At 37.9% G+C, this 576,716-nt stretch overlaps 5 protein-coding genes, 4 long non-coding RNA genes and 1 other non-coding gene across 47 annotated transcripts; 5 read left to right on the top strand and 5 right to left on the bottom strand.

Moving 5' to 3' along the window:
* Window positions 1-17,752: 17,752 nt before the first annotated feature.
* CHD9 (chromodomain helicase DNA binding protein 9) lies at window positions 17,753-112,080 on the top strand. Of its 14 annotated transcripts, XM_067004598.1 has the most exons (44): window positions 17,762-17,925; window positions 25,625-25,702; window positions 26,378-26,463; window positions 33,634-35,237; window positions 36,208-36,216; window positions 44,116-44,121; window positions 56,660-56,719; window positions 57,929-58,266; window positions 67,421-67,532; window positions 70,993-71,139; window positions 72,532-72,600; window positions 72,687-72,742; window positions 73,296-73,413; window positions 73,928-74,014; window positions 75,402-75,539; window positions 77,712-77,833; window positions 79,214-79,457; window positions 80,576-80,752; window positions 81,558-81,701; window positions 82,275-82,530; window positions 83,329-83,539; window positions 85,577-85,772; window positions 86,426-86,593; window positions 87,156-87,335; window positions 88,828-88,938; window positions 89,646-89,842; window positions 91,133-91,332; window positions 91,831-91,990; window positions 92,923-93,012; window positions 93,945-94,048; window positions 94,160-94,277; window positions 94,932-94,989; window positions 95,303-95,345; window positions 95,497-95,716; window positions 95,845-96,047; window positions 96,320-97,228; window positions 99,147-99,310; window positions 100,188-100,460; window positions 101,281-101,449; window positions 102,288-102,427; window positions 102,917-103,138; window positions 103,909-104,037; window positions 106,290-106,394; window positions 108,621-112,080. In XM_067004598.1, the coding sequence occupies exons 4-44, from the start codon at window positions 33,801-33,803 to the stop codon at window positions 109,482-109,484; spliced, it is 8,754 nt and encodes a 2,917-aa protein (XP_066860699.1). In that variant the 5' UTR covers window positions 17,762-17,925; window positions 25,625-25,702; window positions 26,378-26,463; window positions 33,634-33,800; the 3' UTR covers window positions 109,485-112,080. The 14 variants fall into 14 exon arrangements, with proteins under 14 accessions (XP_066860698.1, XP_066860695.1, XP_066860699.1 ...); XM_067004594.1 differs by lacking the exons at window positions 36,208-36,216; window positions 44,116-44,121; window positions 56,660-56,719 and having other exon boundaries at window positions 17,761-17,925; window positions 99,150-99,310; window positions 100,188-100,412; XM_067004591.1 differs by lacking the exons at window positions 36,208-36,216; window positions 44,116-44,121; window positions 56,660-56,719 and having other exon boundaries at window positions 99,150-99,310.
* Window positions 112,081-115,658: 3,578 nt separating this feature from the next.
* RBL2 (RB transcriptional corepressor like 2) lies at window positions 115,659-137,075 on the top strand. 2 transcript variants are annotated; one of them, XM_067004599.1, is made up of 22 exons: window positions 115,659-115,895; window positions 116,496-116,626; window positions 117,878-118,078; window positions 119,490-119,554; window positions 124,187-124,315; window positions 124,889-125,049; window positions 125,155-125,219; window positions 125,928-126,114; window positions 127,016-127,182; window positions 127,844-127,953; window positions 128,943-129,046; window positions 129,406-129,543; window positions 130,085-130,249; window positions 130,505-130,616; window positions 131,256-131,528; window positions 131,997-132,271; window positions 132,805-132,981; window positions 133,148-133,219; window positions 133,606-133,723; window positions 134,788-134,990; window positions 135,426-135,590; window positions 136,380-137,075. In XM_067004599.1, exons 1-22 carry the CDS (start codon window positions 115,674-115,676, stop codon window positions 136,548-136,550), a joined length of 3,411 nt encoding a protein of 1,136 aa, XP_066860700.1. In that variant the 5' UTR covers window positions 115,659-115,673; the 3' UTR covers window positions 136,551-137,075. The 2 variants fall into 2 exon arrangements, with proteins under 2 accessions (XP_066860700.1, XP_013051104.2); XM_013195650.3 differs by lacking the exon at window positions 115,659-115,895 and adding an exon at window positions 116,241-116,398.
* Window positions 130,023-138,294, bottom strand: LOC125184170 (uncharacterized). The gene is made up of 5 exons (XR_010834616.1): window positions 138,176-138,294; window positions 135,981-136,088; window positions 132,701-133,687; window positions 132,395-132,525; window positions 130,023-131,519 (listed from the first exon to the last, which is right to left on the bottom strand). It is a non-coding gene; the product is annotated as an uncharacterized lncRNA (long non-coding RNA).
* A 4,542-nt stretch (window positions 138,295-142,836) lies between these two features.
* Window positions 142,837-155,771, bottom strand: AKTIP (AKT interacting protein). The gene is given in 10 exon segments (XM_067004601.1): window positions 142,837-143,768; window positions 145,437-145,497; window positions 145,896-145,998; window positions 146,213-146,316; window positions 146,390-146,478; window positions 147,780-147,880; window positions 147,967-148,031; window positions 149,974-150,179; window positions 151,419-151,532; window positions 155,651-155,771. Coding segments are annotated over 9 exon segments (879 nt in total). The 5' UTR covers window positions 151,461-151,532; window positions 155,651-155,771; the 3' UTR covers window positions 142,837-143,660.
* A 26,313-nt stretch (window positions 155,772-182,084) lies between these two features.
* On the bottom strand, window positions 182,085-188,639 carry LOC136791812 (uncharacterized). Its single transcript, XR_010834607.1, has 3 exons — window positions 188,501-188,639; window positions 184,272-184,377; window positions 182,085-182,389 (listed from the first exon to the last, which is right to left on the bottom strand). It is a non-coding gene; the product is annotated as an uncharacterized lncRNA (long non-coding RNA).
* An 8,340-nt stretch (window positions 188,640-196,979) lies between these two features.
* Window positions 196,980-272,156, bottom strand: RPGRIP1L (RPGRIP1 like). 16 transcript variants are annotated; one of them, XM_067004516.1, is made up of 28 exons: window positions 272,021-272,156; window positions 269,006-269,097; window positions 268,067-268,211; window positions 264,236-264,534; window positions 261,910-262,009; window positions 260,348-260,491; window positions 254,319-254,424; window positions 249,797-249,943; window positions 248,581-248,654; window positions 244,921-244,968; window positions 244,384-244,523; window positions 240,495-240,601; window positions 240,199-240,249; window positions 238,876-239,055; window positions 238,095-238,212; window positions 236,713-237,165; window positions 235,918-236,069; window positions 233,273-233,639; window positions 232,451-232,582; window positions 230,287-230,498; window positions 228,959-229,042; window positions 227,314-227,385; window positions 225,590-225,752; window positions 224,372-224,472; window positions 214,895-215,078; window positions 208,743-208,827; window positions 202,967-203,100; window positions 196,980-199,492 (listed from the first exon to the last, which is right to left on the bottom strand). In XM_067004516.1, the coding sequence occupies exons 2-28, from the start codon at window positions 269,088-269,090 to the stop codon at window positions 199,389-199,391; spliced, it is 3,987 nt and encodes a 1,328-aa protein (XP_066860617.1). In that variant the 5' UTR covers window positions 269,091-269,097; window positions 272,021-272,156; the 3' UTR covers window positions 196,980-199,388. The 16 variants fall into 16 exon arrangements, 15 of the variants coding, with proteins under 15 accessions (XP_066860617.1, XP_047931280.2, XP_066860620.1 ...); XM_048075323.2 differs by having other exon boundaries at window positions 271,919-272,030; XM_067004519.1 differs by having other exon boundaries at window positions 224,372-224,469; window positions 271,919-272,030.
* Window positions 272,092-515,691, top strand: FTO (FTO alpha-ketoglutarate dependent dioxygenase). 9 transcript variants are annotated; one of them, XM_067004525.1, is made up of 11 exons: window positions 272,092-272,230; window positions 314,839-314,916; window positions 321,542-322,202; window positions 324,725-324,796; window positions 328,948-329,091; window positions 337,819-337,898; window positions 339,676-339,819; window positions 346,675-346,794; window positions 380,704-380,828; window positions 476,382-476,459; window positions 512,336-512,459. In XM_067004525.1, exons 1-10 carry the CDS (start codon window positions 272,192-272,194, stop codon window positions 476,428-476,430), a joined length of 1,512 nt encoding a protein of 503 aa, XP_066860626.1. In that variant the 5' UTR covers window positions 272,092-272,191; the 3' UTR covers window positions 476,431-476,459; window positions 512,336-512,459. The 9 variants fall into 9 exon arrangements, with proteins under 9 accessions (XP_066860626.1, XP_047931297.1, XP_047931299.1 ...); XM_048075345.2 differs by lacking the exon at window positions 476,382-476,459 and adding an exon at window positions 273,514-278,087 and having other exon boundaries at window positions 272,093-272,230; window positions 512,336-515,691; XM_048075344.2 differs by lacking the exon at window positions 476,382-476,459 and adding an exon at window positions 308,339-308,483 and having other exon boundaries at window positions 272,102-272,230; window positions 512,336-515,691.
* Window positions 278,109-296,912, top strand: LOC125184176 (uncharacterized). Its single transcript, XR_007167716.2, has 3 exons — window positions 278,109-278,686; window positions 279,275-279,363; window positions 279,398-296,912. It is a non-coding gene; the product is annotated as an uncharacterized lncRNA (long non-coding RNA).
* LOC125184175 (uncharacterized) lies at window positions 296,276-309,514 on the bottom strand. Its single transcript, XR_007167715.2, has 3 exons — window positions 309,408-309,514; window positions 309,192-309,268; window positions 296,276-296,411 (listed from the first exon to the last, which is right to left on the bottom strand). It is a non-coding gene; the product is annotated as an uncharacterized lncRNA (long non-coding RNA).
* On the top strand, window positions 413,169-413,362 carry LOC125184181 (U2 spliceosomal RNA). The gene has a single exon (XR_007167735.2). It is a non-coding gene; the product is annotated as a U2 spliceosomal RNA (small nuclear RNA).
* Window positions 515,692-576,716: the final 61,025 nt, after the last annotated feature.

Genomic DNA, 576,716 nt, shown 5'->3' with positions numbered 1-576,716 from the left:
TGAATGAATACACTCAGAACTCAAGCATGCCAAAAACAGCAGGTCTCTACCAGAAGCTAAACCAATAAGCCAACTCACATTCTAACCCAACATTCAAACACAATTTTCTAAGAAGAAAAACTTACATACAATGAGCTCACAGTGACTGGCTGACTCCTATCATCTATCTGCTACAAACTAAAGCCAGTAGTACCGCCATGTGCAGATCAACTTCATTGGTGTGTTTCCCCCTATGAAACAAGTGAGTTATTTAAAAAAAATGCAGATATATGTTTAGCTAAAAAATTATATTGATATTTCACACAACTATATAGTAGGTAAGTGCTCAACAGTACTAGACCTTATAACCACAAATGGAACCACACAAATTGACTTGATCTTTAATAATCAGCTACTCTTAATATAAGTAACTAGCATCGGGACCACAGTTGCAGAGTTGCCAGTACACGACGAAATAGGCCCTTATTCTCTAGACCTAGAAAAAAAACAGCAGTAAACTTCATTACTGGATGTTGATCTGCATATGCTTGCAAACCGTAACAGAGGTACATTAAGGTGAGCTGTCTTAATGTGAAGGATATCCATATGGGGAACAGGGTACAGGTGCCACAAACATGCTCAGTAGAAATAAAGGGAAAGTTGCTCACTGTTCCTTTGAGGCAGAGGCTAAATATAATGCATGATATTTAAGATTCCCCCCAAATTCAGGAGAATCAGATTGGTGCATCTGAAGCAAGTCCAAGCACCACCAGGCAGTTTAACTGCACAACTCAATGCTTCTCAGATGACTACTGCTGCTCAACTACCACCAGGGATGTTGCTCTCTGCTTCGAGGCTTTTGTGGTTTGTTCTCTTTTACTAACTGCTGTTAGGCAAGAGGGTGTTTTGTTTACATCATTTACCACCTCCCATTTTATTCAGCTAACATTAGGAACACCCACTTATCTTTACAAGCATTGATAAGCCAAACTACAGAGCAGGAAAAAGTTACTTAAAAGAATATTACATAAACCTGTATGTTCCTCAGGTATATCTGATTTGCTAGTTGCTAGTTTTCTACTGTTACTCTTGCATTTAATTGCATGTGCAGCATAGACACCAAAGCAACCATAACCTAGTCACTACACTGTAGAATTTGTACTTGACAGATTAATTTAAGCCAGAATGTCTGATGAAATGAGAGGAAAATGGAGCTATTCAGAATCTGAAGACACGAGTGTATTTTATGGGTTTGTAAGGAAAACAGGAATATAACTCTACACTTCTGTATTTCTGCATTTGAGTGCTTAATCCACATTAGTATACTTCCTCCCTTGAACGTGATTATTCCTGTGAAAGCAGAATAGTTATAAGGATGTAAAAGAATCAGGCAAAAACTGATTCCCAGAACTCCTTAAGTCTGCCTATGTAGGAATTAACGATTCTGGAGCATTTACTGCTCCACATTTTCAGAACACTACCTCAAATTCCCCACTAGATGGTAGCTGAATACTATGCTGATTCTGCAGTATTATACAGCCTAGAGTAGCCCTAGGAGTTGCACCTGATTCCAGTTTTTAAAGGATTACTCCCAATATCTTTTAAGAAAAATAGAACCTTCCCAGACGTGACACCGTCTTAAATATTGACTGATTTACATTTCACAGAAGTTTTGAACCAGGAAGTGAAATCCATTAGTGTCATGCCTTTGGCACCAGCGAGTCTCTTTATGTGAGTGCAGGCTTCACCAAAATGGTAGATCTTGCTAAAAATGTGCCTTTTATGTTCTTGTCAGAGATGGCTTCATCATACATGTTTCAGAAAATGAGGGAAGGGGTACCACAGGAAGTAGGATAAAATCAGTTTAGGTGGGAGGGAAAAAACTGTCCAGGTGCTCTCAGGCATGAATACTCATCACAACATGCAAGGAAACTGTAGATGCTCTCGTTTCTCAAATCATTTGTTTCTGAGGTTAGCAGCCAGAAGCCATGGACCCTAAAAGCTTTGTTAGTATGAGAACCTTAATTTTTGTACTTGAGACATGAAGTCCAAGTCTGTTGTACTGAACATGACAAGTCTGGGTCCAGACCTAAGATACCATTCTGGTTACAAGACAGAACAGAGAGCTTGGCACTGCAGCCTTTCTGAATTGAATGCACCCACCTCCCTGTGCCCTGTTAGAACCAGTAGTCCAGGTGCAGCAAGAACCCTTCTTATAGGGGCTGTACACAAAGGGGTAGGACAGACAACCCTTCGGACCAGCCTGCAGGTTATGGCTTCATTGCCTGTAAGGAAGCTACGGTACCTACAGACAACAAGCCAACGCCATTTCAACTTCCTTGAACAGCTGTACGTGCACCTTTCGCTATCTCTTTTAAAAATAGTCTTCGTTCTTTTTTGGCAACATCTAAGTCCTTTTTTTTTTTTTTTTTTTCCCTCTCAACAGAAAGCAGGTTGGGTGGGATAAGAGGCACAAAGATAATTACACTGTCCTGCTACTTAAGACTACTTTGGTCTCATTGCAGGTCACTTGGTTCAGTCTGTTTTGTTTGTGATAGTGAACAAATGCCTGTTTGCCAGCTTTTGCCATCAGAAATCTTTAGAATATCTTGATTTAACATATTTACTTCCTTCCACTGTTAAAAGAGAACGTTTTCTGTAAAGCTCTTCATTACAACCCCCAAAATTAATACTGTAAAATTCTACAACAGGTTTCTTCAGAACAAGCAATCAATCATTCAGCTGAAGTACTCGTGTCCTGCTGGCCTGTCCAGTAGCCTCAAGTTCAGTGCAATTCAGATTGCAAATGTCACATATTAGAACTGGACAATAAATGCAGAAGTAGGTTATCTACAAGTGTTTGAAAAAGGCTTGAGGTGTATTAATTACACTTATAACCCTTTCCTCAAGTTTCTGGCCCCTCTTCAAACTGGCCGCGCATTGTTTTCACATCTGAGCAGCAGTCAACATACTGATGTGCTACAAACTTCAACAACTACACCATTGCAGCAAATTCTTGTTCTCATAGCAACAATAATAGTTTTCCATTGCATATTTCCTTTAAAAAACTTGAAATGCATAATAACCAGGCAAATAGGAAAGTCTACTGCACGGTAAATTCAGAATATTGCTTCACCCCATCTTTATTGGATTAATAAGCTTAAAAAAAAGTCTTTTTCCTTTGTCTATTTAGTACACAAAATATTATTTATGAACTACTTTACAGAAATACCCTAAAAGCAACAAAGCAAGCTGCACATTGCAATATACTGAGCATGCTGTGCTGCCTTAAATGAGTATATTCGTACTCTTTTCTTCCCGCAGCAATAAAGGAGATCACCTCATTAAACTCATAAGTAATCCACCTTCTCCAAGGTGGAAAGGCTGCCTAGGTAAGCCTCATTTACAAGGACATCTCAGTGCTTCTTTTAAGACTTGAGTTTACCAACAGAAGACAGTCTCCATATGCAGGTACATAATCAGGTTATTTTAGTTTTGGGGTTACTGTAAGGTATGACTTCACTGCTGTGCTCTGTGCTTCCCTTGCAAATAAGAAGTGTTAAACTTTCCAGTGGCACAGCACATGCTGTCACCCCTCCATTTCTTTACCAGAGATTTCTGAAATTGAATGGCTCAGCTGGAACGGTGACACTCTAGCCTTATATTAATTATGGCTCCTTAAGAGGTCTGCTGACCTTAGATAAATACCTTTGATACATTTTGCTATGAAATTCCAGTCTTTCAACTTAATCTTTAAGATCCAAATAACTACATAAAAGACTATTTCTTAGTTTGAAATTAGTAGATAACCAGGATTAATTTAGTAAATGCTCTCAAAGGTGTACCTATTTGCTATTAACGTAAGGAGCAGATATTAAGTAGTTGGACAGGAAATGACTCCGTGGATCCCCAGCCCTCCTTGCCTCTCAGTCCTAGCTGCTGTTCTGTTGCTGTCACACACGCCCATGTTGCTGTACACCAAGAAGGAGGAACCACGACAATCTGTTCTCTTGAAAAAACACAAGCTGTGTTTGGCTGGCTAAGAAAAAAAGAGTCTGTCAAGCTAGTAAATATGTTACAGTACTTGATAATTTTACCAAACTAAGTTTAAGAAATGAGCTTTTGGAATTTGAGTGGGCTATGTCACTCTCTGAGCTTTGTATTGTATGCTTCACGAACATCAGAAAGGGAGGTATCGTTATAGTGGCAGATGCCAACTCCCTGCTATCTGCTAGGTGAGGGAGAGAAGCAGCACGTCTGCAATGAGATGTGACAGAGCTAAGGACCGGAGAGTCTAAGCTTTTTCCTCTTTCTCCAGAAGACTTAGCTCTGCATAAAAAAGCACTGCCAATTTCCTACATTAAATGGGTATCTGTCATAAGCCTGTTTCCTGTTGCATTGACAGTCTTGTTTCCTAGTCTGAATTGCCAACTCAAAATTATTTCCATTAACGATTTCACAAGTAACCAGCCAGATCACACAGCTTCCTTACACATTGACTAGTAGAAGAACTCTTCAGGATCCTTAAATATCAGGGACAGCATTACACCTTAAGTGACATGGTTTGTCACAAGAAAAGAAACCAGTCTCCTCTTGGCAGCTAATGAATCCTAGATAATTCAGTTCACATTTTTTTTTGAGCAATCCTGAAGCCTAGGTTCATGTGCCCTAATTCCAAAATCTGCATTAGAGCAGAGAATTAATGGGCTGTTACACAGCTCAGCATTGCAGAAGTGAAAAGCTGGGTATTCAAATACTACCTCAATACCTATAATATTATGTCAAATACAAATCATGTCTAATCAGTGCCTGCAAACAGATGCAAGAACAAACATTTTAGAAGTGAATAACTGTATTTACTAGAGATGTTAACAAGGCACACACTTAGAAATAAAGATCACTTAATTTAGACAGTTCTAATAGTTAATTAAATAGCCTAACTTCCTGTAACAATGAAGCAGAAAGCAAACATTTTAGATTGACAAACTGAAATCATGGTCTTTGTTCCAAATTACCAGGGTAAAAAAATGCAGCATGGAGGCAGGTCTTATATTTGGGACAGAAAGTATAATCAAAAAGAAACGAGAAAAAATACAGAGCTCAGGCTGGGAGAGTCAAACTAAAGCACGGGCTGATAATGATGAGCAAGTGCTGCTTCTCCTGTAGCTCATGAAAGAGCTGGGAAGTTTCTAAGGGGCAGGTGGTTGCTGGGGTGCAAACACATGAACCCAATTATTTCAAGCCTCCAGAAGATCACAGCAGGATCTTAGAACACAGCTTCATAACCCGGGAATTCCCATTCTACACTCCTCTCAATGCATGCAATTCTCAAGTGCCTTCCCAGTTTCCCTTCCCATGTAAGTATTGCTTTAGCTACCTCAGAAATAAAGAGTTATTGCCCAGACATCCACTGCTACAGTAGCAGCATTTGGGAGGTCTAGAGGGTTAGCAATCTGCACAACTAAGTGTAAAAACCCATTAAAACATTAGCACAAGCAAGTGACCAATTCCACAAACCTGCTGTTCAGAACTTCTAAAATTGTTGTAATGTATTTTGCATAGTACCTTATCTAGCTAAGCTTATTTGTGACTCCAGTTGCTCCATTATTTAAAATTATTAGATGTTCACGAGCTGTAGTTATTAATATAAGCAGCCACATCAAACATACTCTTTGTAGTTTGGAGGTAGCATTCCTAAGCAGCCTGATACCCCCACCAGATGAAAGGCCTTAAGTAGGAATAAAAAGTAACCTAAGCCAATTCTATTGCAAATTTGAGTCCAGCTGAGATCTTACATCAACTGCAAAACTGTGAACCAAGGCTTTAAATATGGGAATCACTTAAAGACTCATTAAAAATAAATATCAAGATGACAAATTCACAAATTAATTCCAAGACCAATGAGTACCTTAACATTCAGTTTTGTCAAGTGGAAGATTTTGTTTTGCATTTGTAAGCTAGAGCAGCAGTATTCAACCCAATTTATTCCAAGTCAAGCAGCTTGTGTATTGAAGGGGTCAACCTATACAGCTGTAAATAAGCATGTTCAAACCCAACAATGACACTCGTTAAAAATATTATGATACACATAGGTTAAACAGACATTAGACATTTAAAATGCTGTTGGTTCAGCACGTTCATGAAAGAGCTACAGGTTAACAGCCCATGTCAACACAATCAACAATACCCTTCCAAGTAGTGGGTTATTTTCTTTTATCCCTTTGCAAATAGCTGCTTAGTCTCTCCTTTCTGTTATTTAACTTATCCAATCCTATCTTCTGTCCACTGCTACCTTTTTCCTCACCAAACATTACGCCGTGCTTTGGCCAGTGTACCTAAGTTCATAACCACCAAGCTCTGCTCTTGTTCTTTCATGCCCAGAAGCTCCAGCTGCCCATAAGAATTATGCCCACTGCTTTTGAATCCTTACAACACAATTATATACACCACTATATAGCAATAAGATTCTTTAGGAGTTGAAGGTGCCAAGATCCAGAGTAGGTACAGCAGAATTTTGTAACTAAGCTATTGAAAAACTGAACAGAAGTAAATTTAGAAGAATAAAAAGCAGCACAGAATACTTCTCTGTGCCTTCTTTTATATTTGAGAGTCCATTCAACTCTGTGCAACAATAAGTTTGATATTATCCAACTGGTGTTGTTGGTTGCTATTGACATAGTCAATATGACTGTTGACATAGGCACCGTACTTATTAAATAATTTTCTTGAAGGTTAAGAAACAAAACTGTTCTAAACACAGCAGTTCCAAGCCCTGCAAGTATCCCATTCTCGACTCCGAACAAATGTTCTATGTGTGCTAGCATCTGCCTGGCAGGATACGGCCAACAGCAAAGACAGCCTGGCCCAAGACCACTCGAGTCAGAAAGAGCAAAGGCAACAAGTAGGTCAGAGCACCAAACAGTACCATTTTAAAGCAATCTAGTCATACAGTTTTCTTCTCTAACAGCATCTAAGCATATATCAGAAAGTTTCAAAGAAAAATGCCCCAAGATTACAAAACACATTTGTCTGTATCGCAGGTAAAGAGCCTCCTCCCTCCTTTAAGCAGCTGGTGTTCCCCTCCTCCCCTTTCACACTGAGTTCTGCCCTACAATAACAGAGAGGCATCTTGTTTAATTCAAGTTATTCCTAGTTCCATCTTGAAACAGCCCAGTTTGGGACAGGCCTGAACAGGGGCAGGGCACAACACTACCATGGGGCAAGCAGCTGCAGCAGGGCTTTGGGGTCTAGAGCATAAGCCCCTATTTCCAACTTTGCAAAGTGGGCTTCTGATCTGGAATTCAGGCTCCAGTCCTCATATAACTGACTGTTAAGAGTAGCCACCTAGCAGGCCTTCACGAGGAGCCAGCTACTTGGGCTAGTCAGATCATACTTTGCCAAGTCAGATCATACCAGTTGGACTGCCTACCTTTACAAATTCACCGTAACACACTGACGTAGTTAAGTACTCACCACATGGGATAACATCAAATCTGGTGGGTCACACACACTTACCCTAGACAACGGTTACCAATTTTTTTTTAAAAGGACTCAACATGGCACACAGCAAGAGGTATCTGGTTTTGATGGCACAATTACCTTGACTTGAAGACAATTGCTCGCTCCCTATTTCACAACTGCACTGTAACATCCCTACAGCTCAGTCTGAACTGCCAGAACTCAGTAATTGTCACTAGGATATCAAGTTCTCATTGTTTTAAGAAGTCTCCTTTTTTGATATGTCCATCAGAGCACTGAATAAAAAGCAAATTTATATTCTTCAGTTAAAACCTATTCTGGAGATCATAAATTTATTTTACCTTAGTTGTCAGAAGGCTTTTCTTAATCTGCTGAAAGACTCTACACTGTTTATTCATTTCCTCTGTAACCCTTTTTCTCACTATTTAAATGACTTCATTAGCTTTTATAATTCCCCTCCTCCCATCTTGAGTCATAATCCTGTAGTGTGTATGCTTCTCAAAAAGAAATAAAAAAAATTATATATAAGTACAGCTTTTCCCCAGCAGATTCTTACGACTCCATTAGCTATTCACGTAATTCGGCTCTGAATATGCCTTGCCTATTCAGCAATATATGCTTTTCCATAACACAGCTCACGAGTTTCTGTACTAATCAGTAGGAAACAATTTCAGATCTGAAAGTCACTATGGAAAATTGGAAAAACACCTTGTTAAAACACATTTCTTCAGCAGGCGGTCCCTAAAAAAACAGCCATTTGTTGGGTTGCCTGTCTTCCGTATTTCCACTGAGAAAAATCATTCTAGACCGAAAGTTTAAAGTTTCTTTAAATTCAACAAATGCATGGACTATAGGTAACCAATACAAAAAAAAAAAAAAAAAGTCTCTCCCTTAAAGTTCAAACACTGTTTAAGCAGTTATGTATTGATAACTTCAGTATTAGACCCTATACTTTCATTTTGCTTTAAGGGACAGGATTAAATACACCCCCACAAAAAGCAGTTTGCAGAATTAGGAGCAATTCACCCACATCTAATCATTTTTTCATGAGTCAGGCCTTGAGGCAAAAGAAAGCTATCAAGTGTAACGACAAACATGTTCTTACTGCTGTTTGCCATACTTATTGGACATAATAAACTTGATATGCTGGAGGCTATAATTAATCTCTACTAAGTGAACACTCCTCTTATGATGATTTGTCTACTGAGCTGTCAAATAACACTTAAGGCTTTGATAAGTAAATAAATTAGTTCATTACAGTCCCTCTTCTTCTTTAAATGAGCTCATAGATTATTACGTAGCTCTCCTTACCTCAGTCATCAGCAGCTACGATTCTTGGACCCAAAAGTTAACACAGACACTCCATTTCAAAGTTCTACACTCAACTTTCTCCATTACTTCCACTAACTTCAATTTCAGGTTGTGTTTAAAAAGAGTTTGCAATTTTTAGTGCTAAGAACTTGGTTTTAAAATGAATGAGTCTAGACAGTAACAATATTATTTGCCTTCTGTTGCTAGACCTCAGAGCAATGCTTACATCTCACAAGAACATGCACAAAAGTAAAGTTGCAGTGCCCTCTTGTGAGCAGTCAAATCTCATTTTTGCAGAAGCACTTTCAGCAGTGATATGGTGAGGGGGATGCAGCATTAATGCTACAAACTGAGCCCAAGTAGAAGCATTACGCTTTTTAACTAGTTACCTCCATATATATAGACACACACAAAGTTCTCCTGCGTCTAGCATACCTGAAACCAATGAAGATGTTTGTATAAAAAGTTAAATAATATTTAAAATCCATTGAACTTAAGAAACAGGGGAACAGATTCATTCATTTATTCCTTCATAACTTCGAAATATGAAAAAATCGATACCAATTTCTTGGAGCCGTTATTACTGACCACAATGTTGTCTTATTAAATACCACCATAAAAAAAAAAAAAAAAAAAAAAAAAACATGAGCACGTACACGCACATATGTGAGAAACTTTCCCTACAATTTAAGCATTAGGTAACAAGCGATGAGGTACTGGAGGTTATGGCAACTATTGGTGGAAGTTTAAAATAAAAAGGGGGGGGGGGGAGGGGGGAGTTTGTAGTAAGGAGTGATAAAGCAATAAAGCAGTTGAACAAACAAGCCAGTACAGCCAAAATGCAATCCTAATTCCTAGATGGCTGTGGGGAAACCATTAGAAGATGGCAATTAAAGTCTGTGCAGACAAGGGAAGGCTAGTCAAATAGAACAAAGATCTCATTCACAGCACACTACAGTTAGAAGTTCCTGAAGGTCAGCGCTCTGTCATCCCAAAATCCAATTTTTATTATGCATCTTTATGAAATACAAGTACAAATATCTGGATATTCAGTTTTGTGGCATCAGTCACAAACTAGACCAGTGACAGAAGGATCAGAAACAGTACCTCACAACTGCTATTACCTAGGACCCGCACATTAGAATTAACTTTCTGAAATGCAACAGTCTTTGCCAATATGTATTTTGTTAGAAAATGCAAATTTTGTTTCCTTTGCACAGAGCTGGTTTACTGTACACAGCAATAGTCAACAATTCAATAAAGACAATCACTGCTATGTTTAACCTCCACAATGTTTCCCTACAGTTTCTCGAGGTAATATTTTAAAAGACCTTTAAGCTTAATTTTGCCATATTCTTGCACGTCATGACTAGTAGTTTCACAGAAATTAAGCTTAACATGAGAAACACAAGCCAAAACATTCTAAAGTTCTTAAAAGTTCATCTTACCACATCAACTAATCACTTCTAAGCTGATATTAAATATTTGATTTCAGCCTAGAGAGTCAAGGTCCAAAGGAGCTTTGTTTGTTCAGGCGCAGATCCAAAGAATCATTTTAACTGAATTTAGGTACATGGGTCCAAATTTCTGCAAAACCCCAGTGAAACGAAAGCACTCTTCAGTGACTTCCTAAAACCCCTGGCAGCCACATCTCTGTTCTACCTTCAGCTCCCCCTTGGAGGGTTTCAGCACTGCAAATGGGGAGAACTGCTGCTGCCTGCTTGCATTGCTCTTACAGCACGCTGGGATCACTAGGCATTGCCGAAATCCCCGGGATCAAATGACTGCTGAATCCCACACAGCCTACCCTGAATTTGTCCTCAAGAGAAGAGATGTAAAACTTTCTGTTTGCAAGGTGCACCCTCAGTTACTTGTTCCATACTGAAAATTGCAGGGCAGGCTCAGCAGAGCCGCTGCTGATTTGCACCACACAAACCAACGTGGTCTGTGGTCTAGATAGGATGATTTCTGCAGGGTGTATGTTTCAGGTGCTCAACTGCACAGCTCACAGGACTCAGCAATATTAGCAGTTACTCCATGATACCTCAACAGCCGACAGGACGATGATTTGTCTTGTGACAAGCTAAATGGTACCAATGAAGTTCACACAGTACCAGATTTATTTTACAGATAACTTGAACATCAAATCTTGTGTCGAACATATACCAGGCCAAGTTCACTTCAAAGATACAATGCATACACAAAAAAAAGTACAAACTGCTTGTTAAAAGTTGTCTAAGACCAGGTGAGTTTCACCCCAAGGTTACAAATACAGAGCTACAAAGAACACATTCTCACTTTCAGTTTCACGATTACTTCAGTATTACCTCAGAGCAAGTTTGAGGACTTACCCAAAGTCAACACTGACAAGAGACTGAATCACCACTTCATTTTAAGTTTTACCAAAAAACCTATGGCAAGCCACGTTCCTATTGTCAGGCAGCAGAACAATCGGCTTGGCATGTTACATCATCTGGATTTATAAAACAGATGCCTGAACACGTTGAAGATTGCACAGGAGGTTTCTGAATACGTTCTAGGGATCTGAGGTTAGAAAGCAAGCTTCGAGAAAGAAAGCTCCTGTCAGTCACCCAGTCTGTCCAGGTCTCTCAATGGCAGCCCTGTCTTCGAGCAAATCAGCCTGTCCTTCTCACTTTGGCATCTTCCAACAGAGGTGTTAAACAGAACTAGTTCCACCATGGATCCCTGGAGTATTTTACTCATTACCAGCATTTGTGCTGAGTACTAAGGACTCCACACCTGATCATCCAGACAGTTTTTATTTTCTTAAAGTCCAAAAAAAAAGACAAAAAAACTATTTTTTTGTCCATGCAGAGCATAAAATCCTTAGGCATATGAGTATTGCAGTAGATAGTACAAAAAGCCTTGCTAAAGGTAAGATAAATGACATCCACTAGTAATTTTACCTTAAAAAGAATGCTTTATAGCCTATAAGATTAGAAGCTCTTGCTTACCAGTAAAAAGACATCTTTAACTTCATTAGCAGCTAAAACACAGCTTCAGAAGAAAATGGGCTTCTAACAGCTACACAGCTATCTACACAACCATCACAAGAGGGCAGCAGAAGCTTTCTACACTTAGAAAGTTTAGGCATGTGGCTGCTTTGAGCACCAGCTCATGCAGCCCAGTCAGGCTCTGCTGTTTGAAGTCCCATCAGGCAGATGAAAGCCTCACACAAAACTGAGGTATCATATCCAAATTCTTCCAACACCTGTCTGTGGCGGTAGAGCTTTGCATACACAATTCAGTTCCCAGAGTTTATTTCACTGGCTTAGTATTACAGAAAAAAAAAAAAGAAAAGGAAATGGAGATAAAGAGTAACAGAGTTATTATTAACAGTTCAGTGGTTGTTACAGTACACTTCATATAGAAAGAAGAATAAATAGCATTTTATACCAGAAGATTGCATTAAAACTTAATGTTTTAGGAGTTTACTTCATATGCCACTCACAACTGATGACACTAATATGAATTTCTTTTACAGAGCACATATGGGGCTCAACGTTCAGAGGTGCCTAAGAAAAGCCAGTACACGGATTGCACCAGTACTCCTGAGATAGTGTGTTTCAAGGCAAGTTTGCAGGGGGCCACAATACTAACAATTGGTTTTACAACTAGTTTTAGACCACAACAGCAGTCCCGAAGCTAGAACCCTAGTAAGGTTAGTGGAGCTACACAGGAAAGTGCCACAAGTCTATCAGCAGTAGTGCGTAGTTACCCTAAAGCAGTAACCCTATTTATAGGGTAACTGTTCCAGATGATAGTTTTGTTACTCCTTCAAGAGAGTTGCTTCCCTACAGCAGTCCCTGAATACAGCAGCTGACAAGGTAGTAACTTACTCTCACACCTTGTTTTGTGCACTCAAGCTACCTGAAGAGCTGTCTAAGTCTCCTTTTTAAGTAGTCTGAAGTGTTTCCCTAATCAATACTCAAAATGAGATAAACCTCTACATTGGCACTGACCTGTCTTCCCACTCCTTCCCAATCTTTCATCAGAAGCCTCAAGTCCTTAAGACGTTATCTGATTTTCCTATAGTATGAGCTTACTGTTTTCACGTGAGTAAGAGAATCAAAAACCCTCACCAGGGAGTAGAAGCTACCACTAAACCTCTGCCCACCTCTAAAAAGAAAACCCTGTGGCTATAACCATTGAAGTAGTTTTCCCAGTAGATTTTGATAGATTTTCGTGTCTTATAACACCTGAAAACAACTCTGCTTTTTTTACTATCAAATTAAGATTACTACTACCAGGGCAATAGGCAAAAGAGAACAGAAGCAAAAACAAACAAAATACCTATTTTAGTAGGAGGCCCGCTATCTGTCATCTCATAGATGATCATATCATCTCCAGAAAAGTGTTTTATTAAAAAAAAAAAAACAAAACTGTACCCCATAGCTAGACTTCAAATCCCTTATATACTATTTTTCTTTCTTTTCATTCAGTAAGTTTAAAGCCAGCCCACAGACAACAAACGTGAGTCTTAGAGTAAGACAGTCCTAATAAAGAATCTTCAAGGGCATAAGATTTCAAACAAAATACTACACTTACTTTAAATCCTGCAGTCAAATATCAGGTAATACCATATCCATTCAAATTTTGGTAACATAAAGAAACAGAAAATCAAGCATGAAAACAAGAAAATACAACAATAATAATAAATTTTTGTTACTACATTTGTTCTCAACAACTGGTCTACTAACATGATTTTAAATACGGCTATTTTCAGATCACTGTAGCCACTTCCAAGATACTTCTAGACTTATGCATCTCTAACACGTTTCTACTTTAATAAAATCTCCTTACTTGCTATTTCTAAAGTGATTATCTTTACTTTCTTTCTCTTGAAGACCCCTCCCCATTTGACTCATCTATTGAAAAAAAGCAGTAAGGCTTCAGCGCGGTCTTATGTAGCGCAATGAGAGACAGATGACCCTCAGTCCTGTGCTCCACCTGGTCATCAAAACCTCCAGTTCTGTTCTTGAATGGGCTACCTTCTTCCTAACACAAATGCTTAGCAGTGGTTCTTTACTGCAGTTCTTGTTTAGACATGATCTTTGCAGACTACACTTTAAACCCTGTCTCAAAAATCTCATCTCAGCACCCAGACTCAAAAATTATCCTCAGTCTGTCAAGAGATGAGCGGTTCTCTCAAAAGGGAGCACAGCAAATGGTTAAAAAAAAAAAAAAAGCCCACAAAATTGGTAACTACCAACAATTCCCTAAAAAAAAAAAAAAAACTTTTTTTCAGTTTCTTACTAAAAATGTGACTTAGTCAAAAATACTTTTTCAGTAAGTTCAGATTCTCAAATGTTCTCCTCTTATACTGCCTATTTCATGGCAGACTTCATTTTAGTACTACAATTATGGTTTTATCAGCTAACAGTGTACTCGTGTCTGTCATTGTGGCAAGCGGAGAACCAAACTACAGATGTAGGTGTTTGAGAAACAGCAGTGGAAGCAGCATTCTGATATCCTAACTGCAGGGTTACTTAATTTACATCAGTAGTTTCCAACTGCCCAGCAAACTTCTAGGATATATCACTCAGAATAAAATAGTTTGGGTGCCAAGAGGTTTCCATGTTACAAAATAGGTTGCTTGCAAATATAAACAGCAATCAGATTTTTATTTGTGGTTATTTATGACAATATTCCATCTCTTTTTGATCCAGACCCTTGGATGCAATTGTTCCCCCACACACAGTCAAAAGAATTAAACTGTGCTAACCTAAAAAGATTTATAACCATAGCCTGGTTTACATCTGCCTCTGCAAGGCCATGAGAGAAACCATCTGCCTCTACGCACTCACTTTGCATCTGCAGTGTTTCACATCTGCAGGTGTGGAGCACAGCTCCTCTTTGCAGGAGCTCCCGTGTATATTTCAGATCAAATGTGTTTACAAACTGCCAGCCAACAACACAACAAAACAAAGTGGACCTCCCCAACTTGAACCGTATGGGAACCTATGACTGTAAATATGTTCAGAGGTAAAATAACATGAGCTTACCCTCACCCTGTAGATTTGTTAACGGCTCCAAAAGTAATCTGAAAGTGTTCCCTTCCACATTCGTGCAGCGTGTTGTAAAGGCAGCGCACCAAGCAGCCACGAGACATCAACCAAGGCCCAGTCTGCGTGGCACTGCAAGTCTTCACCTGCATCACAGATTCCTACCAGGCTTCTAGAAAGTGTCGACAGAGACATATGAAGAGTTGCTCTAATAGCTGCAATCTGTGCAGGCAGCTGCTCTTTGCTTTCCCAAGTCCCACAGAGTGGCTACAGAGAAGGATCAAAGCAGTCACTGTGGCAACAATGGAATCTCAGCAGCTGATTCAGTGCCTGCAGACCTCATTCCAGTCCTGACCTCAATACCCCTACAGCAGCTTCCATGGATAATCAAAGGACAGGAAACCAGGCAAGTGCAGCAATCAATTTCCTCTGTTGTTTTTTTCTTGGAAAATTTTATCCCACACCCAGACAGGATAAAAGATGAGTGTTCCGTAAAGTGTGGGACTTCTCCCTCTACAGCCTACGATGTGTTACAAGGCATGCGAGTGGTAGGTCCCAAGGCAGAATGAACTGCTGGAGTTCTGTGGGAATCCAGAACACAAACATGCGTGTGCTCTAACTGCTGTAGGTAGGACATCCATAAATAAAGGAGGGGAGACACACCGTATTCTTCCTCCCTTATCAAAGCCAACATTTTAGAAGTGTCATCTGTATGGACTGTTAGATCAAAGCATTGCAACTAGCTTGTGAAGGAACAGTGGTGGTGAGAAAACAAAGATCTCACAAAATGTATAAAACTGGCTAAAATTATGATTGTTTGAAATACTAGTAGCCTTTTTGGATGGTGATATAAAGTGACAGAAGTTTAGAGAAATTGAAAGAAAACATTTAGCACTGTGCAAAACTTTTGTGACAGTGATCCCCAGAACTGATATGTTTAAGAAAATGAAGCCCCAAACAAAAATCTACATTTAACTCTGCACATTTAAACAGTCTGTTTTTTTTTCCTTTTGTCTAAATTCTAAGAGATTCATGAGATTCAATTTTCTTTTTCAGCAACAGAATGATCAGTCCCATGATCCCGTTTTCAGTCATTCATGTGATTTATCATTCTAACCCTGTGTTTTCAACTTATAACATTACCATTCAAAGTATCTACACCTAAAAGCCCTTCACGCTGTTATAATTGCATTGATAGCTTTATTAAGGATGCACTACGATTGGCTGACTAATTGTACTAAAAGGATAGAGTTTGCCTTTCTTTTGAAGAAATACTTCTTCAGAGAGAACAGAAAAGTAGAGGTATATGTGCTTTCTTTTCAAAACCATGAGGACATAAAAAAAAAATAAACACTAAACAACAGGCATGTTTATTTTTTGAAGTTATCTTCTATTGTTCATCAGAGAAAACATACAGAAGAAAAACCTATAGGGCTGGCTAAAAGAAGAGAGCTTCTAAGAGAACCTCAGCATAACTGTTAAAAGCAGTCTTACTGAACAGTCTGAAAGAAAAAAAATATAAAGCTTTAGCAATGAAGGAAGGAGAGGAAGGGAAATAGCATATTAGAAAGCTGAAACTGTTAAATAAATTGCTTAAGGGTTTGTGTTTTGAAGTAATGGAGAATAAGAGCCTATCTTATGCTTCTATCAATATAAGCTTATTTGAACTGTTTAGAGATCCTAAAATCCATGTATTACAACATGTAGTTATGTATCTGAACTACGTAAGAAATCTGATACTGGCTGTAACGATAAAAACTTTTTAGAAGACATATAAGCAACAGGTTGCAGAGAACTAGAAGTACATCTCTAGTTCTCTTCAGCAAGCTGCAGAAGATGCTGAAGGATATTTCTCCTATCCCTATACGCGTAGTCCAAATAGTCTTCCTAGGCATCATGCTGACGGGAGGGTAACTCTGGGAATCCTCTCGCGCTCCTTTGCATCTTACTTCAGTCCTCAGGTGAACCAATCTTTCTTGCTGAGGCCTCTTCAGGAAGAGTTGCATAACCGCTCACCTGAAGAGCTTTTTCTCTCTCTGCTGCTCCTGATAAAGCAGCAGGTGAGCCCCCTCAGTGATTCCTGCCTGCCCTGCAGGTGAGCGCCCCTTCCAGCTGCCTGCAGGGCAAAAGGGCCCTGGCTGGAAATAAGCCTGTAACGACTCCTGCCCAAGCCTTGTTGAAAGTCACCTCTGTAATATGAATGCTAAGCGTCTTGTGAGCTACTTCTCGATTTTGATCTTCAAATCACTATTTGACATGTAAAGTACTTTGTTTTGTATGACTGACACAAATGTAATGTAAAAGCAGAGGGGAAGGTTGACGAGCCCCACGTGCTGTGGTGGCACGCTCGAGGAACCCCCTGTGGAAAAATGGCTTTTTGCGGTGCGTCCGAGGCCATGGCAGCCCTGCCTGTATTTATTTATCTCTGGAGAGCTGTAGCTCTCCTGGGGCTGCCACGCCACGAGCGGGGCCAACGACCCGCACTACCCTCGCACGGCCCCTCCCTCGCCTGCCCTCACAGCGCAGGCGGGAACCGCCACTCACGGCCCCGACCCCCCCCCCCCTCCTCTGAGGGCGCTGCCCCGCACCGCCCCCTCAGGGCTCAGCCGGGAGCGCCCCGGGACTCCCCATCCCCGGTTCCCCCCCCCTCGGAGCCGCCAGGGCCTGCCCTCAGCCGGCGCCTCCCGAGTAAACGCGCCGGGGATTGGCCGCTGCGCACCGAGGGGGCCATGTTGGCTGGCCCGGCCCCGCCGCCCGCGCTCCATTTTATCCCCTCCTTCCCCCCCCCCCCGCCACCTCCCCTCAGCGAGGGCCGGGGGCAGGAAACCCGCCCCCCCGGGCCCCGCCCCGCGCGCTGGCCCCGCCCCCTTTTCCTCCCACCCGCGGGTCCCCTCAGCCCCGCGCCGCCGCCGCCGCCGCTCCCGCTCCCCCCCTCCCCTCCCGCCGTGTCAGCGCGCGGCGGCCCCCGCGCGCCGCGGCCAATCAGCGCGGGGCTGAGAAATATGCAAATGAGCCCCCCGGCCCGGCCCCGCGGGCTCGCTGGGGCCGGTGGGGTCGCGGCGGCGAGCGGCTGAAACTTCGGCACGGCCCGGCACGGCCCGGCGCGGCCCCGGCAGCCGGCCCGCCCCCGGTAAGCGCCCGCGGGAGCCCGGGGAGGGGGGCGTGGGGCCCACGGGAAGCCGCCGCCGCCGCCGCCGGGGCTGCGCGTGCCCGAGGCCGGCCCGGTGGGGAGCTGTCAGGCGCGGGGCATCCCCTCCCGTGCCGCCCCGCTCCCCCGCAGCCGCCCGTGCGTGCCGCCTGCCGGGCAGCGGGGGAGGCTCCGGGCGCCGCCGCCGCGGCGTAATGGCGAACCCGGCGGTGAGTACGTGCGAGAGGGGCCGGGCTGCGCCCCGCCGAGCAGGCCGCGCTCCGGGCGCACCGGCTGGCCCCGGCCCCGGTGGCGGCCCCTCCTTCCTCCTCCTGCCGCCGCCGGGAGGCTCGGCGCGGCCTGCTCCCCGCCCGGGCTCTGCCCGCCGCCGCGACCTGCTTCCGCCCCTCGCCCGGCACGGCCCGGCCGGGCCCGGGGCCGCTCGGCTCGCAGCCGCCGCCGGGAGGAAGGGGGAGGCCGGGCCCGGCCGAGCGGCCGCTGCCGGGGGGGGGGCCCAGGGATGCGGTCCCCGCAAAGTTTGGAGGGGGGAATGGGGCCTTGCCCCGGGCCCTGGGCGCTGCTAGGTGAGGGGAAGGGGAAGGGGGCGCTGCCCTCCTCGGGGAGGGCGAGGACGGGGCTGGATGCGCCTCGTCCCCCCAGTGAGGGGGAGGAAGGGGAGGGGAGGGTCGCGCCCCACCTTGTCGTGGGGCTGCGGGCAGGGAGGGGATGTGGCACCCTCCCGGGTGGGCAGCGGGGCTGGCCCCGCTCTCTCCCCGCCCAGGTGGGCAGAGGGAGGAAATGAAATGACTTCCCAGGCAGGGGAAGACGAAGGAAAAAAAGGAGGCGACTATGGCAGCCCCCTGGCCTGGATCCACGGCAGCAGGTGGTGTGGGAGTGGGGAAGGGGACGTGGAAGGGAAGGCTGGGTACCTGGGGAGGACGGCGATGGGCTCTGCTGGGCTGGGGATCGCTGCTGTGAGGGCAACCCGAGGCTCGTGGCCACAGGTTCCTGCTGCATGGGTGGGAGCTGAGAAAAGAGCCTGTGAGAGCACAAGGTTGGCATCTATTGGCTGGTGTTTCCCAGGTAGCAAGCTGACTTCCTTGTGGGATGACAAGGTGAGGATTTTGAGGCTAGCTCAGTACTGCGTATCGCATTGGGTGAATTGGTGGCGTGCATCATTTCCCACTAAAGGGGAGACATCACGCTATTTCTTACTGAAGCATAAAGCGGTGAAATGTGAAAACCTCATCGTTCCCTCTTTGCACACATGTTTGTGGGCAGGGATACGAAGCAGGTGAGGATAGCAGGCTTCCCTCACTTGGCTGTGTAGCTTTGACATGAAGGTTGATGCATGCACTTTCAGTTCTCAAGAAATATTTTGCACTCCTCACTGTCTTCGTATAAGTGCCATAAATCTTTAGCAACTACAAACTTCCTTCAGTTCGTGAAAGTTATTCAACTTCAGCAGTGTGAGGAAATAAGAGGTTGGTCTTCCTGCCTTATGCAGAAGAAATCTGAACCCTTTAGCAGCATTATGCATACTCACGGGGGACAAAATAGCAATCTGCATCCATAGGGAAGGTTTTTAGTTCTCCTTGTGTGTCTTTTCTGAGACTGCGAGAAGTAGCCATGAAAAGTAAGTCGCCTCTCAGGAAGATTAGGCCCATCGAGTGTGAGACCTTTCTGCATCTCTTTAAAGCCGTGTCATTTGACACCATCAAGCTCTTATTTGGTAGGTGTGAGGTAAAATCATTCTTTCACTTATATTTGCATACGAATGATTATATGGTTAGCATTCAAGGCAGAATGTTAACATTCAGTCATCTTTGAGAAATACCTGGGTTTTTACCTGCCTCCGAGTTTTGATGTCTTGGTACATAGATCAACTTTTTGCTAGTTTCTTCCATAGGATAAATATTTTTAAATTAATAACTATTCCTTTCATATACTTTGTTAACTATTAAAGAATGAGTGGCAGCGGTTAATATCATTTGGTTTTATCTACTAACAGAGTTTCTACCACCTCCCGTTTATACTTTTTTCTTTCAGGCTTAATAATGACTTTTTCATTGTTCCTGCATCTGGCAGATGGGACTTGCAAAGCACCATGGACTTAAATATGCAGTTTTTGTCATCCGAAGAGCGAAAATTAATATACATGGCTTCAAAAGTTAACCAATGCAGGGAACTGTGTGCCAGGCGAGGGCACACACAGAAATTGATGGGAAATAGAGTGGACTACAAGCCTGAGGTATCGGTAGCTGCCTGATTACAACCCATTGTGAACCCTCTAACCTTACAGTAAATGTGAGGTAGCTTTCTCTTTTTAATGAGAAAGAGGGGGGCAAACTGCCTCAATTTACTGTGCCTTTATAGTATGATAAGGACAGGCACATAGGTAGTTACAATGCCTCTGCTGGTTTACTTTGTGCTTACTGGTTTGTGTTTAACCAGGTAGTCTCGTTTGTAAGAATTTATGCTGCTCTTCATGATGAAGGTGTGTTAACTCCTCTCCCTCAGATTAAAGCTGTTCTTTTTACTGGAGGAAGAACTGGGATTTTAAGCCCCATAATTTTTCAAGGATTTTGAGGGATCTCAGCACCTACTCAGAGCTGCTGGTGCTAAATGCTCCTGAAGATTCCTCCAAGGGTTCAGTCATGGAGAAATGTTGATGAAGGCAGTGTTGTTTTTAAAAACTATTTTTAGTGATGTTATCTAAGTGATGTATGACATGAGCCAGTACTAGGAGACTTCAGAAGCCCTAAAACAGACATTGTTCATTTGTTTCCCTGTATAAAGAGAGAGAAAAGTTAGCGATGCAGGTGGATTAAAACAAAAACATCCACATGACGCTTTAAAATTACCTTGTTTGTGCAACCCATAAAGTAAATAGATGCACTTCTGTTCGTCTTAAAGGGCTAGTTGTAAGATTTTTTTGTGTATCTCACAAACTTATAATACTAAGATTTAAGTGTATTAATCCTTCAGACACTTCAGAAGTGAAGGTAAGCTGGACAATTATACATGCATTTTATGGGTCTGAATTCCTTACAATGCAGTTTCCTTTTCTTTTTTTTTCCTTGATATCAGTCTTGTAGATAATAGCCTGGTGTTCAGACACTGCTTTCTTTCTTGGATACTGTTCATGCAGTTTAGGATGAGGAGAAGTTGGATCTGATGGAGTCAAGTGGCATGAGCCTACACATTTTGGGATTGCAGTATTAGACTTCTTTCTACCGCTGTTGTTAACTAAGGTGTCAGTCAACGTTGGGCCCTAGGTTCTTAAATTGATCAGTTGAAGTGTTTTTCTGGGTTTAACTGATATCTGGTAACTTTCACACTCAGTTTCTTTTCTAACCAAACTAGTTTGGCAGATACGTTGTATTCTGCTCAGCTGTCTTTATTTGTCCTTTCCTATAGCCTCTCCTATCAAACAGTGTGCTTAATGAGCACCTAGAAATCTCCCACTCCCAGGCTTATCTTATGTGCTCTAATTCCGTTTTCTAGTGCTCTTCCTGTAGCTGGTGTCAGGAATGCAATGTTAATGCATACGTGTAAATGGGGGATGGAGAAACCAGTTGTCTCTTAAGCCAAACATTCAAGAATTGATAGTTAGCATTACTGGAAATATTTTAGGATGTTATTGGAAGTAATAATATCCTAAATATCCTCTTTCCCATTCAGCAATATAAACTATTGTGCTAAGGTTTAATTCTTTTGGCCGTACAACAACCACCAGAAATGGTTTGCAGCTCTTTCTTTGGATGAAGGAATAGCAGGATTCTCTGATTCTTTTTTTTTTTTTCCATCTAATCAATCCATAAACACGAGAAAGAGCTGGCCAGATGTCAAAAAGGCTGAACAGAAGACTTTCCTACTTACAAGGGTGTGAGGAGAGGTCTTTTTTAAGCAGTTTTTTGTTTTCTTTTAAGTATTGCATGACAAAGTATGATGTGGTTTGCGATGACCAAGTTTTCGAGGAACTGCAGAGTTCAAAACTTGTGAAAGATCAGCTTTAAATCAAACACTTTTTAAATGGTGTGGTTAGTAAAGCTATAGCTCAACTTCAGAAACTTTTAGCATCTCAGTAACACTTTCAAAATGCATGTGTAGTAGTATTCAGATGGATACACAGATACCTTTAGAGAACCAGCTTTAGTGCTGAAGTGAAAGGCTACTCTTGGGTTGAGTTCTCCTTTAGTGCTGCCTTTGCTTTGTTACTAAGCTGCTAGAAACAAGCTACAAGAAAAGGCAGTTCTTTTAACTCAGAATTCAGCAGAAGTATTGATAGGATGTGACATCTGTCAATGAGCCAATGATCTTCAGCTTTAACTGCAACTTTACTCTTAGGATTTACCAAGGAGAAGTCAAGCATTCATGTCTTTAGACCACTAGTAAATGCATGTTACTTTTTTTTTTAAAGAAAATAACTGTTTTCTTAAGGTAAATATTTTTGTTTTCATCCTAAGTCAGCAGTTAAAGTTTGCAGCCAGATGGAAAAATTTCCTATCATTTTTTTCTGAAGACAAATAATATTCTTTGACTTTGTTCTTTATCTGAGTCGTATTAAGAAAATTTAATAACTCTGGTTACCAAATGGTTCCCTTCTGCAATGTCTTATTGGGCATTTTTTCTTGTGTTGCATGAGCAGTATTAGAAAGCTCAGTCGTGTTCTGGTCACTAAAATTGAGGGAGTTTTCCACAATTTATTCTGCAACTGTCTTTTATAGAGCAAATTCTTTTATGACATTTGGTCCTTAACAACTCAACAAAGAAAATGTTAAGTTTCATAGCGTTTAGGTCTGTGTAGTGGTATGAAATTTGCCTCTGATACTCCATTTTTTAGAGGGAATCTGAGAAGTAAATTTGACGTTTTTGTTTTCCCTTATCTTGTAGTGAAGCCACTGCAGTTGTTGGCTTCCACCACCATTTCCACGTGTTAGGGAAGAGGTCGGGCCTGATTCCATGGGGCACCGTGCTGCTGGTTTCAGCATCCAGGTTTTGGAAGTATATTTTTTGCTGTTTTGCAGAAGGTAGGCTAAAATCTAGGTTCAGAGCCAGAATTTCAGGGAAGTTTTTAAGAATTAACGCTTGGTTACCCTTGAGAGACAGATGTGTATTGTCCCATTTCAGCAGGGGAAGCGTTTTAGAAGTCTGTGTTGTCAGATGCTTGTGGCAAAGTATTGGTGTTACAGCAGGAGCCTGGATTCTCTGGCCATCTATTGTAAGTGAATTCAAGAACATATTCATGAAACAATGAAACAAGATGATAAATGTTATTTTGCTTGAGATAATATAATTTTTCATCGTTTTCTTAAGAATAGTATATTAAACTAGTAACAAATTCAGAAGGTTTTGCTTAGCATGTGTTTGGGAGGGACTTTTTTGAGAAACTTTGATGCCAAATTTGCTTGGAAATAGTTTTAAAGGAGAAAAGTTACATGCAGCTTTGTTTCTGAAAGATATAGATGAGTGTAATAGGTGAAACGCTTGATGCCAGGTCATGTAGCATGAACCTGAACATCTCAACCTATTCTGTTGAGTAGAGCGCTGTCATGGCACTGATGTCCATGGTCCTGTCATGTCCTCATCTGGGGGTGTTGAGACTTGAACTTTTGTTGTTTGGTGTGTTTTGGTTTTTTTTTTTTGCAAATTTTTAGTAATTTCTCTCTGTTAGTGTCAAGGCTTTGCTACTGTTGGTCTGTACTTACAGCTCATTTGTAGAACAGATGCGAGCCTTTGAATTGTTCTAGTTGGTACATCCAGGTCATAAAATTGCAGCAGTTCATAAAGATGCTTATCAGATGAGAACATGGGAATTGTTGGGAGTTAATATGCTAACAGATTGTGAGCTGAAAGAGGGCTGTGCTGTGAAGTCTTTTTGTCTCTGAAGGTTCCTTACGAAATCTGGTTTTAGGCTGTGTGAAAAGGAGAGAGCTTTTTTCTGGTTTTCAGCGCGTTCATTTCTCTACCTCTTAAAAACTGCAGTGAAGTTCCTCAGGAAGATACTGGAATTCAGAAACGTGTCTCAGGTGTAATGCTGGAGTTCATGATAAAAGCAGCTGGCAAATAATTAGAAACCCTATAATGCACACATGAGAAATCTAGAGAGCACCAAGAGGTTTTTCTTTTTAAACTCAGAGGGAAGCCTGTGCAACTGCCTTTCTAGTGACCAGAAGTGTAAGTTACAAGGATGTTACACTGAATATGTTGTTCTAACTCTTCTGAGAACTAAAGAGGATAAAAAGAGCCCGTTCCTATTCAGTGCAGCTATGCTGAGATTTGTGGGCAGGTCTCTTAAAGAGAAGTTATTCTGCAGAGTGGTATTTGCACCTGAAGAAATGAAGACTGGGAAATTCTGTGAGCTGTATTAGCAAAATAAGCAGCACCTCTGAAGTTCTGAAATTTGACTCTTCCCTTTGGAGAGGCAAAATGATGGTAATGTTTAAAGAGCAGAGCAAGTTATTAGAATAGCTTCCTTCAGTAGTCTTGTGGCAGAACCTTTGAACTTTCTAACATTTATGTTCAGTAAAATAAACTGGCTCAAGGATAAGCCTTACACTCTTTACAAGAAGCTTCTTGAAACTTTAGCTATACTCCAAGCTCCCGAACGATTGTACCATGTTACCATCTCCTTACCGCCTTTGTTATTGTTCCTCTGTTGAAATTAATGCCTGCAAAATATAAACGAGAAAATGGAAAGTATGTGTACACCTCAGCCATTTTAATGCAATGTCTAATGCCAAAAGGCTAGGTTAAACCTGAGCTGAGACGCTATGCACCGAAGCAGCTGAGGCACATGTATGTGTTTTGTTCCAAGCAATGTGATTTGAGGGCAGTAACCTTTGGCAGATAGGTTGAAAGAAGGAGTTGAAAAGAATAATTTCTCAATCTGCTGCTGCTAAGTTCTCTAAATGGTATTTGCCAAAGACCTAAGACAAAAACACACAAGGATTTTGTATACAACTTAATACACTCTTTTATTAAATCTAGGATGGTGCTCTAAGAAGTAGAAATTAGGGTTAAAATGACTATTTTAAACTAATTGAAATGCATAGCTTATATCCTGTTACAGTAATGTGTATAAAAGTCTGCATTTTGGGGTCTAAAATGAGAAAGATGACTATTGTTCAAAATCTTGTATGAAGAACAGTAGTTCTCTCGGATTCCTTCAGGAACATAAGAAAATCCTTGTGCCCATAGGGAAGTGCGTGGTTTTTGAGTATTTCATGATGAAGCTATGTTAGTTGGTCAGTGGAAGATTAAAAAAAAAAAAAGTTTCTAAGCCTAATATGTCTGTATCTAGTTCTCGATAAATTTAGTTCTGGTTCTATTTAATATAAGCTTCCTCATGTATCAGCAAATTTTCCCAATTTGAGATTTTAAAGAAGAATTAAGACCATGCTCCAAAGAAGGAAACTTTACAGAACTTTTTCTTAACCATACACATTTAACAGATACGTTTATAGTTGTGTAATTAAAAGCTCACATACAACATAGCTTAGTTGAGAATCTGGGGAGATAGATCTTATTTTGCATCTTAAGAAAGCTTTAAGTTCCTTTTGCATGTATCCGTCTTTAGCACTCAGTGCAATCATCAATGATTCTTTCTCTGTATGAAATATTTCTTATATTTTACTGTTAGAATGTATCGTAGTTCTGTTCTTCTATTTATGTACGTTTTTTCTTCTTTTCAACATAGGATATTTCAAACTTCTAAGTACTCCACAGTTGTCTCCATATTGGAATCTGTTCAAGCAAGTGGACACTGGCCTGAAGAGTAAGTAGTATCTTTTTGTTTTGAAATTTTCTGAACACACTGCTTCAGGGAGGACAACTGTGTTTTCTGATAGCAAAGAATTTAAGATAGTGCTTGTATTATATAGTAGTTACAGATTAATTAGACTTCTGGTTTTTACTGCTTCACTTTTACAGCTAAGAGCAATTACTTGATTGCAATATAATAAATAATAATATTTTTAATGCTTTTATTCAATTAATTTATATATTGTAAGACAATTTTTAGATAAACAAGTTTAGGAATTAAAATATATTTTGAAATGCTGCATATTACTTGACAGTTGAATAATTTTGAACTTGATTCTAACATCTGGATGTGAAGAGGATTTTTGCATAATGGGAGATCTATTTGACATTACATAAAAGGATAAATGTAGTAATAGTACTCACAAAAAAATTTTACTGGGATGTTGCAGTTTTGTGTTTGCTTTTTCTCCCAGAGTTAGTAAAAATAGGCACTTCACTTCCTTATTTAAGAGACATTTATAACATCAAGGCTACTGCTGATTGTACATTAATTCTGGTGTTCTTGTTTTTATGGTATCTATTAAATAATTGAGTTCCAACTGTCGTATTTGCATAATAATATGCTATTATTTCAAGTATAATCTTAAAATTGGTTTTGTGTGGCTAGTTTAATATGTTTCATTTTCAGGTCTCTAATGATGAGGTGCCCATCTGGAGATAAAGAGCATCTCTGAACTTAATTCTTCGTTAAAGAGATGTGTTCTGTATTCATGGGTAAGGATATTTTTCATCTTGACTTGAACACTTTTATGGAGTATCTTATGGTATATTGTTAATTTCTAAGATTTTAGCAACTGGTGTCTTACAGGTTCATCAGATACTTAGTATAGAGCTCCTTAGGTGCATGTATGAGCTCTTAATTTTGACTCAAGCTATTCATGCAACTTAGGAGTTCATATACCTAAATATCAGTGGTCTGACTTTCATATTACACTAACTCTTGGTTAGATAGTGAGACAGAGTTTTTGTATATAGGTAAATAATAATTCTAAATAATTACAAATTGGTCAGTGAGTTTTAATTCCTTTTTGTATATATATAAGAGTTCTACTGGCTTTAATTAGACATTTGCCATCCATCTTTTGAATTTTTGGAGCTCTAGAAAGAAAAGAACTCTGTCCTGGAAAACAACAAACAAAATAGTTGTGAATTTTATGTAATTAAAAAACAAAAACAGTTTTTCAATAGTAAAAGCTGTATCTCATCTGAAGAAACTTTGGGGTATTAGTCCTACTTCAAAAAAGTAGAAACAGAAGACTTGCAAAAATCCAGATAGAGAATGGGAGTTTTTCTAAATGCTACTAATATTTTAATTTTTGTAGGTATCTAAATAAAACAGCTAAGATAACTTCATAGGTTGCAGAATTTGGTGTAATGTGTTCCCTTCGTATATTAGGCACTGCTTGTTGAAATATCATTTTGAGACTATAAAATAAACTTGAGTTATAAATTAATGTTATAAATTAAACTTGAGTTCTAAATTAATGGATCCTTGAAGAAGTACATGAAGTGCCACAAACACTGCTGACATCGTTGCATGATGTCATGCAATTTTATATATAAAAATTTTGTGATACACTTTCTCTTTGGTGTGGTTTTGCTCTGAGCTTAGGCAAAGCTGTTATTAATGAAGGATCTGTCCCGTACATAGTGCCTGCCAATCTCTTTGCTTATGGTAGAAATTTGGCATTAATTGCATTGAAAGATGTTTCATTTCCATGTGAAAAATCCTTTGTCACGTTGGTTCACTCGAACTTTATATAAAACCTTAAAAAGTGTGTAATTGTCATTTGTCATTTATTTATTTTTTCCTGTAAACCTTCAATATTTATTTCCCAGAGGCTGCCTGCTTCAGGGGAAAGGAGGAGAGTTGTTAGATGGCAGTTTGTGCATTTGTGAGGGGTGCAAGGGGGAACAGTGAGTGACATAAAGTGTTTGGTGTAAGCAAAATAAGTGCAGATATGCAACCAGACCACTCTGTATCCGTATGGGAAGTACACCCCAGTCAGTGTGCTCTGGTTGTATGCTCTTACTCAGAGTTGGAGCCGTAGCCATGGACAGGAATCTACTGACAATTTAAAGCAGTTTCAAATCTTTTTCTGACCTTCAAATCAAAATATGAAGGACTTGAGTTATCTTTTGAGTATGTAGTATAATGTCTGTGAACTCTTTAGTAGAAGAGTTCTAAACAAAAGTGTCATATTGAGGGTATGATTTTATTGAAGGTATAGCTTATTAGTCCAAAATAGTTAGAAATACATACATATGAAAGGCAATTTTAAAATTAAAAATGCGTATTTACATATATATACACACACGTGTATATATAGATATAATATGCAACATACCAATATAATATGGATTATATAAAATAAAATTTGGATGTTTATTCTCTCTTCAATGAAACGGACTACCCAAGCAAACTTTTTACTAATTTTAGTGATACCAGGAAGAGAAAACTCACCTCTTTGATCCATATTTGCTATAGGTACTGGCATTCTTATTCAAAGACTTGTTTCTCTCTTTCTGTTAGAGAATAAAACAGTTGATCTCTACTAAATGTCTAAACATTCTTTTTCTGTCTTCTGTGTTTCTTGAATTTGAGCAAATTGTTCTGTCCCGTTGTGCATTTTAAATTTAACATGCACATTGATCTTTAAATCTATAATATACTATCATTTATATTGGAGCATCACTGGGAAATAATTTCTGTATTTAATTTACTGCAGCTTTTTGAACTCAGCCAAAGCTTTGGTTATAACTAAATCGGTTAAATAATGATAGTGTAAATGTAATTTATTTTTAATATTGGGGGAGGGAAGATCTCTATCACTTCTGAATATCATGCAGAAGTGATCAGATTTTTCAGTATTGTTTTCTACCACATTATACCTCTTTATGCCTGTCATGCTGTTGTATACTACATAAAATTTAGCAAACAAAACTATTTTTCAGTCTTTCACAGATCTTGTTTGGAAGCAAGTCTGTTATGCTTTGTTGCCTTGCTTTCAAAAAAAAAAAAAACCAACACTGTCCATGCATATAATGTAAAACTCCTCCCTAGTTATGGCCATCTGTGTTTACCTCTTCTATTTCCTTTTCATGTAATCTGGATTTCTGTTACGTTATGCTTCAATGACTTCAGTTCTGATCTCTTCTACTAACTTGTTGCTAACTTATTTCTGAGGTAGCTTTTATTATGTGTCTTGATAGCCATTATTTCAACTTCTCACATAAAAAGTGTCCATCAAAGTCACCTGCTTCCTATTATCTGTGATGCTGTCATACGTTTGTCATGTGAAGCTGCGATACTCAGTCCCTCAAAGGATAAAAGAGGAGATGTCATTAGTAATGTGCTGAATTTTTACCTGATTGGCATGCTCATAACTAAAGCAGCTAGTTTGCTGTTGTCCCTTCATCATAAGTAATCAACAATGCAATTAATGAAATAATCAGGTTTTATTTTCCATTTTACTGCTACTCTTCATTGACTACTACTTCTCTTCTTGCAAGGAAAATTTGTCTTTTTCTGTTTTCTTACAGGTTCATTCTTTTTTTGACGTATGTGATAAAATACCTTTTTCTGTACTTTTCGTCTGTTTATTGTATCTTCTACCATTGCCTTCATTTCTGCTATCGCTTGTTTCTATAGCTAAAGCTTGTCTTTTTGCAACTCTTATCTTCCATACGCTAATCTACTATAAAAGGAGATCATCTCTTTGAGACTTTCAGACTGTCTTTATTTCTTCTTGGCCTTTCTCTCTGACTAGAGTAAAAGGCTGTTACTAAACTCTGATGGACAGCCACAATGGAGAAAGTTTGCTTTTTTTCCCCTTTGCAAGAAGTTACATTGACCTTTTTAACTTGAAATCTCCGTTTCCTAACCTCTGCTCTGGTATCGATTTTGTCTTGTTGCACACAGACTTTTTAATGAAAGGGATCAAATAGGGCCGAGTGTACCCAGCTTCATTTCTAAGTGGTTTTGAATATAAATAAAACTTGAGAAAGATGTAAAGTTTAAAGAAGTTAGAATTACAGAAAAAATAAATTAGCTAATTTTGCAAATTAAGAGGAACAGGAGTAGTTAATTGATTTATATTGTTTGTAATAGAAAAGATGTTTTTACAAACATAGATTACCAAGTTGTGTACTTTTAAATGAAAAACATGAGCTGTGCAGAAGTGAGTATATTTTCATTTACTTGGACTTGTAAGATATATTTTAATACCATTTTTTCTGTTTTAAAACTTTGGTTTAGATCTCTACTGTAAAGCTTATGTTAGGAACTAGTAAATTAAAATATAGGTGTTCTGTTTAATGAGTAGTGAACTGATAAAAATAGAAGCTGGAAAATGTTTTTGTTTTAATTCAGGTATGTTTGCAGAATAACTTGATACTTCTTGCATGCTGAGCTTTGTGTGAAGTAAAATTGTAGAGTTAGCAGTTTGAGAAATTTAATGTTTAAACGAGAGATGCTTTAGAATATACAAGGATGACAAACCTTGAAATGTGTTTCGGCATGTCTGAAGAACACATTTGATGTTTTTTCTTAGCTGTTATTCAATTTTCTTGCATAAATCATCTTGATACAAAATTGAGGAGTTAAAAAGAGAGAAACTAAATGCTAGTAAGAAATGTTGTTGGATGTCTCTGGGTTCCACTATATTTAAAAAAAAAAAAAAGTGTGCAACACCACGGAAAATTACAAGTTTACCAAATGTCCTATACTTGGTAAATGCTGTTGAAGCAATTCCAGCTCATAGGGGGCAGTAACTACTTAAACTCAAGTAAAGAGACCATGGTTTTCTAATTGCTTTGTCAGGTTGTACCTCTGGTGTGGTGCTCTTTTTATTTTCTAGAATTTCTCCAAAAATCTCTTAGACTTTGCTGTTGTAGAAGGATCTTACCAACTTTAAGCTGGGTTGAGATTAATGTTAAATCAGTATAAAATAATGGTGAATTCAGACATACAAAATATTACAGTTAGTTTAGTTTCTACAGCAAGTGTGATTATTACAAATTCGGGATATAAGGGGCACACAGATGTTGAATTTTATTTATGAAGAGAAATCAAACTGGATTGCTGTAAAATAGAGTTATTAACTGTAACAGTGTTTGCTTGATGGGAAATAAGTAGTTTTAACAAAACAGTGTTGGGATTTTGGGTGGGATTTGTTTGGTTTTTTTTTTTTTTTTTTTTTTACATTCTGCCTCTTGTTACTGTAGTTTGCTTCATTGAATAGGGATTCAGAACTAGTTTCCCCATTCTGATTAGAATGTGACTGCAAGAGGAGCTTATCTTGAGTGAGAAGGATTTTGGAAAAATACTTATATTGTCTGCACTTGCATTGTTAAACTTCTGGTTGTCAAGTACAATAGATGAAAGTCTTAGAAACACTTACTTCCTAAAATGCTCTTTTGCCAGCTGAAGGTAAAAGAATGTCCAAAATTCAACTTGGTACAAGAGATCTGTTGGGGAAAAGAAAAGGCTGGATAAAAGCGTGCTAAAACCTAATTGTAGCTGCTATCATTTTCTATGTAAGAGGGAGCAAAATAGGGGAAGAGAAGCACTTAAAGCATGTGAAAGAGTTCCCATGTGAGAATCTTAATGTTAATGGATGTGAGAAGGTAGGAATTTTTTTTCAAGGTAGGGACAGAAAAATCATGCTTATGTGCCAGTTTTAATCAGAAGTGTGCTGCAGTTTGCCTTCATGTGCCTTCACGATTTGCAAGCTGAGCATTCAATGTTTTCATATTTAAGTACAACAGAGACACAAAAAGCACAGTCACTGAGTAGGTTTTGAAGATGACTGAGTGCAAGGCTAGATACTATTGAAGTTCCCAGGTATGCTTTTCTTTGGGCTGAAGAAACATGATGCATTTTATGGACAGTGAATTAAAAAGCAAAGTGTGAAAGTGCTTCTCTGATCAAAAGACAAGGTGTCTTTGCAACAGAGCTGTGTTCAGGCTATCTACAGTGGCATCCTTTTGAAAATAGTGTTTTTTTATTATTTTTATTTTTTCCCACTTGATCATCTCTTGTCTACATAAAAGCTTTTGTCATGATGTATTTACATGTATCTATTTAGCCTGGAGAAGTGTCTCATTTGTCTAGCCTTCAGATTTCTCATTTGGAAGTCCATCTTGCGTGGGTCCTTGAAGCTGACGTCTTCAGGTTACTTTTTCTTTTCACACCTATGAAGACTTGTTTTATAAAACTTTTGCATCTTAAAAGGGCTGTTTATATTAGAAGAGTTTTGTAGTCTCTTTATTTCTTCCTTTTTTTGATTATTTTGAAAGGAAGTCGGAAGAACAGAGATGGGAAACATTTCTTGTCTTTTGAGCAAAGAAGAAAATTGCCAGGACACAAGGACACAAGCTCAGAGTTACAGAGCCATGACGACAGTGATATCTGCTATTATGCTTTTTTTTTCTTCCTTTTTTTTTTTTTTTAAGTTACTCAGTAATAAAACATGAAGAGGTTGTCTGGTGCATGTTTTTTCAATGGTTGTTTTTACTCCTGTTTGATACTTCTAGGCTATTGTATAGTTAAACTCAGGAGCATGTTTAATAGTTAGTGTGGAGTTGCTGAACTGTACATCACTTACCCTACATAAAAATACTGTACAGCTGGTTGTATCGATATCACTAAAGACAGAAGTAATTTTTTTCTTTTTTTTTCAAGTTTTAGTACAAACTTAATAGCCTTCCTTATGAGTCACAGTGAAACAGTCTATCTGGGCATAACCAAGGAGCTACGTGCAGTCTGATGAGATGGTTATGCTCAGTCTCGATACAGGCTTCAAACCTGAGTTTTTAACAGTTGAGTCCTTGATAACCTGGAACTTGACATTTTACACAACTACCATAATTTCCATCCATCTTTCCACAGATGGGCATCTCTTAAATTAGATTGTTCTGTGGCTACAATATTCTTTCCCTGTACTTAATCTTACTTGGTTTTCTTTTCTTAGCTAAAATAACTTTTTCCCCCAACTTATCTTCTGAGTTGAAATATCCTAAGATGAGAGATGATTCTATTAGAAATGCTACAAAAGCCTGAAAACAATGCAGGTCTTTGGAGGTGTTGGTTTGGAGAAATGTAGATAGGGATCTTTTCTCATCTTTCTCGGTACTTTTCTGAAAAATACATGTGTTTAGTAGGTCTGTTTTATTCTATATCTCTTACTGACTACGGGATGTAGGAGCTCATCTAATTCATCTTGGTGTAGCCTAGTTGAATTACCTAGCTACAATAGTAAAATAATTCAGACGTGGAAGTACCTGAAGATGGATCCTTTAATAAAAGTGCTGAAAAATAATTATAGTTAAAATGCTTACAAGATGACACATTCGAATTCCATCAAATATAAATAGTTGCCTTACTAGATCACTTTCTATTGGGAAACATTACCACCTTGATTAAAACTGTTGTAAAATACATCATCTCTATGGATCCTAGTGTTGGCTTATCTGTCTGAAGGTGTTTGGTATGGGGGAAGTTGTCATTCTGTTGAATTTGTTCATAAGCAAATGAATTTTACTTCTGGACTACTGGAAAACAAGTCTGTTACAATTTGGTAGCTTTAATGAAAATGGCATAGAAGAACCTGAATTTGTGCTTAGATAACAGCAAACTGGAAACAATTTGAAACCCATATACTTAAAGCATCAAATGCATAAGGCTTAAACTATAAGAGCTGTAGAGGACATCTGCTAAAAGCAAAAAATAACTCTTAAGTGATTTGTGCTTTACCTAAATTATTAAAATTATGAATGAAATATCAAAAATCCATAGAAATATTGGGAAGGAAAAGGAGGTATGAGGAATGAAATACAAAGCAATTGTGTTATTATGCTTCTCTTTTTTCCCCTCTCCCATAGGATGCTTTAACACTTTAAGACGAACATTTCATCAGAAGCACTAATGGATGCTGGAATGCCTTGGATAAGGTGGTGACCACTGGATGTAATCTGTTTCTGTTTACTGCAGAGAGCCAAAACTGACTCCTTTTGGAGTTGAGAGAAGTTAGCAGTACAGACCTACCAAGATGACTGATCCTATGATGGATTTTTTTGATGATGCCAATCTTTTTAGTGAGACCTTAGAAGGTTTGTCAGATGATGCCTTTGTTCAACCTGGACCTGTTTCACTTGTTGATGAATTGAATTTAGGTGCAGAATTTGAACCTTTGCACATAGACTCCTTGAACCATGTGCAAGATGCTCAGAATCAACAGAAGATGAGTGAGTTTGAGCCGCTGAATCAGTATGATTCTCTGAAACTTCACCAAGTAAGTACGTCTTTCAATAGCTCAGCAGACAACGTCTTATCGCCACACTCTCAATTCAATTGTTCACCAATTCATCCACAAACACAGTCTAATGGGATGTTTCCAGATGTGGCTGATGGTAGTCCTATGTGGGGTCACCAAACTGCCACGACTGTTTCGAATCAAAATGGGTCCCCCTTTCATCAAGGACATTCTCAGTCTATGCAGCAAAACAAAAGCTTTGTAGCACACCATGACTTTGCCTTATTTCAGGCTAATGAACCGCAGCATCAGTGTGCCTCACTACGATCTCAACAAAGCAGGAACAACACGGGGCAAGATGCTCTGAGTCAGCCAAAAGACTTCCTGGAAGTTAATGTATCTACTTCTCACAGAGTCAATGTTAACCACCCACCTCCAGTTTCTAATCCTTCAACTTCACAGCAGCCTCTGTCTGTTCAACAGTTTTCTCAAACTGCAAGTGCTTCAATACATTTTTGTGGGAATCAAGAAGGAACTTTTGATGGACAGTCCCCAACTATTACTCCGTGTTCTGTCAATAATAGCCAACAATTTTCATCTCCTTATTCGTACTCTAATAACCACATTTCTCCTACCAGCCTTCTTCAGTCTACAACAGCTCTTTCTAGTAGCCAGCAGACACACCCTATCTCTGACTTCACTGGAAGCGATGCCTTTACATCTCAAACAGGGACCAAGCAAGAAACAACCGAGCACATGTTGAATCCTAATACACCTTTGAATTCAAGTAGTTTTCAAATGTTGCATTCTGCGCATCCTCAGGGCAACTTTAGTAGTTCAAAACTTTCTCCTGTGAATATTAATTTTCCAGCTTCTGCTGGTTCTGCTTCTCAGATAAGCCATTTCACAGACCCTATTGAGAGCAATGGTTTTACGTCTTTGGATGAGAACTTACTTCATCAAGTTGAGGCTCCAAACGAACCGTTTACAGGACTTGACCCAGATGACCTCCTTCAGGAAGACCTTCTGCCACAGTTTGATGACTCTGCATTTGTTCAGGATAGCACAAGCCATGTTTTAGAGCATGACCTAGAACACCATATAAGCCCTCATCAAGTAACACAGGCATCTGATATTGGTCGGGCACAGTCGCAAAGTCAGATTCATCCCTGGCATTCTGCAGTTTCCAGTCAGCATCTGCAAGAGAGAAGTCGTATAACCTTACAAGGACAGGTATGTAGGGGTTTAGGGGATGGGGGGGTTGAGCTGCCCGGCCTGATTTGGCTGCTCTGGCATTGGTACTTGTGCCAAAGCAGGGTGACTGGAGGCTCTGACCTTTTGTTGGTAATTGGTCCTCAAGAAGTCTGTGTAACTCTTGGTTTATGGAAAAAACTTTTGATGCAAGCCTGCTTTCTCTTCTGTTTTCTTACCATTGTAGTAAACCAAATTTATATGACCTGAGATATTTGTTCAGAGGAAATGGAGCCAGTCCTCCTACTGCATGTATTTTCTAAGTACAGCAGAGAAGAACTGTTGTTTTATGCTTCAGGTGTAAATATCATGGCTTATTGTCTTTTAAAGTACTCATAGCAGCATATTTTTAAGAGCTTTAATAAGAGGTACTGGTGTGGCTGATTTCCTGCAGGAGTTGCATGGCTTTGGTCATTTGGTAACTTTCTGTGCTCATTGTCATTAACTAAAAATACAAGTTTTTTTTGTTTGTTTTTATATGATTAGCAATAATAGAAAAGGCTATACCTATTTATTTCATTACTTTTGGGTAAAAGAAAAAAATGTGCAGTAGTTCTTGAATAACATCCGCATCTATTACATGTATTAAAGCCCTCGGTATGGAGGACATGAAAGCATAAAAATTATCTTGTACTGTTCTAATGGCATACAAGATAAATTAACTTTGCAGACAATGCTTTTCATATTATCTGAAAAGATAAAAGTTGTATGAACATTGAAGAATTTAGAAAAACAATCCTGCAGTGACATGAATATAAGAAATGCAAGGTTTCATAGACTTTTTTTAAAATGTTTTCTCTAGTGAGCCTAGTGAATTTTCAAGTAGCTTTAATTGATTGAGATATTAACTTCTTCTTTTTTTCTTTTATTTTTTTTCTCCAAACACTGACCCCTATCTTCATCTGTGTCACCTTGTCTTTTGTTGAAGTGTGTGAGCAGTAATAAATTGAAGTATAGACTGGTATTTTGTTCTCTTCTGAGAGTAGCTGAACTTTTCAATAATTAACAACAACAACAAATATCTGTTAAAAAAGCCAGTAAAAGTTCTGTATTCACAACTCTGTAACCAGCAAAATCATTTGTTTTGATTACAGTTATTGGAAACCTCACTGTGTGCAAGATTGCAGGAATTTTCATCTCAAAAAAATTCTATTTCAAAAAAAATTATATCTTGAATAAAGAGAGATGTAGTAACCAAATATACGAAGAACTATTTAAAATCTTTAAGTCATTTAAGCCAGTGCTGCCATTTTTGAGACCGGTTTAGTGGCTTTCCTTTGTTAAGGCTTAGAGTGCCATCACTGCCTTCATTAGCTGTAAGTTAGTTCCTGAGTGCTGTTGCCATTTGGTACTGCTTGATAGCTTCAGGCCCAAATTTGATTTGACAGGAATGACTGAAACTCCTACTCATGGTTTGGCAGAAGGAGCTGCAGCTTCTTTATGATACATCTACATATTCAGCCGCTCTTGCTGGTAATCTGGGGCTTCCAAAAGCATGAGGATGTCTGTTCAAGTCTGTGTGCATCTGAGCAGTAAAAAAGAGAAGTTTTTTGAACTGTTGTTTTAAATTCTACTAGGAATGTAGCTTCTAGTTGGGAAAGGAGAGAGGAAATACCAATGTTTTCTGGTTTTCCATCTGTGCATTTCAAAATAGAGGCAACTAACATCAAATACGTACGTGCATGTGGCCTTAAAAAGCTACAACTGTTGTGTTACTTCTCTGTGTTCTCTTTACTGATGCACTCTGTACCTTACAATATGGATTGGTGTCCTGTTGGAAGGGTTGTTGGGAAGGAAAGGAACTCAATGGCTGAGTCTTGCTTTAGTTAGCTTGCAAGACACGTGTCCTGTGAAGGAGGCATTGTAAGACGTGCCATCGCTTCATGGCATCGGCGGAGAGATGAGGGTCTCACACTTTGCATCTCTGGTTCTGGTTCAGTAGATGACTTTTCCATTACAACTTGGGCTTATGTGCATGGAGCATGTGATTTTCATTTCCTACGAGCGAAACTTTTGGCACTTCAGTTGGTGTAGTGCTGGCCTGTTGCTCCTAGAATATGCATACAGCAGTGTATTTAAGATGAGCTTGATGGATCGAATGATGCGGTAGGTGCGACCAGTTGGTGTTAATGTCCTTTTTTTTTTTCTTTTTTGGGGGGTAGGGAGTGAGGAGAGGAGGGCACAGCTTATGTGGCTCATCGTGTTGGTTCTGTCCGATATGAGCCCCTAGCACAGGGGCACGGAGCTGGGCGACTGGTAGGGCACTGAGGTACTTCTGGGTTCTGCTAAGGCAACAGAGCCCAAATTCTCTGCCATGGGGCTGCAGGGCAGAAGCCAGAGCTGTTAGCTGCACCCTTGGGTCTCCCATCGGTATGCTGGGGTGTAAAGCGTGAGCGGGATGTGGCTTCCTGGAAAAGTGGCGGTGGCAAGAAATGCATGCGTTGGGATAGTTTGTGAGGAGCGTGCGGCATACAAGCCAGGCAGTGAAAAGTAGGTCTCAGGACACTTTCTGGTGCTGTAATTTTTCTGTAGCGTACATCAGAACCTTTTAAAGACTGCATCAGCCTTGCTGACATCACTCAGTGCCTTGTTTTATAAGCTGGAACAGAGGGAAAGTTCTGAGGCCTGTAGAGAGTGTTCAGGTGTTTGGGAGGGTTGCTTTGGTTTTGGTAGCGGTGGGAGAACAGTGCAGCTTCACAGGATTTCAACTCTACTTCATCTCTTTTACTTCTTCCTGGAACTTTGAAATAACACTGGCAGAAAACAGGTAGGCATATAAGCTACTGGGTTGTTTTTTATTATTATTATAGGGTATGCAATAAATTGTATAAATTGGTTTCAGACCTTAAGCTTATGTAATAGAAGAGATGTTTAGTGTTTCCTCCAGAAACTGGTTGTGCAGTGAGAGCTGTCATACAGCTGCAGGGAGTGTATCGATGGGGGAACGACAGGAGCAAACCATGTACAAGTCTCTCTGAGCCTGCAGTGTACGTAATATGAATTAGTAATAGTATGGCAACTGGAGGAAACAATTACTAGTGGATTTAGTTGTTTTCAGCAGTTTTGCTTTGATAATGATTGAGGGGTTTTGAAAAAGAACTATTTTTAAATTTTATGAAGTAGTTGATGAACTGTAGCTATTGGAGTGGACCCAACATTAGACAACCAAATATCCCCAACTGCAGTTATACTAAGATCATTTAAAAATGAGACAAGATTAAATACTTGTGATTCTGTTGTTTGAAAGGAAGCATGCTTATCGCAGTTTAACTTGTAAAGCTATTCTCTCAGTACAAATTAATTTAAAAATTAATAGTTCAGTGTAATAGCGCACAATTAAAAACAATCTAAAATGTCTTATGCTGCTGTTATACTTTCTATGCCTGCTGTAATTAGATTATAATTATAAATATATCGTGCCTCTTAATTTTACATCATGCATTTTTCATCATAGTTTGATTATGGGAATGAAATGAAGTGAAGGAATACCCTGGAGATCCGTGTAGTCTCACCTTTGACTAATATAACGCTTCTGATCTTTTTACCTTCTCTTAAAACTGTTTTGAAAATATTCTTTGCTTTTCATGAGTGTAAAAAAAAGGTGACAAATATAGGCGTCCGTGTTCAGTTCTGTATGCTTAGAAAAAAAGGAAGTTGAAGTGATATTCTGAAGTTCATAGTGGCCTCAGAGAAAGTTGCCACTGTAAGGTCACCCTGGAGCCTTCCCTTCTCCAGGCTGAGCAGCCCCAGCTCCCTCAGCCCCTCCTTGTAGGAGCGGGGCTCCAGTCCTCTGAGCATCCTCACGGCCTCCTCTGGACCTGATTCAAGTCCACGTCCTTCTTAGGCTGGGGGCCCCGGTGCTCCTCTGGCCACATATCTCAAAGCTTAATGGAGATTGAGCTGGAAAATAATACTTTATTAATGATTGCAAATGCTACATGATAAGGTGTTGATCTCAGCTCTTGGTATCAGATGAATCTTTTTTCTATCCCTTTTGTGACTAAATGTTTGGCACCTAACTTGATAATTCAGTGTATTCATGAAGTCCAGTATCTTGCATCTGACACATTAGCATTTGTTTTGTTTTGTTGTTGTTTTGAAACTGACTTGAAACCTGAAAGTGCTTTTCTGCTTGCAAGTGCGTGCTTTCCTACTGCTTGTTTCAGAGCAACAGGTGACGCTGCTTTTGGAGAGAATTTGTCTTGCCCTTGTTGAAAGCTTAGGAAGAAATATTGACCGTATATTAGAATGGTGTAACTTCATACATGAGGGTATCGTTGGAGGTGGAATTTTCACCTGATCAGAGTGCAGGGAAGAGGCTCTGGTGCCGCTGAGATGTACGTCGTCTGTGGTCACAGCCTTTCATCTGTGTTAGCAGCTGCCTCCCTTTTGTATCGGCTCTAAATTTGGTTTCGCAAATATCCCTTGGATTATCCTACTCAAAAACCTCTTTCTCTGGTCTTGATTGCCGTTCTATTCATATATCAGATCTCAAATGAAAGATATGCCTAGTAAGCAGTGATGTGTTGTCTCAGGTAGTTACGGTTGGCCCAACAAGCCAGTTCATTGCAACGTGCACTTAAGGAAGACGTATAGAAATCAAGGCTAGAGTATTTTTCAGAGTGCATTTTTCAGATTCCATGTAGTTTACTTTTAAGAGAGCCCATAATGAGAAATATTTTCAAATACTGAACTGATGGGACCGTATTTAAATTCTTCATAGCAGAGACCGGCTTTTCTGCATAGTAAGCTTATTGCTCTTAAGTGTTCTTACGAGACCATGTTGTAAAATTATGATGCTGTTATTAACGTTGTTTGTGAAGCAGTGTATGACAGTTTTCAGTGGGACTAAGCATAATAAAATCCGTGACTCAAAATTTGCCCTATTTTGCATTATCTGAAAACTGAAATATAGACATCTGTTGTATTGAAAGCACTTGTATTTGGTGGGGCATTAGCTTGTAATCTGCAAGTGTGTTGTTTTTTTAAAAAAAGCCCTTCCTTCCCCCCCCCCAAAGAGAGTCCTAAAAAACTCATTTTCTTCTAAAATGCTGTTAAGCATATCCATTGTATTTATATTGTACTCGTTCCTTTTAATTATGGTTAATTTTATGGGTGATGTCACCACGTTAACAAATGTAAATCTGTCTGAACTTGCCTTTTAAACATTTCTAGGAGTTGCGTGCTCTGGATTTACTTCTCTGTTTGAGGAACAATTTTCACCTTCCTTGTAGTTGTAGCAGCTTAATAAATTGACTGCCACTGTGAGGCAGCAGAATTCAGTTGTCATCTCCCAGCACCTAGCAGGTTTATCATGTCTGTACAAGTAACAAAGTACTCCCTCCACTGACCTTTTTCGCACCGTATTTTCCTGCTTTTTTGCTTTCTATTTTCAGAAGGGCCCACACAAATGGGAGGAAGTGAAAGTGGCAAAGCTGTGTCAAGTGTGTAGAGTTAATGAGATGAGTAGGGCATCATCTCTGAGCTGAGTAGCACAGTTCCTGGAATGAGCAAACTCTTTCAGATTATAACTGTATTTAATGTGTTTCAAAACCAATCTATGGCTTTTTGCCATAGACGTCTTCATCACTCAAGACAGCAATATTTTGCTAGCTTTATAGTTGGACGTATATGAAAAATTTTAGTTTTTATATATTTTATCCAAATTTTAGGTAAGCATTTTATACTCTTGCTTTTTAAAATGAGAAATCCCATAGGATGGGGGAAAGGAAATATGTGTATGAAATGAGCTTGTAACACATTTACTGATAAATATTTGTTGTTATATTTAACTTTTATCCATTTTTTTTTCATTTGCCTTGCTTTTCTTTAGGAAATACAGCTGCATAACAAGGGAAGGAGAGAATTGCTGGAAAAATGTACCAGGCTATCTGCTATATCATTTTAAAAGCTTTATGAGTTTGTCAGTAGCTACCATCTCCATCAGTTAAAATGTTTAATCATTCTTCTCGGTTTTGAATTGTGTTAGCTGTTGCTAATGCTTTTTATTTTTTTTGAAGTTTCTGAACCTTCCTCAGTTGTCAAATAATTAGGCTGTCCAATTCTTTGCATATATTTCTTATTTAAAAAGCAATACCTGCTGTTGTAATGATTGTTACGATTTAAGAATGTAATCTTTCCTGAGATAATTGCACACTCATTAAATGACTGTAATAATTGTCTTCAAAATGCTCCAAAAGAGAAACCTTTTCATAAAAAGTTGTCAATGGGTGGCAGGCACAGGCAGGAAGCTTCTGTCTAGCTCAGCTTACAGGGGTAATCCTCCAGATAGCAGGGTGAGACAGGTTGACAGAAGTAAAATAGATGACATTAAAAAAATGCACAAATAAGTAAGATTGAATATCTAAATACTTATGTGCAAACAGATGTCTTGTTAACACTGAAGAACTGTAAAGCAACGAGTAATGATGCAATGGTGCAAGCTCAGTGTCTGAGCTTGGTGCCTAATTAGAGAGGGGGAAAAAAGGGAAATAGAGGACGATTCAAGACAAGTTTTAAAGACAGCAGTCCATACTGTGGACTGTTGAAGCAGTAGTTCAGTGTCTGTTTAAAATATCATTAGATTAAGGGAAAAAGTTTATGGGGAAAAAGCTCCCTTCTTACATCATGTGTTAATTCAACCATTTGTGCTGTGAACTGAACTGCAAAACTGATTCAGGAGCTGCGAAATGGCTTTTTGTTGCCAGAGCTGTTTCTCGAGAATACAAGTTGCTGACTTGGTTTGCTGCGTAGTTTGACAAAATTGCATACGCTAGAGACAGCGGCAGTGGGAGAGGAAGGCGTGATGAGCTGGGAAGCACCTTGTGCTGCAGTGAGGCAACTAACTGCGTGCTGTTATGCGTCTCAGATGCTCAGAGGACATCAGTGGGCTCACGGGGGGACTCTCCCTTGCTACTGGTGGTGACTAGCTGTCCAGTGCTGTTAACTAAAGCCTGATACGTTGGTTTGTTTTTTTTTTTCCAAAAGGCTTAAGACCTAGCTTTACCTCCAAAACTTCCAGAATACCATTTCACCTTGAGACATTTTGTAGAAAATCACCGTGTTTCTAAAGCATTAGTGAAATCTTACTGCCAAAAGAGAAGCAGAGCTTTTAAAGATGTTAACCAGTGGCCTGCTTTTGAAGCCAAAAAATCTTAAGTACATTTGGAATTCATGTGGCTTTTATACAGGTGTCAGTGTGTTACGTGCGCTCAGGTTTTACAATTTCTTTTAGCTGTAATGTTAAGTCTAAATATATAGAGAAACCAAAACAATTCCCAGCACTTCGTCCACTCAATAGCCTTCCAGAACTGGAGGGGTATTGTTTACTTTGTAGTTTATCTAGATAAAAAATTTGCACAAGCTCCTAGTTGCATGGATTCCCAAGGCAGTGTCTATCCTTATGTGCTGAGAGTGGATTGAATTTGGCAACTCTTAAAGAAAGTAAATACAAGTGAGTGGGTTTCTAGGGTGGTGGGGCTGAGAATTAATATTTTGATTTGAATAAATTTGATAAATGAGTCTAGGAACATAGCTTTAGGCTAGGAACAGTTGACAAGTCCTATATTTTTTGAACATAGTGTAATTTGTAGTATACTTATTCATGTTTCTTTCATAAGTGTGGTAGGCTTTCTTTTGCGTGGGTTATTTAGCTTGTGCTTGCACTTTGTTTTTTTGCTCTCTCGATGTCTTACTGTGAAGGCTAGCATTTTAATGTATATTCTAGGAAAATGTTCCAGTCTTCTCTGTAGTGCCTTTTCAGGAGTTTGTAAGGTAATTTCTGTGTTAGTAGCATACTGTATATGCATAGAAAATGCTATTGAATAGCAAGCCAAAACTAGTTTCATAGATTAGTAGAAATACCTGCTTTAGGAGATATTCATAACTTCACAACTGAGTTTCAGTTTATATGTTGGAAAGAAGAAGTATTGCCCTTAATGTTGAAGAAGATATCTCAGTTCTTGTCGTTTTGAGCATTTTGTTCGCTTCTTTTGCTATACTTGGAAAAATTGTTTCAGAAGGAGAATTTTTGAATTGTAACCCAAGGCTTGAAGCCCTGTGTTTGTTCAGAGGTTCCAGGAGCCTTTCTCTCCAGCTGTAGTATTAACAAGTGGCAGGTCACCAGGCTGCAGTTCAGCATTCATACTTGTAGACAGAACTGTGTCAGGGATTGCTTAAACGCAACGTAGAGCCCTGTGCACACAGGCTCAGAGATGCTCTCCAAAATGTTTTTGGAGTCGGGAAGTGTTACAGTGCTGAATGGTTTAATAATACTCAGATGGAGCTGTGAAATTGAAGTATGCTTTAACATCTGGCCTGTCATGTTTTATTATGGGAGAGGAGTACCCAGCGGGAAGTGCCAGCTTTTCGATGGTCTGTGTATTGTTGTGATTCTTCTGCAAGCTTTACACTTTGGGACCACTGATTTTAAGTCGTGCTGTCTTGGTTTTAGTATGATTAAATTCACCAGTAAAAATCTAAGTTTGAGTTCTGCGTATTCAGACTAGAGCAGTATCTATCCTGTTGAAATTATCACTTAGCCTATGCTTGAGCAAGGGATTGTTGATGTATGGGAGCTCAGTTCCTATTCTACAGGCCAAGTGTTGCTTTATCTCTTCCTTTGGGGATTTTGTTCTGGAATAAAAATCATGTCAGAATTAAGAGGTGATGTCCTAGACGTGACGTGAATATGTGCTCTTCTTTTCTACCCCCCACCTCCCTGTTTTATGTGGCTTTTAATGTGTGTTTTTTTCAAAGTCCTGCCAATTATAGCCATCTTAAATGAGATCTGTCCAGGAAGCTAAGTGGCGTGACTGAAAGCATCATTGTGTGACACGAATATGCATCCCTACATGGATAGGGAAAGGTGCCTTAACATCTTCTCATTGTTGGTAGGATTCCATAGAGAGAAGATTTATGTATACAAGCTTAACAAAGTTTCCTAAAGTTTGTTTTATTTTAAGTAAGCAGAGGCAAAATCAGAAGCGTGTCTTACTGTCTATAAGATTGGTAAGAACAATTTTGAAAAAAGATTAGGCAAATTTATTTTGAAGTTTCTGTGTTGGAGCTCTTTCTTCTGTTATCCCGTGGAGGATTCTTTCACCTGCAGTCACTTCTTACTATGAAATCTGATCAAGCTCCTGATATTGTACAAGAGGCATGTTTTATGGTGCCGGCCTGCTGGGCGCTTGCACTTTATAATACAGTTTAATTGCAAGTGTGAGTGGGCTTTGACTGACTCTGGGAGATTTGGGGACGTGGTGAGTGAACCTTCCTGGTCGGGGACAGAGGCAGGAAGGTGCTGGTGCTCCTGGCTGTGCCGGAGGATGTCCTTGGCAGCACGCGGCCATCTTTAGCCAGCCTGTCACTCTATGTATGTTAACAGCAGTTGCTGTTGACTCCATTAAAGATGATACAAATTTCATTTGTCTTGAGCCCTACACCTAGTCTTGTCTCTTGTGCAAACAGGCAGCTTTGGCTGAGATAGAAGATGACGGCTAGGCTTCCTTCTAGTGAGCTGTCTTAAAACTTTGTTTGGTCCCTACCAAAAGTTCATACTCACTACTGGTTTTTGTGGTTAAAAGTGAAGCTCTTGGGTGCTGTGTTCTCCCTCTCCCTCTCGGAAAACAACAGTTTGTTTTTTCCCTCCTGGGTTTTTTCCTTTGCGTGAAATTGAATCCTCCTGATCCCCTATAGTATCCCTCAGCTTGTGAGCATTGTTTTCAAACCAGCACCTCTTTTTAATAAATGCCTTTTCTGTGGGTGTCTGGTTTTCCCTATTCATTGAGAGGAGTGGGTCTTTTCAGGAATATTTGAGAAACCTGTATGCAACAGGAGTAGTTTCGTTAGGCTTATATATATGCTAAAGTGCTCTTCTTTTACATTGGATATTCTAGCACCTTGGCAGAGAAAGCCATCAAAGTAATTCCTTGAAGCTGACACGGCAGATATGCAAGTTAGTTTGAATTGAAGAGGAAGAAGTATGTCCCCCTTTGATTTAAATGGAAATATGCTGTGCAGTCAGCACTGGTTTTAATGATATGTGACTTCCTAGCTGGTAATGTTAAAAATAAATTGCTTTTCCCAGTTTGCGTCAGTATCTTCTAATGTACATAACATGCTCATTTTTTTGTTTCACTGAAATTGCAAGCATTGAGGACATTTTGGTTACTCTGTTAGGTATCAAGGAATCCTACAAAAATGCCATGCTCACAGATTGAGTGAATTTTTAAACTTAAGTGCTTTTAATGAATAAACTCCCTATTTGTAAATAAAAAGGTCTTGCATGTAGGACTTTCTGAAGATGTAGCTTGTTTCAATTTACAGATAGTTTATGATCAGTATTTTCCTGTTCATGTGGAATCAAATCATATCTTTTTCACATCTGTTATCTCTTTCACAGCACTTGATTTTTTTTTGTCATCAACAAGCAGTGAAAGTACATGCCGTTTTTAAATAATAATAATAAAAAAAAGAGGGCGCTATCACAGAATCATTTCCTGACATTGCCCGAGACAACGATCAGTTGCAGTTCCAGGAGCCTTCATGTTCTGAATAAGCTGGTTTGTTTCGCCTCCCAAGTGAACTGTAAGGCTGCACTCAATGCATTACGAAATTTGAGTTGAATTAGGTAAGCCACGCTGTTAAAACATCTGAAGGAAGAGAACCCGTGTCTGTTTCGTTTAATCCGCAGTTGTTTCTGGGGCCTAGCCCAGCGTGCCTTTCTGTCAGTAATTGCGGTGAGGTGTGGAGACAAGAGGTGGGCAGGTTCGCGCTAGTTCGGTGGAGCTGCTGCCTCCTGCCCTTCGCTCCCATTGCCCCGGCAGGTTGAGTGGCTCCGCTGAAGAAGCAGAGTGCAGAAATGAGAGCGGGGACGGCTCTGTGTCTGCCGCCCTCGCCAGCGGCTGCCTGGCTGCAGTGCTTACAGGCCTCGGGCTCTGGGACAAAAGACAAACCTGAGGGCTTTGGGGGGAAGAGCGAGGAAACGGTGGCATCCTTTTCATAAGGATGAAAGGGGATTGGGTTTTACTTATAAAAAATCTTCTCTTATGAGGCCATTCACATCAGCAAAAGGTGTAGAAAAGGAGCACTTGATGTGAAATGGAGTTGTGACCAGAAGCAGCTACCCTTCAGGCCGCCCAGTTTGTTGCTGCTAGCTGTATGCAGGCCGTGCTGGTTGCTGGCGGTAGGTGTGCTGAAGCTGATCTTGGGGTGGATCATCAAGGTGATCAAAAAGCTCCTCGTGTTCTTTTGGGGGGATTATTTGGATGGCTTGGGGTTGTTTTTGTTTGGTCTCCTTGTCCTCCCTCTGGTTGGTAAAGAAAAACTGGAGAAAATCTCTTGACAGAGCACAGAAGTGGCGGCAACTTAGAACATGAGTGGGCAGGTAGCAACTTGGCGAAGTGGCAAGGGGGAGAGCTCTTCTTTTTTTTTTTTCCCCTTGTTTGTAGTTGTTTTCTCTCTTCGGCAGGCTTTCGCAGCCAAATCTTTGTCGTTTTACATTGAAATCAGCATTTTTAAGGGTTTTGCGGTCTTTTATAGTTTCTAAGCAGAAACAAAATGGCTTCATATAAGACCAAGTAGCCCAAACCTGAATACTTTTCAAGTAATATGGAAGTTGACTGAAGGCTATTAATCTGAGTACCGCCTGTGTTGTTTAAATTGCAGTGAAAAGGTTGGATAAAAGCTGCCTCAGCATATTCAACCTGCCTGAGTTCGCACACCTTCGTAACACCCGCCCTCGTGTCAGTTTTAATGTGGGCTAGTTTTATACACAGAAATGGCAAATGATAGATATGTCTTTAAGTGCATATGGCTGCAATGATCAAACGTAATTGTGTCTTCAGTTTTCACAGTGTTTGCTTCACAGTACACACAGTAGTTCCCATCTGTTTTGCTATCAAGTCATTGACTTAAATTCTATTACTTGGCTGCCTGGACAAAAGCACATAGATGCTGTGGGTCAGGATTGCTGTTCTGCTTTACCTGTGGGTTGGCTATAGTGGTTTCTTCTCTGGAACACCTAGAAGTTGGGCTGTTGAACAACTAGCCTGCATCTGCTTGATAGATTTGCAAGGGATGGTCTTTGAGCTGGTTAGTAACAGAGTTCCAGTGGATTGGTGCCAGCTTATTTGAGCCGTTGTCAAAATAGTGTACAAAAAAAAAAAAAGAATGGAAGCTTTTTGTGAAAAGGAAAACTTGAAGAGTTCAGTGTATTCTGTGTGCAACATGTCTTTTTGTCGTATATTGTGGATGGGGTGTATCTTATTTCAGGTGTTAATTTTTCACCTTTTTTTAGGTAGAGGTTGAATTTATTGTTCATAAGACTCTGATTACAGAACGCTAAAAGGCTTTCTGGGTTTCTGAGCAAAAACAAGCTTGGATTTTATTTTGGCTTTTTGTTTTGCTTTTTGATCATTCTTGCAGTTTTGGAAAAATGCAAATGCTTAGCTAGCTTCCTCTTCTGACTCATAAGGCATCCAAGTAAGCTGCTGCATTATGGCAGATCTTGTTCCTTTCCAGACAGGCACTTTCTGAAAGATTCTTTCCCATTGGAGACTAACTTCCTTTCTGGGAGGAAGAAAAAAAAAAAAAAAAAAAAGGATTAAGTTTTAGACCACTGTATCAGACTTGCCTCTGCATTTAAATCTGAGCATGTGAATTCTTCCTGACTTCAGACAGCCAAACTTGTGAATTTATCTCCCTTTCAGGGTGGGAGAGAGAAAACATCAAAAGAAAAAAGAAAAAAAGTGTATAAAGTAGTAGTTTCTGAAACTGATAGGAAACTAACTACAGCACTCTCATCTTTGTTTTGTTATGTTGTTATTATGCACAGAGAATTGAAGTAAATTTAAGTAATCAGGTACAGAAATTAATTTTTTTTTCATGATATATTATCCTAAATTGTACATTTCCTGTATTAAACCTTTTTTTGAGAGAGGGAGGAGTGATAAACCCTGTGTTTCTGTGAATATATAATTTTCTTGAATCTCCAGAATTGGTATGTTTTAATTTATACATTGAAAAGTTCCTTTTCAATCGTGTTAATTCTAGAGAGCGATACTATGCTTATATCAGTTAGGCCTTCACAACAGGATCAATAGCTTAAATGTTGTAATAAATGGGCCTGTACGCTCTACAGCCTTTGCTTGTTTACAAGAGTTCAGCCATTCCGTAACGTAGACAGTTCAACTGTCCTGTCAGTTGGGCAAGTTGAAGGTGCTCCGATGAGCCGGTGGGAAGGAAGTCTACAGAAAACTCAAGGTGATGTAAACGCTGCTCAGCTTGAATTTACAACAGGAGTAACAAACCGGGTGCAAAAGATGGATATTTTGGCCACTCAGACCAAACAGCTGCTGAAGAAATCTGGGTCCCAACAGGATATCCGTGGTTCTTTCCTTTTGATGCACTGTAATGGCTTCTAGGAAAGGGGGGAGAGGAGGAAGGTAGCAAGGAGACTGCTTAGAGAATTGCCAAGACTGCTCTTTAGCAGAGGGAAGTTGAAGGTTTCTTTTGTTGGAGTAGGGAGAAAGGGGAGAATGAGAAGATGATGTGGTGTCCAAGGGGTGCCTTTTGCAGGTGGTGGTCTCAACACCTAGAGCATCTCAAGTGGATGCTCGGAGGTCTAAGGAGGACTGAGCTCGTTTTCCTTGCCTCAGATTCTGCTTAAATCCTGTGTGCTTCATGCCAAAGCAAGCTATCTCAGAGATGTACCTAATTTGGCTAAATTTGATCAATGGGTTAGAAATTACTGAGAACTTGGAGGCGTAAATGCACAACCTGGTATGACGTGGTCGTGTAGCCTTGCTTTTTTTAAAACAAACTGGAGGAAAACTGAGCAGCTGTGAGCTGGGCAGCAACCTTGCTGAACATTTTAAATTCTTCGTTCAATCTTTCTTTTAAGACACAAGTCAAAGAATGTGTGATTATTGACGCTGCCTTAGGTTTCTGGCTGCCACGGGATGTGTTGGATGAGGAGCAGTGGGACCAGGTCTGGCGGTGCCTGCAGAGTGCTTGCTGTCAGCGAACAGTTGTGATGCTGGCATTTCTGCTCTCCTTGCTCGTGGTACCACCAGGCTGCTTTTTTAGCAATTCAGCACATAGTAGCAGGAATAGAAAATGTTCCACAGTAAGCTTTTACTTGCTACATTGTGTTGCTATGTGCTACATTTTCAAGAGACCTTGTGTTTGCAAACAGGAAAGAGGGAATACTGAATCATTCTCCTGGAGGAGAATTTAATTTCTATTTGTGTATTTATTTTGGTGGTGATTGTTTATGAAATTTTATAATATGTATTTGTACATTTATCTCTTTTTGCAAAGCCTCCAAAAATAACTCCAGGAAAATGTCTGAAAAGATGACTTACCTTGTGGGAAGAAAAAAAAAAAACAAACCACCCTTCAGCTAAGTCATTTAGGGGTTTCCTGTTGCTTGCTTCCATTTTGTGATGTGGTTTTGTTTTTCATTTATCAGTATTATGAAAGTTAGGAAATAAAGTGTAATCTTTTTCTACTTTTTTTGAACAGAGAACACAAGCTTAGTAAGCTTTCTTCATTTTTGAAATCGGAGATGTTATAGTACTTTTGTCTAAAGAAAAGCTTACATTCAGTACAGTAAAAATTATTTCTTACCTTCCCTAACAGCATTTTATATTTACTGTAATATCTGTACAGGGAGTCCCTGTACTTTGGATCTGCAATATAATGTAAAATTCAACTGAATTCAGTCTTGTCAGAGAATAGTTTCATACAGAACAAAGTTAACAGCTTACTCTGCTTTGCTCCCATATTGTTACTTAGCAGGTTCTTGAAGCACTGCTTGTGCTGGATGAGAGATGATTTTAACTAACCCATGTTCAGTGATGAAAGACTAAAAATCACTGCAGTTTGGGTTAATAATATATTTTTATGGAGTACAAAGGACTTTAAAAAAATAAAATAAAAAACAGATAAGTTGGAGAGAGCTGTTCCATTTTGCTGCTTTGCAGCATTCTGTTCCACACTGTTACGGAAGCTGTTGGACTTCCTTGACCTGTTAAATAAAAGTTTTCCTATTGCAAAACCAGGAGTATGTTCCAGTCGAAGCTGCCTCTTACCTGTACTTTTTAAGAATATCTTTGATGTTTTGAGATTTCAGTGGATCAATACATTTGTAGGGCTTTGCTTGGGGGTTTTGTACTCTAATGCCCAGTCTCTTTAAAATCAGAAGGATCTGTGTTATTTTCTTGTCTGTAAGTATTTGGCAAGTTATCTTACACGTCTATTTCCAGATACTTGCACAGGTCTTGTTTGAAACCAGTGAGGTAAAATGTGACATTCCTTTTATAGAGTATTGAGTTAAGTAAACTTTTTTTAAGAAGTTAAATAATTGTAAAAATTGGCAGGTAAGATCAGTCGAGAGTGTAAGAAAGAAACCAACTAGAGGTGCTTTTTTTATTGGAAACATTCATGTATTTGGGAGAATAAAGCTAAGACTTCTGGATCCAGAGGACTGGCATTAGAGGCTTTAGAAAATCTGCAGAGGTATGGCATGCTCTGAACTGCTCTGAACTTTAGTAATTCAAATCTACAGTGCATTCACAAGTCCAGTTGACTTGAATGTGATCGTTACCTTTTTTCGTACGTAGGAGCGCAGCGCTGAGGCTCACGCTGACTGCAGCGGTACTTCGGGCAGGGTGCCCGCCTTGTGGCTGCAGCAAAAACCATGCCATGCATCAGCCTGGGATCAGTGCAAGTACTCAGTGCTACTAGTTCAGCAAGTGACAGACAGCACCTGAGAAATGCCACCGAGGAAGTTGGTTTTGTTGGTGTTGTATGTCATTTTCCAAATAGCTGTGTTCAGTACTACAGACTAGAACAAAAGAAATCGGTACGTGATGGGCACAGCACTCTAGGCCACTGAAAGCTGACACGCATCCAGTGCAGTAGCTTGGCAGGGTGAGCAGGATGAAGTTCTCAATTTCTTTCATTTCCTGGCAGTTTAATACACTCCATTACATAGTACTTCCTTTAAGATATACTGGGAGACAGTTTTTATACCACTACTGAATATTCAGAAAAACAATTCTTCCGTGTTTGGTGCTGAGCCCCCAAAATGTCTCTGTTCAAACAAAATCTTCCACACACAGACATGCACACTACAGATTCGTTCTCTAGTATCAGTGCTGCCTTTGCAGCAACAACCTGCTAGTATGCGTGTGTGACATGAAAAGCACTTGCTTCTTTCTTCCTAGGAAGATGAGTAAGGTTGCTGGCCTTTACATTAACGTTTTCATTTCTACGTAAATTTAAAATTTATCATAAGCCTAGTGTTAAATGTGTGGTAAGGTATGACCTACAGTAGCCAAATTTACATTCAAAAGTGACTATTACACAGACACAGACTGTTGGCTTGTCACTTTGCTGTAGTTGTCAGCCATCCATTTATCAACATTACAGGTAACAAATATGGGAGACAGCAAAGGTACTTCTTTTTCCTGTATCTTTTTTTGTTTGTTTGTTTGTTTTCTTTAAATCTGTCTAACACTTCAGTGTTAGTCTGGGTTAGGTTTCATATATGTATGTCTTAAAATTCTGTAACCCTGAAACACTGAATCATTTATAAGAGCTGATAATAAGATACAAGCAGAGTGCGGAGTATTCTCAGCATAACAAAAGAATCACAATTTAGAATGTTTCATTGACTCTCCTAATAGTTCCATATATACACCAAAAAGGAAGGAAAAATTATAGAACCCCATGGATCTTCGTTCAACAGTGCTCTTAGTTCTGTAGAGCAATCCCAACAAATGGTATGGGGCAACTTTTGAACAGAAAATAACAAGCAAGTCAGAAGGAACTCCGAAGGGGAGGAAAAAAAAGGTTTTCTGGAGAAAAGAAACCCTCTTGCATGTTTAGATGATCTTTCTGTCAGTTGTGTGGAAGCAGCTTGATTTAACTGAAGTTTTTGTCACAGTAAGTCATCAAAAGACAAATCACTGCCTCTTCTGGAATTGCCATTCAGCAAAGGATTCTGCGTGCACGTGGGATGACGCATTTGTCTTGTAAGCGATCTTCTACAAATAGACTGTACAGGGAGTGAGCTGGTATCTTCTTTTTTAATAGATTTCTTTTTGATTATAAAACTGTCATAAAACCACCACTAGAGTTAATTATGCAGGCTTCTGTAGAGAAAAAGATTTTAGAATACTAGAATGGCATTCAGAAGTCATTGAACTGAGTTCATGCATTTTTTGATTTGCATTCCTAAATACAGTTTTGTGATTCAAATGATAAATGTATGTTCCTTTAAGAGTTTTCTCTGGGATAGCTTAAAGCAATTGCAGTTTCTGAATTCTGATGTGATTCTAATATGAAAATATACGACAGTCTAATTTGAACAGAAATACAAACGATACTGATCATGATCATATATACAATTCTTCCTATACTTGTGTCACAGCTGGGATATTGATACTATTTTGGTGGCTTGACATGCACAAAGGGATTCCTTGTTTAGTAATAAACAGGGACAAAGATGATGAAGTGGTAATGCATGAAGATCAGGTTTCCAGGTGGCTAATTTTAGCTGCTTTCAGTGCAGTAGATGTCAAGGTCATCTTGATTTGCCTAATGACCTGGTAGACTAGCAAGAACTTGTTATGCTCTCGCCATACAGTACTTCGTGCTTGCAGATCTTCTGCATCTTCCTGCAGATGTCTGCTGCCAGTAGAAGGAAGAGTCTTTCAAGGCATTGCAAATGTAACCCTTAGCTTTCTATTTTTTAGGATGGTTGGGATCATAATTTTTGTAGTGGTAGTTGCTGTTTGGGTGAGCTGATCCACAAGTGAAAATAATTATTAAAAAAAAAAAAAAAGGAAGGGGGTTATATAATTGTAGTCAGGAATGTGTGACTAATGAAAATACCAGGGAAAGGCATCACTAGGCCTTAGAGTACATCAAGAATGGACACAACTCAAGAGAGAAATTTGGTCTTAAAGACTCTGTGCACACAGAAGGGAGAGCCATACTGCTCCAGCATGATGGCCATACCTACCGCCAAGCAGGGTTTCTTACAGTAGAAGCAACGCCTTGTTTGTGGAGCAGGTAAGGCAGGGCCTGGGAGGGTTTTCTAGGAGATGGAAGCTTCTGCTATGTTAAACTCCTCTTTTTCTTCTTGACACTTCCTTTGTAGTGATACGCAGGGGATGTGGAGAAACTGTGTGTTGTCATGGAGCAGATTTAAAGTGCATTTAGGTCTTGGGGGGGGGGAAGGCAAGCACAGAGGTTTGTTCTTGCTGTGGGAAATGCTGTTAGGCCAGAGAAGTGCTGGGCTGATGAAAGCCACGCTGAAGTGTTGCAGAAATTCCTTCCTGTGAAAAGCCTCCTCAGTAGAGTATTCCCAGGTATTGGGAAGACTGCTGTCACGATTGTTTCTGGGTATCATCTGGTAATATGATTGTTTTTACGTGAGTTTAATTAAGATACCAGTCAGACATGTAGAATACCTTCTGCCCATGTAAGACAGCACGTCAGTGTCTTTTGAATGCCGCTGAAGAGAAGATACTTTGCTGGCAGCTGTGAATCAGGGCATATGTGGGGAAGCCTACAGCTCTCGTTTTATCTGTTCCACCCTTTATATTTCTTAGGGATAGCTCTTCCACGTGACCAGCAGGCAGCCCGTACCTGCTGCTGCTAATGGCTTTAGTGGGCGGCAGCGTGAAGTCGACACGGGATTGACGTGGTTCCCCACATTTCCCTGCTGCTACAGCTCTCAGAGCAGCAGCAGGGAACTGCCAGGAGCTCGGTGGTGTCCGTGCACTGCTCCTCGCGGAGGCTGTCAGCAGCACCACAGACCCTGGAGCTCGCTCCGTGCAGGCTCGAGACAACATCACATCGGTTGACATTCGGTTCTATCGGGATGATTATCTTTGCAGCCATGAAAACTAAAAGCATATTTTTCCAAACGAAATATTCAGTTTTTAAAGACATCTGCCTCAGGGTTTTTCTTTCCACCTTCTCCTACACGTTTGTCAGTTAAGCATTTCTTTCTCGATGCTGATTGATGAAATAGGTTTGTAAGCCGCTGGCAAAAGGACGTGCTCCTTTAGGGTGTTTGATCAGCGTCCCCTCTGAGCGAGGGGGAAGGGGTGTTTTTGGCTTGGCAAAAGGCTTTGTCCTTTTTCTTGTGGATGCTGTGTAGCTTTCAGAATTTATTTCCAGTGTGCATGATTTTATACCTGCTTATGAGTTTATTTCAGGATGAATTGGTAATCAAAATAAAAGACCTCTGCAGCATCAGATCCTTTATGTCGCTGTGGTTGCTAAGTACATGCAGACATTGTCCTTTGTAATGCACGGGTAGTTCTGGTTCTTCTAATCTCAGCTCAGTTGTGTTGCTTTCCAGTTTTGTTTTTTGTGATGATGGTGACTTCCCTGATGCAGGTTTCACTGCGGCTTTATTTAGCTTAGAATGGCTGGCTGGTGCCTTCCGGTATCTTCGTCAGTGTCAGTCCCGTATGGTTAGAAATGGCACAGCAAAACCGAAAGAGTACGTTCTCAGTCCTCTAACCAACAGTTAGCTTACTGTTGGTGGAGTGCAGGAGATGTAACTTAAAAACAGAAGGAATAGTATGGAGCACAAAGCAGTGGGCCAGCCCCAGGAATTAAAACACACAGTAGCCTCGTCCAGCATACTCATGATTTTACAATAAGAAAGTAAAACAAGTTGTTGAGGAATAACTTGCAGGGCAGCTCTGAGGAGATGTAGCCTGAGAAATTTCATCTTAAAGTAACAAAACACTTAGGAAGAGGATTTCAAAAGAATTACCCAAAAGCTACCATGGTTATTCTTGCCCACTTAATTATTAGGCACACTTTTTTGTTTGTTTCCAGCCCTAGAATGGTTCAGGAAGGCATCCGTTCATTCTAAAAGTCCTCTATCTGTACTAACTTCAGTAGTATTTGGCTTAGAGCTGAAATCATACTGTGAGTGCCTTAGGAAACTTCTTTTTGTTTAACTGATCTCAAAAAGCTAAAATAGTACATTATTTAGCCTCGTCCTGAGTTACGAAATGGTAACTCTGAAAGATAAATGACGGCAGTTTCTGTTAGATATTGCATAACAGTAATGTGGAAGCATCTTGGCTAGAGTTCTAAAAGCAAAATTAAAATTTAATAATTGTAGTGAAGCTGCATATGTGCAGAAATATCTTCTGGATTTAGGTGATACTGTTAACTAAAGGATTATTTCATGTACCAGTACCACTAATGTTTTTAGTGGACAATTGAAGTTCGTTTTGAAGTGAATCTTAAATAGAAGTAAAATCCTGGTCAAGTGTAAGGCCTAGTCTTAACAGTCAAAATCCTAACAGAAATCATATCCTGAGCTATTTCTTGATTCTTCTCTAGTGGGCTTCTGAGGAGGAAAAAAATAAAAGGAGGCTTTGCTAGGAAATAGCTGTGATGACAAAGGTGGGTTAACTAACTCTGGAGAGTTACTAAAAAATAACCTTTTTGTGTTCTTTGAGAACACATGTAAAAATGCGTCTGATCTTTTAAAATAGCACTCAAAACAACCTTAAAATAAGGAGGACTTTTCCATAAAGCCATGTCCCATGTAATTGAGGGGGCCCTCACCACAAGGTCTGCATAGACCTAGGCCGGGGGAGAGGCTGAGATCCAGTTCAGGATTTCTTCCTTCTGTAGGAAGCAGCGAAGCCTGTAAGCGAGCCCTTACGTGGTCACTGTTGCTTGCTTATAGTGCTGAACTGCCTTTGGAAGGGGGGAAAAAAAGAGCAAGGTATGTCGGAGGACAAAGTGGGTTTGAGGCCCGAGGCTCTGAGTGCAGTGTGCATCGCCACCCCCCGCGTCGATGTGAGACCTGGAGCGCTTCAGGGAAGCACTGGCCCCACAAACAGTCCGTGGCCCCGTTTCCAGCCCGAACCAAGGCACAGCAGCGGTGTACTGCGAGCGGTGGAAGGGGAAGAGTTAATCCCTGTACCACATGTAGGGAAGAGCAGTCCGTTGGGGGTTAAATTGCAGAGCCTAATGGAATAATAACTGGTAGCACCATCTGCTGGCCTACTTCCGCAGAAGGAGTCAGTATTTTTAACGACATCTCTAATATTCATGCTGATGCATTTTGATGCTTTGTGCATTCATTTCTTTCTGTGCTTTGTTGGAATCTGGCTATCTGCTTACGGCCCTGGTGGAAACCCCGCTGCTGAGGGGCGGCAGGCGGGCTGTGCCCTACCTGAGTTGGACGATCGGTGGACAGACGCCTGCCAAGGGAGAAATATGTTGATAAATCCCAATGTGTGTTTGTGGAGGGTTGTGCATATCTTGGCTGCAGCTTGCTAAATAGGCCATTTAGCAATCTTCTTTCAATGCTTTTCTCTTGAGCACTGCCTGGGGTGCTGAAAAAGCAGAGGGCAAGCCTTTGTCTGACGCCAAAAATGTCTTCAGTGAAGAGGCCAAGAGGAAGGGTAAGTGAAAGCCTGAATGAGTGGGAGGAGGAGGGGTTCTTTGGGCTAAAAGGCTAATGGGATTGAATAACCTTCCTTATTACTGGCTGCTGCTGCGGGAGCCGTGCTGCATCGCCATCTTGAGCTTGTGGCTGTTTTCTCGAGTCTCGGTTATTTGTTATAGCCTGTAGGCCTTAAGGTGGCATTTTAGAGAGTGATCCTAAACCCTGCCTCCTTCCCACTGCCGCAGCACTGCTATTAAGCCTTTGATGAGGCACGTATAGAAAATGTATCCAGTGAAGTGCACTGGATTTGGCCTGAAAATGTGTTTGGAAATTCCTGGTGGCTTTTCTTCATGCTGTAGTCAGAGGCGCATTTACGGGTGAGAATGTAACATAACTGTTATCTGCTGGTTGTTTTTTTTTTTTTGTCTGTTTGAATAGGAAATTCTTTCCATTCCTCAAAGGGGGGCGGGGGCAGGAGGGAAGAAAGCAAAAACATGTCTTCTGCTCTCTTTAAAGAGCGGCTGCTCATTTGGAATTGAATTCTTTGCGTAAACAACCTGCATCAATGAAATAGTGCTTAAAAACCCGAAAGCAAAAACAAGACGTGCATTTTCGAATGAATATACTATGTTGATTTAAATAAAATGATCAGAAAGCAGTATTTTTGGATTAATACAGAGCTGCATGGGCTTAGTTTTTGTTTTGTCTTTTTTAATCTTGATTTTGTTCGGCATCAATTCTGGTTACCACTGAGTTGTCTTGTGGATATTATGTCTACCGTAAGATCTATGTGGTCCTGGTATCATCCCGAAGAAGAAATACTGATGCTGTTACCTTTGGGAGTTCTTGGCTTTCTCAGATTTTATGAGAAGAATATCTACTGGAGATGTCTGAGATTTGTGTCAAACGTATGGGAATGCTTGGAAGGTTAGGGATCGGTGTGTCTAACTACAGAGGAGGAAAGAACGTGGAGAGAATTTTGTGAAGATTTTTTTTCCTGATTTTCAGTATGTAGACTGCTTGTGTAAAACCAACAATTGATGTACTTATTCTGAAACCCACGCCATTCTGTGGTAAAAACAGAATTTCTTCTTTGTTGTGTCTGTATAAGTCTCTGCCAGTTTAATTTTTTTATGTAGGATTCTAGATTAAAAACACTTTTCTTTTAAGAAATATTCAGATTGTTAAAATAAGGGGATTTTGTTTACTTTGTCTCTTTCTACAGCCTCCTTCCTCCAAGAAGACTGATGGTTCAGGATCATATACTAAGTTGCAGAATACCCAGGTGAGGGCAATGTCTGAAAAGAAGCAGAAGAAAAAAGCAGACTCTGAAAGTAAACAAGAGAAGGCAAATCGCATAATATCTGAAGCGATTGCAAAAGCAAAAGAGAGAGGAGAGAGAAACATTCCACGAGTAATGAGTCCTGAAAACTTTCCCAGTGTTTCAGCTGAAGGAAAAGAGGAAAAGAAAGGTAGAAAAGTTAAAACCAAACCCAAGGACAAGGAGACCAAAAAACCAAAAACTGGTTCCTCAACCAAAATTAAAGAGAAAACAAAAATTGGGTAAGTAGATTTAAATGTTGTCTTCTCTTCAGATTGCATATCTGTGATTAAAATAAAAACTGCTTACTGATAATATTCTCCTTTTGCTGCCTACACAAAATTCTTCCTAATTAAGTCCATGTGTGGACTTTATTGTTCAGGAACAAGAATGCTTTGTTTTCTCTTCAGATAAAATCATTTTAGAACTGTCCTTTGAAAGGAATGGCTTTTGTGTTTTAAATCCATTTCCTACATTTCTTTATACTTATTTTGAAGTATAAACAACACCAAAGTATCTTAGTGTCTTTTTGCCTACTGTTGTAATTGGTTCCGACTCTAAATGAAGTTTATCTGATATTATAAATTCTGTCTTTATCAATTCTGGTATATATCTTTAATCTGTGATACTATGAATATTCTTACAGATACCACACGGGGTATTATAAGTAAAGTGCATATTGGAAAATTTGTATTCTAAGTATTTTGTAGTCTTCAGTCATATCGACTTAATCTGCCCTCTTAAAGGTTTTGCAGACTCAGCTGGATCAAGCTGGGTTGATGCCCTAGGGGTAAGAAGCCTTCAAAAGACATGTTAGATGTTAGGGCGCTGCAGAACATTCGATACATGGCACTCCTCCTGACTTCAGAGCTAACCTAGTTCTCCAGTATACTTTTAAAGGAAACAGTGTGATTTCCACTGTTAAGTGTGTCAGTCAGGACTTGAAACGGAAATTTTAGCTACGATTAGATTTTTGTTTGAAATGGTATGCCCTTTTTTCAGTAACAGACGTAGGAACTGGCATGTCTGTCCATATTTAAATGTCTCATATGCATATGTATATTTTCATTTATACGGAGGAGAAATGAATGTTCTTTTAATCAGCCTATTTCTCTGCTTGTGTGCTCCAAACAAACCACTTCCATGAGAAGTTATCCGATAGTATAAAGGTTACTACTCTAAATCTAACTTGATTCTTAACCTGAACTTTCCTGGTCTTAATTTCTTTCCCTTCTACTTAAGGGTTTGCAAATGAATGCTGCTTATACTTGTTAGTACTTCATTGTGTTTCCTTCTTCTCCTGCTCTCCCCCTTCACCCCTCTGGTCTTGTTTAAAGGGGGGTGAGTTGGATATATACTTCCAAAGTTGATTTCCCTTTCACGTTTCTGAATTTACTCATGTTCTGTAATAGGTAGGCGTTTTGCGGGTCTTTCTTACCAGGAAACTTGCACACTGTTGTTTAGCTACTGTCAGTTTCTGGAACCTTTATCTGAATTGCTCTAGGTGCTTTGTAGCCATTTGTCTAGGTAATTAACAAAACATACTGAAAAAAAATCCTTATGATCTGCTACATAATTCCCATAGTATTTTTGCTGCTTTATAGTCAGAATAGTGAAATGAGCTTTTACCTTTGATTAACACTTCTGCATTCGGTTTTCTGTCTTCATGAAATGCTTAGCTGTGCACATCAATTTGCATCAGTTCTCAAGACTGCACAAGGTAGTATCAAATGACAAGTAGGCATTTGTCAAACTGGATTTTTAAGTGATTTTTAAGTGATGTTTGTGGTTGATCCCAAGTACGCTGAAGCTGGCAGACAGCTTTAATTCTGTACAGTCAACTCTGTGTAATTTTTCATTGAGCTGCGAAGGTTTGCCTCCCTGTTATTTACCAGTCTAATCGGGTAATGCCCCAGTAGCATGCTACCTTGCAGCATGGGTAAGTTAAGTTAACAATGTGGGACAGATAAGTGAAGAATTAGGAGTCATATCATATTTGAGAGCTGTGAAAGGAGTCTTCTAGAGCCACAACTTATGGATTCTACCAAATTTCCATATACTTTAGTGGACTGCTGTAAATCTAATGCTTCTGGACGCCCATGTGCTTCATTTTTGTATCTGAATAGCTTGATGTGGTTTTATGTTGGGTTAGCAGTATTTTACAGTTTTATGAATAAATACATATCTTTATATAAATAAAATACTAAGTGTTTAGCATGAGTGTATACCACAGGGTATATACTGAATAGCAGTAATTGCAAGAAGGCTCTGTTTTCTGTTTAAAAATAATCCTACCAGATTCTGTTTTCTTTGTAATTGTACCTATTGATCTTATGGAAGTAGAACACTTACTGTAGTATGGCTATAACTGGCTATTCAAAGGTGTTTAAGAAAAAGTGTGGTTACCAAGGTTTTTAATAAAATTCGATTTACCTAGGGAAGAACAAAGTGAAATCCAATAATTCATAAAGGTTTTAGATGATTAAAACACCTTTTCTAAAGGTTTCTTCGTGTCTGACATTATTAGAAAAATACTTCTTAATGAATCTCAGCACATTCTGCAAATTGTGCTATCAAAATAGTATTAGGATTTTAAATGTGTGGGTTGCTACATCCATTTTCCCCTTTATCTTAAAATAAAACAAACTACTATTGAATCTTGGGAGAAAGTTCTACTGTGTTCAAGTAATACTTGATCAAGATTGTAAGATTGAGTGCTTTATTGGGCAAGGAGATGGGAGGACTTGAATTCCGTGAGAACTTTGTGTTTGGGAGGTGGTGTGGAGCTGTGAGTGCTTGAGAGATGTGAAGTCACGCTCATTTTTCAGGTGACTCCTGTTTGGCTTTAATCTCATCTCTCTCTCATCCCTTCGTGCATCAGACGTAGCCTGTCCAATACGAGCACAAGTGTACCTTCTCTGGTCCAGTACTCGAACAGCAAGCTCGTACGCAGATTGGGATCAAGAATTTAATCAGGATCTTAGGTCCCGACTGTGTAGCATGTCGTGCGCTCCTCTCGAGGAGGATTGAGAGAGGTGCAGTTACCCAGCTGTGAAAATGATAGGCTCTGCCTGGCTGAACTGGCAGAGCTGGAGCTGGCACGCTAGTTGCTGAACAGACCTTGTTAAAATGGCCTGCTAGCCAACAGGCTTTATTAAAAAGGAAAAAAGAAAAAATGTGCATTTAAATACAATGCAATGCAACTTTTACTGGCATTAAGTAGCCCTCATCTAGGATCAAGATAAGTTTTAGCTACTGTGTTTCTGGATATCGGGGACAGCATGATTTTAATCTTTTTCCCCCTAATTAAGCATAATTAATTGGTATGTCTTTGGAGGCTTCATGTTCACTGTTTACCTTTTCTGTCACGATTCCTCTGAGATATACAGGTATATAAAAAAATAAAAACCACAATAATTCTTTCCAGTTGATCACTACTAGTTATAAACTACTAGAAATTACTTTCTAGGCAGGCTATATTTTCTTTCTAAAGGTTCTGATTAAGGTTTTTTATCCTCTGACCTGTTGAAGTCAAAGAAACAAGACTTGTTCATTTCAGTCCTCTGGTTTAGAAATAGAATCAATAATTAGTAAAGCTTCTGTGCTGTAAGCATTGCTGAAGATAAATGACTAAATTCCTTTATTACCAAAAGTGTCATAAGTGTATGACAAATTATTAGCAGTATAAGAATGCATGTATAATGTATTTAGTATTACCAGATATGGAAATGGTTATCTTTATACGTTCATTACTGATAAAGCTAACTGTTTAAAAATTAAGTTACTTCAGTGGTTTCTCAGGACTGCAGAACTGCTTTTCATCTAGTGTTGATTTAGCAAAGCATATTGAGTTTTAGAAATCTAAATACTTAATATTTTTGCATAGAAGTTGTATTTATTTACAAGCATTTGAACTGCTTATGATTCCAGTTCTTCCATTTAAGGTGATACATATTTAAACTCGAAAGTCTACCTTTAGCATTTTATGTAAAGGATAGAAGAGTTAGGAATTTATAAACGTTCTGTTGTTCAAGAAAGTAGATTGGCATTTAGATTTATAGCTCTCAATGTACTCCCACCTACTCAAACACAAAATTAAATATCATGGTCCTGATTAAAAGCAGTAGCTCAGCATTAGTGATATAAAAGGCAGTATCATTAGACTATATTTAAAACTTTTTAATTGCTAGGTAGTTTTGTTTGTTTTTAAATAAATAACTAAATAAATTCCCCCAAACCATAGGAATTAGATTTACAAAAGTTCAGTTGGGGATCGTAGCCCATAAGTTCAAAACTGTTTCCTGTTATCAGAAGTGGGTGTATGGTTTCATGTGCTAAAAGGAGAGTGCTGATTTTTTATTAACCCTTAAATTGCATAATAATGAATCCAGCAAGTCCTACACGATCCTGTTAACTACCCAAATGAGTAAATATTATTGTCTTGAAATGGGTCTCAGATGTACTTTTTACAGTACAGAGCCTTTTTAGGACGCAAGACCCTGGTAGAAAAATCTTTATATTATCACTTGTTGATATGGTACTGTCAAGATGGTTTGAATCCTTTCTAAACTCAGCAGCAGGAGACATGGGGATGGAAAAAAAAAAAAAGGAAGTGATTCACCTAGTAGCTGATCCTGCATCATTTAAGGTTGAATGTAAGAACTTGGAGTGAATTTCCTAGAAAGTAGACATTGTCGATTGTCTTGTGTTTTATATAAGTTGGGAAATGCTGGCTCTATGATCTATGCTCAAGTAGAGGAGATGTCACTGAATGTCTTTGTTCCATCAGATCGTAACCCTCTTTTTTCATGACTAGAAATCTCACACATTTCAGATTCGATCGTCTTCCTGGGATGTGTTTGCATTGAGCCATGACTCATTGGCGTAGTTTTCTCTGCTCCCAAACTCTAGTTTTGATGCACCAGTTGGGTTTAAGTGACAGAAACTGAAGTCTGCTAACCTACTACAAAGTATTTGAGTGCCAAACAATATGGTCTTATTAACAACAACAACAACAAAAAACAACGTACTTGTTTTTTCTCTTGCATTATTATTCTAGTTCTGTCTGAGCTTGAAATGGCTGCCTGTTCCAAGTAAGATTAGATGAGTGTTTTAAAAATCTGTCTCCAATTCAAGTTACTAATTTGAGATATATTTGGAGAAGGAGACAGTGGCTAATATTAGGGCGTTGGTATTATTTATTAAACATGCTAAAAGGATGAGAGTAACTGTTTTCATACCATCAATATACTTCTCATTTTAAGAGGATATGCTATCTTGTCAAGGAAATATCTGCTTTCTATTTTGCTAATAAATAGGATTTTTAGCTAAGTTTTTGGTGATAAACACTAATGATGTAGATAACCAGCATTTTATTACTCATGAGTTAATAAAATGCTTTGACTACAAATTAAGTATTTGGGAGGTGGCTGTTCGGATACTAATGATTAGTTATTTAGTGTTTCTTGATTTTGAGAAAACAGAACTGAAATGCTACTTTCAAAGTCAGCAATATCTTTCTGTTTCTTACACCCCTAATACAAATTTGCTGTTTTCCTTTTTTTTCCTCTTTAATACTTGCTCACGTTCAATATTTTTAAGGCTTTGAAAATTGTTCTCATAATTTTATAGCTGTTAAAAGTGCTGACAACTCTTCCATCACATTCTTCTGCTCTTAAACAGGAGGAATGGACCAGATTCTAACTGGTTGTTAATTTGTAGGAAAGTAGTTACACTGTCCAGAGATTTGTTCCTCAAATAGTGGTTCCTGGTGGTCTTGCTGATGGTTTCTTTTAGTTTTGAGACCTAAATCACTTTAGGAGTTATGTGCTAAGGATCAAGAGTAAAACTGGCTCCTCAGATGGCTTCTTTCTAATCTCTTCCATTTGTATACGTTTCTCAACATTTTTGGTTTACTTTGAAGACAGAGAAGAAGAAAAACATGTTGAAGCAAACTACAGTATTTCTAGATGTTATGTAATAAGATTTTAAGTTTAAGAAGGCAAGAAAAAATTAAATTGGAATGGAGTTGAGTGACATTATTTATTCTGTGTCTACAGTGTGCTGCTTCCTTTTCATAGAAACAGAATAGATAGTTTCTGTTCAGAAGAGTTTGTTTCAGCATGGAAAAAGGGATTTTAGCCAAGGATCTTTATGCTTTCCTGCAGAAATCTATAAACTGGCAAGGCAACTTGCTCTGTCAATGAAAAAATTTCACAGAATTGATCCAGTTTACAAGCTTCTGAAAATCATTGTTTTCACATAGCAGATTTTTTTGAAGTTTATGGCCAAAATATGAGCAGATTGCACTTTTACTAAGAGAAATGCATGACTTCAGCACCATACTGTCATTCAGCAACTTCTGATACCAAATTGCATGGTAGTTCTGGGCACTGGATCAGAAGGAAGTGAAACTGCAATTATTCCTCATTGGCATCGTATCCACATGGAGGATGAAACGTTCTGATCAGTAATGTGTAAAGAAGATGTTAAGAAAATTTCAGGAAGATGCATGTGAAGAAAAGTACCAGGGGTAGGGAATACAAGATTAAGATAAGACAACAGCTGATGGGCAAGTGGAATATTTATAAGATTGCAGGGACAGATCAAGAGGTGAGCACACAGGGAGACCAAAGCTACAGAGAAGGAAGGGAAAAATGTGCAGGAAAAGATGTAGAGAAGTCTGTAATCCCAAAACAGCCCCGTGTTCTAAAGCTGAAGATCTGCTATTCCGTGGATGGCACTACAAGCTGTAGGAAAATGGTCATGGCCTTCCATCACGCTGTGCTGCTTGAACCCAAAAGGAACCTGAACCTAGAATATTAGGCACTAGGGTATGAATCGAGGATGAACCTGGTTGCACAGGTACAAATGTTTAACGTGGCAACATGCATTTATGAAATATTTTAACCCACTGTTATGTAGAAGGAGTCCAGATTTGGATTAGGTTGGCCAGGGACGTATCAGCTGTGGAGATGAGCAGTGCTTGGCAGGGCAAGGCCCTGTCTGCCGCTGGCTTTGAGCAGGAATTGGACCAAATGTCCTCCCAAGATCCTGTCCAGCTTCACTTGTATTCAGCACTTAGTTAATGAAAGAATATTTATTGGAGAAAAATAATAATCTACAAATTATGAGTTCAATAGTCTGAATACATTCTATGTCCGGTATTTCAGTGAAAAGATCAGCAAGGGACAGCTAGAGATCAGCCCAGCGTGTTCCACTTACTGATAACATAAGGACAAAGCTTACAATAGTGCCTGACCAGGTCTCCCTGGAGCTTCATCTAGACTAGTATTCTGTCTCCAGCCATGGTCAGAAGCAGATGCGACAGGCAGAATTTAAGAGCAGGAGAAGCATTCCTGATGCTTCTTCATGTTTTCCCAATCTCCAAATGTGCAGCTCTAGAGCTTGTTGGGATAGGGATGGTTTTGTCAGTTCGCTGGTCTTCCAACAAATTCTATCCCACCAGTTTGTTGCATTTCCCTTTAAATCAGTGTTAAATTGTAGTATCCGCAGCTCAGGATAACTAGGTTCAGAAAGTCAATCAGTGTGCCTTGTCTATACTACTTTCAAAAATACTAGCTAATTGAGCACATTAGCTGGTAAGTGCTGATATAACACCTTTAAATTCTGTGGAAGAAAGTGAGATGAAAGAGGAAGAAAGTGGTTTATCCAAGCCTATCTCCTGAAAGAAGCATATTTAACAAATATCTGAGGATCCAACAGTATTAATACATAAATAAACTCCTCATTAGATATGGAAAAGCAAGGGAAAAATCAAAGAGTCTGTTTTCATATACAGTGGGAAAACCGTTGTATTCATTCTTGAAATTATTTCCAGCAATTATGATAAGTGTTTTCTAAATAACAAGCTGAGGATGCCTAATGAAAAGCAAGGGCTTGAAGACCAGAATTTCCCTCTGAGCAGGCAGCCCTGTGAACAAGCAGCTCTGTGATCATGCTTATTGCAATGTAATTTCATCGTGCATTTTCCAGCACTGTTCAGTTCATAATGAAACAAAAAAAATGGGAGTGGAAAATGTTTTCTTTATTTTTTTGACCTTTCCACACTTAGCGGCTAAATACTGAAAACGTGAAAATGTTCAGTGTTTTAAAAACTGTCTGTAATCTTTTGGCAGCCATGTTGTTTAATCCTACCCATAATATTTTGGTAGATTAAGATTTTCATTTTCTGGAGTGTTGATTTGGTTTTAGTAAATATGTGATAGTTCTTTTTTTTGGACATTCCCCCCCCCCCCCCCCCCCCCCCCCCCCCCCCCAAAAAAAAAAAAGAGATAAGTGTTTCAACCACCACCACATTCTCATCAGTGTTTTTTCAGGTGGCCAATATGTTGGATGCTACTTTGGCATAAAATAACTCGAATTGTCTGTCTAAAAGCTATTGTCAGCCGCTTAATTTGTGCCACAAATAGCAGAGACGTGTGTGCTGGAACAGTTGTCTCTTTCTCTGTTACACAGAGCTGATGATCAGATACTATGTGAAATATGTGTTTTAGGACAGATTTTTATGTCTGTGTTTTTGGGTAGTTTGTAATCATTCTGTGATTATTCCACTGAAAACATATTTGAAGAGTAGTGTTTGGCACATCTCGAATATGAAAAAAGAAATATTTTGACACCTTTTAGATACAAACAAATTAGATGACATTGGTACCATAATTTATAGTATAACCTTTAAAGCTCAACTGAGAAATAATTGGTGGTTTTTCATTAGAATTTAGCCAATTTCTTCAGCACAGTGTTGGCTCTCAGAGTATACTAAGAGTTCTTAGAGATAAAACTACTGGGGTTTGAATACAGCTTTTTAATTTTCTTAAAGGCAAAAATGATTCGTGTAATTCTCTCACTTTTACCATTAAATGACTGGATTAAGCATACAAGCTTTGCATGTCAGACAGCTTTGAATTGTTTTAGATTGTTGTCTGTAGCTAATCTTTTAAATATTGATAAGAAAAGATATGTTTTACAATGAGAAGTTATTTTCAGCAAGTTATTTACTGTCATCACCTGCAGATGATAGGTATGCCAATTTTTGTCTATATAATTTACCATTGTCAGTTAGTTTAAATGTTAGATTTTACGTTTCAGTTATTCATTTATAGATATAAAATATTTGATAGAGGAGTATAAGGTAGTTGGATAACTGCTTACTTGTAGAGAAACCCAGACACATGAGTAGGAAATACCTAGTGTTCAATTGTAGCTTTTTGTTTTGAGAAGTATTTTTCCTTTTTAAGGGCGTGGTGCTTCCTGATTTTTATAGTAACAAGGGTAATGGAATTGCTAGTCTATGTGGCATTGTTTTTAATCTTGAAGTTAAGTAAACTTAGTATATAGCATTCACTTAGAACTGTTTTTTAATTTTCTTCCTAACAGAAAGCTAATCATCACGCTGGGTAAGAAGCAGAAAAGAAAAAATGAATCTTCAGATGAATTGTCTGATGCTAAGCAGACTCCGCAGCGGCCAGTGAAAGATGAAGACTCGCAGGTAAGCAGTCAGAGTTTTTCTCTTAAATTTGTATTTGCTCTTACGTCTATAGGCTTTCTTTTTCCTGTCTCTCCAAAGAATTATACTTCTGTTGATAGAGTGAGTTACTGTTTTTCTCTCAGTAATATGTGTCGCTCATAGATACAATCCTCACATTGTCAGCTGCTTTTCCCTTTTTGAAATAAGAGAATCCTGTAGGTTAGAATCCCTCTGTAGTAATGGGACATCAATGTCCTGCTTGCATCTGCTGCATTTCAGTACAGAAGTCTGTAGATTTGAGACTGTAAGTACTCATCTATTGAATTGGCAGTTAGACCTGATGCTTACTGTGGGTGACTTTGTAATAAGAAGAGGAGAATGTGGTAATTGCCCAATAGAAGGGGCATTTATCGGTGATACCAGCTCTTGGAGAACATTTAAAAGGCCTGTGGCAAACTTTGCTCTTTTTCTGAGCACTGCTTCTGTAGAAACTGAAGAATTACTTTTTTACAGTGTTGGATCTGAAGGAGCTATGCTCAGTATGCTGATAGGCTCTAGTTGCTTCTGAAATGCACCTGAAGGAAGTGCAGGATTGAGAACTGAAGGGGTGGAGTCATTCTCTCCTGGCATCTCTCCCTTGTAACTTTTCTGTCTTCATTTTTTAATAGATTCCCCTGGTATAGTCATTTAATCATTTACAAACTTTATGCACAAAGAAATATGGACTGTGTAAGAGATAGTACCCTATTTATATGCGGATTAGTAACAGAATTGCAACTCTGTTCCTCTGGGCGGGCAGCATTAAAACCCAAGATTTCATTCTGAATATGTACAGGTTTTTATTCTGTAGCAATTTCATTGAAGGGGATGTAATCAATATTCATAATAAGTTGCTGAGTAAAAATTAATTGCGTGATCTGATGACAATGTCAGAAAATAATCATGAATTGCAGAGTTGACCTTTAGTATTTTGCAGATGATAATGCTGGGGAGAAGAGGATCCAAAGCCATTTCCAAGAATGGCTTTTTATTAATTTAAATGATGAAGTGCCTTAGGTAAAGGTTACCTGGAAGAAACTGTGGAATGATTTATTCCTTAGGGTATTTGTCTTGGTGTGGAAGGCCCATTTAGCAGACTTGAGAGGAGGTGAAAGGTTTCATAGTTCTAAAGTACTGTAACTTACCAATAGAGTTCTGTAAACACGTGAATATAATCCTTTGGATCAACAACTTTAATACAAAAGACTGAAGTTCATTCCTTTTTGGTTATTGTTTTGGAAGTTTTTTTAGCTATTTGATTTTTAGTATTATATGAGCCTTGTATGAAGGGAACAGAGGGTGGAGATACTGATGGGTGGAATGGGACAGCAAAAAATCATGCTGCAGAATGTCACGTAACACTGCTCTGCCTACCTACAAGAGTTACGGAGAAGCATAACAGGAAAGACATCTGTTGCTTTACTTCAGTCTCTGCTTTAATTCATTGTCTGTTTAGTATTTGAACATGATTTTCTTTTCCTATTGCCAGTAGCTTTCTATTTTAACCCAGGTGGGGAAGGTTAGTGTATTTTTAGGTAATTTTCCCTAACTCATTTGGTATGTTTAGTTTCTCACTAAGTATATTCCTTTAGTACGTTGATTTATTTGTTGGAAAAATGTGCAATACTACTTTATTTTGTTCCTTGTATCATTTTTATGACCATACTTCTCAGCTCAGGGAAGTATACAGCCTCTTTCAAACAAAAGAGGTTATATAAATACTTTGGAGAATGTAGGTTTGTTGATGTTTTGTTAATCATTTCATAAATTAAGAGAAGACATACTGAAAAGGATTGAAAATGCATTTTAATGACTCAATAGGCTAAATAAAATATCAACAACTACTTAATGAGTAAAACTGGAACCTAGTTCTTAACCCTTTTGTTCTTAATTCGTGCATCATTTTGCATTGCTTCTATTAACTAGCAGTTTGTATAAAAACTTGCCTACTTTCTTCAAAGTATTATTGATTGAAACTATAATGTCACATTCTTAGAGTCTGTTTAAATCTGAAGTTTATTTTTGCCTTAAATTATCCCCCATGCACACTTACTATCGATGAATAGCTAGTCTGGTTGTTTTTCTTGTGGTAAGTTGACTGTTTTATGCACAATTAGCTTCTACAGAAGAATGGTCTGATGCTCATTCTTTGATGTTTACTGTATTGTATATATTTTACAACTTCTCTACCTTACTAAAATATTTCTCAAATAGTTGTTAAAGTATAGAAACATCTTTTACCAGAGACCAGCCAGACCAAGGCTTGAATTTAACAGGAAGAAGGTTCCTGTGCTGCAATCATACCGTTACTTCATTTCTGCTCTGCAGAAGCCAGTATGACCACAGGATGTTGGGGTTTGGTCTATCCGCAAATTTTTCTTTTCCAGCTGGTTACTGCAGTATACTGCAACCAGCAGTGGTTTTTCCTAAACAAAAATATGCTTTCTGTGTAGCTCAGTATAATAAATTTTATTAATATAAGCTATTCTACTTGGATTTTATTTCTGTGATGGTCAGTTCTTTAAAGGGGATTGCAATGTTTTCAAATGTTAGTGGCTGTTTGTTAACTGACTGTTGTGATCCTGCTGTCACTATTTATGCAGTAGGTTTACAAGTCAATCCTATGTTTAAACATGCAGTGTCCTATCAATTTGTACTGTGGCAAGGAAAGGAGGATACCTGAAGGTAATCTAAGTTTTTGAAGCTTAAACAGAGGGATGAGAAGAAATTACTGTCCTAGACAGGATTTCTTTAATACAGTATAACATTATTTCTCCAGTTGGAGCTTGTTGTCCTCAGATACTTGCAGAAACAAGAGTGGAAGATAGAGAAAAAGCTGAGTAGGCAAAATGCTGCGATAAATAAGCTTGATCAAAGTGGAGGAGAAAAACATGAATAAAGAAACAAGCTATTAACAATCAAATCAGAGTTGATCAACAATTTGACTAACAAGATCTAATAATCTTTCCTCTTACTGTTTTTGAATATCTTCTTAATTTTCATATTACTGTTGTTTAATGGAGATAGCATATTTTGCATCTTTCACTGAGATTCTTGAATTGGACAAGAACATACAGCTGTTCTGCTGTTTACTGTTTCAACTGCTGTTGAAATACTGATGCTTTCTTAAGGGAAATCTATTATGTGTCAGTTTAGTTCACCCACCCTCAAATTATTGATCTGTGTTTGCTTCTGAATGCTAAAAATAAAAGCATCAAATGTTCCTGTGAAAAGCATTAGGGAAAAAAAATAGTCTAATTGGTCCAAAATAGGATTTGGCTACTTCTTTACCCTGTGGTTCACATGCTTGATGTATTCCATCAGATGCTGGCCATTGATTTTAGATAGAGCTGAAGTATTGCTTAAAAAAACCCTGAAACTTGCAGTTCATGTTGAAGGAAGTTTTTGGTAAAGCCTCTTAGTTTTATTCTACTCCATGCAGAAGAGAAGATCAAATCGTCAAGTTAAACGGAAAAAGTATGCTGAAGAAGGAGAAGGAAAGCAGTCAGAAGAAGAAGCTAAAGTTTCTGTGAAAATCAAAAAGAATTCAGCTCCTTTACCTGCTGAACAGCCTTTACAGTTATTTGTGGTAAGTAAAATCTACCTTGGTCAGTAGTAGGAACTGCCCAGTTGTCTCAAGGAGTTCAGTGAATAAAGCTCAGAATTATTATTACTAATCTATAGTTTATTCAATGTGACATCTTGACAAGGTCCTAAGAATTGAAATAAATGACTTAGAACCATTTTCTTTTTCTGTTAAAAGCATTTACTGACTTAACTGAAGTTAGGGATAAGTGTAAAGGTAAGACAAAGGATAGGTATGACTGGAGTCACGTGTTATACTTTGTTGGTACAGGATAAAGCTGTGCACTACTGTTGTTATGACTTCCCAAAACATAAAATTAATTGAGCCTATGGGGACCTCCGCTTAGCAAGATTTTAAGAAGGGTGCTCCTTTCCTTCCTCATTCTCCCCTCAGGTTCACACTTTACTGTTTAACTTGTGCCAATTCTGGCACTTGAACTTGGAGTTGAACGATTCCAAGTAAATAAAGTGGCAGGAAATAAATTTAATAAAAGTGTTCTTGAGACAATTGAAAGAATGTCCGAGCTGTAAGGGAGATACTATGGTTGGGAACAAGTCGGACAGGAGGGAGGTTGACCTTAATGGAAGCAACCTTTAAACATGGGCTCACTGTCTCTGGAACCACAGCTTGAGCGTTAGCAGAGCTAAATAATCCACTGTCTTTCTCACACCTAAGCCCTGCTGGAATTCACAGGCATGACCTTGTCTGATTCCACAGCATAGTTCTGTTATCTGTGTTCAGAGTGAATCTATGCTTGATGTATTATGCTACAAGGTTTTCACTTTACTAATTTTTAACCTGTCTGCTAGAGTTCTTGCTTCTCCATCTCTGTGTAATGAAGCTCAGGGTATGTTCACTGTATCAGATTAATTTAACGGGGCATACAGAGTGAGTCTGTTTCTGGAAAGCATCAGAATCACTGTTGCTTGCACAATAAGTGTGTATGGCAGGTGAGCACTGAGTCGTCTGGTCTTTGGAAGATGAACTGAACTTTTACTTACATTTCTCTCTGGATAGATATTGACCTTCCTTTTAAGATAAACATCTGGAAGTTAACCTCCTGCATCCTAAGAAAAATATTTTGGTTTAGTATGGGAACATATTTTATTGGCCTAAATAGTAGTAATAAAATATTAATCTAAGATAAAGACAATCATCTTCATCTGCCTTTGCCTTTCCGTTAAACAAATGTCTATGTTGAAGGAGTAATATTCATTGTACTTTAAATTTGTCTACCAGTATGGTAGAGACTGCTACTGATAAAACTCCTATTTGCCTTCGCTGTTGATCTTTTAACAAGCCACTGGTGCTGATGAAGCCTTTAAGCCTGATCGGTTTGAAGAGGGAGCATTTACTGCTATTTATAATGATGTCATGGGTTTTCTACATTTGTAGGAGAATCCAAGTGAAGAAGATGCAGCAATTGTAGACAAAATCTTATCCTCTAGGATAATAAAGAAAGAAGTAAGTGATTGTCATTGGATGAAATTGCATATTTGAAAATGGGTTTTGCTTCAGCATTTTACAACTCCCTGAAATTTCTGTTCTAGATATCTGCAGGGATGACTGTAGAAACAGAAGAGTTTTTTGTAAAATACAAGAACTAGTAAGTATTAGAGTTGTTTCACTGAAGCTGTTGACTAAAGTAAGGACCATATTCATGTACTAAAGTTTTGCGTTATTTGAAGATTACTTGTGAACGGTTTTCTCTTTTTCACATTTTTCTTTGTGAACTTAAAATTTTAAGATTTTCTTTTATTTTACCTACATGACTAATTTTATTGGATTCTTGCTAACGAATGTAACTTAGGTGTTTCTGGATTCACATGTTTTTGGAGTGTCAGGTACTCTAAGAGACCTTTATTTAACTTTATTTAAGTTCATGTTAAATGTGCGTGATTTTCTTCTCAGATCACTTGAAAGAGATTTAGGAATCCATAGAGTTCTTTGGATATGCCACCTTAACTAGATGCTGTAATATGATTATTTGGAAGAATAAATCTTTAATCTTTACAGTGAATTCTGTCTTAAATGATAAAATAGTCTCTTATTTGAGTGAATTTCTGGTTTATGAACTATATTATTTGAACTGTGTGTTAAAAATAAATAGTAAGCTTTGGCTTACACTAGTATATTAACGTTAATCTGTGTAATTTTAGCTCTTATCTCCACTGTGAGTGGGCCACAGAACAGCAGCTTTTAAAGGATAAGAGAATCCAGCAGAAAATAAAACGGTTCAAACTAAGGCAAGCACAAAGAGCTCACTTTTTTGCAGATGTGAGTATGAAATACGCAATTAAAATAAGCTGCTTTTTTCCTTGTCAAAATTGTGATTAATATTAGTTTTTAAAATACAAGAACTGAATGCTGAAAAGTGAAGTTTAGCCATCAGGACTGGGTGTTGGGTTGCAGCAGGAGGTGGCTTGTTTAACATAATTCTAAGAGCAACTCTCCTGGAGTCACTGAGCTAACCTGACTTGCGTGTTTTAAATAGAGGATTATTTGGGTAACTACTTAAGTGATAAGGAGGGAAGGGATATTTTAGCATGGCGAGGTTCTCTGCTTCCAAGAGAGCACTTCATGCCTAAATGAATCTGTATAATGTCAGATCCTTCTTCAGTGCCAGTTGTCTCTTGAAAAGGGTGACGGCAGGGGAGAGCTGCAAAAGCCTCAGTTCATAACTATCGAATTCATACATACCCAATTGGATTTTGTGTATGATGAGACCAAGTCTCAGCATATGCCAGCTTTTTTTGGCCTCTCACCTAATTTTATTAATCTTGCATTGCAGATGGAAGAAGAACCTTTTAATCCTGACTACGTTGAAGTAGACCGGGTATTAGAAGTCTCTCTCTGTGAAGATAAGGACACTGGTGAGGTAAATATATCCTAAAGCAAATCTAGAAGATGCACCTCTGATAATTGTATTTCTAGCAGGTTTCAGAGTAACGTTTCCATGATTTTAAGCTTTGAAGATAAATTTAATGAGCCATGTCAGTCTTATCATTTCCTATGCTAGTCATGTTTTTGGAATAGAAATCACAAAGTATAATGGCTCCTCTTTTTATTAGTATTAATATATAATAGTAAACAAAGCTTAGGTGGTTATTGATATAAATGCAAGTTTTGGTAAGAACCATGTGAGTTCCGACGAAAGACTGATCCCATGTACAGTCATGTCTCTGATAGTGATGAGGGATCACTGCTGGAAAAATCACAAGAAGGCAGGCCATAAATATGTCCAGTGGTGGTACCTTCTTCCTCTCTAACTCCATCCCTATCCTTTTGACAATCAGTGATTTAGAGGTTTTTTGATAGCCACCAGTGTGGCTATCAGTGAACCTTTTTCTCTGTATTTATCAGAACCCTTGTTACCCAGTGTACCTCTTCTGGAAAGCTATTACAGGCCAAGAATGCAAGTTTTAAAAAATCAAAAAGGAAAAACCCATCAAGCAAATAATGTGCCAAAATTCAGAAAGGGTCTGAGTGACAAGCAGAGACCAAAGACTGGTAAATTTGTCTATTTAAGGGTGTTGGAATAGCTGTGATAACTTAATCTGTTCTTTCAGATAGCAAACTGAGCAGACTTTTAAACAGTGATTTCTGCTGTAATCTTAAAAGAAGGTTGAGAGTTAAAATTACTTCTCATTGTGTGCAGCAGATTTGACATTATTATGCTTTTAGAAAACAATGTTGTTCCCCCACACTTTGCCCCGAAAACTTTTTATTTAGCTTCTAAATCTTCACTTACTGATTCAAACTAAATCATCTGCCTTGGTTCCATTTTTTGAGACTTTTCTTAAATTTTTATCTAGGTCTGCTGGGAATAAAAGCTTTCTATTTTATATAAGAGATCTCTGGTTCAGGTGCACTCTCGAGTGCTTTGTTTTAGGCTTAGGTAGCTCGATATGGAGAGTAGAAGACATATTCCAGGTGGTACCTCTGTGTTAAATTATTTTTTTCTGTTTCCACAAATATCACACTGTAGTAATTTGTCTTCCCACAGACTGAAACTTACTTGTGGGAAAGTGGAATTGAAAAGTACTTCGGGGGTCTACACCAAGTAGAAAAGTATGAGAAGCCAAGGATAAGTAGATTAGTTAAAAAGAGCCTACACAAATCACCGTAAAAAGTATCAGAAATGTGTTTTTGTTTCTGGGGTTGTCACCTAAGTTAGGTCCTCGAATAGTAAGGTATATTAACTAAGGTATATTAGTGTGTATATTAAATTAAAAGCTGATAACATTCAGAATTTTCTTCTGCAGCCTGTTATTTACTATTTAGTAAAATGGTGTTCGTTGCCATATGAAGACAGTACGTGGGAGCTGAAAGAAGATGTAGATCAAGCAAAAATAGAAGAATTTGAACAATTGCAAGCTTCCAGGCCTGACTCAAGGAGATTGGTAAAATTATACCTAATTTTCTCGTCTGTCTTGGCAAATTGGATTTGATTTTCCTGACTGTAAACTTCTGTGTTTAAAATGTAAGGCTTATTGACAATCTGTGTAAAGGATCTGTGTGCCTTGTTAGCTAGGAATAATAATGTTTTCAGGTAGGCATAGATAAATATCTAAATTGTTACTCGGTTTAAAAAAAAATAAGTTTTCTGTTTAGCAGAAAATACAAAGTGTTAGAACTTGCTGAGTTTTTAACTGAGTGATGAACACCACATTGAATCTGGCTATTACAGAATCTAAACACCATTAAGACGAGGAGAGAACAGAATAAAATGAAAACATCCTCTTGCGAAGAACGGTTAAGTCTTGTGCTTCAACACTGAAGGAAATTGGCAAACAGGCCTATCAAACAGATTCCATAATTGCTTCCTGCTTTTATTTTTCCTCTTTTAATCGAGGACTAGCTGAAAGGAAGAAAAATACTTCTAATGAGGAAATTCATGCTGTCTTTAAATTATCAATCTTCTGTCTCAGAGGAGGAGGGGGAAAAAATACTTGTTCTATTTAAAGTCCTGTGTTATTGGTCATAGCTTACTTGTATTTAAGGCATATCCAGTGTGTTGTAGTATGCTTGTTCTAATTTATTTTACGTATCTGAATATGCACAGGATTTTCTTTTACAGGCTTTGGATTTTATTTTTATCTTTTCTTTTATGTTCATATAATGACAGAGGTCATGGTTAACCTCTTCAGATTACATTCATTTCATTTTTCTAACATTTATTTAAAATCCTGCCATTTTGGCATGCGGGAAGAAGGGCTTTATACAACTCTGTTACCGTATTTGGCTTGGGGAGAAAAAAGATGATTAAAGCGCAACCGTCCAACCGATAGGCATCTCAGCATCAGCAGCAAGCGTTTTTTGTCCCAGGCTCCGGCACGTACAAGGAAGTATGTGCTGACTGCAGCCTTGCGAGCGGCAGCACGGCCGCTCCTGGGGCTGGGCAGCGGCCAGATGGCTGCTCGTGCGCGAGGGGAGGAAGCCGCAGCTGCTGGGGAAGGACAGCCGCTGCCGCACGGGGACGTGGGGGCAGATGCTGCTGATGCTGGCAACAGGCGCACAAATTGCACGTCTGCAGTTCAGATTCATCAGATAAGGCCGCATCAGCGTAGAGTAACAGCAAGCTTTTAGAAATCCTGAGCAATGTCAAAAGCACAGCTGATCAGAGAAGCTCTTAGGAAGAGTATTTTGCTTGAATTTGAGAGTTTATTCACACTGAAACTTAGAATCTACCTGAAGAGAGTCTTCTGCTGCAATCCCACCTAGTAGCAGTTTGTCTTTACTCAGTTGCCTTCTGTGAGCTAGTTGCCACCCTGTTGAGCGTCCAAGCTTGGAGCTAGTCTATGCAGCCTCTCAGCTGTCTTCTAGTTTGCTAGGGCGATGAAGATAATGCACCTTGATACGGTTACAGGTCTGTTGTGTCATGTCCACGGTATCGTGATCCTGCCTGTGCTGATGCTGTCTTTCATCCGATCTCGTGGTGAAACTGATTCAGGGAACTAAACCTCCCTGTATTTACACAACCCTTTTGTATTCTTGGCATTGGCTTTCTGAACTGGCTGACTATGCGATCAAACCGTTATGGATGACCAGGGCAAGTTCTGAAAGGAATGGGCAAGATCATAGTTAACTCTGTAGACTGCCCAAGCTATTTCAGAAGGACAGTTTCAGAATCCAAAGTTACTCAGACTCTGGGGATCTTGAGAAATATCACCTCAATATTCAGGTGGCTGTAGTTGTGGGACAGCTCTTCTTAGAGCTTACCAAGTCAAACTTCAAAGATTCTTACGAGGTTCTCTGAAGGCTCATATGAATGAATTAGTGTTTCAAATTAGCAGGGCCGAGCTATTTGTATGTTTAATTTTAGAAATCAATTGCTTGATATTATAATCTCAATTCAAAAAGTATTAATTTAAATAAATAAAGTATGAATTTCAGGTTTCAGCAAACTACTTATTAGCAAGTAATTTCAACAGTGACACTATCCCAATTTTAAGATTGAATAATTACATTGTAAATCTCAGCTGTTAGACTCAAGAAGTAGTGGGTAGAACTGTTTTAGGGAAAATAAAAAAAAAAAAAGTGTGCCAATTTGCATGTGTGTTTTTCCGTTGAAGGACCGACCGCCTCCAAACTCCTGGAAGAAGATAGAACACTCCAGGGAATATAAAAATGGCAATCAGCTCAGGGAATATCAACTGGAAGGACTTAACTGGCTTCTATTCAACTGGTACAACAGGTATATTCATAGATCTTTTCTAATGCAAATTTTAAATATGGGGGTGAATAAGTGTTACAGGGTTGAATACTGTTTTGACTAAATATATCTTAGCTTCTCTGCTCACAGCTAAAAAGGTGTAACTGGAAAAAGGGAAATTTTCTTCCTTTGAAATTGGGTATACAACTATGTTTTTATCAATAATGGCAACAAAAAACAAATCGTAAAAGAGCAAAACTAACCTAACTGAAAATAAATTTTCAATAGCTGTAAGGAATTATTTAAAAAAAAAATTATTTAAAAAAAAAAAAAATAAAAAACACCTTCCACCAAAGTACAAACTTTGAGAATTTTTGGAACTGGAATATAATTTTTTGTTAATCTCTATCAAAATACCCAAATAAAATTACTTCTTAAAGGTTTAAAAAAAATATATAGTCTCACTGCTGCACTTTCGTCTTGCAAAATATTTTTTAGAATTAATATATGTTTCAAATATAGTTACCTCTTTTCAAACATAAGACTAGTAAATAATTATTCCCTTATATTAGAAGCTAATTTAACTTTCGTTCATAAATACGGTACTGTATTAACTGGAGTATAAGTGCTTTCAAGATTTTTTCCAGAAGCATGTCTCTGTATCTAATTCAGATATCTATTCATGCATTGTCCTGCTTGCTTTCTTTTCAAAGCATCTTTTGCATGTCCTTTAGAGGCAATGTCAGTGAGCATACCATTTTATGACATAAGTTCTATGATCTGCAAAAAAAAAAAAAAATAAAATAAAATTGTCTTAAACTCCGCGTAAGGCCCTCCATAGCAGTGTGAGCACCTATGCAAACAGTGAAGGGCTGGAATACATGGCTGGGGGTGAGCAGCTAGTGGTTCTTTGCATAGTAATTTGGTTATATGCATCTGTCCCAGTTTGGGAAACGTGGGGGAAGTTTGGCTGTGATGTTAGGATGTCCTCTGTTAATGTGAGGGTAGCTGGGATACTTGGCATCTGTGACTATTACGGAATCTTCATTGATTTGTAGCAGACTTGTCAAGGTGAACATACATATAGGTAATCCAATTAATTTAAATTCCTTTAACTGGGACAGATACAGTCCCAGAAGAATATTTGGGAGTAATTTTCTAGGAGAATGTCACAGAACATTCCATTCCTAAGGTTTTGCCAGTGCTAAACAGAACTGAAAGCTTGTGGTTTTGTGTGCCAAATTCATTCTTTGGCCTTAAACAGGGAACATTTAGGAGCATCTTTTGCAGTACCTTGATTTCGAGTATTGTTTTAAACTGGTGTAGTTGAGCTTTGCTTTTATATTTTTATCCATTTGAGTAACAGCTTGAATACTGTATCTTCTTTGACCTTAATAACAAATAAATATATCTTACTTTCAGGCGGAATTGCATTTTAGCGGATGAAATGGGTCTTGGCAAAACCATTCAGTCAATTACATTCCTCTATGAAATCCTCCTGTCTGGTATAAGAGGGCCTTTTCTGATCATAGCTCCGCTTTCCACTATAACAAATTGGGAAAGAGAATTCCGCACGTGGACTGACCTTAATGTTGTAGTGTATCATGGAAGTATGATCAGCAGGCAGATGATTCAGCAGTATGAAATGTACTTCAGGGACTCCCAGGTATTGTAATGTTGCTCACGTTAACTATCTTACCCAAAGACTGCCTCTGGTAGTAGGAATGAAAAGTACGTTTTACGTTATCTGTATATAGACTTAAAGAAAGTCATTGTACATCCCATGTTGCGTTTTAAAGCTTTTTGCTTGCCTAAATCTTTAACATATGCTTACTGAATAAGTTTTGTGAAAGTGGTTGCAGCAAGATACATGTTGTTTCAGTATGCTGAGTGATTTTGCAATTGAATAACAGTAATGCTGATACACGTGTGGAGATTAAAGTGTATGCAGATGGTTGCAGTTGGGCCCTGAATGTGAAGAGCAGTATGAACAAAAATACAGCCGATTAAGCTCTGTTGCCTTTATGTAGCTGTTAATTTCCTTTCCCTACTGTAAGCTAGCCTTGCCCATGTACAGTTTGCTTTTGTCTTAATTACTTTACATTAATTGATATGAGAAAGACTTGAAATCTGATTTTTTAACGTTTTTTTCCTTGTCTATGTATTCTGCATAGACAAATGTTTTATTTTTAAAAAAACAAGGCATTTATATAAAATTGATAAGGCTGAAAACATTTTTTTAAGCAGTCCTAGATATTAGATACTAAAATTAAGTCTTGTTTCTCTAGGGAGTTACTGTATGCTAACTGTCTTACTAAAGGCTGTCCATATTCTTTATCAGACCAGTGGAGTAAAGCAAACTAGATAAAGTGTTTGCTTAATTGTCAGCTGATATTTTTATTATGTAACTGTGTGATGGTTAAATGTATTACTGCCATATTTTTACTGACTATTTTTTTTCTGTTAGAGAGTGTCTTTCAGATTTTCACAGATTTAGAAATGTAGTATTGTCAACAAGCACCTTCAAAGACATTTTTATTATATGGGCTATATCAGTAATTTTGAAGTGGTTAGAACTTGATTGTTGGTTAGATAATATTGAATTCCTGGTGGTGGATAATTGTTAATATTAATTGAAGTGTTAGATAAACGTGTATGGGATGACAAAATGTTCTATAATGTAAGAACTAATGTCTGGCTTGGGATAAAATTTCAGCGACAAAATCTTTGAAATGAGTAGATTCAAGATAATATAACAAGTTTTGTGTTGATAAATCTCTATAGGGGCGTATTGTTCGAGGTACCTACCGATTCCAAGCCATTATCACAACTTTCGAAATGATTCTTGGTGGCTGTCCAGAGCTAAATGCAATTGAATGGCGATGCGTTATAATTGATGAAGCACATAGGCTGAAGAATAAAAATTGCAAACTCTTGGAAGGACTAAAATTAATGAACCTTGTGAGTAACTTTATTACTTTTATTTTCTTTTGTTGTTTGATTCTATTTGTTTCCTGTACAAATAGTTATGTATGGTGTGAGTATAAATCACAAGCTTGTTTATCTGTCAAAAAGAGATCTTGAGCAGTCTTTCTATGGAAATATCTGTTCCTGATGCTCTCTTCAAATGTCTGTATTTTTGAAACCTGATACTGGTATGTTTCTGATGGAAAAGAAAACGTGAAAAGCTCTAACCATAAGCAGAGTCTATTCCTGATGATACTGTTCTATTCCCTGTTTTGATTACAATGCTGACTTCATTTAATATGGTCTTTGTAATATTAAAATGTTTTTAATGCAAATATTTGTTGATTAATGTTTAAACTATCTTGTAGCTTCTTAAAAACAAGTTAGTTAACAATAAAAGCAAGCAATGCTAGGAATAAATTCCTGTTATTTGTTAAGGTAGAGTTGTCTAATACTGTAGTTCAGATTTTGCTTGATACAATGGAAGATTTTAATAACGCTACCATGAATCTTGAATGTATGTTTTCTGTAGTATGGAGAGCGGGGATTATATGGGTGAATATTACAGGGAAAAGTTGAAGTATTCAGTCATTTATTACACATAAAGGAAGACAAAATTTAAAGAAAAGCTAGTTGAAAATACCATTCTTCTTCTATGGATTCTTTTATCTGTATTGCCTTTGTACTTAGTGACACACAGAGCTGGTCATGTCAAGTTATGACAGTCAGACTTGACAAAAAAAAACTTCTAGCAAGTGTTTGCACGTAAATTATGAGACTTTTTTGTTTCCTTTTATAGGAGCATAAAGTGTTGTTAACTGGTACACCACTGCAGAACACAGTAGAAGAATTATTTAGTCTCCTTCATTTTCTTGAACCATTGCGTTTTCCTGCTGAATCTACCTTCATGCAAGAATTTGGAGACCTTAAAACAGAGGAACAGGTATTGGAAGTTGAATTAGTTTGTTTTGAGTTTCAGTATTTGAATGGGTGATTTGTAGGAGATACTTTGGTTTTGTGTAGGAACCATTATTGGTTTTCCCCAAGCCCCTTCCTGTGTATCATCTCAGGTGTTTTTTATCATGCATGTAATATTCCTAAATCACACAGGCAGAAGAAAGTAGTTAAGTATAATATTTTGAAGTTATTCTAAGTATTCTTAGAATTTATTCTAAGTTATTCTGAAGTTATTCTAAATTATACTTCTAAGGAGGGGGAGTGAGAGAGCGGTTGTGGTGGAGTTCAGCTGCCTAGCACGGTAAAACCACTACAATCTTGTAAGTATAGCAGGTAAATAGGGAGAATAATAAAAACTGAAGCTTTCTGGCTTTGTAGACAGTTTGCAAACAAATGCTAAAAAGATGCTCTTCTTCTTTGAATTACATCAAACATTTCTTTAGTAATTTAAAGTTTAAAAATAAGACTATATTCTATCTGGAAGATACTTCATATAAGTCTAGAAATGAAAAGTGATACTGAGTTCAAATTTTTTCCCCAATAAACTTGATTCATTCAGGTTCAGAAACTACAAGCTATCCTGAAACCCATGATGCTCAGACGGTTAAAAGAAGATGTAGAAAAAAAGCTGGCTCCTAAGGAGGAAACTATAATTGAAGTAGAACTAACTAATATTCAGAAGAAATATTATCGAGCAATTCTGGAGAAAAATTTTGCTTTCTTATCCAAAGGAGCAGGGCAAGCAAATGTACCAAATCTGGTTAACACTATGATGGAACTCAGAAAATGTTGTAATCATCCTTATCTCATCAAAGGTATATACTTTTCTACTTTTATTGAAATTATATAACAATTTCTGCTGGCAATCTTTGACATTTTTGTCAGACTTCTGAAGTACTGGATTAGGAGGAAACGTTCTTTGACAGATGTAAGGCAAAGTTGTGAGGCAGTTGCATATTTGAGATGTGAAATGGGAGCTTGTTTTTTTTTTTTGTACAATTCCACAGAACATATAGAACTGATTACTTTATGAAAGTGTTACTTCCCTTTGAAAGCAGTATGAAGGAATGCTTCGAAAGCGAACTTTTGAGGTTTTACTACTTGCAATAGATATAGTCTGTTTTGGTGTTTTTTGCTTTTGTTGCTTGTTTTGGATGTCTTTTCCTGCTTGCAAGAAAATACACCTTAAGTTTTTGCTATGTTTTCAAACATAGTGGGACTTCAGAAAAGGTCTTCAAAATACTGTTCTTAAGACTCATGTCCCACTTCAAATATTACAGAGGTAAATGGACTTCTGTTTTGTTTTTTTAAATTACTTTTTTACACAACAATTGAAGGAGTTGTATTTTTGATTTTGCAATTTGGGGTTATTCATCTAATTTTAGATATGTTTTTCTGTGTTCTGCTTAAAAATACAAGACTTCTTTTCAAAGAGCATAGAAATAAATCTTCTTGTTAGACTTCAGATCCATCCAGAACTCTGTTCTGTCTCCTGCAGTGGCTAATCGGGGACCTTTAGAGTACAAGCATTGATTTTGGGAACTTATTCTTCTACGCATATGGAGATATTTGTGTAGGTATGCCAGTAGACACAGACATTTATTCTTTGATAGGTGCTGAAGAGAAAATCCTTGGAGAGTTTAAAGAAACTTACAGCCCAAGTGCCCCTGACTTCCATCTACAAGCAATGATCCAGTCTGCTGGGAAATTAGTTCTTATTGATAAACTTCTTCCAAAAATGAAAGCAGGAGGCCACAAGGTCCTTATCTTCTCTCAAATGGTGCGATGCCTTGATATTTTGGAGGATTACCTTATACATAAAAGGTAAGATACTGCATGCTCTGTCTTTGTAGTATATTGATGTCAGTGGACATATTTTTGGATATTGTGGGGCTAACAATACAGCATACCAAAGATAGGAAGGTTGGTGGGTTTTTTTTTTTTGCGAATCACTAACTTACTATGTGATGTCATATCAGTTGTTCAGCAACAACTGGACAACTTCACAGAGAAACTGAAGAGAGCTGGTTGAGTAAATCTTCAGTTAGTTGCTTTTTCTATTAAACATAATTATAATTTAACATATATCCACACTGTTGGCGTTACCTATCAGAAACCAATCAAATTCAAGCTCAACACTGCTCATCCAACCTCCAGGAAGCATATAGTATGTTCTTTACATCATGTTGACCTTGGACCTGACAGGGGTAACACAGTTCCTTACTACAAACTAGTAAATAACTGGAGGTTTAATTTCTTTATTAATGTCAAAAATGGGCTTCCTGTCTTGCGTAAATTAGTACTTCTTTGAATTTTGCAGCAGAACGGAAAGTCAGTTTGTTTACTGCCAGACATAATGCAGCTCCTTAGATTGCCTTGTGCTGTCACGTGTAATAGCACCCTTTGGTTATGCTGTCGACTCCACAGAAACTAAGCACTTACAGATGTACATGACTAAGTACTACACATAAAGCCTTAGCATGTAAAATCTGCCCTTAAACTCAGTTACAACCAGTAGCTGCTATATCAACCTGAAAAATGAAAAAGGTTCTGGTTATTTGTTAGAAATTAAATACTGTTTTAAAATGTATATTTGTCAGTAAACTGCACAGTAATACAGAGTTAACATGTTACAAAAAAAAAAAGGCATGCCTTCATGCAGTGCAATGCTGGAACGTATACTGGAAATTGTTTGTAGATTACTAGTATCTCTTTTTATCTTAATTGTATATAAATTACATGATTCTTTGCTTTTTCTTTCATCAATCTAGTTACTTGAACTGAGCTTAACGTTTTGTATTTTGTATGTGTGCACTTTAATACACTAATTGTAATTTCATAGTGGTGCTTACAATTCAGTATGAAACTATTCATTTTTTATAATAATCTGGCAAGATTTAGATTGGTGCATCATAGGTTCAGGTACAATCTTCTGATATCCACAGAAGCTGCAGCTCGCTTTATGCTGCTGTTTGATTAGAAATGTTAGAGTGCACACATGATTAGACTTACCAGAATTCATGACTGTAGGAGATGGCTGCCTGCCAAATAGCCTGTGGTCCTGTGGATTATCTGCTGTCCCATTTTATGGCTGATTAGAAGAAAAATGGTTGTGAAGCTCTTTAACTAGATACAGACTCGGCATCTTAACTCCATGTACATTTAGAAGTATTTGCTCCCTTTTTAAGCAAGACAGAGAGGGTCCATTTCATTTCCAAAGTTTTACAGGGGTCTTGGTAATTATCAAAGGTAACGGAAGCAGCAATTACTTTGGGCTTCTGATTTTGCCACTTTCAGTTTAAGTAGTCATAGATTCATTGATGCCTTGATAAAAGATAGTGAGAGGTGCTGTGAAGTCGTTTTTGTTCTATTTCTCTTGGTCTTGCCAGAATCGATGTGCAGTTTGCTGAATGACAGCTAAGTATTCCTTTGTGCTGGTTACTTGGTTACCCTTCCTGTGCTCAGACAAGTTGGTGTGTAATACAGAAGTACACTGCTTGCTTCTGTGGCCACAGGCTGAGATCCAAGAGTAGGATGGGAAAAACTTCTAGGTGCCCCCATTAGCCTTGAGTTTGTGGTGTGTATTAATGCAACTAAATGTCGTGACAATGCATATTTCCAGGTATGTATAGTCAGGTACTTGCTCTAATGGACAAAGAGCATCTCTTAAAATATTTGCCGTTAGGACTTCCTGATGTGTATTAGTACTACCGTGCTCTGTCCTGATTTCTGGTAATCAAAGTTAGTCTGTGACTTTTATTCACTGTAAAGAATAAATATGCAGGCAGATTTGTTCTAATCCCCATTTAAACTGTGAAAAACCTTGTAGTGATCTGTGTGTGTGTGTGTGACAATTTCCAGATATTTATATGAACGAATTGACGGACGAGTACGAGGTAACCTCAGGCAAGCTGCAATTGACCGGTTCAGCAAACCAGATTCGGATCGTTTTGTGTTCCTTCTATGCACCAGAGCTGGTGGTTTGGGCATCAATTTGACTGCAGCAGATACATGTATAATTTTTGATTCTGACTGGAATCCTCAAAATGATCTGCAGGTAAACTTGTTTAATATTGAGAGTGAAGACATCAAACTTGGTTGATAGAAATTTGGTCCCTCAGAATGTTCAATCTCTGTTGTTAATGTGCATCACATTTAAATGTTCAGGTTTGGTTCTTTTTCTTTCAAACTGATTAAATACCCAATACAAGAAAACTAAGTCAGTGAGTTTATAAATCTCTTAAGATTTTGATGACGTTATGAAACCAGAGGCAGCAGTGGGGTTAGATTTTGCATATATTGATTAACACACTTTACAGAAATAGAACTGTTCCATTAAAATATAATTTATAGAAATGAACAAATTTATATAACAAAACAGTGAACTAATCCAATTTAGGAATTGGATGCTGAAATTGAATACGTTCCCAAATCGCAACTTCTTTTAGGATTTTTATCTGGAGATCAGGTAACTTTGGGGTTAGCATGTCTTTTTTGTCTAGTGCTACTGGAAGATAAATACCATTCAGTAGCACATTCATCTGCATTTTATTTATTACTCTGGTTTTGGAAAAACTATAGGCACTTGACTTCTTCTTAAGGTTATATTTTCTTTTTAAGGCTGTGCTACAGCAAAACAAATTTATTGGAAGAATCTTACTTTATTCCTAGATCAATCTAAATTCTTACTGTTCTCCCTTCATTCAAAAGGCTCAAGCCCGTTGTCACAGGATTGGTCAGAACAAAGCAGTGAAGGTCTACAGACTGATAACTCGTAACTCATATGAAAGAGAGATGTTTGACCGAGCAAGTCTGAAACTGGGACTCGATAAGGCTGTCTTACAGAGTATGAGCGGAAGAGAAAACAGTGTTGGTGGTGTATGTAGACTTCCTGAATTTTCCTTTTGATTTTGTAGTCATGTGGGAAGTATTTTAAATTATAGAAGTTAAACTTTTTTTCTATTGTTTGCATCTCTGCTATGTCTTCTGATGTGAGCTAAGAATAGTAGAAATAATTTACAAGGTACTTCAGTAATAACTTATCAGAGTTTGTGCCTCTTAAGGTAAACAATGTCAAAGTTAAACAAAGGGAAAATTTTCTTCTTGTTTTCCTTTTATCTTCCTGTATTAATATAATGTGTTACTTCAATATAAGGTGAGATTTACATCTCGTGTTAAAGGGTAGGTTTTTAAACCTTATATTCATCACAGTATTGAGACTGGCCAAAACCAGAGACAGGTACTTGTATAAGTGGGTACTGTAAACACACAGCAAATTACTTTAGCTGTTAACTAGATGTATCTCTGTCTTTAATAATCTAGATTTTAAATTCAGAAATTACAAGGCACCGTTAGGTCACAGAAGCATTGGAAAGGGAAAGAAAAAAATAACTTTGGGGATCTTTTCTAGGCTTTTTTAACACCCATTTTATTTACTTAGATCCAACAACTCTCAAAAAAAGAAATCGAAGACTTGCTTCGAAGAGGTGCATATGGTGCCATAATGGATGAAGAAGATGAAGGCTCTAAATTCTGTGAGGAAGACATTGATCAAATTTTGCAGCGCCGTACTAAAACTATTACAATTGAATCAGAAGGAAGGGGCTCCACATTTGCCAAGGTAAAGAAGCAGCAAGTTTTTCTTTGATAGTATAGACCTGTAAACTTAATCGAATATTATAAAAATTTATACTTAGATAAAAGTAGACAACTTTTGTGTGTGTTTGTATGTTAGATACGTTTTTGGAGTTCTTATATATACTTACTAGCACATGCATATAGCAAAATCCAGTTTACACATACATCTTGAGTAAATGCCAGACACAAAGAGACAAGTTGTGTGCAGCTTTGGAAAAAGGCTGGGACTTGAGAGACATAATGGGCTGCAGTAACCAAAAATATTAAAAGCCTTTAGTTTATAGATTCATTCATATTCAGAACAAGGGAAAATGCATATAAGACAATTATTTAATAAGATTACAGATAGTTAGCCTTATTCTAGATCTATTTATAGCTAGGTTATAGTTTGAACCTGAGCTTTTTTTGGTTGGAGTTTGAAAAGTTAAATAATACATAAATATTTTAGGAGTAAAGATAAAAGGAGTAAAGGGGGAGGGGAGAATAAGAATATAAGGCCTTAAGAGTAACAGTGTAGAAAAAAAATTGGACAAACTCTGTTTCTGACTTGTGGTGTGTAGGCAAAAACCAATAATTTTGTGGCATCCAAAAACCTGTGCTGGAAAATTGAACAAGCAGAACAAAAAAATAAGCTTGAATCCTTTAATTTCCAAACTTGCAAAAATGAACCTGAACAAATATAAATTAAGGTAAATTAAAAAAAAAATAAATCTCACGCAGTATAATCAAATTTGGAGCATGCGTCCTTCATTAATGCAGTAATGCAATTGTTACATTTAAAGAAGACATGAAACAGAAAACTTTTTATACTGATGTGTATATTATTTTGAAATGTACGTTTATTGAGGATCTCTTACACCTTGTTTATTTCTGAGTTTAGTCAAAAAAAAAACCAAAAGCTTTCTAAAGAAGAATCAATATGAAACCAGTTATGGAACATGATTGTGACTTTCTTTTCATCACAAGAATTAGAAAATTTCATTTTTATTTACTTTTTTTTTTCCAAAAAGCAGTGTATCATTTTTTTTAAAAGGCCTTCTGAAATAAAGCTTATTCCATGCTTTCAAGCTTTGATTGTTGGTAGTTTAAGTACTCCTTTGAAATTTCCCTCAAGCGGGTACTTTTTGCATGAGATGAAATCCCCAAATGCTGATAAGCCTCTTCAAACGATTCTATTTTTTTCCATTCAAGTAATTTAGATTCAGACTTGGAAGCAGAATAATCTTGCTGCTTAATGTTGTTCTCCCCTGATGGTGCATAAAAGTTCATTAGATTTTTCTGATATATTATGGGTCTGAATTTAAAAAATGAAGGGGGAGGAGAATTTTGAGCTACTTTGCACCGTTAGTAACTTCTAAAGGCTTAACAGCTGCTTGGGAGATTTTGATGGAATAAAGTAATGCCACACTGAGGCATTCAACTCTAGAAACTTCTCATGAATGCTGTTGGTAAGATATAATAATATTTTTTTACAGGCTAGCTTTGTTGCATCTGGAAACAGGACTGATATTTCACTAGATGATCCCAACTTTTGGCAGAAATGGGCCAAAAAAGCAGAAATAGATATAGATGCCATCAGTGGCCGAGTAAGTATTTCTCTCATAATGTATCGTTTTTTCCAAGTAAGTGCTTGCTTTTGAAGTCTGAGGCAATATAAATTTTTGGTGCTTCTTTGTTTAATGCATCTATGAACCAGAGTTTGTGTGATGGTTACTTTGTGCACGGATAATCAACCAGCAGATAGGTTTAATATTTCCTAGCTCCCTGTTGTCCCAAAAAGAGTTTGGGCATTTTTGATTTTTTGTTCCAAGTCCTGGAAAAAGTTGAAACTGTGTAATTGTTCTGATTGCCTTGTTTCTTTGGCCGTAACTCCTGTTCTGGAATCTGCAAAACAGCAGACAGAGTTGTAATTACTGGTTTTACAATACTGGAAGTTGTGACTTTACATGCAAAGACATTCCTATGAAGTCAGTTTTAAAAAGGTTTCATTGAGCCTTTTTACTGATAGAGGCTATATGTCATATGTAGTCAGTCGAAGTATTCAGCTCAGATGAAATGTTCAGTATGGCTTTTAAGTAGTGTGCTGGCATCATTGCATGAAACCCTTTTTTTCTTGTTGTTGCCTTAAATACCGCAAAATGTTTTACGTGCTTTACAGGTGTTTTCCATGATGTCTTTGCAAAAGACCTATTAATGACTTTAGACAGAGGTTGTTCCTTTTTGAACTAAAGCCAGATATTTACAGAAAAATTTCCAGCTGTTTTTCTGATATGGTTTGCTTGAATTTTTGCAGAACAGCCTGGTTATTGATACCCCAAGAATTAGAAAACAAACAAGGCCCTTCAGTGCTACAAAAGATGAGCTGGCTGAATTGTCTGAAGTGGAAAGCGAGGGTGAGGATAAACCGAAACTCCGCAGGCCGTGTGACCGTTCCAATGGATATGGAAGAACAGAGTGCTTTCGGGTGGAAAAAAACTTACTGGTCTATGGGTATGGTATACATCCTTCTTTGTTCTAGGAAAAAAATAAAATTAAATTTAAAAAAATAAAAAGAGAAAAGAGGGGAAAAAAAGCAATTGTTTTTCCATGTACTAAATTGTATTTATGGGGAAACTTATATTGGTGAAGTACAGATCCTGGCCAGTTAATAAATAGGTGTTTGTATAGTGCATAGAGACTATATATATATAGCTTCCTTAATGTATCTATTGGATGTGATCCTAAGCATTTTAAGATGAATTACTTTTTGCAGAAATTCTAAGGCATAGTAAAATACACCTAATCACACAACTGTAGTTTTAGGTCTTTGCTTTTGTAGCAAGACCAAGATTTACCTTGGTCTTTTGGGGGCTTTTGGGTATGGCTACATAAATGGCGACATTTATACATATTGCACTATCGAGGTAGAAATAAGCATGTACTGATGGCATTCATAACATTTTTGCCTTTATCCCCCCCCCCCCATTTAAAGGAGCTCGTTTAAATCTTTATTATGCTTTTATTGTTTTAATTCCTACCTTCTTTGTTGTTTAATCTGTTAAAATGAACTACATACAAGTTTTAGATTAAACTTGCAATAACCTGGTGTGTTTATAGAGAGATTTTATTTAAAATTTGAATTTTATTTTATGAATAAATTTGATATAATCATGTGCCCTGTATAAATCTTTCTGACAATTAGCAATTGAAGAAATATTAAAGAAAACAGGTAAAACCCTTTCTTCAGGGAAGGGTAGACACATCTAATATGGGCACTCCAGTAGTCTCTGGAAAAAAAAAAAAAAAAAAAAGAAATATGATAAGGGCTGCAGGCAGGCTTAAAACCTAAATACGTCAATATCTAAAATAAGCTAATGAACGGCTTGGTAACTGTCTTGTTCGTAATTGCAGAACATCTTGCACTTCCGTGAGGTTTGAATAGGAACTGAAAATCTAACCAGTCATTTTAAGCATACTTATATCAGATGTTGTGATTTTATAAATAAAGTCTTAGGTGTTCTTTTCATCCACCTGAAAAGATAAATGACTGTGCATGTTATCATTGAGTTCCAGTGAGTTTTGTGCCTAAAACGATCTTTTTTTTCCTAAACATGTAGTTTTTGTTTAAAACCATTTTAAACAGGTAGTCTTGTTGGAAATGTTACTTTCATGTTTCCACTCAGTAATTTAAATGGAAGGAAAAAGTAGAATTTCTCTAAAATTTTGGTATTCCTTTTTATAAAATAAACCTGCTGGAGTGTTTCACTTTTACGTGCTAACCTGTGATTCTCTTTGGACTAGGTGGGGTCGCTGGAGAGAGATTTTGTCACACGGTCGCTTCAAGAGACAGCTAAATGAACAGGATGTGGAGATAATTTGCCGAGCTCTCTTAGCCTACTGTCTTGTTCACTACAGAGGGGATGAGAAAATAAAAAGTTTTATATGGGATCTCATTACCCCAACAGAAGATGGGCAAACGCGAGAGCTGCAGAATCACCTTGGTAAGGACTGAAGTGGTTTTGCGGTTAAAAAGCTTCGCATACACATGCCAGTGACAATGGGATAAAAGCAGCTAAAAATTCTCTCTGAAAGTGTGCTACTTGAAACAGGTGTCTGGAGTAAGCTCCATTTAATTCAACTGATGGAAAAAGAAGTGTCATTTCTGTTTCACTTTGTTTTTTGATTGCTTAATGAAATGGGTTGGGATACTGTATTTAAGCTTTCTTTTCATTTTGGTTCATAAGAACCTATTTTGTTTCAAAGTAGGTGACAACGTGCTCTTGTCTCTGTCCCCATCTCCTGCTTTGTCCTTAGCTTGTGAAATGTAGTTCAGAGATGCTCTAACAGATCAAACAAAACAAAACTTGTGTTCACAAGCTGGAAGGCTGGTGTATTTTCTAGTAGGTCACAATACTGGTATAGGATTTTGTAGCTATAAATATCACAGGGGTTCTGTACCTGCCTGTTGCTGTTACTGTATTATGTTTTAAATTATATAGGCCTATCAGCCCCTGTGCCTAGAGGAAGAAAAGGAAAAAAAGTGAAGACCCAGGCTAGCACTTTTGACATACACAAAGCAGAATGGCTTCGAAAATACAATCCAGAACATCTGTTGCAAGATGAAGGATACAAAAAGCACATAAAACACCACTGCAACAAGTAAGCAGTAGTTGAAGTGTGAATGTTTTTCACTTCTTATGCAAAGATTCTTTTTCTTCTAATTCCTTGTTGTCTTAGACTTTGAAGTACTTGTGTTGCTATGAAAAAACAAGTTTTCATAGTGTGTGTTTGATTAGGACAAATGGGCTGTATTGTACTGTGAGGTGAAATAAATATTTCATATTAAAAATAACCTTGTTATCCTTTTTAAATAAACCGCATGTTTGTACATTGCGGAGCTGGGGGCCCGAGAGAGAGAGAATCTTGCTAGCATGTTTTCGGAGCCTCGTAGCAGCCAAAGACTAAAGAACTTGGGAGTGCTTAGCAAAGAAATTGAAAGTGCTACAGTTGTTGCTCCTAAATTTTTTTTTTTTGCCTGGTATTGTTTCTCAGCTTCTGAGAATCTGAGCTGGCTTGCTTGTTGAAAGCTTATCCATAATGATGAACGAGGTTATTTTAGATAAAGCACTGCTTTATAACAAAGCTTGTCATACTCTGCTTGAAAACTTCAGGCAACTATAGACAAAAATTGAGATAAAGCATGGACAAGCCATTGAGGTCATGAACTAAATTTGAAGTGAGGAGGAATGAAAAGGGATGTGAAAGATGTTTATCGTCAGCCTGCTGGAATCTTTTTAAGGGAATCTTCCAAGTAGGAAGAGGGAAATTAGAAATTTGCTCTTAGCAGCAATTTATGAAGCAAGTGAGTATTCTGCTGGCTCTGGTCTTTCTCTAGGATTTGAAAGGTATTTTGCAATGAAACAGTAGCAATAAAAAAGTGCAGAGTGACTTGAACTAGAGGTTATCTCCTCTCATAACTGAAGGAAGTATGTTTTAGGAAAACGGCTTGTAAACCTTCTGATGTCACAAAAAAAAATAATGAAAGCTTTTAAACTACTAATATATCTGTTTCTAACCTTTTTTTTCTTTAGGGTCTTGCTTCGAGTAAGAATGCTGTATTACCTAAAACAAGAAGTCATTGGTAATGAATTCCAAAAGGTGTTCGAAGGAATTGATGCCAGGTGAACTATATGGAGGGTTTTCACCTGTTTATTTTAGATGTAAACTTATCAAATGAAAATTCAGAAGTCTTAGACCCAAATAAAAGATGTTGCAAGCAAATATTTCTGTTTTTAGGTTGTGAGGAAAACATGTTTTTATTTGCCATTTTAACAAAACACTTTGTATTTACTTGACACAGGAAGTCGTGATTCCTATTTGGGAGTCTAGCTATATGAAATTATTAAAAACAAATAGAATGAGAAAGTAAGTGAAAGATGAAATATGTTTGACATTCTAATTGGCAGGTTTTCCTTGCCTCTTTATGCACACTTTTAGTTAAGTGCTGCAAGTTCCATTAATTCTTTTATGGAAGTATTTCTGTGTGAGAATTCTTGAGCTCGTGGCTGCAAGAATTTGCAGTAAATAGAAACTTTGATTTGGATTCAGAAAGCTGTTATAAACATTTACGGATTAGTCCATCTCATGCTATTAAACACAAAAGCAGGTAATATTTGGTTTTACTAAGGTTGGTAAACACGAACTGCTAGAAATTGGCAGAATTCAAAGAGAATATTGTACGCTCCTTCTGATTTCATATTCTTTCCCTGTTATTGGTCTCTGCCAAATACAAAATACCAAGCTGTCTGTCTTGTATTGCTGTTTAATACTGTATTGTGTAGCTTATGTACCTCTTAGCAGCATAGTCCTACATTAGTTAACTGTTACTTGCTTTTAAATACCGAAGTGCATTTTAAAAAAAAAAGTTTCTATCCAAAGAATCTTTACAACCTTCAAAATAATCTTTGAATTGTTTTGTTGGACATGGAATGTGGTACGTGGGTCTTTGAAAAGAGAAGTTTGAAAACCTTCCATAACGTACAAATTCCAAATTAAAAATGTACTTCTGCCTCTGAATATTACTGACGTTGATGCTGTTGGTGATTCTCCGTAGTGAAATTGATGTTTGGGTCCCTGAGCCAGATCACTCAGAAGTTCCTGCTGAGTGGTGGGATGCAGATGCAGATAAATCCCTTCTAATTGGAGTTTTTAAACATGGTGAGTAATATGAATGACTGCATATGTACTTCCCCACCCCTCAATATCAACTTCTACCTCTTTTCTTTTATAGTTTACTTTAAAAGATGACTTTGTGCCACTTTTTTATAGGTTATGAAAAATACAACACTATCAGAGCAGACCCAGCACTGTGCTTCTTGGAAAGGGTTGGCAAGCCAGATGATAAAGCGGTTGCTGCTGAGCAGAGAGCAAATGATTATATTGATGGGTAGGAGTGCTTCAAACTGAGCATGAATGTTTTAAGGGCTTAAAGTAAACAAGACTCAATTTGTGTGTGTTGTACTTTGTTCTCCTCTTAACTAGCTTTACGCTAGTTCGATGTCATTGTTGTGAAGAACAATACTTTGAGCAGAGTTAGAAGTGTGACAAAACAATTTAAATATCTGGGATTTCACAGTTAAGGGAGAAATACATCAACTTTATGTTAAAAGGATTGTGCCTTGTGTTGCTACTTCAGAAATATTACATGCTGAAGTGTACAAGCCTTCAGAGGCTGAATACTACAGAACTATTTAACTTGATTTTAGGTTGGTCACCTTGGTGTGTTTTCTTGTGTAGTTAACCAGTGACACCAGTAGATCACTTTGAGTATTACTGGATAACTTCTGAAAGAGAGAACTTCCTTTACTCTTGCTTCATCAGTGATATTAGTAATTTTGCTCAAAAAGAATATGAGTGAGGCAGTAAATGGGAGAGTGGGGCAGGATTCAAGCAAAAGTTGTTATGAAATATTTTCCTTGTTTCAAATATAAAATTAAACACAGTGTATGTAACTAAATTGAAATGGGTTCTGCTTGATTTGAAAGAGTGTAAGGTCTTCCTAAATATTATTAAAACGTGTTTTGTGTTGAAACTTTAACAGGGATGTAGAAGATCCGGAATATAAACCAGCACCAGCAATGTTTAAAGATGACATAGAGGTATAACAGGCATTTATTAATAGCTACTTTTAACACACTTAGAAAGTAACACTTCCATCTTTTTATTGAGCAAATAATTACATTTTTCTATGTTTTTCAAAATTGATAGACCTTACTCCATGTTTCTCTGCAGTTGGGGGTGGGGAACAGGAGCAATTTACTGTGTAATTCTGTTGTGTGCCTTGTTAGCTGCCTGTCCATAATGCACGTTACTCTTGTTCGTCATATTTGTAAATTGTCTACAAGAAGTGCATTTTACCTAAATCCTTGGAGAAGGATACATTTATTTTGTTTCACTGTTGTTTTTCTACAGGATGATATTTCATCTCCGGGTGATTTGGTAATAGCAGATGGAGGTAAATACATAGAACTTGAAATCGGCACCTTATTTTTGGTTGTTTAATTCCCCTGACTTAACTAAAACTTGTTGACATTGCCTTGTGTAGACCCATGGAGGCGAGCAACAATTAATTTATTTATTTTTTCTGTGATTTTCTTTTAATATAGATGGACAAATGATGGAAGGAGACAAAATCTATTGGCCCACCCAGTCTGCCTTAACAACACGTCTTCGACGCCTAATAACAGCTTATCAACGAACGAGTAAAAATAGGCAGGCCCAGCAGATCCAGCCAGCATTCCCAATACAAACTAGTATGATGCAGCCTCCATACGAAGAAGCTGCTCTAAACCCAAAGATGGCTGCTAAGATAGAAAGACAGCAAAGGTATGTGCATTATAGAAATACAAATGTTTATGCATACTTATTTAAAAATATATAGAGAGAGAAATAATTGCTAGCCACATGATATAGTGAAGAAAATTACAGATTTTTTTTTTTGCTTGGTGGTGAAGGTGGACAAGAAGAGAAGAAGCCGATTTCTACAGAGTTGTGTCCACATTTGGAGTGGTATTTGATCCTGAACGGGGACGATTTGATTGGACCAAATTTAGAGCAATGGCTAGGCTACATAAGAAAACTGATGAGAGCTTAGAAAAGTACCTGTATGCTTTTATGTCGATGTGCAGGAGGGTCTGTCGTCTCCCCTCAAAAGAAGGTGGGTGTATATATTTTTATCTTTAGTTTTCTCTTTACTTTTTATTTAAAGTGTTTTTCTTGATTATTGCCTTCCTTGTTCGTGTGTTCTGAAATAAAAATGGGGGTGAAGAAAATTAGTAAAGATCTTAAGTGAAGTGTAAAATTATAACCTTATAATGGGGGAACATAACTGATTGAAGCCATCTACTTCTAGTATTGCTTTGCAGTGGTTGTTTTTGTTTAGTTTTGTTTTTTTTGCCATATTCTCATCTTTGTTTTGTTTTAAAACAGAACTCGTAGACCCAAACATTTTTATCCAGCCAATTACAGAGGAGCGTGCTTCCCGGACTTTGTATCGCATTGAGCTCCTAAGGAAGGTGCGAGAACAGGCCCTTAGACACCCCCAGCTGTTTGAGCGACTAAAGCTATGTCAGCCAAACCCAGACTTACCTGTCTGGTGGGAGTGTGGGACTCACGACAGGGATTTGCTTATTGGAGCTGCTAAACATGGAGTTAGCAGGACAGATTATCATATCCTTCGTGATCCTGAACTGTCATTTATGTCTGCCCAGAGGAACTATAGTCAGAACAAAGTGGCGCTCTCAAGGACTTCTACTCCGCTCTTGCATCAGTACCAGATGGCATTAGCTGCTTCTCCTCTTACACCGCAGTCAAGATTTCCAGACGCTAAAGTGAATGCTCTCGAGGATGCAAAAGTTAAAAATGAAAATCTGAAAGAGGATGCTCAGTCTTCTGGAGAGGAATCTATGTCTACAGAGGAGACCCAGATGATAATGAAATCTGAACCTCTGAGTCCAAAAAACGGCACACCAGTACAAAATACAGACCACAGACCTAGTGTGAAGACTGAAACAGACAGGCGCATGGTGTCAGCAAGGACAGAGCCTCTAACTCCAAACCCAGCTTCCAAAAAACAGAGAGTCAGCAAAAGGGGATCTGACTCTAGCTCTGACTCAGACTCTGACTCAGATAGATCATCCTGTTCTTCCAGGTCATCTTCGTCATCCTCTTCGTCTTCCTCATCTTGTTCACACTCTCGATCAGGCTCTAGCTCTTCTTCATCTTCATCTTGTTCTTCAGCATCTTCATCCTCATCATCTTCATCCTCCTCCTCCTCATCGTCGTCATCATCATCGTCTGAAGAGAGTGATAGTGATGAAGAGGAGGCACAAAAACGTGGTATGTTGGTAGTCTTATTTCTGAACCACAATTTTTAAATTGAACGAATTTATTCCTAATGGAAGAATGTCCAAAAAAGGTTACTGAATCCCAGAAAAGTAAACGTAAACAGTTTTGCTTGATTTGAAGTGAGTCGAAAGAATTTCAAGAAGAGAGCTTTTGCTTTGCTTTTTATCAGTGCTTTGGGTGAGGCAGTTGGTTTTGCTTTTTTTTCTTCTCCAGTCTTGCTTTCCTGTATGTGTAGCTTCCTCACTGTGCTTTCAGGAAATCTACAAGTGTTCTTCTGTACAAGTTTGTGTTGTAAGCTGCTTTTTCTTGAAAGCTAGAGGTGGCCTAGCAGTGTACTTGTGCTGAAAAATTTCAAACACCTAAATACATACTTCAAAACTGCAGTGATTATAGAGTATAGGACCAAAGAACCCATTGAGACGCTTCTGGAAGGTTCAAAGTAAAAAACAAAAGCCTCTGATCAGTGAAGTGATTTAAAATGTGCACTAAGCCAACCAATCATTATTTGAAACATTCCTTACTTTTAGATACTCTGACCTATACTCGACTTTTGCCTTGTTCAGACTCAGAATGTGGAAATATTTCTCTGCTCTGTGATAATAAATGGTAGTAGAAAAGTGAAGAGAGTGAAGTTAAGCAGTGGCATTACAGCATGACTAAATAAGCTGACTTTTTTCCCGATACCTCAAAAGGAAATATTTAATCAGATGGATCCTGTTGTCTGTGAAAATGACAGATAGAAACCTTAGGGTTAATTTACTGGGAAAAGTGGGCAAGTTAAATGCCTCTTAGGCAAAATGATTAAGATGCTGCTCCGTGTAGCAGTGGGAGGACATGTTCAAAGGAAACAGCTGTATGAAAAAAATAGAAAAAGTGAGAGAAAAGGAAAGCTTACATGACTTCGATCTTCAGTTCTAGATGGTGGATACCATAACATGTGCTACAAGTCAAAATATTAGCCTTGCTTTCTGCCAGCTCGGTCTGTTTATGCAAGTAATTGTGCCATCCTCAGATGTGCAAAATCTTATAAATCAGTCAGCCTTCCTTTCTGTGGCTATTTTACTGTAACTTGGTATTGAAGAGATTGGCAAATGCTGGAAAGCTTCTCTGAAATTCATCTGTGCTTTCAGTTTTAGGCCCAGTTTTTGCGTCATATATTGTATGGCGGAACCTTTGGTGTACTTTCCATACTTGAAACATATTTTGAGAGAGTAAAATAATATCAGGTCACTGAATACATAGCTATTGCTAAGGACCGATACGAGTTCAGTAGAATTATCCTGCTCTTTTTGCTGACGTAGTATTTACCTTGTTAGGCAGCACGTTTTTTCCAGTTTGACTGTTTCCCTGTGACATAGTGAAACTTGTATTGTGAGACAGAAGCAAAAGTAAAATAAAGATGAAGAGAGAAATATAAGAAAGTTAGGGGACACACCTAAAAGTTACTTATGCAGAGGTGCATTTTCAATATGAGTAAATTAGAACATCCAATGTTCCATCTAGTAAATGAAATGGCAGTTTTAAAAGTAGTTTCCCAATAGATATGCCACACTCTGGTAGTAGACACCTTTCTTTTCAATCTAATTCTGTATTTTAATATGTTTACCTGTAAACGAAGTACTAATTTTAAAGTAAACAAGGACTTCCTATCAGCTTACCCTGTAGCATGCCCATTTTCAAATATCTCAAGTTCGACATGTTAAGCTCTCAAATAATTAACAGAAATATATGGAATTTACATGCCTAGAAAAGGGTCATCAGTCACACTGAAAAAACTCGCAAATTAATTCTTCAGTATAATTTTGAGTTTGGACTTACTTTGAACATCTTGTGTTGTTTACCTGAGCCTTTTACAGTGAGCCTGTTTTTTTAACTTACAACATCAAGTGATTTTAGTGGTTTTATTTAGCAGAAGGAACCGCTCATATAAAAGCATATGATGAAGAAAGTGTAGCTTCTCTGAGTACAACGCAAGATGAGACGCAAGACAGTTTCCAGATGAACAATGGGACACCAAATTCCAGTTACCTCCTACAAGGTGGCTACATGTTGGCAGCATCCTATTGGCCAAAGGCAAGTTTATCGTACTACTTTGAAAATCAAGGTTATACGGGAAGGTGGGCTGTGACATTAGTATTCAACTAAATATGCTAACACCACATCACAGAAGACCTCGGGGGGGGGAGGGGGGGGGGGACGACAATTGACTTCAGGGTAAATTATAGTAAAACTGCAGTTAAGCAGTTTATGCATCAGTTGTAAAGCTGTATCTGTACGTGAGAGAACATTCATGTGGCAAGCAAAATTTGAAAGAAAGCGTATGTTGGATGTACATGAGATAAATGATCAGGTATTGGAATTTTAAGTCAGCGATTGTACTCTTCAGAGTAGTTCAAAAGTATGTCAAGAGTGAAGTAGAGCAAGAAATCATTTATGCTACATGTTAGAAACTATTTTATTTAGGGATATCAGGCACCTTCCGCTACATTGTAAAATCCTGGTAAAATTCTGAAGTTGTGCTGAAGTATAGACTAGGTGAGGCAGTGATCTAATACAGCTCTCATGTTAGAATTTTTACTGTGTGATTCTGTATGTTGAAATAGTCCAGTATACATTGGAAAGATAATAGTACTAACGGACTGTAAATTCATCTTCTTTGAAATAAGTACTGAATAGTTTTAAGCTTTTCAGTTGCATCCAAATTTCTATGACTGACATAACTAAGTTAAATTCTGTGGTTGATTGTTTGCTTTCCAGTCTTCCACAACATATTTTTTCATTTGAGCATTACGTGCTTTTTTAGCTGTTTTTCAATAGTCAGAGAGAAGATCCATGTGATTTGATTCATAGTTAGGAAGTTCACAGAGTAGTTTGTTACATACTACATAAATGTAATGTATGCAGTGTCACTAAGCATTACACTTATAAAAATACTTTCTCTGTTTTTCAGGATCGAGTTATGATTAACCGGCTCGATAGTATTTGTCAAACAGTGTTGAAAGGTAAATGGCCTTCAGCAAGAAGGAACTATGACAGCAATACGGTGGCATCTTTCTACACAACCAAGCTTCTGGATAGTCCGGGTGCAGCTGCAGATTACAGTGAGCCCAGTGCACCAACACCCCCTCTTGCAGGTGTTAAAGAAGAATATGATCAGTCACCACAGATGTCAAAGGTGAAGAAGCATGTACGAGAAAAGGAGTTTACAGTGAAAATCAATGACGTATGTTTATTTTTATTGCCCTAGGACCTGATTGCGATTGCGGTGTGCGGCATGCTTTACCTGCAAGTGGCTGCCTGCTCTTATTCTCACTTCCTTCACACACTTGTTTGTGGGTATTTGGGTCTGCTTCTTCTGAGGTTTTTGGGTTTTTTTCATTGTTGGTTTTAATTTTCATAAAACTCTGGAGGGGAATCACCATTATTTCCCTCTTTGAATTTAAATTTTGCTGTTATATTGCTTCTTCAGACAGCCTGTTTTATGCATTTCCTTAAAAACTGGGTTAATAATAAATGGTATTTCTGTTTGGCTTTTTTGAACATTTCAGCATATCCTATTCAGCAAATAGTTTTTTTTTCATGGCCTTTTAGAGAGTTACAGGTACGTTTTCAAGTTAAAAAGTAGGCAAGAAGCTTCAAACATTTTTCTTACCTATGTTCTGTGACCCGTTGGTAGCATGTAAAAAATATACGAAACTTTTCTCTTGCAATTGGATTTGTCACTTGTTTAGGACAAGATCAGGTAGGCAGCTGTTTAGTGTCTAGATTTTTCAATTAGGATGTTATATAAGGATGTTATATAATTTATATTCTTAGAGGCAATTCCATGAAATTTCCAGTCAGTTTCCTTTACATGGAGGAGAATCAAGACTAATTTTAAGGTCTAATATAAGTTTTTTGTTCTTCTTCAACTCCTCTGGAGTAGCTGTTTGTATTCTCATACAAACTGAAACTCATACAACAAAAATCCTGATTATGAAGGATTATGAAGTAGTCGTTCTGCTTCAGAAGAGACTCTTCTAACCCTGGGATTTATTTAACAGGAAGGTGGTTTGAAATTGACTTTTCAGAAGCAGGGACTGTCTCAGAAAAGGCCATTTGAAAGCGAGGAAGGTGCATTGGGACAGCAGCAATACCTGGCTCGGCTACGTGAACTCCAGAACGCTTCAGAAACCAGCCTCGTCAACTTCCCCAAATCACTTCCTGAATCGGGTATATACTGTGAATTCCTAAAATGTCGGAGGACATGAGGATTAGTAATAAGTCTTTTCTTCTGTGTTCTTTTGTTACACTCCATGTGTATAGGCAGTGGAGAGAGATGTTGGCAGTGTTATTTGCTCTAAACTGCCATTTAGGGGAATTCTGTGCAGTGTGTTAGGGAATCTGGGTACCTGAGTTAGGATATTGGACCATGAGTACTCTCACAGTGTCAGTTATTGTAGAATTCATTTATTAGAAGGATGCCATCTTGCATTTTAAACACCCCCACAAGAAGATCTTAGTAATTATAAAGCTCATCAGTCTCCACTGTAAATAATGAGTTTAAATTACAGCTTATTAGGGCTAGTTTGGAAGTAAAGATGAAGAGTTCTACACTTACGCCTGTGTTGTCTTTGCACTCTTCGTATTCTTGCCTGTGTCTCATGTAATGAAACAGTGGAAGACAGTAGTCTAAAAAAAGGTTTGTGGCTTACAGCCAGAAACTCATAGCTTATTTTCGTAACAGTAAGTGTACATGGCTAATTTAAAAAGCATTTGAATTTAGCAGTTAAAATTTGGATTAAAATATTTGTAGTATGGAATTGGGTGCTTGCGTTAGGCCAGATTCTGATGAAATGGCTGTAATTGAATGCATGCTTATGCATATTAAAACATCTCCTTCGAAAATACCATTCTTAGCTTTCATTTTCTGCTAGATATATTACATGTAGAAATTATCTGCACTAGCACAACTTCAATTTTATTTCCTTTTTTTTCTTTTAATTCTGAAGTATTTCTTGTTATAAACAATTTAAGCATCGACATTAATTTTGCTGTGTAATTTCATTAGGTACTTCCAGTCACTTAACAGCCAGCGCCAATGGAGTGATAGTTGACAGTCAGCCTGCAGTCAAAAAGAGAAGAGGAAGAAGGAAGAATGTGGAAGGAGTTGATGTCCTCTTTATAAATAGAAATAAGCAGCCTAACCATGTAAGTAAACTCCATTCTGTATCCAAAATAAGGCCTAGATTACTGTTAATTCCTTACCTGAGTGTAACTGGTTGTCAACATTCAGTGAAAAATTAATTACTTGGCTGTTTTTTTCTGAAACTGTTCACTGGATGCATATAACTACACAAATAAGAACTGGTGGAGTTTCACTAAAATATTAGAAACATTACAATATCAGTAATTTTTTAAGAGTCTAGTTTTGATAAGCTGTAACTACCAGTGTATTATTAAAAACTTGATATTTGTCTTAGCAACACCTTCTGATGTTACACATGTTCACGTGTTACGGCACCTGATCTTACAGGGATTTAAAGGGAGCTTATCTTTATGCACCTAATTAGTCTCCCCAAGTCCTTGAGTTTGTGCGTAATGGTCTGCAGGACTGCAGCCTTCATTGTATCATACATGAAATAATCGTGATGGTTTGCTTTCTATGGAGAACTAGTCAAATGTTTTGAATTTCTCCAGGTTAATCCAGGTATTAACTCCTGCCAAGTTGCTGCAGGAATAAACCCAGCACTCACCTACACACAGTCACAAGGCGTGCTTGATGCAGAGAGTCCAGTTCCTGTTATTAACCTAAAAGATGGAACAAGGCTTGCAGGTGATGATGCCCCCAAAAGAAAAGATTTAGAAAGGTGGCTGAAAGAACATCCTGGCTACGTTGAAGATTTAGGAGCTTGTATTCCTGTGAGTATTCCTTTCAGCTCTACCTCAGCGAAACAACAAAACATTTCTCATAAAATACATTTCAATTGGTATTGCATGTTTCATGGAATTACTCTTTCTTTCTTTGTTCTTTTTTGTTGTTTAGGAAAGAGAATGTCTGTTTTTTCTTATACATTTGAGCTCTACAAGCCTTTCATTTATTTCCCTTCCTTCCAAATATAATTGCTAAGAAAAGTAATACTAAACAAAGAGATTTAATCCTTGTATAGTTGTACATAGGATTTAAAAAATTATCTAAGATAAGAAACCTAATGAGCTAATCAATATCATGGTAATATGAGAAATTATGGGAGCAGAAAACATGTAGCAGCATAGTTAGTGATGTGCAAGAGGGGTTAGACTTTACTGTGGGATGTGCCCTCTATCTATGTTACAGGGGTATGGTAGTGATCTTTATGTGGGCATGATTTTTCTCAAGTTACTTCTGAATTCAGATTTGTTAATGTTGCACAGAATGCATGAAGTCTTATTTATGACATCTTGAATAACAGCCTTATTTCTTCAGAAAGATGTTATAATACAAAAAGAAACAGCATCTGTGCTAGTTAAAACACTGAAAACTGAAAAAATATCAAAAAACAATGGGTAGAAGCTGTTTCCTGGTCTTCTCATTACATAGTTGTGATTTGTAAATGAATACTGTTGTTAACATGTTTCTGAAACTAATTTTTACCATTTTTTTAAACAGTTATGTCAGAAACATAATTGGCTTTGTAATTTCTTTATAATAGAGGACACAGCTGCATGATGGGAGGCCCAAACAAAAAAGACATCGTTGTCGAAACCCTAATAAACTGGATGTTAATAGTTTGACTGGTGAAGAACGTGTTCAGCTCATAAATAGAAGAAATGCAAGAAAGGTATTCATATTGCTGTTCTCATTCGTATGTTCCCCAAATGAAAAGTTATCTGAAATGAAGTCTAGTATTTTATCAAGTGTAACTCGATGTACAAATTAAAGGTTTTCTGCTAGGGGTTTGGCGCAGAACAAGAACGTTGATCACAATCTTCTAGTAAGCATTTTATGACCATGAAAACATACAAGATACTGCTAGAAATTTACCTTGTGGTTAATGTTGAGAGTGAATTGAACACTCGATATATTGCAGTATTTGTGCCATTGACTAACACAGAGGCATGGCCACTGAAATCTTTTGTTCTGTTTGTAAAAATGACTCGTTGTACCTCACTATTTCAGTTTAACTGTTGGACTTGTTACAGAAACTTTTTTCAGGGAAAGTTCTTAGTCTCTATGTAATCTTAATTTACTTGAAGACTAGCAGCAAAGACAATGCTTTTAAAAAGGACCTGTTTTTAAATTTGACATCTTTTTTAGTGTAATTCTTTGTATGTTCTAATCAAATAGCAGCATTCTCAGAAATGCTAAATTCTGGGCATGCCATCTCATTTTTACATGATTACTTTTCAAAAGATTAAAAGTAGATTGGTACTGCATCTCTCATAGGATCTTGTCCATTGGTGTTGCTTAAATCCTGTGTACTGGATCATTTTGCATTTTTTCTTTATTTTTGTTGTTATCTCTGCCATTCAGCCTTTATGGGTCACCAGTATATATGCATTGTACATCAAATTGCTAGGTTATGATCAGGGGATCAAAAGTAGTGGTTGTTGGGTTTTTTGGTCTAAAATCTGAACAGTGGAAGATGGGAAGCCAGTTGCTGAATACAAGTTTTCAGATATATGAATATATGGTCAAAGTTCAAAAGATGTAATGCATTTGAATGTGCTTTGGGGAAGGCAAAAAGGCCATACTCAAGAAAAGCATATAGAACATGCCTGTTATTTATGGAATGAATTTAGATACTTGGGATGGTGTCTTTGAGAGTCAATGTAGTACTAAAGCAGCAATCCAGGGAGAGTCTTCGAGGTGTTGATTGCAACACCTTCTGGAGCATTTTCTCTTGTGATGCTGCCAGTTTCTGTTAGAGAGTAGTTGCAAGGAAAGCAGTTTTTTTATTATTATTATTTTTTAATGCTGCCATTAAGGTCAGAAGCTTTGTGCATCTGTAGAGGAAAGTGAGGCGGAGCTTGAGTCTTTAATCTCTTCCATGCATTGGGATAGCTATTCTGAAGAGGAACATCTATGGTTGCTAGTTTAGTGAAAAACACTTCTCTATAGTAAGTCGTGCCCTGAGGAATCTTCAAAGTTGATGACTGACAAATGAGGGATTTGGTCTTTGCTTGCTGTAAGAGCCTATGCTTTCATGATGGCTTTTTTCTTATATTTCCACACCCAAGTTGAGACAGTCTTCCTCTGTTACCTTATTACTCTGTTTCCCCAGTTATAACCTGCCACCAACTTCTTTGCATCACTGAACTCTCCAAACTATTGTCTCATTTTCTTTTCTTAATTACGTATTTAGTACCATGGGGTGGGAGGACCATAAGTAGTAGCCTAGGAAATGTGAATTTAAGCTGAAGTTTATAGACAAAGCTGAATAGATGCTGCAGTTCTTTTCCCTCTTTCAGCCATTTCTTCTTTCTTTCTGGATCATAAAACAGAATCATAAAATAATATGGATCTGAGTAATACTTCTGGTTAATTTGAAAGCTTACTTCCTTGCTTATATGATTTTATTACGGCATGCTGTCTAGCAGTCTTAACTCAAAAGTGACCTTTGCGCGGAAAAAAATACAAGAATGTCACAAGAGAAACAGAGCCTCCCAGTGGAAGTATTTTAGAAGCTGACTGAGATAAGAGTGATTTAGTGAATAGATGAAAAGGTGAACAAATGAGATTATAGCTACAAACTTGGTATCACTTGGTCACTATTTTCTATTCATACTGTTGCTCTTTGATTCGTTACATGTCTAAATTTCTTGATGTTTAACATAGTATGAATGTTAGATACTGAAGTTGTGGCATATGAGTGTAATAGAGGAGTTAGGGCTTAGGTTGAGAACAAGTCAGGAGTATCTCACATATACCAACAGAAATCAATTAAACGCTATGCTATACTTAGTGATAATTGTAAGACTATATGTGTGTTAGTATATGAAAGACAAAAATGAAACAGTGTCAGTTATGGTTGTTGCCTTTTTTTCTTATCAGAAGAGAAATATTCACTAACTTCTCTGTTCTGTTTCTCAGGTGGGGGGTGCATTTGCTCCCCCTCTGAAGGATTTGTGCAGGTTCTTGAAAGAAAATCCAGAGTATGGAGTGGCTCCTGAGTGGGGAGATGTTGTAAAACAGTCTGTGAGTATTTGCAAAATGAGATATCTGTGACATGGGGGGGAAGGCAAGGTTTTCATTTCTGGTACTAAATTGTATTAAATTTGGAATATGAGTCAGTGTTAGCTTTTTTTCAGCCAGCTCGGTTCCCTAAAGTGGTTTGCTGGCACAGCTGTGAGTAGGCGGAAGAGAAGGGACAGTAACTGGCAACCCCAAATTAGAGATTTGGTTGAAGGTGCTATAATGCTGTGACTACTTCATCTCATAAACGTTGCCTTGAAGGCTTTAAAAAAGGTACTAGCCCACAGAACAGTTTCTTACCCTTAGAGTCAGAACGATAAGTATGATTTTAAATATTTACTTTTTAGCCAACTTACTTTTAGTTTTAAGAGGTCAATATCACCAATCAAAATGTAAATCAAGTATTAATAAAAATATTTTGTACTACTTAGGATTTCTGACTTAAAGGTTTTATTTTTAGCTGGAAACTAATGTTGAAATTCCAGTGGAGGGACCAATGTTAGTATGTTATTATATTGTTAGGAATAGGTTTGCACAACAACTTAAGAGTTTGCCTGTGCATTCCTTCTGTATGGATTATCAACCAAGTTAGGGGTAAAAATAGTACCTTCCCTGGTAATCCTCACTAAGTTTCTTGCTAGTAGCAAGATTTAGTGAGTAGCTTTTTCCTAGATGCTTCAAAGGGGTGCATCTAAGTGTGTGTCCTCACATTTGCAGGCATGTGTGTGCTTCCATGCATATTTGTATACATACACTGTGTTGCGTTTAGACCATGGCTAATAAAAAGCTTACAGAACTACATGCATTTGTAGACAGGATTTGTACATGTTTACATCCATCAAATAACTGTGCACCTGACTGATACGTTACATGCCTTGCAACCATAGATATAGAAACAAATCTCTGAGAATGATTCCATGGTTAAACAGCTTTGTTTTCAATCATTAGGGACCAGTATGAAAAAACTGCTAGAGAAGAAATAATACATGTTTATGTAGCAATAATAAAAACTCTGATTTATTAAAAACGAACACACCAGAAATTTCAGAGGTTTTGTTTGAGGTTTGCATTTAGTTAAATTTCAAACAAGAAAGTTTTTCCATAGACTTACTTTGTCTGTTTCCAATGAAACAACAGGTATGAATTCTCATTATGGGAACTATTAAATAGCTGATCTCTCTTCCCTTGTAAGTGCCATGGATTCAAGTATGCCATATGGTTCTGAGTTCACTGCGTGTTTGCCTTGAAGATAAAGACTAGTCTTTCCGTGAAAAAGTCTTAAATACCTGTTTGTCCAGTACCCTTGTGGGGACATGGTGGTAGAAAAAATGTATCTAGAGAGAGGATTAGATTGCAACAAATATAGATATAAGTAACAGCAGAATTACTTTTAGAATTTCATACTGTGCCACAGGACGGAAGAACAGTGTGAGTTCTGAATTCCTCTAGATGTAGTAGACTAGTTTAAATTAGAGAAATTTTCTGGGGGAAAAAAAAAAGCTGTTTTATTATGGAGATGATTAATAATTGATCATATGGTTGCCATTTTAAAGAGAAATTTTCAGAACAATGCATTTCAAAGAGAACATTAGCACACATAGTAGTTCTTCCATCATTAGGTAGGAGGGCTTGCAGAGGTGAAGCAAATAGTATGCAAACCTTAAAAAAAAGTGGTCTGAGTTCCATTTTAGTAGAATTGAATGAGAGTCTTTATTCTTAAGTTTATGGATAAGATGAAATATATAGACATTAAACAGACACTGGCAACAATAAAAAGGACTTGGAGATTGGTCTGTGTGCAGTCACATGTCTATATTTAACCTTAAACTGATTTTTTTAATTAAGCAGTATCAAACTAAGTGATTAGAATGTGATAATATTGCAAAGCAGTGTTATGTTTTAGATCTTGAAATAAGAGTGCTCCTCTAATTAGCTGTATTTGGGTTGATGTGCAAACAAACTTCTGAAGACGAGTTAGCAATGGGTCTGAGAAGACACCTGCTTAGACCTGACTGTAGAAATGGTACTTGAGATGTTTGAGATGTGATAGCACAAAGCCACCATAAATTCCAGTGAGTGGGCAAGAGATCGAGCTGCTGTGCTGACATACTGGAATCATCTTCGACACCGTTACTGTATGCTTGTGGGGTTTTTGTTTTCTGTTTGCTTTGTTTTACTTTTGCATCTTTATGCTATCAAAACACTGATGATACACAATGTCTCTCGCAGGGATTTCTCCCAGAAGTTATGTTTGACCGTATTCTCACTGGGCCTGTTGTGCGGGAAGAAGTCAGTCGGAGGGGAAGGCGCCCGAAAAGTGAGATTGCTAAGGCAACAGCAGCTGCAGCCGCTGCCACTGCTGCAAGCGTGTCGGTTAACCCTCTGCTAGCTAACGGATTGCTTCCAGGAGTGGATCTGCCTAGTCTTCAGGCCTTACAACAAAACCTGCAAAACCTGCAGTCGCTGCAAGTAACGGCGGGACTAATGGGAATGCCAGCTGGCTTAACTACTGGAGGAGATGCCAAGAACATGGCCGCCATGTTCCCCATGCTGCTGTCAGGGATGGCTGGATTACCAAACCTGCTGGGCATGGGAGGACTTCTAACCAAGTCTACGGAATCTATTTCAGAGGATAAAAAGGGAAACGATTCAAAAGAGGCAGATATAAAGAAAGAAAGGACAGAAGACCAAAATACAGATACTGGTGGTGAAAACTCTGTTTCGAGCTCTCCTTCGACATCCTCTGCTGCTGCAGCTGCCAATCCTCTCTCTCTTAACCCATTACTTTTGTCCAACATACTTTATCCAGGGATGCTTCTCACTCCAGGCCTTAATCTTCATATCCCAGCTTTGTCTCAGTCTAATATTTTTGATGTACAAAACAGTGAAAGTAATGACACAGGCTCAGCCAAGCCCACAGAAGAAAAGGAGGAAAATTCTAGGGTTAGAGATCAGGAAGACAAAGGGGGAACAGAGCCAAGCTCTCACAACGAAAACAGCACAGATGAGGGTTCAGAGAAAGCAGATGCTTCATCTGGATCTGATAGTACATCGTCTTCATCTGAGGATTCAGATTCTAGTGATGAAGACTGACCCCAGACTCTGCACTTAAATTATGAACTGATTTTGAATTTATTCTTTAATTATTTCATTGTAAATAACCCAGTGTTGAGTGCATCAATGATTTACTGACCGAACATTTCAGTATTTGTTTAGAAGTGCAAACTGCTTTCAGAGACGTTTTGCATGTAATATTTCTTGAAGTTCATAAGTTTCTGAACTTGTACGTACTATCAAATACACAATGGTGTAAAATTACAACAAAAGGCATTATAATTTTGTTGGGGGGTTAATTTTATGAAAATAATGCTCAAGTAAGAGCTGTATATTTAATATATTTGCAGTGAACACAGAATACTTTATGCATATTATTGATTTAATTTGAATATAGTTTTACAGCCTCCTTGACACTTATAATTTACAGATCAAAACTCAGCAATAATTTGGGCAGCTAATGAATGTCATGAAAGCTGTAGAATCTACATCACCATCCATTGCTTTAATTACATGAAAATGCTCTAGTGTTGTGATGCACTGCTGTTTCCAATTCAGGTACAAGTGTGTTTAAAAAGATAAATTTTTCCCAATCAGCCAATTAAACTGGCTACCTGTTACCTCAGCTGAGTTAGTTTAGGAAGTTTACATTGGTTTCTATTACTTGTTTTCAGGTTTTGTTTTGTTTTCTAAAGACATCCTGTATATCATGTTAAAATCTGAGCTGAGATATGACTGTTGGTGTTTTTTTTCCCCCTGTCATTACAACTGTTCTGTGACAGCAGTAAGGGGGAAATAATAACAAAAACTGTCTTATCTCATGCTACCTGGCACCATATAGATCTATTTAGTTTACACCTTGCAAAGTTTTGGGCTCCCTCTGCAGAATTAAAACTCCCCAAATGAGGAGTAGTTTCCCCAAGACTCAGAAGAGGCAAACTGTCATAAAGTGCCACTGAAAAGACCTTTCAACACTGCATACTTCATGTAAAAATTGTTTGTTTGCTTTGTTTGTGTAGATTTCTATTTGTGTTTTATGTCATAAAACCTCCTGGAGTTACCAGTTAATAATGGTAAATAAAGTATAGATAGTTTTGAACTCCTTTTGAGTTTAAACTTCTCTGCAGATTTAAATCTGACTAAATATTAAATATTACCCCAAACCATTATTGGGATATCACTTCATATGTTATGCTGAGTTACCCACTAAAGAAAAAGCACTTTGAATAGTAAGGAAGATAAATTATTCCTAGAAACAACAGTAACAGGGCATAAAGCATCTGTTGGAAGTCCAAAACCTTAGAACCCTTTACTATATCAAATCTGTCTAATATTTGATGTGTGATCTGATCCTTCCTCCTTCTTAAGCTGCTATTACACTGACACAGTAAAGGCCCAGATTCACATTTACAGAAGATCTGAAGTGACTGAGATTTCAATTGACCTTTGTTACATCATTTGCAGTCCAAGAAAAGGCAAGTGTTAAGAGAAAATAGATACAGGTACTAGTAGAAGTCATTGAAAAAGCTTTACAAAGGGATAAATTTAAAAATAAAAACAAAAACTGTATATTTTGATATAGTTCTGTTGCTTGCTTGTACAGTAAAACAACTGTGTTGTTTTTTTTTTACCGAGAACTTTACCAATGAAATATAAGTTTCTATGTGCAAAATAACCCCATGATTAGAAGCAGTATTACATGTAATTACACAGCTATACAAGTACCATTTGGATTGTGCTGGTTACATATTTTCCCAAATAGTATTCTGATTTTTGGCCCTTCATGCAGTGTCTTAGCAATAGTGAAAATTAAAAACTGCCAAGAGAAGGGGGTAGCAATTCATCATGGAAAAAAAAAAAAGGAAAGAAAAAAGTATTGCATATTTAATATTTTGCCCTTTGTAATATAGCACTTTTATTTAACTAGGATGCATCTATGAAATAGCCAAAGTTCTACAAACAGTTATTAACTTAGTTTGCTGATGGATTATGTCAACGATACCATCACTTCCCACCCTTACCCCACAAAAGAAATCCTAAATCTTGTGGCTAAAACCTAATTTATATCAGATTTATGAAATAAAGTATTTTCCTAATTATGCTCAAGTGTTTGGTTACCATTCTAGTGATTCTTTCTATGTAATAAGGCAATTACAGTTTCAAGTAATGAAAGGCTGGTACAGACTTGAACATAATGTATTGGGTTTATTTTTAATCAGTTTGAACCAGAAGGGGAAAAATGTCCCACTATCAGCTAGACTATATGCAAATACGGTTGTATAAAGTTAAGGGTTATAAGGAAACCTCAGTAGAATTACACTAATACTGAAGTTAAAATTAAAAGGATATCCAAGGTGATGATAAAGTGTGTGTTGGTAGTTACTAAAAGAACCTTAGCTGTTATTGCCTTGTATTTCTATCCCTTGTTTCAGGCTTCATGATCCAAGTCTTAGTCCAGTTTTTCTTTTGGACATTTGCAATATTTGCCAGTTGTGTTCTGTGTAGTCTGAATTTGCTTTCTGTAGTTGAACAAGCGTCTTAAAAAGTCATTTGTAATTTATTGAATTACTTTCTATGATGTTCTATAGAGCAAATGGAAGTTTAATTATTTTTTATTAAACATATTCTTTGACTACCCATGATGTCAGCCTCAATATATGAAAATAATGCTGTGTAACGATTAAACGTGCATCTCAGAGCAGCAAAAGGTAAGTCTCAGCGTTACGGACTAAACTGAAATTACTCTTTAGACCTTAAAAGTAAAATCAAGCATAGGATGTGTTTTTATTTCAACAGACACAAATATTTTACTTTTGTATAATTTTTCTGGGAATTGGTATGAATCAATTTCCTATAATTCTGTTGTCTTACAAACAAAATGAGCTGCTGTTCCAGCCCTTGAGTTGCTGTGGAAGGAATACATAGTCTAGGTTCTGGTTAGAAATGAGGACGCATCTAATGTTCCTGGGTAAGCGTGTTGGGAGTGGACTATCTTTTTGAATCTTGCTTTTCAAAACCCTGCATTACTCTTTTATGTGTTTACTGAATCTTTTAATTTTGTACACAGCACTTAACTATTTTTCATTTTTTTCCTACAGAGTACAGACACTTTGGAACTTCGGAACACAGATTGTCTCCTGGTTGTCAAGTGCCTGCTTGTTTTTAATGTGTCACTGAACTTGAATTGTGGTATCCTTATTTATTCTACTCTGAATTTTGTCTCCAGATCACGTCTGTCCTTCCTAAGCTTCTACTTTTTCAACTGTCTCCACAGGTGATAAAAATGTGTATGTGCTTTGCTCTCATGTTCTCATCCACTTCTTTTCTCCTTTAAAGTTCTGCAGAAAACCCTAATATTTTTTCATTTATTTCTAACAGGCCGATTAGAGAACTGTCACAGACTTGAATAAATAAAAAATAATGTATATTCATAATCCTGTAATTTTGTAATTCAGACATCTTAGTCTGTACAGTAAAATATGAAGAGATCTATCTTCAATGAGATTTCCAAGGAACAGAGGGTGTAGGCACGGTATTTAATTTCTTGCGTTCCTCGCAAGTTTTTTTTTGAAAACCTATCTGGATACATTGATTTGAGCTATAAGGCTGTTAACAGGTTGTCCCAGACAAATTCCTGTCCTTTTTGTTATATTTTGTCTGAGTAAATTCCTCTCGATGTGTTATTTAGTAATGTATTTTTATATACCCATTTAGATACCCATTTATCTGTGTAAACAGTTTCTGACCTAGTTCTACTATATCCATGAGTATCTTAACATAAGTAAATTGTGTCAGTGTAATGTGGGATTTGCACTGCTGCAGCTGATGAACACTTCAAATTTCACATCTGTATGTTTGCAGGATGTTGGGGTCATGCTGGGATCTGCAGAGGAGAATAATTGCACTGGTGTAGCTGGTAGTGTTCTAGGTAAGGTCTCTTGTGCTTACCCCTTCTTCTGTCACTTCTGCGTGTGGTTTGGAAAATAACGTGTTTGATTCTGTCACTTCTGCAGGCTGGTTTGGAAAATACGTGGGAACTGGATGTCAGATTTGGGGTCAGAATCTTTCACCAGTGCTCACCAAAACTTAGAGCGTATGGTAAAGCTTGTTTCAGTTCTCAGAACAGCTTTTGACGTGGTAACTGTTGTCAGCAGCTCTGCTTCATGTTGTTTGATCTGGCCCGCCTCTCAAGTAAATCGGGTGGCTTGGCTACAGCTCAGCTTTTTGCCCCTCTAAGGGAGGGCTTCTAAATCCTGGTTCTAGAAAAAGTGTACATAGAGTGCTTTGTTTTTTCAATGCATCAGCAGTTATAACCTAAATAAGTTGTAATTTCTGCTTTTTAGTTATGAGCGTTTGAGAGTTGTGAGGGGAAGACGTCCTTTTCAAATGGAAGCTGAAATTTTTCATGTAATCGTTGGTCTTCGTTCACTGAGACTTGTTCTAATAAAACATCAAATGCTGTGAGATTTCTGATAACATTCCTCACACTGACAAAAAGACATCACAAGTATCAGGAGAACTGGCTGTGCTGGGACAGTCCCAGGGGGAATAATGGAAGGAAGCCTTCTGTTGATGTTGCTCCCTGCAGTAATACTTCTGAGAGTTTGTCATCTTGGACCTGCCTTGTTAGGACATCAGACCTTGCTTGTTATCTGTCTAGCCTTGTCTGGGGGTCTCCCTAATTTCTCAGGAGGTAAATGTTAGCCAGTCTTCAGAAGTTTGAGTCAGTCTTCTCTATTTGGGGTCAGTACAGCTACAGCCTGTGCATCACTGCAATTGTTGTTTGGCCTCAACATTTGCTACCCATTTCTTGCATTTTGCAAGAAAACTAGTTTCTTAGCCAAGTCACCAGGAGAGGGAAAAAACATGAGGCTGTTTCCCTTATCGTTGTCCAATCCCACTTTGAAAATGTTCACTAGTTGTTCTGTGTTCTGTGATGTGCAGCTGTGTACCTGTGCTCTGGAGTGCCACCTCTCAAGAGCTGAGCTCAGGGCCATGTTCAGCTTGAAAGCAGCAGCTCCCCACTGTGATGGAAGGAGGAGGAACGAAACAAGGAAATACTTAAACGTGGAGGCCTTTCATCGTCTAGGAGTATCATGTAAAATTAATTCAAGTCTGTCTCATAAAAGGTTCATAAGCCAAGTTTCTGAAAATTGATAGTATTTTATTGTCAGAAGGCCTAGCCCTTCTCAGGGACCTAGACTAGAGGGTAGGTGGGGAGGTTCCAGTAGAGCCTTGCATAAGTTGCTAATACTGCTGGCTGTAATTTATTCTTACAGTACTGGGAGATAAAGAACTGAATCCAGTAATGGAAACTATTCAATTGACACGATAAACGAAGATACCTCTTTATTGACTCATTTACAGTGTGTACTCTAGCTACTAGTGATGTTTAGCCTTCTTGCTGCTTTGTGAGGGGTGAAAAAGGAGGGAGGGAGGGCACAGAGGAACATACAAATAAAGCCACGTCCTCTGGAGTGAAAAAGGTATCAGTGGTTTTAATATCTGAACGGTTCTTGTATGAATTGTCAGTAGACCATTACCTGAAAAACGACACGACTTCTGAGTTTCCTAGAGAAGAACGGTCACGTTATGTATTTTAGAGCCTAGTTGCATAAAAAACTAGGGAAGTGTATGCAGCAGGATAACCTTGTTTTTAACCTAGCCCTTGTTTATTGTGTAAGAGTCCTTTCTACCTAAAGGACGCAGGAAGAGTGGAGGGTTTCCAGTAGGAAGTAAAATAATGCAATAAATGACTGGCGAGGCGTCGTTCACCTCCTGTCCGCCGAGCTGGCTCCCCCAGGGGCGGCAGGCAGCGCCCCCTGCCCCCAGGCCGCTGCGGCCTCCCCCGTCAGTGTCGGGGCTGTGGCTCCCCGGGGCCCCTCCCCTGCCACCCGAGCCCTTCGGTGTTCTCCCGGCCGGGGCCGCGCCTGGGTTAGCGCCGGGTGCCCGGCGCCGCCCGCCCCCCCAAGACCGCCCGCCGCCATGACAGCGCCGCCGCCGCGTAATGACGTCACGATGCCCGCACTGCTCGCCGGGAGCCATGCGGGCGGGCGCTCCACCGCTTCCTCCCACCCCCACCGCGCCTGCGCACCGCCCCTCCGAGCCGCCAGCCAATGAGCGGCGGCGCGGCGGCGGCGGGCCGTTGGGAGCGGGCGGCGCTGAGGGGCGGTGGCGCGTGCGCGGTGCGGGGCGGGGCGGCGCTGCCCCCTAGCGCCGGGGCGCGGCATGGCGGGCGGCGGGGGGGAGCCCGAGGGCCGGGCGGCGGCCGGGGGGGGCGGCCCCTGCCCCTGCCCCCCCTGCGGGCCCCGCGGGCCGTCCCCGCCGGCCGAGGAGGGCGACACACGGCAGCGCTACGAGGAGCTCTGCAGCAGCCTCAACATGGACGAGAGAGCCCGCTCCGAGGCCTGGCTCAGCTTCCAGAGCATGAGGCGCAACTACACGCTGGAGGTGGGGCTGTGAGGCGTGTGAGGGGCCCCAGGGGTGCGAGGGGCCTGCGGGAGCCCGGCCGGGCGCGCGGCGCCGCCGCCCGCTGCCAGCCCCCGGCGGGCCGTGACGGGCCCGGCCCCGCCAGCCCCTGCCCCGTGGCGGGGGGGCCGTGCCGGCGCCCCGCGGGTCCCCGCTGCCCCCGTGCGGGTGCCCGCCGGGCCGCTGCCGGGCTGGGCGGCGTGGGGAAGGGGCTTGTGTCCGCTGAGGGGCGGGGGCGTCCCCGGGAAGGAGCCGCTGCTTGCTTTAGTCTGTTGGTAGTTCTTACACGCGTAGTACTGAGTGTCGTTCTAGGAGGGGAGCGACACCAACCGTGCTGCTGGTCTGTGGGTCAGCTCTGAAGTTCATTAACGTAACCGCTAATTGCGTAACTTCTGTTGTGACACCTTCAGCGATACGCGTTCCAAGCACGCTGCGGCGGGGTCAGCTCTGAGACAGGGAACCGAATTCCTCGGTGGTTGGGCACGGTTGGTTCAGGACACGGGTTGTGCTTCCCCTCAGCACGGTGGAAAAAGGTTTTCCTTCTCCTGACAGCTTTTTAGATCGCCGTGTTTTACTTCACAGGGAAACGATCTGCACTGGCTGGCGTGCGCCCTGTACGTGGCTTGCAGAAAAGCGATTCCAACCATGAGCAGAGGGACGGTTGAGGGAAATTTCGTGTCCTTAACCAGAATTTTGCGCTGCTCGGAGCAAAGGTAATTCTTCTTTTGGCCAGTTTCAAAACGCAAAATCTCAAGGGCTACTTGTCAGTTTGGAAGACTTAGAAACTGTGAACAAAGGATGGATGTCATTCTTGATTCCCGCTCTTACAGATAGAATTTACACAGTGGGAATCTGTGCGCTAGAGCTCATTGCCACACAAGTAGGACAGTTCCATTTTGGTCATTAGTATATCATAAAAACACTGCTTTTCAAAATTAGAGATTAACTTCCTATGCTCAGAAGGGGAAGAAACCAACTCATGAAGAACAGTTTTTTGAACGTTGAATGAAGTGTGAGCTTCCCACAAGAGTAACAGTTTTCATTGCTTGTGACACCGTTAATACCTTTTCGCTTTTTCTTTTTGTCAAGACTTTCACTTTTCATTTGTTCTTGCTTTATGATGCAAAAGCAATGTCAGGTTCTGACAAACTTTGCTCGAGTGTTTTTGTCTATAGCGTAACGAAGGAGAACTTCCTGAAACAAATGATGTTATTTATCAGCAATGTGGTTGTTTTGTAGCAATTTAGTAGATCGGCAAAAAAAGAATGCTTACATGACTGTTCATTATGCACTTTCTGTCTCCTTTACTGTTGGACCACTATTATTTGTTTAAACAATACAGAAGAGTTCCTTCAAAAGCATTTTTTTCCAAATCAGCCATTCAAGGAACTGAATACGGACAAGTACTTTCTGTCATTTGAACTATGCAAGACTAATAACATTGAAAAAGCATGCTTAGAAAAAGGAGTGAAAATGAATGGAAGCCAAATTTATGAATTGAAATGTACATGTGTAAAAGTGATACGCTTTATTTTTTCCTACTTTGTAGAGCTTTTTAGTGTTCAGTAGAGGTCAGATTTTATTTTATTTCAGTAGATAAATTATTCAGAAAAATGACAGCAATCTGCTTTTATAGTAAGCTGCCTGCTGGAGCTGATGGTGTCTTTGTGAGGAAAAGCCAAGAACCTTGAATGTGTAATTAACAGGGTCATCAGCAGAGGGTATCGCAACGCGCCGCGAGCTGCCCGAAAGCCTGTCCGTGTGTGTAGGTGAAGGACCGGCTCTGAACACTTTGAACTACAGCTGTCACATTTGCAATGCTGCCATTTTATCAGTAGTTAGGAAAGTAGCAATTGCTCTTTTGTTGTAAATAAATAAAAATGTATGGTATATTTCTGAAAAAAAAAACCAAACACAAAAAAAACACAGCAACCTCTGAGATCTAACCTGTTCCATATTTTCAGCCTGATTGAGTTTTTTAACAAGATGAAAAAATGGGAAGACATGGCGAATCTACCCCCCCAGTTCAGAGAACGAACCGAGAGACTGGAGAGAAACTTTACAGTTTCTGCAGTAATTTTTAAGAAGTATGAGCCCATTTTTCAGGACATCTTCAGATATCCTCAAGAAGATCAACCTCGTCAACAGAGAGGAAGAAAACAGAGGTACCTTTCTGTAATTTCCAGACTGACTTTAGAGCATCACTGTCACAACAATATCCTGAAATTTCTTGGTTGTTGTAAATGTGTTTTAACTGTGTTTTCATAGTAGTTCTTTCTGATATCAGAGGTGGTCTGTTTGTCTTCGCTTCCAGAAGTTTTGGAATCTTTTTTTCCAGCTTGTTTGATCTGACGGGATGCGTGAAGTCCCAAAGCTGTTAAGTTTCTGTGATTTAGGGGTGGGGAAAAAGATGAAAAATGAAAACCAGCCTCTAGGCAAGAGAAGTACTAGTATTTGTAAGGTGGGGAAGGCTGGAAGAATTAGATCATTTTATGGTTCGACAGCCTCACTAGCTCACAGAACAACTCAGTCTGTTTCACTACACATTAATTCCTGTAGTTTTCTCCATAGAGACAGATCTTCTGCATGTTTTAATTTATAGTGGAAGCTTTGTTTCTTTGTCACTGTTGGTATTATAAGAGCTGTCAAATTATGCACTAGCATTCTTTTCTGGTTATTTTGATCTTAACAAGATTTTATCTGTTTATGCTAGCACTTTATCACGGCTTGTGCTAGATAGACTGTAAATATTAGGAAAAAAACCCATTGCTTTCTTCTTTCTTTCCTTGATGTTTTTTGTGAGCATAGCTTAGTGGTATTTGTAACCAAAATTGAGTTACAAATGTATTGAGAAGCATTAAGATGGCACAAAATGTTGAAATTATAATATACTGTGTATATAATACTACAATTAGAGGAGGAGCCCTGCTAGTTGGTTAGCTTGGATGGTAAGGTATGAACTAATTCTGAAAATCAAGTCAGAAGATGATACTTCTGATTTTGCATGAAATACATAATAGTTTTAACATTCCTCATATAACCTGCTGTAACCAAATAAATGATTTAAGGCTGACCAGACAACTAGAAAAATGGATTAAATGGCCTCACCCTGAATGAATTTGCCTTGCATTCTGTATACCCTGTAGAGTTACATACAAAAATGCTTTACCTAAGTACATAGGTGACACTTGCAAACAAACAGGACGTTAACATCAACACGCTGTGTAATGCATTCCTCCAAGAACATGTATACGTGGTTATATTGCTCAGAATACTCCTGAAGAAGGCATTTCAGCTCCAGCTCTCAATTTGTGTTGGACTGCCATGGTGACATTCAAATCATAGCGTGCAGACTGAGACTGGGGTTCCTGTTGCATCTGCAGTAAAGCAGTGTGCAGCCTTTTCGTTACCTCAGTCAGGTTTTTGTGTGTTTTGTTTGGTTTGGGGGGAGAGGTTTTGGCTACTCCATGGTAAAGCCTAATTTTCTTTCAGAATGATTGAATGTTGTGTGGTGTTCTGTCAGTCTGAATTCACTGAGCTTACTTTGCGTCTTCTTGCTTTGTTTTTCCCCAAAAGACGACAGCCGTGCACAGTGACTGAAGTGTTCCACTTTTGTTGGGTGCTCTTTGTTCATGCAAAAGGTAAGAGATTTGAACTGGATTAAACACTGCAGACCTGGTTTTGTTAGTCTTTGTCTCATATCAATCCTTAAACGGTGGGCAGTTACAGGCCTTTTGCAGAAGGGATCATCTTGTCTTAATTTCCCCAGCTGCATGTTTTACTGCTCTTCAGAGGTAAGCTGTATGTTGACGGTAGCTTTTATGTGAAATATTGCTGTGATGTTTCCAATATTTTGGCAATTTAAGCTGTAATTCCAAGGTAAAATTAGCTGAGAGTTTTAGTGAATTCATATTTAGAGACAGTTGTAATTAATATGAGATATAGATATATATTCACTAGGAACAAAGAATAATTTAAATTCCTCATAAGTTTCCAACAATGGTGATAATATTTAATAGATTTTTTTCTGTAACGTAGTAAGAATGTATCGTAAAACCCAAGGTGTGATTACTTTCATGCTGTTATCACGATAGTATTCTAATTCTTTTGATAACCTGCCCCCTCACCCTTTTAAAAAAATGTGCACACAGTAACTATACCAAATAATAATGTGCATTACTAAGTAGGTCTGCATATGTCTTTCTCACAAGGATGACTGTCCCTTGCTTTTTGGACATAACAGTGTATGTGTAACTGTCTGGTTGTCTTGAAGACTCAGATTCCTTTGAAATACACAAGGGGAAATCCTCTGTTAATAGGACACCATAGAAATAGTGCAGTGAAGAGACAGTATATTGCAATGTATGCGTAATTGTTGCAACGTATGTATAATCACTATTGTAAAAGCACCCTTAAAGCTAATGTGAATAGCAAAGAATTGCAAGCATTTTTTTCTTGATAATGACTGATAGGCCACAAGAGGGAACAGGAGTAAATCCTTTTGCACAAAGGATAGTGAAGCTCCCCAAAATTTTAGCCTTAAATTGTTCAGTCATCACATAATCTATAGTCTTTCTTCATCAAATCTGGTTGTTACAGTGTTTCTGCTTACCTGGGACTTCAGGTATGGCTTGGGTGAAAGTTCCCTGGGAATTCCTTACAAGTAAGACACTGTTTTGAGGCAGATGAAGACAAAACTTATGCTGATAATTGAAGGAACTTTTGAAGATTCTTATCCATTAAAAATTTCCAGAGCTTTTATATTTTTCAGGACAACTTCTAGAATACTAGTAGTCTCATTTCTACAAGGAAAGGGAGAAAAGAAGGACTGTGGGGTGTTTGCTTTGAATTTTAAAGTAAATCAGCTATAAGGTTCGTGCAGTGTGCTGTGATTTCCTTAATTGGTTGCTTTTTGAGGATAGGACAGATTAGGTTGTCACAGTATTGAATTATCTGGCACTAATTTTGTCCAGTACAGATTAGCCTTTCCTGCTACACTGTACCACAGAGCAGAGGGTTGTCAGCAAGTTCTTTTTGGAAGAGTTACCTGCAATATCACTGGACCGTCACCATCGTCTCTTTGTGCAAAGATTGGGAAGGCTGTGGCATTGCACGGGTGCTGTACCAAACACCTGTGTCTGATGTAGAAGCTGCCTTTTCCAATAGGGTGTAAAATCTATGTTGCAGGGAAAGAGAGATTTCTCCTAAACAAGCATGTTACTTGCATCCTTGAAACACAGTATTATTTTACATCTTTTGTTTGTTTGTTTTTTTCCCCTGCACTTCAGAGTAGTGCTCTCAAGCAGTATGAAATGTCTTTTTGCACTCCCCTGAGACCAGAGCAGAGACGCTACCATACCTCTTTCCAGTAGTCAGGACTTCACTTCGTTAGCACACTTGGGCAGCTGAGAGAGTAAGTGGGTCAGTCTGAAATGTCTCAAGTTTTTCTTTTGCTTGCTATGGAAACCCCACTTCTGTGGGTAGAGCGGCAAAAGCGCAAAGGGACTGATACGAGTCTTGTTCTTGCTGGATTCTTGGTTGGTATGTTTGAGTAGCTGCATCATCAGTTAACTACGTGTTCACTGGTGAGCAGTTTCAGACATGTGAATTAACTTTGTAGGCTGCAATACTGTGCTGATAACACAGCCTGAAAGCTGAAAAAAAACAAACATATTTACAGTGTTGATGAACTATGAAATTATTAAGTGACTAGTGGTAACTTTATTAAAGTGTGGTAGTACAAAAATGTAAACTAAATGTTTACCATTTGAGGAATTAAATATTCCTGTTAAGTTTTGTTCACTGTGTTTTGAGGGTTGGCAGTAACCCTTATCATGGCAACCGCACATCAGCGGCAAGTTGAGGCTTGTCACCGTGATATTTCTGCACGCCTCAAGATCGGTGGTGCGTTCGGTTCCACCAGTGCAAAGTGCAGGTCTTGCTCGAACCTCTGGTACACGCTGCATGTAAGATACTGACTCTGTTTAGCGATAGTGCTGTTCTCACCTACTATTTTTAGGAATTTATTTTTAAACTCTAGAACTTATTTATTTAAAATGGCAATTCAAAAAAGATCTCTTTTTGCTGCACTGAGATAACTTTTTTATTAGTTCATGCTTGGTTGTTGTTGTGGTTTAACCCGGCCAGCAGCTAAGCACCACACAGCTGTTCACTCACCTCCCCCCCCCCCCTCTGGGACAGGGGAGAGAAGCGGGAAAATGAAGCCTGTGGGTTGAGATAGACACAGTTTATTAAGACAGGAAAATAATAATAATAGTACTACTAATAATAATGTGTACGAAACAAGTGATGCACAATGCAATTGCTCACCACCCGCTGACCGATGCCCAGCCTACCCCCGAGCAGCCGGACCCCCACCCCGGCCAGCCACCCCTATATATTGTTTAGCATGACGTCAGATGGTATGGAATACCCCTTTGGCCAGTTTGGGTCAGCTGTCCTGGGTCTGTCCCCTCCCAGCTCCTGCTGCACCCCCAGCCTGCCTGCTGGCAGGACAGAGCAAGAAGCAGAAAACTCCTTGGCTTAGCGTAAGCACTGCTCTGCAACAATTAAAACATCAGCATGTTATCAGCGCTCTTCTCATCCTAATCCAAAACGTAGCACCCTACCAGCTACTAGGAGGAAAATTAACTCTATCCTGGCTGAAACCAGGATAGTTGTGAAAGAGAGTGGTAAATTATTATCTTAAATGTCACTGGTTTAACAAATCACTTGTATGAACATACTGGTAATGTAAAATTAGATTTATTTTTGACTGCTGGCAGTAGCTATTGCCACGCTAGACTTTATGGTTATGAAATTGATCCTGTCATAAAAGTTACTTTAAGATATTGATTAACATTTTTCTGTTATATTTAGGAGTTTGATTTCTTTGTTGTGAACTTACTAATGATTTGGAAATAACTCTGACGAAAGTGTACAGTTAACACAGATTTCATGTAGACTTCATTATTTTAAATAGTTCCAATTATCTACATTCAAATTATTTTTAACAAACATAGAATCAGAAAACTGGATATAAATTTGAACAAACTGGTACGTTACTGGTAGAAGAGTAACAACGTGTGTAGGAAAATGCTTTAATCATATATACATTTCGATGTGTCCTACATGAGTTTATTACTATATGGTAGATCTCTTCTGGGAGCTGCCCCTGTTTTTCATTGTGCGTTCAGCTAACTGGTTAGGACCTTACCTGAAAAAAAGAGTAAAAGACTTATTAGTATTGAAAAAGTGATAGAAAATCGTGCTGTACATATAAATTGATGGAACTGTGATTTATGATATGAATTAACAGCATAGTTAATTTTACAACTGTTTTTAGCTCTGATCGTTCCTCTAAAGGAATATCATAAACCTAAATGAGTTTAGTAAAGAGTTAGGAATCTGAATATAACCTCTGTGAAAGGTGGTAAAAGAATATAAGTATTCTTTTCTACAGAAAGATGATGAACAAAAATTATATTAGAGGTATATAAAAGTACATTGTAAACCAGATTAAAGATACACACTTGTAAAGACTTTTGTAAAGCGTAAGAGAAATAAAGTTCAATGTATGTTTGTAATGAGCATGCCCCCAACAGAATTGGATTTGTTTTGAAGAATGGGGGGCTGTTGGACGGGTGGGGGGCTTGCTGTTCCCAGGACATCTGAACACTTGACTTTATCCTAGCAGGAGTTAAAGTTTTTTGCAACATTCCATAGCAATGCAAAATTGGGGAAAAGGATAGTCTCAGTCAAAGCCCATTCTTCCCCTTACACGACTTCAGAACAACATTCCGCCTCAGGGAGATGGAGTAAGACTCTGTTGAAGAAGTAACGCTGCCAGGCACTGGGGATTGTGTTCCCAGAGTTAGGGTAACAAATTTTTTTCCTTAGGGCATTTCACATTAGTTCATGCTGCTTCAAGTTACTTACGCACTGATTGATCAGGTTACTGTGAAAGAGGGAGCCTGCAGTATGCTTATCAGCATCTCCGTAAGGTTTGTTTTCAAAACAGCACAATGTATTTGAGTTCCTGTATGATTGCTGCTGTTCCTGAAAGTGTATTTTATCATTATATTTGCTATATGTTAGTGTGTGTCCGTTTTACTCCCTGTGTTTCTATCCAGATATTTCCAATCTTAGTCACCCAGATCTGTGCTTCAAAGATTCCATTATTGATTGCAATACAAATCTCAGTAGTTTTTTGTAAAATAATTTTAAATCTATGCTAATTTTAACTAATCTCATGTGCCTTTCTGAAATTGAAGGTAATTTTCCTATGATCAGTGATGACTTGGTCAATTCCTACCATCTCTTGTTATGTGCTTTGGATCTAGTATACGGAAATGCTCTGCAGTGTCCTAACCGTAAAGAACTCCTGAATCCTAATTTTAAAGGTACGTTGAAAAAAAAAAGTCTTTATCCGAAGTCTGCAGGAATTTCTTAGGCTGCTGAAATGAGTATGAACATACATAGTACAGAATAAATTAAGTAATACTAATTTGAAATATGTGGGAATTATTATTTTCTCTGTCTGGCCACACAGTTATATTCCTACTAATGTCATATGTGATAACAGACTATCGAATTCTGTAAATAGTATATTAAGTCAAGAACTTAATATACTCTGGAAATACCACTGAAGGAATTTCCAATCTAAACACTGCTGTTAATGACGTGTTAACGTCAGTGGAAGGGTTTATAATGACACAGTCCTTGCTGGACACAGTCAGACCAGAGGGCGCCCAGGAGGCAGCTGTTTGGAAAGCTCCACTGCTCAAAAACAAGGCTGGCACCTTGATTGTTTACGTTGAGTGGGCACTGTACAATTAGTTATTCTTTCAAGGGAACTAATTAGTTTACCATTTTAATTTCACACTACCTGAGACCACATAGCACAGAATTTTAGTTTAGTAAGAAGACAGGGTATGAATTTGCAAAATCAAATAATACACTGTTCTTAATTGTAGGTCTACCTGAAGACTTTCACAGTAAGGATTATAAAGTGTCATCTGATCCTCCCTGCATCATTGAAGAACTGTGTTCATTACATTATGGATTAGTTTTAGAAGCAAAAGGCATAAAGGAACATTTTTGGAAGCCATATATTCGGAAACTTTTTGACAAAAAGGTTGGTCAATACATTTCTGATGTAGAAAAAAATCTCCTTAGTCATTATCTTCAGGACTTTTTCAAGAACTGAAATGTCCATCCTTTGCTCTTAACTGTCTTACAGCTTTTAAAAGGAAAAGATGAAAATCTGACTGGATTTCTAGATCCTGGAAACTTCGGCGATAGCTTGTGAGTCAACTTTATTTGTGGTTTGGATTGCGTTTTTATCCCCTTGAATTGTAACACAATCGCACTTGCATTACTCTTGTGTATTAACATTAATGCTAGCTAGTTGATTTGCATATTTATTACTGTTTATGTATTACATTGAATTGTGTTTCAGTTCCTTTTCTTTGAGGTGGTATGGCCTGAGGCATAAGAGGAATGATTCCTTAGTATAGTGTTACTTGATGTCTGCTTTTATTCTTGTTTCTATGTTTCCTTGATTTTTTTGTACATAATTGTAAATGTTAGGAAGAAAAAGCTGTGGTGGCACACTGAGTGGGGCTCAAGCCTGAGGGAAAAATCAGGTTTGGTGTTTATTCCTTTTTAAACCTAGAGATGCTATGAGTAGGACTTACTGTTTTCTTTTAAATGGTATGAAAATGGCAACTGCAGTTTATGGTGCTGTGATGAGTAAGGTTGGAGGAGTTTCCAGCCAAACACCAGCTCCCAGTATTATGTTCCTCCCATGGCCATACCAAACGGCAAGCCAGCAGATATAATGGAAAAATAATGTTCTTGCCGGTGTCACGTTTTAGATATTGTTGGTTTTAAATGGTTAAAATAAGTTCTGAGGTAGACTTCTGACAGGCCAGAAATGTGCTCTTTCACTAAACAGGTAAACGAAGCACTAAATAAAGGCGTTTTGTGTCGGTCTTTTCCTCTCTGTTGTAGCAAAGCCATCAATAAGGCTTATGAGGAGTACGTCTTGTCAGTAGGAAATCTGGATGAGCGAATCTTTCTTGGGGAGGATGCAGATGAAGAAATTGGAACTCTCACAAGGTGCTTAAATACAACTTCAGGAATGGAAACAGCTGAACGAGTACAAGTGAAGCATAATCTGCAGCAACACTTTGATAGGGTGAGTCTGACATGGTCTGTTGCTGCTTTTATGGAGAAGGCATTGAGTTAGTCTGTGTCTGGTTGTAACAGATGCTAAAAAATTACCATCTTTATTGGAGAAGCTGTTCCGGCAGTGTACACAGCATCACTGAGTTACATTTTGCAACTGCTTAGATGTATTGTTTAATTTTGTGGGGGTTTTTGGACAGTATTTCTCCATGCAGAAAGCAGACATATTTATCTGTGATTACAGAACACCAAAATGTTCCTGAAGATGGAAAAATACCTTAAAGGAGAAGGGATATGAGGCAGGCAGCTGAAGGATGTGAGCTTTATCAGTACAGTTAGATCAGAGTGCACAAAAGGGTAACGCAGGCTGGAGCACAGAAATGTGATCTTTTTCCAGCTTGACAGTTGGTTGATGGCTTTCAACATTCTTGAGGACAAAAATAAAAAAAAATACTTTCTGCAACAGAATGGAAGTGCTAATTGTTTCTGCTACATTCAGGAGGACTTTTTTTAATCTAAGAGTCACACTTGCCGACGGGAAACCCTGGCTCAGTACAGTTTTCCTACAAGCTTCAGCTGCCTTTGGTACTCAAAGGATGGGAGGGGACTGCTGACGTTTTTTAGTTAGGCCTCTTTCGTGCTTCACTCCAGTATCTGCATTTCAGTGTGAGGTCATTTCGTCTCTGTTCGTGCATTCATACACCAGCATTTGATACCAGCATCCTGGTGACAGAGATAGTCATTGCTGGCGACTGAGACATAACTCGTTTGAGTTGTTTGATTCCTAGTCTTTTTCCACAGATACATATTATAACAAGTTAAGAAAGAATTCTAGAGACCGACACTTCTAGGTTGTAAGCTCTGAATTTTGTAACACTGGACAGTTGTGTGCTTATTTTCTGTCTTTTTAGTCCAAATCCCTTAGGATTACAACCCCGCTTACCGGCCGCAAGTACATTAAAGAGAGCAACCCGTATGTGACGCCTGTTTCCATAGCGACATACAGCTTGAGCCGCCTTCACACCATGCTGGCCGGGCTGAAAAATGCCCCCAGTGAAAATCTGGAGCAAATATTCAGGTAAGTTTGATGTTTGTATTATATGATGTTTGATAACCAAAAAAAATGTTTAAAAAGTAGGGTTATAATAACAAAAGTTACTGTGAGATAGTGTAATTTAAAATGCAAAATCATGAAAGGTTCTGTAGTAATATAAGAGCCAGAAGGATACTAAACTTTCAAAACACTCTTCTATTTCTGTGCCTTTTGTCCTTGAGAGATTGACAGCTGTAAGAAAACACATTTTAAACCCAACTTTATGAGCTTCTTGAACAGCAAACTGCTAATAGATTTTCTTCAAGGCTTTTCTTCTTACTTAGCAAACCTCACTACCTAGCAAGTCACTTCATACTGGAGGAATTAAAAATATTTTTTTTCTCCATGCAGATAAACTTTTACCTTAGGTACTATGTATTTTAATCCACTTTTTGTATCACGTGGAAAATGCTGTTTAAGTATTGAACCCTTACAATGAAAACATGTATTTACTACAATACGTACAATAATAATACTACACTGTGGGTGTTTTACAGCTACGCACATGTGTGTATTGGCAGTGCTGTCTGAGATATTTACAGCTTCATGCTTTAATCATGTTATCCAAATTGTAGATTTTGGTTTTGTTTTGTTTTTTGGTCTTAGTAGGAATAGGACTTTGAAAATGTTTAATTTGTATTTTCAGGGCATGTTCCAGAGATCCTTCTCAATCTATTGCAAGCAGAGTAAAAGAAATGTGTGAACTCTATTGCCAGAGCACGCAGTCTGAAGGAGAATTCAGTAATTTTTCTAAAGGTAGGAAACATTTCAGTTACATGAATAGAGATTAAAGTGCATTTAAAAATGCTGATCTCTTTTAAGTAAACTTTGTGTTTTTATAGAGGCTCTGCTTTAGCACAAGAATATTTTTTCTATTACTTCTGTCTTTTCCTGGTATTCTTAAGACATGGCAACATTCAACCCTGTATAAACTTTCATAATTAAACTTGGCTTAAATCATTGGAATTTGATGATACTTCCAAGTTCTACAGAAGGGAAAGAAAAAGCCCTCTCAAGGGCAGAATGGCTTGGGTTGGAAGGGACCTTAAAGATCATCTAGTTCCAAGCCCCATTGTGAGAGGGTGCTACCTTTCATCTCAAGTCTAAGAATATTGATAGCATGAGTTTTTGTAATAGTAAGGAAAAACCTGACTCATTGTATTTTTCAAAATTCCTACAGCAAATTTGGCTTAAATACAAGGTTTGGTTAGTACAGATATTAATTAAAATCTTGCTAGTATAAACACAAAGTATTATTTGCAAAGCTGTCAAGATTTCTGAAGTGAGCAAAGATGGATTGGAAATTATGAAGATGCTCTTTGTGTCTGGTCCTGTCAACACAGTTGCTTCAGTGTTTTCTGTTGCACAGTGCAAGTTGGATCCATATAGATCATTTCCAAACAGTGTATTTTCTGAACTTGAAATATGTGCATAAATTGCTATATAAAAATCGCTATAATACACGGTGTATTATACACCGTGAACATGGTGCACTTGGTTCTTGTACGTGGTGTTTTTACCAAATTGTGGGTTCAGTCATACGTTGTTCTGGTCTGCAATCACAAATCTATGCAGGATAGGGGAGAGATACCGCAGTTAGTGTTAAGTTTTTAATGTTAGTCAGATTTAGTCCTGCAAGTATTGTAGTCCCTGCCGCACAGAAATCCAAGTAAATTATCTTAAGCTAAAACAACTAATGATTTTTGAATTGTATTTCATGATATTTCTATTTAAAATTCCTGCAGATGTGGCCAGTAAGCATTTTCGTCGTGCTGAGGTACTGTACTACAAGGTTTTGGAGTCGGTTATTGAGCAAGAGAGGAGGAGACTGGGAGACACTGACTTATCTGTAAGGAAAACTAATCAAATTGTGCCTCATTTTAAAGTTGGATCTGTAATAAGGAAATCAGTTGTAGAGCATGACAAACTGCTTTTTTAAATGAGGGTAAATTTCTGAGAAGTAGCCTGAAAGTGTACCTGAATTAAAGAAAAACTGTACAAGAAATCATTTGTGTTTGCAAACAAAAAGGATAAATAAAATTTTTAAAGAGTAAAAGATGTCTCATTTTGGATTATGTTCTGTCACCTACAAATGCAGATCTTTTTTTAAACGCCTGATACTCTTGCTGCTGAGACAGAACAGAAAGCATTTTACTGTTCTATAGTTACACTGTAAATTAAGCACTAAAACGTGCAATTCTCTTGCAGGCAATACTGGAGCAAGATGTGTTTCACCGGTCTCTGCTGGCGTGTTGCCTTGAGATCATTACCTTTACCTATAAGCCACCTGGAAACTTCCCCTTCATCATCGAAATATTTGACATTCCAGTTTATCATTTTTATAAGGTAAAGTGTTTAACAGTTAAGAAATGCTGATCAAGTCATGCATGCTCTTGCCTTGTATTAAGTAAGCTCCTTACCTAGCTGTTAATTTGTACTTCAGCTCTTCATTCTCAGTTTTTACCCTTTTTGTGTTGAAAGATTTTTTTTTTATAGCTGGCTGTCATTCTGGGGTGTAGCTTGGGCGTTTAAAAATCAAAATACTGTTTCTCAGTTTAACACAGGAGCAGTGTGCCCAAATAATAACTAACAGATTATCATTTCATCTTGAACCAGCTAATGAGCTGTTGTAGCAGCTATTCTGAAACAGTGCATGACATGTTTTATTGTTTGTTTAGAAAAATACCAATACCTATCTTCTGATAAACCAGCAGGACAACAGCTGATTGAACCATAGTGATGCAGCCTGATACTTCTACTAGTCTCTTCCCTGAAAATTAGGAATTAGAGCTTTCTGTAAGAAGAAACACATGAAAACAAGTATATTACACTTATCACTCACTGTTTATTTAGTATTATGTGGAGTTCATAATTCTCTGCTTTACAGGTAATCGAGGTTTTTATTAGAGCAGAAGATGGACTTTGCCGGGAAGTAGTAAAACACCTTAATCATATTGAAGAACAGATCCTGGAAAGCATGGCATGGAAGCAGGAATCCATATTGTGGGACAGAATCAGAGATAATGAAAACAAAGTTCCCAGTTGTGAAGAGGTAAGCACTTCTTTACATTACATAACTTCACATAGTCTTCCTATCCAGACAGAATAAGAGAGAGTGGACATGATATCCTGTACAATCGCTGCCCGGGTTTTAAGTTAGACTTAGCGTAGTTTTTCAGTGCTCTTCATTGTTTCATTTTCTTCCATATACTTTGCCATTCAAATGTTTTAGGTTAGAAGCTTTTAAAAACTTGTTATGCAGTGAATCTGTGATAGAGACACTTTAATAAAAGTATAATTATTTTAGGTAATGCCACCTCAGTATTTTGAGAGATCTGCTGCGAACAGTGTTGTAGGTTCTCCACTGACGCCAAGACGAATAAACGAGGTTCGTGCTGAAAGTGGAGGACTTGGAAAAGGTGAGATTTTTAAAGCATAACACATTTATTGTTCTTAGACTACACCTTTAGTTTACAAACTTAAATGGTGTTACAGAAGGAAGCTACTCTGGCAATGTACAATTAGTTGCAAAACTTGTAAATGGTATTGCTATTGCAACTCATGTAGTTAAGTCCGATGTTTAAGATATATTTGTTATTTCAAATCAAAATAGTGTTTTGTTAGGGTGGTTTCAGGGTTTTATGTGTATGAACAGTCTGTATGTATGTGTGTGTAGACAAATATGTAAATACATATATTCTAATCAGTAGCCCCTAAACAGTTTGTTTTATTGTTATACCAGAATAGAAGCTCTGCTATATATTTACTTCTGTGAAGCCTCATTTTTTTTTCTGGGGAAAAAAAATAAAACATAATATGTTAGTTTAGAAAAATATTGAACACTGCATTATTTGAGATCAAGTCATCTGTAAGAGCAATTTGTAAGCGACAAATGTAGACAACTTTTTAAAAATGCTTCCAGAAGAACTTCGGCTGACAAGTTTTGGTTCTTATTAGATTTCTTTCATATATTTGTATAATAAGGGATTATACAAGAAGTAAATGTGTATATATATATACATATTATATATATTTTGTTATTTTTTTAAAATCCTCAGGCCTCTCATCTTCTCCCACGACCCTGTATGACAGATACAGTTCTCCTACAGCCAATCCCACCAGGAGAAGACTGTTTGTTGATAACGATAATACCTCTGACAACGGAACTCCAGTAAGGGTTTCCCAGCAGCCCGTGGTAAATACGGTGCCTGTGCAGAACATGAATCCCGAAGCGATGTCCGTAACTCCTGTGCCCGGCCAGACACTGGTCACAGTGGCAACTGCCACCGTAACAGCCAATAACGGGCAAACTGTTACAATACCTGTACAAGGTAAGGGAAAAGCAACAGTAGGATTAGGCTGGTTCCCATCAGAGTATTTGTACGCAGAAGAGTACATTAGGGAGAACATCATGCCAGTGGCAAAAAAGCAGGTTTAAGAATTAATAATTGGGGAAAAATCGTATGCATAGGTGAACAGAATTTAGAGACAGAACGCTGACAGCACGAAGATCTTCTGACTACCAACAACTGTTTATTGAACTTAGGTATTTCAATAACCCTTCCTTCCTTAACTGGCAGGGGAAGAAAGTAGCATTATTATTAAAAATTAGTTAAATTCCATTATATTCTTGTCTTCTTACGATAAAAAGTCCAAAGCATTTTGATGAAACAATTTCATATCTATAATATGCTATTTAAGCAACTAATAAAAGAATTACTGAGCTATTAAAACAAACAAAATATCATTCATACCACCAAAACTTGCTCTCACTTCAGACTCTTTTTCTTAAATTACAGGTATTGCCAATGAAAATGGGGGGATAACTTTCTTCCCAGTCCAGGTAAATGTAGGAACCCAGCCTCAAGCCGTCTCTGGCTCCATTCAGCCCCTCAGCGCCCAGACTCTTGCTGGTACCCTGAACGCTCAGATGACTGGGGCAACGTTACAGCTACCAGGCCAGGTAACTGTGCAGCAGATCTCTCCTGGAGAGCAAAGACAAACCCAGCAACTTGCCACTGCCGCATCTGTCAAGCCCCGGAAGATGGGCTCGCTTTCACTCTTCTTTAGAAAGGTACTTTTCAGTCTGATTTGTGCTTTGTTTAGTTTGTATTGCGGTAGGTCCTCTATGATTTAAAAATATTTGCTTATTTTTAATGATGGTAAGAGAATATTCAGTTTAAAAGTTAATGTATACCTTAAGTCTATTCAGATACATATCTTATGGTATGCAGACCATTTCGCACTGGCAAGGGAGCAGATTAACACTGCTCTAGTTGTGGAGTAGCAGCCAGCAGCCGCTTAAAGGTGTCCATTTTCTTTAAGGCTCTTTAAAAGAAAGAAATTCATCTTTGAGATGTTCTTATTTATTCAATACAGTGGTTATGTGGTGCTGTTCCTGCACTGCAAATAATTCCAGAATTTAAGCTTCAAACAAATGCTTTCTTAGCATCAATACCAGTAAACACAAAAGTTAAATTTAGTTATTCTTCTTTTGACTTACCATTTGCACAAGTTCTACAGGCTGTACAAAGTCTGAACTGTGCTTTAGCTTGGATGAGAAAAGCAGTATTGATGTGCTCCTAAGCACAGCCTCAATTTCAACAGGTGTATCATTTAGCTAGTGTTCGTCTACGGGATCTCTGTGTCAAACTCGATATATCTGATGAGCTGCGGAAAAAGATCTGGACTTGTTTTGAGTATTCCTTGGTGCACTGCCCTGAAATCATGATGGACAGACACTTGGATCAGCTGCTCATGTGTGCCATCTATGTAATGTCTAAGGTAAGGTGAATAAAAACACCTGCTTTTTTAAGGCTTAATATGCTATGACTACAAATTCCTCAAACAACCTACCCAAAAAACAACCACCCCTAAACAAATCATGGGAGAAAAAAAAAAAAAAAGAACACAGAAACAATTTTAATCTTGTCTGTTTATCTATGCTTAGGTTACTAAAGATGACAGATCATTTCAGAACATTATGCGCTGCTATCGGACACAACCACAAGCCAAGAGTCATGTAAGTACAGTTAATATTAAATGATGTGGCTTCTGGTTAATTAAATGCCTTTGGGAATGTAGAGATTTTCAAAGTAAGACTTAATGTTAAATATACACAGTCTGTGAGCACTCTCCTTAAAGACAGAGTCAAAATCCTGCACTACCAAAAGCTTTTTATGCTAAATTGTATCTCTAGTTGAAAATATTTTCACTTACAAGCTACAGCACCAGTGCCTAGTGGATAATCATCATCGTAGGAGGCTGTATTTTCCCCTGTAGGAAACAATCTGATACCACAGAGAAGTTTTCTAAAAAGCAGCTCTATCATGCATCCTATTGTTCCCTGACTAGGTAACCACACATTTAATCATACTTCCCGTGTTATGCTCCTCTTTTTCCCCGCAGGTGTATCGGAGCGTCCTGATAAAAGGCAGGAGACGACGACGACAGTCTGGCAGCAGCGATAGTAGCAGCCAGCAGAACTCACCTACGGACAGAAGTAAAGAGAAAAACAAAGAAAAAAGTGAGTGTTTCCAAATTGCATGTGTTTTTAATCCCCCTTCCAAAACATTATGCATGGAGTACAAGTTGGATTTTGTGTCGCCCCACACCAAATAGATCCTTCTTCGGTACACTTGGATACACCTAAGGACATACTCTTAACAAGCAGCTAACTCGAGCTCAATACGACATTTGAAGCAGGCCCGTTTGAATCAGTCACTGCATAGCTTAGCTTCAGTTCACCACAATGGCAGCCTGAACTCTTGAGATAAGCTGGTACGCCAAGGAACACGTCTTTGTGAATCAGGGAAGACCAGTGCTGGCCCCTGTTCAGCTACTCATTTACTTACAACCGTCATGGAGCTGCAGCAGTTTCTTTTAATATTTTAGCTGAGAAGCAGCAGCTGTCTGGCTTCGTAGCTAAGAACAAACCAGCCGCCCACAGCATCTATTTTAGCGAATCTGTTGTCTCCGAAGTGTAGATGAGTCTTTCCTTGACATTTGAACTAACGCATTTTCCTCAAATGACCTTCTGCACAGGAAAGCAAGTAACTAATGCTGTATATTCTTACCACCAGCTACTTAATAGATGACAGTATAAATGTAGATCTTAATGTTTTCTGTCACAGAAACGTGGCAGGGAGGGGGAAAAAAAAGGTACATACTGTTTGCAACTTCCCACATTAAACCAGCAGGAAGTACTACCAAGACATCTATTCCTACCAGTGGCTGACAAAAGACTGACGTTACTTATTTGAAATTGTGCCAGCTGACAACAAGAGCAAGGTACTGTTAAAATTATAGCAAAATTCCTGAGAAATGGAGTTTTAGCTGAGCTTAAAGCCTGTGTCTGTACATACACTCAGCAAGTATATCTTGAACAACATACTGCTTTTTTGTAAGGAAGGATGCTAAGGCAACAAAATCACGATCTCCACTATCGACACCAAATTCAGGGTTACCGTACTGCAATTTAACGATGTGGAATGCAGCTCTTGTGTGCAGCTGACTGTCTGGGATCGGAATGATTGAAATGCCCAAGGCAGCTGTGACTGAATAAAGCAGAGCTTCCTCTTGTCTCTTCAGCTAGCAGAGACTCCAGCCCCGTGATGCGATCCAGCAGCACCCTGCCTGTACCTCACCCCAACAGCGCTCCCCCTACGCCGACCCGGCTGACTGGTGCCAACAGCGACACTGAGGAGGAAGAGCGAGGGGACCTTATACAATTCTATAACAACATCTATATTGAGCAGATTAAAGAGTTTGCCCTGAAGTATACTTCAAATGGGGTAAGTTAACTCTGCTTTTCATTGGTAAATACATCTTGTTTTGTTGTACACGCAGTAAAATACTCTTAGCTAACCTCATTTTAAGGGAAGCAAATTCAAGGGCTTTTTTTTTTTTAGTGACAATAATTTCAGTTCAAGGACATACTCTGGTGCTGAAATATTAAGCACTTCTGTTAATTAATCATGTATGAAGTATACAACACCAAGCCATGTCATCCACCAGCCTCTGATACAGTTAAAATAAGTAAAATATTAGTATGGCCTAGAAGTATGACCAAACTTGCCCATGTTCTAAATAGGTAAGGGTATGACCTAAGTCTGGAAAAAAAATCTAAACCACGCTTAAGGTGACCAATTTACAAAAGCCTTACTGTAGGTAGCTTACTGAGATTAGACAGCTCGTATTGAGTGCTTTTTTCTTTTTCCCTTGAGCAGACCGATTCTCCTCCGCTCTCGCCCTACCCGTTTGTAAGAATCGTCTCCCCTCGCAGAATACAGCTGTCCCAGAATCACCCAGTATACATCTCACCACACAAAAATGAGCCTACTCTCTCTCCTCGAGAGAAAATATTCTATTATTTCAGCAGCAGCCCATCTAAGGTAAGACTAAAGTGTTTTACTTTGATTTTACAAATCCTTAATTCTACCTTTTCTTTCTGGTAGTGCAACTAGAGAAAGTTGAACAATACAAACAGAAAGACGTGTTGTACAAGGTGTACTTTGTCACCTAACGCTCTCCAAATTGACAGTTCACATATCTAAGAAGCTATAAAGCAAGTAGGTGTCCAAGTTACTTGTGTACTTGGAAAAGTTACCCTTTGTAATGGTACACATGGAAGACTCAAGAGGCATGGCCATGATGCCATTTGCTTTCAGGTAACAGGATGGGTGATTTGGCATGAAGACACTTGAAGGAGTAGAACACTAAGTATGGTCATACCCTCTTAACTGCTTAGTAGGGGAAACATGTCTCGATGTGAACAGACTTACCAAGCGAATATGAAACAGGCTGCATAAATCCTGTGATATCTGGTCATCAAGAATGGAGTAGAAATCTTCCTCGGGAAGCATCTTCATTCAGGATCGGAACTGCTGCATCTGTGGTGTGAGATAACAGTGGTGTGAGATAACATGTCCTAACTACAGCAGGAAGGCCTTTCACCTCTATGTGCACAGCACCAGAGCACCAAAAAAGCTCGTACAAAAGGCTTGCTTGAGAGAGAGCAATACAGTGGTCAAAAGGGTTAGTTTGTTACAGCAAGTATTTTCTATAATTGCCAGAAATAAGGCACATGTGACATCACAGTAAAGGGATTAAAAAAACTTCACTTTTTTGGTAGCCGCAATAATGAGATAATTCTGCCTTTTTTTTTTCCTGCTTCTCCCCAGAGGCTAAAGGAAATTAACAGCATGATTAAAACAGGAGAAACTCCAACAAAGAAGAGAGGCATTCTCTTAGAAGATGGTACCGAAGCACCAGCTAAGCGGATCTGTCAGGAAAATCACACTGCTCTGCTAAGACGACTACAGGATGTGGCAAATGACAGGGGGTCTCACTGAGGTCAGTGGTCCAGGACGGGAATTCCCTCTCTCCTGCTGCACGGGGCCAGGTAGCTTCATGCATCGCACAGGTTCACCAAGCCTTGCAAACACCAGGCTGTCGTCTTTTGTTGTCTTTCCACCTCATGACTGCCTCCTGCCAGACTGCGCTGAGCCTTTGGACTTGGCAGGAAGCGGGAGGAGGCGTCTCCTACGATGCCTGGGACACTGAGGATGCATTTCAAACTGCAACTCAAACTTGCCCCATCATTAAGCTAATTATAAGGCAAGTGAGCTGTCTTCAGGCTTTGGCTTGAGAAAGCAGTTAAAAAACTTTTTATTGCTTGGAGGATGCATCCCTAATACAGCTTTCTTACCTTGCAACAGGTATTTAAATCCATTTGCTCTAACCAGTCTACTTACACTGTTTTTGTCAGTGCTTTACCTTTTCAGCTTTGGACAAGGAAGTTATGTATGTATCAGACATGGGAGCACGGTGCCAAGATGCTCATATTCAAGGGGGTCTTTTTTTTTTTTTTTTATATATATATAACATTAATGACCTCCACAAAAATAATGACTTAGGTGATTTTCTAGAAAATCTAGTTGTTCCCTGTGGAAAAGGAAGCTAGCTTAATTCAGGGCTCAAAACAAAAAAAAATTCCTATCTGAATGGATACTTTTATATTCGGGGTGTTCTGTGTGCCCCTGAAAACCATCACATTATTTCGCTTTAACGTTTGGGCACCTTGTATAAAAGTAGCTAATTTTGTTATGCATTGTTTTTAGCTGTGCAATGTTTTAAAGTGAACTCTTGTTCAAAAGGTGGCACTTTTGATAGGGCTGTGAAGCATCATTTTTAAGGCAGATTAGTTTTGCTGTATATTTGCAATGGCACTTTCTAAATGTGAATTTTTTTTTAAAGGCTGACTTCAGATATTTTTCTTTATTGAAGCAATTTGACTTTTGTATTTATTTTCAAATTGACATCCTATAGCTTCCCTCTTCAGCAAATGGCATTAAGAATTAATTTTAACTTAATGTGCATGCAGTAATGAATGCAGGAAGCTAGGGATGTTTACGAGCATATAGAATGCCTTGAAAAAAAGCAATGTTTCTGCATATTGTTCTTTTTGAGAGTCAGGAACTGGCCATCTCACTTATTCAGGAGGAAGGTAGCCTCAACCCCTTAAAAACGTATATTTAGCTTTTTGCTGTTTGGTTTTAAAGGACAGAGGGGTTGTGATTTTTTTTTTTTTTTTAAACGGACAAAAATCAGGCTGCCTGGGAGAGAAATCCCTCCCCTACTAACAGGATCAGCAAGCACTGCATATATCAATTAGACCGACTAATTGTTTTCATTTAAAATAATTCTAAAATACCAACCTTGTTGGTATGCTTAAGTCCTTTCCTAATACCTGGCGTGCTATACTATAGCAATTTACTCATTTTCACTGACAACTGGGGACAGTGTTGCTGTTCAATGTAAAATTTAGCACACACTGATTCTATAAGTTTTTATAATGAAACAATTAAAAGCTTGATGTTTTCACTCATTCCTGCTCCTTTGAATAATGGGAAGGTTTAGGACTTAATTTCACTGTAAATTCAATTAAGGTAAAAATAGAAGCATCTTTCATTCTTACCTGTGTAACAAAGGCTGAAGTCGAGCAGCTGTGTAGATGTTTCTGTAAAAATATTTATGAAGTTGTCAGACAATTCTTGTTACTTTGTACCATTTACATTACTTTGTATGAAAATATTGCAAGTGTATTTTTCAATAAAGAATTTATAAACTCACAATAATGCTCATGTGAAAAAAGCTTCTTATGTGCAAAGCCAAAAATAGCATGCGTCTCTCAAAGGCTAGGTTTGACCAGTTGGCACGTAAAGCAAATATCAGAACAGTGACACAGCTGAGAGCTGTAAGGCACGTGATGTGCTTCAAGAAGAACTTCAGACAAACACTGCAATTAATGGTTTAAAATAATCATAAAAAATTGCGCTTACTGGTCACACAAAGTGAAAAGGCTTTACCCTTGCCCCAGTTTAGTCACCGTGTTTTGAGTTTCCCCACGTTGCTCTGTTGTAACTTGGTGCCTGAAGGAGGGGAGAACCCGGCCCTGCCTTACCTGGGCGTCACTGCGAGCAGTCGTGGGCTGGTGGTGGCCACGTGGGCTGGTGGTGGCCACGTTCCTCTTCCTGGTGGAGGCGGCGGTGGCAGGACAGGGGCTCCGTGCCAGAAAAGGACCCCAGAACGACAGCAAGCTGGTGCTGCCTCCTTTCAGGCGCTTGTAACGTAACAGAACACATTTTAGTCCAAGGAAAGCAGAAATATTTTCATAAACGCTAGCCTCTGCACTCATATTTGAACTCAGTTAGGGAGATTTGTAATCAAGCTGCTAAGAGCTGTTTGGACCAGTAGCAGCCAGGTACTATTTTTACAACTACGTACTGTTTTTTCTCTGCATTTAGTTAGTTTTCTTTTTCCATTTCTCTTTCTGAAACATTCTTTACAGAATGCAGAATTGCAAAGATGATACTTAGAAGTGTTTTTCAAAATGCCACTTCAGCAAAGCATTGCAAGGACAACTTTTTTCAGTTAATTTTTCATTAGATGACATACCAGCACTAGGAGCTGTAACAGCTAACTTGTGGAGAAAAGGCTTTTGTATCAGCAGTACTTACTTGCCTACCTTGCTCCTGGAACAGCTCCTTTTAATACACAAGCTGATTCTAGAAGACCCAGTTATCCTCTCCTGTTTTTCAACCTAAAAAAAAATAAAGATTATTCACATTATTTATTCTAAACTAAAAAAGTTCAGCATTCTTTAAATATAATTGTTTTCACATCAGCAAACTGCTATTAACATGGGTCTTACAGAGAAACCCAGTAACAGCCTACCCACCCAGCCTACAGCTGTCCGTAACAGCTCAAAGATGAAACATGTTCGAACCACCATCATTTTCACTAACGCCTTTCATCGTCATTTGTCATTGCTTTTACTACTCTTTAATTGTTTTCTAAACCCCAGCAACAACTGCACAAATAAAACAATCATAGCCACATCTCCAAATTGCCATTGGGCTATGGATTTGCTCCATATTGATTTACCTCTGCCTCCACCCAACACCATCAGTAGTTCTGGGGATAAAATTACTTTTCTGCTTTATATACCACCATGAATTAAGCTTTGCGTCTATCCTGCTGCAGCTGAAATAAAAGAGCAGCCCAAAATTAGAAGGGATTAAACTTCTAAGCAAGTCCTTCAATTAAGTGGCTTAGGAAATTTGCAAGTCAGTGATTTATTACAGAGCCTTCTGAATAATATAAGTAGATAAAAACCATCACCTGCCAGTTAACGCTGGTTCTGTCTCCCTGCCTAGCTGGCACATTATGCTCAGCCAAAATTCCAGGCCCATTTTCTGTTTCACATCAGAGTCTCTGTTCACTGAACCTTTCACATACTGAATTTCAAGTATTTAAATCTCAATGCCCCAGAAAAGCATAAGACGAACAGCAGCAAGACAATTAATGCTCACAGTATTTTAGCAGCTTCACTGCAGGCCGGCGCATGGGCTCTCAAAATACTTTCCCCACAAGTTTTCCTTGAAACAAAACCATACCACCACTTTCTGTGCAATACAAGCTCAGCTTTCCGATCAGTTACTCCATTTCTGTCTCCTAGTGCAAGTTCCAACAGACCTGTGACAATTCCAACACACTTGCAATTCCTTAGCCCATCAGAGTCTGAAATACACAGGCTAGCAGGAGCACCGATGCCACAAAGAAGTGACACGGTCAGTGACAGAGCCATATTTTTCCTTCGCACTGAGTTACAAGGAAGTCCAACATTCCTCTCACAAGTTTTTGCAAGTTCAACACTGCCTTCAAGTCCCCTTTCAGTATGCTGTACCCATTCTAGAGAATCCCTAGCAGAAAAGCTGCAGCCATGCTTCACTGGATAAACATTTGTTATAAAGGCTAATGACTAGTCACTGCACCAAGCCTGTCTGAATTTAAGAAGCGAATGGACTGTGCACTTAGTCACATCATCTAAACATTTGGGCAGACCTGTGCGGTGCCAGGAGTTGGACTTGATGATCCTCATGGGTCCCTTCCAACTCGGGATATTCTATGATTCTATGAATCTATGATTAATGGCACACACAATGAACAGAGCATGGTGTGAAAACGAACAAATGCCTATTCAGCGTTATCAGGTATTTCTACCCTAGAATGCAAGTAACAACCAGAAAAGCTTATGAAGGATTTTTTGTCCCCCACACAGCAGATCAGCTGCACGGGAATCAAGAGAATAGTACCACAGCAACAACAAAAAACATTCTCCAAGCATTAAGACAGTTGTCAGGCAGCTGTCAGACTGCTGCACACTGTGCCATGCGCAGGCCTGAGAGCAGCCCATTCACAGGCACAGAAGTGCTGGGGAAAGTGCAAGCTGGATGTGAGCTCCTTCCTGCAGCCCACTTCTAACAATATAAATTGCCAAACACGGCGTTAAATAAGAGATACCAGGAAAGACAGAGAAAGGCCTTTCCCCCTGTGCACTGCCTTCAGGTTTGTAAAATTTTAAGTATGAAAAAAAGAAAGAAAGAAAAAAAAAAGGCAAAATGTGCCCAACCACCAAAGCAGTCTCTCTCAGAACAAAAGGGACTTTGGACAGTCGCCTTCTTTGACCCCAGTCCACGTGTACAACCACTCACAGCAGCTCAGCAGCCTTTTTACTAAACATTTCAGAAGTACTTGTGGCAACAAACAACTGTAGTCCCACACTACAGTCCCAGCTACAGCCCTGTCCTGTGCCACCTGCAAGCTCTTCCCTGGCAGGAGAGGCAGCCGAGCAGGAGGCTGACTCCCCCTTACTGCCTCCCGCCCTCTCCCAGGAACAGAGCAGCACGTTGGTCACTCACCCTTTTCCGTGAGGGGCAGACGCGGCCTCCAGCCTCTCCAGCGAAGATCCCAGGGAGACAGGAGCAGGGCTGTGCCTGGCGGGGAAGCCAGGAGCCTCCCGGGGCTGCCAGGGGCCAGCCTGGCCCAGGAGACGCCAGGGGTGCCGTCAGTACACCTGAAGGGGAGCGCTCACAGGATTTTCAGTATGGTTGGAACACCACTTTCAATAGTTTACAATAACAGAAAGCCAAACGCAGAACGCAGTGCATTTAAAGCCAATAAATGTGTGTCAGTTGGCTGTCCTCATTTACATGACCATTTACATAGATCCACACCTCATGCAAAGAGGCACCAACAGCTTTCAGAGAGCTGCATACAAGTTCAGTTGCACGTAGCTTTTTCAGAAGCACCTGGTTGGTAACTCAAGCTTTGAGTTCCTCTTACTTTAACCTCAAATTTGTTTAGCAAAGAGCCACTCTAAATTGTATTTCTCTTCCTACGAGTATCAATGGAAGTACTAAATTTCAGAAAGAACCTAGGCCCTGTAACAGACCCTCTCTACGACGATGGAAATTGAAGGAAGAGCAGCCCCACAGAATGCACCTTTAGATACACTTTGTTGCCTTAAGAGGCCTGCTGTTCTCCACATACCCCCTGCACTCTTCATCTGAACAGGAATTCCAACACTACTGGCATCACTCCAGGCAGCCCCAGGAAACCACTGCATCCTAAACGCAGAAACTTTAAAAGGTATAAAGCACCATCATGCATTAAGGCTTCAGCATTACCTGAAGGAGAATAATTACTTAATTCATACAACACTATAGAAACCATGCAAGTCACCCTTACCAGCACATTAAGTTAATCGTTTGGTATATTATAACATATTACTTGTGAGTTCATCGTACCTTTCCTTAAAGGCTACGGATTTGTTCTCAAAAATTAGAAAGCCTGTTATAGGACAAGTGGATTTAGCTTCTGTCGGACAAAAACAACAAAGAAAAACAAAAGCTCGCATCTTATTTATACATGAAGTCACCGGTACTTGTTTCTTGCACTAATGCCATCAGCACAGGTATGAGGAGTCAAAGGAAAAGCAGGCCAGCTGTAAAAGCCTGGCATCACAAGTTCTGAAGCTAAAAGGAAATCCTGTTAGACAAGAATAAGACATTTTGCTGGGTTATGACGCTAGGAAGACTCTTGTGGAAACAAAAAGACTGTCCTAAGCTCACACTGGCTTTAGAAAGGTTTTCCTAGATGTGGAACCAAACCGCGTTTAACCAGTCTCTTCAGAACGTAACAGGATGCCTACAAATACTCATGCAGCCAGGTGCTTCCATTCCAGTGCCAGTCTTTGCTAAGTGTCTAGAGTACAGATGAACAGAGGGACAAAAACAAGATCATAATTTCTTTTTATTTTCTTAAGGTGTCACTATTAACACACATTAGTCGAGCTATCCTAGTAATCCCTACAGTGTAGCCACCTAGGGAATCTAAAATCATCTGAGGTTTTATTAGCTCAAGAGACCACCGTTAAAAGCTTGGATTTTAGTGTTTACGTAATAAAAGTCTACTAAGCCTGACATTCTGCTTTCACCCCATCAGACTAATGTGTGCTTTAGTGACAACATCCATTTACAAATCAATAATACATCATACACTGAGTATCATCCTCAGCTTTACCTCTGGAAAGTGCTAAATGGAGTCATTGAACCACCTATTTACAATTTCAAATCCTAACATATTTACAATAGAAACCGAAGTATTTAAAACCATTAAATATAGTGTTTAACTCTGCTATATTAGTTTACATGAACACAGCTTACCTCTGGCATCATATTTCCTGCTAATATTTCTGCCAGCAATTTAAGATTTAGAAAAAAAACTGCTATTCCTGGAGGGAAAAAATAAAAGCTTAAAAACCAACCCAAAACCTCCAGGCATTTCAGAGCCCTGAGGAATTACCCACCCTAGACAGTCTTCAGGTAGAAGTACTGCAGTGTTCAGAGATGCTTCCAAACTCCAGGCAAGCCTTTAAAACCTAATGCATATGTAAAACATTGAGTCAGTAATCCATCAAGCAGGTTTACTGGAGTCACTGCTACCGTTCAGTTTTTGCTAATCCATAGTCAAGAAGGAAACTGCTGCTTTGCTGTTTCTCCCTCCATTACATTCCCTCCACCCACAGAAAGTGTTGCGTGCACCACAGTCCAAAAGAGCTAGGTAGGCATTGTCTTCTCTTCTTTGCTGAAAGGCTGAACTGAGCCAGGCTTGACCCATGAGAGGCCAGAAACATGCATGCTTTTGCAGTGCTGATCTTCTGGCTTCTTCTAGGTAGAAGAAAATTAAAGGCAGAATTATTAGGTACCCCAAACTCTCTTATGTCCTCTCCCACCCATTTGAAGTTTGGCAAATACAAGCAGAAAAGAGGTATTGTTTCCTCTCCTCAAAGCGGAACAGAATTAAGTCTATTGCTTTAATTTCTCTGGATGCGCATGGCTTCTGTAGAACTACCCTGACACCACAGGAGAGTTTTAATGCCTTAGTTCACGTATTGCTACCCCATTATACTGTAAAGATTAACAGATACTCTTTGGATAGAGCATAGAGCATTTTGATTGGAGACCATAGCCCAGCACCACTGCACTGCTATTTGCCAATTTTTTTGGTTCTACAGAAAGAAGAGTCAATCCAAATCAAAACATGTCAGCCACCAGCTCAACACTAACAGCTCCAGCGGCACAGGAATTACAAGGGCAATAACCAAATGAGCCAGGGTTGCAGCAGAAGGGAGAGAGAGAACACAGGACTTGGGAACTTCCTTTTACAGGGAAGGAAAAGTAGATTCTCAGCTACACTGATGTTTTGGAACAAGTCTCCTAAGCCATGGAAATCAGGCTATTCTTGCTATCAACGAACTACTCCAACACCTAAAGCGCCATACGTGCAATAACTAAAACATTCAGAGTGCATCTCCCTGCCAGTCCAACAAGGCCACCAGCCACCATTTCACAATCCTCAGGCACTGTGAATGGAATGACTTGTGACGCCACTCAGGGCAGACTCAGAACTGCTGTTTGCCAGCTCTCGTTTAGTGCAAAGAATCATTTGAAAGATAAAAATAATAAGTTGATTGACGGGGACAGTATGTTTTCAGAGAATATTTTTAAAGCCTTAAGTTGTTCAGAATGAAGGCTTATTTCATTTGGATCTATTTCCAAGAAAGACAAGAAAACCTCTTCTACCCTCTGGTCCTGTGTGCGTTTATATGCTCAAAAGCCATTAGATAGTTATCGTCACTACTTCAGCTCCAGCATAGATAAAGGGCCATTGTCTGAGTGTTACTGCCCCTTGACATTACAAATATCAAAGGTATTGCTCAGGTGAAAGCTGTCACAAACCGTAACATTCTTGCTCTATCAGAGTGCTTTGTGATAGAAGCAACTGTAAGCAGCCTTTGATTAGCAGACCTTAGCAGTGCCTTACTAGAAAACAGTAGCATTAGAAACGTTAGCAAGGTACTCTGCTCGTGCTGCTTGAAAGGTTTTCAACCAGAAGAAAGCCTTCAAGTTTTGATTAAGTAATTAAACATCTTTCAACAACAGAGAAGAACAAAGGTGGGGATTATCAGGTTATGCAGCACTACTGACCGTGACAAATGCAGGACAAGCTAAAAAGGCAGTCAGCAAATCTCTCCTTTCTCCCCTCCCCTTCTATCTCCAAACAAAAAATCTGCCAAATTTGCCAACAATTGTACTCAGTCTAACAAAGCTTTCTAGCTGGCTGAACAATTAATTGCTTAACACACTGAAGTTAGAACAGTAACCTAACTGCTCAGTTAGGACTCCAGTTCAGTTTCATCACGTCTGCAGATACAGAAAAGGAGTGGGGTAAGGTCTGCCTGGTACGTGCTCATCTCAAAGAGACGTGGAACCTTTCTTGCCTTTTCAAGCAACAAGCCCTTTTTATAGTCAGAATCAGGACTTGGCGCATACCTTCAGAGTCAACATCTTCTCTCTGGCTTCATCATGTACAGCTGGATTCCAAGGAGAAAAACTATGGAGAAAGTATAATTCTCTCTTACCACACATTTTTGGAAACTAAAGCACAAAGCAGCAGTACAGCAAAACACAGCAGTTTTCCTTGGTCTAGTTTGCTGAATTTCAAGTCAACTATAAATCTGAGTTTTCAGTGTTAAAACATACACTTCTTAAGAACTTAATTCACAGTGTCATGGATCTTTTCAGCATTAAATACAGTGTCTCGTTATTTAAGATTTACTCAATATTACACAGAAGGAAATGAGCACAGGAATAATCAAGGTACTTCCAAACGTAAAAAACAAAAGGACAGCCTACTTTAATCCATCTGCAGGGAAAGGCTTCAAATAAAAAATGATACCAAAACTTGTTCTCAAAACATCAGGATGTGGTGAATTTGCTCGTAGTACTTACACGATTGCATAGGGATCCTCTATTTTGGGCTGATCAAATAAGTGACTGCTGCATAGTTTGACGCTGTCCACCACTTTACTTTTGAACAGCTGAATATCTTTTTTCATACCTACAACAGAGAAATAAGCGATGTCACTTAACTGCAAAGAGGCACAGGTTTGCTCTGGAAGCACAGACAGACTTGGCAAAGCCTCAAATTCAGTTTCTAATGCAACTAGCTCCAGAGGTAGAGATCATGATTTGATTATACAGATCTCGTTTCTACACTTCTACGCAACAAGTCTCTTAAGAGGCTATGTCTATAAACACAGAAGATACTTACAGCACTGCAGCCTCAGGGTTCAGAGGACTAGTTGTGTCAATCTTGTAGAAGACTCTGCGAGCATACATTAGTACTTGCCATATGTGATTATGATTTCGCCTAAAAAGAACAAAACACGGTGAAGAAAGGAAAGAGCCTCTTTCAAGCTACCTATCAAAATGTTACCACTAACCTCCATTTTGCAAACGCTCTTTTCACATCCAGTTCACCAGACATGGGATCTACTAGCGGATGGAAGACAGGCAGATCAAAAACCAAGCGCTGAGTTAGAAAAAAGAAGAATCCTGACGTTAAAACTATTGGGTGAAGGTTTTTTGGTGGTTGTTTGTTTGTTTTGGTCAGTCAGATGTTGCTTCCAAATACTAATCAACTGGTACTGGATAACAGGAAAACACCCTGAAGTGATTTATAGCAACTGTGAAACTGTAACCCAACATACCCAGGCTACATGCAGGGTCTTGTCCTCTTTCACGCTCATTACCAAATCAGGAAACTAATCCTGTGTGCCAACACAGGTAATATCAGATAAGATCAGATTAAAGCCAAAAACAACCCTCAGCTATTTGTGACTGAAAGCTTTTTAAATACTTGAGCTACAAGCAATATTTTTTTTATCCTACATATTTTTAAGTAAACTGTGATGACACCATGGTGTCTTCAGCTCTGCAGTTAGTTTCCTCTGGCATTTGTGTGCTGCTCCAAAAGAAAAATATTTTAACACGCTTTGAAAGCCCCATGCTAGTTAAAGAATTATAGATATACGAGAGGCTTATGAGTTTCTTTAAAATCTTTTCAAGATACTGATTCCTACTAATTTTGTCCTTTTAAAGGTGATAGCTTCACACAAAACTTGACACCAAGCAGACAGCTTCCTGACATAGCAACTCCTTCTCAGCTACAGCAGCTCCATACACCCACCCCCGATCTTCCTGTTAAAGAAATCTGGCCAAGAGGGCCGGATGCTCTGCTCTGGAAAGAGTCAGATTGCCACATGTGTGTTTTTGTTTTGATGGGGATTTTTGTTTGTTTTTTTAAACAGGAATGTAATAACTTGTATTCTTTTCCCTAGAGGGGAAAAAGAAAAAGTGACACCAGACTATCTATTCCCTTTTCCTCTATTTTACCAACTTTCAACTCAAGTTCTTAGTTCTTTGTTTCAATGCATTTTAAAACAGACACAGGCAAGAAATCCTGCAGTGCTGTGGCAAGCACAGCACAAGTGCCTGCATTTTATGTTCCATTATAGTGTCCAAACTCTGAGTAGCCTAAGTGCTTCAGATCAAGTGTTGTGGTAAAGAACTGGTTGATTACTTGAATACTCTAAGTAATCTAACCTCATAGAATTCACTCTACACCAGTCTCAGTAATCAGAGCAACAACTTCCTTCCACAGACATTAGGAAATATGTACAAGAAGGCTCACAAACACACCCAGCCAACTGAACAAAACTAGAACAAAACTAGTTCAATGAAATTAGAAGCTAACTGGTGTATTAGCTTTAACAGGAAGCCATACTTAAAGCACCAGAAAACCCCAAAACACACACAACCATGTCCACTTACCGGGCAGTCTCCATCTGGGTAGTTATCAGGAATATAGACAGTAAATTTAAACACACCATCCTGGTAGAGCCCATGTCTTATGAATATTACTCCAAACCACACTGCAAGTGAGAAAGTTTTCTTGAGAAATTGGAAGAATTTAAAAACAAGTATGTATTAAATTTTTAAAAGTTAAGTTTAAACTTACTTAATGCTGATCTGTAAGATGGCTGCACGTAGACACCTGGCAATTTCTGCTTAACAACCAAGGTACTGCAATTAGAATCAGTATTTAGAATAGCTCCACAACTACATTAAACCTACAGCAAGCTGACAGCAGTAAAGCCAGAACGTACGGCCAGTAGTTTAACAGACTTCTTCCACAAACTTATACTCAATTCCCAAGGGCAGATTGCTCAGAGAAGGAGGAGGCAGATAACTAGCAAAACCATATACTTTCACTCTGCTTTTCCTAGCTCTCCACTTAAGAAGCTATGAAGAGGAAATATTATTTCTCCTGAGAAAACTGTAAGCAGAGAAATAGAAATAACTTCCCCAGAAGATGCATTTAATGCTTGTCAGCACTGTGTGATTTCCACTTTTCTACTGAATTCCCAGTTTCAAAGTAAAGAGTAAAAAAAGGAACGCAATTAAATCTTTTTGAACATAGGCTTGCATTCAATTCCAGTTAATTCTGAAAGTTTACCAAACCTTTAATTTTAAACAATTTTTCGGTTTTAGATAAGACTATACTGCAGGTCAACGAGGAATCCTACTGGCAAGTGACCAAACAAAGTAACAGAGAACAGAAAGGACAGGCTGGGTATATTAGAAATCTAGGTCAAGTGATTACAGCATCTCATTAACAGTAGGGACCAACACATTTTTCTAAATTTGCACTTATTTGGTAATTCATTTCTTGTGAAGATGATCAAATCATCTTCAGTTACTTCAGTCATCGATGACCCTTGAATTAAGAAAATGTTTTCTCCCTCTTTCCTTTATCCTTTAGGAAGCTCCATTTGATAAACGACAGTGCTGCGGAGGAAAAGTGTGCTACTTTTACTGTTTTTCAAATTAATGAGCACAAGAACTTCCTTCTAAGTCCAATCAGCTACAACTGTAAGGTATGCGGATTCTACTGAACACCGTAAATGATAAGCTGAAATACTCACTTCATACATTTTCCAGTTAGTTGCAATATAGGCCCATTAAATTAAACTCAGCATGCTTGTGCTAGTAAACAATAATCTTAAAGAAAAGCATTAACACATCTCTCTGCTAACTATTTCCATACTGTACATGAATTTGTTAAACAAGAGGAATACAAAGTATTCTTGCATGCTGCAGAAGAAAGCCAATTTTCTTGAATTAAAAAGTCAGAATCAGTCGCCTGAACAACACATTTTACGTTTAGAGAGTTCTCACTTTCAACTTAATGGTTAAACGCAAGATCTGAAACTCAGTATTGCATCAGGACTCCAGGGATTTCATTCCAAAAGGCACTGCATACTTGAGAATCCAATACGTCTACTACTGACAAAGTCTCTCCAGCTTTATGGCATAAAACAGTTTAAGTAACTTCATATAACTGGTAAGTTTTGCAGACACACAGATTTGTGTGCTCCCACAGCACTCTGCACATCACTAGACTAGATCAAATGCAACTGATCAAACTGATCCAACAAAAACTCTTTAAATTGCAGTGACTCCTCCCTCTCAAGCACCACTGAATACAGGAAGACACACAGCCCTCCTAATACCCATTTAATAAGCACTTTCAAGTGTCCCACATCCTAAGTCCATTATACAATGCCCTACCTTCATAACCATCTTCCTACTAAACATCTGCTGGCTTCTGTTTTATTGATTGTTTAAAAAATTAGGTATTTCTGACCAAAACGCTATGAGGATAAGTGGTCAGGTAGACCAGTTTTGGTAGACCCAAAATGTTTTTACTTGAAGACTGAGAAATACAAAAATTCAGAAAATCACATCTAAACACAGCCCTTACAATTTCATCCCGTCTCCTCTGCCACCTCAAGAGGCGGAGGTTGCTGCTCCAGAAGAAGAATTTAATGTAGCACAGAGTTTTACTGCATTCTTTAGGGACTACGGCAGAGACACCACACAAGCACTAGATCCCTACAAGTTATTTTTTCACTGGAGCATATACCCAGTAACCTATAAGAGAAAAAAAATAGTGAAAACCCACAATTCTGCTAGGAGGGAATACTCCAAATAAAAAGGCCCATAAGAAGCATGTGTTCCATTTGTCGACTGGGACGATGCGGCAGGGGAGGCAGGCTTGGTTATTGGCACAGCGTTCTTTGGAATAGAAGGTAACTGTTTCTTTGTAGAGGTTCGTGGAGGACTGGTTCTCAGCTCTCCAGTCAAAGTTTTCTCTTCAACTTCAGGTCTCTGTTAGATTAAAACAGAACCACGACATTAGAGGTTGGAATTCAAAGTATTTAACATAGGAACATTTTAACATTTTAACACAGGCTTAAACCTGCCCTTAGTAATTACAAGTTTGGCCAATGAAACTCGTCTTGGGTTTTGACGTTCTGTTTGTTTTTTTGGAGCGACCTTCTTGGGTTTTGTTTTGTTTTTACATAAACTTCTATTCAATCAAACCTAGCCTACAAGTGCAAAAGCAATCAAGGCTAGATTGGAAATCTGCAGATTAGGACACAGAGGTTTGTATTTATTTAGAAACTAAACCCAGGTAATATATACCATCAGCTTAAAGTCAGGCTATTTCCAGCACATAGCGCATCAAGGTAAGGCACTTCCACTAACGCACATCCTCACGTTCTAGACTTCAAAGAGTCTCTGAGAAGTACCGTAGTAAATCTGAGAAGAAATCAAAACTTTCTACAGAAAACTGAGCACAGGTGGGAAGTGAAATATGCGAAGACAAACATCCCACTTGGCACTGATCATGCAGCCTGTTCCCGCTGTGGGAGAATCACTGGTTGACAGTGACATCGAGCCCATGTTAAATAATTTTGCTCTAACAACCTTTTTATGCCTCTGTCGTTTCACATATATACACACACAGACTGTTCTACTTAGTGGGTCACTGCTACGCTGCTAGAGATCACTGTTAGGTACAGACCTCAAAATCATTCCGCAGGCTGCCAGGACAAACCTGCAGGTTACAGACCCGTGACTAGGCTGTGCTGATTACAGGCACGATTTAGGGGACAGCGTTTTGAAATGCTTGAGACTTGGACTAGTGGCAATACCTATGCCTTGAACACCATCAACCAAGTTATAGAATTTTCTCTAGTAATGAAAACCTGAGAAGTAAATGAACTTAGAAGTGCTGTGCTTTTAGACACAGTCTCACGTAGCAAGTAACAGCATTAGAGATGCAGTTTTGTCAGTACCCACTGCACATGCAATACCTGTCTAAAGTCTACTTAAGACAGTAAAAAAATGTCATAAGCAGCAAGACCTTCAACTATTTGCACACATTTGTCTTTCCTACTTGAAAATGCTTCAGATAAGACAAGTCATGCGGCGAGTTCTGGAGAAGACTCCGTTCACAGGCACATTCCAATTACTGCAAGTCACAGCCAGCTGACCCTTTTATTGAAGGCGATCCCAGCCCTCAGGATTTAACACCTTAGAGCACCCACTCATTATATCTACCTTGCGCACAGAACTTGTAGACATGCTCCAGAAAGGGTTCATAACGTGTATTCCAAATAAAGGACTGCAATTTTTCAATGTCTTCGGTTTCGTCAGGCTTCTCTGGTTTATACCCTAAAAATACACAGAATGAGTGTGCATCCTTACAGATAAACAGGACTCAATATATAAATAGCATTCAGATCTAATTTTGCATCCAGCTTTATATTCCTGTAAAAGAAGAGACCTTCTTGTAGTTAAGATCAACAGTAGCTAAAATTGCCAGAGCTCTATTATTTATTAGACTCCAGGACAATACTATAGCTGCCTACAAAATATTTTTGCACTTGAATGCCTCCCTTCTTTCTGCTAAATCAATATTCTGAGAAAGACTCTGCATTATATTCTTTGTCTTGCCAACTGCCAAAAAGACCATCTATTGGCTCAGCACAGTCAATAAAGACCCTCTAAACACACAAATGCTAAAAGTTATCACTTCAGCGTTCACACCCAGCATCGGACAGCTCTACAATAGCGCACTCTCGCACCGTGGCCAAGGGCTGTCCCTTGCATACCCTGCACACTCTGCAGGTTTCGGAGGCACTCCAGCTTGAAAAATCACTGCCATTCCCAGGGCACGAGATGATCCTCCCATTGAGCCTGCATTACGTATGTGTCATTCTGCTTTCATCTGCATTGGTGCCCTGCCAGGAACAGACAAAGCCACAGAACACAGAAGATTTCTGTAGCTATTTAATGGGCTCATTATGAGCGCTAAGCTTAATGCTCATTAGATCAGCAGTTCAATTAGAAGGACTTCAGCAGTATTTGGAGTTTCGGTGTTTTGTCTACTGTTCAAGCCATTCGCACAGCTCCCCTTTGGGTATAAACTCCAGAAGTCTTTTTTTTTTTTCCCTCTTAAAAAAAAGTCTTGTTATTGTTTGTGCAAGAGCGCTCTCGCCTACACCACCTCGTCTGGCACTGCCTGTTTCCTCTACTCCCTTTTTTTTTTTTTTTTTTTTAAAACTCCAGTCTTCCTGGTTTCCAATATTCCACCTCCCACCCCACCCTTTCTCACTACAGTAGGTTTTGAGACAGTACACTTTGCCTGATTTCTTTAATATGGAATCATAAAAACACTGACCAAGACAATTCAGAGGATGGGAGAGACAAAGACAGGACAGCACAAGTTATATTGTGGTCAACACCAAGTGTTTTCTACAGCAAACAAGTCACCACCACCTGTTCACACACTGTTTTGAACAGTTTATAGAGAAAATGATAACATTAAGATCCAAACTCTTCCTAAGACAATCAAAGCTAATCTTGTTAAAAGAAAAAAAGAATTAAGCCAGACTATTTATCAGAAAAAAATATCCTAGCAGTGCAAATGTTTAAAAGAAACTCCGATACCAAATTGCAGTTATCTAACTACAGCCATCTAGATACAGAGCAGCCCAGCATTAAAAAAATGCAAGCACCATTCAGGAAAGTGATAAAAATTAATTCAGTCTCCCAGCTCCAAACCATCTCAGGCAAACATTCCAGGACACAATTCCTCCAGATATTTTTCCTCTTCAGCGGCCAGACAGCCGTATCACTCCGAGCCAGCAAAAATAGAGGGGCAGAGCAGGGGCACGCTCTGGGACAGCAGTGGGACAGCAGATGTCTTCACCTTTCCCCACCCCCTGTCTGGAAGGCAGAGCCCTGCCAGAGGCACATGCCACAGGCCCTTCCCCTTACCCGAAACCCAGCCAGACTACAAGAGCGAGATGCTTGGCTACCAGAAGACAAGACATTTCCTCAGGGACCTTCAGTGTGACCCGAGGCTGGAGGAACTGACGCACAGAGCGCCCGAGCGCTCGGCTTTGACAACAGCAAACTGCTGGGAGCTGAGGTGCAGGTCTGAAAACAATTAGCTGGAACCTGGAGTGATTACTTTATGGGTTTGGGTTTTTTTTTTCTTTATGGGTTTGTTTTTTGGTTTTTTGTTTTTTTTTCCTTTGAGGACTAACATAAACTGCTCTATTCCAGAACAAGAGCTGAGACACAGAACGAGGTATGTACATAAAGAACAGCCCAACCTACTACCAGCAAGACAGGAACTGATCTAGAAGCGTGATAACTGCTGCTAGATGGAGTTCAGTCACCGACTCCACCTTTCAGAAAGCAGCCATACGTGCTCAGTACGCTCCCAGCTTTGCTGAAACGCTTTGCATTATAGAGATGCCTATTTACAAGCTATTAAGAACCAGTTTCATCTCCAAATAAAGCATTACTTTAGCCCTAGTTAGAATACAGAATAACTTCCAGAGATGATCCAGCACAGAGATCCTTTAGCCAGCTGTGCCCCAGTAATAAGCAATACACAGCGTTTCCCTTAACGTGTTAAATTGCCCTCAGCCTCGCCTGTTAAGATCCTATGTATGATGGAGAATTGGTGGCCTTGGAGTGCCAGCCTCCCACACAGTCACTGAAAAAACCTTTCAAGGTGTTTCAAAGTTGGTTTCTTTTGAATCATGCTCACTCTTTCTAGCTATGCTATACAGGAGCTGAGCATGGTATCAGCACAAGAAACCTGGCCTGTAACTGCTTATGCTCTCTAGGTCCTGCACCTAAAAATTTACTACCCTAGATTAATCGCAAATCATTACAAATAAAAATTAAAACAATGAACTATCGGCATGTTTCAGTTGGACTGGTGATCCTACTTCCCACCATGGAGAAGGTTTACAGCTGCCACAGGAGTGAAATCCCAACATCATTCAGAGATGGTTCTAGACAGTTTAGTCATTCAGTGTCACTCTGGCTACAGCGTCTTCCACGAGGGTACCTGCTGCTAAGGCACTCTGTGGGGCTGCCCCTACCGACAGCACCAGCCTCCCAGCAGAGCCCAATGCACTGGTTTTCCTCATTTTATGAGGAAGGAATAAACACCTTCAGAATCATCACCCAGGCTCCTTCCTCTCACGTCATCACCACTCACAGTGCCTCATCCAAAGAGAGGCTCAGCGGCGTGCTGCTCAGCAGTACCTTCTGCTGATTTCTGCTGCTGCAGGAGCCGAGCATGACAGCTACGCTCCTGAGCTGCCCTCCTCACCCGGGCCTTTTATCAACGTGTATCTTTTTCTCTAGTATTTTCCTTCTGGTAAAACAATGTTAAAAAAATAAAGAAGGTGAAGAAATACTATTTCAAATGCTGCTTCTTGGTAAGGCTTTCTGGCTTTTATAGAAAGCACTTGCACTGTGGAAATCCTCCTGTAGCTGGCCCAAGCCACCTGCTGCCACAAGGACAACCCTACGCTGACGTCCCCCAGCACCATACGGGGTCACCGTGCGTGAGGGCAGGCAGAGCGCAGCTTGCGTGGAACTTTGTCAGTGCTATAAAATAGCTCAAGAACAACGAGGGAACAAAAAGCAGTTTTAGGCGCTTGGCTTTTGCACGTTTTCCTTTGCTGCACTGGATAGGTGTTAAGGACTCCTGCCATTGTTTATGCCTGTTGGACCGTGTGTCGTGTTCTCTGCCCAGCACCAGCGGGGTCGTTAGATCACAGAGCCATTAGGGTTGGAGAGGCCCTCTGAGATCACCTGGCCCAACCACCCCCCTCCACCAATGTCACCACCAAACCCTGTCCCTAAACACCAGGCCCAACCTCTCCTTGAACACCCCCAGGGACGGTGCCACCACCACCTCCCTGGACAACCTGTCCCAATGCCTGACTCCTCTTTCTGAGCAGAAATGTCTCCTCATTTCCACCCTGAGCCTCCCCTGGCACAACTTGAGGCCGTTCCCCCTGGTCCTATCACTGCTTATCTGTGAGAAGAGGCCGACCCCCGGCTCCCCGCAGCTTCCTGTCAGGCAGCAGCAGGGAGCAGCGAGGTCTGCCCCGAGCCCCCCGTCCCCTCGGCCCGGTTCCCTCCTGCTCCTCACAGGCCCCGCGCCAGGCGGGCGCCCCGGGGCGTTGCAGCAGCCCCGCGGAGCTCGCCCTGCCCGCCGGGGCTCTCTCGCCGCCCCCCGCGGAGCACAGAGCCCCGAGGGGACTCGCACCACGGCCACACGCGCACCGCGCCGCACTCACACCGTGAGGCAGTCACCGCCCCTCACAGCCCCCCCGCCTCACCGCCACCCCTGCCCACAGCGCTGAGGCCGCGGGGAGCCCCGGCCCCCCTCGCCACCCCCCCCCTCCTGCGGCAAAAACGGGCTGAAAAAGGGGGAAATCGGTTAAAAGCCGCGCGCCCCGCCGGGCCCTCACCGCGCTCCGGCCGCGCCGCTCCCCGCCGCCCAGGCCCCGCCGCCGCCGCCGCCCCCCTTTAAGCCCGCCCCTCGGCCTCGCGAAGCCGGGCCCGGCCCCGCGGTCGGCCAATCGCCGGCCCCCGGCGCTGTGTCCTCACCGCGGGGCGGGGAGAAGCAGGGGAAGGCGGCCAATGGGGACCGCCGGGCGCTGCGTGAGGTAATGAGGGCGACTTCGCTCCCGGCAGCGGAGGGTGCTGCGATATACGCCCTCGCGAAGGGGATTGGTCTGAGCGGCTGTCCGTCTAGGGTGGGCGGGCCAATGGGACGGGGTGACGCACCTGTCAGTCCGCAGGAAGAGAGCGGAGGGGCGGGGTCTGAGAAACGGGAACCTCTCCCATTGGGCGGCGGGGCGGAGCGGGGAGAGATGCGATTGGCGGGCGCGGGGCGGCGGGGGGCGGGCCTGGCTGAGGGGCTGTGCGAGCCCGAAAATGGCGGCTGGCGACGGGCGGGGAGCGGGGCCGGCTGTGAGCGGGCTGAGCAGCGCCGGGTGTACAACCGCGGTGTAATAAAGTTTATTGCCTCCTGTGCTTCGGAAACCCAGAGCTCATCCAACCACCTGTCCTCAGAGGAGCCTGACACCCCCAGAAAACTAAGTGAATATGTAACATATGCACTGCTAAGTCACTAACACCAGAACAGTGTTAAATAACATTGCACATGACATCAAATACTTCAAATAAACTTAGGAAGACTGAATTGGTCTTGAGAGCTGAGCTAAAATACACAAGCCTCAAAAATTACATGGGGGACTGGATTCCCTTTTTAGTCACACCAGATCTGTATGAATTCTACTTCAGAAAATCTTAACTGATTTTCATACTATATCAGTATTTTAACTGATACAAGTGACTAGGCTAAAATGCTATCAGTATATTGCTTACCTTAGAAAAAAGTTTCTTTTTCTAGGGGTTAGTGCCTGTTGAAAATAAGTTTAATAAAAGTCCTATTGCTTTTTTCTTCGTATCCAAAGGTACAAAAAAATCATCTCAGAAAACAATTTTTTTCCATTTTCATATCTCATTATTCAAGGAAACATATACACATTTTTTTAGGTATGATGTGCAAAATCTTGAAGGTTTGTTGGATCAGCTTGAAATAGCATTAGAGGTCCATTATTGTGTAAGCACACCAAAAACGTCTTGGAAAATGACAAATATAAGAGACAGACTGTCATTTGAAATTTATCAGCTTCGATTTTAAATCTCTCAGGAGACCGAAGAGAGAAGCTGTAAAATACAGAGAACCAAATTATTATACATTCATATTAAAATCCATTTTTTTCTAGGCATACTTGCATATCTGTTTCACCCAGAAGGCTAAATGCAGTAAGGAATTTAATTTAAAACAATGTCTTCAGGCTATCATAGGAAGAAGGTGTTGGCCAAGATTTTCCACAAAACACAGAATCATACCCCAAAACCATATATCCTCATAACCCCAAACCTAAATTTGCCAAGCACATACCTGTTTTTCTGCTGATGAAGGGGGGCCATGATGGCTGCATCGTTTAAGGCATATTCAATATTATGTTTAATTGTCCAGCGTGCAAAGACCCTGATAGTTCTGACTGGGCCAGAATTTCACCTTGTGGTGGCAGCAGTTTTTAGAAATAAACTAAATGGAAGAGACACGAAGGAAGTTTAATGTCTTTAATTAGCTGGAGGGAGTGCTTAGCACCACTAGGTGGTGTTCTGCAGCTGTTGTAGTCGCATGTGGTGATCCATAGACAGCTGAAGGATGAAAATACGTTATTGACTGAAACCCTGTATATGCTGTATGACAAGAAGTGATCAGGGCTTGTGCTGCCAGGTGCAGATAAATACGCATGCGTCTCTCCCACTGACATCCCCAGCAGTTCTATGGGGATACTGACAAAAGAACTTTGAAAAAATACCATGTATATTTACACAAAACATCACCTTACTTGATAACTATCAGTATTAACATGACTTTTTTTTTCCCCTCCAAAACAAAAGGTGAAAGAACGTATTTTCTCTTTTTCCAGAGCTAACAAGCAGAATTATAATCACTGTTAAAAACTCAAAGCCTTGAACATCTTTTCAAATGCAATTAATTCCTTTGTGATTTAGATACTACAAGAAACACTATCATCACTTTATAGAACAATATAATTACAAATGAAAACAGTCAAGTAGTTAGGAGAAACTATCAGGCTCCTAAAATATGATGGTAAATATACGAGAATACTTAAAAACAGGTATTTTCATTTTAAAGACATCTACAAAGAAGTCAGTGGGTAAGAGCTTATTTCACAATGCACAGTGGTGGTTTTCTATGGGGACGAATACATCATGCCACAGTTCTCTCATCATTCTGAAGGGCAAACAAGATCTAGGTAAACTGGAACCGATACGTGCAGGTAAGGCTAGAGCTATTGAACGCCTCTGCCCTTCTTCCTAGGTAATGACAGGTATTTCATAGAACCACAGAATGGTTTGGGTTGGAAGGGATCTGTAAGGATCTCCTAGTTTCAACTCCCTTGCCATGGGCGGGGACACCTTCCACTAGACCAGCTTTCAGAAAGTTATTTGATTTGTGAATGCCTTCCCAAAACTTATTACCCAGAATGGTAGTTCCCATACAGGCCTTCATAACTTGACAGAAAATGCTATCCAGATCCATAATTCTCGTAACATGCCCTGGGTTTGGGGGTCTCTTGAGCTGGTTTGGCATACTGCTCCATGCAGATTTCAAAGCGTATAGCATTTCTCTCAGTTCCACTTAGATTTATTTTAGTGCAGAACAAGCCTGGTAACAAAGTATAACAAAGGAAACATCAAATTAGTAAAGATTAATTAGAAGTAAAGGCTCTTAGGGACAAGATTGGAAACAACAAGTCAAATACAACTCGCTCCTAGCTTACACTTCATGTGGTATTTCTCCGGTCAATTCAGCTCTTCTGCCTCTAAGGTGGGTCAGTGCTGGGATCCAGTGTTCAGAGACATCAGAAAGCCCACAGCATCATCTAATGATACAGTGCCCATTCGTCCCTTGCCTCCTCACTAACCTTACTCCTGGCATATGTCATCAAAACCATCCTTCTTATTTTCATATATTTTCATAGGGTTGAGATAAAGACTGTCTAATAGGACAGGAAAGGAAGGGGAAATAACAATGATTATTCTCATCCTAAATCCAAAAGGCAGCACCATACCAGCCACTAGGAAGAAAATCAACTCCATCCCAGCCGAAACTAGAACAACAGTATATTTATTTTGCTTGGGGAAGAATAAGAAGAAACAGCCCAAACTGCATCATCAAAATCTGTTGTTTAGTTCTTAGGGTCTCTGTTCTGTCAGCAATGCTGTAAAACTTCAACTACAAACTCACTTCTATAACAGAGGATCAGAAATATTAAATATATTTATTCCCTATAGGAAGCCTTTCATCTTAGTAGATTCACTTCATATGAAAAGTACATATGTATATAATATTCCGACACTTTTATATTTGCATGGCTGCTGATATATTCAACTACGTGAGAGCTTGGCTGTTCCTGAACAGCAGAAGCTAACAATGACTAACTAAGGATCACACCACAGCCTTCAAATTATGCTTTCTTCAATATGTCTCATCATGGACATTCATACCTAAATTTGTCTACTGATGAATTGAAATTCCTCATTTTAGATTTTCACAACCATTTTTTGATGGTCTTGAATAAGGTGTTAATTAGACTTACAGCTGTAATTACTATTTCCTTACCGATAAGGGTTTCGTTTGTTTGTTTGTTTTAAATACCTTCCTTTCATGGAATATTTTGATTCATAATCATGTAAAACATACTTTCAAGTAAATATGCATGTAAATTCACTCTCAGGAATAACTAAGGATTACAGAGTAATCAGATTAAAGAATCTTTTTGAAAAATCAGTTTTGCAGAGAATAGTCATTAGAGCGCATCTGTATGAGACAACCGTGGCAAATCAGTGAACACAGCCCATGTAAACAACCTTTGATCAGCAGTTTCCACAATATCATTATGAACTCCAGTTTCTGCTTTAACAGTATGATATGATGAGTGAAAAGCAGACCAAAACCAATTCATAACTGTGATTTTCCAGCTGAAAATTAATTTGTTGACTGAAAAATACCTACATAATTTCAGAGATGATAAGACATAATAAAGTAGGACCATTTTTTTCTCCACTCAACACCTGGAGCCAGATTTTTACACAAAAGTCACTTTCCTCCTTTCATCTTCTTATTACTTTCCTAGTAAAGTGACATATTAAGAAGGAATGTAAGTGGTTGGTTATTTAAAAAAGCTGCATATTAAAGAATTTAATGTATAGCTGATCAAAGAAGTGAATATGAAGAGTAAAGGCTGTGAGGTGAATGTGCAAAGGAAGCTATCACATTCAATGAGAAACAGCTATGAACAGCTACCCAAGATTGTGTCTGTGTAGCCCAACTAATCCAAGTCTAAATCGAGATGGTTTGTGGCTCTTTCGTCCAGAGCACATCATTAAAAATAGGCAAGCTCTAATATTTAGCCAAAAAATTGGAACAGACTCCCCAGGGCAGTGGTCATGGTGCTGAGCCTTTCGGAGTTCAAGGAGCGTATGGAGAACGCACTCAGATGTAGGGTTTGATTTTTGGGTGGTCCTGTGTGGAGCCAGGAGTTGGACTCCATGAACCTTGTGGGTCCCTTCCAGCTCAGGATATTCTACGATAATGCTGAACGTCCACTACATGAAGAAAGAGCATCTATCACAATAGACCAATTCAACCTCACAGCTCCAATCTGAGAATTTAAATGTTTACACCATCTTTCCCTTCCGCTAGAAAAACATTTCAGCCATGCAAAACAGTACTGGGCTCCTTGCTTCAAAAGGAATAAAAAAAGGCAGGATACGAACATGTCACCTAGTAAACCTTCATGCAGATAGATGCATGCTTAATTAAATAGAATGCCACTTAGCAGCACTGTCATCGGTAGGGCTCACCCCACCTTTTCGTGAGCGAGTCTTGGTCACTAACAGCCCTGTCATGCAGACCGCTACGGGAGGCTGGTCACCTCAGTATTCCAATAAATAAAAGATTTGTAAGAAAGATTGCTTCTCTTCTCTCCAGATTAAAACTACATCCAGCACTACCTCCTCAGAGCTCGGACACTATGCTTGCATACGTAAAGGACTGAATGAAAACGCAGAAACTCCCCTCTCACTCCTCGTTTGTTTGTTGCTGTTTGTCTTTAACTATCTGTATTCATATTTATGGCTTAAACTAAGCAGAAATACCACAGACAGTATATACAGACAACAATTACTACATTTAACACTTTCTAAAGCTAGACTAGGACTTGGTCTGAACATTTACGTGAAAGGAAATCAAAGACTAACAGCCTCACGACCAAGGTACAGAAACTTCAGTCTGCCTGCCCAGTTCTGACTCATCACAACTAATTGCGACTAGTCACAAATTCATGTTTAAGAACATTACAGACCAATTAAAAGTATTGAAAAACTTCCTGTTAACTTCAATATGACTTCAGTTGAGATGCTTCATCTATGAATAAGAACTTAAGTTGCCCAGGAAATCCTCAATGGAACATCTCCATCCACATCTGTTTCATGGGCTTTATTTTATTTTTTAACTGAGCTTTTGTATTTTTTTCTATGCCATTTGCAACCCTTTTTTTTTTTTTGTAGATTAGTTGAAGTTTCTACCTCCCATTCAGTTCTTTCTATTTCCCAAAGGTACCGTGATTCTCAATTCATTCAGTCCTATCTTTTATCTCTTTGACAGTTACCAGAAGCACACAATGTTGGGAAATTTAATTTTTCTTCTCTTTTAAGTGAACAAGTAGTGCCTCTGCAGTTTTGAAACATAGCTTGGCTGTTTGTAGTTTCTCTTTATTACAAATTTCATTCTAAAAAATGTAAGAGTGTGAATTGAGATTAGATTTAAACTGAGCATGCATATCCAAACATCATGAGAATTCTTCCATCAAATAAAATTTTCATCTTAATTATCCTTAATAATTTCCACTTTGCTAATATAAGGTCCCTTAATACCTTTGGAAAATGAAGATTATGAAAAAGAGACTATATGAAGATAATTATGTCTCATTTTGCAGAATTTTAAACACCTTCTTCCAGATAGTAAATCTAATGTTAATTAATAGTGGGGTATAATATTAGATCTGTCTCTCTTATGAAAATCCCTGATAGAAAGTTCCCTGATGAAGCAGTGTCTGTGTTATTTTATATATTAGTTCCAATTTATAGCAAAGCATACTGCTGAAAAATGTCAAGTAGCCAAGCATTCAATAGCCAAGCAAAGAGCTACCTTCACAATTGAATTAATTTTCATTATTTCATTTCAAACTGTGTAATTACAAATAAACCTTCCCTTTCAGGGCCTTTGAAAGTCCTGCCCACCAAAGTTTTGAACACAGACAGGTGCTCTGGGTATTTGGGCTAGAAGGAAATTCTCCATTTGCTATAAATTTACGAGCACATCTGTCTGTATGTGTTTGCACAAGTGTGTGTCTACAAAAGCAGAGTCTACCAAGCAAAACAGAGCAATACCTTATCTAAGTCATCATGGCAGCTGCACACCAATCTGAACACTGTATTTTGAGATAAACTGATATTATTTTCATTTTCTATATGTCTGAAACTTCTAAAAACGATTTGTCTGAAACTAAGATATCTCTACAAAAATATAGGCAACAATTGCTTTTAAAGGCTGTTGCTACCTCCCATCATGAACCTGAAACGTGAAATTAAAACTGACTATAGCACTGCCTTAGTATTTTAGTCTGATCTATTTGCAAGTTTTTTTTTTTTTTTTTTTTTTTTTTTTTTTGCTTTAAAACAGTTATATCTCAGTCTTTAGACTAAAATGTAAAAAGTTTGGCACTGATTTTCTTTATGAGTATCAGTAAACTGGTATTAAACATATATTAGCATTAAAAATACATTTTTTTTGTTACTGTTTTTATCTTTAACCCAACTTCAAGGGGCCTTGTAAGTCAGAAAAAAAGGATGTTGAACTGGCATCTGATTTAAAATCTGTGCTGAATATTTTGTTAGAAATTATTAGTTAATACGAGATTTTAATGCTAGTCTATTTATTAATGACTTTTCCTATTTGTATATATCCACAAAACATTAATATATAGTATATGTCATATCTGTGTGTTGTTCTGCCTGTAAAATATGCAGGAATTTCAGTTCATCAAGCTGTGTCTTTTCTGGTGCTCATATAATGCACAAACACTTTTACAAGGTTTGTTTTGTCGTCGTCCGCCCCCCCCACTTATCAACCAAGAAACTATATAGGAACATAATAATAATATCTAGACAGTATAAAAAAAAGGAGAAAGTGAGCCAACATTAAAACAATAGTAACACGACAGCTGCACTTCCATGTGAGAAAACCATTAAGCACACAATAGTTAATATTTCTTCCAAGCGCTCATTGTATCTCCTAGAGCCAAATCAGCCACCATGACAAAATAAGCGTATATAGAATTGAAATCATCTTAATATCAGAGATTAGACAGGATCAAAACCACCATAAAGATAGGAAAATGAAACCCTCTGTCCTTCCTCTCTTAGTGGTACTTGTGAATAATCTGAAGTAAAGATTTTTTTCTTCCAAGGAATCTTAGGGGGTTGGCATTCAAATTTTCTGTGATCGTCCTCTTTGGAAATCTGGTTTAAAATTTAGTGTTTACTATATGAAAACGTTTCAATCTGCTCCTGTTGGCTAAAATAGCATAGAATCAGTCAGACCTAAAATTAGCTAAATAGATCCATATCTTGTGAACAACAAACAAACAACAAGCAAGCAAGCAAAACAAAACTCTTTGCCACTGGTAATGCAGATTAAGATTACTGTCATACAGCACTCCTGCGTCCTTGAATCACAGAAAGGATCAGGTGGGAAGGGAGCTCTTGAGATCATCTACTTCACCTCCCTGCTCAGACAAAGATCAGCTGAAGCAGATTGCTCAGGACCACATCCAGCTGGGTTTTGATCATCTCCAAGGATGGAGTCTCCACAGCCTTTCGGGCAACCTGCTCCAGTGCCTGATCACCCTTGTGTAGTGAACAGCTTTTTGGCTTAGAACAAAAGCTGAAAGCAAGGGTAAGTTATGAAAGAGGACAGGAGGGGAAACAGTATTCTACAGAAAAATTGCCATGTAAACGGTAGCAGCCATGCAGAGAGGTGAAAAGATGTTTAGAAGTCTCAAATTTGAGAGAGAGAGAATTAATTTCCTTTTCCAACTCGCTATCTCCATCTAAAACTACCTGAAGGAAATTGATATGCCCTTACCAATCTCCTTTGATGAACATTTTGTTATTCAGGAAGGACAACAAGAGTTGGAACAAATGTACACGATGTCACAGGGCAGGGGAGTAATGAACTTCATTTGCAAGAGAGAAGCAGCAATATGTTACTTAATATAGTGATTTAACAAAGTTTGATTATAAATAAGACAGTGACTTCAGATTTGGTGGCAAGGTACGTGCAGTTATTTACAAGATATAGGGTTAAATATTTACAGGATAGAGGGTTAAATTCAGTCATTTGGGAGATCCTCCCATTGAGCCATGAGGTTGGGAATGTAACCCCTTGCTTTCTAAACTCCTTGAACAACTTGTTGTGTGTTATCCATCTCTCCTGAAACCACACTGAGCCAGCTGCAGCCACCACGACCACACACATCTATCACAACTGCCACTGGTGGTTATCACTTGACCAGGGTTTTGGGTGAAAGGCCAGGTTGTGGGGTGAGGGGAGCACACCATCACACACCACTCTCTGTAATGTAGAATAGGAGAATCCAAGGTTATTCCTGAAGCAGTAACAGCCTGGTCAAATAACACTGTGGCATCTTGCTGGAGCGTGCTTCTGACACCTACGCTCATGTCTGGGTATCTCTTCTACCCTGCCACACATAGTTCAGTTGATGTCTTTTGCACGGGGTCAGATTTAGAATGCTTTATGCCATAACAACAGACTCCAGGGAGGGTTGGTAACAGACCTAATACAGTTTTCCCTAGGAAATTAAAGTTACAAGCCATAGCATACTTGGATAATATAATTTTTGATTCATTCCACAGTAGTAAATAATGACTGAGATACCTAGTCAAAGGGTGATCCCAGCTGCTTCGTAGGTATGGTCATTCAAACAAAATGCAAGCTAAATAGCAAATGCTATACTAAGGAAAAAATGGAAACACAGTCCTATCTTGTATCTCCAAAAACAAAATTAAAAAAAGCTCAGAATCAGCTGCCCATTACAATTGCTATGCCTCCCTGCCCATCAAAGTAAATATTAATGTTATACCAAACACCGCCCAGGTATCTGATGTCATTACTTGTATTTAAAAACAAAGACAGACAAAGAGATATGTACACACAAAAAAGCTGGAGAAATTCCTCATCAGTTTTGCAAAAAAACTTCTTGGAGAAAACTCAATTACAAGGGAAAAGAAAATAGAGAGAAAACGCTGGGAGATAAACATCTTTTTAGTCTAGTGCCGAAAGCCGTAACAAGAACCGATTTCAAAGAGGTATTAAGCAAATATTTTAATAGTGAGAGTGATTAACCACTTAATCTAACTACCAGAAGGAGTTGGTTTTACATCCCTTCTTAGATGTAGATTTATTAGAGTATCTTAGAGTAGATTTATTTTGTTTAGCTACTGGGTTCACTTTAACATCGACTGGATGAAGTGGAACAGCCTACCACAAAGTCTGGAGATGACTTACTGGTCCTGTTTTGGACTTCTCCGAATTCATGGGCTCTTCTGTTTGAATGTGGACTTTCTGAGTTTGAGCAGCGAAAGAAACTATTCCCATGTTAGTATTGCTACAAATCACTATCTCTTTTTGTATCTGAGAACTGATAGATCAAATTTATACAAATAGAAAAGATGTTTTCAGGTTCAAGTGCCTTAAAATGTCAGCACTTCCTCTGACATACCGACAGAGCTCCACGCAGGACTGAATTAAAAGAGGCAAGCTGAACACGGATGTGTTCTCTCATAGGCAGTTTTAGCTTGGTTTTTCACATTCTTTAAAACAAACCATCAGGTACTTGGTGTTTGAAATACATTCAAAGCTACGAGTACTTTAGGCTCCTCATGATTAGACCACTGAGATGGAATCACCCCCAAAATGTGGGCTCATTACTATCATCACATGGCAGTTACTGCTATATTAACTGTGCAGTGAAGGAGCTAAGGTTTACGTTACACACACAGATCCCTCATTTTTACTCCCACCATCCATCACAGCACAATCTACTGGAAAATGGAGTACAAATCATTCAGGAATTTACAACAGTAAGTTGAGCTAGTGCTGTGCTATATCATTTCTAGAAGAGGATGCCTTTGTTTGGCACCCTAAGGGCTGCTCATATGCATAAATAGCCGCCTTTTTTCTGCTTCTGAATCACAGTGTCCAGCCAATACAAAAAAGATTATGAAGTATGAAAACTGCACATATTTCCACCACAGAACAATAACAAGATCTATACTTTGATTTCCTGGGAAATAAAAATTGTAGCTATACTTCCTGTCAGCCCATTCCTTTGAACATGTTCTCTTCATAATTTGGGTTTTGAATCTAGTTTAAATGGCAGTTAAAAATTGTATGTGGCAGTACACAATGAAATTTAGCTTGACAGCTTGGACATCAAAACTAAAAATAAATGACTTCACATCCAAATAATAAGTAATAACAATGTTAGCCTGCATAAGAATAGCAGGACTGGATTCAAATACAATATTAATTTTAGGGATATGAGTGACTAGGGAGAGACAGAGGCAAAGAAACAAATCCTTCATATAGCAATAGTCTCTTCTTATCCCCCAGGCAACTGGCTGCCTTTCACCTCAGCGGCAGAGCAATTATGTGGCATAATGACTGCAGTGCAAATAAGCAGAGAGATTTTATTAAACCAAATGAGCAAATCATCTGCGTATTATTGCGATTTGATTGACAGTGACAAGTGTCGAGCAGACACGGATGTGAATATGATAAAGAAGCTTGCAGGAAAGCTCTTGATAATGTTACTCTTGATAAAGTTGCTCGGCAAACCTCTCTAAGTAAATAAAGGAGAAAGAATATGATGCATATTAATTCACATAGTTTGCAACCTGCCACAGGACTAGAGGAAAAGTTGCAATAGGTTCAGCACATGGCATTTCATATGAATTCTAAAATTGCATTTATGAGTCTCATAGACTTTACAATAATATATTAATATTAAAAGTAAAGGTCATTCCACATAACAGTTAAGCTGCCTGAGCTTCAACCTTTATATCAATAACAGGCTTGGGCTGGCAGCAAGAGGAGGAAGAAAACAAGCGGGAATGATCTGAATAATGTAAAATGTTACCTTGAAAGATTGCTGCCTTTTGCTGGGATGTCCATTTACAAACTTGTACTTTCAGTGGACAATTACATTTCTGACAGGCCTGCTGTCAGAATGATTAAATTGATACCTTTCATGCAGAGGTATTTGGGCATGTGATGAATTGACACGGACCTTCAGGCCTCTACAGAAGCTGCTCTTACATTAATGGCTCCCTGATGACATCATAGGTGCACAGTTTCCAAAGTTTCACGTCGTTGCAGTCAGCACAGAACTCAGGATAATTACTTTTGGCACATGGAGTGGATTAGCCAAGGTGGCTGGGAAGCTTTGACAGCACACCCGTGGAAAAAAAGCAGCAGGAATAAAATCACCTGTTCTCTAATGGTATTAAGATCATGAATAAATGTGTGCTTACAAGTTTAAATTGTTTGACTGGGTAAGACATGATAAATAGTTCTCTTTCCTCCACTCCATTTTTTTTTTAATTATTATTTCAAATTTGAATGTGAACAAGCAACAGCTTTATACCCTACTTTGGTTAACACTCTTTTGCCATCAAGTACCATCAAGTTGAAGATTTTCAGTCTGAAAAAGAACTGTATCTGAAAGGAAATATTCTTGTCACATGAAGTACGCTGCATAATGTAGAAAGCATTTCTGATTCATGTTGTAATACTGATTTGAATATCTATTTGGACATTTTTCAAACAGAGCAATTTTGGAAGGTTCTGTATTACTCTGAGTTGATTCCTACAAATTTTGTGCCTTACTTTAACTATGCGAGTAAACTTCAACAGAGGCATTCAAGAGCTGACATGCTCAGAATAACTGAGACTTGATAAAAAGCACTTAATCCCTCTATTACTGACTTACATGAAAGATATCACAGATACATTTTCCATGATGTGAGCCTTCTGATGAACAGTCTACGGGGTATGAACTAAAAATAATAATAAAAAAATACAGTAAAATATTTTAAACAAAATCCATTTGCTATTATATATGTTGTATAATCTATTTGTTACAATAAGTATTGTATTTACTCAAATATTACAATTTATCTTTTAAAAATAAGTTGACATTAATTCCACCAAAAAAAAAACCCAACAAACTAGAATATTCAGTAAAGCACATTAATGTACTAAGTTAACTCCCATACTAAGTCCCACTGTAGGAAATGAATTACCAATTTATGGATTATATGAAAATCACAATGTGAATACACGTTTTTCATCATTTTGATTGGAGTAAAATGTAGCAAAAGTATAGAAACCACTATCTAGACACCAGGATAAAACCATCAGAATCAGAATTTACTATGCATTAAAATTGTTTATGGTGGGTTTTTGTTGTTGTTATTTTTAAATATAATTTGAATATTATTCATTCTTTCCTTTCTTTCAAGGTAGACAGATTTAAGTAGTAGTACAACCTAGAAAATTTTAGCATTCCTAAAATGCTTCTTTAAAGCACATCCAAGTTGATGCACTCTCTGGTCATTAAATATAAGAGTAAGCTCAGGTTAACAGATTCTGATCATCTTCAAAACCAAATTCCTACTCAGTATTTTTAATCCTAAAGCAGTTAAATATTTACATAAGTCAATAAGAAGTCCAAACAAGCTTATTTTTAAAATTAATTTTTCCTCTAGGAGGATGTCTTAGATTTTACAATGAAATTCATGTTTAAGTTTTAAGATTTAAACATAAAATAGATCATTTTGAAATTTAAGTATTAATCAATTAAAACAATTATATGAGTTTTCTTAAAGTCCGTGTGAGCCTTCTACCATAAACCACACCATTATTTCCAGGTTAAAACCGGTGTATATTATGATCTAAAATGCAAAATTTCTCTTAAGAGATAGTTTACAACCTGTAACCATTAAAAACAAAAATATTAATCACATATTCAAAGTTAACTGATACAACATTTTTTTCTAAGACTACAGAAAATTGGTTTGAGAAAATATTGTTAATCTCTGTTCATTTTACTGAGATGCTGTTAATTGTTCTCTGAAAAAAATATTTAAAGTTATTGTAGGAAATTAATGAAGGATGACAATTTAGTAAAACATCATACTAACGTGTTCGCTTCTTGCCATCGGTGTGTGGATGGAGATTTAGCTGATTACTAGGAAGTTTCAAGATTTTGCCAGCCATTGCAAAAAGGAGAAATAAAAAGATCAAACACTTTGTTATTGTCACTTCTATCACACTTAAATAGAATTGAAAATAAATTCTTCTTCTTCCAAGAAGTGAATTTATTAAGAGTGGTGAAGCACTACTTTCCTCTTTTAGTGTATGAGTAGAACTTCACAAATCTTTCCTCAATCTTCAGGTTCATTGACCAGTGACAATGATATGGTAGGTGAATCCATCCTCAGTTTAAGTTCTATGTAATGCACACCCACAAAATTGTTATTTTTTCATAAATTTAGAAAACAAAACAATACTCCAAAGTTGTTACAAGCGGGGAAACAGAACTGAGATGGAGAATGAATGCTATAGAAGTCTTACTTCTTTGTATAATTATTATACACTTAAAAATATATAAATAAATAATAGATTGTCTACACTTACATTGGAAACCCAAAAATTTTGCAGCGCACAACATGCATCTGTTCTCTGTAAGGAAGAAATTCAATTTTATTTAAAAAAAATCATGTCTGTATATTCTATGCAAAGTATAGATATGCAAGTGTGCAAGTTGAGCAAAACTAGGCATTAGCCTACTGATTACTGGGTAGATTAACAAGTTGACTCACTTTGTAACCCTTCTTTTCCAAGTGTGCAAATTACAAACTTCATTCCTTGCAACTGGGGAATCAGGATTGTAAGCTATAGTACGGTTGGCCTTCATGGAAAGAAAGAAGGAAAAAAAAAAAGTATCAGAAGACAGATTTTGGACCCTAATCTGATGGACCTGAGGTTTTGAAATCAAGTGTGCAGCAAGTAGTATTCACTGACCCAACATTTTTCATATCATCAAAATCCTACCTCTCTTACTATTTTAACACAATATTTATGGTTAACAATAAAATGCTAATAGTCCAGTATTGGAAAAGAAATATTTTCAGAGCTAAAATATAAATAAGAAATACATTTTACATTTATTTTCTGAAATATTACTATTTAATTATTTTCAGGGATGCTTTGAGGGAGATAACCAGATGTTAGGATAGCCAGTGTCATGAAATTTGTCTAAAATAATACTTAAAACCAGAACTGCAACCTAAGGAATGTCTAACCAATCCCACCAAGCCTAATTTTTTTTTATTAAATGTCAGAGAAAAGCATCTTCATATGCTCTGTTTTTTTCTGAAAAATTAAACTGATATGCTTAAGAACCAATAATAATTAAGGACCTACCTTAAGAAAACAGTAAAATTGGTTGCAAAAAGATGGAAATGGAAATATACTTCAATTCCTTTTTGCATCATACTATCCCCAAAGTTAGGATTACATGCTATCAGTTGTAACCTGCAGTACACATGACAATCTTAATTCTTTCAATGATCATGGCAAGATGACAAAGCATACAATATATATAACGACAAGTGTCAAATAATTATTTACCACTTAAATTCATATAGAAACTTTCAATCTGAACAGTTACCCTGCACTTCAGAAAAAAAAAAAAAAATTACATATGGAGAAGGAACTGATATGAATCCCTCTTTGGGGAGGATGACAGCATTTATTAAATTGGGCAATATTTTAGAATTACAAAAAAAAAAAAAAAAAAAGACTGTTCAATTACAGGACACTTTAGGCAAGTATTGTTCATCTACTCTGTGAGCTGTAGCTCCACCTCACCTCCAGGTAGTCCAGTAATACCTCTGATGATGAGAAGTTGTGATTAGTTTCTGTTTTACATGAAAAAGTGAAAACCTGTAAGCAAACTACTAGGTCTGTGGTCCCCTGCTAGCTCAGGGGACAGAGTGACACCTCCTGAGAGGTGTCCAGTTCACCATTCATACAGTCCCACCTGTTAGTGTTTGAACTCCAACAAGATGCCTGCCCAAGACAAGGCAGGACGGCTGACACATGAACAGTAGGGGCATCCCTGGCAGGCTGCACAGTTATAGGGTCCAGAAGAAAGAGCAGCTTACTGAAACAGCTCATGCAGAGGTCTCAGACAATTTGTAAACTTAATCAAATTAGAAGAAACCCTGTACAAAACAGAACAGTTTGTAAAAACTAAAGGCAATCACAAAACAGACAATCAAGTTTTGTATCAACCCTTTAATCTTTTCCACTTAAATACATCTTTGATGTAGGAATCATCATTAAGAACAAGTAAAAGCGAACTAAGCCCAAATACATTAGTTGCTCTACTAGAACCTATCTGTTATTTCGGTACTTTCAGTGATACCGACACTAATAAACTATAACAAAGATAAGAGTTGTTGTTGTTGTTTTAGAAAATACAAGGTTATTGCACAGAACTTCTGAGAGTGTAGGAAAGCTAAGAACCCATACTGCACAACATATAAACCACAGCCACTTATTTACTGAACAAATTAAGTTTATAAACGGTTGGAGAAAACCTAGAGAAATGAGAGGATGAAGATGGGGCTCAAGATGGCATTAAAAAAGTACATAGAGTCACAGAGCAGACATTTGTTATCAATATTCTACCTCAGGAAAAAAAAACGGCAGGGAGGGAATATTCAATATTCTGAGAGAGGAGAAAGCAACATGGGTAAAACGTTTGAGTATAAATGGAGACAAGGTCAATGCTGGGAAAGTGGCGCACAGGTAGGGGCCATGCTATGCCTCTCAGTCCTGCCATGCCTCCGTGTATCCCATGCACGCCCTCCAAGTTACCCAGACTGAGGGATGACTTCCCAGACAAGTTAATCCTATTTATGGACCAGATAATTTCATGTCAGTGTATTAGACTTGTGTTCTACACCAAACACCTGAACCGTTACCCAGAATATCTCAAAAGGACTGAAGTAGGAGGTTGGCAATAACAGTAAAAGTGGATTTTTTTTTTTCTTTCTTTCTTTAATTCAAACACTCAGAGGAAGAAAAACATGCCTCTAAACCAATGAACATGCAATTCTACTAAAACCAGCATATGCTTAGCCAGTGGATGCATTTTTGTTGCTCAGGGTGGCACCAGAAGTTACATGTTATATTTTTCATTTTCTCCAGTGGTAATTTCCTGGTCATTTACCTCCTCAATAATAATGTTTAGCTGAGTAAAATAATGCTTTAGGCTTTAAGTCTTAAAGGTTCTTCCCCCTTTGCCCCCCTCAGTAGGATGACTGATTTCAGCCCTTTAGAAAAATAAGCTTACTTATGAGACATTAGAGGCATTATTGCCTCCTTTAATATTCGTGACAGTCTCCCACAAATGTATCACAAGTTGGCATTTATTAGTGCTAGGCACAAGTAAGGGGCATGTTATTTGATTTGAATAACAGCTTGGAGCTACAGTTTGAGTCCAGAAATATATTAGTCAGAAACAATCTCATTTAATAACACAGAAACTAATAAAAGAAAAGTATTCCAACTGATTCAAAATTGAATTTATGAATATTGCTTAGCAGGATTAATGATCAAAAACTGAACCTGTTTGTCATGTTATAACAGACTTTTCGATTTAAATGCAAAACTAGAAGTCAATGAGTCCAATGGATTGTATATTGCTTTGAAGAAAACCAGTTCATTTTACACACAAGCTTTGAAATTGGCAATAAACTTTAATTACAGGGTCAGATAATCAAATTATAATCAAATAGCCTCACATAAAATCTATGTTTGAAATTAATGAGATACAATTCTACCAGTCTCTAATATTGTACCTCTGAAACTTACTAAAAGACATTTCATTTTCATTTAAAAGTCACCTTAAGGACTTTTCCCTCAATTTCTTCTGCATAGCACAATTTTATTTGGAAATGTCTCATTTCTAGACCACACAGTTCTAAAGATTTTTGCATATGGAAAAATCATTTGTTATTCCGGAGATTTTTTTTATTGATAATAAGAATTTTAATATAGCAATATTAGAAATCTTTCAAGTAGATGCATATTTATGCATTTTTAGAGAAAGCCACAGTTCAAATAATAAAGCTGTATAGTTGTTCAAATGCACATACTTATTAAAATTTTCATTTAAGATGAAATTTTTCATGACTGATCTTAACTTGCAAGCACAAACATATATGCTAATGTACACTACTGCATGATCTGTTTATTTTCTGGGGTATGTAACCATTATAATTTCTCCCTACATGTCTTACCTTATTTGGAAGAAGAAATATCTTACATTTAACACAAAAGATAGGAAGAATAAATGCAAACCTGCTCTGGCTTTCTTAAAGACTTGCTGCGTGGCTTCAGGCAAGTTGCATTATATTTTATAGCTGAGCTTTCTCAAGACTAAAATGGCAGCTTAGTACAACTTCTGTACAACTTCATGGGGTTTATCATGGGATCTTATTAAAGGGACTGTCGTTCTCAAATGAAGATGCAACATTTTAGGATGGATAACATCAGACCTTCTTAAGCATGCAACTTTAAAAGTACAGAAAATGCCAAGTAATTATAAAGCAATCACTCTACTTAGCAGCAGTAAGTGCTAGATAGCACTCAAAGTGACTTTTAAAAACTTATGCCACAATTAGAAAACCTTATACCAAAAGTAGAATTGTAAGATTTTACTACTAAGAAAAATATTTGTAGTTTTTTTTTAAAAAAACAATTTATTTCACGTTAAAAAAAATAACAATTGTAAAAAACAGTTATTTAACCTAATTAATCGTCTACTTAGGTGCACTTCAACAAGAAAAATTAGATCCATTGCAGAAGACAATCAGTCCTCAGTGAACTTGGGTGTGAACTTACAGAACAGTAGCTATGTACCACATCGCAGTCAAGCCCCGGCAGGGCATTGCAGTCTCTCTAATCTCTGAGATAATCCATGGAGAAAGTGGTTCCTCCAGACCTCTTCTGGGGAAAAAGTAACTCCAGAGCAACTAAGACACATGCACAAAATATCCTGAAGTAAGCTAAAGTGTGAATGAGAAGTTCACAGGTGCTCCCTGGTACCTTCCCATATTAACGACCCAAGGAGAGCAATAATTGGAGCTGCAGAGGAAACTGATTGACAGATCTATCAGTGTGGCATAGCTTAAATGTCTTTAAATAAGTAACAAATTACTTCCACAGTAATATCCCTGATTATTACATATAGAGATATATTATGACCATATTGTGAAATATTAAGGACTGAGATGGGGTAGGAGGCTTTGTAATTCATAGTGCAGCCTTCGTGCCTGTTCCAGATTATTTCTGGGAACATGCATCACATTTGGAATAGCTTTAAAAAATCTTCAGCAATGGGGATTCCCTAACCTCACTTGTGAAATTAATCTAGAACATTGCACATCTCACCATTATGAAGTTTATTGTCTTTCCTAAGCGTGATCTACTTTCTGCTAGTCTCATCACTTCAGAGTTGCATAAATAATCATCTTTGATGCTTACACAAATCAAATATTAGCTCCCTTCTACTCTACCACATACAGCTATTGGTCGGGCAGGTTATGCCGGCTAACATATTCAAGTCAACCATGAATCAGCCACAAAACAGACACAATACGTATTGCTAAAAGCAGAATTTTTGTATGTTTGCTGATAAGCAAGATGGAAATTTTTCACATTTTACATCAAAACTCTGCCTGCCACAGATACAAATGTCTCATGATTTCAGTCATAACAAGCCCATGTTTTGTCCTCTTTGCTTTCTGTATGTAAATTTATCCAGAAAAGATACTACAACTGATGACTGATTGAATTCTGTACATCATGACTTTTTTTTTTTTTTTTACTTCCTCTTATAATGTTTGAAAGCTACATATGCTTCCCCCATCTCAATCAGTTTCTCAGTGTTTTATTTCCTTGCAGAGGACAAAAGCCCTAGGGACAAAAACAATTTATCTAGTAAACTTCTAGAAAGCTGCAACCAACTTTAATTGAACTTGACACATTAGCACTTTTTAGGTCACCAAAGAAGAGAAGAAGTCAGTGACTGACCTTGCTCATGAGACTTTTATAAATCCATTTGTACAGCAGCAGTTCATTGGATGCTTTACAGAGTGGAGAGAAAGTCCAGCCTGACACGTTACATGTCAAGACCTTAAGTATCCTCTTCAGACAGGTGCTTTTTACACTGCTGGTGAAAATGTAAATTAATTTGAATCACACTGGTTAAAAGGCAATTAGAATCAGCAAGATATCTCAAGAAATAGTTGCTTCCCTACTTTTTCAACTCCAACCTCTCAATTTTCAGTAATCATTAACTAATTTGATGGCATCATTTAGCATTAAAATCAGTTATCACAAGCAGATTAGGGAATAACAACAGGATAGGGTATGTAGAATTTTTACAGAAATAATGCTGGAGGAGAAGGGAATTGTGAACATCTCACCTGCATCACCGTGATCAGATGAAGGTACAGCTCTGTGCAGTGACTGACACAGTGTAAAAACAGCTTGGAGGTTACAGGCAACCCACTGTTTGCCAGCAGAAACATATTAACGTGTTCATTTTGTACAAAATTTATCTTCTGAAGTTTGGCCTTCCGCCCCCGCCCCCAACACACACCCCTTCTGACTTTTCCAAAAAGCATACATTTTGGAGAAGAATCTGAATTCGTTCTCTATGAATGCAACACCAAGTTGTTACTATTGGATATATCGTTACCCCATTTTTGACCTGAATTTTGAAAACTAACAAACAAAACCCCACCACAACAGCAAAAAGCTTACCAACCTTCAGTTTGTTTTTATTGGGGAAAAAAGAAAAAAAAATATGTTGAAATCAGGTGTCTGTTTCCTTTCATCCTGGGTATTTATAAGGAATGCAAAGAAATACTTGAACAAGCAGATGGAAATTATTTCTTTGCTTCTTGCTTCAAAGTCTTCATTAGCTGTCATATCACACAATCATTATGCTGAGGTAATTTTACTGAAATACTTGTTATCACATCATATACTCAATATGAACAATGCTGAATAAAGTCTTGGGAACCAATGTATTCTATTCCTTACTTCTTATATGTATATTTACTTCTACATATGTATTAGTATTTTGTTGGATCCCTTGAGAGTCCAGCTTTTCTTTCTCCTAGGGTTGTAAAATCATGGATGGAGACATTGTGACATGTACACCTAGGTATCCTAGGTGTCTACCTGCTAGACTGTTTAAGTTTTTGCAGATTTATTTCCACCAGTTTAAAAACCATGATGTTATCTCCTTTTTCTCAAAAAATTATGTACCATCTGATGTTACAGCTCATTTCTACTGGCCAGCATAAATAAAATGAGCCCCCACCTAGAGGGGCCACATTCTGTTCATTTTCTATGTACCCTGTGACCTGACATATCAACCAAATTTATCTTTGCACACCAATGCCCCATCTTTGCCTAAAGCCCCCCTTGCCATCATGAATTATTTTTCATCTCATGTAGAATACTTCAAGAAGCTTTTATTGTGATAGATCCAAAACCCCACAACTTTCTCAGATAACCACTTTATCAACTGCTTGCACAGATTTCAAGATTCTACTCTCAGCAAGTCACGAGACCAGAACAGAAAAGAAAGGCCATTTTTCCAAGTTCACTCATTCCTTTGAGCAACCAATTCCCTACTGTCCTGTTTATGGAAATACTTGCAACTAGCAATCAAAATGTCATATGAATGCAACAGTAGCTTTACCCTGATTACGTTCGTGTCTGTGGCACACTGTGGTAGATCTGTAACTGCCTGGCAAGTTTCCCTCAGGATACCTAAATCTATAGAATCACTGAACGAGATGCATGGTCTGTCCTGATCATAAATTTCCAACTACGAAAATAGTCTCTAACCATAGCCATGAGTTACTTTTGCAATGATTTGTCTTTGAAAAACTCCTACCCCCCCATGCCCTCCCCCTGACCTCCCACCCTGGTAATAAGCTAGCAATATCTCAAACCCTTTGTGTTCCTGTGTCAACACTATCCCCAAACTGTAAGTGTTAGCAGCTGTGCACAATATGAAAGGGTTTTTGAAACACAGGGAGACTAAAACAGGAGCAATCACAAGAGCCTCTTTGACTCTCAAAATGCTAAATCACACACTGCTGATCACTGAAATGGTTTCCTTTCCTTACCCAACTTATGTAGTGGTTTTGCTGTTTTGGCCAACCTACAAATGAACCTTTTGTAATAGGAGGCCTAAAAACTCTGAACATATGTGAGCATCCAAAGAGTTGGCAAGTTTTTGGACAGCCTCAGCTTTCTTTTCATTGTGAAAGTTTCTCCTCACTGATTGTATACTCAAAATAATTTACTTGTTTAAAAAACTATTCACATTTCTTTGGATTAAATTTTAAAATCATGCTATAAGTTACTGTGTTTATAAATGCATTGGTTCCTCCTCATCCAGATTGTGCATACATCAAAATACAATTTAGCTAGGCTGAAAGAGAGTGCAATAACATTCTGTAAGCCTGTAAAACACGGTGACACACAAACACAACACAGAAAGTCATCACTTTAAATGACCACAGACCTTGTCCTCTCTTTAACCAGTCTCTTCCTCGTCTTCCCCATTTTCTTCGGTTTGCCAATATCTTTTTTACAATCTACTCTGTAAGAACAGCAGAAACCTGCTACAGTGTTAAGGGTTATATATGTTATATGTTCTTATATATATTCACATGTCCTTATATATATATAAAAGATATATATATGATATATATATATGTATTCATATGTTCTTATATATATTCATATGTTCCTATATATATATTCATATGTTCTTATATATATTCGTGATATATATAAAAACAAACAAACAAGAGAAACTCTACACCTTCAAAATTATTTTCAGGAATTTCCTATAGTTCACCAACTGTCTAGCACTGCAATCTTTTTCTTTAGTTAAGCTGTATGCCAGGCTGAGGACTTTTTATGCCTCTCAGATTTATCTGCTCTACAAATTGTAAAGAAATTTCCCTTCACCCTACTGGTAACTGGTAAGTGCATTAGCAACATTTTCCCATATTTTCCATCTTTTGTTAGATCAGTCTTGTTGATTTGGAGCACTGTTCCTGACTTTTAACTGCATAGTTTTTTGATAATTTTGCTGTTCTTCATTTAAGTGGGGAGCACTGCAATGAAATTAGTTCAGAGATGTATTTTCTGTGCTCACCTCCAATTCCCTTTTCTTGACATTTTCCTATATCAGCAACTGGAGAATTGTGATTTTTTGTGTGCCATTTATTAAACATTTACAAACTACTGAAGAAAAAAAAATATTTGTTTATCCATTATTTTAATTACTGAGTCTTCCTTTTCCAATGAGAAGGTCCAGTGTTCAGCCTTAATTACTAGACAGTTGTCCCACACTGACAAAATTCTTTTCAGATTCTTATCAGCTTTTAACATTCTTGCTCATGCTTAAAAAAACAGCCAGTATCCTATGCACTTCTTAGCCACCATTTTGCAATCAGTATCTAAACTTTCATTAGTACCAATGAATTGTTCATATACAAGAACTGTGGGAATCATCTTTGCACCTCCAACCTTTATCCTCTCAACTGCAATTGTCTATTTGCTGAAATGCAAGAATTTCAGAAAACCATGCCAATGCTTTCTATCTTCCCATGTTCAGTGCTACTTTTTATTGCCATTTTTCATATTTAACTTTTTTTGCCTTCTTTTTGTATTATTGCCTACTTTTCCCTGTTCTGTAAAATAAGGATTTTTTTGTTGTTGTTGTTAACCTACACACGATTAATTATTTGATAGAGCAGCATACAGACAGTAGTAGAAAAAATAGTTGCAATTACATATTGCTCAGCTTCCATTTTCCTCATGAGTGGCTGTTTTCTCTTCTGGCTGACTATTCCAAAAAATGGAAAGCCTAAGTCAAATTCCAATTCATATTTGGATGGCAAAAAATGCCAAAGGAAATAGCACTATGTCAGTCATTTAGTTACACAAGTACTGTAACAGTTTCTAAACTTCATCTCATCTTAAATTGAGTGTGCAGATCATATCCAATTTGTTTAAAATCAAGGTCAATGGCACCATAAAATCAAGAGGATACAAGAAGCCTATTAAGACATTTAGGTATAAAGTATTAGAATGGTGCTCATCATCTGAGGAATAATGTTCTTAAAGAGCTTCTCAAACAAGAAATAGTGAGGGGAAAAAAAACCTATTTTTTTTGAAAATGGAACTTGATAAGTGTGTGAGGTGATACGATAAGAAATTCCTGTGCCTGTTGGCCTTTTATTAATAAAATGGCTTCAAATTTAAGCCAACCACGCCATAATACTGACATATAAAGAAATGGTAAATACAACCTTATTTTCTGGAAATAATTAGAGATCAAACACTAACTTTGGCTGCAAATCAGTCTGAAGTACACTGACCCAAATTACAGGAGAGTGTTTATGACGTTAGGCATGGTGAATCAGTGAAGCCCCAGAAGCAGATAGCTGCCATCAATGGTAAGATTTTCTTCCTCATTACTGTAGATGGAGCCATAACATAAGTAAATACCCTCTTGGCAATACAAGTTTGGAATTCTGTAGAATATACTTCGAGGCTTTTCAGCATTTTTACATTACTGAGGTTTTAATTTTCAGTACAAACAATGTGAGAAGCCCGCTGTTTTCCTGATTTCTCAATCTGCTGAACTGATTCATTTCTCCGCACAAGTCCGGAAAGAAAGAAAAACAGTTGTTCAACTTCTCTTCTGTCCAGCAATTATCACCTAATCTAACCTTCTCCAACAATTTCTCTGCTTAAGGGCGCCTCTAGGGCTGTCAGTCCAGCTGAATTCATTTAGAAAATTAAATCCAAACCCGACTATTCTTACTCATCCTCTACACCCATTATTCCTTTCATAATTTTATGCTACTGTACTAAAAGGTAAGGCGACAGCACATTTTGTGGGTTTTATTGTAGTACATACAAAACATACTGCTGAAATATAGATTGTAGGAGTCTTACTGAGGAAGGAGGGATCACAGCACCATCTGACTGAAAGATGTGAGATAAAAGAGGAGCTATTTATAGGAATGAGCAAAATATGTCTGCAGTTGTCACTGTGGCTAACAACATGGGGTTCATGACTATAATTAATCTTTTCCTTCCTATACCTTATTTGTTTACTAAAAACAATCAATCAAACAAACAAACAAACAAAAAAGTATTGATTCCTTGCAGCAACATAAGCAAAAACCTCCACAAAGCCAAGTGGAAATATTGAAACACTATATTCTTTCATAATTCAAGATATTTTTTTTTCTGCTGCATCCTTTAGGAAGCAACACATATCACTCAAGTGTCACTTCACAGTGATCACTGAAGGAATCAAAATATATGCAGACTGATAGTAATGGACTCAGAATCACAGTCTGAACATGGAGAGCTCTAACTACCAGACACTTTTAAAATTATTATTTTCCAATGTTAAGGAAAACCCTAACTTTAGATCACATTTGGCAAATCTGCCTGGGTCTAAACACTGCGCACCAAAAAGTGCACATGGCCAAAAGTCACTCTCAAAAGAGCCAGAGATAAAAAGGAAGGAACAACACAGCTTACATGCAAAAAGCACAAATAAGTACCCTGTACCGCACGGTGGGAAGGGTTTGGGTCACTTCACTCCCTTTTCAGGTCTGCAGTTTGAGGAAACTACAAGCCCCTGTGTTGCCTTCCGTAGTCAGAAGACAATTTCTTAATCCACACTCAAATACATACAAACTGCAGGTGATTCAAAAACTATCAATTGATCCCAAATACTTTATATCCCTAAATGTGACGTGAAACAAAAAGGTACATAAATTTATTTTTAGACTGACGTCAGCTTCTGGCAAGCATCTGTGAAACCCCTGGTTTTAAAAGCTCTAATTATCCCCAAATAGTATTCTTTTTTTTACATGCTCATGAAAATGAATTTCTGATTGTACAATAAAGTTGAACCATTGTCAGTTCAAGTTACAGTACTTAATGACGGAGCAGATATCACCCTGCGAAGTAGCCAGTACTTCCAAGTTCAACATACTTACATCGATTATAGACTCAGAAGTCAAACAAACTAGAATTCAAAGTACTGATTAGACAGGTCAATTACACACCCTATACATTTCATATTTAATGTTAGTAATTTCCAAGAAGATGATTTTCTGATTTGTTTAACACGTTATGCCAACAACAAAAGCACTTGGGAGTATCCAGACTTATTGCATGGTAATGGATTTTCAGAAGAAAAATACAATGAATCCTATTTATTGTAAATTGTTTCCTTCAGTTGGTCTTGAACTATTTAGTTTAAGAACATACTGTACTGAGTTGCAGCCTAATTTTGTTAATTTTTCTCATTTTGGAATAAATTATTTTGCAGTCATTTATGAAATGTGAAATTGTCTATAAGGAAATGCTTTGTTTTTAAACAAATGTTTATGTTCTTATCACTCAGAAAAATTTCCTAAATGACTGATAATAACCCTTGTCAGATACTTTAATTTCTTTTTTCAGTCATAAGACAGAGATACCTGGTAATTTTTGCACATTTTTTTTTAATGCAAGGGAAAGCAGTCTGCAGATGAATTATATTAAATTTAGCTTATCCAGATGCTGAGATGTGCTCCAAGTTATATTGTACAAAAATCATAGATGTCTCTGTGCTCTATTTAAATATTAATTATCATATTCTGCCCAAATAATTAAAAGTAAGATTAAAATGCTTTTAAAGGCTGTCCTGTCCAAAAGATGCTCAATAAATTCATGTGAGCTATTTATTATTTTAATCCGTAATCACACACACAATACAACCTAATACATCTAGATACTGCGTAAAGTCAAGAGATCCATTTCTTTCTCTCTGTGTATAAAGATAAATAAAGGAGCGAGCAGTGAGGAAACAAAAAGTCAGTTCTGTACTGAAACTAGCCACAGGAAGAGAGTTGCCAGTTTCCTCCACAGAATGCTTTCAAGTATATATCCTAAATATTTGGCACATAGTCTAACTTGTGTATGTCTTTAAAAACAGCTAGATAAATCAAAACTAGGGTCAACTTAGGTGATTGGGACTTTTGGTATCATTTACAATGGTGACAGATATATTTAAAATAACACAATCAAGTTCAGAGATCTCTCCTTACAGCTCGGGTGTTTGAAAGCACTTATTTCAGCTCCTGCTTCATGACTTGGGTCACATGTGAAAAGTTAAGAAATCCAATTTAACTGGGCAGCATACCTTTGGGTGCCTGGCGGCCCACAGACTGAATCACGTATCTGCAGCTTCTACACCCTGGAGCAAAGATGGTACATAATTAGGTGTAACAAGAGCATCTCTTATTTCAAGAAATTCATTAGTCAAATAAAAGAATCTACTTAACTAAAACAGTTACAGCAATTTATTTTATTAAGGTCAACATTTCACTTTATTTATTTATTACCTGTGCTGAGGCCTTTCTTTAATATATGACATTAGAATTTGTTTTCTGCTGTTCTGGCTTACATTAGATAACCACTTTTGGATTTTATGCAAGACATATGGAAAAATTCATCACTGATTTACTGCACGTTTCCACGCATGGTCAAACTAATATCTGATCACTATTGAAGTAGTACAACCCTGCTTGGCAGTGAATACATAAGCAAATTTCCCAACACATGGATGTATGCAGCCTTGTGCAAGAAAGCCTCTGTAAGGCAAAATATTTAACAATACACTGCAGCATTTACTGGGAAAAAATAACGGGAAAATTCAATTTGGGATTTCTTTTTGCTTCAGAAATTGCTGTAACTGAAACAGGTATTGCAATAAATAAACAAAAAATATTGCAATATCTATCTCCAATACTCCATGTATTTTTTTGTTTGTTTGGCTTTTTTATGCTTTTGAGTTTTATAACTGATATGATAACATTTTGGGAACTTTTGCTTCTTTTCAATAACTGCAGAGGATGGCATTCATAATCTTACTCTTGAAAACGACTCTTTGGTTATCAATTAAATATTTTAAATTCCATTATTGCTTGACAATTTACCTATACCACTGGTTCTAAGAATAAAATGTATGCACTGTGCCTCAGTATTGTTTACAACTTTCTGTCCTAAGCTACTTTTTTGTGGATTTCAGTTAGGCCAACAAGGCTAGTTTTAGTACCTTCACAGCAGGTGGAACGACCTTCACCTCATTTCTATTTTACAATGTGTTTTGTGAAGCTCTTGTCAAGTTACTTCAGAGCTCATAGTGACAATACATTGCAGAAGTTAGTCTCTTCTAAAAATAAGATTTAATTACTTTCACATTTTGTTACAGACAAAGCTAATAATTAGAAGGTGTCATTTCACTTAATCAGAAACCCATCCTCTGCTTAAGGACTCATGCAGTTTTTTTTCCCCTGGGGAGGCAGGGAACAAAAAAACAGAAACAAAACAGTGACTGCTAATGCTGACTTGGGAAGTGTTTAACTAAACACTTCATGTTTAGTTAGCATGGTTCACAGATGTTTTTGCATCCTCAATAGCTTCACGGGCAAGATAGTTAACTTTGATGATATGAAAATGTCAAGAAGAATTATCAGGGAGAAAGAAAAAACTCTAGAAGTTTTCTGAGGTTATATGGCCATAAGGAATCGTCTTTCTTCAAGACGCAGTAGTAAAGATAGCCCATTTTTGATGAGCAGATGGTCCCCTTGAGTAAAAGGACTCCACTGATAGAAAATAGAGTATTTGAAAAGCAAAATCATGCCTCCTCCTAGATATTCTGTCATGTGTACAGAATAGTTAATCCATCTTTTAGCAAGATTAGCTGTCAGATTAACACATTATCCATGTGAGTCACTGTTAGTCTAAAGCAAGGATGTGCTTGAAGAATGATGTGCACCCACATGAAGGAAGGTTTACAGAGGCTGACTTACACCACCACTATGGAATGCGAAGCCAGCTTTTTTATTTTTATTTTTTAAATTTATTTATTTATTTTTTGCTAATGCTGGCCAGAGCTCTGCAAACAGCCACTCTCAATTGCTGTAGCATGCTGAGCTGCTACAAGCCTTGATGTGGATTTGAACATCCATATGCAGGCCTTGCATCTGCCACACACATCCACGTATTAACTCTAGGACATATATGCCTCTATTGTTCTAGAGGTTATACATTAAGACATTAAAGAATTTACTTACTCAAAATGCTCTTCAATACATTATTTTTAGCCATTCAAGAGCATTCAACTTCTTCTGGAAAGTCAAGTTTAAGTTAAATCAATTTCATAATAGAACAGGATGCAATCTGTGAACAGAATGCTTTCTTTTATAAATCAAAGAAATATAGATGAAAGTTATCACAAGCAACTGGTAGATGTCAACATCCCATTTGAAAACCACACCCTGAGCACGCCTTCCTATTGCACATTTCTCAGACACCAGGTAAAGAAACAGAGTAAGAGTAATCTCACCTCAATGCAATGGTGGTCCATTTTGAAAAACTGGCTCCTGGAAACAGCATCATATGAAAGATTGCACTATAGCATGCGACTGCAGCTCAGAGCTAAAGATCTCCTCGCCACACTGTTTTGTTTCGGCTTTATTTTACTCTCCACTCTTACTCAGTGTGGCTTTATTTTTCACTCTTCAGCAGGCCAACAAAGCCCCTTTCTTGCACAGCCTATATCTGTACCTTTTTATAATCTTCCAAAATTAACAATCAAGCTAAATGAAGACAAAGCCTGCTCTGAAACAAGCTTTGTTTGAATACACGAAGATTTGGCAAGAGAAGGAAGCCTTCTTAGGGAAGCTGCTTAGAAGACAAGTCACAGCCAAACATTCCAAGTGGTTTCTGAAGCTGCTGAGGCTTTTGTGCCTAGTCAGTGTTCGCTGTCTATGGCGGCAGCTAAAAGAAAATAAAACTTTCTCATTTTCTTTCCTTTGTCTCTGTTTTTTCGGTCATGAGCCATCTAAAGAGTCCTGGCTTTCTCTGCAAACACATGGGACAGCTGGTCTCTATGGGCAACCCCCCATATGCAACAGAATATGAACATTACATGTTTATCATCTAAGGACACTCAGCTGCCATTTGAGTACAGTCCACAACCACTTGTAGTTAGAAAATCTGTAAAAGTCAGCAAATTCCACTAAACAACAAGAAAACAAACAAACAACACTTTGTATGTACAACTATTAACAAATTGGATTCACTAAGAAATAAACGAGTGTCAGATCTCAGACCAAAGACACGAGACATAGAACAGCTGTTTTAATGTAGCCCTTTCTATCAAAACAAGCTTAAGACAATTTTCCGATTCAAGTCAGAAAAGATTCTAAAATACAGTATCTTAAAGAGCAATCTGATGAACACAAGTATTTAAAAGTGGCACAAGTGGTCTTGTTTTTTAAAGCCAAGGACACAATATAAACCCAACATGTAATATTTGTTGTAATAACAATGCAACTTCTGGTTGCACGAGAGTTTGCATCAAGTCTTAAGTCTCTTCAATGTCCTTAATAAACACTATAGGAAGAAGCAAGCATAATTCCACCCAAGCATTACTCTAATCATCCACATCCAGTATATTATAATAAGAAAACAGGGATAACTGTCAGAAAGCTGTGTACTTACAATCTTACTGAGCATCCAATGTATTCAGCTAATTAATACACGTCCCACCTATTTCACCTTCTGTCCAACTCTTAAGTAACAGCATCCCATAGCCAACACATTCAGAAGCAATAAGAGAGGCAGCAAACAGGGACACAGTTTATGTCTGAAGACTTCCTGAGATCACCAGGAACCTAAAACCATTCTAAATCCATGTTCAAGGTGATATTCAGTATCACCCTGTAACTTAAGATATTCAGCTTACTGGTAGCTCCTGCCTCAAACATGAATCCACAGAGAAAAATAGTAATTACTAATTTATTTTTTTAATGAATTATTGACATAAATATTATCCCAGTACAAAAGATGATGCTATTTCACTTTGATAAATGAAGGTAATTCCTGTCCCCGTATTTTATCTTCAAAGCACCAGTGTAGAGGTGGAAAATAATCTGATTTAATGTAGATGATAATGAAATAGCAGAACAACAGGTGAGCAATGAAAAAAAGACAGTTTTTGTATGTGTTTGAGGCAAGGGATTTCCCCGCCCTCTGGTAGAAACATTGAGTTGTTTCCCCTTATTTCATTTTACATTTCAAAACAGCATTCTTTTCTAAGTAGACAACAGGAACCAAGGCAAGAAACTACATTAAATAAATCTCTAAAATCTTTCTAAACAGGCTTCAGGCAATGCTGCACTTTTCCTTTCAAATATTTCCATGTAAAATCAGATGTTAACTCTCTGAGTGAACCCATGTGTGAATGCTTTATTCATCAGATTAATGGCTGTGGAGCAACAGGCAACTGAACGCATTTCCACTCACATAAGGTATTCATGACTTTCCAGAAAAACTTCACATTATTGCAACTACTTTTCAGTCAAATATGTGTCATCTAGTGAAGAAAGAAAGAAATTGCAACAGTATTTAATGGAAACTACAGTAGATATATTGACACAAGCAGGAGTTTGTTTCTCTAACTAGCACCTTACTATTAATTTGACAGATTGATTTTTGGCTTGCTCTACATTTGAAAACAAACCAAAAAAACAGTCTTTGCCCTGGGATACTTTAGATTGCCCAGTGTAATCTCTCTTTGGTGTTGCTTTTATGCAGATCCAGAACACGATCAATAGAATTCAGTCAGCTGCAGTGCTCTATCAGCTAAGGAATATGTTACGATAACCTACAGGGTGTAATGACAACCTGTAGGGTGAAAATATATAGGAAAATAAAAAAAGTCAACGTTCTATGTCACATTTACAGTCATACTACATATTATACATGCACCTAAATTTATACAATGACTCAAATTTACACAACCATATACACAACTTAATGGTAAGGTTTCACTTCTGGTCACCTTGATCGGTGGGAATATGGTAGATCTAGACAAGACAAAACATACAGGTAGTGATGCTCATGCCACAAGAGCAGCAATGAACTCAATAATATTTGATGTGAAGTTGGCAATATAAAAGTGAAATCAAGAAGTGATTTAACATTCATACATATGAAGAAACCTGAACTACAATTGTAAATGTCAAAAAGCACAACGCTGGAACTTTGGTAAAATCTCCTCCTTGAAGATCCTGTCAACCTTTCTTTAATTTTTTTTTTTTAGGATTTAAATACTTCCTTTTATTTCTTATTCTCTACTCATTTTTTCCCTCTTTCTCTCCTCTGAAATATTGCCTGATACCTGCTTTTGGGGTTGATCATCGTTCATTTTTTCCGAAATACTGAATCAGATCTGTTGCTTGGTCTGACCCTGTTTGTGAATGCTTACAAATATCTTTGTCATGTTGTTCTTTTTGTTTTTAATTTAATGCAGACAAATTTACAATGGATGTTTGGGTTACAGTGAAACCTTGTTAAACTGAACATTTTGGGACCACATCACAGTTCAGATGAAAGGAAGTTCATACTTGTGCAACATAGCGTTTGCTTGTTCAAGTATGTATTTTTGCATATACTAATAACTTCAAAGCATATGCACTAAACCCTACATTCCTGAAATTATAACAGTGGCTGGAACAACAGAGATAGTGGCAAGTCAGCAAACCACAGAGTGATAATTTGATCACTGGGTTACAGAATAGTCAAGTTCCCCTGTGACCCCAAACTTAAAACTGTGTACAGTTCACAGCCTCCGGCACGCAAGGAATTTGAGAAAAAAGAACCTGAGTAATTAGAATACACAGTCTGTGTTGTGCTTCAGCTTTCATAATGCTATTTCCCATACTTTTTTATTTTTTATTTTTCCAGTTTAAAAGCATCTGCTATACTGCTGTCCCAAACAGGATTATACTGGATGTGCTATATTGTTGAAGAGTTCCTTTGGGCGTCAATGTAGAAAGCCTAACAATGAAGAAGCTTAAATATATGGCTTAATTTCATGTTTCAAGATAAATGAGTCACAATTTATACTGAGAAGCCAGGCCAAAGGTCCATCTAACTGATTAACCTGATTGCTGCAATGTCTAAGAGCACCTAAAGAATAATAGGGCAAGAATATATGGCACATTCTCCTAACACTTTCTCACCCTCTACCTATTTTCAGCTCATGACATTTCTGAGCCACAAGTAGCTTCTAAGTATTTAGCAAGTATTTATGCATTTCTATTCCTTAAACTTGTCCTGCTCTCCCCTGCAGACATGCAAAGCTTAGCCCTTATAACAACACTGAAGGAAGAGCTGCCACCTCCTTAACAGTACCAATGAATCCTACAAATTAGAAACAGGTCTTCTACAGAAGTAAAAAAATATAGAGAGGAGCAACAGGTACTAAAACTGAAAGAAAGAGAATATGTATTACCTTTAGTAATACACCATTGTCCCTCCAATTTCAGTTCTTGTACAGTTGTGTTGCACTTTGCCATTGACACATCCTCAACTCTCACCAACTGCAGCCAGGCATATTTTCCTTCTTTTTTTCCTTTTAAAATCGTATTATGTGCTACACAGTTTGTAAAATGCTTTAAGGATTCCTTATGGGAACTGCAAATCAAAGATTGGATTTGAGAATACTGTTACTTCACAAAAATATCTAACAAAAATGGTATTTAAATCTTAATAAAAACAATGTGATAAATCTTAATAACAACAATGTGATATCAGTTGTCATCTGCTAGAATGTTATGTTTGGCGTTTATTACTGAATAATTTAAGATCCTTACATGCAAATTGTTCCAACAGACATAATTTGAAAACAAACATTGGCAAGTGTTTTGTTACCGCTGAAGCTGTTTTCAAGTACAATTTGTGCAGTATAAATAAGAACACATACTCACATTGTGACTAGGACAATGCTTTGTAAAATTCCCAGAGGTTTGGCACTTGTGATTAATTTTTCCTCATGTATTTATGCATGTAACAGTTCTGAACTGTTAACTTACTTGCAGTGCTGAAGAGTTCTCAGTAAGCAACCACATATAATAATTAAGCCGAACTATCTATTACTATTTAAGGAATAAAAAAAAAGGCAGTTTACAGTATTCTGAAAAGGTGTTTTAAAAACATAAACTGTATATATTTACTTCTTAATGTCCACAAGGCTTTGAACAAAAAAAAATTAGTCTAATATATAATCTAATATATCATAGAAGGATATACTATGGTTCTCATATAATCAAAATAAGAGGTCAGAAAGGGCAGTCTAAAGCAATGAACTAGAAACTACATCTGAATATTTAAAACCAAATCTCTGTAAAGGTCTGTAACACCCAGCATGGATACAGATTGCTCCAAAATTTATATACAAACTCCAACTCTTTTCCCTTTTTATCTAACAGCATCAGAATTTGTGTGATAGTTGAATCAAAGAGTCACACTGTATGGAATCCTATGAAATTTATATTGCAATAAACAAGTAGAAAAAAAAATAAGGTCAGTTCAACTCTAATGTCTCCAATTATATCTATCTATCTATCTATCTATCTAATAAGGTCATTTCAACTCTAATGTCTCCAATTATATATATATATATATAAATAAATTAAATGCTAAACCTGCTTCACACTCAGGTACAACCCTTCAGAGAACTAAACAGATCACTTATTTTTAGTATTTAATCAGTTCAGTGCTACCTGTTGACTTTTACTGGTTTTGGAATGGAGAAAGTATTGCAGCACAGCTCACGATTTACACCAGTCCAGATGCTGCAAGGAGGTACACACTGGCACACAGAGGATCTATGAGTTACTCAAATCTCTTGGAGCTTATTTTTTTTCCCCATAACATTTCCTCTTGCATGTATCATACTTCCATACAAAACTGTAAAATTCAGAATTAAAATATGTTCTTTAAATAAACAGTAAACAAGATAATCTCAAATTTTATTATGAATTCCTATTCCGTATGTAAATGTCCCATCAGACAGTAGGGGGCAACTTTCACCCACAAGTCATACTTTACGCATTCTGCTATATAATATAATGACATGAAGGGGGTACTTTCAATACTTACCTAAGTTTGTTGTGTGGTCTGTATCAATTTTATAAAATGTAAGGTTTCATTTTTAAACCCCTGTTTTGTTCTCCAGGCACTATGCTGAAGAAATATCTGGTTTATATACTAAGAAAATGGTGCAAGATGAAGTAAGAAACTACACTCTTAAAGATGTTGAGAAATAAAGGAGAAGGACAATATATTTCTCTAGCTTGCTGTCATAGGATTTGTGAGAAACCAATCTCATAAAGCATATTTTTCCATGCTTGCAATCCGATAAACAATTCTTCCCTGAATAAGCTATTTATAAAAACAATAATTTAGTACCCTAAAAACAGAGCCGGAAGTAATATAAAAGCTAATATAAACAGCAAAGTATTCATTAATGATGTTAACATAAAAAATAAAAAAATGTTTAACAATAAATCTAAGTTAAAGAAGAAACTGATGTTCTATATCATGTGTAATGTTTTGTATCACTCAAAAAAATAAAATTTTGCTATGAATTTTGCCAGACAGCAAATGCTAAATAGGCAGGCATGGCATCAGAGGATATAAGCAGTCAACACAGCATTTTTTCCAATTATGCTCAATTATATTGTATTACTGTGATTTTTACTGAATTAGAAGAGAATATCAGTTATGGAACTTAACATGCAAAGAACTGATTTCCCTTTAAAGTTCCTATTTCACTTATAAAATGCACAAATTGGTGAAAGTGAAGAAGTAGGGCTAGCCTGAAAGTATTTTCACGCTAAACCCAACCGAGCGGCACAATGCAAACACTTCTAATAAACCCACAAAACCTGGGGCTAGTCTTGCTATAAGAATGAAAGCAGTCAGGCTTCGGGTGAGATTTAGTAAATTTGGGCAAAATCATGATTTCAAGTAAAGGATGTCAAACACTGGGAATCAAATCACACAGAACTTCACGCTCCATTTAAGCTTCAAACATGAAAGTAAAGTACGCTGGATGACAAGCTACAATAACTAAGTGAGAAACTGATTGCAAACCTTTCTTCTGAAATGTCCTGAGATCCTTCAGTAACTCCGGGAGGTAACTAAATGCAACAGTCCTTGCTCAGAGGTCAGACTAAGTGATGATGAATGTCTCTTCTGGCTTTAACCCCAGCCCAAACATGCTATGGATCTGCTTTATTCAGTGACATAACTAGCAATTATTTCTCTAAACATAACCCCACCTTAAAATAGAAAACTCCTGTTAGTGCACTTAAGCTGTATTTTTCTTAATAGACAGAGCATAGCATAAACAAGGATTACAAGATGTGAAAAACATCCACCCTCCAGCATTTCCTGAAATGAACTTACATTTTCATGTTAATATTCAAAAAGCATGTGTGTAACTGGTATCAAGCATTCCTGTAGAAACAAAACTAATCATTAAAAACACAGTTAAAGAAAAAAAAAAAAAAGCCAAGTAGACATTTTACCGCAAGAGATTATTACCTCATGATCCTATAATTTATGCTTACAAATTAGTTTGGGGCTTTTTTTTTCTTCATTTTTTTAATACAAGGCTAAGAAATATCTTGCTGTTTTACTGTCTCACAGGACTGAATGCCACATGAAGCCAAACTGTTGATTTCTATTCCCTTTTTCATGGTTTTACTTCAAATGGACACGAGATGTCAAGCCAAGGAAACATCATCCTAGTGGGACAGCCAAACTGGAGTTCAGTTGTGTCCTGTCTCATCCCTCTTAAGTGTGTCCCAAAAGCAAGACAACAGCAGACTTTTTTTTTCTTTTTTTTTCTCTAATACAAAAGCTTCAGGAAAACAGGCTCAATGTTAAATGAATGAACAAAGACACAACTGGACTCACACAAGGAGGAAAAGCTCAGTATGAAAGCTCACCTCTTACAGGACAGATTTCTTTATGATGCTTACTTCTCTCTCCATTTGCTTTTTCATTTCCTCATGATATTTTTTTCTTCTTCCTTGTCTCCCAGCACATCTGCAGAGTGACTTTCTCTACCTCAGACCAACCTTATCTCACCATTTCATCACTGCAATACAGCAAACCCATTAAGGAATACATTTTCCTCAGGTATTTAAAAGCTACCAGACACTTAACTTACTCTAAGTATACAAAGCTTTTAGGTCTTATGGGTCTCCACTTTCTTATTCAACATCTGCCAGAGTAGCAGCCAGGCTACTTGCTGGTGTCTTCTGACCTGGGCTGGTGAGAGCCATGGCGGTGGCCAGCAGTGGGACAGCACAGCAGGCACACTGGCAGCACCCAGCTTGCCTCTGCTCGGGATAGACTGGAGTTACAAGGCTTTTCTTCAACAAGGAGAAAAGTTCCAGCCTGATAGATGGCCAGACCTTTCTGTTTTCTCCCAGATGATGGGCACTGTTGCCTACAACTATCTTAAATACAACAAAACATTCAACAAATAGTTATGTTTCTTCTCTCTACTGGAAAGCCTTATTTTATCACACTTTAAGCATAAAGGTAAAAGGGAAACTTCCAGGAAAATGGCTAATTCATTTAATCCCTCATTTGAATAGAAGCCTCTATTTCAAAAATAGCCCAAATGCTTTTATTTGGTGCCTTTTCAAGGCTGGTTTCTGTTGAGGGGAAAGGGAACTTTTGGGTTGGACAAAATAACCTCCACAAGTCCCTTCCAACCTCAACCTTTCTGTGATTCTGTGATTTTTTACACAGTGCTCTCTGGTTACAAAGATGATATTGAGAGTACACCAAAATAAATTCTAACAAACTATCCACAGTTATGATAGGGAAATATCCAAATCTGTTGCCTCTTAAGCATAAATTAATTCTACAATCTCTACAAGCTTAATCTCTTTGCTCTACATCTTTCTGTGTGTATCTTTTTCTGTCTCCATGAAAATTGCCAAGAGTTCATCAAAATTTACAATCAACCAAGCATGAGAGCTAAGGTTATAGGCCTAGTAGGAAAACAACAACAGAACCAGTAAATATTTTGATTTACAGCAGGAGTCATTTTTTTCCCAACACCTTTCTATAAATTGATTTTAAGAACAAAACTCACCTTTAATAGAAAGTTTTCTTCCAATTACCTGCTGTAGGAAGATTGCTCCCCTGAGAACAATGAAAATGGAGAAACAGCACATCTCACACCCTACACACTTGATAACAGTCAACTTCTGTGCTCTCCCTGAACAGGCCAAATCAAAAAGAGATACTGAGGAGATGCTTTACAAAGCTACAATTAATCACTGCTTTCAAATCATGTGTTGTAGGATCCATTGATAGCTGTACGGAGGCTATGTTCTAGGTCCCTTGCTATGTTGCAAATGTAGTCATTCCCACATTACTCTCACAAAGATATGAAAAGCTCTGTTACTAAAGACTTTATATAGGTAACTATAAAGTGCATTCTAAAATAAATTACTATTTAGTTTTGCTAACTTGACTAAAATATAGATTGGCTACAAAAAAATATATATATATTCTTGCTCAGATTATAATTACTGTATGCTGATATATACGACTGATACTGCTTTATAAATAGTTCTCTTTTTGTATATTTCATCTAGGATGTAAATTATACCAGTGACATTATTGACTTACTGGCAAGTTTCCAAATAGGTTTAGTCTTGGTGTACTACAACAACTGCATGTAACACAGGAAAAAGGGTTAAAAAATGTTTTCAAAACATAAAAAGATTTTCTGCATGTTCTCTTCTGAAGTTTGTTGTGGTTTATTTACTACTCACGTTCTATGTGTTGAAGCAGGATGCTGAGCGGTGTTTCCTTTCATCTCTCTGGCAAAATTGCCCTATATTTGGTAACATATTTCCAGTTATTCATTATCATTGAAGTCAAAGGCCATCAGCTATTGTAGCAACTTATATTTACATGTAGGTAGTCAGAATATTCACTGTTTGCATGACAGCTGTTCAGAACTAGAAAAGAAACTTCACTTTATCGTGGCTTTGGGTGATTGTTTGCTTGTTTGTTTTTGGGGTTGGTAATAGAAGGACATTTTTGCAATAGTTTTTTGCAGCTTTAATGCATACAGAAGTCATTTTGCATTCAACAAGAATGCTGGTTTGTCTTGATAGAAAATATTTTCCAAATCCACAAAAATGTTAAACAAATCATTGGTAGATCATGTGCAATACTTCTCTTGCACTGTTGCAGCTGTTGATATTGGAGTACTGGAGTAATATTTATTTTGATAAAGGGAAGGGTGTGGACAGAGGTTCCACGTGTAGATGATCCCTGTTTCTTACAGCTTAGGGAACATAGTTTATTTGTTAACGAGTGAAGGCCAAGAAGACTGTAATTTCAATGTGAGCCTGGTCTTGTTCAATTTATCTGATTCTTTTTACTCTTAAAATAATTTAAATCTAATATAACAAAAGTAGGAATAAACCACAGTAAACTAGAAAACATGTTACAACTGGAAATCTAAAGAAAAATTATCTAAGCCAATCAAGTTATTTTTTTTTTCACGAAACTGAACGGAAGCTTGATGACATACTGCAAGACAGTAGGCATGGAAATCAACAATAAATGCCTATAGTTATTTATTTTTCTCTGAAAAATGCTAAATGGCTGAAACAAATCAAGTACTAACTGTAGAAACAAGGTCACGTTTATGCTATCCATAGAATTAAAATAAAATTAGGTGATTAAAAGGTATATTATGTGCAAAGGTTGTTTTCACATGCTTAGATCTATACTTGGCTTAAACTGCAAATGAAAATGAAACTGACTGTAAATATTCTATGAAACTTCTTTGGATTGAAATTATGTTTAAAAGTATTTTCTCCTTTTGCTACCATGAGGACAGTCAGGTATTGGAGCAGGTTGCCCAGACAATTTGTGCAGCTTACATTCTTAGTGGTTTACAAGACTAGATTAAATAGAGCCTTGAGCAATGTGGACTAACCTTACAGCAGATCTTGCTTTGAACAGACGTTCCTCCCAAGGTCCCTTCTAAGATAAATAATCCTATCCTACTGTAGTATTGTGGTAGAACTACTACTGTCAAAAGCCTATAAACATTTCTGTTTGACCATTCGTAGTCACTTATCCTCAGTTGGTATCTGATACTTTACAATCAACTTTCTTTTGAAATTAAAATTTGCTAGAACTAAGACCTTGATCCCACGAAGTACTGAGTGCTTGTCAGAAGACTGGTTCAACAATGACCTTAGAAATAAGAAACTTTTAAATACCTCTAAAGCCCTCTAAATATCTAAATTTGCAAGACGTAGGAATTTGGTGCATTAGAAATAGGACCCAGGTCACCACGTTATATATGACTTTCATGATCAAGTCTTTTGAGTGCTAAGATTATACTATAATAAGAAATAAAATATATACCAAATACTTCCCTTGAGTAATTATTCTGATTAAATCATATTCATCAAAGTTTACCTCATCCCATGTTCAAAGATGCAAATAGAATTAAAATTTTGTCAAAAATACCAAAAAGAAACTAACAAAGCACAGAGCAGTACAGCTGTAGCATACTACACTAAAAGCAAGTTTTCATCACATACAGAAGTATCAACGTGAATTTAGATTCTGTAGTTAATTTCATAGAGGCAACATCACACATTCAACTTAGTATTAGTTGCAGGATTTGTACCTACCTAGCCCAGTTACTAAGGTCTGTGTTATAAACAGTAATATTAGGTATTTCTTATAAAGAAGATCTATTATCTTTTGAAATATATCTCCAAAAAACGGATAAATCATTACCATCACCTACATGGAAACCTCCCTATCTGCAACATATTTCTCTAGCACTGAAATGTGCAATATCAAGTTTGTTGCACAATTACCAGTCTGAATTTGAATTATTTCTCAGTTCTGATACAAAACAAGAAAATTAAATTTAACAGCTGGTATTTAGCTGACCTCATGGGTTATGCTAACTTATTACTATGCCTTGAAACAATAAGAAACATTTTTAAACAGTATTATCAACATGAATATTGATCATCAGTTGTAGAAGTTTTATCACAGGCAAGTTATTATCCTGATTTTTTGTTGTCTTCTATCTACTCTTATAAGCATATAACGTGATAAACTGAGACTTACTGTACAGCAAAACTGATTGAGTTCACACAGATGTTACCTTGTTTCATGATGTACTTACTGCTATGATGTCCACTGCTAGGTTATGGGTTGTAACAGGTTAGAACCAACATGAAAAAGAGGGGGGTTGAGCTAAATTTAGGTTTACATATCAATAGACATACCTAGGACATAAGAAGAATAGCACAGTAGAGAATATCGCATAAGAATGTATCTCAGCAAAGCTATGAGCTATAACAAATAATGGGAAAAAAAACACAAAATGACAAAACAGGTGGGAAATATACATCATCAGACCCTGCCCACCGCACTGTATGAAGAAATGTCGTTGCATCTTTACATCACTTTATACTTTAGAAAAAAAAATCCTACTACCACAAACAAATAAATAAATAAATAGCATCAGGACAGTATTAGGCATTAATAAGGTCTCTCTTAAAAAATGCAAAAAAGAATGTGTTTATTAACATATTGTACAAAAAAAGAAAAAAAAAAAGTTTTTTTTTCCCCTTCGGCTAAACAGAACATAGATAGAATTTTTCTCTAAGCTACTTACAGCTAAAATCCGGACAAAACCGCACCAGATTACATTTCCTACTTTCCCTGTACGACATAGAATTTGGTCTTAAGGTACAAGATCGTATTGGAAATGCAGACTGCTTAACACAAGAACAAAACTTACTAGTACGTTTGCATGTTTATGTTGCATAAGATAATACAATCCATCTGTTGGAAAAATGCTCACTGAATATTATATCTGGCTTAGCAATAAACATGAATAGAAATCAAGTTTTCGATTTTTTTTATTTTTTATTTTTTTTTAAATCAAAACCTGGATAATAGTGAGACTTGCAAAGAAATGTGCTCAGGAACCTGAGGCAAATTATGCATGGTAATGTTGGAGTCACTGAGAACAGTTAACACAATGTAACCAAATGTCAACTGGAATATTTTGCAGTAACTTACCAAAGAGGTCTGTGTTTAATGAATATACGAATGCTTGGTTTCTAAGTTTTCAGCTTCAGATGGCGAAGATTAAGTGCTAAGGGTGTTACTGTAAACGTTTAAGTGAGATGAACATCACTGATTTTCTAATTTTACCACATGGCTTATTTCAGAAGAAAACAAGCACCACTTACATAGTTCTCCTGCAAGTCAGTAAACAGTCATACACAAAAAAATCAAGACAATTTGCTTCTTTGTTTATGCGCAGGATATTTAGTTTGGTTTGCAAAGTATTAGGAGAATAATAAGAACCTCCTGGCAGAATACCACAACTAAATTTCTAAAAAGCCACTCGGTTAATCTCAGTGTTGAATCTAGCTGTTTCAAATTATTGTAATGTATAATAACAGTCTTATTGACAATATAGATGCACAGAGCCAAAAAAAGCTAGAAATAGTGGCCAAAACGATGAACTAAGAGCCAGCCCGAATGACAACAAACATCTGGCCATTAACTGAAGAACGGAGGGGTTTAGGAATGCAGCTGTCTGTGGTCTCCTCCAAGTTCCAGAGCCATGAAATACTGCGAGGATTGGCAAAAGCTGGATGCGAAGCACTACTCCTGAAGATAGTAGGTCCTAAAATGGAGTCAACGATCAGTTCATGGTGGAATTTCAAGATTTCTGTGGTCAGAATATATTCATTCCAATGGCCTCATAATGTACATCAACAAATTAATGTTGTATGGATGTCATTTCAAAGCCTACTGAAGACGAAGAGCCATTACTGAAGCCATTAGAGCACAGATGGTTCAAACTATATGCAGATATTCATACTTGCATTTCTGCATTATAGCTACTTTTTTTTTCTCCTGTTGAACTGTAATGAATTGTCTCATAATCTATTCCATCTTCTTGCCATTAGCAGGCTTTGAATGTTCACAAATAGGAGCAAAGAACTCATTTTCCAGAGCTTTAATCACACAAAGAGGGAATGCCTAATTCTCTAAATGAAATGGTCTGTGATCACTGAAGCAGAGATTTAATATATCACGGCAAATTAGGTAGATTTTAATAAATTACTTATCTCTCTGAATACTTTACATATGCTTATAAAGAAACATAGCCTGTTTGCAAACAGTGGAAATCCACAGCCTATAAAACCCTTTGAAGAAAATGACAAATAAAAAAGTAAATTAAAAAATGAAATGTATTATATCCTCGTTCTCAAGACACAATCATTTTGCAGCACTGATTCACAGCTCCATTAAAAATATCAATTAAATCCTTCATTGAGATTGGTTAAAAGCTAGGAAATTAACTTTCTAAGCTAGACACTGGTTATTCAGATACAACAATTCACTGTATGTTTGATATAAGTTCTAAAAGTGACAGAAAACAAATGAAAACGCAGTTGCCTGTCCCCACAGCTCAAACTATGTGAAGCAAAATCTGATACTTTATGGCTTCTTTTTGTGTTTTGACAGATGTTGGCTGAAAGTAAATCTTTTACTGTATAGAAGAATGATTGTGGCTGCCCTCCCCCCTACTTCAAATCATGATAATCATAAACAGCTGATTATAATGTTAGTAGAAGGGCAAAAGTTATTTAAAAAAGGTTGCAGTAATTTAATAAGTCCTGCAACTAGCCTCATTTTTTATATTTAATTGATAGGAACTGCATGCATCAAAGAAAACACATACTGAGATTTAATGTGCATAAAATGGATATTAGCATTTTAAAGAGGCAGATTAACACATTAATCCAAGTAATTTTCATATATTGCTTTTAATAAAATCTTCACAGTATAAAATTCTTAATGAGGCTAATCACAGGCATTCCATTTAGTGGGGTGATTAGGGATAACATAAAAGTATTTTTAATCAGTTTTCTGAGGCTTATGGTTTTTTTATTAAAAATTAAAAATTTGACTTGCATTTTTATTACTGTTTTATGTAGGAAAAAATGTTGAAAATGCAAATAAAGCACATCATTCAATCATGTAGGTATTAATTATTTACAAGACGTTGTCCATTGTGGAGAGATACTTAGCCTTAGGGGGGAAATATAAAAACAAACAGACTGAAAAGTATACAAAACTTTACAACTACAAATCAAGAGTCCTTCCCGTATAAATTATACATTAAATATATCGTACGAATTACAAAGATCTCATCTTTGAAGCACTATCAAGCATGTATTTACACTGGGAGAAGGAACTGCTGTAGGCAAACTTTCCTTTCATGCCTCCTAGTCATCTTTGCATTCCTCATAGACTGAACGCAGTGCATGGAGGGCTTCCACTGTTACTTTGAGCTTTCCAATTACTGCACTATCATCTTCTGCATCAAAAACTAGAAAGAAAACATCAGAAAACAGCATTAGTTAGTTTCATTAAAGGCTTTAGTTTTGTTCTGATAATTTTGCTCAGGATTTGGACAGATTAAAAGGCACCTAGCATACGCTTAAAAAAGGAAAAAAAAAATAGCTTCCAGTTCTGGCACTCAGCCCTATACGATTTTGAGAAAGATCTCAGACAGCTTTCATATTAAATGTAGTGGATGGTGCTCAGCCTACTGGAAACTCAACACTCTAAGTACTAGAAAGTACATCAGTAAAAGTATTTTGAAGTAAAGAGAACTATCTGTATGAAAACTGCCTATACAAATTGTTTATTTTTCATAATACATAAACAGATGTTCAGACTTCAGAACCTAAACTGTTAAATACATGCATGTATGCTTATAAATACTAAGTAAAAAAATATACTAATGAATACATTTTGTACAGTGTATATATGACCAGACCAAATTAGCCTAGAGAGTTATCAGTATTTAAATAGTAAATTGTTATTTCCATTTGGTAAAATGCAACATTATTTTAATCTCAGGCTTCTACGTGCTGTAAAATAGTGAAGTGTAGACAAAGATGGTATTTCCCCTAGCCTAAACTATTTAACTACCTTCATCTTTGTGCATGCATGTTTTAAAGTAGTATTTAAAAATTTTATTTTACAGAAATTAGCTAACATGATTTAAAATCGCTCTCTTCTACAGTATCTATGCAAGCCCTGAGGGCCATGTTCTCTGCTGCTTTGATTAAAAACATGCTGCTAACAGTCAAGAATGAGGTTCCTTCCCAGTCCTGCATAAAAAGTAATGAGGCTGCCTAATGTGACTCTAGGAGGAATTTGAATAAAAACAAATAATCTTGACAGCACGTCTCCTCAAAGCAAATTATACAGAAAAGAAATGGCAAGGTTATGTATTTATGAAATGGACTGGGATAAGTACTCTGGGAACTTGCAATGATAATGCGTGCTTCAATGGCTAGGCTGCTGGGACAGCTCAGAATAAGTTTGGGGAAAGAAAAACCATCATTTACTTTGTTGACAGAGCTATTAGAGGACAGATGAGATGCTATTCTTACAGATCCAAACCATTTGGTATATCCTTAGACAAATCATTCAGTGAACTGTCAACTTAAAAAGCAAACTTCAGAGTGCATACATACATATATATATATGTATTTAACTTACAAGAACAGTAGGGTAACTACAGCTGATGATATCAGAAAATAATATTCATTCAGTTTTCTCCATTTTCTATTGTCATGTTATCTCTGAGACATATATATATCAATCATATGCCTTTGTATAAGCTCCTTTTCATCCAGCTTCTTGCTTTGTTAGCCTCCTAACTGTTTCAAGTTTCATATAGGCCACTTCCACCCAATTAACAATAAAAAGAACAAGATATGAACAAGGTCTATGTTTGCAGTCCTCAAAAAGAATGAAAGAAATTTAGGGTACCTAACTTTTAAGAATAATTAGAATGGCAGCAGACTAAGTCCCCTCTGTCTAGGTATATTCTTTTGCCCTCAAAGCAATATCCACTTCCGAAAATGTGTATAGTATTATTTAAGAATGCCATTTGTTGTGCCACTACACAGAATTGAAATCTGGGTATAAAAGCATCCAGATCTTAAGAACAGGTCTTTTTACAATGATTTCATTCAAGTAAATGGATAGATATAGTCTACCTTTGCCATTATGCGACATATTTTAATGTAAAATTCATTTTAATTCTCTGAATGCTCTAACTAAAAGAAAACATGCTTATGGATGCAATAAAAAAAATCTAAACTGTACAGTGAAAAAAAAACCACAATATATACAAATCACCTGCCAATTATCCTTTGTGTTTAGTACCTCTTTGGCAACATTATACATTATCTTTCTCATATGGATTTTGGGAAACAGAATATCCTAACCTACCATTTATTGATATTGATAGTAACTGTCAAGCATGAGTGTCTGCTTTTTAATTATCAAACAACACTAAGTTTGGTTTATTCCAGGAAGGGGACTTCTAGTGTAGTGAAAAAGAAGCCAATAGTTTTTGTTTGCCGTTTTTTTCTTTTTTTTTTATTTTTTTAAATCCTCTGTATAATTTCTAAGCTTTAGTAGCTTCTTACTGAAAAACAAATCTAGCATTTGCAGTGATGGGAAGAAGTGCGGGTAGGAATAAGAGTACATGTATTTCTATCTACTACTATTATCACTTAGATATCACATACATAAAGTAAAAAAAAAATTGTTTGAATATCTTCTGATTAGGAGAAGAAATGATCCTCACAATCCCAAAGCAGCTGACATTACATAATAATTACCTAGAATAACTAATACTAAACAACTGTACTTTCTGTCTTAATAATCATCTCAGATGACAATTAAGAGTTTTAAGAGTTGTGTGAAAGGTGACTTTCAAGGGTACAAAATTAATTTACATCACTAATCAATCTTATCAAATGGGAATTACGACAAACGGGCCATAAAATCCAGAACAAAAACAATTTTCCATGGCTGTGAAATACCTTTTTGGAAGAGATGTGCTTTTGTATAACTACTTGGAGAAAAATTATTGGTGGAGAAAAGATGAAGTGGTTCAGCCACAGTAAGAACTGCATCGAATCTGTTATTTTTCCAGGGTACAGAAATTTGATTCTTCTTAGAATTTTCCTTATCATGTTCCCAGAACTTCGACGCATACTTTCAGTAATTTAGCTACAGGAAGGATGTAAATAATACTTGATAACCCTGTCCCTGCTACATTGGGGCTGAGGAAAGGCTAAGCCAGGAGGATAGTTTTGTTAGCTGTCTATTAAAAGACCAAATAACCTTCTCTAGCCTTCTTATCTGCTTTATAAAGATGTTATCACAAAACAGAGGAAATGGAAGATTCCACACCTCCTACTCACCTCACCATGCTTTAATAAATCACAGTGAAAGTTCAGTCACAGTTTGTTACAGAATAATGCTTACTAAACTGACAGACCTAACAAAAGCCACCGGTATTTCATTTTGCCTCAAATATGTTTGATATGGAGGATGCAATCTTGAGTTACTCTGGGGATCATAAAATTACTTTAAACAAGATAAAGACATTAGCAATAAAGAATTATTGACAGAAGCTTTAATAACAAAATAATACGTATTTACAGTCTTATTGGATAAAGTATGTTTTACAAAATAAAGAATCATAACAAGTAGACATGTCCTAAAAGTTCTTAAATTTTATGAACTGATTATTATGAGCTGGGAATGCTGTTTTTTCTTCAAAGCATTTTTTAAGGAATAATAAAATTACAGGTTTTGAAGACTTTTTCAGACAAATGTGGTGGCCATTATAGGCCATGGAGGCCATTAAAGAACTTCTTGTTCAAAGTCAAACAACTACTTACACAGCAAAGCTTGCAGAGACAAGCAGAAATTGAACAAATAATTGGTGGTTATGGAAGGTTACAACAAATTAGCCTCTAAAACTTACCATCAATATCTTGCTCAACGATGTCCCTTTCCTTCTGGAATATCTCTCTCAAACTGACATAAGCAAACCCAATATCTTCACATTCAAGATCCTGTTCATCTTCTGGGGGATCGGTAACCACTGTAAATAGTAGACTAAACATAAGAGAAGATATATTTATGTTCACAAAGGGTTGAAAATTATCTCAAAAACACATTAAAAAGGTAAAAAAACAAAAACAAAACAAAAACACTGGTGAACTGTTTTTACCAGTTAAACATAAACCAGATCTCTATTACTGATGTGCAACATTTTCCATGAAAACAATAGTTTGAGAATCTTTTTTTCCCAAAATTTTCCCTCCTTCTTTAGCATTATTTATCAATACTAGAAGAACAGATAGAAGGACAGAGAATAGTCTAAGGATGAAAGATTTTTTTCACATTTCAAACTCCTAGGTTCGTTTAGCTTAGCTATTGAATAAACTGTTCAAGTCACTTAATTTCTTTACATCTTCCCCTGTTCATTAAATCAAGATTGTACCTATGTGCTTTCAGGAAAATTCATTTATAATCATTTCAAAATAGTGATAGCTTTTCTGTGTTTTTTGGTTTTTTTTTTTTTTTTTAGATTGCTGACCTTGCCATGCAAATCATTTGATGTGAACAATTAAATGGCAAAAATATTCATTTTAGATTAAACATTACGTTTTGCTGGTTAAAACCTTTGACAGCAAAATTGGTAAGAAAAGATCAATTACTTTCATTTAGTCATAAAATGAACCTGTATGATTGTTTGGGCTTGGATACAGAGCATACTTATGAAGTAAAACTTTTCATTTGTCCCCGGTTACGGTGCTTCTGTTTGCAAAGCAAGCTTGGAACATGTTGGATTCTTTTTGGACTGGACTAAACTAGACTGAAGATGTGCTCCAGGAGTACCCCTAATGCGCTGCACTGAAAATAGACAGTCAGTCCATGGGATCAATTTGGAGTATTTTGAATTCTGAAAATCGTCCTAAGATCTATGTACTGTGAATATCAGACCATTAGCAACAACTGCTTTGCTCTAGAGATTCTCTCTCCCCCACTGGTCCACACTACTTGATTATGCAGACCCAGTAAATCCTAAGCCATGCATTTTCTTCTCTTTATAATGAGTGGTGTGAGAGACGTAAGTATTTAAGACAAACCATATCTAGCATTTCCCTGATATCAGAAATACTAACCATATTTAATGAAGTATTTCCAAACACCATGTGCAAAGTATTTAGCTGAAAATTACTGAGAGTTTTCACACGTCATTCAGACACTTGTCAAGAACACTGTTCAAGTCCGGAACACATTCTACAAAACCGAACAGGAACCTAAAGGCAGTTCTCTCAAAATAGTACCTTTCTAATGCTGTATTATGCATTCCCTGTTTCAAGTTGTACCTTACACTGCCATTTGTCCTGTAGTCATTCTCTCCAACCAATACACCTCCTATTTTACCTTAATTGTTCCATTCCTGTTTTACACTTTAGACACCAATCAAACAAAACTAGCCATGAGCACAGCCTGGACACAAAGGCCTTCGTCTATTTATCATCCTGTTTAAATGCAAGCCTGTTTGTTGATCCCAAACATCTAAGCCCAACAACTATATAAAATATTTGCATTTCTTCTGCGAACTTAAATTACACTCATTGTACCCAAGTATAGTTTTACTTTTAAACATATAATTACAGTATTGTGCTGGAGCTGACTTGAGTTAGTGGCTTGTGCTGGGGCCAAAAGCACTGAGACTGACAAAATGACAGGAATTCTGATTTAACTACTTTTTTGGTATATCTTGGCAATATCGCTAAAACGGTGAATGCTTGTGAGCTTTACAACCTAAAAATGTTCCAATAAGCACAATTCCAAAGGAGTAACAATCAAACTGCACAAAGTTTTCCAAGTCTATGGGAAAGACTATCTTAGACAAATTATAATCAAATCTTCCTAAAAGCCTTTAAGCATAGTAACAATGACTGCAATCTGCTTTTATAGCATTTTGGTTTTGTTCTGGCTTTTACTAAGAAATATTCATTATTTTGATTGTTATATATTTGTTTATGGCTAAAAGCTGACATCTGTTGAAAGTAAGTGTTGTTTAAAAAAAAAGGTTCTAGAGACAAAAAAAAAAAAGGAAAAATATCACAGCTATTTCCAACAGCAGGTGGCTTGACTGAGTATAATAGATCTAACTCAAGATTTTTGGCACAGAGCTAAGGATGAGCAAAAGTGCCCAAACTCAATCAAAAAGGAAGAATTATTGAAGTGTTCAAGATAACTATTAAATGAAATAAAAACAATTTAAAAATTGTAACAAAGCCTGATAAAACTGTTGTCAATGTTGTATCAAATTAATTGGAGAAAACAGCTAGACAATGATAGATAGGGGAAATAGTGCTGGATTAATTTTCATCTTTTAAGTGTACCAAGTGAAAAATAATCATTGCTTCAAGCTTAAAAATATGCTTTACAATTCAGCAGAAAAACCTGAAACAAACATTGTTATGATAGCACTTAAAGGTGTTATCACCAGCAGGGAATTTAGAGTGCCTGGGAGAAGTTGCGATGTTGGCAGATTTTGGTTCCAATTCTTTACTCCAGAGCTCAGCCATTTTTAAGCAGCAAGGAGAAAACCTTGTATATTAATACAGTATATTAATGTGAAGCTAACACTGTACGTGTATTCTATACTCCTACGATATGGATGCATAGCTTTAGCTACTTTGGTGAACAATGACTTCATACAGTCAGTTTCTTGGTGCAGAAATCATTTCCTACCAAGAAACAATACACCTGTCAGGCTCAGCCTGGAAACCTCTCGCACAAACCTGTTCACTCTTGTTATCACAGCAGGGTGACTGTTAGAAGAATGGATTCTTCCATTCTTCACACACATCTCTTTTGACACTTGTCAGATGAGTATGTACTATACCACCAGGTCTGCAAGTACTGCAAGTATCATCTGGCACGAGGAATCAGATAAGTTTCTCTCTATGACCCAAATTTCCACACTCTTAAAATGCTGAAAGGTAACAGATGAACACAAACTGGACAAAGCATAAATGCAATTGGATTCCAGTTATCTTAAATGGACTGGCTCAAATGCCTCCTTTTACTACCTGATTTAAAGACTTGAACATGGAATTACATTAGGCTAAGATGATAAAATAACAAAAAAATACTAATTTTGTACCATCCCATTCATTTTCACAAGGTTTTACAAGTACTATTTACAAGTACTATAGCTTTCTAACATAAAAAAGGAATATAAACTGAATATAATACAAAACCAGAAACAAAACATAAAGGCTACCCTTGTCACACAGCAGAGCTATAAGAAAAGGCAAGCGTTCTGACAAAACTTCCATAGTAATGATAAAGACATTGCCTGTCTGAAAATGCAGATTAAAACACAGACGCTTGTCAAAAGAGAAGAGGCATCTTTGTGCTATGCAACAATTACCAATCTAAAAAGGATTTCAAGAGTCCTCCAAGTCTCCTACTACCTCATGCTCATGTATTTTAGACTTTATATCATTCTATTTAGCACCATATTTTCTTGATTATTTATATTGCTGAAAACACTTAAGGTGTTACATACTGAATATTCTTGCATTTCCTGCCAATAAAGCCATTTATTCCAATACGGAACCAAAATCAACATTAAAAAACTACAACAACAACAATCACAATTATTCCACATGATGTACAATTGAAAGAAAAAAAACTTCTTTTTAGGAAATCTTATCTTTTAATGAACAGTAAACCACACTCCCAATAAATAAACATACTTTCCCATATAAATGCCACGTCAATATACATTTATTTATTTGTAAGTATAAAGTTAAAGAATATAAAGCTGTGAAATTCATTATTTTCATTGTCTAGCTGGCCCCCAATTCAATTATAGGACTAGGTTATCATCCAGAGCTCTGGCTTAGCAGTAATTTTATTTATTCTACTCAAATCTCTCTCTTAACACCTGAGAATATTTGTTTCAAAGGATATCCCTTAACATAACTCCTTTTGGAATAAAAAGCATAGCACACAAGGTATCTGTGTATGTTCTAATATGGAATCAATCATTATGAGTATCATTTCTAACAACATTTGTGACAAAAAAAAAGTTCACCTGAAAACTTAAAACATACACATAATACACTAACTCTGCTCCTATAATCTGGCACTGTACAAACACCAATAGAGTGTCAGGCTAAACCATGTGCAGGCAATTTTCAGTGATATTTATATCCTTGATAATTTGGTCTCCTGATCTTTAAAGCATTAGTTTAGTTCAGTTCCTGTTTCAGCTGAAAAAGCTCTGATACTAGTTTGTAAGGCCTGTGATAGAAAACATGTGCTGAAGATAGAACTAGGTCAGGTTTAAAAACACGCAGAGCTGAAAACGTTTGGTGTAGAAGAACCTTTTCATAAGTTCTGTTTCTTGGTGGTCCTCGTGCTAGGCTAAGGCAGAGAACTGGACTACTGATGAACTTTCTGCCTTGCTGCTCAGTCAACACCGAATTGAAACTTCACCACAGAACAGTTTATTAGAACGTTATCTACATTAGATCTGGTGAATATTTAGTATAGATACCTAAGTATTTATTGGTGAAATTGCAACCTACAGACTAGCTAGTTTCCTTCACTAAACTATCCCCAAGGGGGAAAAAAAAAGTATTTTATCCTCGGTATCATAAAATTCTTAATATAGCATGTTATCCATTTTCCCATTCTGTATGGTAAAGCAAATCTTTTGCTTGCTTATAGAATGAAGACTTTTTTTTTTATATATATATAATATATTTATCTCCAAACCTCAGAATGCTTTGGTGTGATATTTCCCATTCCCACAAAGATCATTTCACGGTTTTCCCTGCTACATCTTGGTAAAATCTGTTAACAGGCCAAAGCACAGAACTCAACTTTAGAAAGGAAATAGAATGAAGAGGGACCACTCTCTTTCCTACTGCAGAGTGAATCTGTGTCTTGTGAATAAACAAGTATTTTAAAACAAAAACAAATAACACCTATACTTCAAACACAGTCAGAATGTATTCTCCTCTTCTGCAAATAAAATCAACTTTCAAATTAATAATTGTCCCATTTTGATTAAGATTGACCTTTAAGAGTAAACAGAATCAGTATTTGTTATTCATTTGCTCAAAGGAATGTGCATGCTATCTCAATCAAAAAATCTGAATAAACAAGCTTATTATTATGGGCTCAGACTAGACTAACCTATACTCTTTCTCATAAGTATACATACAATAGCTGACTACTAAATCAATTTTTATATAGGTTCAATTTATATATAAGGCTTTTGGAAATTCCAGGGCTAAGGAATACTTTCTGAAGCTTTTATACTATTAGTTCTTCAAATTCAGAAAGCAAAAGATGTATTACTGTGATATATGCGCTTTAAAAGTTCATTATTGATAGAATGCTGATGACAGAATCTCTCTTTTGTGAAACATGACTTAACAAAAAACAAAACACAGCACTAAAACAACATTAAGAGAGATTGCAATATTCCACGTCACACAAACCTATTCAGGGAAGAAATGATTATCAATCACCACATCAAAACATAGGTATAATTCCCAGCTGAAACAAAATTCTCTCTAGTTCATTAGTTACGTATTAACTTCTCTTGGGTATTTCCTCAATACAGTCAAAGAACAAGGCAAGCCAAATGGCAAAAAGTAAAGCATTCTTTATAAAGACCTTTTATGGAGTTTTTCAGCACTAATATGTACCTGTCAGCGTTTAGATCTGGTTTTTGAAGTATAGACTTGAGATACTCTCTTCTTGCACGATTATTTGCCTTATCCACATGTATCACTGCAAAGCAAATTGGAATTAATATAATTAGTTACCGCCTGTTTTTCATCTTCCAGGAGAAAAAGCGTGAAGAAAAGAACAAAGAAAAATAAACATTTCATTCCCTTGTCTGAAAAGCAACAACGCTAGAATCAAATTTGAAAGGTCATGTGATCTAATGGCATGTCACCGGCAGTTTTATGTGCACACTGTCAGAAAAGATACAAGCAGCATCTAAGCATGCCACATAGCTGTCATTTTCTGTTAATGGCAATAGCAGTCATGATTTTAAAAGCCAGTGGTCTTTACCGCTTTGTATTTGAAGGGATTTAGCGCATTTTCTTCCACTGAGGAAGCTAGTGATAATGATAATGTATGGCAGAATGCTTGTCCTTTTTGACAGCCTCAGTAATTTAATCCTCCTTTCCTGCCACAATATTTCAATAAGAGAAACAACTAGACCAATGGACGGAAGAAAATCCACAGACCGGGGAGTGTGAGCACATGCTCTAAAAGCCTCTTATTGTTTTAATTTAAAATAAAAACATGAGGACCAGTGTTTAATTTTTGTACCATTAATATAACCTAGAGTGAAAAATAGTCTAGATTTGGACAAACAATAAAATAATACAAAACAGGGTTTTAGGAAATTTGTTAAGAAGATTTTTGGGAATCTTGTATTAAGCAAGTTGCTTCTTTTCAACACATGGTATCAGCCTACAAGTATTGGAAGAACTTAAACTACTGTGAAGGATTATAAAAAATTCTGGATGTGAAAAACAACATTAAAGGAATTACACTTTTTTTGTTTGTTAATAAGAAGTTAGAAACACAGCTGAAAAAAAGTTACTAGGACAGAAATATAACTCTTTGGGAAATAAGTATAGCTCCTTGGAACATTTTGCATTTGTTTTAGAGAACAGGAGGAGGAGCTAGAAATTTGTCTCTCTTTTAATTCCAGCATCTTTATTTCCAACATGGCTCACTCTCCTCTAGTTACTCTGTCACTGCAGGAAAAAAAAAAAAAGACAAGCTCCACCTTTCTTTCACTCTGCACATCATGTTAAGGTTTCTTTTCCTATGTGCTGACAGAATCTGTTATGAATTTCATACCCTCCTCTACTATCCAAAGTAAACTTATTCATATAAACAGAAGTTATTACCACCAAGGATCAGGGAGTATCGGAATATAGGTATACAATATAGAGATAAGAAGGCTCAAATTAACTCCTTGCAAAGGGATTTACTGGTGGTCATATCCCTATCAAAGTCCTTCTAGGAAGCACATCGTGCAGAGCCACTGTTCTTCCAAGTTGCTCTAAAGCTCCTCAACTCTTACCTGGTCAGCAAAACCACTACTAGAAATCAGTGCTTTCAGACAACAGCCAGGATCTGAATCACTCAATGGAAGGAACCTTTTTTTCTAACACCTTTTTCCCTACTAGCAGAAAGCAAAGCACTGGTGTTCCATCTTGGAATCCTTAATTTCCACCCATAACACTGTTACTTTCTTGGACAGGTTAAAAAAAGCTATTACTGCCATCTGCTCTTCTTTTGGGTATGTGGATGACTTTCCACATGTGCTCCTCTCATGTCCAAGTCCTCCTGGGGCCACCACAGGAAGTGATGGGGAGGCAGCAGGGAGACAGATGGACAGCCGAAGAACTTCAAAGGAGCTGTCACATCCACAGATTCTTCCCTTCCCCATAAGCATTCCAACTGGAACTTCCTAAGTTTACTAATCGTGTATCTAAAACAATTTTAAATGGAAGTCTATTTACAAACCTAAAGAATTTGAATTCACTTCAGTCAGTGGAAAAAATCAGACTAGCAAGTAAAACATTCAGCACAAGAACTCCATTCAAATCAGGAAAAATGATTAACCGCAGTGAAAAGAAACTTACATTTTTAGATAATGATGAGTAACATACTTTCATATCACCCCTTACTACTGCTTATAACACTGAATTATAACATTGCTCCAAGGCGTGGAACATCTCATATTTCTGTCCAATTAATTGCAAAAATCATCCAAAATTAACTTGTGACAGTTTGCATCTAAAATTATATTTTTTAAATTTGTCCTAAAGAAGCACTGAAAGATTAAAATGCCCCTGAACCTCGTTAAAAACCACTGCAATTCTAAACATTAACGTAGCTGGATGTGTTACAACATACTTTTTTCATAATTCACTTTCTAACAGAACTAAATGAGACTGTTTTGAAGCAGAGGTTCATTGCAATGATGGAAAAACGATGTCTTATACTGTGTTGAGCCTTAATGGAGAACAAGAATAAACACCAAGAAGTACAACTATGTTTCTGATACCAGGCCTTTCATTTGAATTATTCTGAAGAAACCATCCATTTTTTAGAGTATGGAACTTCAGAAGTTTATTTTCAATGAAAATAAAACCCATCATCTTCCTCCCCACATTCCCCACTCCCTTTGGTGACCTTACACTTGTACTTTGGGCTGTCCAAATAACCACCTGTTCACTGAGAAAGCTGTCTGATTAAGTAACTCATATAAAATCTTTGGAAGATTTTGTAAATTTTTCTTCTGCTGCTGTCTGTTCTCTAGAATCATTGCGTATGGTAAAAATGACACATCTCAGATTTTCTGTTACCTTCTAGTAGCTTTCCTGCCATCTCAGCATTTTTGTAGTTAAATCTTCATATTTAATACAACATGAATGCTTTTTCTTAACATGTATGAACTGTCCTTACCTTGTTAATTATGGTAATCGTGGCTTTTACAAGAAAAGTATTCCTTTTACTGAAATTGAGTCCAATATCAACAGATGCATTTTTATACAAGTGGTTACACTTGTTTGAGCTTTGTTTTCCTGAAGCAACTTATGTTTCCCAATGTTTTTCAGACGGTGAAACTGCTATTACATTCAATTTAAAGTTATCTATTGTGACATGACTGTAAGTATTTTCCAGCACACAATTTTAAAGTACATGAAAAAAATAAAATATGAATGCATTGCTTATAATGATCTCTAACACTTTCTAACATCATACACAAATTAAATCCTATCAAAGATGTGAATCTTTTATTTATTTATTTATTTTAAAATAAATTACAGGACAGAATCATGGCGTAAGCACAATTTGGGAAGTTCCCTTTTTCTCTGAGTTCATGGGATTAGGGTGTTTGGGAGCATTCTTGGGTATTCTGATAACTCTTAACAGCTCCTCTCCTCAGACAGTATGGCCACCAGTAGTTACAAAACCTAACATTAAGGGAAATCAAGACTTATGCAGTATAATCCTAGAACATATATCTATCTCTTCCATTCAAGTTTCTGTTTCTAGACCTTGGAAGAAAGAAAAATGATCTTCTAATCACTCCTAGTCAAAAAGTCATAGTCAAAATAAGTAATTAACGTCAAATTACATGCTCTAACAACTTGTGAAAAGGGAAATTCATAGGGTCTTCTCTGTCCAGATAAATGTAGATCTACTCTATTGTTTTTCAGCAAGATTCCATTAATCTTCTGGTACATTACATATGAAGCAATGAAAGTGAAGGATATGTAAAAGGTATAGAAACGATACATCTGGTTTTTAAACAAAGAATCTAATGGAGCCTTCTGTATCAGCTAAGACATGTTTAAAACACTCAAGCTGCTCAAGTAATAAATAATAAAAATATTTTATATATAATTAATGATTTCTTAGGTTACTTACGGATTTACCATGTTTTTATTTCTATACAAAATCTAGAAGACTATCAGTTTCCTTCAAATCTCAAAGTAAATTTCTTTCTCCTCATGCAAATCTCATTTTTATTAAATAAAATATTCAATTAACCTCAAATATTAAACATACTCAAATCTAGCTAGACATAATAACACAATATTAGACAAATAAGAGATGCAGTAAAGCCATAGTAAACACACGCAGATTTCATTACTACTACCTTACTAGCTTTCCAACTGATATTATCAAAAAGCAGATGTTTTTTTCCCCTATATGCAAAACTAATCTTAAGTAAAAATTATATAACCAATTATCTAAGCAAATCTCTGCAAATAATAATCATGTTAGTATAACGCTGCAGAATACAAGCCATATAACCACATTCTGATATTTGTTTGTTAGGCAATTTTGAAGTTTAAACATTTCTACAACACTTGAGCAGCAAACAGAAAAACCAATTATCAAGCCAAGTTTTAACTAGCAGAAATAGTATGATACAGCATTACCAGTTCAGAAAGCCTTATGAATTAGGCTCATGAATTAGCCTTATGAATCAGACTTTACAAAGCATAATAGTGTCTTCCAATATCCCAGACTGAAATACATTTAAGTTTCATCATTGTCTTAAGAGACTGAAATTTCATCTTGTACTCATCTCTGTCTCTACTTTCCCACTTTCAATGTATCTGCTCTAAATTGGCTATGTTTTGCTAGTTCTACTTTGTGGAGTTAGTACTTAAAAAATCTAGTTATTATGCTTAGATCATACCAAAAACACACAGGAATCAAAAGATTGTGCAAGAATTTATTTTTATACCTCCTGAATGCTTCTTATATGCAAAGCAATGAGAACTCAAGAATGATGAGAAATTGAAATTGTTAGACAGCTTTCTTTTATTGGCTTATGGTGTTATTTCAATGAGGTTTTACAAATTTGATTTCAGTAATGTCTTCCTATCTAGCACATTTGGAAAAGTGTTTACTGCAACTAGCAAGATGAGCATTGTTAAAATAAAAAGTTATTTACCTGATGTCTTATCTAATGTCTCCTATATGATGTCAGAAATCTCATATTTTTAAATGCAAGCAGGCCTCAGTGAAGGAAATTCAGTCTGCAGTGTTTTCTAAATAAAGCCATACGACTGTCTTTCTCAAAGTTACCAAAATTAACAAAATATTGTGCCCCAGCCTTTATATTCTCTCTCAAATTTGCAGTCACCCTATGGTCAAGAAAATGCTTGCTGTGGCTTGACGCGAATCATCAGAGTGTGCTTGCAGCCCAGAAGACCAACTGCATCCTGGGCTGCATCAACAGAGGCAAGGCTAGCAGGTTGAGGGAGGTGACTGTCCTCCTCTGCTCTGCCCTTGTGAGGCCCCACTTTCTGTGGCCTTCAGTACAAGAAAGACATGGACCTGTTAGAGCAGGTCCAGAGGAGGACCACGAAGATCATCAGAGGGCTGGAACACCTCTTCTGTGGAGAAAGGCCAAGAGAGCTGGGGATATTGAGCCTGAAGAAGAGAAGGCTCCAGGAAAACCTCACTGCAGCCTTATAAAGAAGATGGAGAACAACTTTTTACTCAAGCAAGATAATGATAGACAAGGGGAAATAGTTTTAAAATGAAAGAGGGGAGAAGATTTAGATTAGATGTTAGGAGGAAATTCTTCACGCAGAGGGTGCTGAGGCACTGGCCCAGGCTGCCCAGAGAAGCTGTGGGTGACCCATCCCTGAAGGTGTTCATGGCCAGGTTGGATGGGGCACTGGGCAACCTGATCTAGTGGGTGGCATCCCTGCCCATGGAAGGGGAGTCAGAACTAGATGATCTTTTAGGTCTCTTCCAACCCAAGCCATTCTATGATGCTATGAAAAACCAATGTATTAGTATTAAACATTGCTAAATAATTCCTATTTCAGAAAGTTCTTATTAAAGGAACACTGAATATTCCTTAGTGATGTTCTAGTCCAATTACATATTTTCTCTTTTGAACCGTTTTCGTTGTACATGGTTATGTGGAATGCTTTTCTTCTGCTGTATCATCACGTACCAACAGAAACATCACTTCCTCATGTTCTTTTAGAAAGAATACATAATTTTAACTTTATATACATCTAACCTAAAAAACTACAGGCTAACAGGATGTTTACATATATTGTAATGTTATCACTTCATAGAGCAGCCTACTTCAACAATTGATTTTATACTTGCTAATTGCAACCCTGGCATTTCTAAAAACACTTGTAATGTTTCCTAAAATATCCAGGAGCAAAACAAATACAATTAGTACACAGACAAATCCAACTATAATATAGAGGAGATATTGACGGGCTTTTCCAAAGACAAAATTTAAGAGAGGAAACAAGAAAGATATTATACTTACCATTGCTATAGTTATAGTGAACCCTCTGACCAATTGTTGGCTTTGGAAGTGACACCGGGGTCTCCTCTACAACTAAATTGTATAATCTGCACTCTACAAACAGCTGTTGTATTGTTTCATCTGCTGCAATTCGTGACTCAGTAAGACCAAGCGATATAATTTCAATCCGGATTTTTTCAGTTGCCTATTTAAAAACAAACCACAAACACAATAAAATATTTTTCATTTCTTGAAGTGTTAACTAAAACAAATATACATGTATGTAAATCACTGGGTATTTTGTATGGTTAACATTGCTTGATTGATTTTGACATAGACACAATGAGATTCTAAAGCCGCAGGGTTTGTAGTCATGAGCATCACTGCAACAGATACTGATTTATTTTCGGTGTTGAAATACTTTTACAATAGTCATACTCTACTGGAGAAGATTAAGTTAAGGATATCTGCACGTATAAATGATATCTGAACCACAGACTTCAGTTACTGTTATTTTTAGCTACACAACGAAGTCTTTTGTATCTTGATCCTTTAGTTGCTTGAAACAGTCTCAGCAATACCAGGTATCAATGTTTTCCCAATGAAAGAAAATCATTAGACGTGGTGCCTACTGCAGACTATTCTACAATTATTTCGATAAAATCCATCAAGTTATGAAGTACTTAAGCATGTAAAGTAACACTGTACATACATGGAACTCAGTTTCATATACTCAACTTTTCTAGTAATATCAAATATTACTATTTGATACTTTTTTGTAGATATGTATATGTATATGTACTTTTTTATAGATATGTAATTACTATTACATATCTATAAATATCAAATAGCAAATATCTAGTAATATCAAATATCAAATAGTAAAATCAATATCACATTGAAAAGGTAAAATTAACAACATGATAATAAAAGTAATATCCCAATTGGTCTTCATCAGAACCTTTTATTATATTTTTTAACTATAATGACATTTTTCTATTGCTCATACGACGTTGTTTCATACCACCCAGCAACACCTGTATTATTTGCATACATAGAAATTTTAATAAATTTTATTGTATTTAAATGGAAGTGTCACACTCGACAGGAGTCACAAATATTTCCCTAAGTAACTCTGTAAAAGAAAGAAAAGCCACTATGGTTTCAAAATTGGAGTACATAGGTGAGCATTCAAAGATGAGACTCTTCAAATAATAAAGAGCTCCCTGCAGTTCAGAAATGTCAAAAAAATTGAGTTCTTTTCAAGTTCATAACTTTATTAAAAATATTTCCCCTACTTGGAAATATTCTGACAAATTTTTATGGTAAATATAAAGCATTGTAAGTAAAATTATATTCAAAAGATCAGCTTTCTAGATTCAGTTAGAACTGCAAATCAATATTCTAATTTATTATGGAGATAGCTTGTGCTTTTCCAAGCAAATTATATAATTAATCAAACTGAAAAGCAGGTGTATCCTACTGTAAAAATATCCATCATATAGAACAATTTCCATTGCTGTCAAGCCCTTTCAATATTTGATGAAGTAATTTTACCCCCTCCTTTCAAAAGACATTTCCTTTTATTATGTATCCTAAGACACTTTAACTAAAAACCCAAATCTGAATATTTCAATAAGGTTGTTTTATTATTCAGTAGATTCATGGAAATTTTACTAGGATGACAGAGAAAATTCCACACCATTCTGTCTCCACTAATACAGGTACACGGCTTCAGCTGGCAATATTACTAGGATTAGCATAGAATGATGAAATATTTAAAGGAATTTTTTTTTTTTTAAATCTAATAAATCAAATGACTGCCAAATGTCATTAAAGTGATGGTCTTTGACTTGAATATGCTTTTCATATTCAAATTTGAAAAGAAAGAGATGAAAGCCTAGAAAGGTTACTCAGTTTCAACTAATAACCTCAAGCACTCTACATTCACATGCATAAAAAATGAAATTGGCTCCATTGTCTAATTTTACTTCAGAAACAACTCCTTTTTTCTTGCACTGAACAGATGTATGAGCATCTGTATTTAAAGTGATATGCCAAATGGTTTTGTCCGCCCCAAAGTATTTAGTAGTTATGTCAAACTAGTTTGTACACAGACAAGTAGTTTATGAATCAAGTCCAAATTCAATATCCTCTATCATAAAGTATTTCTTTTACATAACTTAAAACTTGTTTGACATATTTAACCCTTGTAATTGCACACTGTAGGCAAAGAATATTACAGTTTTTCTAGGAGGGCAGAATAAATCAAGTATTGATGGCATTTTGTTAACTTAGAAGAAAACAAATAACTGAGTCATGCTATTACAAAATTGCAAAAAAAATACTTTAGAGCTAAACAGTCAAAAATATTTTAAGGTCTGGTTTTATTAATCTTAAACAAAAATACAGCATAAATAAAAGAGAATACAAGCTCATTAAAAATATTTGCAAATAAAAATACAGAACTGCTTAAGAGCAGCGAAGCTGTATTTCACTACTAATATAAAAATGGTCATATTATGTAGCCACGGTGAAAATACGTAGCATCCAATATATGATAGGAATTAATATTTAACAACCAATTACACTTCTGTGATGCATAGTGAATTCTTTTCTTTTCTTTTCCTAAGGTTGTCCCTCCCCCCCTTCCTCCTCCAACTTGTTCTTATTTATTAGGTACTATGCAAGTGAAAATGGATAGTTTGTCTAGATCAATTACTTTGTGCAAATAATTCTATTTTGAGGTGAATACAATTATTCTTTAAACTTAATATTTAAAACAACAATTTAATATGATTTTTCCTCTAACAGAGAGGCTGGAGGTACATATAAAAATAGAGAATACCAAATGCTTTCAAAGAGTGGCTCTGAGAAACTGGTTCAGGGCTTTTATTTCAGGTCAGGAAAACAAAAAACAAAACATGGGAAATATTCTTAGTCTGTGGAAATATTCTCTCTTCCTGTGCAATTCAATATCGACTATGTGTAACTAACATTAACTAAAGATTTGCAAGAATCACTGAACTCATTCAACAAACTCTGGGATTAAGTCAAGTACTAATGCACTGGACATTACACCAGAATTTAAGTCCCAACATAACTCTTCTAATTTTTCTGATGTCTGAGATTAATAAAGCTTAGTCTATTTCCATAGAAAGTCGACTACCATATTCAAGAAGATGTATATTCCATATTCCAGTTTTCTTTTTGGTCACGATATTTTAAAAAAAGTTTGCGCTAGTCTTCAGAATGTAGTAACTTTTCATATCAGGATCAACATCCTCTACTTATGTGTTTTCCCTGTAAGTGTGTAAATGTGAGGAAAGAAAAAGGAATGTTACTAGGTCCATTCTTCAAACAGACGGAACTTAACCTAAGTGCATGCACTTTAGACTCTCCCAAAAAAACTGGGGCAAAGAGGTCTCTCCTTGTTCAATAGCTCTTCTAGAGTCAGACTTACTGGGAGGAAGGGAAAGGCACGCAGCTTTCCCACAGGATCACTGGCCTTTGCTGTGTGCTAGGAGGAGAATGCAACACTACAAGGTTAGCATAGTAACAAGGTTCAGTGCAATTCCATCAGCTCTTTCTTGAGCTATGAATACACTAAAGAAGAAAACTATTTGTGATAATTTTTGCATTAGCATGTCTCTGCTGCCTTTTTTTTCTAGAGCATAGCGTCCAAAGTGATCATTTTCAGAGCATGAATTTGTCTTTAGTATCTTCAAAGGCATGAATTACTTGCTACAGCTTGAGACAATTCTAAGATTGAATATTGCCTCTTCTACGCAAATCTGTCACATGCCCACCAATTCACTGTATTTTTTTTTTTCCAGAAAAGACCATTTCTAATTCAGTACAAAACTCTAAATATTTTAGAAAATACTATGGTACTGAGGGATCTGAAGCTCTCCAACCACAACCATACACCTGAACTTTTTGCACATTGCTCATAATACTAACTTTCGATCAATTGAACAATATATTGATTGACTTTCTTGCCTTCACAGGGCTTGCTACCCCAATCCTTTCTGAAGAATAAACATAAAACTGTACAATGTTACTCCTGAAGACAATTTATTTTCTTAACGTTTCTTATTGCAATTTGCCTGCAGCACTGCCTCAACTAAGAGTTTGTAAAGACAAACTGTCTCTGGGAAATAATAAATGCAAAAAAAAAAAAGCAAATATATCTGGACCTGTTTGACCGCTAAGATATAAACTTCCTTAACTGATAAAATGAACAACAAACATCAACTGGATCAAATCTCAAAGCCAGTTAGCTTCATATCAATACTAATTTGTCACACAATTACTTAATTCAAATGCTTTGTAAACTTAAAAATACATTTAATTTCGCAAGCAAGCATGATCCTTAGGTAAATAAGCATAAAAGACAGAAGAATTCTCAATTTAAAGAGCTGTTACTTTGTACATTTCAGCTACATTAATACTCATCAACATTTAAGCTACAGAAATAGGATGAAATAAAAAAAAAAAGCAGTATTATGTAAAAATACACAAAAACAAACATGACAGGATTCCTGCTTTTATATGCATGTATTTTTCTTTATGCAGATCATAAACTTGATTTCAAAAATAAAATAAAAAAAAAATCTCTATTTGAAAGTTAATCCATTTAGGAAAAAAATGCCTTAGTATGGGAAGAAGGTATCAGTATAGCATTTTCATTTGCTAAGAGGGTAACTACAGTGACAGAATATATCAAAGTGCATATTTTTAATACAGTTGTTCTTTTTATTTAGAGGCTTAATACATAACATTTTATACTGTTCTCCAACCTCCTATTAGAGTATCGTATGGGGACCATATAGATGTGTATAAATGAATGGAATTCGATTCTCTTTCATATTACCCATAGCATTCAACAACTTCTGCTTGGTGATATGTTGCAGCTAATCAAAACTCAAGTCTAGTTTCAAATCCCATGCTACGCTTTTTAGACCTCCAATTAGAAAAAACAACAACTTATTTCTACTTGTGAAATGGCCGTAACTTACTTCCATGTCAATGAGCTCTGATAAATATAGTCTCCCAAGTGAGAACTGAGGAGCATTCATATTCATAACCACAGTAAACATTACCAGCTAGGTTAAAAATGGCTCCTGTTGATGATTTTCCTATGAGCTTATATACTCAGCCTTAAGTCTTTCTACTTAATTTAGCATTCTGACTGATTAGCTTTAATTGTTACGGAAAAAGTAATGTGTTACCTTTACTTAAGGTAAAGGTAGAGTCTTAAGAGACTTAAGACTCTGTGGTTTTGAATCATTTTAAAAGCTGTGGTTTTTTGTTGTTGTTGTTTGTGTGGTGTTTTTTTTTGGTATTATTTCTCCCTCTTCTCTCAGTTCTCCCATCAAGACCAATGGCTTGTAAACATCCTTCTAATTATTACTTCAAAGTTTATTTGTCAAGCACTAGAATTTGTAAACTCATTATTTCAGTGTAATACCCAATCAAACAGGGTCCACATCAAGCTTTATCAGTAGGAAAAAAAACAACTTAGGCTTTACCCAGATACTTCAAGCTTTCTTTTTTTAACATAAGTTCCTGTCTAATAGTGACCATGCTGTAGCCAACAATCATTTTAAAGGTGGACAACAGCATAAGCTGATTTTTAATCTTAGACCTATCGGTACTCTTTGAAAATAGTGACTATAAAGCTTTTATCAGAGTAAAGTACCATTCACTGACTAACAGCTCTATTTCATGAATTGTATTTCTTTTTTCATTAAATATGCTGGTGCAATATTCTTACTTCCCTAATTTCTTAAAAAAGAAAGCACAAAGCAGCTAAGGTTAGATCTAGACAAGACCAAGAGAATACTAAAGAATTAGTATTTATGACAAAGTAGAATCATAACAACTCAACAACACAGGGTAATATTAACAACCTAAATTTTTAGATCCATAAATTCAGATTGGGTATTCACACAAAAGGCCAGTTTAAGACAAGCATTGAGTACTGAGGAATTTTCCTAAAAGTCCACCAAAGGTATTAAAGTCATGCAGAAAATAAATTTAAAAGAGGAATTGAAGAAACCAAAGTTTAAAACTGTAGCACAATGTCCAAATCACTTTTTTTTTTTTTTTAATGAATGCAGGTATTTCATAGGAAGATGTGTACTATTTAACTGTACAAAAATGACATTTTAAAAGGAAAAGTAATTATTTTTTCCCCATACAGAAATTTTATATTTAAATCTACCCAAATTTTCACAAACATTTCTTTGTCCAGCTGAGCCACAAGGAACTGGCGGTGCTTTTTACTAGTGTTTAAGAGAGACTTTAATGTCAACATTAATTAGACCCAGAGATGTAACCTTGCAGGAACCAATAATGACAGTTTTCAATAAACTGCTATTAGTGCAAGATAATGCACTCACAGCATCAGCAATGAAAAAGAGAGACGTAAACACTCCTAAAGCAAGGAATGGGACTACCACAGAATACATTGTTTTTGCCAGTAATTGCTTTATGGGAACGTTTTAAGAAAACTTGGAAGCTGACAGCAGTAAATTTTATTGTGATAACCGAATGCTTTATCATCTCCTATACAGATAAAGCGCAGACATGGGGTTGAAGGGGAGGAGGAATGAGAGAGAAAAGCCTTTTTTTTTTTTAAATATAAAGACCATGCCACAGAAAATGCAAATTCCCAGTTTTGATGTCTATTTTGAGGATCTGAAACAAGGCTTTTAATCAATGTATTATACATCAAATTGATAATGTTAACTTCTGATTATTCAAATGTATGAAATATTCATAGAGAACTGTCCAAACTTTTACATTTCTCAGACTTCTTTTCTCTATTAATTATCATGCCTGGAAGCTTTTTAGTAAAAGCAGCAGCCATCAGCCTGACTGAACCTGACAAGCTAGCAAGGCCCAATTACACTGGCACTCGGTGGCACTTTGATGTACTGGAAACGAAAAGAGATAGGGGCAAATTGTATAGAACATTATGTTAATGACTTGATTTAATCCAGCCACTAAACTTTATGTAGCCTGTTAAAAAAGATGCTAACACTAATTACGCCACTTTGGAAAGGAAAGAAGGGGACAAGCATTTCATACCGACAAAGTGAAGCTCATAAATGTTGTAAATGAAATGAAACAAAATGAAGTAATCTATGATTAATTATACATCATAGACAAGAAGAAAAGAGAAAGAAGCAAGTGGGATAGCTAAGTACTGGAAAATCTGTTAGATTCCCTTTATGATCAACATATCTAAGAAATAACCATGGTCTGTCTAATTTGCAACATGAAAAAAAGAAACAGTATGATCTTAAATGGCTTAAACAGTTTGGCATACAACTCAGATTCATAGGATAATTAGCATAACAATCACTAAAAATCACAAGTCTTATTTACAGTGTTTGATTACCAGCAGGATATTTATCTCATAAGATAAAAGGCACTGATTTTTAGTCTTTTAAAAAATATGAATTCGATCTCAATTTTCACATGCTGTATTCTGCAAAGATTTCAAATATACCAATGCATAACTTTAACCTGAAATTTGTATCGATTGTGTTGCTTTAATAGCTTATAGGTTTTTCTTGTCTTATCTACCCTTCTTGAACATGCACTGTTACTTGAAGAACAAATCTGAGAAGACAGAAATCAATGAATCTGAAATGAATCTACACGCAAAATCCTCTCCAAAATATTTTAAAATAATTTTCATAAAATACAAGAGTACTAGGGATGTATATATTGACCCTATTATAGTTAGACTTAACAGTGATGAGTAGTAGTCATTTTAGTTCTCACAGGTAGAGAGGAAAAAATTAACAAATAACTATTTTACATATATACCATGCAATTTCATTTTCAAAAACACCTTTTGCATATCTCTTCAGCTTATAAAAGTGGTAGCATTTCTAAATCTCTTCTACAACTCACAAAAAAGGAGCAATATTTCTCATAGGAAGCATTACTTGACATTGATAGTTTGTAAGATTTCACACAGCCTTCACCTGAATACAGAATACAAAAATTGAACTACCTCTAGGTTGTCATATTTCAGAACATTAAAAAAGTTAAGGCTGATATAACGGCATACCCTTACTCCTTTAGAAGAAGGCTAAGACAGACCAGTAGTAGAGAAGTATTAACTACTAGAAGTACTACAATTAAACAATAGATTTCTATTTTTCAAGACTGTTCAGTGAACATTATAAAAGTATACAATATTCTTGTGTTTGTAGAGAACTATACTCTTGAAATACATCTTCAAGGAAATTTTCCATATTTGTATTATGTTGGGATATTTTGTATATATGACTTTATGCTCATTAATTGCAGATTCTAAGGACAAGTCAAAAGAATACTATTATTGTCCATGCCAAAAAAAAAAGAATGTCCACGTCCATTAAAAAGAATGTACACTGAAGTGACTGGATACTGTATGTACAAATTTTTCTGAAAACAGATCTTTAGCTCTAAAATTATTGTGAAGTCAAAGAAATCCATTTGGTTGCACTGAAATATACTCAAGCCAAGCTTATGCAATTTTAACAACATTCCATCAAGTCAACATACTGGGATAAAACACAGTAGATTTACTGCAGGCCTTGACAAATTAAATTATTCTCTCCTTCCTCAGGAAGCACCAAAGGAAGTAGAAAAGCACATTTTCCTAAATGTGGCAATGAAGACAACAGGCAGCACTGAACAATAAGACAAAGATCTTCAGACATTCACATTATAACAGTTATCTTTGCCTATTGTCCAGAACTAAAATTTGCTTTCAGATTTAAAATCATTAGAAATCTCTAGTTCCAAGTCTTTTATGCGGTCATAACAAACACAACATAACAAGATAATGGTCATCATTACTGTCTCCTAATTTTCTACAGTTGGTTTTTCATTGGTTCAACACAGGCAAGTACAGCACATGGGAATCCCAGCCATGCAAAAGAAGGGTTTGCTGGCAACAAAATATCAGGTGACAACAGTGGAAAAGATGACAACAAATAGTCACAGTTAAAGGTCCAAAATCTGCTGAAGCATACAGACTAAATCATGTCATGTCATAGAGTAGAGCAGTTTAGTTGGAAGGAACCTTCGAAGACCAAGTCCAACTGCCTGAACACTTCAGGGCTAACCCAAAGTTAAACAATATCTACCTTAAAGTCCTTGGTACATTCTAAAAATTTCCTAAACTATAATATTAGATACAAATGATATTTTTGCACAAAATTAGGAAAATCATCATCAGGTAGTCAGTTTCCCAGTTAAAAACAAAACAAAAAACCACATGAACAATATGGCTAAGGTAAACTTTTCCTTTTCCTGTGAAAAAGTGTCTATTTCAACCAGAAACAGGAAAACGCAAATTCATTGGAAATGCCTTAGAATCTGACCTTAGAAATAGGAAAGCTACTCTTAGAGGAATTAGGCTTTAAAAGTTTTGTTTGTTTGTTTTTTAGACTTAACAAATAATTGCCATAAAATACTCCAGCTGACCTGTTTAATGTTCTTGGATACCGGACTTGCAACAATACAGTCATCGCTGTCAGTTAGTATTGATTCAATGGCGTCATTTTTGTGTTTATCATCTTGATCTGCTAAAAAAAAAATAAAAATAAGAATCAATGTAGTTAAAAAACAACCCTGTATTTGTGGTCCATCTGAGATTTGCTGAGAAACCTGATAGCGATATATTAGCTATTTCTAATAAATATAGTAGAACAGCATCAAGTAAATCTCTTCCTTGCAGAAGATAAGACTGGCAAATCAATGATCTTTAACGTGGTCTAAATACATTTTTTTTTTCTGATTTGCTAACAAATACTAATATTTCCAAGATGAAAGTTGGTAAGTGCAATGATACAAGTCTTGTCATGAACTGAAGTATGAACTGCAGTTCATAGGTAGGATATGGCCTGAACTTTTGCATTTCCTATTATTAGGTTTAACACCATGCACATCTAAACAGGTACTCTTTTTTTCTTAAATAAAGTAGTTCTATAACGCAGATGGATTATTTTGAAGAGCATTCAGGTCTCTCTTTTCTGGAGTAAATTACTTAAAAACACAACAGGGATTCAACTTCATGTTTCTTCAATTTTACTATGAATTTTTACACAGAAGCTGTGAAGAAGAATGTGAAATTTTAACATCCTGGTTATGTTTCTATTTTAAACACAGTACCAAAGACTTGGTTTATTTTGCTAATAAACAGTTTAAGCTTAGAGTTGGAACGGGGTGAGCCAGCTTTTACAATCTTGAAATACATCTACCTCTTAACAACTTTATGTCACAAATATGGTAAGACATACTACCCTTTCACTGTCTGAAAGGATTTCCAGTATCAGCACTGGCTGTTATCTGCAGACAAAGGAGCATATCCATTAAAATAGTCTTTAGAACAGTATAGTTCCACGGGAGAATATAAAGACATTTAAAATAGAAGCCAGATTTCCTTTAATTTTTTATGAATGTAGTTCAGATACCAGATACCAGATTTTTGCATTCAATTACTCTATAGTTTCCATTTGGGATGAAAATAACACCACAATACCCACCAGCCAGCTTCAGCTATGAAGTACACCAGAATATCATTTCTGTCATGCAGCTTCGCATAATGAGGCAGCTCCCACTGCTAGTAAGAAATGCTTAAAAAATGGAAAGATAGATTTATTAAGAAAATACAGCTACTTATTCATAAGAAATGAATTCTACCTTCTGATTCCAATTCTTCAGTAACTTCTGTCTCATCTCCAGAGGTAACTGGGCTTTGGTCAGTCAACTGCCCTTCTGACAGATGTGAGAGGTCTTCTTTTTCTTGTTGAATTTCTTCAGCAACCTCCTTCACCTTACCATCTGCTAGCCTTTCTTGTTTAACCTTATATACCACATGCAATATAAAAACAGATAAACTCAGTTTTTAAACATTCCTTGAAAGTTACCAAGGTTCAAAACTTGAAGAGTTATGGTCACATTCTTTATATATATTTGCCTTTTAAACAACCGTATTGTTTATGCAATATAAGAAGCAATTAAAAGTTTTCAACTGCAGTAACAGATAATTGATACAGAAGACAGACAATTCTCTAAAAAATGTACAGTTGTGAAAACATAGCTGTTATAATAATTTGGTGACTGTCAACTTATACCATTATATTTCCGGAGATTCATTTATATATCAGCTGTTTCAGTTCTAACAGACTCAGTTTGAAAAAAAAAATAGGAAAAAAACTTCCTTACTTGGCAATTTTATAACTTATTTCATCCAATATTTTCTTTTTCAAAAAAAAAAAAAAAGTAAAAGATAAAAAAAAGACAGAAACGTTTTACTATAAAATATGACAACTGTGTTATCTAAGGTAAAATAACTTTAGTACCAAACTGTCTCTGAAGTAATCGTATTCCCTTCTTTCACTTTAAGCACAATTAGAAATAATACTACCTTATCAGTGACATAACATTAGAGATATAGCAAATTTCAGTGGAAGATTCCATTTATTATTTAATAATTGTCTTCCAGGACTGCGGTTTTCACAGCTAGAGTCATGCCTCATCTACCAAACCTCAGAATACGTGAGGTAACTTTCAGCTGTCCACAGAACACCCAGATTTTCCAAACTTGTTTTATATTTGGACACAAGATAGTTTAACCATTTTAACTTAACTACTTCAGGACATTTGGAGCCACACAAAGCAAAGCAATATTCACAAAACACCAAAACCCTCTATAAGTGAAACCGACTTTGTGTCTCTTGTGTCTCCTTGGCACGCATGATATGTTGTAACTAAAACACTATTTTAGACAATGTTTGGGCATTCCTTATAAAGAATTCCTTCAGTGAGAAAGTTGCATTTTGGTGGATAAAGTTTTTGATTACTTTTTGATTATTCTACTTGACCAATACTACCTGATGTGGTAGAGGAAGATTTTTGCTTTTCATTCAACATCCTGAATGAGCTTTTAAGTAGAAAAGTGAAAGGAAGTTAACAGCCAGTGAATAAACACTAACACCACCAGAACCAAGAGCTTGCCAATCTGCCACAGGAACTTCCTTTCAAAGCCAACCGGGGTACTACAGTATTTAATACTTCTCTCCTCCTACAAATGCTACGTATTTAGCAAGATTCCAAAGATACTGCATTTCTTCTTCTTTCCCACCCCACTTTATAATGATAATTTTTAGAGTGAAGACAAACACTTCATCCAAACATATAGACAAATAAGTAGAGATATTCCTTCTTTTCTAACAACCGAAAAAAAAAAAAAAAGAAGAATGTCATCACAAAGAATCACTTTTCCCCCTCATATTTCAATGAAGTTTAGGACATGTTACTTAATGATAGTTTGGTTTTATATGTATGGCTCTGAAGAGATAAAATACACCTGGAATTCAAATGCAATACATTATATAAACTGCAAAAACTGAATAATCTCATACCTCTAAAGCGCTTGGACCTGTTGAAGCCTTTATCTTCCGTGTATGTTCCACGTCATTTTCAACAACAGAGCCCTAAGTTATGGGTAAAATAAGGGGAAGACTTTATTACATACTACATAATTAAAACACAAACATAGGTATGAATTTACTGGTGGAGAAGCATTTGGACAGGAAATTACACCCTCCTTTGCTTTTCTGGATTAGCATTACTGCATCTACCTACTGCTATACGTTCCACCCATGACACTGGACAATTCACAAACAAACAGTTTGGGTCCTAATGAGAGTCAAACCATTCATCCAATTTTTTAGTGAGCTTCCTTTTCCCAAAACTATTTGCTTTGGCATGTGTCACATGAATATCTGAGAAATAGATTCTTGCTATTTAGAAAATGAAGCAGACCATTCTTGTTCATTTTTAATCTGTTAAGCTTCTAATTCTCTTACATGGGTATACTCTTGCAATGTCACTGCAAGATTTAGACTTCAGAGAAACCCCAAATATTTCATTAGTTAGTACTATCATTACTTGTCTATAACGAGACAGTGAGATTTGGATTTTTAAAGCTGGTAGCGAGTGACTCCTGATAAAGATCAAATAGCTAAATCTCTCCCTTGGAAAATCATACTTTGTGAAAAACTGGCCGATTTTGAGAGGTTGCTATCTGGACAGCTGAAGTTATGTGTGTTTAACCATATGGCTAATGGGTCAGTTAGCTTTAAAAAGATTTGATTTCTCTGATATTTGCCTTTTTCGTATTTCTCATCTGTATAGTACAGCTCAAAACAAAGTTGTAGTCACAGCAATAGCAGAAGGAGCTGTAAAATGAAATTGGTATTACATTTCAAATAATAAATTCAATCAAGGTATTTATAAATAGAGAAAACAGCTTGTATTTTTAAGACTGTATTAGTTAATTGCAACATAATATTAATAATAAACTTTATAATTAGCTATTAAAGAACTCACCTGAGCTTACTGGATTTAATACAATCTATCCTCAGAAGACAGTTTATTTAAGACCAAAAAGAAAATGTATACCATCTAGCAAATGTGTTTGAGTTAATTCCATGAAAAGCCTCCTAGAGTCTAGAAAATAAATGATAGTTTATCCCAAGTTTAGAAGTGTACTCGGCCTCACAGTGTTTGTGATCACAGCTGACAAACTTTGTTGAAAAGGGGTGGCTATAAATGGTGTCAACTTGCATACACCATTGGCACACTTCAGATTGGTTTCAGCCAACCAATTGTGCTTCAGTGTGACTGGTTAATTAAAGACATTTTGATAACCTAGAGAGCTAAGAAACAGTGCAGAGACAGTTAATTGGTTCTGTTTGAATCTGCTCTAAGTCCATGAAAGGGGAAGCTCATAAGCTGTGGAGGACAGCAAGCAATTCTGAGGGAATCATAGATACCCCTGCATTGTTTCCAACACCTATATACACTGCTATGCTATCATTCACTGCCTTAGACATGACAGTTTTCTGTTGCTTAAATAACTGAGTGTTCATAATTATTAGTTCTACAATTTGTCCATACTGTGACATAAGTAGTCTTTCTTTGTCCATACTGTGACATAAGTAGTCTTTCTTGCTTCAGCATGCAAAAAAACTAATTAAACAATTAAAACTAATTAAAACTTACTGCCATCTGTACTGAACTAGCATCCAGAAAAGATACTTTCTTCTCTGTTTGAGCTGCACGGTGCCTTGGTTTGGGTATTGGTACCTATAATACAAAAATATGGTTGAAGTCCATTTATTGGCATATGTTAACTATCTTATTTACAGTACATTCTGAGAACCCCCTTTTTTTTTTTTTTGACTTGTAGACAAATGTAATTGTACTAACTTCAATTCTAAATGGGCAAGATGATCTAGTTCTTGTTTGAATATCCCCCCCCCCCACACGCACACATACACAAAATGGAGATGCCTTTCAGAATTAAGTCACAAATGGGTGTAACACTCTACAGAACATCCATGGAATTCAGAATTAAGTCACAAATGGGTGTAACACTCTACAGAACATCCATGGAATGCAAAGTGAGTTCCAGGTGAGAAATCATTGTAGGACTAAACTCAGCAGCATCATGTATCTGGCAGAATAAATTGTTACTGTTTACTGCGTGCTTGATTTCTTTTTCTATAGGCTTGCCATATCTTTGACACCTTCCTCTAACCCCCCACTCCCCCCAAAATTTTTAAACGCACAAACAGAAAAGAGATTGATAATAGTTGCAAAACTAACAAAATGATCCACAAGTATTTCAGTTGTGATGTTATAATATAAAAGACAAAAAATAACAAATAAAAAGGGGCTCATTACTCTTCGATCTTTACTCTCCTGATGATCCACTTTACTGATTTTTATATAAAAAAAATAATCCTTGTTCCACTTTTTATTTATGAGTGATTTTTAAGAAGTTATTGGATATCTTAGCACCATGCTGTAGAAGCCAGAATAATGAGAGCATTGCAGATACACCTAAGTGTCTGTACATATGGCTTGGATCTGGCTGCTTGGTAATTCTTTAGGCCCAAAGCTATTCTAGCTGACTGAATTCTGGCTGAGTTTCTTAGAGATCACAGAAATAGCAGAAAGCTAACTTCGTAACTGCCACTAATTTCAACCTTAGTCCTGGAGTTAAACTAATGTGGCTACATTTTACATAGGACAGCGGCATTGAAAAGACAATTGATAAGGATGATATTCAATGTTTGTTATTTCTTTTCCCTGCTCTCTCTTTTACTACCCAGTTGCCTACCATTACATTAAGACTTTAAAAAATTTTTGACACAAGAAAGATTTCACTTCCCAAAGGAAGTCCAAGATGGTCGTTATATGAATCATTTGTAGTATGCATTGTTTTACAGTAAGAACAAATCCTGGTCATCAGGGAAGAACTAAATGACCAGCTGTAATAGGTCTTTTGTATCTTTTAGCTTCTGTAAATCGGTTAGATTACTTACTGTCACTGATGAAGTAAGAGGAGACGGGACTGGATTCTGCATTTCTTCCTCTGCTAGTAATTTACTTGCCATTGATTTCTCATTTTGAATGTAATTCCTTAAGTCTGCAGCCATCACAGAGGCACTTGGTGGTAGGTAGGCAAACTTCCATTTTAGCTCAACTCTGATAGCACCAGTAACCTGTCTTTCAGAATCTGTTAGTTCAAAAATACCTGAAAGCAAAAGGCAAATCCCATCTAATTATCTTATTCTATATATATACAATAAAATGCAATGCAACGCTGAATATGATTCAAGAATAAAATAGCGTAATGGTCTTAATTTTAGAAGCCATTTCATTATTGAAATAATGTCAAAATACTGTATTTTGTATTCAAAAATTTGTATTTTGTATTTTGATTCAAATATACCCAATATAACGCTGAGAACGTTCAGAAATACATGATTTAGAAGGGACTGGATTACTGTCTTTGAAGGAGTTTTGTAGGTTTCATTATTGAAATAATGTCAAAATACTGTATTTTGTATTCAAAAATTTGTATTTTGTATTTTGATTCAAATATACCCAATATAACGCTGAGAACGTTCAGAAATACATGATTTAGAAGCGACTGGATTACTGTCTTTGAAGGAGTTTTGTAGGTTTCTCAGATAATCTGATATGACATAACTAATTTTTACTAACATGGTTCATATCTAATTTAAACATATCCCCCCCTCCTTTTTTTTACTAATGTTTATTTTTTGTTAAGGAAAATAAAAGGATTAAAAAAAAAACATTAAATTGATACATTTTTATCAAAGAAGAAACCTTAAATTTACTTGCAAATTTTCCCTTATTATCCACATTTGTGGGGTAGTTATATTTTACAATAATCATACTGTAACATTTTCAACACTTTCATAAATGTCTTATAGTTGACAGTGAAATATTAATTAAGCAGCTTTTATGCTATGAACAACATAGTAAATTTGTAAATGATATCAAGTCGATCAACTGATGCACTGAAGGCAGAGCTGCTTTCATACAGACTGGAAAAATGGCCTGGCAGGAAACTCATGAAGTTCAACAACAGCAAATGCAAAGTCCTGCATACTTGAATAATGTCAAGCAGCAGTAGAGGCTACAAGCAGCCTTCCTTGCAGAAAAAGAGCTGGTCCTGTTTGAAAATTATGAGTCGGCAAAGCTGCATCTTCGCAACAAAGAAGGCCGACTGCACCCCAGGCTTCAACAGCAAGACAGCAGCCAGCAGGCTCAGCGAAGTTTCTTGCTCTGTTTAATATCCATGAGATGGCATCTGGTATACTGTGTCATTTTGGCCTCTCCAGCACAAGACAGTGACATCCTGGAGCAAGTCCAGTGGAGGGCTACCAAGAGCGTCATGGAACACATGACACAGAAGCAGAGAATGAAAATGGATTTGTTTGACCTTCAGAACTGGTAGCTCTCAGGGGATCTTATTGCTGTCTGCAGCCACCTAATGGGAGGGTACAGAGAAGATGGGGCCAGCAGTGCACAGGAGGAGGATGAGAGTCAACAGGCACAAGATGGAACATGAAAAAGAACAAGGTTTTTATTATGAGGGTGGTCAAACACTGGAACAGGTTGGCCAGACAAATAATAGATCTCTGTCCTCTGAGATATTCAAAAACAACTGGGTCGGGCGGTCAGACTAGGTCATATCTGGAGTTCTAGTCAACAATGATTTTAAGAGTCCAAATTTAGATCTTCATGTTTTTTTTCCCTAAGAAAGGTTGATTTTTCATGTCATTTTTATAATCTATTTTTAAGTGCACATTAGCTAAAGCTAGAAAAGTAAACTAATGAGAAAAAATTAAAACATGCAGAGAAAGAACATGTTATAAATTAGTGACAAAATGAAGTAACAGCAACAACAGAAAAAAATGAGGGAGAAAGTGTACATATACCAAGAAATTAATTTTTAAATCACCAGAATTTAAGACAGAGCAAGTAAAAGGAAATATTAAATAGTTCTCGGTTACTTTTTGAACCAGAGAGAAGCACTCAATGTTTATTTTTTTTTTATTTTATTTTTTTCCCCAAGACTTATTGCAAAGCATCTACTATTTTTGTTACACAAATATCTTGTCAGTTATGAAAGCAGCAAATAGTGAAAATCAAGTTTCAAACACCCCTTCCCACCTGATGCTAAGACTAAGAGGGCCTTTCTATTTAATATACTCATACTCATATAGTGGTGTATTTGGTAGTGTAGTTTCGTAGGCTTCTTAAGGCAAAAATCAGTAGTAAAAGAGACAAGGTGCAAACAGATTACTAAAATGCAAACAAAAAAAGAAAATATCAATAATCTATTAGCATTTAGTCAGTGCTAGAGTGCAACGTCATTCCAGTTATAATTATTTATCAAAACCTAACTATTCCATACCAGCACCAGTAAGTAGAACAAAACAGACTTTTAAGACTTTTCATCCCTGTGAGGATCATCATAAATGAATGTTCAGATAGCTGGCTTCTCTGAAATTAATTTTCTCTTTTACTTTTTAGTTTTTAAAGAAAACTCTACTATTGCCACCCTTCTTGTAAGATACAGGATTCATTGCAGTTTATGGATAACCACAACAAACACCCACCAATTTAGTATTTTTGTTAGAAACTGCAACAATCCTGGAACATTCTGTTAGTACTGTCTTAGTAAGCAAAAGAGATATTTGAAGCTTCTTCTCTCCTTTGCTCTTTTCTTTCTCTAATGTTTGCAGTTTAATGGTTATATTAAAAAAATCATTCATCCATTTCCAAGTTCTGTCACAGATTTTTCTTTAGCCATGAGTAACACTGTGATGCAAAATTTATTTCCAAGATTTCATTGGACTTTAAAATTCTGTCAGACAAGAGGAGCAGATGAATGACAAGGGTTTTTCTTTCATTTGGTTCTTAAAGAGATTTAAAAGAGATATGAAACAGGAAGTGAGGATTTTGTTGTGTTTAAAGAGGTCAAATTCTTACCTGAAATAGATCTGTCATGTGCTAAAGAAATAAGAGGCACACTGGCTTTCCCTAAATAATCACCTTCTTCTGTTTCACCATCATCAAATACATAAAATGTTAAGGATTCTGATTTTAGATATCGGTCTAAATCTGCATTCATTGGCACTTGGAAACACATATGGTCATCTATTTGTGGGTTGTTGCTGCTAGGAATGATGGGAGTATCATGGTCTGCAAAATCAAAAAACTTGTAGACAACATATGGATTTGGCTGAAGATGTTTTTTTCGGGACTGTAGACTGTTACAACATTTTATTGTAATGTGGAGTTCATTTAAATTGCCATCTGTTGAAGTGCTGACTTGGGCAGTTCTGAGTATCTGCTGCTTTAAATGAAAAAGAAGTGGAATTAAAAACATTAGAATTCTTATAGTGGCGCACTCTAAGAAATTTATAAATAGAACAAATAACTTATTTGGATGACACTCCAACTACTGTTTAACTTTCTATGACAAAATCTTACTTGTTCTATAAATACAACTATGTCTCTTCTGGTATAAGGAAATAAAAGTTTAAACCTTTCAGGTCTGTGATTATTTGCCTTATTCTTCTAAAACTAAGATCTACTTGTCATGTGATCATCCATAAAGCAGTTAAGTTTTAAGAGTGATTCATAACCAGTGCAGCTTTAAAGTTCCAGATTCTGACCTTGGCAGCTATTCTGTGTCGAGATATAATTTTTATAACTGCAGTCCCTTTTATTTACACTTTTCAATAATTAAAATTGCACTGCAGATTTCTCTTATTTTTTTCCTTCTAAATCTTTATCTACATAAAGAATTCACAAAAAATAGAAATCAGTATGTGAAAAGCAATAATAAATGTTTGAAGTCGAATAAGGAAGTTGGTAAACTGGGAAATTAATTTTAATAAAAATTAAGGAATAACAAGAAAACAAATAATATGATTATGTTAAAGTAGTAATCCCCATCTTTATCTATCTCAAAGGGCTACTTTCTTTTGCTGTAATGTGTCACAGCTATTTTCATCCATTGTACATAATTATCTTGCTTTTGGAAGGCAGAGTTCTGTCTTCTGGTATATGGAGAAACACCTATCAACTGAATTTTGTGTGATAAAACGTTGTATATTTTGATTAAATAATCCACACTGAAATTGGTAGAGACAGCCACCCTGACAATTTAATATTGTCCTGAATATGCAACCTTAAGACTATTACTTCTAGATACACACAGAACTGGAAAAAATAAAAATTAAAAAAAAAGTCTTCATAGCAGTTTGTGTACAGTTCATGTTTCCATGACTTCTGCCACTACACAGGACAGAAAATTTTATATATATGTTTAACTAGTGAAAGCCTAAATTTTGGAACATACAACTGAAGCTACTTGTGCAGCTGCAGACTCAAAGAATCCCTAACATAATGTAACCATCTGGGCTATAGCTACATGACTTTTGTTTCCGCCATGACACATTTTTAATAACTGCAGTGTTTCAAACAGCTCTTTAGAAACAGTTATTCATTTCTGACGGTTCTCCTATTTTCTCCTTTATAATCAGTGTATTTCAGTTGCCATGTTTGAATTTGCAATTGTACAATAATTACAACAAAACACTCTGTTCCACATGCCTTACCTTTCATCTGTGTTTGGACTAGTAACACAGCTAGAAATAACAACATAAAAAATAGAGAACACTACATACAAGATTTTGGCATTTAACAACACCCAGATTTTATGAGTTAGTTAAAAATACCTTTGATTCTTCCAAAATCAGATTTAAAGCAAATGTTACAGTGCTATCAAACTCAATATTTCTCTGAAAATACTTACACTGACTCTTAACAGAATTTGTACACCAAACGTACTTCTCAAATTACATTTTGGAATCAGTTGGGATTCTGGTATAATATAAGTTTACATTATGGTATAATATAAAACAATGAAGTTACTCCGAACTTAAAGTAATTTTAACAGCTATAAATAACAAAAATTACCCATTAGGTCTGGAGTGTTTTAATATATACAATTCAACATAGTTGATAGTAGTTTTTATTTCCTAAACCAATTACTAAAGATAGCTGAAAGTCCATTCTTTTTCCTGCCTGTGACCCTTCTCTAAACATGACTATAAACTGCTTTATATTGTCAGAATTGTCTTGTTTAGCTAAAAAAATAAAAAATAAAAAGGAAAAAGTGAAGTAATGTCATAACACTCAAACATTAAGAACCTTTAGACTTTTCTAGACAACTGTTTCACCCGTAATAGTGATCTAAGGCCTGGCTGGTCTAACATTCCTGAATGTTCTACTAGAATGAAATGTTAACAAAATTTGACACTTGTAGGTTAAGAAAATACAATACAATTTAATTACATCATCATTTCAAATGTTCTAGTGACCAAGTCAGTAAAAATAAATAACTGAAGTTTAAGACTTTGCCAGTTCAGCAAAACTGTAATTCAACTGGTTCTGTATCTCTTTATATGAAAAACACGTCATTCAATTGCTAAAGATATTTTACAGTTCAAGAACATTTAACTTCCTCAACCTTGAGCACATCAAAAGTTGAAATAAACTATTCCAACTGAAAAAATAATTTTAAACATTGCATCCGAAACTATGAAGTACAAAACTAAACATACCTGGGATGATTGTTCATTTTCCCTAAAACTGGATGTTATATACCCCAGAGCCTTAGACCTCTCTTTGTAAAGACTAATAGCTTGATCCATAGGAACTCGTAATCTGATCCAGTATTCTACAGTACCATAATTTTGGATGTTTCCTTTGATTCCTAAGGAATAAATACATATGGGATCACATTAATCTTCAACATTAGAGTACTTAAGTCAAACACAAATGCTAGGACATGCCACAAATTAAGTATCATTCATTTTGTGACTATGCATCACAGCAGTGTTTGTGACACGAGATCTGCAGTTTATTTTAGAGCCATGAACAACGCAACTCTTCTGGCTCTACATGAATGACCTAAAAAATGAAGCATGACAGTTTTTTCTTTCTGCTACCTGCAGTACTTACTGTCCATGCCAACTTCGTTATTCTAATCTCTGAGGAAAATAAAGCTTAGGACAGTTTTATACGTCAATAGTTGGAAATGTTCCACCAAGTGGTAAGCAGTTTAAATTACTGGCAAAAATAGCTCTTTAGAATGGTTTGTTGAAATGTATTTTTGACACACTGACACAAGCAGACAGCTAGTGGCCTCTTTATGGGTAAAATTGCACCTGTACAAGCTTTCCCACAACTGTTGGTAGAATCGCCAGAACGTACTGCACATCCAACAGGAAATATCATGTTGTATAAACCATTTTTTCTTCTTTTGAAATAGCAATATGTGAATTAATTGTTGGCCAAATACACATTATTTGTCACTTAATGAGTATTCTGTTTGGTGATGGTGGTATGTTGATTACCAACTAAAACTGCTGTGCTGTAGATCTTCCCGTTCTTTTCCAGGATTTCATGGAGCTTCAGTTGGCATGTAGCAACTGTTTTATAATCTGTGCCGTACGCATGATGAACCTCAAGTGTGATACTGTTTCTCTGTATGTAGTGCAAGAAGCAGTCATCAACCTGTACAAGATACTGAGAAGTGAAGTCGTATAATGGGTTTTGTCCACGCACTACTGGGGTTGTTTGAAGTTCAAAGTCATAGAATGCGTAAGTACAAAAACTTGCAGGCTCATGGTCACCAAAAGCATGCACAGCTGCAGAAGAGAAGGTCACTCTGCTGATATGAATTTCAAAAAGATTCTCTCCTCTTTCTAAAAGTAAAGTTTCATCAAATTCATCCACCGAATCACCTGGCAGTATTTTTGGTCTGGATTTGTGCTGTTTAGTACCATAAACAACATCTCTTAGTTGAGCTGCAATAAATAAAACAGAAATAATTTATGCCTGAAAAGAGAGGAAAAAGCATAATACTATTACAGGAGTGAGGTTACTTTCTTAAAGGTGTTACCAAAAAAGAAATTACATGCTTAAAATCATACATCTATGGCTTGTTTAGCCCTCTGACATCGAGAATACCTCCACAATGGAGCTACTTCAGAATAACTAAAAATAGACACATTAATAACATTATGTTAAAATTAATAACAATTAAAAAGCAAAAAATGCAGAAGCCTTATGTAATGATCAAAACAAGTATTACTATGCTAAAATGTAGGGGGCACTTAAGATGCATATTTTTGTAGGGTTAAACTAAATAAAGTTATATTGCTTGCCAGGGAAAGAAAGAAGAGTATGTGCTTACAGAATTAAGACATAAATCATCATGCAGTCCTTTAGTACATGGGATGCAACTTGAAGACAAAACATGAATCTTGTTATGACATTAGGCTTTTTAAATTATCCTGTTTCAGGATTTCTATGCACCATGTTACACACTGAAGCCATTAAAATAGTATTTTAAATTCATTAGTTTGAAATATTCTGCATTTACATTATGCCACGACTTTGGGATTTTTAGCAACATACAAAATGACTGTGTAATTATTGGACAGCGAAATAAAAAGTTGACCATAAATATATGATTTATTAAAAGAAAAAGAAATCAAAGCTTGGCTAGTTTTATTCAGCAAGGGTTGCAGCACAAACTGCTCTGTTGAATTTTTCTTGATTAGTAACTAACATTTAAGTCAATGAAACACCACGTAGATAATGTGTCATTAAAGATCTGACCTTTCTACTAGTCTTAAGAATGAAAAGATATTTCTTCCGAAGAACAAAATTACAATAACAATTTGAAGTAGATAAACTACAAAAAATTGAAGAAAATAGATTTCAAAAATACCTTCTAGTTTTCTGATGCGTGCAGCCCTAATATCAAGAAGATGGACATACTTTTCCAGTTTTAACTCGTAGTCTTTCTGTAGACTTTCCATCTTGTGTGTCACAACTTCAACTTCAGTCTGAAAAAAAATTGCATGGAAGAAGGGCCATTGAGGCCTGTCTGCATTGATATTACACATGCTTTTGGCTACAAAGAGAAAATGTAGTTAAATTTGAGAAAGAGCATTTAGAGTATGCAAAAATAGCAATTTTTAATTCAGCAACAGAGATCAATTCATTTCAGCAAAATTAAAAATCCTTATTAAATAAAACTGACTAGCTATTCCTTCAGGACAATGTTTTAATGTGTTTTGTTGTTGTTGTTGTTTTCCCAATGATTGCATTATTTTACAATCAGATTGATTGAAAGACAAGCCAAAATATAATCTGCAATAAGCCAACATGAGAGAAAGCAGAGTGTTGTGCAAAAGGAAGCTTATATGATAACTACACTTACTATTTTGCCTGTGAAGATGTGATAAGAGCTCAGAAATAATCCCAAGAAGGCATGCGTTTGACGTTTCTAATCAGGGTGAGTTAAAAGACTGAAGTTACAGTCATTCAGATTATTGCAACATTAACACATCTTATGTTAGGTTACTTATAAAACTGACTGCCTTTGTTGATGAATTTGCAAGCCTTAATTACGACTTCATTTTTTCCTGAAGGAAAATAAGTTCCAGTGCTACAAATGTTAAAATGTTATTATCAAGATATTTTCCACTGTGTGCGGAGTTTAGTACCTGGTAATCTTTGTTAATTTTATGCTGTACAATTAACATATTCCTCGTCTTTTCAAGTTCTTGCACTGTTTCTGCATGTGTTAATTGCAGCTCCCTCATCGAGCGTTCCAAATCTTTATTGATATCATGATCTACTTTTTCCAAAAACATAAGGTCCCCATTCTTCTGCTGCTTTCGAACCTGGAGCAAATTTGAAAAGTTACTTGAACAAACTTTTGCAAAATATCTGGATGTTTCTGTGCTTGATTAAATACAACATCGGAATACAATTTTGAGACAAGAATAAGAGTAAGCACAACTTCGCAAACTTTGAGCACATGATAACAACAAATAGGAATGACACAGACCCGTAACTGTCCGGATTGTATTTATTAATGTAATCTCATGGTCATTAGGAACCAATTCAAATGTATGAGATATTCAGAAGCAATCACTCTTCTCAATCCATTAAAAATATGAAATCCTTAATATATTTGCCTTTTATATAATTAATAACCCTGTTTCACTGAATGCCCCAAACCTGAATTATTCCCAAGTCTACATTACTTCTGTTACTAATACTTGGGTTTTAATTTCGATTTTTTTCTTTACTTTTTTTTTCATTATCGTTATAGAATTAATATTTGCATTTAAGTAGAATAAAGACTCTACTGATAGTAAACACTGCAAATTACAGTAAACACACATTTATGAAAAATTAAATGCAAATCATCAGAATATTGGAAGCTTAAAGCACACATTTCTTCCTCCCCCGACTTCATTTTCAATTTTTATGTAAACAATAAAACTACAGCTTACATGCAAGAGGAAAAAAAGAAGAAAACTTTTACTGGAAATTTTCTATTTCTGTTTTAGCAAATGCAGAGAGGTTGCTAAGTAGTTAACTAAGAGGTTGCTCTAACATATTCTGAGATTACAGGCTTAGAGTATGCTCTCTTAGAGAATTAAAAAACAAACATGTTTTTCTTATCAACATTACAGGAAGAACTAGATGGTGTGATAACTGACTGAGAAAAAGCAAGTTTTTTTGTTTTTGTTTTTTAAAAAATGATGCTTATGAATCAGGTTTAAATCACTTTTGATGTTATAATGAGTTATCTACATAACTCTAGATTTCATCCTGGCAATTTTCAATTTTTTTTTTTATCTTCCCTTCTGCTTCACTGTAGCTGAAAAATGAGAAATACACATGCTTGAAGCATGAACTACTGCAAAATAATCCAGCTCTTGAAAATTCAAAGCACTGTGTAGAAAACATCTAATAGTAAACCAAGAGTTTATATATATATATATATATATATATAAAAATTCTTTCTAAGTTACCTTTATAAGCAAGAGAGCTTCATGGAGTTCTGTCACATCAACATCACTTTCCTGAAACAGAAATACTCAATGAAAAGGTGATATCAGATGTGAATGAATATTGAAGAATTATATTCAGAGTAACAAGATGCATTCTCACTAGACATGACATTGTGCTTGATATCATGAATAAAACGATGCTGTTATATTTCTGTATTTCTGTATTCTTTTACTTTCAAGAACTACTTGCACTATGCATAAAACATAGGATTCTTAGTCATTTTCTGAAAAAAAAAAAAAAAAGAGAGAGATTTCACCTTGGTCAAACATTTCATGTGATTTTTCAGTTCATCTAGTTGTTGCTTATTTTCCAGATAGCATATCTGCAGGTCTTTGTTCTCTTGCATCAGCTTTTCCTTTTGGTCTTAACATAGAGAAATAACAAAATATTCTGCTTAATTTAACATAATCATAAAAATTATAAGCTTATCTTTTCGTATTATCTTATGTGTAAAAACTTCATTGAAAAATATAGAATCTCATTTATTTTTTACAGGGAAATCATTAGTATTAACCAACAGGAGGGGGGGGATACGAACCTGGTCTTTGATCTGATAGATGTGTATAGACAAAAAAAACCAAAGCATTCCTTCATTAAAACTGAACCTACAGCATCAAAAATCTACACTCTAAGTATGGCTTCTCTGGGTTTCTTCTTTTGGGGCAGGTGTGGGGAAAGAACATAGAAGATACAAAACTTTTGTCAGCCTGAACGACTAAACACCATTAAACTTCTCAGTTGAAGGTTGAAGAGACTTCTCACGAATGCCTAGCTGCATCCACTATGGCATCTCAAGAGCTTCAAGGAGAAATTTGTCTCATGAGAGAAAAAAACCTCAAGGATTAGACCAAAAAATGTAGTTAAAACTTACTTTCTTCCACACGGAAAAGTTTTAAAAGCAAGTTCATCTCAAAAGCACTGAACTTTCTTTGGAACAAATGTACTCTCTCCTATCCACTCTCCTCTCCCAGCCAAACTCCTTATTCTCTTGACAACGTTTTTCTTATTTTTTTCTGTGCTTTTTTCAAAGTCCCAAAGCTGTATTCTTATGCAATGCACTTAAATACGGTGAATTCATATTCTAGGTCAGAATGATACAAATGTTAACTGTCAACCTGAATTGCAAGTATTAGGTTTTCTAATTTCCATCTGCTCTAGTGGGATTTGATGGGTAGAACATTACATACAAAGTTGAGAATATATTCTTCTGCTTTCAACAGAATAGTCCACAGTATCATTTTAATGCTGGAATCTTTTCTGTTGACCCTCGGGGCATAATGCACAGCTTTGCTACTTTTTACAGAATAGCTTTTCAGTTTTGAGGATTGAACTCAGTAAAACACAGGTGGCTGAGATTTTAGTCTCAAGGGTTTGGGCATGTTTCTAAAACTGACATCAGGTTAGTTTTAATTTTGCAGAGTTTATATATAAATGACATCTTCACTGGAAGTGAATCATCTGTAATACCATTGCTCCTACACACAGTAGCCTTACTCATATATCTGTTGAGACTCCGCAAGAGTCACTTTCAATTCAAACACATACTAACCAATAAGGTTTTAATTCTCTGCAGTCATGAGAAAAATGTAATGTATTTGTACAACTGAACTGAAGAAAATATAGTAAGAAACTTTAAGGGCTAAAAATTTAAAAGCAAATAAGAAAACAAAGTAAGCCTTGTGATTTTTTCTTGGTGGTGCTGGGGAGGGAGGGGCAGAGGGGTGAGAGTTGCGAGGGAGAGGACGAAGACTTTGATAAAAGATTGTGAAACACTTGTCAGCTATTGAGACTTGTCGACTCTTCCATTCCAAATAATATACTCAGAAGACCTACATCTTTTTCTTCCCCATGGGGGGGGGATGAGGTGTGTAGAAAAAGGGTCCCTCATGCTGATGTTGCTTTTTATCCCTGCAATATAAACCGAGATCTGAGCTGGCACTTTTACCAGGAATGAGGAGACAAGATAACCCTCTTCTGGTACTCCTATCTCATCGCATGAATTTTCCAACACAAGCAGAAAGCTCAGTCCACTCTTTTTCTCAGATCAACCCCAGTGAAGCTTTTGTAGATATTTCTAATATCTATTCACACTTGCTGCTTAAGAAGTCAACTTCAAAACTGTAATTGCTGTAGAAAGGAAACTAGCTTCATCAGAGCTTCTAGAAAACACCCAGAAAAAAATAATATGAATTTATTTCATGCAGCAGATGACTTTCAAGCTGTTGAATCGTGCTCAGCTAAAAAATGCAGACTTGAAGCTGGACAACACTGGTTTTAGGTTAAACACAACAAAGTAATAGCATATGATGTGCATAAAGGGCACCATATATCACAAATTCAGAGGTAACGTGAAGCTGTATAACAATAAGGAAAAAATGAGGTGGAAAAGTATCCTAGCAAACACTTAAAAGTGACCAAAGTCAATCCTAGCAACATCAACATCATATTCCTCCCAAAGGAGGACTCCATAGACTGATGACTTAAGGTGTTATCCTCTCCAGTAATTCAAATCTACTGTTAGATACAGAGGAGCAATACAGAAGTAAGTATAACTTGGAGAGGGAACAAAAATGTAGGAAGTGGGCACACATGTGTTACAATCCAATTATATTATTATTGAAGCTTTTTTCTGTACAGCAGTACTCTAACTGCATTATTATTCTTCTGCTTTTGTGATAACCAGAGTAGACTAACCATCAAGATTTCTATTACACTAAGAATAAAATACTGGATTGTAGCTGTATGTGTCAGGTGCATTAATAAACGAGATTTTCAGTATAACAATAGGGCTATCTATTCTGATTAATCCAGCTGAAGTATGAAGTCATAAGGACATAAACAGATTCTGTGGGTGAGATCAGGAAGCCAGCAGAGAATGCTCTCTAACAACAAGACAGATGAAGAGCTGCATTCTGTCGAGTTGATCACAGGTAGGATGTCCTTTGGGAAACTGGGAAGAGAAACTTCCTGATGCAGTTTCTACAAACCAAATAAGGCAATTTCAACAGCTCTTTCAACCAAAACAGGCCAAACTCTCAATCCCCTACTTGCCTAGGATTGCCTTCTGGATTAGCCCATGGAATAAAACTGGAACTGTATTTATGCTGAAGGGTGTGGAGTGTTTTTTTGTTTGTTTGTTTTTAGGTTTTATGGACAAACACTACCTAGAGAGTGCAATACATTTTTTACTCTTATTTCACGTCATTTTTTACTGACAGAGAGTAAGTATTTGTCCATTAAGACAACTTAGGGCTAATTTTTGCAAATTGTTGCTGTAATCTAATAAGATATTTAAATATTTTATTTGGTATTTGAAGTTAGTAGAACTACTCAGAATCTTAATGTTAAACACATGCTGAACTTGAATCATAATCATAATAATTATTTACAAGTCGACCCACTTCATTCTATTAGATTGTTCACAGAAGCATGCTACCTTTTAAAAACACACATTTGAAGAAACAACCACAAAAATATTTAGTTTACTTGCTGCCTGTGCTCTTTATGTAATTTTTTTTTGTCGGCACAGTATATCACGGTATTGAGATAAAGGTGGCAAGGTGCTGAAGTTTCACTGAGAAGTTGTTCTACACCAGGGGAAAAACACATATGAAATTATCTGTTGAGAAGATTAGAACAAAACCGTATTATTGTATATGTTTACAGCTGTAAGTAAAAATGTGTGTGCACTGAAAATACAAAAAAAAATCTGAATTCACGAAGCTGAAAGGCAATTAATCATCTTCAGATGCCTATACAGGTTTTACATACCTTTGTGCAGTAAGTGAAATTAGAGTAGTAGCATACAATTTGAAAGGGACTGTCAGATGGTCTTGTTGTCTGTTTAAGAACTTGTAATTTAGAGAAAAGGAAAAATACAGAATAAAGGGTAAATATTCACCCAACAGTTGGAGAATTAATGCAACTGGAGTTATAGGATCTTCATTCAGCACATAACCTGTAGTGGGTCAGTTTTTGTACTTAATAACTAGTCATTACTTACGCGCATTATTCATTGTACTCTTAAAGGACAGCTTTGAAATCACTGCCACCAAATGAACCACACTTTTCTGCGGAATATACCCGAACTCCAACATCGGAGAAACTCACATCATAAGAAAATGATTATTATTTCAGAATTGTACCTCTTTCTACTTTGATCTTGTCAAGGATTTCATTTTTGTCTGCTAAATCAGATTTGATAGCACTTTCTAGTTTAGCAATTTGCAGTTTCAGTTGCTCTTCCTTTAATTTCCATTGCTGTTCGTGGGTCACACTGAAGACACTGCAATAAAACATGTGGCATGTGAAAAACTTTTAGAGATCAACTTCAACAGAAAATAATAAAGAAGAAAGCTTTTAGTGGCACAGAGACCACTGTCATCATGTCTTAGGAATTAAGTAAACATATGCTGGTCTGCTGCTGTTGAAACCAAGGCGCCTTTCTCAGGCTGCGGTTAAAAAAACATGAAAGAGTCTGTGGGATGAGCAAAGGAACTGGCCTTAATTTAGAGCTCCAAAGTCAGAAAAGTTGGCAGCATGCAACATTTGTGGGACTAGAAAAGGAATTCAGATGCATATCCCAGAGTAATCCACAACTCCAAACCTCAGCAACTGACAACTGACAAAACCATTCTTTCCGCATACAAAACCTCTTAATGCAGAGAACTGGGATCACCCACCTGATTTCTTTTAAATCTGTGAAAGATGCAGAGCCTAAAGTCAGCTGCCTGTTCAAAGAAACGTTGACCACAAAGTGACAACAGTTTTCTCATACTGTAAAACAACAATTCTGATACTGATTAAGAAGCACATAAGAAATCTTTCTCCTGCTTTAAGAAATAAAAAACGGATTTGGGTAAAGAAACTAGAGTAACTATTTTTCCTGTAACACATTATTTACTTGTAAACTACCAATCTGAGTGCAGTACGGATGGCATGGACACAGAATCAGAACTGCTGAAACCACAACAAAATGTGCAACTCAGTTTGAAATAGAAGTAAGAACATTAAATAATTTACAGTACAATTCACAGTAGTTAAAAGGACAAAGCGATGCAATGTGTTTTCCTATAATTTATACAGTGAGTACTATGGTGTTCATATTATTATTATTCACTAGTTACATTCTTAATGACTGGAAAGATATCCTTCATCTTAACCAGTCACAAACCAGTTTATTCACTTCTGTATTTCCTGAAAAACCAGAAGTGGTAGTTAACAAACGAGTCAGTCCCTCAACTATGTACTTTGGTGAAGGTCACTGATTAAAAAAGTAACTTTTATTTTTGTACATCTTCTGATACATACCTTTCTATCCATCTATCTATCACACACACACACACACACACAAAAGCCACATAGGAAAGAAGGAAAGAGATAGGGTAGAAGGGATGGCCCAAATAGATGGCACACTGTACATGCTGACTGAAGAGAATTGCCTGTTTTGATGGCTATGATTATATAAAGTGGTTATAAGTATGTACAAGTGAATTTACACCTAATATATTTGAAGAACGACCTGAAGATTAAAGAAAAAATATTCTAGCATGGATTATTGACTCTGACATATTTGGTAAGAGTTTATATTCTTGATTTGCAATCTTCATAAAAACAGTATCAACTCTCTGAATTGTCTTTTTCTCATCCTGTATCTGATCTAATCTATTTATACAGTTCTGTAAGCACATACCATCTTATAGGGTGATAATGTATCTTTTACAGCATGAATTTAACTAATGCTTCTAGGTCCTACAGTAACATATACTTCACTCTGCTGTGCCATAATTTTGAAGATAATGCAGCAAATGTAATGCACTGAACCCACAATCACATCGATAATATTGCATTGCTACAGAAGAGACAGCGTGCTCTACAGTTGCTTAGACTTAACATTCTTCAAAGTTGGATTGGCTCCGATAAAGAAAGAATATATCTTTGCACGACAAGATATAAAATACACTTAGTTTTCACACTTACGAAAAGGTTTCCAAATTGTAATGACCATGATGTCTAGTTGTATGTGCATTCACTATCTTTAGGCACAATTATTTCACATAAATTATTTCACATGCAGCTACACATCATTTCAGTCTTAAAAAAAAACTATAATGGAAGAAAAATCATTAACAGCTGTTATGATAGTAATTCAGAATTTAGATACTGAAATGAAGAGCAATTTAGGCAACAGGTTTTATCCAAACCTATATACTGAAAATGCTTTTAACAGACTGAATTGAGTCCACTCCTGCCTCTTTCCTCCTTCAAATTTTAAGATTACTTTTACTTGAATTCATGTGGAATTTCTTTCACATTCGCTGTATTTCACTGGAGTCAGAGACATCTGGGTAGCTATAAATGGTCAACCACATCTGGCACCATTTCCTTTGGAGGGAGTTTAAGCATTGCTAGATTTGCATTACAAGGTCATATGAAAACAATTCCTCCAAATCTTTTATCCAAACGAATTGTTTTCTTGGATACTGACTACATAATAAGAGTCAACTGACAAATTCATACTTGTTCTTTGTAAACTTTTCAGATCCAATTCTCAGCCTTGGCTTTGGCAAAATTCCCATCAACTCTGAAGGGAATTTCCAATAGAATGACATTCTTAAGGAAAGGGTTTATGCCTTTTCCTTTCCTCAGGAAAAAAAAAAAAGTTATTAATAATCTGTCACCTGCAGACACTGGCCTATCCACTGCTAGCAACAGGTAGGCTGCAGTAAGCTCACGTTGTTCAAATGAGCAACAGAAAAAGCTGGCCATTAAACAGTAGAAATAACGAAATGATCTCTTTCTCTTTCTAATTTCTTGTTATCTATATGCTACCATGGAATGATAAAGCGTAAATCAAAGTTTAAATAGAGTATATGATAAGAAAATTTTAGGGAAAAAAAGCCATATTGAAGATCACTGGGTTATGAGAGAATCACATTTAAATTCCTTATTTAAACATCTTTATAAATTATCTCAATATAATTTAAACAGAACAGAAAAATTAAAGACAGGATTATAATTGATATATTTATTATGAATTATTTCTTTGTGTAATGCTATAGGAGAAAAATCATAAAAATGATTATAACATCAGACTTCAGAGGAATCTGTAAGAAACTGAAGCAAGCGACAACTGACCAACCTCCCCTATGCACAACTAAATACCGTGATTATACAACTGTTGCAGCTCATATTCTTAAAATAATTTAAGCTACATGTACTCATATTTGTTTTGCTAATATAATGCCTAATTTCACAATAGAAAGTACAAAAAGTATCATAAATATAAGAATCCCATAAACAACATTTGATATCGCTCATATTGTGTTTACTGGTTGTTGTTTTTTTTTTTTTGAGAGACATCACACTGACAAACCAAACAAAGATTAAGAGGAGAAATTTTGACATGAAAAAAAGAATTCAAGCCTTTTTACCTACTTTCATAGTTAAATTTCTAGGAAATTTCTAACCCTCTTCAGCGTAAGAGGCCACATGGCTTTACAATATACAAAAAGTTCATTTCAAGGTCATTATTTCCTTGATAGTTGATTACAACAAGAATATTAATTATATCTTTTTTGTACCAGGGAATTTCTGAATCTCATCTTGCAATGCATTTCCATTTTCACTATAAGCAGCAGTTACACCAATACAATTTATTATGTATAGGAATCTTCAAAAAAGCTTACATTAGCCTACGCAAAAACTCTGAGCAGAACCAGCACAAGCAAAATGGTAACCATTACTAAAACAAACAAACTACCTGTCAAAAATAAACATTGAAGAAGCTGTCAAATATCAGACTTTAGATCCACTCAGAAGCACTGGAAGAACTTACACAAACAGACCAACAGACCAAAGAACCCCTCTTCCCTAGATAAAATAAAATAAATTAATCCTGAAGAAGTTTGTCTCTTAGATTTATCCTTCTTTCAACAGGAACCACCCCCCCCCCAAAAAAAAAAAAACAAACAAAAACAAAAACAACCACTATTAAAAATTCACATGGGAACCTCTCAGCTTCATTTTCAAAATAAAGTTATTTCTACTTACATTTTAATTATAATTTTTTTTCAAAGTGATGTACTATCTCAAGAGTATTAGAGCAACAATGGAAGCTGCTCCATTTCAACAGAAGAGATGAAATACAGGCAAAACACCTTAAATGTTTCCATATACACTTACCGATATTAGGAATTATAGTATGAATATATTTGAATGTTTATACACTCAACATGCATATGCACATGCATATACACCCAGCCTACGAAGATCTAAACAGGACACAGAATCCCATTTTACATTTAAAGAAAACATTTAAAGATTTACATTTGAATATTTACCTGTTATACAGCTTATCATAGTTTTCCCTCAAGAGTTCCTTCTCTTTTTCTAGATCATTTATTCTTTCTTGTAACTAAAATGAAGAAAATTTCAAGCACAAAAAATAGTAAACAAATAGCAAATAGAAAATTATAATAAATTTATAAAGATGATTACTTAATACTTTGTAGGCATTCTCAAGAAGACTTCTATTTGTTCTTTTCATGCAACAGTCTCTTAGAAGTTACAAAATAACACTTTTTCATCACATTATATAATTTGGCCAAGACAGGCTTTTTCATGTGGTATATATGAAATTGAGACTAATGTATGTGAACTGAGGAAAAAGAGTATATAATTATATTGCCTTATGTGAAAAAAATAATCTATAGCATTAAAAATGTTTAATTCAGTTTTGCTCATTAATGGCTGCAATATATAAACATTGTTTTTACTGACCACACAGAGGCAACAAGTTCTTGTTTTCAAAATATACAATAAAGAAAGATATGTTTTTAAAGATACAAGATATACCCTATATGCATTACAACACTGCAAAGGTGTAATATCCATTAGCTTGATTCATATAAAATGCATTCAAAACAGGTAAATGTAGTGGTAAAACTAAGGTTGCTACAAAGTATAAGAAAAAACAAGCAAGTTTGTACACACTCTCCTTATATACAGAATAGAATGAGGAATAAAACACTTGGTTTTTGGCCCTGTATCTGGGTGACTGCTGGCAATGGTACTTGCCTCTGGAATCCACTAGAAAAAGAAATAGAAGTGCCTGATTTGAACTGTCACGTAAGATGTAATACTATGCTTTACCATGACTGAATCAGGTTAAAGTAACACTACAGAAATAGCAAAATAGGATCAATAAATCAAGTATTAAGATTGTTTCTGCTTAACACACTACTTGTTTAGTATCAGAATCCAAGTGAAATCCTATGCTCTTCCTCAAGCATTATCCAAACAGGGGTGGAATGATGATGTAGTGTGGGGGCCAGGTACGGTTCATGATTCCATGAAATGCAAGCAGCAACCACAGGATTTTCTCTTTAATGGGAAAACTGTGTGTATCTCCAAGTGAGTCTTCTAAACATGTTTGAAAGGTCTGTTCACATCTCAGCAATGAAAAGATACCCATCCCATCCTTAATTTAGATAACATTTTCCCTTATCTATATGTACTACCTAAACCAGATTCTAGCTCTCTTGGACACAATCTCACCTCCTCTGTCCTTTGCTTGGAAATAGTCACTGCTTGCAGTTCTTTTTCAAGATTCAGGCACTTCAACCGTTCTTCTTTAAGCTGTAGATTCAGCTCATCACCTTTTGCTATTAAAGCATCATGGCTAGCCTTCAGGTTCCTTTGGTTCTATGAAAAGAAAAAGAAGAAAAATTGGGACGGGGGAGTGGAGTGGGCAGGGGAGAAGATCACTCTTAGTAGAACGTTACAACAGTGCATATGCTATCAGTGATCTTTCCTGGCAGCAGTTAATAGATATTCTCAATGTGGTCAACAGGAGACACTCTTGACTAAGCAACTGAAAAGAAAATTTCATTACACATGGCCAGGAGAAGGTGGCATTCTTGTTGCTCTCATGAACGTTAAACCCTCAGTTCAGTCATAATGAAAAGGACCAAGAAATACATCTGTTAAGCAATTAAAAGATTTTGCTGTGGTTACAGTGGTTAGACATGCTGACCAAAAACACTGCAGTAGCAAGCAGAAATGAATGTTGACCACAGTTATGTTAATCACAGAACTTGCCACAGCTCTGTTAACCCTTAACTGTAGATATATAATTGTTTCATAATCCTAACACGCTAGGTTGTATTTTCCTGCTAGCAGTAATTTAATAAGGGAATTATGATTTCTTTTACATTTTAATTTACTTCAATGGATTATGTTAAGGCTTATTTAACCAATTTTAATATTAAATGGAGGATGCTGATAGAACCCCTACTTCCAGAATATTAGTTAATATTATACTGTCTGCATTCTGCATGCTTTAATAATGCCTCATTAAGAAATTCAATGTAAAACACATTCAATGTATGACTTGAAACAAACAACCTAAAAGCCAATCTCCTGTTTAATAAAGTGATTATATGGCAATTTATATGTCCAATAGATGTATGAGTATAGACAACATTTAATGATTATAGACAGAAAAAAAACCATTAGTTTCATGATTTCCTTATAACATTCCTAGGAGGTAATTAAATGGAGAAACTTCATGTGAATCCTGTGCAAATTGTTCAGGTTCATACAAAGTATAAACACTGTAGAAAAAAACCACAAAAACACAGAAAACCCAGTCACCAACTTGATCTTCAGCCCCTCGGATCTCATTTCTCTGTAAGAAAAATCTTATCGAGAATAATATTACCAGTCTTATTTCAGAGAGATAGTGATGTATATTACTCATTAATTTTTATCATCCTTCTTCAGCACTCCCTCTTGCTGTGAACTGTATTTCAGTCACTTCAAAAAATGGCACCTTAAAAGTCAGTCTTACACTTCTTTCATTCCTGTCCAAATTTCTTTCTTCCTCGAAATCACAAGCCTTGCAGTCTCTAACCTTTCCAATTGTCCAAGTGAATTCATCTTCTCTTTGCCATCCCTCAACTTCAAATTTTCCACAAGTTCTTTTCCTTTTTAATGACTTGTATCATTTCTACCCACTACATGAAGAAAAAAAATCCCATGCCTTGGCAAAGCTGCCTTTCACAGATGATTTCACCCTTATCTCTTTCCTTGATTTCCCAAACAGTTGAAAACAAATTCAAGAATCAAGGCCTTGATTTCACCTTCTAACTGATCCTCAGTCTCTCCCAGGCAGTCCTCAAGGTATTTATATTATTGAAACTTCTCATTAACAGTCCTAAAAATGTCCTCCTGTAAAATCTCCTTGCTTCAGCTTCCTTCCAGTCCTTCAGCATCTCTGTGACTCTCCTCATGGTTTTCCGTCAACTTTCTTCATGAACTTTAGGGGAACCATAACTCCCCTTTCCTTCACGCCCCAGTACATTCTTTCCTAAAGGTATTCAATACCTGATTGTTCTTTCAACGCTTTTTTCCATCATGCCAAAATTGCTTTCTATCCATTCTCCCTTAAAATATCCCAAGACTCAGGTCATGGCAACAAATGGGTTGATGATTGTAGTTTAAGGTTTCTAGTCTAAAACTGTGTTTCTTAGGGAAACATGCCTCAACACGAAATAGCTCCTTTACCGAAAATGAAAATATACCTTCTAGAAATACTGTACAAATAAACACTATTACATTTGTGAAATATTTGTACTGGTTATCCATGAGAACTAACTCTTTACAGTATTTACAATTTTAGTGGCATAGATTAGCATACCCCATATTACAAATCATGAAATCCTGGAATGTTCAGCCTGTAATTATATAAATATGACAATGGAATCAAATATTTAATCCAAATAGTTTCAGGGTCCTTTGTTCTTCTACGCAGATTCCAAAATTCCTTCATTCAACTGGCTACATTGAAATTCTTGAACAACAAAACAAGCCTGTAAATGTTTGCTCCTGTAAGATCGTTTTAAATATCATTTAATGGAACAGGATTATAGGCTCTTATCATTCCACGGCTTCACAACTTTTGGGCTGACTCAAGTTCAATGGCAAACGGAGGCATTACAAATGTTTCAACTCGTATAAGCCAAAGTAAACGATAATGAACTCAAAGTCATGAAAATTGTAACATAAAACAAACAAAAACATTGCTCTGTCAATAAGCATTTAAGTGACATCTGAAGTAGAAATTTTAGATTTTACAGTTATTTGTGTTTAGCAGAGGCACATTTCAAACACTCAAACGATTGGAAACGGGAAAACCGTTGTATCCATTATCCTGTAAAAATATGATGAGACAGAACACTCTAATTCTTTCCAAAAATGCAGCTTTCACTGTGAATATTAGAAACAATGTCTTCAAATACCAGTTTGAATCTCAGGCATCTGTTTCTATTCAGCTGCTGCCAAGAGAAGCACAAGAACTTGCTGTTTGCTGTATATTATCAAGAAGTCGCAAATGATTTAGAATGGAAGTTTACATATCATTTTCTGTTTAAGAACACAAAAAGCTATGTGAAACCTGCCTCCCTTGGAGTTTACATTCTACATAGTTCATTCTGTGTAAAAATAGATTGGAACTACTAACAGAAGAACTGCTTTGGCAAAGAAGATATTAGACTGGGGGGAAAGAAGCACAGAGGTAGAAGCAGAAAGACAGGAAAAGAGGAAGGGAGCAAACATCAAATGACAGAAGTCTTGTTTATCACGGACAGGAAGAAGCAGGAACTGGCAATAAGAGTTCTTTGCAGAAAAAAATATATGAACAAAGAAGCCATAACTTACAACCGTAGAACATAGCCATAGAGCACAGAAGGTATGGAGAGGAAGGGTTAAAATAGGAGACAAAGGTACAATTGAGAGAAATGTGGACTGTAGGCAGCCTCCAATCCAGAAGGAGTAAGGAAGGCACACAAATAGTCTTCTTGAGTTCTTCCTGGGCAGGAGTGTGACCAAGGTTAGGATCCATACTTTAATTATTTTAAAATAAATAAAGACCCTTATTTTAAGTGTGATAATCCTGCCTCAAGATCTTAGAATTGCACTAGGCATGAAAGATTTCTTTCTTGGGTTTTTACAACTCTTATGAAATGCTGCTAGGGAGATACAACCACACTGTTTGTTATTTAATCTTATTTATTTATTTAATTCTGTATTATATATCAGTAACTAAGCAGTTTCAATTCAAAATTTACTTAACTTAAACTTTTAAAAAGTCACTTCAATTCCCATAGTTTCCCACTTTGAATCTTAATTTTTCCTTGAATTGAAAGTACAAAGAAATTGTGGATCCATAAACAACAGTTAAAGAAACATTACTAAATTAAAAGAAAAAGAAATAGCAATTTACAGTAAGAAAAATATAATTTGCTTCCAGTGAATTAAGTTATAACAATCTCAGATACAATCATACACCTTGCAAATAACAAGGACGTCTTGTGCTTCCACTTCATAAGGCTGAGTTACTTTATTCAGCTCAGTTGCATGCAGGATTCTTACTCACACGAACTCTTTGGTTGTTATTGTACTGCCTTTATCTGCAAGCATACATCGTTCTCCCAGTACGTATGGGACGAAGCAGAAAAGCGCTGTATCAATAAAACCTATGCATAATCTGCCATACAGTTGCATGTTCTGGTGACCTTTTTTTTTTTTTTTAAATAAATCTGGTGATAAAGAACATCTCTCACTTAAAGTAACCCTCTAAAATAGTTTCCATGAATTTATGAATACAAGTCCTAAGCTCCGAACTCTGAACAGCCAAATCTCCAAATGGGTTACGGTACCCCTTCCTTAAGGAATCGGGAATATGTTTAAATCAAATAATAAATTTCTAATTAAATCAAAGCCCTCTTTGTAAATGATCATGCATCTCTTTAGACAGCCAAACAACTGAGGACATAATCTAACCCAAATCTGCCTGGGATACTTTTGGAGATCTTCAAGATCTGCTACAAAATTCTGAAAGAAATTTTAAGAATAAAAAACCCTACACATCTGAAGTAGTTTGGGTGTAATGGATAGTGCGTTTCATTTTCTTGTATTCAGCACTGACTTTGAATCAAGAACCGTGCATATTTATTTTCAATTTACACATGCGTATGTGATGAGAGTAACGGAATGTTACTGACCAAATCCTAATTACCTCTTGAAGCTGGAGAAGTTTTCCTTCCATTGCTGAAAGTGCATTGCTTTTCTCAACCAGCTGTTTACGGACCTTGATCATTTCCACATTGTCCCGGATGTTTAGCCTTCAAAATTGTATTAAAGAGAAATATACCATGAGCTTAAAGATACAGAATAAGTTCTTTTATTATTTTTGTCTTGGAAAGTTGAATAGACATGTTTGTTGTATCGTATCATACTGCATATTACATATATACAGGAAAACAATCCGATACTTACAGAGATCATTTGTTTTCCAATCACTTCTTTCCCACCCTCCAAAGAATCTGGTACCAGTACATTACCATTTTATGGAGCTTTCTCTTACAGTTTAAACCTAACAAATATTGCTATGACTTAGCAATTTACACTGGTAGCACCTAAAGAATGGTATTCAAACAAGTAGCACATTAACTACATGAAAATCAATTAATATCCACATAGATTTTCTATTTCAGTACAATTCTAAGATTAATTTGAGAATGCACTGTTTACTAGAAAGGCAGTTTAAAATGATTTGAAATTTAAATAAGTATTTGTTTCTGGTGTTTTCCTTCAGTAAGTCAAAGTAGATCCTGTTACTTTTGCAGTTTCTTCAAGTACAGGAAGAGAAACCATTTCTGATTTATATTAATATAAAGTCAGAATAAATCTTTAGCATTTTAAAGGTAATTTCTCTTCCAATATTTATCTGTTTTAGGCATGTTGGAGGAATTGTCACAATGCCATGCTGGACCAAAAAAATGGACTACAAAGCTTACACATCTGTAAACCAGCTGAGAATGTGAAATACTTTCCTCTTATTCTTTAAAATATCAAAGCCTATTGTGTTTTGGCATTGCCCAGTTAATTGTCCTTACACAAAAGATAAACACACAAACCTGCGATGTTCCCCAAGAAACAGCCCTAACACAACGCTAAGACAATCATATGTCTAAAACATGTTATCTACATAAATTAAAGTTGTGGTGAGTATAGACAGCAGCACTGTCTCATGCTAGCTATTTAAAAGCTAATGTAGTGGCACGTTTTTATTAATCTTGTTCCACACATCAAACAAAAGGTTCCAATGTCTTCAAAGGCTTTTGCCTTGACTTTTCTTCCCCCTTCATTTTTAGCAGGGGGCTTTTTTTTTTCTCCTTTTTAAGTAGAAAAAGGAGCAGATGATAGTGAAATTTATGATGTACAGATGTAAACCCCATGGCTCCTGACAATCAACATTAACTATTTTTTCAACAGTGAATGAAACACTACTTGATTTAAACAGGCTTTGGGTACTGATATATCAAGTAAATTATTCAAATTCAGAAGTAAAAAATTGCTTTTTAGAATCACAGAATATCCTAAATTGGAAGGGATCCACAAGGATCATCAGGTCCAACTCCTTTTATTGCGATCAGTCCAATTCTTGCAATTATATCAGTATTTATTCCATGAAAGTACATGACAAGGAACATGCTACTTAAGAACAAAATCACTTCAGATTTTGTGGAAAAGGCAAAGTTAATTGAGGAAGATTACTTTGATTTTCTATAAATAAAGTCACAAAATAGTAGAACAGAAGAGAAATTGATTATCTATACAACTTTCTCTTTCCCAGGTAGCTGATGTATTCTGCTCCCCGAACATCTTTCTAGGTTTTCTAAAGGAGTTTAAAAATAGGGGTTATATACAGTTTTGATTTAAAAGGTAGCACTACCTTTCTCTTATATAGGTAATATTTTGCTTAAAAAAAAACAAAATTCTCTACAAGAATAAAGTTGTACTAAGACAGCTCATTCAGTATTTTCTCCACTGCCCCAAAAGCCTAAAATTCTGCTGCAGAACCTGAAGACATGGAGGTAGACCTGCAGCAGAAGTTCAAAAAAGAAAAAGAACTAGTGCCCCTTTTGAGGCAACACCTTGAATCAATGTGCATACTGATTTAGCTCTAGCATGCCTTCTGCCACAAGTGCAGAAATAAGGAACATAAAAACTCTATCCTTCCACTCTAGACCTCATCTTAAAGCTGGATTAAAAGCCTGAAAGTGAAGTTAAGAGAAAGTGACTCTTTAAAAAGCTACGAATTTTGTTTGGGGTTAATGTCTGAAGTACAGTAAAGAGACGATCTCTTTTCCAGGCCTCTATCCTTTGGATTAAAAGAATAGAGTGGGGTCCCAATAATGGCCTGGGGACCAGCTGTGTGGAAATGGGGGACTGATAGCAACCTTCAGCAGAAGGAAACAATTAAGGAAAGGATCTTGACCTGCACTGTACAAATTTATGCCAGTAATTCCCAGATGGCTAAGCTAATAAAATTGAGGCCTAATTAAACCACATCTCTTGCATCTTGTCTTTACTTCCATATGAACAGCACACGGATACAAAACTAAGACTGCTCTTAGAGAGTCCTGACTGTTCTATCAACTGGGATCAGTGGCTCTCAACTTTCTCCTATTCACATTCAAAACAAGAAAAACAAACAATTACAAAAGTATCACCACTATACTTTTCAGGATCACTTAGCCTCTATTTGGCAAAACAAGCAAAAAGTTTCTAGGCTCATAGTTTTCAATAACAACTATGCCACAGGCCAATTTATGACTCTCAAACACAGAAATAAAGAACACAACATCAATACGCAGTACTCTTATTTTACAATGCTTAGGAAGTAATACAATTATGTTGATTTACATTATGTTCTTTCCCTTACCTTTTATCCCTAAAAGGAAGTCAAACATAAAGGAAGAAAAAAAATTACCTTTTAGTAACACTTTTACATTGTAACTGATAGTATATTTGCAATAAGCAAAACATTAACAGGGCATTGATACCTCTAGCATATATTATGTTCAGATTATTTAAATAATTATATAGAAGTCTACATTTGTTTGCCTGGCTAAAGAGCTAACTACAAATGATAAAAACATGATCTTCAGGAAAATACGTTAAGCATGAGAAATCGCATAATGAAATACAAATTCAGGTTGTTTTTGTTGCTGTTGTTTTTGTTTGTTTCTTTTTTTAATATTAGTAATGACTTAGAAAAGTCATATACATGTTGTACTCTCTCATCACAATATAAATGCACTGAGGCTAACGTTCCACTTTTTTGTCTGAGACTGCAAACACAGAAGTCATGAGTATGTCAGATATGATACTCCTGTCCAGAAATCCAGAAATGTAGCAAGTCTAACTCCAAAGGCATGCTGCAGCAAAAAAAAAAAAAAATGCAAAAGGAATGAAAAACTGATTCACAAATAAGCTTTTTCACACACACAAAAAAAAGTAAAGAAAAAAAGGCAAAAATCTAAAAACCAGAAACATATGCAAATACCAAATACCTGTTTCACAAGTGCATATCTGGGGTGGTTTTAAAAATGACTTTTTGAAAGTACCATGAAGAATGAGTTATTTAAAGCTAGCTGCTTGCAGAATGTGATTATTTAGACAATGTTTTAACTTGCATGCTGTGTATCATAGACATAAAACCATGAGATTATTATGGTTTTGGCCATCTTTAAATTAAAAGCACTCAAGCTAAATGCAGTTGAATTTTGTACGTAAGAAAATGTTTAGTCTAAAATCCACAAGCCAAGTTTCCCCCTCAAGTCAGAATCGTATGTTCCTGAAGCAATCCCCAAACAATCTCTAATGAAATACTGAAATAAAGACTGACTGCAGATGTGTAACAATAATCAACTCGAGTTGTACGCTACAAAACAGCTAAACTCTGTTATGTAATTCTTCTGTAATAATATAGAAATGGTAGTCAATGTTGGATGAGCAAAGATAGCTTTAGAGTATTACTGGATTTCTTGTGCTTATAGGACTCAGAATAACTAGTACCTCCTTCCCTTACCACTGATGGATCAATGAATATTAACTGTGGCTGCTTCACTACTTGGAAACTCCTTCAGTTATTTAAATCACAACAATTCCATAATAATGTAGTGGAATAAAGTATGTTTTCCTAAAGTTCGAAAGTGACATAAATAAGCTTCACCAATCTTCACGTAGTATGTCCTTTTGGCACCTCACAGTTCCTAAATAAGTGCAACAGATTAACTCTCTTTGGGGAGTAACATACATACAAAGGAATACACAAGGAAAAACTGCCAACTGTACTAAAATTCAAAGTCATAGGCTACAAAGACAAAATAACATGACCTTATCAGTCACCCACATTTCCAGTGTTCACACAGCAGTATTCCAATATTGATAATATCTTCTATGCTGATGCAAAGAATATTAGAAATATGAACTACCAAGAGTATATAAATGCATTTGTCTAGTCAATCAACTAATGCAGACTCAACATAAAATTTTCAAAAAAGATAGATAGTGAAAATAGAATCATAAAACGGTTTGGGTTGGAAGGGACCTTAAAGCTCATCTAATTTCAACCCTCCTGCCATTGGCAGGGACGCCTTCCACTAGATAAGGTTGCTCAAAAATCTCCTAAAGATAATCATAAGCATAGGTACTTATGATTACAGTTAAGCTTAAAGAGAAAAGCATCCAAGTTATGGCTGTCGTTCATTCAATATAAAAAATATAACAAAAAGCACAGGAATTAACAGTCTTCCATAAACTATTCTAGAAGTGAACTTGTGGAATGCAGATTATTCCGGATATTCGCTAGTGGACATTTTTCAACTTATTTCCTAGACTCTTCAGCCAGATACTGTAACTCTTGAATAATTAACGTATGTGTTATCAGGTTTCAATCAAGAAATAGAATACAGAGGAAGTACTTCCAGGATTTCAAATGTAATCACAGATAGTTATTTAGGTCAAGTATCATGGATTGCGCACAAGTAATTTGATAAGAAAAATAAGGATCTGCATTACTTTACACAAACTAACTGTATTTGAAGATTTTTTTAGCTCAATTTTGAAGTGTACCTTTACTTTAAAAGACCTTAAAAATTCCCAGCAATATGACAGCAACTTCCAATTTAGAACTTACGTCGTTTCTGGCTACTGTACTTAAAGAACAGTGGTTATCTACAGAAAACAAAACACATTAATTCTTCCAAAATTTTATCAGATTATTTCCAAACAATGAAATTTTAAAAATATATATTTTCCAAATAAATTGTCAACACAGACTGAGAAATTATTTATAACTTCTTTAACCTATTTAAACTATATGATATAAAGGGAAGTCTGAACAGTAAAGACTTATATCTTTATGAATAATTTAATAGCAACATTAAGATGTATTATTTATGTAGCACCACAGATGCACAAAAGAATGCTCACACATAATAAGTCCCTCCCTAGAAAGCCAGAACTAACCACGTATTTCCCATCCAAGTAAAACTTTCATTGACATCTAAAGAGGAAGGAACACGGGACTGGGCCCTATTAGAACCTTAACACAAAAAGTCGATCCTGAAACAGTAAAAAGAGGGGAAATACATGTCAAGTCACATAATTCTGCATAAATTTTTGTGAACGTGAAAGAAGAAAGAACAAGAGATTAAACTAATGGATGCTCTTCTGTGAAACATTTCACAAGAATGTTCACGTGGGTTTGTTTCACTGCACAGCTATAGTATATTCCTTCAAAAATGTGCTAATCTATCTTTACAGGGCTATTATTTTTCTATTGTTACAGACTCCAAATTATCAAGGAATATTAAATTATCCACTATGGCACTATATTTAAAATTTTCTGAGACTTGCATTGAAGAACTGGTAGATGAATTTAATGAGTTTAACTTCAACTATAGCTGAATCAGCTGAAAATTAATTCTCTAAAATGGGAATTACGAACTGATTCATCTATTTGCTTTAAAAAACAGCAACAACAAAACAAACAAACCAACAAAAAATGCATTATCATAATATTCTCCTTCCTTAGAATTAACCACGGTCATTTGGTAAAACATTTTATAACTTTCATCAAAGAAAAAAATACAGCATGTATTCTTAGAGGAATAAACATCACAGTTCTCTATAAACGTTCTGATATAGTTCTTCTAATGCTCCAACCATAGAGATTTTCATTTTTCATAATACCTTTGGCTTGCTGTTTCTTGCTCCTTCAGCTGTAGGAAGGATTCTTCAATCTCCTTTTCTTTCTTTCTTAGCTGACTCCCAAGCATCTCTCTGGCATATTCTAGCTCCTCAATGTGTTCCTTTTGGGAACCAATCACAATTTCCCTGTAAATACAAGTATCTTATGTTCCAAAACCAGATAAGCATTTATAAAAGAAAAAAATTAAATACTTGAGAGAGCAAAAATCTCTTGAGTTAAGTGTATGGCAAAAAGTTGTATTTCTTAAAGACATGCCCCACAACAGAGCTTTAAGAGTTCAACTTACTATCAAAATAGAGGCAATCATATGAAAAGGTGTGAATAGTCCTATAAATAGGTAAATAATTCAAACATTAGCAAACACAACACAAACAATGACTTAGTGCTCTTAAATATATAAAAAATAACAGTATATGTGGGACTAAATAATGTTTTCATCTATTTAGCAGAATCTACTTTAAAACATCATTGATGGTTTATCATACTCTACATTAAATGCATGCTCCTCCTAATCCAAAGGTACCAAGTGTTTTCTGGAAATGAAAGCATCATTACTAGCTATCAAAATCATGTGAGATCTACAATGGATAAAGCAGTAAAAACAAGCTTTATTCTGAGTTAGGTGACACAAAACAATTCAGATGATGTGCCAGTGAATTTATCCACTAAATGCAGTTATAAAAAGAAGGAAAGAAAATTAGAGCCAATGGGGACTGAATATTTTTAAGCAGGCCACAACTTTGCAATTTTGATTTTCTTTATGAGTTAATCTCAACTATCTTCTCTAATAGCATTTTTTGTAATAAGAATAATCAACTAATGTATAATTTTTTCTACTCTGAAGCTTTTTAAGCATAAGCTACAGTTCTTCATTACCTCATGTACCTATCGTAGATGTAAAAGTATCTTGTAGGGTTTTTGGCCATGTATGTGCTCTTGTACTTGGGTACTCCATTCCAATGTTAAAGTAACTGTGGTTATTTTTTCCATGTGTGAACTGAAATCTCCGAAAATATGCTGCTTGAATGTTTTCTGCATTGTAACACGTTTTGATGAGTCTTACCACAATAAGAGAATAATTATTGTGAACACCAAGATTCCTGCAAGTCTTAATTGTTAGCTCTTGTTTTCCTAGTCTTCCAAAGTGATAGGTATAGGAGAAAGAGCCACTTCTGTGCCCATCTCTATAAAGTTACTAAAGATTTTTTCATTAGCAATATACGAGTATAAATTACTTAAAAAGTAAATTTTAGCTGTTCAACAAGGTTTAAATTCAGAGACAATGCTAATACCAGCACAACTTAAACACTAGTAAATTCCATTCTATCAATGAAGTTTTGCTTCCATGGGCTTTAGGGATTAGAATGTCAGGACAGTGAGGGAGAATGACAATCAAGAATCTTCTTTAGTACTTAAGTTAGATCCAACAATTTCATTTTCTTTTTTAAAAGTCTTAACTTCTGAGGTAATATATTTTTTCTTCACGAAAACCACAAGTTCTAACAGTTATATTAACAGAAATTAAGAAACATAAATATCATACAGATTTCGTATTTCAGCCCTTGCATCCTCAAGCAGACTCTGGCCATTTCTCGGGAGAAAAAGGTGAGATGATCTCACTTCTAAATCCTGAAATCTCATTCCTGAAAAGAAAGAAAAGAGAAATAAGTTTTTGTGATGATGAATGAAAAAGCATTTTATAGAAAACAATCCCTATATAATACAAACACCTGAAATGCCTATATAGATGCCATAAAAAGCATTTTACATGAAATTCACACAGAGATCAGAGTATCTACAACCACAGCTGCTGTAAAATTTAAACTACAGGCAATACAGTAAGCACTGTTAAAGTGAGGCGTTAAAATATGTCTTGAAATATTTTTCTTAGGAGATTTTCTTTTGAAAGACAGAAGTGAGGTGGTATCTTCAAAGAACAATTACAACAATATAAAAAAGGAACACGGACTTGTAATCACTTTTTTTCTGACTGCACTTTCTTCACAAAATCATAATAAGAACGTCATTTACCTAGACAAGCAACTACAGAACCGTTTTTAACAACAACGCAAATAATTTCCTTACATTCTTTAAAGACATACTAAGTTGCTTGTGAAAAACAGTTCAAAATTACGCAAGGATGAACTGCTAGTTCAGCAGCAAAATCAATAGTTTCCCCAAATCTCTTCCTCCTCCTCCTTGTTCTTCAGCATGAAGAAATTAATGAAGTGTTGAGGGGGGAACAAACCAGGCATTAAATTTCAAATACAACATCAAAGCTGCCATCCTTCAGACCCCATAATTGAGTCACATAGGTTCAAAGTACAACACCAGCAGCAGGTTATGAATACTACAGAAAATATTCTCTGAGCTTCTGGAAGACAGTACTACCATGCCCAAGTTCTGCGTCCAATATTCATTGGTTACTAGATTTTTAATAATAGTCTTCACCTTAGAAAAGGACATTCAAGAAACAGCATATTCAAATTAGGTGTCAGTGCTCCAGCACATCAGAATCCCTTCTAGACTGGGCAAGGTCCTAGAACTAAGAGAGGCACACTAGAATTTCTATAAAGTTTCTAAAAGTTATCAGCTCAACTCATTGTTCTATGGACATCTTCTCCTCTTCTTTTTTTCCTCCCTTCATGTTCTCCCTAGTTTGAGAACCACCGGCTGAATCACTATGGCCTGAATCCTAGTTTTGCACAGGACATCTTTGATCTGGATCTGTTCTTATGCCAAGACAAATCCTTACAGCATGCCACATCAACATTTGTTCTGCAATCCTCAAAGCAAGTTGCCTGTCTTTCCCTGCTAGCACTGGGCCTGAATAAATTTATTATATTTCTACTTTATCTTTGCATTGTTTAAGGAAAAAAAAAAAACAAAACATTTTGGGGAATAAAAATGCTTAATTTGTCATATGCAGTGTAAAAATACAGGTCTATTTAGAATGTCAAAACTTCTAATTATATTTAAATTTGAGGATCAAAGTGGTAGAACTCATTGCTTTTCATTACCTGTCTAAAAACATTTTTATTGTTTCTGGTTTTGGCTACCTGAATAATCAAAATAACCCAAATAAAGGCCATTAGGAAGGGTAGTTGGAGAAAAACGCAACATAACTGGCCATCAGCCTAATCCATTGCTTGTAGAAGTTAAGGAGACAGTTCTGCTGACTGATTGTTTTGAATCCAGGCCAACATAGCTGCCTTTTTTTTTTTTAAACCCAAGTCCAAATATTTCTACAAATGTTATGAAAATAGAAAGATTTTAAAGTGCAATTTCCAAACGCAGTTATCAGAAATAAAGGACTGAGAACAATGCTGCCTTAAGCAGTAAGTCTTGACAGTAAAAGGCATCATTAATGATGGCTGCATTGTGCTATTTGCTTTCAGAAATCCACACATAATCGATTTTTCAAAAATCTCCTTCAAAAAGTGTTGTGCACACATGTATCAACAGACTAGAACAAACCTTGGAATTAAAAAGGAAAATCACGTGCAAACAAACTACAGATGTAAAACTTTGTTACAACATGATAACACTAAACTTTTCCATATAATACTCTTATAAGCCTTTAAGATTCAGAGAAATCATACTGGGAAAGTCCCACAAAGTTAACTATTTGTAAACTTGTTTGATAACTACTTTATTTTCAAATTTGTATTTGTTTTACCCCTACCATTGTGGATTCTCAAAATAAGGACTTAAAGCACAAGAACACTATCATAACTGCTATAAATACAAGAAAAAGGGGGAACAATGATGCCTACAGATACTGTTGCCCACTGATATTCAGAAAAGCCCATGTAGCAATAATTGGTATTACATGTATAAAATAATATCATTAATACACATGAATATACCTTTTTTTGGGTGCTCCAGCATGCCAGCAGCATCATTCACTTTTTTGAGTCCCGTGTTAATACGAGGTTGAACATAGTTATATGAATTAGGCCTGTGGCCTTGGATCTGGAGTTGCTGTTTGGTTGAAATGAGCTTGCTACGGAGACTCTCGTTTTGTTTCTCAAGCTCACGAACTCTCTCTTGCAAGCGCTCAATCATTTCTTCCAGCTCCACAGCCTGACCCAGCCGCTTGGGGCCGCCACCAACCTGCTCAGACTTTTTTTTATCATTAACAAGCCGTATTAACTTGGTGGTCATTCTGGGGAAAATAATAAAAAAAGATGAAAAAGAATGTGAAAAGTCAGCATAAAAAGCATTCTGTTGAAAGGAACATAATCACTGTGAAGACTTCAGCATAGAACCTGAATAATAAATTTCAGGTTTTGATATAACTATTACTGCCTGTGAAGAACTCTTTGAAGATAATTGAAACCACTGTGCAGCAATCTGTTTTATAGCACTGACAAATAACAGTTTCCTAAGGCTTATCATTTAAGGTTAGTAAAGGGAGGACACATATTTACTCCATATGCTCCTTAAATGTAATTTTTAATGCATGACCTTATATAGGAACTTCTGCAGGCTGTTAAGTAAAGTTACAGATTTTGGATGTGGTGGGCCAAACAATAAAAGCTACAATTCCACAAAACATCCAGTTACTGAAAGAATGCTAATAATACACAACATTCCAATGATATATCAGTTACAGTATTTTAGGATTTAAATATACATTTTAGTTCTAAAACTGTTAAATGTAGAGGTGGAGATATTTAAGAAGGTACTCAGGAAAAGGACTTAATAGTTCATATTACTGCACTCAATTTTATACTTGGTAAGTATTACCAATGTGTTTCAGAGAAGGAACAGTTAGCTGAAGAATAAAATTAGATACAGAGGGTATGGTTTTTATTTATCTTTAAAAGGATACAAATTTTGCTTTTGGCATCTCAAGAATTGTACCTTTGATTTCCTTTAGTTTTGATAAACATTGCTAAGCTAGAACAAAAGGCAGAGAGGGCACATGGAGGTGATGTAATATACAAGAACAGAAAACATACCCAGCAGTGAATGGAAAAAACTTGGCATATAAAGAAAGAAAAGGTGGCTTTGATGAGAAAGACAAGTTCAAGACTTTACAAAATTGGTCGCACATCTTCGACCTGTATCTAGTTTACAGGGAATCTATTTTTGCAGGCCCAGAAAGAAAATTGAAAATAAGGACACACTTCATTTGTTTAAAGGGGCTTGTTTTATTTTTGTATACTTGTGGACAGAAGCTTCTACTTAAAAGAACAAAAGTGAAACAAAAAAATCTGTTATAACTTTAGGATGTCACAGAACATTACTTGCCTGTAAGCAGTTTTCTTGTTTGGTTGTGTTTTTTTTTTCTTTTTTTTTTTTTTTTTTTCAAATGTATTTCTATTGCAAATTCATTCCAAACTTCTACTTACATGTGTTTTTGGCATGAGGGATGCTGGGAAAGAAATGCAGCTTAAGGAGTTAAGATTTTTTCTCTGGCAATCTAAACAAACACTCTATTCAGAATTTTTTTATTTTCTGTGCCTTAAAATATTAATTCATATATTCCAATTTGGATGTTCTGTGTAATTTTACGTAAGTGGGTAACAAGTGCATTTGGTATGTCATTTAACAGAAACACTGGAAATGCCATTTGGAATGAGCAACAATTCATTTTGTCTACCATCTGGTATTTAATAGTAGCCTGACAGAAAAGATGGAAATTATGCTGGTCATTTTGATCATGACTCACTGACTACTGAATCAACAGCAAAGAACCTTTTTAACTTTAGAAAGGTATGAAATAATCCTATCTCCTGAGGCAGTATCTTCAGATACCCTTTTGGGAATTGGTTAGTTTAGATTCAGTGTAGTTTAATCAGTGTAGATACAGCACAATGTGAACACAGAATCAGAGTACTTCTGGATTAATTAGTCCTCCTGGAATACGGTAATACCATGAAGAGTTCTGCTGAACCCAGGCCGGGATTGCCAGCACAACACTGAATTGGAGCTAATAACCGTAAAGTTGCTTGTATATTTTTGGGTACACCGATACTGTGCACCTGATGCTACCTGGGGCTTCTTCAGTAAAGGTATCTATTACCCTGCAGAAAGGAGACCTGACCATGTTTGTTAACTTTGAAGTTAACGAGATGATAAAGGCTATATGTTAGTCAATGTCTAGGAGGACAGAGAAGGATTAAAAGAGTAGAATATTTCTGTATAGGCCATTTTGATTCTAGAATGAAAGTTCTGATGAATAATTAGGCTTCCATAGCCTCTTCTTCAGCTCCCAGAATACCTACCGTTTTTGTACTCAGACAGTATAGTTATGAACCCAAGCTACCAGCTTCAAAGTGGCAAACAGAGATGTACCTCTCCAGATGGAGCTCTAAACACTGCCCATCATCAAAATATCCCATGCAACACAGAGACAATCAGAAATCAAAACAAAAATGAATTGCACTAAGTAATTTTTGCTATAGCTGAAAAAGAAAAAAGTATTATGCTATCTTATAATTTTGGCAAATGTATTGATATTATGATTCAGTCAGCATAAAAAATTCTATACTATGGCATGTAATTGGTAGCTAACTGTGATATATGGATAGCTTTCTGATCATAATGTACAGTTCTCCCTTGTTCACGGGTGCTAAACAGAAACAAAAATTAAGAAATAAAGTCTTTTGTTCCATATTTTCCTATACAATTAATTTCTCCATTTGGAACTGAATGGTGTACATCTCATTTGAGAGTGCATCTCAGTTCTCATCTCTCCCCAAAACAACCCAGAATGTGTGTCTTTTCATTTCTAATGACATGGTGGCAGTTGTCCACATAGCAACTTCCCTGTGAACATTTTGTTCCTGAACAGGATTAAGCAACTTTGCTAAGAAAAAGGTAAATGAAGAGAGAAGATGTTGATGCTTGTAAGTTACTTGCCCAAAGTCTATGCGAAGACATAGACAAAAAAAAAAACTTAACAGTTGTAACAACAACAAAAATTAGTAAAATCAGTTGAAAGTGAAAGAGATGTTTTGGTATTCATGTTTAATGCTCACATTCCTAATGGAATGAAACTAACTATATTAAGAAAATAGTGACAATGATTTCCAGATTTCTTTAATTACACCTTTAATTGAAAATTATATAATCAACATAGCCAAAACTTTAGGCCTAATACTATTGCTGTCTATCGTAACACAGATTAACACTGCTGAAATAATGCAAACAATACATAGCAACATCTACTGTTTTTTGTTTCCAAATTTACCTTGAAATTCTTGAGACCTATTTAATTTTTCTTCTGACAGTAACCTCTCTTATCCTCCAAAATGTTATCATCCTTTACCATTGTTTTATGTCCACCTTGTCTTTTATTCAATAATTGTATAAAATGTAAACTGCTCCAATCACTGCAAGAGCTCTTCTCTTTTGCCTAAACCCTCTTCAAACCTCAGGCATGACTATATGACCTGTTAAGTTGGTACACTGAAGTTGTTTCCAGGTGTTTTATTTGTACCAACAGAATTCTCCATTTCTTAGTAGAAAATAGCTTCATAGAACAATGATGCATTGTAGAATATAATACGAGAAGCTTCAGTTGGGCAGAAGGGAATGTAGGATATACGAAGGCTTTGAGACCACTTTAAAAAGTTATCTGAGAGAAATCAGCATTCTTTTTTAGTTGTTGATAATTAACGTTTTAAGAAGCAAAAGTGTTACTTCAAGCAAAAGTAAAAACAAAATAAAACCATTAAAACCCATACCTTTTAATTTTCTCCTCTTGCTTGTTTGCATGCTGCTTAAGTAAGATGTTCTCATCACGTAAGCGAAAAAATTTGTCTTCCAGCTCTTTTCGACTGATTCGTGATATAGCTTGTCGAGCTTTAACATTCTGTGTAGTTGATGATTCTACCCAAACCAAGAATAAGTTATCTTCAATATATCCAACACCATGTAATCCAGTCTCTCATTTTGAAATACTGAATATTGAAAGTTCTCAAGTAATTTGATGTTTTACAATTGTTTGCTAATTTTTTTCAGATTTATTGGCATATTATTCACTTCCTTCTTCCTACCTCTTGCAGATAAAAAAAAAAAGTAAATCAAATGATACTGCAAACTGATTACCTAGTCAACAACAAACAGAAAATAGTTTAGCAAAGAACAAAGTACTGTCAAACATACTGAAAAAATAAGATGACCCACAGGGATAGTTTCTAATCTGTTTCACAGTAAACATACTCTCTTGAAACTTGAAAAGATTAACTTAGAATTCTGTAAATTCACTCAGATACAAGACCAAGACTAGTAATTCCATTCTAATAGCAACTTACTAGCATGTCAGAATGGCTTCCTACTTTTGGTTCCCATTTTGTTAAGTGGGTCTGGCCTTGTCCTCAATTCAGGAAAAAAAAAGTATTTACTTATTTATTTATTTTTTATTTTTTTCTCCTGGAAGGATGAAGGGTATAGCTGAATGAGATTTGTAGTTTTTAGCATCTTGCAGCATTGCCCCTCTCATAACGAGTAACATGAACTCAGAATGGGTCATAGTATCTTTTACCTTTCAGAATTTAATCCAGATTTGCAATGTTATTTGAACTTAATTTTGTGAGTGTGAATGTCAGAAACATTTTTAGAAAGAACCTAAAGAAGCCACTGATCAAAGTCTGTAACTGTAATAAAGAGCAGCTGGTACAAACCTTGTAATCCTCCAATTCCAACTAGAGTTAGACCCACGTCTCTCACAGGCAGGTCCCCCACCGTTTCATCAGCTGGAACAGACATGGCTTATCTGTGGATAACAAAATTCATATAAAATTCCTCTCCATCTGTAACTTAAACTGTGAGACTAGAATGAACTACAATTACATCGTATAAAAGTAATGACAGATTCACTGAAATGATAGACTCATACATTACTGTAAATGCTCCTTTCTCAATTGCTTGGCTCTGGGGACAATCTAAACTTTCAAGTTTAACATGATGTCAGATTTAATCTGTGCACAAAATATGGCTTCCTTTCTACTGTAATAACTCCTATTTTATTTAACGTTTGTAGAATTAGCTTTTTTTAACTTCCTAGTTCCATTGTTTTCAGCAATCTTTGGACTAAGCCTGTATTTCTAAGCACATATGGGAGAGGAACCTGTGAGTCTTTTTTTTTTCTTTGATTGTTCGTTTGTTTTAAGACAGGTCAGGGCTTAAGGCATCAACCGGTAGATTGTAATGCCACCTTCCACACTTTGAATGGTGCTCTTCGAAACAGAGGTGCTGGGGGTTACGAAGTCATTCCAGCATTGCCTACTATTCTCTTAGTCTTCTTTCAGTCATGGTCATATGAGAAATTACTTTCTAAGACAGAGACTCTCCTATGAGCAATTCTCATAAATCTGAACGCATTTCTTTCTTGAGGCAATAAAAAGCTTAGCTACACGACAAAGAGAGATTAGGAAAGTATTAATGTAAGAAAGCAGCACGTTAGTTTCAGTGTAATATATGAAGATACTTGTTAACAACTACTGTTTCTTCTTTACCAGTGTGGAAAATTGTATGTTGGCCATAAGGTCAATTAAGGCTGGAATAGCATTAAACAAGTCCTTTGGACAATATTTTTTTTCTCCTCCTACTGTTACACTTTCTTTAGCTGAGGTAAAATCCGTAATAAATCCAAAAATGTCTGGATTTGGGGAAATTACCGTGTACAGCAGTGATGCTACTAAATACCCGCATCACAAAAGTGACACAGTCTAATCCACAGACATTCCAGGAAGTATCTGTTAATTCTATCACAACCAAAACTGCTGCTAAAGAAATGCCTTTCTTCTGCCAATAGTCTTCTATCGCCAACAAGTCTCCTTATGACTTTGTCCAAAAAGAAAGAAAAGGATTAGTGAAAGGGTAGTTTTCAACAAAACTTTAAAGCACAAATATTATAACTGTCTTAGTGAAAAGAACTGGTTTTAGATAAACATACTACAAACCTGCATCCTGGTTTTAGGGAGGCAAAACATAATTCCACCTTGACATTTGTTTCATTAGTAACATCAGAACCACCTATGTACCTAACAATTGCTAACAACCATCCTTTATGTTTCTTCTCTGAGGATACTTCAAACAGCAAATAACATGTTACACGTGTTACAGTTCTTTAATATTAACTCAGCCTCAATCACAAACACTTAAAATTATTTTCCTTGCAGCCAATGGCTCCAGCTTTATTTTCAAAAGCATGAGATTTCTCCACAGAGTTCCAAATTACTTCTTGGGAAAGCACTTCCTAAGCGATTAAATCTGAGAAAAACGTACAGCAACGTGGCTACAAAAGTGACGGTACTTAAAAGCCCGGTGTTCCCTAAAATGAAGCATAATAAAGCAAGAAAGATTAAAAAAAATATCTGTAACTGGACAGATCCACGTGCCATGCTGAACCTCAACAACTTAAAACAGTTTATTTGCAAGACAGGTTACCCTGAGGTCACTTCAGCACTTCTTGTTCCCAGCACCAACACGGCGCCAAATAACTTCACACACAAATAGAAGAATTTCCTCCATATCTCTGGATTTAACCTATGAGAATTTAAATTTGGGCCTAAGTTAAAATTTTAGGTGTAGTACCAGAAATTACAGAAACAGTAACTTTCTTATACACTGCATGAGTTACAAGGCTGGTGCCGTTGCCGTTTTTATCTGACAAACTGCTGTAAAAAACTGCATGCAAGTCTGCAGCGTTAAGCACGAGCAGACAGTAATGAGCGTGAATACTTAAAGTAGCAAAGCTGATGCTTTAGGCCCAAATTCTTACAAAACTCCCCAAAGCTCTCCCAATATCGTTCCCACATGGCAAACCTGAGGGGAGATTACTTCAATTTCCACAAGTTCTCAGCTAGCAGGGCTAAGAGGGAGACTTTCTAGTGAAACCACAAACACAAAGACCTTTAATTAATTCTCTCAACGCGAATTTAGAAGTTCATGAAGCTTGGCCGTGGCCACGACGATGCTTTTCTCACAAAATCACACTCCACCTCTCTAGCAGGAAAAAAAAAAAAAAAAAAAAAAAAAGCCCACCCACCGATCTTAGCCTATCACAAAGTATTTCCAGCCTACGTTCCTCCTCTGTTGACTCCTTCGAGATAAACGTTTGCGCTCTGTCAGGCTTGTCACCTAAAATAACCTCACACATGACTTGTCAGGAACATACACGCGCGATTTCAGGGATCACCTGCAGCACTGAAAGCTTTTGAGGGGGAAAGGAAAGGCAGCAAGAATGAAGGCATTACGAGCCCAGGACATCACGTCTGAGAGGAAAAATCTGTGAGATTTTTCTGTGAGTCTGACAGAAGAACATCGAAATAACGGTGCCTCGGCAGCGCTCTCCTCAGGGAGTACAGGCGGCGCGGCGGGAGCCCCTCCCCGCGCCCGCCGCTTTCCTCGGTTTGATTTTTCCCCACACACCCCGGAGGAGGGCTGCGGGGCTGTTTAAGGACAGAAAAACGGAGAGACAGACACGGGAGGCGCCCTGCCTTTCCGAGCAGGAAACGAAACGCCCTCCCGGGGAGCGCAGCCCCTCAGCGCGTCCCCTCAGCGTCCCCTCCCGCCCCGCGCCCCGTACTCACGGCTCCCGCCCGCCCTTCGCCTCCTCGCCTCGTGCCGTTAGCAACTGCGGCTGTTGCTACGCGAACCCCGGCCCTTCCGGCCGCCGCCGCCGCCCCCGTTACCTGCCGGGAGCTGTAGTTCGGCCGGGTGCGCAGGGCCGTGCCTCGCCGTTCGGCCGGGACTACAACGTGGGGGGTGCTTCCCGGCTCCCCGCCGCCGTGCGCGCTGGGAGCTGTAGTCCTCCGTGGGGCAGGGCGGCGGGCGGGAGGAGGCCGGGCGGCTGAGGCGGCGCCATGAAGCGGAGAGCGGGGGAGCGGGAGAAGGAGCTGAAGGTACCTTCCCGTGCTGCCCCCGCCGTGAGGAGGGGAGGCGGGCACGGCCGCTGCAGCCGCCCCCGGTCAGGGCCTTGGGGCTGCGGTGGTGGCGCGGGTCGGAGGGGACCGGGGGGGACCGGGGGACGGGGCTGTGAGACCGGAGGGGCTCCGCCAGCTTCAGCGGGGCTGTGGTGGGGCTGCGCCTGAGGGCCCCGGGCGCTTTCACACATCCTCGTGTGGGCGCTGCTCCTGCGGCCTCCGCCGGCTCTGGTTACAAAACAGTGGCACAGCCAGAAAGGTGCTCGGTGGGGAGCACTGGGTGCGTCTGCTGGGGCTGGCGAGCAGAGGCAGAGCTCCAGTGCAGCTCTAGGAAAAGCCTTCCCCCGTAACAATTCACTCACGTGCTGTACACGCTGTTCTTGGTGCTGCTATTAACTAACTTCTAATATAAAATGTCACTATCACTACAGAGATAGGTAAGCGGTTTGATCTAACAGTTTGCATCTATGTGCTGTAATGGGAAAAAGAAGCATAGGGCCAGTTCGCTGTACCAATGCTCAGTGCAGCGCTTTAAGGACAACCTGACCACGCTTCCTTCACTCTTTCTGCTCTTCCTCTTTGCTGAAGGACAGCAGCTCTGCACTTTCGCTGTGTTCTGTGCTTGCTATACATCTGAAAACACACGTGGGTGTCAGCTGTCCCATCCAAGCCAATGCAATTTGATAAGATAAGAGGCACCCTTTTTTTTTTTTTTTAAAGTCTGTGCATTTACTCTGTCCATGCAAGGCCTGAATTCAACTTTTGTACCACAATATATCTTAAACGTATCTGGGAATCATTAGCATTAGGAGAGAATAATTGCTGCTGGTAAAACGGGATATATATTTTTAAGGCTGTAGGAAGTAAGAGGATGGATTTGAAACTGCCCTGCCCAAGGTTGTGGAGGATGAGTTGTGTGAGCAGGTACCAGGGGATCAATGTGTAAGGTGGGGGGAAACCAAGCAAAAGAGTAGACCTACTTAGATGTTGTAGGTACACACTCGAGAAGGGTGAAAGTTAAGGAGATCCTTCAAGATTTGAAGGTGTGAGTACTTAGAGGTTGGGTACTACTTGACGTAAGTTTGGAGTATACTGATAGTGCAACAGAAGGACCCTGTAGAGTGTCTGAGAATGAGGGATACGGAAGAAGAAGGCAGTGTTAAGAAGACGAGGGGTTACACGAAAACAAGCGTACCCTTCAGGAGATCATCCTCATGCTACACTAATATGAACTGACCTTATTTTATGCAACTTAATTACAGGTGTAATCCTTGGGATGCTGGCACTAAGCTTTGGTCCCCGAGTTTAAGCCTTGCTCGCTGATGTGGCGCACCTAAGAAACACAGACGGTGAAGGAAGTGCGTCCTTATTGTGGTGGCTGTGCCAAGAGATCCATTTAGGTCTGGATCAAAATATTTCATAGCAAACCAAATACTAGTGAGGTTAACCCGACCTCTTCTGGAAAGTAGGATTTATGAGGCCTACTAATGAGAGGGAAGTGGTTGGATAGAGAGGCTGGTTTGGATTATGCATCTCCTGGCAACGTCTCTGCTCTGAAGAATGAAATCCTGAATAAAAGTTTTGCCATACTTGTGTACAGTTAAACGCTGTTGATCCGAAGCCTGGTGATGGGCTTTAGCTTTGTAATTATGCAGTATGTTTCTTGTGTACGGTAAGCTGTTCTCTCTCTCAAACGTTCATGCGTATAACAAGTTTGATTTATGTTGTTGTAGAAGAATAACATTCCTGTTCCAAGGATGTGTGGTAGAATTTCCTCAGTGCGCCGTGCTGTTAGACAGCAATTTCCACATTGCAAATCACTCGATTGGAGTGAGTTAAGATTGAGCGTCCAGCAGAAATGAAACTGTTCATGCTAATATCTGGCGTTCTTAGCCTAAGAGGGCTCCTTCCTGTAGCGGGAGGACACAAATTCATTACTGCAAAGCAGATCTGAAACAAGCTGGGGAATCATAGCCAGAAGTTAATTACACAAATGTCTTAAACACCATGATGGGGATGCTAGTTTCCTGTGGAATATCCCTGTGAGACTTACTTGGATTGCAGAACATAATTAATCTTAAATTTTAAAGACATCTTTAGAGATGGTGCGTGCTGTCTACTTCTCTAGTCTTCCTCATAGCAAATACTACTTCGGTGCATAAAAACAGAGCTGTTGGACCAGGTGTTACTCATTAACAGCAGACATTTTAACTGAACTGTCCACCCCATGAGTGTGTGTTTTGTTTTTGTTTACCTAAATTTCTGTTCTAATTAGTTAAGTCATAATTATTTTTCTTCTTTGGACTGTTGGTTTGAGTTATGGTTAGTTTGCAGTAAACTTTTACTTCTGCTGGGTACCACATAAAATAAAAGCAAACATAAGCCTATTAACTGGTAGACTACTTGGAATATTTTTTTCCTTTTAAACTGGAAGGAAAAGCTGCTTTGTTATTAGGCTCGTGTCTTGATTAGTTCATCTGTAACACACGCCTGTTCTCAAGGCTTAATTTATCAAAAATGTTTGCAGTCAGTCTCGGTGTGACAGATGCCTAGTTGTAGCAAGTACATTTATATTCTTCCTCTTGCCACTATTTGCCTATTAAGACCCTTTGACGTTGCCATGTGAAAGACGGGATGCTCGGCTAGTCTGGAGTATTATTTTCTTTTACTTGAAAAAGATTACATTGACGGGGCTCTGGAATAGACTGCTAAGCCCAGTTCACAATTACCGTTTGTAGCTGTTTATGCTAATTCACATTACTGCGAAGCCAGAACCAGCTACAGAGAATTTATTCCACAGACATTACTGTTAAATTTGTACAGCTCCCAGTGCAGCTGGGACCCCGATCCAATAAAGTTATTGCTATACAAATAATAAATGCATCAATATGCACATATCTGAATATTCACAAGGGCTTTTACAAAGATATTCATGTGCAATTTCACATTTGTGAGACGTTAGACAAAGTGGCAAGGCAATATAAAGCTTTAAATAACTCCAAGCTTTGTGTGTGTTTTATTTACGAGGAGTAAAAGGGAACATAGTGGTTTGGCTGGGATTTTGATGAAAAGTCATGTTTCCTGCATCATCCTTATTTTTGCTGGCTGGAAAATACTGTATGTTTGAGATAAAATAGGTTGCCTCAGCATATTAATGTTGAGGGGGAAAAATAGGCAAGTAATCTCAGAGCACTTACCAGATTTTAGGATTAATGGTGAAACGTTACCCGGGCCACGCAACAAAGTATATCAACTTGGTCGTATCAGAGTTTGTTCAAATATTACATTAATTTCTTGTTTCCTGTTATTGTTCTGCCTCTTAAGATATAAAAACATTAATTTTTCTAATTGACAGCTTAAATAGATTCTTTCTGAAGTTGTTTTTAGGCAAATTAAAGTTAATGAAACAGCTTAGCTGCAGCTAAATAAGCTTGTTGTCATGTCATATTTCTGCGTAGGTAGATGGCGGGCAGCTTTTAGCAGAATCAGCAGCCAATATGCCAGCAGCAATTTTTGTGGTAATCGCATTATTGGCCCGTCTCATTATTAATGAGACAATAATTAAGAAATAGTGTTGATAGTAACATAACACACAATTTGTGTGTTGGAAGTGGTCAGGTAGAAGCCTTGCATATGCAGTACAAAATACAAGAAAGAATGAGTGGCCAATGTTCCCCGCTTTTAAACTCATCGCGTTGCTGCTGCTGCTTAAATTGCCTCAGCTGCTAATGCTGGGACCATTACAGTAATGGACTCAGCAAATGAAGGAGAACCAAGACATACACACTTTATTACTGGAGGGGTAATTTTCTCTTCATCTGTAATAGCAGCAGTGCCTGGTATTGATCAGACCATCAAGATACTAATCCTCTGTAAAATTACTTGTTATAACTGAAAATGTGTTAATCCAAATCAGTCTGTGTCCCGACTTTCTACTTACTATTGAATACACACTATTAGATGGTTTATTTTTTGTGATTTAAGGCCTTTATATTGATAACAGTAGGAGCTTCCTTTGGAAGAGTAGGTGCTTAATCTTAGCTATGGCCCAGGGTTGTCTTTCTGTTTTAACTAGAACATCACCCACTTAATTAAGAAGCACGCGTCCATCTTGGTGTGCTGCATTATAATTGGAGCTTCAGACCCCCCAGATTTATTAAACACCTTGTTTTACATTCAGTCTCTTGTTTTTTGCAGTAAATAAGAACAGATCTATGTTTTGTGTGTTAGAATCTTCTAACGTCTTGGAGCCAAGGATGCAAGGAGCGTGGGTACAGAAAACACGATTTGGTGTTTCATTGCTTAGGGCTGCAAGGCTCCTGCAGATGAGAGTAATGTCAGAGTAGTCCTACGACAACGGACTGAAGGTCTTCAGTTGACCTGGCTCCTCGTCATCTACAACGTGGTGGCGTAGAAGCTGTTCTTAGGTTTGCCGTATTAGAATACACACTCCGGGGCTGGCTTTTTTTTTTTTGTTTGTTTGTTTGTTTTTCCTATATTTGTTTGTAGACTTGTATGTTAAGTAAGGCTCTAGGCATATGTCTGTCACCTGTACGGCCTCTAGCCAAGTGAAACCTGGGTTTTTGGCTTGGTTGTATGGCACAAGTGTAATAGCTGCTACAACAGTACCTCATGGGACGTGGCTGTAGGAAATAGCTCCATTAATCCTGACCTTGCACTAGACTTATTTTAATTTAAAATAGCTCCTACCACATCCCAGCCACTGGTAGCTTGGCAGCTTGTGGGAGGAGTTCGTGGTGGTTCTAGAAGAAGGACAAGATGCAGAACTGCTTGATTTGTTTAAGGAAGCCGGGTCCACGCATTTTACGAATTGGTTGTTGTAGTATCAAGTTGATATTTGCTCTGGCAAAACCAACAGTATGGTGTGTTTTTTTTTGGCTAATTATCCCTCTCCTTTCTATTTTTGTCTTAATTTAATTGATTCAACTTCTCTCGCTTAGGGTGTTTTCACATTTTTGAAAAGAGGCAAGTATTTTTCTGGGTAGTCCTCCTCCACGTGAGATTTAAATTTTTATTTTGCAACTTTACAGACACTAGTGAGCTCCGATTGCCTGCCAGCAAATGAAAAATACCCCAGATATGTCTGTAGTAAATGCTTAAAATCCCATGCAGGGGAAGTTTTGGTATCCTATAGTAAAAAGATAGGCTATCTATTCTGAATATTAATTGTATTTTCTGGATGTGGGGAGAAGCAAATCCACTTCTGTTAGTGGATGAAATTCCCTGCTACTTGCCTGGAAACAGTTGTGGAGTCGGTTGTATTAAATGGAAAATGGTGGCGTTCTTGAGCTTTTCAGAGCCTCTCCTTAGCTCCCAAATGGAAATATCACTCATGGCAATGAAAATAAAAATCTTGGAAAAGCAAACCCCTCCTGTGTTTCTTGTATTCATTGGATATATTTATGGGTAATTACAAGGAAGGGCGGATGTTTTCTAAGATTGTTTTTGATGATTGTGATGGTTTTGATTTCTTGTCTGCCTTGTCTACCAACCCGTTCTCATAAAAAGTAGGAACTGAGCAGATGCTGTTTGCTTAATTTGTTTACTTACTGAACAGCCGCTTCTCTAATCTTGAAGAGCACAGGCGAGAGATGCGTACAGCAAAGCTGCTTGTGTGATGATAGTGGTTTGGAGGCATTCACTTACCCAACCGAAAGCTACGCTGCCAAATATAAGATGAACTTAAAAGTTTTCTGTTGTCGTAGTTCGCAACTAGACTGTGGTTGAACATGTCATGCTGGTATGTTCTTGAACAGCAACACTGAGACAAAGAAAATGATCATCTTTGAAGCTTTTCAAAAGTGTTGTTGTACATGTAAGTACTTCAATAAGCGTTATCACTGGGTTTGTAAAATAGAGTTGAAAAAGATTGGAAGGGCAACTCTTTTTCTAGAGATACAGTGTCCGAAACCTTGATGATTGTTGTTATAATATACTTAATGATTGTTCAAATATTTGTATAACTTGTATAACTTGTATAACTTTGTATTCAGGAAAATTAAATTCTAAAAAAAAAAGGGAGGGGGGACCAAACCCACCAGGGAAAGTGCATTGTGGAAATCTTGTCTGTGTTCTGTAGAGAATAAAACTTTATGTGGATTGAGTTTTCAGTTTCGTATGAACACTTTTTCTGAAGAGGAATTTTCATTTAATTTAGAGAAATAATATTTTGCAAGTTGTTAGCATGTGACTTAATTTCAGAAAGCTAAGTAGTCTCAGGTGCATCAGACCCTGTTGTCTTCTGATTCTGGAGCTGGCTTACAGGTGTAGCAGTTCTAGGAGGAAATCAGCATCTTTGCAATGAAGCTGTAGTGGAATATCCCTGCTGGAGATGCAGTACTGGGCCTACTGTCACTTCTACTTAGAGATTTGGAAAGAAGAAATAAATAATTACACTTTTCTCTTATACAGCATGTAAGATTCTGTTGTGGTTTAACCCGGCTGGCAGCTAAACACCACACAGCCGTTCGCTCACCCTCCCCCCTCCCTCTCTGGGATGGGGGAGAGAAACGGGGAAGTGAAGCCTGTGAGTTGAGATAAAGACAGTTTATTAAGACAGGAAAATAATAATAACAATAATAATAATAATAGTGATAATGGTAATAGTATTAACAATAATAATGTGTAAGAAAACAAGTGATGCACAATGCAATTGCTCACCACCCGCTGACCGATGCCCAGCCTATTCCCGAGCAGCCGGCCCCCCCACCCCGGCCAGCCACCCCTATATATTGTTTAGCATGACGTCAGATGGTATGGAATACCCCTTTGGCCAGTTTGGGTCAGCTGTCCTGGGTCTGTCCCCTCCCAGCTCCTGCTGCACCCCCAGCCTGCCCGCTGGCAGGACAGAGCGAGAAGCTGAAAACTCCTTGGCTTAGCGTAAGCACTGCTCTGCAACAATTAAAACATCAGCATGTTATCAGCGCTCTTCTCATCCTAATCCAAAACATAGCACCCTACCAGCTACTATGAGCTACTTAACTCTGTCCTAACTGGAACCAGGACAGATTCAGTTTCATCTGACAAGTTTAGTGAAAGCAAGAGAGGCCAATTGTAAATGGTAAAGCTTGCTTTGGTTCCTAGGGGAACTGGTGGTCAAATTTGCACAGCCTTCACCTGGAGCAGAATTGGGCTCTCCAATGTTTAATAACTCATCCATTTTTCAGATTATTCAATTAACCTTTAAAGGCTAAGAGCATCCAAAATATCAGGTGATCCCCTTTTTAGTTGAGACTGAAAAGCACTGTAGTGTGTTACTGCATTCTGTTAGATTCAAGAGTGAAGTGCAAAACATGGTTATGAATATGTCTTACTATTTCAGGGATGGTACAGATTGAACCTACCTTTGTCTTCCGTATGTAAAATGATAGAGCTGTAATTTCAAAACTTTTTTGAAGTTACTGGAGGCTTACTATGGGAAGAAACTGTTCTGCCTTATTTAGTATAAACTTTTTTGCCTTTGTAGGCTTATACTACGTTCTTTCTAAAAAGAATAACATCTGTATCTCCTAGAACTTGCTCTGTTTCATTTTGTCCTTTTATCTGCTGCTCATCCCACCACTTTTATTTAAGACTGTAAAGTTACTTTAGTGTAACTGCTATTGTCACCTTTGCCCTCAGCTAATCAAATAGTTTACCTTGAGGGAAGCATTTATCTCCCACTTCCATTATTATTATTTTCGTAGCTGTAAAGATATATATTTTATGTCTGCAGAAGGCTGTAACAGTGAAACGAGGTATTGATCTGCTGTATTTGGCAATTTCTTTCCACCTTGCCATCGATATCATGTCAGCCTCTGTCTGTACTGTGGTTGACCTCACAAATAGCTCTTTATGTTCCCATTGGATTCAAATGATATACTATGCTCAAAACTAAATCAATGAATGATTATAAAGTTTTTAGTATTATTTCATAACCCCCAGGCAACTGGTACCTCATGCAGTGAATACTTGAAAAGGTATCTGGTTAAAATATGCTGCTGCTTCTGTTCCAAGGCTTAAAATTGTGTTGAAATCAAACAACTCCTAATATTAAGCTCAGGGTCTGATTTGCATGTTTCCTTACAGATACTAAAATTACTGAAACTTCTGCCTGTAATTCCCTGGAGAGACATGAGTCTACAAAGGGAAAAGATTACTTCAAGCTAAGCCACCCACTCCTGATGTGTACTGTGTTTTGGGTGCAAAAATTTCATGCACTGGTTCTTGCTGGAGAATAGCACAGTGTGTGTATGTGCTTTGGGGTGAAAAGGTGGAGGTAAAGAGCAGGTAAGGTTTTCATCACCAAAAAGTGAAGGTTAACCAGCTCTGGGACTGAAAGCCATTGCTTTTGTTACTCTGTGGAGTGATACACCCTGTGTATACTTCTAACCGTTTAACAGGTAAAATTCGTGTTCAAATGCACATTAATATGTTTTTCTGTGAATGGAAATCAGATGTTCACAAGCACTTAAAGGGCTGAAAGCCCAATCAGTTGATGATGAAGTTGTGCAAGAACCTTTAACAGATCTGTGTCAAAGCGGTAAGCCCCTTGAAACATTCATCTGTATTTGGGAAGAACTGACTGAAAATTGTGTACGAAGGGACATATTCGTGGAAATTAAAGAATAGCTTTTAAACCTGGAAGAATCTCAATTTGTATATGTTTACTTCTGATGTGAATGATGTTGTTGCAGCAGCCAAGGATGTGCTGGTGCTCAAAGGAGATACTTGACTGATATCTAAATCATGGGATGGGGAACAGCTGTGGATGACAGAATATTGAACAGGTCTCTGTGGTGTGTGTGTACCTAACCGCAGAATAAAAACAGAACAAAACATTCAAATCCAAAGACTCTCTGTAGGAGAAAGTTATTTGGGGCGTTCATCATAAACAGTGAAATGACCATCTTTCTGGATTGAAAAGGAGTTGGAGTTTACTTAGGTATAAGTTTTTTTGTTGTTTTTTTTTTTTTTTTAAATGAGCATTTGTCAAACATAGCACTCGTGCTATACATTTAGGCAGAAAAATTATGGAAAGATCTTGCCAACGAGATGGATTTAGGGTAGAGCATTTCGATTGCATATTCTGAGACTACGTAACTGGCATGTTTTATGGTATGCAATATAAAACCACTGCAAATAGTACCAAAGCTATGATCAGTCTGAAACTGTAAGCCTGGAGTTTTTCTTAAATATCGGAAAAAGTTTTTGATGTATTTCACTTATTATGAAATTCAGAAAAAATCCCCTTCTGTCTTCTCTCCAGGTAGGAGCCAAATGGTAGTTTTTACTCAACTAATTTTAGTTCTCACATGTGGCTGTAATAGAGCTGACCTAAAGGGAGGTAAGGCAGGTCCCTTCCATGCTTTCCAGCTACTCCCTTGTCAATCATTTAGAGTAAGATGGGTAAGTCAACTCTGTGGTTCCTTGCATCTTTGGTAGTAGGGAGGAGACTTTTTTTCCTGTGATGACTAATTCAGCAGGCAGTTACGTTCCATGGATGTTCACTGCTCTGGTTTTTGCCTCTGGCATGTGAAAAGTGTACCACACTGGTGATGCAGCTTTTGTTTCTTTCTGAGCATTGTAAAGATGATGGTAATTAAACTTTCCAGGAGGAAAAGGACCTGGACAAATGTCAAGTTAGCACAGGCTTCTCCCATTCCTTACAGCAGAAGCTATTAAGCTTCCGTGTTGTCAAGTCTGGCAGCCTTTTGGTGTGTACTGTTTTTCATTTCCTGGATTTACACCACTGGTGTTTGAAAAATAGTCCTGTGATACAGTCACATAGATAGTATCAGACTTGAATCAGTGGGAAGGTGTTTATGGAGAGCATTTGCGTGTGGAGGAAACTGAGGTAAAGGTAGTCTATGAGCTCTACTGATGCTTTGATTTCCTAGCATTGTATTTTAGGACTTCAAAATGCTTTTAACTTCTCTTGCGTTAGTAGAAAACCACACTTCTTGGTACCTTCCTCTTTAACAATTTTTTCTTGAATTTGTCATGGGGAATTTCTGTAGATTTGGGGACAGAGCTATTTTGTATTGTGTTTCAGATCTGTGTTACGTCCTGCACACTCCAGAGGTAGCAGTAATGTACCAGTAATTGTCTCCTGCAACCAGAAATGTAGCAGGAGATCTAACTCCCACTTTGGTCCTTTTCTTTTGTTTTCTTTTGTTTTTCCCCGGTCAGTATTGCAATTTCCAGTGCTTTGCTATTCTACATACTTGCCTTCTGGGTTTCTTTGCATTCTTAGAGTTCATATTTTCAAGTCACTTTCCATGAGCTGTTCTCCTCTGTTGTTGCAAATGAGAGTTGAAACTTTCCTAAAAGCTCCTGACTCCAGGACCTGGTACTTTGGAAAACTCCACAGAATCACCTGGCAGTGACAAATTTTGGTGCTACAGTAACAGGGCTCTTAGTTGAGTTTGACCCTAAACTGTTCTGATAGACTGCAGCTATGGGTCAGCCTTCCTGAACCGCTTTAGAAACGTCCATACTGAAATAGTTGGGATAGGCAGTGTGCTTACCTTTCGTTCTTAGTGTATCCTCTCACCTCATATTTAGTTGTCCTTTTGTCTGAAATGATTTTATGCTTGTGGCTTCCTGAAAGCCATTCATTGTGATTAAAAAAGTAGGTTTGTCATTAACTACGATTTCCAGTGCCGACAGTATGGCTCATGCAATAGAACATAGGAGTCTAGTCCCTGCCTTGAAGAGCCGGAGGGCAGTGTGACAGGCACGTGGCTTTATGCTTCACGATCCAAGTGTATTCCTCATAAATAATGACGATTCACTTTCTCTTTAGTTTGTGAAGCGCGGTTTGCGAGTAAGGTCCTTAACATGTTGGACAGAAATCAATACAAAGCAGTTGTGTCACAAACGGGACGATGCCAGTGACCCAGCAAAGAGGAACGAGCAGCTTGCATGGTGATCTGTTCTGTTCAGGGGCAGGGTTTGGCCCTGTAAGTGCAGGAGAGATGGACTGTTCATGAAAAGGGCATAAAGAGCTAACCCACATGATCCTTTGTCAACCTGGGAAGATTTAGTGTCAGGCAGGGTTTCATGTGAAAGATGAGAGGCATCGCTGTTTATCTAATAATAAAACAAAAGTATTTCTATTTTTCCTGGAGTCTTTTATATGTTAATAGAGGCAAGTGTGAATATGATCACATAATTTAAATGTTAAGTAAGAAATATACATCTTTACTGGCAATGGGTTAAAAGTAAGATGTATATGTTTTATGCAAAATACTGCTATTTCATTGTTAATCATGCTGTTCAAGCCATATCTCCCCACAAAACAGTGCTTTTAAACAAATAGGAAATACTGTTATTGGACCATTCATAACAGAAATGCTTAGGATATTTAGAGACTCATGCAAAGTGTTTATTTGCATGCTTTAATATATTCCTGTATTGCAATATTAATGTACACGTGCAAAATTGCAATACCTGGTGATTGTGTTAACCCTAATTATAAAATGTTAGGCTCTGCCTTTTACTGCCGGAAGAAACCCGGGTATTTAATAAAGGGGGTACAAGAGATGTAATTTTGGAAATAAATGCATACCATTGCATGAAAACTGAAGAAATCCCTGTGAAATACTTAAATATTAAAAGCAAGGAGGGAGAGTTTAGATGTCTTTCCCCTCACCCTTATACCCTGCCAAGCCTGGCTCGCTTAAAACAACTGCTGGGAGTTCTGCTTAACGTTATACTTTGCATGCATTTGTGATTTGAAATAAAAAAAAGTCCAAATTGTGACAGACAGCTTGAATGGCATGCTGTCAGTTTGGCTCTTCATGAATTGGCAGCGGTCTCATTTAGGACCTTCAAATATGTGTCTGCCTGGACAGAATGAGAACGCTTTGCATGTTCTTCAGAAGACAACCACTCCTTGCTGCCTCGCAGTACTCAGTGGTGCATGACAGTTGCCCTTCATTGCTGTCTTCTTCGAACTTAACCTTTGACCGTCCACTTAGTCGCTGCGCAACGGCTGGAGCAGGCCGAGATGCTCGTGAATGACGGGCATCGGCCTGCAACGCGCTCGTCATTATTCGACTGTCAAAAGTAGCCTGCCATTGGGCTCCATCAAGGTTTGAAACCCATGTGCAGCAGTCCATATTACTTAACTTCCATGACTGTCAACAGAGTGGTCAAATGTGCATAAAAAATGTGTACCGAACGCATCTTTGATCATAATATAGGGAGATAGTTTTTGTGTGTGCTAAATGTATTCATGCGACTTGCACAGGGCCAAGAGGTTGAATCGGCTGCCAGGGTAAAAAGTCAACTCTTGTCTCCTGTGGTCTAAGTTTCAGATAGCACAATTTAGATTTGAACAGCTCTGCCAGTTAAACTCTCAGCTTGTCTTGCGTATCCTCTCAGCTTTTCAGCCGGCAGCGTAAGCAGCAAGATGCTAGACCAGTGGTGCCTGAGGTTAGCTGTCAAAGAGGAGAGCTATTTTGGATCTTGCTGTAATGTGATATTAGAGAAGGGGGTCAGGCTGTGTGATTTGTAAAGCAGTTGTGAGAACTTAAAATTACTGAAATATTGTTTATTTCAGGTACCTTTCCGTTGCCCCCCACCCCCAAAAGACTCTGAGAGAAGATAGGATTTATCATAATAAAGTAAGAAACCCAAAGCCATGTGAAATAGTCATTTTTCTCTCAAGTACAGGGTACAGTGCATAAAAGAGCATCAAAATTCAGTATAAAGAACTGAATATGTAAGTCTGAAAATCACTAAAAGATAAATGCTTGACATTAAACACATTTCCTGGACAGACATATTTCTATTTTCTAAGAATGAATGCTAAAGACATTCATGCCTGAACCTCACTCTTAATCAAATGAATGGGAATTGTACTAATGGGTTAATTAGGAACACAAGCTTGGTGTGCAAGTGAATCATTTATGGAAGCTATTGTACAGTAAAATACCAAGAATTGCTTCATGTTTGGAAGAGTTGTATCCTGCTTTAACATAATATTCACTAGTCACTTGAACAAAACCATCTGTAACTGCAGTTTATTTCTTAAATGTTAAATGCATCTGTTTTTTCTTCTCAAAACATCCCAGTTCATTCAGATTTGAAATAGTGTATCAACATTACATCAGAGTATAAATATCAACATTAAAAAATGAGATTCACTAGAGGTTGTTCATAACAGACAACTTCTGTCCAAAGCATAAAAATAGCATTATATTGCTAATTGGCTATGAGATACACAATTTTTTTTATTTTGAAACATTCTCATATTAATTAATTATAAAGAATAAAAACCCAAAAAGTGATTAAGTTGATTAATGGCAATAACTGTTCTTTTCAAGCTATTTTTGCCCTGTATGTAATTTCACAACCAGATTTTTATTTATTTATTTTTTTTGCTTACAATGCCATTTGCAAGAGACCTGTGTTCAGATGCACTGATCTAACAAATTAGATTGTGTCATGAAGATTTTTCAGTTTTTGGTTGTCTAGCTCTTTATCTTAAATGCTCTTCCTGTTTAGTAAAAGTCTTACTCCTTGATTTCAGTCTTTGCTGATGCATTAATATGTGCCTTGCCTGAAATGAAGTATAAAATGCATGTGTTCAGATGTATGTTTGCATGCATATACACATGTATGTATGCATATAAAAAACGTACAAAATTCTTTGGTGAGCAAAATGGTTGGCTAGTAGATGTTAAAATTACATTCCCCTAAACAACTTTTATTTTTGGTCACTATTTTTGTTACTAAGTTTTGGTTGATATTTCCCTTTTCATAGGTGGTGGAATACCTTCTGGTGAAGGAGAACTGAATTTTGTAAGGGTATCTATGCAAATATGCAACAGTTTAAGTATAAATATGCATATAAATAGCGCTTAAATGATGAACCGTTGTGTTTGTTGATATGGTCTCTACACATAGAACTGCTCTCTTGGCCTGCATAGCTTAAAAGATGTTACTGAAACAAATAGAAAAATTGACTGGACTAATTTCCAGAATAAAGGAATGTTATTTTCCATTTCAGGAAGAAGTTTGATTCTTCCTCTGTAAAAATCAAGCTTTAATTTTTAGTGGGAGTTAACTATACTGCTTGTAGCTGTGTTCCTGGGGGGAAGAAGAAATTATGCTTAGAATCTTTAAGCACAAATCTCCTATTTCTCTTAAAAGTACAGAACATCTGTTCTTCTTCTAACCAGAATTTCTTTTGCCCTTTTTGAAGTAACATTTTACACTTTTGTGCAGAAGAAACTGACCATCCAGCGAGCAGTTTATTGCAAGTGCATTTCATCTTTATAGTTTTCCAAAAAGAAAAGTCCTTTTGTGAATGTTGTCCAGTCCTTGGTAATAACTGAGCAGTTTGTGTTGATGTTCTTGGTAAGCAGATCCTTTTATCTCCTCATTATTTTAAAACCAGTTTATTAACAGAAAATGCAATAAAAACTAACTCGCCATGTTCAGATGGTTGCATATTTAGCAATTAGAAAGTGGTGTTTTTCACCTACTGTCTTAAACAATATAAGGAGCATTGCCATAAAAGCATCTTTCAAGTTTAAGATGTTTGAATCAAATGTTTGAAAGCACAAGGACAACAAATAAAGACAACTGTAGGTAAGTGTCATTATTTTGTGTTCAGAGTTAAGATATCCTGACTGAAAGCAAAATGGTTTAAGCAAGCAGAGAAACTTCTGAAAGTTGTTTTCAGGAGGGCAGGAGATGTGCGTATGCTTTTAATTCCAACTTCCAAAAATGTTCAGAAACTACGGACATGTGCTGAGAGGTTAGACATGCATGATGCTCTGCGGCGTTACAGGAAAAAAAATTAATCCAGTTATGCAAAATAAAAGAGAGGTAGGTACCTTAAGTGAAGCGCTTTGTTGTCACCTACCTTCTCTGCAGTACAGATACCAGCTTGTCACAGAGGTTGAGACCTTTGTAGTGCATTCTTCCAGAGTACAAATCTGTCTCTCTTCTGCCTTTAATGCAATAGCTGTGAAATATCTGTATTAGGTAAAATAGAGGTTAAGGCACCTTAAGGGCACTGAATTCTTATCTCTTTTTACTAGCGGTGGTGTCAACATGCACTAAAATGCGATGACCTACTCTCCTCTTTGATAAAAGGAAAATGACCTGTCTACTGTGGTTGGTGATAGAGTTGCCTGAGGCAGATTATATTGTCACCTTCTTTAGTATTGGCGTGTAGAAGAAAAAAAAAAAAAAAAAAAAGGCCAGGATATTTCTGTTTACCATAGAAGTATTTAAGTACATTTCTAGCTACTGATAAAATATACTCAGGGGTAGAAAGAAGGAACTGTTTCATGCCACTAAACAAGGCTATGAAGAAATGCGGAGATTTTTTATTGTGTAAGCTGTTGGTATCACAGGACACATGATACGTATCAAGAGATTCCTTCTGACAACTTCAGACACTCAAGGTTCAAGATCGACATTTAACCCTGCTTTCTGCTTGTCTGTGGCCTTTTTGTACGTACACAAAAAAAGCTGACATATTTTGAGTCGTATCTTGAAGTTCTGATGCACCTGTTACTGTGCAACATGCAGGATTTAATCATGCACGGAGGTAATACAAGCACTTCAGTTGTTGTTTTGTGGAAATAAGTGGTCTCTGGTCAAAGACCAAGGACTCCGCAGCATTCCATAACGTTTATAGTTTCGTAACAATTCATTTAGCAGTAGCAGAACAGGCACTCAATGTAACTGTGAGTGATGAGATGTATAATAATTCAGTTGATTTAAACTGCAGACCTGGAACACGTCAAAGCATTCAATGTCCTTTAAGCTATAAGTAATAGATCTGTGGCATTCTGTAAATCAAATGAAGGTGGTCTTCATGCTAATCAGGAACTAGATTTAAGAATGAAGGAAAGACTTCTGTTACGAGTTTTATTGATGTTTAAAATGGAGTGTGTTTCAGCAGCGGTCCATGCTTTACAAGATGGTGATGAAATACTGAAGATCCTTCTCATGTGAGTTTGTTGCGTGATAACTTTCTTTGGTTTGAAAGCTCGGATTTTTTTCTGAAATAATGAAACAGGCCCATATGATTTATTTACAGCATCCTTTTAGATGAGTGCAGTATCTGCTAGCATTGCTTTACGAGGAGCCTTATGGGCCGTATGCCTGCATCAGGCACTTTCTTTTGTTACTTACCAATTGAAGTCTGAACATCCGGGAGTATAAATCAGTATTTTAGTACTTTGTTAAAATAATGAAATTGTGTGAAGTTACTTTTGTTTAACTTTGAAAAACTGAAAAATACATGATTAATGTAAAATCTGGCCTCGTCAATGGCCTAACTTGGTCCTTGCTGACTAGTGTTCAAAAAAAAAATTGTTATAGGAGTGAGACTTCACTGGATAGGAAACTAACTATCGTCAAATCAGTGCTTTTATTACATCATAATTTTTAAATCAAAATTTTTAAAGATAACTCTTTGTTTGCTTGGGCATCTGTTAGCTCTTGGTTTTGAAAGGTAATGAACAGTAGTAATTAACACTTTCAGGGTGGGGGGGAATGGAAGGATTCTTTAAGCATGGGATGTTAACATAGCTATAATTTAAAAAAAATCCAACAAGAAACTTGAGAGAACATGTGGCCTGCTGGTGTGTAAGCACCTTCTGGGAGTTGGTCGTTGAGTCCTTTCAAGAGACACCTGGCTGTGAGTCTGGGCTGCTCTGTCAGAAGAGAGCATGTTCAGGACCTCAGCATTGATTTTTTTGAAAATCTTTGGCATGTGGAATCTACCCTGTGACCCTATCCCTAATTTTCTCTCCTTTCTGATTGACTTTTGGAAATCTTTGAAAATTCCAAACCCTATGTGCATGTGCAAAATTGCAGCCCTTTGCACGCAGAATAAAAGCTCAGTGACTTCTTGACAGTGCCAGCAGCGTGATTATTTCCCATGCATAATACATTCAGTCACACTGTGCGTATGTGGTGACAAAGTAAGCTAAGGGGAATGAACGATCCCCATGGATGATGTCTGGGCGAGAGCTCTTGTCTCGCTGTCAAGTATGTTTGCCTCTCCTGTACTCCCTGTAGGGCTTTCTCCTTGGGCTCTCTGCCAAGTGCAGCATCTTCCCCATCTGGCCTGCACCGTGAAGCAGGACCACACCTCGCCCGCTTTAGTCTCTGGCTGGTAAGTTTGTGCAGCTCTACCAGGAGGCGGAAAATACAAGGTGGATGGCATTGTCCTAGGGCACCTTTATATAACAGTCCCTGGTGCTCGCCACACGTCGTCTTTTCCTGTTGAAGTGGCAGTGTTCATAGAAAATCTCGCATAGCATTCTGACTGCAGAAACTCGTACAGTTGATGAGTGCCTTGGATGCCCAGTCCTAGGGCTTCTGTTGTGATCCCTCTTCAAAACTTGCTGGATTCTTTGTGGCTAATCTTAGCATTACTCAATTGTGTTTCTAGCAGGCCATACACTTTTCTGTGCTTCTACAGATAATTTCTAGGCATTACTGTACTTGCGGCAGTAAAAATGTTAAGGCATTGGAGGTAATAAAAATTTGAACTAAGACCACTGAAGCTTTCAAACCAGAAAATTACCTCGAACTCTGTTCTGACACAAGCAGTCGCTGCTGCAGCCTCTAAAGCAGGATCACATGGTGCCTGTAAATGTTAACAAGAAGCCTTGGAGAACGTGGACTGACAAGGCAGGAGAGCTGTGTGACATGATGCTGGCAAAACTGCCTGTGTCGCATTTGTAGCTACAGACGTGGGAAGGTATAGTACACTTTGCTAGCTGGAGTGTTGAGGCAGGTATAGCGATACGATGTCATGCTGCACGTATTCCTCTATCACAGCAAACAACATTTATCTATTTCTCATTAAATTAATAAATCAAGTAGGTTTTTTGCAGCTGTTCTAGGCACAAACTGACAGGGATAAAATATAATGGGAATTCTGGCTGGTTTCCAGAGTTTATCAGTGATGAAAAATTGCAGATTAGTCTGTTTCTATAATCAGAACATTTCCACAATGGATATATTGTTACAGTTGTCGTTCTAGTTCTGATTATTACTCACAATGTCTATTGCAATTTTCTCATTATTATTGTTATTGAATTCCATGTGTAATAGATGGAATTACTTTGTCCACCATTTATTTTATGAATAGCCTACAGAAACATCAGTGTTAATAATATTATCCACTTAATGTACACAAGAGTTTATAATATGGATAGATGAATAATGCGTTGCACTGTTTAAATTTTGTTGGAATGAGATAAATAGATGCAGAGCATTTTTGTTGGTAAATGCACTGTTAACCTGATGGATTTTAAAAATGCAGACGGTCTATTCTAAGTGATTGTAACTACTCTTACCTAATATGCGAATAAAATGATGTACACTCAAAATTCTCTATTTAAACTAAGAGTAAATTTTCCTTTTTAAAATGAACTGAGAGCATCTGCTGGTTTTGCTTATTAACTGTGTATTCTGCTAATCAAGCGAACTAGATGGGAGAGCTTCGGCAGTTTGGTTTCTTTGCTCAGTAGTATGTGTGGTACGTATTAAACGTGGCTAAACTCAGCGTACCAGCTTGGTAAATATGACATACAGCCCTGCTTAAATAGGGGAGATAGCAGCCTGGAGAGGAAACAAAGTAAGGCCTTGCCCAATGCACCTTCTACATTTAGCAATTTTGAAAATTTCTTCCGTCTCATTTTTCCCTTTACAAATATACAAACTTGGGGAGCCTGAACAGCAGTATTCTTATTTCATAGTCAACTGTTTTTGATTTTTTTTATCCCCTGTTAGTTCATGGTATTAGGATTATGTACTTCAGGGTTAAAGAGGCTGGTCTGCCCCTCTAAAGCAGCAACTGAAGATTTCTATTAAAAAGAAAAAAAAGTACAATTCTGTCTTCTGCTTAGGTTTATCTTGTTGCCAATGTTAGTAGAGGGAAATGGTAAACAAGCAGCTTTGTTTTATACAGTCTGATTTATCATCTCCAGTCAGATTCAACTTTTCTTTTTCTAAGAAGAAAAACTAATTGTGTCATTGAAACCTAAGTTATTTTTGATTCTTGTGAGTCTCTAGCACCAGAAGGTAGGCATTAATCAAATTTTGAATGAGTAGAAATGACTCTAGGCAGTCAGCTTCCTAGCCCTCCTTGTTCTGTTTTTCTGTTTGTTTTTTTTAGCTTAGATTAGCGTAGGAAAGCTTGGTTTTGTAAGCCAAAGAAGAAAATACTTCCTTTTCTAGTGTGTGATCCTTCTGATTGTATGAAGTAGAAGCTCCTTAGCCTGTTTTAGGTAGGGCTTCTCTGTTGTCTCAAAGACACAGTTTTTGATAATGTCATTGCCTTACAGATTGTAAGGATGCGTCTTGGTTTTGTGGAAGTGCACTGGAATATTAACTCACTACATAGTGAAACCACAATTTATAAACACAATTTTTTCTGTTTCACCCCTATAACACAGGGGCGTTTAAACAGAAAATTTCTGATGAGCGTTATGTATAAGTTGCACTGTTTGAGTCAGAAAGTGAAGATCAAGCTTTTGACATTGGTGTTTAAGTATATTTAAGAAAAGCAGTTGTGATAAGCTCTTTGCTAGATTAAGACAAGTTTGATAGAGGTAATCGGTATTAGACCAGCTTGTAAGGCTATAGGAGTTGTACTAGGATGTAGAAGGGCTTAGGTACTCAAGATCTAGTCTGACTTTGCCCAAGGATTCTAGGTGATCTTACAGAAGACAGACCCACAGCTATTACATTGTGCTGCTACGTGGCTGTGATGGTTGGATCCAATGTATTTTGGGTTAGTTTGCTCCCCACACCCCCTGCTACCCCCCCACCAGCATGTAGTTCTTGAGACAAGCTGTGCCATGCAGACCAGTCAGTCTTGGTTGCTCAAGTAGTGCAGTTCTCATATTGCTTAACTGTGTAGGTTGCAAAAGAACTGAGATGTCTGGCATATTCAGTCTTGAATTTTCTGTGTATTTTTAATGATACTTCATAACTGTGCAGTTGCAGCGTTTAACTGAGTGTGTGCAGCAAAATGTACTCATACCTCTTGTGGCAAGTTGTGTATGTCTTTACAGTTGTGTATTCACAAATTTCTTTGAAGTACTAATACTTTGTACATTCTGAGTTAGAGCAGGAATACAGAATGAGTAATTATCTACTAGAATATTTGGGCTGATCAGCAGACTGCAGAGAGCTATCTGGTATTTTGCTTCTAGGCCCTCAAAGATGTTTCAATGAAAGGTAAAATGCGTACCACGTACAACTGGCTGGAAGCAAAGCATATGCATAATATTGTTGCTCTCTTTCTTAAGATAATGGTACCTATTCCTTGTTTGGGACCACCTGTAATTCTGTGCAAAGTAGAGTTCATTTCCTTCCAACTTCAATGTGACCATTTTCCCAAACGTATTGAGAGCCTTCTAGAAGTTATGTAACATTATTTAAAAAAAGCAAAAAACAAAAGCCAACAGCAATAGCACACAACTGATATTTTAGCAGAACAATTTTGGAATCTTCAGTGGTTTTCGGTTACTCTATCAGTTCTTTTCGCAGATTCTTTTTTGCTTACTACAGAAAAATTACATCAAATGCAGGATAACAGAACACTGTCAAATGAAGAAGGTTTTATATGGACAGCATTAGACAGGAGCAGGAAGATCCAGTGCACTAATAGGCACGCTCACATGAGCTACCTAGTCCATTGACAGTTTCTTCCTTTGTTCTCTCTCTCGACCCACTTTCTGCCAGTGATTGGTGACATATTTTGCAAGAGATCAAATAAGCCCTTGACACCTGATTGCAATGTAGTGCTTGTTTACAGTTGCATTTTTGAAGGACCTCTAGACAAGATGGAAGGTTTAACTTAAAGTAATTAAATTTGCATCTGCTCTGTGACAGGGATTTTCTTATGTATGCATCCTGTTGAGCAACTTTTACCGTAATTGGCGATGAAGTACTAAAAGAAAGATGCAGGTAGACAAAATCATTGTTGCCTACTACTAAAATCTGTCATTGTATTTCATAAGGACTGGCTTGTAACTGGGTTTGCACCAGGTTCTTTGAAATACAGGAATTCCTGTGTTTTTTGGGAGGGGGAAGGGAGAGATTTCCAAAGCCTTGGATCCTTGCATGGGCCTCTTGAACTACCTTAGTGACGCTAGATTTCTAAAATGCCTGTAGTGAACATCAACCTCATTTGGCATTACTTCTGCTTTCTTAAACATTTGCTAGTATTTGTTTTGCAGTTACTTGCCTTTTTTTGGCATGCTTACTTTTGTCCTTGGGCAGATTGCTCAGCTGTTCAATAGCTATGTAGCAAGGCACTGAACCGATTTTCTTTGCTTTCATCATCTTGATTTTCTGATCATTAGAAGTAGTTCTGATGTGAGGTGATTTAGCTCTGCTGAAGGAACTGGCACTGTACTCCCTTAGGTTGGCTCTAAATTGAACCAGATGTTAGTGCTCCTCCTTACATGTGCAAAGGTCCCTATTATACAGCAGCCTGTGTTTGCTTATACACTAGTTTAGGGACAGTGGATGTTTGATGGAAATTATTCATGTGAGAGCTTCCTATTATTTTTTTAAAGTTTTGAAAGAATTTTGGGGGAAGATAGAGGATTAGAGAGATGAGCCTCAGGAAAGCTAATTGATTTGATCACGTTCAAACAGGGAATTGGAACTGAATAAGAGATTCTTCTGACTCCAGGTCTATACCTATATACAGTAGGTTATACTTAAAGAACTTAATCATAGTAGCAATGACAAAACAAACAAAATTAGGAAATCTTGTCTATCACTACAAAAATACAGTGTTTTTGATTACATTTTTCCTTTCCTCAGCCATTTGTTACCTTACCAGTAAGATAAATGTGTGGTTGTTTTTTTTGGAGATGCCAGCAGAAGTTCAGGAATGGGCCATGGTAAGTATTGGTTATTACTTGAAATGTGTACTTTGCTTGTTAGTTGATGAGTAGATTAAAAGCGCTAACTGCTGAAGTTTTGGTTAGCATCCCACAGTTCTCATCCTACAGTAGCTGTTTGTGGCGTGCAGTGAAACATGAGTCTCTCTTCGAGGCACTAGGCAAAAGGTCTTTCCCAGATGCGTGTAAAATGCTGATGTGCTCAAGTGTGGAATAGGATTTTTGTTCATGTCACGCAACCCAAAATTTCTGCTTTTCTCCCTTCCTTGTTATCACTTAGATATTTAGTTCAGAAGAATAAGCACTAGGTTGCTGTTAGTGGGCAGAACTCTCAGACAGTATTTAACTTCACTTTTTTTCTAGAGCCATCTGTCCATGGCTTATACACAACAGGATAAACGTTTAAGCAAGCATTTTATTTGGGCAGATATGGATTTTTGCATATGCAGTTCAGTGCAAACTTGTTAGGAGCCTGACAGCTGGCAGCAAGCTCTCCCAAACTTGTAATTCCAAAGTAACTATCTATTCTCCAGCCAGTACTTTCAACTGCCACTGAGTTACCAAGTTTAATTTCTTTCTGCGGCTGCCCTGTAGCAGTGTGATTCGCAGCATTCTCATGTTTGTTGTCAACGTGAGAATCTTTTAATGTATTAAAGGTCCATGCTAATTCTATGTTTCAGGAAGCAACCAAGACATGCTGGCTAGATTAAGCATAAGTGAAGCCTTCCTCTTACATAGTTTTAAATGCAAACCCTGATTTGAAAGATGAATGAAGATGGACTTGAGGAAAAGCATTCTCCATTCACATTTTAAAAACTAAAAAACTGTTTTGTAGTTCCTTTGCATTTGCCACAGTTACTTTTTATGTACTCTTCATGGCATGTCATGGCCAAATGCAGCTGGAACAGGTGATGCAACGTAACATGCAGGGGATACTGCTGAGATTTCTCCTGTCAGTGGGATGTGAAGTAACGTGCCATGATGGTCGCTTAAAACCATTTGAAGTGGTTTTATGAGGACCAAGAATTATTCGTGTCTTGCATGACCTGTCCTTATTGCTGCTTTTGAGTACAACATAGGTTAGAAGAAGTAATTATTTTCAGCCCACTGACTACAAGCGAGATTAATAGCTTCTGAAAGGGCTGTAATGAAAGGCTGACCCAACTGGCTTTTGTATTACTCCTTGTTTATCCTACTCTCATCTCTATCACCTTTGGGCTACAACAAAATGTAATTTATGTTAGCGGTGCTTCATAGCAGGTGAAAGGTCATATTTTTAATGAGGGTAGCCCTGATTGGGATTCAGGTTTAGAAATGTTGTGTGCTAGAGTACAGTCAACCAAGTCCATGTAAACAATGTGATTGCAGAAAGGGGCAAGCAAACCTGTTATTTGACAGTAAATAAGACCTCTTCGTTTACACTAGGCGAGTGAAGTTCAATTAGCAGAAGTTAAGCAACTAGGAAAGGGACTTGGCCGTCACAATGCGGGTAGGAGTCGGGTCTAATAAACCTTTCTAGGCTCAGTGGAACATTGGCTTCTTTGTACTGGAAAAAAAAAACACGTTTTTCAGACAATCACTTTTCTTTCTCACTTTGATGCAGCTTGCTTAAAAAACAAACACACACAACTATATTCGTAAAATATGTAACATATAGTATCTTTGGTTTATGCCGGGCAGAAATGCAATGACAGCCCATGCTTGACTCAGGGACAGAAGCGCTGCACAGTGTGTCTGAGCCCGTCCCTGCTGGGGAAGGTTGACCCTGGTACTCTGTTCGGAGTTCTCCCTTCGGAAGGAGAAGTTGTGTTACGTTCGAGTACACCTGGAGATTGAGCGGTGCTGTTTGTTAGCGGCATGTTCGCTTCAGTAAAACAACCTGGGAGTGTTACTCTTTAGCGATAGAGAATGCTGCTGGATTTATTTGGTGAATTAGGTTAATACTAGGACTCCTTGTTAGTTACAGCCATTTTTGACAGAGCATCCATCCTCATAGAAGCCTAATTTTTTTTTAAGTTGGCTGTAACTGAGGGAATTCTAGTCGAAACAAGTACAACAGGTGCAGGGGGAAGCTTTGGGGGGTAAGAGAAGAAGCGAAAGATTTCAACAAAAGCTGATTTGGAAGAAGTTCTTGGATTTAGGTTTTCAGCATTATAAACCCTGTGTGACTGCAGCATCCTGTGGAAGCTCACTCGCGTCTTTCATTTGTGCATGTCTTCCTGCAAGTGACAAACTGCTTCAGTTATGTTCTGGAAAGGAATGGGAAACATTTCAGTGATTTTGAATTTCCTTATTGTGTGAGGAGACAACTTCTAACCTGGGTTTAGTTCAAAGTATGCATAGAGAGGAATGGCAGCATGCACCCCTTTAGGTATTTACTGCCAAATTACCTTTCACAGAGACAAAATTATGAAAACCTCAGCTTTTGTATGTTCTTTTTATGATTCAGAAAGTTCTGTGTTAGAACAGAAAGTAATTCTTTGCCACATCACAGCACAGTGACAGATGGTAAATGCAGACAATGTAATAGTAACTGCTGTGTGCCAAACCACGAGGGCTACAGGATTCATCTGGCGTGGGATTTCCTTAGAGAAGTTTGAGAGGGCAGCAGTTTAGACTACACAAGCACCGCAAGACTTTGGAGAGTGGTTGTGCTGATGCTTTTTCTCCTGATTTTGCACCATGCACTGTGCATCATGTTGCATCATTAGATAATGGGTCGTGCCCCTATATGACACCAAGTTTTTCCTTCCCAGGTAAATGCGAAGCAATACGCTGAGCCCCTCTTCTACGAGTTTTAATGTGGCGCACCAGCCCCTCTCTCTGCAGCGGTGCTCGGCTGCCAGCAGGCAGGGTCAGCCTTCCTCGGCTGGCCTCCCACCGTGCTGCTGCTGCCCTGCTTCCCTGCACAGCGCTCCCCGTGCCTTCGCGCTCCTGCTGTCTGCGTGCACGCAACAGAATCACACGGTTACCTTAAAGCAACATAATGTTGGGACTCCCCTTCTTTTCTTCAGTGTCACTAGGTCTTGAACTATTAATGCAAGTCTTCAAAATGACTCTTTTAAATTTACACTTGTTTTACATTATTTTATAATTAAGTTGTAGAGTTTAAAGAGAAGAAAGGAATGGAAGTTTTTCAAGTGATTAAATATTAATTTCATTCACATTTAACCCTAATTTACATTAAGGATGTTAACTGAAAGGCAGATCTTTTGAATTCAACATTTTTATTTCCTTCTCGCCTCTCTGATGAATAGCTGGATCTTGTCGTATTTTCATAAAGGGTGGTAGTCCACTGGGAAAGAAGGAATAATTGTGCTGTCTTGCACTCTATGACGGTCTGCTTGTGATGCTTACTGTTTCTTAATTTTGAAAAAAAGCTAGTGATTCCCTTTTGTCTAAACAAAATAAAGATTTGAAACAAAATTGGTTCGGTCCCTTTAAACACTGCCCTGTGTCTCATATAGCTAATTGTTTTTCTTTTATTTCAGAACATTGTCCTTGAAAGATCATGACAGCAACACATTCAAAATACCTTCTTAAAGGTTTTTTAACCTCTCCTTGCTTAGTTGTTCCTGCTTAAGTCTTAAAAGCAAACCAATCAACCTCAGGTACCTTGAACACCTGCATTGCCCTCACTTGATGTTTTGTACATGGGTGAAAGACTGGATTATGGTATAATTCTTGGGTTTCTATATTTTGCATCCAGATTGCACCATTACATACAAAGTAAGAGACTGATTTCAAGAGATCTGTTAATCCTAGGTAAGCCTCTTGGGAAGTCTGGCCATTTGCCTTACTTCCTTAGCAGGGCTTGTGTTTTGGAAGTCTGAATTCTACGGTGTTTTATTGGAAGGTGTATCGAGAGATAATGTTGATAGAAAAGTTATGTATATTAGCTTTTTTAGATCTGTAACATACAGTACTATGAACTTAGTTAAACAGAAAAATGTTGTGATGCATGCAACTGCAAACGGGTAAAACTCACCTCTGGTTTTTAATTTTGTTTTAGAGAATTACATTAATTAAAATGTATCCAGTATACTCTAACTTCTATCAAGTTGTATTTCTTGCTTGGTAGATCTGGTGATATAAAATTTGTTTCTGTAATCTAGATTGGCTCCAGTACCCTCAGTACAAGTCCAGTCTTTGTTATTGCTTAAAGCGTTACAGCCTGTTCCCTGAATTCAGTGTGTACACATGCATGAGTAAAATACTTGTGAACAATATCCAATGTTATTGCTTTAAAAATCACATTTTTATTAGGGATGCTTTGATAATTTTGCACTCTCTACAATCAGGAATTTTTGCAAATGATACAGACCTTTTGTGCAGTGTTTAATGAATTATTGAACTTCGAAGAACCCTTGCGAAGTAGGTCCTGCATTTGACTGAGCAGTGGACATGAAAAAATGCTATCCTCAAGCGTATCTAGCGGACAGTAATAGATGCTTGATCAGACAATATGAGCACAGAATGACTGATGGCAATAGCATTAAATATTTACATATAGCAAAAGCATCTTGGCAGCAGAAAAGAGATGGTCTCTGCAGTAAGGTGAATAAAACCCAGTGCAATATAAGTAGCCTTTCTGTATGAAAACTGTCTTAGAGAAAAATACTGGTGGTCATTAACAGATGCATATTACCAAAGTAATTATTTGGGACTCACAATTGTATTTCAATCTAGTTATTTTATGTGACACTTTAGAAGCCTGTGAATAGGACAATTGTCAAGACTTTATCAGTGTAATTATTATTTTGGATATTGCCCCATACCTGCTGTAATATAAAGATGATTACACAGTTGAAGAATAAGAATTCGTAACTGTAGAGGAATGGTGTTTTACACCAAACAAATATACTTTTTAACAGGTATGTTACTAAAGCTCAGAATCCCTCTGCTTTTCTTGCACTTACCTTAGTTTTACGTTGGTGTTCCTAACATAGCTGTCTTGTGAATCTGCTGTTGGTGTCCAACAGAAAGCTGTACTGTGGCTATGCTCAAAAGAATTCATGAGAACAAGAAGCAATATCCTTCTCCCTCCTTCCCTCTACACTGCTGAGCAGTTTGTTGGGAGTAAATCCATTTTATTGATGTCCAGAGTCCTTGAAGTGCGTCGTACTTGTTTACGTGCCCTTTTTGGGAACCTGCAAACTACAGCTGTACAACAGTTGGTATTGCTTGCACTGTGTGTTCCACAATAAGTCATGCGTGATTTTTTTCACATGATTTTGAAAGAAAATTACTGTATCAGAAACATTGGATAACAACTTATTTCTCATACTGAAGCAAGGGCAGATGAGTTGTGTTGGAGGTTCTTGCGTATTTTAATGCATTCCAAATAGCTATTGGTTATAGGGAAAAAAATAAAACAAAGGTGACAGGAAATTGATTTTTTTTTAAATACTCTGTGATGCTTGTATTATTATGATGAACCTGTTTACAGTTAATGATCTGTTCTATTGTAATGAAAACAAATTAAAATTGAAAATGAAGTGAAAGGGAGTGACATCAAGCCACTTTTTAATATAGTAATTTATTTGTGGTAGCAAATAAACATAGTTTTAAATGATAAGTTTTTTTTTTTTAATGTCTTTGGGTAAACAGAATTCCTTGGAAATGTGTACTGGGAACTGTTTTACTTTTTTACTCGGAACCGTTCCCCAGCTTACAGGTTTCATTGGAGAAATGCAGTTCATTCTTTAGTACATGGCTAGCCATGCTGAAGTCATCCATGCTTGTAAGAAATAAGCATCCCTTGGAATATGGAAGACGATGAACGTGAAACGTCCAAGGCATATGACAAGTTGAGCATTGGTCAGTGAAGCCTTTCTAGAGGTGTAAAGGAAAATACATTTATGGTAGGAAACCTATTCCTGGAGACATGATTTGAGAAGCCATGAGCAGAATTCTCTTAAATGGAAGGAACAAGATTATACATATATTTTATTATTTTATTTGCTATTTCAAGTAGGGGCAATATTGGTTCTTGTGGTAGAAGTTTAGTCCTAAGGCAGAGATCAAACATCTGAAATGTATTAGCACTAGAGACTTCTGAACTTAGTGTGCAGTCCATTGAGTGAAGCTTCTCCAGTTGGCTTTCTGAAGGTCTGTCGGTCCTGCAGTGCCTAGGCTCTTTACATCACAGCTATTTGTCTAACACGGGAAAAGGTTTAATCCACAGGGGTATGTTCTTAATCTGATCATCCAGGTAGGAATTTTAACTCGAAAATCATGTTGCATTGCACATCTTTTCTGTAATTTTTGATGCACATAGATAAATAAAGATGATTCTTTGGTCGTCTTTAGCAGAATAATATAATTTTCAGGATCCTGACCCTGTAATAGTCAGGACATGAGCACACGCACTTCTCCCTGCTGCTTCAGAAATTTGAGAATATTTAAAGCTATCTGTAAGCATCTTTCTTTTAAAATGTTGTGATAAAGGATAAATGTCAGTCAGAACTGCCTCTTAGTGTACTCCTGTGTGTTGTCAACACACTAAGGAGGTACAAGGTTGTTAGATGAGAGGAGTAAATGTGGTAGCTGAGGCTGTGCTATTTGATGCTTACCCAATGACAATGTAGGCGAGGAAAACTAGCAGTAAGTCAAGGAGCTATCATTGATCCCGTTGGGAAGAAAAATGTTTATACATTTACCACAAAACTTTTTTTTTTTGAAGGAGGAGAGTAAACTGGGGAGAGACACCTGTGTGGAAAATGGTGTTTACAGAGGATAATGATGCTGGAGGAAATTTGTGGTTGCTTACAAGTGGGGACACTTGCTCAGAGTTGTGCAGCTTGCTAGGGAAGAAAGCAAGGTGTACCAAAACGGATGGGCATTGGCATTTACACCAAAGGATTATTTTACTAGAAAAAGGAAACAATGAATGCCAGGTAACATTGTGCACAAGTAGTTTAGTTTTGGGTTGTAAATTGTGTAATTTGTTTTCCTTGTAGAAGTCAGTCCCGTGTTATCCAGGAAGTCATACAGGTGGTGCACAGAACAGGGCCACTGTCCGATACCATGATTTTCTCCCTTTGTGGTCTCTTCATATTGTATTTTACGGAATGTGGTACTGAAGAAAGCAAAAAGTTTCAACCGTCTTTTAAAAAAGTATTTCATAATGTGAGTTTTGCAATGGTTTACTAGTATGGCTGTATGTGCAGTGATGCACTTAAGTTTTGAATAATTGGAAAGTAAGAATTACCATTTCAGGTGGCCTCGATAAACTTTGTTAATCCAAGCTTTCGCTTGTTTTTCCTCTAAAATCATGTGAAATAAAAGCTGCCCACAGTGCAGGAATTAGTTTTAGTCAGGGATTGTTCTGTATTATTTAAGCATCTCTTTTGCAGTCTCTTCTTGATCTAAGTTTGTGGATTTGTAGCTTTTGTTGCTGGTAGACCATTGTGCTGGTATTCAATGTACATTAATTTATAGTCTGCATAAAATATTTCAGCCTCTTCCTGGCTCTTCCGAGGCCAGGTTGCCCTGCCAAGTTTAGTTAATTCGCATCAGCCTAAATTCAGCTGTTGTGCTACTCAGCAGAAGCGCAACAGGATAATGGAGATGTGAAATAAATGCAGTGGCAGAAGCATACGAAGTGTCAAAATGCAAACAAGGAATGAATGTGCTAAGTTTGCAGTCTCTTAAATGCTTTCTTAAGCTGTGAAAAAACTCCAAATAATAAGTTCATTCAAACAGGAAAAACAGTCTCTTTGAAAAAGATTAAGTTGATGGAATAAAATCAATTTGATAAAACATCCAGGCTATCGAAACCTTGTGCGTAGTACAGGTTTTGATACATACTGTGTTGTCTGTTTCTGCAAGGCATTTCTTTTTGACTGTAAGAGCAGCTTGTAATCAAAGTGCATATAAGCCGTTATCAGCCTTTTAAGCAAGTATTTTAATAGCGAAGAAGGTGGAGGAGGTTGTTGCACCATGACCTTCCTTTGTCTCCTCTTCACAAGGAGCGCGGCCGCTTGCTGGTCCTGTAGGCACCCGTGCTCGAGCTGAGTTAGCTCTTGAACTTTTCGTGCTCTATAAATCTTAGGAGACAATAAAGGTAAAGTGCACGTCACTAGGTGGCACTGAAACATCATCGTATGCCAAGTACAGTCTTGAGCTCTTCATCTCTGCTGCTGGAACTGCCTGGGTTTGTAAGTGTCAGGGAAATTGTTTTATTGTTAAAGGGCAGAGTGTAATATATTCATCTCCATCCGAGGCAGCCATTTAATGCCCTGAAACATGCCCTCTCACAGCTCTGGCCTGTTGACTATGCTTATTTGGTGTAATAATTAGCAGAATTTCTCACTAACAGTGGTACTTACTAACACCTCACATTTTCCTCAGTGTTTTTGTACGTGATGGATCGTGCATTCTGGGAGTGAAGTTAAGCGGGTCATAACCTAAGCCCTGTACGACACCACTGTTTTCTGCACAGTACTTTGGAATAGGTATATATTAACTACTTTTTAATTCCCGTGATGTATAGTGCAAACAAATTTGAGTCTTTTTTAATAGGCTAATGAAAATTTGTAAGCACAGAATAGTTAACTTGTCAACTTCCAGAACAAAAGAAATTGAATGAGTGGCTGTAGGAATCAGAGTACACTGTCTTTGAATAATGGCATGCTTTAGAAGCCTGTTGTAATGCTTTTCCAAGTTTTGTACAGATTCCTGTGCCTTGTTTCGGAGGAACAAATCTGTTACGCGATTTAAAGGTGATCTCTGTACTGTTGATGATGTTCGAACATTCTGCCTGTTATGAAAATAGGAGTAGCAAGCCCAAGTTAAATACCTTTCTCACACTTCAGTAGCTGGAAATGAGTCACTATGTTGGAAATTGTTCTGGTGCAAAGGAAAAGAAAAGGTCCTTGAATAACTGTTGCAGTAGGGATCCCTCTCATATTTCTTTGCAAATATGGTGGCCAGGACAAATAGAGTTAAAGATTCCCAAAATTACTAGGTAAAGGTATATGGTTTTAGTTCAACTTCTAAGCAAAAATCTAATGAAATCCCTCTATAATGAACTAACTCAAATTACAGTGATTTGGGACGTTTGTCATATGGAAGCACAGCTCTGCACTGAGAACATCAAACCATTTCACATAGGGCCTCAAGTTTCCAGACCGTATTTAAAAAAAAAAAAAAAAAAAAAACCTTTCTTATTTCTAGTTTAGATGGGTTTCCTGGCATATGTAGTGTTAAATATCGACTATCATCTGTTGCTGGTGTTTGATATGTTTGAATTGTAAAATCCCCCCTTCCAATAAATATCTATAATATTTTTCCTGTGTTGTTCATTCTTTTTTTTCACCTCTTTTAGTTTTAGTTACTGCTGAAGCAATTCTGGTGTAGAAGGGGAAGGAATGCAGCATGGTAAGCCAGCAAATAAGAACAGCGGTGGCTCTGGCAGCCTTCTCTTCATGTCAGTTCCTTGCCCTCAGCCTCTGTTATTAATGCATCTACACTGCTGTCACTCAGATAGCATGCATTTGTGTTAAAAGTATGCGTCAAAAAGGTGGCCTAGATTTTTGAATTGCAGTTTGAGAATACCCCCAACCTACAAAACCACTACCAAATTATAAAATAATTGACTTAAGTCCTTGTTAGACATTCTGAGGGAAGTGAAATTTCTTCTTGTCTTGTAAATATGCTCTAAGGAAGCAACAGAGTTGAGAATGTTACGGTGTCCATGGTGTTTTCACTTGGACAGAGACTTGCATGCATGCCTTTAAAAATAATTTTGTAAGAGTTTGGAACAAACCTCTGTGAAGTTTTACCCTCGTATTAGAGTTTTTGTGGATTTGTTATAAAGTGTTTTTCTCTCCTTACCATCCCTGTTCCTTCAATTCTCCTAGTTTACCTGTGGGCTCTTTGATGTTCTTATATACAATTATGTACTTTTTAAAAATCCCCTTTTTGGTGCATTTCATTTATTGGGTCACTTTAGAATTGAATCCATGAATGTTATAACTGAGTTGATGGAAGATGTTTATTTTCCTATCATCCTGATAACTGCTTTAGTATGTGGTGCAGATCAGTATCATGCCTTTTTTCTATACTTGTTTGGAGAATAAAATGAAACCATTCTTGAATGCTTTAGTACTCTTTGTAGGAGTTGTTTGTTAAATTCGGCAGTTGGCATATGCAGTAGTATAAACTGAGTTTGGCTTATTTGGTTTTCACCAGAAGGGAATAAACAGGACAGAGGAGAGCTGAGAGGAAATATGGACTGGTCCTTTCTCTTCTAGCCTGTCTTTCTCACTGTCAGATATACGTATTTAAGAACACAACATGGAGAGAAAGGGAAGAGATGATTTTTAAAAGACTTGTCACTACTGTGCTCTGTCTCATACGTTAAGTATGGGCAGTGATAGCAGCAGGGCTATCTTGACTTGTAGGCCAGTTAGGAATACAAGCGTATGTGGAGGAGGGCAAGTCAAGTCTCCCTGAACAGATGTACGCAGAAGGCTTAAGGAATCAGTTTTGTATATGACCACTTGAGTTGAATAGCACAATTGGACCTGATCACTGCAAGCAATGGAAAAAAATAATATGAAATGCTGTCTGTATATGCAAGTAATAAAAACGAGGACTAGAAAATGTATTAGTCTTTGCAATAGTTAGGATTGCTTTTTTTAAAACAGCAGTATTTGGCAGGGGGAGGTGGGGACAGTTCTCAACTCGGCTTGACAAATGTATTAAGCAAAATGTTGATTTGCTTTATGAAACGTACCTTGGTTTGGCACAAAGCAAATGGCTCAGCAGTTGTACTTCTTTCATAGTAGATCAGTGCTCTCTTGTCTATTTATTTACCTGCTACTGCACCCTAAACTTATTCTTTAAATTATCCGAAGACAGTTTAAGAATAAAATGGGAGTGAAAGAAAACTGCGGAATCCTGCCTTTAACTGTAGTAGATGAACCTTATAATTCTACTGTAAACGAACCAAGTACTGTGAAATACAGATCCCGGCAGCTCTTCTACAAGTTTGCATGAGCTGTGATGGAGAAGAGAGTTTTTAACCCCAGCTTTAGGACTTCAATGAAATGCATTCTTACAGAAGCAGACCAGTGTCTCCTGATTTACTGACCACAGGTAACTGGCAAAATGATGAAACAAAACCAAACTGAGGAATCAGATGGATCAAACTTTCAGTCAGTGTCTCTACTGCCTGCTGTTTATTTGGTTAGGCTGTATGTGCAGAAGCTGGGGAAAAATGGGTGATTCATTGCAGTCTGGTCTGAACAGTTTGGGAACCATTGAACTAAAACGTATCATTTAGACAAGCATCGAAACCCGATATAAAAAGAATTCCCATGAAGGCAAAGTCATCTCATGGAGTGATGATCTGCTCCAGTGGTTAATTATCCTTTCTTTTAAATTGTGCTCCGTGATTCTGGTCTGAACTTGCCTTATGTTCTTTCAGACCCTGAATTTTGCTGATGTTGTCTGCCAACTTAATGTTAAGTGTTAGCTTTCTGTTTCCTATGTGGCTTATTGTGGAGGCTGTGAACAAAACAAAGCCTTCAAACCAAACAAAATTAACTAAGTTTAAAATTTTATTCACTACACCTGAGTTGTACAGTATGAGTTTTCTTTAACTCATTCTTGCTACAAGAAGAAACCCTCTTCTTTCATTAAATCTCATGTAGAGATGTTCTTCTTGAGCTTGGATGCCCAACTCAACAGGGTTTCATTAATAGCTGTCTTATAAAACCAAGGCAACAACTGCAGTTTGCAGGTTTTCTAAGCGAGTGTTATTGTCATCATTTGACCAGTGGTGCAGTTTATGCACAAAATCATCAGTTCTATTATACTAGTGTTTGGTGTTGTCACACAGGTTACTTTTATGACTGTATAAAATGGTACAAGTTGCTCTTTTGCAACTCAATACTCTTGTACAAATATTGATACTTAAGGTAAACTTATCTCCCTAGTACAATTTGTGGTTATTGTCCTTGAAGTGGCTGTAGAAATGATGCAACTGTATTCACGTTGTACTCCTGTGTAGCTTCAAAAATAATCTCATTTGTTGGCTGTGCTGTTTCAGAAATATGTTGGCAATCTGTGTGACACCAGATTTGTTGTAGCCATGATCGCAAATCAGGGATGGCTGCCTTTAAATTGTTTTGAGGACTGGAGGGGGACTCACACAAAACTTCTACTTACAGGCTCCTCTAGTGTGAGAAATGCTTGCAGGAAAATGTGTGTTTATCGTGTCCTTTCCAAGGACAAGTCACAAAGATTGAAGATAAGAGGCAGCAGGGTGCTGCTTGTACAGCTGAATTCCAGGGGATGTTGTGTACCCCTTCTGTCTTCTGCAGTAATTTTCTTAATTGTGGCATATAATCTCAAAAATAAACTCAAGTTCGTCCCATAAAAGGTATTGGCTCTATATTTGGTGAAATGCAACTGACGCACAAGAAGAGTGTTCCTGGAACACATTTCTTTTTATCTTTAAGGCATTCAACAGTCTTCCTGTCTTTTCACTATGGGGTGAAGAATCTTCGTAAGATGTCTAAGATGGCTATAAAGGTCTTTAAATTTTAGTAGATTTGTAAGTGCTTTTACAGTTTTATAGTGCTTATCCTGCTAATAGGACCTGTGAAAAATAACTTTTTATGCTTAAAAAATAAAAAGGCCTACAAAGATGTTCAAGTAGTGTGTAATGGACATGACAGTTACAGTTTGTGAAATTTAATGCTCTAGCTGCTTATTGATCTTCCTTGTAGCTGATTGCATGGCACAAGCATTTGCACTTAGCACCTGCTATTTCTACATTTACACTATCTTCAGAATTGTTATCAAGGGGACTTTGGAAACCAAACTTGATGATAAGCTTAAGTACTTAAGGAAATACCTATATTTTTTCGAGCATCCATTTTATTTTAACTCTACTTTTGACATCTGCTTTTTCTGGGTGATATTTTAACATGTAAAATATAGATGTAGTTATATACCAGGATTGCTGCGAAGCCCAATGTTTCCTGGGAATGATGGAAAGCTGCGCGAAAGTTAGTTGCATCTTTCATCTTGCAGGTGGTTGTGATAGTTCATGTGTAAGCAGTAGTATTTGCCTAGATCATACAAGGAATCTTAAGAATCAGCTTCAGTAATTTGAATGGGAAGTATGCAGTGGGATAAGAGGCTAAAATAGCCGTACCCACAGCAGAAGTTGCAAGTTCAAAAGGTTTTACCTTGATCAACAGGCCTAAATTTCCCTCAGGAATATGGCTATTGCCTTTTCCTGTGGCCAGTTTTTTCCTGAGTTGGTTGGTGAAAGCCATCTCCAAAGAGAAGTTGTCAAAGTTAGGGGTTGGACTGGATGATCTTTAAGGTCCCTGCCAACCCAAACCTTTGTAAGGGTCTATGAAAGTCATAGCTGATTGCGTTCCTTGTAGTGACTTCCATGCAGTTGTTCTTTCATGACACAAAGCCAGATGTCTACTTCTTATGGTGCATGCCTTCATGCACACATCTACTAGCACTGTGTAACTTTAGAACTTTAACTATTACTGTAGAAACTGAAGGTCCCATCTTAAGAGAGGTGCAAAGGGGTTGAGGAGGGGGGAAGCAGAGCTCTTGTGAAGAGTTTGTTCTGAGAGGAAAATGCTTTGTTCTCAATGTCTTTGGGTTCTTTTTTCCTCAGAGGTGTTCCCTGCTTTTAAGGAGTTTCCCTCCTTTTTATTCTGTCAAAGTTAAAGTTGCCATGTTGTTAGGTCAAGATTCAATAAAATGGCAGATTATTTGGAAAACTGCTAGTGTGACCTGCTCATGTACGTGTTTGAAAGGTGTCTGTCTACATCCACAGAAGCTGTAAACATGTTGCAAAGATTCAGAATCTGCATTTCAAGTTCTCAGCCCTTTAATTTACTTCTGGAAGTCCTAGGTTTGTTCTCTGGGTGTTGGTCAGGTTATTTCTTGTTCCTTCAAGAGCTTGTGCCTACTCCATGGTATGCCCCAAGCGAGCTCATGCGGTTTTGCATCCCAGATGTGTAATGCTTCCCAAACCACTGTGGCGAGTCTTAATGGTTCTGAGCATCCCTAAAACATGACAAGTCTTCAGACAGCAGTGCCAAATGAATTCCAATTTCAATATTAGCTCAGGTTATTTGTTTTTATTTTACCTGATTTTAAAGTTTATTGAATCTCTTCTGTATTGAAGGATTGTTCGTTGTTTCACACCTGGTCAACCTCCCTTGTATTTGGTTTCTTGGGACTGGGTGGATAGAGGTACTTTTGCTACACCGTGCAGAACCAATTCGTGATGACAGTCACCAGGAAGGTCTCTGCCTTCTGATTTACTGGAGGTGAGTTGATAAAGAGCTGCTTTGTTATGAAACTTAATTTCTCGGTATCTATAACAAATTTTCAACAAAACCATGTAAAGAATGGCATGCAAAAATGTCCCAGGATCCTCATTTGTCCCTTGTGATTCACAAACAATATACTGATCTAGAAGTATCTACTCTTTTAAACATTTTCTTAGATGCATGTATGCTCTTGTTCCCTGTATGTATATGAAGAAAAAAGAATTGGATATCTGATTGAAACCTGATCATTGTTTTCACCCGGAGTTTGAATGTTCTTGCTCCTCGCCTAATACAGCTGATCCGTTTACCAAATGGTACTGACTGGAAGAGGATGCACAACTGGTAGCAGGAACAAGGACTGGCTGATGGTGGCCAGATGCTTGCAATATTGCTGTAAGTTTGATAGTTATACTGAGGAGGCTTGGGGACATCTAGTCGGCAAAAAGAGGCTGTGTTTGAATGATTTATCACTTCAAATTTCTATTATAATTACTTACGATAAACAACGTGTGACTAATCTACGCTCAACTGGGTAAGAAAATTGCCAGTTCTGTTCCATTAACAGCCACGGGCCTATAGAACAGTGTTCCTGTAGGTTAAAACAACAATTAAGGGGCATGTAACATACCAAGGTGGGGACAGAGGCGATACGATTAGCAAAGACACTTTTCATGCATTGCCAAGCTGCTTCAGTGCATAAATTACCTTTTGGTTCAGTTACATCAGTCAGGTCTGTTGTGCACGTGCATGACCAGTCCGTGTGCGTGTACCAAAACCAGGGCCTGCAGATTTATGAGAGAGGACAGGCGGGAGAGGTTAAAATTTGTAAACAAAGGTAAACAGTACCTTCACAGGGAAGATATCGAGCAGTCTTTTAGACAGCTGCTCACTTAGAAATTGGTCTCTGTGTGCATTACAGACCGTTACGTGGCTCTTCTCCTGACCAGCTCACTTAAAGTGCGGCCTACTGCTTCGGTAACTGGGCTGCTCGGCTCGGCGGGAGCGAGGCGCGTGGCGGCTGCGTTAAGTAACAGCGCTCTGAGGTGGAGGGTTGGTATGGGCTGGTATCTTTAGTCATAAATAATGAAATATTAGTGAGTTCTTGTCATTAATATGGAAACGTTTCTGGCATATAGCACCATGGGGCAGGGCGGAAGAGCTGTAGGGTGCAAAGTGCAGTGTAATATGGTCATATTGCCTGCCAGTGGCTTTGATGGGCTGGATTATAGAAAGAATGTAGCATGGACAAGGCTATTGGTAAGTCTGGAGTATAATGAGGGGTAATCTGGAAATATAACTTTTTCATGTGAATAAATGGTGCTGTAAAATTGGCCGGTCCCTTAAGATGTTTTAATGAGTGGCATTTGCAGAAATAATTTGAAGGAAAAAAGTTCTGAAATCTAATATATGTGATAATGGAGAAATAAAAGCTTTAATAGTGCATTTAAAATGTATTTTTTATTACTCTAGGTTCGTTTCTGACATAACTGGTTTTAGTGAGCCACTTGAATGATCTTGGTTGCTATGAAGTTTTAATAGCTAACACTTGGAAAGCCTCATAGTTTAAAGAAATGTCAACTTCAAAAATCACATTCCTGTCTTGAGTAACTATCCTGAATTTGATCTTTTTCTTTTTTTTTTTTTAATTTAAAGATGTGAAAGTATGTTAGGGGATAAGGTTATGCAAGTTCCTGTAAAGCAGTGGCTTTTTTTCCTAGATGGGGCCTTAGTATTATCACAATTCTGACCATATAAAGTATTTAATCTCCTTCCTTTATAAAGCCATTGAGCTCTCACTTCAGAGCACTAACACTTTTCTTCAAGAACGGCTTGAGGTAAATCCACATAGCTAATGTAAAAACAGCAACAACGACTGCTAAACCAGGCAGACCTTACTGGGTGTTCTCCTGTGAGGAAGAAGGAGGGATTTATGGAAACCTAGAAGTTTGCATCTGAGCCTGTGGTTCAGAGTCCTGTCCTGAGACTGCGTTCTGAGTAAGGCCTGCCTTGCAATCCCTGATAACCTTTTGGATTGCCTGAAGACAACAAGACTCAAGTGTCTGGACTTCACTAATTGTCATCCTGCATCAGTTTTCTCAACAGTGTAAACTCGACATCAGACAGTACAGAAGATGGCTGTTCCCCAGTATGATGTGTGTACGAAAGCATTGCAAATAAGGAATGTCTAAACGAGTCAAAATAAGTAATTGTAAGAATAAAAAGAAAAGAGGAAGATAAATGCAACAGTGAGATATTCAGTTTGAATTACCTTCTTTCATGCATCTTTTCTATAGTGTGGTTCCTCTCTTGCTTTGTTCTGCATGATGCTGATTGTAAGGGGAAAGTAAATACCCTAAGCCTGAATGCAGGGTTGTTTGCATCCGCTCATAGGTTGGGAGTGCTCATGTCGATTTTGAAATCCTCTCTTTTCTGTAAAATCTTTTTTTGGGGAAATAATAAGATGAGCCTCTCTAGAACAATGAGTAACAGGCATGTTTTAGGGGATCTGCTAGTTTGAATAAATTATTTATTTTAACTGTTCATAAGAGTGAGTGCTTGTTGTATAACTAAAAGCTAACATCTCTAAATATTTCATGGACGTTGTGTCTATGTCTTAGACTTGTGACTGACGTCTTACATCTGCATGAGATCCTGCTCCAGGCCCAGGGAGATTACTTGGTGTAGAGAAGCCGATGTTTTCCACTGAATTTGTGAGAAATGCAGGACAGCAGATAGCCCTGGGGGTTATCTTGGAGGCACATCCTCCTTGCCTTGACTTAAGTCTGCCTGTGTGCATAAACCCAACTTCCTCAATAACTTCTTGAGTGCATTTTATGTGAAGTACTGGAAAAACAAACTTTGCTTAATGCTTTCAGTTTTGTTATGCGTTAGGAATTGTTGAGATGCTATGGCCTTAAGCTTGTTTTCTGTACTAATTCAGGTAATATGGCAATACACTTCCAATACAGTTCTTTCTCAACGTGTTGTTCCAGCCAAAACAATGATCTATAAATTGGAAAGTGACTGTTGTCTTCTGACTTGCTTGGTGATGAAACTATGTGGGAATTCTATGTTTGAAGCACAAGCCTTTGTAGCCTAGATATTGAACTCTTTGCCTTACAATTAAGAGAGAAATGAAACCTTTTGAGAACAGTATTGACACCCTGCAGGGAAATACATCAGCTGCGAAAATTTTTACACTGTCACATTCCTTCACCAGAAAATACCATTAGGTCTATCTTTTCCTTAATATCGCTTAATTTGAAAATAATGAGCCATGTGTGTATAACAGTACTGCATTTTGGCCTGACTTTGATATGTATTAGCTGTGTTTCTATTACTTTTCCTGCTCTGTAACATACAGTGCATTACTTCTATTACCATGAAGTTACTTGTGCAGGAAAAAAATGTGCAGATTGGGCTTGAGAGATTCTACCTATTACTCTTCCACTTGCTGAATTTTACAACCAACCATCTCATTAGTATATCCACTTCTAGTAATAAATGGGCACATATTGTTAATATCTGCAAGAAGTTCATTGCATAGTCTAAAATTGGGTATTAGTGCTTCTGGTACTTGCTCCATTCTCTGAAAGCCCAAGTGTGACTCTTCAGAGCTTTCTTGAACAGTGCACACAAAATTGTCTTTTCACATGTTGGCATTGCTAAGCCATGTGTAAAAAATCTTACTGGCATTTAAAGCATGAGAAACAGTATTGATATCTGAATAAACTGTTAGGCTGTTAATAATTTTTCAAATGTAAGAATACAATTTAGAAAAATATTTTAAAGATACAGGATACCTGCAAGTGAAGGCATTTTTGTACTTATGGGTTTACCTGTTAGAAGTGCCTATAAGCAATGCTGATGTAACAGTTAGACTTGGCATCAGGCAGCCAGTATAGCTAGATCTTCAGGGTTTTTTTTGGAGGTATTTGAGAAAAGCTTGATATTTTTGACATCTGTGTGACAGCTTCTTGCATAAGAGATGAGCAGCGTGTTATACCACCCAGCTGCGTATATTAGTCTGTGCATCAAGCTGAGGAGCAGCACTTAGCCAGATCTGACAATCAGATGGGAACTAGTACTACCTATACACAAGGGTGCATTTTAATGTGGTGTGCGTTTTGCCAAGAGCCTGGTATATGACAAATAAATTGTCAGAATCTCTATTCTTCCCATCTCTTTTTTTCCCCCCAGTTGAGTCCATGTTGAAATGTAGGATTTCCTTCTGCAGTTTGTTTTACTTTGCATATAACAAAGGTGGTCTAATGTGTTTGGTGATTTCGTACTATAAAATTGTAGCAATCTTTTTTGGAATATGCAGTGTATTAGCACGTCATTTTCTGCCAGCTTAATCTAAATTTGCATTATGCTTGGTTTCACTGATGACTTCATGTCAATATGTCATGTGTCCCCAGTGGAGACTAGAGACCTAGAGAAATTACATTTCTAGTTTTCAAATTTCAGTGCTGCTATTGTCAGTGTTGGAAGAGTTGGTGAATGGCAGATTGTGAATGTGGAGATGAGTATATGAGAACTACCTGCTCTAATTTTAGTTTGTCTGGACTGGTAGTTGTAAGCCTTAAAATTTCTACACTTCTTGCTGGATTTAAGTCTGTCATTTGACTTGATGCTTAAATTTGAAGGAATTGCGAAATTTCTGCCACAGAATAGACTGTTTATTAATGCGCTTCATAGACTTGCTATAAGGCTATAAGCCAGGAACATGTAATAATACTACTTTCTCCCTTTTTTAAAGATAGAATTGTCAGTATTGAAAAAACCTATTTACACCTGTATAATAGGATGTATTAAACAGGTGTAACCCAAAAAGATTGATTATGATGAGGGAAATTTATGATGAAAAGTACAAAATGTTGCTGTTTAACAATGAATGCTCTTCTCAGTAGAATAACCGATTTGCAGCGACATCCAGGTGATGAAATAAGTAACTGTTCCTGTATAATTTAGTTCTAAAAAAGCATTTGTTATACCCCTGTTTTTAACCTATTGCGTTTTTTTCCTTTGCGTCACCACTTTATTGTTCTTTTAAAAACTGTATTCTATTTCTGTCTGGTCTTCCTCTTACAATTAAGTTTTGAGCGAGCTGCAACATCATTTTTTTCTCCTGGTGATGTTTCTGTAGTTGAAAATATTTCAATAAAAATGAGAATTGGAATCCTTTTGTTGTCTGAAATATTCAAGCACTGTGGCAAACGTAGTTTTATGATCTTGGAGTTGTATTTTTATTAGCAAGTTTTTGGTAATGATGGAAACTTGTAAAGAAACCATCTTTGAAGGCTAAAAAAAGAGGAGGAAATTAGGGGAAAATCATGTAAATTTTCTAGGCCAGTACTTCCACTGTAACAATTTAACACATTTGTTAATGTCTATTTGTACCATGTCAGTGTAGTGTCTGACTGTAGATAGATAAATGTGGATTGACTTGTCATGGGTTGGGATTGCTCCACTCCAAAAATCTGACAGCTCATTTCAAGCTTCTCTTGCACTTTCAAAGTCCTTAGCTGCATGCTTAACTCAATAATGCATACAAAAATTGTAATTTTATTAGTAAAACATGGAAGAACAGTTTTTGGAAAACCAGGCTTTTTCTTAGCAATTTCTTTGCAGTAGTATTAACTAAATATTGGTGGAGACACTCCTTCCAAAACAGAGGTGAAAAGGGAGTTAAGAGAAAAAGGGGCAGAGAGAACCTCATCAGTCAGCTGGTTCTTAGCTCACCTCCAGCATCAAACCAGATCTTTGGTTAATCTCCTGGGACAGCAGTTCTTGAATATGGCATTTAGAATATGTCAGGTTGTAGAGGCAATAGTTTTCAGTAGGTGTTTCGTTTGTCCTTTTTTTTTTTTTTTTCCCATTCATACACCCATTTCAGGAATCACTTCAGAATGTGTACAACATTTAGGCTCATTATTTTTAGTAAAGTATGCTATTAAGCCATTCAGTGGAATATGAGCTTTGTACCTACCGGACCCACAAACTTAAACAGGAAAAAAAAAAAAAGGAAAAGACGAAAGGAGAATCAAGAGTCAAAGTAGGAAAAGTTCTGAAGATGGATTTTCATCTGTGTTGTAAGGACTGATTACCTAAAGAATATAAGAGGAAAAATACTGATATGCTCTGAAACTACTTAACGTGAATTACTGTTAAGTGGAAAAGCTTCACTGATCTCACATCCATTTTTATTTATTTAAATTTCCAGAATTGAAGGGAGTAAGAGCAGTAACTGCATGTTTGTCTTTTTAATACAACTATTTTCATACTTAACTGTGTTTTTTATCTTGCTTTTTAGTCTAACTTTGTGTTTTAATGTTATTCCCCAAAACAGAAGAAAAAGCTTCTTGAAGAACTTGGAGAGGGTAGACTGCCATATATGACACCAGCCGATGCTGACTTCCATCAGTTGGTAACGTATTACTTTTTAACTGTACTTGTTTTAAACTAAATTGTCTGTTTGCACAGAACAACAAATACAGCTTTCTTCTAGGAGACACTGTGAACGCTGATATGAAAAAAGTATCAACTCTTACAGTTCTTGTTTATGGCTGGTAAAGATAACATACTTTCAGATAGTGTGAAATAAGACCTCTAGCATCAGGATATTCAGGAATGAAAACTTTGTGAACCTAATTTATTTTTAGGATATTGGCCTGACCAGCTTTCAAACTCAGTCTTTAGCTTGCTTCCATGCTGGAAGCTATAGCAATATGTATTGCAAGATACTGAAATGAAAATCTGCATTACAGGAATAAATGTCTTATTTTCTTTTTTCCTGAAACGTTGTAACTCATGCAACAGTGAATCACTGTTTCTTATGCTTTGTTAAAATGAAGTACACATCACCATTCTTCTAATGTTTTTGTGACTTGTAAAGAGAATGTATTTATGGTTAGACGATGGCAAAATAAGAAAAATATTTACATAGAAATTGTTATTTTTAACATAGTTCTACTTTTATACAATAAGTAACCCTTGAGGTTTTGCAGAGAAAACGAACTGTGGAACTGGAATGCATGCCTCAAATGAAACCAAAAACAAGTGAAAATAAGCCTGGTAGCCCCATGAGAAGTAAGCCAAATGAGGGCATTGACGAGTACCATGGAATGAGTCAATGAATATTCTTTATCTGTGATGGATCTTTTCAGGTCAGCTAGAAACCACATGGCAAGGACTGCAAGTTCAATCAGATCAAATGGGAGCACAGAAAGATAAAAAGCCTAAGAAAGAAACTGTTAGTTTGAACAGATACAGCAAATGTGTTTACATGACAGACGTGTCACCTGTCTTGTATTGACATATGGCCCAAAGATGTGTATGGTAGCATAAAAATGGGTCTGACTTTTCCCTTGCAAGGATGCATTTCTCTTTTTTGCAGGATGCCAAGGCCAAGAAATGTTTAGCGTATCTCACACTACAGAAGATGGAAGATGTGATTTTTCTTTGGTTGGGCACTGGATTGCAACTAAGAAGCATAAAATCAGACTGCGGTCTTGTCACAGGATTACACCTGTGATATTGAGCTATCTGTATACTTCCCTTACCTTTCCACTTTATTTGGGTTGTGAGGTGGTTAGTGAAAGCATGGTTCTCTATTCCCGCAGTGCTGACCAAAGCGGCAGTAAGCTCTTGATTGGGATCTTTACCAGCTGTCAGAATAATGAGAACACATTACTTGCTGTTAACCAGAAAAGCACTTCTGTGAGAGAGGGCAAGCAAAAGTGTACAAGAGCTTAATGGTATTATACTTTTTTTTCTTTTTAAAGAAAAGTCGTTCTTTTCAATCCTAAAACGATGTTCCCTTTCTGCTTTAAGCACTCAAGCAGATCATTGTTCTCTCCTTCATAGTCCTGTAGTATATTCCCTTCTGTTTATTTTTTATCTGCTTTTGTCAAGAGATGCTATGCCTAGCATCTTTTACTTTATTCCACCTTTTACATCTGTGGTCTTGTGGAGCTGACAGGAAAAGAGAAGACAGAGCTGAGGCTGCTCAAGTGGCATCTCATTTGCTTGGTATCAGGAATATATAAATACAGAATCCAATTGGAAGAAGATAAGCAGAGAAATTGGACATGTTTAAGCCTTAATAGAGTTTAGATTCATTGTGTTTGCATTATGTAGACTTATACTTTTTGTGTAGTGTTTGTGTGTATGCTAGGTACTTTTAAGTATATGTGATAAACATCACAACTTCTGCATTCTTATGGTGATTTTGAAATATTACTTTAATCACAGCCATAGATATTACAAGTTCTGTGATGCTTAAATGTACTACACACGGAGTGAGAAAAAAGTGATCTACATACAGTGATAGGATGAAGTTTAATTTTATAGTCTGTCCTTCCAGGAGAGAACTTACTTTAAGAGCCTGTCCTTTATAAAGCAGTATGCTTTGAGTGTGTTGGAACAGTTAGGTAGGATGTAATTCAAAACTACTGTGTACTAACAGGCATGGAAATGTACAGTCTGGACGAAACTAAATTCTGTCACAAGCAAAACTTCACTGACATCCTCTTTCAGTGGGTGTCTTGGCTGATGAAGGATTTTAGTAATGGCCCCCAAACCACCAGCTGAAACAATGTAATGTTTAAAGCTGAGTACGAGCAAGAAAGCCCGTTTAAAAAAAAGCTATTTGCAAATATGTGAAGTAGAAACTGTCATTTCATGATGTCAGTTTGCTTATCAAGGGTCCTTATTGCTGGTTTCCAGCTCCATCATCACTTGAGTTACCCAGTAGGTTGATTCTCTGCATTGAGTACCACTGTTGCAAGTAGACGCATGGCTCTACTTGAAATAGTGTGTGTAACATTCATAAGGGAAATTCAGCATCAAACGTGCCTTTTTTGCCCTGTAGTTGCTAGTCACATAACCACTTTGTTCAGCGAACAGTGAATTGACCTTTAATACTTGCTGTCAGAGTTACAACATACAGTACATGATTCTTCCCCCTTCCCCATCCCCCAAAAACAACGAGGTGTCCAGTGTGAACCCAGCGCTCACCCCGTGCTCTGATCTCTTAATGCTTTCCTTATGTTAGACGTAGCACAATGACTGGTTGGAGAGTTAAAGAAGTCCAAAGTGTTTTCATGTAATGTGTCGGAAACGTGTTTCCACTCCCTGACTTCTGAGATATCAGCGTGGTGTTTATTTAAGGTAGAATCTTCACTACAACGTGTAAAACTTAATGGTAAAATAGTTCTTAAGCGTGTAATCTTAAAACAGAACCTAAAGGTAACATGCCTCTGACCTGACTGGCTGGCAGTAAAATGTGGAAGGCATTACCTCTGCAGTTCGGGAGGGAAATACAATGTTGTTACCTTTATCAGATCTGCGTGCTTGCTTTCTAGTACGTGTTTTCAGGCACTTAGTTGCTTTACATCATAGTGTTATTTCCCGCCTTCTGTTTGTAATAATTGTTTGGAATTTCACATGTGATTCACATCAGAAACTCGGTGTATTTAATAATGTAAAAATGTGTAGTAATAATGACTTCTTAAATATGCCATAACAACCAGCTACCACATTACATATGCTAATCTGACCTGAGCACATCCTATGTATAGAACTATGTAAAGAGCTACTGAGATACTCCTATAGAACTGCTAGTGCTCTTTTAATACACATTTGCATAATGAAACAACTCGTGAAGTAATAATCTTTATACATCACAGCATAAAATGTTGTTCATTGTGATTGTGAAGTACATATGATCTCTGTCAACCTATACCCCCATATCTGACTGTAGCTTGTAGCTGTAAATACTTCAAACTTGCCGTTACTACTTTCAGTGGTTATTCTGTACGGATATTTTTCACTATGTAGTTCAAATGCTGCAAAAACAAAGCACTGATTGAAACAAATAAGACAGTTCGTGACCTCTGAAGGAATTGTTTCAGGCTTTTGGCAATTCTTTCTCCAGTTTATGTTCAGTTCTTTTAATGAAAGCTGAGATCCAGTATTTTGTGCTCTGGATTGTAGAGGGACCTTCAAAGTAGATACCTGGAATGATTTTCAAGCTTTGGTGTTTAAAGTTAAGCATGTAAATACTGTTGTCAGAAATTATTATCTGTAGATACTTTTATATCAAATTAGTTTTTTTACCCTCTTTAGGAAGCTAGTTTTTGGAAGCCATAAAAATGGGTAAAGAAAGGGAGCTTCACTTTAAGAATTCACAAGCAGTGGTGGCAACATTTATAGGTAAACTAAGATTTATTATGTTTGATCACTATTGCTAAAACAGGCTTCCTTTTATAGTCACCTTCTTAGTAGAACCACAATCCTATAAAACCTTCTTGCGTGTTGTTGGTTAACAACATGTTGTGATGCAAAAGTCTATTTTCATGCAGAAGAAAATGTGCATACTGACTGCTTGATTTGTATTTTTTAAAGGCACCTTTTAAAATTATTTTCCTGAAAGGCAGGTGTAAGTCTGACTTGGAAGTGGGAGTACTAGATAAAGTGGTTTTGAGTTGTACCAGCAGGACCCTGCAGATGTAAGCTAATGTGATGCTTTTGTGGTCATGGGTTTAGTGTTTAAAAGCATTTTGAACTTGAGCTGATCACAAAATGCGAGAGTAAAGAAGTGGCTCTCCATCTTTTTTAAAAGCTCCCTTTAAGTATTGGAAGGCTGCAACTACAGTAGCAAAATTTTGGGATCAGTGTTGTGGATCTGCGTGCTCTTGCCCTGTTGCCCAGTGCTTTCAGGTTTCACCTCACCTTATTTCTGTTCCCACAACACCAGCAGTATCTTCCTTTCCTCAGGGCAGTGACCGACTTTCTGACAAAAGGAAATGAGTGTTGTGAGTGGTTCTGAGCTTCCAACATGCTAATTGACACCTGATAATTGACATATTACAGCCTTTCCCTTACTAAGGGTATTAGTCTGTGTTTCTTTCATCTGTTAATGTTAATGAAATAAGTAGGAATGTAGTCTATTTAAGAACTTACTCTCTAGTCTTCATCTGGTTTGACAAATGATCTCAGCAGTTGTTCAAGATGATTTACAGGCAGCCAATAAAAGTTATGATTATGTAATACTTGCTTCCTTAGAAAGCCATGTTAATAAAATCATCCAAGACTTCTTGGAGTGGGCAGCACTATTTCGCATTCAAAGCAAGATGCTGCTGTTGAGCAGCGCCGTGCTTGGCTGGGAGTTGCTGCATGCCCAACCTGCTGAATTCTGAACTCCAGCTGACAGAGGTGGTGTAGTCAGAAGAGAATGGGAGGGAAGAGGATGTTACAGGTGGGGAGATGGGGGTAAAATAAGTTTGGAAACTTTTATAATTAAAAAAAGGAAGCTAATTGGCATATGTTGAGGAATGTGAAAATAGGAAGGACCAGAATGTCAAGGAATATTTTGAAGATAATGGACTGTAGTGCAGCAGAACGGTGGCTTTTTTGACATGCTACATTCTATCATATTTTATTTACTTTTTATTAATTGCATCAGTTTTATGTTTTAAATCAGTCTTGTTTGTTCTCCCATTAGTTGACAAATAATCTATACTACATCAACAGACCTATAAATACCTACAGCATCTTAGTTACCCTTTAAAAATATTAATGCAGTATTAATCTTTTTACTGTTTTGGAACCTTCTGAGGTTCGTGAATTAAGGGAAATCAGAGCTAACCGTTAATGAAGTACTCTGACCATGCCTTTTAAAACTTTTTAATCCAAACTGTTTAGGGCTGTTGATTAAACATTATAATTTACCAACTACAATAGTAATGGATCTGTAGTATTCTAAGAATTTCTTCCTAAATTACTTTCTTGCCTGCTGGTCACAGATTACTTCTCCTACCTTTCACTTCCTTGGCCGATTTTCTGCAGTTCCTAGCTTTTGGTTTATGTTTAATTCTCTTGGCCTCATTTTTTCCCCTCTTTGTTTTAAAGGTACTTTTATCTTCCCTGTAAAATACCTTGTCACAGGTCTTCCTTCTTGATTTGCGAGATTGAGTAGTTCATAACTATAATAGGCATTTGGTTTGTAAGATTTTAGCCCCTGTGATTGTACATAGTACAATAGTACATAGTATTGTACATAGTACTGCTCTCAGTTTTATTAAATCTGCTTGTTTAGGCTACTGAATACATGCGTACTTTACTGCTTTGGACTTGATTCATATTGGCTGATGTTCAGTTGCTGTGATCCAACAGTAAACACTAGCAACGTAAGGCTTAAGAGTAGAGAGATGGAAAATGCCAGACTTAAGAAGGTTCCAGTAACATAATGGAATTCAGAGCAGTGTAACCCAGCCATTTGAGATTGAGACTCTTCAGCATTGCAGTGATTTAAGAGATGGCAGAATGCAGTGACGATGTTGCCATCTAGCAAGGGGCTATTAAAATATTTATTGAGGAAGAAAGTAATTCATATGGTGTTATCTGATTTTATGTCCGTTTCATATGCTTTTATCCAAGATGGTACGTCAGCGATTTATATAATAGGTACCAGCAAAATGGGTTTAGAGTAGGAGTGAGGCTGACCAAGTATTTCCTAACCACTGAACCTGAATAATGGAAGTATGGGAGCAGACCAGGGTGTCGGTGTTGTGCTGTAAGTTACTTCCCTCCAGGTATGAACAAATTCAACTGCAAGCAAAGAATTTTGGTGGCTTTCATAATCTCTGACATCATTCCAAAATGATGTCAGCAGAAAGGCTATAGAAGTGTCATATTGCTATGAAAAGACACAAAGCTATCTATACTGCCTTATAAAGTTGATCACAAAGCTGTAGGTGTCCTTTGATACATTTTGCAGTTTTAACAGAGTGGAGTTGCTTTTAGATGACACTTTATCAATGTTGTGTTGTGACATTAAATACTTGCCCTGGTGATACTCTGGTTATAGGCCGCTGTGCAATATGTTGGACTATGAATATCAAATAACAAATACTAGCATCTATTTCTTTACTGTGTTTTAGACTCATGCTTGATAGTCTGTGAACTTATCCCTGCCCGTTCTTGAATGTATGAAATACTTTGGCTCATGTGGAAAAATAATTTTTGTTTTTTCTTGTTTTCTCTTTCAGTGGAAGACCAAGTATTCCAAGCTAGTTTTCAGAAAATCTGATACAGTACCTGAAGAACTCCATCAGATGGTACAAGAGAGCTTTTTGACCTTGCGAAAACACGATTGTTTCTTTCAAGATCTTGTAAGGATCAAAGGAAAAGATTTTTTTACCCCAGTGTCTCGTATATTAATTGGAAACCCAGGATGCACTTACAAGTACTTGAACACAAGATTATTTACAGTTCCTTGGCCTACTGAGGGTTATGAAATAAAATATTGCAGTCCTCAAATACATGATGCTTGTAAAGCATTAATCAAACTTAATGACTACTTGCATGTTGAAGCAGTCAAGGCATTACAAGGACAAAATTTGCTTGAGTCCAAAGAAACTGAAGATACTTCTGTAATAGATAGGGAGCAAAACTTTGCTACTTCTCTTAGGGAGAAAGGGTCTGTCTCACAAGATCAAAGCAGTTGTTGTGTACCAGAGGATGACTTCACAAGTCTAAATAGCAGAACATCTTATAACGTGACTTTATTAAATTATATGGATCCTCTACAAATGCTGTACTTGAAACAAGAGCCTTATTTTGGAATGGGGAACATGGCAGTGAGTTGGCACCATGACGAGAATCTGGTTGAAAGGTCAACAGTTGCTGTGTACAGTTACAGCTGTGAAGGTGAGTAATGGGAGGTAGTTTAATATGACTTGACTAGTGAAATAAATATCTTAAATCCCTGAAGTTCTTTTATGCTTCCTTGTGTGTACATACAAAACCACACCTGCTTGCTAGAGTAGGTTTGTCACTTGCATCTGAATACATTGTGGTACTTAAGATCCCTGTTTTTAAGACCTATCTTCATTTCCCCTAACACCTTTGCAAAATATACCTGTGTTTACTGCAGCTGGCTCTAGTGGTAGTTCTCTGAGTAGATTTAAAAACTGCTGTAATTGACTTCCCGATTAAGAGCCAAGAAATCAAAATCTGTCAAATATCTATTTTAGGCTAAAACAGGAACATGTCTTCTGTCCTTTAAAAATGGTTTATTACAGTTGAGATCACTGTTATTAATCATATACAGATGTGTTTCTGCTTTATAATGATTTTACTACTGTCCTTTCCTTGGCAAGATCATCCTGGGTTATTCTTGTGTAAAACTACTACTATATTTACTTGGAAACTATACACATTTTGTATCTACATGCTGTAGTGCCACTTCATGTCTTGTGAAGGAACTGCCAACACTTCTGTAGTTCAGAAGAGTGCAAATTTTCCATTAAGAAGACACGTCTGACAGGGTTTACAGGCTCTTACTTAAAAAACAATTTAAATGCAGTATTAGGGGGGAAAAAATGTGCTTGAAGAGTCATTAAATATTTTTTAAAGTACCTTTCCTATTTTAATCTTTATTTAAAAACAGAAATGAGGATATTTTTTTTCCTAGCAATTCTGAACAAAGCCTTGGATGTTTTTTAATAGCTTCCAGTTTTGCAAACATAAGATTAGAATTTAGACACTTGATATGAATTTGCAAATGATCCCTTATGTATCATAGCTTACAAGTGACTTCTAGTACTTCCAAAAAATCCTTTCTTTTCTTCAAAACATGGGAAAAATTCACACTGTCTTTGGGTAGGCTTTGGCTGAAGACCATTATGTAAAAATAATAGCTTATGCTTTAACGTGCTTTCTGTTGTTAGTTTTGAAATGAAGGGTCGCTTTGTTACTTAACATTCAGTAGAAATCACCATGTGTACATTTTCCTGGACATAAAACATCAGCTTGCTTAGCAAACTGAATGAAAAAGGATTCCCTAACCAGTAGAAGTGTCACATTCTTTTCTAAGTTTTTTTTTCCCAAGCAAAGATGTTGCTATCTTATGTCTAGTAAGTATATTTTTCAGAAGTACTGTAGATACAGGAATTTCTAGAAACATTTAAATTAGAGAACCATAAACATGACAATAATAATAGTATTTGTGAAGATTTATGGTAGCATCCTTAAACTTTTTACTTCAACATAAAACTTGCTTGTGAAGGAGAAAAAAATAGTTGAGAGAGCTATAAATTAACATAGAAGTTGCTATGTTTAGTCATTACTGTGTCACTTGAGTTTGTTTCTTGGAGTTCAGCTGGTTAGACAAGTAATTACACTGTTTTAAACCACTGCAAATTTTATGCAAGACTTGAGTGACAAGGGTAGAAATGTCTTTGACGTATTTACACCAAAAATTATGTAGGCATCTATGTGTAATGAGTGTGCTTTTGCCAAGAAGTACAAGATGTTTTCCAAAATGAAAAAATAAATAAAATAAAAGGTTTTTTACTTGAAGAATTTTAAAATGATGGGAAAACTTACAAAAGAGCTTTCCAACAATTTTCTAACAGTTATTTGTCACTTAAAAATAACAAAGCAAAGCACAAAATTACCCTAATTATTGTGACTAATTTTGCAGTGATTCTGAAAGTTTCGATCATCTTTTATTGTGTTATACGAATTAATAAAATCATAAAAAAATCTTTGGCAGGAGCTGGCAATACTAACAGCTCAGTATAGCTGGAGATGGTGTAAAAGATACCTTTTTTTAGGAGGAAAATAATTTATGAAGTCAGATCTAAATCTGAAGGAAGTTGAGCTTCACTTGGTAGCTCTTGAGCATGGCTCAGATTGGTTCCATGAACTTTGGAGGGAGTTAGTGCCACATCTGACTGAAGATTGTTTTTAAACCTTTGGAGAACTGTATCTTGACTCCTGTTCCCATTTTCCATAAATAAGTTTGCTTTTTATGTCAGTGTCTTTTATTGGTAATTTGTCCACTAACTCAGTATTGAGTTAGCATTGAATTCTCTCTTGAAGTATATACACGATGACAGAATCATTATAGAGTATATAATAAAAAGAGTAGAGATGGTTAGAAATTTTTTGGTGGAGCAGTTCTTCCTCAGAAAATGTTGATTAGATGGATTTTTAATTTTCTGGGATAAAATACGGATTCTGTAGGGAACTCCTACATCAGGCATGTTGATTTTGTTACAGCTGGCTTGATTCTCTTCTTAGCTAAGTTGTGCACGTTTTGTCAGCCTGCTCTTCCCCTGGTTCTCTGTGGTCACTCAAGACCCTGATGGTCTGTGGCATCTCCTTGTCTGGGGAAACTGGGGCTTGCAAAGCTTCATGACTGATGCTCACCTCTCCTGGCACAGAGGCAGAATCCCCAGCTCTTCACATCTGGAACAGCAGGAGCCCTGGGAGTCAAGCATTTGTACTGCACCGAGGTAGCTGTTTGATGGTTTAGAGATGCACAACTCAGTTTATATGCTTTTCTTTTTACTTCAATTTGCAGTTTTGTGTCATTTGTTATGTACTTATTTCATTAGATGGTATTAAAGCAGTTACGACTGTAATTGAAACAACTTCATTTGCTTGTTCATTTGTTCACTGTTTGATGCCATAGTCAAAGTTTAATGTTTGAAACTTTGATCAGTATTAATTGAAGTAGAAACTGTTTCTAATATGCTGGAGAAGAAATTTGAGAGCCAACAAAAAGATACTGGAACAAGCTGATATTCTAATTACTATCACTGTTTATTTTCTTGTTTCAAGTGTCAAGCTGTTTCATAGCAACTTCAATTGAAATGCATTTAGAACAGCAAGATGGGATAGACGTTTTGCTCAGTGCTCATCTGAATAGTAATGATTTTTATTTAGAGTAGAATACATAACAGCACTAGGTTAAAAGAAGATTATCAATTGTTAGAAATAGGCTCTCATGGAAATTAAATATTCCCAATTTTTGTGTATACTGTGTGAAAGTGCCTGAGTGGTAGTCATGGTGCATAAGGCATACCTGAATACAATCTAGAATGTGTTCAATTACGCTGTCACTAGCATTATTTGGTATTAATTTACTTTAATAATATATATCACCTAAAATGAATATTCAAGTAGAATGATCAGGTCTGTAACTTGTAGATTTTGGCCAGTTTGAATTTATTTTTTGAGGGAGTCACATTTTTAATGATCAAATTACTCATATAATAGTAGACGTGACCTTCCCCCCCCATTTGCTAAGAATATATCATTATTTGTGTTACCTGTTGATTTCTTGAAGTTTTTGACTATCACTGATTTTCATCAAATCACCTCTCCTTCAACAAAGATGACAGAATATTCTTAGTTCTTGTTTTAGTGCTTTAAGTCTTGATATATTTGGACATAGTATTCTAGATGGAAATAGGTAAGAGCAATGTCAGCAAATATTCCTTTTTTTTTTTTTGTGAACGTTAATTGCAAGAGAGAGTTAAAATGTTAGTACAGTCTGATCTCTTATGCTATGGCTTTTCAGTAATAAGGCAGATGAAATTACTCTGGATAGAAACTCATTCTTTCCCGCCAGCTACTGAAAAGCAAAGGATGGTCTTCTTTTTTCACTTACCTTGTATTTAACATCTAGAAATTGTCATGGAAGACTGTAAAAATTCCAGTGTATATATTTCATTAAACTTAGAAAATGTTCCCAAATGCTTTTACATTCTGGAGAAATTTAAATCAATCTGTAAAGTGTTGAGGTTAATAACAAAACTGGATGTTTACAGTCCTTGTTTGTAGCAATACACTGGCATTGGTTCCATCCTGTAAGAAATGATGTCTGATTTAAAATTACATTTAGGATATAGCTTGGCAGTACAGTTTGAGTTGAATAGAGAACATTTAGGTTTCAGAGTGCCAAAAACCTCTAGATTTTTGTGCCAAATAGCAAAGTAGCCTTTCGAAGCTACTTCTACTTTCTTTGCTGTGCAACAATAGCCAAACTAGATCCAGGAAAAAAAATTTAATGTTGTTCTGTATCTAACCATGACCTGAACCTGATAAAATCAGGTCTTAGAGCTGCAACATCTCTGGAATTTGAGCTGTCTAGCTAAGGCATGGCATTGTGGCCAATTCTCTACAGCTACGTCCTCCTTCATGGCTCTATCCTTAATTACAGGTATGAGCTATTACATTGTAGCAAGCTTGTTACCTGGTTATACTGTTCCATTTGGGATGCAGGCACAGAAGTTTCTTGCAGGCCAAATTCTATAACTTTACTGAACAGAGTTCAAATTTGCAGATAGTTTTATTGTATTCCCATTAAGTGCTGCTACATTGGACCATTTCTATATAGTCTACTTCAAGATAAATACATGTTCTTAAGGTGCTGTGTATAAAGTCCACATGATTTACTCTCAAGTGCCTAAGGTTTAGATGCATTGAAATGTTTTCACTTAAATGTGAGCTGTTATTATCTTAACATATACAACATTCAGTCATACTTGGTGTGACATACAGAATTTTAGAATAACTTCTTGTTAGGTAAATTTTGTCAGTGCCACCCAAAGATATACCACAAATGCTAAGGTGTTTTTCCCCCTTCTTGCTTCTGGAAGAGCTTGTATTTAAAAGCTAGTGTCAGCTTACTTCCATTTGTTACCAAAATAACATGGTAGGAGCAATCGGTTTCAATTGCTGCTGATAATTATAAGGTGCCATAATTGAGAATATAGAGAAAAGGAGTCTGAGCTACATTTGAACTCTGTACTTGAGCAATAAAAAATTTATCAAACTGCAAAAAATAAGTCATTTTAACGAGCACATTCCAAAGGTGCTGGATTTATGAGGAGACCCCAGGAAACTTTGATTGAAATTGCTGTCTCTGATTGTAGTTCTATATTTTATTGGTGCCATATTGTGAACAGTGCTGCTGCCAAAGTGAATGGGAAAGCAGCATAACAGAGAGAGTTAACCCAGAAAGGTTACCTCTTTTTATAATAACCATGATGTATTGCATTAAAAATGTCTTGAAAGCCATCCTATTTGCAGTTTTCAGAAAGCATTTTTTCTTAAATTAAGTTACGATTTATCTGAGCGGGGCAGAAAATATGAAAGCCCCTCAAAGACTTTAGTATTGATTTTTTGGAGTGTTTGCTCGCTCTTGTTTTCTCATTTGTGTGTTCCTTGACAGAAAGGCCTAGAGCTGCTCCTGAGCCAGAGCTTCAGCGGGATGAGAGCAGCAGCAGCAGGGGGGATACGGGCGATGAATGTACAGTAGGACCTTTAACTAAGGACTGTAGATTAGCTTTTTAAAATAGAGCAGATTGGTTCTCTGCTTCCTGATAGTAGGCGATATTTAATTGACATAGGAAGTTAAGACACTTTATTCGTTATTAAAGGCTGTCCCCAACAAACGTTGCAGTGACCACGTGAGATGAATGACTTGAATTTTTTGGAATTGAGTTCAAGGTCAATTTTATGTGCGTGTATTATTATAGGAAGAATACACATCTTTATTTTGGTATTTTGTTCTAGATTAAGAAAATACAAAAATTATTACACAAAAGCACATTTGGAATGGACAGCAACACGGGGACAGACTATTCCTAATGTATATGCAATTATTGTGCATGCTACTTTGGGACACAGACTATTACTAACATACATGCAATTATTATGCATGCTACTTTGTTGATGATTTCTAACAGTTGACTGCTGTTCTGTGCCAATTGCTTATTAAAACTTCATCCTTTCTCTGTCAAAATGCTCTGTGACATGAGCCATAAAACTGTTATGCCATAGCTCCCAAATACCTTGTTATAAATGCTGACTGTATCTTTCAATTTATACTGCGGTGAAGTAAGCTTATGAAAATAGTTCAGAGGGATTAAGCTCTAAATACTATTTTTATGCAGTGGATTACTTTTTCCCCAAGCTCTACACATTTGTGTTGCTTAATGATAAGGAAAGTGTTGTGACAAATGCATTGAAGCTTCATTGGCTCTTCCACATGTTATCTATCATGTTTGACTAATAATTTTGAGAAAAGAATGATAGATACGATTCCCAGGTTCTCTCCTATACCTGGTTGTCTAGATAGGGTTTTGTGCACATTTTTCACCTTACTTTGCCTCAGTTTGATTCAGTGAAATTGCAACTGTTAACAAATTCAATTGTTTAAGATGCTTTTGCAGTTTGACTTGAAATTATTTTTAGAAATTATCTATTTTTACATCAGTGTTCTGGCTTTTTAATTTTTTTTCCTTGCTTGCACTTCTCGTAATGTTGTAGAAGTGGGCACAAACTACAACTCTCATTATGGGTATTTGAGAATGTCAGAAAAACTTGAGTCTGTTACGAACTTTGATTTGCCTTTTCTTTGTAGTTAACATGAGTTTTCATCTTAGTAATTGAAAGAAATTCTTGATTATATGGCATTTTTATACCTATGGTGTACTTTTGACTTGGGAGTTGTTGATTATACAAGGTGGATATTTGAGAAAAGTTAAGACTGTACCAATGTGGGATATAATTAAGTTTGTATTGTTAGACCAGATAATGTATTTTATGGTACTTGTCTTATTTCTTCATGGTGTTTTCTCCTTTATCTTTAAAGGTTCACCTGTTGAAGAAACTTATGATCAGAAACTGGAGGGAAGAGACCCAGCTGTTTGGCACGTAGGCTTGAAGGTAGCATGGGACATAGAGACACCTGGATTAGCAGTACCACTTCGCCAAGGAGACTTCTACTTGATGCTTGGTAATTTTCAAGGGGCTAGGAAATTGAATGTTCTATTGAAAACACAGAAACTGATACTTGAATGTAAACTTTCACACTTTCAGTTAGGACTTGTTTTAGCAAGACAGAGGATCTGGCTTGAGAATATAGTAAATTCTTCCTACCCTGCCCAATTCTATTGTAATTTGGGGATTTTTTTTCTTACAATGTTTCTTTTGCTTCAGACAGGAAAAAAAAATATCTGTTGAACCAGCAATTCCAACTGTACAGGCCAGACTGCAGAACATAAGTAGAGTTTTCTCAGATCTTGTGAGAAATGGAGCTCTCCCTGATCCTTTTATTTGTAGATGACGATTCCTTTATTAATGCAGTCTTAATAAGTTACTGTGAACATCTGTATCTGTATTGAACAAATTGGAACTATGTTGAAAAAAAAACACTTCCTGTTTTTGAATTGGATTATGAATTGGCTACATAAGATGTAAACTATGACTATAGCAGTCTTTAAATTGTTTGGCTCTATGATTCTCGAGGTAGCCGTTACACTAATCTGTGGATGTTTTATTGGTCACCATTTTTAGACAAGAAGACATGACACTTTTCTCATTCCACTACACTTCTCAATGTGTATATTCAAACATACCATTTCCCAGTAGTGGAATTATACTAAGATTGTAATGAACAAAGCTGTCATACTCCAAGAGTGAGTCTGTCTCATGTGCAGTGGATTTAAAAAAAAAAAAAAAAAAAAACTATTAAACAGCTCGTGTACTTGAAGCTGAGCTCACACACAGGTTTTCAATCCAAAAAGTCGAGGCAAGGACTGTGCTTAAGGCTTGTTGACACAAACTATTTTTTTCTTTTGGCTTGTGTTTTTCTTAGCTATTTGTGTTTTAGCAAATTTAATTACAAATTGCACAACCAAAAAATAAAAACAACCTTTCTGACATTGTTGAGTTTGCCTGTCAAGCCAAATCACTAAACAGACACCTTTGAAGGGTGAGAATACTTTCAGTGTTCACTGTTTGTGCCTTAGAAGGTAGACACTACGACACTTCTTAGGTTGACCTGTCCCACTGCCAACTTATTGGGCTGAACAGTCTTTTTCGCCTGCCTTCTGGCCTCCCAGTAAATATGAACACGTTTTAGTTAATATATGCAATATGTTTGTGGGCAATTAAAAAAGTGTGTGTAGGTAGGTAGGCTGCCTGTGCTCTTATGTGTGTTCAGACACGAACAAAGTGTGTTAGATATGAGATCTTATGCCATGGTTGTGTACATGGGCCTCCCTTTTTTGTATGTGGGATAACATGGGGTAGCAGCCTGGAGGGGAGACAGACATTTCTTAGATAGAAGTGAAGCTGAGGTGGCAGCTAAACATTCCTAGAAAGTCAGTTATTAATCCATTTCTGTGTAATACTGATTGAAGGATCAAGTAAGGCTTTCATCTCATCCTTACTAACTGGAAAGTTTGTGCATAATCAGCTTTGCTGGGCAGCAGATTCAGAAGGCAAGTAATAAAACAAGGGGACTGACCACTATTTTTATTGCAAAATACTGTAAATTATGGTAGTTACCAAATCATAAGGACATTTCTTATTCTCCAGTGAAATTTATATACTGTAACTAAAGTATTGGGAATGCTATATGAAGGGAGGGTCAGAAAGTAAGTTTGTTTAACAGAAAACATCATGATCATGTTTAGATGGAAACAAGGATATATTCAACATTCTTTTGAAGATGATGTGTAAATCACTTTCTTATTAATACTTCATGGAGAGCTATAGTTTGAGCTCTGTAGACCAGGTGTTTGATAATCTCTCTTGCATTTCCATAGCCTTTATTTTTTCTCAATTATTTTAAAAAAAAGTGTTTTTAATTGGCAGCAGTCTGAGACTACTCTAAAACTAGCAACAGTGTACATCGGAACTGTCTTTATCATTTTCTATTACTGGAAGTGAAAGACAGTATAGATGGACATATACGGTTGTAGCGTATTTTTTACTGTTCAGATTTTGTAAACTGACTTTAATGGGAGACATTTTGAGGATGCCCTCTAACAAATGAAATATGAAAACTTTTTATAAGATGTAACTTGACAATAGGGAACATAATTGTAGATTAATTTAGCTTGTCCCTTTAAACGTTCATCTAATCCAGAATCTCATTTCAGTAAGCCTAATCATTTTGCTAGCATTACATTAAAAACAGTGGACACAGTATGCCAAGTATCTAGAAAATACAACATTAGAACGAGAGTATTGCACCACTGAATATTAGCTGGTAGTAGCTGTTGATATAGATGGTATGGTTGGTAGGACTCTTTCTCTGACTATCTTTTGACGCATCCAGTTGGAGCAACTAATATGCAAACACTGCAATTTTCAGTTTTCAAATTTTTCAGTTTCAGAAATGGTATAGTGCTTACTGCTTTATATAAATGTTGTGAAATACTGAAGTGGCAAATTCAATATGCTGTTTGTAATTGAAGTCCACTCCTAATAATTCCTGTAAATAATACATATTGTACCAATCAAATGTATGAAAACATGGTAACTTGTTATTTCTTTGAGAAGTGTGCGAATACATAAACTTGTAAATCCTGATCTGAGTATATCAAAGTACCAAAAAGGGAATTTAAATTTGTTTTTAGTATTTCTGTTAGATATTTAGTACTGCTCATGTTCCTTTCTTCGTTGACTCCGTAAAATGTTTTTTGTTTGTATAGGTGGAATTTTAGTAAAATGCAGTCTTTTAAGATTTACACCTTCATTCTCAGCACTCCTCTTCGGACAAAATAAGCCATAATTTGTTTGCATGTTGGTACTAAACATGATGTGATCAAATCATCCATTTCAAGATGAGTTATTACAAGAACACTGATGGATTTTGTTTCAACTAAATGAAACAAAGTATGTAATTATTCAGTAAGATGGACTTTTTTGAGGCTTGCTTTTCCTAACATGAAGAAAAAAGATTTGTTGGAAGACTGTAGATCTGCTGCCTAAAAACCTCAAATCTGAACTTTATATCACTCATGAAACGGAAACACTTTAGCCCAATTTAGAATAATATATTGGTCTGCAGAGGAAGTGCATACTGAACCCTGCTGTCTCAAGTACACAGTCAAGGGGTGTCTAATATGAAACGTGTTGGGTGCATGCAATAAATCCAAAACGCGTGGAGGTGAGCAAAGGGCCCCATCTGCTCTGCCCTAGAGCATGCTTAACTAGGGTTGTCATGGTCTTACTATTAAATTGGAATCTTTCCCCTAATCTTTGAGTTAGACATGACCAGATTTGCAAGCAGATTTACAATTTTCACTAATTTTCCTACCATGACTTCAAAACATACTTAACAAAAATACACTCTGGACTTTTTCAAAGGAAGATGATTTACTTTTCTGCAGCTGTTTCCCATAGATCAAGCTCTTGCTTGAAGGTTAGGGTTTTAAAACAGCATGAAGATGAACTTGGAATCTTATACCCTTCTCTACCCCCCAGCAAATTATAGTTCAAGAAGCATCAAAAAATTATTTTCATAACCATCCAGAAGTTGGGTGCACACATTGCAGAGGATGGCTTGTGGTTAAAGATAAGTATTTAATGGAAACACTTCCACATGTGTATAGTGGCTCATTAAACTATTTCTAGATATTTAATCTGCTTCTATTTCCACAAACTAACTTTTGAACCCTTTTTGCTCTCTAGCATCTTGAATGCGTTGTAGTTTTTTAACCCCATGTTTTTCTTGACTCTACATTTAATCCAAATGCTATATTCCTTGATTAATAAGACTTCGAACCCCAGAAACTTACTTGTCGTTACCAAACTTTGATCACAAAGTTTGGCAAATTTCAGACATCTTTATTTAGTTGTGTCTTTTAATTCACGTGGTGTTTTGTTTGTGCATACTTTTCTTGTTTAAAAACTAAAAATATTTCTTAATCAGGGCCAGATCATCTCTCTAGCTTTCTGATACGAAAGCTGTACAAGACACACTCCATTGACCTGTAATTTCTAGGGGAAGGAGACATAACCTTCCTCGTGCTTTCTGCTGCCATTCTTACAGTAAAATTAGTTTGACTTGATTTGCCTGTTGTTGAAGCATTACTTGGAGATGTGTGAAAGAAGAGCTGGTTTCTATCACCTCCTGTCAATCTCTGTAACCATCGCATTATGTTGGAGAGTACCACGTGATTTGTGAAGCATGTGCAGACCTGCATGTATTAAATCCGTTTAATTAATTAATGTTCCTTGTAAAATGGTCAGATAAGTTTGATAAAATGCCACACACGTAACCTTCCCCTCCTGGTAGTTACTGCTATTCTTAAGTATTTTAGCATAGACGTGCAAGCCCTCAGCCAACCTTCAGTAGTGATGTAAGTAGGCAGACAAAAATAGAATTGAATAGAATAAGAAATTAAAGAAAAATATTGTAGTGCTTTTGGAAATCAGACTGTAATATAGTTTAAAGTATGTTTATGGTCATTAAAATAAATTGCACAAGTCCTTTTCACTTGTAGGTATTTGGTACATAGAATATCAAAGCTTTTGCCAGTGCTTTAAGCCCCACTGTACATTTTACCTGCTTCATGAAACACAAGATAACTGTCTAAATAAAAAGTTCAGGAAGAACACTTCTAAGAAGATAGAAAAGACAGCATAACCCCATGTTGCTAATCCTGAGAGCATTTTTGGAAATTGTGGTTTGTCTTCCTGGGAAGTGCTTCACCTGGAAGTAACCACAATTGTAGCTTTTAGTCCATGCTTGTTTCAGTAAGGATTAGATAAAGATTGATTTCCTTTCTTTCTACCTTGCATTTGTTATATCTTAATACAGTGACGTGGTATATAGTCATTGTTTCTTGGACTGCGTTGACTCGTCACCACACTGATGCTCTTCCAGTTCAGTAGAATTAGTTGAGTACGCATACATCTGTTATATGTACGTAGATATATGCGAATTTATGTCCATACATAATACATATATCCAGTAAGCTGTTCTTTTGACAGAGGTTCTACAAGCAGAGGGCTCTATGTTCATATTGCCTAGAGATTACTGAACTATGATTCTTATTTGGAAAAGGAACCCATCACATCTATCTCAAGGCAGCAGAAGAAAAATTGAAACACTGTGGTGTTTGATTGGATCACCATGCTATATGATAGTGTACTGTTGTAGTGTGTCCCTGTTATGCAACATGAGATTAATAGCAAATTCTTAACCTGAAAAATCGTAGTGAAAACACGGTCTTACAAACTTGAAACCTAGAAAGCCTAAAAAAAAACCAAAAAAGCCTAGAAAACCTAAAAAATCCTGTCTGAGGGAAACTTAGGCTGAGTAGAAAGCATACCATGAGCTGTGGATAGGGTAGGGGCTGCGAAGAGCATGGTCAGGAGGACTGGCAGTAGCTTCAAGCAGTGGAGGGGACCGTGCTGAGATTCGGGCATAACAAGGGATGTCTTTGTGAAAAGAACAGGAGGGCAGAAGGCAGTACAGGGGAAGGACAAAGATCTATGGCATGCGCTTGCCCCCACAATCTAAAATGGGACCTGCAGCACCCAAATTCCAAAATGTGTCTGCTGTTTCTAAACAGAAAATCACCAGGCATCTTGTCTGATAGGGGGGACCCACTCAAAGAAAAATAGTCTGCATCTGATGAAAGGAGGATGGTCAGGTGTTAAAACATCACTGTTACTTTCAGGAGTCTTCAGCCTGCTTCTCACATGGAATTTCCGTGCAAACTTTAGCAAGACCTTTATCCTCACCTGGCCTTTAGTTTTTTCTGTGCCAGTTACCAACCTCACAGAAGTCTTGCATGGATAAATGTATTCAAACCCCAAGTACCTTAGATAATATTTTTTTCTGCAGGTGTGAAGAATAAGAATTTGTAATAAATAAAAATTCAGTTTTCTCTGTTTTACACAAGGTGTGTTACCTGAAATTTCTGTCGCTGGTGATTCTGTGAAAAGGAATTGTGTGCATTTGCAAGTAATCAGATCATCTGCTGAACAGTCTTACGACTTCTTAGTACTTCATCTGTAAAGGCAAAATCCTTTTGCTTATGACCTCCAAATTATTTAACCAGACTTCAAGTTGATAACTTTGTTTTTCAAGGTAGTTTTGGCCACCTGTGCACAATCATATGTGTGATTAATTTCTTTCAATAAATCTTGCCCAGACTTGGCTCAGCTAGTAGTCCTATAATGGGATCTGGCCCTAGAGTGGCAGATGATTCATTGGGAAGTGGCAGGCAGAAAGTACTAGAAATAAAAGAACAAAATTCATTTAAAAGAAATACAAGTTTTGCCTTCTACACATATGCTGGAAGTCATCTCTTCGTACTCATCCACGTTAGCCTAGTGACTAGTGGCACCATGGCATCCTGTTAGTGCAGGTAATAGCAGTTGCTTTCATTGCCTTTGCTTTGATTCGGAAAATTCTCTTTGGTTATCATAGCACTTGAGCATGTTAGAATGATTGTCTTCTACAATTACTATTTTAAAGTTGGGTAATTTGTGATGTTTTAAAATTTGTAAACATATGAAAAGCCTGTGATACACTTTAGAACAACTGTTTGTGCTAATGACAGTGTTTTCCATAGATGTGGGAAAGTTTTGGCAGGAAAGCAGTCATTTTAGCAGAAAACTGTAGTCCAGATTTAAAAATGTTGTAGTAATAGTCCTAAAAACGGTTGAAGGAGAAGGGATTGTGTTGATAGTTCTTGAAACTCTACCAAATACATTGTAACGTTGGTGTTGATTGTGATTTCAAATTAAAAAGTCACTTCTTATGTGCTACATACAGATCATATAAGTTCTGTTTTTCTAATAGGTATTGAAATGAAATCTCTATTTCACAGTCCACCTGAATTTGTGGAGAGCCCCGTGTTTTAAGGCAGAACAATGCCATGCTGGCTCTTATTTAGGACCACAAATTCAGGAGAACTGTATGACAAATAATTTGCCTGCGTGAAGTTTTTCAGAGCAGGACTGATGCATATATTCGTAAATTTATGTAACTGGAGAGGCTGCATTTTGTTTTTTCTGAACCTCACCAGTCAGCACCTAGTCATGTAAATGTTATCTCTGTGTACTGTATCTTACTTAAAACTGTGAGGGAGTTGTGGTACTTCTGACATGGGTGTCCAAGGAAACAGTTTTGGTTTGGCTCTCAAATCTGAATAAAAGCTTTTGCTGCTGAACAGGCAATGGCCAATATAACAAGAAGTGCTTTTTCTATTCAGTTAATATATTCAAAAAAAAAAAAAAAAGGTAAATCTTTACAGTAATCGGTTAAGATCTAGAACATTTATTTTTTCAAATATCCTTTGAGACACACAGACTATGAAACTTCAACTCTTTTTGTGCAATTAGTCTTAGATGAATTATAAACTTTTAAATTAAAATGGCAGGCTTGTTTTTATAAGTCATAATCGATTAGGGACAACTGGAAGCAATTTCAAGGGGGGGGTGCTCTACAATGAAAGATTTGCCAAGGGTTTGAATGAAGGTGCAAATCAAAATGTAACATTTTTGATGCTATTTGATACATAAAACACACCAAAATGAATGGGCACTGAATGAAGTGGTGGAAGTGTTTAAGTTAATTTTATGTCATAGTTCTTCTTGAAAGTGATTGTGATATTTAAATGTTGCCCTGTCCAGAGATAATACTGTTCTGTGGCCCTTGCAAAATTTGGCTCTATGTAATTTCGGTCTTAAATGCCTACATAAGAAATTGCTCTTTCCTATTTGGCTTTTGGTAGGTTTTTGCTTGTTTTGGAGCCCTTTTCAAGCTTTTCGACTTCACATATCTGCAAACGTCATGTGAAAAGAAAATAAGCCTCCCATCTGAATGTTCTTAGTGGGAATTCAGTCGCTGTTTGTAACGCTTGTGTGCCTATTCTTCATGTAAACGTCTCGTGTTTTTTTTTCCCAGGTGATGTTATCTGCTGTCTTGGGTGTGCACTTTGTTAATAATTGCTTATAACATTCATAGAAAGAAGACGTTGTTCTTACAACTGGGGTGAATTGAGTCATTCTTCTGAATTATTTAGGCTTTTATCATTCTGAATTTTCAGGCTTGTTAGAAGGTAAAGAAAAAGTTTCAGAGCATATCGGTTTTCAGTAATAAAGAGAACATCATTAAGCCTTACACACTGTTCTTTTCAGTCTGGTGGACTGTCATTATGGTCAGAAGAACCTTTTCAAAAATGAGCAGGAATGCAGGGGTCAGGTTTCAGGTATGCAAATATTGATGTTTTAAACAGAAATTGTATTTATATGATGGAAGGATGAAGCTTGTTAACTTCTCATCATGCTGTATTAAAATGGCCAAAGCTAAACTCCCTGAAAGAGTAAATACTGATGAGGGTATAGACTCCAAGTTAACTAGGATCCTGCAGCTTTCTATTCTTGTTCTTTTCTGATGATGTCTGTGTTTGGTTTTGCTTGGTAACTCTTTAGATCATCTAGTTTTCTATACGGTTTTACTTAGTCTCTGCTAACTTATGTAAGAACAACCCAGGAGTTACCTTACAGCACATCTTGACATATTTTCCTGAATGTCTCGTTGAGTTTGAGAGGACAGCATAATTTTAACACTAAAATCGTTTGAATTTAAAGCGCTTTATGAGCAGCATTCAGTGTAACACGGAATGTTGCTACTAGATTTAAACTGAACTTTTCCAGAGGAATGTATAACTTTTTTTGCCTTACTTAAGGTTTCCTAATTTTTCTCTAGATGATCTCAATACGACACATCAGCACTGTGTTCTGGCTGGCTTTTCACCTCGATTCAGCTCCACTCACAGAGTGGCAGATGTAAGTATAAATGTGGGTAACTCTTTAGTCATTTGTAAAGCTAATATTCTGATACCGTAAATGTAGCATCATGTTGTCTTACCCAGAACTGTGTTTGCAGTTATGCTCATGTTTCAGGCTATTTGTTTATTATTGGACTGATGTATGGTTGCTTCTACATCAGTAATTTACCTGAACTCACAGTCACACATGTAAGATATGATTTAGGAATGTGCTCTACCACATCTCATGGATTGCTAAAGTGTAGAGACAGCTGCATTTTTGACTGAAATTAGTTGTTGGTTTTTTTTTTTTTTTTTGATACGTTCATCTCCCAGTCCTAGATGAAAAGGCAGTATTAATGATGAGAGAAAAATACTCAAGGCACATGTCAGCAGTGCCCACTGGCTAAAATGGCCTTTAGGAGGTCAGAAAAACTAAGATGAGTCATGAGTATGCTTTAAATGGGATCTTTCTGTGCATCCAGGGATGGAAGAACTAGAAAACTGATACAGAGCTCCTTCACTGAGTCATTCTGGGATAACCAGACTTCAGCCTGACACACTCAAGTGTTAAGATGCTTTTATTTACTAGACTTCTATTCTTTATTCTTGTCCATGGCGTTATCATTAGTTTTATGTAGTATTTGAATGGGAAAGCATATAGGAACATAAAAATAGACTGTAGGCTAAGATGATATTTTAAAAAAATTATGGCTTTCTTTTGTCAGCAAGGCAAAAAGTACCACTACTGAAGCAAGAGAAATACATGTAAATGTATACTTTTTTTCCTGGCCTCCTAGTTGGTGCAATAATGGAAGTGAAGCGATAGCACCAGACATGGACACAAACATACATTGTAGTGGTAGTAAAAAAAAAAATAAAAAAATCCATTATTTGCCAAACAAAACTATACTCTGCTCACTCGAACTGGACTTTGGCATAAGCAATATTACACTGTGCATTTTAAAAACCAATGGTTCTGTATTTTACCTCTCTTTTACTTTGAGTCCTCTGACCTACTGCTCCTGTCTCTGTGTTACTCTTGCAGGAAAATACACATTTATTTTCACTGTGAAAAACTTCTCTATTAAGCGATTATGCTTTGTTTTGGTAAACTGTTGTGACCTCAACCTGTATAGTATGAAAATATTTGTTTAAAAAGAATATGAGACCGGTGAGGTCCTTATTGAAGATGATTCCCGGGAATCTAACTGAAGGTACAGATAATTAATTGAAAATAATTAGAAGATGTAGTTATCTTCCTTTTTTTTTTAATTTTTTTTTTTTACATATTTCCTTGTAATTTTTGAAAGAAACTCAGTGAAAACAAAACAAAAGCAACAGAAGTGCAGATCTGTTTTGTTCATATTATCTACAACTTCTAAGCAAACAGCACTCTTGAGTGGATGTGGGATTCCATTTAAGTGTTACTGGGAGCCTACAACTACATATACAACTATGCGTATACAACTGATTATTAAATATCCTCAAAAACTGCCAGGAAGCAATGGAAAGTATGGCCGTAATTGTAAAGTAAATTTAAAGGTAATCCTGTTCTTTCTCCTTTCAAATTATGGTTTACTTACTTGTTATGTTTGGTGGATTAGACTTTTGCATAATCTACACAAACAGCTACATAAACAAACTAGAAGACATTAAGATTTTGTGTAAAAGATCATAAAGTTACAGAAATACATCCTTTCTGCTCCTTCTATTATTTCAGAAGCAAGTAGTATATTTGAGAAATATGTATGCTTTGATGCGACTAAGTATCCATTTTTATTATATCTTTATAGTGTTCAAGAGGAACATTGGAATACATATTTGGACAATGTGAACTGGCGCTCCAGAACTTACAAACTGATTCTAATTCAAGGGCTTTATCTTTGAAATCACTGGAAACTGCAGTTGTAAAACAAGTGGAAGAAATACATAATGAGGTGAGATCATCTGCACTGAAAGTACAGCTGGATTCTGACAGGTGCAGTCTTGTGGTGTGTGTTCAGCAGCTCACAAGGCATTGCACTGTGAAGTTTAAGTGTTTTTTATTCCCTATTTACTTGTTTACAGTGATTGGGATAAACTCAGATCTTATCATTGCATTCCCATGAAGTTTTCATTTTTTCTTTCCCAAGATCCTTCCTGGGAGAGGCAGAGTAGTTTCAGTAACATCGGTTTCATTGTGCCAAATCTGCCAAATCACAGGGTGGTGGACAAACCAAACTACTCTAGTCCTCCTGAAACAAGAGGGGGGAAAATGGAAGGAAAGCACACACAAAATTTTTCAGTTGTTTGTCAGGTGTTAAGATAGTTGCCAGTCTTTTTCCAGAATGCCAGGTGTGAGACAATTGCGAATATGTTCTTAAAAGCATATTATGAAGAAAATGTAGTGCAAATAATCATGAAGAACGTACTTCATTCAGCAGATTGTTTTGCGCTATAAAATATGCAGTTGTAACAATGCACTTACATAGAATTTCATTGAAGCTGGCACAGTGCTTTGTGGTTTGAAGTAGAGATCTGGAGTTTTAGGAAACACAGATTTAAAAATGTCTGTTTTGGGCTATTGTGGAAATGGTAATTTTTTTGTGGTATAACAATAGGCAGTATCATGAAGAATGTAACTTTGCTTTTACTGTTAGTGGATAGTCAAGGAAATGATACAGTGGACCGGGTGGACTTACAGTGGTGACATTTCCAAAAATGGTTAGTTAATTGCTTTTTTTTATTATTTTATTTTTTATAAGAGTTAAAGAAAATGCAAGTCAAGGCTGTGTATTAGGAGTGTAAAGTGACATTGTTTAGCTGCTCTGGAAAGTTGCCTTTCTACCTGAAAAAAAAAGCTTTCAGCTGTTCCTAACAAAAGTGATGATGACCATCTCTCTTTAAAAACAACTATAGTAAGCAGCTAATACAAATTTCTGAACCACATTTTGCTTAAATATAAGTCACAGCATTTGTATACTTACACATTTCGAAGGAACTAATCTGTATTGCTACTAAGACAAGTACAATCAACATTATATTGGAACATTTGTAGTACCAAAGTAATTTACACTAAAATTAGAATTTTTCTAAGTGTTTTAAATTGCTATCTGCTGAGGAATATAATATTTTGTGTTGCTAGAAAACTTCACAGAACACATTTTTATTTGTATTGTGCTCAAAGTTGGTAAAAATGAGTATAGTGATGGCAAAAGCTTTGCCCCCTTGACTTCCAGCAAGACAGCTCCTAGAGCAATTTAAAGAAGTCTGATACATGCAGGGCTTTACAAAACATTAATCAGGCTCAGTCCATAAAACTATACACATATGTGGTTTGCACAGCTAGGGCCACATGCACAGCTGGTGTAAATTTGCACGGGTCCTTCAACATCAAAGACCTGTGCCATTTACATCAGGTGAGAGACTAGCCCCTGGTGTTTGCAGTCACCTGAATAATTTTGCTATGTGACATACAGGGATGTTTCCTGTTACGCATATGGGATATACTGTAACAGAAATCATTGTTTAACTTGTACATATTGTGCACTTAGTCTTAGTAGACACATTGAATCTATATTTCATTTGAAAAGAGAATACCCAGTCACCTCTTTTTTTTCTTCACAAGGTCACCTCCTCACTTAAAGCATAAATTCCGTATGTTCAAGTGCTATTTAAATTTCCCTTTTTTAGTGCACAAGTAGACAAAGTTACCATTTGTTTACCACTGTGGTAAATACACATTTCTTTTTCAAACATCATTGAAGTAAAAACACACAGATCTGTGAGGCTGATGCAGTTTTTTTGTTGTTATTGTTTTGCCTGTGAAAGCTTCCTGCTTTCTTTTACTCACTGTATGATAAATCTTCGTATTTTCAGGCACATAATACGGGTTCTAGGTTTCAAATTTTCTCAAGCATATGAAGAACAAGAACATGTTTTCTTTCTTTAAAGAATTAAACTGTTCAACTACTGATGAAAATGTCTTCCATTCAATAACTGTGGTCAGGATTCCATCTCTCTTTTTTTTTTCCTCCTTTGTTATTATTTTAAATAAGAAAAATGAAACTGCACTAAGTAAAGCGAATTATAGAATTAATGAAGGACTGTCACCCAATTTTGCCTGTGTATTTCTGTTTTGGTATACAGTTTATATACCTCCAGACCGGAGATTATGGGCTTGAAAATGAGTGTTTCTGTTCCTCTGTAGAGGAGGTGGTATGGTTGTATTCCACTTCCAAAAGTCATAATTGAAGCTCTTTGCATGTTTTAAGTCAGATAACTAGATGCATCCTCAGTAGCTGCTTCATCTTCCTGAAATGCTGTGGGTTTTCTTCCCCTTTTGCTGACAACTCCAAAGTAGTCATCAGAGATCATTAACTGGAGCAGAACCATCACAGTGCCATCAGCTGATCCACAACTAGGCTAAAATTAAGTACTTGAGTGCAGATTCACAGTCTGTGCTGAAATTAACTGCTCTGCCAAATGAGGTCTGGATGAGTTATCCGTGTCTGCTCGAGGGAAAAAGCCTAAGAGCAGGTCTGAAAGAATGAGGTATGATTCTATGCCTTCACTTTTGTATTCCTGGGCAGGAAAATTGACTTGCTGTGTTGGTTAAGTGGTTTAGAACTGAAGATCTGAAGCATCAGTGGAGACTTTCTCCACTTTTGTCGTGGGCAGAGAAACCCATAAAAGAATTTGGTGAGCATCTGGGGGCTCTCTTTCCCAGAGTTCATTTGTCGGAGACCTCTCTTGGATGTCGTGACAGAGGCCTTCCTGTGGAAGAAGCAAGATTTTAGTTAGGAGGTTTTCAGCATCACTTCGACTTAACCTTGTTGTTGTGGCCTCCCTCATTAAAACAGCCTTCGGAGGAATATCTGAATTCAGGTACATAATTCAGCATGTACCTGAATTATGAGGTACATGCTGTTTGTTAGATGTGCGAGTCATTTCACTCCAGTACGTACTTTGTAGTTACAAGCTTCAGGCTTGAAGTCTGAACACTATTTCAGTGGCAGGGTGTCCTAGGAGCACTGTGGCAGGGTGAACAGAAGTAATGACCTGGACAGCTGTGAAGTACAGCGTCCTAACAACAATGCACACATGGTGTTAGATTAAATGAAATTATCCCTTTAAGCAATCAGATTGCTGTTTGTCCAGGATCATTTGTCCTGAAATAAATGACCTTGTATAGTTCATTGAATGCGAACCTCTGCCCCTACTGAATCACACTTCGCTTTCCAAAATTTGTACAGCTACTGGCTAGGCCTCAAGTAGACCTGCAGGGACCTAGGAAAGCCCACTGGCAAACAAACACTTTTTAAAATAATAGAACACTGCTGACTAAATGATGTAAATGCTCGCATGCGTAAAAATAAAATCTGCAGAGATGACCTATTCTTTGGGTGTCCAAGAACAGTTGTTTACCTTGCTCAGAGGAGTGCAAAATCTGACAGGAGTTCCCCTACGTGAGGAAGCTTCGAGGCCTCCTTACTCGCCACCACCAAATGAACAGTCACAAGTTCTCTGTGAAGTAAAGCTTCAGAGGAACGTCTTTAGGATCTGGGCTTTGTGTTTAAAATGTAGCAGGCTTCAAAGTAAAGTTTGAAAAAGTAGGATTTTGTTCTTATCGGGGTTTTGGCTCAGCCCTAATCAACAAATCCTGATGACCACGATTAAAATTTGAGACTGAATTGGTTGCTCTGTTGCTCGTGAAGTACAGTCACTCTTGCCTACAGCAAATCTATTTTTATAGTAGCAGCAGTTAAAATTATCATGGTTTAACATTTCTACGTCTACAGGGATGTAGAAAAGCCTAGGCTAGCTAAGTTGGAGGTGGTAGATGTTGAAGGTATGCGGTGGTAGATGCTGGGGTCAGGGCTGAGGAAAGGTGGTGGTGTCTGCGGCCCAAGGAAGGCCGACATGTTTTAGCACATCACAGTGAGCTGACAGCATGGTTGGTGGCTGGCTAGTACAGAAGAGCAAAAATATAGATCACCTACATCTGTGGCATTTAATAACTAATACTTTTAAATAATTGACCAAGGAGCACTGCGTCACAAAATGTCAAATGCTGCCGTTGGCCTTTTACTACCCAGTATTGACTATAACCTAAAATTGGCTTTTAATCATTGCTAAAGGACGACTTGAAAATCTGTTGAGGTTAGACATATAGGGCCCAATTCTGAACTTTCTTGCACGTTTAAGTCACAAATGAAAAATGAATTAGGAGACAGTTTTCCTAAAATGTGCAGCATGTATTTTATTTACATGTTAATATGATTAAGGTTTGTCCTGTTCAGTCATGTAAACTGCTAGCTGATCTGAACTCAAGTTAACTCTAATATATGGGAGTCTCCAAACTAAAACTCTTTGACAAAATCCATGTCAAGAACAGTTGACCTGAGACTTTTGTCATGGAAGATGAATGTCGTGTATCTTGAGTTCCAGTAAGGGTAGAATTGAGCTTTTGTCTCTTCCACATGTACTGTTGTGGTGGTTTTTTTTTTTCCTGGTATAGCTCTAATTCGTATAAGGAGGTGGAAGGAGGCAAGCCAATAGGGGATGCCTTCCTCCTGCAGGAGATTAGTGACTATAGTTCAATGAAAGAATTTAAAAATTAATGTTAATTTAGTGTTAGTGTTAATTTTAAAATATCAAACAAACAGCATAATTGGAATCTCTGGAAATTTTTAGCAGAAGTATTTGTGCTTACTAGTGTCTAAAGCAAGGATAGTGACAGAGAAATTGTCACCCATGCATCAAGATGACTTGTTTTCAGAATCAACCCTTGCCTGGTCAGAAGTACCAGCTCAGAGCAGTCCCTTGTCAAGGTGCTTGATGGCCAAGTTTGTGGGTGAAATGCTATTTTTTCCCTTCTTCTATTAAGTCAGTTTAGAGCTAAACTTTTAGGCATTGTCAGATGAATATGGACCTGAGTTTGAGAGCCCTGCCTAGATTTTTTACCTACATTGTTGTCCCTATCATTGAACAGCCACATGTTGCCATTTGGTACCCTGACCTCTGATGCGATCAGTTACAATCCTTCAGAAAATTAACTGTCCTACTGCTAACCCTTATCTCTTGTATATGCTGAAAGGGATCAAGATATGTTTAAAATTTGGTCAGGATGCCAGACTTTACTTAGACTGAAATTACGTAGATTAATGTCACAAATCAGTATGATTAGTTAAAAATCAGATTGACTGAAATAGATTGTTATCTTGATGAATGATATTGTAACTTTCATTTTCATTTTTTTAAAATATTTTTTCTTTAGTTAATGACCTCATGTGATCTATTTCCTGAAACATATTTGTAAGATATTATGTGTTACCATCCATTCATTGGAAGAGACCAGAAAATACGAAGAAGAAAAAAGCAGTGAATACTCCAAGCTCTAGTTGAACTGTTGATGTGTTCAGCTATCCCCAAATGGTGTATAACGATTTTTAGGGAAGCATAACTTGATACTTCATACCTTGTTTATACAGTAGAAGAAGCGAACTCTACTTCAGCTTTCTTTTAGGAAGGTTGTATGTCATTGAACTTGTATGCTAAAAAGCCACTATGCTTACAGTATTTTTTTGAAAATATTTCTAAGATTTATGTCTGCCAATTAATCGTGTTGTTGTATTTTACTAAGAGTTGATCTAATGTTCTTTTTATACATTTCACATTTAAGTATCTTTTATTGCAGTCGTTAATGTGTATTGACCAAACATTTAATGTTAGCTGAAACGCTTTCAGATTTCCATAGCCTTGCAGGAAAAAAAGAGTTAGATGACAGCTTTGGGCAGTTTTCTTTATTCTTTCACCTTGGCAGGTTCTCTTTGTTTGCAACATCAGTGTCAAGTAGGGATAAACAAAATCTTTGAGGTAGCAAGTAATTATTAAAGTAGCTTTGAACTTGGTGTGAAATGTAACTACCGCGACAAAAATAAATACATAATTCTAAAGACCAGAACTGTGGATTGCCATTAAAGAAAAAGGCTCAGCAGGAATTAGGATAAATGAAATTATTTTGCTTAATGAATATTTGATGAGTTATATATATATTTATTATACATTAAAAGCTAATATTTATCATGTGTTTAAACCTGAAGGGCCACCCATATATGATTAGAAAAAAAAAAAAAACACCCCAAAACTAGCAAAGTATTACAGTATTTTCTGCTTCATATTCTAAATAAAAGTATAACCATGTTCCTGATTAAATTTTTATTGCTTCGTTAGGATAATGTTTTCTTTGTTAAACACAGTTGCCACACAAGCCTAGTCCTAGAAGAACAACTGGGACATGTTACTACATATGCCCTGAAAAGCCGAAACCTGCTTTTTAGCCTTACTTTCCCCGCAGAACCCCACGCGCATATCATTGGCAAGTTTTTGCTGTAAGTGCAGTTCCAGTAGAGGGAGCACAAGCCTGGCCACAGCTGAGCACTGAGACTCAGTCAATCCTAAGGTTTTTGGTAGTTTGTTTGGTAACCAGATTATTTGGTTAACTACGAGAAACTATATTTCATTATAAAGCTATGCGCTTGTTCCATAGCAATTGGCTAGGCTGTGTTCTAGCACAGTTTATTTACTGAAAGTTTCTTCTATCCTTCTTATGATTCAATAAAAATAACAACTGGGTGTAAAGGTACGTTTAGAAATAAATACTCCAGTAACCTTCTCCTTTGCTGGGGCTGTTTAGGTATATCTGGATTCATGTACTATCCCATTCCTGCCCAGATAATAATAATAATAATAATAATAAAACAGATAATAAGAACAGATGAGTCATGCAACCGTGTGTTTTTCTCTTGCAGGTTGAATTTGAGTGGCTCAGGCAGTTTTGGTTTCAAGGCAAGCGGTATTTGAAGTGCACTGATTGGTGGCTTAAACCAATGGCTAAATTGGAAGAATATTGGAGAAAAATGGAGACTATGGTAAGTACTGGTTTTATAGTCTGAAGCTTTTAGAGCTTAATTCTGAGAGCACTAACAGTTAGGTTTTTAATTGTACTGTAGCAACAGAATTTTTGCTTTATTCAGAACATCTGAAACGTAGAATCAGTGTAATCCTCCCACTGCCACCTCTTTGCTATTGGGGGAGAGAAATAAAAGAAATATGAGCAAAATGAGAACCAAAAAGCAAGAGGAGATTTCAGTTGTTTCCTGACTTCACTTGTTTTTAAAGTTTGACAGCGTCAGAAGGTGACAGGCAGATATTGCATCACACCAGTTAGTACCTGAAACTGTGCAATGCCACCTTGTCATGAAACACCAAGATAGACGGTGCACCCTTTGCCATCACAACAGTAATGAATGTATCTGGGTGAAGGTGACAGTAAAACCTGATGAACTGAAAGTACAGCTGTCTGCTGGTAGTGCACATGCACAATTATACGATGGCTACAACTAGCTAGAGGTGATTAGTTTCTTGAATCCTTATAGTTGTGGTAATTGCTGTATATTTGAAAGTACATCTGTTTCTTCCTTGGTAAGTGACTCAGTGACCACTGTTAGCCCTCTTGCTGTTGCTGTCTAGAGACTCAGCTAGGGGACTTTGCTAAGTGTATGACACACTTTCCAGCATGCCTGCTTCTAGGTCTGCATGCAGGAGGAACTACATTAGAAATGTGTCGTGCTGGTACCCTTCCATCTCCATCAGAAGCTGCTTCTGTGCCATTGCTGCTCACAGCGTAAGCTTCAACTTGTCCGTACATGTCTTGGAAAAGTTTGTAATGTGGCTGAGGACACTGAATATAATTTGTATTAGAGGTGTTTTTGAATTCCCAGAGGTATGATGACACAAGATTCTGTTACTGAGTTTTGAGGGAAATCTTGTTGCTCTCTAACCTGTTCACAAGAATTTGGAAGCTTTTCTGGCAACAGCTGGATTCAGGCCTGGAAAATGAGTGTGGAAAAGTGGAATTTTTATATGTGAAATCAGTTGCTGCAAGGAATCGGTGAACGTTAGACTTTCCTCCAAAAGAAGGGAAAAAGATTTATGATTTGTTTATTTTTGTTTTTGCCTCATTTTTGTGTTCTCATGTGCTCAAGCTCAACTGATCTTGAATGACCTTTATCATTTAAAAAAAATGATTTGGTTTGTTTTTCTTTCAAATGACAACTTACCCTCTTGTAACAGAGGCTTAGATGAAGTAGAGACAAGAATGTTTGATTGTTATTTTATATCCATTGTGTGTTGAGAACATGGAAAAACAGCAAACTCAGGAATTCTCAAGGGTTAGGTTTTCTGCAATTGGTGTGACATTGCCATGTGTCTCTAATTAGAAACATGGTGGCGTCAGTGTATCTCCTTTCAACAGGCCTCATGATGATATTTATCAGCAAAATGACGGTTGGGCCAAGACAGAAGCTGCTTCTAATTTAAATTTTAAAAATTGCTTTAATGTTTTATGACTTATAATGCATTAATCACAATTAATTTCAACTATTGAGGGAGACAGAAGAGAATGTTAATTGGGAATGTCTGTATTGTTGAGTCTCTTAGGTAAATGAGATGCTGACTGTATTTTGGACTTGGAGGTGGGGTGGGATATTTTGGTTTTAACCTACATTTTGTCCTTAGTGTTTCACAAACGGACAGTAGGGGGCAATGTTGAGCTGCAGTTTTAATGCAACAGCGAGCACTGACTTAATAAAAATACATAGAAATGCAGCATTAACATCAAGAATTATCCCTGTTGCTTCAAGTTAGCTGTAATCTCTAAGATTCCATAACACAGGAAATCAATTGTGGGTTAACAAATTCAACAGCAATTTAACATAAAAAGTGCAGTGTTTTGGTGCATGCTTAGCTTCCACAGCATTAAGTTAAATCAAAAAGGTATTTCTGAAGGTACCCAGTAGTCTACAGTCAGTGTTTTTCCTCCAAATTTATAACTTTAACTACATGATTCTTTAAAAAGTAAAAATAATAAAATAAAAACTTCACCTATATAATGTGGAAAAATGGTTAAATTATAAATACCTTAGCGGTTGTTGATCTTGTCTCGGCAGAGTATTATTGCTTAAAAAGAACTATTTTGTAAAGGAAAATAATGTATTTTTTGCTACACTTGTGTGTGAGTTGAACAACTCTTGACTTAAATTTTATGTGTGTGTTTCGAGTGATACAAAAGTCAGTCTGGGGTTCAATGTGTGCCTTTTTTTATTTTTTCCTTTGTTTGGCAATAGAGTTTTAAAGAAGTAAAAAAAAAAAAAAAAACCTTTTCCAAAATCTCTGATTCTGTTAATTGTACTTGTTCCAATATTGCAGCAAAGTACGATACCTCAGGAAGTTAAGGCCAGGGTCTACAAACCTTTGGGCTCTGTTTAATATTTTTGTACTTTGTGGCAAGCACATAATTTTATAATAATGTTTAGTCCTGGCATTTCTTTCCCTGCGGATAGTTTTACTTAGAGCTTGCTCTTGTGATGTAAATGTTAAACCTTTCATTTGAATGACATTCTGATAAAACATCACATTTCCCACAATATTACCTCATGAATTTATGAAGCACTAAATCTAAAGCAGTTTAACCAATCTTCTTCTCTTTTCCCACCCTCCCTTGGAAATACGAAGGCTATTCAAATTCTTGATTTTTTTTTTAAAAGTCATCCAAGATTAACACGTTATCATGTGCAACATCAGGATAAATGCTTGCTGAATTCAAAGGGAGAGTTACCATTTGAAAAAAAAGACTGTACAAGCTTTGCTTTCTGGGTAAAAAGAAGTCTGAAAAGCTGAAATCTCATGTGATATGAGGAAGTCTTGCTGAAGCTGTTCTGAGATTCAGTGGAGAGACAATTTGTCTCTCAGGGTCTGATATCACACAAACCTTGCAATCTGACATTTATTTTAGCTATGAAAATGTTTTAACGCCATGCCAAATCAGTAAGAACTGTAAAAGTCTTACAGTCTTTTATTTTGTTTTAGGTTGATTCACATTTGAAAAAGTAAAATGTAAATCTCTGGAATGAAAAGTAAACATATATGATTGTACTCAAATACCAAATCTTTGAAGACTTTTTTTTAACATATCCAGTGTTCCTTTTTTTTTTTTTAAAAAAAAAAAAAAAAGATGATCCTGGTAGTGCTATATGGTATAAATTGTATTTCCTGCTTTGACAGACCATTTAGCAATGTAGCAATGTATTTATATGGCAGTTGGCCTTAATAACCTTTATTGACTTTGGTGGGTAAGAGCCAAGACTGGGATTATTAAAATGTATCAGTTTCATTGCAGTATAAAATCACAACATATATAATTATGTTACGTAGGCTAGGCTCCATTTAATCCTACCTATTTATGCAGGAATTTGGCAAGATGATGAAAACTGTAGTTCTAAAACGTAGAGAAAAGTGAGTGATTTAGTGTATTTAGCAGCATAACCGTTTGCCTACTCTAAAGGATTTACTTAAAGGAACGAAACATAGATCTTAAAAACCTGATTTTTAATGGTATAAGTGAAACACGAAAGTGATTGTTAAACCTTTTGTTTCACTTTTTCGAATCCTATATTATAACTAATGATACTGATACGCAGCATACCTTTTAATTTCCAAATGCAATCTATAAACATTAGCGTGTACTTTCTGTGTAGTTACAATGAACAAAGTGGCATTCGAGCAAACTGATGTCTCTGCACAACTGTTTCATCTTGATTTGTAAGTTAAAAAAAGAAAAAAAACATTAACTCATCATATTATTTTTATGGTTATTCTCAATGGTACATTTTTATCAGTTTATACAACTGAATTGAAATCAGAGAGCAAAGATATTTCCACGTAAAATTATTTTTCTTTCCTTTTTGAGGTCTATTTCATTATTTGGTTCTATTGCTGCGTATGAAGTATGCCATAGTTTCTGCTGTAAGCCACTATTGTCAGGGGCTTAGAGCCTGACAGTTAGAATTGAGTCTGGGCTGAAACTTGAGCTATGAAATCTCAGCCCAGGGCCATAATATATTTCTTTTTTCTTTCTTTCCTTTTTTCTTTTTTCTTTTTTTTTTTTTTTCCAAATTAAACAAGCGTTTAAATATGTGTTTAAATCGGGGTATTTTGGTTCCAGAATAACCACCATAAGCTGTAAGACAAAATATGCTTTTAAAAGGAATCTTGCTAGCTTTTTGTAGACTTTGGCACTTCAAACAGCTCACTAATACTGTGCGGGTGGAGGGCATGAAAAGGTTTGGGGTTCATAAACAGGCTGGGTGGTTGGTAGCGTTTTCAGAAAATGCAACTTATCTCATATTTGTATTAGTGTCATCTTGGCAGCCAAAATTCAAGAAATTCTGAGGTATAATTTCAATTTCTTTTTTTAGCTTTCTCCCCGTGCTTTCGGATATTGCAGTGTCACACTCGTTTCTTGGAGGGCCGTGCGGTGATGGGTGATCGTATTTGCCTAATGAGCTGTGAAATGTCGGCACAACATGGCAGCTCAAAGACCTAAATTTTAGCCATATCTCTTGTCTTTTGGGGCTCTTCTTATCTGTTTAGGCCAGACCCTTTAAATAAATGTGGTTTTGGCAGGTTATATTTTATGTACACCAGGAGTCAGATATTCCTGGAAATGTATCTTTTATCTCAACAACAAGAGGAAAACCCTGATCCTGGGGAGTTTTTTTAAAAATATTTTTTGACACTGATTTCATTGACCCCAATATTTTTAGCCATCAGAAATGGGAGAAAGGATACAGCGTTGCGTACAGTAGAATCACTGACAATCTTTCTTTTTTTTAAAAAAAAAAAAAAAAGTTGTATTGCACATCTTTCAGAAAAAAAAATATTTACAGTTCTGAGGGAATTCAGACTTAAGCTTCCAAAACAAAGTGTGTGCTGAAAGCACAAAGGACTGTGTTTATGATTCTCTTTGAAGTGTTTTTGCAACAGGATAAGGAAAATTTTAGAAACTGTCTGATAGTGTTCAGGGTAAATACTTAAACCCCTTTAGAGAATTTCACACACAGATACTGTGCAGCAGAAAAAAGGATACTTATGTTTCCTAAAGCTGCTACAGCCTACAGCTTTGTACTTAAAGACAGAGGTGTTGAATAGAATTCTACTGAGGATACATCCAGTGACAATATCTACAGGAACATCAGAGCAAACCAGTGGATAGCACTTTCTATTTTTAACCCTTCTGTGAGCTGCTTGAGATCTAAGCTGAGTTGATATGAAGCACTATAACATTTCTATTATAAACTGGAATTGCTAAGAGGGCAGCCTTCCAGCTCGCATGGCGTCCTGTGAAAATGACTCTGAAAACATTTCAGGGTGTAACGCCAAGTGGCATAAGCCAGGGAAAGTTTAAGGCAGGCTACCTCGATTTGTGTGCTACGGGGAGGCGAGGTGGGTTTCTGACAGCACAAGCGGGAGGGCCGTGGGTGGCTGGCACAGCTGTGAGGCTGGTTGGAGGGTGCCGTGCTGGCTGGTTGGTGCCGGAGGTGGGCACATCTCCCCGCTGTGTCCCCGTCTAGGTGTGTTCACACCTGGGTTGGGAGTCTGTGTTCTCGTGTACACTGCTGTTCTTTGGTGAGACTGTTTTGAATGACTAAATTCTATTGTCTTGTGCTAAACCCTTCCTGTAATAAAGCTTCTTTCTATCTTCACTATGTTTGTGTACAATCAGATCTATATGATTGTACATCATGTTGTACATGCAAATATGTGTAGATATGATGAGCTCTGTGTTAGCATTTAAAAACATAAGTGCGTGCAACACAATCAGCAGAAATCAAAGCCATGCATATAGGTTATGTCCCAGTTTTGTGTCTGAGCTGTATAAAAGGATCTGTCTGAGCTGAACGCAGTGACAAGCAGGGTTCTGCATCACGTAGGAGTGGTCTCCGACTGGATAGCTCACCAGAGCTGGTCCAAAGAACACGTGTCTGTACATGCTTGTGCACATAAACACATGCACAGGTGTGCGGTTTCTAATCGGTAATGATCTAACTCCTTCATGTAACTTCTGGATCATCTAAATTTTCATTTAGAGCAAAGTGGTTTATAGGGGATAGCACCAGGGGCAATAGCTTGCAGTTCTCAGCAGCAGGAACAGCAGAGAAAGAGTTCAGAGCGTAAGAGTACACTTGGAAGTGCTGCAAGTCACCCGGCATGTGTTGCGGAGAGAAAAGCTAAGATCATAGATCCTGCTGCATCCCTGTGAATACGTGTCAGTGCTGGAAGGATTTTTTTAGAACCTGATGCTGCCCTTTTATTGGTAGTGGGAACTGTGATGATTTAAGCGAAAGTGAACTCAGTATGATGGGGCCAAGTAGATTATATAAAAAACTGTGCTGTTTTCACCATTTTTCCTCAGAACCTTGGATGAACATATACTGGAATAACAAAGGATCTTTTTGTCAACAGTTTGTTTATTTATTTATAAGGCTTATTATGTGCTGTGGAAATGAATTAGCAGTAGTATTGTATTCTGCTATTGTTTTGCTTGTCCAGCTATTCATTGCAAAGCATTTTATGGTTTTTGAAAGTCATTTCCTAGTACAAAACCTCAGTAAAAGACAATGTTTGCACATGGAGAATAATATTTTTTGGAAATTCAGAATATTCTTCTGTATTTTTGAGATGCCTGTGTATCTGTAAGTCATATAAAATTAATTATCAACTATATTTAAAAATGATTTCTAGTTCTCACTGAGGCCATCATAGAAGTGATCAGATGCAGATTTGTACGTTTTGTGTCTATAAGTTCTATATGTTTTTGAACATACCACATAGGTAGAAAAAAAGGTTTGGGTTAGTGTTGAAACTGTAAATTACATTGGTTTGGCAGGAATAATTTTTAATGTGATCCTTATAAACTAGGGAAAATTATGTCTAATGAAAGTGAAAGCAAATGGCAGTATGACCAAAATGTCACCATCTATGTTACTGTTTTTGAGTACAGTGAGCATTTCAAAACATGGTTTTATTGCTGTCATATTTAGTGACTGTGTCCATTTTATAAAATGGAATACAGCTGTTTTACTTTTCAAATGGCTTTTGTGTGCAAAGGAGGTAGTATTTTCCAAGAAGTTGCCATTGCTGCGCTGATAACTTTTCTTTCTTATCTCATCATCAGTGCCTCTAATTCCTAACGAGATCATGGGTAAAAAGTGGTTTTGCAATGTAGTTTTTAAGTTACATCATTTTTGATCAAAATTACAGCTCTTATTTTATATATAAAGAAATAAACTTGGCTTCGATATAGGCCATGGAAAGCATTATTTTCTGTTGGATTAGGTGCTAATTCTTTCACTGACCTGTTTAACTTGTGCAAGTAACTTAAGTATGGTTTTCAAAATCAGCGTGGAGATCAAAATGTTGAGGTCTTACTTTGGTTTTAGGTGGCAGGGATTTTCTGATCTTAAGCTCCTCCTCAGTAAAAGGAGGTTGTGATTTTTTCATTGTAACTGAAAGAGTTGCTGTGTCCCAGGGAGAGAATGTTTTGCAGTTGGAGGAACCGGACAAATTTCTGCCTTCCCGCTGCCATGACTGGAGATTGTCTAACTAGGGCCGCATCTAAGGTATTTTGTTTTTATTTTCAGATGGACAAGTTCTGTCCATGGAAGTATGATCGCTGGAGCTTACTTTGTTCTGGCTTACCCCGATTGCCTCCAGTTCTATCTCTCAGCAGTTTTGGGGTAGATCCTTTTTGCACTTTTCATTTCTTACTACACGTAGAATCATAGAACGGCTTGGGAGGGACCTTAGAGACCATCTGGTTCCAACCCCCTGCCATGGGCAGGGATGCCACCCACTTCACCAGGTTGCCCAGGGCCTTGTCCAACCTGGTCTTGAACACCTTCAGGGACAGCACATCATTCTGCTCAATAATCCTGAAGCTGTACACATAATATAATGTTTATTATTCAGCAGCTGGAAAATAATTACTGGCTTTTGTCAAATGGCCCTAGTCACCATCAGGTTTTGGAAGATCTCCTTGGTCTGCTAGCAAATCTGAACTCTATATAATTCTTACAGCTCTGCTCAAGATGAACCTGTCTGAATGTTTACCATGCTGTATTTTGGAAAGTGCACTAACCATGTCTGGAAACAGTGCATCAGTTCATATTGTCTAGCTGCCTAGGCATTGATGTGTAATAAACTGTTTATATATATGTGTATATATATGTATGTATATGTACTCTACTAATTAAGTTTTAGTTCAGTCTCCAAGCTTTTTGCTACATGTTAATGGATTAAAGCCTCAAAAGGATTTGTTAGCTAGCTAGAAGACCAGTTGTTTGACAAGGATGTGGTAGGAGTTGGTGTGGAACTGGAAGGTGTTTTCCTGTAATTCAGACCTATGGCAGAGTAAACTTACTCATTGTCCTCCTCGACTACTTGTTCTCATATTCCATCCAATTTCCTGCTTCCATTTCATGAAATATGAGTTCCTGTGCTGAAATTATTTGCAACCTCAGAATTCACTACTCTTCTCAAAACTGATGGTTGGTTATATTTCTGGTGGAGGATTTGGATAGAAATTAAGATTAGCCTGTACAAACCAATTTATGCTGATGCTGTCTAGTGCCAAAGTATACAGAGGTCGTACTTCCCATAATTCCTTAATGTGCACCAGAAGCTGAAAATCTTTCAGCAGCTAAGCTTTATATTTCTATTTTCTCTTCTGTTTTGGGAAAGATGAGAGTACTGTGGTACTACATGTAGAATGGGTAATGCATCTATTTCCAGGGAAGAAGGGATGAAGTGACATGAAATTCTGTGTTGCATTTATGTCGATGCTCAACACGAAGGCCAATAGAGGTCTTGGCTCTGTTCGTCTCAAATGTTACGATGGTTTTGGAAGGAATAAAAAAATTAAAAGCCTTCTCATGTAGGTGGTGTCTTTGATAGTGGAACCTTAAGGCTGACTGACTGTCTCTCAGTGACATTATGCAATGACAGTTTTATATTCAAGGTTTTATGGACCATTATTTCATTACTGATCTTCTTAGCTTTCATGGAAGGCATATTTGATATGCATGTTCATAAAACATGCATGTGGTCATGGTCAGTTCCAATAGTGGTCATTTCACTGAGGAATTGTGAGTTTACAGTGCCAGAACTTAGGAAGCTTGGGGGCGGGGATGATGGCCAAGACAACAGACACATCAGTCTTGAAAACTCATAAGATTGACAAAAATATTGAAGAAAACACTACTGTTAAAAAAACACTATACAGGACTGACTTCTCAATTCTTTTCTTTGCTTTTCATCTTCTAGATTTTCTTGTTGAATGTAAAATGCTGTAATTGAATCACAGCATTAGCTGGCTTTTTCCAGCCAAACAGCCGATTTAGGCTCTTTACTGCTAGTTTCAAAAGTAATAGAGAGAGAGAGCATGTGAAGACAAAAATTGAGCACATAGATGTATAATCCCGAAGGAATAAACTGACTTGTACTAGACAAGCTGAAAGCTGATTAAAATATTTCTCATCCTTTGGGTATGCAACAGCTTTTGATGATGGAGAGTGTATTAATATTCAGCTTCGTTGCTTGTCGACACTTCAGACAGGTCCCAGGAAAGTCTCTGAAATGGACCAGGTTTTCTCACCCTGTCAGAAATCTTTCTGAGACACAGAGCAGCACCCTTATACCAGCAATAGCCAAGATAAGCATAATGCTAGTTAGCTATGTCTTTATTTTAGAAATTGCTTTTAGACATTTTGAAAGGGTTGAAAATTTTAAAGAATTCTTTTCATGATATAAACTCATTTAGATACAATAAAGGAGAAAGATTAATCTTAATTGTTTAAAAACAAGGCTGCTATAATCTATTCAATTTTAAATCCATTTGTCAGAGTTCTTTGTAAACATACAAAAATCTCAGTACTAATATAGGAGACTGAGGACTTCGGAGAGTGTTCCTGCTGCCATTATTTTTCAAGAGCCAGATCTGAGGTTTTGGGTAATGTTCTCTTACTTCCTTCATTCCCTTGTAATGCAATACCTACCTTCCAGACAAGAATGGGATGTAAACAGCTGCTTTATCTGCTGATACTTCTCCTATTCTTTTGTTGGCATGCTGACATATGGGGTATTTGTCTTTTTTTTTTTCCCCTTCCACAGTGACTAAATACATACAGTATCTCTAGAAAACATGTCATACGCTCTGTGAGGTGCCTTTGAGGATGGCTCCAGGGCTAAATACTTCCTGTAATGGGTGAAAGAGCATGGCTTAATCAGCTTAGTTAACTTAATTAAGCTGTGCTTTTACTTAAGGAGCAGCCCTTAAGTATATTTCAGTTGGAAACTGTTTCATAGTTGTGAAATGATGCAAGGCTGGAGAAATCTGGTGGGGTTTTATAGTGGGTTTGAAAAAGGTGAAACTTACTAGTTGTTCTGTAATGTCAAGAAGTGAATCTAAGGAGCATGTCTTTTCTACTGAAGATTTAAAGGAGAAATTGTAATGCAGTTTAGTCTGGAAAGGCCTCTCATACTGAAAAAGTTTACTCCCCCATATCCAATTAACATTTGTATACATGAAAAGAGCTGTCCATGTTCATCCCAACTCACTTCGCCTGCTTGCAGATGTGTCACCAGATGCTGTGACCCTGCCTTCTTCACTGATCTTTGGAAGAAGGTGCCTGGTGTGGTGTGATTGTGAGGATATGGATCTTCTCTCCTGTGGTCTTTGGGTCGCAGCAGAAAATGGGATTACAAGTTAGTGATTTGAGCTGAGTTGTTCTTGCTGTTCTTCATGAGGCACTCCATGTTAAAGAAAAGGTCCGATTTTCCTCCTGGGGAAAAGCTGGAGAGGAAGCCACCTGCCTTGGGGGTTAGGGAAGGTGGTGGCAGTCCTATTGACAGGAATATAGCACTAAAGGCAATGTAAGTGAGGACTACTGGGACAGCAATATTGAAGGACTGTAGTAGTTGGAAGACTTGAAGCTGGAGGCATAGGCAGAATGGACTTCTAGGTACAGTGGGAATAGAAAATGGGCTTGTCAGGAAAAGCTTTAGAGATGGCACAAAAGTTTAAAAAAGGGGAGGCAGTGGCTCTCAGGCAAAACAGAGTGGTGTGGTTTGGGAGAAAATGGGGTAGGGGAAGTCTTGTAATAGGGGAAGTGCTTATGGAGCTGAACAGGGAGCCTGAACAATTCCAAATATTGAGGGACTTTGAAAAGATTGGAGAATCCATAAACACATGGAGATGCACACACACAGAAGGAAGGAGGTTTATTTGTTTAAGAACTGTGCTGTTCTCCACAATTCTTGAAGTTGCAGAACCTTACTGAACTGATACAACATGTTAGTTTCTCATCTTAGTACCTCCCACTGCTTGTGTATAATTCTCTGGTAGACTTCAGTGTTTCTTGATTATATGGGGTGTTATAATTTCCTGATGACTGGTTATGTTATTTATAATGCAGAGGGTGTTAATCCTTTGGTGATTAACACTCTATTTGAATTACCAGAGGTCAAAGGTACATTCTTTTATTTGGGCTTTTTGCAAGGTTTCTGCCTTTGATAGTTTTTCTCCTAAAGGTTTTGTGTTTTCTATTTTTATCTGAAAGCTCCTTTGAGATAATTCAAGGTGGCGGGGAACAGTGGAGCATCCTTCTTCCTTTGGGGCCCAAGTCTGTTCAAGCTGAAGTCATTAGAAGGTAAACTTGCTTTGCAATGAATAGGTCCTCCAAGAGTCTCATTCTTCTCCATTTTGGAGAGCTGATTTATTACATAAAAGGCTTTATTTAATACACACACACACATATATGTTGATACACACACAAGTCTGTGTGTGTGTATATGTATGTATATATACATGTGTGGATATACATGTGCTTATACATATACACACATTCCTTATTATGTATAAATATATATGGCTGATGTTTCAGGTGGTTTGGAGATACTGTATAAGTTTTTGTCCAACTGTCAGCTGACCTCCCAGTTACTGTGTTTTCAGAATTGAAAAGCTAATTTAGGGGCCTTGAACTCTTCAAAGCTTGCGGCTGGGCGGAAGTTGCCCTTATCCAAATATTTCTAGCCTTGCTCCAAAAGCTCTGGTCTTTTTTGTGTTTTGCTGAGCTGTGCTGCTTCCAGGGCTGAAGCTGGTAAGTAGGAAGCAGTGAGGGCTTTTTGTTGGTTTTGTTTGCACACAGTCCTGGGCTTGTGTAAACATGAAAGCAGCTCCAAGATAACTCACTTTTTTACAGGGGTTTTGAATTGTTGTTTCCAACTTCAAAGACTTTCCAGTGATGTACAGCAATTATCAGGGTTGACCAAAGTATGCAGTGATGCTGGCTTGACTCATTATTATGAATATGTCCATAGCACATTCCTCCACTGCGGATGCTGTTGTAGATGTTCCACCTGGAGGTTTCTTCGTGCTGAGGGAGTTACATCTAATGCCAATCTGGAAGAGTATGAGGATTTAGGAAGACCTTCAAAAGTTCCTTCATTGGTACTTTTCTACTCTAAAACCCTTCTGGTAGTGCCTGGATCTGCTAGAAGTCAGTCACAGGAACGTTGTGTTGATAACTGCTAACTCTGAAACAATTAGGACTTTAATATAGTATATAAAAGCAGGCAGTCCAAGAGCAAGGAGGGAAACGATGATGTTAGGAAGCCAAGAATGAAAGGAGAGCGGATCACCTGTTGGGGTCCATATTTCAAGCTGCAGACTTCAGTATGTTTGCTGCTCAAATGATGCTAATCTTGAAAATGGTAAGGGGATCTGATAGGCTGCCTCTGCATTTTCCAGTAGAGGTATAACTGATCTTGACTTGGTGTTTTAAGAAAACTCAGCATCAGACTAGGCTGATCAAGTGTTAACAATGTATATTTTGCAGAGCTGGAACCTAGGTTCACTCATGTCTAAAAGTTCTGTTTTAACTCAGTTGCCAGCTATAGCCTTAATGCCCGAACTGCTGGATGAAGTCATTCAGTCTGTCAGAAAGGTGAAACAGATTATAACAGTCTGTTTAATCTATGTACCAAAACTGTAATTGTTCAATATTGCTCTACAACAAAAAGGATGGCTATTAGGCACGTGGAAGCGCAGATGCAAGATGCTCCTGTCCAGCCATTCATTTGATGATTTTGTTTTACTGTTGGTGTTAACTTTCTCTCAGCTTTTCTCTCTGGTGTTTTGCTCAGAGCTTTGTGAGGTGCTAAGATTAGTGCTGTTTTGCTTTTGTCAAAATGTTTCATGTTTGCTGTGACAGATAGGTGAAAATGTAGTATTTGTTCTGCTCCAGAATGCAAAGAATCCGGCTCAGACACTGAGGACAATTAGTCCTATGTTGTGGGATAAAAAGCAGACATGCTGAAATTTTAGGGGGACTTTCTTCCTGTACATGCTCCAGGGGGAACTTTGCGTATAGCACTGTGGCTTCCTACATGACTTTTCTGTTTAAGATTATTTAAGTGCTGTCTGCCATTCAATTGCTGGCCTGTGGTTGGCTTTATTTCTCTTGTACAAATACAAAGCACTACGCTGGCCTCATTCCTTTTTTTCTTTTTTCTTTTTCCCATTTGCTCCTTTAGCGTTTCACTCGCATTTCAGTAGTTTCATTTTAGCTTAGAAATGTTTTTTTCTACTTCTGCAGAGAGAGTAGTCTGGTACTACTAAATGTTTGGAAAGATAAGGACTTGAAGGAGGGTTCAGTGAGAGGCAGAAGTCAAGTCTGAAGTGGTTTTGTGAGCTGAGCAAGAGAGAAAAAGAGGAAATAAGTAGCAGGAAAGAGAGAGGAACAGGGAAGGAAAACAACTGTGTGACGAAAGACAGTATAACAAGGTCAAAGAAGAGTAAAAAGTACAGAGAAATGAGAATAAAGATCATGGAACTGTAAAGAATCGTGGAAGTGCAAGGGATAACACGAAAGAGAAGACTAATAAATTAGAACCTGACAGTACACTTTTTAAACTTTATTTGTAGTCAGCATAATGAAGTTTATGTGAAAGTGTCTCATCTTTCAAAGTTATTCTTCCTTCTCTCTGCTCCTTGAAGTTAGAAGAGCTACAGTAAGTGATAGAACAGGAAGGAGAATACTTACTTTCCTGGATCAAAGGATTCTCAAATTGCAGATCTAATTTTAGTCTGTATTCATGGGAATCTTGAACAAAAGACCATGGTTGGTATTTTGTCTGAATAAGAAGGTATTAATAAGAATATCTGAATTTTTGTCTATTAAACTTTACCTTGTTGACTGTAGCATTTGATAGTCTTGCTCTGGAAAAATGACATGTAAACTAAAATAACAAGCAGCACAGGTAGTGCTGTGTGAATGTATTTTTTTCTCTTTATATGTCAAAAATGGTTTTGTCTGCTGACACACTTATGAATCACCTTTCTTGAAAAAAGTTGTTCTGTTGTGACCTTACTATAGCATAAAGTTCAGCCTGAGAGTCTATGGATAGAACATTTACAATAGTGTGTCTGTGTGAAATTTTAAGTGATGAGCTGCCTGATTAAAGCCAGAAATGTTTTTGTAAAACTTGTTACTAGTTTGATGTAAATCCATTTTTTATTACTCCAAAAGGGGAGAGAAGGAATTAGCAGGTAGCAAGAAAAGACAGGGAACATACAGCTGAAGGTGCAACTTAAACTTGTATAAATATCAGCACTTTAAATGTGAATAATAAGATCCAGCTTGGTAACTATCAGGAAGGATGGAATAAGTTGTTTTCTGACTTGTCTGGTACAACTATAGAAACTTATTTAGCAGCTTTATATTGATGATTATACTATGTGTAAATACATATTATATTGTAATTTTGAAGGTCCTGTTTCAAAGTCTGCTGAAATCTACTTGACTCCTTCTTGCATGTCACAAACAACTATTTCTTTATATGGGTTGAACCATAATTATTTGCAGAAGTGCTGTAATCTCTTTTCAAAACAACTGTTTCAAAAGCTGGCATAGCTTTTGAAAAAAGCTGTGCTTTTGTTTCAAAAGCTTCAGCAAATAACAGGACTCTCCTCACTAGGGCTATGAATCTGTTACTGTGAATCTGTGATGCTCTTCTGCTGACTCCTTCCATAAGCAAAATTCATACAATTAAATTAGTTACTACCCAGTCAAAGCATGCTACTTGAAATAAGTGTAAACATGTACATCAGAAATACCAAGTATCTCTATCCTGTATTAATTTTACCATTTTATATCCTTTGTCTTATACTTGCAATAAGTCAATATGCCTATATGAGCCATGTCAACGTTTGCTATTTCAAGAATTACTTGCATTTTTTCAAATATATTTTAATCAAAAAACATTTTACTGTGTATTTGCACAGTACAACTTCTGAATAGAAGACACCACTTGGGTCAGAAGATAGTAGGTAGGTATGGTGTTTGAACTGGTTCTCCAGTTTCTGGTTTCCTGAGGATATATGTGATTGCTCCAATATAAATGTTTAAGATCACAATGACAGCTGTGGAAATTAAACATAGCCAGCAAAATCTATTTTCTGTCTGGTCAAGTAAAGGAAAGGATGGATGAAAAAAATTCCCTGGGCAAATGAATTCTTATGAACAGTGGTGAATCTTTTCCTTCTGCTATATTAATGTCATTGTATTCTCCAAAAAGTAAGTCCAGCTTGGGTTTCTTTATATGTTATTCATGTGAAAGTTTATCATTTAATGGTGAAAAACTTGAAATATGATTCCTAGGCCATATTGTAGAACACAGTGCAAACTTTAAATACAGAGAAAAAGTGCCCTTTAGGATGGTTTCCAGAGCAGTTGCAATGACCTGAGAATGGAAGAGGCTTCATAATTCTATGAATATCTGGAAGGAGGAGGATTTCTGTTTTCCTCAAAATCTTGTTTCTTGTAACTTATTATGAATAGGGTTCTGTTTCCTGAGGCTGCAGCAATATTAAGCTTTACCTTATCTTATTTTAAAACACCTCAAAATGTTGAGTCTTATACAGAGATTCTGTTTTTAAATACAAATCTTGATACCTGCTTCAGAGGTTATGTTAATGCAGAAAATGCTGAATTTTCTCATACAGACTATATAGGAGTTCTGCACTGACAGAGAATAAGCAGAGAGGCTCCCCTGCTGGAAGGTAAATCTTTGAGACACGTTTATTGCATTATTTCTTTTTTCCCATCCTGAGGTACTTTCCTGGCTTCTGTACTCCCGGGAGGATTCATTTTCCCTTCTAGCTTCTCCTCAGTGTCTACCTGCATCTTCGCCAAGCGTGCTCACTCCTGACAAGTGGTTCAAGCCCACCGTCTGCACACTTGAGAGGAGCCCAGATGCCTCTGCCTCTTCGTGTGGTTCATTCCGTTCAGGCTTGGAGCACTTGAGCATGCTGTTGTCAGTGAGCTTACCCTGCTCCTCTACGGCCCAACTCTTTCTTGTTTCCACGGCAACTTCTTAAGTAACTCCATCTAACAGAGTATTTTCCCTAGCAATTTGCTGTTAGAAGTAATTTGATAGTCTTCTTGTGAACTATAGCAGTCACTGCCTGTTTCTGTTTGAGCCAAAGACTCAAAACGAGCTATGGAGTACTTCGTTGTCGCATTTACTGTGTTTGTGGTGGTTTTTTTTTTGCCAACATAGGGGAATTCATGTAGGTTGTAGCTCAGAAATGAGTCTATGGGTTGTTATTTGTATATTCTAAAAAAGACATTTTATTCTGACTGTTAGGTTATGGAGACTTTTTTTTTTTGTGGAAAAAGCTCTCTTTAAAAGAAAAAAAAAAGTTTATTGCAAAGTAAATGGTTAAAACTGAGCTGCAGTTACTTGAAAGAGACAAATATACATTCATTATTTCCTGACTATGTTGTTTTTATGGGCAAGCAAAGGAAGCAATGGCTGGGTGTCATTAAGGAGTAGCTAGTGGAAAGTGGTGAAATGAGCAATGAGACTTGTAAAGTGTCATGAAAACTGAAACACCAGGGTACAAAGTACCGCTTATCCTCACAGATATGGATACCATATGGCAACATTAAGGGAAATGGGGAGTAGGAGACAAGAATCCTATTATTTCTCACACTTTCATTTGCTTGCTATTTGCTCTGGGCAAATGACTTAAGAAGTTGTGCATGAACCTTCCTCTGTTACGGTATTTATTGACAAGACACCTGTCTTCCCGGTCAGGCTCCTTGAAGTTTCTTTGGTGTCATTCCAGCTTTGGCACTTCTGATTATAATTTTTATTGTACTTGTTCTAGAATCATTATTTTTGTAACTGTTCCGAGGTTGAAATCTATATTCGTTTTCACATGCTATAACCCTGTGTTCTCGTACAGCATTTCACTTTTTTCCTTATTTTCCTCAGAAAAGGCAACCTGCTATGATGGTGTTACTGCTATCCCTAAAATCTCTTTTTGGCCTTCTCTTTTTTTCCTTACTTTGTCTTTCTCTGGACCTCTTTCCATGACTCTCATACATGACTTTGTAATCGGATGGATTGATTGAGGGTACTTTAATGCAATATATTGAAAGCTTCTGGAAGGACAGCTATGTGCTCTGTGCATCTTTGGAAGGATGCGTAGGAGAGAGCAGCCTTTATCAGCTCTGTAGGGACTGCTTCAGCTGTGAAAAGATTTTTGTCACCTTCTCAGCTGTTTCTTTCTTCCCACTTCTAAATTACACACCAATCTACTTGCCGGAATTTTCTTAACTTGTAACTATTTTGTATTAATTTCATATTTCTCTGAAAAAAAAAAAAAAGTCTTCCTTAAAATTTGCTAAGCTTAAGTCTACCAATGTTCAATACATTCATCTTAGTTTTAATAGTTGTTTAAAATATAATTCTAGCATCTCTCTGTTTTGGTCTTCTAAGAGTTCAGCGTTTGCCAAAGTACACTCAAATTTCCTCTTCTGATGACATCCTCCAAAGTTAATGGTTTGTTTTTGTGACCAAAACAGAATGTTGTACAACATGCAAAACTGGAGAGAGCACACCTCGCTGGTCTCTTTAACCATTACGTAACATCAAAACTCTCAGCTGAGGGGCCCGTTTCTGTATTTGGTTTTGCACTTATCTAAGGTGGTGCAAATAAGCAGCTCTTTGATGGAGTCAAGTAAGATAACATGATCATAAGGGAAGGTCCTTTTGTCATTGCAATGGTTGCTATATCAAGAGAGAACAAGAAGCTTCACTGAAAAGGGTGAATGGGGAGGGCAAGAAAATTGCACAGAATTTAGCAGAAGATGTTATAAAGGGAGCTCTTGAAGCGTAAGGTTTATTCTTAGTGTGTTGTTATTCTGAAAATTAACACTTCATATGTTATATCAAGCTATATAGTGGGCATATAGTGGTGATATCACACGTAAGCTCACACATGAAGCTATATAGCCTTCTCTTAATTTTAGCATCACAAAGAAGTGCAATTCATTGGTTCTCTATTGTAGAGTTTAGTGCAAATACTTGACATTTCCAGTGATCTAGGAAAGCTGGCACTTTAAGAGGCATTTCATAGTTGCAAGGATCACTGTTGCACCAGTGTAATGTTTTTGCAGTGCTTTGCTCAGTAGAGCACTAGCCTATTTGTGGGGAAAAATGTCCAAAGGACATCCTAACTTCTGTTTTCGAAAGAAGTGCTCAATACGACATACAAAGCATTAGGGGATAGAATCAACCCAATACATTCTCAATTTCAGATACAGGGAAAAATCTGAAATATGAAGCTATTCCCACCAGAAATGTTGTAAATCTTACAAAATATATAAGCTTTCCTCTTCGACATACATCAAAGGCATAAAGCTTGGGAGATTAAAATATGTTTTTAATCTTGGTTTGATGAGCAAAACTTTCAACATAATATTTATTATGAGAGGCTCTACTTGTTGCCTCTTCCCTTTGTTCTGTTTATATATGACTTCCTTTCTTCCAAAGAAGTAGGAAGTATCGCTTTCACAAAGCCAAAGGATATTGCAATGGTTTGTTCATTTAAACTGAATCATAGGCCCACGTGGCAGACACAAACTTTTCTTTTATTGTCCTGGGTCCCAGAGGAAGAGCAATGCTTTCTGATGGCTTCCCATGAATGCCTTTCATTTGTGGAGGAGTTTCAGTGGCTTATGCTGACTATGCAAAGATCAAACAGGCAGGAAAACTGTGGTTTTGAGAAACTTAGCCAAGATCTTTGTTATTTTCTCAGAAGTTTTTCTTCTCTAACCCTATTTTTTAAGGACAATATTAGGACAATTGGTTGTAGTGACTGGTGGAAAACAGCTTGTTGCATCATTTTCTGTTTAACATTTAAGTATTTTCTTACTTATTAGAAAATTCGTAGGCATATATAATGAAAATACTAACCATAATTGCAGTCTTTCTTTATTGCATTTGGAATCAATGGTATCCAAAATTAAGTTTAAAAAACGTTGTGGCTTCTTGGTCCTGCAATCTGATCTATATCGGGACACTGTGCCTGCAGTTTTTTTTGCTGAAATCACGAAGGTTTTGCCTGGGCACAAAGGTCTGTCAAACAGATTTGATTACAGGATTTGACCTATTGAAATCTCTTTTGTTTCAAGAACAGTTTCTTTTTTTCTTAACAGTTTTTTTTTTTTTAGCTTTCTTCATAAAGATTTCCATTTTGCTTAGCTGTTAGCAAACATAAGTATTGGAAAGAGATGTGCAGACCACAACATCTTTTTAACTGCAATGATGGCGTGTTTTGCTAGCAATACACAATTTTCATTGTGTTGCTCGTACAAAACCTCATGTTTTTCATACAAATTTAGGTTTTGCTGAAGAATTATTTCAATAAAACCAGAATGCCTTAAGTTTCTCAAGTAAAATACGTAGCATCTTTAGAGGTCAGATGTAGCTGAAACTTGAACAGCTGTACAACATGCATCCTAGATTGTTTTTAATTGTCTTCCCTTTCTCTAACAGCAGTAATTCTTGTTTATATTGTCAAGAACCTTTCCACTGAGCACAAGCGCACCATACTTTAAGGTCGCATGCTTAACCCCACTGCAGGGTTACAATGTAAATGGGCCCCCTTTGTTTTCATTAATGTGTGATGGGTGGATGCAAGGCAAGGCTGTTCACAAGGCTTAAATAACTTATTGTAAAAGTGTCTTAAAGAAAGCATATTTCGTCTCCATACCACAGTTGTTTAGCATTACTCGTGTTCATCCAACCAACAGCCAGTTTGGCAATGGATTTTGAGTGTAATTTTGTTCTTTTGACCTGTGATATTTTTATTTTTTTAACTGAGCCAATGAATTCACCTCAAATAACAAAACAAAGGTTTTCCTCTTTCCTAACATCCTAGAAGTAGTAAACAAAGCTTACACTGTTTTTCTTTTACACGACAATTTACCAGTTGCTATTTATGTGTTGCTGTAGAGGTTTTAAGATTGACTATGTAAAAAATGTCAAAATAAGTTAGTATGTCTAGTGTTTTTAATCAGTTGAAAAATGAATTAAGTATATCCAAAATGTTTTGGGGAGATTTCAGTCTGTTTGGTGCTTTTCTATCTGTAGTCACAGGTATGGAGGAAAGATACAGTTGAAATTTTCTGGGTTATTTTGGCTTTGATTATCTAGAATTTGCCATGAATCCCAAGATGTTAGGACATTTCAAAACAAATTCTAATTATAATCTGTGGCTGGCATATGCAGTTGGTTTAGTAGGCCAAAAAAGTTGCAGTCATGCCTTTTTTTTTTTTTTTTTTTTTTTTTTTTTTTAAGATATCTCAGTTCTAGGTTGTTTCCTTTTTATTCGTTTATAATTTTGGACCATGAATTTAATTTGATTCATATCTACTTTTAAGATGTGTAGACTTATACTAGCACATGAAGAATACATACGTATGAGTGTGATCCTCCCAGTGTGAGAAATCTGAAGGTTGTATGCAATGGTTTCTATGTATTGAATATGTAAGCACTGAAGGAACAAGGCAAGGGGGAACTACTCTTTCTAGAAGATGAAGCAATGACAAATCCTTATCAAACAGCACTGTTCTGAATGCTGCAAATTGTAGCTTACTTGGAATAGTACTTTGTGGGCTCTCAGATTGTGTTACCCAGACAGAAAATTATTTTTTGCTTACCATCTTGCTGTTGAGACAAAAGAGATGTTTTTCTGAGATGAAAACTCTTCAGTATGAGATTAAGTTCACAGAATTTGGTTGCTGTATTTTAAAACACATAAGCCATGAAATTTGATTAGATATATATATCAAAAATTGCATGATAACAACTTAAATAAAAATGTAAAAGGGGTGGAGGGTGATGGTAGTAAAATCTGAAGTCTAAATATTGAAGAAAGCCCCATTTTTGATCCAATTAAATCTTTTTGCTTCTAAAAAAGAAAAATACTTCTATGTACCATATGAATAGGTTGGATTATTGTTCACGTAGTCTGTATCTCTTATTTGTGGACTCCAAATACTGTGAAATGTGATTTGCCCTGTGCTGTTGTGCTAAAGCAGAATGTGAAGTGGATAGACAATAATATTAAATGGAGACTTATAGCTGTGGTATAACTAGTCCCGATGCATCTTTAAGGTAGAAGTTGTGGTATGTGAAGAACACAGGTCAAACCTTCTTCCACATACTGTTAACTTCCATTTCTGTAGCAACGCAGGTCAAAGCTTTCTTTTTTAGCTTAATGGAGAACATCTCCATTGTGCCATGTCCTCACTACATGTTTGTTAAAGATGCTTGGCCCATATATGTTGTTACATCCTTGACATTGCTGTAACTTCTACTGGTGGATTAAGCGATCCTTCCCAAAGGGTGCAGAGGTGATTAGTCAGCCACCTTTGACCTCTCTCTTAAGCTGGACTTTGCAGCTGAACTTGAGAACCCCTCTCTTATTTCATGCACTAATAGAAGCAAACACGAGTGAATGGTAACACCAGAACTGCAAATGCAACAGTGCACTGTACTGAATGTGTTGTTGTAGAGTATAGCAGAGTAACTGTGCCTTCTTTTTTCCAAATTGTACTGTCGTAGTTTGTGAGCACATCATGCAAATGTCATATTTGCTGAATTACCAAAGTCTTCAGCAAATGACTTTTTATTCAAAATGTAATTGATATGCATATGTTCGCAGAGATCTGTTGATTGCACTGTTTGTTTTCTTTGTTAGGCATATGAATCTTAGGGTAAAGTTTTTTTTTCCTGATTGAATGATATGTCACTAATGAAAATTATCTGAATAATAATTTTTACTGTGTAGTGAAGTTACCAAATAGTTGGCCATTCAAGCTTTAAAATATTTCTCTAGTATTCATCTATAAATAGTCTAATGTTCATGAAAAATGAACATGACAAAATCACAACATTTAGAACCTGAGTAGACTATAACTTAAAATATTTCCTGAAAAAGATTTTTTGTTGTTTTTTTTTTTTAATGCACTAGTAGGTGACAAAGGAAATCTGAAAATTTTCTGAACTGATTTATTTTTCCCCTGAGCTACTTGTTCTTTCTATGTGTGTACTTTTAATTGTTGGGTTAATTAGTTGATAATCTTCCTTTTTAAGGATGAAAAAATGAACCTTTTATTTTCTTTCTCCTGAGGAGATAAATTAATTACTGAGAGCTTGATTGCTCCCTTCCAAAGAGCGAGAGAGAGCAAAAATCCTTCCCCAAAATCACAATGAAATGAAAACAGACCCATATGAGAGGGAGACCAGGAAATATTAATGGAAGACAAGCAGTATTTTGATAGAGTGGGCTATTAGCTTGTTGGTACTTGTCACATCCATATAACTGTGACATTAGATCGTTCCGATGAAAGGGAAACGTGCAAAATACCCGTATAAAGTCCAGGAAGTACAGCGCATAGCACTCTTTTTTTTTACTGAAACATAAATTTATCAAAATAACATAATCAATAATTGGCTATAGTTTGCATTAACCAGTTTTTAAAATGCAGGTTTTACAGATATATCACACTCAGAGGAACACTAAGTAGTGAGAAAGTTTCTAAATTCCTGGCCTGGTGGTGGTGGATGAGAGCTGTGGCAAGCGGCCTGTCCTCAGGAGGAGCAGAGGCCTGCGAGCACCACATGCGAGTGCTCCAGCTTGGCAGCGCCAGCCGCTGCGGTCGAGTCTGACAAAATGGAGACTGCACGTGTGCCGTCTGTGAGAAGAGTATACCAAGGTACGCATACAGAATCAGGCAGAGCTCACTTTGAATCACAGAGTGGTTGAGGTTGTAAGGGAGCTTCTGGAGATCATCAAGTCCAAAGTCCCTGCTCAAGTGGGGCCTCCTAGAGCACAGTGCCCAGGTTTGTGTCCAGATGGATTTTGAGCATCTCCAGGGAAGGAGACCCCACAGCCTCTCTGGGCAACCTGTTCCAGTGCTCTGTCACCCTCACTGTAAAGAACATTTTCCTCATGTTCAGACAGAACATCCTGTGCAGCAGTTTGTACCTGTTGCCTCTCGGCCTGTCGCCGGGCTCTGCTAAGAGTCTGGCCCCACTGTCTGGACACCCTCCCTTCAGAAACGTACACACATCAATCAGATCCCCCCGAGCCTTCTCTTCTCCAGGCCGAACAGGCCCGGCCTCAGCTTTCTCTTACATGAGAGATGCTCCAGTTCCTTAATCATTTCTGCAGCCCTTCACTGGACTCGCTCCAGGAGCTCCATGTCCCTCTTGTACTCAGGAGCCCAGAACTGGACACAATACTCCAGGTAAGGCCTTAGCGGGCCTGAGTAGAGGGGGAAGATCACTTCCCTCAGCCTGCTGGCAACACTCTTCCTAATCCACCTCAGGACACCATTGGCCTTCTTGGCCATAAGGGCTGGCTTACGGTTGTCCACCAGGACCTGCAGGTCCTTCTTCACAGAGCTGCTTTTCAGTAGATCAGCCCCCCACCTGTACTGGTGCTTGGGGTTATTGCTCCCCAGGTGCAGGGCCCTGCGCTTGCCTTTGCTGAATTTCAAGAGGTTTCTCTCTGCCGAGCTCTCCAGCCTGTCGAGATCCTACTGAATGGCAGCATAGCTCTCCTGGGCATCAGCCACTCCTCCCGTTTTGTATCATCAGCAAATTTGCTGAGGAGGCATTTCTATTCCTTCATCCAAGTCATAAGTTAAACAACACTGGACCCAGTATTGACCTGTGAGGGACACTGCTAGCTACAGGTCTCCAGCTAGACCCTGTGCCAGTGATCACAACCATCTGAAACCTGTTTTTCAGATAGTTCTCAATCCGCCTCACTGTCTGCGCATCCAGCCCATAGTTCCTGAGCTTGCGTGTGAGAAAATCATGAGAGACATGCTGAACTCAGGATGAAGTGTGTAAGACTTTGTTCCTACATGTGCTCTGAGTGCAGGAGAAGTAAGTAATTGCCTGCCCTCCCAGAAGGAATCTGTATTTATTGTAAGTATTGTAAGTATTATATCTGAGGTTGTAACTATACATATTTTGCGTGACTGATGAGAATTAACTCGATAAACTTTTTCTGTTTGTGTTCCTTTGTTGGTTCCTTTTTTTTTTTAGTTTGTTAGTGTGTTGTATGTATGTATGTATGTGTTAGTATGCTTAGACTGCACATCCTCAGCGCTGGGCCATCACCATTTGTAGGGCTATATATTAAGTACCCAGCTATATATTAAATGCGTAGCATATTCTTTTATGTAAAACAATGGAATGAGAGGAGGATGGGGGACTAAAATCAGATTACCTACTTTTCAGTTAAGGAACAAAAATCACAATTTGCGTAGTAGCAGATTACCAAAAGCTATTGTCATGATCAATGTCTAGCAATGAGTGGTGTCATCCTGCTTGCTGCTTGACAATGTCATATTCCCCATGCATTAAATGAATAAGCATAAGATATCAGGTTCTGTTTGTTTTCATCTGTGGTCTTCCCAGGGGCTTGTTCTAAATTCTTTTTCTCTCCCTTTTGCCATGACAGCTTGTATGTACTACTGCCCTTACATGAATATGAATTTTAAATCTACATAAAGGTGTGTCATGGTGCTACTGGGGGTAATGAAACTGTTACTTGAGCCAAATGTGACAAAACTTCATTTCTGAAACAACTTGGTGAGAGTCCCATTATCACAGGGATATTCATAGACCCAGTGCCTTTAGTACTGTGAGGATGATAAAGGCATTGAAACCCATATGTCACTGGAAGATATGATTCAGCTGTATGTGGTTATCTTGCATATGTACTAAATTGCTATTCTGCTATGGCACGTCTTAGACAAAGCATGCCCACAGGCACTTCTGGACATAAGTGGCTTGCTATTTCATTTGATTGTAGCTAGCAGCTTCTTCATTCTGCAGTGTTTAACCCATTCTGTAACTTGAATCTTCGTGTTTTAAATTATTTCAGTAAAACTAATGACACCAAGAGTATGTCCCAAATATCTGCACAATTTTTTACAAGGCATTGTGCTAGAAAGTGTAGTGGCTAGGGTGGTGGTGGCTTGATGGCAACAGGTGGTGGCTTTAGTGATGAGAGAAAAATGTTGGTATTCAAGGCTTTTCCATACTAAAAAGCTACTAAGGTAGGCTGTTCAAGGAAATCAATAGTACGGCAGATTACACTTCTAGTGTAAACACTGAAAGATAGTCACAAACAGAAATGCAATCATGAATTCAGAATCTAGGCTCACTGTGTGCCCATCTGAGGAATGGAGAATATGAGGAATCATAGTTTGGGGAAGTTTAAAAATATTTTCTCATGTGACCAATAGTATTAAGCTTAGCGATTCCAGTTTGTGTTTTGAGTGCTGCAAAGGCTCTAGTTTGGAGATTTTGGTACAAGTCTGTAAATATTTTAAAGGAAGCTTCTACATAGCTTACCATACAAAGTCTTCAGTATAAATTAGATGAGTCAAAGCAAAGCCTTGCTTACATATAGAATTATTTGATTGGAATCAGTAAAATTATATAAGTATTTAATTCAAAATAGTATTCATTTCAATCAATTCAGCCATTTACTGTACAATTCTTCTGTGCTTGTTTAGAACTGTGTGCAATCAATGATGAAGGTTGTGTCAGCTTGCTGAGCAAAGTAGTGCAGGTTGTACTCCCTGTGATTCAGTATTGCCAAAGGTAAGCTGTCCAGAGCGCACATTAGTGAAGTGAGTCTTGTATTGCATTTTAGCTGATTTCAGCGATAGTAAATAATCACTGAAGCATATACTGCTGAGCACTCCTTCAGATCTTAAGTGTTCGGCATAACTACTGTTTGCATGTGACCAAAATGGGAAAAAGGGAGGTGTATACAAAGGAGTGAATTATAACAAAGAGCACTTTCTGCTTCAGTTCTTGTTCAGAAAACATATGTTCAGCCATGCAGGCAACAGTTGGGGTAAAGACACACTGTAGGTTTGGAAACAAAAGGCACGTTCTTTTCTTGAATTCACAATGTTTTCAAACATATTCACTTGTTGGGGACTAGCCTGTCAGCTGTATCTTCTTGCAAGCGTGATTTCTTTTTCCTGACTTCTTTCAAAAGCTTTTTCCCCCACAATGTTTTACACTTCATATAATCCACTATGCATGGTAGGCCTGCTTCTGTCTTTGTGCTATTGATCATTCAGAGGTGGAGGGGCCGTGCTCTGGGAGAATGTGGCTAAAGGGTAACCTTTCACTCACCCATACATCTGAAGGTGCTAAGCCACTCTTATTCCAAACATTGTGAGTGGGTCAGTTGCTGAACTGGTTAGTGCAGCAAAAAGATTTTGAAAGTGTTGGTCTTTATACTTTTTTTCAGATTTTTCATTGTAACCACATTGAATTATCCAGCAAAAAAATTAGTTGGTTTTTTTTTTTTTCCCTCTGCTGGAAATTTGTTCAGTTTTGGCATGCCAGAATAATGTAAAACTACTTGGTCATAGTTCTGTCTCAATTCTGTTTTCCTAAATATATGGTTCAAGACCCCAGTATAGATAGAATTATATAGGCATAAAGGTAATTTCCTTTCTCATGTAGGAATAAGCTCTGCCTATTTTACTTTATGACCTTTAAATTCATACAGCTAGAGAATGTATTGCTTTAGCTCTGCAGAGTTAGTTAAATGGTACAACTTTTTAGTGTAGGCGAGACCTAAAGTTTTTATAGAAATGTTTGTGATCTACTCTCTGTAGGTTTTTCTAGGTCGAACTACTCATCTATCAAGTCAGGTATTCATCCTTTGTTGTCAGCAGTGAATACCTCAAAGAGAGACAGAGCTCCCTACATTTTAATGCATGTAGGCTTGTTGTATTTAGAGCTTAAGCATATGTCTAACTTCAAGCATTCTACTCTATAATTGGGTTATGTACTTGCTTAGTTTAGATGTGCTTAAGTGCTTTAGCTGATTGTGTGCTTCTGAATGTAATGGTAGAGGAGAGTCCATGATCTTTGTGAAAACTTGAGACTTTGTTCCCTTTACCCTACAAAAAAACAAATCTTTCATAACATTCTCCATTTCTTTATATTTTATTTAAATATAGGCGTACTATTTGACTCATTTTAATGTTGGAAGTAGTCTATCAATTTTAGCTCATGTTTTCTCTCTCTTTAGTATCTTACCTCCGTATGAACTTCTCATCTTTTTATATGCCAGTGTTTCATGTAAAAGTAAAAACAGTTACAAAGTGTTATATTGGCTTTTGGATTATTCATGTATTCTGCTGGAGTGTTAGTATTGTTAGCTGAATTCAGCAGCCTGGACAATTACTGCTAATGAATGTCCAATTATTAGGATTTCCCACATAAGGCCTTTCAGAGCATGAAGGTGATTTAGACAACTAGAAAATCCACAGACAAGAAAACTCTATGTAAATATTTTCCAACTGGAAGGTGCCAGCAAATACATCCTTGCCAACATATGTCAAAACTGCCAAAAGATCTGAGGATGGGGATTAACTTTTTAGCACTGTCATCTTAAGAATCCTGACAGGGAAACATTATTAAATGTTTTTCTTGACTGAATATGACTGAAAAGATGTTAACGGTAGATAAAACTAGTATAAAGTAGTTAATGATAGTGACATATATTCCAAGTCTGCATCTTTTTCTTTTCATTGAGCTCTGTCAGACATCCCAGAGAATACCACAGTTTTAAAATAAATTGGCCTTCCTTCTCAAATGAAAGTTGATGTTTTGTCTCCAGTCTGATAAAAGAAAACACACACTAGCGTATTGCGTTCTTTCAGGAATTTTTTTGTTTTGTTTTATAGGCTCTTTAAAAGTAAATTGTTTTAGATGTTGCAGTGACTTCTCTGACTCTCAGGAAGAAAACAGTTAATAATGATTTCTTTCCTTTCAGCTCCCTTGAGCCTACCTTCGTTGTACAGTTTGCATATAACAGCTAGTAAGAGTAGAATGTAGTGAACCTTAAACAAATCTATTAGGATCACCATGGCAAGAAACTGGGAAAATGGCAGGAAAAACGAACAATGATTTTGTAAACCCTCCAAAGGTCAGAAAAAGGCTTTCAGTAAGTATGCAGAGGCTAGAAATCAAATCCCATTTCCTATCATAAGAAACCAGTTGTTTTAGCAGCAGTGGTTAATGTACTGTATGTGAAAGATTTAAGACTAGTTGGAAAGCTTTGCTTCTGTTTTATTAGGCTGCTATTGAAAAGCCAACAGCATAACTTCAACTAGGTGCTTTGAGATTTCTTAATGGGCTGTCAAGGGCAAGACACCAGGTCTGTGCTATACTAGCTCTTTCCTGTACATTAAAACAACAGGGGCCAAATGATCATATACAGAAGTATGAATTACTTGATGCTTTCTCTGTTCCATATGGTCAGCCATGTCTTTGGCAATTAATCATGTACAGAATCAGTTGAGTGCTCTCTGAAGCATTGAAGTCAACATTTAGTTGTACCTGTGCCAGTGGGGGCAGTGGGGGTTGCAAGCGTAAAATAGCAGGATGAAGAGCTGCTGGCGCCGAAGCCAGAGCAGCTGGCTTCTATAAACAACACTTTTTTCCTCTTTACCTTTTTTTTTTTTAACTTTCTTTGACAAACATGAGCCATTTTTCAATATCATCCAAAACATGAGGGTTGCTGAGTGAAACTGTGATATCTGGCATAGTGGATTAATAAACAAAAGGCAGAGAATTGGGTTTAATGTGCCCAAATTGCTGGGTGATAACTTAAACCATACTGGCTACTTCCACATCTCAATGAAAATGGCTGCATTTACTCATATTTTAAGTTAAAAAAATTTAAAGCAAAGAAGAAATGAGCAGTGGTTTGTAAGCAATTACTAGCTTTTTTTATCACATGGAAGTTATGACATGTTAAATTAATATGGCTTAATAGATTGCAGGTTCTTTTTGTCTCTAAAAGGCACAGTGTTCTGGTTTTGTAGACTTTCATCAGGGTACACTAACAGCAAAATAGTCACAAAGATAACAAGGAAGATGCAGAAAGGCTTAAATTGTAGCCCTGTTTACAGATTTTACACTTGCTGTTTTTCCTTCCTCTGCTAGTTATTGACTGTTGAGAGATGACTGCTACATTAAAGTGGAAGTGATTAGTAAAGATTCAGAAGCTTATCCTATTTAAACTGGTGATGAGTAAATTCAGTCTTTAACTCGGAATGAAAAATCTCATTTGTTGACCCAATAACGTGGGACCAAAAGATGAACTGTCCCAAGTGCCACTTCAGCTCAGACTGAAGGCTAGTTTGTTTGACAGAGTATTAGGCTTTGTGTCTCCAGCTATACATGTTTCTAATCCTGAGAGGTCCGTATTGAAGGAATGGTAATCAAACTTTAAAAGACTAAAAAGGTACCAGCGTGGTTTTTTCGAGTGTGTTACTGAGGATGCTTTGTTTGTTTGTTAAGCAGAATAGTCCCTTATTTGTGTTGGAATATAATTTCTTCTGCTGTGTATGCAAGAAAAAAAAAAGTATACCAGTTATCCTGTTACAATAGCTTTAAGACTAATAAAAAACATAATTTTAAGCGTGTATCCTGGATACAGTAATAGTAATAACAGTAATATATAATTCTAACAGTTTCTATTCAGTCATATGTCACTGATATATTTCATCAGTGGCAATGAGATTAATATGATATTGGTCTTTTAAAATACATTTCTTGCACAGTAAATATGTCAGTACAGCAATAGATATTTAGTTCTGCCATTGAACCAGGAGGAGGGTAAAGGATATCATTTGCTAAACAGCCTCGCATAGAAGACCAGATTGGCAGCTGCTTTATATATGCATACATAACTTTGGTTTTTTTGAGAGGTGGGTTGTTTGTTGTTGTTTTTTTCCTTATTTTTAAGACTGTGCCATTTGGGAATTACAAAGGAAATGCCCTAAATATTTAAATATATTTATAAGGAAAAATGGGGAAGATTTGAAGATGTTAACATTGCTATTTATTAAAGAGACATGCTGGCCAATGAGACAAGAAGTTGCTTCCCCCAGGTGATAAGCAATTTACGTAATCTTGTTGCTTGGGTTGTCCAGGATATTTTTTTGCCAGCTCAGGAAGCAAAAGAAAGAAAGTTTCAACAATTTGTAAACATTACCACCCTCAAGAATCTGTGAGCCCAAGGATGAGATAAGACAGGCTGTAGGGCTGGCTGCATTGTTTGTTTATTCGACTGTCCTCTGGTCCCAAGTGTGCTGAACAACACTGAGTCAGTGTTGAGTCCAGTTCAGAAAAGTGAAGGCTTCACTCAGCATTGGGCACAGGGGGCCTCTGTAGACAATTATCTGTCATTAAAGAACATTAAAAGGATTGAGACACGGGGTCAGATTTTCTTTGATGGGATGTGCAACTATAGTGATGTTCAAAAGAAGGTCATTCCTGCCCTTTAGAGTAGGGGTGGTATCGGCTGGGTTTCTGATGGATTTTTATCAGTGTTGATGTGAGGAAATGGCTTTCCCAGCTGATAACATCTTTGACCGAGTTTCTTGAACCCTTGACCTTTATCAGTCAAGGTATATATTGAATCCCCTTGTTAAAAATAAATCCCAAAACAAGTTACTTGCAAAACCCAATTTTTCAAAGGAGGGTGTTTTGTAATATAATTTTACCCAGAATGCTGCTTTATTTATTACAATTTAGGATTTTTATTGAGACAATAAGAATAGCGAGTTATTAAGAAATGCCTCTATAAAAGCTACATATCAAACCCTGCATTCGTATTCCAGGTAACCTTACTGCCCTTAGCACTCTTAGGAAACAAGTAAATCAGTTAAATTGCTATGTATTGTTGTTGTATGTTGCTTAATGTACTATTTCACCCTCAAGGTAGCTGCAACAGTACTCGCAGGGCTCAGTAAAGAAGCGTTTATGATGGCAGTGTCAAACTGCACTTGACTTGAACTGTCTGCATCACCAGAGAAATGAAAGGTGTTAACAGAAGTCTGGGGCAATATAGTTGTTCTCTCAGTAAAAATTAAATTATGCTCAATTTCCAGAATTATGATATAGAAGAAGGGGACTTAAGTTAGTGGAATGCAGTACCAAAGTTGCAATTTGACTGGGCCATCAGCATTCATACACAAGCATTACGTGACTCTGAATATTTGGAGAAGTGGTCACCCAGCTTTGCAGACTGATAAAACTCCAATGACATCCTCTTTTGATCAAATTTTAACTCAAAAGTCCTTTGCAACTATCAGTTCTCTATGGTCTACACTTTGGGAACCACTTATTTAGGGGATCTTGATGCTTTTTGCTTGCAAATAACTGGTCTATCAGATTTGTTGGGCATTGCATCATTTGTGGCTTTTCTGCAGTCTTGGAGGGAAATAGAGTTCTACACCATCACCAGCTTCACCATCTCCTGTGGATTTCCCTGTCCCATTGTGATTAATAAGGGTATCCAAGAATTCTGAAAGGGAAATCCTGGTGTGGTGCGACCAGTCTGATCGTGCTATTATATGGAGATAAGTTTTACCTGTAGTGCTGTGTCAAAAGTCTTGAAATACAAAAGTTAGAGCCTTAAGAGGCATATTTATTCTGAATGGCAAGGACTGTTCATTTTCATCTCTTGCATGATGTACATCTCTTCATCTCATGTGAGTGTGTTCTCACGTGTTGAAGTCCTCTATCAAATCCTGCTTTAACTGTGCAGTTCCTGGGAGTGAGCCTAAGATCAGGCCTGTTGAAGTTGGTGGATAGTAGAGCTTGTGGAAAAGATGTTGTAGGTCAATGCAAGGGAAACCCATGTCAGAGAATCCTTATCTGAAATTACTCCCTGGCTTTTTGTTTGCTTTGTAATGTCAGAGCAGGGTCAAGAATGCGATCTGTATAGACAGAGTTTTGGACGTTTGGTGGCTTTTTTGTTTTTGTTTTGTTGTTTTTTCATTTTTTTTTAAGAAACTGTTCTTTCTGATATGTAAGTTTGATATGATGGGGTAAGGCCTTTTGGTAGGCCAACTGATAGATCAGGGAGGTGGAGCGGAAGACGGATGCTTTGTGGTCTTTGTTATCTGATGTTGGTGTAATAAAAGCATTTTCTATATGCATACGTGTATATTTATACATATATGTATATATGTACACATTTTCTATATGTATTACACTTGTCTTTTGGAACCATCATTTTTGGTAGCAAGGCCACTGCTACTTCGCATAGCGTAACAAGTGTATAATCTGCATATTCTTCTATCTCATTGAAAAAAAATGCCAGACCAAGAACAGATCTTCCTGTTTTCACAACCTGAAGATAATGACCATTTATCTCACAGAAGCTCCAGAGGAATCTGTGCATGTCCATTTGGGCAGGACAGACTGAAGTGTACTGTGATGCTGAGAAGGAGGCTGTATGCCATGCCTGTTCGTCATGTTGCCATAAAAGAGGCCATGCTGGGGGAAGCATTTATAGTTATTGGTGATATTTGAGTTGAGTTTTGAAACTCACTTCCATAAGTGCTCAAGTTAGAAACATATTTTTAACCGCCTTTTCAATGGAATAAACTAGGTTTATGTAAGGATTCTGTCCATTTAGTCGCATTCTTCCCAAAAGCATTTAGATACTTTGGTCTGGTTGCGGAATATGTGACTGAAGTTTAGATATCAAAGATAATTAAGTGAAAATCAGAGGCTGTTTAAGGAGAGAAAGAAAAATAAATTATTCCCACTGAAGGAGAAGACTTCAGCATGGACTCAAGCTCTGTGGTGTGGTTGGACTGCTGCCTGTGCAAGTCAGCACAGCAGCGTACATGTCAGTTGAGTGAGCATCAGCACGTTCTGGTTTTGTCCCAAGTTTGCAGCCATGGGAAGCGTAGGGGAAAGAAGAGGAGGAAACTGTGAATGAGTTTGTAGTAGTAGAATGCAAAGGAGGAGTGATGGACTTGGAGTTGACTGGCTGGGTGACTGAAGGATAGATCTGCAGTTTTGTTGGTTTAACTGTTAATGCGACATTTGGAAAGGCCAACAACTTGAGCTCTGCAGGGACTGAGCGTTAGCCTGCTCCACAGCGAAGTCTGCTGTATGTATTTTTTTTTCCAGCAATTTGCAGTGTATACCATAAAGGAAAAAAGGTAGAGTTTTGCTGCTTGTTTACTTGAAATGTTTCATGACAAATAGAGCATGGGGACGTGATTAGAAGTTCCTTTCAGAAGATAAAATACAAACAGGAATTGTCTTCAGTAGGATAAAAGGGTTGCAGGGGAGTCCCCCAAACAAATGCTGTAGCAAGGGAAACGCTTCTGATATAATGTGATATAAGAAAATGTTTAAAAGAGAAAAGAATTATATCTTTAAAAAAAAAAAACCTTAGAATGCACAATGTCTTGTTATGTTACTTAAGGCAATGAGATTTTAAGGTTTACCTTATGTGCCATGTACATTGATTAAATACTGAATATATGGTGGCCATTTCTAACCATCATTTACTGTATTGATTTGTCAGCAGTGGAAGTGTAATAAAAAAAGGTATCGATTTACTGTCCTTATTTGCTTATGGGCTTTTTATTAATTTTACACATTGTTTCCTATTTCTAGATTATAATTTTTATGTGTTTTTTCCCTTTAAGACAAGCCTGGTCCTCCATGAAGTTAGAAAAAAGGAGCAAACTGAAGAACAAAGGAATGAAACCATCAGCTGCTTTTTGCTAGTTCTTACTGAGCGACAAAGGCTACGTAAAGAGTGGACAGCAAGGTGAGAAATTTGAGAAAGATAGTGAGATATTGAAATTAGAAATAAGTCTATATATCAAATATACTTCTATTAAACCACTTCTAGGGAGTCAAAAAAAAAAAAGATGTTTAAAAAAATTCACAAGTTTTACTGTTCAACTGGTATTTTTCTCTGAATGGAAGAATACTTAATGTTTCTGCTTCTGATTTCAGATATAATTTGTGGGGTAGAATGCTCCTTTACTGTGCTTATGTAGTGCAATGTATTGAGAATACCTTGATAGATAGACAGCATAGATATTTGAGGATTGCTGTTGCCCTAAATGCCCTGAGGTTTTCCTTATACTATGAACAATATGAGCACTATGCCCAGCAGGCTTGCCATACTAAAAGATGTCCATTTTGCCTGCTTTCTTCACAATGCTCACACTTCTTGTGGTTTCCTACTTGTGTTAACCAGATTGTGTTGGGTGAGATTGGCATACATGTACATATTTCTAGAGTTCACATCAGGTTGACTGTTTCATTATACGTGGGTTCTTAAATTGAACATATTGCTCTATTATGAGCAGGTGATGTTACTAACAATTTTAAGAAGTTGTTCGTGTTTGTATTTGAAAAATTTATATTACTGGATTGTAGTCAGATTAATGTATTTTGGAAACAGTTGCATCATACTTCTAGTTCTTCCAGAAATATGTGAGTTCAAAAAAAAAAAAATTGCCATATGCAACTGTCTTTCCAGCATCTGCCTTCTTCTCTTTACCTATGGAGTCCATGTCAACTTTTTTCACATTTCTAAAAGCTGTAGATCTATATTTATTTAATATATATATTTTTTCTTATTTATGGTAAATAATTACATATAATACCTATTAGTCTCTGATTTTTTTTCTAAATGTATAGCTCCTTTTAAGATCAGGAGATGTCATGCACTTACAATGAAATACAGCTTTTAGTCAAACTTTTCTTTATGAGACTTGGTTTATCAAAATTAACACTTAAATGGCATGATTTTTGACCTGCACTATATGTTCCAAATAAGAGAGTTCTCCTGTTTTTTTTGTTGTTTCTTTTTGTTTGTTTGTTTAATGTATAACTTATGAAATGTCCTGAAGTTTCTTAGATTGACTAGAAAGTCAGTTGTAGATATCGGATCTGACACTTGTCTGGGTTTGCTGCTCCCAGTAATTGTATTGATTGCACTTGAAACATTTTAGAAGCTTTAGATAGAAATTAAGCATTGCTACATAGTAGCACCTATTACAACTTAGAAACGGTGTTTTTATAAATTTGCTTTCTTATGCATATGTGATGTTTATTTGTATACTGTGAGTTAAGAACTTAGAGTAGAAAAGAGCTCAGTAAGGTGGGTCTATAATATTGTTCAGATTGTAATGTACATTTTGTTTCTTCCTTTTTAAGAAATTTAAGGGAATTATATTGTTTGTGTGTTTTGGGTTTAGGTTTTTTTTGGTTGTGTTTTTTTGTTTTCCATCATCATACTTCATAAATACTGCAAATAGTTTGGCTACGTTGGAAACAGAGGAAATCACTTAAAGCTTTTCCTTGGGACACATGCATCCTCATTGTGAACCAGAACAGAAAGCTTTCTAGAGATAGAACAAGGCTAAATAGTTGTAATGAGTGGAATATCTTTTTAGTGTTTGTTTAGCTTAATAATAATTTCCTAATATACTAAGTCAACAGGAATCACAGCAATCAAGAGTCATTTAAAAATAATGTGGTTACAGAGTTTCTAGCCTCCGCTTTTACATTTCATGATTTAATCAGAGGCTGGAGCCGACGTTGCAGTTGTAGACATAGCCTTGTCTGACACACAAATGCCAGAGCTCTTGGGTGGGGGTAGGGAAAGGCTTAGAAGCAGACAAAGTGCAGGCCTCCTTAAAACTAAACACCTGAAAGAAAATTTCAAGAGCATTGTGCCTTGAAAGTTCTGAAAGAAAGTGTCCTTTGAGTATTAAATATCCTTAATCCTTTTTCTTTCCATTTGATGTTTCCCATCCCAGTGACCTATCTGAGTCTCATCCATATGATCTGCATAAACAGACTGTTACCATACACCTCACTTCACTTCATCAAAGCTTCAGCTCCATGTCTGGAATGAAGCACTGACTGTGGTAGCCATCAAGCATACAGTGGTGAAAGTTATAAAATGTCCGCCGTGGTACTAGCAGGACTGCCCATGTTTTAGAGATCAGTCTATTGTGTACTTTGGAATTACATGAGAAAAATGTGCTTGGACAGGAAATAATTAGCACTTGTCAAAGGGCAGGCAATAGGTTACAGTATTTTACTTTCAACAGGCTATCAGGGGATCAGCTAGATTAGATAATAGAATTTTTTTCCTCTGGAAGTTAAATACAGATGACTCTAATTACCTTACATTGTGCATTAGAGAGCACATTATGAATAGTACAACTCCAAGAAATTTAGGTCAATGAAGGGAGGGCAGCTGGCGAAAACTTTACTCTGCACTTGGTCTTCATAGAATTATGTAGGCATTATGTTCTTTCACATGTTTTATTTGTCTTTGACACCTTAAGTAAAAAAAAAATAAAATAAATCTGGGAATTGTTAGTATAAACGGATTGAAGCTTTATGAATTTGCCTTTCTCAGAGGAAAAAGAAGTTATCTGTCACGTTTTGGTGTGTGTACATGTCTACTTGGATAATGCATCTCATCACATCCTTTGCTTTGAAATTGTACCAGTGCTTCTGCATATTAACCAGTGGAAAACACTCTAAGCTGTTAGTTCAGCACCGTGGTCCAGACGGTGTGGTAGCACATAGGTGTTCGAGCCCGCCATCTCGTATCCTATCGACTTCAAGATGTCATTGGTCTCATAGTTACTGTGCAGCTCTTCCAAGGATTCAAGTTGTTCCCTGTTGAGTGGCAGTGATCCAAAATACTTCAGGTAGGACTCAGTGAATGTCCTCTAAGTGTTAACAGAAATGGTCCAGAGTTTCTTAAAGCCTCAGATTTGTTTATACTGCTTGATAGCGCCTGATGGACAGGTTGTTATAGCTGTTAAAGAGCTGCTCTAGCCCTTTGAACTGACCCTTTCTTAACCTTTGCTTAGAAAAGGTCACCCTTCGGCTTATGTAGTGAGGGGAACCTTGTACTCTACTGTAACAAACAGAGGGTAAAGGGAACAGCTGTGAATTTTGGGTTAACCATGCAAACCTGTGTAGACTTTTTGGGGTCACTCTATGATAATGAAAATTGTTACCAAATTATATGGAAGTTTAACAGCAATAGTGGGAAAGAGAGGGTGGAGTCTAATGCATTGGGTTTGATAAATGAAGTGTGAAGTTACCCATCTGGCTCTAGACAGCCCTCTTTTTCTTTGCAAAAGGGAAACATTTAAAAATAACCATGGTACATCTAGAATCAATGACCCATACAGAGAGCTGGAATAGATCAAGATTTAACGGTGACTGTAGAAGAAATTATCATTTGAAAAGTGAGACAAAGGATGAAAAAGTACAGTTCAATATCTGCACCTGATTCATTTTCCAAAAAAGTCTTAATATTTTTAGCCCACTAATGATGCTATTGACATTTTTTGATCTTTTAAACTGGAAACAGGAAAGTTGTTAATATCATAAAGAAACAGCTTGGCAAAAAAAAAAAATAGTACTTGAATTTCAAGAGAGAATGTTGTACTTTTGCACATTGGTGAATGTCCAACAGAACTGGGCAGCACAGCTCAATAAAAATTCTCTCATTCCTCCTCTTAATAAAACTTGTACCAAGTTATAATAATATTACCTTTAAGGTGTGGATGTCATATTCTGCTTAATTGCTAGTCGTTTTTGTTCTATTTTTTGTTTAAATACATTACTACCAAACTCATCTGTCATCAAGCAATCAACAATAGATTAATTTAAAGGATAATGTTTAACTACATTGAAAATATTAACTCATAGAAAAAGATGGTTAGTGAAGTAATTATTAAAATTAGTCTTTTTCATGCAAAAAATTTATTAGTCTGAAATGGTTCTGTTATGAGGCAGCCTAGTGCCCACTATGCTATTTCACTCAGTGAAATTTGCACCATTTCTCTTAAGGGAAATTCAGTCAGCTAAGGAGAAGTGTGAAGTTTTGGATAAAAATCTAATGAGCTGAAAAGTTTGATAGGAAAAATAAAATTATTTATGATAGTTGTATTCTCGTAGTTGTGCTAATTGGATTCAGAAGTCTCAATAGAGTTCTCTCTAAACCATCATATAATGACAAATAGACATAGTGAAAACAGAATAAACATTCAATAAATAATTTAAACCAAAGTAAACAAAATTCTTCTGGTTCATGAGATAAACAGCAGAAAAGTGTTAATTGATTATATCTTGTAAGAATCAATAGCTTAAATCTTTGGCTTATTGAAATAATACAGTGAGAAAAATCTGTTTTATGAAGTCATTGATACAACCCATAGCATTTTATAGATCAGATCACTGTGTATTTTTAGAGTTATATTCTTCTGTCTTTACATAACCCTTCAAAAGAGAACCTCTTACTCATGGCAAATAGTATGAGCTTCTGGTTTCACATCAAACTTAACTACAATTCCTTAAAGTTTTTGATACATTTTGTTGTTTTCTGTTTTGAAGAAAAGTTGTTTTTATTCTTGCACATTATCTCTGTCTACATTGGAATTTTAAGTCATGCCTAAGAAGGTAAATGAGGTAGATTTTGCTCTTAGCTCCAGTAGCAGAAAATGTTGTTGATGTGAAGAAACCTTTTCTTCTATAACGTGAGAAAAGTCAACTGGTTAAGAAGTTAACATGGGCTCTGGGTAAATTGGAGTAGTTTTCCTTCTGTCAGACTCAAGAAGTCAGTAACTGCCAGATTTTAAAAGAAACGTGGTAAGGCCAGTTCAAAGACTGGTTGACAAATACTCAAATTTTTTAAAGTCTTACAGAATATAAATATGTGAAATATGAACACTTCAGAAACAGGAACTATACCAGTGCCAAAGCTTTAACAGTTAAATGACAGAAGTATCAAGTAAAGTCTGACAGAAAGTGGAGAAAATATTTGTGTTATTTATAACTTTTGCAGTTGTTTTGTGTAATGTTAGAATGACAGATTTTTTTTTCTTTTGTGGGAATCCATTGTCCATGTTTCTGAAATTAGTAACGATCTCGGTATACACAGCTGTGTGATCTCCAATGGGATTTTTGTAACAGTCATCCTCTCTAGGCAACAAATGTGTCAGCTGGAATGGATATTCAGTAAGTTAGCAACAAGCATAACAATTAGCAACAAACAAGAACAAATTTTGATTCATCATTTAGGAAATCACAGGGGAAAAAACAAACAAACAGAAGATTAGATTTGGATTTGTTTGATTTTCTTGTGTGTGTGTGTTCTTTAAAAGAAGAAAATTAAACTATTCAGCACCCATTTTGTAACCTAAAAAAAATTTCTAGAAAGTAAACGCATGTTGTGAGTTAGATGATGATACTGAATACAGCACGTTAATGGGGAAGATGCTCTGAGGCAGACTGAAAACCAACCTTGCAGCTTTTAAATGAATGTAGAAAACGCTGAGACTTCAATGAAGTTGTCAGGTCTCCTGCTGTAGTTATGCTTAGACATCAGCTGCCTCGATTGACCTTTGACTTCTCTCCGGTTCCTTATTGCCAGACTTCTTTTGCTTCGTGTGACCCTTCCTGTTCTCTGCCTGTCTTTCACCTGTGTTTCTTGTTCTGGGGAGTCTTTGAAGCAGCCAGGCTTGGCATCAATAGGTACAAGTACTTTGCACAATGGAAGTACTGCTTGATTAAATCTTGCTGTTTAACAACCACTCTTATTTTCTTTAAAGCAGTTTTGACCCTTTACCCTTGAAAAAAAAATCATTTACAAGCTTGGATATTTACAGAAAATGGTTCTTCTTACCTTGTGATGTCACTATAGACGCAGCAAACATGGTATAAAAGACATTCTTTGGTATAAAGACTTAAAATGAATGGTGCGCGGCAGTCTAGAAGGAAAGTCACGGAACTTCATCTCTGTGTGGCTTTTGTGTGCATCTTCCATTATGCCACTTTGTGGAGGATTGTTTATTCTGATGATTATGTTACCATTTTAGTTTAGTTTTAATTCTCTATTTCTGAAAACCCCAAAGAGATGCATCATCCCATACCTGAATAACTACAGGGTAGATTTTTCCTCATATCCCTTTTTTGATTTAATGCTTTTCTGCCTGATATGTCAGAAGGATTTTTCAAAAATGACACTTCCAAATCTGACAAATGACACAATTTAGTCTTTATAGTGCAATTAAAGTTTCCAAAACTATGCGATAAATAACTTTCTCACTCTACCAGAGTGCATTTGATTATTTTTATTTTTAATTGTTGGCTAAGTTTTTTTGAAGGTTTGAGTTTATTTTGCCTGGACAGGTTTATCAAGTCAGCAGGGGTGACTTTTCCTTATTTAAGCTTTCATAATTGCAGTACAAGAAAGATAGTGTTGTTTTTCTAGGGGTTTGACAATGATTTGCTCACTACCACTGGGAGTTCTCAGTGCTGGAGATGGAAATTACTGTGTTTCCAGACTGCAGGATACTGGAGAGTGAATAGATCACAGAGGTGACAGAGGTGACAAATTTATAATCTGTGGAGACAAAAGTGTTACCCACATCATCAGACAGTTGAACCACAAAGTAGCATTAGCATCAGCTGTCATCATTCCTGCAAGAGAGAATAGTGTCTGCCAGGGGCAGGGAAAAAGGAGAAAAGCAGGGAGAATCCTGAGCATTGTACAGTACTCCATAACTGCCCACGCTAGCTAAAGACCTGGTGTTACAAACCAGGGATAAAGTGTGATGGTCAGGAGAATGCAGAATTCTCATAGATATATTTTGCTTTATCCACTGAGTTTTTTTCTTCTGCAATATTAATCCATACTTAACCTTTGTCTTCAGCAAAGTGTGTTGCTATCGTGGTATGCAATATACCCAAAAAACTAATTTGCAAACTTTGTATAAATTAAAACTTTGTAAAAAAAAAAAAAAATTAAATGTGTCTAAAGATATCATATCTGTAAAGCATTAGATGCCTTGTCCAAACAGGACTTTGTTGTTAAGGTTATTAGTGCCATTATTATCGCAGTATAATTTGATGATGATTGAAGGATAAAGCTAACTGGATTTGGAAGAACTGTGTTCAATAACTGGTATATGTTACTAGTGCAGAAATAACAGGGGATAACAAAGACTTCACCTAGCCAGGTGGTGTGCTTATGTCATTGCATGAGACATGAGTGAGCAGATGCTTATGTAAGTTCATGACTTAAGTCTTAAATGTTGTCAACCTTGTGTTGTTAAAGTTTTTCCATGTATATAGAATTTGATGGCTCCAGGGATTGGTAATGAAATACAGAGCCTTTTGTTTTCAGGTCAGCAGTTCAAATGTGCTTCAGGTAGATAGTGCCAAAGATTATTCCCATTGGATATCTGTGTTTGATGGCCTATGCAAAATGCATTGGTTCTCGAATCCTGGTAGGCAGGTGTGTATATCACATAAAGCAACTGTTACAGCTGATACTAATTGGTACCCTTGCTGGCGTTCTCAGAGCAGCCAAAAATTAAATGGATGTAGAAACTGCGCAAGATGCTGTCAGTGCTCTAAGCTGTCTAGGTGATGGTTGGGAGGCAGCGATAAGCCAGTATCAAGGCTGACTGAAGGTGAAAAGAGGATGGCAGTTTGTTGCATTGCTCTATACTGCTCTCTATTAATTTTATTTTTTTTTTACACTAAAAGTTATGGTAACATAGATGCCTATACACAGATACGTGGTGAGAAAGTGCCGTGGTAAACTCCTGGACAATGTCAACATGATTGGACAAAGTGCAATCCACTGGGAGGCTGAAGGCTGGGGTGGAGGTGTAACTAATCAGAGAAATGAAGATGAACTGACGAATAGAATTGGATCTGTTACTTATTTTGACTACTAATGAGATTTTTTCTGGCATTTTAAATATTTGTGCTATTTATTTTGTTTGAATTTTCAATTCTAAATGTATAATTACTGTGAAATTACTAAATGACAAATGACGATGATGTTTAAAATAGCTAATAAAGGAAGTTGGCATTTCTTAAGATGCTCTGTAAAATCAGAGACCTTAGGGACCTGTTACATAGCATGCATTTTTTCATATTCTTTGTCTTATGGTTTTTTAAATGACAGCAGCTGCAAATGGGAAGCATATTTAATAGTAGCAAAAAAAAAATGCTACTATGGATTACTGAAAAATTTGAGTAGTTAAGCCAACAAGGATACTTGTAGAGGTATGCAGCACCCCAGTTTATAATCCAAAATGCTTAATTGTATTTCCATATTGGCATGTACAAGAGATTGGGTTGGGTTGGTGATGGAGCAGGTAGGACTCATGGGTAAGAAGCGTGTTAAAGTAACATCTGTGACATAAAATACATAATTCGAAATTGAGATAAATAATTAAAACAAAAAGAGGACATGAGTTGTATCAAGAAGTTTAACTGAGAAGCAGACTCTAAGAATGCGGGCTTTGTGGGGAAAACTGAAAAAGGCTATTAAGTGTTGAAGTGAACGCAGTAATAGAAAGGAAAAGGAAATAGTTCTGGGTATTTTCAGATCTGCTAAGAAGAGCTTGTTCCACTCTTTTTACAAAGGCAAGCTTGAATGGTCCCATCAGATAGGCCTGTGGATATGTTGGAGTTAGCTTCAGCTCCAAATTGTGCTGGGGGGATGGTATTTTAATACAAGTTTATTAGGCCATGATTTAAACTTTTTTGCCAGTTGCTTTTTTTGCAAGTCAACATTTTCTCTTTTTTATTTTCTCTTCAAAACTATCAGTCAAGTAAATTCAGACAAAATTCCTTGGCTTACGAAGTGATTTTTGATGGTTACGGAAATAATATCAATCTGAATTTAGTTTACACAAACCCATAGTGTGAGTTATTTTGATCAGCCAGATATTATCACTGCAATGGGTATGATCCTTGTTTGGATCAGAACATGACTGTTTGGGTATCTAGAGTGAATTTTTGTGATTACAAATTTACAATTTATGATTGGAATTTTCAAATACTAGATTTTCAGATTTGCTGTTTCTGCAAATCTTCCTGCCAGTGCATTAATTTGTTGAGCAAATAAAATGGTTTTAGTCAAATTCTGTAAAATATTAAATGTTTTCCCATAAAGTTGGTGTGAATAATCATTATTTTGCATAATCTGCTCAGTTTGCTTTCCCAGTAATATTATGAAGCTTTATCTAGGCTGAATAAATGAAGTTTTTTTCTTTTTTTTTGAGCTCTGAATTGTATTTAAACGCAATTTTAGCAAGTGCCCTTATCTAGTAATGGTGGAGGTGCTATGGGGGTGTGGAGGTGCTGTTTAGTAAGGTCAACATTTGGTCTTTTTGACTGGGAAAGAATTTTATCAGAATTACTGTTGACAACCTAGTAAAGGTGGATTTGAAAAAAGTGCTCAGGAGATGAGAAGTAATCGATGTGTCCACTTCAGATGACTTACTGGCTGTACAGCATGTTCAGCATGTTTATTGTAAGGCATACTTTACCACATTTATGGTCTAATTATTTTATATTTTATATTAGACCATCCTGAAAGTATTGAGATGCGTCTCCTTCTGTTCATCTTTGGAGATGTGCATAAACCTGAAATCCAGATCTGTGTCTGGGGGCAGGCAGGAGGCTGGAGGAGGAGAGGGAGGGGATTTGAGGTGTGAGGGTGTAACACTGGACAAGGCTTTTAGCTGTTCTGCTTGCCTGTAGGTGACACTGTTGCACCATTTATCTGTATATTTTCACGTATCTTGTCCAGGGACAAAAAAAAAAAAAGTTTCATTAGAATAATTTGAGAGAGAATCAGATAAATAGAGTACACTAATGATTCCATAAGGCTTTGTCAGACAGTGGAGTCTTAGATACAGCTAGATGAATGGCATCTTCTTCTTCACGACGATGGCAGCGGCTCATAATATTATTTCCGATTAACTAGCTCCCTAGTATTGCTCCTCCAGTACAGTATCCCCTTGACAGGCAAGTTGATAAAAGGATTGCTCTGCATGTTTCTAAAGACTAATGTAATAAACCAAGATGATAATACGCTGTTGAAAAAAATCTTAATTTGCTGCTAAGTTATGGCAATATAAAGTTAAAATGTTTTTCTCTGCTCAAGTAATTTAAATTAATAATGTGTGCCATTAAGTGAATTCTCACAGAGGATTTTTTCCTCTTTGCTATTAAGTATGCTGGCTACAGAGAAAATGAAATATTCTATGAGGCTTGAGCAATCATCTATCTCTAAGCTACAGTGTGCCTGCTGCCAGATGTTCAGGTGCCGGTGCTGCTGCTTTGACATGTATATCTCTTCCAGGCAAAAAACAATATATACATCAGTCCAGGTGCAAGGTGGCCTTGCCAGCAAACCTGCCTCCTTCTAGCTGTGACACTCATCCGTTCCCCGTCAGAATGTGTACGTTAGGAGGGGATTGTAATTAACCCCTGGAAAGTCTGGGTTTCACGAAAGTGATGTGCGTGGTAATGATATTGTTAGGTTCCTTAATTTCCAGTTTCACCATCAATTATGCCATGTGTTTCATCCAGTTGGTGCTACCCTCCCAGTGTTAATTACAACCTACAAGACTGTTACAGTTAATTTTATGGCAAGCATATTGTCTCTTCAAGGCTCCACAGCAGCTCATAAATTATCTTGAAGGTAAAATGTAACTTGGGGAACTAGTTATGAAAATTCCATCCATCTCGCTTAGGAGGTGCAGCTGCTACTGTCAGCTGCCTCGCTGCCGCATTGTGAAGGAATTATGGTGGGTCAGGTTTAAGAGGCTAGGCCCGGGCTGTCACCGAGGAGAAAGGCTGTCCTGGCCCTGTCAGACAAGTACCTTCTGCCAATCCCTTGTGGCTTCACTTTGCAGGCAGTAAAAGGCAGGCGGTGCAGGTGGATGGTCCCCAAGCTGTCTCTATTCATTACTTTACAGAAACTTGCTTTAGGTAGGCAGGTACGGAGACCTTTCCACTGTTGTCATAATGTTAGGCATCATCTGCAAAGTGCAAGGTAGATAACTCTATAAATAACTCGCCGATCTGTCGGGCTGCGGTAGTGCAGAAAGATGATTAGCACCGTAGACACACATGAAGTAGCTCGCTGGTTTGCAAAATGACTGTTGGTTTAATTGTAGCAATAGCTGGTTTGGAAGAGCACATCTGTTCGCTTTTATTTCACATGCACAATATGAGGAGGCGCAATTTCTCTGCGAAGTAATTTGTGTTAGAGTTTCACATTACATAAATTAGCCTGGTTTTATTTTGGAATTATTTATGACATCTGTGTGTGTGTCCTGGTTTTTGTTGAAGGAATTGCAAACACTGATGATTTTCTTTTTATATATATATATATAAATATATATATATTTATATATATAAATATATATATTTTATATATATATATATATAACAACAAAATGCAACCCAGTACTCAGAACAAGGAGTGTTCAGTGCTACTTACATTTTTATAGTGAACTTGTATTATTACTGTAATGCCTTACTTTTCTCCTTATATCATAATACAAGACTACCATAAAATATAATGCCTTATTCTGCTGTCTCTTCCTTTAATAGTTTGTATTTCAATAGTTTCAAATGCTGTCAAGCTTTGGGTGTTTTTTTAAAGAATGAAACCTCAGTACAAATCAAATTTCCTGCGAGGTTTTTTTCCTTCCACTATTTTACCTTTCAAAAGGACTTCTGTGTTTACAGTGCTGTTTCCTAACCTCATTTACAGCTGGGAGGGCATATGAGAAGGAACACTGAAAGCTGACACTGAACACATTTCCATAGGCAACCACTGTGCAGATGTGAATGTACAGACCGCTGTGAATGGGTAAATGTTGTGAATTCAATTGAGGAGAAAATGAGCCAACACAATAATGAAAACCAGAAAGGATAATGCATCTAAATATATATTGTTTATTTCTTTTGACAGTCTTCATTCAGTTTTAACTATTTCATTTTAATTATTGTTCATTCTGCAGTGATGAAATTTTTTTGAAAATAAAGCTGACTCTGTAAGTCAGGCCTTTTATATGCTTGCAAAGTCGGGGAAAAGGCTAAATAGAGAGTTCATATTAGTACACTTCTAATACATGTTCATTGTTGCTTTTCCCATGGAATTTTAAGTAAACATGCCTTATAATGTCTTTTAGAGGCCCATTCTTCTTCCTGTGGCAACTGTTTCAGTGTCTTCAGAGAAGTAACTCAGGAATTTCAACTGACCAGAATACTACATTTCTATTTGTTTAGTGTATTCAAAGGAAAGCTGTGCATTAGGCACAGCCTTGGGCAAAGTGAGGTGTAAAAACCAGATCGCCTCAAGAGCAGGCCCAGAGGCATTGGTCTTTGGAAGCCAAGTTCCTTCTAGGGTTCATTCTCTCCTTGTCTCCTATTGAAGAGGTAAGGGGGCGGAAAGGCTAGCATATTCCATTCCTGTGTTGCTAGCATATTCCATTAAATGTAGTGTTGCTTCACCTGGTCATCTACGTCATTATCTCCTACGTTGCAGGATGTCAAATTACCAAGGTTATCCGTCAGTATGCCAAAGCACCCCCTCCGTTGTGGACCATTCTGCATCAGAACTGGGAGGAATCTGCAATGTCTGCTCTTGCTATAGTTGCTGTAATACAGTGTTCACTAAATTTTTGATAAATTTGCCTTGGTAGAAGAGGTTGGGAAAAGGGAAGTTGTCCAAGAATGTAATGACCCATACTGGTTTCTGAAGGGATAATAAGACTGCTGAATATTTGAAACTGTAGTGAATGTTTATGTCAGACAGTATTATGTGAAAATATCCTGGTTATCATCATAATCTCTTCTTGGGTTGATTTTCCAACATCACTAAATTCAAGAGAGTTGCTCTTGATTTAAGTCAATGTAACTGAAGAGAATCAGGACATAGGTCCTAATAAATAGTCTTTCTGAAATGTAATTTGGCACATGTAATCGTCATTACCAAACTAATTCTCTTTTAAATGTAAGATTTAATTTTTGTGCAATTGAATAAGAAAACATTTCTCAGAAGAGTGCCTTTGTTTCTTGGCTCTTGGCCAATGTCTGTAGGAAAGAAAACTTCATTTGGAAAGCAATTGAACTATGTAGTATTGTGAGCTTACTTGTTTTTTAGGAAGATAGATTACAGTAGGAGAGAGGATAAGAGTTGGATCCAGACCACTCAGTTGTTATGACAAACATTTAAAAAATGTTTTTCTTGCTTAACATGACTCAGTATAGTCTTACGTATCTTCGAGCAAAGAAGAAAATGGACTTTCAGAATAGCCTCAGTATTTGATAGTCATTAGACTCCAAAACACAGTTGGAAATTTTTTTATGGCTGCAGATTCTTATTTATGACACACACACTTAATTTAGTCATTTTTAATGCAAAAAGTAATTTTAAAACTCAAACTCAAATAAAATATGTTTACCAATTTAAGTGTGCTATCAGCCAAATGAATTTATAAGAATAAAATTCATTTTGTAGCTCAAATATATGTAAACATCAATAGGATTTGAGTCAGTGATAGCTAGCAGAGATCAGTTCTGAAGCTTGGTGCTTCAAAATTTATAAAGAAATCAAAATTTTAAATAGGGTCATCATAGAAAAAAAAAAAAAAAAAAAGCTTTTCTGCTTGATAATTAAAAGTTCCAGTAATGTAGGAAGACCTCTGTGCATGTTGAATCCTGTGAAATCAATGGAGCTCTGCATGAAGTTGATCCACTTGCTCATTCAGTTTGCCTATGGAAACAACTTTCTTGATCAAAATCAAGATACTGATTATCTCTCCTGTTGTACTCCATTATAGTACATTTTGATGTGAGATAAATGACTTCTTTTATTTCACAATAATCCCATACATTGCGTTTTTCTTACTGAGATGGAAAAGATCAGTGTCCTTCACCCCTGTCTTAGGCCCTCTGATCTATGTGCTGTTCATGTGTCAGGGAGCCATTTTATAATTTGCCTTGGGTGAGAAGTTTAAAACTTTGAGTAGGATTGCTCAGGCTACCACAATACTGTGCAATTTTAATTGCATAATTAAAATCACAAGATCAAGAAACATAATCTTTGTGTATTTGCCTCCTGGCTCCACACAAGTATTAAAATAATTTCAAGAATGTATGTAGTTTTCTTTGAAGGAATATGGATTGCAACAAAGTAAATAGAATTACTTGTGTTTAAATATGAATATGTTCAAAGCAAACTGCTTTAGGTATATGCCTGACTTCTAGTCAATATCTATCTTTATGAAATGCAGATTTTTGTTTCTAATTAAAACTTATAAGCGTATGCGTTAGCACGCTAACAGAGTTCCTGATCTTGAAGAGTGCAGGTGGACCTTTTCTGCGCACTCTAATTGCTAACAGATATGGAAAATACAAATCCGAAAATCCTTCTTCCTTCTACTTTTGCTAATTTTTATTTTTATCTTACAGAAGAAACTGTAAGAAAGCAATATACTACCAAATATCAAAAGAAAAAAAGGTTTCTTTTTTGTTTGAATGTACGATTTTTACGATGTAGTAATTGTTATGGAGGTACAATTAGTTATGAATATGGAAAAAGAATTTTGCCTGCTCACTTTTTTGCTCAAAGCCTGACCTTTATTTAAGTGTATTATTTTTGTCACACACACACACACAACCCTACAAGATTTATTGGCGTTTGTATGAAAAAAAATGAAAGGATTTTCATGTTTTGTAAGAAACTTAATACACTCTCGCAGATGGCCCAGCTCAGGTGTGATTTTAATTATGAGATAAAACAAAGCCCAACACAGTAGGAAGTAGTCTTAATAAACGGCCTGAAGCTTTTGTCTTCATGTGTCAAAAAGCCTTTTTATTGCGTGATGAATTTTTTTTTACTAGCTGTTTCTAAAAATGCTTGAAAAAAATGCAAGGGCTTCCAAAGTTCATTTGAATTATTTTGGACAAGTAAAAAGTAAGAATGTTTTGTGAATTTGTTTCTTCCCAGTAAGTTTAGGCTTTGTCAGGGGAATGATAAGAAAAAAATGCATTAATAATAACAAAACATGGACACAAATGCTCTTTTATTTGTTTACAAATAAACTGTTTTCTAATTACATGTTGTCATTGCTTGTCAGTGTATCACATTGCTTAGTAATAACAAAAACTGAGCATTTGAGCACTGCTTAAACTGTACCATTAGAAAGTAATAATTTAAACCCTGCTATGCTATGGTATTCAGCCTTCATTATTAAAACAAAAATAGTACGATCCTGTTGTTAAATGTTACTAATATATCACAGTAATGTTGTATTGTCTTTCCCTTAGTGGGGAATTATGAGGACCTCATGTTAGGACCTCAGTGTCCTGACATAGTTAATTATCCATAGATAATGGTTTTCAGCAGTAGCTGGTCTGCACATTGCAACCTCACCATTGAAGGCTTAATAAATATTTGCAGACTCAGGTGCAGAGCACCTATGTACTACAAAAACAAACAGCTGTGGTTTCTTTCCTGTGCTATAATTCACGTACAAGGTCTCGTTTGTTGTAGCTAACCTAATGGTGCAAACGTCAAGCTTTGTCCTATGCTATATGGTGGTAATATGTTTACTGCAGATATGCTAACTACTCTTTCATGAGTCCTTTCATCGTCTTTTTTACTGCAAAAATGTCTTGGAACGCTGCAGCTCTTGGGGCTCATTGCTTGAATGCTGCGTATTAATGGAATGATGACAAACTGGGTTTTAGAGCTCGTGGCTTCTGGAACATGACTGGCAGTTTTGCAGGTTTAGGATTGTCAGCTGCAGAAATATGATGCGGAAAAAAAAAAACAGCAATTAATGATTTTCATTCATAATTTTGTAAGCTAGGCATGCTATGTGTTACAGTGCTGTGTTTTCAGTATAGAAACCTCTTCTGTTTTGGAAAAACTTTGTATGCTAATGGTATTGAGAAATGTTGGGATGAGTGCCCTCTTAGCTGCTCTGGCGATTGTCATCATGTTTAAATTTTTGAATACATTTTGTTTTCAATATGGAGCTGAAATGCACCTGAATTTAGTTGTTTATCTATGTTGATTTTGAATGTTAAAATGCCTAAACTTGAAAAAAATCTATCATAATTGGAAAATAAAAATATTACATCATTATTGCCTCACATTATGTAATAATAGCGTGCATTATTTAGAAAGTAGACTCCTTATTTATTACATTTTTAAATAAGTGTAATTGCCAACTACTGCATCATTTGAAATCTCTATAGAAAATACTTTATCACAATAATAACAGTAGTTTTCTGTTACTCAGAAAATTATTTATCTTTCAGTCCAAGAAAAAATATTTCATTTTTTTCTTAAATTGTTTTCCCATAGATTTCAATGCTTTCAACAAAGGCCTAAAGAGGAAATATATTTTTTCCTGAAATTGTCCATTCTCTGCTTCCCCACTGCCCTGCCACCCTTGCATCCTTAGTCTTAATCTTTTTTCAATTTTTGGATTTTAAGGATTACATTGTATTAGTGCATCTCTCTCCTAGTCACGTTCATCATGTATTACGGGAAGGTATAGGAGTGATAATCTAGGATAAATGAATAACATTCTGGTTTTAGCTGTTGATCGTGTGGCAAGTGTGGGAGCATTAGAAGAACAGGGAAGGGTCCCTACCCTGTAGAATTTCTAGTCCACTTTAGGCAAGAAAGTGATTCATGTCTGTTTTGTTCCATGTGCATCATCCCCAGCTTCTCAGCTTGCATATCGTCAAATGTTCAGTCAACATTTCTTTTCTGTGACTCAGGAAATGCTGCTTTGTCTCCTGAACAAGACTCACAGTCAGAGCTGTGCTGACAGGTGGGTGCCTTGACCTGTGTGCATTGCCACCCCACGTGCACCCTCAGCACAGCCTGGCCTGCTCTCCGGGATGCTGAGAACCAACCTCTGGTTGTCAAATGCCCAAGCTGCATTATGCCCGCTGGCTGGCAAGCTGCGTGTTGGCTGTAGGCAGCTTCTGTGTCACTGGTAATATTACTGTGAGCGTTATGTTACAACTGAAGTTATGATTATGGTGTTTCTTATCAAGATAGCTTTGGTACAAACCTCGAGGAAAGTTTTTGTTTGGATGTGCATCCTGTGCATGATAGGTTGTGTTTTTCTACCTGCTAATCCCACTGCACTGATTGGCTCATGAATTGAAACAGAAGCTGGTCGTGTTGGGGAGTGGTGCTGGTGGCTGGCGTGTCTTCTTGGCCAGGCAGCCAGGCCACATAGCTGTCATTAAAACCAGGTAAAAAAGGCGAGCAGACAAAGGGTGCTGTTTTTAAGTGGCAATACGCTGGCAGTCCTTGGTGTTGTGCTTCTCCATCAAACAGAAGATACAATGGCAGTGCTTGCTTCCCCTTAATTTTTAATGTTACAAACCTGCAAGTCACTTGAGTAACACACACATGACTTCTAGCATTAAAATTCAGCATTAGCTTAACTTAACTGCAATTGTATTCATTTTAAATTGAGTGCACTTTAAAATTCTGCTGGTAACCATGCTGTTGGTAACCTACACCCCTTTGACTCATTAACAAAATGTAACCGATCTTGATCTTTTTTTTTTTTTAATTTATCTGCAGTATAATCAAGGCAAGAAGCTTTTGGCTCATGAAAGTAAATGTTTTTGATCCTTTGTTGTCAGATCCCACAATTTCTTTACAGCAGGCTTAGATGAATCAGAAAACTGATATACTGAGCCACTGGAATTGCAGTCTTGTAATTTAGAAATATCCATTTTATCCCTTATAATTTCTTCACTAAGATTCTTCAGTCTGAATCTGATATAGGTGGGAGCCAAGACAAACAGTAAGCATTTATAGTCATTCAGACCAGTTTGGATTCCACTAGAATGTAAAGCCAAAGAGTTCTTGGCTTTGTTTCATGCATCCTTACAAGGATAAAAAAGTGCATTTAAATTGTAATATTCACTGCAGCTACATGCTTCTGTAACATCTGCAAGCTTTTACTTCCAACAACGTTATAAAGATGTGAAAATACTTATGCAGTAAACTCTTAATTTGCCAGCTGAAGAGCTTGGTGGAAGGTCCTTTAACTCTCTAGAAGCAGTGTACTACAATACGCTTTCTCCAATCCAGGCCACAGGAGCTAGAATGCAGTGATGCCAGCGATGCCATACACATGCTTGGGTAAAGGAAAGTGCAGGTGCTTATCTGCTCTGTGTGGGGCATTGCCCTGGTGGTGCTGCCCTGTATTAGGAGCTTTCATCCTTTAAGTAATTCTAAATGCACAGCTAACTTGCTATGGTTTTAAAGAGTAAGTGCTGCAGCAGTAATTTTTGCAGGACAAAACCTTAAAATTACTTTAGTGATTTATGTGTGTATTTGTTGTAGAGATATTTGCCAGATAGCAGGAATAGCTAATAGGGAGTATTTCTGTTGCTTAGAACAAAAACATTGAAAATACCTTTTATGACAGGAGTCCTATTCCTAGAATTATAAAATTTATTGAAATAAGCTCTTTCCCTCATTTTGGTATGTTATTTCCAGACTAGCCTCCTCAATGTGCACATGCATGCACATACATGATTTCCTCGTGTGCTTACTGAATTGATACGTAATGAGTCCTGCTAGCAGACTTTGACAGAACATCATTCAGAATTTGTCTTATCTAGTCCTGCCCTTTTACATTAAATAACTTGAGGCTCAGATTTTAATTGCTCCATACTTCCAAATAGGTCTTTTTGCTATAGCTTAGACAATTTATTCTGTTATATATCACTTTGAAATTCCAGGATGTAATTCCTAGGCAATATGTGCAACAATGAAAGAGAGAGAACCCTCATGCTTGCAAAATACATGTTGAGAAAGCAGTATGGCAAAAACTGTGTAGTACAGAGTTCTTTACAGCTGAGAGCTGGAGCTTTGAAGATCATTGTTACCTGTTGGTCAATACCTTTAAAATAGAAGCGTGCTATGAATAGAAGAATGCCATGATGAACCGTGGGTATAGAATGTCTCCCTCACCTGTATGTGTACATGAGAGTGGGACTCTGGGTATGTGATTAGTTTTGAAGCAAAACAGATGACATAGCAATCAGTAACATCTAGTTTAAATGCATGTCACAAAAATACATGTTTCATATTTTTATCTGTCAGACTGTAGTACGTATTTCTTTGTGCAGTAGATGAGTATCTAGTTTTCTCTTCTGCTTCATAATGTTTGCTATGAACTTGAACTCCCAATAGCTGACTGGAGTTCAAAGACCAGAGTACTACTGACTTCCAATACTTTACAAATCCATAGAAGTCCTTTGTCATCCATAGAAATGGCAAAGTGAAAGGGAGTCTGTGCCTCAATAGAAAGATACTTTGTGTGGAGGAAATCACAGACCAGATATGCCTTGAAATAGCTTAAAAACACATAATTTTTGGAGAAGACCAATAATACCAGTTATTAAAGCAGACAGCATAGAATGTGCATTTCTAGAGTCAGGTTGAAGATAACATTTGGATTTGTTGTCCAGCAAAACCTGAGGTTTTCACAATGTCCCGTGCCTAAAGACTTAACTTTTTAAAATGTTCATTGGCATGCTCGCTGTGCTCCCACATTTAAAGATAGCATCGCCCGTACAGATATTCTGAGGTAGAATTTAGTTCTTTGTTCCCAGTTTAAGGTTACCTCTGAGAAAAACAACTAATCAATAAACAGTTTAATGGACTATAGCGAATAACTCTATTCTGGGTAGCCAAAATAGGGAACTTTCACAAAATTATCTCAAAAAAAAAGGAAAACAAAAGAAATAGTTTTGAAAGAATATAGCTATTTTCTTGTTGGCTTACAGCATTCTAATTCTATATAGAATTAATGAAATTGATTATGAACTAAAGAATTAATCAAGCACCTTTTAATTACTGTACACGTTTCACTCTGGGGCTAGATAACCTTAAGATGACCTTTCCACATCTGGGGTCAAGCGCTAGTAAAAGTTGTCTTATTCTTAGGCTTCATCTGGGCTGGCATTTCTGACAGACGTGTAAACAGATGCAAGCATCGTTGCTAATGACAGGTGATTATAAGTGGCATGGGTGCCAAGGTAATTAAACCATGCCTTGACAGGAACATTTGGTGATAATGGTATTGCAGCATTAGAAAAATTGTTGCAACACATTTTTCCCTGCTAGGCTATAGACCTGAATATCATTCATTTGGATTCTTTGGCCATAGCACTCCAAGTCCAGAGTTTTACTCACTGCTTGAAGTATACAGCATAGGGAAATGGGCAAAAGCAGCTGGTTGAATAGAGCAGGTACGTATGAGTAGGGTTCTGGTGCTTTGAATTGAAGCATATGGTTCTAAGAAGCCTTTTAGCATATAAATATAGTATAAAAATCCAGCACGGAAGGATTGGAGGTGTATTATCTTCGTGACAAGATAACAGTTACTGTGCCAGATTTATTAATGGCTGAATTATTGTGCTATTCTTTGTCATATATTTCTTATTGGACATCTTAACTGCTTTTACGGCTGCAAATCTTAGTTTCTAAATCTAGTTAAGCTTTTGTGTGTGAATGTACTTCACAATGAAATACAGATTATTCACAGAGTAGAAATAAGGGTTGCTTTAGAAATAATTTATTTTAGTTGATATTAGAACTTTTATAGACTTAAGGCAGTGTATTCTCAGATCATCATGGAGCAATTTCGTAGTTGAAGATTACTTAGTATTCCTCGCTCAGGTTTCTTTTGCTGAGAGTGAATAATGCTAAAGATAAAGTTCCTTATTTATCCCACAGCTCTTGCAGATCCTTATTTAAAACGAATTGTATAAGAGCTGTGGAAAAAAATGGTTTGATTCCATAAATCAATCTAAACTGATTTCATAAAATGCGATATGTCTAGTTTAAGGATATTTTTCCATCATTCTGTGTGGAATTCATTATGACCATTGGATGGAAGTAAACTGTCCACACCACTGGCGTTCCTTTGATATTTGTCTCAGCTTTGAAGCTCTGGTGTTTAATATCATTAATCTCAGCTAAAATTCTGGACCTCCATCAATTTTGGGAGCACAACTTAATCCTGCTTATTTATCATTCAGGGTACTCAGGATGGAAATAAATCATTTCACTTCTCTGGTTGGTCTGGACATCACTAAAGCAGTACAAGAAGCTGCTTCAAATAGTAGCTTATAGCTTTTATCATAGTGCTTGGATTGGATACCTAGCAAAGGGTGCTGGGAATCCAGTAACTCCTTTAGTTTAAAGCTGGCACTTAAAAATGAAATTTCAAGGTAGTGAAATTAAATCAATTTTCACATCAATTACGTGAAGAGATTTAATTAAATGATGTGCTAGATACGTTGCTTCCACGTTATTTAGAAAAGGAGGTAAAACGGAGTTAAACACATCATGATCACAGTGAAATCTTCAATGCCTTCTGTTGCTTTTTCCACCATCTTCTGGTCCAAGTCTCCCAGGCTTCCACCCACTGTTTCTTCTGATGAACGTGCTAACAAAGTTAAGGTGCTATTAATGCATCTGCAGAATTTTCAGCCTCTGGATTGAGATTCTGGCAAAAAATTGTGTGGTCCAAGCAAGCCAGCTTTGAGTGTACCTGATGAAGTTGACTACGGTGCTGATAACTTTGGCACCCTTGCGCATAAAATTTTGACCTGCAGGATCATTTCAGAAGTTTTAAAAAGCTGGGGTGTTTTCCCTTGTTGTCAGCATAGGGCATGCAAATTACACTTTGTGTTTTCAGCTAATAAGTAAAAACTTTTTGTAGGAAAAAACAAAGGATTTGGATTACTATAGTTAAGGCAAGTGTAATAGAAATAAAATCAGTATCATATTCAGGTCCGTCACTTAAGTGTATGTGTTTATACATAAGATACTCTATATAATTTTTTGCAAGGGTTTTAATGTTATGTGCAGGTAACCTTGTAGCTGCCAGTTTGTTTTATTTCTGATGTTGCCTGCTAGTCCCTGAAGCAGATAAACTGGATTTTTTTTTGATCTTCCATTTGCTAGACTTTCGTTATATTGTGGTTACAGTCACAATGTCAGCACATAAAATGTTAAACATCACTGGTCTGAAAGAAGCTTCCATTGTCTTCTACTTTTGGTGCCTGGGGATTCCTTCTAGTCTTGCAGTGGTGGTTCTGTCAGTGTAATATGTCATGAAGCATTTCTCAGTAATGACAGACATTGAATATGAGTGACAGGAACTCTGACCGAGTGAAATGGGTTCAATTACCAGAGATGTAGGGTTACCTGAGATAAAACCAAATGGTCCAATTGTGCTTGGGTTTGACCCTTTGACTCCCAGCTACCCGGCAGCAAAGACAAATGGCTGATTAACCATCCCCTAACCCTCCTTTTCTGTGATAAACTTGTTTGGATTTCCTTGTCTGAATAAAAATCTAAGTGTGGCATGTTTCTAAAAGGAAATATGATAGGAAAACAATGGGTACTGGTGCTAGTCATTTTCTTCCCTTACTGACACAAACCAGAAAGCTGTCATTCTATCTTGGAATGTATCTAGGACATAGTGTCCAGAAATCAATACAAGATAAATGATTGCTCTCTTAACCTCACCTTTCTTCTGCTGCCGCGGTTACGTTGCTCCTGTTCACCTGCAGCCAACCTGACGCCAGAATAAATGAGGGAACCTGCCGTGAAAAGTATCTTCTTAAGGGTTTTTGTGTGAAGGGGTTTTGTTGGTTGCATTTTTGGTTGGTTCCTTTTTGGCATAGGTTTTTTTTGGTGGTGGTGGGAGGGTAGACAGAGGGGTTGCTAGTCAGCACTGAGTGCCGCTTTACACTTGTTCTAGTCCAGTGCCTACAGCTCCCAGATAGAGTTATAGCAAGCTCCCTAATTAAACTGTCGCTGTCTGCCCTCACTTGACTGCCTTTACAAAGTCATTTAACTAACAGACATTCCTGACTATTAAAGCTAGGAGCAGCGTGTCTCCAGTGCTGGAGATAAAATGAATGAAATTTGTTAATCTCCACTGACACTTGATCCTAGATGTTGAACTAATGCTGTTGCACCTGAACTTTTTCTTTATTGTAATTACTTCTCATGTTATTATTTCATATAATAAATCGGAGGAAAATTTCAACAGGTATTAAATTATACAAGTTGATTTATGGATGCTGAGTGAATATGACATTCATCTTGTGCATTCTTCAAAAGCACATTTCAGTGGATGTTCAGGGCTGGATTTGAGGATTGTGCTAATAGAATACAGTAGTAGGGTGATGCATTTCCCTCGTCTGAGAAGAATGGCATTTTTAAATCTAAGCCCTTTTAGTAAGGAAGCAAAAAATTGCCTTTGTAATTTTATTCATTGTTAATTTAAATATTTTTGAATGAAGATTTAATGCATTTTAAAATAACACATTCTAAGAATTGTATGCAATTGATAAAATTAGCCAAAATTGCAGAGTGGAATTGAGCTCTGTTTGAAGGAACAAACATTAAAAACATTTTAAACAAACAACAAAAAATATTTTTTTCTATCTCCTGTATTTTGCTAAGTTCTTGTTCTCTGATTCATAGATTCATAGAGTTTAAGGCCAGAAGGGACCGTTATATCATCTAGTTTGACCTCCTGTATATAACATGGCATTACGCTTCACTGCTGTCCCTGTATGGAGTCCAGTGATTTGTCTCTGGCTTTAAATGCATCTTGTGGAATGGTGTCCATTGGTTTGAGGACAATGGGAAATAAATTCTAAAGAACTCATATTCTCCAATGTAATTGTTATATTAGAAAAGTCCTAATTTCTATTTGAACGCTTGGCTTCAGCAGTTTTTCTGTCTTCAGTCCTTACTGTCATTTTCTCAGCTAGACAAAAAAAATGTCCCATATTTTCTGTCTACCGAAGTACATATAAACAGCAGTCATTTCACTTTCCTCTCTTGTTTCTGCACAACTTTGCAGACAGATTTGTAAGGGTGCTTACCTTGCATCATGGTGAGGTTACACATAGAGCTGTTGTTTTGAGTACAAGGAGCTATGTACACTTAATGCAATGGTAACACAAGTTTCTGCACCACCTTCTGTGGCATGTGTTAGGCTTGTACTTCCAGTGCTGTGAGGTTTCTGTGCCATGTTAGTGTTTAATGTCTGAAAGTGAACAGCAAGCTGAAAAAAACCTTTCTCTTCAGAAAAATCTATTCTTTAGGAGCTCTTGGATACTTGTCATATGATTCGTTGAGAAGTTTGTCCTTAACAGGTGATGATTTATACTGCTTTTGGTTCATAGTGAACTGGAAAAGTTCCTCACCATTTTCATTGCTAGGTTTTGGTCCTTGTTTCCAGATCAGTGAGAGGTAAGTTTTGAATATTTCTGACTTTTCTGTTTAGTGCACTAATAAAGCTCATTGCTCCTAGGAACTGTATTTCAGCATCATTTTTCTTGCACAGTAGGAAAGGAAGATGGTTTCCTAGAGTACCTAAATTCTCTCTTCCACCCTAGAGATACTTTGACTTCTTATGCTAAAAGCAAATAACAATCCCCCCAGAGCCTGTCACTGTTACAGTTTTATGAAGTTTGTTATGTAAGGAAGTTATGCAGGTAGTTTGAAGGGACAAATTTACTTGAATCTTTCTTGTTTGTCTTGACTAAAACTCGAGTCCTCTGCAGACATCACTTGTGTGTATTGATGCTTTAGGTGCACTGTAACTCAGACTGCTAGACCTCCTAGGTCTCTAACTTTATTTTGGGGGTGAGGTTGGGGTGAGGGGTGTTTGAGTCTTACTGTGCGTCTTGCAAAGCTGTTTCTAGAGATGCTGAATGTTTGCAACTCTGAAGTCAGTGTTCCTGTAAAGTGGCAGGAGCAGCAGGCAACCCGTAATTATTCTGCACAAGTGGCCAAACATTGACCACATGAGTTGTTACTGAAATGGCAGTGCTTGTACATCACTTTGCTATTTCTAACTGATGAGTATCTCTCTTTTCTGCTATGTCCAATTCTTCTGTGTCTGACAGGCACTTGACCCTTTCATCACAGGTGAAACACTTCTCAGGAATCCGCCTTCTTTCTACGTAAGAAGTAATATACATTGAAAATGCAATGGTCTGATGTATCAGATGCCAGTAGTCTTTGAGGTGTCCAGCAGAGATACAGCTTTGTGAAAATAAATGCTGGTTATACTTCTTAACCGTGGTTTTACACCTTCCTAAGTCTTCCTAAATGTCTTCTTGTATCTGCTGGATGAAACAGTAAAGCAGTTAATCTTTAATCCTGGAAGTAGTGGATAACCATGAATTACCTGATTCACATCTTTTCTGTATGACTAGTGGTGTACCTGTGCAGCTAATGTTACTTTAGGAAAGTGTTCATCGTTCACAAATATTATTCCTACAGCATATAAATAGAGTTTTAGGGAACTTCTGATTGTTAGGTGTTATCTGTCCTGTGTTTTTAGAGTTTGTCCTTTACAGCTAACAACAGCCAACAAAAATCATGTCAGTTTTCTTAAAAGAGGATTTTGGTGATACGGGATTGGATTTCGTGAAATAGGATTGCTCATGATCTTTCCATTCATCCCAGAATGGGCTTGGATATGGTTCTTCTGCCTGCTGTATTTTTACAAGAGAGATTAATACTGAACTTCAGAGGGACTCAGCAAAAAGATACGTGCCTGTCTACGCAGCATTCAGAAGGAGACCTACATCTTTGTGAAGGTTTCAGAATCTTTCACCTTGTAGAAATAGTCTATTAATTCCTCACACCTTCTGATGTCTATGAATTTACATCCCCAGCACAACTTTTGTGTTGTCATTGTCCCCACTGCAGCAGCGGTCTTCCAGTTGAATGAAAACGGGATATGGATCTGCAAAAGCATAGGCCACTAAGTTTGATGGAGAGTATTCAGAAATGTGTACTGCTTATTCGAAGAAGTACTCTCCGTTTGTTTTGCATAGTTCATGTGAAGTCTGCCTTGTGTAGAATTTACTGTTTTAAGCAGACATTGTAGCTGGATCCTTAGGGCTATTTACAGAAATTAAATTACCTACAAATTAGAACTTGCAGCACCAAAATCTTGGACATCAATGGCAACAGACAGAGACAGTCAAAGAGGAAAAAAAAAAAGTATGTATCCATATTGCCAATATGGATAATTGTCAATATAGAAATTAGCAATACTTAGCAACAAGTATATGCAAGAATTAATAAATGTTTCTACTACTTGTACATAAGCCTTGACGACCATTCTGTGACTTGATGGTTCTGCAAAGCACCAGGTGCTAACCTGTGTCTCAGTAGGCAGGTTGCATCCTAGTTTATAGGCTTCAAAGCTGAAGATGAAAATGTAAGAATGAGACTTAGTTTTCTGCTAAAACAGAAGGATTGTTACTTTCAATCAAGTTCAGTTTTCTAAATTTAGCTGAATTTTTCTGTCTGAGGTATTGATTGTCTTCTGTTCTTAAGAATTCTCCTGAATATTATATTAAAAGGTAATAAATGTAATCCTGCACTTAAATGTGATTGACTATAGTGATTTCTATCATTCTTCTTTTGTATAAAGTGCTGGAAAGGGAAAAAATGCAGAACAAAGCTGTGTGCAAATTACTATATTTGAGTTCTGTCCTGTAAACTTTTGTCAATAAGGTTGACTAATCTGGAACTATTTCAGGAGATACTTTTGCTCTCAGTCATGAAGCATTAAGATTTATTGTTTGTGGCATGTCCTTGCTGTTCAAGTGGTATGCAGCCAGTTTTTGCAGGCGTAGTTTTGTTCCCAATGAAGTCGGTTGCAAAAATTCTTTGGCTTTTGTAGATGGTCCATCATGTAAAAGTTTAAACGTGACAGGGAAAGAGTAAGATTGAAGGAGTAGTAAACTGGTGGGGGAGATACCTGTTTTAATACAAGTATCATTTTTATATCAAATGTGTATTTAAGAAGGATACAAATCTAAAAATTACGTGTGACTGGTAGGTAGAACTACCTAACTTTATTGAGAAATAAGATACCTTGGTGACTTAGAGTAACTCAAAATATTGTAACTGTTGGAAGCTGTTCTGGAAATGATGTTAGCTAAAACTTCCTGCATATCAGTGCATACCTACTATTTGTAGGAGGTAGCGATATGTTTGCATATCATAAACTTTTGTGAAAGTATGCAGTCCATCTCGTGGGAGCTAATTGGCATAATGTTGATATTACTGTTCTGTGAATCAATAGCAAATAACCTCTACATTTCCTTAGCGCTTCTAGTGAGAGTGACGTTTCATTTCACAGACTCTAAAGAAGCCCTGCAGTCCTAGGAAAATTCTGTGCTTTATCAGCACTTGGGTAAAGCTGAATTCATTTCATTAAGGGGCTGCTGTAAATGCTGTGAGCGTAGCCCTCAGCCTCGGCTAGGATGGGGGAGTTTTGCCCTCACAGGCACTTTGGTGGTCGTCAGCCTGCAGGCTGGAGCAGCTCTCCTCTGACGGGTCTGTGGGTATCCGTAAAGGCATGCAATTCTGCTAATTCTCGTTTTAAAATAATGCTGTTGCTTTAAATCTGCACTTCTCGCATTTCATCTGTGTAAATAAAGCTACTCCTGCAAGGCAGCCAGGAAAACATATGATACCATTTGCGATTGCAGAATGTGGCATGCTGTTCTTCTGTAATTATAATGGCCTGAGCAGTGTGGGGTTGGTTAGCCTTCCTTAACAATCATTAATCTATCGAGTCTTGGTTCCAGTGGCCCATCTTGGAGAACAGCAGTCCTTGGCGTGAGGCACCTTGGGCTGTGAGGTTGTTTTGAGCGAGGGATAGCCTTGTTTGTTACATGCTGCTGCTCACCAGTCCCCAAGGAGCCCGGGAAGAGGTTTTTTCCTTGTCTTGATAGCTGCTTGCCCTCTCCCTCCCTCTCTAGCTTGTCCCTTTATTTCTCCTTGTTGTGAAAGTTTCTTTCTGTGTGACTGGGAGTCTGTTTAGCAGACCATATTGCAAGTGAAGGTGCATCGTTTGTTGCCTGATTTTGGCAACGCTGGGCAGTCAGCTGGGATGTAATTAAGACTCTGAGAACAGGCTGTCTTCTCCACAGGAAGGGCATGTTAGATGTTGCTGGGATTTGGGGCTGTCAGTTTGGCCAAGGCTGGAAACTGAGAGCTAGGGACAGTGATCTTTTCTTTCATTTATAATCCCTTTATGTACAGTGTATGCACTTGGCAAAGTTTACATATAACCTAGTGGCTGGAGCTTACAAGCCAGTGCGGCTGAATTAGCATATGTTACATGTATATTTTAGTAATATTTTAAAGCAAGTGCAAATTTCCAAAGTGAATTATGCATGTATGACAGAAATAGGGATGTGTTGCATTGGGTGTCAAATCCCACAACTTTTTGTCAAGACCATGGATTTTACATTAAAAAGGCAGAGAGACTAAACGAGGTAAAACAGTTTTAATTTTTAACAGTTTGGTCCAGCCCAAGGAACTGTTCTCTGACAGTTATAACTGACATTTGAATAATTGGATTAATTCAGAGAGGGGCAAATCCTGTATAGATGGCTGTGCTTGCTCTATATGTTTTTTGACTTAGGGATGGAGCCGAATGGTTTAATTATTTAAAGGGTGCATCGCGTAATATAAAATACTGCGGTTTGGAAACTTTGGTCTAAATTGAAGGAGAAAAAATATTTGTGTTATTTCATTCTTTACGTTTAAAGGCTTAAGAAAAAAATCACACATTTTATTGTTTTGTGTTTTTTAAGCCAATGTAAAGAAAACTGAGATGGAAATTTTCATTTGTGGCCCAAAGCATCAGCAATGGAGATGAGCACAGTTTAGTCAACTAGATTCCAGCCTTTTTTTTTTTCTTTACAGACGTGTAAACCCTCAGTAATAATCACATTACTCTGCAATTGCAGAACATTCAATTAATGCTATCGCATGAAGTATCTCTTCGAGTTTTATTAGACCACTATTAAACTCTTCTTTTATTTACACTTTTGGTCTTTCCATGAGAAAATTAATATTTAAAAAAGCAAATGGTTTTACCGTGCTGCAGACCAAGGATAGGAAGGCTCACTGTTGTCAGAGGCAGTTGAGAACACCGGCTTGGTTCTGGCTGTTTACCCAACAGGACATTAATAGTATTAACACTCGAGAAAAAAGTGTTGATTCGCGGTTTATGATATTAACACCCTGTAAGTGAAGTATGAGACATGCCTATGAAATGCCACGTGCATATAGAGATGCGTGTGTGAGTTAAGACAAGTTGAAGTGCTTTGTAGAATTATTTTTAAACGGTTACCTTGGTTTCTATTACTTCACTGAAATATTTTTATTTTGCAAAACAAACCAATTACATCTTTCCTAAGCGTTCTTATCTGCCATACTGGATTTACATGTGACATCATCAAAAATTCTTCTGATATAATTTAGTTTCCAAAAAGAAAGTCTGTTGCATACGATGCTGCCACTGTGGATTGCAAGGAAGCATACTCTTTAAGTTAATTTTGTACATTGCAGTCCTGAAGAGTTCCTGTACATTCCTGAATGCTTTATCATTTGCTTTGCAAACAAGGCAGTCCAGCTTTCTTGTATCCAGACTTGCAGTCCTCGGGGAATTCTCAAAGCCTTTTAAAATTATAGGATTTTTTAGTGGTTTTTTTTTTTTTTCTTTTTTCTGGGGCAGTCTAAGTAAGTCCCAGGAGTGAAGTTGCCATCTGTCCTCTATATTAAAAGAATCTTCTATATTATATACCTGATGGTCTTGTCCCAGAGATAAATGTTGATAATTAAAAGGACAGCATTTGTCTTTTTTTTTTTTTTTTGGAATAAAAATTCATTCTTATGAACAGTTACAAGCCTGTGAGCTATTTTAAGTTCTTTAAACTCATGTTTTCTTGCCTGATACTTTTTTTTTTCCCATATCAAAGTTTTTGTAACTATTGGCAAGTATATTGAATAGTTTCATAACTTAAGCATGTGCATGTGTAATTTAAGGAAGGCTTCAGCGAGGCTGAAAACATTCTGTAGAATAACAGATAAATTATTATAAAGAAGTCTTTCTTGTAGTAGAGAGGAGGGAATGCAGCAGGTCAAGAAGGAGAGATTTTGTTCAGCCAGACACCTGTTTGGGGATTATTTCCTCCATAAAAATTGCAAGTTAGGGACTCTGCCTTCCTTCCCCCTTCAGGAAAGCAGCCTATTTCTTTGTACAAACTTCCTTCCACAGTACATATTTGCCTAGGAACAATTCTGCATCTTTACACCTCGGCTGCAGCTCATTAGTGCCCAGAGTTGCTCCCACTGGTCCTCTGTTCAGCGACTATCAGTGCATGTGCGTCGTGAATACAAAGTACCTGCACTCTGAACAACACGTTCGTGCAAGTCAAGAATAATTTGTAAGTAGCATCCATGCTTGTGGTTTCAATACTGTCTCTGTTCGTTGTTTTAATACAATAATGTGAAGAAGAATGTGTCTGTCAGTAAGGACAATGAAGGGGGAAAAAATGGGTGTTGAAGTGTAGCTATAAAACTCCCTTGTGCTGCTCTCCTTCCCCATGGCGAGCAGCACTATGCCAGCTCAGGACAAAGATCTTCCCAGCTCAGTGCTGGACAGGGATGGACAACAGCAGGTACCAAAAGAAGAAAATGAGCATAAGAGAAGCATATAGTGATTCTCTCTCTGGATATTGATCCAGCTTCAGCGACTAGGGGCTAATTTGTGCTGCAAAGATGATATTTTTGCATTTAATGGTTCTGCACAGGTATTTTTCTCAGTGAAATTGCACAATCATTTTTGACTTGTGTTGGCTTTTAATACTTACAAAAGATTCTGTATTTTAAAAAAAAATCTATTTCCTTTTCCTCATTTGTTTCTTATATTAGGAAATAGTGAAAAGTAATTCCCTTAGTAAGTTTTTTCATTCAGTCATGATTTTATCAAGTTCCATTGTGTCTCCTTACTGTGATAACTTTTTTATGCTAAGCAGTCTTACTGTATTTAATCATTCTTCAGAAGAAGCCCTTTCCTTATCTTTGATCATGCTGTTCGCTCTTCTTTATGCCTTTTTTAATTCCAGTATATCTGCCTTGAGGATGGAAACCAAAACTGTGTAGTTCTTCATGCTTTGGCATCCAACCTTTAGAAAAACATCACTGTGTTCATACAAATCAGTTTATTTTACTTCCTCAGTTGAATGTTTTTTTGTTTCTACTTTGGTTATAACAACCTGTGTATTTTTTGTGAAGTGAAATGTAGGAATTGCCATAAATGTTTTTTTGTAATGAGTATTTTCCAATTAAGTAGGTGTCTAGCATCTCCAGACATAAAATTTTATCTTCATTTAGTTGTGTACACCATTAAATGTAGAAGGTAGAACTGAAGTCAGATCAGCGTTTATTTAGCTGCCATGGGAAGAGAAGGAAGATATTTATGGTCTCTCTGCTAGGCAGAGTTCTGGTGTCACAGGATCAGTGCGTATGCAAAGGAACTCCAAGTATCTTTTCTAAACTGAGGTTGTATTTTGTCTGGACTACCACAGAAAACTTATGGAGAAGTTAATTTTTAGAGCTGTGTCAGCAAGACTTCTCCTTATATATAGGCCACTGAAGAGGTATATAGACCTTTGTGTTAATATTTAGAAAGCTTATTTGCATACAGCAACGTAATTTCATTTTAGTGCCAGACTATCAGAAATCAATAGTTCCATAATGACTGGAAAACTTCTCTCCTGTGAACATATTTCTGTCACCAAGCCAGCCTATTGTTAAGCTAGCAGCTATTATTAAGTATTAGCAACTGAAGATTGCCTTTTGGTACATTTCTTTGCTTTTCTGGGAGGATGAAATATTAAAAATGTTAATGATTTGCAAGTCTTACAAGGAACGGCTGAGGGAGCTGGGATTGTTCAGCCTGGAGAAGAGGAGGCTCAGGGGCGACCTTTTCGCTCTCTACAGGTACCTTAAAGGAGGCTGTAGAGAGGTGGGGGTTGGTCTATTCTCCCACGTGCCTGGTGACAGGACGAGGGGGAATGGGCTAAAGTTGCGCCAGGGGAGGTTTAGGTTGGATATTAGGAAGAACTTCTTTACTGAAAGGGTTGTTAGGCATTGGAACGGGCTGCCCAGGGAGGTGGTTGAGTCACCATCCCTGGAGGTGTTTAAAAGACGTTCAGAATTAGAGCTTAGTGATACGGTTTAGTGAAGGACTTGTTAGTGTTAGGTCAGAGGTTGGACTAGGTGATCTTGGAGGTCTCTTCCAACCTAGACAGTTCTGTGATTCTGTGTGATTTGTAAGGTATGGAAGTGTACTAATGCTCATAGGTGGTTTGTCTAATTGCTTCTTGGCCTTTTGGCTAAGATCAAGTGTAGTATCAGTTCTTATCAGTTTCATATCTGATACGTCATCAATGAGAGGATTTCACATTAAATGGATTCTGTGGTTGCCTTATGTGGTCAGTTACTAAATTTTAAGTTAATCACTTCATGAAAATGATTATATGAAGACAAAATATTTTACATGGTCCTTAATGGCACAGTAAGAGTCAAATGTATGCTGTATATAGATACACTATTCAAAAGGAAAGTGACTGACACACACTGTGTTGAATGATCCCATATCCCTGTGCCACCTGACAAAGAATGCATCATATCACACGTGCCAGCCCACACCTTCCTCGTATAGGTAAGGCAGAAAGAAGAAAAGTGACTTAGTGAAATTACGGAGGAAGTTGCTGCTGGGCAGCCTAACTCAAGTTGAATGTTGGACAGGACACAGGGTCTGTAAAAGAAGTTCCACGGGATTTTTGAAGGCTTTTGGATATGGTGTGGTTTTGTTTTTTTTGTTAGGCCAAATCTTCGGTCATTTGGGGCACCATACATGAAGGCTAAGGCTAGTCTGGTATACGCCATTTAGTAGAAGTGACTTAAAATTTCTCTGCATGATTACTATGACTTTAAGACCCAAATACTACTCCCGGCATGTTTTTATTTCAGAGTTGATTGTTTGCATTATTCCTTCTCTAGGCTAAGGAGAGACAAAGAACTACTTAGATTTCATTCAATCCAGTTAGGTGTTTTCAGTTGTATGTGTGTGTGCCCTCTGGTGGTACAGCAAAGCTATAAATCCTGAGATAATGCTGGCTCAGTGGTACCCTGTCACTTTTTTCAGGTCATCTCAAAGTCTTGATGATACCCTTGATGGAAATTATGATAGAAAAGGCAAGCATCTTCATGTTGCGTTATTTAGGGTTGTTTGTATATCCATCTTAACCACCTTTCCTTCAGTTCAGTAATGTCTACGTTAATGTTTAGAAGCCCTGCTAGACCCCCAGGTTTGAGATTGATTTTGGATATTCTGCAGTGGTTTTTCAGTTTACATGCTGGCTCCCAGGATGGAAAATCCATTAGTAACAGACTTGCATTTCTCTTTGCCTGAATTTGTTTTCTTCTGTACCCATCTTCTTCCTCTACTGCTAAGGACGGGAGTCGAGGCTTGAAAAAGGATCTATTAATAATCGAACTGATTCTCAGAGGTGTTGGAATGAAGAGTACTTCAAGATCAAGTCTTAATTTTGTGTGGATTTACCTGGAACTAAAAATATTGAGGTCACATTCCTCCTGGAGTATGAAAGTGTAGGAGGGAAATAAACCAATTGCACATGGAAAGTAAAAAGAGACCATATGTAAAGTTTAAAAGCCACTGGAAAAAAAAAAAAAGTATGTAGAGTATGTATATGCGTCTGCATTATATATATATAAACAGAAAAATATTATTCAATAGGAAGATGTCTGTGTATTTTAGAAGATACTGATAACAGTTGTATGAAAATATGAATTCAAATACAGGATACACCTACAGAATACAGTGTAACACACCTTATAATTGCTTTGGAGGTTCATTTTCAGATTGCTGACTAGCAATTTTGGCTGTGGTGAGTTTGCCACTGACACGTGTACAAGAGGCATATATTAGATAGTGATAAGTGGTTCGCTTCAAATATTCTTTAGCTTTTTAAGAGCTCCTTGGTCATCTACTGATACCATGTTGTTAGTCTGTATATGGTAATAATCCCTCATGATGAATGATCTTCCAGAGTGCATACGGAATTCGTAGTCTTTCTTTAAATCATCCTTTGCAGGCTTTCCTTTACACAAGATGCATAACAGAATGGGGAGTCATTTGTGATTATAGAAAACTTTATCAAAAACTCCTGTTCCCCAATAGCTACTAATGCACTAGGCTTTGTTACCTGAACATTTTCCATTCATTAATATTGATTACTGAAGAAGGTTTCATCCCTGTTAATAGGGGGCACGTTTTAAATTTTGGATCATTAATGTTTAACTAGGTTTTAATTGTTAAATGTTACAAATTTATGCAGGTAAAGGTTCAATTTCTTCAATTAATTTACATTTACACATTCAAAGATGTTTCACTAAGGCTATTCTCATAAAACTTTAAGGGTCCCAGAAGGATCTCTGGTTTTTTAATTCTTTTTGTTTTATCCCTGCTACTCTCTCCGTATTTTGTCTTTGAAATTGCTAGACTTTTTTCCACATGGTACTTAATAACATTTCTTTTAGCCTTTTAGGCAGAGGTTTGTTTCAACAGATTTATGTAGAAAGAATAAAGTGAAATCTAAAAGTGTGTGAATGAATTCTAAATTTGTTTTGCAAATCTGGGAATTGATAATCTTCTCCATTATGCACATGTGGGGAAAAAAAGTAACTGCCTATTTCATGGAACAAGCAAGTCAAGCAAAGAAACACTTCCTTGGAACACTTTTCCATCTCCGCAGGTTCCAGAAGCCCAAATGAAAACAGGTAAAGTTAAGTTTGATATTTTATCGCATCCTCTGAGGAAAATCCATAAAGATTGTGCTCTTATGTATTCCTTTATCTGAGTTGGGTATTTCTCTGGAAGTGTGTTATCTTGGGTGTAGCCATTTTATATAAATATAACATATGAATGTGTAGGATAAGTTTCTAAAAGTTCAGTAGGAAGTTTCTTAAACTAGTAACTTAATACTGACTTGTATGATGTTAAGGTAAAATACAATATGTGGCAAGGACAAGAGAGACAGAAATGAGGAACATCACTGACTGTTATGAACAAGAGGAAGAGTATGTCTTACAATATTAAATTTCACAGAGAAAGGAGACAAATTTCTTAATTTTCTTGGAAACAATCTGATCAGCTCATAATTGCATATGTTCACTCCCAAATAAATTGCTAGAGTAAACAGTTTGTATGTTCCTGTATGTTCATCATGTATTCTAAAGTAGTCTTCTGAAACTTAAGTCAGTAGTTGTAAACTGGCATTCAGTGGATGTAGGAAGAATAAAAGTTGAAGTGGTGGTTGAAGAAGCTGAGATCTAAAGTTATTTATTTATTTTGATAATAAACATCAGTGTTTTGGGGGAGCTTTGCCAATAAGGATTGAAAACTGAGAGAAAACAGAAGAAAAAAAGGAAAAGAAAAGGTGTGAAGGGCAAGGTTAGTAGTTAGGTGACACAAAGTATGATCAAAAGGACGTGTTACTGGAATATATTGACCATTAAGGAACAAAAGTGTGTACGTTTCTTGGGGGTAACTTGACTTGTGTTATGAAAAGCAGTTTTTGCCAGAAGATAATGTTTTTCTTGGTAAAGGTTCATCCTGTCAGATAGTATTGATCTGAATTGTGTACAAAGTATTACATAAAAAATGGCAGCTCCACTGTGATGCCAGTTACCAGTTGGTGGTTAGCAGACTTTGGGCAGAACTGTTGGCTTCAGGGCTGGCAGCATTCAGAATTGTACTTAGTGGTTTGAGGGAGAGACTCTCATCTGAAAATGTGATGTCTTGCTAATGGGGTAGGGGAGGAGGTCTTCACTGGGTCAATTGCTTGACTTTCTGTTAGTAGTTGTCTATACTAAAAAAAAAAAAACAAAAACAGGCAAACAAAACTACAGAGTTTTGTTTTAATATACATAGGAAATTGAGCTATGCTGGAAAGTGATGTAAATTATCTCAGAGTTTAAAAACTATAAGGATTCAAAACAAATTATATTCCCCCCGTTAAAAAAAAGTTCTTATTCAGCATTTCAGTGAAGCATTTGCATGTTTAAGATTCTGCGTCTGTCCATCACCAAATGCACACATGATTTTATGCCTTTGATTCTGAGCTTAAGACAGAAAACAATCTGATTTCCAAGAAGGAAGGTCTTTCATATTAGAGCATCATGTTAGTCGTGACTTCTGCTAATGTGAAAATAAGAATATTTACTGCATAGGGACTGAGATCTACACATAAAATATCTATGAAGGAAATAAATATTTAAAAATGCAAGCACTAAAGTTACGTTGGCACATCAAAATAGGGTCAGAGGCTGGTTCTTCCTTTAGAAGTGTCAGTGTTCTAATGCATATTACTGCATTCACTGAACCTTTCATGAAAAAGTAGTTACTGTTGCTTTTTTTCCAATGGAGAAAAAAAAAAACAGTTCTTTTTTTATTTCAAAAGATCATAAGATTTCTATAAATAGTAATATATAAGGCTTTCAGTCTTAAGAGAAAATGGAGGTTTTCAGAGAGATGATTTATTCTATCCGGACCTCACAGAAGAGACACGAGAATAACATCTGCCTGGCAAGTTAATTCCTGTTTCTTTTAATGAAGATAATTTCTTTAAAATGAGCAACGAAACAGTAGTGCTTCAGCAAGATATATGTATCTTTTTTCTAGTTGATCCATGTCTAATACCAAAATGTTGAAGAGTATACTTCAATCTTTATGTATTTAGCCTTAGTGCACAAAAGAAAGAGGTGTGCAACGTGATGTATTGGAAGCCAGGAATTTCTGCAACCTCAGAAGCCTACTATCATCAGCTCAGATCCCTGCTTGTTCTAGGTAGCATAAAGGATGCCAGAGGATAACAAACCCTTGTTTCAAAACCTTCATGCACCTAATATTGGTGATCGTATGTGTAGGGCTTTTTTAAGGTAGAGTAATGAAAATGATAGCACTTGCAGGTAATCCTATTCCTTTCTTGTTTACAATGGCAACAAAGAGAACTTGGATCTACTTCCTGACTTTGCGTTTTCCCCATATTGGTTTGTGCCTTAAGAGCAGAATATGTTCTGGTTTCAGCTTTTGTTTAGAAGATCATTGATTTTTATACAGAATCAAAGTGGATACTGTGTGTTAATTTTCTGTACATAGTTATTTCCTGGTAGTGATGTCTAGATGCAAAAAAGCAAGAGGAATGCAGGTCATTAACGAGACATAAAAGAAGGGATACAGATTTTTGAAGAACCTAAATGAGAATTTCACCTGTGTCCAGTACTCAAGCTTGATGTATACTGAGTACCTGTAGTTAAATGTTGAGTAATCTGAATTTCTGGTGACCTGTTTGGGAGCTGGACTTGTTTCAGATGTGTCTCCGATCACTTTACCAACTTCCAGGTTTCTGACGTAAATTACATATGGGTTTGTATAAACGGGAAGGTTAAATAGCTTGTACTCTTCCCTCAATTTGTTCTCCTGCCTTCAGAACTGCTGATAGGTTAAACATGCTTTGAGCTGCGCTATTCCTTAGAATTTGCTCTAATCCAGGATTTAAATTCTAAGACACACAATGAGAAGATGAGAAACGGTTTATCACGGAGTGGCCTCCTCAAGTTAAACTGGAATGTAGTTAGGCTGATGCTGTTTGTGGTGTCAACAAAACAATTTCAGAAAAAGTAATCCGTAGATGCTGTGGAATTAGATATTATTTTTAAGCAAATAGTAACTTCATAGATGTTATGTATATATATATATATATATATACACACACACACAAAGCAAACTGTGTAAGATGCAAAAACTGGTGGGTGAATTTCCCCTTTAAACCTTGTAAGGGGACTTGTTAGTGTCAGCCAGATTAGGGGAAAGCAGAATAATAAATTCATATGTTTTGTAAGTAATTATCTAAGAGACTAATAAAGAAAATTAAGACCTCAGAAGATGTGAAAATGATTAACATTTCAATTATTTTCTTGGTTCTGAAAAGCTGCTACCTCGATCCTGTTTGGGTTCACTTCATAGTGAAATGTGTAAATGTCATTGTCTTTTCATTTTTTAGCAAAGCAACAAGTGCACATCCTTCCTTCCTCAGTGCATTTCTAAAGAGGACAATATTTAATTCAAGTCAAATGGTAATTAGCAGCCTACAGGTACTGAGGGCATCAGTCTATACAATGTTTATATCACCGTTATTCTGAAAAAATATTCAATAATATCCTCAACTGTTTATTTAATATAAAATATTGACATGCTTCTGCATTCTTTTACAAAATTCTGCTCATCAGCTTGTTGAACCTTCATCAGTCACATGCAACCTAACAAGTGAATAGAAATGTAATTGGATACAAAGAATAGTCTAGCAAAGTGTAAATGTACATGCAAAACCTAACATATTAGCTGCTTCATGGCAGTAGATATAAATGTCAGTGCCTTCTGCCCACCTATAAAAGCCTGCACAATTGGCTTGGAAAAAGACAAGTATGCAGAAGGTGAACTGTTATCAAATACCAAGTGAACAGATAAGCTAATTAAAAGCTAGGATTCTTGGCAGATAAAAATGTACGATTGCTTCCTTAAAGTTGTACACTAATAGAGGTTATGTGCATACTATTTGCATGTAATGGAAATAAATTCATACATTGTAACTGGTGTCTTAAGTTACTGAGGGTGATACTGGGAATACAGAATCCTGCATTTGTACGTCTTTTTCCTGACTATCTGCATACACTTAAATACGCTTTATCAATGCAATTCATAGTTTTGTGTTTGTGTCCAGGCTCTGATAGTTTAGCCCTTTCTGTTAAAAATGTTTGAATGAAAATTAAATATATTTTAAGTTCTTGAAGACCCAAGAGAGTTGATTTCTCGTCTTACCACTGTACTCACTATATTTTGATTAGTCCCCCAAACTTAGCTGTAGTGAACGTTTGCATAGGCAGAGATAGAAATAAATACAGTATCTCTTCTTAAGACTGCAGTCTCTACTAAAAATAAAAAGGCAGAGTCTGATTGCACTGTTATGACATGAGTTCTGAGTCCAGACAGTTCAGACAGGTCTGCCTAAAACTATAATCAAGTTGATTTTATTGCATGGGTATTCTAATTTCCAATTTGGGGTTTGGCTACATAATCTCTAGTAGGGTATGTCTAATCTTGAGACCCAAAGTCTTTGTGTAAACTCTGGGTTTTCCCCCATATGTCTCTGCTAAACTGAGAAGTGTCTTCTGGCTGAGTTTGCAGAGACATTACATTACTGAGTAAATCAATACAGCGCTGTTATGTCACTGTATCTTTTTCAAAGACCAGCTCAAATTTTGTATGCTGTAGCTTTGATCCCTTTCATTTAATTCTAAGTACACTTGTTATTATAGTAACTGTTGTTTGTATGTTATTTTAGCTTTTTACTTAAGTAGCTATTTAGCAATTTAAATGAAAATGTAATTAGGTTACATCTGTTTTACATGCATATAATACCACGCAGATGTAAACTTATATTAAAGCCATATTTTCTTTTTGGCAAAAAGACATAAGAATAAAATTGTAGCAATCATGCAATACATCTTTTTATTTAATAGTGTACACAAGATGTATTCCAATGTTTATGTTGTGATGGTAACAGCCCTTTCTATTTTTACGGGAGACAGCACGGGATGCTAACTGATACAGCCTTTTATTTTAGTCGTACAAGGACATGTACACTGTTACACTGGTGTAAATCCAACGGCGCTCTGTTGAAGTTAGTTAAAATTCTTTACCAAACTCATCCATTTATGTAACTCAGTCTTTTTGGAGCCAAATCCCACTGTAAAGGTCTCCACAGAAATAAAGCATCTTTGTGGGTTCACACCGTTACGAATGAAAGTGATATTTGGCTTTCAATAGCTTTATTATGAAGATGAACTTCCTGCTGGACTGATCTTACAAGGTGCTGAGTGCCCTCAGCTATCACTGAGCTTGGTAGGTTTTTATGCTCTGGAAAGAGAGATAAAAGGCATGGATTCAATTCCAGCTCCCTGCATCTTCGTATAGGTGCTTGATGTCTGTGTACAGCTGTAATCGTAACAGAATTTCGGCAGCCTTATTTGTTCTTTTCTGACTGTAGGCTCTTCACGGCTGATTCCTGCTCTTTGCTTATATGGTACCTAGCACAATATCAGGATTGCGAGCAGTGCCTGTTGATACTGGTCATACTTGTTGAGATGAGTCATAAGGGAAATATATAAAGAAGCTAGGGTACCTGGCAACTCCCTAAAGATGACTAGTGTCTTAAGACTTCAGGGTGTTTTTGTAATAGCCAATTTGTTGATCAGTAAGCTAAAAATACTGAGCATTAATATGTTTATTCTGCAGCACAACACACATTTTTGATGGAAAGTAATGCCTTGAAACCTGTGTTGTTGAGATTGTTTCAATACATATTTTAGTTCAATCAGTTTACCTTTTTAGAAAGTAATTGTGAAGGAACTTACATGTTTTTTCTTGTTTCTTTCTTGTGGATGTTCAAGGGCCTGATTCTACAGGCAGATGGGACTATACAGAGACATTGTACAGCTCCAGAGTCAGAGTATAAATTTAAATCTATTCCAGTTTCTCATTATTAGATACTTTAGGACTAAATCTTGCTGCTTTCAAGGGTGAATTAGGTACAAATAAGGACTTCAAGATTGTCTGAGAGTAATATTCAAGCCAGTCATTTTTAATGTAAAGATGATAGGAAGCCACAGAGAATCAGTATTACAGTATTGCTTCTCAGTCACACCTTTTAGCTCTGATACAGGTTACATTTGTTATAAAGCTTGTATTTCAGCACTGTATAACTTCGTTGTTCTGAAGGAGCCTTAATGATCCGCTCAAAACAATTTGGTCAAAATCTGTAATTCTTTTTATTTTCTTTCATTTGTTTAAATTAACTAAGACTCGGACATAATCATTAAAATCCATAATCCCAGTCCTGAACTTTAAAAAAAAAAAATTTAAATATGTTTGCAAATATTGACAAATTACTAATATTTATGTAAGCATACAATTTTAAACATCTTAAAGTCCTTTTTCACAAGTACTGTGCTTTTATTCCAGGGTTGTCATTTCATAGAACTTATCTTTTGCTTTTGTCTTAAATGAGCTGGTCCCGATAACTTTGCTGCATAATGTACTTTCAATTTCCTTCATTACTTTACCAAAGAAACTGATGGGTGCAGATATATTTATTTTCCCACCACCGCCTCCCCAGAATTAATGAAGTGATTGGTTGATGGTTATATGTGAGATATGTGTATAGGATGATAATATTAACAACAGGGAAAGAAGAGAGACAAAGTTTTTTCTCTAAGTATTATTCAGCAAAGGTTGAAAGCTGAGGCTTGGAACATTTATATTTTTCCTCTCCTTTCTCTGTGGAAGTATTCATTTATTTTTTTGCTCCTTTTGGGAGATAAGTGCCATTCTCTTTTGCTGTGGACTGGGCTGTGGAGTACTTGCCCTTGAGTTAGTATTATATATAGAAACATGTATAGACGTATAAGTACGGAGAGAGATGTATATATACATATTTAAACTCTCAAGTACGTATATATGTATAGATACGTATTTAACTCTCGACTTTTAGCAATGGTTGTGGGGCCCAAAGCCCTGCGCTCTGTACTCGAAGTGTCTCAGTTTCTAGGAGCTGGTGCCAAGGATACCTCCCCACCTTTCTGCACCTCATGTACTGCTCACAGGCTGTGAGGGTAGACTTTGCAGAGTGATTCAGTGTTCCCTTCCGTGGCAACTGGCTGCATGATTTATGGTGACTTTAGGTAGGAACATACTAAGTACAGTGGATTCTTTCTATGTGTCTCCTTCTAGACAGCCCTATCTCCATTTATTACAGGCAAAATATAATGGGTTGGCAAAGAAAGCCAGCTCAGAGATGTGTTGGTGAGGCTTATAGTGCTTAAGGACTTTGTCTTGGATCCACAGCTGGTCCAGCCCTGCTCCTCAAGTGTCCCTTCCTCTCTCGGCAAGGCAATGGCACGTGCTGTTCACTGTCCCTTATCTTCCCTTTCATGTCAGGCTGATGGAAGGCTTGTGGTAAATAAACTCTTTGTAGCTGAATTCACCATTAACTTTGATTATTGACGCCTCTGAACAGCTAGGACAGATCTCGGTTTATTACTGGTTTTAATACTGCAAAAATTCTGGTACAAACTAAAGCTGCTGAATATATATTTTCAATTCAAAATACAGTGCGTGTGGAGGGGGAGAAAGTGGCTGCCCTTGATTAATAATTACTAAAGCATTTGAGGTAGCATATAACATCTTTCTGTTTGTGTTATGGCAGCTCTCTTTGCTGAAGAGTGTCTGTTATGACTGCCAGAGTGCGGAAAGCACATTGAAACCTGGACTCAGTATCAGATCATGTTTCACTAACAGAACAAGATTGATTTATTGTGTTACATCAGGGTTAGATGGACCTAGTACTGCTTCACCACATGCTATTTCATTCCCTTGTCTACTAAGTATGCAAGTACAAACAGCTTTAACACAATTCTTTACCTAGAAACAAGCCTGAGGCTTCATCCAAATACTTTTAACATATGAAAATTGAGCTGCTTTGAACTTGTATGTTTTTGATAACTGCTTGGTATGCTTCCTGGAGGATCACCTGTAGGCTTTTCTTTCCAAATCCTAATCCCTTTGATTAAGTGCCAGGACAGATAGCTCTCATTGAATAACTCCAGTCTCATAATTCTTCCTTCATTCAGAGTTGAAAGGGAGCAGCTCAAGCTTCAATAGGTAAATCCTCAGATTTAGTTAAAGTAATTCAGACACTTAGAAACTGAAGTTGTTTTGTTCTGAAACAGGGTTCAGATGGGCTACTGAGCATTTACATACCACTTGCTGCCAGAAGCTGCAGGATGAGAAAACAAAACAAATTTTTTAGCAAGAAGGATTAAGAGTAGCAAAACTTCGAGAACCAGACATTAAAAGACAACCTGGCATGGAAATTTAGGCCCAGAAATAGGAACGTAGTCACTTTGCTTGACTGCTCTTATTTTCTTTTTCTGTGAGATCAGACTGTGGTGCCGGGCTAAACATTCCATTCCTTCCTTAGCCCTCTCGTTAATAACACCAAAACAGTGAGCACGCAGGGGGAAAAAATCTTATTCTTTTTATCTTTACAAGTATGCCTGCTGGGAGCAAACCTGAGCCAGTTCAAGATTCTTCTATTTAAGTGTTTGTGGCAGGAGAGTATGACAGAGAAACAGAAATAAACCTGTTAGCTGCTGATACCTTGCAGTAGTAGGTAGGTGTTGCATATATATCTCTGTACACGTCACTTTGCGTAAGTGCATAATGAAGCCATATTGTCTGTGTAGGAGTTATCCTTCACCTAAGAAATAAGAATACTTCCACATGAGTAACTTGCTATTGTTAATCCTGGTACAACCAGAAATGGAGCGGAACAGTTGAGAGAAACTACGGTCAGTTCACGTGATGCAGATCAGCATAGCTCCTTTAGCCTGACAAAATACCATTGTTAGCAGAATGCAACCTGCTGAAATAGTACATAAATGGAGTAGTATGGAACTAGACCACTCTGTGAACAAGAGATTGTGCTTCCATTGGCTAAATCCACACTTTGTTAGATTTCAGCAAAAACAAGTGGGTGACCGTGCACCTTGGCAGCAGGAGACTTTCAGTGGAGTCCCTGTGCCTCTGCAACCAGGTGGATCCAAAAACTCAAGTAGAGCTGGTCTTGTAGGGAAACTTCTGGTGACTCTTCCTTTGTCCCTTATTTGTTGCTGCCGTGGTAGGCAGTGGTGTTATTTCTGCAGCTCTTTGGCATGCGAATCATGCTAGCTATTTGAATAGATGGCTTTACCACTAAACCAAACCACCTTTGGAATGAATTACGGACCTCAGAAACTGCAAGAGTAGATTAAAAAATATGAAATATAAAGAAAGGCACCCCCCACAAGCCCAGGGTTGTTCTTACTGTTCAAAGGATAAGGATTTTTCAGTCTTTTCTTTCTCAAAGGTCTTGCTGCAAACAGCCTAGCAATGCCTCTTCTTCAATCAGCACTAACTTAGCATTTTGTAGACCTGTGGAGGTCATCCGTCTAATATGGTGAGGTTTTGTAAGTTCTTAGCTCTCACGTATTATTTGATGCCTTAACTAATTTGATAAATGAATCTAGTAGGTCTTACAGTTATTATTAGGACAATGACAACCTGAGGGTTCTGGTTAGTAAGATAATAACAAAAGTAGTTTATTTAACCAAACTTCGAAGCAGAAAGCCTGAAGGCCTCTTGTTAGAGACCTCATTATTAGACCTTGTATTAGACCTCATTAACTGGAAATGCCATTAACTTATTATTATTATCCTGTAATGGTTCTGTCTTAACACTCTTGCTTTCTGATCAGCAAGGATATTCAATGAAATAGCAATGAATTTTAAGAAATTACATGTACAGAAGCAAGACTATAAACTAAAAATGAAAACAGAGGGAAATTTAACATTCGAGCGTACACTTTTCAAAAGGAGAAAGATTCTGTATGTTCTTACGACAAAGCTTTGGAATGAAAGCAAAAGTTTATGACACATTTTATTACACCTGTAAATCTGAAAGCTTAGCTATAGTTTTTAATTTTTATTTTGTCTCTATAACTATTTTTATACCCTTTTTTATAGTTGACTGGTCCAAGGTTTAAAATAAGTTCTACGGGGAGTCTATGCCCCATTAGTCTTCTATAATAAAATGTGAACCTGGCTAAAATAAAACATGATGCCTTAAGAGCAATTAAGAATGGTCTTTTGTAGATAACTGTAACATGAAATACAATCACTGTTTTTATTAATGGATTTGGGAAAAGGAGTTAAATGATTTATAGCAGAAGAGTGGGTTATTTTACATTTTTATTTCTTTTATTTTATGTCTCACTTTTCAGAAAACCTTTTAAGACCCCCTGAAATAATCAAATTCTGTGTTTCAAATGTTTATCATGTTAACATGAGCCTTGGTATCTGTTTTATTTAGGTAGAGCTATGATGTCAGCTAAGGTGTCCTTTTTTTTTTTTTCTTTTTTGCCATTACTCCAATACCCCAAAAGTGTTATTTTTGAAAGAAAATCTTGTTGAATGTTTTATAAGAGTGATAAAATGTAAATGCTGTGCTTTGTACTTTATAATGGCAGGATTTGTAGGACACAAACATAATCTACTGGGCATTGTCTGAACACAAAACATAGCATCTCATTCACTCTTAAGTTTTTTAAAAACTCTAAATACAGTTGACAGATGTTTCTCTAATAGTACAATAATAGTTTCTTTGCAATTATTAGATTAAGCTTCTAACAATTTGAAGTCTTGAAGATATGTGTTTAATATGTCTGGGAATGGAATCTCTGCACTGTTAGACTTGGAGAGGTTATAGTTTGTTCTTATTGTTGAAACACTTAGAAAGACTTCAGGGAAAACTCTCTCCTATTTGGATCTTAATAGTATTTAATATTCTGGTTGCAAACACAAAGTGTAAGTTTGGCCTCAGTACGAATGAGGAGAGAAGGACCACGGAGTGAAAGGAAAGGCTGAAATGGCTGGGATCTTTTCTCATCTCCCTGAGGCTGTAAGCACTGTCAGTAATGTCCCGGAGCCTCCAAGGCTCTGGTTTTACAACAGCGCTGAAACTACCTTTTGGTTTTCTGCTGACACGTCAGTCAGCTGGGGGGTGTTATACATGTACCATTTACATCTCAATATGCGTCTGCCTGGGACTTGAAAGTCTGGAGGCACCGCAATCTGGGCTTTGCAAATTTAGAAGCACGTTTTCTCAACTTTGTACGAGTATACTTTTATCTCAAATAAGAAATTGATCAGTATGTGCTAATAAGTGTGAGAAAAGGCTTGAATAAAGGTAGTTGATTGTGGTTTTCAAAAATGTTTTCCCCAGCAGAGAAATGTGTAGCTTGGGCCATAACAATACTGCATATAAGGTGACTGCTGGCGTTTAGCATTTGCAGGATCAAGGCAGACAGAATATGTGCCTGGAAACTGACAGAGCTTACAGTCCTCCAAGCGAGGCAAGTTAGAAAGCTTAAATCCTAACTGATAAAACTGAGCTAGAATTCATGTCCAATGTCAGCATTTGGAAAAGCAATCAAATTCCCATTAGCTGAGCTTGTCTGAAACTATATATAGTTATATAGTTTGTCTGAAACTATATATGTAAACTATATATACAGTTATATACAGTATATATACGTATGTATAAAATATTATAGAAATTTACTGTATGTGTATATATTTGCTGAGGGGGTAGCATGGAAGAGGCTCTTTGCTTCAGAAGAGCAGTATGAGTATTGTCACTGGCCTCACCTTGCCTTTTGTTTTAGCTGCCACCAAAAGAGCAAGTTTCAAATGAAATTTCTTCTACAGGAAGTACTGCTTCCACTGTGATGTTGATTGAAGTATAAAATAGAAATCAGTGGGTAATGTTTCTGCACTTACAGTCAAATGTGGTTGCAAATGAAACCATTTATTTGATTTGTATGCACGTCATTTGCAAATGTCGTTTTGCCGGCCATCTAGTTTGCACCATGGATTTTGTGGTAGCGATGAATTTGGGGATTAAACCTTCTGGCCCAAAACCAAGGGGTGGTCTTAAACATCTCTGAAGGCTTGGCGGTAAGTATCATTTGGTAGTGACAAATAGTAGCTGATGGCCTGTGTGCCAGTAATACACTCCCTGTGCTGTAACCAGATCCTCCCCTGGCCAGGGCAGCGCCCTATTTTTGGAATACACTGGGTCTCGGTACAGCGCCAGCAGGGAGCGTCGCCTTGAGTTCCACCTGCATGACATCCGTCCCCAGGGTGTCCATGCTGGGGGCTGGCTGCCTAGGCCCCTGAGTGAGCTGAAATTCTGGTCAGTCTTCAAGATAAGATCTGAAATAACTCCTAATAGAAACCTGTGTTGTTCTGTGGGTGTAAGAATTCAGCCTTCGTTTAAAACCAGAAGCATGACAGGGTCTGTCTTTCAGGATATGTCTTGTGGATTATCCAGTGATTCGGAGCCTGGAGAAGAGGCAGCTAGGACATGGATTTCCTTAGCTTAGCCTACTTCTAAAAGGTGATAAAGTTAAAGACAAAATCAAAAAGTTTTGAAGGTGTGTGTAGGAATCTAGTGTACGGATGCTCTTTGCAAATGATAGGATTTGTGCTGTGAACTTACACAGGACAGCTCTGAAGTGCACCATGGAAAAGCTGAGGGGGCTGAAGGGTAAATAGCCTGAGGAAAAAAGACTTTGTGAAAGACACAGCAATCCACCTGTGCAAATCCTCATACCCAAAATCCACCTCTGGAAGATAAATGAAAAGCAGAATGACTGAATGGTGTCCTGCAAACTTCCAGAAATATTGTTCTGCTCTCTGGAGTTCTGTAGGAAAGAACAAGGATTGTCAAATAGTGCTGCACAGTGTTGGGTGGCTGAAGGCAATGAAGAGTTTGCTCAGTTCTGTCTCTAGCAAATCTAAATATAATGGCATTAATCTAGATGATATACACAGAACGATCACTACCAAAAGAATAAAATAATTTTTAAAAAATACTCATTTTGGCATCATACTACAGGGGTGTGCACTTAATATGTTACTGGTTTGTGGATGTTGTGTGTTATTTTTACCATCTCTACATGGCTCTGAAACTAATCATTGAAGTGAGTGATAATTGCCATTTTGCTGTGGCAATTTATCTTATATTAACAATATTTTGTCTGCTTTTACTGCTAGTATCCACATGGCCCATTTCCAAGGGTTTGTTCGTTGTTTATGCTGTGAAAGTGTACTTTAATGTGATGTTCCTGTTACTGACACTGTCAACAGGGTTTGGAGATCTGCATGTTAATTTAATTATCACTTTTTTCACGTTAAGCAATTAAAAGCAGCTTGCAGAACAAGTCAAACTGTTAACTCTGTTCATACAGGCTAAAAAACATTCTCAGAAACAAATAGTTTATATTTCAGAGAAGGGAGTGGCTGTGGTTGAAGGCAGCGTATGATTACTCCTCATCGCAGAAAAGCTTTTGTTTTTTTACTCCTTATTAATACAGTAATTGAATAGTTTTTATAAATGCAATAATTGGCCCATTTTAGCTTTTAGAATTTTAAACACTTCAGACTTCAAAGACAGCATGCAGTGGAAATACTGTGGGTTATATTAAACAAAATGCATGCTTTGGGTTCTTATTAGTAGCATTGACTTGAGAGTGAATAGCACTGAGACTTAAGATGCACAAACCCATTCACTTGAGACTTCGTGTTCTCTACTTCCCCGTGTAGTTTCTTCACTCTCCCTAGCTGCTCCTCAGCCTTTTATCTTCAAGACAGGGAATATGAGTCTGACTGTCGCACTGTATTTTGGTCTTCACTGGAACTTCCCATTTTTATTCATATTTTGCATTATTTAAGTTTCCTAATATGAAGAAATGCAGGGCCACATTGATGTCTGTGAGAACTTTGCTGTTAACTTCAGCAGACCCAGGGTTTCATCCAGGGAACTTCAAAGAGATTTTGCTTGTTTCAGATGCAGAGCTGCAAATGGTGACTGGGACCATAGAGAGCATATGTATCACATTTCAGAGGAAGTGATCTAATAATCATATGGAAAATTACACACAGACAGATTAACTATGTAGAAATGGAGAATGGTACAGCTCTGGTTTAGAACTGGAATTATCCCAGGTTTTTTGTTTGTTTGTTTGTTTTTTTTTTTAATTGAACAAAATAAAATGGAGGATCATAGGAAGGAATAATGTTACTGTTTGGAATCAATAACTGTATTTGTATACTCACTGGTTTTAGTTATTATACTTGCAGTTGTGTTGTTGCAAGGTATTAGGAGGCATCTCTGTACTGAATAGACTTTTTTATATTCCTTCTAAACAGAGGATAAGTAAGCAAAGCTTAGTCTGATTTTGGTTTATAGAGCTCACCATTAAAACTCATCACTCATGCACTGTAACACATGCCTTCAGCTTCCTATGTACAATAGTTGTTCAATTAACACTCACTGTGCTAATTTACACATCTGTATCAGCTTTCCCTTCGCTCAGCTGCAATGCAACTCTTAACTCTCTCTATACAACTGTTGCATGTGGTGGGATGCATGCTGTTTTAAATATCTGCAAGTATAGAGTATTTGGGGTAAAGCTTTGTTAAAGTGGTTCATAAGTGACCTGTACTTTCAACTGAAAATATGTTTTCCTGTCCACTTGTTGTTGAATATAAGTAGCACAGAAATAATTTTAAATCAACTTCTTTCAAGTGTTTTTATTCTCTAGTAAGAAATCCTTTTGCTTCCTCATTCCTAGAAGTTACTTTGGTGCCTGGTGCTTGGACGTGCCTCTGTACGTGACATTCAGGTTGGTTCTCGTTGTACTGAGAAACCTAATGTAGTCAATATCTCACCATAAGTGATATGAAATATGCACAAAGGCTTCCATAGGGAAATACCTCTGTAAAAATTAGTTCACGGTTTGGGGACAAAGCAAATCACAGCGGTCACTGAGATCGCATGTACAGACATTTGGGCTTTCTGTAATTTTTAATCACTTCCTTTTTAATTTAGTTTAGGTTATGGACTAGTTGTTTGATGTATTGAAGGCTGAGTTTTCCTGTGTTTCATACTTTGGTTTGGGAGCTCTGGCTGAAATGTTGTAGTCCTTTCAGGAATTCCCTCAGTAAGGCTGGATGAGTCTCTGCATGAAATGTGAGAAAGCATTAGTTGGCTTGGACAGATGGGAGAACAGAAGTCTCCAGCCTCCACGTGTAAAGTATATTCAAAATTACATCTATTCATAAGCTAAATGATGTGTTTGCACTACACTAGCATATTATGTTTAGAGGATGCTGGGAACAACAATCATCAATAGATTTTTTTTAGTGAAGTACATTAGTGCTTCAGGGCTGGGTTAAAGTATTTTGTTATCAATCTCCTTTCTGCAGAAAATGTTCAACTGCCTTGTGTTCTCTGTATATGGACAAACATCAGGTCATCTTTCAGTAAAACTAAATGGTTGTTTTGCTAAAGCAGATAGTGTTGTGATGGTGTTTCAGTGCTCATTTCCTCCTGTAAATTATAAAATAAATGAAAACATTTCAAAGGCATTAACTGTGTACTCTAGAGGTGTATTTACTCTGCCTACCTTAATCCTCATATTACCCTTGCAAGTCCATAAAACTGTTTTGTGTATCATCTGTAGAGCATGAGGAGAAAAGGTACCAGGTTAGCACAGAAGAGGGCCAAAAAGAGCATTTCAGTTCTGCAATAGATGGAAATGCTTGTTTCCTTTTTGTCAAAAAAAAAACACACCCAACTGCTATTTGTATTTTAGAATATATTAATGGTGTGGCACATTGAATTACTGTTTTCAGAGTTTTTCTGCACAGGGATTAATTTAATCTTTGTGGTTTCGTTGGATACTGTGCCTGCACTGGTTTTGAAAACTGTCTTTTGTGAGAAGAAAGTATAGTTGCTTCAAGTCAAGTATTTTGATTTTCTATCAGAGGAATGGGTTGAAAGATGACAAGTTCCTACTGATTACATGCAAACTTTATCACTCAGCTGTTACCATCTGAAGTCTTACATAAGTGGTTGTACCACAGGGGACTTTCTCTACATCACTACACTTTGCTGGTGTGCTCCCATCGCCTGCGAGTCAGTCTTTGTCAGCTACAGTTAAAACAGACCAAGTCCCTGTGTTAGGTCATGTAGTAGGGAGACATCTCTTCCAAATCAGACTTTTTCTAGGCATCTGCTTTTTATCAGAAAGATTTCTAAGCTGCTAACACTCACAGTTGCCATGAACAGAGAAAGTCATCTGACTGGAGTGTTAAGTAATGTGTAAAACCCAGCTGCGTATGGGTTTTATAGGCTTAATGACTTCTTGTATCCATGCTGCGCGTCCATGGCTTTGTGGAAGGAGGTATTTTGTTGCTGTGCTTGGGCTCATGTTTGTATAATTACTGCAGATGCTTTGAAGAAGTAAATTTTGTTTCTGATATTCCCTGAAATTCTGAAGTTAAGGAGACTTCTTTGCCTCAGCCAGAAAACTCACTGTGAGGTCTACCTGCTGGAAGTGCTGAGCAGAACAGTCACTGTTCTGAGTCCCAAACCTGAGGAGGCTACAAGAAATTGTAGTTTTGCCTGTTTTCCTTAGACCAGGTGGAAAAGCTGTTAGAGGAGAATTTGTATGGTGAAGTCAAGGTTCATGTTGTAAGAAATCTAAAAGCAAGGTTAAATAGGAAGTTAGAGTCGGTTTAAACAAAGTGTTTAAGGAAATGAATAAAAACTCGGGTTTATATTTGAATCGTGTTTTAAAATAAATATGTCAAAATAAACATGAGTCAGTGTTAACATACAGGCTTCTTGAAATATAAGAAAGCCATTTGAAGTAAACCAGTAACCAAGTGGCACACTTGTTTACAGATGAAGTTTTAAAGAAAGGCAAGTGACTGAAAGAGTTAAACACCTGGAGCGAGTCTGCTAAACTGCTAAGCTGGCTTTTGGCAGCAGTAGCAGCATGCAGAGTTTTTCTCCATTACGGTTCAGTTCAATGACTAATTCATTCAAAGCTGAGAAACCAATTGAGGGTTGAAAATGCAGGAAAGCTTATTTTCCTCTTCTAACCTGTAAATAAATTGATGTAGAAGAGGACTTGAGCTACAGGTTTTTAAAAATTGCTGGACATGAAAATATATATATCTTTTTCTGATACTTCCAATGCACTATATTTTTAAATTAAAAGCCAACTATTCAAAAAATTACTATCTTGTGTATTTTTGTTCTTCTCTAAATGTCAACATAAATCACGCTTGTCTTTTTTAGTAAATACTTAAATGATTAGTAATTGATTACAAAGTACTAAAATGTACTAATTGCCCAGATACGTAAGTATAATAGCGTTGAGTAAGGTATGTGTGTGCATGTATATACATACATATCATGATTGTAGTTATCGTAATGAGTTGTAATTCAACTTTTAAAAATAGTTACTAGTCAATTACAAGCAATAATTTTGTAAGAAAACAAGTTGTAATTCATGCATTTCAACTTTTTACAAAGGGTCCCTTCCTTCGATGCTTCCTCTTGTGTTTACTTAGGTGATGTTCCTCTGAGCTACCACTGGTCTGCTGTAACAAAATGCAAGGTTCACATGTCAGATCTTGGGCGTTTACAGATAGGAATAACGGACCAAGAAAAGTATCTCAGGTTTGCCTGTATGAAAATAAATACTTCTTTACAAAAGCTAGAGGTCATTTATGTTTTGACAAAGGATATTCTTTAACCAGGTCTTTTGTATTTTTCCTATGCTTGTAAAAGAAAATTTAGACAAGGAAGAAGTCCTATGTATATTCTCTAAATAAACATAACATAAGCCCACTTCTCAATTTGTTGAATACTATCTGGAAGCTTGGGATGGAGGTTTAGATAAATAGAACAGCAGAGAATTGAATTACAGGAAATTCTAAGTTTGAAGTTTTAATTTTAGTTTTTCCTCACCTCTTGATTTTGAAAGGGAGACATGAGTTAGAATATTTTTAATCCATTATGTATTGTTGGTCATGCTTTTATAGTTACCTAAACAGTCTTAAAGCACTGCTCGCAAGAATGGATGAAATAGTGGTTGAATATTATTTAAGAGGGTGTTTTTCGTAGAGAACTGCAATTTTAGATAAGTAATTTCCTTTCCTAGTTAAAGCTCTATTTCATCCTTCTGTAATTTCAAGTTTGATATCCTTCTCCTTCTCATTTCAAGAGATTTTGCATATGAAAATACCTTGTCAAATCTTAGTGGAACCCTTCATCAGGCTTTTTAAAACCTAAGTTAGAATTCTGTTTCTAAGATAAACAGATTAGGATCAGAAAGATTTTCAACTAGCTAGTATTCATTTTGGCTGAGAGTTGAGGCAATGTTTTTAATCATATTTTTGTTGATTATTTATTAGTTTCTGTGGGAAATCAAAGGATGGACAACTTAAAATATGTCTTCCATAAAATACATCATGAATCAGAAGCTGTAGCAAAGAATTTCTAGGAAGTGTCTTTCATGTACCACTATGAACAGATTGAGGGATAAAATATACATCTTTAGTGTGTGTATAACATACAAATGAAGGTTGACCCAAAAATGGAAAGCTCCACTATCTGGCTGGAGTAGCATTTGTGTTGTTTTCCTGGAGTAAGAAATCTGCTGTGAGAGAGAAGAGTATTTCTGTTCCGTTCCATGACATCTGAAGGAAGATGGTTAGAACTAATCCAAAACATAAAATGAAAGCGGCTCATGCCAGGAGCTTGAATAAAAGGGCATGGTAAGATGGTGGCTACCTTAGGAAACTTTGCAAATACATGCTTCCATTATTGGCAAGTATTTATATAGGGTAACAATGAGATCTCTTATCATCCTAATATGGCTATGAAACTTTAAGCAATCACTGTATATACGATATATGCTTCTTATGCATCGGAACTGTGATAACCAAAGAGTAGTATTAGTACTGTCACTGAGTGGGAGAAAACTGTCTTGCTGTAGGAAGGTAAAACATTCTAGACATCTTACTGCAGAAATCATCAGCAGAAAAACATTAATCATCTTAAAATATAAGTGATAATGTAAAGCTAGTTCTGGAGTTTGAATCTCCTGGTGGAGAAATGCCATTGTAAGACTTCTACAACTATAGGAACCTGCATTGCAGTCAGGAAGCACTGTAGCCCAGGAGAAGCATTGTTATCCATGTTATAGATAAGAGGCATTTAGCTGGTTCCTAGCAAGCAGTTCGTGCTTCAGAGTGGGCTTTTCTAGGTACTTCAGCTTGCAGGGGGTTTCTGTCTGCTTCTCCCTTGGTCCTTCTGCACATGTGTTATCTAGGTTTCCCACTTCTCTAGGAGCAGCATCTCTGTCAGCAGAGATATAATTTTTACTACAATAATTTGTTGGTATGAACTGAGCAGACAGAACATCCATCACCAAATGCTATGGCAAGGTGCTGCTGGCTGCCTAGGGAAGGGTGGAAACTCAAAGAAAATGCCCCCTCCCCAGAATGCAAGAGAAAAAAATAAAGTGGCGAGTAGATTCATGCCAACCCTGTAGTGGAATTTGTTGTTTTTTTCTAAAATGTACCAATGGTTTAATAAAAAACAATAGGAGTATTGAATTTAATCATTAAAAGCAGTTGTATCAGATTTGTTTCTAGTATGAGTGGCAAATAGACCTTTCTTTACGTGTATTGGTGAGGGAGTAGAGATTTGTCTATTTTATTTTCCCTCAGCACAGGGTAGGAGAAACAAAAAGACAAATATGAAATTTCTATAATTAAAAAAAATAATAACATTTCTTCATTTTGGTTTGCAAAGCAATCAAATATCTTGTAAGAATAATATCTCTCTTCTGAAAAATGTATTAAGGTTTTTCAAAAAAAGTACTGTAGGGGAAGAAGTCACAATTTCATGTAATTCTTTAGCATTTCCTTTTGCAGATTCTGAAGGGCAGCATGTACTATAGCAGAAAAACAGAGGTTCAGTCCTGTATTTGGAGCTGGGAGGTAATTGGCAATCTAAATACCACTGCTGCCAAATATAATATGATTCACACACCACTAATAGTTTCTACTTAGCCATATGTGAGATTTTGTGAATGTCTATGGAAATTGTGCAATATTCATTTTTGGATGATCTAAAGATGCAAACACAAACTATGTCCTCATTCAGCATGCTCAGGCAAGATCTCCAAATCAGAGCAAATGGAGGCCACTAACCAAAATATGGCACAGTTTTTATTTTATTTTAAGACCAGCATCGTTGTCAGTGTAGAAATTCTGTCTACCCCTATACTGAACTCCATTACCTGCTGTTCCATTTTGATCCAACAAACCAAATCTTTGAGGAAAGCATCAACTACTTATTATTGTCTCTACTTTACTGGAAATAAATTAGATGCAGACCTCAGAATCTCTAGGTTTGTCCACGTATTCTCAGTCAAGAAGGCCAGAGATGTTACTCCGTTTTTTTCCCTGCCCGTTGTTGTGTTTTCCCTTACCCTTTTCATAAATACTTCTTTTTTCTTTATTGAACTTAAGTGATTTAAGGACACTGGGGAGCAAGGATTTTTTTTTTTTAATAGTCATTATTTAATTTCTAGATGTATGGGTGAGGAAACAAAGATTACCTTGTTCATAAGGGAATTGGTGCCCCAGGTTAATGTCCAGGTGTTCTTTCAACTGAAGTCTGAGACTAATTTCTTCCTGGCCCTCTGGAAACCAGCTGAAGCAGTAGGACCAGCTGGTATATCTTCACTCTTGCATACCAACATCTTTCACTGATTCCCAGATTTCCTTATATCCTCAGTACTTCCTTTAATGCTTACATCTTTAAATAGCAGTTTGAAGATAGCTGCCGTTGCACTTTGCAATGGCAATATGTGAATCAAGCAGTAGATGATTAAATAGATAAAATCTCATACTGATCCTCATAAGCTCCATTTGCCCACTGGTCATATATTTGAGAACCCATCTAAAGTTTGCTTAAAGAAATGCTTGCCACTGAATATTATCAGGTCTGAGTCTTATGATTTGGGTGGCATTTCAGCAGTTAAAGCTAGAAAGGAGAGTGCCCAATATATTGATTCAAAGGTTCAGTTTCTTGTACACACACATGCACACATTCTTACCTGCTGCTGCCTATCAGAGTGCACAATTTCACTGGTTTTTGCCTGCTACGCATAGACCTCAACTCTGTCATTTTAACATGCAGTAGAGGCACATGATGTTTCTGTTCTACATTCTCAACTTTATGATGCATTTATTGTGTATTTTTTTAAACTTTCATGCAAGACCTCTTGTATTCAGCACTTAGTGTATGACCCGCTTGAGTAAGGGAAGTAATAAACATAAGATGGAAGGGATGAGGGGGGCGAGGGGACAGCAAAGGGGCAGCCATCAATTTCAGCTGCATCTTAGTAAAGAATTCACTGACCCTGAGGGTACTTAGAAAGTGGAAGCTGGAGAACTGGAGTTTCTTGTGGGAAAAGATGACAAACAAAGTGATCTTTGCAGTCCTGTTGACCTGCAAGGTAGGAGAAAAGGAGGTTCAATGTGCGTCTGATAGATGTTAGGTGGGAGTGCATAGATTTAAAAAAAAAAAAAAAAAAAAAGAAGAAATTTAATCTCATACAGTAAACAGCAATTTGAGAAAATAAACCCTGAAGGCCATTAGGGGAAAACAGTGAGGTTGTGAAGGTTTCATTGAAACCAGTTTTTAGTCCGAATTAAAATAACTTGAGGCTTTTCGGGTGAACCAGGACAAAACTTCACAGTTCAAAGTGTTTCTCATTAGTACCATGGATGTATATGTGTGATGTTACTTGTTTGTACGTATGGAATTACACTGTGAGAAAGCAGCTTATATGCATTTGGTTGGTTAGATGAAGTAATTGAATTTAGAGCAAATAACACAAGTGTATCAGTTATGAAGGAACAGTAATGAAGAAGAGGAGATAGAAAGAAATTTGTATTCACCAGTCAGTCCATGTAACTCCATCTCTGCTATTGTTGCAGGAGTTCAGACTTCTCTGTCCCTGGCAGCACTACAGAGTTTTAAATCACTATTAGCAACTCTGGAAGACGGAGGGTGGAAGCTACTTGTAATAGTTTTTGTAAAGTTCTGTAGTTTGAACAGCTCTTCTAAGAAAACCTCCGAGGCAATTCCTTTTGTGTAGTCTGTACAAACTCAAGTGGTGGCAGTTGAGCTGTGTTAATTCTTATGCATGTGTACAGTATCTGCTGGGCTTTTTGCAGTTCCACGAGGGCATTTACAATGTAACTGCATGTTCCAATTATATAATTATACATTTACACCACTTATGTCATTATGTATAATTGCACTTGCTACGTGAATGTGCCATGATAGTGCAAAAATTACTTTGAGAAAAGTGATACAACAGAATCTTAATTAAAAGGCCATTATATAAGACATGCTTACCAAAACATAGTAAGTACTGAAGGCTGAAGAATCCCTTGATGTGCAAACGGTCAGGCAATCTCCGTGTTTTCTTATGCATGCACTTGTGAGACCTTTGCCATAATTTCCAATTGGCTGCAATTTTTTGGTATGAATAGAAAACTCATCTAACATCTTTGCTACATAGAAATAATGCAAGTAACTGAGATGTAGTTTTGGATTTAGTCAGATAAACTTTTGTGCATGAATTCTCCCAGGAAGTTTTGCCAAGGCCATGTGAACAAGCTGACTTGATAGCTTGACAAGCATGCCAGATAGAAAAAGCTGGCTCAGAGTTGGTGTGTGGCACAAGTCAGCAGGCGGCACTCTTCTGGTCCTGGTGTGGTTCACATGAACCCTAGGATGCTGGAGGAACAACAATATTTTGGATGAGGCAAAGTTCTGTCTGCAAGGTGCTGTGACAATTCCTAGCACGTAGTCTACAAGCACATTAGTGAAGAGGAGGGCCTTTGTCCAAACGACCATACAGAGAGCCATGTTCTTTTTCAGTTCCCCACCTATTTCATTTGGACTCAGATTTGCCTTTCCTAAACTGTTGATCTGTGGCAAGCAGCTGCTGCCTTTTATTCAGACCTGGCTGGAGTTCAGTGATTTATCTCAAGTAGTGAAGCTAGTCTAAGACAACTCATCAAAGGCTCAACAAAAACAGTTTCTTAATGGGAAGTAATTTTCCAATCAACATATAACAGAACTGTAGTAATACATAGGAGTATGCTTTGATGTAATTTAAGACATATGGTTGCCTAATAAGAATCCCTAATTGTATAGGTTTCATTTGTTTCTAGCTGAGGAATGATTTTGACTGGCTTCTAAGGTGTTATGAGGTACTTTTGAATGAAAGAAATTTAAATTCAAGATGATATCATATAATGAAAATGGAGACATGCTGCATTAGCATAATTATATATCTCTGGTTGTAAATATTTATACAACAATACTGCAAAGACCAAATATAGCTTTGTGCTTTTATTCCAGTTGGTCCAAACGTTCAAGAAAAACTCGTTCTTCAGCAGTTCTAGGAACAGTTTATTCTTCAAGTTGTAAATGAGCTTTTAGAGGTTCTAAACTCAATTTCATAAGGGAGATTTTTTTCATAATTATTTTTCTTCAAATATTTCTCATGTATTTTTATGGGATCCCATGAAATGTCTTGCGCTTCTAAAAAGACAAAAAAAAAAAGTCAGTTCATTTTGTGTGAAAGTTTGTTAGAAAAATATGTTTTTAAAACTCACCTGTACCTTCCTTTGAAATGAAAGGCATAGGGAAGGGACATTGCTAGGTATCTGTCCTAACATATGGGCTGAATTACCAAGCAAAGAATTGAACCACACTGTTTCAGATTGGTTACGGTGGTAAAAACTGCCTTGCGCTGCTCTGCAGAAGAGGGATGGATAAAATGCTCTTTGAACAGTCAAGATTTTTTAAAAATGTCAGTGCAGAGGGCTTGCATTTGTATTTGGCTTTCTAGACCTGCCTCTTGACCTTCTAATTACTTTATTTGAAACAGCACTGAGGGTATAATAAAACTGGAGGTTGTCTCTCGTTTGCTTTATCATAAATTAAAGCTGTTAGTTTGGTGAGGTGAAAGTAGAGGCAGAGTGTTCATTACTGCTCAAGTGACGGCTTGTCAATAGCACTGCCTTTTAGTTTGTTCTAGTCAGCACTTGCTGTGCATTTTGTTGGACCACTGGGAAATAAATACAACAAGATTATACATTTGGAATACCACAAGAGTTCATGGAGGGGAAAAAAAAAAAAAAAAGATAAATTATACACTTGGTAGAAAGTGACATGCTATCTTGTGCTATTAACAACCAGAGATAATTGCAGCGAATTGTAATTGCAGTTTGCAACTTACAGTACAGTGTGTCCAACATCAATCTTAATAGTGAACAAAGCAATTTATATTAAAAGTTAATTCGCTTGGTAAGTTTCGGCTGTATACAAGGGAGCTAACAGATGTAGCTTTTCAGAAAGTTCAAAGGCATTTGGAACATGGAAAGAAATGCTAATGTAGTAAGCCTTAGAGAAATATTGCGTTACTACTTGTAATGAAAACAAATGTATGCCATTATATCCCAGTTTGTGTTTATTTAATAAACTATACAGTTCTGTACATTGAAGAAATTGTGTTTCTGGATGTAACAAAACTAGATTTTTACTCATAGATTACACAGAAATAGCAATTATATATGTACAGAGTAAAAGGGATCTAGAGTTCCGTGTATGTGAGTCTGTATTAAATTTTAACTTAATCCTTTTATGAGGCAGTACTAAAATGAGTGTGTGTGTTTATATATATACATATGTATTATTGGAATTTTTTTAATCAAGGGCTTTGTTCTGGAATTGTTTACTGGTGCCCAGGGTGTTTCACAGGGTTACCTGATTGTAATTACTCTAGATTTTGAGTGTTATCTTTAATCTGATTTAATTACAGTGATGCTTTATTTGGTGAAAGCCTGACATCCCTTCTAATGGAGATGATGATCTTACCTTCAGTGACCATCACGCGGTGCCCCAGTGTCTGGAGGAGATTCTGCATGCCACTGACTTCTTGTTATGTGGGCTGCAGCAATCACTTCACATTTACTTTAACGGGTGTTACCATTTTCTCAGCATTGTGGTCAGTCGTTGGCGTTCATCAAATGACAGGGAATTCCCAGAACTGCCGACTTGTGATCTAAACACTTTCTGTTTTGCTGGTTGACCGTGTATTTGTAGATGACTGTCAACGCAGCTCAAAAATGCCAGGGGAAAGTGCTGCAATTTGGGGTAGTTATTTGTCCAAGCATGAAAATCTCCAACTTAAAATATACTTGGATTTGTCTAATTGAATATTTGCTACCCTTTTTAGAATGGGAAAAAGATGGTGGTGATTTTGTTGTTGGTTTTTGAGGAGGAGGATGCTTTACTTACTGTATCACCATACGTATCTCTAACTCATTCAGATGATTCATCCAACACAGAAAGGAGCCCCATTCTTCATTTTAGTACCGCCATGCTTTTTCATAAACATTTTATCCATATGAGAGCAGAGTTAGTAACTGATAGGTAAATAAATCCCAGGCAGATTCTCACCTGCTGTGAACTAGTATAGCTCTACTGAATTCAGAGGAACAAAAACATGTAACAGTAGGTGATGATCAAGTCTTCCAGGAATTTGGGAGTAGCTGGTAAGTTGGACTGTGGCTACGGTTCCTCTTTATAACATTATTTTCATTGGGTAGGTAAGAGTGTTGCATTTCAGAACCCACAAACTTGCTTAGGTACATGGCATGGGTCTTTACTTGTCTCTGCTGAGGGAGTTGTACAAAACTCCATAGCTCTTCAACAACTTCCTCGTGTGCTTCAGCCAAGGTTTTGGGCTAGACTTCCATAAAGACACAGTAGAAAATATAATATTTTTTATGGTTATTGTTAGTGTTATTGAGTACAGGTAAACGAGCAATATTTGGTAGCAAACACTGGTCTGCAATTTGCAGACTGGGATATAGAGGATTAAAAAAAAAAATCTTTGCTGGTACTGAGTTTTCTCTTGTAAAACAGCTTGCTATACCTGACATAAATTGGCAGGAAAAGTAATTTGAGAAACTTAGTTTAGAAATGCTACGTATATTTTTCCATTTGTTTTAGCAAAAGCTCTCTGTAAATCTAAGGGGTATTTGACAGCCAGTCTTTCTGGATGCACAGTATTCAATTCAAATTACATTTATTTTGTTTACTTTTCCATAGATAGATGCAGAATTATTAAAATATAAAATGACCTTATAGATTATCTGTTTTTATCAGGAGCAAGCCTGTCTGTGTCTGTGAATGTACTGACTAGTGAAATTCACTTTACAGAGAAGGGTGTGTGGTGCTTCCTGTATATATTTATTCTGTGTGTCATAACAGGAGTTGTTCTTTCCTGGTGTCTTTCCTTAGCTCTGTGACTATTAGTATATGTTCTGTGCTTTACTCTGCTCACAGAACACCGACCCCAAACCCTCAAGCCACAACGAATCCTGAAACGTAGGACTGGGCTGTAACTTTACTCGCTGCTGCAGAGCAGGGGGTGTGCAGCATCGCTGCTCCTGGCGGCGCGCCCTCTGCCCTTCAGCGCTGGGTCGGGTGATGTGGGGATGCGCATAGGAGAAGTCCTCCATGCGTGCACACAGGAGGTCCTTAGCTGGTTCCTCAGGCGCCCAACGCTTGCAGGGCTGCGTTGATGGTGGTGTTTTGGCCACTGGAGCTACTGCTGTGGAGCAGCAGGGAGCTGTGAACAAAGACTGGCTCGGGCTTCCTCCTGCAGCAGTGCCACGTTCGTGTGCGGCCTCAGATCACGTCGTGGGGGAAGCATGGGAAAATACAAAGATTCAAATTTCTAAAAAGCTCAGCAACTGACACTTTCCACTTAAGAATCTAATTAAAGGAGACAGGTTCCCACAGGAGTTCAAGTGCCATATACACATTTACTCTGCATGTATACACATACCATACAAAGGTGTGCCTATCTGTTGCTCCAGGCACAATTTGAGCAATGTCAAAAGTGTAATTACACAAATAGACTACTTGGGACCCTCCATTCACCTGGTAATTAACATGAATTGTAATCTGGCAACAAGCCTTATTCCCAGTCTTTATTATCTCTCACCAGAACATAAATGGCCAGGCATCCAAGTTCCTGAGCTGTTAGTAACTTTTCTCCTCAAACGGAATTTTATTTTTTTCTCCGTACGTATAACTATGCAAGACAAATTTCTAAATATTAGTCTCATGAACCAAATGTTGTGTAATGTTACCCTTTTTTTCCATAAATAATGTCACTTAATGACAGTACTGACGGTATGTTTAGCATTAATTAATAGTATGTTTAGAACCTACTGCAGAGAACATGTTGCAAAGAATTAGCAAAGGAAACCTAATGTCAGGAATTTATTAAGAATGAAAATCAGCAATATGAAAAAAAACTAAAGAATTCGAACAGATACTGTGATGCAGTATGCTGTGAAATACCTTTTAATGTAATTGAAATTGAAATAATTGATAGCATTCCTGAAAGAGAAAAATGTAAGTAGCAGAAGTAGCCAGTGTGCTGGCTCCTGCAAAGCTGGAGTATGTTAGGGATAAGGCAAGGAACAAAAAGTGGAAGGAATACAACAAAAGGTGAAACTGAAGACTTATAGGAAAAGGACAAAGGTCATAAAACATACGTACAGGATGATCAACTTGTAGTCAAGAGGACTGGAGAAAGAAAGGCTTTACAAAGGTCTTTGTACAAAAGAAGCGTTCTTGAAACTATAAAGCCACTGCTGAATGAAACTGGAGAAGGGAGTAAGAATCTAAGGAATTTTACATTCATCAACATGTTTTGAAAAATCACTTCATTCTTTACATTTTTTTCTTATTTTTTAACAGAGCCACAGTAAAAAAAAAAAAAAAAAGCTAAATGACTGTGAGACAAGACTTGAATGACTCAAATGTGAAAATAATCAGATATCTGGGTGACGTGCTTTGTAGTCAGGAGAGACTGGACTAGCAACTCCTTCAAAGTTAGGGTACTGGAACCGGCTGAAGTGATTTACAAATGTTTGGAAATGAAAGTAACAAGCTGGGATAGTTGTAAATTCTACCTTCATATTATTACTTGGCAGTATTCCAACGAGTTGCATGCATTCAGGGAAATACCTGTACATCTTAGTACAAATTTAGTGCCCTTTAAAAATACAGCTTCGTATTTTTATTTTCTGTTCACCAATAATAAACATCATTAGGTGAGGCCTTCCATAGTACTTTTTGGCAGTAGATATCTGAATAATTTACAAAAGAGGTAAATTATATCCTTCAGGAAAGCAGTGAACAGAGAAATGCAATAACTAATCCAAAATGACTTAGAAGTACCATGATGTGTTATTTTATTTAACACTTTTAAATTATTAAATCAAATTGTAAATAATTGGTCTCATATTTGGATAACATGCTATGTGACAACATTAAAAAAAAAAAAAAAAAGTAATACCTGAAGCAAGAAGTAGTTAATACAGAAACCATTGTCTGAAGACTATTTGCTGAAAGCATTTAGGCCATTCTTGCAAAATTAGGAAGTGTTCATTTAAAAAAAAAAAAAGTGCCTGTAAAGAATTTCTTGATTAATATTGTTGTCTTTCTCTGCTTTCGTGTTACAGAGCTGATTGCATGTCAGCTTCTGTGGTCAGCCTAGCATTTCTTCTGCAGGATAGGATCATGAGCGTGAGGGGCATGCTCCACCATCTCCTGGCCAAACCTTGTGCCAGAAGCCCTTAGTTCTGGTTTAACTTTCAAACTGAACCTATTTTTTGAGGGGAGAGGAGTGGGAAAACCTGTTTCTGTTGGAAAAGTTGTTCGGTTTTGGTGAAGCAATAGCTGAAGTTGTATTTGCAATTGCTTGGGGAGTGAACAAGTGTAGCTCAGGTCACGTCCATACAATTGAATCTGGGCCAGGAAGGCCGGTTCCCCCCCTGCTGAAGTCTGAAAACAGAATCCAGTCAGAGTATTTGGTGTGGTGTTTATGCTAGGAAGGACAAACAGCTATTCTGGACAAGTACTGAAAATAGGAAATGATTTTTTATATATATATATATATATATGTATATATTTTTTTTGTGTGCGTGTGTGAAATATGTAAAACTGCTGAAGTTGTTGAGAGCTAGATATTTACTGCAGTGTGTTTGTTTTTCAGGCTCTCAAGTAGCTCTCTGATTTCAGGCATTATAGAAGAGATGTCTGGGGTATTTTTTCAAAGCAAGCATACAAGTGGCAGGATTAAACAAAGAAAAGTTTAGGTTATTAAATAAAGTTCTAGCCCTTCTTACTTGCTCAAAATATTTGCAGCAAGTTCTATGAAGTAGAAAATGAAGGGAATGTGCCGTGCAATTTTTCTTTAGCCTTTTTGCAATGCAACAGGGCAATCGATACAAATCTTTGCAGTAATCATATATTGATTTTCCTAGAATATAACTCCATTTAAAGCATTTTTATCCCCAGGAGTGAAAGCATTGGAGGCTATCAAAGGAGGAAGTAGCTTTCCTTGACCCCATCTGCAGTTCACATTGATTAACAGAGGCTAGGTAAAATAAATAAATATGTGTGAGAGAGAAGAAAGAAAAAAAAGAGTCACAGAAAGGTTAATATAGGCTGGAGAGAAACATAATTACAGTGCATTAGGGTTTTTTAAAAATTGTTAGGTCAGGATAAGCTAACAAGTGACTTGGAAATGTGGATTCTTCATTAAGTCAGAGCTGAATATTACAATGCCTATTTTTCTCTGACTCTGCTGCAAATTCAAATGAAGGGGAGCTTTCCACTGATCTACCTACATGCACGTTCAGGTATAGCAACGTTGAATGGAAACCAGTAAGCTGTCATTTGGCCCTGTAAAGGAAGTTGCTGAGTATGGGACAAAGTCACAGTGAGTGTGCAGAAGTGGCATTAGAAGTTTGATAATGTCACAAAATTCCATTTTTGTTAATTGTAAAAATGCAATTCTTGTAGATAGTTTTTAAAAGTTACAGAAACATGATAGATGCCTATTACTGAATTTGATGACAAATTAAAAACAAAGCAATGTATTTGTTTAGTATTTTAATAACACTGAAGCATGTCTCTTCTCCTAGTGTAATGTATTCAAGACAGTTTTCAGTTTTTAACCACTTGTTTCTTTCATTGGAAGAGCAAAGCAGATGAGATTACATCTCATGCAAGTTATGTTCCGCAGCGTGTTGTTCCTACACGATGCAGTAAGGCCCATGTGATGCAATCCGCAGAGACCATGTGCCATAATTTTAGAATCAGACTTTTCCTCAACATCAGGGCTACTTGGATTTGCTGACTTATACCCCAAGGATGGTACAGTCCATCCTATGAAACTTACAGCTCTGTACTCTGGCAATTTTACCTTCTTTCCAGCTATTTACTTCTATGATTTCCTGGCCCTCATCCTCTATTTACCATTCTGCTTGTGTGTGTGTGTGTGTGTGTGTGACTGAAGCTAGGTTCTCATAGATCAGCCTTTATTAAATTAAAAGGTGCATGTAGCCTCATTATCCTTCTCAGTGTGTTGTACTTGATACTGTTTATTTTACCAGCAACTCAGAGCTTTTTTGCTTCAGGCAAAGCAACTACTACACATTGTCAGATAAAGTACCTTATCTGTCAGCAGCACTCTTGTGAATTAATCATAATTCAATAGGTTTACTAATCAAGATTTGAGATGTATGTTTTGATAGAGCAATCAGATTTGTCTAATCTATCATTACTTGACAGTAGCTTTAGGCAGAGTGCTAAGTTGGCATTAGTACCTGTTTTTGATCAGTTTGGCATGGCCCCACCAGCCAGTAGCATCAGCTATTGCAGCAGTGGACTGCTGCATGGATACTCGTTGCAGTTCCTTTTCAGCTTCAGGAGAGGCTGGAGTGAAGCTGGGATAAGGCAGTTCCCACCTATCCTGTAATGGATAATAAAAAAAATTCTGAACCAGAATTCACTTAATTTTCACAAATAACAACCATTCTCAGAGCTTGTTGACAAATCTGAGATATGATTTATGGCAGCACATGTAAACGTTGCTCAGAACTGAAAGGGTCACTGGAATGGAAAGGAGATAAAGTTAATATATTGTTAAGTGTTACTAATTATGAATCCAGTCACGTCTGATGTCGCTAAAATTTGTTCTCTATTTTGCCCAGTTAAACATTCTTGGGGGTAATTTACAACATAGCTTGCAGCAGTTTGCTCAATTTGAAAGCATAAATGAAAGCTTTCATTGTATATTGACATATTTTTCTTGTTAAGCAATGTTTAAAGTATGGATACAAGGTGCTGTAATAGTGGGTTAGACTGCAAGTGCAAGTTTGGTACATTGTAGTCAATAATGCATTAGTGTGGGAAAATGAAGGAGAGAATTGATGTATCTGTTTTTTTAATGTAGGTGGAGCCTTGTTTCCATGTGGGGGGGAGAAACCTTCAAGCATCAATGGCTAAATGTAGACCCTTATTCCCATTTGATTTGTTTTTTAGGGTATGTGTCAGTACTGTGAAAACAGTAAATGTGTGGACCCCAAATTTCATGATCAACTCAACATATATTCCCTCAGTCGTGGTAATTTTATGGTATGTGTGATTTGGAGGTCAGATAGCATTTGCATGTTAATGTGATGAGAGATCCACTGTAGAATGTCATCTGTGCAGGCTGTGGGGTTGTAGGTGATGCTTGCCCTTGTGCAGGAGGCTACCATGAGAATCATGCACCATTTAACTCTGCTGAAGCCCTTAACATAGAGGGAAAAACCACCCCCTACCAGCAGGATGTAAACTCTTCTGCCTATGTACAGTTTATCCCAGAAAACAGAAAAGTGCAGGTGGAACGCTTATATAGCAGAAGTGGGTGCCCAGATTCCCCTGCTGTTCTGCTAGGAAGGAGTTAAGCACTACAGCGTAATGGCAACTTGCACTGCTGAGAGATTGGGGAACAATAAGGTGGGAAGGAAATCAACCCTGTGATTTAGTAATGAGCTCAGAAGACTATGATATAAATATTTGTAGTCACTTGAGGGTAAACAAACAATCATAATGCTAGATCTTTGTGGCCATTCTTTAGTTGCTTTTCTGCATCTATCTGTGAGCCCAAAAGCTCACCAACCTCTGGTGTATCTGCACGGATGCATCCTGAAGTCCTGGCACAAATACTACTTTCTTGAAAACTGCAATGGAATGAGAATGCTGGTAGCACTTGAGTGCATCAATTGGCGAACTGAGAGTCTGATGCTCATCTGCTCTGTACTGAATCTGTTGCAGACTGTGAGGACACCGTCTCCTCCCAGTGATGATCAATGGGGCACTTTCCTGGTTAACTTCATCATAAGTGAAACGCCTTCAGTATCTGCTGCTGGTGGGGGGAGCTTTGTGTGTCACCCTGTCAACAGTAACTAGTTTAAAAAACTGCAACAACAAAAACACAGCATGTTATCCTCAAGTGAAAAGAAAAATATACTTCTAATTTTACCTTTTCGGGCTTTTTTAGCATAGCCTGGCAAATGAAAAAAAAAAATAGTTTTTGTATTTTTGCCAGTCACTACTTTGCTAAAAGCCAAAGTGAATATTATTTGTACTCACTGCTCATAAAATACCATAGTCCTGTTTCTATGGAGTGATGAGAATTACATTGACTTTGCCACCACAGGATTCCTTCTAATATCCTGTCAACAGTCTCATGCCCTGCATTTACTGCTGTGCTCAAATCCCATCTCTCCGTAACATTTAAAAGGAATAGTGAAAGGGCATCCTTTCCAATATCAGACTACTCTGTTGCTTCATTTGTGCACTGAACTGCTGTTGATTACTTCACAAGTTAACTCTACCTAGTAAAGTGGGCAAGATTTTTCTATACAAGTTTAGAAAAGGAAAGTTTTTTGATGATCAATGAAGTACTGGGTATGTAAAGTGGTTGATTAAATTTCCTTGCTTCCTCCATCAAATTCTGCAAGTTAAAAATTCCGTTCTGAAGTTCTCCACTCACTCAAGACCCTGCTGCCTTGACAGCCACCTTTGACTTAATTTTCTTCTTGATAAAATCTAGCATGACATGCAAGAGTCCTTGCTTGATGTGAGATGAATGATGGTCCTGCATGCTCAGTGCAATAACATGAGATTAACATAGATCAAAGATTTACTAGAGATATTAAGAGTAGGCAGCCTCCACATACTGAATTCATCTGGATTTTTCCCCTTTTGCTAGTTAACATATCAAACTAATAAATAGGAATGAGTCATTTTGTTTTCCTTTAGATTGCTAATAAATGTTTTTGAGTTGACAGTTTTATAACGGTGAGGAGATTAAAAAAAAAAAGTTCTTGGTAAAAAAGATGCTCCGTGTGAGTACTTGTACGCATTTCAGTTCACATGGTCATATATATTAACACCTGTGTGATCCCTCAGGCAATTCAGTCACTCATTTTTCCTGCCAATTTGCTTGCTTCATTTTGATCTATGTTTGCTATCATTTGTCAAATGACACGTTTAGCATGTTTTCACATCGGTTGTTTTGAGAATATGAATGCTGATAATTACATCAGTCCTGCCCTATTGCAAGAGGATAGACTAGACAGTCACTTGGGACTGCTTTTAACGGTTATTTAACAATTACTAATTCCTGATTTTGATGTGCTGTGGAATTGCTGATCACTTCTCCATTTTTCTCATTGTGGTTTTGTAGGCAGCAACTGGAGCTCTGTCGCTATGTGCCTGCCTTAAAGGCCTCAGTGCCAGAGTGTGGTGGTTGAGTGTTTTCCCCAGCTGGGCACATCTTGTCTACCTTCATATAGCTGTCAAAGACATAAAGAATTTCCCATGCCTCCTTTTTCCAACTTCCATAGCTCAGACCAGAATTCCCCAGAGTTTGTGCACGTATGTGACCACCATCTCTACGGGTCCAGATTTCCTAGAAAAGCCAGCCTACCTGTGTCGTGTCTCACTGAGATTCTTTAAGGGCTTCATGCAAATACTCTTGATAGCATGAGGCATCCCTAGCACTTCTGCCTCTTTCTCATTACCATGCTAGTTCCATCATCCAAATCCAGCTGCTGGTTGTTCTGCCTTTCTCTGAGGGCAGCCTTCTCTCTAGAGCTTACTTTATATTCTAGAGGAGTGTAGGTGAGATGTAGAGAGTAACAGCAGATCCCACTCCCATACGCCTTTCCAGAAACAAGGGATGCCTGAAGACTCTCCTCCAAAGTTATGCCTCTCATTGTAGTCATCTGCTTTACCTAGTTTTGCCCAAACTTCACACTTGGAGGATGGAAGCATTTGATGCAATGAATGACTTGTCCTTCGTCGTACACGGGACTAAACATTTCACCCAACTGTTGTCTTTTTATTTTGACAAAGGTCTAAAGGCATCATGAAGCCAGCCAGAAACTCCTTGAAACAGAATAATGTCATCTTCTGAGAAGCATGTCATACCTCTAGCCAGTAGTTCAAGTTCCATAACACAAGTCTTAAATAAAACAAGAATTGTTCCAGTAGCATTAAATAGTGCTACTGCTTTAAAAGAGTCTTTACCCCAAAGGGCTTATTACCACAATTTTCCAAGTCTTTAATTTATTATGTGCTCCATGTTTTACTACCTTTCCCAGATTTTAGTTATCTCAGCCCCACTTTTGAGTGCTGAAAGGTTAGAAGGTGCACTGCCAAGGCTGCGAGTGCAAAGGCACATCAAATGCTAAAATGCTGAGACTATTTGAAATCAAGGAATAAAATATAAAGCTGTTTATTTCTGAAGTGCTTATGCATTTCATGTCATATCCTAGAATCCAGTATAAAACCTCTTTAAACATTATAGTGCATAGTAAACATTTACCTTTTTATCTATGTATTTTTCATAAATGTCTAGCTCAGGATTTACTGGGAGTTCAACAGGGGTGTTACAGCAAAAAGTCTGTCAGAGTTTCCACTCTCAGCTTGAAATCTAAATGTGTGGTATGCAGGTTTTTTGTTGGTTTTTCCTTTTATCTAAAATTTCTTTGCTACACAGGGATACAAAGTGATAAGTGACAACAACAAAACAACTTCTTGTGCAGTCTGCAAAAATCTACATGCGCATAATGGAAGGGAGACAAAAATTTATTACGTAAAAATATACATCTTAGATTTATGTAGCACTTTTTATCCCAAAGGATCCTAAAGCACTTTAGAAAACTCCTTACATATGTTGAATCATCTAGCATACTACCAGAGCACTGGCACCTGTGGTATAGAAGACCACACAGTGGTCTTTTGAAGAAAGAAAATTATTTTTTAAAATGTAGATACAGATGACAGTAACCATCCAGTTCAACTGTCACTAAAGTCTTTTAATTGATTTCAATAGGAGGTAGACAAAAAATAAATAAATCAGGAAATGTCATTGCTGTCTTTGGCAGATTAAAAAAGCACTTACAGTTATTTTTTGGGGAAAAAAAATGAAATTTTACAGAATTGCTTCTATACTGATTATTTAAGATCATAAAGCAGTCCCTAGACTTTTTAAGCCATTTCAGTTTAACTCCAGCTGCGGATATCTAAACCTAACAATATTTTCCATTGTAAATGAGTAAGATTTTAGTGAAGAAGCTAGTTTGACTAGGAGTAGGACGGATGCTGTTATTTGGGGGAAAAATAAGATGTTAACGTTAAGACTCAGTCTTGCTTGCATTGGCTGCAAATAGAGATTATGGTGGTGACTTTGATGATGAAGTGATAGGAGCTTTGAATAAAGCAAATTAAAAAATTTACATACATTAAACCACATTAAGTTCCTCTGTAGGAATGTAGTTCCCAGTGATATGCATAAGAAATACTTCCAAGACTTTCAGAGGGAAGGAAAGTGGAAATAGTTTTTCTCTTCCATGTTAATGGAAGCAATTTTCTTAATTCACTTCTGTGCGCTCAGGTTCTTAGGCAGGTCCTAGCTTTATATAAATACATATAAAATATATGTTACATATTTTTTCTCCTTCTGTTGCTATTTTTGGATTGATCTAATTTTCAAAAAGACAGATGCCCAAGGCTATATCCCCAAATGCATGTGAAAACAACTGTAACAGGGTGTAGAAATCGAAAATTCACCTGTACGACTTCACAGCTGCTGGTTTCCAGCTGAAAGCAGAGATGCCTGATGTTGTTAGTGCAGTCAGGGAAAACTGACAGTCAGCTGCGAGTTGTGCCATTTCCCTTGTAAATTGCTTGGAAACCAAAAATGGTTGTTTTAAAAGATTTGCCCCCTGCAAGCTTTTGTTGACGTTGTCCCCAATCCTGGATCGAGGTCAGCACAGCCACCCCAGGCTCCAGGTTAAGGAGCTGCTGTTGGCGCAGGGAGGTGGGGAGTTGCTGCAGGTACTGGTGTGCTCCTGCCATCAGGACAGGAGCTGTGAACGAAACAGCAGTGCTGCACTTATCCAGGTATGGAAAAGTACTTGGCGATGGTGTAAAGCCACCAGCACTGGTTATACTCGGACACCACAGGCTGTGCTTCAGTTCGGGGCTTTCAGACCAACGCGTTGTCTTTCTCACCAGCATTGTATGCCACCATAGCAGCTAGCTTAGACTCACAGGCCCTGCTAAACTGGGCACAGTACCAACACCAGTGAATGTTTTGTTTGTTTTGTATATAAATATTTTGAATATTTATTATTTTTGAATATATGAATATCATAATCAATACTTGAATATGTCATGGTAGATCAAAAAATAATCCTTGGCATTATCACTCAGTGGTAATCTAAACCTTGTTAACTCTTTTCTAGGAAAGAAAATATGTGTATCCTTAATCAAGATGATAGGATTTTGATGGAAAGCTCTGATATGCACAGTATATTATCTTTCTCACTAACACATTCCACTTTAATCATTTGCCATGATAACCATTTGTTGGAAGAGACCTGACTAATGCTACCAGAATAGTTGATAACTTTTAAGTCCCTCTATTAGTTGCCTCCTGGAGTAAAAAATTATCACTTCTGATATTTGAAACTTTCCAGTCTGAAAATGCAATGACTTCAGCATTGCTCCAATTCTATAGGAAAAGTATGGGATAGATTGGTCCTAAATGTTGTATTGCTGGGGTAAGGCATACAAGCAAATGATGAAATTGTGATCCTACTGAGGTAGAAGGTTTTTCCTCAGAGTTCATTATGGCTAGATTTTAAATGAAAACTTCTTTATTGTAATGGGTTATCCCAGTTTAATGCTCCTTCCACTTCTCAGTTGCTAGGCTTTTGACTCCGTCTGCCTTAGCTTAATATCTGCCCTTTTCAGTGTTTTAAACTATCTTGTAATAGAAGGTTCCTGATCTGTAATGAGAGATCTCTGCTACTATGTCTGTGTTTGTGCTCAGCCACATTTTACAACTAGCTGTGCACCTTGTAGATTAACTCTTTCCAAAATTCCACGGTATTCTGGAACGTGACCAAGACCTGATGTGCCTGCTGCATGCCATCTGCGTTCTGTGAGCCAACTCAGCCAGCTCTGCGCTCAGGTCAGCTGCATGACTCTGTAACCCAAATCAATCCAGCCCATTTCTTTCTGAAAGTGCAGTCATTTCCTCATAGCTCTCAAATCCTCCACAATGAGTGTCATGGCATGAAAAGTTCTGTTGGAGAGTGCTGGCAAAGGATTATCAAGAATAAGATAAAACGCCAACAAAGTGTCGGAGGGCCACTGATGAGCCACTGCGATTCTTTTCTCAAATTCCAGTGGATTTATTTTGGCTTTTAGAAACGTGGAGCACAGCAACAGTAGCCAAGCCTTGCACATTTTTAGCTTCTGGCAAACAGCTCAGTGAAAAAGCTTTTTAATTTCTGGTGTAAAGTCTTTGGTTAAGAAACATCACTTTTTTGGCAGCTGCATGAAGAAGTTTATTTTTTATAATTAAAATCCTTTGATCCATTTGTTTAATTTGACCGAAATGACAACAATAATATTGACAAAATTTAGACCTGTTTTAGTCTAGAATACATGGTAAATATTTTTATAAATGAATTCATCTTTTTTAAGTGAAATACAAATGTAGCAAGAAGCAGAGTTGTTTGTGTCTTAACCATGGATGGTCTTGCTTATGCTCACCTTCACTTTCTAGCATGAGTCCCAAAGTGTCTGGGTTCTTTTAAGTCTGGAAAACCCTGATGGCATTCTAATGTGATCTTTTTATATAGAAGTGTTTGGCTTGGGAATGTTTTTTCAGCTTCCAAGCACATCTTTTTCTCAAAATTTTCTCCAAAAATTTGTTGTTTTAAATCATGGTTAGTCTTTCTGCTTTAATGTCTTTCAGTTGCCTTTGCAGCTCCCTGGATGTGTTAGCAGGGTGGGGTGGAAATAGAATATCTAATAGATAATCTTATTATATAAAACGTAAAGAACCAGAGTAAGAAAAGTAGTGATTGTTTTTTCCTACACCCTACTCCTCACAAAAGGGTGGGTGGGAGGGTGAGGGATAAGGCAGCCATTGCTATGGTAAATAATTTGAGAAATATCTATAATTCAGACTTATCCATTTCACTGTTCTCATGCAAACTAATGGCTTTTGTGTATATGTTTTCAGTAAGCCTGGATGGGTCTCATGAGAAATGAATATGCTTTGGAAAGTGTCCAAAACTTAGATAATGCTGTATATTTTTTCAACGCTTGTTAATAAATACTCTATTGGTAAAAATAGGTAGCAGCTGAGCATTGAGTAGGGTATGATAAATCAGAACAAATATTAATAACTTGCTGGTGTTCTGCATGGGCATAATTTCAAGTCGATAATAAAATATTGTTAATCAGTGGATTGATTTTGCCATAAAGCAGTTGTATATTGATGCAACTAAAGCATTAAATTTTAACATTGTCATCTCTGGGTTTGTCAGATCTGAAGGCTACATTGCAAGGTATGAATTCTCCAGTATTGATAGTAATCAGAGGAGGGGACTTTTAAAGGAGATAACTACCTACAGAATAGAAAGAGTAAAAAGTTCTCTAACAAATATGATGCATGATGATCAAAGCAGATCATCAAAGTCTGCAGTAACTACTGTACCAGCCATATTGCTATGAAGGGCTCTTGCTGTCTACCTGTCACTGAACTGTAGAGAGAGGGGGAAATGTAGTTCAGAGGACAAAGTAACATGATGGGGAGATTATTTTCCCAGACACATTCATGATATTTGACACTCCGGCCATTTCTGACACCGTTGGTTGGACTAATGTGGCGTAATTGTAGATGTATGACTTGTGTTGAGCTAGAAGTTGTAGTTTAGGAGAGGTCCTGATTTAATTCTCCAGGAGGTGTTACTTGGCATAATGTTTGGCGCATTGATATTAGCAGTACATTGGTTCAGAGCTAAGAGCTTTGTCGGTCGTTGGGAACAACTGATCTTTTTCTTCTTAGCAGTGAGTTTTCATCAAATGAAAACTGAATGAAAAAATGAAACTGAACTGAGCTTAGTAGAGTAATTTTTAATTTCAAAATAAAAAGACATTTGAGTTTGGGCACAGGGGAATATGTCTTTTTTGCCTCTTCAGCACCTCTTAAATTCATTGGAATATGTTAATCAGTTCTCCAAAGACTGAAAAGGCTTTGAATTGTCAGTGGCGCATGTACTCACACATAGAAGTCTGGGAGAAGCTGGAACTTTTTTTGTTTTGACTGGCACTTGCAAGATATCAACTAAGTAAAACGCAACATATAATGCAATATATAGCTGTGAACAATTTCCTCCTCCTTTTTTGTGTTCATATTTTATTTAATATCTCTTGCTCTCAGTGCTCCAAATAATCTTAAAATAAATCTGATCCTGTTTGATAAGAAGACTAGGAGTTTTTTCCCTTTTTCTCTCTTCCAGTCAAATCAAATACCTTATCAACTTAAATATAATCAAAGCAAGTCTCTTGAGAATTCCCCATGGCCATTTCCTGGCTTTGCCCAGAACGCTTCCTCAGCTGCTGGGGAGAAAGGAATGCCGGGGAAGGAAAAAAGGCCGGTGATCTGGTTCTAAATGGAGAGCTTGCTCACATACCAGTGTTGCTTCTCTTAGGCTTTACTTCTGTGTCCAGTTGCAGCAGTTTCTAATCTGGGCAGATGAAGAAAAGAGAAAGGGCATTTAGGTGATTTCCTCTTTGTTTTAGAAATGTACAGGACAAACTGAATTGTTAAATGTGCTTACAAGACCGTAGAAGTACAATTTTTCATTGTGAAGCTTTGCAATTTTAGAGAAACATCGTTTAGCAAACAAATTTTGCACTGGCTACCATTTCCAAATAGACGTGTTGTAGATATAAAACATTATGGAATCTTCACTGCCGTGTTTTCAATGGGAAATGAAGTAATCCCTCAGCAGAAAACAAAATCAAACAGGAGCAGGTGGTGTGGTGTCCACTGCTTGCTAGGAAATAATTATGAAGCATGCCAGAGCAGCTTCAGTAAACAGAAGGTTCTGTGATACCAGTAATGCCTGTGATACCTAGTAATGCTATATTGCGTGGTTACACGTACCGAATGGGACCGGAACATTTGAAGACTCAAGGACTGTTTTTTAGTTTTTTGAAATCTTTGCACATTACAATAACATACAAAGCTCCAACTCTAACTGGGGTAACGTGTGTGGTGATGCTGAAGAGCCTGAAATTAAGTGAAAGGAATGGTCTCTTCTGTAGTTGCAAATGGTTCAGAAGAGTCACAGAGGCTTTTACTCGAGGCATACGCTGAGCTCCTGGCGATTCCAAGAATGAAGCACTGCCGCCTGAATCCCAGGCCAGGTCGCTGTCAGCTGGAGCTTGCTGCCTACCTTTCATGCAGAGGCGTTGAGGCTCCCGACAGGCCCGGACTTGGATTCATCACCTCTGGACATGTGGATGGTACTGTACATGAACAATGAAAATTCTTGCTTTCTATTTTTTATTTTTTATAAAATATAATTCACTAAAAGGGGTGAATTGGATAAGAGAGCTAGCCATTTTATTCATGAGTGCTTAATTCCGGGTTTCTGCTCAGCAAAAGCGACAGTGAGGGCCAAGTGATGTGACCATCATTAACTGTAGTAATTTGTCTGAAATTTTCTCATTGTCATTCTGAAAACAGGACAGAATAGGAAGAGGGGAAAATTTACACCTGCTTTTAATAATTCACTTTTAATGTTGACACCTAAAAGAAAACCTTAGTGGAGCCCAGAGGCTGAAAGCTGTTCCGTAGCAAAAGGAAGCACCTTGTCTGTAAGCAGTTTTCTTCCTATGGAATGTTTGAAAAAACAGAAACTAAATTAAGATAATGCCTGAAATGTATTGAAGAGGGTTGGGAGATTCAATATGTGAATGAGACAAAAATGAGGCCTGTGGTCTTTGGGTATTTGGAAGCTGCTTTTGACTCCATGTGCTTTTCATCCACTTGTACAAAGAAGGTGTGCAGGGGAGGAGAGAAAGGCAGCCCTTCACCATCAGTATTTGGAGCTCGGGTACGTGCAAACACTGGCCTAGCACAGCCCAAGACCAAAGGTATGGCAAATTAATTGAGCAAAAACATTTGTGTACCATTGGCATGCCTGTTCTTCCATGAATCAGAAGGGAGAGTTGGGCAGAGATCCTATAAGGAAGAAAAGAAAAACGTATGTTATTGTATTGAGAGGATGTTTTTATGAGAAAAGGGGATGCTGCTTCATTAATAACTCTGACTTGTCGCACCATTTCTGGTAGGTCTGAGAGATTAAACATGAACCTCTCATTATTCAAGCAGCCGAAATGTATTGGCTGCTTTACCCACCTGATATTTATTCCTTGCACAGTATAAGTACAAAATTGACATCTTCTTTTAAAATTGTTTGGCTGTAATAAATATAAAACTTTCACCACTGATGTAAAGCATTGCTAGCTGGCATCATTTCCTATCCCTTTTTAATTATTCTTGACACTGTGGAGAAACATCTAATATAAATCTGTAATGTGCTCTGATGACAAACTACACGGTTGGAAGACCATGTAATCTCTCCACAATTAATTAAAGTGCACAGAGCACTTTTTCTTTTTCTTTTTTTTTTCTTTTTTCCACCCCCCAGCAACCAGATGCCACCGAGTGGCTCAAATAACATTGCCGTCAACTGTAAAAAATTAAGATCCAAACCCTAAGAAAGGTACTTAAATAAAGAAACCAGATGCCAGGTTGTTTTTTGATATTATGGCATACGTCTTGGTGGAAGGCACTATTGTTCAACATCTGTAGCTTTACATACTTAATTACTCACATAACTTAGCAAATCTGTCAACAGTTTATTTTCACAAGTATCTGTCACTTCAGCAAATCCTTTATTAAAAATTGAGCGATGCCAATCAGTGCAAATAGTCCACCAGCGCTCCAAGAGCAGTCACATGAAAGAGGGTTTGGCTGCCGTTTGCTCAGAGGGCAGACCCTTTTCATTTTGAAGGGGTGTGAATCTGCTTCAGGAGAGCTTCAGCTCCATGCTAGAAACAGTTAGCAGTGCCATTAGGCTCACGAGCCACATGGAGTTGATCAAATGCAAATTAATAACAATTTTGGGGCAACATAAGAATGTTGTTGTAACGTTTACTGACTGTAGTAATGCTGTGGATGGAAGACAGGTTAATAAAAGGTGTTTATTAAATATGACTGTACCACCAGACAGCTTTTGGTTGTGGAGTCTATAGCCACAGGAAACTGCAGGTGCAGGTTGATTTGCAGGACAGCAGCAAAAGTTCATATACTATTAATTAAAGATAAGAAAAAAATGTATTAGCAAGCTGATTTTTCACTGATGTTATGGTATGAAAAAATCCCTTCAATATTACTGTTTAACATGGATATTTTTATACTAACAGTTGAAATAATATGGTAATATATTTTCTGCTGTTTCTATAAAAGGAGATTAAAACAGATGGTGTGCTGGTGGCAGTGGCTTTCCTACCAGCCTAGCAAGTGTATTTAGATCAATAAAGAGAAATGTTTCGGACTTACATTGAGTTATTTGGAAAATCTCCCCCATGCTTCATTATTTATCAGTTAGATTTTTGTTTTGTTTTGTTTTTAACTTAAAAAAGAGTTTTTCAAACATCATAACATGTATTATTGATGTTAGAGGGGCCTTCTGCAGTGGGATGTACAATGATTCGACAAGCAGAGCATTTCCCATCCCCTAGCCAGCTGCTAGGCACAAGGTGGCCCCGCTCCCTGAGCTGCCACGCACACGGAGCCAACTGCAGGGCAGGCGTCCCGGCAGTCAGTCTCAGGAATAGCAGCTTTGCACGGTGTTTAGGCATGAAAACAACACTAAAGATATGACTCAAATACCTGCCTTCAATTATGTGGTGCTGATGGTTTCAGATGCAGGGGGAGGTTTGTGGTTCTGTTCTGTTGGAAAGTCTTCTTTTTATGAAATAGTCTTTGTAAACTGCTCTCTAAGTCCCTAACCTTCCAGTTTGTGCCACCATTCACTCACTCCTCGCAAACAATGTAAATCAACAGCTTTACAGTGCATTTCCTTGCTGCATGATATATTACTTTAAAAAATCTTCCTGCTCTTGCTGGAGATGGGATTGTTCCTCTCCTGCTACTCGGTGCTTGGCACAACCAGAACTTGAACCGCGCTGTACTTCTTAGCACTCTTGGAGGGAAACCGCCTCTTTTTTAGCAAAAAGTACTGACTCAACAGCTTTGTAGGCACTTGCATGAAGCGTACAGGGTTTCCACTGAAACAGTTTTAAAATAGAACAGTGAAGACTCCAGAGCAGTTCATAAATGAGGAATGTGGATACAATGCGGTTGTTTAAATCCATATAAAGCTGGTATAAACAATGTATAAGCTTTTCTGTGCTGATGGTTTTTTCAGTGTTTTTTTAACATACTTTGTGTTCTATCAAGGGGTTTAGTGTACTCTCAGTGATTACATTTTTGGAATTATTTTATTTAGGGTTATATACAACATAATCATGTTATTTATACTTGCATTATAGTTGAGGGATTTCAAACTGTGTTACAAACTATGGATCACATTTCACTATCAAGTACATCCAAGAAATCCCATTAGTTTCACTCATTTTAATGGGCTGTAACCAAGAGAGCATGCCGAGATCCATGTGAGTGTGTTTCCCCACAAGACACTTGCAAGCATTTGAACTGCAGCCCCCACTATGGTCGAGCATCGCAGGATTGCAGAAGGCTGCTCGGCAGCGCAGGGCAGGCGGCGATGAAGTTCTCTCTAAAGAAAACATGGGAGGAATAAAAGATAGGTGGCATGCAACTTGTGTATTGAAAACATTCCAGTTGGGCGAAATCGGCATCCTAATGGTACAGTAAGCGCCAGGGGATTTTAATGACCACAAATGGTTAGGAACTGGGTTTTGCATCTCATCTGACCAATATTTTATGACGCGCTGTGGTTTTTGCTTTTCTGTAACAACATGTTTCTTGGATCATTTAAAGTATTTGGCTAGCAACACCTCTGAGGCATGGGTTAGCTCACAGTAATGCATACTTTGATGTGTCTTATTGTTAAATTATATAGTGCATACAATATTTCATTTTATTTAATACAAATCATTTTTATTTACTTAAAAGGAGCAAGCTGTCTTATTATATGTGTTTGGCTTAGAAACAAAGGAATTATATTCTTTTAAGAGGTGTTTTATGTTTTATGGTTACTGAGAGAATACATGGCCTTTTAATAGGCATTTATATAAGTGGGATCCATGTCTCCACTCTATTATATATTTTCAAATAATTAAAAGTGCCATACAAATGCCATACGATAGCCTTACAAAAAAGAGGGAAAACCCATGTGGTTTAAGATGTCAGGGGGGAAGAAAAAACTTGTTTCTTCGGGAGGGGAGGAGGCAGAAAGGTTTATTGGGGTAATTTAATTTCTACCGATGCTACAAACATGCATGGGATGAGGATGTGGGAGTTCAAATGCAGACGCTGCTTGTGCTGTTCCCTATAGTGACCTGTTCTTCATTGAGACAGTCAATTGACACAGACGCCAGTGCATTTATTACTGAGTCTACCGTAAATGAGACTTTCAGTCTTGCCAGGGATAGATATTTTTCCTGTGTTCACCGCTATCACACATCATGTTCAAGGGAGGGGAAAAGGAACTTTTTAAAACAATAATATCAAACAACTTAGAAAAAAAAATGTTAAATATTACCATATGAAGAACTGATTAAATTTGTATGGTTTTCTTTCAGTAAAAATTGATATGTGATGAAACACAGTGCAGCTGGATAACTTGTTTTGGCTAACGTTCCAGTGTTCTCTGATCTCTTTACCCAGCTATATATTAAAAAAAAAAAAAAAAAAAAAAAAAAAAAAAAGAAAGAAACTGTACCAGTGTTGTTGTTCCTATTGTACAAGCTCTGACATAAATGCCCCCTTTTCATTTACCCCTTACCATCTGGACTGTAAAAACTTAACATGAGTTTGCCAGTAAGGTAGTTTATCTACATACCTTCTTCCTATTCAGAGCTACTCTCAAATATCATCATTTTTGTAAGTCTTGTCACAGCAGTTCTTGAGCATTTAATGTGAAAAACTACTGTGCTTGGGTATTTCCAGTTCAGCAGTGCCGAAGAACCCATGTGCAGACTGTGCTCAGGTTTCCTTTTCGGTGTAGCCCAGACCCAAGTGTATTCTGATAGCTGGGAACCGAAAACTAGGTCTCATACTTAGCAGTTGTCTTGTTCTCCTTCAGATTCTGTGGACTCTTATACAGAGTCATTAATTAGTGAAAATCCCACAACTTCTAGACGCCTCTTTCTGTTTCATTGCAACATTAATTTTTCTGTTAGTACATATACTGACTTTATGTTGGTAGTATTTTAATGTGTTGAAGAAACTCAGGAGCATTTCTCCATGAGGATAAATAACATTTTCAAACAGTGAATTCACTCTTTAAAAGCATAAAAAACATTGTTGAAGTCATAAACTTAAGCTTGTCAATATTAGAGGTTATTTTAAAATTTGTATTCCTAATGAATATCCTTCCCTACCTGAAATGCAGAAGTGTGAAATTGGGCTGGTTTGTATATTTTAAATTCCTTTCTTCAGCCACATGTCCTTCTACTGCAGGCTTTTTGGCTGGCACAGGAAGATCAGACTTCCTGCTCATTGATGTAGATAGAATTTTTCTTTTATTTTGGGAGTGGCAGGGGGTTGCTACAAAGTTTAATTTTCCATTTTGTTAACTAAGAACATATGCCAAGGGTCTCAGATTCTCTGAAGTACTGACTGACATAAAATATAATGGCAATCCAGCATGGGCTGGGGTTGGAGAATCTTGGAAGTTTTCCCACTAGATACTGGAAGGCTGCAGATTTTTTTAACTGGGATAGATAGCATGGGTAATTTGCTCTTCACTTTGGCACACTCTGTGTAATTGCAACTACAGCAGAGCAAAACCATCTGCTAAAGTGATCAAGGTCGGAGTTTTTGAGTTATGAACGTTAGAGAAAGTTACAGATACAGTTCTTCTTGTCACTCCTTGTGGTGGAACCCCACGGACACATAGCCAAATGCAGGTACGGACTGGTTGTCTCCATTGTTCGCTAAGTGCCAACCATGTGTTCCGTCCCCCTGCCAGTCCTGTAGTACTGCAGCTGCTAGCACACTGCGCTGTTTCTGCTTGCTCTGCTTGTCAGGGTTGTTCCTAACTCTTCCACATTTTTCAAGGGTGATTGATGCAATGCTGTGCTGGAAAATAGAAAACTAAGAAAAGCATCGTGGCCAATGTACTTTATCTGAGGAGGCTCCAGTTAAGGACTGCACAGACTGCAACATACAGAGCTATGGGGTTTTGCATACTTTTTAACACCAAAGCTCTTTTTTATATATTTTTAGCAGTTTTTCTTTTTTTGCTGTTATCAAATGGAGTATTTCTTTCTTGTGAGAAGCGTCTGTGGGCCGTCGGTGAAGGCTGCTGAAGGAATCGATTCCTCTGTTCTTGTTTGCCACTGTGCGTTACCCCGTGATGACCTCCAAACCATTCTTCACTTTCAAACATAAGCTTGCTCTGCAAACATCTTTATAAGCATTTTTCCTGTTTAGAATACTACACTTTTTTGGAAAAGAACACACCTTTTCCTAAAAAAATTATAATTCCCCACTGCCCACAATAGAGAAGAATAGGGATTTATATCCATGCAAGAATTATCTAGATTAAAATGGAAATATCTACAGTTAATTTACTAGTAATACTTACTCTACAGAAGCCTTTCCATTTCTATTAATTTAATTCTCAGTAGTGTCTAATGAACTTTTCTATTAAAATATAGAACTTTTGTGCCTGAAGGGGAGAGGGGTTATTGTTTATTGAACATCAGGACAGAAAGGAGTGCAGTGTGCCTTTTATCCCCAAAATACTAGTGCTATGATTCTAACGTTCCGATGACCTTCTTATTGTGTTTAGCCTTCCCAAACATGGTTGTTGGATAGCAAAGTTATACTTCCTTTTTGTCACTGCTAGCACTGCACAATTATGCATGTATGTTGTGTCTCCACTCGGAGTTGATGTTATATAACTCAGAAATATTACAGAACCTACCTGTCTTGTCCAGACCCTTGAACGTGGAAGTGAAGGCTGATATTCTAAAAGGAGCATTCAGTAACAACTTCGACTCTTTGAACAAAATTCTGATCCAACAGTAGCCATTTTCTGAACGTACAAAGAAAGATCATGGCCTTTAATGCCCTTTAAAACTTGCTTGTTTCATTTCTCTATCTTATCATTGCTAGCATAGCTCTCTTTATGTTCATATCAGTTAATGTCACATTTGTGTTGCCAACTTAACTTTCAAGAATAAAGAGTGTCTTAGTCATAAGAATATAAAAACTACTACGAAAGTTCAGGTGAAAGGTCCGCCTGATTTGGCAATCCAGTCTGCACTGTGCCCAGGTTTGAAAGCTTACAGAAAGAGCAAAGAGAGAGGATCCTGGAAAATAAAAGCTGTTTTTCCAGATCTCAACCTTACCAGACATTTATATGAAGAAGATCTGGTCTAAGTGGGAGTTAGATTTATTGGAATACAATAGAACACTGTAAAAATGACTTAAAAATGCATTTACAATTCTGCACCCATAATTTAATTCACAAGTGCCTGTATTAATTCTTATTTCAGCATGGCCTGATATATGTGCTAAGTTCTGACAGACTAAAATGAGAATTTCAATTCCTACAAATAAAAACAAATGATTTAAGAGGCATACAGAACTGAGCAGGCAATTATATGTGCTCCGTGATACCTTTTTTCACACAAGAGGAATGCGATATCATGTACTCCACAGTGAGGTCCATTGTGTAGATTTATAGGATAAGCAATGAACTTCATAAAGTCAATAATTTTTGCAAGGCTCAATAGCTTCTTTCTGTAAGGGCATTAGCTACCCTGTAAACAATGGGCTATAAAAGAGCAAAAAAGTGTTTAGAATTACCACCACCCCAAAAAATATGCTCTGTTGTGCCACAAGCCAGCCAAGCAAGGTACTGTGTGCATGAATGCATGGGATGGTCTGTTTTCACTGGAAAAATTGTTCAAGTTCGAGACATTAGAATATCTTTTACATTTTGTCTTTTAAGTAACATCAGTCCACGACCATAACTCATTGGAAGGAACATCTTTGAAAATGGTATCTCTGTGATGCCTAACTTCTGAGAAGCAGCTACTGCCGGAGCTTTGTGTCTGCTATCTTTTTAATATTTTTTTAATATTTTTAAAATACTGTTTCTGACATGATACAGAGACAGCAGAAATGACCCAGAGAAGGTATGAATCAGCTAAAAGAAAGGAAAGCAAGTGCAAGGAAATAGTAAAAGAAGTATTCCTCCATCAGTTCAAAGTCCTGTCCATCTGTTCTTAATTTCTCCTCACGCAAAGGTTGTATCTTTCCCTGTTGTTAGGCCACACAATGAATCAAATCATGTTTCCTAATTTCCACTATGCTAAGTTATGGTCCTAGGAAATGGAATTCTGCAGTTTCTTGCCTCTCTTCGTGACAGCTGAAGGAAAGGAATGAGGTGAAGAGAGGAAGAGGCAGCTTAGCCCTCTCCCATGGGATCTACCTAGGTCCCTAAGTTGGCTTGCAGAAGCATTGACATTTGGATTTTTTTGCCAGTCTGTAGGCGAGGACTTTCTGTGGCCTGTCTTTATTTGCATATAAATGTGAGGAATCCGTCTGTATTTTTGCTATATGCTATCCCATATTTTAATGGTATTTCATAGAAAATAAGGTGAAAATGGTTTATGGCTGAATACAAAAGAAAAACCAGATGGCTTGCTTCATGCGTTACTTAGCTGCCCTCTTCCAACCAAGTCAATATTTTATGAAAACCTCAAAGTATCCCTTCTAAAGTTTTATTTGATGATTTCAATATGTCCAATTTCTGTATTTAGATGGTTTAATATTAAAAATCTATGTCATTTTGTAGAAATTTAAAATAGTTTGGGTTCAAAGAGTCTCAAAACCAAGTTCACAGATCTGCTTGAAGACAAACTGCTGCTCATAAGATGTGAGCGGAATTTGGTGCAAAGGGACAGAAGTCTGGGCACTAAGCCTGTTTGAAAGGTAAGGAGCCTGATTCACTGCTCCATTGTGTCCCCCAGGTGCCTGTATATCAGGATATGAGCGGCTGCAAAATTAGCACACTGACACTTTGTGTGCTGACGAGGCAATGTGCAAATACCAACCAGGCAGACTTTGGGTATCTCTGGGAGGGCAGAGCAAGGGAGGTTTGGCAGATGGTATTCAGGTCTGGTTGGAGTGCCTGTACATGGCATGTTGCTGCACAAAATGTATGTGATGCTTGGGTTTGGTTTTAGCCTGTAATTGCTTGCAGAGATCAGTGTCCGATACCTTTAGTTTCAACAACTGTGCTTTAAAATACAGATAGCTCGATGGACCAAGTTCTGGACCATGGAGCACGTGTGACCCAGTCTTATCTGAAGGCAAATAGCGGTTGCACAACTGGGAAGGACTCAGAGCCCAGGTGTTGTGTTTTGTAGTAAAATCGCAGCTATTGTGAAATTACCTTTATTTATTGTATCGGATGGCTGCAGCAGACTTCCGTTCCCAAAAAGGCACGTTGAGAAGGTGCAGTTGTCTCAACTCTCAGAAGAGCTTTCCAAATTAAGTTTTTAAATTTCAGTAATTAATTTACTTATTACATTAAATTTAATGTCAGCTGTTTAATGTAAATGTTTCACTTTCAAGGGGAACCTAAATCATTTGTGTGCTGGGTGTGATCCTTCTCCAGTAGAAGCGGAGCGGTTTACGGGGAGCGTGGCTCTCTCCCGCACTATCAGCGTGCAGCCCTGCTTCTTACCCATCCCGGTGTGGGTTTGTCTGTGAACACTTTTTGCTCTTTAGTTATTTGTTGTAATTATCAAGTTCATTTTTCTCTAATAGATGTGATTAAGTATATTTAGCACTGTGTAATGAGTTTTCTGCCTGGTTGCATTCTGGCTAATAAGGAATTCCTCAGAGTCTCTTCTGACAGCTGCTGTGGATCCCAGGTTTGGGCTGCCACAAGAGACCTCTTCCCTGAATTGCTAACATTAGAGAAATTAACTCGGTTAGACTAACCATAAAATCTGGGCTGAAATTTGATTACTAATGGATCTCGAGGTAGCTTTCAGCAGCACGGATACCGTGGTGTTCCCTTGCACGGAAAGACCTATAAAAATCAAAAGAATTAAGAACTACAACCTAGTGGCTAGGTAAAGTTCTGATTAAAAACACTGAAAATAATACTAGCAATGATTGTAATCATTGTGTCATTGTTACAGTAGCCTTTTTTTTTTTCTAATTCTCATGATCCCCCTGCTGACTTTCCTGCCTGTGGATAACACTTCTGTTACCCGTACGACTTCCTACTATTAGAGCCCAAATTCGTGAGGCTGCAGATGATGGGAGAAACGTGTAATATGGGATGGGATGGGATGGGATGGGATGGGATGGGATGGGATGGGATGGGATGGGATGGGATGGGATGGGATGGGATGGGATGGGATGCGGTGCAGCAGTCTCTTAGCAACAGCAGCTGCAGCCTCTGCGCGTGCTCTCCGGAAGGGGGATACAGAGACAGGAGGATGAAATAAATCCAGTTGTGGCGCGGTGACTTTGTAAGGGAGCAATCAAGGTTGTAACTTATTTTCCTGCTAAGTGCCAGTGACTGTGGGAAAAATCTTCTGTAAACAGATGCTGAAAAAAAAAAAAAAAAAGGAAAAGAAATGCAAACTGCTCATTTGACTTTTTGAATTACAGGAGTGGAATGCAAGTACAACAGTAAATATATATTCTCACTAACTGCGAGCCTGCATTATATTACGAGGTATTTTCTACTGTGGCGCATAATCGTTGCAAAAAATGCATAATCACAGCCATGTGTCTTCTATTTATCACGACAATTGAGTACCAAATTCATGGAGAATAGGGATTGAAAATTAATGCCAAGTACCTCTTAAATTCCCTGATGGTATGTTAATTATATAAAAACTGCTCATAATAGGGTTAGTGGTAATGTAATAATTATAGATGTGTCTACAATTCTAAATTCTTTTGAGATCTGAACAACTCTGTGTTTAGGATCACACAGTATTAATTGCTAGGAACTATATTTCAACCCTGTTTTATTTTATCCAGAGAAATATTTCACAAAGGCTCGTGGGACTGCTGAAGTATCAAAGTGTTATTTTCAGAACCTTATATCCTGCACCCTGAAGCCTTTGGAAATGCTGTGTGCTTGAAGCCTCTCTGTAGAACAAGGTATCGCACTTTGCCACATTATTTAGTACAAAATCTCAGCCTTTAGAAAGCATAAAATGTAAAAGGGAGTAGGAAGGAAGTTGTTGATGCAGATATATCCAACTTTGTTAAGGGGCTCTTATCTCCAGTAACCAGCAACACGCTGGGTTTTCAGAGCGCTGGTTATTACTGCCAGGCAGTGCTGCTCTGCAATTAGCGTTGGAGCACCTAGATAAGGGGGATATATAGGAATTAAAAACTGATAACATTAATGCAAACAAAGAAATTTAAACCTTTTGACCTCCTTTGTACTTGTTTATTTCTGAACTGAATCTTAGCAGAAGAGCAAAAAGATTTTGCATTCCAGTATGATTTCTTTTGGGTGGGGAATTATGTTAATAAATTTAGAAAGAAGCACCTAATTATATAACAGTTTGTACTGCTTCTCTTCTACACTTACAGATTTTGTAAATGATACTGCACTCCTCATAAGCCTGGTCCTAAAAATCACCCAAAAGAAAGACAATGCACATCATAAAAGCAAAGAGGTTTTGATCCAAGTGGGAGTCTGCTGGTTCATTTTTAGAAGGTCAGATTGATAGACAAAATCTCACAGTCTAGATAGTGACTCTATCAAACTAATTCTTAAACACATAGTAGTACAATGAATTATTCCTGTCTTGGAAGTATGGTTTATGACCTTTCTGCCCCAGGTATTATTGCTGATTATTATCTGAGAATGGGTAGCAGCATGCTTTTTGTCTCAGTGTTTTTTGTGTGTGTGTGTGTTTTTTTAAACTCAGGTGTTGGTGGGTTTTTGTTTTTTGTTGATGTTTTTTAAGCAAATCTGAAACATTTAATACAGCAGATTTCTGATAAAATAATTTTCTCTCATAGCATGGGAATAAAGAACTGCTCTTCACCTTGCTTTTCTTTTAGAGATTATTGTTTAAACTAATATCTCGGGTTGTACAGATAAATATTCCTGTGACCTTTTGTTTGCTGCTATTTTCACTCTGATTTGCAGAGAAATGTGAGCGTTTTAGAATATTTTATTTTGCAAAATCTTCACTTGCTAATTGCCAGCTTTTCAGAAACAAAATGGTAGAATTCCTCATATGAAGCTGCATAAAAGATGGACCTATTTTGTATATAGAATATTGCCTGTCCTTTAGATCTATGTGTTTTGCTTATGGAATAAACCAAAGTAGGAGAGATAAACTAATATTTTGTATAAGCTCAGCCAGACAATACACATGATAAAGATGTTTCATCTTCTTATGTATGCAGAAAATATGAAAAATTGTAGTTTACACATATTTTCTCAATTCAAGTGTAAAATTGGGCCCCCAGATTGCCCTGGGCCACGGTGGTTGTGTTAAAGAAGCACTATTTACCTAGCAGCTGAGTGAAAAATGATCAGAATATTAGACTCATCTAGGCCACATTAAGGAGCCATTGCATTTCCCGACAATTTTATGCTATCTCAATATGAAAACAGAGCAATTTCAGCTCATATCAGGTTATGATCGGCAATTACAGTTGCATAATTCACCTAGTCGTCTCTTTTCAGGGCCTTTATTTTCCCTCTTGGTGACATTCCTGAGAAAGTGCCTGATAAAAATGTCATATATCATCCTGGCTTTAAAACTCGTAAGGGGGTAATCTGCTATGCCTTGCTGAGCCTATATTCATCACTAGGTTTTTGACTTGGAGGGGTCATGACACTCATAATTTCCTTTTTGATATTGTCCTCACTAGATATGACAAGGGGCTGTAAAAGCCGGGTTGTATGCTGTGGTTAAGAGCCGTTCCAGTGGGGCTCATCACTAGCAATAACAGTGCATTACTGTGGATTGTGCAGTAGTTGGCCGTTTCAAAGATAATTAGATTTGATGTCAACATTTCTTTATCACCTGCATCCTTTTGTGCATCTGCGTGTCAAGTTGTTATTTCCGGATTTATTAGCACCCTCAGAGCTACTATCTATCTGTCAGCCTGGGCGCTGTTTGTGTTGACAGTTGTAAAGTTAATTACTAGTACTAATGAGCAGCGGGCTTTTGGTGGACATGGCATTTTGGGCATTTAAAGCTGTAATTAGATTTTTTTTTCCTTTGTGTACAGCCACAGGAAAAATGCATAATAGGAAAAAGAAACTCAAACCGAGCACCCTGACCTCAAACCTCTATCTCCAATTTGACACTGTTTACAGTATCTCTAATTCAAAAAACTCCAAAAGGCAGCTGGCTCTGCTTTTTCCGATTTTTTCTTCCCATCATTAACTCTCTGAATATTTGTTTTATCATGTCATCCAAACTAAGCTCATAAAAAAGAAATATTTTCAGATTATTTTAATGAAAAACAGGTCCAGATAGTGTATGTATCAGACTTTCCCCGTTCTATAAAAGTATTTGTATCTTAGTACACGCAGTGAATTTTAACAGTATTGGGTTAAAAAATAAATTTTCAAGGACAGCAAAATTAGTCCATCTCCTGGATCCCTCCCAATTTAATAATATATTAAGTACAGCGAATGCGGAGTCCCTTATTGTTTATTAAAGAGTTATAAATCCAGAGTAATTTCAGTGAAGTGGGATTAACACAGGTGAAACAAAAAGAATTTTGATACTTATTTGCCTCGCGTACATGCTAAATTGCCTATCCTGTAAATTGCATTACCGGCTCTGTTATGTGATGTTCCAAGTAACATATAACTCATAGGATTTAGAATAATGGCACTTATATGTGACATATACTTTATGTAAGTATATTGTTTATTCTACTGCTGCAACTAAGAACCACTCCCTTGCTGCTGTTTCTATTTACTTTCTATTTATCATTATCTGCCATTTTGTTAAACAACTACCCTTCCCAGCCATAAATCATCTATAAAAATACTCCGTCTCAGAGAAAATTTCACCCTGGCACTGAAATGATGAGATAACCATTTTCATCTCTTGTTGAAGCATTGAGATTTATTGGGCTTTGATGGGCTACAGACCAGACATCACTCTCTGCTGAGCAGACTCCCACTTGCATTTATTCTTATTGCATTTAGCAATTCAAAATGGAGCTCCCCGGGTCCCCGCAGAGCCCCTGCCCGCCGAGGTGGGGCGTGGAGCTGTGGTGTTATTGCTTTATATTAGATAAGGAGAGGACACACACAGAAGCGCGTGGTGATTCGGATGATTTTTTATTTCCGTTTAGCAGTGATGACAGAATGTCATAGTGAAATGACTTCAAAAGTCATTTTTCCCTCTGCCCTGGTTCTGCAGCCTTGTCCCTCGAGGGCACTTCCATTGTACAGTTATATTAATTCTGCTAACTTTCAGACTTCATTGCTGACAATAGGCCTTTTGGCTTTCTCAGACTATTACATTAAATTTCCCATCAAACCATGTCAGCCTCTGAGGTCAGAGATTCCAGGAGAAGCTTTAGATATTTTGCCTTTTGACTCCGTGGGCAGGTAGTGCTAAATTGCTTTTAGGTTTGTTTTCCCGGCGTCAGAAGCGCCACCAAGCCGCCCCGGGAGCTCGGAGCAGGAGCAGGGCTGGAGGGGACGCCCGGACACCCAGCGCCACGTCTGGGGGAGCACTTGTACTCATGGCCACGCCGGGGAGCAGCCGCCCTCAGTCTTGCTGCAGCTCAGCCAGCTGAGCTTCGCCCTGCCTTTCACACGCACACCCTCGTCATTCGCTAAAGGCTTGTCCTACACACAAAAGGCTTTTTATTTTTATCTCGGTGTATATTTAATGGGGACTAGCTTTGCTACCGGCGCCCAGCAGTTCATTCAGCATTTTTATGCAAGAAAGGAGTAATAGCCTTTAGCTTACAGGTAGGGAAACTGAGGCACACAGCGGCGAGCTGTTCCAGCAGGATGAGGGAGCACAGGAGCAGCTGCCGCGCCCAGAACAGCTTCCTGGAAGCTCTTGGAACAACTGGAGTGCGGTGGACTTAAAGAAAGCAAAACTTACTTACATGAAACATGGTTCAGGTGAGAACCAGCAAAATCCTAGATTGTACCGAGTGATGAGCACCAAGTAGCGTTCAGGTTACTGAGCAAGCCTTGTGGCTGAAGCATGCTTTTTGAATACATTCATCAAGAATCTCAGCTTTCTCCAAATGTTGCATAAATTGTTTTAACTTGATGCTTTTTTTTTTCCCCTCTTTGGAATGTTTTTGTATTATGGGAAAAAGAATATTTAAACCCGCCTTTGTCTGATAAGATTTTTAATTCATCATGGGTTTACAGCCAGCACCGGACCCGAGGAACTGTTATGTAAAAAAGGTGTTAGTGCATGCAGAATACAATTAGGTAAAAAGTGCAACATAGAATAGGAAGATAAAAATAGGCTTTGTATGTCAGAAACATAGCAAAAAAACTATCAGCTCTGGTACCATAGAGAATTCTACAAAATCAGGATGCACGGCTGTCTCACTACTTTGAATTTGTAGTCATGTTTTCTGTGTTTAGAAAACAGGAATTCTGCAGTGTTTTCTTCCCCAAAAAATAGTATTTAAAAATAAGGCAGAGGAACAGATGTTCCACACAGAAAGATTTCCCCCTGCAAACAAACTCTGCTGATTTTTCGTGGCACTGCCGGAGGAGCAGAACTAGCAGGGCCGCAGTTAGCAGCGAGCATTACGCACCCCTGCTGGAATGCGCGGGTGTTCGGGGTGATGGGCGGGTGGCAGGGCTGGAGAAAGATGAGCTTGGAAAGGCAGTGTCGATGTGTTACTACCTGCTTGCAGCCATAAGGATAGGGAATCATTTGTGACACTCTGGGGACAATTTTGTCACCCTGACAGTAATGCTGTTATGCACCAACTTGACACACAGGAAGAATCCATAAAGACAGATAAGTAACTGTGAAAGTGGCTGGGGATCAGCCGGAGTGCCACCACTCACCTGCAGTGACAAATAGATAGTCATGAAGGATTGAAAATCCTGCCCAACACAGAGATATGTCAGTCCAGAGCCAGCATCCTGCATGGTTACACAAGGGCTGCAATAAAAATACCCGTAAGACGCACACACAGACGAGCCCCCAGGCATACGGACGGGGAGGTTAACTTCAAAGTGTGTTTGTAGCAGTCTGCTTTGGAGGCTTTTTTTTTTTTTTTGGATACTTGATGTCTTTCACAATTGGGCAAGATTCTGATATTAATTACATTTGGTTGGGCTGATTCCTGCAGTTTTAATTTAAATCAGTACAGGTTAACATTGACACGCGATGCAAACGAGAATTTGGCCAATGTGATTTTAGTGGGAGCCGATGAGTCTGTTTCTAGGTGTCTTTTTTTTTTTTTTTTAGTAATTGTTTTATACCAATAGAGGTCCCCATCTGCAAATCAAATGAAACTTGTGACTGTTAACAAATACGTTCTGCTTTTTAAAAATGTTGTACTTCAGTTGTTGATCTTAGCCATGGGTCATAAAAATCAGTACCCAACCCCTTCTCCTTTAATATGTTGGAGAGTGTCTTAATTTCTGCTGCAAATGAATTTCTCTTTGGAAAAAAAATATTGACTTGAAGTTTTAAAAATATTCTTTAGAAAACAAATGATACGTCCAGTGCTATTTGTTGTTTGTTTCTTTAAGAGAAAGAGATGTAATCTAACCTTCAAGGCCGCTTCTGAATTCAGTCACTTTTCGTGACCTTGTTTTCATTATTCCTGTTGGATAAATTAAAGTTTATTTCTCAGGGAAGAAATGAGTTATAAACAAAGACAGAAGTTGTGTTTTAGTTTTGTTTTGTTTAGTTTATAAACTCTACTTTCTCCCTTTCCCCCTCAGCCTAGCCACTGGCTTTCACTTCTAAGAAATGCTCCATTTGAGACAGTCTCTGAAGTCATTTTGATCCTCAGCACATGTGCTCAGGATTATTTTTTCCAATCTTTAATATTTTTTCTTCCAAAATGGACATTCATTGTTGAGCCCAGAGTTCCCGTGCACACTGCCGGTATCTGGATAACTTCTGCAGTGCACAGAACTGGTGCCGGTTCCCTCTGCTCGGGTACCTGTACCCAGCTCGGACAGCCCCAAGCGCCAACCCCGGCTTCCTTGCTGAGCACTTGTGTACATCAGAGGCAAGCCTGAGTTGCTTTAAGTATTTATTCCGTACTCCAGTACTTTCGTTTTCATTCTTTGCTTCTTTGGCATAGTCTTGGGCACAGACTTTCTGGATGGTTTATGCAAGGTGGGACATGGTGTATTTGGCCAATAAAAATTGTCTCCAAAAAATGATCATGCATATATAACCCAAGTTTATAAATACCAGCCTATTGCACAAATGTTCAGGAGATGAGCCCCCCTACCCTCCCAATCATTACTAACAAACCTTTTTAGATTCTAAAGGACCATTTTTCATGTTTTTTCAGCTTTTATTTTGGTGCGGGTAGGGTTTGGACTTCCTTTACAATCTTGAACATTAAAGCCCTTTTAAAGCAGAGGTTAAGAGTTATAAGTTATTCCAAGTCCAAGAACTTCTTATTTGAGAAAGATGCAGCAAACACTCTGAAACTTACATTAATTAACTTGAATTATAAGAATTAGCAAAGCAGTGTCTAACCTTTTCCCATTTTATCATATTTTTGCAGTTACAATTATTTGAGCTAATCACAATATAGGTCACTTTTTTTTTTCACTAGAAGATGCAATCTTAAAAGCTAAAAAATTCCACGGAAAATATCTCAGTTTTAATAAAGCAAAATCTGTTTAATTTTGTATGAGTTTGATCTGAACTATGATAGTTCAGGTTTCTGATTATTCAAAAACATTTCATTCTGCGTGATTTGAAATTGTCTCCTATTTTCTTCTGCTTGTTCAGCTTTTTGGCAACGGCACTATTATCTTTGATGCATTTTGGACTTTGTATGATAAAGCCATGTAATGGCCTGTAGGAGTTAAATGACTGAATAAATTATAGGAGATGTAGTCTCCTACGAGGAATGTTGACCACAGACCTGCCACGATTCCCACCAAGCTGTATGTCACCATAAGGAATTCAGTTCAGTGTTTCAGACTGAAAACCAAGGGTTTCTGCCCACTTCTGAGTGAGCATTGCAATTTGGAATTATTTGGGCATTATTTGATTAAAAAAAAAATGCAATATATAAAAAAGCAATGGAAATTTCAGGATTTCCTCTGGCATAGAAATTCACGTTTTCATTCAGCTCTATGCAATATGCCATTGGCAAAGCAATTCCCTTCTATACTCAATTGCCCTTGTTGGTTGAACTGAATGCTAATGGAGGAGCTTTTATCTCATTCAGAACATATTAGTCAGAACCCAGAGAGCAAGAGGATACTGCCAAAAGGTGTCTTGCATTGACAGCAAAACTTCTAGCTCTAGAGCTCCTCTTTTCCATTTCCATTCTAATCGTGGCTTTGAGTTGGGGAGGGAAAATGCAGTTATTTCTTGTCACCTCTTAGGAATATGAAGAAAATAACATGTTTGTTTCCCTTTATCCTTCTCTGTTCATCATGCCTTTCACTTAGAAGGCACATGATGACTGCAATTCTTGTGCTTTAAATGGTGCTAAAGCAATAGTTGTTCTTTACTGCTTCGTGGATTTGCAAAGAGACTTGGAAGAGATACTCTATAGTTTTATTCTCTCTTCATAAATTCATGAAAAAAAATTGAATGTGATCATTTATTTATTTTATATATTGGCTGCAGAAAGATGTTAGAAGCATTTTATAATATACTTTAGAAAACTGATAATAGGATATTTGTGTTTCTAATGCTCACATTTATTTAGATACTGTTCATGTTGTCTAGGTGTTCTGAATGTTTTCCATTTATGTGTCCATATTTTTCCATTGAAAACAAAAATGAAGCTATGTTGTTCTGCCCCAGCTTGATGTGTAATATATGCCTATATAAAATATGTGCACGATATGCAGTCAATATATTGGTAATAATGACTTATGTTTCTAACTGTATGTCATCTTAAAGCACAATGGTGTAATAGAAAATTTTTGAAGACTTTAGGCATTTTGTTCTTCATTTGATCTTAGTCAACACAGCACTAGGTTTTGCTAGTAAATACATTTGTCATCAAGTCTTATATTTTCAGCCTGAGTGTTTGACAATGAAAAGCTGAAGTCGTAGTCTGACCAAATTTGCTTCTGCAATCTGAGGTGCAGCACTATTTAATGCCTACAAAATTAAATGGGAAAACTGAGGACAGTTCAGGAAATTAACTTATTTTTTAATTGACTTGATCCCAATAAGTGAACACTTACTGTGTTGCACTGACTTGCCATGTCACTATGTGAATTTGTGTCATTTTTTGTCACTTTCGAGGTTACTACAAAATCTAAATGGAAAAAAAATGCAGATTCCCCCTCCAAAAATGCAATGTATTAGTAATTTTGTGGCAGGAGACTTACAAGGCTATAGACGGTTTTCTGGAGCACTAGATATCTGTCTTTATGCTTTATACATAAGGAAATAATAACTTCAGCTGTTATACTTAGTCATCTGACATGAAGCTGGGTATTTAATTTTTTTGCTGGGGATACTGATCCAGAGTTCTTCCAGAGAATCATCCCTGGGAATCAGGAAAACCAGACTTAGGTTTACTTCCAAACTTGTGATCATTTGATAGTTCAAGCTGCTGCAGCAACCATCTTATCAAACATTTTATGATAGACACTTCAAACCATAATCTCTTAGGTAGGTCCCTAATCATGTGAGTACTGAAAGTACTAGTGGGATCACAAGTGGCAAATGTAGTAAATTTTTTGTACTGATTTGATATTCCATTTATTGTAGGACTTAGTGATAAGTAGTTATCTGTGGAAAGTTTCTACTAAGAAAGTTCTCAGAGAGCCAGCACTGGTCATTGTGCTATATCTGGGTATGACACATTAGTAAGCCAAGCATTTCTGTATTGTATGCTAGCAAGTTGAAATATTTACAGTAATTGGACATTTATTCCATAAATCTGTGTGCACAAACGTGCATATAATGCAGAGGATGTCTAAGGATCCATTTAGCAGAGTATCCCTCTCCTGCAGTGACCATGAGCAGATGTGTAGGGAAGATCAAGACAGGACAATTATTTGTGATATTATATTGTTTGATATTTAGTCCCACATTTAAAGTCCCACAAATAATTAAATAATTAAATAAAGTTAAATAGTTAAATTCTTCCATTTCCTTTAAATCTTCAGACTCATGCACCATGAAGTGATTTCTTTCCTAGACTGTTACCCCAGTTGAGGCCACTGCTCTGTTGGAATCATGTAGGGGTAGGTACAGCGTGTGGGGTGGTAAAACCCAACCCTCGTTGTGAGATGGAGAACTGGAAATTCCTTGAGAAGCATTGGGCAACAGTGAGTAATGGAGATAAGGGAACGGAGAACTGGGGAATCGTGGGGAGGCAGCATGTGGGTAGCACTCGGCTTTAACCAGGTCCTGATCAGTGGCAGGTGTACTAACATAGGCAGAGTTACTTGCATTTAGAGGTGTTACCAAGACATTCCCACATCAGCCCCAATCAGTTTTACCTCATTAATCCTATGTAGTGGAACCCAGGTGCAGCTTCCAGTGCCTTGTACCTTCAGCTTTCTTGCTCATCTGTGTGCTCCTGCACATCTCAAGCTCTGCAGCATTCTCCAACAACTCACTTTACAAATTCCTTGCTCTTTGTTTTCCTTTCTTTTTACTACTGTCTTCCACAGCCTTTATAGTTCCTCTCAGTAGAGAAGGCCACCCAGCTGAAAACCCTGGCTAAATCTGGAACAAAGTGATCTTTTATTAAATCAATTCCTGGAAAGAAATGGACTCTTCCTACTCCAGTCACAGAGGCTGGAGTGCTCACTTTAGAAAGGCTGTGACGGGTCCCCTTGTTTATGGTACCAAAAAAAAAAAAAAACCAGGAATGTCTGCTGTGGTCCATCTGTGCTCCTTGCAGCGAAGCCCCGGCAAGGACTGGTCTGCCCTGGTTAAGAGCTTGCTTGCATCTGTTATGTCCTTGGTATTCTTTCTCTTTGCCCTGTGCGGGGCAAAATCCCTCTGTTCTTAGGAGTGCTGATATTGAATGTCTGTGTAACGACTAAACCAGGACTATGTAATTGTGTCCAAGGGAAGGGAAGGGAAGGAAACCTGGCTTTGTGGGTGTTTGGTTAGAGACAACCACAGTGTTTCCAACCAGTGGCTGAAAATTTGGGAAGAGAGCTTTCCACTGAATGTGTGGTGCAGACGCAAGGAATTGTTTCACAGGAATTAGTAACAAGACCTGCAGTAACAAGACACCAGACAGCTTCTTCTGCAGCCCAGCTCGGGGCTACAGACAAAAGGAGCAAAGACAGTGTCGCTCCTGGGGCTTGCAGAGCTCAAACCCTCAGGTACAAACCAAGCAGACTGTAAATAATACACATAGGTTACAGGCATTATTTTTTTCCTATAATTAGCTATGCAAACCCAGTATTCTGTCTCAGGGCAGATCTGTGACCATATAGTGCATTCCTGTCATGTGGAAAATTTCTGTGTTCTACTCCCTCCTCCCAAAAAGGAGCTACTCAGTAGAGTTTCCGAACTTCCAAACTGTTTCTTGCTAATTTATTTCAAGCAAAGTGCATTTTATAGGCTTATCTACTAATTCTTTTGATGAAAACACAAGCGAAACTCAACCAACTTGAACAGGTTGAATGCCACATCTGTGCAGAAGATAGCAGCACACTTATTTATGGCTCGAAGAAACAGAGTCTAAATTAAGGCAGCTATTGCTATAGAGTGGATAAGCGGCCATTATGAATTATCCTTAATTATAGCGATTTCCTAAACTAATAAACCTGCTAAATCTTTATTGCAAAGGTTAGTTTACACAGTGCATATAAAATCCGCATGTGCTACGCATCAACCACCAGCTGTCTGACAGTGTGTTGCTATTGCAGTGAGTGTTCACATAAATTTTATGTTGGTTATATTAACAGTCAGTCCATATCACTACCCACAGATGCCAGTAGACATAAAAATTGCTCTCCAGTGAGCCTAAATATCCCTAGAAGCTAGTTGTGTCTAATGTTCCATGTAGTATTTGTACGTGAAAGCAGCAGATTGAAAAGTTATTTACAGATGAATATTTCAATCCAGTTAGTTCATACTGGCCTACTTAGCCTTCTTTGCTGGTTTATTTGTATGCTAAATAATTCACTAAAGGTTCTTGTTTACTTTCAAAAGTATTTTCTATGAAATGCAAACAATAGAACCAACTTTAGGTGCTCAAAAGGCTAAACAGCCCTATTTTCAAATGCAGGTCAGGGCCGCAGACAGCATCTTGCAGATGGGCTGTCACTCACAGTTTTACCCATTTAGTTGCTGCTTTTTTTAAAGAATTGCTGAGATTTGATGTTTTCATATGATTTTTTGGCAAGAATGGATTATTTCTTCTTAATTTATCCTTTTTCATGGACAAATGGGAAGTCCTTCGGAGTCTCCCCATTAACCAGACAGTGCTGGCAGCACCCAGCATGTTGTGTGCTATTCAATGGATTCGTGACAGTGCATGGGACTAGCAGGTGCAGTAGATACGTGCTTTCTACTGCTGTAGGACATAAATACTTCATTTTTTGTATGAATTTCTGTTGTACATTTGCTTGCCATTCATTGTATACATTGGTTTCTTTTAATCAGATCACTGGACAAACCTGGCCAGTGTCTGTTCTCTCGCAGATACCCAGGGACCAGAAACTTAGGAGTGCTGTGAATGCAGTGCTATCTAGACCCCAGAGTTCATCCATGTGCTAACTTTATTTTATAATATTGATTTTATCATTTTTGCTGTTTGTAATAGGAGTTGCTTTATTGATATTTACTCAACCCCTCTTTGTGCAGGCGCTGTAGAGTACTTTGTTGCAAGTATTGACATACATCTGCTGGTTGCATCACCACCATCAGCTTATTTCACCCAAATGGTATTCAGATGCTGTAATTGTTTCTTGGTATTGATTTTAGATTGCCTTTATAACGGTCTTCCAAAGACCATAGCACACGTGGTGAGTCTGGCTAGTTTCAATTCAACTGTTTCAACAACAATATGAATCACACCTATTAAAATTGCAACAGCTTAATATTTTAAGTCTAGTTTTGCTTCACAAAGATCTCTCAAGTACGACTGAGACCAGTCAGCTCTTTGGAGATCATGAAGGAGTATCTTAACGCTTCCTAAAGATTAGTTGGTGATTTTTGCAGGCATTCTGAGCTATTCATGAATATTCTATCACAATACTAGGGGTGTTATACTGGCAACGGTGACCTATTTTTGAATAAGATGTATAGTTGCTTGGGTTTAGGTTCACAGAAACATTTAAGAACCTGATATTTTGATGCCTGCATGCCTTGCTGTTTGTGAAATGAGGCCTTTGGGGCAGATCTCAAACAATTGCTAGAAATGGGTGAATAGTGCAAAATACCTTCTGCAGCCATTTCTGTAAAGAATGACTGATTTCACTTTGTTTACGCTCGAGTCCCTTTCAGTCTTTTCACAGATTTGCGAATAAGTTAACTGGCCAGAGTGCCATGGAAGCACATCCCTTCCGCTGTATCCCCCCAAGAATGAAAACTTAGATTGTGGAATTAAAATATTTGCACAAGGAAATACCCAGCCGTGAAGCAGAAGCCTATTATATCACCTAGTAAAATTAACCAATAGAACATGTATAACACATGTTAGCATCTACTGACTGTTATCAATTAGATTTTTATTTATTTTTTTACTCAACAGCAGTAGACCATAATCTTTATCCTCATTTTCCATAATAACAGGAAACCTGAAATAACCTTAGGAAAAAATAAAAATAAAATAGTTGGTGTAAAGTATAGGAAAAATTCTTCACTTGTGCCACTAAAATGTGAGCTGCTGAATTATTACCTACTGGACTGCTTCTGCATTTTGGGCAGCAAATGCTCTGTTACCATAATAGTTATAGAATTAGATATCTATGGAAAGCATCTCCTGGATGAAGTGTAGTTCTTAAAATTAATGTGCATGCTTATTTTTGAAAGCTGCCTTGCATTTTGCATAAAAAAGGATGGTAAATAAAATACAACTAAATATAGAATCCCTATGGAGGTTAATGGGACTTTGCTCCAAAAGCACATAGGCAATTTTGAAAATTTCACTTTGCATTAGGAAGGTAAGTAAATAAATAAAAAGAATATTTCATAAACATGCAAGAGTGTATGTTTATGTTGAGGAGCAACTTTGTTCCACAGGGAATTAGTTTTCCCAAAAGGAGCCAAACTGAACATTGTTAGTATTAAAATACAAAACCCAGCGATATTTGCCAAAATATCAGCAATCAGATTCAGTCCTCATGTGACTGCATCAGACAGAAGACTTGGTCCCCCAGTGCTAGCTGGGGGGTAAAGGCAAATCAGCAGTACTTCTGCAACAGACAAGTGAAGGAAAAAGGAAGTCTGTATGAAATATTACTGTACTTGTTGTGAGACGGCATTCTTCTTCAGAAACTGTCCTGGTTGTCAGTGCTGTCCTACAGAATACACAGATTTAAGGAAATTATTCTGTGTAATTTTATAAGGAAAAAATACATAGATTTCTCTCTAATTCATGCACTGAGACAAAGCTTACGAGGAGCTAAATTACCTGCTTTATGCTACGTTGTATTTTGATAAGAGAGGCTAAACACGGAGCAAGTCTACTAGCTATGTGGGAAGCACATATTTTCTGACAGAGGAGCGTGGCATCCTCGTGCTGATTCTCCACTTCCCACCTTGTGAGGCCCCTTCGTGAATTCAGGGGACATTTCCTCTGGTTGAGGAGCTCAGGACTGGGCCCCGGCCTCGCCAGCTAATTGGGCAGAGAGCTGGCAAAGGGAACACGCGAGACACGCGTCGGAAGGGAGGCAGACAGGCATCCTGCAGCAACTAATTCACCCACGTAACACATCTTTGAACTGTCTGAGGCATACCTAACTGTTTACATGCTACCAACAGGAGTAAATAGGCTGAACAGAAGGAAGAGACAGAGTTGCTGTGAAGAAAGAAAAAGATTACAAGACAGCCCATCTGCTAGCGAGTACCTGTCACCTCCAGTTACAAACCCAGGCAGCCCTACCTCAGAGCAACCAGAGACCAGTTTATTATTCAAACGAGAGAGAGAGAGAGCGCAGCTAACTTAGCCCTCCGCTCTCTGTCTGGTACGGTGTCAAAACATCAGTTTGGGGGAATCTCGTGGACAGAATAGCGAGGGTAAGGTGACTCTTAAACTCTAACAAGAAAATCGCTAAAAGAACTTACAGCTTCATCAAAGCTAAGTGGCTGTCCTCGCTAATAGCTGCGAAAGGGACTGAACGTGCTGGCTGTTGGGTGCAGACGAGAATCCTGCCAAGGAAGACACTGCTGGCACTGGGAAGGAGAATTATATTAATAGCTAAGGTAATCTTGTTATCCTTAAGAATCCTGATTATAATCATTTTTAAAAAAACAACCACCTGTTTATTTTGTCATTGTGCTGTACAGCTGACAAAGGCACTTTCAGAGGGCCTTAAATTAAGCCACTTCATTTTCTCTTTGTAATACCTATTGCTTTATATCTACACATATTATATAATAGGTACAGTAATGCCTGTTGTCTTTGGAACCCTGTCGTTTGTGCCTACAGCCAGGTGAAGTTTCTCTCCTGCCATTAACATCGTCAAGGTCAGGTGGAGTGGTCGCAGTCAGTTTTCACTGCTCTTACAATGTTTTTGTTTTATCTAGCGTCCCTTGGAGAACAGACAAATTGGGTGCATGCATGTAGCAGGCCATCTTGACATTGATTTTTGAAGCTTCATTAGATAAATGCTGACATCATAGATTGATGTCTCTTTAAAACAGTGCCTCGCACAGAACCATTGGGGGAATCAAAAATATTGACTTCCCATGTTTGTGCAGAAGGCCCACTGGAGAGCTCCCGCCTTAATGGGTCCATCAATTTGGGTGTTCTTTAATTATTCTAATTGTACACCTTGCAGCTGGAAACTGAATTTATTAGCACTTCTGGCTAGGTAGTTGCACCTTTAGCAGAAAAAAAAAATAGCAGTGGATGATAGTGACTTCTGTCTACTTTGTCATTACATCTTGAATTACTCGCTAATTTGTTATTATTATTATTTGCTTTATTATGGGCTAATATGCCTTTGTAATGTGGTGGTAAAAATGAATAGGGCTGTGGTGATGGGCCCATACAGAGGCCATGGGGCTATATGGTACTTTAGAGAAATACATGCTGGTAAAATAAAGTTGATGGTTTTGTTCATGTTTAACCCCTCACCCTGGTACCATCAATAGATTGAAGACATCATTTGTATCTGCAAGTGTTTGTTTAATTAAGACCTCCTAAAAATCTTTGCTATTGATTCATTCCATTATCTTATTGATTAACTGCACTGGATCATGTACTTGCTCTTTAGTGGAAGGCAACAGTTTCAGCCTGCTGTCATTTATCCACAGATGTGAACAGTAAGCAATGTTCAGCATCCATGTCTGCCAAAGTGTCTTGTGTTTTAATGAAGTACTGGCTGCAATTCCCTGTATTACATGAGAAAAGCCAGTTGTCTCCTGCTGGTGGTGTGACCAAGCATAAAGGTTTTCTTCCAGTTATTCATAAAGCAGCTGCTTACCAGGGAATGTTAGAAAGTTGTGCTTTGCGTTTGTATGTTAAAATCTAGAGGTTTCAAGTCAGGGCAGTAAATTAACACAGATGACCTGCGTATTTAATTTCCATGCATTTGGATTATTTTTTTCTTTCCTGGAACATAATGCAAAGCAGGACGTTTCTGTAATATGATGTCATATTTGTACCTCGCAGCCTCACCTTGGGGAGTTTGCTGCATGACCTAGTATTAATGTATGGGTATATCTGATAAAAGCATCACACCACTACCTCTCCGAAGATTTTTCTCAGGAAAATAATTCAGTCAGTACCATGCTGACTGCTGAAGAATTGGACTCTGGCTACATTTGTGCAGCCGCCTGTGCTCTTGTTTATCAGCTCTTTGCTGTCTTTGTACAGCCAGGTCCCTTCCTTACACCGGTGTGATGGCAACGTGGCACGTGGTGCCTTATTTTACAATTCCAGAAATGAGTTTCCGTGTTGGTCTTAGAAATGCTCACGCCGCCTCTCAGTTTTTTAGGGGATACCATTAGTAGCAAGAAGGTTGTGGTGACTGACAGTAAAATTATGGGTAAGTTTAAAGTGAAGGAAAAATCCTAGCCCTGCATTTTCTCCTTCTGTCTTGACATTTGAGTGACAATCCAGATTGGTCTGGAGTAACTGCCAATATGTCAGTGGAAAATTTTAAAACATTATGCATGCCATATTGAAGTGTTTCATAGGAAATAGGGCACATATTCTTTATTTTCACATGCAGCTCTTTCTTGACATTTCCAGTGTACTGTATGTACTGTGGGTGGTCTCTTGGTGAATGCCAGCGGGTTCTTTGTTGCCATTGTGAAGGGAGGTCTCAGCAACTCCCCCCGTGACAAAATAGCTACTTTTTTCCTCCCTTTTTTATATAAAATGAAAACTCCAGTTGGGCTGTTTTAAAATTCTAGTTCAGTTGAGACTTTTGTGTTTAGTTAAGTTTATATATCTGCTGGCATGCGTTGTTAATTTAAGCCAAACCCTCAGCTTTACCTTGGCAGAGAGACTGATTTTGTTGGGTTCCCTGCACCCTGTTAAATGAGCTAGTACCAAAACAACATCCAAAGGACAAATGACTGTGTTCTGATTACTTTTCAGGGTCTTTGATGGCAGCAGTAAGTCCTGACTCAGCCTTTAAGATACCTTAGTATGGTAATTTTCAATGCCTCAGGTTATTTGTAACTGCAGAAATACTAAAATTAATCACAAAGAAAAAAGTTCTTTAAGTTCTGGTTCTTTAAGCCATCTCTGAGAGCATTCACACGTGTGGAGTTTTTTTGTTTTTCTTTTTAGGATCCATTTATATGTAAATAATCTCTCCTGTTAAGATGTGAAATTGTAATATTTATGATATAAATATGTAATATGTATAATATTTGAGAAGTTGTTAGCCAAATTCTGGAATTGTACAGGACAGGGTAGAAAGGACTGTCTTGTTGCAGGGAAGTCCTTTTTCTCCCTTCTGGTCCAAAATGGTGAATTTCTGCATATTTAACCCTGCTAGCTTCATTGCTCTGGTGCTACTGCTACGGGAGATGTGGCAGTCTCTCTGGTGATATCCTGGAGGGATAGAACAGACCTAGAACTGAGTTGTGTGTTTGGTGGGGAAGTGGAGAAGAAGAGAAATACTTGCTGGCAGGTCCGTGGAAGGCTGAACGGCTAAGTGAGTGCAGTGCTAGGGGTGTCAGCACCAGACCAAGGCGGGGGTGTTGTTCCTTACTTTGATAGGGCTTTCTCAATTAGCAGGCTTGGCATCTATCTGGTATGCTTTCCATTCCATGTCTGGCTTGCATTTTTTGCTTAGCTTTGGTCTGTTCCCTTTCTGGGTTCTAAGCACTTAGCGTGATTAGAGAACAGAGCAACTACTGAGCCAGAATGGGTCTTGTCCAATTCCTTACCAGTAATTGAAATGATGAGAGAAAAGCTCCATGACGCCCATCTTTCTTCATCTGCAGACGGGCTGATTTGACTCAATATACACAAATTACAGTGCAGTAAATTCACTTTACATAGTCATACCCTAGAAGGCTTTAAATTAACTGCAGTTGGGTACTGATGGCCTTCTTGTTGAGGTCCCAGTTTTGCAGGATCAAAAACCTATACTATATGCTACTCTGTTAAGTGTACCCTGGCTGGCTCAGGGATGCTTACGGGAACATCTTTGGATTATGATTTGGACTTTATTAGTTTTTATTTACAGAAGTAAGGAACAAAATGGTTTCAACGTGTTAACTGGAAAACAGACTGTTTAGGTTTCTCAGTGTTCTAAGATCCATTACTTTGTGATCTGAAGTAACTCATATATATCTCTACAGTAAAATCTCTACAGTAAGATGTAGATATAGAGCAATGATATAAAGGGCAGACATGAGTCTCAGGAAAAATATCAACATTTTGAATATTTTCTATATGGACAAAAAGGCAAATTCTTGAAAATTTCCTGCAGCCTTCAACTCCAAGACACCTGAGCACAGACTAGTGTAAGTATTTTGTGTTCCCAAAACCTATTTGAGTTTTGAGGGGTTTTTTGTATTGTATTCAGCTGAAATTTCCAAATGAAAGTTACTTTTTTGAATGTGAGATTTTTATATGAATATGAGATGTTTTGAAAATGAGATTTACTTACTTTTTAATTTGGAAACATCCGTCCATAATATCTTTGAAACGTTCAATAAGATGAAACTGACCTTTTCCACCGACTTTTATGGCTTCAAGAAATTAGGATTTTCTGGGGAAAACATGTTTCATTGAAATGATCCCATCTAAATCTAGTGAAGATTTATTATTTATCATGGACCAAATCTTGCTTTCTGTACCTACATAAATAGTTAATGAAAGTGCTTCCAAGCATAAAGCATGAACTATTTGGACCAATGTTATAAAGTGCTTTGAGCTGGGAGGAATAGAAGCTGGAACATGGAAGTTACATTACAAGCAGAGTTATTTTTGTTCTGTAGAAAAACTTTTAATTGTCAAAGACTTGAAAAAGAAAGTCTCTTTCTTTTCTTTTTGAATCCTACAAGAGTTAACTTGAACACACATTGGTCATATTTTATTGCAGTTGTCAGAAGCTCAGTGACTGTTCTGATTATTGATATTTAGGCAGCGATCAATTGAACAATTAAAATCAACAAATAAAATTTCCCTGATCTTCAACCTGAGCATGAGCTCCCAGTGGAAAGGACTTATTTTTAAAGCTGAAATTTCTGTGCTTAATGCCTTTGCCAGTTTACAGCTTTGCCGACTGGGATATAGAAAAGGATTTCACAAGGCATGGCACCTTGGGCTTTTATGGGCAGTCAACTTACATTATTCATGTAATAGATACCTGAACTCCTGTATTGTTATGTAACATCAGATACAAATAAGTTGTTTTAGAAGAAAATAACACATGTAATTGCTGAAACTGGCACAAATGCCTGCAGTGCTTTGAAATTTGAACTGGAAAAAAAATACATCTTGAAGTAAAGTCTAGATTAAAAAGATGAAATTTTGGGGGGTACATACATTGTTAATCTTGCTGTCATATTTAGATAATTTTCTCTAAAAATTTGCAGTTTACCCTTTTACTAATTCTGAACGTGCTTCTTACGTATTACTGAACATTTTATCAAAGCAAATGGGCATCTTGTCTGAATAAAAACAGCAGAGTAAGACTGTTTATGTTATTATGAGGCATTGCAAGCTGAAAGTTGTCTCATGAAGTATGTTTGGAAAAAATAAACCAAAGCTATGTGTGACTTTCTTTTTTAGTATTACTAGTGGAAACATGTATGAGATAGCTTGCTCGATAGATGGGGACCACCATCAGTAAATGTAAGAACCTGAGTAAGTACTTGGGAAGCATTCCCATGCCAACCCCTTGGCTGCTGCCAGTGCTAGCAATTTCCAGGTTAACTTTCATGTGGAATGCTGTGGAGCGGAACTGTCCTAAAATGCATACTTCGTATCAACCCATTCCTTGACTTCCAATGCAAACTATAACTGCCCTTGTATCTAGCATGTTAGTCAAAAAATTACATAGAAAACACTTCTGCAAATAAGATTGTCAGAATTTTCACTGATAGGAGTAGGCTTTTGTTATTTGTTTGCATCTGCTTATATTGTTGGTTAATTTGGTCTTCCAGCAAAGGATTTGGTAGTTCATTCCACACCAGTGGGGACAAAAAATAAATAAATAAAGTACACAATAGCACAATCTAGAGAAGTAAATAAACAAAAACCTCTGTAGAAATTCTCTGTAAAGCATTTTCTTGTAGAGATTTCTTTTTAATTTGTTTTGTTCGCCTTCCATCTGAGCCCAGATATGTACCCATTAGGATTTCTTGGAGGCTGTAGCAAGCTAAAACAGTCACGACTGTGATTGCTGGTGCACACATGTTTGTTCTGTCCTTTTTTCCTACAGACAGTAGCATACATTTTTCTGACTCTTTGAGGGCTACCCTAGCAGTCTGCCATAAATGGGAGATTGTTACTCTGGAAGAAGGATCCGAAGGCATGGAATGCGTGTTGATTTTCACTCAGTCCAAAAGATGGGACTATCTGTATTCTTCCCCTTGCAATTACTGCATCTCTCTATAGAGACAGATATAAACAGATACATTTTCACCTGAAGATGCAACAATGAGCAAACTTGTATGAATTGCCTTTGTTTCCTGACCACTTATTGCCAGAACACTGAAGTTTACTTTTAATCTTGTCTATACTTTTGCAAAATCCCTGAGGAGAAGAAGCTGATTTATGTACAGCTTAGCCCGAAGCACTTGCGTCACTGTATGATTTTGTATTGCTTGCTTAATAGACCACAAAAGTCAACATCTCTTTGGAAGAACAATTTGTGCTTAAAGTAGTCACAAATTCCAAGAGATCCTGTTAAGGCAGGATGTTGTGAGAAACCCAGAGCTGGAACAAAAACTCTTGTTTCCTAATTATAATGTTAATACTTGGGAAACCTTAAGCCACTCTGTCTTGGTTTATGTCAATAAAGGTTTGGTTTTTCTTCTTTGTTTCATGCCCATCCTGCTTTGGGAAGTTGGAATTAAGCCAACAATTTTAGCAGCAACATAAGAAAGTTCCAGTCATCTATTATCATGGATGCATATCTTTTATGATACGAGCTCAAAAACTTCCGTTCACAGGTTTATGGGAAAAGCGAGGTTGGAAGAGGCTTCAGGAGTTGTCTATGCCAACTTCCTGCTTAAAGCATTGTCATTGGTGAGGTCAGATCAGATTGTGCAGGGTTTTAACCAGGTGGAGGTCAAAAACCTCCGAGTATGGAGACTGCGCAAGTTCTCTGGGCAACTTGCTCTGCTGTTTGGCTGTCCTCGTGGGAAGAAAGTTTCTTCTTGTATCTGGTCAGAATCTCTCGTTTCAGTTTCTGTTCTCTCTTGTCCTCCTTCTTTACATGTCTCTGAAGAACCTGGCTCCATTTTCTGTCCAAAGTTATCTTGGGATGATATGCTTTCCTACAGTGCTTGTTTGTAAGTGCCTGTGGAACCAAGACAAATGTTGCATTTGGTCATATGCACATGTTCGGTGTCTTAATTAGGTTCCGTGGAGGTATAAGCAATTTAATCCTTAGTCTTACAGAAGCACAGAAGTGATGTGTAGCCATATTCGTGCCACGTTTTAAGTAGCAATTTAATGTTTTCATATTTGAAAGATTAAAATAATAGCAATTCTACACACATCTATGTAGGCTGCAGCACTAGCACACTTGCAGTAACGGCTACTAAGAGGCTGCCAGTGCATCGTTTGTGTCCGTCTAGATCTCGTGTTCCACACACCTGCAGTGGGAGCTCTGTAGGGTTCAGTTCTGAGCAGGCCTGTTTAATATGAGGCATTACAGGTGTTTGTTGTTGTGGTGGGTTTTTTTGTTTGTTGTTTCCTAAAATAAACATTAGTTACATGGAAAAGATCTGGTATAACAGTGCTTATCCTGGTTACTTTATTCACGCTAACTTCACTGGTTTTCATAGGATGTGGCTTGTAGTCTGCGCTCTTACAAAAGTGCACTGCATACATTTACACAGGAAATTAAGCACTGAAGCTAATGGAAGATTGATGAGAAAAAGCTCATTGTCAGCATGCCATGGTATTGCATGCTGTATCCAATTCGTGCGTCCAGCGTTAGGAGGTTTAGAGGAAGTGCATGAAATGTATGGTTGCCTGGTTTCTTGAATTATCAAATACAAAGCCACACATGACCAGTTCTGAGAGATGAATATAACCCCCTGATGATGTAAAATTATGGAGTTCTTCTGACAGCCACTGATAAAGCCAGCTGATCTGTAGAATACGTCCATTCCTTCACACATATGTCCATTCCTTCACACAGCTGAAGTTGCTGTTTTCACCTGGTCGTATTAGAATGATTTCATTTTATTTCAGGAAAATCTGTTTCTAATACCTTAGACAGATCCTTAGTGGTTTCTGTTGTGATGAATAAATTTCTTGATCTCAGGCAGCAACCAGAGCTCCTAGCCTCCTCCTGCAGAAGTCACAAATCATGCTTTGTATCTTTGTATTCTCTGTATGCGTTCATTCCAATAATGCACATGAACTTCGTTCCACAGATGGCTAAACATTCCCAGCCTGCTTAAGCAGGCTACATGGACCTCTGTAAGAGAATCAGTAGTTCTGTGGAGAGGTGTCACACAGTGAGTGCATGTTTATTGACTTTGATGAGTCAAAATGAAAGTAATAAATATTTTGTGGGATTAACAGACTTACTGAGGTGCAGAGTTGATAAGTTACTTACATGTGCTGAAGCAAAATGTCTTGGTTTTATTTTAATCTTGACCTTTCCACCAAAAAATCTTTCTGTAGTTTTGTTTTCAGTATTTTTGAAGGGGAGAAGAAATAAGAGCTTTTAAAAGGCAGCATGGCCAAATATCTTGATGTATGGGTATAAATGGTGTAGTCATCTTGTCTGTTCAGCTGTGTGTCGTGGAAAATCTACATGTTTCCATCTTCATAGATGATAGCAATCTGAACTGCAGTTAATCTGCTAGATTTTTGCTGTAATCAGTATTACTGTTGTGTCTTGACATAAGTGTATGGTTAATCTGATCAATATTAGCCCCCTTCTGCACATGCATAATACTTTTTAAATATTCATGATATAAATATGTAGAATTCCAAACAAGCACACAATATATTTGATGAAAATAATTATGTAACCACTTCAACTGGCTTGCTCCTGTTTTTTATTTACTTTTTTTTTTTTTTTCTGTATTAGCATTACCATCATACAGGTTAATTTGAGCATCCTACTAGGAAGACTATCATATGTCAGCTTAACTTCATTAAATTTATACTGTACTTCATTTGCTCATTCTACAGCAGAACATGTGTTTTGATTAAGTTGGTGCTCTGATGTTTTCCTTTCATTCCCAAATAGCAAATTTGTTCACTCATCATTATGAAGCTAGTAACTCTGGAGTGCACAGTGTCACTTACCGTTTCATACCTTCGAGTCTCTGCTGTAAAAGAGTAGATTTGCCAAGACAGTAACCTGCTTCCCAGCCATTTGGTCCCTTGCAAGACAGTGATGCTTCAGTGTGAGGCTTCTCCAGCCATCCCATCAGTTTAGCAAAGGTGTCGTATCAGCATAAGCTCAAAGTATGTCATGTTTCAGTCCTTTCTCCTTGGTGAGAGTAAAGTGCTGAACGAAACAGATTCAAAATAGATTCTTATAATGAGAAGTATCATCAAGGCTATTGTATTACATTTAAAAAAAAATACTATAAGTAAAGTATTTTTATTTCCTATGAGGGTAGGGCTTGGAAAAAGGATACACAAAAGACTTCCACCAGCTTCTGGTGTTAATATTGTTAGGAGAGATAGATAAGCAAAAATAGCAAGGAAGTATCATCCAGATCTGTAAAAAGAAAGCTAGTTTAATCATATAAGGCAACGTATGCACCCAGAGAAGTTTACAAAAAATTTGTAACGATAATCATGCTAAGTGATTTATATACTCAGAAGAATTAATTGCTAATAACACCTTAAGGAGCAGGAAATAAGGCACAATCCAAGCAACAGCGTGCGTTTGCCTCTCACTTTTCTGAGTATTTTTAGTTTCTCTTAGCAAGATAAAACAAGCTGAAGATATACAAAACTAATTAAAAGCAAAACCAAAATACTGATGTTTTACATCTGTTTGAGGCCCCAGAAATTATGGTAAAGGAAATTGAGCAATCCTGAAGAATAAAATATTAAGGCACATATTTTGAGTGGAACAGAGGGTGATTGATGCACTACAACTGTAATAAGGAACTGCCGAAGGTTGGTAAAGAAGGAAGTGTATGGAGATGAAACCAAGCATACTCAGAGGCCAGAAGAGGTAGCCAAAAGGTCAGAGAGACCAGCTAAGTGTCTTTTGGAAGCTCAGTTTTTGGGGCTTGATCCTATGCCAACTAAGAAGAAGAGGGAGCAGTAATAACTGAATGAGCCCTAAGATACTTAGTATGAATTACAGCAATAGGCAAAAGGTGTAGCTGACATAAAATGGGGCAAATTAAGATTGCAGCTGAGGACCTTTGGGGCTCATAGGGCCTAGCAGATTTTTTTATTTCTGGTAATTCCTATAAAAACAAGCAAAAATTTATTACGAGTCTTAAGCAGTAACTTTTTTTTTCCACCAACAATTAATTAAATCCATTATCTACATTATTACAGGGTGCATAAGGGGACTTGAGGGGTTTTTTTCAGAGACTCTATAGCAGATATGACTGACTTGGTCGTTCCAAAAATTTGGGATCAAATCTGCAAGCAGTATCAAGCTCAAATTTCAATTCCAGGTTGCTGTGCTCTAGCCCCTTGCAAGCTGTGTGGTATTTCCTACCTCTTGGTTATACTGTCCTGTTCATGGCAATATGCCTACTACTTAAGGTTACTCTACTCTCATTAATTAATTAGCCATAAGTTAATTTCTTTGCAAGCAGAATCTCTGATCTCATTATGTTGTCTTTAAAGCTGAAGGCCTCAGATTTTCTTTTTTACTTTGATACCACTCTAAGAAGCATATTCTTTAACTTAAAGGACTGTGTCTCCGAGGACTGAGCTGGTTGTCTGAAAAACTGACAGTTTGGGAAATCATAAAGCAATATTCACATATTTGTTCAAAGCTTACAAAATTCAGTGACTGGATGTGGAATATGGGTCATGTCCTTAAAATAACCTGTGCTCCATGGATTGCCTTGCGATGGTGCACTGAAGAATTACTCTCACAGGCTGCCTGGCCTCATGGCTAAACACACAATCAAGTCAGTGGTAACATGACGAAATCATTCTGCCTGCCCTGTGACACGTGAGTCTTCTTCTAGGGATATGTGTGTATTTTAGCTAATAGCTGTGACTCTCCTTGTTGTACTCCTTCCTGGATTGTATAGCAGCCACATGTTTAAAAGTTTGTATACTGATCCATGACTCCTGTGTAGTGCATTTGTGCTTTGGGGTGTTTCTTTTCAGAATAGGTTGATTTTTTTATTTATTTAGGTTTTTAAGATAGATGGCCATTACCAGTACATGGGAACAACAGTCACACTTGATATGTTGCATATACTATGAGTTTAATGTTTTTTCCATTGCACTTCATTTCCCTAATGCTACCCGAGGTATTTCGAGACATATGCATCCCTGTCTTCTGTCTTTCAGAGTTAACTTCAACCTGAGCAATGAAATCTGGGTGCTTTTTAGAGCGTTAAATCTGGCGAGTGGAAATTTGTCATGATGTCTTTCAGGACTACCAGGTGTATGTCAGATAGCGGGAAAGTTGCTCCGCAGGTAACTCGAGGCTCTCTGAGCACGCCTGGTACATGAAGAAGCCATTTGTATCCCACTGAGTCCCGCAACGTTGAGCATGGTGCTGAGATTTACACAAGTCCAATCTATGCAACTGATAAGATGGCTGCAGCAGGGTAGCAGCTGTATGACCCAAAGCATTGCTTCTCATGCCTCAGAGGCTGTGGCACTAGTGGGGTTTTGGGGGTGGGTTTTTACCTTTTTTTTTTCTTTTAAGCTGGGTCAAAGCTACTGTGAAGGGTGCATTTTATTAAAGTAGGCAGCTGGAAAGCAGTTAGGTGGAAGAGCTCAGGAAAGGAAACCAAGTTGCCTCTTGGGCATGCAGTGGAAACACTGGGTCAAAGGTAATGTATTGGCAAAGGTCCTGAATGTCTCTTTCCTTATATTACTTAGGGTTGCCCCAATGCTTTTAGACAGAATTATTGTCAATGGTATTGATTAGATGTTCTGATAATCTAGCAAGCTTCATGATGTGTTAAATTTCCTTCTTTCACGTGGCTTTAAGTGTGGAAGAAGGATATGTAACTGCAGAACTCTCAGTGGACACCACCGAAGTCTGACTGCTTGCCATCAGATTGTGCTGTGCATGCCAATTTCAATTAGTCACTTGCCAGTCGCTCTTAATACTTTCTAGCAATTCATCAAATCTGTGTATCCCTGCTATAGCATACTGTGTGCTTCTGGAGTTTTATCTTACGTATTTATCAGATGAGATTACACATCTTGGTATGAGAATAAAAAGCATCAATTTAAGCATGGATTAAAATTCTGCTGCTCTTCAAACATATTTTTAAGAGTGAATGTTTATACTCAAAAGTGGGGAAAGAAAACATGGACTCCAGGATAGCAAAATTATCCATATAAAGCCATTTGTCAGCACAACAGCAGAAGTGATGTTTGAACCTAGAAGTTAAAACTTAAAATGCGTTTTGTAGAAAACCTAACTTCACATAAGCTTCTGATTTCTTTTGCGTAGTCACACCGATATTAGTTTTATATATAAATTCCTACTACGGAAAATATTTTCAAGTTGTAAATCTACTTCAGCTTGTGTTCTGAAGCAGTGATAATGTGAGAGGAAGGGTGTGATTTTTCAAGACCCCATCCTTTTATCAGTGCATGTTCACGTACGGTAACTTCGAGATATTCCCATTTTCCACCACCACAGGCATGGAAGAGCTGTTACTGCAGATGAGACCGTGACTAGTTTTGTCCACGGGGCTCCCCTGACGTCCCACCAAATAGCAGCTCCTCCCTTGATGCCGTCGTGGGGAACAGTGGTGGGGCAGCATGGGAGCTTTGTTGTAGTCGGTCAAAATGAGCCACACTGCGGCAAGAAATGGGTTAACAATTGTATTCTTACTTCAGCAAACGCACAATAAAGAGCTAGATTAGTAGAGATGAAAAATTTATTGCAAAACTGCCACAGTATTATGAAAAACAAAATGATTTCATTGAGCAGTAGTTCTGTTACTCTAATCCTGACGATAAACTCCGTTACAATAATAATAGGAGAAAAACTAATTGCAGTGAGGACAGAACAAATCTTTTTTAATCCTCGTTGTCATCTCAACTAAATCCAAACCCATTTGTATTAACCTTTGCTGACAGAGTCACATGACGGACATAATTTCTTGTAATTTACCAGCAGTAGATCTAACCTTTCTTCATCAAATATTCATAAAGGCATGATTCTCAATGATTTTCTGTCTCTTTTCATATTTACAGCTTGTTGTCTTCTTCCTTTTTACTATAATTTGAACACAATTGAAGTCAGATGGAATTAAAGTTAAATTGCTTTAGTGGCTACAGTACCTGAAAGCAAAGAATAACTAATTGAAATTTCTTACAAGTAGAGATCATGCTGTACCCTGGTGTGCCTGCATTAAGCAGTCCAAATGTCCTTTTAAGGGAGGAAAAAAGAAAAAAAAGAAAAAGGAAAAAAAGAAATGGCATCCATTCTTGTCACTTTCATAACTGTTTAAAGTATGTGTGTGTCCTGTGTACCTGTATATACATAAAAACACACAGAGAATTGAAAATACAGCCTATGTGGTTTTATTGGATCCTTGCATAATGTATTTGAGTCATGAAAAGAAACACTGTGGGCTTGATTCCTTATTTAGGTGTAAATAAGAATAACCACTGAAGTCAACTCAATTATGCTAGTGTAAAACTGATATAAAAGGTTGAAGCTAAATCAGCTTAAGACAGTGTAGAAGTGGTACGAGACTTGTGCCATGCGTCTTTATTTATCTACAGGCTGTAGAATGCACTTCCAAGTTGATTTTTTAATGAGGAAACAAGACTCATGTAATGCAAATATCTGGTATAATGCCAAATATTAAATGGAAATTCATACATTTAAAATACTATAATGTGAAAAATTCTCAGAAATATTTTATATTTGAATTTTAAGATGAATAGGTGGTTGTTGTAAACGTTCTTTATAGTTCGGTATTACCATGCTCGTTCTCTCAGAATAGATCATGGAAAAGTGAAAACAATATAAATGATTTAAAATATACATAGCTTTAAAATGCAAAGCATACTTTGTCTTCATCAATTTGTTGTCCAGTTTTGGGTGCATGCCAGCCTGTGACTGAGCTGCTGGGACCTTGCTCAACATCTTTCAGGTATGGCTGGCGTTCTTTTCGTGAGCAATCCCTACTGCCTGATGCAATGAGCTGCTGAGAGCCATCAGCTCCCATCGATGTCACCAAGAAGTGACTGTTCAGCACCTTGTAGCATTAAATCTCTAGAGGACAGAGAGATCTAGAGACTCCTAGGTAGTGAGATATTACTAAAGATTAGTGACAAAAATGTCTTAAAGTTACATTTGTCATAACTTATTCTAGTAGAAAAATGGAGAGGGTTCTGTTATTTGTGCCAGGTTCCTGTCTAGGAATGACCAGAAAAAGAGCACTGATTAAAAACACTTGCTTCTTTCCTCAAACCAGTTGTCATCAATGAAGGAGTGGATGAAGAGCCATTAAGTGACAGAGCACTTTCTGAGCTTTGAAGGAAGTGTTTTAAATTCGTTTCATCACAGAATTACATTTCTACACACCTGCAATCTATATTTCCTTGAGCTTTCTGTCCTGTTTTTTTTTTTTACCTATTGCATCCATTGTAGGGTTGGATTCAGATTTAAAGGTGTGTGGTCTGTTATTGCCAAATTAAGAGAGAAGGTAATCTGATGGAAGGGAAGATCTGAAACCAAATAGTTGTGTGTGGAAGAGATGGTTACAACCTGGAGATTTTTTCTTTCCTTTTTCCATATCACCGTGTTTTATTAGATTCCTTTAGAGTGGAAGATAAATGGAACCCCTGGTTGAGGCATGAAGGGTTCTGCAGGATCTTAATGCGGCTGATTACTCAAACATGGTGACGACACGGAAGGAAACCACACAGGGTTCTTTCACATTTAATATTATATATATAATTTGTTTTTTATAGTGAGCTGGTTATGTTTGAATAGGTCGAACCTCTTGCTCTTTTGGGAACACGAAGGAGGACTCTGAACAGGGAAACACACAGATGCATATACTGAAAGCTTGGTTTTAGTCTATTGGTACTCTAAAGAGAGAGCTTTAAAGTGTCTGGCACGTTGTTACAGGTTATTTCCAAGGTAGCTTACTTCCTGGTGATGTGTTCCTATCCCCTGATTTATGGCAGTCAAGAGCTACAAGACAATTCAAAGTTACTATGGAAAAAATATGTTCTTCTTTAGCAGATATGAGTCTTGACGTAAAGTTTGAGTTTAGACAGTCTTTGTATTTAAAGTTGAGATTATCGACATGATTATAATGCTTGTGGTAATTCCAGTGGACAATAATGAACACAGTAATGAAAACTGTACAGAAATTCAAACGCAGTGCTGCAAATGAATCTCAGACACTGTAACTTGCAGATCTGTTCATCCAAAAAGTGTGAACAGCAAATTAGCAGTCTGCTGAAAAACTTGTCTTTCCATCAGTCCCTTAGCAAGGGCAGGAGGTTATTGGGACTAATCGAGTTGTTCTTCTGGTCTTGTGGGTATCCAGTGAGGCCTTACCGTTTCCCAGATGACCTTGGTCCTGTAATGCACTGTAAAGGACTGACTTTCTCCATTAATAGTTTGTTTGCGAGAGCTGGAAAGATGACTTGTAATACAGCTGCTTTTTCCTTCCATAATCACATTTTGAACAAGCAGATGATGTCCTTTGATTCAGTTTGACCTTGTACGTTATGGTCATTCCAGGATGCTTTAAGAGAAACAATGTAAATGAAGTGAAGCATGCAGTGGGATTGTTTTCTTATCTGGAATACATTTGAGAAATTACATGGAAATTTGTAATTATAGTTAAATATATGTGCATATGTACCTTTTGTCCAATTCTCCTTTCAGTTTAAAAAAAAAAAAAGTTATTTTATTAAAAAGTTAGACTTGTCTAAAACAGGTGTAAGAGAACTGAGAACATCGATGCTTTTAAAGGTTTTTATTCCCCACATCAGTTTTTTTTCTCCCTGTAGTGGTATTGGGTTCAAAGGCTAAGCTGATACTTTTGGGACTTTGACAATAGAAGTCTTCTCTGATCTTGCTGGAAATTGGAATGTATAATTTTACAGCAAGGTGTATTGCAAGTCTAACTCAAAGTAAGCTCATTAAAGAATGGATGTGTAAAAATTTGAACACCATTGTATTAAAGATTTTTATGTCAGCTGTTTTGACTTCTATAGCAAGTTCCTAAATTTTAGTTTTTTATCCTTGTGCTAGCTGTGTAACTGCATGGTTTCCAGGTAGGAATCTTTTCTTGATTTGAAGATGTCAGAAATGAAGTCTGTTTCTTTAATAGTTTGTCCCAGTGTGTGATTGACTTTGTTGTAAAAAACAGTCTATTCTGAATTTCTCCGGGCTCTATTTCAAACTCTGGCTTCCTCTGCTACAGTAGAGAGCTCTCTCATACAATGTATTTTCCTTCAATCTATCAGTTTTAAATCTGATAAGTAAAGCAAATGGTGTTAATCACAAATTTTCCACCGATCTCCACAGTCTCTTTTCTATGCTGTCTTCAACGTACTTCTAAAAAGCAGGAAAGAAAGCTATTCCCTTTTACTATCATATTAGTCTACCTAGTGAAATGCAGAAGGAGTAGGTACTATACTAGGAATTCATTTTGAGTTGTCTGGGATATCTATGTTGTTTTCAGGTGCAGTGGTTTTGAGCACTGTCTCATCAGTTTTCCATCATCCTTCTCCCTATATTTGTGTATAGTTCTAAACAACGTTTGGTCTTGATCACTAAATGACTTGGCAGCACTAAATCCTCTCTTCGTATTTTGTACCATTCTATCAGTCTCTGTGCTACCTGCAAAAATTATCTTGTAGCGGATCATTCACATTTACTTTCCAAATACCGATTAGAACGTGACTAATACTGGCCATCGTGTCAGTCTGGAGGAATCCCTTATGAGGGTCGCCACTCAGTAATGATCCCCCATTTATGTTTATCATCATGTTAATTGTTAGCCATTACTTACTTCACGTAGTCTATGTTCTGTTGATGTTCGATGCTGCTTGGAAAAAAAAAAAAAAGCTCATTCACTAGCTGGAGTAAATCAACTCACACTATTTCTCCATAGTTTCTCCTGGTAGATGAGCTTGCCATCTTGAAAGGTTTCGCCAACAAGATTTGTTTTCCAGACAAACATATTTGTTGACATGTTTTTTATCTTCATATTATCTGTCAAACAAACCCTGAACCAGCTTTTCTACTGCCTAGTGATATGCTACAGGGCCTGTAAATACCTGGGTAACTCACATCCTCTGTCATGATAGTAGCATGAGGCTTTATAATTTAAATAATCTATATAATAATAAATAAAAATAATCTATAATCTAACAGGATTTATAATTTCCAGGGTTCTGTTTAAAATCAACATGGGCACACAGGGTTCTTCAGTCTGTTACAAGTTAATTACACGACTTAGTGCCAGACATTAACATGGCTGAGAGGCCTAGCTACATGCAAAGGTGAATGTTCTTTTTTATTTCTGTTCTGAAGCAAGTTGAGGAAAAAAAAAAATGGTCTAAACTCTGCTAAAAGCATCCTGGCGCAAGATAGCTGACTTCCTCCAAGAAGAGGGCTTTTTACATTGTCACAAGATTACTTGATTCCTAGAATAAAATACTTCATTGTTTCTGAATGAAAAATATGAAAAGTAGACTGGAAAACAAGATTTTTTTGACACCCCCCTCCAAATTTCCATAAGGCAAAGTTGCTTTCTTGAAGGTATTCTATCCTTCCAGTCAGATCGCAAATATACCTTGAAGTTTGGTACCTGATTAAAATTATGAGACAAAGGTAAATGAACAGTAATGTTGTGTCTTGTCAGAAGGGGTGCGAATTGGGGAAGAAGGGCCTGGGGCAGGTCTCAAGGACTTCTGAAGAGCCTGCGGTTACAGGATGATTTCACCAGTGTTTCACTCTGGCTAGACAGACAAGCCAGGATAAGTAAACCAAGCCTGGTAAAGTCATTAAGGCTTGGAAAATGGAGATCAAATTGATATCTTCTAAAAGCAAGTAGCTAACCCAGGCCTGTCACTGTTTGGGCAGGATGTGTATGAAAGGATTGCTTTTAGATGTTTTCAAGGAGAAACTAAAAGAAAGCAGCAGTGTTGTGCAAGCTCAATAGCAGTGAAAAGCTAGAAAAGCTAACATGAAAGTGGAAAGGACAAGCTCTGAAAGCAAAGGTCTAAGAAAATGGGCTTTTCCTCTTGCTAACGATTTTTTTTTATCATCCCTAGATGCTCTCACAATAAACAGGAGAGCATGTGAAATTTCCCTGTAGAGCCATTATGTATTTGAGAAATACAAACTACAAATTAACAACAACTCAGGAGGACTTAGGAAAGGAAACAAGAAGAAAGGACGTCTCCTGTTTGCACCAAAAAGACGGGGATGGTGTAGCTATGGCCGTATCCCCCAAAGTTTACATTTGTTCCATGTCATTAAAACAGGATAGAGTAACAGCATTTCAGCAAAGAAGAAGATGAATATATACTTTGCAGTTCAGATCAATACAATCAAAATATTATTTGAAACAACAAACCGAATAGGAGGAATATTAGGTCTGTTGCATGCTCAGGGAGGTAGAAGGGAAGATTTTGTCAGCATTTCATTGGAAGGAAGGGCTAATGTAGCTCAGATGGCAAGCAATAAAGTAGGGAAAATGGAGTCTGAAAAACAACATTCATAGACAAAATAGAATGGGGAAGGCCAAGAGCATCTATTTCTCAGGAAGTTCAAATAACTGTTCTCTAGCAGGCATAGAACAAAGGAAGACAAAACAGTAGGTCTCCTGTGAGAGTAATGACCTGGACACTTCATTATGTGTATCTTTGTTTCCCATGAATCCACGCAAAGCACAGATGGATGGACAGCTTATGGCACCGAACAGAAGACTTCTCTTTCCTGAGGCTCAAAAAATTATGCCATTACCCACATAATTCAAACGTGAGAATGTGGCTACTACGCAGATTACTTGGCAGAAATCTCTGAAAAGTACTGCTAGTACATTATCATAGACCTGCCTTACTTCAAATAACACATGGAAGATGCATGCCCATTGCGTAGTGATTTACAGAGAACAGGGCAGTGCAGTACAGTGACGAGAGATGAAATGCATGGGTAGGGACCAGGGCAGGGATGGGATGGTCCTCAAGTTCCTAAGACATGTTGCAGTTAATCATGTATGTATATGAGGCTGCGCATTGAGCAGTGATGTTGTGATCATCTCTAGGGATCCTGCACAGTGAAGCTTTTAAACTTATGCTGAACTTGAAATTTATTTGTAAGTTCCACTGAGCTAAGTGAAATTTAAATATGTGACTATGCATTTTGCTCAGTCCTGATAGAAGATTGAATCAGGTCCTTAATCATTTAATGCAAGCAGTCTTTGGAGTTCTGCTTTGATATATTAAGAGGAATTACATGACGGAATAACGTGAGAGTAGCATTGCAGGTCAGTTGGCACAGCAGATGTCAGCTTTGCTCATTAACAAATTTTAGGTTTTGTAAATATTTTATAATGAAGGATTAATCAAGAGAAAGAACACAACCATTTAAGGATGAGTTTGAATTGTGCCTTGCAAATATCCACAATATAACACATCCGAACTGCTCTTATGACACTGGCACCATATACTTTATTATCATTAGAGTGTTCCCTATGGCAATAACTTCATCCAGAGAGAATTTCAAGAGTAGTTGCATTATCTATTGAAAAGCAATTTTTTTTAGTTTCTGTTCAGGCAAGGTAGTTGTAAGAATAACTCTGAAGTTTGCTCCAAAGGCCATTTTAATCGTCTGTAGATCTTATGATATTGTGTTACCTTCTTTCGTTTGGAACTCACGGCATAAGAAAGAAATAGAATGACATAAATTGGATGTTAGAAGAGTTCTGAAGGTAGACATCAGAAGAATTCAAGAGTAAGAAGAGAACTCAGCATTATTTGTTATTTTCCATCCTAGAAAGAGAACAAAGCATCAAAAACATCAGCAGTGAAAGAAAGCTCAGTCAGAACTATATTATCATAACGTATAAAACAAGTGAGCTGGCACCACCAAAAGGTGTAAAGTCTGAGTCTGTGTCTTAAAATCATTGATATGGTGATCAGAAAGATTCTTTACACCATAGAAAAATAATATGAAGAGCTGTATGCATTTGTTGTAATAGACATTTTAGGTTTTACCTGCTATTAGCATTTTGATACTAAGTTGTACTCACTTGGGTGAAAAAATCTTCACAATGTTGAGAGAATTGAGATCTACTGATAGGATGTTATAGAACAAGATCCTGCACTTTTTTTTTTTCAAGTACTCATGGAAATAATGCCTAGTTTGAATAGATGTGAGGTGTAGACCAAGAATATATAGACTTGTCACATACCTCATAATATACTCTAAGGAGAAGCATCCTAAATGCTCCCAAGCTCTTTGGCATTCCACTAAGAATGAAGCCATCAGCAAGTTACAGTGGTAATGAGACTCTCAGCTGAGATGGGTATTATTTTTTCTGCATCTTGTCTCTCTCACTTATTATAATATACAACGGTCTCTCTCACTTACTATAATATACAATAAGCAGCTACTGTCATTCCCCTGTATGATCACTGGTTACTGATCATTTGCACTGATTTCAGTGGAAGTTGCCAATTTTGGATGAGATTTCTCTAGCAGACTCCTTTTATTCTTCATTGTCACCATATGATTTTTATTCATGTCTGGATGTACTGTAGCATTTCCTGGGCTATCAAGCCTATTTTCCTGCCAATACTGGAATTTTCTTAGTGGTATGTTTTGTAGTGATTTATCCATAATATATCACTGAATAAAGCAGCAATCATGGAGAAATTCTGCAGTGATTCAAATGTGATTAGTTACTCGAGGCTTTTTTTTTAATTCCAAAACTTGATATTTTTGAGATTCTCTGCCTTTCTTGTATCTGTTCTCTCATTTCCCTGCTATTTCTTCCCTTCTGCTTCTGCCTCGTGTTGACCTGAAGGAAACTGTGCTTTAGTCCATAGGATCACATTGCTCTTATCATATTGGTTCCAACGTATGTTATAAACATCCTTGTTGCAGACTACAACCATGGTGCATTACATGGGAAGGCAGTGTAGTTCTGTTGTACAGTAAGCAATTCTTTTCATTTTGTTCCCTAAGCCATGTAGGAGTTCAAAGCCATGTCTCATGGTAGGAAGAAGATGTGAAAATGTGGTGTAAGCTCTTCTTATATATGTGTGCATGTGTGTATGCATGTATATGTAGAGATGTATGTATGTACACGTGCGTATTTCTATCACAAGTTATAGTTCTTCACTTCTCTCTGGAAATAGGGAGTTACTCTTGTCATGGTTAGGCTTTCCCATATGGTGCTTGCTATCTGTCTATTGTAGTTTCCTTTTGGTTAACGAAACACGGAAATTCCCTGAAATGCACCAAAGCTAGTGAGAGCTGCATGTTAGCAAGGCTGAGAGCAGGTGGGCACCACGGGTCCTGGGGCAGGATGTCCATTTGGTGTCACTCTCCCTAATAACCTCATATCAGCGATGAACTGTTTGGTGTCAAACCATGTGCAGAGTCCTTTTGCCACAGTAGTTACTAGGAATATCTAAGGTCTGCTGTTCCCTTTTGCTCCCAGGTAGTGCCCCTTATCTGTTACCCTTCCCTTGGCCCTAATGGAAGAGATGGGATTTTGAGGATGGGTGCTGGTAGGAGCTTGCAGAGTGTCACAGGAAGCACTTAGAGCTGGAAGGATTACATGGGATTGATGCTGAAAAGATACAGCCCGTTTCTATCCAGCCTTATTTAAGTATCAAGTAATATGGTTACTTTTGCTTGCATTCAGTCCTGCTGCTTTTGATTTTACTTTGCACCTGTAACAAATAGGGATTTGTCATACAGTAGTTTTTTAGTAGGACATTAAATGGCAGCCCATCCTCCTGCAGTGTCCTCTGAAAGCATGCTACGTTTACATTTCTCCTTGGCTGTATGACCTCCACATAAAAGGAGTGCAAAAGATAAAGTGAGACTGTAAACGATGCTGGAAGCATCATTAACTTTTTGCGTGGCATTCATTTGGAAAATATGGTGTCTTTAGAAAAATGTGCCATATGCATGGCTCAGCCCCAAATGTTCCAGCAGTCTAATACTGGCAAGGGAGGGCATCTGTAACCCCCTGGGAAGCAGTCTGTTGAGATTTCCTTTTCTCCTCTTTGTTGATTTTTATTTCCATTTCCTTTTCCTCTCTCTTTCTCAGTCACTTAACGCCATTCTGCACAATGGAGGGGAGCATCTGGCCCTAAGTAAACACCCAATAAAGTAAGTGGGGGAAGTTCACAGCTCCCTCAGTGCTATTGTGTCTGTCTGTCTGGCTGTGGACTCAACATGATAACCATGCATCGATTTACATTGTCCAGACTATCTTCACAACCAGAAGTGTTAGAAACCTTATTTTAATAGAAGCTTAGATTCTGGAGAATAGTGTAAAACCTCTCCAAAGGCTCCAGATCAGCAATTCCATCTGTGTTTCTGCAAATGTAGAGGAACAATGCCCCAGCTGATTATGCAAACAGAATGAAAATAGTTATTTTAAAAGTGCATAAAATCAATACATTGGGGAAAACAAGTCAGCTGTGTTTATACTCAGTGTACAGCAGACATTTTGTTTCTTTGTCTGAAAAAATCATAGGAAAGCGACGATCACAAGTGAAATAAAACAGCCGATCATACAGTGTAACGGAGGGAACATCAGACACCTCAGCAAAGGCTTAGAGCATTTTAGGTTCCTTTTGAGAGAATATAAATTATATTGAGGCTGATATATTTCTATGTTGTTTGAAGTCAAAGCCAAATATTCTCAGCACAGAGGGAATAACCCAAATCCCGTTGCTGATAATGAAAAGTTTATAACTAAATCCATGTCTGTGCTCTTGAAAATTTCCCCCTAAATGCTGTCTCTTTTGGACTGATGGGATTATTTGCAAGTATTGGTATGAAGGTGTGTGTACATAAATATGCACAAACATGCTCCTCGTGCAGTCAGGGTACGTTGCTTCTGTACATATTATTCTAAAAATACGAAACAAAAGCATCTGAGAAACGGGGCTGAAAGAGAACAATTTGAAGACCTATAGGTTAAAATGGATTAAACCTCATCTTTCAGCAAATGCTGTGTTTATTCAGAGTTTCTCTGGGGAATTTCCCAACCCCCTACACTTTATAGAGAGTAGTGATGTTTCTTAATTAAAAAATCAAACAAACACGGAATGGAGACTGCCCCACACAGCTATTCTCTGGTGGGAATAGGAGACACTCTGATTGTCTCATGGACAGTTTCTAGGTCTGTGGGACTGAGGCCACAAAGAAAAGGAAAGGTTCTGTCTGGGGAAGTCAAGTTTTTATTGCTCACCCTAAGCCAGCACTGTACTGGTTGGCTCTGCTGTTCCTGCAGTGCCATATCCTAGGAATTCCCCTTTGGTAGGGTACAGTTGGTGGACATGATGAGGAAGGTGTCTGATAATCTCATCAGAAGTATCTTTTGGGTAGATTTCTCTTTATTGATTTGCCCACAGTGGAGATGCAGTTGGAGTCCACCAGTGCTTTGGTTGCTGATACTTCAACATTCAAAGGGTACTAATAGGTTGTGTTTTTCTCATATTTAGGTGAATTACAATTTGAGTAGAAATAGAAACACTGGCATTTTCAAGTTCACTTCACTGTCACTTAAGCCTCTTTAGCGTCAGGTTCATTCCTCTTTCTCCCACCTCTCTGTGGAACAGGAAAACACTCTCTCCAGGCTGAAAGATGGATTCTGCTGTAGATTCACTTTGCAGAAGTACACACAAGGGTAATGCTGACAGATTTCAGCCTGTCCTACCAGGTCACCAATGATGCCTCAGGATATTTCAGCAGAGTCCTCATTGCAGTGAAATTAGTGACTTTTGCGGCATAAAGCTCTTGTATGCTCTTGACTGTAAAATTTGGTTCTGTACTAAGGACCAAGTGCATTAGTGATGCAAATCACTATCAGCTTTTGAAAGAGGGCAGGATCAACCTTGTAACGTGCCATCATGTTTGTACTTGAGTATTTGTGCAGCTGATCCTAAGTTTTTCCAAGGATTAAAATTTAAGTAATACTGCCTCCATCCCTTCCTAAATCTGGTGTTCTCTTTTCCATATCTGGACACTAACTCATGTTGTCAATTCTGTCCCTTCTGCAAATGCAATTCCTGTTCTCAGCCATTACATCTGGCTGGGCTCACTCTAGTTACAGCACATGAAAGAGCATCAGCAGTGGCTAATGTGAGCGGGACAGACTATTTGGGTATACACTGGGGATTAGATGTTCAAAAGAGAAAGCTCAGTGCTCTTTCCATCTGGCCACTTCATTTCACTGCCTGTTTGGGACCAGTACTTCTGAAATCAGCTTTGCAAAGTCAAATGTTGATGTCATTTTATTTGTTCTTAAAAGACAGTAAACCTTAAAAGGTTTTAGTTGTGCAGAGCCACAGTACGACAAGCATGGAACAACTGAAATGTAAATCTCATGTTTTGGGTCAGATCTCCATAAAAAAGTACTCCTGGGAGAGCACAGCAGTGGTCTCCTCTGATACAGTTGATCCAGGCTGGATCTGTGCAGAAGAAAGGTGCCGGTGCCATAATGGCTGCGTGCATTTTGCCCCTGATGGAAGAGCTGCCATTTCTTCAGCTGTGTTTGTTTTCAGGGTTGTTCTTTGTTTGCTTTTTGTTCATGTGTCTGTTCTCCTGAATGGCCAGGCAAGCTACCTTACCCATCTGTGAAACCCCGACATTTCTGCAGTTGCTCTCAGCCTGGTGCAGCAGAGCTCTGGAATCCAACACTGGGTGCCCCAAAGCTCCAGCTGGGTTTCTTCGTATATGACAGATAGAATCACCCCTGGCGTTTGACCCCCGTATTGTTCCGGGGGGGGTCAGGTAGGAGCAATGCAGGCTTGCAGTGCCCGTCTCCTGCAACTGGTGTCAGAGGTCAGCCCTCTCACTGGTCAGCTGTCCAAATTCCCCGTTCATCACTACTGGCATGTAACGGACGTGCTGACAAATAGAGCTAGGTGTAAAAAGTGTTCTCAACAGGCTACCTGATGGCCTTAAACCTTAATTAGTGGTTAGAAATTTGCACTTGTCGCCAGCTTCTGTGACCAGGGAGGTGCCTGGAGTAGAAAAAAAATACTAAGGCATATTGTAATTTCTGAAATTGCTAATACTGTAATGGGCATCCACGTGGAAAGCAGCTGCTTTTCACATTTCTCCCCCCCATCCCATTCCATTTTATCAGCAGTGACATTTGTCCTTACACCTTTTAATTTTTTATGAAGATAAATGAAAGTTCGGTTCTTCAATAACAGGGGTGACTTTTTCAATCCTTTTTAGAGACTTTATCTCAATATCCTATCCATGTCCAAAGGTGAAGGAGAATATGTATTTACAGCATCAATTTGAGGGTTTACTTCAGAGTTTCTCTGTTCTTTTGAGCAATGCAGTTTGAAAACCAGTTTTGTTTTTGTTTTTGTTTTTTTTCTCCGTGGCAACTTAGAAGTTACAGGACATCACATCTTGTGATAGCATATTTTGTTAGCTGAATTATAATGCCAGTAATTTCATAACTGTTGTGTGTCAAAAAAAAAAAAGTATGCTTTTCTAAATTATACTTTGAGATTATACTTTGAGAAACTGTATTCAGCCTGTTGAATTTTTGCACAGTTTCTTTTAAAAAATAACATTTTTTATTATTAACCTTACTAGCTCATGTCTGTTGTGAGTAGTTTCTAAGAAAGGATTTGGATTGTAGCGTTGGTCTTCCTGAAATGCCTGGAAGTTTCAACTTTGACTTAAGTGCTTACAGGATTTAATTGTGATGCATTCAGCAGCAGAAGTGAATTTGTCATACCTGTGAATGAGATGCACTATTTAGAAAAAAAAAAATCAAGGTTAACACATTTGGGTAGTTGTTCTCATGTATCTAATCTCATATTTTCTCTGTTCTTTGCATAAGAAGTCAGGTAGCTGAGAGTGCAGTTTTCTCTTGCATGTGCTTTAGCAACTAAGAATATGAGCTTGCAATGACATAGGATAATCTTAATATTGAGATTAGAGCAACTACACATAATTTGCATAAAAATTCCTTGGGTAAGGAAAGGAAGAAGAAGTAAAAATCCAAATTTGCAAGCAAAAGTCTATGTACCGTGCACCTTACTATTAGGATTTGTGTTCACACAGAAGAGCTCTGTGTTGGAATGGCAATAACCCATGTTTGAGCAGATCCAAGTTTGCAAAGTCATTGTGAATCTTAAAAATGGAAGATGCAGTCTAAAGAAACTATGCCTTACTCTGAGCAACATCCATGTTAGCAATGTCATATCATTTTAGCCAGTGTCAGTGTGGGATTAATGAATGCATTCGTCTCAGTAGGGTGATCCACGACCTGTTTGTACCTGGGCCATTGCTTTAAAAAATATTCTGAATTTCTGCATAACAGCTCAGTAACACCTTTACTCTAGCAAGATTGGAGGGAGAAATAACTCCCATATAAAACATAACGTCAGGAATGCTGGAATAAGCATGTAGGGGAAAATGGGTACTTTTGTACATAGAGAGCACATATCTCCTCCTCCCTTTCTGACCATACGTAGATGGGGAAGGTGGCCAGGCCTGCATTCCTTGATGTGAAGGACCTTGTGAAGTTCCCCATGCTCTGCCTTGCAGCTAAATCAGTACCATCGAGGAGACGGGACCGTGCAGATCATCTCTTCACTCTTAACGTGCCTTTGCAGTCTGAGCCACAAATTGACCCCTATTGATCTGATTTGACTACACTTCTGTGGAGCTGACAAACAGTGCAGTGGAATCCAGGATCCTAGATAATAATTCTTATTTGTGTTAATCACAGGCATCAGCAGAACCCAAAGGCTCCTTCTGGCTTGTATGCATTCCTGTTCCTGCCATTGGAGCAAAAAAGTATCTGCTCTGAGGAAAGAGTGTTTTAAGTATATTGATACTTGATACTAAATAGTTGCAAAACTTAGCCCTTAGAAAGAAGTCTGTTTTTCAAATCAATGGCTCACGCATTACTGTAAAATCTATTGATTAAAAACAAAGCATAATGTTAGTCATTTAGTCAGTAGAGTGATGCAATAGTGAAATAAATTTATCTTTTGACTTTTGCATTAACCTTTTATTGACTGCTTGCATACTCGTAATTAACACACACTTTAGCTAGCTTGGTTAATTTTAGTATCGTGATCAGTGTCCTCTAATGTAGCTGACACCCTGATCATCAAAGTGTCAGTGCGGCCCGAGGGACCATAACCAGGCAACTGTCTGTGCCAGTGAGCGTACACCTGCCTCGGGGAAAGTAGCCACCTTCCAAGGGAAGGAGTCAGACCTTGTCACACCAACGCCTGTCATGACTTATGTTAATATTCTGCTGTTGGTAAATGTGAACGAGCAAAGTCCATTTGACAAACATGAACAAAAAGGGAATCAAAAGCCTGTGAAGATTACGTGGGAGAGAAACTGCACAGCAACAGTAGCCTGTTGTTCCATCAAAATGGGCTTTTTGCATTGGAACTGGCACAGGTTTTGATTGGTTTAGCAAGAAAGCAGGGGCCAAGGAGTTCTGTGCATTCTGCACACCTCTAGACATACAAATCATGCTTTTCTGATATGTTGGTAAACTTGTATTATCGAGGTGTTAGAGCTAAATTGCTCAGAAATATGTCATGGCAGTTGTTCCCTACTCCTCTTTATTTGGCATCTTTTCTTCCACATCTCAGAGCATGTGGCATTTCCACTCTTAACACATTTTGTACATAAAATATACAGGCATTAAATTTACTTTCTTTTGGAGGCTTGACTTCAGTAACAACTCAAATAACAGTTTTTAATTAACAAATAATATTATAAATCTTGTTACTTTCCCACTACCACCATACTTTGATGACTGCAGTGTTTCTCACATGGACCCTCATCTATTCCTTTGTATCTGGGAAAAGACAGGAATTCTGGCTGTTCTGAGTTATCATTGCTAACCCGAGTTAGCAGTGATTTTAAATAACTGCAATTTTCAAGTGCCTTTGATCGCTCGGCTTCAGCTGAAAATTTTGCTATCCTTTTACAGAATCTCCAGGTCTTCAACTCTGCTACAAATTAAAGAGCACTGTAGGAGCAAGTTCTCCCACAATTGTGCAGAAATTTATTAAGAACAATAGTAAAATATATCCATCTGGAAAGGACTGTTCTTGCATGCTAACTCCGAGTCAGAGGGTCAGCACGTATCTGGGTGAGTGCATTCAAGCTCGTGGGTGTAGTTCAGGAGGACTGCGTGACAGCCAGGCAGGTGAAGCACTGACTGCTTAGACGCCAGCCCTGTACCTCTGAACATGAGCAACCTGAGGTGACTTTAATGTCAGTGGATCCTGCACAGGGACTGCGATTTTGGTCAGAGCAGGTGACTCACAAAATGCAAAAATGTCACATTCACTGCTATTCGTGCTAGTGATGTAAAGCAAAACCTTAGAAATGCTTTAGAGAAAGATAGAGGAGCTGTGGGATTGCAGAATTTGGAGTATTAAGGCACTGTTCCCCTTTTTTGCACTTTCGCAGCATACTGATACGTTTGTCATCAGACTTGCACAGGAAGTCCAAGGACCTGACACACTTCCATCCCTGTAATCCCTCACCTGGAATATATGGCTACCGCTTCCATCCCTGTAATCCCTCACCTGGAATATATGGCTAACGCTTCCCGAGCGTGTGGTCGCTGAGAGTTAGGGCACACACATAGCTGTGGGGTGGCCTTTTGAAGATGGCTCTGTAAGAAAACCAGAGAAGAAAAAGTAGTGGCTTGAAGAGCTGCTCATGGGCTGCCCACTCACAGCATCGTTAGTGACTTCAGACACATTTACAGTGACAAATGCCCAGAACCCAAAGGTGAGGGAAAAGCTGGCCAAGCAGTCTGTGAAAGAGAGTGAGGGGAAAAAAGAGACGTTAAAGGTAAAAAGGAAAAAGGGGGGGAAAAAAAAGAGAGGCCTTAAATGGTGAAGGTGGTGTTTTTCCTCTCAATGAAAATTCTTTTGTTAATAGCAAATGAGTGAGAGAGAGAATGTTAATTATTATAAATTGAGTTTTGCAGACCACATAATATGCCTGCAGTATTTACCAGCTGAGCTTCTTGATTTGTCATCTGCAATAATCTGTACATGGTTAATTTATCCACTCTTAGATTGAAATGCTTAGACTGGAGTATCTTATACTACCCAGCAAATTGAGCGTATTATTTTGTGCCAAGACAGAAAATAAAGCAAGATTTTAAAAGCCTTATAGAGTTATGCTGTAATTAGTTTCAGCTTTCCCTGCATATTAATTTTCTCCTGTTCCTTTATATAATTTGGAAAATGTCTCCAGAACATGATGGCACAATCAGTTAAGTACCTCTCAGAACTCATACACTAAACTGCATTTGCTCTAACAACTATTATAAAGCAGCCTGCAAAACAAATCCTCTGTTATTCTGTACAGTGCAGCTTATCAATGCAAACAGTTTAATATTTATGCTAAGAGGATTGTCAGAAGTAGCTTCTGTTCCTTTAATTCTTGTTTTAAATAAATAATGAGAACATTTAAACACATTACTCTTCCCAGGGCCCTGAGGTCGGCTAATCTTATTATTTATGAAGTGATGTGCTACATAATAGTACTTAGTGCATGTTAACAGATGCTATTATCAGGGGCTGATGTGGAGAGCCGAAGATATATTGGAATGTTATGTGTTAATACTGTCCTTGCAGTGTAATGTACGATGGATTGAGTGCCCAGGATGCTGGTGCGGCAATTAACCACACACCAACATGGGTGTAAAGCTGAAGTATGTTTTCTCAGGGGTATTACACTGCCATTAATAATTCCCAAGAGACATCTTTCACTTGGAAACAGTCTCTTCCAGAAGGCCAGTGATGTAGGCAAGGAAGTTACAGGTGTCAGTACTTTTAAAGTTCATTTTACAGGGATGAAAGCCACATATATATGTTTAAAAGAACTTTTAAATCATCATAACAACTCAATTGTATAGAAACATAAAGTATAGACATTATTGAAAATGTCTTAAAAGAGGTAGAAGCTTATTTCTGGGATTTGCTTCCTGTATCCTTGAAGAACTGCATTGACCTGCAGTATATACTGAAATTATAACGTGTGGCATTTTTCTTTGTCTTGTCCCACTCCAAACATTAACTAATTAATCATCAACATGCAAATTGTTTGAGGGGATGTGAAAAAAGAGGGGGAGAAATCCTCATTGGAGTGTGACAATTTTTTTGTTGCAACACATGATATTAGAGCCTAATCTTAAGGGATGTGATGGTTGCCACTTAGAAAACTTTCCTCTGCAGGCTGCAGTTCAGTTGAATATTATAATTAGACTTCAGTAGTATTGATGAATAATCCATTTAATAAAAAACACTGTAATTTAAACATTTTCTCAGGGGACTAACATACACTAACCTCTTAATTTAATTTTATTGAAGTTTTGCCCACCTATTCATCATTGGAAGTTGTTATTAACCTCCATTTCCATTTATCTTTATAGAATTTTCTCGTTTTATATTGCCTTTTTCAGAGCTAAGCAGGTTGATACACTTGTAAATCTCCAGAATCTACAAAGCTAGTCCGGCTTCTTTAATATTGTTTAATCTATCCCCCCTGACCTTAATGCAGTAAATTCAGTTTAATCTTTCTCAATAATCTAGTAAGATGTTGGAAACCGGCAAACATTTAAATCTGATAATGGTTTAATCACATACTTTAAATAACAGCTGAGATAATGAAAAAATAATTTACCGTATAAAGGTACACTAACTGAGTTTTCTCTGTGATTGGCTTTTGAGAAATCCCTACAGAAAATACAAAGCCTACAACAGAAGTCAACCTCACTATAACTGAACAATGCATTTGGTCAGATGATGTGGTTTTTTATTTTCGTTCCTCTCTGTAAGTTAATGCACAAATGTATCCTTGCTGAGTGTTTGATTTCTTGGTATGGTTTCTTGGTGTAACTTTACTTAAGTAGTTCTTCTGCTTACTTTTCATTCCAGGTGCCAGTCAGAAGCAGCAGAGAGCTTGCCAGAAGACCAGAAACCGGAATGCCACCCCTTCTGGACAAATGATGAATGTAATATGCCTCTGCCATATGATCTTGAGGAAGTAATAGCTCACCTACAAAATCTTGTTCAGTAGGTAGAATATCAGGTGACCTTCCAGCCTAGAATTATTAATGCTCATCATTTGGAGTAAGTTTTTAGTTAGCATAAATCTTTTAATCTTTATGATTCCTAAGTTATGTGTTGGTTTGTGTGTTAGTGCAGATTTTACTGCTCTCCACACAGTCCCTTAGTTACTGTCTCACAACAAAACTGACCAGGCACCAAAACTACAGAAAGAGTTGGCTTTTAATATGTGAAGTCCAGAACACCAGCCTCTGTTCTTTCCTCTTCATTCAAATCCCCATTGATCCTGTAACCCATGGATAGTTGTGTTTCCACAAGTTCCCCAGTCATCTACATTTTAGCTTGCATGAGTGCCTAGAACTGCCTCTGGCTCAGCAGTTTGAACAACAGAAAGCATAACTCACACCTGTGACGAAGCAGAATCCATGATCTGGGCATCCTAACGAGAGGCCAGCTTGGAGGGAGCCTGCTAGGTGTGTCCGGATAGAGCTGTGCACACAATATGGTAACATCTTTATCCAGTAATGTAGGCAGAGGTAGAGGAAATGGTGGAGAAAGTCCTTTATGGAATGGCTCCTTGTCAGAGCTTTGCAAAACTGAGGAACTTGTGAAGGAGCATCCTGGCATAGATACTAAGCCTTTTTTGCTGTTTTTCATCATGGCAATTGTATGGTACTTTTTGTATTTTGTCAGAAATGGGTTTTGGAGATCACGAGCATGATGCTGACAGTAAGTCAGCCTCTCATGGCACCTGTCATCTCAAGGTGTGAAGCACTCCCAAGTACTAAACCCTTCATATACAAAATGGCGTTACATTCTGTGTGTAGAAGATCTGACATGTCCATTATTAGACCTAAGGTGCATCCTCATTGTCTGGGTTTTGGGCAAGCTAGGCTTGCTTGCTAGTCTCATCCCCACACAATTTTACATGCCTGTATGGCTTTATCAAGAACAACTGACAATGTTTGTCCTGGTGGCTGGGTTTTAAAAAACTTTCCGAACTAGGGACTTCCTACCTGGACCCTCAAGGGCATAGGCCTCTGAAAGACAGTGCTCACAGGTTCAGTCCGAGGGGTACACAGCTCTGCTGTGGCAAGACAGCTTACAGTTTGTCTTTTAGATGCTTCCAGGAAATTGGAAGATGTGGATTTGGACCTTTTCGGCCTAAGAGCATAAATCTGCTGTCTCCTATTCCTGGTTTGTGCTCTAACAGATGCATAATTACATCTACCTTCCTGTAGGAAGAATGGCATGATCCATCATTTGTACCTCTCAGAAAGGCCTTTGAGGCCCACACATGGGAGATTTCCAACATGTAGCACTATCTCGTGGGTTCCCTGGAACTCAGAATTTGTTTCCTAACCTTTGCTTTGTTTCTGCCTTTTGTGAATTCTACTCTGAGGCCAGGTTTCCCAGTACCTTGTCCAAAGAGCCATGGGTTTCCATTTTGGGTCAGGTCCCCTGACAAAATAGATTTAGGTTGCGTGATAGAGGGCATGGCAACATCTGTGATGATCTAGCCATAAGAACAAATCCAGAAGACTATGAGAAATGAAGCTGCTGTGATCTGGTTTGTAATAATATGCTATAAAAATAACAATTCTGTATTGGATAATGTCCTGAATGAGAGATTTTTCATTTGGTTAAGTTGCTATTCTTACTTGAGCTGGTGTGTGCCTTTTCCTTCATCATAAAAAGCAGAAGAAAATTATATTACAGTAAAACAGCACTCAGTCTGTATTACCACTACAAAAAAAGCAGTAAGACTCAGAGCTTGACATTGCCACCAAGAAATGGAATACGTCTCCTGTGTTAATCTTCTGTTTAAAATCACTGCTGGGGCCAGGCTTACCCAGAGCATACCAGGATACTCTGTTGGCAAAGTGTTCTGTGCGTGGATGAGTACTGCTGAAAACTCTGCTTTTGACAGTGTAACATATGCCAGACCTCCCTGCAGCTAAAGAAGCTGTGCCAGCAAAAATTCAGTTTTAGTGGTATAAAACTGTGTCCACACCTACCAGCTTTTGCCAGGACAATTATATCAAGTAGAGGTTATGCCTCTTAACACCTTTGACACAGCTATGCCAGCAAAAGTATAAAGGTCTGGATCGAGTGTTTTCATTGTATTCCTGCACTTCTGCTAAAGCTGTTAGCCACCGTATAGAAAGCAAAGACTCTTTGAAAAATAAATTATTTAAATTAAGTTTGATTGTATTATAACTGTAATCCACACATCTATCTGTTGTCTCATGTGCCACAGATTTGTTGACCTTTGGAGATCCTTTGTTATGGGCATAGCTTTTTCTTTCCTGCGCTATCTAAAGCTAGCTTTACCAGTGGGCAAACAGCATATATTTGGATTAATGCCACACTGAATGCTGCTTACTTTGGAGATCACTTAGAGAAAAGCTAGCTGAAGATGTGGGAATTCTGCTTTTGAAAAAGGCAGTTCTCACAGAAACAGATATTGCTTTGGGAATGAGAAAGATGAATTCAAACAAGCTAATGATGTAACACTGTTAACACAGGGTTTGAGGGGATTGTTTGTTTGTTTATGTTACTTTATGATTTTTTTGTGTGTTTAATTAAGCTCTGCTAGAAACCATGGGGATCACAGTATTGAAATAAATCTGACAGCCATAAAAGGGTAGAGGAGGCACATCAGCGCTGTAGTTTGTAGCTGAAGTGGAGGCATAGCTATTAAAAAATGATTGGCAAATAATTATTTCCAGCAGTAGTGAAACAACACTGTTTTTTTGTTGTTGTTGGTATTGCTGTTTTTTTCTTGTGTTAGGAGAGTGGTTGCAGCAATAATAGAATGTTTAAAAATACATGATTCTGGGTCTTGCCTACGCTGCACATTTAAGCTAGTGAATTAGCTGAACTAGTACTAGCCTCGGTGTGGTCAAATAGCACTCAGTTAAGCCAATGGTGGCAATGACAGACAACTGAAAACCTTTGGAATGGGTAAGACCTAAGTTTCACTGGCAAAATACCAATAATCAAGTGGTTAAAGAGAATTAACACTCTGTGTTGCATTCAAGTCTCACATCATCTGAATCAGCGTAACTTGATTGAATTCAGTTGAAATATAGAAGTATATGGAGGTTTCATCTCTCCAAAGCCCACAGAAGTTGATGGCAAAGACATGAGTAAGGTTTATGAAACTGTTTGAAGCATGTAGTAATTCCAAAGGGTACCTCAAGAGAAGAACATGGTTAAAGGTAGAAGAAAACTGAGAGGTCAAATATAAGTTATTGCTGTGTTTGAGGTATATACTGGAAGCAGACAAATATTTCAAAGTTTTCTTTATTCAAATAATTTTAATGTAGTTCATTTTGCAATGATACTTCAGCAATCCATTTGTATTCCAGCACTAAATAACCCGTTACCATTTTGGATGAGCTGAAAAACGCAGCCTCTAATGGATGTTCTGAGTATAGCAACTGTTTGCCAAGTCTGAATGCTGTAGATGCATAAGGACCAAGGTCAGTTTGTTTCAGGGAAGAGGTGAGAGCATAAATTAGCTTCTAACATTAGATTCAGTGATTCTTTTAGAATGGTGAAGTTCATGGCTTTGCTTACATTTACTTTTCATCAGTCATGAAAGAATTAAGGTAAAATAGTTCACTTGCACGTGTGTGTCAGGCTAAATGGATTACAGAAGATACAGATCTGTTTGCCTGTCTGCACTTGCCTTTAGACAATATTCATCAATTTTACTAAAGCTACTGACTAAACATGGAACCAATACAAATGAAATGCTCAAGGCAAGGGCTTTCTTTAAAAATGAGATAGAAAGTTGGTTTTACACTCATAGAAAGAAAATGTTGGCAGAAAATGAAAAACTTCTATTGTTTATGTAATGCGGGGGATGAAAGGTAAAGGCCATTTTTAAGTAGTTGATAGAAAACTGCTGTGTTACGCCATGTAAATGATAAATGTTTTTATACTGCTTTATTCTTATCTCCGCATATGAAAATATTTTATCTTGTAGGTTGTTTCTTGTTGTTAAAAGGTTAAGTAAATAAAAAATATTAATCCCAGTACACTAGATTTTAAAGAAATCATGCTTATACTCTGAACATTACAGCAGATCCTGATTATCTAAAGTGTAAATAAGAATGTTATGGGTAGTCACCAACTGGAAACTGTCCAGGATGGGTAACATGCAGCATAATAAATACCCAAATCAGTTTTCTTACTGTCATCCAGATGCAGTTTTTAGTTTCACTGATAATGATGTAGCTTTACTTAGCAAGACATACTTGAAAGTCATTCTAGACCTTTTAATGCTGTGAGCCAGACTCAGGGATTCTAGTGCCATAACAGGGGGGGAAAAATAAATAAATACATTAATTAATACCAAAGTCTATCACAACAGATAATTAAAGTACTGTAGTGTGTTACCAGTAGGCATTGCTCCTTTCTCAGTTATCGTAGTGCAGTTCCCTTAGCCCTGTGTCACGCAGTGGAATTTGGGCTAATGTAGCAGAGATGAAACTGGTTGATGTTGGAGGTGGGATGAGAGGAGGGGAAGAGAAAAGACATGCAAGGGATGTGCCTTCACAAGACCACAACTTTATTAATTTAACTCATGTGGGAATCATCGAGCAGTAACTTGTACAGTGCAGGTCCTGACCTCTCCCTTGATTGCTACCACCTGGTCCATAGTTAATGGTAGGTCCTTAACCCTCCTCGTGCCCCCAGCAGCTGGTCCCCAGCTTATTGCTGGGGCCTGACCACTGTCATCTTGTGCCCAGGTTACAGAGTTAGGAAGAGTGCTTGTTCCACTGTTAGGAACAGGCATGAGAAGCACTGTTCCCAAGCTTAGCCTCCACCTCTGTCCCACTACACCTCTATGGACTGCGTACCTCCATACAACATCTTTTTCCTCTTGAGGTTCAAGTTGTTGCAGCTCGTCTTCCGCTCTGCCCCACGGGGCTGGTGAGCTGCTGTGGGGAAGGGCCGGACAGAGCACAGGCCACAGAGAGGTTCCTTGTCCCAGCAAAGACCACAGCAGACTGAAAAGCTCAGCCCTACGCTAATCTAGGGATAGAGGGTGGGTACTGTTAGGTAGTGATGAAGGCCTTGGGAGGAGAGGCCAGCACTCAGTGTTTCTAAGGACCCCCAACCTGCCCGATTCTGGCTGTCACTTCACCCCTCCTGTAAGAGCAGAGGCAATCCTGAATAGCACCATTGTTCTTTTCCCTTTCCAGTCCAAATTCAAAATCATCACCTTTAATGTCGCTGGGCTTGTGTCTTAATTTGCATTCATCTTTCCGATTCACCTTAGCCTGAGGCATTCATTGAACAAGAGAAGATAATTTATACGTTTGCAAAAAGATTGTACTTAGTAAGGCTGCAGAATTGGCTGAATAATATGTCAAATGAAAGCCAACAGATAACTGATAAAATGATCACATTAAAATGCTGATGTTTGGGAGTGAGCCCTTGGCACATGACATGAAAACTATGCTGTATCTGCTCGTTGCTTTGGAGCCAGCACTCAATTCACATGATAGAAAAGGACACGCTATTCTGCAGTTTACATCCTCTAATACCCTATTGGTTTTACAGTGCTGAATTTGGACACAAAAGTTGCTCTCCTCCCCCTCCATATCGTCGAATACTTGCTTTCATGCCAACACATCTTGGTCTGATTAGTCTCCTTGATTAGAGGCTAAAGTAAAAAGTCAGGTGTATAGGATTCCCATTATCCTTTATTTCTCTGGTTCTAAGAACAGGTCAGATAGAGTTATTTCAGTGAAAATGTGAACAATCAACTTCTGTTTACCATTAACCTTCAGTTTTCTTTTCTTAAAATCAAATCAGGGCTTGGTAGGCAGTTATTTTCATACACGTCCCTTGATCAGTGGAACAATCTGTCAAAAGCCATTAAAGCCACTGTTAGGTTGAATTGCATTCAAAGCTAAACTATCCAATCATTTAAAGGGCTATGATGATTGTTTTTAATACAGTATACATTTATTTCTCTCTCTGAGTAGTAGCATAACTTTGAAACTGAGCCTGTATGACTAGGGCTTTTTGCTATCAGCAATCCTGAGAGGCTTGGTTTGCTGTAGAAGGTGAATGTCTACGTAAAAGAGGAAAAAGTGAACACGGTGATATCACCTGTGTGTTCTCAGAAGTTTTTTCACTTATTTCCTACTTCATTACATCAGTCAAGGTGTAATGCATACGGAATGGGAAGACGTTTTTCAAGGTCCTTTGCTCAAACGTTTCACCGAAAAAATTAACGGCTAATTGTACTAATATTTTAAAGTGGCTTTTGATCTTAAGATCTCAGGATGTTTTACACAAGAGAAACTGAGGTAGAGGTCAAATGTGCAGATGTGTTCTGAGTGCTAATGCTGGAGCAGAGCATACATAATGCCCCATCACTGGCGTGTCCTGATTACTTCCAGTTAATCAGCTCCAGTTACGGGTTAAGGATGCTCTCAGAGAACTTTTTTTCTCCAAAGATATATCTGAAAGCAGAGCTGGAATCTGCCCTTCTCATACAATATTTAACGTATTATTTAATTGTACAACACGTGGTAATACATCTCATGTAATAGACATCTTTCAGACCTCCTAATGCTTGATTAAACTTTAGAGTGAATCTTTTAGTTACATTCCAAGTCCCTGAGGTCTCAATGGGAAAAGGTGAATTTTACTGAAACTATTAAATTTTTCCATGGAGAATATGCAGAGAATATTACAGTACAATCCACATTCTTCTGGCTCTGTTTTAAATACGTTCACTGGACAGTCCCCCAGGGTGGTGTAACTGCTGTACTAGGAAACTGAAGAAAATCCCCTGTGGGTATTTGGGTGCTATTTATCAAGGTGAAGATGCATTGCTGGAACATGCTGGAGTGCTTGTTATGCACCTGTTAGCACTTTTTGTCTGGTACCTATTTCGTAGTCTGGTAGTACTTTACTGAGAGCACTACTTTTCTAGTTATTTTGATGAACATCCTAATACTTTATTACCCAAACATTATCAAAGCATTCCATGGTTCTTTCATTGTCGTTCTTTCCCTTCTGTCCACCAATGCCCTTTCTTTCCCATTTATTTCATTATTAATAGTAATGCTATTAAGAAGTTGTGTTCTTTGTTAGGCTGTCATGGCTTTAAAGTGAGAAAACATAAAAACTGTATCAGGTAGCTTTTTCTCAAGTACATTTATTTTCCAGCCTATTTATTGTGACATTTTTGCTCATTGCTTATTTGCTATTGCTACATGTAATTTTTATTAAAGACTATCTGTATAAAAATGTGAGATGTATATTTAATTTTGTGTAATATATTTGCTAATTTACCCACATTTGTAAAATAAATCACTTAAAGAATGTCTTTGTCTATCATTTTTCCTCCAGAAGGTGTTAGCTCTTATCATCAATACTTCATTGTTCCAGTAAATGGAAGATGGACTAAGAGGAGCGTACTTTCCATGCCATTCAGATGCCTACATGAGCAAATTAATTTTTGTAAGCTTCCTATATGCTGATTAGCGAGAGGTAAGCTTCTTCAGAGCAGTAAACTCAAAGGTACGCTGAACCTGCCCTTCAGTGGGGCATCTCTTTCTAACTGAACTGTACTACAAGCCCAAGCCAAGTGCCATAGTTATCCTCATCTGCCTATGCGAACAGTTTGTTGATTGGAAATAAATAGGAGGTAGTGGGGAGCTTACTATCATCATTGAAATTCTTGGAATTACATTCTGATTGTATTGCAGGTCTTCTAGTATGGAAGGCAGATTAATTTCCTTTACTTTGGTAAGACTCACACTATAAATGGACATAACTAACTCCCCCCACACACACTCCCCTTGTACTAGTGCTTCCCTCAATGCAAATATATGGTTCTACTACTGAATTTAGAAGTATTCTTCTGGCTATGCAACCTCACACTTCCCATATCCAACCCACACTCTTACATGATGTGAGCGCTAATAACCCAGTGCCTACCAGCACTGCATCAACCTATTGGAGTGTATAAACAAGATTTCCTATGTTTATTGCAGTAGAAGGTGCAATGAAAAACACATGCAGTTGTTAAATAAAGCAATATTGAAGAAATGTCTTGCACACACAAAAAAAAAAATGCGGTGAGGTTTGTGATGGCTGTTGTTTCTAGACTTTGTGATGGGTTCTGCTGTCTCAAAGGAACAGAGTTGCAATCAGTTCTCTCTCTCATGGCTGTAGATAGCCCTAAGTCAAAGCTACCCTGGATTCAGGTTACAGGGTAAGACAAGGATCAATCCTGCAAGTTTCATTTGGTATGCTGAAGAATGACATTGTAAAGTCCAGCAGGCTGATTTGATATGCACATGCCCGTGACACTTAGATGCACTGCAGTGTTCTGTATTAGGAGTGTCCTTAACTCCAAAGGCTGTGTGCCCAGTTATTCTGCATTACTAGATTCCAGCCAGGAGGTGATGAAAGCGTGAATAACAGAGGCCAGGTTATTATTCCTGCCAGGATGGAATGGAGTCTTCTAGCCAAAAAGAGTTGACAGAGAACATTTTTCACAAATTCACCAGCTTAGAGTCAGCAAGGCATCCAGGAGCTAAGAAAATTGATTTCTTAGCCTAGTACATTCTTTCCTTGGCTTCAGAAAAGTTTAACGAAAAGTAAGTGTGTAGGCAACTGGATGAAAGGACAACTTGGGAAAACAGTATTATTCTTAAATATTTCTTACAATTCATTGTAACATATATTACAATACTCTAGCAAGACTAAGATGAGCTTCCCTTGTATCTAGATTTCCTTAAGCTGATCCTTTTTTTTTTTTTTTTCTGGTTCCCTCAGAGCCAAAGGTTTCTTAGATTTTCCCAGTCTTTATCTTTTTATAAAAATGGTTAAAACACCATCAGGGAGCCTTTTCTGGGGATATACAAGCACAAGAAGACTTCACCCCTCTTCACTCAAAAGTAAGGCACTCTTTCAGTCTCTGCAGTAGAGAACAGCTTGTATTAAATGAAGCAGAGACTAATCAGGATGCCTCCTCTTGCACTAGCGGCTAGGGAAGCCAGATACTTTTGCTGGAACAGGGATGAAACAAACTGGAATTTCCTGCACCAGCCAATCTCCTGTGCCGTAGGAGGAAGCTGTCCTCTAAAAAGTAAAACTGAAAACCTGCCTTTAAAAAGCAGTTGCTTGCAAAGCCCCTCATGCAAGCCAGACCCTAAAGGCAAAAAGTACCTGAGAATACTGAGAGCCAAGAAGATAGAAAAGTTTAATTCCAAATTCTTGAGATGCATCATGGTTTTTGTTGATTCAGCGGGAAGGAGGGTGTATCACCCCAAGGAGGCTCCCCTGCACAGCACCTTTTAATACCACCTGATTAAGCATTGCTTGTTGAGTTTTGAATTTTACCCTAATCCTATTCTTTCTGTTGCAAATCTGTCATAAAAGCCTAAATCCTCTCTGGGGAGTGGGACTTGTAGTTGTCCTTCCATCGCAAAGACTACATACGGTTAGAACACCGCACGTAAGTAACACAGAATGTGTACACTGTGCTAAAAGATATTCTCCCATCCCTTCAGTGGAAAAACTTAATTTCTGAACTAAAAGGTTTAAAGTTATATTGCTGACATTACAGGTCTGCAAATCATCTATCAGTCACAGGGTCTTTATTTTGCCGTTACACAGTCATAACTAGAAATAGTTTCTACTAACAGCTTTTTACAATGTTGGCATTTTTATTCCAAGATCATTCAAATTACAGAACCGTCATCTCAAAATAGAGAAAAAAAAAAAGAAATAGAGAAAGTTTGTGTCACTCTGGATACTTGCTTTTCCAGTGAGTGAAGAGTATGATTTTAGAGTTTTTAATTGAGCCCTTTTCTACTAGATACCATACGTGCAAGTTTTGACCTAATCTATATGATATCCTCCATAAATAAGTCTATTCTGTACAATTAAATTTTATTTCAACAGGTATGTGTGAAATTTGTTGCGTAAGTATCGCTAACACTTCAGAACTAACGGCACTTCATAAATCAGGCTTCTGTTATTATCCTATTCCTAGCTGCATCTTAATTATTTGGGTTCAAATACAGAGCACTGTTTTATAAGCCTTCATATTTTCTGTTTACAAGGATTTTACTAACATCTAATAAATTTAATGACCTCTAATAACAAGAGGAAGTGAAATCCTACTTAGCAAATTCATAGCTTTTCAATGTATCTTGTGGCTTTATGGCATTTCAAACCCTAGGAATGTAAAAGCTGTTTAAGGAGCTGTTGCTGGGTTCAACTAGCTGCAGAGACTGTTAAGTTATTTTTGTTTCTCTTTTATTGCTTAACCTCTGGGGCCTAACTCTGGGCTACCTGATAAAGCAGCCGTTGAGGAACTTTAAACCTTACAAGCTTTGAGTTGATAGACATAGAACAAGGTCTTGTATTAAACAGACATTTTAAAAACATAATTTCAAATCTGGAAATTGATTGTGGCTTGACCTATTTATTTTGAAGAGCTCACTGTTTCTTACTATCTCTGCTTTGCTGATGTTATTAGATCCATTGTTTTTTTACCAGAACTCCCAACTGATAGAAGAAAAATCAATGCAGTGCAAAGCTTGTTGGGCAGCAGCACTTTCATTAGAGTCAGGGCCACAATTTGCTAACTAAGACCAAGTTATGACATTCCCACTTTTAAAGGTTACAAACTCTTGTATTGTGCAGCTCTCAGTATTCTCAGAAGTCCACAATCCAACACATGAAGCAGGCTGGGAACAGAGCAATCTTTTAAAAAAAAATCCATATTACACACTGATTTTTTAGTACATGCTAATATGAGAATTACAGAGAATTACAGATCATGCAGAACTTCTTTTCAATGCTGATTTTTGAACAAAGTGTATGTCCAAAGTAACTCTTCCCAGGCTTTTTTTATTATTTATCTACATACCCTTATGCTCACTATTTTAATCACCTTTTGGGCATAATGATCTCTCAGCCGCCTGTTGCAGTGTGCATTTGGCACCTGCCCAAATGGTACAGAGCAGCACGCAAAGGGGTCTTGGAGGAGGCCCCCTTCTCGATGCAGTAGCCTGCGCCAGCTCATCTCAGATTGAGGATGCTCAGAGGTCTGTAGTTCAAACACACGTCTGCCCAGCTAATGGGGTCAGAACATCTTCCTCCAATAATGGATTGGTTCTCTCTTGGGTAAAGTGCCTCTAAGAGAAATTGAGAGAAGATCCATCCTTAAATAAGATTTGATGCAGCCCAGGAGAATGACAATTACAGCTTTTACTAACACTATTCCTAAGGCAAAGTCAAGCTTTATACAAAACAGAGGATGACAGGGTACTCGGGGAGCTTTTCTAGTGTAGCGACTCATAGAGAAGACCGTGCTGCGGAGAAGTTTTGAGAGAGCAAATGCAGCTCACACAGGTGGCTTTGCTGTTGAAGACAGCGAGGGGCGGCCCTGTGTGGGTCACCTTGGTAAAGCCTGAGTTATTTTCTTCTTGTGCTGAGTGCAGCTGGTGATGGCAACAGATGGTTTCATCCAGCAGGTGCAAAACACAGGAGCCACCCCTGGGGTGAAGGTTCAGGGAGGCAGCCAAGTTGTACAGTAACAGAGGGGCTTGGAAGGGGCTGCCAAAATAAAGTTAGGAGCGCAACTGGAGTGCACCCCGAGCAGCGTTTTGCCGGGGCTTAGCATGTCCCATGGCAGAAGTCTCAGCCGAGGGGCTCTGCAGAGGTGGTTGCAGTGGGAACGGTGAGCTCCCTCCAACAGCTTCGGCTTGCTGCTGCTTGCAGTGACAGCTGCCTTTTGCGGTTGCTGATCAGACTCACCTCTCTCTTCCGTCCCGGGCCCTGCAGCTCGACCTATCCCAAAACACACTGTAATACCTACCAACTTCGGCTATGTCCGTGTCCTCTCCTGTTTTCCCCTTCGCTGAGTGCTCAGATGGAGGCTGCAGGAGGTGGAGGCTGCGGGAGGCAGCGCTGGTGCCAGCACCTTCCTGCTACCTCGGCTGGGAGTAGGTATGACAAGACATTTGGGCATCAGGGCTGTCGTAGTGGAAAGAGTTGATGCAATGTGGCACATTGAACTGCAGATGATGGCCTTTTTTTTTTCTCTTTGAGAAAAAGCACATCACTCATTACTGATGGCTAAAGAGCAGGAAGAGAGAAATCTCTCCAATTTTACATGCAAAAGTTTGCCAAAGAAGGAGTTAAATGAACAGTGATCTAATGTAGGCATCGAATGGTTACAAAGAGCTGCACCAGCAGATGACTGTGGCTCTTTACACCCTCAAAACCATGAACCCCAAGGGGGCTGATGTAAAACCAGTGATAAGCTGGGATTTTAACAAACCTCTTGAGTACCCGTCCCGCTTCTGCCAACCTACCACTGCTCCTGCCACTTGTGTGTAGCAGTCGTACAAAAAAAAACCCTCAGTTCCCCTCAGCACTGCCTGCGGTAAGTAGCACTGGGTAACGGTGTTTGCTTATCCAAGGCGAGCCCTCCAAACTTGCACCGGCAACCACTGGAGCAGCGTGTCTGTAATTACTGAAAGGGCTGTGTCATTCCTCCTTAATTCATATTTACTGTGCATCCCTGTCAGAGCCTCACAGGGCAAAAGATAAAAGAATACAGGCTCCTGTAGCGTAAACACAGTGCTAAGGAGTAATGAAAATATATTTCCTGAAATGCAGTGCCGTATTTTCTATTATTTAGAAACACTGTACATCATTATTCTAGGGAGAAGTAAAATATGTAAAAACATTTCTGTACATTTCTTCTCTAAAGCTCACACCAAGCCTTTCTTTCCGTTTTTTTAAAGCAGCCATTTAATAAAGCCTGACACTTAGTAGCAATGTTTTGAAATAATTTTTGCTGCTCTGCCAGCAGTTGGCTTTGCTGTGAATCTCTAAAGACAAATCCATCTACAGCGAATCTAGCAAAATTCAGCTCCGTGTTGTATGTCAGGGTTGAGGACTACTTGTCAGCTCTGGCACTGTCAGATTTTATCTTTAAATATGACAGGCAATTTGTTCAGGGAGCACTTCTGAATGACAAGATATAGTGGTGTTGTAAAACATGGCACCTGTGTGGTATGCCCTGCCTTTGTGGACATCAGAGGCTATTGTTTCCTTTGCTATTAGACAGCCACAGTCACACAGTAAGGTGTGTAAAATGTTCACAGAAACCTTTTAAATAGACTAGCAGGAAAGTAGATACCCTCCGGTCATTTAAGTCAGGCCATTTATCATTTTATCTTATAAAACACAACATTCACTAAAATATGATGTAAGGAGAAAACCAAATGCTCTGCTGAGCAGCGCTGGTTGCAAGCCCAGCCTTTGAACCAGGCTGCTATAAAAGGGTTTATCTTTGAAGTGCCAGACAGTAGAAAAATTAGGATTTTAACTCCTTCCCAATCAGATAGGTGTCAAGAGCCACGCAAAGGGCTCCTGTTGACACATGGGCTGCATCAGGTCCTGCTGAAATACCCAGTGCTTACTGCGGTGGGGCTTCCTGGAACGGGGCACTAAGAACAGCTGATGAAACATTAGCACACCTAAAATGTTTGCTTTAAAAACAAATACACAGAGGGTCGTAGAGGATAATGATTTTACAATTAAAAAAAAAAAAAAAAAAAAACAAAAAAACAGATTTAACTATCAAAAGTAAACTGCATACGCACTGTGGGCATGCCACTGCCAAAGTCAATGGAGAGTTGTTCCACGCTGCCAGAGCAGTGTTTGCATGCTGGTGTAAGTAGTCTTCTTCAGAGCGTGGCCAACACTGAGTAAACCCAGTGAAAATCTGATCCTACAAAGACCCTGCATGCAAGCACATCCTGTTCTGTCTGTCTCTGAGCAATGCTGGTGCTCTTGCCCAGCTGACAGCAAGTGATGGGAATATTCTGGAGCAACTGGGAGGAGGCCAAGCAATTCTTTTAAAAGAAAAAAAAAAAAAACTCTTGAGACTCTTTTGTTTCTGATGCCTAAGAAGTGGCCAAGGTATTGTTGATTGAATGCCTTCTGCTCCTGCAAACGCGTGGCAGCAGCATTTGAGCTTCACTCGCTGTCCTGGCAGGGACCGAGGCTCTGTTAGGTCAGTGACGTGAAGTCCAGACTGAGGCATTTCTGTACAGATTTTCTGGATCCAAGAACAAGGAAACTATCAAAAGGCATGGTAACACTGTGGTCAAATCAGTGTCCTGCTGTCCATTGAAAGGCATGCAATGTTTGGTATCTTACCTGAAGGCTCGAGTCCTGGAAATTAGTGATTCTGTAAGAACGTTGTTTTGGCTTTCATGTAAGAAGCAAATATTTAGACTTTTCTGCCTGGAATCGAAGCGAACCCTGCAAATTCAAACACTAGGTGGCAAATATAGAGATCCCTATTAAAACCTTCTATTACAAACAGAGCCACAATCTTCATTGTTGCAGGCCTGCCCAGTGAATAGCACTTAGAGGTGGTTGTACTGGATGTGCATGTAGCTTTACCATGGCAATTGAGCAAAAATAAATATAACGCAAGCTAATGGGCAATAGGGTGGGATCAGGGGTTAAGATGCAGTGTATATGCAAAGTGGACCCCTCATTGAAAGGATTTGGCATGGCTCAAATATACTTTTGTGTTTCTTACTCTGAATAGAAATGAACAGCTGTCTTCTCACCAAGGGGTGTATGCTTTAAAGGAAATTCTGCAGATGAGGAAAGGAGAGAGCCTGCACTACGTCTTCCTCATTGAGAGACAAAATTGTCATATTCATTCCTAATGTAATTTCCAACTTCAGTAGAAGAATATGATATTTATTTTAAAATACCACAATTGTGTTCAGGTATGTATGAATTAACTTTGGATGCTTTTTTATCTGTTTCCTTTTTATATACAAGGTTGTCATCATTTTAGAACCACTGGGAAAACTGTCAATACATCTTAGCTAAGTTAAGATCTTCTGAGAATTAGGTTCATCTTCTAAGATGGTTTCCATAACCGATGAAAAGCAAGAAGCAGCTCCAGGGGATTAGTCATTCCACCTGGTTTTGATATTTATTTCAGGAGAGGATGAGCTGTCTCTGAAGAAGCCTATCCCTTCCTGTTGACTCTAGATAGCTAAGATAACTTGCTTGTCTGATGTTCAGGTAGCTAAATTTGGCTGAGGAAAGTCCATCTTTAGTCATCTAAGTGCCTCAACTTTCTCTCACCTATTTCTGAAGGATGTTTGCCTTCTCTGCATTCACAAGCACTTGACCATCAGTGGTACATTAACTTCATAATGAAATCTAATTCAAAGGACTTTTAAAAACAAGGAGAAAGATCTTGTAACTACTAGTGATGGATGATTGCTATGGTCACACAGAGCAACATAAATCTTGGTGGCACGCCCAACGATAAAAAGCAGACAAATTCAGCATCTCAGGGAAGTCATGTATTTAAGCACAGGAGAGACATGCAGGGAAAGGTTTTTAGACCTTACCTCCATTAGGAGGGCAGATAAACACCCAGTGAAGTAATTTTGCCTGCCCATCACTGAATAATGTGCTCTGAAATGGAGAGCTACACTGCACTTCCACTCTCTTCAAGCAAGTGGCCTTGCCAGCAATTTTAGAGAGAATGTAATGAGAGAAGAAATCCCCTCAAACATTCAGGCAACCACATACATCCCAATTAACTGCCCCAAATAACTGAAGCTGCTGTGTGTAATTACTAGTTATCTGCCTGCTGAAGTTCACTAGTAATTAGGTGTAAAGTACTTGACATGTTTTCCAAATGTGTATTTACCATTTCCAAATGGTGTCTGTGTTGTGCAGCTGTATAAAAAGCATTGGGGTTAAGGTATGGGAGGGAATTTTTTAAAGGTGGAAGTTGAAAATCTGGGTTAAAAGTGGACTAATCAGCAGTGAAAGCAAAAGTAGCCGTGTCTCAGAAATTGTGCTCCAGTGGTCGGTGTATGATCTTTTGCAGTGATAGCAGTTTCTCCTCTAAAATACTGTGATTTGAGTATTTGTATTACAGGAAAACTGAGATGCGCCAACTAGGAAGGAGTAGTTCATCATGTTAAGCACTCTACAAATACAATGCACTGGTGAGCATGCTTTAGTAGTTCCCTCTATAGATAGTCTACAAAAGATATAACTCAATGCTATCTGCAGTAAAAGGGTATTTGGGGTGTTTTTAGTGGGAATAGTAGTTTTGTGCTTTAGTGGGCTCCTTGTGTCCTCAGTTTACCTCAAAATAATAGTTTAAAATAGCCAGGAATGGCTTCCTTGGCAGGGAAAATTTGCAATTAATTGATGTACAAGATGCCACTTCCCTCTAAGGACGTGGTTACCCACAGCTGTAGTAAGTCCAAGATGACATGGGAAATGAGGGAACAAACAGGGAATGGAAACAAATATGTACAAGCTCCATTTACTTTCTCAGCTGCTCAGGAGGAAGCCTTGAGTCTGTGGCAATGGAGGGCACTAGAAAAGGGACAGGAGGGAACTCAAAAGAGGCTGGAAGAACCAAGCAGACAGTTTTGAAGGCAGAAAGGTAGGTGGGAATGCTCCTCCACACTTTGAATTTACTATGGCGTTTTGCAGTAAGTAGTGCTTTTGGTAGAATAAGTTGAGATTTACTTTTTGTGATTAATAGAGGAATCCAATGGAAACGTGGAAGTTTCTCAGCGTGACTGTTTCATCTGTAGGAACCAGGCCTTGGTACCTTGTGGACAAAGCTTGGCTTGGCAAGCTCTGTCACTTGCTGTGAGGTGTTTTAACTGTTTCCTCAATGGGGAGAAGCCTCTGAGGACACATTTTCATCATTTGTCCACCTCTGAGTTGTTCTAAAGAGTTTTGAATTTATGGCCAACTTTAATCAAATGTGAAAGAGAAATTCAAGAGCAGAAGAGGAAAGCTCAGAAATTTTGGTGAAATTTGGAAAGCAGCAATGGAGAAGAGTTGTATAGCAGTGTCTCCTCCGAGGAGAAGGCAGAACTTGACCATTGCTGTCCCGTTGCAGCAGCCATCTGGTCAGTCAGTCACAGTGTGGTCGGTCTCCTGCACAGAGAAAATATTGAACAACATGGAGAGAGCTGGGCTCTTGTGGTGAGGGGATAGGGGCAGGGATTTTGGTAACAAAAAATTCCAACCCATGGGAAATCAGGGTTCATTAGTTCTGCTGCTCACAAAACAACTTCTTTCTGGTAACCTTGGGAAAAGTCTCTCTGTTGTACACTTATAAATCAAGGGTATTATTATTTGAAGTGCTTTAGCTGTATAAAAGCTAATGTTTAGCTGTATAAAAGCTAATGTTTTTCCAGGTTCCAAAGAATTATGCACAATGGACACACGTTCTTAACTCAGGTATGCCTGTAACAGTCGGTGTGGCACTTTGGGTAGAACTGGGGTATGTATTGAGCATTTCAGCCCCAGGTCAGCGAAGCTGACCTGATGGATCAGGTCCAGTGCTTTGCATCTCAGTTTTCTAACTGTTTGAGCAGAGGTTATTTCTGAAGAATAAATCATTTAACCTGGTTTCCTAAGGAATTGTGATGTCTGCAATTGCTCTATATGTTCACACATATGTCTCTTAGTTCTGATCACCCAAGGACCTATTTAAACTAAATATAACTGAAGGAGGAGGTACGTTTCTGCAAGTTTTGTGAAGCTAGAAAAGAGGCATTGTTAGTACTAGAAAGGAAAAGGCTGTTTTGATAACTCAGTCCTAGCAGAAATCAAGCCCTTCAGAGGCATTAAATGACAAGACAGCTTTACAGCAAATAAGAATTCATGGCTCATACGGCTTAGAGAGCTACCTGTGTTTGTTATGGTGATAAAGCTTTAAAAAAAAAAAAAAAAGACATATTAAAAAAATTGTTCAGAATTCTTACTCCAAAATGATGATCTTTTTCTTGTTAAGGGACACATGTGGCAGCCTACACATTGATACAGACATGAACTAGCGTCATCCAGAAGCAATGCTGTTTCTCTCCGTGGCCGTGGGGCTGTTAGGAAGCCTGGCTGGCCCCAGGATCCCTGCCCTGGTCACCTTTCTGTACTCCTAGAAGGGGAACAATGAAAGGAAAGTTGGCCCAGACATACTAATCTGAGTCCTAGGATGAGGAACAAATAGCTTGTCAAATCACAGTATTATGAGAGATAATGTTTCTGTTACTCATACAAAGAGTTAGCAATTACATTGCAGCTTTATTTTGGTTTGCTTTTCTTTAAAATCAAATGAATATCAATCTACAATCAATAAAAAAAGTTGCCTATAGGCAGTTTTGCCTTCGAATCTACTTCATGGATCAGCTGCTAGTAATTTATACAGAGTCAATAAGACACATTTCAAAAGTGAGGTTTTTCTCCCAAAAGGCAAAACTGCTCTAATTTACAGCTGGATATGAACCGGGCAAACAACATACACCTGAAGTAAATGTAATTTCTAATTTACAAGCAACTCCAGTGAAAGATTAGATCTGATCTGCTCTCTATGCAAGTAATCTATGGATATTTATATTATGATAACTGTAGAGCATAAATTGCTTTTGTTTTTTCTTTTGGGTATCTTTTTCATTTGTTTGTTTAGCAAAACCTGCAGGGGAAACGAGAACAGCTATAATTACAGTCACAGTTACAAGTTGTGGGGTCTGTAGATAATAAGCTACAAGGCATTTCTATTGAGCTTTTTTATTATTATTTAGTTAAAGAATGCTTTTTCCCAAGACAATCCATCTGTATTTTGTAGGAAGGAAAATCAAAGCAATAGCTGTCAAATATCTGTGAGATAGCAGATTTACAAATTAATCCCATTGCTTGGTATTTCCACAAAGCTTGCAATCCATAATTGGTGCTAGAAACTATAATTAACTTATTAGAAGCACTATGGCAGTTAGGTGTGCAAAATGGCAGCAGGTGTGTAATATCATTAAAAATACTCGGTATAAAAAGCACCTCTGAGTTTTATCCCTTTAGTTTCATGCTACCAGCTGCCAATTTGATTGGTTAAGTAGTTTTGGGCCGTGCAATACTCTTTCTTTTGGATTGATGTGTTTATTACTTTTTATGACAGGGGATCCCAAGGCAGATGTTCAATAAAGAAACAAGCTGCTACAGACCAGAGTAAAGAGATAGGTGGTGTAGATGCAGGAAATTGGGAAAGTTATCATATGCAGTAAGTTGTTATTGAAGATTTTGCTCCCAGCATTTGTAGCAGTTGTGTTATATGCTCTTCCACAGACAGTAATCTAACAGGGAATTATTGAAAGCCAAGTGCCAAGATTTTAAATTGCTCTATATGATCTGGAGCTGCTACTCAAACAGGGAGCTGGAGCTTTGAAATTTTATAAAGATGTGACCGTGCCATTTTTAGGAGAAATGTGCGTCAACTGTTTGAGCTGGTTTGCTCGTGCACAGCCTTTTCTCACCAAGACAGATACACAGCTGAAGATGTTTTCCTTTGCACCTTAGGTAATCATTTATGTTAGTACAAAGTAAGTGAAAATCATTACTTGGAAGGAAAATAGCTCAGAATTTGGATAAAGGGGAACAAACTCGTAGTTGTGTGGAGGTCTGATTTATGCATCAATCAAAGCCAAGTTCTGCTCTATTTTCACCAGCAAAAATGCGGGATCATCACATTTAGGTGAATGGGGGCATACAGATGGATCCACGAGAAAAGCAATAAGAGAGACAGGTTTTTTAATTCCTGTAACTGCTCACAGCTTGGTTTGTGTTTTGTGCAGTTTTAAAGTGAAGAGAGAATACAAGTTTCTTTCATTGCAGTCAGAAACTTTTGCACACTCCTGTAGGGAAAAAGCAAATACTTTCTGGAGAGACTTGTTGGCATAGCACATCATCTCCTTTCAAGTGCTTTAAAAGGAAGCAATAGAATGTGATTGACAGAAAAATTTCCTTTCTAATTGTTTTGGTATATTGTGCTGGTTTTGTGACTTTAGTTTAGTGTATTACAACCAGATAGGAGGAGAGCTAATTCATGAAAGAGATTTTATTTTCTAATTTGATTTTTGTTAATACCCCTAAAGCCTCCAGAGGCAGATGGCCAACATGTTTAGATGACATTGAGAGCAAAGTGTTCTGCTCCGTCCATGTTCTTTAATCCACTGCTTTCCTTTAGTTTCTTACCAGCAAATATTAGTGTCATCCCTGAAACAGTATTCTTCCACCTGTGTTTTGAAGGGATCAGTGTCTTGCTCTGCTTTTTGCCACCCCTGAAATGCTTCCTGCCATAGCCCTGTAATCTCCTGACCTTTCTGAGGCTCAGCTGTTCAAACTCCAGTGGGCACAAAACACTGCCCTGCCTTCTCCTGCAAACAAAGAAGGTGTGACCAACCTTGCCATCCTGAATTTTCCCACTCCCGTGTGTGTTAACAGTCACTTGAAACCTACCTCTTTGCTCGTAAGACCGTTGCAGACTTGTTTCAGCCTGCCTCGGAGGCGCTGCCTTTCTGTACCCTCTGCTTCTTCCTATTTGTTTTGTTTATAAATTAAGGCATGGGTTGTAAGGAGAAAAATGGTCTCTTGCCATCTGTGGGGTGAAATGTTTTCCAAATCCCCCAAAAGTCCTGAGGGCTGCAGGACTTCCCATGGCCTGAAAAGACAGATGTCATGAGCTGGGGCAGGTCACTTCCCAGCTCTTCCATTCTTTAAGTGGAAAGCTACTGAGCTCTTGAGGGGAATAAAAAAGAAAAAGCTCCAGAGATTATTAGATTTAGGGTAATTATTAGACTATATGTCAGACCAGGCTAAACAACAAATTATATATGATATTTAGAATATCTGTCGATTGAAGTGCAATTAGCAGTAGACACTGAGATAGGTCGGTGAAGGCTGACACTAGAAATGATGAAGAGAAATGCCAAAAAAAGAAGTGGTGATGACCAGAAGTGGTGTTATTGTGAGGGGCGAACACAAAACTTGAGAGGACTTTCAGTAGCAGGATGTATCATCGGTGTGTCTCAAAGCACTAACAAAGAGTTGGAAGAGACAATGCTGACCTCAGGAGCTGAGGAGTAGAGGGACAAGGGAGATGAGAATCATGCTAAAAAGCAATATAAGCAGTTGTGGGAAGTGACGTTTTTAAAACAAACCACTGTGGTTCCTGTATTGTACAAACCTAATAAGACATAGTGAAAAATATTGGATTTATTTTTACAAGTTAAAAGTGACCTTGTTGGCCTTATGAATGGATTGACTTCTCACAGTACCTCTTAAGGGCATTAGGGTTATGACTAACTCATAAAAATAAATCCAATATTTTCCCCTTGGCCATGTCATATCCAGTGTTGGAATTCAGCTGTGAGAACTGGTGGGGCTCTGACTTTCATTTAGTTTGACCTCCCATTATGAGGAGTACTCTGCTCTCAATCCTGGTGGGCTGCAGCATAATTCCAACAGCGGTCATATCACATACTGAATGGAAATAGAGAAAAAATCCCAAGAAGGCCTAGAAAATAGAGGGTCGGGCAAAAAAGTATATAACTGAAAACAACATATAAAAGGAGTAAGAGTTTCAAATACTGATAGTTTTTTTCCTTCCCTGTTTTTCATTTGACCTGCATAGCAAATCAAGGCTGTTACATTATACACTGAGTATGGAGGAAAAAAAATCCTAGCTGATGACTTAGCTCATACAGATATTCCATTCTATTCGAGTCAGAAGAACATTAAAAAAAAAAAGAAGAAAATAATTAGAGAATAAGTGGTTTAAAATGTACATGAGGGCTTTAAAAGTGGCAGACACCCCAAACTAGTATTTGTGATAGCACAAGATCTCTACCAAGCAATGACCTTGTCCAAAGCAGTTGGAAAACATAGTTTGGTTCAGCATCCTTGGATGCCTGCAGCTATGGATGAGAAGGTTTGTTCCCACACCTTCCTAGGCTGTCTACCACTGAAGGACTGTATTGGCTTTGTGCCAAGAGGAAAGTAGTCTTGCTGTAGTTACTGCGAGGCATAGATGAGTAAAGGTTTGTTTTAAGTGTGTAACAGATGTGCTGTTTTTATAACCTATGTATTCCACATCTCTGCCCTGCCTGATAACCATTCCCTTTCTAACAGGCTCAGAAAAGGCTATGTTCTTCTTGGCTGAGTTAGTTTTCAAGCTCCAGCGCATGCATCTGGACGTAGTCTTGGGCAACTGGCTTGAGGTGGTCCAGCCTGAGTAGGGAATTGCACCAATTAGCCCCCAAACGCACCTTCCAACCTCAGCAACTGTGTGATTCTGATACCATCATCTTGAATCCAAGCTGTCTAGGCTAATTTACCTTGTCAAGAAATACAAGGTGGACAGAAAACCAGTTAATGACATAGCAGTGGTGTCATTGGGTTAACAAGAAGGTTTGGCCATTAAAATTAGCTAGGCCAAACTACAATAGAAGCAACATGAGATTAAAGATTTCCTGCACTGTGACTGTCCTTGCAAGGATAAACCCTAAACTAGTTTAATTTGGGTCAAGCACAAACTCTAGTGCAAAGAACATATAAATCCTTGTGTCTGTGTTTATCTGAAGCCATGTTGTATTCCAACCTTGGTTACTGTGAGGTCAGTTTTGACATTGTTCAGTGTTGCCCTTTCTCCTCACAAATGCTCCCCCAACAACTTGAGCAGCTTGCTGAATTAGAACTGTAGAAAATCACCAATGACATGCATATGCTGTAGGCATTTTTGAGGTTGCAGGGCTAACAGTAAATATTCACACTTAAAATACTGAATTTAGGTTTATATGCCATGGAAATGTTGAGCACCTTCTTTGCTTTGTTTCCTCTGCTTCTGCTTTTCCCATGACTCTTTTATTACACTGAGCAAGTTCCGTATCTGTAACATCCAGAAGTTGATGAGTTCTCATGTTGCATTTCCTTATTTTTCTCTGAAAATTTTCAATAAGTATTATTTTACCTGCATTGTTCTGGTGTCCCAAGTATTCCCATAGTCAGATCAATCATGGGAAAAATTTAATTCCCCCATCCAGAGATACAGGGTTCCTGCAGTCTGAGAGATTTCAGCCCCGCTCCGTGCTGCCTGGTTGTGCAGTGGACGAATGGTAAGCTTTCCTCTGGAACAGCCCATGGCCCTTATTATGCCCCAGGCCAGGCAAATACCGTGCTCTGAGCATCATGGTGACCTCTGCAATCACTACTGCATGCTAAAAGGTGCCTTGGCAAGTAAGCTGTAACCGCAGATTTAGCTTTCTTTATGAGACACCGTAGTCAGGATTTAAAGGTGTTTTTCCTAAATGTGACAAACAAGCCTGCTGAACCAGCTAAGAACTCTTATTTATATAAACTGGCAGTGATGTTACCTTGTATAAAATATGTTTAATTCTAACCAATGCATTTTTGAGTTATAGTTTCCATAAATATTTGTGAATACATTATGATAAAATCTAAAACCTTGGCAACAGTTAAAAGGAAAGAGTTTGCAGATAAAAATCAATATTGCCTGCAGTATCCCAAGAGAACATACTGCTAGTGAAGTTTAAATTAGCTTTTCCCTAAAATCCAAGACATTCCTGCAGCACACTTTAAAGCATCTTAAAGTGTGAAGGAGTTAAGCTAATTACTGTAGCATTTGAAGACAAGACATTTGTAAAATTAATGGGCTAAAGTCTGCAGTCTTTTCATTCAGCAAAAATTCCCACTGCAGTTGTGTGTTTATAGAAGAGCTGCAGAGTTTGGTCCCCTGCTTTCAGACAGTGGCATCTAGCAACAAAATACTCCAAATACCTTTTTCAGCAAGTCATGCAGCCCGTTTGGAGCAGCTCTGCAAAGCAAAACATGTGTGCTAAAGGCCTGAATTCTACACTGTGGGTGTTTCAGGGAAGTTTACATCAAATTAGCTCAGGTCTGGTGCCATGCAGTGAGTGCTCACCTGTGGCTGGAGAACCTCCCTTCAGTTTCACCTGAGGGGAGCCCAGCTCTCCCAGTGGCTTTCTGCTCTGTGGCGTAAACCAAAGCACGGCGAGCGGTGGTGTTTGGGAGAGTCACCTCAGGAGCGTGCTCCTCGTCTGAACTAAAACACTACCATAGAGACGTTGTGATGAGTGAAGGAGAGTTGTGGTAGCAGCCCCAGGTAGCATGGGCCCCCTTGCAGTAATGCTACCCCGCTTTACCTTTCTCTTGAAGCATGATGCTGAGTCCTGCACAAAACTGAGGCTGGCAGAGCCCTTGGGAAGGCACATGGTTGCAAACTGCTCTTCTTCCTGTGCACCAGCGATGAGCAGAAGTAGCTGGTGTGAGGGCAGGGATGGTGTTTACCTGGGAAACCCAGAGCCCTGTGTTTGGGTCAGGCACGAGCTCTGTTCAGCAGCTTCATTCTTGCTCGGTGTTGAAGTTCTCACACTAGGACATGACTACAGAATACAGATAAATAGGGAGGAATTCAGTTAACAGTTTCTTTTGTGAAGTGTTAGAAGGATGCAACCCTCTGCTAAAGTATTTATAAGGCAAAGCACTGGTCCACTGCAATCCATTGGCACCACTCTCATTGCAGAAAACACTGACCTCTGAGCTCAGGCTTCGAAAGGCAAGTTGTCTGCTAGTCAAGTTGATCCCAGTCTGTTTCTCCTCTAAACCAGTCCAAGTCAGTAGGGGAATTACAGAGGAGACCGCAACAACTTGTGCTGCCCCCTTAACGATGAGTAGCCTTGTTCCTTCCAGGCTGCAGGGACATTTCTTCCACATCTGTTTTTTAGCTGAAGATTTTTACAAGGCATTCACAAATGTGAAAAAAAATTAGTATATTATGTGAACATTCACCCAGCTGCATCTTGCCATGCTTTATTTTGGCTATGGAAGCTGCTAGCTGGAAAAAGGTCAGGATAACTATAACAGACTTTTGGGTTCTTGCTGTTTGAGAGACTCCAGACTTCACTCACCTTAAAAAAACATTGGTTTGGTTTCCTGACAGGTAGGGCTCAATTAACGGAAATTAAAAGTTGGTTTGAGGTGGAGGGTGGTTGGCTGGGTATGGGAGAGGATAGCTGGCTCAGAATTTTCTGCATGGACTCTGCTGTAAAATGGTTAAATATATGTTTCACATTTTTTATCTAAATATAATTGCATTTCTGAGTATTGGTCAGATGAAAAGAAACAGTGCACCAGATGCAACACACACACACACACACACACACACACACACACACACGGATTTCCCTGCCCTTCATCTTTCTAGAAAAATCTAGTCCTTCCAGTAGATTCATTTTCAGATGAGGTTGCTTGTCTTTTTCCAGTTCAAAGATGGAGTGAATAACTGAAGTTAGACTGGCAAAAGTAGTATAGAAAATTGTTCAGACTCACAGGAAAAGTGAGATAATTGCCCTTCTTACAGCTATCAGCCAATACAGCTTAGTTTCACTGGAGCAGTGACTGTTAGTATTTGGTTTCTTCCCAACTGCAATTTGAGGAAGGTTTTTAAATAAAATTTTCTAACTGTTCCTTAGCCCTTTGCCATGTTCTTAGAGTTTGCAGCAATTTCCCAAGTAACAAGCCCTTATTATTGCAAACCCTATATTAAAAATGCTTATGTAGTTGCTGTGCGGCTCACCAGTCTTTTGCAGGGTATCTTTAGTGCCTGTGTGCTTACGAGTTTATTGATTCCAACCACGGTCTGAATCTGTCCCCTGCCTTTAAATTCTTTCCGCGTTTTTTGATGCATCAATAACTTGTGAGTCTTTTACCTGCTTTCTTGCAGCTGCTTAGTGTCTCAGTCACCCTTTTGGCTCGTAGTAGGAGCCTTCAGACTTCCCCTGTAGCTGCCTGTCTGCACGCAGGTAATAGCAATGCCTGTGAGCGCCGGGTCCTGGCACGCAGGACTTCCCCTGTTCATCCCCAGCAGCTGCCCTTTTAGTGCAGGCTGGAGAGCTCGCAGTCTCCTTGACAGATTCCAGAATGTCCTCTCTGAATTGTTTCTTCCCTGGGGCAATCTAAAGGAATTTGCCTCAGATGACCGCATTCAAGCAAATCTCACCCTTACATTTCACTTTAGTCAATTTAAATCTCACACTTTATGTGGCCTTGCCTGCATAGCCTATGTCATCCTTCACTGCAATACAGATCTGCTCCTATCTCGTTACAACGTGCTCAGCTCTACCACCGGGTTTGATATACACATACAGAGCTATACTGAATTATTAAGGGTTTCACTTAAACCAGCAAGGCTCGGGAAGTTTTGAAATTCTATCTTTAATGTGACCTGTAAGGTTTAGGTACTAGAGATGTCTCTCAACAGTCGATGCCTTTAATACGCTCTGTGCTGCAGTAGTTTATCAGAATGGGAAATTGGAAAGGATGGCGCTTCAATCTGCAGCAATTATATGGAATTTGAGGTAGAAATATGTATTCTGACTTCGGACACCTCTGGCTCTATTGCAGCTTGGCTGCAACAAAAAAAATAAGGACCTTTTCCTCTTATGTACATAAACACTGAAATCCTTAAATCTTCCTTGTCAGACAAAAGCCTGGGCATTCCATGATAATATTTTTCATGTGCCTTACAGTAGGAATTATTCTGAGTGTTCAACTTTGCCTCAGTAGGTCAGAGATGATATTCTTTTTATACAGATCTTTAATATAAGCAATATTCTCTCTCACCCCTGACTCATAATACAGCAGTTTTCCTTCAAAGCGTAAATTAAAGTGAAGCCACAAAAGGGTCATTAACGGACTTGGCAGAGTCAATATTGAGGGTATCGTGTACTGCCTGTTTAATATTAAAAGCAAAGTCAATGGAAGTATGGCCTTAATATATGTGGGCTTTGTGAATACCAAAGAGATTGTGGGGAAAGTTTAAAGTTAGGAGTGTGCAGAGAGATGAAACAGCTTGTGAGGAAGCATAATGTTGGGGTTCATTCCTGAAAACCCAGGAAAATGCATGCCTGCAGTTAGGATTAGCAGAGGATTAGCATGGTGTCATCCACTGTATTTCATACTTGGAATTTTAAAGAATTCTGGTGGAGGGAAAAGATTTGTAGTTCCAGAGCTGCCATTTGAACAGCAATATCCGAATCACTGGCTAATCTTATCCTTCAAAATAAAGAATGGGAAGGCCAGGATGCCATAGCGAAACCCTCTACAGAATATACTTTGCGAGAGAACTAGTAAGACACACAGCGTAACTTTATTCTGCTTACAGAGTGTGAGACTTTTAGAGGACCAATTAAAAGAGACTTAAAATGCAATTAAAGGAGAAATCACTTGGCAACAGGGCATTAGCTATCTCTCCAATCAGCATTGCATTAGCAAGCCTTTAGGAAGAGATTTGCTGGTGGATAAAATCTTTGCAAAGCATAACAGCATGGCTGAGCGACAGCGGCTGATAGGCGCTGGGAGAAACCGGCCTCCAGGGAAGGGACCCGGACTGTGTTCTTCTTGCTGTGCTGGGATGTGAATGGTGCCAAGTGCTGGGAGAGAAAGCAAATTCATAGAGCTGGCTGCACTGGAGAACAGAGGCCACAACTTGCAGCACATCTAGCCCTGCAGATGCCCACAGTGCCACACAGCTGCTCTGCAGCAAACTGCCAGCAGAAGGGATGCACTAAGCAGAGTGTGTGGGAGACCAAGCGGCATGCACAGGGCTCGTGCTAGTGCACAGCACTCTCACTGATTTGGCAATGAATATTTATTATCTTGGTATATAATTGCATCTTTAGCTGGCTCAAACGTCTTCTATCAGGTGACATGAAGGTGCACAGATTTGGCATAACTGCTTGCCAGACCAGGGCCTGAGACATCTTTATGTCAGAAAATGACCAGCTTTGGTCTTTGGAGTTGGGCAGTTTGACTCTTCATGGTGTCTGGAGGGGACGTGGATCATGATTTTTTTCAGAAAGGAGGCTCAAGGTTTCACCATGGTGAGATTTCAAAGATTTCTTCTACTTCCTTCTATGTAGGATCTTGTCTGCACAAGGAGTTTCTCCTAGGCTTTCACTGTCCCAGTCTTCTCTTTTTCGGCATGTACCACCAAGGAAAAGAAGTCCTTTTCCTTTGCCAACATTCCTTGTGGTTGAGATTTCCCTCCAAAGCTATTAAACCCTGAGTTCACTTTTTACGGGGAATAACCACATGGGAAGACCAGTGAAGGGAAAGGTGCATTGCTGGACAAACAGCACCACACTAGGGATGGGGACAAATTCTGCTGTTCTGAATCTGGCCTTACCCTCAGCTAGCATTGCTGCACTCTGATCTCACATTTTTCTAGTAATTGCACTTTTGATCAAGCAGCTGAAATTTGGATGGGAGAAGGAGACGGGGCACATGCTGTTTGTACCTGGCTAGGCCACTCTTGCATCACGTGTAGCACATGAACGGGTCGAGCTCTCTTACCCTTCTGGCAAATGGTACTAGAGGAGGCAGCCCTTCTGCTTCTGCAACTGCCAGCGCGGATCTTTTGAATACCAGTCTGGGTGTCCCTGGGAGATGTCAGACACCAGTGCCATGACTCAGTTCTACTTCAGTGGACTCCTTAGTAAAGCTGCAGGGGATGAGGAAGGTGGGGAGGTGTGTCAACGCGCCCTACTCCTGCACCATGGACTTATCCTTGAAGTGCACCTCTGTACTGGAACAAGGTGATGTTTCGGATATTGCTTAAAGTTTTTATATGTTGGATTTTGAGCCTGGGAGCCATAAACCAGAAAAGTCTGAAGGAGATAAGATGAGCACTTGTACTAAGAAAATACCAAAGGCAGAAGCAAGGATTTTTTGTCATTGTTGTTTTTCTTCTGTGTCTGTTTGTTTTTTGAGGAACAAATCAGTACGTAGCAGATGTGTATGTGTGTGTCCAGAAAAAAGGACTTACCAGGAACTTCCCTTTGTGAAGTTAGGGGCTGCAGCCCCAGAGCTGAGTTTGACCTGGAGGCCTGACCCAGGCAATACTCCTTGTCCTTGGGATGGACTGCCTGCCGCAGCCTGCAGCTGAATTGTGCCTGATGCTCTCCTTCAGATGAGGTGATGAATGTCGTGAATGTGGCTTTATCAATAGATGGAAAATGTCCTTTTAAATATCTACATCTGCTTAGGCATTTAAGGCTGTGAGTGAGGCCTTTTGGAGATGAAAATGTACGTATGTGGGTACTCTGCAGTCACAAACTGCAGCCTGCTTTGTTCAGCCAGGGGTTCTGCTCTGCTTGCGCAGCGCGGCGTCATACGTGGCTCTGCACGACACAAAAATAGTTTTAATTGTCTGTAATGTATGGCGAAGAGCCACGGCGACAAACTGCTTCCAACTGTCTCATGCCAGAGCCGATCCCTGAGAAGCTGCGGTCGGCCACAGCTCCGGCCCAGCACCAGGCCGCAGGATGACAAATCCTAGGACGTGCAGCGGTGGCAGCACAAGGATTCATGCGAACACCAGAGAGACACCATAAAAATAAGTGACTCTTCTGAGTTACATCTAAAAAGTAATCTGTGCTACATGCAAATCTGTGTTACATGCAAAAAAACCCTGTCAATCCCAGGATCCATTGCACCTCCTTTTTTCCTGCTGTTAGCCATGCGCTACTACTAACAATGTGCAGAAATGAACATTAATTTATTTTTCTTTTCCTACTGCTGATTATGTTTCAGAACATTCTTGGGCATTTCTTAGCAAAATGGCTCCAGATTTGCATAATTACAGCTGTGCTGGTTTTTCAGATTTTAATAATGGGTATTTAACTTTTTGTTGTTGTTTTGTGGCTTTTTGTGTGTGTGTGTGGAGGGAAATACCTTAAGAGAATGCAGAGCAAAAGCCTGGCCATTTTATTTTAAGCTCTGTTGCGTGGACAGTAGTGAATAATTAAATCATCCACACCTTATCTAGAATGAAAGGAAGGCTATTTACTTGTGCCTGCCCCTGAACACAGCAGAGTGCTGGAAGGCCACTTGTTCAGCCAAAGCACGGTGAACCTGAGCTGCAGAGCCTCGCCGTGAAGCATGGGGCTGACGTTCCAATTTAGAAGCATCACGGAAAATCTTAATCAGTGCAACCAAATTAGCAGAGGGAAGCTTTTACACCATGTTCATTGTTTACGCTTATCATTTTTAATAAATTTTAAATGCTTTTACAGGTGTGGAAATAGGCATATTACCAAGATAATTTTCTTAATCATAGACATCTTAGATTTAGATGTGACATTCATTGTAGTTGCCTTGCTCTATCTCACAGCTTTCTGAAAGCCAGCTAGGTTTCCAACATCATCTCTGTGGTGCAAGTAGTCTCTTGATTGACATATCTCCAAATAAGCCTTTGAATAGCTTTCCATATTGGCCTTGAAATAATTCAGATGTCAAATTACCTCTTGCCAGACTTCCTGACTCCACCAGGCCCCTTGAATATGTTTTTTAAAGTATTTAGGGGGAAAATATTAAATTTTTTCTAAGCTGGGTCAGGGTTCATAGTATTTGCTAATACAGAGGCAGGCAAGGAAGATATTTACTTGGGGAAGGCTTTTGGGGTATTTTGTGCAACCGCTGCAGGTTGGGACAGCCTTTGGTTTGTGTCTCTGAGCTTTGCATGCCTCCAGCTTTTGGCATCTTTGCATTTTTCTCCTGTTTTCCTTTCAAGACAAATAAGGAAACATTTTTCAGTCTTTTCACCTTTTAGCAAGGCCCGTGTATTCAAAATTCATGTTGAACCACTTTGCAGTTTGACAAGGAACATACTCCTGCTTCTCATTTTGTTCCCTTAAAACTCACTTCCAGCTGAAATGCATTGAAAAGCACAGATCCCTTCTCACCACTGTGAGCACTGGTAGGCTTCCATCTGCCACGGTGTGCTGCACGCTGCATTGCAGCTCCTTAACAATTGCTCTTCATAACATTTGTGCAATGCAAGTAGCCCGGAGGAATGATACGTGCTCTTGGCTTTGGCGCACAGAGGCAGCCACATCTTCCTGAGCTGCTGGAGAATTATTGTCTGGTTAAGGATTGCCCTAATTACTGGCTTCTCTTTCTGAGTGGACATTATAATAAATTTCCTCTTGACATTGTTCTACTAAATACTGTGCTGTCCAAGGGCCAAATTTTGGCCCTTTGCAAAAAAATCCCACAGCCTTGCTGTGCTCAGTACCCTTCATAATCCAGCACGGGTCTCCTGCTGAAGGATCTGGTGGAAAGCAGAAGTTTCCCTGGTAATTGCTCAGAAAGTTGTCTTTGAAAATGGTCTGTCCTTTCGGGTTTTGTTGTTCTTATGCTGGAATAAGGTAATGGAACAAATGAGGCTTACGAGGATGTTGTTATCCAGCTCAGTGGTGTCACTGATGAAACCTTGCAAGTGGGCATGTAAGCCAGGATGGGGGAAATGCAAGTGAAATTCAACCGTTTGTATATTTTCTCTACTAAGTTCATGACATCACAGATACTAGGAAGTAAAACTTGTTATCAAAAGCTTAACTGGCTAGAACGAACACTTCCCAGGTAGACGTCAACAAGGGTGTTAGTTGACAAAGTATTTCAAATCTGGAAAGAAACTTAAAGCTCCAAGTGTTTTCTCCCTGCAACATGGGACAAAGCTATGCTGCAGTCAGATGGAAGCTGCAGCAGTTGCCTATATTTTTTAATAAAATCAAAATAAAAATGTCACTGCAGTGCATTTGCTTTATATAACGCACTAATAATGAGAAACAAAGGTAACATTGATTTAATTGTAGGGAGTAATGAGTAAAAACAGTATTTTTTTTTTTGTCCTGGTTTTATGATCCACAGTGCAATTATAAAAGTGGAAGGAAATGTGCTTATTTGCTATCTACATTATTAAATTGGATATCCCCTTAATCAGGCCTTCTATCTCGTTTGCCTGGTGTGTTTAACTTGTACTGGTGGTTTTGTGTCCACAACCATGTGAAAAACTGGTTAGTGGCAGCTTAGCACTATTAAGACCGTGTTTGCTGCAAGCAGGTACTATTTGTCAGGTGGCACAGAAATGCTGCAGAACCATCGACCTAAAATGCCCACAAGTATTGTTTCTTTTAAAAGAATTTCCTAGCTCTAGCCTTATCTTACAATGTAGGCTTAAATAATCTGAAAGGTAAATAATCAAAGAAAAGTTATTACCCAAGACTGCTTACAGTGCTATTAAATCCAAGTCTCTATGTACTGTTGAAGATGCTGTAGTTAATTTTAGAAACAAGCATGTGACAATAGTTACACACTATCAAAAATGTTTAAACTCAGTGATTATGATCCAAAAGTAATTATACACTGCATTCAAAAGAGACAGTTCAATGCATCGCAGAGATCGGTTACAACCAAAATCTGTGAATAGAAGCAGTGAGCTTGTATGACTGTCACGCAAAGCCCTACGAAATTACTATTCACTTCGATTAACTTTCAGTGACCGTGTCTATAGGCTGCCTGGTTAATGGTTTTCTGTCAATACTGTAAAAATGCTAACCTGTCTTTACATCTAATCAATTTTGAAATGGCTCTTTACATAAATGGTCTATTCCTTTTCTTCATTAAAAAAAAGCAATCAAATAGGATTGAACTGAACAAGCAGTTGTAAAAAAAAAAAATACAATAATTAATTTTGAGTCTGTGTATTTTGAAGTAGTTGTCCTTGAGTATTTTCTTCGTCACCATTTTTTTAAAGGGCATTGAAAATCAATGTTTCACTTTACTATCATCCATCTTTATATAGTAATAAATTAAGTGGAAAGTATTGATATTTTTGACTTAGCTTTTAAAATTTACATACTAATGACAATTGTACCCTTGTGACTTTTGATTTCTGTTGCTGTTTACTGACACTGACTAGAGGGAAATTTTGTCATCTGGGGACCATTTTTCCTCTGCAGGAGTAAGACAGTGTCACGTCTCTGGTAATACTATGCTTGAGATCTTAGCCATAGTCTCTCTTGCTGGACTTCTTTTCAAAACAGAGTGTACAAAGTGCAAATGGTTGGAATGCTTCCCGTGTTGCTCCATCTCTGTGTGTTCCAGCTAAACCAGCAGGTGTTGGGAACCTGATGGGGCTGCTGGAACAGCAATGAGCATGGTGGGCGGCTGCAAAGGCAAGCGGTGCTGACAAACACCCTGCCTTAGGGTGCCCTCAGTGATGCAGCCAGCCCTAGGAGGGACGGAGCAGCATTTGGGCATGCATTTGGAAGGGGGTGGGTGACTTTGCAGCTCTGACTGTGAATCCTATCTTATCCTTTCTGGCTGTTTTTCTTCTGTATGCTAGTCTCATAAGCAATGTCTGGGTGGTATGATAGCTAAAAGCACCCTAAATCCAGTGCATAAAGGAAGGAAGCTTTCATGGTTTCTGTGATCCTTTTAAATATATTATTTAGAATATAGCCCGCTGTTATTGCAGAAAGTTAAGAGGGGCTATTTTTAGTGGTGCATGAATACTTGAAAAAATTATTTGCAAGTGTTATTGTAAGTGAAAGATGCAAGTTAATTTAGCAGTGTTTGCTACATCTTTGTTCGCTGTCTGGGAACATTCTGAGCTCTTTTCTTTGCACAAAAACATTTGCGGAAAGAACTCGTGATTATAAATGACCAGTGCCAGAAGTAAATGGTCATCTTGTGCATTCTCTGCTGGCATGGGAATCGGCTAACCAGATACCAGAGGGAGAGAGCGAAACACCATGTGACTTAGGTGAGGAGATTGCCTGGCACAAATGCTGATTGCACAAAGAACATAAAAAGGCTCAAAGCAATAGTGGTGGTTTAAAAAAAAAAAAAAAAAAAGACAAAAAACAAAACCCTGCCAGTAAAGCACTGGCAGCAGCTTGCTGACGTGACCCATTTGCCGGGTAATTCTAAGTAGCAAATAGATACACAAGCTCACTGTCAGTTTGCAGATAATTTGCAAACAAGAAAAAGGAGTTACAAGTGTTGAATATCTTGTTCATTGCAAGTATCTCCGTTCTAGTTATCTTCTCCTGTTTATCCTCTACCAAATAAATTCTTAGAGCATTTCTTCCTCCTATCGCGTGATTTGTTTGGGCAGGCAATTCTATTTACTTTCACTTTTGGACACCTTCCTGTTAAAACAATGACTTAGTTTATTGCCTACTAATGTCCATTACTGTGCTAGACCTCTCATTTACTAACCTACAGGTGGAAAACAAATGCCTTTGCACTGAGCAATAAAACCAAATATTGACAGGGCAGCCATGCTGGATATTCTGCATGCAGCAATATGTAAGTAGGTGTGTTCATGTGATGTCGTGTAAATACTGTACTGGAAAGATATTGAGTGGGTGCAAAAGTTAATGACAAATAGTGCGCCAAAGGCCAGATTCTGAAATGCTTTACTGTGCATCTTACTCCAAAAGTCTGTCTTATTGAACTAACAGGTTTTTCTATGAGTAACTGAGCATGGGCTCATGGCTTGGCTTTAAGGACAGCATTACATAGTCTGGGTTGGAAGGGGCCTCAGGAGGTCTCTAGTCCAGCCCCCAGGTTAGTATGGGCTTCAAAGAGGTTGTTGAGGGCTTTTTCTCATTGGGTCTTGAAAATCTTCAAGGATGGAGACTGCACCTGCTCTCCGGGCACCTCATGCCCCTGCTTGGCTAGCCTGGGGGGAGGGTCCTCCTCATCTCCCATCCAGACCTCCCGCTTCGCCTTTTGTGCATTGTCTCTCGTTCTCCCACCACGCTGCGTAGAGCCTGGCTCCATCTCCTCGCTGCACACTCACAGGTCCTGGGGCTGCTGTCAGGCCGTCCCTCATCCGTCCATCCCTTCTGCAGGTAGGACAAGCCCTGCCCCCTGCACCTCCCCTGCAGCCCTCTCCAGTATGGTGGCTCTCATCGGTAGCCGGCTGTGAGCGAGCTCCTCTAGCCGAGAGGACAGGAGCAGGCTCTAGTGCAAACACCTAAAAAAATATTGTGTCTTTGTCGGCACTGAGCAGCTCTGTGACTTTGTGGGACTCCTCCCTCCTCCAGAAAATGCCACAGGACCCGCGTGGAGCTGCCCTGCACTCGGGGCACAAGCTTGGTGGGTGCACTGTACTCATGCCAGCGCCTTTTTTCTTCCTCTGAGCAAACAGTGGTTCAGTCATAAAGGCTAATTTGCACAGCAATATTGATTGCCTGCAACACGCTCAATTCTAGTTTAGATTCCCTGGGATAAAGACACAGCAGCACTGATGTGTTTTTTCCCTCTGGAACTTGAAGGGTGCTGGAAAAGGCAAACACAAAAGAAATTGTGCACCAAGGTACAGACAAACCATATGTTAGCTGCAGCTCTCCCCAGGGCAAGGTGCTAAGTTTTGTTTACATTTTGCCAAGACAGCAATAAATTGCTTGTTTACAGATGACAGGAAGAAATGGGATGTCTTTAAAAGCTAGCTATGCACACAGATGCAAACACCACACGGACAGATGCACATCTTTGAGCAAAGTAAAATTATTGCTCCCTTCCTGGACCTCCCTTCCCCCCCCCCTTTTTTTTGGGGAGGGAGGAGGGTTAGCCAATCCTGGCGATCATTATGCAGGATTATAAAAATATTAAGGCTGATGAAAGTGTGCCTTCTCCAATTTCAAGCTGAATGGTGTAGTGCGCTATTAGATCAAACTGACCAGGATGTGCCTTGCAGCCCTGTCTATGTGCAAAGGACAGAAAATATGAGAGGTGTGGAGAAGGACTCACTTTCATCAAAGTATCAGTTTCCAGGATAGTTTGGAAGCCCACAGCATTATTGTATTACACATTGCACAGAAGCGTGCCTTGTTCTTTTTTTTTTTTAGTGTTTTAGAAATAAAAGACTTTTCTTCCAAATTGCGCTGGGAGGCAAATTCTTCAACAGTGTAATAGAAAATGTTAGACAATATTCCTTACTGGAGCTATTGACATTTTTGGTAGTCGTGACACTTTGATTTTTCTCAAAACATATGGATCAAGCCTGAGTGTGTTATTGGACAGGAAGACCTGATGAAAGGCCTTCCTTTATCTTTCTTTGTATTTTTTCCCCTCTGTTTGTTCATGGCTTTCTCTCTGAATATAATCGTGGTTTTCTTATGCTGCCCAGGGAGTCGTTATTGCCTTACTAAATATTTTATAGTGCACAGTGCACCATACCTGCCAACCGGTTATTATTTGTTATATAAAAAAATAAAGGGATAGCATGTGAAAAGGAGTGTGTGTTAAAATTTCAAAACTACACACAGAATAATTTTAAACCCTTAAATTAGATGTCAGGCTGGTTTTGCTTTTTGGATTATTTTTTTTTTGCTTGAAAAAGGTCTGCTTATAGTTTGTTTTTTTTCCCCTCTCTTTTTGGTATGTGTTCCTTGCTATGATTCCAAGCACTTGTTTCCTCACAGTTTCGTTTCCTATTTGTTCAAAAGGGAAAAGTTCAAAGCCACTCTGGCAGCTGAGGGAAAAGCTTGCTGAATACTAACCCTCAAGTGTCTGTCTTGTCCTGACCTTGAGAAAGTAGCAGTAAACTGTTCCATTGCAAACACCACATGTGTGTTTTGTTAGACCAGGTTAGGAGGGGTCAGAGCTCACCTGAGGCTCGGGCTGCAGATTTAGACTTCTTTTCAGCAGCATAATGTATTTTTAAAAAGGGACATTCTCGCCTTTGTATGGGCCTAATATAGGCTCTGTTTAAAAACCTGTCAAAATCCCAAGCACACACTCCATAAAATATAAATAAGTACTTACTGTTTGCAGATGTTGCTTGTTTTTCATAATGTTTGTATTTGAAGTCCCGAATCCCCGCTTCCTGTCAGAGCCAGCCCTGGTGCTTTAGTCCATTTATTTCTGAAGGAACGGGAAGAACTTCAAAATGCAATTTCTCAATGAAGACACTTTCTGTCAAATCTGTCAGCATTCGCAGCACAATTACCTTTTTTCAGACTAAGGCTCGCGTTTATGGCTTTGACTGCATGCACAACCCCTCTCCCCCCCGGCTCCGCTCACGCAGTTGCTGTTTTTAAAAGGCTCCTACTTGCATTGCATTGTGACTTTGGGTGCTTTCGAAGTGCAGGGGGAACTCGGCAGGCCTTTCTCCTATTTGCATGTTTTAATTCATTTGCTAACAGATACAAAGGGCATTGTCGGGAGCAGTTCTGTCCTGGGAAAAGGGAGAGAGCAGATTTTTTCGTGTGCCATCTCTCCAGCACCTCCCTGGGTAAGGGGAGCTCTGCCGAGCCATTTCTCAACAGGGGAGAGAGGAGACAGGCAAAAAGGATTGTTTCAGACCCCCAGGTCGCCTCAGAGGAAGACCGGCGTTTGCTGACCTGCTGTCTGTCTGCTGAGCAGATATAGATCATTTTTAGGGGATCGTCTAAATTCCACTTAATCCAAAGAGAATTTTCCCAGATTTGGATGGAGCTTTTCTTCCGCCCGCATCACAAGAAGCGGTGCGCTTGATGGATAGCTTATTGGAAATTATCGACGGGATTATTTGAGGTCATTCTCACACCAAAAACGTGAATTCGGCCGGACCGAGGACCTCGCTCACACACCATGCTGTGGCCCTGGCAGCAGAGGAGAGCCTCCCCCGGGGGCAAGAGCGGCGCTGCCGGCTAGGCCAGGGCACCCGAGGCCCGAAAGCAGGCCCCCTGCGTGCCCTGGCTCTCCAGTGCGCGTTTCCCCACCGTGGTAGCGAGCCTTACCTCAACGTTCCTGCCTCAGTCACCATCTTTCTAGGTGAAGTTTCTTTTCCCCACCTCCCTCCTCCAGCAGTTTAACCTTTCCGCTAGCGGCAGGCTCTTTGGTGTGCAATGCCACCTCACTGCTGGCAAGGAGAGGGGAGAAGAAAAGCCTCTCCTTTGTATTACAGATTCAAAGGGTCATTATTCCTCCGTTCCCCACGGACAAATGTGTGAAGATTATTGTGGCAAGTTAGTATTTATTCTGAAGCCCTAATATGATCCTCTTGAACATTTTAATAATGCATTCTCTGGGGTCCGCGCTGCAAGTGTTTAAAAGGCAGCAATACGCGTTAGCACTGCCTGGCTGCTTCTCTGCTGAAACAGCCGAAGTTATGGCTTTGCTTTTGATCAGGCCCTGCTTTAAAAAAAAAAAATACAAGAGTGCCTTTGCCCCCATCCTCACTAGCCTCGATTTCTTTTATCTGTTACATTGATCTGGAAGCAAGGACAAGGCCATGGTATTATATGTCCACATTTGTTACACTGATTTACGAGTTTCTTAATTCCAAAAACCTTACCTTATCAATGGCCTCAGGAAGTCCTAAAGCCCTGATATTAAGCAGAGAAAGACCATTTAGAATCAAAATAGGTGTTCTGTCTCTTGTTTTTTGTGGGTGTTGTTTTGTCTTTGGAGACAAATATAGGATAAACAGTGTTCACTTGCAATTTGCTTCTTTCTCTGCAATTTTAAAGCTTTCCTAAGCATGTGTTGTTTCTGTAGGACCTGATTATAAACATATGCGGGCGACAATGTGCAAACATGCTTGGATCAGGTCAGTGGAGTTTTGCTTCATCTTTAAAGCTCAAAAGCCATAAATCAAGATGAAAATACTCCAGCCAAGAGCTTTACCAATTGATACAATTTTAAAATAGGCCGCTGCTAAGGCTTGGGGGAAAGCTGACATGATGACTTTTATAATAGCAGAACGTTTAAGGTTATAGAAATAAAAGGAAGAGGATGAAATCAGTCGCGTTGATCTTAGCCTGCAGGCTCTCTCAGCTAACTCGAAGCTCCAGCAATTATTTCTGCTCTGGCTTTTCCCCCTTTTTTCCAGCAGTCTGTTTGAAATGAAGCAGAACCAGGCATGGCAAGCTTATCAGTGTCGTTAGCTGACAGGGAGCACATCACACCTGCTTTTACTTGCTAGTTTTTCAGGCACTTTATGCCACAGAAGAATGTTGATTTTGTTCTTATAATGTGTAAAGATTCATTTATTTCACCTTTTGAACTTGACAGAGCCACTCAATTTTGATGGGAGTTGGTTTTCATCCTGGCATTTGGGAAGCCCTGGCAATTACTGGACTGTGGCCCAGGGCTACCTGGGTGACACGTCGAGATGATCGCATCCACCAGGCCATGGGGCTGGCCCCGCTGAAACCCCCAGCCCTCTGAAAGCCCACGGGACCAAGCAGGGCTTGGAGATGGCCAAGGCTTGACCATGCCGACATCCCCTTGGCTGTTTGTAGAGCTGGGCTCAGAGAAAGGCATCCCACGGATGCTCACCATGGCACCAGGCAACAGTGCGGGCTTTCAGCTGTGCCATACCACTGGAGGAGTCCTGGTTAGAAAGGACGGCAAGCATGGGCCCAGAAAGCTTCTCTTCTTACTTACTTGCCATCTTTTTGGTTTTAATCTTACCTGAATTTTCTAATTTCTCCTTACAGAAAAACTTGCGCATTACATTTATTGCCTGATACATGCTTATTTTAGCAGCTCCTGCCCACTTTGCTATGTAATTGCATAAGATTAGGAAGATCATAACCCATTCCAAGAGGTCTCACCCATCTTTTCCAAGAACCTGCTCCGTCTGCGGTACAGATAAGTCATTCTTCCCGTGTGCTCCAGCACAGCACGTCTAATCGTACTGCTGGAGGAGCAAAGGAATTCACTCACGTAACAGGTCCCATTATAGATATTCTGTCATCTCCATTTCAAACCTGTGAAAGCCGTATTTTGAGTACTACTGCCAAGTGTGATAACAGGAGTCTTGCACAGCACAAGAGAGCTTGAGTATCTGGGATCTGTAGTACGTTGTTGTTCGTACACAGCCCTACCTTTAGCTGCACAACGAAGCTTGCAGGATGCGAGCTTGTAGCACTGAGAGCCGTGGGATTCTCTCTGCTGACTTCTAATGACAGCAGCTCAGACCTGCTCTAAAGCAGGCACTCATGCAAAATATTTCAAACGTATCTTGCAGCTATTGTTCTTTCCTAGCCAAACAGCCTAGCAGCGACAGATTTTTAACTATTGAAGACTTCCAGACCACTGGCTAATAGACAGGCATTTCGTGCCTACGTTCCAGGTGCTCTTAAAAAGTGATTATTGTATCTGAGCTCTGCTTTCCAGGTTTTAATACATCGTTGCTGATTAGTTCCTTCACCTTGGGTCTTTGGGCATGTTTATCAGAAGAAATTCAGAACAAATTTAGGCTATGGGCCTATGACACGAACACCTTTCTGCTCCTTGCCGAAGGCGCAGACTGTGGTAGGACTGACGGCGAGGTGTGTGCTCCAGCGCTCCCCAGCCTCCTGGGGGAGGCCGAAGAGGGAGGCCAAGGTCTCCGCTTTGAGCTGGGTTTGTGGAAAGGTGGAAAGCAGCACTGGGAACGACCTCAGAGAGGCAGCTATTGAAGAACCACAGCTCGAGGGCCAAATGCCAGGAGGGGCAGTGACCTGTGCGGGCAGGATTTGACCCTGTGGTCAAATTCAGGAACACGGTCCCACCTGTGCTTTGCAGTAAAGCGGCATGGATTAGCGGTTCCTGGGGCTTATTTTCCTGAATCTAGTGATAAACACCTTGAAGGACTGTGTGATAGATGTGTACAGAAACAATTCAAGTGCTGTGGAGGGTGTCACAAAACAAACCCAGACTCTCTGCAAGCTGGTTCCTTTATCAGCTCTTCTGGGCAGGTTACCCTATATTTTGAAACATGTTCCTGTTTGTCAGAGTGCCATGCAAGTGTTTTTAACAAATATGGATAACGTATTGTTTTATTTGGCTAATTGTCAGGATGAAGATTTCTTTTTTTTAAAGCAGGCTTATTTTAACGGGCAATTGTTGAGCAGTATTACTGCTAGCATTTTTCTTTTCCTGAGGTTCAATCTGAAACAGTTAATCCGAGTGTATATTTATAAGAAATTTCACTTTTAAATATTTGATTATCGATTAAACATAAAGTTTGAACACTGCAATTGCAAGGTCGATTGATTTCAGGAGCTTGGCCTGTCCTCTCAAGAGAATGCCTTGCAAAAAGGACTGATTTGAAACATGCATAATCTTTACCCCTTCCTTCTCCCACAATTTCTAAGGGTTCAGATTTTCCAGGCTGTGTGTAAGGGATAAAGGAATCGTAATGTGCAAGAAAGCATTGTAAGACTCCTGCTATTCCACAATCAGCTGTAACTGTCCAGCACAATATGTTACACGCAGGCATAAAATATGGTCCTGTGTGCCTTTATGGATTATGTGCTGATGAATATTTATTATGTCTCATTATTGCGAAATATTCAAGCAAGAGCATCTGATTGACAATTATTTTATTGCTGTTTATTTGTTATCATTTTTGCTTTGGCAGGAGCTTGAAAACTGACATGCATTTTCCTGTCTATATTTGGCTTTGGAAATTGGTTTAAAATGTATGAATTTAAAGAAATTACCCAAAGCAAACTAATCTTCGTTTGACCTTAGGTTATGTTTTGTGGTATCCTAATACCACCTCCATTATTCTCTTTGGTCTTTAGTTTATACTAACGGGCTGATATTATGCTAGGCAACTTTAATTAGGGTGTCTATTGCTTAGTAGGCAGCATTTTTGCTTTCAGGCAAGTATGACATGCTGTACAGGGGAGACTTAATTCCTGTTTAGGGAAAAACCTTAATACATCTCAGATGCCAAGTGCATAGTGAGCAACCAGTCTTAGATGGGGGGGGAAGGTTTTCTCCTCTAGATACAAAACACCGATAATCCCATTAATGTAAATGAGTGATTACACATGTGCATATCACTGGGAGAATACATTGTCAGGAGATGCCAGAATTTTAGATGAGATAGAAATAGCACATAGCATATCATTTAATGAAGATCCCAAATATTCTTGTGAAGGAAGTTCTGTGTAACCATCAAGTCTGAATCTCTGGATTTTTATTTTTATTGTCTCATTAGAATTATAGGAAAAGTAATCTCGAAGGCTCTATTGCTATATTAATACTTTTTTTTTTTTTACCTTCAGTAGCTTTTTAGATTTGCCTTGCAAATGCAAGCTTAGATTTACTGTAGATGACTGTAATGAAAGGTGAGTTTGTTAGATGACATTGTGGGTGCACATATATTTCTCGAGATATTTTGTTGAAATGTTACAGTCCCTAAGACACATCATACAACGCAATATCAGTGTTACTGACATATCTGTGAAAACAATCACAAAGATAAAGAAGGTGCTCCATCATGTGTTCATTTCCATCAAATTAATAATACATGAAGTTCATATAGTACAAAATGTCAATTATTTATTTTTTGTATATGCACAAAACAAGAACTGTGCAGGAAGAATTCTTGTCAGAAAATGAGAATATGATTTTAAAAGGTTCCTGGTAATTGTCCCATTTTAAAAAAATAATATTTTTTACCATGTAGTAGAAGATAGAATAAAAATACTTGGTTATAATTCCTTCGGTTGGACATTTTAGAAGGGCGACCAAGCTTGTGAGGGGTCTGGAGAACAAGTCTTACGAGGAGCGGCTGAGGGAGCTGGGCTTGTTCAGCCTGGAGAAGAGGAGGCTCAGGGGCGACCTCATCGCTCTCTACAGTTACCTGAAAGGAGGCTGTAGAGAGGTGGGGGTTGGTCTATTCTCCCACGTGCCTGGTGACAGGACGAGGGGGAATGGGCTAAAGTTGCGACAGGGGAGTTTTAGGTTGGATGTTAGGAAGTACTTCTTTACCGAAAGGGTTATTAAGCATTGGAACGGGCTGCCCAGGGAGGTGGTGGAGTCACCATCCCTGGAGGTCTTTAAAAGACGTTTAGATGTAGAGCTTAGGGATATGGTTTAGTGGAGTACTTAGTGTTAGGTCGGAGGTTGGACTCGATGATCTTGAGGTCTCTTCCAACCTAGAAAAATCTGTGAATCTGTGAATCTGTGAATCTGTGAATTTTGTGAACAGAAACTGAGATTTTTGCTTTAGTCCTTTCAGGATATGCATTATAAAATATAAGATATATATTTCCATACTCCTAATCCTTATATGACCGGAATAAAAATGGAATATTTCAGTAAAACTAAGCAGTGATTTTTAAGTTATAGTAAGACATTAAGACAGGAAAAACTCAGGTGAACAGGAAAATGCTGTAAACATAATGAAGTTATTGATTTTAATTTTCTGGCTTTCTCATTGAAGAATGAAGCATCTGTACATGATAGCCGATAAAGGGAAGTGGAGGAATTGGAAATCTAGAGCAGATCCAACAGAGGAGGTTTTCTCAATAGCTTTAAGATAAATTCCATTTTTTCATGTGCTTGACTGGGAACAAAAAGCAACACACAGCATTAACTTTGCTGTGTTCCTGCAAGTACCAGTGTGTGTGTTTGGAATACTTCCCATGGTATTCAGGCATATGTACGTTGGCCAGTTTAGCCCATTAACCAGTGGAAATGAGTTATTCTGAAAATGCAGGTGCCCTTCATTGTTCACAAATGAAAACACAGAAGCTGACACCTACCAAACGCTGGGGTTTCTGGAGTAAAGCAGCAGCCGTGCCCTAGACTCCTCTGTGATCCACATCTTGCATGGGTTTTACTACCTTTATGTCAGTAGAATAACAAATAATTTCTTGTTTATGAGTAATTAGACTTTTTGTAAAGTTGGTTTTATTGAAGCCGTTCCTTTTTACAGCAAAGTCTTTGGCAAAATCATATTTAGCTCGGACAGCTGAATGCTGTCAGAAGCAGGACCAGTCAAAATTGCTAAATGGGAAATGCTGACTGAAACAGCTTGTTTTGGATGGTGATAAGATTTTCTGTGGAAGTTTAGTATTCTGTGCAATTTAAAATTTATAACAATCAAGGTTTTCATTTAATATATATAAAAAGCTATGAAAAAAATAAAAGAAAATAAAAGCTTGTGCTACAATGCAGACGTAAGGACATACAGGAACTAGAATTTTTGGTATTTTTTTTTCCCTTCTTTGCTGGGTCTCAAACTTAAATAGCTACTTGCTTTATCTCTGTGCTTTTGTCTTCCATCTCTACAATAGTGCTGTGAAGATTAATCCATTAATAATTGTAAAGTGCTTGTATTAGTAGTGGTGTTGTACTCCTGATAGTCTTGGGATAAAAGTGAGGCAAGCTATTTAAGGAAATGCAGTATCTCTTATCAGTCAGAGGCGTTACAGACGTTAGAATTATACTAGACCATAATTCTAGAACAACAGATAAGTATTTGGGCACACCAGCCCATTTTTCAGGTCTGAAATAGGAGCAACAACCTCGAAGCATTTGGATAAAATGTTCTGAAATTCAGATGACTCTGAGCCTGCTCCTCGACGGGCGCTCAGCCGCATGGGACCCAGGCTGCCATGAGAAGCTGTGGGAGGACCCAGCATTACTCCTTGGTGTAATACTCCTGGCAGCGCATGCATTTGAGTAAGAAAAAGGGAGTGAGCATCATGGTAGGGGGTCTTGTGCTACCAATTTCCATGGGAGATGGAAGTTAGAGATCCATTTGCCAGGGAGAGGCAGAGAAAACAGAGCTGGGGACCATTCGCACTGCTCTGCACCAGGGTTTGCTGCCAGAGCTAGTAAATATTTGAAACAATCCTTTGCCAGCAAAAAGGGATGTCTGTATTAAGTCAAAATGTATATTTGCATTTTTGGGGGAATCTTTACTGTCATATATTTACTGTTTTGAGAAATGTTCTAAATGTGAGTTTGGGATACTGAAAAGAACATACTCAAATGGAGAGCACCTTTCTTCCCTTGAAGTAAAGGAATGTGTGTACTGACTCTGGCAGAAGTGATTAAGGCGTATTGTCACACCTTATTTATGGCATTGCAGCATCTGGGAGCCTTAGTTATGGACTGAAATGCTTCAGTGGACCCCAGCCCCTGTGTGCTCGGTGCTGCCCAGGCCCCTGCAGTAAGGGCGGCTGGTCTTTGTGCACAGGCGGTGCCAAGGGCCAGAACAGGCTGGGCTGTCACGTTGTGCATCAGTAAGATGGCAAGGAGTGGTTTTGAGTAGGAATGTAATGGAGACCTTTACTGTCTGCTCCTTTCCACAGTGAGGCTGGATGCTGGTGGGTGAGGAATTTTTTGATGGGGTGCGTGCAGGGCAGGGTAGGTGCTGCCAAGGGAAGAGCTGCTGGGTAGGCAGAGCCCTCCTGCAGCACCCACACTGTCATCAGTCAAAGAGTATTTCAGTGAGACATACAGCATCCCAGGAGACTTTTTTCATTATACAAGGAGTCTCATTTCCCTTCTTAAGCAATTTCACTTGGCTGGAGCTGTGTAACTGTGCTGCAGTTGAGGGAGGACCAGTCCTAATTCCTTACTCCAGTCGTGATGGGTTTTCCACCCACTCATACTGTTATCATACCTGTGTGTCACCACTGATTTCACTGAGTTGCTTCTCATTTGTTCTATTGGGGGGGGGGAAAGAAAAAAAAAAAAAAGAAGAGGAACATATCTCTAAGCTGATACATCAGCCATCATTTTAAGGAACACCTCTCCCTAAAGGTTGTGTGTATATATTCAGAAGATGTATTTACCTAAATTTTCAGCTTAACCTAAGTTGAAACTGTGAAGTTTTCAGACTTCCAGTAATTTTACTTAAAAAAAAAAAAAAAAAATCACAAGTATTGCTATTAAAACCCAAACTGAAAATATAGTTTTCGCCTCTTACAAATGTTTGCATGAGGCTACAGAACTGAGAAAAATACCATTATTTTTCTTTAAGTTATGATTTTTGTATTTCAGATTTCCCTTTTTTTTCCCCTCTCTCTCCTTGATCTGTGTCACAAATGATGGGGACCTGTGCTCTCTGACCGTGCTGGCTCAATCCAAGCCACCCCCCATTTGAGGGGCTGTGATGGGCTGGCATGGCGACGACCCGACAGCGGCCGCAACAGCCCCTTCAACCCTTTGGGAGGGGACCTCCGGCACTTGCTGTGACAAATATATCCAGCACAAGGGCTGCAGTCTCCAGCTAGGAAAACCTTTTGCACAGTAATTATTATTAACATTGCAGCCCCACATAAACCACATTTTAAATCTAATTTTTCAATCAAACTTTCATCCACATGAAATCGCCCAATTTATCAGCAGGATAAGGACGTTCAAAGCTACTGATGGCTTGAGTTATGAGTGGCTTAAAAATAATTAACAAGGAACAAAATATGGACTCTTTTTATATACACCAGTGCTTTTCAGTTCTCAAGGGTCACATTTGCAAGCTCTTTATTCTACATATTGGGGCAAGGTATAGTTTGGAGTCAGATCATCAGAAAATGTACATGTTCTAATCTGAAAAACTTTAAGTGAAAAGATACAGTTCTCACATAATCATGCAGCTCCAGAGGGTCCACTACAAGAACAAGCATTGCAAGACCCTTGATAAAATGGTAAGATTTGCAACATCAGCTTAATCTGGTTGTCTGAAGTCGTAACATGACTTGACTCTTCAGAGCAGTATAGGTGTTCCGGGCCCTGGGCTTTGCTGAAGACAACAGAGAAGCAGCCCACTGCAGCCCAGCAAGACCTGATAAAGTCAGGACATGGACGGGGAGGCAGCTGTAAGCCCGAGCGTGTGTGCTGAAGAAGGGGGAAAGGAACAGTGAGTTCAGGTAGTCCTATTTCTGTCCAGGATTTCCCGGCCTGAAATATATGCTCGTGTGTAGCACAGATGGTCTATGCATTTGCAGCAAATCTACGGTACACGAGACCTATGGCATGTGTCCTGTAGAGCTGATGGTACTTGTGCTGTACAGTTGATCTGTGCATGCTTGGGAGACATTTCTTTTGCATTTCTGGATGTCCATCATCTTGGCACTGGTTACTGCTCTGGCTGGGTTGCCAGAAGTCCTGGAACAATGTCCAGAATCCTTAAATTCAGCCCAAGCAAAATTTCCAGATGGAAAAAAAGAGGACAGGTCCATGGCAACACCCTCATGGACTGACATAAAATCTTCTAGCACCTGGTAAATCTGTTCATACTTTTAATATATTATTAGTTTTTTTCTGGAGGAAAAAAAAAGTGAATTTTACTAAGATAACCTCCTATGCGAAAGGAAAACAATTTTGTAATCTGAAGTAACCATGTAGAGTGATTGTATTTATTTATTACTTGCTCTCAAGGGACACTGTGCCTGGCTGGAGTACACGCTTCACTCTGAACGCAGCTCTAGCTGGGATTTTGGACTTCGTACTTAAGAAATTCTTCTTTTTTGTTTTTCCCCAAAAAAGAAGTTTTCCTGTAGCTTTGACTGGATCTTTTCAATCCGGAATGAATGGGTCTTTCTGTAATACCACTAAATTGCCTCTGAGTGTCTCTATAGTTCATCTCCTCCTAGAAACCAGCCAAGCAGGAATAATGCAAGAGAAAAATGAGTCACTGAAATTTATTGGTGTCAGTTTTGGTTTTGTATTCACAACGTCTTTTACTGTTATTTTTAAGGATATTGCAGATTGAAACAAGGGAGGATCAAGTGTCCCAGTTGTGTTTAAAGGAAGTAAATCTTTAAGAAATGATTGTGGAACAGATGTTAAAGAAATGATTTTGAGTTAAGATCTGTGACAGAGCAGTGTACCTAGGGAAACTCTTTAATAGCAAATATCTTACTGTGACTTAGACGTATCACTGAATAAAGGGAAATCAGACTTTTTTATTGTTATAACTACATAATGCAGTAATTTAACACAAAAGTAGAAAAATGAATTGTTAAGTCTCCAACATGAATATGATTTTAAGACAGCGATCACTTATTTTAAGAGAGTGCCTTACTATCTGTCAGGTGAAGAGCTACACTAGGGGCTTTAGGCTGGAATTTCAGTGGCTTTTGATTACACACAGCGTTGAGATGGTTAGAGTGGGTGTAACTGGGAATTGTGTGTGCCCTTATCAGAGTGGAAAACAGACTTTGAGAACAGCTGTGCTATTTGCTATCTGGCTATTGATGAAGCTCTAATACACACAATATCTATATGAAAGAGAATATATTGCTGGTGTGTATGATGTTTAGGACTGACCTATACAAATGATTGCACAGAGCAATATATAATTGAAATAAAGGGCCTAATGAATAACCACACTCTTTTTTTCACACATGGGAAAAAGGAAAGGAGAAGCAGACAAGGCATACTATGTTTTTTTTTGTTTGTTTGTTTGTTTGTTTTCTTCTGAGAGTTGCACTAGTTTTTGTTAGTTCCACTCTATAGTACATATATCCACATACATGTAAAAGTTCACAGATTTGAAACTGAAGTCTTGCTGGTTTTCAGTCTTATATAAATAAGTTTATCAGGAAGACATTTCATGACCCTTCTGCTTCAGGGCAGTTCAGTGCAAGGGCAACACTTAGGTTGTGAGCCTTACACATACCTTATACCTTGCAACTGAAGCGGCTATTCACAGGCATAGCAGCAAATCTTTTGTTTGTAGAGGCAGCTGAAATATTAACAAAACGGAATTTCTTTTTATTGAAATGTTTTTTTTGCTGCTGTACTATATACTGACTTGCTTTTGTGTCGTAAGTTGTATGCAAAGATCACTATGGAGAAAAATGAAAGCTGAATTTGTGCTCCTTGGGCTGATGTTTACAGTAGAAATATTTCCCAACCTCAGGCACAGAGCCTCTCCTGAACTCAAAGAACAATTAATGCATTCATTCAAACCTGGAGATTGTAAATACTTTTGTTGTTAAGGCTCACCGAATAACTTTATAGCATAAAGTGAAGTACAAACCCCAAATAGTATACTTCTTGCATGCTAGTAACACTGGCTACAGTATATACAAAAGATGCAGCTTGTTTCATGCTGACAATGAAGGTTCAGAACTTCCAAATTATATGGCAGGACAGCAAATCATTTTAAAATAAAAAATCCTGCATATTCATTCCTCCCAGAGAGACTTATGTACCCTTCAGTGAGGGAAGTAATTTGGTCCATAGTACATAAAAAGATACCTTGTTCAGTTCTCTTTGAAAGAACTCTTGTGTTCATTACTTGATGCAGGGATGTGTTCCTTAATTGGTAATAAATGTTATGAGGTTAGATTCATGCTAACAGTTTCTCATATTGGTCATAATGAGAACACCAATGGGGCTGAAGAAAACAGGTGATTTGAGAGTCCTAGGCCCTTGGAAATTATTTTGCTTTATGCTTACCCTGCACCCAGTGCCTCCCTGCATGTGTGAGAGCTGTGTGGATTTCTCAGTAACCCTACGGTATTGTGTGTGCAGATCAAAATATGAGATTAGCTTGTATTACATCTGTCTCCCATTACGTGGGCAACTGTTTTCTCCACCAGATTTCTCCTCTCTGAGAACTAAGCCAAGGCAGTAGGCATGGTCAGCACATAGTGCCTTCCTCCCACGTCCCACCGGGACTGCTGCAAGCCCTCTGTGCTAGGGGATGGGACATCCTGGGGGCTGTTAGTTACTTTTGTGTGTATCAACACATCTCTCTTGGCAAAGGGCTCTAGCCCCAGCAACCTGAGATCAGGCAGGTGGCTTTGCGCCAGGCTACTTAAAAGCAGAATTTGAGTAAATGTCTGCATCACTGTTGAGGTGCTTGAGTGTGTTCTCTGTAGCTGGTAAAGTCCTCCACCCTGGTCGGGGCCGGGCTGGCTCTGTGACGATGGGAGGTACCTCTCTGATACTGCTACAGAAGTAGAGACAGGTAGAAAAATACACAGCGCCAGCAACAGCACAGGATAGCTTAAGGTTAGAAATTAAGGATACTTGTGTTCAGAGCCACTCGAGCTTTCGGCTGGGCAATGTAACTTGCCTTGGAAAGTGCACTCTGCTTCCTTCAGGAACAGCTAGGGCCACCCTGCAGCCTGTCAGATGGAAGTGGTGACTTGCAGAAATGATGGGAACTTTGGCACAATGAGACCACCAAGAGCATCATACAAGAGCACAGCAAAAAGTAGCATTGTAATTTTATGTGTATTTGAACTTTTCCTAATGTACTTGTGTTTATTGAAACAGTGTATGTTTAGAAACATGGCTAAAGCATTCATGCACAGCCCATGCACATCCTTTTCAGTGTAATTTGTCTAATGAAACACTGCAGTTTGTTGATGACCAAACTCTTAGTCATCTGCACTGAGAAGAGAGCAGCGTGTATACTTTTAGGTTGTGTAATGCAGGTACAAAATGTCGCGACTCAGGTGTGGACTTGAAAAGGGGAAATGTAACTTAAGAGTATCTGCCACATGATAGCAGCTGGTATGTACTAGCTGGTATGTAGTCTATTCAAAAAGACTTCCCTGTGTTTTCAGAAGCCACCAGCTTGATGACCAGTTATGCCTAAAATCTATGCTAAGCTTTTCTGAGGCAGATTTGTAAAAGTCCTGAGCACTAAGCTCTCCATTGGAGTTGAAAGTCATTCTTGAATTTGTTCTTTCTGGGGTAAGTCTTCATGTGTGCAAATACTGGCATGTAAATTCACAAGCAGTATTTGTGAGAACCAAGTAGCAGGTTAGATGTTCGGCTCCTTGAGGTGTTTGTGTGATGCAGTGGTCCTCTCCTGCATGGTGCAGAGGATCTTTACGTCTTAACTTGAATGGTTGTTGAAAGCAATGGGAAATGTAATGGATGAGGGGTTCACTGCTTCAAAAGGTGAGGCCTAAATTTGTGCACACAGTGGCAGTCGTTAAACAAACACGTCAGAGATAAAAATTTGCAAGACATAAATTGTAAAATTGGAGGAAGAATTTCTGAGAGCAACTACAATGTCTTCTACAAAGATAAAAACCAACAACAACAAAAACAAACATACCAAAACAAAACATGTTTAGGCACAGGACAAAACATTCATGACTCAGTAAAACAAGCATGTTCTACTACATTATGAGGCAATCTTTTTTTTTTTTTAATTCAAAAAATACGTACAAAACAGATTTGCAAAAAGAATTAATCCATTGCCAAAATTCAGGTTTTAAACACAAATCATTTGATTACAAAAGAGTTCTTGAAGTCACTGATGTATTTACTTTGCCTTTGCGTAATTTAAGAGCCCAATTGACATTTCTTAATTTGGTATTTTATGAAATTCCCTCCAGGGCCAAACACTTTCATTCCAGCTTTCCTCCAAGTACAAATTTTTCTACGGCCAAGTTATAAGCTTTTGACACAAGTTTAACAATAACAATACAAATATGTTACTATAGGAATCTCATTGTCTTAAATTTTTCCTTTTCATCATGTTGCAAGCACAGACACAAAAAGCCTCTCAATAAGAAATTTTAAAGAGGCAAAGATGGAGCAGTGTCAGAGAAATCCTGCCAAGGACTTGGGCACTGAGAGATCTGGGCATGAGCATGCACCACGGCTCTTTGGTGAAGACGTCTTAGGTCTATAAATTCCAAAACCTTTTTCCTCTGCATTTTCAAGTTTGGATTTCATTCCTCCCATTCCCCCCTTGGAGCTAAGCAAAAGGTGACTAAGTAGAAACAGCTAATAATAATGTGATTGTGCAAAACAAATAAATAAATAAACAAAATAGTGTGAATCTTTGTATTTCACCTGTGAGCTTTTTAAAGTTCTGACACAGGTGACAGAAGTGTATCAGCACTAGACATGCAGGTAGCAGGTGTATGTTGTATGCTTATACTCTTCAGTGACCAGAGATAATTTCAGTCATTTAGTTATAGAAATACGTAACTGGACTTGATGACTGAACTCTGCTGCATCTTTTGTAATGATGATACTGGAGTTTTTAATATTTTTAGGTGTGCCAACGGACACTTAAAGCTAATGGGCCAGAGTCATTGCCAGCCAAAGCATCAAACTAGAGCACCAGAAAGGCTGCTGTGGGAATGGTTCTCTCATTTTGAGTATCTCAGAGCTTTCTTTGCAAACACTGTTACTCCACTGTTTATCCAAAATTTTGTCAAACATATTGCCAGATACAGATTGGCAGGCAATCACTTACAGCTATAGGTGGGATGTTCTTTTTTATTGCGGCATTGTAGAAACAGTTGTGGAGTAAAACCTCCTGTTCTGAGACTATCTGAGTACAGAGCAGAGGAAGTTCTGGAAACTGAAACTTAAGCAAGAATGAGTGAGATGCTTTTTGCAAAATTACCTGTAGCTGGCTCTGCTATTGCCTTTTTTCATAACTTAATGCTTGCTCTCTGTCTTACATAGCTGAAATTGGTATGCAAGAAGAGATGCATCAAAGTCAGCAATTAAAGAGACTTCATCCAACTTGCTCAGACAGTTGAAGTAGCTGTGTTTGATTTTGCTCAGAAAATCATTAATACCTTAACAGAAGGCAGGAAGCTTTGATCAAGATGTGATAGATACAGATCAATATAATGTGTAAAGATTTTATTCGGCTGTGGTATTGACACCTGGTAAAAGAACCCGTTTATGGCCAGTTCTCTCAGAAAGTCTGCATTGTTCAATACTGGCCCAGTGTTTTACACAAAATAACACAAATGGCATTCAGGTTATGTCTTTTATTACCATTTTTTCCTGTAAAGACTGTTTGTATGTCAAAGGATTACTTATGAGTAGGTACATGACCAGCTCTAGTCATGGATTTAACAGTGTGTGTAGGACCGACCAGGGACATTTATTTTATGAGGGTGAGAAGAGCCAACGCTGTGACCCTCGGGGGGACACAGCAGGGCAGAGCCAGCCACATAGCCCTGCCTGGGCTGAGCGGGGTTTGAAGGTTCAGGAGCTCCCCCCACACCACACTTTGTGCTTGCCTTACTGAAGGCTGCTGTCTGTCGTGCCTCCTGGCACAATTGTGTGTGCTTCTCAGTTGTATTTTGTCAGGATTATCTGATTTAGTTTAAACACTTCTTATTTTCATCCTTTGATGGCTTTGACAGAGCAAATGAGGTAGCAACCAAAGGGATCAGGGGAGGCGAGCAGCATGGGGAGGCACCCCTCACCACCTCCTCACCTGCCTCAGCACGGCCTGCGACCAGGCATTGGAAATGCTCATTTCTGTGTGGCTGAGTTTTGTTCAGTTGCTTTGCAGTGCCATAGCAAATTAAATTCACATCCTATCTTAATCCAGAATTAATTCCTTACTTATCTTCTCAAGTTATTTTCAGGTTTGAATACCAGGCTATGGACTGCATTGTCTGGCTCAAAGATGCTCGCTACACATTCAAACTTTCCAGTTCTTGCTATCAGATGGGCACAAACCATGCCCAGTGGGAGCACATAGCTTGTTTCCTTTCCTCTGGGCTGCAGAAGGAAAGTTTTTTGGTGGATGAAAGGGCTGGAGCTGGTCAGGACCATTAAGGCTTCTCAAGGCCCTGTGCAGCTTCAGCTGGGCCCTCACCATGCCCCCAGCCCAGGTGCTGTGGCTCAGCTCACCCCTGCCCTGCCTGCCATGGAGCACTCATCCAGACTCCAGCTCTCTGACTGCTTTTTAGGCCTGATTGGGATTCCACCTTGTACCACACAGCTCTGTGATCTCCTCTGCTGTCCTTCAGAGAGCAGGCAGCCTACACCCTCCCTGGTAGGCTCATCAGGATGGCTCCTTCTTGGCCGGGACGACAGGCAGCCATGTTGTGTGGGGAATGCTGATGGTGCAGGAGCTGCTGCTTTGAGGTGATCTGTAAGTAGCCTTGGGGCAATAAGGAGTAATTTTGTTCCTTTCAGGCTGGAGTTGCTCTGTGTTGATTTGGTTTGGGGTCTGTTTTCTATCTGAAAGCCCCAGTGAGTCTGCTTTGTGGGGGTAGGCCCAACCGCTTCGCTAGGTGCAGACGTGTTTCTAGCTCTGCAACCCTGACTTTCCTTTTGCCTTCCTGATGGAATAACTATTACTGGGGGATATGGAGAGATTCTGCTGTCTCTGGCGTGGTAGCAGCAGTCTTCATCACAAAGATGTTGTAGGCTATGTTCACAACTTCATTCTCCTTTGGTGTTTTTAGTTTTATCTTTTCTACTTCCTGAAGCTGTGAGTAATTTTGGAAGCTCCCACACCACCATCTTGTTCCTCAAATCTTTGTCTGGAGATCTTACTTATACAGTAACCCAATACCAAAATGTTGAAGTATTAGCTTGTTTTGAGTGTAATAGAGAGAATATTCTTTTTCAAATGCACTTCAGAATTCTTGTGGATGTTCAAGGAGGGATAGGGGACTCTAGAATACTTTTCATTTTGTCGTACCTATATTGCTTTAAGCTGTTCTCTTTTGTCTGAATCTTGTTAATGTAGCTCCCCTACTGCGCTAGGTCTGTGCAGCGTTTCCTTTGGAAGACAAGCATTTGCAGTTCTTTATTTAACTTAGAGATATGGTCACATAAGAGTGTTTGGTGTTCTCAAGGGAAGAAAGCTTAAAAGGAGGGTAGGATTAGGTGAATGAGCATGTTAGCTGGAATAATTACAGTATTTAATAGAAGAGAAATTTTAAACACCTTAGCAAATGTGTCTGTGGGAAGTTAAACAGCAGCTCAATGACTTGTTCAGTTCTGAATTTGCTTGGGCTCAGCTCTGCAGAACATCACAGGGGAATGAAATTCTGGGCTCGCTGCAGTCAGGAGGAGTCAGAGACTGCAGAGCTCAGTAGTACCCGTATCTGTCCGTGGGTTTAGCCAATTCTCACAACATAAAGGCAGTGCTATTTGCTCAGGTAGATGTTGCAGTGTTGACTTAACGTTTAAAATGCACTTTGAGAATAAAAATTCCTGCTTGGTCATCTTTGGTTGTTCTGTGTCTTGTGATAATTGATGCTTTTTTTGGACCCCGGCTTAAAGATTTCACTTAAAATGCACGCAGAAATTTGTAGCCTACCTGATTATGGAGAAAAGTATATAGCACTTTATGTAACAAAGTTATCAGTGGAGAAAAGGGAAATCCAAAAATAATTCTTTGTTCAGAAAGTTTGTGATTTTAAAGGTAATGATTAAAGGGAGGATAGTGACGTCTTAATCAGCAGAACCCAGATACTGCAAGGACTATTGCTTAATATAGAGAATCCATATATTTAAAGACTAGATAGTACCTATTTTGAAAGCGTGCTCAAAGGAGCAGAAAAACTCAATAATTCAGTAAGCTTGACATGTCAAAGAGGCCAGGAGTAGGCTGAATCCCACTTCTGTAATAACTAAAGGAGGGCTTATATGCATATATACGGCATCTTTTTAAAGCATATTGCAGCTCCAGCTGTGATGTGAGCAGTCTGACCCCTGAAGGGGGGGAAGGATACATTCCCACCTCCTACTGGTAATGCCTCCCCTCCCTCTGCCCAAAACAGGGAGGCTTTCAAAGCTAGATAAGAGTCCTGAGTTGCCCCAGATCCCAAACCCTAGTAATGAGAGTTAACCATCACTTGGAGTGAAAATAGTCCCATTACTTCTAAATGTGTGTGCTTTGACTTTTCAACCTGAGTAAGATCCAAGGCTGAAATGGGATGAGTCAGAGAATGAAAGACCAGAAAGTTCGTGAATTAACCCCCCAGTTATCCTCCCTTTCCCCGCTCACATCCTTTGAAGTATTCTACTTTTCTCCCTTCCCAGAAAAAGCACTGGGGACAGAGGAAGAGAAATAAAATATTTTCCCAAGTAACCCCCCACAGCTACAAATAATGAATATTTCATATTTTGAGTTATGTTTTATATTCCCAAATAGCACTTAATTTCTTCCCCTCTTCCCCCATCTAGCTTTAATTAAGTCTCATCCCTTGCCTTGTGAAACGTTGTTACCCCCTTTGTAACAGTGTGCTTTCAGGTGAGTTTCCCCGGGCTTATTCAAACCTTGTTTTGTGTTTTTTGAAGTAATGTGAAATATTTTTGTAAGACCATCTCTGTAGTCCAGCTCTGACCAAATCAAGAAATACCTAGCAAGGTATTTTCTCTTAGTGCTTCTTTCTGACTTAGAAAATTGAGCTAACTTACAGAATAAAGTAAAATAAGCAAGAAGCCAAATAATTCAGTGGAGGGATCTCAGTTTGAGTGTCATCTGCCTTGTCTCCACTATGAAAATGGTAGGTATAAATTCCAGCTTTAATGTGCAGGCATCCCATGCACTGATTTTATTCCCCTGTGACACATCTGTCATTTGACAACAGGTTCGTCTCGAGCACTGAGTCCACTCCTCGAGCTGGAGCTGTGCTGGTCAGTATCTCCCAGCTGGTTGGAGCTGCTGGGGCTCTCCCAGCTCCTTTGCTGTCTCTGGAAATTTGCCACACCTTCATTATAATGCAAGTTTGGGTTTGCACTGCTTGGATGGTTCAGGTCAATACCGTGTACTCATCTCAGGACATTACGTTAATAGTGTATCAGAAGGTGTTGAATATACTGAATTTTTGTCCTGTATACCTCACAGTGGAAAGTCACGTTTTTCTTTTATGGTAGCTGCTCCCATTTGCTTGGTATGTCCATGGGCTGTCTTCAGGGTCAGGTCCTCACAGGTGCCAGCAGGTTCTCCGTGGTAAGGCAGATGTACCTGCACAGTTGAAATGCACTGCCTTGACATAGTGTAAGCCAGATATTTCCATGGGGAAAAATATTGCTATATATAAATACATCAGTGTGTACTGCAGCACGCTGATGTGGGGCAGCCTCTTCCTTGCTGTGTTTTACAAGCTTTTACATGCATGCACACACAAAATTCAGACCTGCTAAAGGAAGATGCCAGTCTGTGGTGTCATACTTGTGTGAGGGGAGTGGGGCAGGACCAGCAGGGATGGCAGTTGTTGACTGAAGTCCTTTTCTCTTCCATCTCCACGTCTCAGCTAATTGGGATCCAGAAGTCCCCCTTGTTCAGAGCCACTGCTGGGCACAGTGTCCTGCTCGCAAACCCGTGCTGTTGTGTCACAAGTGGATCCTGGAGGTAAAAGCCCATCCAAACAGTCTGACTTGCATCTTCTCCATACCATGCCTTCATTTCTACGCGGGTGTTGCCACAAGTGACAGTCCGGGGAAGTGAACGCATCTTTCACTCATTTGTATTTGAGAAAATTTTTTTGAAAGACTCAGTTTTACAACTTGTTTTGAACAGGCTGTCCAGGGTGAAAAAGTGTATGGGATTGGATCAAAAAAGCAGCAATCTGTGGTGGGCTACACTATGGGTTTCTAAGTAGGCAGTATCACTTACGTGATTCGTGGTTCTGTACGCTGCACTATGTGCTGTGTTACACACTAGGACTACTTGATACCTTTTTGTCAAAACCTCCCCCAATATTTTCTCCTGATTAGGAGCGGTTGCTCTTCATCGTGAGGTCTTTGTAGCTCTAATAAAGCCTTCTTTCTCCCAGGCAATCTGGAGGCATTCTGGGACCACGCACACGGCTGTGTCCTCTCACTCCGGCACTGCCCTATGACCTTACAAGTAGGGTCAGTCAACATGCTACAAAGCTTTCCTTGCCGTTTATCAAATAACAAAGCAAACCAAATTACATAGTTTCTATAGCAGGCCACTACAGTATGTAAACTGCAAAGACGGCTTACACCACTTGCTCATTCTGCAGCACCGACAACATGAAAGGCCCTTTCGTTCCAGTGCCCGGAGCCCGTATTTGCCTATCTCACCTATTACCAGGCAACAAAGGGGCTGCAGAGGTTGAGCAAGCAAATGGAAAATGAAAATGGAGGAAAAAACAATTGCCTGGCTTCGAAGAAATGTTTGTCTAAAATGTATGCTGACATGTCTCAGGCAGTTTGTAGGTGCTGAAAGGCCCCTTTCTCAGGCTGGGAGCTGCTCTCCCTGTGCAGCAACAGAGTCCAAGAAGGGTTGAGGCAATGTCTCCTTTTCCTGCGTAATGTATTTATCCTCCTAACTGGTGAAATGCTCGATAGCTGTCATGATGAATGAGTTATATTAGTATGTTACCTTGGCCAGTCCCTCTCATGCATGTCACTACATCTGTATTTTCAGAGATGTGGAGCAGTATTGTTCACTCCAAACCCATGAGTGAAGCTGTGGAGAGATCTCTTCCCAATCTGTTTCTCTGGAGGAAGCAGCCCCAGCTCGTTCCCATCACTGGGCTGCCGGTGGGCTTGGTTCATGCCACCAGAGCACAGCTGGAGTGGTGTAAGCTGCTCAAATCAGCTGTGTGAGCAGCTCCTGCCCAGCTGGCCTGAGCTCTATCAGGTGTCTGTACCCTCTGCTAGGGTCACAAGTATTTAGTCTTAGTCATCTGCCTGCTGGTGGAGCTGGATTTGGAAAGAAATCTGTGCTCACAGTTTAGGATCCAGGTACTGGAGTGCTGTGTCCCAGTCTGGGCTCCCGGTACAAGAGACACGGGCATACTGGAGTAAGTTCCAGAGGCTGGGAGAGCTGGGATTGTTTAGTCTTGAGAAGTGGAATTTCAGTGAATTTCAGTGCTGTTGAAGTGCTTCCAAGGATGGAAGAGCTGGAATGTAAGTGTGGAGGAGAAACATCCTCCCTTGTGAAAAAGAGCTAGTATGTAGTGCTATGAGGATATCCGTGTGCATCCATAGAGGAACTTTTCTGACTTTTTTTTGAATCAGCAAAACAGTTGTTTTAATGAAATGAGCTTATCTAGGCAGAAAGTGGAGAATCATTCCCAAGGAAAAAGAAGCAAGGGGTAAGTGCAGAGCAATGAATGGTGATTGCACAAGAGTTGGCAAATGCAAATATTTCCAAATATAATGGCATTAAGTGTTCATTGTGAAATTAGATCGGCTTTTTAAAAGCTGCAGGGTGAAAAAACACAGTATTCAGCTAATTAGACAAAGTTAAAAGATAATGTTAAACACTTTTCCTTCAAAAAGTATTTGTCTGCACTACCATGCATTTTAAAATAGAACTGCTTGAGATGGCAGTGTTATCAAGTAATCTGCCGTTAAAGGAATTATAATTCAGGTCTTTTTAATTCCCTATTGTGGAAATCTTTAAATTAGAACATATCTAAACTGAACAAATCTGTAGTTCTCCTAGAACAATGCTGACACAGTTCTCTGATGTTCATTAAAAATTTTATGCCTTGATTTCTGTATAATGGAACATGAGGAAATTTCCCTCTACTTGCTGGGTTTGGTGCCCAGTCCCGCTCGTTATTAAAGCATCTTTAAATTTGTAAGTGGTTTAATCAAAGTTGGTAAGACTCCTGACAGGCTTAGATGGGCTGAAACTTGATGGCCTCCAGTTACCATTCTTCACTTTGAGCGTCATGAGTCAAAGGCTATCACTTTTAAAAATACAATTCAAGTTGTTAGTCATCAGAAGTGTATCGAGTGGAGAATATTAAAACTGACATGAAATGAATGGTTGCTTTGATAACTTACATCTGTGCATTTAAAACCAGGCCTTCCTCTTGCATATGCTTATCGGCTGTTAAAAGTGCCTTGCTCAGCAGCTTTGAGGTTCTTTAATAGACTATGGCAACAAGAAAGCTTGCTGATGAACATCCTTTGTAATTAAAAAAAAAAAATCCTCCTACTAATCGGAGGCAAAAATGTTCTATGCTTTCAATAGATGTTTTATAATCTTTCACTGACATAAAGCAATTTAAATATGGTGGTTTTTCTTGAGCCAAAGGAATGTAACATTAAATACATGTAACGTTAAATGCTGTAGGACAAATAATGTTACCAAGTAGAGTATATGCTTCCATTCTGTTTAGTTTGAACTTTTTTTTGCAGCTAAAACTTTTTAAGATTGAAAGAATTGGTGCAGGACTGGGACATAATTTGAAACAGGCATTTGGTTAGTATTGGAAGTTCAATGTATTTTTTATTATTTTTTTTAGTTTGGATGGGATTTGCTGTCCTCCTTCTAAAGACATCACTCGTCTAAATCTTTTTTTGTTTTGCTCTTTGTAGCCCAGATTCTAGTTATACAAAAAAATCTTGTGATATGCTTATCCTTAAGCATGTGCTTACATACACACTTCTGTAAGGATCCAAGTGTGTGCTGGTGTAGCTTGTTGAATTAAGGGCCAGAAGCATATGGTAATTTGATTATAAAATGTACTTGTCTATCCCTGGGGCCCATGGGCATGCTTTCAGTATTTAGTATAATATTTTCAGTATTTGCTACAAACATAGTCACCACAAAACAAATCTGAAAATAATTCCACAACTCATGCCACATGTCTGCTATTCCCCACGTAATCTGCGCATGGGGAAGCAATGAGCTGCTCCTCTCAGACCCTCAAACACGGTAGTGCACAGCCTTGGGGACAAATCCCTATGTGGTCAGGGTCACCCTGTGTTCAGGGCTTTGAAGAGGTGCCTAACTGTCTCGCAATCTGTACGCCATAAGAATCTACTAAGATGCATTTGTTCAGATAATTAAAAGTATGTTTTCAAGCAGTAATTGTGAGGTCATGCACTGCCATTCAAATATTTGATTTCATTTAATTAAACTGTGTGTTACTGTTCCTTACAAATGCCTTCTATCTGAAGAATTTTATCTAATTGCTTTTATTTGGGATGTATCTGGAGAATACTGTGCCTGGCATGAAAGTAGTTACTAGTTTACTGGAACTTTTTTCAGAGTTGCAAGGGGATTTTTTTAGCCTGTCTCAAATTAATGGAGTGCTCATAAAAGGAACTCGCTGTTCTGTCTTTGTCTACTGGTGGAAAGACTCCCACAGACTTCTGTAGAAGCTGGTCTGGGTGTAGAGATGAAAAAGATGTTACTAATGCTGTGAAAATGGAAAAAAATGAAGAACAGTCTTTGTAAAGGATCTGCCTAACACACTCCCAATTAAATTGGTCCAAGCATAAGTAATATTACCAGTCAAAAACACCCCAAACCAATTGTTTGTCAACATTTTGTATTATTTTCTGTCCCAAAGGAGCTGCACAATAATTACCCAATCTGTTTACATATCAGAAGAAAGGGGGTTGGTGGATAAAGTTCCTTTATGATTTTTTACATTTATCAGATGTCATCTTTAAGAAAATTACTCAGTATTTTTGGAAAAAAAAATGAATGTGCTAGACAAATGGTACTTGATGTAGGAGTACTTTTGTTGTTATGAAAAATAGCAAGTGAATGCTGGGAAGCTTCAGTTGGGAACAAAAATTATAATAATTTCCCTTTTCACTAAAGCTAGATTTTATCAAATTGGAAATGGCTTATGATAATTTGAAAACAGCATAATGCAGACTTACAGTGTGTAAATAACAAATTATTAACTTTGGGTAGTGGTTTGTTTGTTTCTTTCCTTTTTAAAGTATCTGGTTGTGGACAGAAAGGCAAATTCTACCAAGAGGAACTCTTTTTTTTCCTGTGCACGATATGAATGTAATCTAAAGTAGCCCTGGGTGTTCATATGTGATTTATTTTAAGTATTTATACAAGAATAAAAGCCATTGAGATGAAACATCGCATATCTAGAGTAGCCTGTCTGCACTGAGAACAATATTGATTGCTATGGCAGAAAACTGTGATGTCAGGTCACCTTCCAGCCATTGATTGTTGATTGTCTTCTTCCAAGCTGCCAATGATGGCTGCATTAATTGTGCTGCTGAACTTAGCAATTTCCTATGTTTTTGCCATTTTACCTCCATTTATTTTCCTAAAATGATTGAAATTTAATAGCCATAAAAAGGTTTGAAATAGGAGCTAAAGGAGTTTAAAAGAATAATGTTTTTTAAATGCTCATTGACAACATTAAATAAAATTAGTGTCATTACATTTCCCTTGGCAAGACTTGAGCAAATTTGAGAACGTGGATGGGGAGGGGAAAAAAAAAAAAAAGAAAAACAGGAAGAAATGTAACGGTTTGCTAGGGAAAGATTCCTGGAACATGGCAAAAAAGGAGGAGCTGGTCTGTGGTCTGCAGCCCTGTGTTAATGTCTTATTTTGGTGGTTTGTGTCAGTTCAGGTAGGGCTTGCTGACACTTACCTGTCTTTATTGTGGATGTACTTATGCCTGCACATCTATTTAATCTGTTTTTCTTTACACATGTATGCGTTTGTATAGGTGTACAGGTGCATAGAATGGAAAGCACCTTCACCGTCTGTGACTGAAGGACTGGTGGTTTGCAGTTGGTGAAATAATAACAAATGAAAGCTGTATAATCTTTCATAGTTCGCAGCAAAGTAGTTTTCAGAGCACGGAGATATGCCTGAGGTTCTTAGAACGTCATTGTAGCCGAAAGTTTGCTGGTGGTTCCTTGAAACATGTATTAAAGAATAAGGCTTTTTACATTCCCAAATCTTAGATCCTTTCAGTCAAGCATGCTTGTCAGCATGCGGAATGGTTTTCCCAAGAAGAATGATGGAGGAGTTATCCCAGAGCTTTCTCAAAGCTTGCCTAAGCCCGCTGCCCAGATCCCAGCGTGCTCGTGTCCTGTCCTCCAGCCCTCCCACATAGCAGAAGGGCACTACTTTGGGGCTACAAGTGGTCATCTTGGTCGTACGGGTCACAGCCCATGCGTGGCAATACTGGTTTTCTAGAAGAACTTGAATATTCTGGAAGAAGATTACATCTATTCCTCTGATGCCAGTGCCTGCATTTGCAAAAATGTAATGAAAGTTTGTACGGCTGCAGCTCTCTTGGTTCTAATGCCAAACTGAAGTGTCCCAGAAATTCTGCTGCAGCAGGTGGTCCAAGTGATCAGGTCCTTCCCCAGAGTTAATTTTACCTAGGTACACTGCTGTGGTGAGGGTGGCACTTCCTAGAAGATGCAAGTTGAGCTTTCTCTGCACGTGGTGGTGGTGGTTGTTTTTGTTTTTGTTGTTGCGTTTCTTTTTTTGAGCACCTGCTGAGTGATTTAGAGCAACCTTCTCATTTCCAAGCTTAAGAATTGAATCAACAGAGCTGTTATGGCACTCTCTAGATAACTGTCAAGGTTCCTTTTGCTATTCTGCTATTTCATTCATTTATTTTTCACTTTTAAACATACCTGAAGATGCACAAATGGGACTCCTTTTGTGGTCCTCGTGTGACTACATACTGAGCATTCAGACACTACTAAACTGAGTGGTGTACTCAGCTTGTGATAACACCCAAATATCCCAGCTGGGATAAGAGTCCTCTTGTACCACATTGCATGGACGTACCCAAAGATGCTTAAATTCCAGCTTAACGTGCAGTGAGCAGCACTAATTATGGGCGAAAGGAAAGGAAAAGGTTGCCTGAATATTTTCAGGAGTACAGCCTATGACTCACCCGCAAATCCCTCCAAGGCACGTGTGGTTTGTATGTACAGGCAGCACTGCAGAGCGGAATCCTCTCCTTTACTGGAAGAGCGCTGCAGAAGAAAGGGCTTGAGTTTTCAAGAGGGAAAGGTTGGAACACAGCAAGGAACCAGAGGAAAGGGTTGCTTGCCCTCATCTTGCCATCCTTATTCCTTGTGTTGGCAGTTTATATGTTTAATTCACATGATTCCTCTGGGTCTGTGATTTTAAAGCATGAATCAAGTGCTGAGCAAGCCACTGTAGCTGGTTCATAGCTGTTGTCCACTCACCTGCAGTGCTGCGCTTGTTCCTCTGTCCCAAAGTGAACATCACATCCCCAGACAAATCTGGATCCAAGACCTTTGTCCTTCTTTATTCCTCTTTCAGATTCTCAGCTCATTTCAGTTGTGATGAAAGCTGTTTCTCAAGCCAAATGTGTACTGTTAGATAGCAGCACCATTGACAAAGTGTCTCATTTGAAAGCATCGAGGCATTCATGATTCCGTGCAGCGAAACAACTCTGGATTTCTTTAGGTATTGGTTTTATTGAATTATGTACAACATCACATTGATGCTGCTTGTTAGCCAGCTTCTTAATGTAGGAGCATTTAACATACATTTTTAATACCAAATGTACTCATACATTCATGATGCTTAAAGTATTTAATGGCTTGCAAAATAAGGAGGGTAGAAAGTATTAATTTTTCTCTAAGTGTGCTCTTACGTAGAGGTCAGGCAAGATTTCAAGCAGAGCTTGCAGTGCTAGAAGCATAAGCCCAGGCACCTTACACACGCCAGAAAAAGAGCATCTGTAAATGTTGTTACAGGGAGATAGATGTACCATGACATTTCAAAGGCCTGGAGAGGCATGTGGAAACTGCCTCTGATAACACAGCTGACAAATTAACAGTTTCTGGTGTGAGGCTCTTTTAGAAGGCTTTTCTCTTTTATTTTATTTTTTTAACCTAAGTCTGGCCACATGGATTTTGGACAAGAGACAAAAGTAGACTTAAAGAGCTGATAATTCAAGTTGTTGCAGTCACTGTTCCAAGACTCAATTGGAAAGGCTGCCCCCATCCTCCTCCCCGAACTGACTTGAAATGTGAGACCTTCCATAAAAATGGGGGGAAAGAGGCAACTCTCCTAACCCCTGACTTTGATGACTCTGTGGAATATTCCTTAGGGAAACTTGTCCAGTGAGGCTGGTTTCAAGGCCAGATACCTCTGGTATATTGACCTCATATTCATTTTCTTTTCTATGTTGTTCATTAACCAAATTTTAGTACCTTTGTATCCATCCTTCCTCCAGACAGCTGCAGCTTTGGGGTGGTGTTTTGTTTCGGTATGGCAGCAGCTGTCCAAGTGTCAAAATTTGTCTGTTCCTTCAGATTATACACAAGG

The sequence above is a fragment of the Anser cygnoides genome, chromosome 12, assembly GCF_040182565.1.
Source record: "Anser cygnoides isolate HZ-2024a breed goose chromosome 12, Taihu_goose_T2T_genome, whole genome shotgun sequence".
Classification (NCBI taxonomy): Eukaryota; Metazoa; Chordata; class Aves; order Anseriformes; family Anatidae; genus Anser; species Anser cygnoides.
The sequence above is the reverse complement of the archived record's forward strand: the minus strand, read 5'-3'. Positions and strand labels throughout refer to the sequence as shown.

Bases quoted from the DNA above. Each gene is read 5' to 3' on its own strand.
- CHD9 (XM_067004598.1), top strand. From the start codon at position 33,801: ATGACTGATCCTATGATGGATTTTTTTGATGATGCCAATCTTTTTAGT. The intron at 75,540-77,711 runs GTAAAATTATAC...TTTCCGTTGAAG, and splicing joins GGCCTGACTCAAGGAGATTG to GACCGACCGCCTCCAAACTC. The intron at 77,834-79,213 runs GTATATTCATAG...TCTTACTTTCAG, and splicing joins CTATTCAACTGGTACAACAG to GCGGAATTGCATTTTAGCGG.
- FTO (XM_048075340.2), top strand. From the start codon at position 272,192: ATGAAGCGGAGAGCGGGGGAGCGGGAGAAGGAGCTGAAG. The intron at 314,917-321,541 runs GTAACGTATTAC...TTTCTCTTTCAG, and splicing joins ATGCTGACTTCCATCAGTTG to TGGAAGACCAAGTATTCCAA. The intron at 339,820-346,674 runs GTGAGATCATCT...TTTCTCTTGCAG, and splicing joins TGGAAGAAATACATAATGAG to GTTGAATTTGAGTGGCTCAG.
- RBL2 (XM_067004599.1), top strand. From the start codon at position 115,674: ATGGCGGGCGGCGGGGGGGAGCCCGAGGGCCGGGCGGCGGCCGGGGGG. The intron at 119,555-124,186 runs GTAAGAGATTTG...CTGAAATTGAAG, and splicing joins GCTCTTTGTTCATGCAAAAG to GTAATTTTCCTATGATCAGT. The intron at 133,220-133,605 runs GTAAGTACAGTT...TTTTCCCCGCAG, and splicing joins AACCACAAGCCAAGAGTCAT to GTGTATCGGAGCGTCCTGAT.
- RPGRIP1L (XM_067004516.1), bottom strand. From the start codon at position 269,090: ATGTCTGTTCCAGCTGATGAAACGGTGGGGGACCTGCCTGTGAGAGAC. The intron at 236,070-236,712 runs GTAATCAACATA...TTTATTCCTTAG, and splicing joins CAGCACAGCAGTTTTAGTTG to GAATCAAAGGAAACATCCAA. The intron at 229,043-230,286 runs GTAAGTAATCTA...TTTGTATTATAG, and splicing joins CTCTTACTTCATCAGTGACA to GTACCAATACCCAAACCAAG.